At 37.9% G+C, this 500,598-nt stretch overlaps 3 protein-coding genes and 1 non-coding gene across 5 annotated transcripts; 2 read left to right on the forward strand and 2 right to left on the reverse strand.

Moving 5' to 3' along the window:
* Positions 1 to 7,731: 7,731 nt before the first annotated feature.
* On the reverse strand, positions 7,732 to 242,307 carry LOC124367234 (protein tiptop-like). 2 transcript variants are annotated; one of them, XM_046823914.1, is made up of 3 exons: positions 242,038 to 242,307; positions 22,018 to 22,174; positions 7,732 to 17,317 (listed from the first exon to the last, which is right to left on the reverse strand). In XM_046823914.1, exons 1-3 carry the CDS (start codon positions 242,075 to 242,077, stop codon positions 13,930 to 13,932), a joined length of 3,585 nt encoding a protein of 1,194 aa, XP_046679870.1. In that variant the 5' UTR covers positions 242,078 to 242,307; the 3' UTR covers positions 7,732 to 13,929. The 2 variants fall into 2 exon arrangements, with proteins under 2 accessions (XP_046679870.1, XP_046679869.1); XM_046823913.1 differs by lacking the exon at positions 242,038 to 242,307 and adding an exon at positions 65,995 to 66,072.
* Positions 242,308 to 242,510: 203 nt separating this feature from the next.
* On the forward strand, positions 242,511 to 383,482 carry LOC124367235 (zinc finger protein 711-like). Its single transcript, XM_046823915.1, has 8 exons — positions 242,511 to 242,650; positions 287,331 to 288,387; positions 288,492 to 288,818; positions 289,236 to 289,526; positions 291,030 to 291,182; positions 291,279 to 291,688; positions 292,866 to 293,331; positions 383,353 to 383,482. Exons 2-7 carry the CDS (start codon positions 287,341 to 287,343, stop codon positions 293,245 to 293,247), a joined length of 2,610 nt encoding a protein of 869 aa, XP_046679871.1. The 5' UTR covers positions 242,511 to 242,650; positions 287,331 to 287,340; the 3' UTR covers positions 293,248 to 293,331; positions 383,353 to 383,482.
* On the forward strand, positions 381,360 to 395,610 carry LOC124367201 (zinc finger protein 271-like). The gene is made up of 9 exons (XM_046823853.1): positions 381,360 to 381,412; positions 383,353 to 383,538; positions 384,456 to 384,687; positions 385,284 to 385,581; positions 390,407 to 390,468; positions 391,291 to 391,466; positions 392,587 to 392,811; positions 393,002 to 393,155; positions 395,374 to 395,610. Exons 1-9 carry the CDS (start codon positions 381,360 to 381,362, stop codon positions 395,608 to 395,610), a joined length of 1,623 nt encoding a protein of 540 aa, XP_046679809.1.
* A 21,200-nt stretch (positions 395,611 to 416,810) lies between these two features.
* On the reverse strand, positions 416,811 to 416,882 carry Trnag-ucc. The gene has a single exon. It is a non-coding gene; the product is annotated as a tRNA-Gly (tRNA).
* Positions 416,883 to 500,598: the final 83,716 nt, after the last annotated feature.

Consider the following 500,598-nt stretch of genomic DNA (forward strand, 5'->3'; position numbering starts at 1 on the left):
AATAAACCGTGTAATTTTAATTTTGTCATACGTATTATAGAAACTTAGCTCTTCACACAGAGTTTTATCTTTCGACACTTAAACAACACACAATTGAGCTGCGAAAGCAGAAAGATTTGCTCCTACGTATGAGACTGCTACAACAATGTTATTTTGAAATAAAACAAATACATCTGAAGGAAAACCTAACATATATATTTTATGAACTTCTCATGTTGCAAAGAAACGTATATTACTAATTAATAGTGTAGTATAGTAGTAATTACAGTACCAAAGCACAATTTAAACTGCTTTTTCGACAGAAGGCTAAAACACAATTTCGGACATTTGCCATCGTTAGATAATAAAACGTTTCGAGGATTGGATCTATCCTCTTCGTCAGGTGAGGGAGGTAGTAGTAAGTACGTATAGTACCCCCCCCCCCCCACCTGACGAAGAGGATAGATTCCAATCCTCGAAACGTTGTGTTATACCTTCTATAACATTTAACGATAGTAAATGTTCGAAATCCTGTTAAACCTTCCATCGTCAATAACAAACTTTAAAGAAAGAAAGCTTGAGTTATTTGTTTCTGATAGGTTTATTTATTATTACAATACATTTTGCAATACAACGGTATTATATTTACTATTTTTCAACCTAATAGCACAAAATACGTTTTAGTTCGCGGTCATACAAGTGTGTCATTTCAGTTTTCTAAAAACAATTAAAATTTTAATTTTGCAACAAAATGAAATATTTTTGATTTCTCTGAAATCAGTCAAACTTCAACATATTTCAAATTTATTTCCGATATAAGTGAACGACCTACGAGAAAGGAATCCACGTTACTGTCAATTCCTGTTCACCCATCGAACTTCTTCAGTAAGTCGTTCACTGTTCAGGCATGTCGCCTCTGGAACTCTCTTCCTGATGATATCCGTATTATAGAAGGTCGAGCTCGTTTTGGGGCAAAGGTCAAGGACTTGTTGCTGGGCGGTCTGTAGGGTGACGGGTGGCGGTGCTCGTGGCGTGCTTGTGGTCAGGCTGTGTGTTTGAGAGAATGAATGTAGCAAAAACGATAAATTCTTAAAAAAGTAAACTGTTAATTTGAATTTTAATTTAACTTTGTTTGTAATGTTTCTACATATTAAGATGTTAAATTTGATATTTAATTATTACATAGTATGTATATATTTTGGTTAATTTTTAAGTATTTATTTTAATTTAAAATTCAATTAGTTATTAGATAAGGTCAACATTTAATGTACATATATATCTGTATATTATGTGAGGTTGAGTGGTAGAGAGGGCTAAATAGCCCTAACTCCGCCTCTTAAATAAAGGCATATTTCATTTCATTTCATTTCAAACCAAATACTATAGGCAATATCGATGTATTAAAATCGGTAACGATACGCCATATTACTATACATGCCCGACTACGAACGAAACTCCTCGACTCTAGATATTAAAACACCCTCTTGTTGAGGCCCCCCTCCCCCGCACATATTTCACCCAAATATCTTAGCACACCCCTTCTCGATGCTGTGATATCTCTAAGCACTATATCTGTAGAATGCTCAGTCCAAGATATGAATGACAGCATCCCGTTTCCGCCCCGACCGCACGATATATCGTCACTACCGCGTCCCAGTCAAGTCAGGACGGTTTATGCCGCTGTTAATGCGGTTTTAGGGTCCACAAATCAAAACCAGGCATTTGGGGGTCTTTTAAATGACCCTTTACGGTATAAGTTGCTGATATGGGCAAATACACAATTTGTTTACTTTTATAGCCAGGTTTATATTGCCATTCAGACCGGTGGTATTTTGTTTACTTTAAATTATGTCATTGCCTTAAAGACCAATATGTACCGTACCAGATTGTAATTTAACTTTCGTAGGTCAGTGATACAAGAAATCAGAAACGCCACGTTTCGAGATCTGCAATCTGATCTCTTCCTCAGGTGGATCAAGTTACATCATGTGCTATACACAATAACATAGTTTTGGTGGAAGGTGTTGGTTCAATAAGAATGTTGATATTAACTACAGTTCACTTTACTCTTAGTGTAGCGTCCGGAATGTGACGCTAGCACAGACTTGACTCCTGGAAACTGGAGTTATGTTCGTCTGAAGAGATAAAATAAGTCGGCGAAGAAGAAACTCAAATCGGACTCTTGAATTGTTGAACTCACCTACAATTACTGATTTTTTTTACAAAAAAATGTTTTTATAGTCACCCACATAAATTTTTTTGTAATGAGTTCACCCACACCACAGAACTCTAAAATTAAATTTTTAGGTATAAAGCCGTCTCTACTGCCGTACATCTTTCTTATTTGAAATTTAATTAAAAAACATATAATTTCCTTCATATATGGATAAAAACATGTGACTCCTTAAACTTAGAACTTATGTACTTGATGTCAAAATTTCACATTTTATCTACATCCGCTTTAAATTGGACCGAATTACAAAATTTCTCAATTTAAGCCCGTCCAGTTCCTCATGGAGTGGTGTAAAACTAAGTTTTTATACGTGTTCCGTCTTCAAGAAACTTACATCCTAATATATTACGAATATTTAAGGAATAATATTGTCCCACCAAAATTTGGTTAAATCATCAGCGTATTTCCATACGAGTAGTGACCATGTGATAACACATATCTTTAATATCTATAATAGTATTTTACTTACTTTACATTAATTATTACATTCGAGGCTACATCTTGAAATTATTTTATAGCTCCTTTAAAAAGTATATTAAAAACATTAACTTTTAAGTTATTTTTACTTGGTGCCTTCAGATTTAATTATATACCAACGTTTTTTATTCTGTACATTTTATATGTTTTGGCTTACAGTTTGAACCTTTTTTTAGAATTTTCGCTAACATGTGTTCACAGACACTCGACCAAAAATGTAATATTGTCGGCCGTACATATTTGTACACAGTTTTTATTTCACAGATTTCGCTGGACAAAATATGACTGGTTTTATGGATTGTAAGATATATTAAGCAAGATAATTAAAACAACTGTTGTACTTATATTGTCCTAGTTATCTTTCAAACAACTTTCGATTTATGTCTGAAATAAGTGAAAGAAGTACAAGGAGGGGTACATCCTTATTATCTATCCCAATTCATCGAACAACTACCTTTAGCAAATCGTTTACAGTTTCTGCCTGTCGATTGTGGAATGCTTTACCCGTGAACATCAGAGCCATCGATAAGCGCGCTCGCTTTGGGGCGGAGGTCAGGGCCTTGATGCTGGGGGCTCAGGGGGTATAGCGATTGGCGGCTTTGGTGTGCGGTACTTAGGGCAATTGCATGCAAGTTGAATGAATGCGAGTGTGTGTCTTGCGATATTATTGTAAATTTGTATATAGTTACACTAATTATTGATGATTGTTTTTATTTTAAGATTCATTTAATATAAAGTGTAAATAAATAGACTAAGTTTTAGTTATAAATATATTCATATATATATGTTAGTTTAATTTTTATGAGGTTAAGTGGTAGAGAGGACTTTATAGTCCTAACTTCGCCTCTAATAAAGTCATTTTTCATTTCATTTCATTTCATTTATATATGTTTCGATATTTCATAGGGTATTGAGATGAATACTATTCAAAATTTCGTAAAGGAACGGGTATATATCTATTATCAGACATCGTAGAGAAAAACGTGGGAGGGTTTCAGAATTCTTGACAATGACTTAGACTCTTAAGAGTGTTTAATGCTTTGGCGCGGTTTTATTTTCTGCCGTACAAAGCGTTTAGAAACTTTACAATACTGATAACAAGTGAATACGTTTACAAATGTATTGTGTAACTCATTGGCACCAAACCAAGTCCTCATTTTCATAAACCACTTGTAATATATATATATATATATATATATATATATATATATATATATTTATATATATATAAATTATGTAACATTACAAGATGAGTGTGTCTAGCCGATTAAAAAAAGGACTATACGATTTCAGACATTTGCCATGTTACAACATGTATAAAACAACGTTTCGAGGATTGGATTCTATCCTCTTCGTCAGGTGGTAAGACAGTTAGTACATATGCTTACTTGTACATAGCAGTGGCAACGTGCGGCAATGGCCTAATACTAAAAAAGAAAGAAAAAGTGCGGTTTATGTAAACAGCAAACTGCAAAATAAACTTACTCGACCAGCAAAGATAGCAGTTTATTAGGCACTATTCGAATCAATAATTACGTATAGAATAACTACGTGGGGAACAACAGAAAATGGCCATTTAAACCAAATAATAAATTTACAAAAAATATGTTTAAGGGAACTCTACGGAAATTAATTGTACATAAATGACAATTAATTGCACCAGCAATATAGTTTAAAGGGAAAACTAACACCAAAAGGTTTGTATGTAATTACAATTTTACAGATTTATTTTCAAAACAAACAATTTAGAGAAAACCTGGACAGGCACCATAACACTAGACATTTGGCTAAGTACAAAATACACACCCCAAGGACAGACTTTGGGCGCACCCTACCAGAATAAATAGTACCTAATCTATTCAATCAGCTGCCTAGTAAAATTGAAAATTTATCAAATCTAAAGAAGTTTAAATCGGCATAAAGACAAAACTTGCCATTTGTAGATGTCTTAGGACTAGGCCTAGCCTGGCCCAATCTCCACTAGCCTGCACTGACATTCCACTACACTGCACAACGCTCAAAACTATTGTCATTACACAGATTCACTCGCACTGTACTAGACTGTTGTTTATCCACACTACTTTATCCACTAACCACGAAAAAGCCACTAAATCTACTTCACTCAGTGAGCAATCATAACTTAAACACAACCCAAAAACAAAACATAACCTAACTACGAACGATTAGCAGAAACTGTTTCGACCAGACGACACTCTACTGCGCACAACTGGAGACAGACAAAGAGGAACAAAAACACTGCCCTCGTAATATTTTCAAAAATCAAACCACGTTGATGTAATTTATAATGTTTTTTTATGTAGTCGTTATATAATTTTATTGTTATATTAAGGTTTAACCGCATTCATACAATTTCGAAATATAAATAGAAACATGACGCCTGCCCTAAACCACAAATTAATCATCATTAGTATTTTCATTTAGTGAATTGATTTAAGCGATACAACTTATTAAAGACATTATTACCAGTAGAAGTGGAACAGTAGAAGTAAGGAAATATCGCTGGAACTCGCCGACAAGTTTTTTATGTAACTTGGCGAGGCCAAATTGTATACAACAATGTAATGGAATAAATAAATAAAAATGTAATAGTATAGTAGTAATTGTCTTCTTACCTGATGAAGATGTTAGATTTCAATCCTTGAAACGTTGTTGAAACGTACATTAGGTAACATATAAAGAAGACAAACCTGTTTTTCGATTTAAACCTTCCATCGCCAATAACAAACTTTAAACAAAGGATCAATAATTGAAAGGATTTTGAGTATATTAACATACCGCTAGTGTTGTTGAAATTAACTTTCAAAATTAAAAAAAACACATTTTTAATTCGGCATTTAATGCATTCGGCATTTTTAATGGCGACAGACAAATAATATGTAACTTTCTCATATATTGATATTGTAAATAATGTTTACCAATAATATTTGTTGTTTGGCTATTTGCTTCCTTTTCCATTGTATCCCTTAGTGTTGTAATTATACAAATTCTGTGCCTGTTGGCATTGTCAATGTTAAAGCTTTTCCATTGTATCCCTTAGTGTTGTAATTATACAAATTTTGATCCTGTTGACATTGACACTGTTAAAGCTTTCCCATTGTATCCCTTAGTGTTGTAATTATACAAATTTTGATCCTGTTGACATTGACACTGTTAAAGCTTTCCCATTGTATCCCTTAGTGTTGTAACTATACAAATTTTGATCCTGTTGACATTGATAGTGTTAAAGCTTTTCCATTGTATCTCTTAGTGTTGTAATTATACAAATTTTGATCCTGTTGACATTGACAGTGTTAAAGCTTTTCCCATTGTATCTCTTAGTGTTGTAATTATACAAATTTTGATCCTGTTGACATTGACACTGTTAAAGCTTTTCCATTGTATCCCTTAGTGTTGTAATTATACAAATTTTGATCCTGTTGACATTGATAGTGTTAAAGCTTTCCCATTGTATCCCTTAGTGTTGTAACTATACAAATTTTGATCCTGTTGACATTGATATTGTTAAAGCTTTCCCATTGTATCCCTTAGTGTTGTAACTATACAAATTTTTGATCCTGTTGACATTGATAGTGTTAAAGCTTTTCCATTGTATCTCTTAGTGTTGTAATTATACAAATTTTGATCCTGTTGACATTGATAGTGTTAAAGCTTTTCCATTGTATCTCTTAGTGTTGTAATTATACAAATTTTGATCCTGTTGACATTGACACTGTTAAAGCTTTCCCATTGTATCCCTTAGTGTTGTAACTATACAAATTTTGATCCTGTTGACATTGATAGTGTTAAAGCTTTTCCATTGTATCTCTTAGTGTTGTAATTATACAAATTTTGATCCTGTTGACATTGATAGTGTTAAAGCTTTTCCATTGTATCTCTTAGTGTTGTAATTATACAAATTTTGATCCTGTTGACATTGACAGTGTTAAAGCTTTTCCATTGTATCCCTTAGTGTTGTAATTATACAAATTTTGATCCTGTTGACATTGACAGTGTTAAAGCTTTTCCATTGTATCCCTTAGTGTTGTAATTATACAAATTTTGATCCTGTTGACATTGACAGTGTTAAAGCTTTTCCATTGTATCCCTTAATGTTGTAATTATACAAATTTTGATCCTGTTGACATTAACACTGTTAAAGCTTTTCCATTGTATCCCTTAGTGTTGTAATTATACAAATTCTGTGCCTGTTGGCATTGACAATGTTAAAGCTTGTCCATTGTATCCTTTAGTGTTGTAATTATACAAATGCTGAACATATTGACAATGACACTGTTAAAGCTTTTCCATTGTATCTTTAGTGTTGTAATTATACAAATGCTGAACCTATTGACATTGACAATGTTAAGGCCTCGTATCTTTCTAGTATCAGAATCCAACATAATTTTGTAATGTTCTGTGTACCTAATATGACAAAGTTTCCACAACTATATTATAGTAAATATTGTGAAAACTGAACTCTTTTAACAGTTGCAGAACTTCCTAGACTTACAATTACTACAAGATTGACATTATATGTAAACTCCTTTTTTGCTGGTAAAGCATCAGCAATGAATACATACGCTGAACCTCAAACGAGGTCGGTTACCTCATATTCGACCTCACCAACAAATTGAAAAGTGAGTTGTTTCAAATCACTGATAACTTAGTGAAATGTTTCTGAAGGGGGTGAATTTTAAACTAGATTAGATCATAACTAGATTACCTTTATATTATTATCATTTTTACTTTTATCTTCACTTGTAATGGGTTCACTTTTTGCAATTTGTAAATTCTAGTACAATTTTAGCGAAGGTCCAATAAGGCACAATAATTATAAATTTCATTCTTAGTTCGTACACTTTAATTTGTGAAAAAATGTATAGTTGTAATAAAAGTACTTTTTTGTAAAAACTATATATATATATATATATATATATATATATATATATATATATATATGAGTTCCCTTTTTTTCCATCTTTTTCAACTTGTCTATTTTCCAACTATAGTGGGTACCTAAGGGATGAGAAATAATACAACTGTTTCAGCAGCAAGACTTATTTTTATTGAAATCAATAATAGTCTATTAATAGTATAATTAGAATAAAAGAAACATCAACAGCAGTGTGGGCGTTCATCTGAACATTTCCGGAATGGGGGGGAGTACCACCACCCCCCAAGTGAGGGAGAGGGGTGCCACCCCCCACCCCGGGACCTACATCTGTACATATACAATATACAGCCCGATATACAATCTTGCATAGTCTAGATTGCTCGATGATAAATAAAACCCTTGAACACATGCATTCTGTTATAATATATAATAAAAAATCCTACATTTACATTTGGGCAAAAAATATCAAATTTGATCACTGAGAAATGCTTCTTCACCAACTTCAATCGTATACTTGCATTTGGTCATAAGGGCGAATAAGTCTTATATCTACGAGCGGGCAAGGGAATACTGGCTTGGGTCGGGTGAAATGCTGGGATCGGGGAAAATAACGGTGTATTGATAACCTGGAGAGAACATCGGATCGACAACTAGATGGCGTAAAGGAATTGTAAACCCGAATATCTTGCCCACCCTGTACAAAGTAGAATAATAACATTAGAAGCCACGATAAAACAGTGAGCAAAGAGAGTAAAATACAGAAAACAACAAATAAACAAGGAACATTAGATCGCAGCTATTGCTACACAAAAATATCCCATCAGAATTCCACGTAAAAAATTAGAACTTCAATGTTATTATTATAAATTGTACTAGAACACAGCGAGTTAAAATTAACAATAAATATATTTTGTACACAATGTAGTCTATATGTTTTAACTATATCACATATAATAAATAAATTATTTTATACATATTTATTGCGCAAGTAATTATAATCTTTAGCAGGATTCTTACTAACCACTAAAATGTTAAGAAATTAAAAATATCTTAAAGCTTACTCATTTTATCAAAATTTTATCTACATACTCTATCTGAATCACTTACGACTACTTTATGAAACCATCTAAGTTTCCTAAAGAATGTATTTCTTAATAGAAAAGTTAAATTAAAGGTAACAGCGTCCAAGTAGAATTAAAGCTAACATCTTACAATACATCGTTCACACTTAAAAGAGAAAAGTAAAAGTTATTTGTGGCTAGTAAAATTTAACACATTTTTATTTCGCTAAAACAATGGGTCTTAAATCGAAACATGTATACAACATTCAGTAATTAAACAATACGTTGTCCAGTGTGAATGTTGACGAAAACGCCATACATTGAATAAAAATGACGGAAATCAACAACAATTGCGAGTTGCACAAAACAGATAGTAGTTGAGAAACAAATTTGAGTAAATTTTGTACAAATGGTAAAAATTCCGGGTACATTACACAGTTCATCTTTGAAACCTTAAAGATACAAAATTGTGAGCAGGAGTATTTTACAGTTCCAAACGGTGTGAAATTTCCAGTGTGAAAATGTATAAAAATTGTAGGATAAACAACAATTCGACAAATATTTTAGAATTCACAGTAAATTTTGTACATAAAAATGAAGGGGAAATGTATCTGAAAACATCACATAAAGATCGAATGATACATAAAGGTTTGGCTAGACGCTTCAAGTACGTGCATTTGTTCGTGCAAAGGGATTTAGATAAAGGTGGATTCAAAGCACTTATTCGTATACGATTCGATTCAGGGGCATGGGTTATACGAGCTTTATTGCCATTTTGAATTTTACCTCGGTTACTTGCAGGTGGTGAGAGGTCAGCTAATTAAAATTTCGAACCGGGGCATAACCGACCCGAGGGAACTAACGGCTTCAAGTTATGTGAGAGTTAAAACGAACAACCTTCTGTCTACTTTAAGGCTCGAGGAGTGCGTTTTAAATCGTGTCCATTCCAACAAAATATGATCATGTCGGATGGCCATAATGTAGTAGTTAGCTGGCGGGAGGGGGGAGGGGGGGCAGGGAGATGAGAATAGCGTGTGTGCCGTAGACAGCTGTCTATCCATCCATCAAGCGGCCCGGGAGAGCTACGGATATAGCGCACACTAGCGCTACTTTATTGTCATATTGACGGATTTATTTGGAACTAAGTCTGGCCTACCATAGACAACACATCCTGGGCTGGCATGTCTGGGCCGCGCGCCCGGCCAAATGGATCCCAGATATCATCGTTCACCTCACACAGGCATCATCTCCGGGCCAGAATTCCAAAATCCGATCGTGTTCTCTTTCAACTCGGTGTTGAAATTGAATCTGTAAATCGTTTACACAGTATTTGTAATACCATAAAACTGCCCTTCTAAACCTGAAAACCTAATCTCTTCACGGGATTAGAAGTAGAATGAATTGGATATATGTGGTGTTCCACAAGGTTGAAGTTTGGGACTAGTGTTTTTCTTTAAAGCAGATATTTTGTTACGATGTCACTCGTGAGACGATCTGGACGATCCAGACTTTGATAAGGATTGCTCAATTGCCATTTAATATCAGTTTTAGTTGCATAAATGTCATATTAGACATAATAAATAAACTATTGACATACTGATAGTGTGTTGTGATAAGCGAAGAACACAGACGGCGCGGAGTGAAGTGCTGCTCTTATCAAAGGACAAATTAGAAGCTGGACTTACTTATTTTCAAGTTTTTATTTTTGTTGCCCTGCCACGCTACTTTGCAGTGTGGCAGTGTAAATTCCATTAATGCAATTTTTAATTTGCACTTGTATTTTTGTTGGAAAAAATTATTATTGGTTACCATTTCCTAGTTTTCTTGAGAAGTTAGACTCCTTACTTGTGTTTTACACTTCAGCTGCAATGAAATACTCACAAGACTACTATGAATATTTTTACTCTGACATAACGCTTTTTAAGCTCACTGAATCTCCTTTATTTAAAAAAAAGTTTTGCTTGATTTGTAAATCTGTTTTTTATTTAAATAAATTTAAAAAATATATCAGCCAATGTTTTTTATGCCTTACATACGTTGTGCTCCTATTTATTCATTTATATTTATAAAGTGTCATTAAAAGCGCAAATCGGCCGATTTTGAAACCTGGAAGATTCGCACGTCATGTAATATTGCACAAATTATTTATTGGTATATAAGTGTGTATGTAACATATTATTTTGTTGTTGTTATTACTGATGTGGTTATTCAGGAAGGCATTTAGTTTAAACTGGTATAAATAACAAAACACTAATGCTTTAAGCAGTCTAAAACCTTTAAGGTCCGGAAGGTTAATAACAGTGCATATCGCTTATAAAAATCCACTTGGGAGACCAGAATATTGAAACAGCTTTTATATCACAACACATGGAATACCTGCCAAGCACCATAAATATAGCCAATTTAACTTTTTACACGAACGATATCACAATGTGAACCATAAATTTTGTGATCTTTTCACATCACATCTGATCTGGCAGCGACTCAAAAGATCAGTCGAAACCAAACCTAGCCTGAGACGCCTCACGGTGTAACAAACTGAGACCGTCATTACGGTGATATACACAAGACATTCTAAAAAAGAACAAGAGGTAATCTCCTAAGAGGCTGCGGGGAGGACGGACGAATGATGAAGCAAGACCAGGACGACCGAAGGCGTAGTGGGAGACATCTTGAAATAGAGGAGACAAGATGGTGGGAGATTTATTAGATATCCCCGGCCATAATAATGATTTACAAGAGACAAGCCCGCGACGCAGTGAAGGACAAACATTTGACATGTCTTGCTTATTTATGCGTTCGACGACGCATCAAAGACTGTCTGCTAATTAATAAACGACTGCCAGCTGGAGCTGGGCATTGTTGCCGCGCTTCCCCGCCACCTGGCAACACCGCGCGACCTTTACAGGCCTTGTTCTTGGCACCCGTGGTGCAGACATGATGGACAAATCGATATACGGACATCCTGTAGCGAATCGAGGAATTTGAAGAGAAATGGATTATTTTATCCGGAAGAACACGTGGTTAAAATCTTCTGGTAATTCGCAAGGAGCATTGCTATTCTTGAAGAACCCAGAACATCGAAGCGACCGAAGAAAACCAACAGAAACGGTGGAGGCCCTCGAGAAACGAACATCGTCCTGCCGTAGCACCAACACAGAGTCGGTACCGCGTGGATGGTTGCCTCTCGACTAAATATTTATCTCCAATCCCGAGTACAAACCCGTTTCGTCCATTACCTATAGTCTACCGGAGTAATTACTGTCTGCAGAGATTGACGCTTATTGAACGCACCACTCTTGTTGGTCTCGCGCCGGTGTGACCGTGGCCACCGGTGGGTGACGTCACCGGTCACCGGTCACCGGCCGGTGTCATGGCGGCGACGGACCAACACATTCCGGCTGACTTTGATAAAATGATTGTCTTATTGGTCGGGAGGAGGGACGCACTTGTCTCCTGTAAATCACAGGATAAGAAGGACAGGCTCCATCATTAGGATAAACCGGTCCGGAGTCTGTCTGTGTGGGCTATGACAACCCCCCCTCCCTCTCCCCCCACCCAACCTCCTTTAGTGCCTTATAAGGCCGGCATTCTGGCTCCGTCCAAGGTTGCGAGAAATTTGCGAAAAGTAAAGTACTCGAAAAAACTTCTTATTGCACCAAAATCATTGAAAAACGTGGGTCTATCGAAGGCTCTGACAGAATTCCAAGGATCAAAGGGCTAATTTACTAAATCGATAGAGTTTTTCTTGGACCAAAAGGTCTTGTAGCAAGTTTCAAGTCCCTACGAAGCGTTATCGCACAGATGGACACACAACTGAGCGATCCTGTCCTTGCAAGCAGCCCGCCTGCCCGGCCATTGGTGGTGGTTCGGAAGTCACCTTTAAGCCGTTGGTCCCCAGGTTAAGTGTTAGAGAGGGCTTCTTAGCCTTAACTTCGCCTGGTAAAATAAAACATCTTATTTTCCTTTACAAGGATACAATTTTAAAAAAACTGTTGGATCCTTCATAAACAAAGCTTTGAAAGGGTTACGATTAATTTGCTCACCACTGCAAGAAAAATTATATATTTCTATATCCGGATGCAAGGTTGAGAAGAAGGCACGGCCGTTTGGGTAACACACTACATCGTACGATTCAATACTTCCCAGACTGTAAGTATAATTAATTAAGATGGGGGACAAAGGTTGTTGAAGCATAGCCATGTTGAAACCACGGGACATCTACAGTAAATAGAGAGTGTAGTAACTTAAGTGGACGGAGGGGGGCATACACATATCGTATACATCTTACAATGTTTAGAATTTCGTCATGACACTTATTGATACACTATTAGTAACACTATCGTCTTCTAGGCTGAAACACAAACAGGAAACGATACAAAGTAGTGTTTTAAAGTTTACAGACAAAACTCGATTAAAATAACCTACGCAAATAAAGGAAGTGGGCGATTTTATCGTGTCACCCATCACAGTGTTTAAAACATATAGACTACCTAGACCCTACAATTGATAATGTACAGTCTCATATAGGGCATGAGTCGGTATACACGATGACTATCTTAGACTGAGTCCGATGCAAAAGTGACTGAAAAACAGTAGCGTATACACATTGTACATGATAACAGTAAAAAATAATGACTATTATGTTTGTATACATCATTTACAAACACCCAAATACACTGGAAGAGTTGAAGAGGATTCATAGATAAATACGTATATTGTTGTTACAGGGAAATCGCGATCTTCTAAAGTACTCACTACGCTAAGAGGGGATTCGATAAAAATTACTTCACTTCGCTAGTTAATACGAAAAGACTCTAATATTAGCAAAACTTTCAACAAACACAGAAGTGTACGTATACGGTAGAGTGTTACACGAGCTTACCCTAGGTCGGGGGGCGCCCCTCAGACGACTACATTTTGAAAATAAAGCGTATCACTGAAAATATTTTACAACACGGAAACAATTAATGGAATCCTCCGGGGCGCCCTCCATTATGTCGCTGAGAATTCTTAAATAACAATACAATAAATTAAGTTTACAACGAGATTATTGATTAAATATCACGCATCCCTTAGAAAGATAAAGTATACATAGTTTTGCTGGCTCGGGGGCCACGGGTATACTGCCGACCAGATCGGATAGATCAGAGATCACAAGTCTCTACGCTACGGCCTCGAGGCCTAGATATGGTTTCATCACGGAACGACGCTGGAGCGTCCTGTACAGGAATGACATATCTATATACTGTACACATTTACAAACACCGGACTTACTTCTTGGGCTATACATATTTACTCGATAGTTGCTTCGCCAGTTCGGTGTACTTGAGGAACTTGGAGTGGGGGCTCTCCTCAAAGCTGTTCTGCTGGGTGGGGCTCTTCCCCGAAGACGTGGACGCCGAGCTGGGGGCTTTCCCGCTGTGGCCGCCCTGCGAGGACCCGCTTCCTCCCGCTTGAGCCTTCAGCGCTACCGGATCAGGGATGACCCCGTCTTTGACGAAGTGCATCTTGCTCAGGTGGTGCCGGTAGGCTCCTTTGGATATGAAGGGGGTGTCGCAGAAAGCGCACTTCATGATGGAGTCGGCGGTGACGACTGCGTCGTTGCAGGCCCAGCTGAAGGCCAGGATGGCCCCGGGGGTGGTCGCTGACTGAGGGGTCTGGGAAGAAGAAGCACCCAGAGCCATCGGCCCCTGGTTGGAGGAGGAGGGTCGCCCCCCGCTGCTGGGGTGGTGGTGAGTTTCAGTCTTATCACAGAGTTTTTGCAGGGCGGCCAAGGGATGGCTGGTCCCTTTGGCGCCCGAAGCGGTGGGTTCTGAGGACGTCCCTCCTCCGGGGGCTCCTCCGGAGAGGCTGTCGAACATGGACGAGAGCGCTCCTAGACTCCCGCTGGACTTCTTCTCGATGGTACTACGAGGAGTGCCGGAGCGATCGCTGCTCGCAGGACTGCTGGTGCTGTTCCTACAAGGACTGTTGGGGATGGCCTCGTTCGATGCCGGCCTGACAGGCGTAGGCTGCCTCGGGCTGAGCCCTGGACTGACCATGCTGTTGTGGCTTCTCCTGTCTTCTTCAGCTTCTTCCGCAGCGGTCCTCGGTGACACCAGAGGCTCCTCTTTGACATTCCTCTGCATATTATGGCCTTCACTGTGATAACTTCTTCTTTCTTCCTCATCATCTCCGTTCTCCATGTCTTCTTTCTTCACGACAATATCGTGTCTTATATTACTTTCCAAAGGTATTTCTTCGTCCTCTACTTCCTTTTTTATATGGATATCATCTTCCACGGACTCATCGTGGGTTGAGTTTTTTGCAGAAGGTGGGGTTTGGATCCTTTTTTCCGGCGTTGTCCTGGGTGTTGAGCTCATTAATCTGTCAGAGGGGTCAAACTTTCTGTCGGGTGTTGATGCCTCAGTTCTCCCTCTTTCTGACATGGAGCTGGACTCGCTTCCACTTCTCTCCCGCCTGCCAAAATGCCCGTGTGGATGATGGGGATAGTTCCTGAGGAGATTCATGGTCTGAGGGTCGACCAACGGTTTTGTGTAGTCGACACTCTCATCAATCCCTAACCTTTTGAGAATACTAGACCCGATCACACCTTGGCCCATTCCACCAGGACCTCCGTAACCAGGCGCACCATGCCTTGCCCTTGAATCGAAACTCTTCTCAATTAGCTTTTCAATCGCATTCAGCACTGAAGGAGATGATGTTTTTCCTTCTTGCTTAACGGTATCCTTGTTCGGGCTGGTGGGAGGTACTGAGAGATCGGTTGCTGCCGGTGGATGATCTTCCTTTTTTATTTTCCTACTTTCCCGTAAAGCTTGAGTCACACTGGCATGTTGTTCGGTTGGAAGCATGTTGTTAGATAATAAAGCGGACTTAAGTAAATTTCTCTGATCGTTGCTGATGTGACCACCTCCGATACACATTCGTATGTGGTCAACAAAAACAGCCATATCTATCTTTTCTCCACACTTCTCACAGGTGATTCTTCCGGCAGAGTGAATGTCTCGTCCCATTTTCCCACCCATCATCATCAAACCTCCTTCTCCGTTTTTCAACTCGTTTTGTGCTCTCTCCAGTTCTAACAGTTTTCTCACAGGGAGAGATTTTTTCCTCTTTTCTCTAGTCTGTCGCCTTCTTCCTCCACTTTCTGTAATAGACCTCATGATGTGTTCCTTATAGTGGGAGTTCTTCACCATGTGATTGCTGAGTTCCTTTAGAGAAGTAAATGCTTGGTCGCACACCTTGCATGTGAGTACCGCGCTTACGTGGCTACTTGCTGCACTTCCCCCACCACTCGAGTTCACCGATCCTCCACCTCCACTTCCAGCACTCCCGCCGACGACACTGCCTCCACCTCCGCCACCGGACTTCCCCTCGTCTGCGGACTTCCACGAGATGATCTGCTCCTGAGATATGATGTTCGTATAGTGCTGTGTCTGTTGCATGTGACTGGTCATCTCCGCCAAAGACCTGAAGCTCTGACCACACCACATGCATTTCAGGATTTGCCTGGTCTGCTCAGCACCTTTTCCTAGCCAAACATCTTGTCCGCGGACCAGTTTCCTGGGAAGAGGCATCGTTTCCTTTATCAGCAAGTTCAGATCAGCCGGTGACGGCTTGCCGTTCCCGGAAGAGGACAGGTTCGGTAAGTTGTTCTGAGGAATGGACGACGTGGGTGTCTGGGGTGGCTGAGGGATGGGCGGGGGAGGAGGTTGTATATTCGGTACTGGCACATTCACACCGCAGTGCTTCGCCTCCTTCATGTGTGTAGTCATGGCGGCCAGACTGGGGAAGCTTTGCTTACACCAAACACACTTCAACACATCCTTGGCTTGCTCTGCGCCCTTATTTAACCAGTGAGACTGCCACGCACTGTGTCTTCCTCCAGATCCGGCGCTGTTTCCCAGGGAACGGAATTCGTCTCCACCTAACTTGCTCAGTTCACTCATCTTCTCCAGAGCTTTCGTGGCATCGACCGGACTGGACGCGAAGGACGGCTTATCACCCATCTTCATCTTTCCGTTCCACAAAGAGCTATCGCTACTGGAATGGCTGTTGAGGTTGTTGTTGAGCTTGGGTGACAAGCTGTTGGCCGCGGCCACGGCTGCGGCGAAGTACGGGAAGTGAGATGCCACCACAGGAGATGTCCACGGTGAAACAACAGTCTTGAAGTCCGTCGAGACCCTCGGAGTCTTCCTCGGCTGGGGGCTCGGAGATTGAGAGCCACAGGACGAGTCGTCTTGGCCTCTCTTCCTACTCGACACCGAGAGGTCCAGAGGGCTCGATTCCGCATTTGGAACTGGAGACCCTTTACTGAGGTCGAGACCGGGACCGTCTCCTGAAATCCTTTTCGTGCTGAAGTCCAGGACCGCAGAATCGGTCTCGGACGGCGACTGCAGCGGAGGGGACCTCGGTGAGGTCAAGGAGTTGGCGGGAATGAGCATCGGTGGGGACGACGAAGACGAGACCAACGGAGACACAGAGCCTTGCGGTGACGTCATCACTAGCCTGTGGAGCGGTTGGGTCGTCGGCAAGAAGGCAGGAGGAAGCAGAGACACGGGACTGACGGGCGCCATGGGTAGCGCTCTCTCCGACTCTTCGGAGTCCCTGGAGGGGCACCTCGGCGGGATGGAAGACCCTCTCGAATCCCTGGACGGGCTCACAGGATCCCTGAAACATGAGATTCTAATTAAAACCCGGTATTATTTACGATAGCATTAAAGCGGCCGAGAAGCTGACGACATTCCGGCATTATAAATAGCGTGTCGGTGATGTCGGTGACGTTTGATGACATTAACTAATTGCGACCGTCCAAAAGGCCATTAGGAGGATCCGACGCGGTCCATAAATTGTTTGACGGAAGCCACGATCGCGTCCACATACTCGACAGTCCGGGGCCGGTCCGTCACGTCAGTGGAAAGCAGGAGATTCGTCGGTGTCGAATCATCTCCGGCAGTGATTTTTCTAAGGTAGGCCCGAGTTTGTCAACGGACTAAAAAGCGCGGTTTCAATTCCTCCACCCCACCCACTTCCCCTCGACAACCGAACTCCCCCTTCATTCCCTGTCTTTATGCACGACTTTTTGTCGCGGAACGCTTTGGAAAAATGTTTGCGCTGTTGATTTACGGTAATGGGCGCCACCGGTGCTAAATATCTCGGCAAGACGGGCGCAGCGCCCACCGCTGGCCCGGCGTCATATTGATCTAGCTACACGGTGTTATGTCTTCAACAGCCTTTTGTTGGACTGTGATATCAATCTGGAAATGTCAACGGCAAACAAAATTGTCGGGAATGTTGACACAGCTGTCCGCCCACAGGCGCACTCTATCGACCTTCTAAAACAAAGTTTATATGTGAGGTTTCAGTACTCACCTTGAACTTTTAAATTAATTTTAAAATCCTTATTGGAACAACATATCTTATGTAATTATCATTGGAAAAAATAGGTTTGTGTTACTATACTGTCAATTCCGACATTGCAACTGAGTACTTTATTAAATAATAAAAATTAATGATTTATATTTAAGACGTTACTTCGCGTATGCTAACCACTTTTGATAAAAACTGAAAGGTGATAAAAAGCCGATAAGGCTATAACAACAGACTGGAGCTCTAATTAATTCTATCAATTAAAATCGAGTTGCGATTTAGAAGCACGTAACACACGATATACCGTCGGTGTAACAAATAACAAAACGTTTCACAAAACACAGAGTTTTATAACAGCAGTTAACTTGGAGCGGATTTCCAATCGAGTTGAACATTAATCAATCATAAGGCACCAATGGCGACCCGGCTCTGTAAGAACAAAGCGCGAATTGTTCCCATAAATTCTTGCCGTCGCAAAAAGCGACTGAGTAAAGAATTTAATCCGTTCAGAATACATCAAAACAGCGAAGTTGGGAGGTTATTGAAATTTACGACTGCTTCCTTAATTACGCCCGAGCAGAAGTGGTGACGAGGCGGTGGTGATAAACAACAACCCATCACCCACTGTGATCTACTGTGCGCTTTGTAAGATTACAGGCACGCTATGTAAGATTACAAGGCACGTCACGTTATATTACAGACCTCCCCGCCGTGTAAACTAGTCAACCCATGCGGAACCGTGAGTTGAAATTATAATTTTCATTGATTATCGATGATTCCAAAATTGATTTGGAACAGAGATTTCTGCGATGAGTGTTTTGTACGCCACGAAGATACCAAAGTGATGAGATAGCCTCTATGTAAAGTAGAATATTTTAAAGTTATAACACTGCATTTTCGTTGTACACGATCACTTAGCGTGCAGTTTTGAGTCAGAATGGAGTGCACGATCACTTTGCGTTAGGTCCTGTCTCCAAACATCGTACACGATCACTTTGCGTGGAATCTTGTGATAAGCTACTTTATCTACAATTTTCCAATAATTCTTTTTTTCGTGCATAAAACTTTGCTCACAATATTTTGTGACCACTTTGAAAGCTAAATTAACTCAATTAAAAGTACAATAAAAACAAATACAGTACTTTTCAACAACAAACAATAAAAAGAAAGGAAACATTTAATGCGCCTACTCAATTTTATTGAGTCGTGTCAACAATTGTTGATAGTGTAAAATTATTTTCGCACTCTACATATGTGCCCTACAACAGGGAACAATAACAATGATGTATTAAGTAAACCAAGACATTCCTTAGTCTTAGCTGTGAAGTCTGACAAAAAGGAAGAACGTTTGTTTTTTATTCCGTTTGTCTCGCGTTGCGGCTGAAACTCTACATTAATCACTCTTTCCGCCTTCCTATGTACAAATTGTTTTATTTTGTTTCTTTTGTTCGCATAATTATAATTTATTCTGATTTCGGACGTTTTTGCCATCGCTATTCATGTAATGCTGGCATTTTTTATGTTGGGTGCTCCATGAGTTGAGTAAGGGAACTGGAGGATTAATGGATTGATGCAGTACACAGCTACAAGAACGTTATATATTGGTAATGAGTATCAAAACTACAGGAGCAGCATTTTTTGTTCTTAATAATCTTATTGAAAAACACTCATAATATTTTTAATTTCATTTCAAGCTCAGACTTAAATATAAAACATTCATAAAATTGTCCTCGTAATTACAAACTGGTAATTTTACTGCGTTACTGGATGAGCGTTAGCGAAGCCTATCATTTGAGGGACTAAAAAAATTAATTCCTTCATTAACGCGATATAACGACAACAAACTGACCTAAAGACCTTTTGAATGAAGTTCTTGCTAAGTGCATAGTTGATTTGGGGGGTTTGGCTGAGCGTTAACAAACATTTTTTCACATTGGTCTTATGGGTAGTTAAGATTGCACTAAAAATCTTAACAAATTCACCTATGTATTTTTAGTGAAATGATTGTTGAGTTAAAATTTTGGAAACTATTTGGAATAATGTCGCGATCGATGGAACAGAGATTAAAAGGGTGCTATCGGTTATGGGTTGTGTTAATTGTACGTCAGCCCTTTAGATAACGTCCAAGAAGATTATAAGTAAATAAAGTAAAGCAATTACTTATTTTCCCAAGCGAAGTTAGGGCTTAGAAGCCCACTCTAACACTTAACCTGGGGACCAACGACTTAAAGGTGACTTCCGAACCACCACCAATGGCCGGCCAGGCGGGTTGCTTGCAAGGACAGGATAGCTCAGCGGTCACCCATCCAAGCAGCAGCCACGCTCGACGTTGCTCGATCTGGTTATCTCACGATAACTGTCTTACCCGCTACACTAATCCATCTTCAAATTAATATTAAAGTCGTTTAAGGAATGTTTTTTGAATACAATACGAGTATGTCAGATTTTCCAAGACGTATTTAATTTAAAATGTATTCTCCATGACTATTATTTTATACAAAAACATACAATTTTATAATGTTATCACGCACTTCTAAAATGTCTAAAAACAAAATCACAAGAAATAACAATTCCTTAAAATCACATTCTCTTCAGTCGTTTTCCGTAAGTAAAGAACACAACTGTTCTCAAGGACTATTTTAAATGGTGGAACGAACACCTCACAGGGTATTCCAAAGGGTTTTGACAGTAAAATTGAAAAATGTACCAAAAAGCGACGGCTTTTCTGTTCAAATTTATCAAATCGCTCAACACTAGTCCACTAAGTTTCCCACAGTTGCACCCAACAGTACCTGCGGGTATGTTCCGTACACCCAATTAAAACAAACTCCAAAAAGACCAATCGTAAGCCACACAGTTACACAGTTATTATTTCCCCTAATCGAACAATTATTCTGGTCACCGGTCCGGAAGTAACAGGTACCCACGCTTTATACCGCACTATCATAAACACGTGCCGATGAAAAAGGAGCGGACTCAATTAAAGTTTCCATTCTGAGCGGACCAGTGAACCAATAATGCCCGCACCTGACAGTGTTGCCCAGCTTCCTATGCGACACACAGTTTTCTGTGCACCAGCCCGTATGACGTGATTATAAAGCCGAACGAAAGGACAGAGGGCTTTTTGAGTCCAAAGCATGTTTCGGAGCGAAAAGCGCGTACAGACTCGGATAGTTCGGTAAATACGTAAACATCGATTCATTAATGTGTTCTACTTCAAACGTTAATATTAAACACACCAATGGTTCCCGTACTTGATTATTTTCACTGCAAAGCGATCCCTGACGGTAATTCCCCCATTGTTTGCCCTTCGGAAAAGTGCATTTCACTGCATTAAATCTAAAATATAAGCAATTACGTTTAAAATTGTAAATTACTCATGGTTCCATGGGGAAAAACGTCTACGATGCTGCAAAAAAATGTATGCACGGTTTCGATACTTACTGATTCGATTGGACACTATCGATAAAACGAAGTATCGAAAGGCCAGATCGAAAGTCGCTGCCGACCGATCCAACAAAGAAACATTATCTCATCACGTCACGTGGTAAAATGTTACACGATTATGTGGAGTTCTGCGAATTTCATATTTCAGATATGGTTATTTAATCAATGTAAAAATGTTAGATTTTTTTTACGTTTTGACTCCAATTTTAAAATTCATTCCAATATATACTGTAAGTTAATGTTTCCGCTATAAGCCCATTAAATTTTGTACAGATTACGCATTTTTTTTGTTTTATATTTAAAGTATAAGTCGATAATTTATCACAATTGTATCAAACTATTGTAAATTTACTGTATACGATATGAGGTTGAGTGGTAGAGAAGGCTTGATAGCCCTAACTCCGAATCCTAAATAAAGCATTTTTTTCATTCCGTTTCAAAACAGTTCTCCCTTGCACCAAAAGGAACCCCTGTGCCATGTTTCAAGTCTCTAGAACGTTCCTAGCAAGAGTTATGTCAACAACCACTTCACTAAAATATTTTGGAAGGCTCACCTAAGGATGAGTTCCGTGTCCGGTTCCAAGGGGTTGTTGGACTGCGGCGTCGCCGGCTGGGACGTCGATGAGTCTACGGAGTCCTCTTCTTCGTCTTCGGAAGGGGTTGCTTCATCCCCTAAACCTTCTGGTGGAGGTTCTCCTTCACCTCCCTCCCCTGGAAGAGAACGGTAGCGTTAGATATTTTGCCAACTATTCAAAAGGTCTAAAGATATTTTATGAGGATTTGACCTTCAGCGTAGCGTAGGGATAAGGCTGCGACTAGGTCATGGGTTTGATTCTCGGGGAGGAAAACGAAAACTTTCAATTGAGTTTTGACATTTCTTCTTTGAAGACATTTAGTACAACTAAGTAAAATGTCACTGGTATGGATATAAAAATCTTTAAAAGGTAAAAAAAATTGTGTCACAGTTTTAAACCACACAAAAAGCCAATAGTTTCTCGACGTGGCTGTAAGCGACGTTTGGAAAAATAGCCATCGGACATTTTAGGATCAAAAGTTTCTGTCAGAAATGAGAAAAATGAGTTTTAAAGCGGGCGTGGAAATTTGTGAAAATTAAGTGTACAAATTTTTCGCCACCATTAGCAAAGACGACAAAACTTCCGGACCATTAGGAGAGGCATGCACGGGACCGAGTTTTTAATTACGTAGACGAAATACTTTAACAAATTGGAGACAAAGATTTGGCAACAAGACAGCGAGTCCCCGGATTGTATCGCTAGTTTGATATTATTTGGCCGGGGCCCAAGAATATTCAGCGTGTCAACAGTCAAAAATACGGCGTAATAGATGTCAACAAGTCTTGTATATGGATGTCTGTAGAATTAGGGTGGAAATAGTCCCGGACTGTTATACCAGCTTATGAGAGCTTCATGTTGGCCCCGCATGAGGTTTGATAAAATAGTTTACAGTTTTAAGATGTTAATACGATATCAGGGTATTTGTGAAGATGTAGAAGATTGATCGTCAAAATTGTATTGTCCCAGTTGTTCTGTCATAATCCCGAGAGGCAATCCAATCTTAAAAGATTTAAATTAACAAATATTAACTAAAGACAGAAAAACTAGAAAATTGTGAAGGAAACAAAATGTTTTCCGGACATTTGCCATCGTTCAGTAAAACAAAAATCAGTAACACTACGTTTCGAGACCTGCAATCTGATCTCTTCTTCAGGTAAATAACTAACCTAATACATAATTACAAACTAGGTTAAAATAAACAAATCATACCAAAGCGTTGTGACACGCCTAAGTCAGGAATCACAACTACCATGTTGTGTGACAACTCCACTAACTCAGTAGTAGGTGGTTGGTAGACGAATGCAGACGTATTGTGACCTGTATTCTATAGTTTAGTTTTAATGATTAGTGTTGTGTATAGTTTTTTTATTAAGTATATTTGTAGGGTTAGTGGAGTTGACACACAAAATGGTGGTTGTGAACGATGGCAAAAATCCTGTTTCCTTCACAATCCTTCCATCGTCACAAATACACTTCAAACAAAAACTAGAAAATTATTATAAAATTTGCATCTCTTAATATCACGTTGTCAAAAATTTTGTTTTAATTCTTGAACCTCTCGAAAAACTCCCCCGACGGGTTCTTATTAAGGTCGACGCCCCCAAAATAGAACCAATATTATACGGGACGTGGCGCAACCAAGCTGTCGACCACGATGGGATTAAATAGAGTAGAGCAAGTCACAGAGAAGAAAGAAACAAAGATAGATGAAGTAGCAGGTGAAAACAATTAATATTAAGCCGAGACGGAGTCGGCGCTAATCAAGAAACGTAATGGAGAAGAATCCACTGGCGGATGTGCTAACTTCTCCAATCTATCAGGTCGCTGGCACGAGCTCGCCCCTTGTGGACGGGCCAGGTGAAATCTGTCGCCAATTCTCGGTCGGACAGATCGCAACCGAAATAATTTGACGGTCTAAAGTTTTCTCAGTGGCGTCGTTTCAGGTGACATCGCGGAATAACGGTCTTTTATCAATGTAATTAAGCTTGGCGTGCTGCCATCTCGTCGCCGCGTCTTCGGGTGGAAGAATTTCCCAGGATTTTTCATCTCGCCTTTTGATTTCGGTAAGGACTCGAACTGCGTATCGAAAGTGACCTTCTCGGAAACGATGCCACGTTATCACTCACCTACTTCAAATATCTCGGAAAAAACTTTACGGGTGATAAATATAGGATCCAACGACCTGTCGAAGGCCGCCGGTAGGCGGCTCGAGCGGTGCGCCAAAACGCCGAGGACGCATTAACGATAAATCAAAATTTTACGTGGCCTGTTTGCTCTTTCGGAACCAGTCCGAGCGGGCATAAACGCAAGACCGGAGCGCTCACGGGACGACAAGAATATCAATTACCGGGGGAGATTTAAAGATGGGAAAGCGGGATCTCGATGATTTATTGATTGACCGGTAGTCGTGCCTATAAACTGTAATTACTTTTGCCGGACTATTTCACGGGATCAGCCACTCAGGTGTCGGTCAGTGTGAAATACGGGCCGGGTGCTCAGCTAACCGTCAGAGCTTCGGGAATGATAACCCTGAGCTCGATCTCCTCAAGGCCGCTCGGATAAAATCTATAATTGGATTAGAGCACAATCCGGAGATACGACATAGGCGACTCGTTAGTGGATTTACTTTCTCCGTGTTCATGTACTTGTCCAGCCTTTCCCATTCCTATTCCCTGAACAAGTTTGAAGTTTCCCAATTCTCGTTTGTGATCTTGGAGTTTTACGACTTTGACTTTACTACATCAACAAGGGAACATTTTCAACTGAAGACAGAAAAGACCATCAATGTTCAAGAAAACAGCAACTTCTCTTGATCAAAAATGGCAATAATGACAAACATCAACATTTTAAGCTTTATTTTTGCAACTTCTCCTAAAGACTCAAGAGTTTACTTCCATGACATGCGGAAAAAGCTCTAATCCTGAGTTCTGGAATTGGCCAGAATCGAACAATCGGTTCTCAGGAATTTACGAGGTGCTAGGAGCCCGCGGCCGGATTCCTGCCACCATTAGAAATATTGCATCCTAGCGTTTGCGGCAAAGGCAGAATCCGTATCGCCGGACAAATACCGAACCCCGCTATCCAGCGAGACATCTGACTGCAGATTTAGCATGGAGTCGGGGACATTATCGGGGATCACAGCCCCGCTCTCTTGCCTCCACTGCGCCGTTCGACTTTCAATTTACCTCCATTGTTAATGCGATAGATTACAGAGGCAGCATTCCGCCTGGTAGTGGTTAGCCCCGAGTCTCTCTGCATCTGATAATGGCTGCTTTGTCGTCGAGAGCGGTCGAAATGGGGCTGTTTACAAATGGCTGGATACGACTTGGAAAGGGTTTTAATGATGGCCTATGATAAACTGATGAGACTCACATCACCAAGTATTTCCCTAGGCAGTTCCAAACTCTTAGATGGAAGCAAACCAATTAAAATTTTGTTTCAGAACATACATCCAAACCATCTTGTTGGACTGAATCATTTACCAATTTGCAAAGCATTTATGTTGAATTTTTTGGAAGTGACTCATCTAAAGCATTAATGATGACGAATATTAGCATCATATGTCCAATCTCTTGGAGAAAGGTTTTTTAGACGAAGGCTGATATGAAGAAATAACGTTTCGAGGAATGAAATCTATCCTCTTCCTCATGTATCAGACATGTAAGACTAAGTTAAGCACGCACTAAAAATAATTACTACTTATAAAAACTTCAAAATCCTGTTATCCATATATACTAACTATTAAATAGTAATAGTAATGCTTGTTCCAAAATTAAAATATAAACTAGGAAAATGTAAATAGCGAAAAATTAATTGGTCTTGCCTACTTGTCAGATGACTATGAACATAATTTATGAGTTCAAATTGAGAAAATACTGCAAAATGACGAGCTTTCTACTAGTACACTACATATTTTGTGTGTTGAATACATTCATAATCGTAAGTTACATATTTTCTTAGAGATTACTTTCTCATGCTGAAATTGCAGTGGTATATATAACGGACTTGTAAATAAAATCTCCGTTTATTAGGACATCAACAAAATTCAGAATAATCGTCGTTATTTGGAGTTTACACATGTCTTAGTGAACAAGCATATAATCCCAACAGACTAAACACGTTCGAAGCCGTCCTCTTACCGATCCGTCCGACTGGGGAAGTTGAAAAGGGCGCGTATTTCGGCAATGTCAATCAAATCAAAAGTTCATTACCCAAGTTTGTAGACAAAGGGCAGGGCGGCCATTGTTCGGTGATGATTAAAAGTGATAAATTACGGAGTTGGCGAGAGTCGTCAAAAGACATCATTGTTTTCCGCAGTCTTCAAAATGACGTCTTCTGATTTCATTTGTTGATAAACCCTTCCCGCCCGTTGTGCCGGTGACACTGCACCTCTCCCGCACCTGATACCGCTCCTTAATTAACCGCGGTCATACATCCACCTCTGCTACCGCTACCGCTACCGCCCGCTTTGTTGCTTCAGTCGTTTCCTCCTCTTGTGTTCACGTCAAAGTCCGGACTCGCGAACTTTGAAGGAGGCGTTTCAAAGGAGATTGCTCGCCGTTTGTTTTCCTTTATTAGAGCAAATTCCTTTTGTGGGTGACTTTTACTCCACTGGAGTACGCTACATCACGCTGTACAACTGCACGGAACGTGTCCGCGGAGGTACGCGCAGCTGGAAGCGACGGCAGGACAAAATGTCGAACGATCCGATCGGAGCCTCCATCTTGTAAAGGGACGTTAAACAAGAGAAAAACCTCGGCCAATGGGAGGCGGAGGAGTGGAGGCGAAGGAACACAAACAAACAGAACTGACCGTGCATTCTGTGCAGCAGCCACCGTAAGGCCGGGTCTCTAATTGCATTGATTTATGCAACCATTGTTGAGATGCAGCAGTGTGTCTCCTGGGTGGAACGCCCTCCCAGGAGGGGGGAGGAGTGAAGAATCCGCGACTCCGGTGCAGGAGCAGGAGCAGGATTCGTTCCTTTTCTGGATCGCCACTGTCCTGTCGTGCCACCAGACAATATCATACAGAATGTGATTCTGATGCGACTTTTTGCTCGCCGGATAGCTTCTTCGGACCGGCCCTGGAGCCTCCAGCCACTCCAGACCTCGACGTCCGTCAATGTCTTCGCCTCCCGGGTGATAAGTGGCGACTCCTTAATTAATTGCGGGGAGGCACGCAGCTCCTTGCTTCCTACGCCGGGACTTCCCCCGACTCCCGGGAATCTAACGGCCTGGGAGTGTCCATTCGTTTGCTTTGTCTTCTCTCATGAAACTGACTACGGAATTAGCTGAATGTTTTTACAATAATGACGTTTTGTTGATGGTACCAGAAATTTTGTTCAACAACATAAATATTCTCGCGGGAAAACTACCCCTACTGTACATTAATTTGTCAATTGATTTAACTTTATTAATCAACTCGCAGAAATAGAACATGTCATGCCTTGCAAAATTTGAATGTATTGCCCATTTCTTAGGTTGGAAACGATGTAAATTATAAATTTGTACAAAATACGCGTACATATTATTTTTATAAAGCAAAATTCGAAATACCAGAAAGTAATGTACAAAAACATACAAGAACGGCCCTCACAAAAATGTCTCATAGTTGCTAAGTTACAGCACCCCAGGTTCTCCCAGTTGCCAGTTTTACGTTTAAAAATTACAGACCCGCCTCAACATCAGGAAAACAGCTGGTGGTCAGCAACGATATGGCAACACCGCCTCAAACGTCACCGGGCTATTTTGGTACGGGCTACTCTAGTTGTTCGTCATTCTCATAACACCTCTATACTAAAGTTTACGATACCCTGAAGCAACAAAAGTTGAGAAGGAACCACTGATAAGATTAGGGAGTACTACTCCGGTCGGTCCTGTCGTCGAGGAGCCATTCATAATTCCATTCACGCCTCAAGTTCATTCATACTTCCGCCGGTGCCACGACGCCGCCGGGTTTACCCAACCGGTTTATAAGATAAATAAGTTAATCTGGAGATTAAGATTTGTTGGGCCAAATATTTGAAGTGGGCAGACAATAGGAGTTCACACTCGGGTATCTCCGGTAAACACCGGGAGCTTCCGGTCTTAGATAATATGACGTCATTTCCGGTAGAGCGCCGCCTACAGGTGCCGGGCGGTTTCCTTCTGATGAAGGTGTCTGGGAGGCTGGGACCGAAAAATGATTATTTCCTTGTTTGGATGATCTCTGAGCAGTATTTTTTAATTAAATAAATAATGTCACCGAATGATTTTTTTCTTCCCGGTATATTTTCTCCTTTTCGTTTACTTAATTATCAGACAGTGGCATACAATGATGTAGGCTACATAATTGGTTTTGATTGTAATTCAATATTGCTTTACATATTTTATAATTTTTAAAACTGCCAGTTTTGGATAGGTCAAAACTTGAATAAGTACATGTACATACAAAATGGTGAGCCAATCACTTAATGAATTTTAATTTTTTTACAATACGCAGTTTACAAACATACTAAGTGAAACTTTGGTAGTAGATGTAAAATGAACTGTCTCGTAATCAGATGTATTAATAGATAGCTGTAACTTGACCTCAACCGTTTCAAAATGATCAACAACTGTTCTCTAAAAAAACAATGTGTGCTACCCTTTTTTGTCCCGTAAATTACCCAAATTCTACAGCCCGCCGAGTAAAGTGCTGCAGGTGGGGGGGGGGGAAATGGGGGTGACAGAAACTACGAAACGATTAAACCTCCCAACACCAGAGGCGCCAGATCATTAAAGCAGGGCCGGCACAATACAAAACTGCTTAATTGGCAACTTAAATAAGTCGTGAGCGGCGAGGAGGCCTTCAGGGGAGGAGAGGGGGGAGAATGTGGCCAGGAATTTATTGAAATTTATCTCGGGAGTAATAATTGGTGAGCCGCGCTAGCTTACCACCAGAACGCTGGCCCCCAATAACAATAAGGGACGTTTTAATAATGGCCCGTGTCGTTGGAATGGTCGCGTAAGCCGCCATTAGGCAAAGCCCGCGACTAAGGTTTACCGCGGCCACAACTGCCGTTACGCAAAGTATCCCGATACCTATTGAGCCCTACTTAGTCAAACGGCCAATAGAGGGCATTAACATGCTGGGGCGGGATTACCTGCAAGAAAAAGCTCGCCCCGATAAAGGGTTAACAGCGGTAAGAATTAGGCGCCACCGAGAGAACGGGTCGACTATTGTTGTGGGCGGAAACTTTATCGATGGTAATCAGTGTAATTTACTGCATAGAATTACAACATGGAATAAATATAATGCTTTTAACACCTCTTATTTACCTATTGATCTGTTTTCACGTTAATTCATTCGACGTACAAGATATTTCTGAAATATTAAATAGGAAACATTTTGGTTCCTAAGCAATGACCCTGTGGTATACCCAAACGGTCTTTCTGAGCCAACCCAGCCAAGGTTTAATTTATACTCCAAAGTATATAAAACGTCTTTTTATGGTAAATATTCTGAAAGCTAATTCATAAAGAGCCAAAAATCTTTAGTACACGAATCTGTGGAGTCAAATTGCCGTTACAATTATCGCAGCGAGTTGAATTCTAAACATAAAAGAGTTGTCTTGGCAACGTTGAAAGTTTTAAATATGATTTCAATCTTTATTTTATGCTTGTTAGAAAGTAGAAACAAGTGTGAATATATGTTTTTAGTACCTTAAAAGGCAATACAAATTAATACAGCTACTGAACTAGTATGTAATATTTAGTTCATAATCATACTTTTTTGTTGGAGTTTAAGTAACAAAATAGAGATTATTTTGTACAATTTGAGTGAAGAATAACGTTCTATCAATCACAATAAGTTTCCATACGTTAATATTTTACCATACATATAAGACGGAATTATAAAACATACCATGTAATTGAATGTTTGGAATTTCCAAATTCAGTGTTGCCACTATCACAACTGTTTATATTTTCCCCGCTTTGTCTCCCACTAATGGCGATCGTGGGATATTTTATGTTAAGTCTAATAAGCAGGCTGCTCTCCCCGGATAGCCCAATTATGCGAGGCATTCTGTACTGCCGTGTGCTGGATATATAATAGGGCGAGTCAACCCGGCCTCTACAACAGGCATGATTGCAAGGCATGTGTGCAAGGATTGCATTCTGAATCTGCAATCTCACGTGTTCATCAGAGTGTGCACTTGTCACTTTTACGCGTTACAAGGCTATTTAACGGCAACTTTGCATTCATCACACGTGTACAATGTCGCGTTGTTTTTCATACCAACAGTAAAACCAACTAATGGCGCGGTGTAGTGGTACGACTGTTATCGCAAGATAACAGAATCAGGTAACGTCGAGCGTGGCTGCTGCTTGGATGGGTGACTGCTGAGCGATCCTGTCCTTGCAAGCAGCCCGCCTGCCCGGCCATTGGTAGTGGTTCGGAAGTCGTTGATCCCCAGGTTAAGTGTTAGAGAGGGCTTCTTTGCTCTAACTTCGCTCGGTAAAATGCTTTGGCTTTTTAAACGTATGAAGAGCGAAGTAAGTTACGGATTTAAAACTAATTTTAATATACCACTTGTTAGAAACACAAACCAACCGAAAAACTTTGTTTGCTCTGCGATATTTTCGTTCTCATCGTGTTTACCAATGAAAAAATATTTTAATTTTAATTTTGCATATAAGTTTGACCCATGGCAATCCTATGTAGTAAGTTTCACCTACCTATCCAAACTTATCGGACGGACGGACAGTGGTGTTATTTATTTTTAAATATTAAAAACTACACGGTTTTAAGTTCTTTGACTTTCAAAATTCGGAGCGAGTCAAGTTATCGTTGTAAGAAGTCTAAGCAAATATTGTCGCAGAACAGAATATGGTAACGTAGCAACTATTGTTTTCAGTCGATATTTAACTTTGGAAACGATGTAATTTCCTATTTCAAATATGTAAACATTTAAAAGCTAGGTATAAAAATTCAGAATGTTATTTAGATAGTGACTTTGAAATCATTCTGTTAAACTGTAGATCGCTAATTTCCAATACGTATTGTTAAAGGACTGAGTTTCCTCTAAGGTTAAGCTATCCATTCATCATGGCTCCTTCTAAGGATCAGGAGACCTCAAATCTGTAACAATGCTTCATCTGTTATCAGATTCAATCTGTACACCCTCCAAGTGTTGGAAAATTGCAGTGGCATAAGAATGGACTGAGAGCCTGGCGGATGGGAATACTTACGGCTAACCTCTTCAATCAGAGGAGACGATCCACTAACTGCTGCAAGCCTTGCAGTGCGTGGAACTGTAAAAATGCAAAATTGCCCCCAAAGCCAGTCCACTTGTCAACTACAGCCTCCGCGCGGATTCCGGACGCGGGCCGAACAGCAGGTCTAATTGTGTTTGAACCGGGCTGTGAAGGAATTTCACAAGTCCTGGACTCCAGCGTCCGCGTGTATTGAGGTAGGATAATTAGTGTCTGGCATTGTGGCATTAATTAGGAGTCCGTGTTGTCGCTGGCTTGCCCAAGGACGATATATTTTATCGGCTGTCGCACCGGTCTGTGTGCCAATTAAAGATTCGTACCCTGTGCGTTATGTCAGCCTCCTGCCTGCAGTCCAGTCGCCTCGCCTCGCCTCACCTTATCGGATCCGGGCATTGTTCAGCGCGTCGATACCATTTTTTCTCCCCGACATGTCCCCCCCCTTACCCCGACCCTGTGGTCCTTTTTCTTCTTCTTGCACCCGTCTCCCAATGATAAGAGTCTTGGCTGGCCGGGCTCTGGAGGTAAACGCGACCTCGAGGACTTCGGGGCTTTCGCAAGGATTGTTCGGTAAAAGACGTCCGACAATTCTGAAGAACAGTTCTGCATAAAATTTTTTTAATTAGCTCCCCAACTATTGATTTATGCTTCTCAAAATATAACGCTGGAATCGAATACCAACACCAGTAGAAAAGAATGCCTCCAAAAATTAGGAGTGCCGCAGGGCACAGTCTTCGGGTTGAATTTGCCAGTGTTGACTTTGCTCCTCACTCAAAGTCCAAAATCTTTTCTAAAAACCTCACAACAGTATTTATAGGTCGTAATAAGCCACAAACCATTTGTATTTGCTTCTGAAAATACTAGAGACATATGAATTCACTATTTCGCTTTTTTGAAATTCCATTTGCATGAAATGTAAGAGGATGAAGTATATCAAGATGGCGTCAAAAACGAGCTCCTAACACTCCTAGGTTTGACTACTGACAGTACCTTACTTTACTTTAACTGTCTTCGAGTTGGATTTGCCAGTGTTCATTTTGATCGTCACTCTACTTTTATTATGATTCTAGAAAAATCCCAAATCTTCCTGAAGCCTCCCAAACAGTGTATGCTACATAATAGACCGTATGAAGACAAATACTTTCATTTTGTTTTTTGAACATGCCAACAGAGAGGGCTGTTCACCTTTTCACTGTTTCTAAAGCCCAATTTGACGGAATGTCACTGAATCCGCAAATCACACGGAGGATGAAGAGTGGATCTAGATGTCAGCAAGAACTGGAAGTGTTCAGTTTTCACTAAGGTTCACTCTACTTAGGTTTTTCGGAAAATCCAAAATCTTCTCGCAGACCCAAAAACATTGCACATGAGTGATAAATGCTTCGGGTTTGGATTTACAAAGATTAAGTAGATGGCTTTTCGCCGTTTGGAAAGGCCAATTCCACGAAATGTGACTGAAGCCGCGGGACACACGCGGGATGAAGAGTGGATCTAGATGTCAGCGAGAACGAGCTGTTAACTGATTTCCAAATTTCGGCGACGGTGATTACGACCCGGAAGAGGCCACGGCTCGCGGCTACAGTATTAATCCAGTGCCAACCAGAGGTGTGGGCGGGGGCGTCAGTCGTGACCGTGCCGGCTCCATCGGTTCTCAAATTTCTAATTTGACCGAGGTGGGTGTAGCGTGTCCCCCGGACAGAGTCAACTTATTGTTATAGTGGTCGTGCTCGCCCAGGCCATGGTACCTGAATATGTATAAGATTTGAGAGTGCCCCGAGGGAGAGAGAAATTATTGCACCTGCCGACGCTAAATATGTTGATAAGGTGATAGCAAATTTCGAACTGTAATCATCGGTTTGAAAAGATAAACATCGAAACATCGCCCTGAACTGTTCATAAAACCAATCATTTCAGCAAAGATTTCTAAGTAAAGAATATTTTAATATAACTACGATTCACTAACGATTATTTGACTTTTTAACATTTTGTAAACAGATTGCAAACCCATTTGAAAATGCTTCAACGTCCACGTTATTAAGAACTCGCCTGAAAAATGCTTGGCGTTTAGAGCTTTTTACAGTGCTACAGAGTTTCTGGCATTTGTAACAAACTGAAGAAAATGCCTCCAGCGCCAATGAGGGTTGTAATTGGCAGGGAGTGAATGGGGTGGGAATATTTGAATGTTGTAAGTTTGAGTGTGGGCTTGATGTGAGATGATGTACAAACTTTAGTTTATCTGTCTTATTTTACCAGGCGAAGTTTAGGCTAAGAAGCCCTCTCTAATACTTAACCTGGAGAACGGCTCAAAGGTGACTTCTGAACCACCACCAACGGCCGGGCAAGCGGGCTGCTTGCAAGGACAGGATCGCTCAGCGGTCATCCATCCAAGCAGCAGCCACGCTCGACGTTGCTTGATTGGGTTATCTTGCGATAACCGCTGTACCCACTACACACTGTTAGATTAATAACGTTAGCGATGCAATGCTATTGTAGATTGCAAATAAAATATTTGAATTGTTTTGGATATTCGTCTTTAGGCATTGTGTTATGGCGCATAAAGGAGGAAAATGGTCGTGTACTTAATAAAAATTGTAAGTATAAAAAAAAGATTCATGTTCATACAACACAAGATTTCTAAACAATGGAATTGAAATGCCAGTTCCAATGCGGTATCCTGATTTATGCTCACCTCAATGGTACAGTGACGTTTGTAATATAATACTGACGGGTGAAATAGTTTTACTGCTCTCGCGTGTCAAAATAAAACCCACAGTGAAGAGACGCCACAGTGGTGTACAGTGTACTGTGTTTACCAGGGTACTCGCGTAGTTCCCCGCGCCCCCGCCAGGTGGGGGCGGTGTCGCCTCCCGGCCCGTCACGGACGCCCGGACTATGACATCGATGCCATGCCTGTCCGCGTCTGACGTCTTCCTCAACACGATCTCCTCGTAATTCGCTGCGCTCGCTCAATATCGTGCCATACGAGGCCAGTCCGCCTCGGGAATTTCATTTACCGAGGATAATTATCGGGGTGGTGACTCCGCGCTCCGCCGGGCCGTTCTTTGATCTGGATCCCGTCCCTTAATTGATGTCCGGTCGTGTCGCCCCGCGACTCGGCGAATTTGGCAGTAAGACCCGTCACAGTGGTGCTGCGCTTACGCTCCGCCCCCGCTGCTATTCTGGTGCCGGCCGCCGGTGTCTTTGAGACTTCACCGGGTTGGGTGGTTAACAAGTGTTTAATAACTTCTATGAGGCACTGCAAGCGATTGAGGTTACTGATGGATGAAACTAAAAGAAGTGTCGGTGCTTTAAAGCAGAGCAACTGAGCTCGTGCTTAAATGTAACATGGATCTCACCTTTGACCCCAGTACTTCCAGTACTGTACTGATAAAGGTGTAAAACAGACAGCAATCTTCCTTTTAATACGTAAAACAAAGTAAAAATAAATTTGTAAGGAGAGAAGAATAATTTTCTAATTAGGACAAACTTATCAAATTCACCAATGGATGGGTGCATATTGCAAATTTACCAGAATTAAGTGATAACTGCATTTTCACCAAGGAAATCCATTACCGGACAAGTTCAAAAAGGTACAGCACTTTGTCTATACTTTATTGTCAATTGTTATATTCCATAATTACACCGATATTTATTGATTACTAGCAGTTACCCACGGCCTCACACGCTATTTCGTGTTGAAAAACAAAGTTATCATGGGAATATAAAACAAATTGTTGCAATTTATTGGTGTTTGTATTTTTCGTGCCAGAGTTGATTTTTCGTCTTGTTTCTCTGACCAACAAATATATACATCGGTCTACACAGGTCTGAGAAGTCTACTTCGATCATTGTAATTTACTTTTATAACAGTCTTTAAATTCATGGTAAAAGTTAGATAGTAATCAAGGATCCTAAGTAAAATGTTAAATTTCAGTACAACAGTCCAGTAGTTTTTACGTTATTGAGTAACACACATAAACATACAGTGAGACCATTACTTTTTTATATAATAGCATAGATTACAAATTTAGATTGAATTATTTTTGGCTGCCACGCATGCCAGTTTCGTAGACAACTAATTCTTGCAGTGGTATGTTTATACTGTATTAATAGTAGATTTATACCCCGCATCTATTTGAGCGCCTTCACGCCTTCGCTGCAATATGAGCACTGCACCGTCCAAAAAATGCTTTTGTATGATACCAGCACAATGTCAGTATAGTCACTTCAAGTCGTGTGTGACTGAGACCAATGTATCTATCTACGTCCAACAATTTCAAGTTTATTGAGAAGCAACAAAAATTCCAATTGATGAACAAATAGTGCATCTTCATGCAGAGAAACGATTTTGAGTTTTCCCCATAAGAACAACGATAAAAATCGACATCTATAAGCGTTAAAAAAGAAATCCCATTTAAAATATGCAATTACGCATCCAACTTTTTTGGCTGTGTGATATGTGTACTTTTTGGATAGTATACGATGAAGTTCAAAGAAGTTTGAATTTTTCATGGATAATCTACGAAAATATTGGAAAACTAATAATTTTGAGATAACTTTAAAACGAGACATCTTCCATAATTTTACGACTGAAAACAAGTGAATGAGGTTTAACACTGTTCTTACGGAGCTAAAATGAAGATGGCCACTAGTACAACCAGCTCTTTGTACGCTGTATTAAAATATTTTGCTTATTAGAATGTACTAGATTGTCCCCATTCTAATTTACGTTAGGCTAGACTAGGTTAGGTTAGTTTATTTTAGGTTAGGTTAGGTCTTCGTTCAAAATTTTCAAGAACATCTAAATTCCAAGAAACGCGGCTGAGGGGGGGGGGTTTAAACGACCAATATTACATAATTGCACACGATTGCACAATTTCGATTGCAGAAATCTAAATAGTGCGGTAAAATTAGCTCGATTACCGGACATTAACAGAATCAACATCGCGCCAGGTTTGATAGGCGTGTAATTGGACGGCAAATAAGAAGCGTTTTATAATTAGCGGCAAACAAAACCGAATTGATTCCGGCCAAGTGCGGCAAACAGGGTCTGATTTGCACACGTCAAATTTGCCGCCAACGGGGAATTGTAATTTCGTCAATATTAATGTTGCAGGCAGTTTCGTTTCATTTTCCCGTTGCAGCGGAGCTAAAAATGATTAGCCAACTCTCTCGGAATGGTTTATGCTGTTGTGAAATTGGCTCATGTGATTTTAAAACTCTATCGCCGCTGCGCGCCGTTGTTTTCCGTGATTCAGTGTCGTTTATCGACGCCTGCAAATCTAATTAGTTGGATTGCATTCAGCATTTTAGATCGCAATGATGGTGCCTTCTGTACCCTTGAGGTTTTCCTTCTACAAAGTTCGACAAATTCTGGATAATTGTATCTTGGGGTTTGGCACAAATCGATCCGGTACCTTGATCGCCTGAAGTATCCGAGCATTGTAGCAAATTTAAGGTGATTCAATTAAATTTGGATTTAGAAAAGATTTTATGTTAAATTAATGGCTTTTTAAGACAACTTCTCTGGATACGGAAAGAGTAGAAAATTGTTTTTATCTGGTCAAGTGATACTAAAAGTAGGAAATGTAAAGAGAATATGCCCATGATGTCCCTGTTGTACAACAGGAAATTGCGTGCGAAGCAGCGGGTAACTGCTAGTTTTCTTGTAAATAAAAAAACGTGTCACTCTCTGAAGTTACAACTCAAGTGGGCTACACACTGTTGACGTTTCACAATTGTATCTTCAGCCGTTGTCACTTGAGTCTGATTACAAAAATGCCTTAATTCCTACTTTAAACGCCCGTGATTTCTTTTCCGTGTTCGTTTTTCCTTTCTCTGTATTAAAAGAAGCTCTGTTGATGAACACACAAACAATTTTCCAATCCCAAAATTGATTTTCCAGCACCACCTTAAGGAAGATATCTAAATCAGCCTAGCAGGAGACTCTGAGCACCACTAGGATCACTATTTTCTGCGTAACAAAATAAGGCATGCACCTACCCTGTGAAATTAAAACTCAAATAATTAACCTCGAATTGCAAATATTTTTAAGTTTAGTTCCATTTCACCTTTCCCTGATTGCAGTCACAGACTTATACTGAAACGTCGAATTTCAGACGCTGCTTTGGGCGGAAGGTGAAATGTAGCTAAACTCAATACCCGTATTGCATCAACCCATCGCACCATGGCTACCTAATGTGTTGTGACCATGGAATACCCAAGGACAACGGCTGCAGAGGGCTCAGGACCCAAATTAAGGATCAGGAACACAAAGCGGGTGTGACTTGTCACAGAGACGCGTCTACGCGTGTGTTCCCGAGCGCCTCACGGCCAGGCGCAGCGTGCATGTTGTCCGACCGCGAGGGCTACAACAACAACAACACTTGAGACGTTTACTAACACGTATGACTGGACACATAAATCTCCAACAAAGTCAATACCCTCGAGGACCTGAGAGCTCGCACCTGCGCCGCCTGTAGGAACTGATGGGTAACACGCATAGTCCTCCAGGAGGCACGGGGAATCGCCCACTACGGATCACTCGGAAACTTGCTAAAACATTACAGTAAGAGGAAAAAGCTTTGTTTTTCGTGAAATCCACAGAGGACATTTCCCTAAGAAACACATCGGTAACACAACGTTTCGAGATCTGCAATCTGATCTCTTCTTCAGGTAAATAGCTGACATAATACATAATTACGAACTAGGTTTAAATAAACAAATCATACCATCGTAAGTGGTTGACCATACGTATTGTGACCTGTAATCTGTAGTTCAGTTTTAATGATTAATGTTGTGTATGGTTTTTTATTAATTACATGTTTTAGAGTTAGTGAAGTTAACACACAACATGGTGGTTGTGATTCCTGATTTAGGCGAGCCACAACGCTTCGGTATGATTTGTTTATTTTAACCTAGTTTGTAATTATGCATTAGGTCAGTTATTTGCCTGAAGAAGAGATCAGATTGCAGATCTCGAAACGTAGTGTTACTGAATCTGTGTTTCACCGAACGATGGCAAATGTCCGGAAAATCCTGTTTCCTTCACAATCTTTCCATCGTCAAAAATAAACTTCAAACAAATAAACACATCGTTTGTCACCTGCGTTAATTTTTGTAGGGTTCGAAAAAGGAGAGTATCTAAAACTTAAAAAAATGTGCGACAGTACTTTTTCCTTAAGGCAATTTACTTTGTATAAGCACACGACTTGGTTTTTCTAGAAATCTATAATAGACTTTTCAGCCAGGCCAGTTTTGGTGGACGTCATACTGGGAAGGTACCAAAAAGGTTAAAAATATCAAACGTTAGTCACTTTTTTAGCTTGATACTCATAAAACTATCAATAATAAATAAATCACCGCCACAGGATTCAGGATGTTTAATTTACATGGATAGCTGGCGCTGATAATACATTTACTTACGTATCATATGGTTGTCTTTTAAGGTATCATCCCAAAAAATAGGATCTAAGAAAAATAACTACTTTAAATTTTAAACCCTTTTGATACTCTCCTACTTCGACCTCCACCGAAACTGGTGAGGCTGACGATTGATTCTCAAGAGGAATTTTTCTATTGATTGTGTGCTTTTAAGGTACAAACTGACCTAGTTTACTGGAAAATTCTTTTAATTTGAAAGACACTAAAACAGCTATGAATATATGCAAAGGCTTGCATAATTCCAACAATTTCTAAATTGGTTGTCTTAATGTGTATTGGTGTTAATTCCTCATCTTCCAAAGAAAGTGTTTTCAAATGAATAAAAACAACAATATGTCCAAGACAAATAAATTACAAACATTTCCCTCCGCCCCTTCAATACAATATGCGTAACCTTACATTAGCCGCAATAAATTTACACTCGGTGGAAATGAATCATTATTTTTCCGAAACGCTGGTTTTAGAATATCCCGGAAATTAGCATTCGCCATCAGTTATCTTGCGGTGTTTACGCAACGAAATTACCAAGAGTGACGAGTGGCACCCACTTGAGATTCAACGGGTCCAATAATACAGCGATAACTCAAGGTTAAAAATGGACATAACCGTAAACGACTTTGAGTAATCGGGCACGGACCGTTACCGACTGACAAAGGGCGATGCGTCAACTTAAACGGCGCGGCGTTAGAGTATCGCGAGGCCGAAAATTCAGATTCATTAAGGAGGATGGATGGGGAGAGATATTGTTTTCACTCTGTCACTGGCGGAATTTCCTTATTAAGACGGATTTATGACGGGCCGTGACAGCGTATTGAGCGAAGGCCTGATTTGTCAGTGTCCGACCCGCTCTGCCCGGCCAGCGCCCTGGGGTTCCACCGCCCATTTGGCTACTTGCGCTTACAGCTACTGAACACCACCTCTGACAATTCTTCATCTCGTCTCGAGCCCTACGTGGAGAACACTGACTAAACATACGATCCGTCAATGTCCCGCGGCGAGCTTCGCCTGAGGAGGTAATTCTTACTCTGCCGCGTCCATCATTCTTGTGGGGATCACTCTTGAAGCATCGAGGATGCCTGACTTTGAGGCTCTGGGGTTCATGAACTTCCCAAAACAGGCAAGACCAAATCCTTCAGAGTAAGCAAATCCAAAGAGCACGGACATTTGAATATGCAACTTCACAAAATTGGTGTCCCTTGTGAAAAGGCCATGCAAGAATTAGAAGGGCACTCTTTCTTTTTGACTGCCCTTCTTTGGCTAAGGATCTTTTACCACGGTAACGATGGAATCTCTCCCCAAGAACACCTGTTCGTTGTTTTAAATGTTGGAAATCTCCTAAAGGTGTGCAACAGACCCTTGGCTTTTGGAAGATGAAGGTCCTAATGCGGTAAAAAGATTACCATGGCCTCTACTAACTAATAGTTGTTTCTCAGCTTGCCTAAGCCCATCCATCAATTGCACTGCCATACTTATTGAGATAAAACTAGCGATAAAATCTGTAAAGAATACCTTTATTGAGTTTGTCAACGTCTTTATTTGCTTGAAAGATGGCTATTCGGGCCAGTGCAAATCACGACAGATTTTTGAAATTCAATTATTTCAGCATCACCGTGAATTTGAAAGCACTTTCCCCACGAAAGACTGGCCTGTGGCGTGGTATGGCAGCGCGGGGCTGGGCAGACAGCGCCAATGCCGGCGGCGAAGAACGGCGAGAAATGACACGGCGAAGGTGTACGAGTACGGGCGTGATTTACTCCGTGCGAACCTCGAGCTGCGGACTACGGGTCAGCCTGCTCCCAGGTGTCAGCTGCCAAACTATTAATTATAGCCGCGGATATATAAATCCCGTCGAGGAGACACCTATTGATGTATTTAGCAGCCCTTGCAATATCTTTATAGGGGGAAAAATGCGAGCTGGCGTCCGACAAGGAAGTGGCAGCCGTACAATGGGCGATAAATCCGAGGTGGACAGTCCAATTGTGAGGCCTCCTCCACCACGCGCACGACTCCCTACACGTCCCGACACGATCCAGACCGAGCAGTCGGTATCGGGCGATTTGGGCAATCCCCCGGGATCCGGGGAGTCGGTAAATCATGCCGATATGCCCTCTCGGCCGCCGCCCCTGAGCCCGGAGATTTACGGGATGATAGACATCAGTCATCTGACGTGTATGGGCAGAGGTGGAGACTATCGCGAGATTCTCACGCCTTCATGCCCCACCGGCGCGGACGTTCATCACTGACGACTGTCCGCTGCTGAGCCTGAAATCCTCCATCGTCCAAGGAAATCTTATGTACATCAGAACAGAGGTCTCCTGCATGTTGATATCAAACTGAAGAAGATGCAAAATGGGAAAATGAAAAGTAGAAGATCAGAAGCGTGCTCCAAGAAAATCCTTTTTAGTACTTTCCTTCTCAGTAAAGTAATGCTCAGCAAAGTACTGATCTTTCATAAAATTCTGATTCTTTAGTATTTTGATCCAAAAAGAACAAACCCAATGAAACGCTCAAAAGTAGTGGAGAACCTCGTTTTGGATTGTTCTGAAATATATTCCTTAGATTACTGTTGATGAACAAAAGTTTGGATGACCTTGCCGAAATATAGTACGAGCTCTGAGGTTTAAAAGGCACATCAGAAGTACATCTTGTGAAACAGGTATTTTCTTGCAATTAACTCTATCGTCATGCAATATTTGTATTTTGATCCAAAAGAATATCTCGATTCAATTGCCAAAAATAAGAAAACTCTCAAAAATATGTGCTTGCTTCTTTTTTTTTCTAAATAGCATTCCGTAGGCTGCTATTGATGGAAGAACAAAGTGGACGGCCTTGCTGAAATACAGTGCGAGACCCGAGTTGCTGGATAATAAATGCCAAAAGCGATGCTCGAGCAGCGTCTCTTTGTGCGCGCTCGGGAAGAGCTGTCCACAGTTCTGACAGACCATCAACACTGTTCCGGGTAGGATAAGCGTCCATCAGCTCCATTATCTGGACAAGTGACAAAGCTAGCGTAACCAACATCTGTCCGGCGGGCCGCTCCGTCCACACGCCGGGACACTGTCGACCGTATTACCGCCATTTTTGGCGGCGACCGGAAGCTCATTGTCGGGGCGGCGATGACAAATCGCAGTGGCACTGGCGGCATTGTGTACGCAGATGATATAGTGGGCTGTGCACTGACTTAATGATCAACTTAACTCTGACAGTTCGTCAATTAATCACTGGTGTTGCCACCTTGTTTACACTCTCGCCTAATTAGTTTAAAACGCCGGTTGTAATTGAGATATCCGCACGACGTTGGGACTCGCGCCTCACGCGGGGCACCCAACCCTTCACGGCCTAATCTGTCATAAGCCGCCGTCCCGCGCTGTATTGAGATCTTTTCGTGTTTGCATCTCCGGAGATTATTTGACTTCGCTCCCCTCCCGGGGTGACTTGTTAATACGGGATTTACTTTTATCATTCGGATGGTGTTCCGAGTTTAATAAGCACTTCAAATTCGCGAACCTTACAATCCACCGTACGAACCTCTGTAGATGGAATTTTCGGAACGAATATTTATGAATTCCACATAAATATCAATGGAAAAATTAAATTGCAAAGAGACAGTAACGAGACTTTACACAAAGCTATTAAGTAGGCACGGTTATAAAAGGACTTGGGAGGCGAGATCAAGCTACAGCGACAGCGAGTACGATTATGTACCGTGATGTATACTAGTGCGGTAATAAACCAGCCGTATTCGTATTTGAGCGTTTCAGCGCACGTGGAATAAAATATGATTTTTATAGCGGCCAGTAAACAACGCTAGAGCTGAGTTACGGTAATTAGAGCTGTATGGAAAGTAACATAAATACGGCAGATCCGAGCGGTATGGTCGCTGCGCTCTGCTCTGCACGGCCGGAGTCGGCTTGGCTACTTTATTGTAATGGGGGGCAAGTGTGTGGGTGGCCGCTTATCTGGTGAGCTACTCGGTTTTGGGCCTGGAGAAGTACGGGTCACCATATGTGGAAAATTTCACAAGAACTTGAATCATCTTGGCACAGTCAATCCAAATGTTCTCCGATGATTACAACAAAAAGCCAAAAATTGTCCAAAGTCCTTGAAATTAGGGTTTCAGTATTCGATGTCTGCGTTTGAGAAGGAAAAACTCAAAACAAGAAGAATTGCAGAGAAAGACTTCTATGATCCATCAATGAAGGCTACAAAACACATTAAAAGTTTCTTAACTCTCCATGATTCTTTGTTGCTATTCCAAACCTTAACATATTTTCCACCTGATGAAGTTCAATTTTCGAAACGTTGCCTCAACGTATAACGATATATATTTTTGTAACGTATAACGATGGTAAATTTCCGAAATATATCATCATCTCCAGGACGTTAAAAATCATCAGTTACTCCTACTGTAGAGCAGTACAAATTCACATATAGTGAATCTAGACGACCCAATGTCTTAAAGGGAATATACCATATTGGACCACCGCCCAATGTAAACGGGCACAAGATCGGAATTCATAATGGTCTCTTCATCGATGGCATTTCTAAACCTGCAATTTCGTCGAGGAATAATACGCGTCCTTACCGTGCCGTATTTCTTTATGGCGGCGATCAATCGTTCCAACGGCTCCATGAAGTTTTATGTGCCGTTATTAATCATCAAAGGTCATAGCGATTGTTTGGGTATTACCGATTACTGTTTTCCCACCACCTCTGCTGCTATTCACACCGAGCAATCATCTATCAAATGTTGAAGTGCTTGAGAGTCTTTGGCCTCTTCTGGCGATCCAAGACAGTGTACCTGGTAGATTTGATGAAATCTAAGATGCGGGCAGACTTTGCAAAATTTGAACAAGTTCAGTTATTTCTTCTATTAGTGAGTGACTTATCAAAAGCAAATCACCAAATAGGAAGATAATCCGGAGCGACAATTTCTTTTAAACTCATTCTAAGAAAATAAACCTGTTGCTCAAGTTATGATCTTCAGGCTCCCTTCAGTTTCAAACCCAGCAGTCAGTCTGATGTCTGGCCACCGATCAGAGAGCAGCTTGGCATGACGCAATGCTCTCATGTTCTACCCATAACTCTTCCAATTACAGCCCGTCCCGCTCAACTCGGCCAGTATTAACTGGCTGACCCGCGTATAACCTCGGCTACTTTCTCTCATTCCTCCGTCCTGGCATGCTATATGTCAAAGATATAATTGATTCTGTATCAGGCCACGGCAAACAAATAGCAAACCATCCGGAAGGTTTGTTCATCCAGTAATGTTCTGCTCCAGTTACTGCAAAGATTTGCTGCAATCCAGGGGAACTCATAGGAATTTTGATCATTACGCGTGAAAATATAATTGACAAGCTAGTCATCATTAATCTGTTACGATGGACTTTTTGGTGGTAGAACCTGCCTGATCCTCTTAAAACCACCAACTTGTAAAATTGCTGACAACAACGTGAAGTATTTCAATTGAAGGTAACGTTATAACACATGCTGGATTTGAGGAGAAATCCGATGCTATCCTCGGGGTACGAGTTACCCCATCCAATGAAAGGTAACACCGCGGTGGTCTGAAGAAAGTCCACCCTTCGGCGATGACCTTGATTGTCACACATGACTTTAAAATTAGAGTGTGTGTTAAGTGTCACACCCGTTATTGTCGAAAGTCATTTTCAAATCTTCAGTATCCGGACCTTGGGATTCGAATGAGCTAACTTAATCGATTTACTTCCACTCTAACCTTCCATAACTGTTAATCAAACACAGCTCCCACGACCTTTCTACATTCCTAGGCACTCAACATACGATGGCACGACCGACAGGATTAACATCACCATAAAAATTCCCGCAGACAGTTGTTTATCTGTGAATAAGTCTACCGGGTCTTTCAATATATCACGGTTGCCGCCCGACACCTTTATGACCATTGACGGACATTATGAGTGAAAAGATAATGTTGAATTGCAGCGCGATGGGGCCAGAAGCCAATCCCAGGGCCGTAAAAGCCATTGACATAAAACACGGCCAGGACAGGTCCATAGGTCATGCAGCTCCCGAGGAGTTCCACAAGGCGCAATCTTGATCCCGTCATTTTCCTCCTGTTTAATGATTCCAATACGTCCGTCCCGTAATGTCCACTCGTAAATTAGTTTTACTGACACAAGAACGTAGCTAGTCTATGCAGGAGATGTAGTTAACTATTATTGCGTCTCGGTTGTGTTTACTTGACAGTACTCCACCAAAGGAACGTCCCTGAATGACAAGGACTTTTAAGGAATTTGCAAGAAAACTATTTTGTTCCCTGAATGACAGTGATTTTAAAGGAATTCGCAAGAAAACAATTTTGTTCCCTGAATGAGAGGGATTTTAAAGAATTCGCAAGAAAACAATTTTGTTCCCTGAATGACAGGGATTTTAAAGGAATTTGCAAGAAAACAATTTTGTTCCCTGAATGAGAGGGATTTTAAAGGAATTTGCAAAATAACAATTTTGTTCCCTGAATGAGAGGGATTTTAAAGGAATTTGCAAGAAAACAATTTTGTTCCCTGAATGAGAAGGATTCTAAAGGAATTTGCAAGAAAAATTTTTTTTATCAGCTAAAACTACTCATATATGAATAATATCACTAATTTGTATTTAGTTACCACAATGTATAATTAATTTTCTTGATATTGGATGAGTAAATCGAAAAATAATTTAAAGAAATGTAAATTGTAACCGTCCGAAACGCGAAACATCGCAATTTCCAAGATTCATTACTTGTCCTGGGAGCGTAACTGATGTTGGCGACCAATAATCCGTCAGCAGATCCCACTTTTGACTGGCCAAGATTAAAAAAGATAAACACAGCGTCCATTGTGAGTGCCCGCGCTGACAGAGGCGTTAGCCGCGTACGGATCAAAATTTCAGCGTTGGCGTTGGCGCGTCACCCGTTACGGCTAATAACTCAAAGTGACCCGCGTAAACCCAACTTAGGCAGAGCGATGACTCTGAAACCACCGGACGGGCGGACGATGGTGGAATTTGTGACGTTTTTCACTCGCGTGACGGATTCGACATAATCCTGTGTGCAGTGCCATATTAGCTTTGACGAATGGGCGCAGAGCAAACGCCGCGTGGCGATATGCGAAATTGAAAAGGACAAATCGGAAAGAATAACGGCCAATTATGGGCGCATTTGTTTAAATAATGAGCGGGCTAATGAATCAACAGTAATGCCATCCAACATGGCCGCCGTGCTGTAAAACACCGGGTCCCATCGCGCGCCGAATTAGTTCGACTCGCATAAATCAATCATAATTAATTAAACCGGATCGATCAATCAACCGATCACTCACAATATGCCGATTGTCTTCCCCCCCCCCACCACCCGTCAGTCGGCATTTGAAATTCAAAACATACCCGTTAATTTCGCCCCCGAATTCGTTTCTATGAATCGATACTGCCGCATGACACACGACCCCTAGGGCGTAATTGCTGTAGTTCGTTCCGTGTTGTACTTACGCATTTGTCATTTCGCGTGCGCCATAAATTAAAATGGCGCTTCATTTTTTATCGCGCCGGATTTACCGAATGTCACATTTATGTTTGCAAGAGCAGGTAAACTACATTGACGTTTATCTCTCCATCCATCACGTCACATATACGACTTTATCTGGGCTTTTGTTGGATTTTATTTTGCATTTCTTTTGTAACAGGCTGTCCCCAAAAACAAAGTACTTTATATCAAAGGGGGTTAAAAAATAAACGTTTACATTATTTTTGTCATGGTTCGTAAATAATTTCCTCGTGCATGAGTACAAACACAATTTTGTTCCAGTTTCCTTATCACTAATTGATTATTTTGGCTGCATCGTTAATTAGTTGTAATCAATAAATACAGGTAACCTAATTATTCAGGTAGCTATTTCAGGCTATATGTAACTACTAACATATTTCGTTCGAAAGGGGGACGTAAAAAATAATAGTTTTAATGTAAAACTGTAATAAATATATATTATTTCATCACAAAACGAACTGAGTTTGTTTCCCGGTGCCGGCAAATAAACTAATCGCATTTGTTTAACCCAACTAGCAGCTCTAGTTCTCCTGGAACTGGGAAGCACTGAGCCTCGGTCGCAATAAATTAATCCCCGAACACAAGCAGAAACGACCCAACCAATCCAATTAAACCGGAAAATCACCAGGGCTCAAAACTAACAATCGTTAATTTCCAACTTTTCCGCCATAAAGCATCATAACCCGGGTGGCGGGCCGCTGAAACGATATCCAGAATTAGCTCCAGAAGTCTCCTTGATTTGTACGCGGGACCGCGCCTGCCAAAGCCTGTGCGGTAATTTGATTGCACCGATGGCACGAACGTCGCCAATTATCGTGACCCGGGGGCGGCGGTCAAGACACCTTGCCTGGGGCCGGGGGCGGCGATCTTAGCCGCCTAATCAGGTTACTAGGAGCTCGCCATCGACACCAAGAATTCCCCAATTTTCCCTCAGCCCTAATTAAAAGTTTTCTCATCAACTCCGCCGCCGCCCCCGACGCCACCCCCAGTTTTCCCCTTGGTTAAGTCGTTGTTTTTACGAGTATGATATCTCGACCCGTGCATCCTTGAGTTCTCCTGTTGTTTTCACCACCGCACGCCCGCTATTTCCGATCTTCTACCCGCGGGAGGTTGTTTACATAATTGTTGATTTTCGCTCCCGGTTTGGCGGCGAGTTAACGGCTGTGCCGGTTCTTAGTTAATTAAATCGTAGCCGTTCCCGGCGACCGTTCTGTTTCAATTCCGCCCAGAGCAACACAGATAAAATTTGCAAACCCCAAACCAACTCTTAGCACGCTGTCATAAAAATTAACATACACCCAAGATTTTAGGAATAAAGAAGTATGTGGCATACCCATGACTTACTATTAATGTTCGATCGGGAATTATTCGAACTGTCCATAACTTGAATAATGGTGCTCAGAATTGTAACTCAGTACAAATAATTTTCTTCGCAATTTGACAATGTTATGAAATACAAAAGAATGGAACACCTTTGAACGAGAGAAGACGCGAAATGCGTTGGCCGAATCGCCTTATCAGACGAAAGAGGTTTAATCAAGGGAAAAATGACAGCGAAGGGTGTGAAGGTAAAATAACAAAGAACCCTTTCCTCCCCCTCCCCGAGCCGCCCCTCCCGGCCCCCCGGGGGGCTTAAGTGGGCCGCACTGCGACGCATACAATCACACTGGATAATTACCTTTGTACATCTTGTACATGCACCAGAGCGACAGTCACATCTCCTGTAAGTGCGCTGTGTTACTAGCTCCTCTCCGCCCGCTCTCCGACTGATTTAGACGGTCATATCACCTCCTGTCCCCGGCCGACGCGGAATAGCCTCCGTACATCCAGGATACAGGGCATTACATTACTTCACTAATCCTTCCTCGCCCACCGCGCTCGGTCTAATGCAGTCGATCTGTTACCTACCATTCTCTAAAAATAAGTTTCGATCTCTTTTAATACATCATTTTCTGTAGGACTTCCGAAAATATTCACTCATTTGTTCGAATAGATTATATTCTCACATTTAAAGGATGTTTTAGGTTGACTACCTAAAACAAGCAACGACGTGGACTTTGCGACATTCTTATTAGAACACCCTGTAAGGAACTGACGAGGAGTTACAATGCACCTTCTCGTTTTCAACAACATTTCGTAACTGACTAATAATATGTTGATATAGAGAGAAGTATCTAAAGCGCTTGAAGTATTGAGTGGGAGTACCACAAGGTGACGGACTGTCGCCTTTATTGTTTAATGTTGCACTTGAAGGTGCTAAGATTGCACCTACGTTTTCTTATGCAGAAATGTCTTAATAGTACAAAATAAGATGTGGACAGGTAACGTAAATTTTGTAACAACGAAATAGAAAGTTTGCTAAATAAGTCAGTACATACAGATTAATTTAAATATAGTTAGTAAATTACAAGACTAAACTGTTACAATACTAAAATAAAGCTTCAGTTCTGCAGTAAAGTAAGGAGGCATGGATCATGACGGAAATAACAACAAAAATTGTTGTCTTTGAGGGTGCAGAAAGATCTTTGGCCTTACATAGTAAAAATATGTGAATCTGTCTGAGAGGGGTAGAACACTTACTGTTAAGAAGCGAAAAAAGAAAAAAGCCCTGAGAAAGACGACGACAAGAAGATGGGTATGTCATTGAATAATGAAGAAGTTAAAAGAGTTGTTGTGACTAGTACTTTGGAAATTTAATGGTCTTGAAAAAGTGGGCCTTAAAACATGAGTTGTGCCTTTATCTCCTAAGGTCCAAGATGATTTTCAATTCAGCCACATTTAATCACCGGTTCGAAGTGGGCAATCGGAAAATCAACAGAAAGACAATGACTCCGGTGATTGCTGGAAAGCCGGGGATCCATCCGGTGTGCGGGACAATCCGAAATCGTGACCATCTCAGTCGGCAACAAAGGCCGTCAAATTTCAGCGGCACCGCGGCGGCATCCACATCGAAATTGTGGCCGATTGGCGTCATTACGCCGGACGGATCCATAGACCGCCGCGGACAGCCTCTCGACTCGAGGGTCCTCGGCCGGGCCGCCGGAAAAATTAGGTTAGGTTTCGTCGGGAAAGATTGATTGCCAGCGAGCGAATCGGGGTGAAGTGAAGCCGTAGAGAGGAAGATCTGGGCTGAGCGAAGCGAACAATAATGAGACAGAACAAAGAGCGGTGAGTGACAGGTGACAGCAGCCATTGAGAGTATGACGGTTATTATTACAAGAATCATCCGGGAGTCGACGCGTTGTGCTTGTGCTGCAGCGCACAACTCGGCACCGTGTCGCTTCTGTGCGGAGTGTGAACACAACACCGTCTCAGCGCCTATCTCGCGTCATGCGAGGATAGTGACTAGGAGTTCAATTCGGTTTTGTATCACAGTATATTTGCATTGGCAAAAAACTTAAATGAAACAGTTACTCCATTTTTTTTAAGCGTACACTACTAAATTCTAATCATTCTGGTACAATTGTTTTAATACTTCCTCCTATTTTACATCTAGATCCTAGATCTCACATTTTCGTTTAAAATACACCAATAAATTGGAGAAGTCAAATTATGATTTTCTTGCCATCAGTAAATTTGGTTACGTTCCCGATAATAACAATATATTCGTCAATAAATTTAAAATAATTAAATAAATTATGACTAAATAAGTTAATAAGTAAATAATTTCAAAACGCTTAAACCTTAATTCCCACACTGTTACTGATAGAAGAAATAAATCAGCCTTTATAGTAGATTTTTACCAGGAGTTCAAGCCTTTTTTAACTTCAAGTCACGGTTAAGTTAGTGGAGATTTGAACCAGTGGAAGAAATAAAACTTATTCTGCGTACAGTAAACACGTCCTCATTAATCAGAATTCAAAACAGGAACAACGAAATAATCATGCCAGAGTAAAAATACACTCCTGGACAAATCAATAAGTGGTGGATCAGTCTTTTATGTAACTGATAACCCATAAAGATCATCTAGCACGTGAGGTTATGTTAAATGTAACGTTATAAATCTAGTCCCACTAGATAAGAATTTTCATTAATTTATTCGCCTAATGACATCTAATTACAGTTCCAGACGAAATGGAATTTGGGTCAAATGAAGTCAAAAGAAGAATATACCGTAATGGCTTTGAATTGTTCAAATGTTTAATCTGACTTACTCAATTAGCTATGATTTTTCAATGTACTCTTTGTTTACATCGTGAAAGATCGTAGGTTAAACCAATTTTAGATTGGTGCACACATACATTGTTCTCATGCCAATCATTATTGGCATGACGGCGTAGTAAAAACGTTTAAGGTCTTATTTACCAAGCAAAGTTGGAGCTAAGAATCGTCAAAATAATATGACCTTGGCACGCTGCTAACTCAGAGGTTATCCATCCAAGGATCTGAACGCTCGGTTAACTCAGTTATCTCCCGATAACTGCGTTATCCAATAGACTCCACTATCGGCGTTATCACTCATCGTCCCGATTAGCAAGAGATAAACACAACACAACAAAACAAAGATAAACTTGCATATGTAGGTCAGCTGCAGACAGACGTTGGAGCGGACGTCCGTCCGATCGACTCCGCCAAGGTGTAAGAAGCAGCTGCAGTTAAGACAATCGTACGTAGCGCCGTGAGACAAGAGCGAGAGAGAGAGAGTGAGAGAGGGAGGGTGAGAGAGAAGACAGTGACAGTCGCAGCTGGCTGGCAGGTAGTGAGGTCTAATGTATTGTTCTATATACAGAGCACTTGAGTGACAGGAGACTGTTGACTCCAACCCTCGTCAACAACGAGGCCGAAAAACTCATCCTCTTCTGAAGCACGGATCAGGGCTCGTCACTCCCCATCCTGACTGGTCCGAACTGAGGACATTCGGTGTAATTTCACTTGCTTTGTACGGCAATTATTTTGCTGTGGATTTGAAGTTACGTCAGAGTTACGTACTTTCGTTACGTACTTTCCAATTAGCAAAGGCTTCGGAAAGTTGGGACCAGTCGAGGCAAAGACACTTTATTGACAACAGACATCTGCAATACTAACACGACCAAACTGATGGAAAATAATTGTTGGAAAAAATTGATATTCCTGATTGAATAGAGATTTTAAGATGGAAATCCATAATATTGAAACTGACACGAAAAACAAGACCGCTACAGGGAATATTGATATTCCTAGATGAACCTAATCAAATAATTACCAGGATGATAAGACATTGAACCTCCCGATTGTTCCAAGGAGGTTTGATACACAGGGTCTCTTCGGGCCTGAAAGCCTCTTTGAAGTATCCATCACCTGACCAACTCTTTGTCCCGGAGGCCAGAGCCAGACGCTAGTTTGCCTAAGCTGCCACGGGGGACCGCCACCAACACTGATTGAGACGTAGACGTCTCCGGAGCGTGATCTTGCAGTTTGTTTCCTCCAGTCATCCTCCGTCCATCAATCAGCCGTTGGGGAGTTTCACGGATATTGACACGTCGTGAGGGCTACGCCTCGGCATGGTCGGGGCTCCCGCTGGCTGCCGGTGATTTGCTCCTGGGAGTCAAATTCGAGGACAGTAAAGGAAGTCTGGGGTTAAAGTGGAATTTTTGGTTCTTGGACAGGAAAAGATGATGCAGCCTTTGATGATTCATGAAAAACATTTCGATAAGAACAAGAACACCACAAAGTGGTCACGGGAAATTCGAGAACCATACATGATTGTCCAATTAATTCTTCGTTGGAAATATCATCTTGTCTAAGTCATACAAACAAGAAAACAGCTGAGAATCTTCATATAACGAAAGAAGGTAATTCTTCAAAGTCTTCCGTAAGACTTTACTCAGTTTTTGCTTCATAAAGAAATAATAACCAGTCGTTATCAAAGGTCACGTGACGCAGTGGTCAACTCTCGTGGACGTCGTGTCGGCGACAGATAATGCAACTGGCCGCCTCGCAAAATGAAACAGATCAATCAACTGGTGATGTTAATTTGATGTAACACTATCAGAGCCACTGACGCATCGTGTTTGCCCGTCAACCAGATTGATTACTTCACATGTTTTAAGGCCAATGTTGTCCCGGACTGATGATGAATCGATTGCCCGCTCTCCACATACCCACCCTATTGTTTTTCATTTACTCGATTTCCACAATTGTCTGCCGATAAAACGGCGGGTTTTACAGTGATTCTTTACTTTAGAAACACACGGGAACACAAATTATACCTATCGACTCTTGTATAGGTCAGTTTTTGGATATATGTTTCTGAACGCAATCGCACAATCAGGATCTGCACACTTTTATTTTACTCTCCCGATTTTAACACAGCAATTCAATTAGTTATCTTTGTTAGATAAAATTTTAGTAAGGTTATTCTGAGAAGGCCAGCAACCGATAAAAGAAATAAACAGATTATTTTTAAAATCCGAACTTCATGACGACTGAATATAGTACGACATATATTACTGAAAGCCTGGACCTTTTGCTTTATTAACAATGTAAAATTACCTCAATTACTGATTAAAATACTAATGCTATCGCAAGAAATTAATCTTCTATACCCATACAAAGTTTTTTTCACAACCAACGCTTGCAATGATACGTCTTATATTATAATTTAATTGTTGCAACTGGTTATTCAAGAAAGGACACTGTTTTGACATACTACTGTGACAAACAAAAATGTGTATTTGTAGTCTGAAATAGTTTGAAAATATGAATATACGAGGTACAGTTTAAGCCTGTACCGGTACTGTAAATAAATTCTCAGATGAATAAATTAAAAGCTATTTACTAACAATTACGTCTTAAATAAATAGTAAAACTTTTTTTAAATTAAATTTTCGAGAAATAAAGCCTAAAGTTAATTTGGAATAAAGAAAGTTAGAATTATCATCTCATGGTAGAATCTTTAATGTCAGAATAAATCAAAATAATTTTCTAAATATTTAAAATATATTTGATGTAATTATTTAATATATTTTCCAATGAGAAAATCTTCTTAATAAAATCGTACCACTAAAATAAAACAGAAAATATGTTATTGAGTAAGTCAAAAGGCGAGAAAAAGCAGGGGAGGTGACACGTATTAATGATAACCAATGGGCGTTCTTGTCCCAACTTTAGATTGTTCCAGCCCTCGACCGACAACTTGTTCAATTGAAATGGACTGATTGGGGGATAATTAAAATGAAAAAGGGAACAGCAGTTGGCGTGGCGGGTTCGACAACTTGAAAAATGCGCGCGAAGAAAAAGAGCCGCCGGTGAAAAAGCTGCGGGTGAACTGATTATCGATGGCGAACAGTTTACATACGTCTCTCTCCCGCCAAAATCCCAACAGGGCCGACATCTTTGATTACTTCCTCCCCGGCTGAGATTTTTCCCGACGACGTTTCAATTATTGGACAATATTTCCGCGCGAATATTCTGTTCCCGCGCGATGGATCATTGTTTCGCGCCACGGCGGGGAGGATAAACTAATCAATCGCTTCTTGGAAAACCGCGCCCTCCTCGTCGCCTTTTATCTTCTTGATTTTATTTTCCCCCGAGAAAACTTTCAAGGATGATAATCAGACTTTTCCTTATCCGAGTCGGCGTTACAACAGTTTAAAATCACTAACAATGTCAGGTACTGCACTATGATATTGCTACCAGTTTTCAAATTAATAGGTATTATTTATGTAGATATTTATTTATTTTTATTTGGGAATTTTCTAAGACTCTGGACTTATTATCTGAGTAAGAGATAGCGCAGGTTCAAACCTGTCTGTGGCCGTAGCACTTTTTATCAGTACTATCGATCTTGCACTGTATCGACTCTCCCAAGGGGCAGGATCTTATCAAAAAACAGATAAGGATTAGTTTGTTTGATAAGATCCTCGCACAGGCCAGTGGTCAAAGGGGATAAACAGAATAAGGTCAAAAAAAGATTGGCCTCTCCTTTTTTAAAAGAAAGTTATTTATATTTTCTTTAATTAGGATCAATCCCACTTAAAAATTATACCGTACACGTTTTCAACTGCATGAAACGTAAACAATTTGAAAGCAAGCACAGCCAGAGTGTGGATGGTTTCCCACACATCACCGACTGTGGGTTTTTTCACTGCCCCACTTTGCGAGTTTGGGCGTTGGGTCCTTTTAGCATTCGCCACGCCAAAGTCGGGCCGGCCGGTCATCTGATGAATTGTTGTCCGGAGAAGGACAATTTGTTATTCCTGAAGGCAGGATTCCGGACGGTCGGCCAGGATTAATGGTCGCTAGGTATTCAGTTATTACCTGCCCCAGATTGATGACTATATACAACCCGGTGGACATTAATTATGTTTTTGCCGTCTTTCACCGGGCGAATATGAAAGACGCGCGTCAATACGGGTGATAAGACGCGCACAAAACCGCGCCCAGGCGACTCAGCGGATTTCGCCCTCGTGTCGGGAGAGGAGTCCTCAATACCGCCTGATTGCCGCATTCAAGGGTGGTCACCTCTTGAGTTCGTTTTTGAATACACCCTCCCGCTCTTCCGACGTCTTAATTGGAGACGATTCCCCGTTCACCGCGACCAATTCGATGAAGTTGCAGATTAAAAACCGTTAGGTCCGCGCGACGCTGGGTGATTTTCCTCAATTGTCTCAAAGGCACCGTTGATTTGTCTTTCCGCGACTTTTTAGCGCCGCTAGTGCGAATTTCAACTCAGCATCTTACAAAGGTAAAAGTACACCAGCATTCCAAATTTTGTCGATTACGATAACACATTGTTCTATTATTCGCGTATAATTTTAACCTGCTCAAGAGAATCTGAATACCCACATTGTCTCAAGGTCCCAGTAGTCAATTTTTCTTTCCGAAATTGTTATAACCGATAGAGTGAATTTCAAATCAGAATCTCAAGAGTTAAAATTTGTACTGTCGATGAAAGTACATAAGTATTGTAAAATTTACTCACTACGATAATACAGTATTCTGTTATTCCAGTGATATTTTCACTTGGTGGCATTTTCTTTTGATTTTATCTCTTATGAAATCCACTCCTCGTTAATAATCATTGTTGGTTAGCAATAAAAATGGATCAGAATAGTGACGTGTTAATATCAAAACCCGTTGGGTGAATGAAAACCCTAGGCCATATGGGTCTGTAACCGCAGGAAAAACCCAAACACGTCTTAAGAATCTAAAACTCTAACAAGGCTTAAGGAGAATCCCAAAAATTTGAACTCCTTTTTTTAATTCATAACATACTGGAACTACTTGGGTTGTATGAACACGGTTTGAATCCACCAGGAAACAACAGAGGGGGCACAACATCTTTTCGTAATTAGATCCAAATCTAAAGCGGCGCCTTGCCGAACCCTTCAACCCTTTCTTGCCCTCCCTTTGCGGGGTCTGCAAGAGTAACCTATCTGTTTACAATTCCAGGGCACTTGAGAACTACTAGTCCACGGCGCACAGGCGAGGGTAGGGCAAAAAGTGCCCGTCATCTCATGCAGGGGGAGGGGGGAGGTCATTGTTAAGCAATTACTCCACGATGGTCCGGGGATGTTACAATTTCATGCGCCTCCAGTTTCCGCCCCATTGTGCTGTGCTAGGGTGGCCCCGGCAGTAGACGCAACGCCGGTCTTCTGCAGAGCACCGGCCGAGCATTGTTTTACGCGAGAACGTTATGGCCGTTACTCGGGAGCTGATGTCTCACTTGATTTAATGGGCTTTAAATTTTAATTAGAACTGGTCCACTTGCCCGACAGCCGACCCGATTAATCGTCCGGAGTCCTTCCGAAACGTGGGGACCCCGAATGGGGGCTCCACTCCGGTGACTTAGTGCCGCGTACGATTGTTTATCAAATCGTTCGTCACTAAAGAATAGTCACTCGTTTGCATTCTCTTTTTAAGCAGGAGGGGCGAACGTCTGATATACTGATATCACTTTCAGTGGCAACGCATAAAAATTAAGCATTTTAACATGCAATTGTGGTGCAACTATGTCAAGTCAATTTGGTGGAATTAAATAACCATCAGAGCTTCAGGTGCTGCATATGTAGTACCGAAGTCGGTCTTATTATAAATCAAAGTGTTTTTTTTATTTAATATTATAACGAATATAATATTTTATAGCCTATAGAAATATCGTTTTTGTTATAGGTAGATAGGCATTACAAAATTTTAATCACAAAATGCAAAAAATCCCTATAACTAATATGAACATTTTTTAAACAATATAAAACATAAGATTTTACGGAGGAATCGGCTTTGTATCTGACCGTTACAGCAAAAAGGATTAGATTTGTATCACTACAGCATACAATATTTACTATAATTTTAAACTTGCCAACTGTAAATGTTGAAATAGAAACGTGGCTGAATAGTTTTCAATTTCATTCACTTTTATAAATCAAGTAACAAAGCGTTTACTAATCTTAAACTTAGGAACAAGTAATTTCTATAATTCTTTGTTATATGCATTTTTACGGAGATTAATTTCAATCTGAAATTACTCCTCAATTAAATATAACAAGACAAGATGAAATAATGTACAATGTGTATTTGTTTCTTGGCCGATTTTTAAAACGGACCCTGACTAAAATACGAACGCCCCAACTGATTGTTACCGTTCAATGAAATAATGAGAGCGACATCGCTGTTACAGAATCGCTGTAACGGAAAGCGAACGTCTGTCTGAGTGATTTACAGGTTATAAATCGCACCCCTTTCACAGCCGGCGATAACGCCGTCATATTTCCTTACCGGCTGCGTGACGGGCAAACACAGGACAATGCGAGTTGACACCGGAAGCTCCTAGGTTATCAGACTGCCAGAGGACATACAGGATGTGCACTTTACCTAGCATCTGCCCACCGCCGCGCCAACACCTAAACTGCGGGGGCCTCCCCAAGGAACGGCGCTAGGCCCACTTCTATTTCTACATTTTCAACGTAGCGATCTCCGGATAAAAATGTACTAATCTGACTTCAAGGACGTATTCCAATCGAGAATCTCAAAGATCAAGGGGTCCAAAAATGAGGAGCTATCATTGTTTTCAGTACATTGTGCTTTGAGGACCCAGAAACATGAGTAAAAGCGACTTTGTTCCAAGAAAACATGAATGACTAATGAAACATCAAAGTTGGGGACACAAAGACGTCTAAGATCTACTCTTGCATGACTTTTAAACAAGAAAATGCTCGGAAATGTTACTGGAAGAAGTTATATTTATGGAACATTCTATTGATTATTCTTCAAGGATGAGAGTACTTACAAATTAGTTTCAGAGCAGCAACTGATCAGTACACTCACCTGAAATAAAATAAGTACATTAGCATTATTTTAATTACAGTATCATTAATACAGTAACAAAATAATAATATAGCACATAAGTAATCTATGATAACATAACAGATTTCTATGTGGTCTAAAAATTAAGTAGAAGGTTATGACTGATATTGAGTACGATATACTTTCTCTGTCGAAAGAAACATTACATGATATTTTGTAATTATTTTAATAGCTTTCTGAACTGACCTCACATTTTGTGTCTTACATTTTGTGCAAGAACTATGACATTGTTTATAAATTTGTCTAAGCATTAATTTGCTCTTTCGTAGCGTCTATTGTATTGTTTTCAGTTGTAATGGGTGCCAAAGAAGATGATTCAACCTTCTGACTTCTTTTTTTTTCAAACAGAACCTTTACTGATCTTAAAGTAGTACATTTTTCATAAAATTACTTCCGTAATTGTGTAAAATGGCGTTATTTCTGTGTTGTACGCTTAATTCTAAAATTTATATTAAAAATGGTGAATTTTGTGAAAATAATTTTTTATGTTCGTACGTCAACGTTCCCAAACTGAATAAAAATTATCTCTATGAGCCATCACCACAACTGTGTAAAATGAGTACACAAAATCAGATTGCACCAAAGTGTTACAATTAAACTCATAACCGTGCAACATAGACACTTTACACGATCTGCCACATAAAACTGGTACACGATGAACACTGCAAGGACTCATAGTAAGCCCGAGGGGCGGGCGTCGCGACGTCTGGAGGCAGGACGGAGACTGGAAATAGCGCAAATAAATCCAGCTTATTTGTCCCATTAGGCGGGACAACATGCAGTTTCGTTTAATGTCAAGACATATGTGTCCATCACGGTCGTGACGGCCCGGCCACATTTCTGTGCCATCAACCATCGTGACGGCCGGCCCGTGGTCGTTGGGCATCAGTCGAGTGTGATGTCCACCCCCCAACCCCTCCCCCCCGTAGGGGTTGATGTGACGTTACACGAGTCCTGTTGGTGTGGACATCATGTTTATGACGAGCGTTATAACCCCCTTATAAGAGTTTATTGTTGTTGCAGTACGGGCAGGACCATCTCTTACGGCGCCGGCCAAAGAGGGGGCAAAGCGAGGGTGTGTTTTGAATATTTAAAATGTACACGGCAATAAAGTATGGATCTGTAATAACTAATTCGTAGCGATACGTGATGATGCCAAGATTTACCATGGCACAGATCTTCGTGCCTATTGCTTCATTAACTATACAGTGTGTCCACACAACATGTTACACATTTAATTTATTACAGCTGCTATATCATTGATCGCACGTCTATGAAACACGTATAAATTAGAACAGTTGTTTTAATTATCTGAGTTACCCACTGTTCTCGTATGTGGCTAACGTACTTACAGAAACAGCCATAATGGCAGCTTCGTAAAGAAAAATTCAGTATATTTTGTGGCTAGCAAAGTCAGCTTGAGTATCGTCGAGTGTTTAGTGAAAATCCTTCTGACAGACGCAGCATTTATTGATGGGATAAGACGCTAAGGACGATGGTAATGACGATAAGGTAATAGCCATCTTATTGTACACAAAACGCGGACAGGTAAGCTAAAACAGATGATAAAAAACAAGTCTGAGTGGTAACGTGGACGTGAGTTGAACGTCCGTAAGTACGAGTACAACTCATGAAGTTTTGAAGAAACTTAAATTTGATGATTAAAAACCTCAACGATTGCATGCTTTGAAGTCAGATGACAAATCACAGAAGTATGACTTTGCCGTTGTTATTCTGCATGAAAATGGACAAGATCCAAATTTTAGTGTTGAGACTACCTTTCACTTCTAGAAATGTGCATGGCATTTGAAGCGGGCTGAGATTGAAACAGTTACCCCAGAAGTCCTGATCAAAATATGGACGTCAATCAATCAATGATCGCTTGGACGTCTTCAGGGCGATTCATGGCGCTCATGTCGAGGTCAGATAAACCGATGTAAAACTGTTTAAAGTACTCTTTAATCATATGTTAATCTCATTCTTGTGCTGTATATACGTACTTTGGTGAAGAAGGTTATTTAAAATTGTGACATGACATCATGGACACACTATAGTATGAACTACAGACGTGACCACATACACTTACGTAATTGAAAATAAACGATTTGTAAACACTAATAAAATACTTGTTTCCATCGACAAACCCATATTGTACTAAAACAAACAAATCCTGAAATCCTATATGGAAATATTTTTGTGTTATTGTTATTTTTAATGTTTGCACTGCTAGAATAATAATTTTTTACTCTAGAGAAGTAAATAGTATTTTTTTATTTTTTTTTTATTTTAATCAAGATGGATGGATGGAAATACCTTAATGCTTACAACAATTCATTCATTAATTTGAGGCTAAACCAAAGCATGATAATTATTTTTTTTAAGGAGAAGCCGATCCCTTTTAAGCCTTATTCTGCCCGTCCTCATGGGCCACTGGCCTGTGCGAGGATCTTATCAAACAGAATAAGGGGGAGAGTCGATACAGTACAAGGTTGATAGTACTGATAATAAGTGCAACGGTCACAGACAGGATTTGAACCTGCGCTATCTCTAACTCAGACTATAAGTCCAACGTCTTAGACCGTTCGGCCATCGGCCTTCCCAAAATATCTGGTTGATTTAAAGACACAGTTATGATTCATTGTTATTGATTGTGAAATACAGGTATACGAAAGAATTGTTGACTGTAGGCAAGTCTATTGTTGGAGAGAAATCTACATCAAAACGTCGCGTCGATTGACAAGGGTCGCCCGCAACATGTAACAAATACTCATGAGACGGGGAGAAGGTCACTGACTAGAACGGCCGGAGGCGGCTGTTCCAACAGAAACACAAGCAGACCGAAAACAATCCTCACAAAGAAATTGCCCTGACCGTCAGCGTCTGCAGGCGAACCTTGTTTTGAAATTAAGTCATAAAAATGCAGCGTTGCGAAGCGAAACAGGTTCGATATATCGATATATCGGTTATTATCGATCTTGTCGCGGCCGTCGGACCCTAATAAGCGGTTTGATGCCTCCTGATGGCCCCAAATTTGGGGGTAGGAGATCCGACAAATTAGGATATTCCTTGTATAATAAGGTCGTGCCCATTACATTCGCCTTACGTGAACCCTTTACTAATAAGGCGATTAGGATACAAACATTGCTCGTGCGGGGGGGGGGGGAGGGGGAGATGTCTCGATGACTGACAGACTCACTCTGCAGCACAGAACTGAACTGTCGACCCTATGTTCTAATCAATCGAACTGATCGGTTGAACTCTTCTATAAAATTGACTTTATTTTCATCTTTTTATTTTTGTTGCCCTGCCACGCTACTTGAAACGGTGGCAGTGTAAATTCCATTTATGTAGTAACTTTCACTTGTATTTTTTATGGAATACATCATTATTATTCATTATTCAAATGTAAATTTCAAATTACAGAAAAACTACGTTCTTTGTGAAATCCTTCAGAAGATTTTAGATGTATAAGCCAAAACTATACTGATATACCCACAAAAATTTGTAACGAAAAATATAGAATGAAATGGTGAGACCATTATTATATTATGTTATGAGAACCATAAGTAAAGGCTTTAAAACAAATAAAACGGTTAAGACAATAAGAAGGTCGCTTTTCATTTGTAGTAAAAATTGTATAATTCGGTATACAAGCAAAACAACAAAAATAATTCTGACTAGTTATGATTTACAAGGATTACAGGATTTTGGACTTTATTCATCATTATATTACATAGACACAATAGAACGTTTCGAAACTGCAATGTGCCCCTTCTTCAGGTGCAAAATCCAAAAACATGTTATCCAACAAGTCATCACTTTGCGAAGTGTACTATTAGAGCACAACAAATAGCCTACCTTATAGAACATACTTATAGAACGCAATTTTAGTTTGTCTAAATTTAGGTAATAACCTGAATAATGACATAACAATATGGTTCAAATTTATCTGTGCTTTATTACTAACTGCAATAATAATAATACTAAGGTTTTTCAAATTGAGAAGTATTTTTAATACCGGTAATCAATCTAGCCTCTTTTACGAGTCTGTAAAGCTTGATGAATAAATATCTAAAAAATAGTTTATTTCAGTTAGTATATTAATTACTGTATACAGCTGATTCGACTTCTCAACGATTCGATTGTGTACTGGTTGGGGCCGTAATGTATAAACACTAAGGGACTAGAATTACTTCGGGAACACTTACAAAACTCTGTATATTTAGTACAAAAGTACAAGATACACCTCTTTTTAAGCTGCAAGAAACCATTGTAATTATCGTACTACTAATCACTAACGAAAAAAATTGTAAAAACCCAACTACTGCCATAAAAAGTCAACAGATCGATCCCGATTCTAATCACACCTAAACATTTAAACAGCCTATGTCCATTAACAGCCTTATCGCTGATGACTGTTTACCCAGGCAATCCCTACTAACAGCGCCTAATCAAGCGCTGGGGCCAAATTTTACTCCAACAATAAGACACAACGGTGACAAACAGCCATTGTGTTTTATGGTCTATTCAAGAAATGGTCCATAAACTCCTCTCAAAGCACCGCCCCCGCCTGATAAAGGCCGTGTTTCCTAACACCGCCATAAACCCGACTTTGTCAAATATTTGTGGGTCTGTCGATACCGGCACGCCACCCGCCAAGGCGCGTCCGAGGTCCCCTTCCGAGCAAACGCTAAAAACCACATTTTGAAAATATCCACCAAAACCCCCTGGTGGAAACGGAATAATTGCTAAAAACACTGCAGAAAACTAATTCGTTAAGTGATTTTTTTTCACCGGCCATTAGACACCGCACCTGCTTAATTTGTTTGCCAAACAAAAATGTGATTTTGTTTCACACCCTCATTACACGCGGGCCAATTACATAATTGTGCACCCTTTTATTTACCTTAGCGCACACTTTGTCAAGTCCGCGGTGATTGAATTCCGCGGATACTGCATTATGATAATGTAATTACACTGCGATCTCCATTATCGTGAAACAACACTGAAAAGTTTAGAAATGCCCGTAATGTGGCGGTGAAATTATTTGATTGCACTCACAGCGTACTGCCCGAAGAAAAATAATGTTTTACGATTGCATTAGTCTAATTGTTGTTATTAGCTGGAATACGTCAATTTTTTATTCCTTGCTCGGCTCAAAGGAAGCTCATGGGTAGCCACATTGCGCTCTGTTTCAGAATAGATGACCGTTCCCACTCAGAATCTACGCGGACAACCAAAGCCGTAGATCATGACTTGACGATTTGTCAATAGTCATCCCAAATCTTTCACGAACAACCTTTAGCTCTTTCCTTCCATCTCCTTATCTTCCACATTTCCGGCAACCGTCCATTACAACACGTCCATGAGTAAGCTCTCCAACCCTGACTTCGTTGTAGGACCTCGAGGAACTCCTCTCGTTGGGAGCGGATAATTCCTTCCCGCTCTCGAACCGTCACAGGCTCGGAACGAAGGCTAGCGAGGGAGAAGCGCTTCGTGTAATTGACGACCGTGACGAAGCCTCATGACGGATTGTCTGCCCGTCTGTCTGTCTGTCAGTCAGACGGCCGGTTATTAAATGCAATACGAGGCCTAACAGTACCGGAAGAAGGGTCTTCAAGTCACCGCTAAATCGGCTCTTGACCGCCGTGTAAAGTCATCACTCAGCCGAAGGAAGGAGGCGGCCGCGAGTGAAATGGGACGGTAATTGTTTATGCTAGGCATGACACCTTAACCTCCGACCTCCATTTCTGTCCGCGACACTGCTTAGCTCTCGGCTTGATGGAATTTTCAGACTCCTTCAGAGGTCGTCATAAACCCTCGGTGTATGACAGTCACATGCCGTTGAGTCCAGCTGTGGATTAATAAAACAATAAAGTGTGCTTTATTAATATTACGGAGTCGTTATCTCTCCAGGAATTCGATTTCCAGAGGTCAAGCGGAATCCAGGAAAAAGAAAGGGAACTATCATGACCCCTGCGGAACACCAATAACACTAACATAAACCTGCGGAGCCCACAATCACATCTGACCCCTGGGCACGAAATGAGGCGTAAGTGATGGACTTTCTCCCACTCTGGGCAGCGGGTGGACAGTCGGACAGACAGACGGACATCCGTTATAAACCGGTAATCCGCGCGAAACGTTCCACAAACATCGTCAAATCCCGCACATAGCATCGCCTCCGGACAGGCTTTCACCTGCCAGAGTAAACAGCCTAGCCCGGGGGCGGGCCCATGTAAATGAGATCATCAAAATTCAAACCGTACACGGTTTTGTTTCCTTATTAAATTGGTTAATTGGCCAGTTTAATAGAGGCTCGGTTAATTGATTGGGACGACGACGATACGGACATCAGGTGGGCTTCATCACTCGGTTTCAGGTTTCCCATTAATTTCCAAAACTGCGTTGATCTTTCGGTACTGTCAATAGGGTGATAAATATGTCAGACAATAAGGTTCAGTCCTCAAAATGTAATAAAAGTCTCCAAAAATCGATTGTGAACGATTTGAGAAGCGTTCTAGGTTGAAATATTTGACCCTTATAAGTCAGTCATCGCTTAGCTAAATGATTTTTGTGTGAACGTCAACATTTTGACATTCTAAACGGACTGTATTTCCAGGAGAATTGAGTAAACTTTAAAGAAAATCGGGGGAGTGCCGATGGCTGTGTGGTCTAAGACGGACTTTGGGTCTGAGTTAGATATAGCGCGGGTCTAAACGCTGTCTGTGACCATTGCACCTTTTATCAGTACCATCGACCTTATACTGTATCGACTCTTCCCTTTATTCTGTTTGATAAGATCCTCGCACAGGCCAGTGGCCCATGAGGACGGGCAGAATAAGGCTCAAAAAGTGATTGGCCTCTCCTTCTTGGCTGACTGATTGAGTAAAAAATAATAGGATTTCATGGATTTTCAAATCGTGCTCATGGAAATTTGCGTTCGGTGAAAGTGATCTAGCACAAGATTTACAATCTGATAACAGAATTTTAACGAGACAAGCCCCTCTGGTACACTGCCTGCAGCGCCCCTAGTGGCGAGCCCGGCAACTAGCTACGTGTGCGGTGACGGAGAACACGGTGACACCGACAAAGACAGAAACACGGGGATATTTAGTAGCGACACTCGCCTGGCGGAAGGCAGTCATCTTCGAATCACGTCTCCCACGGGCAGACGCTGGAAACGCGCCAAAATAACTCCTCAAGCGAGGATAAATCAGTTACTTGTCACGTCCGACTCTCCCGCTAAACAAATTTCGGGACGCGCGACGCAGCCTCTCTTCCCACGTCTGTCCCGGGAACAATGAGTCCCGGGCTGTTGTCGCTCAGTGGATGATTGCTGGGAGAAAATACAGTAACTTACACTGTTTGTACATAGTTCGTATCAATTAACGAGCGTTTCAGAAAACTTAATTGAGTTTAGTTGTGTTCTCATTGTTTATAATAGCCTAATCGGTTACCGCATATTACAATAGTACTTACTTTCCTTCAGTACGGTACCACTTCTACTTCACTAACCTCGTCTGTTATAGCTATTCTAACAAAGGGAGTTCATATGCATTTAATGTAGCTTAGCGTCTCGTATCTATATGGCACACTAACAATGGAATTTAATAGTCTATGCCTCAAACAATACGTGGCTCTCAATGTGTTTAACGATTATCGATTAATCTAGGAATAAAACAGTTAAGCATCCATTAAGTGGAAATATTTTTAAAAAATTAAAAAAATTTAGCAATATAATCTATTGATCTTCCATAAAGGAATCAAACATACTTTAAATAAAAAAATATTTATGAATTAAAAATTATGTCATCAGCCAATCTCTAGGCAGAAACAATCTACTTCATCAACTATACACAATTTTAATTAAAGAAACATATTCAATATAATTTAGTCGTTTACGCTTTAAAATAACAAATATAAATGTATTGCTTCAAGAAAAACCATAATGTAGCGCACGAAAAGGTTTTTTACTCTAAATTTGGTTCTGTTTAATCCAAAAGTAAATATTGTAAAACAGTATAACTAATTAATTAATTTAAACTAATACTATAACTACGTTTTATTGGTATACGAGTTGAAAATTTATTTATTTCACTAGTTTCTAACACTACGACATATCTACCGTTATATTTTAGCACCATTCAAGAACACACATCTGATAGTAATGAAAATGAAAGTCGATAAAGGATATTTACAAACTAACACAATGTGATACCGTTCACTAATATATCACATCGAACTCTTGTTAAATCGTACTAAAATATGTATACCTTAAAAGCATAAATCGTTAAATTTATTTTACACAATAATGAAAAATATAACTTTAGTCGAGTCTTCAACCCTTATGCACAAAACAAAACTGTAAAAAGTTTCACGGCGACAGCAACACTGATATCAGATAACACTAACCGAACTGAACAGCCAAATTGGACTCACCTACAAAAAAATAATCCATAGGAAACCGTAGCGGCAGACACATTTGATAGACAACTGATAACAGAACCTATGACGGACAGACATCAACTGGCAGCTATACGTTGTCTGGGTGAAGGTCATGATTTAGGAGGGGAGGAGGGGGAGCACGTGGTGTCAGAGGGTAGTGGTGGGGCGGGAGGGTAGAGAGGGGTAGGGGTGGTTCCCTCCCCTCCCGCCGCCGCTCCGGTCGACTCATCATCACACAAGGTGAAGCTATTGTTCGAATGTCAACAACTAGAACATCTTCCATTCTTCTCCGATCAACCGGCATAGGCGCCGTCACATCGACGAAGACGTTTATGTTTCTCCTATTATTTCCATGGGAGACGCCGTTAACAGACAGTTTTGGGCTGTTTTTTTCTTTTTTACGGAAATAGTCGTTTTGTTAGACGACCCCGTATTAAGGAGTAGCTTTACGCGTAGGGGGAGAAATGTAGATGACACTTACATAACTCGTGATTATTTTGAGACATGATACTTACTACACACACTTATATTAAATTATTAATACAGTATGGTATTAGTTTTAATTTTATTTAATACATAATTTATTCAAAGTAATTCTGATAATGTGGCAGGCAAACATTGCCATTTAAACGAAATATATAGCTTGCAAGGTGTAATAAACGATTTTTATTATTGTATTCTAATATTTTAAAAACATTATTACAGGTGTACTTGTAATAAAAATTTTAAAAATTTAATTTTTAAAGTAAAAAATTTAAATACTGCTGCGATTTCACTATTCTATAAAAATATCTCGTTAAATAAATATCAATTTAGTGAGAATATATTTTAATCTAAATCATTATTAACAAGTTGTAATAATTTTAATTACATAAATACAGTACTAATGTAAATATTTTCGCGTTAAGATTCGAACACCTTACCTGAGATACACTGAGAGCGGACGTGGGCACACGGTAGCTCCGCCGGTAGCAGCAACAATGTGGCAGGCGGGCAACAATCGATTGTTGAGGTCGCCGGAAGTAGCCGGCATTGTTGGCGCTGTAAACAAACCGAGGCGCAGTCTGGCGGAGCCGGGCGCAACTGACGTCGCGGCTCGCGCATGCGCCCCGCGTCACCAACTTCGTCGCGCGGGAGGACAAAAAATCAATCAGATGATTTATACCGCATCCGAGTCGGCCGTGTCACACACAGCGATCGACGCCCGGTCTATAAATAATACTTAAATAGTGTCCGGGCATTAATCTTACGGGAGCACAAAAGAAACGCGAACCGGGGACCGCTGTTCCGCCGTTCCGCAATTAATAATTTTAATGGGCCGCGACAATTCGGCCGTCAGAGTTTGAGTGAGTTATGTCACTCGTAGCATCTGTCTTGTATTTTTTCGGTCGCGCACTCAATGGCCGAAATCGGCCAGTTCGATAGCGGCCTGACTAATCGGGCGCAGCTGCCTATGATGGATGGACGGACGTCAGGCCGCACAAAGGCGGGAGACGCGCGGCTGGCGCGGGAACAGCCACCTACTACACTTCATATAGTACACAGTCGCTGTCGTTGTCGCTCGATTACTCAAAGTCTGGCGCTAATGGCGCAACGCCATTTGTGTCTGCTATCGCTCAAGCTGTCGCCGAAATGACGCTTTGTCTTGCCGATTGAAATTTTATGTCCAGGTAAATTGCGGGTGCCCGCTGCCCGACTCTTGGGTCATGAAGTATGGCGCGCCTACTGGACCGGTCTTCCACGAGAGGTTGATAGAGTCTGCTAAGAAACAAGAAACGCATGCTACCTGTTTGGATAGTTTCATAAAAATTAGTATGCACTTTCAAAAATGTTCAAAAAAATAAACGACAGAAACTTTTGCCCAAACTTTTTTCAGTCAGCCACGAGAGCATAGTTTGAAATCATCTCAGGATGCCCTTGATCCAGCTGAGACACAAAAAGTTGACAGAACTGTTGCAGGGTTTGGACACCATCGTCAACAAGTTCTACCACAAAAGGCCCAAATTTGTTTCAAAAAGAGCAGCTCGCAACTTGCAAAAGGTCTACAGCTAATAAGTGGGCTGACCTTCGAAATTGTCATTGGATCAAAGTGAAATCCCTGAAAATCTTTACACCCAAGATAAACAATTAGTCCAATACTAGTCTTGTCTTGCAGAAGTTTAAAAATATACTCCAAACCATCAACGAGTCAAGGGTGAAGCATTTACGTTTTCACAAAGAACGTCACCTGGAGGTCTAGAAAGGTCAATCCGAAGGGTGAAAAGGGCGTGGAAGACACGGCGATCTCGATTACGGCGCCGGACTGACGAAATAATTTGACAGCCGACACTTGACGATAATTCTGACGGGGAACAGCGAGCTCGGCCGACAGTAACACAATCGTAATGATGGCGAGAAGTGGGAAATATTTGAGAAAAGTGAGAAACGTCCGAGATATTGGCGGGTGGACCTGACAGTCGTCACGTGACATGCTGTCCACCGTCCACCTCCGCCATCTTGGATTGTCAGTTAATCATGTATTCACCTCTTCAATCTCACCACTCTCAGACCCCGCTCTATTGTGTTACTCGAACGCTATTGGCAGACCCTTTTTGCAATTTCCGTTTCCGAAACGAGTCGCCGACAGATTTTCTCCTAAAAGACAAAACGGGTTGTGATTGCGTACTAACACTGTTTGTTTACTTTTAAGTCTTTAAAAGCGTCTTTCAATTTTAAGAGAAAAGTTTGCTGAAATTTTTTTTAAGAAAGCAATCTAAACATTTAGTACGTGTATAAGGGTAGAATGGGTGTTCATTCCTCTCTCCCCCCCCCTCAAATAGATAGTATAGTATAATATAGTTTAGTAAACATGAGCCGTTATTTAAAAGGGTTATTAATACATATAAGTACCAATCTGAACAAACCCGACTTCCAGAGTAGTCCTCATCGACATCCAATTAAACCTCAAAACCAAATTCCTAAACAATTGATTGCCTCTGAACCCCTAAGCCATCACGAGTAGCGAAACCCCGAAGTTTAGTTAAACTAACGACTCGCTTTTTTTTATTATGGGTATCTACTCTTTTAGAAAACGGAATGCTATTTACCGAGCACGCCTTAATTGATTAAAGGAACACATTTGGTTGAAAGGGAATAAACCGCCGACAAAGCGGAGGCGGGGGGTTGGGGATTGGAAAACAAAATGCGTTTGGGGCTCGAAGTTGACGGCGTGGGGAGAAAAGAACCAATTACAATAACTCGTCAAGTGAAATAAATTTTGCATATCAAAAGAGACCGAGGAAAATAAGGAGCGCTTTGGGGGGAAAATCAACTCGCGAGAAAGAAGTAAGGTGTAAACATTCGGAAAAGAAGTGCGTCTAGTTACACGTGTTGGGGATGAAGTCCCACAGGGAGAGGTGAAGCATCAGAGGAGACAAACAGAGTTGCAGAAGGGTGAGAGGGAGGGGGGAATGCGTAATTCGCTCGTAAACCACGTCACCGTCACAGTCCCCGGATGGCAGTCTCAGCAGAAGAGACGGTGGACGGCATCCCTCAAAAATGTTTTCTGGGGGTCGAGATAATGCGACCCCCTGATTTATAGGGCTATAAAGTATTATAATTAAACGAGCCGGCTAGCCCGATGTCACTAGCGCCAGCTCCATATCTATAAATCAGCCCCCGCCCCTCCCCGGAGGTGATCCCGTCCATCCCTCCAAGAGCGAGTAAATCACCATGGTTCAGAATTCGCCACGCCATTGTGCCAGATCGGCCGTCGCTGCCGTTGGCGGTATCGATTCGAGGGCTGCTGAAATCTTGGACCCCAAGAAATGAAGAAAAAGCCGTTCTTTCAACATCTTGAAAAAATCCAAAGGAAGAGACCATAAATCTATGGTCAGAGCCATTCTAGACTATCTGCTGAAATACCAAATTCACCTCTTGACTACTATATCACACCTGAAGAACTTGAATTTTAATTGAAGAATCTGATTTTTAATTTAACAATTAATTCAATCCATCTTTAAGCCTCACACACAAGACTTTCATTATTACTACAAAGAACTATCCAAGTAATGCTACGGGCATTTTAAAAGTTTGTTTTCGCAAAGAATGAATGCGAATTTCATGAAGACAGCAATACCAAGAACGTTATAGACAATCCGTAAGGTACTTCTTAGCGCCATTTTATCATTGCCAGGCATTGATTACTGATAATTTGCTGTGAAATTGGAGTCTACTAATCAATTGTTGTCTGTAACTATTATCTTAATGGCATACAAAATGTCTGCAATTCAATTTCATCTTCAGCATCAGTAATGCTATGATAAATGCTGATCTTGGCAGCTCCTATGGATTATTAATGAATGGTTATTTTGGTTTCAGTAACAAAGAACATACAAGTGTATTTTTTGCACAAAATATTATTCATATAAGACGGGCTTGGACTGTTTACTTTGATAACGTTGCTAAAACGTGAATCCGGTTCAAAAGGAACAATTGCTTCTACCTTTTATGATGACCTTTCCATGATTTCAGTGCCTGACTTATCTAAACACTCCCAAAGGTGTGTACACTAAAACGCTTCTAGCGCTGATCCTCCGGTAGGACGTTGACCAATGAGAGGAAGGCAGAAAGTGCTCACCGGTCCATGACGAATGATCAGCGACAGATAACAATGACACATCCCGCAGCGTCGGTGAAAGAGTGAGCGAGCAACGGTGACAAATGTAATCGACCGGGCTCGGGGTGGGTATGACCGAGTATTTGTCAAGGATATAGAGCTGATATGGCCATCATCCGTCAAGACACAATATCATTGACGGCACTGGTTGACGGACATACGTGCGAGCCGCCACCTGGCCCTAATGCACTTCCTAATGCTGGCGGTCCATCATCTCGTGACCATCATTCATCATTCACTCCTCCTCCGTCCGCCTCCGGTATTGATTCCTTGGCTTTGTCATCGGCCAGTCCATTCGGCCTCATCTTCTCTGTACGCTCGGTAATAATGGATATAGTACGGGAATTGAAAGAGTTGTCAGCTTTGAATAAGTTCCTCACCCTGTCAACCGAACAATTGTTGAAGATCTAGAAATATAAATCTAGGTTATCCTTGCTTCTTTTCGCTTCACACTTTGCAATGAATACAGAAGGCGAAAATTAGACAAAAATGATACTAAAATCTGATTTATGATTGTTGAATAAAAATAAATCCTTTACACAAGAGATAGGCTATATTTAAATAATTTCCAATATGTCAATACAATATTTCGTATTTAAGTTAATCTATTTGTTAATACGTCATAGTGAATAAAAAACAATAAACAACAATAATAAACAATACTGCGGGGAGATTGTACAATTATTTTTACAATATTTAACCGTATATTCAACTGCAACATTCGTTTTTGAAACTACGGTACCACTGTAATTTATTGGTCCAAGGAGCAGACCTTTTAATCGAATTCCGGCTCAATAATTCGAATTTCCGGTAAGGTACCGCGAAGAGACGAATTTTAGCTAAGGATCCCAAACGAGGAACCTCCTCCAACCATCCATCACCGACTTGCACGTCGAGTTTTGCTTTCCCGAAAAGCCATCTCACCTTTGGGTGGCCTTCCCAAAAGCCATTTACGAGAACTCATTTTGTAAGTCAGGCAAACATTAATTCATTTACACAATTCTATCCGTATAACTGATTGAATCTAGTGTCTGCCCCACTTCGAACCGGAAAGCTGTACACTGTACAGGGTATATGCGGAAAGACTGGGAAACAACACTCAAGATTATATCTGCACTCAGCAAAAGCACAAACAAGCGGTAGTAACACCGTCAAATAAAACTGGAGTTGGCCTGTAGCCCAAGCACGGCAGGGTATTGTGCAGTAGCCCCTGATGACGAATGTGCATAATTACAGATGTATAATAGTGGCAGGCATGCCAAGTGGACAACAGCGGTAAATATCGCACTTGGGCAGATCTTCGCAATCTATTTCTTTAATAGATACAAACAAACACATATACTTGCAGTACATTACCTCCGATTGTATTAACAGACTTTAAAGACGGTGGCACGGCTAGATCAGGGAAAATGCTACATCTCACATATTCCACATACAGAAATTCCACATCCACACTTCTATCTCGAACTCTTCCCGCATAAGTACTCGTAGTATATCCAACAGGTTACGAGTTATAAATTTTTTTTGTTCCAAACTCTCAGATCATAATTCCTTAGCAATCTCAATTTATTTTTATAAAAAGTATAAATCTACAAATTTCACGTAGAATGGGAAGAAGGTGAGTAGAGGATTATCCGAATCAGTTCGTTAAATGTGAATAACTTTCGATATCTGTCGGTTGCGAATAAAAGACAGGTATTGCAAAAGGTTGATACCCGTTAAAACCGAACATTCATATTCGACAATCGAATCATAAAAGTGAAATAACTGTTATGAACCGGATAAAGGCAAATTTCTTCTCGCCATATACGGAGGGATGTATGAGTTCGGTTAATCGAGTTTTCGGACATTTGCACTGTTCTACTCATTCTGAAACTACAAAACAATTTTTGTAGAATAATTTCTTACAATTTATATTTCATAAACGCTCCTTATAATAGCTCCGAGACGTCTAGAGGCCTCGCGTCATGTCAGAACATGTCAGGCCATGTCGGGTCACGTCAGGTGCGTGCGTGTTGTGACAAGCCAAGACAAGAGAAGACAAGACAGCGACTGATGTGATTGGCTGACGGCGGGTCACGTGACTGACGTGGTGTGATTGGATTGGTCACCCACTCATGACGTCATGTCTCGACCTCAAACACCACACCACAGTCGGCAGCACGCAATGGTAATGTCCAAATTGTAATTGTGGCTTGTTGCAATCACTTATATTGTCACATTTGGGATTACAACTTGCTAGGAACGTCTGGCCACTCGATAGCGATTGTAATAGTAATGATTATGTGCTGCGTCAAAAGAAAATAGAAAAAATCTACTTTTAAAATTTGATCTAGAACGTTTGAAATATATTACAACTGCATTCTTTCCAATATTACATTGCATTCTACAAGACTCAGTGTGAAAATCCCTACAAATTTAATCTTAAACCTGAGAGAAACGTATCAGCGTGTCATGAATTCATCGAAAATAAATTTAAATTTCACAAAGATATAACAGGAAATGGTTTACAAACACCTGGGTTACTTTTTAACCTGTAACAGTTTTATTAATAAATACGCTTTTATGTACTGTTTTTTCAAATACTTTTTACAGCAATTTATTTAATTTCATATATAAATAAAATTGAAATTCTATCCAAGCACGTACTCTAAGGTCACGAAAGTACCGATCTGAAATGCCCCTGGCCATCGGTGCGGGCTTCGGTGGTGCCATCCCGAACTTCTGGCGAAAAAAGGAAACCATCCCTCGAGATAGTACCAAAAATCAAACTCAGATAACGTTGGCGCTAGTAAATGTCCGTTTTAACTTGTTATATTAACTTAAGTACAAATAGTAGATAGGGACAGAGTAGCGTCCTCGCCGACAACAGTTCTAGAGTTTCTAGAGGCAGAAATTAAGAACCGATCGTCATAATGATAGGTAATTTTCATAATAAATCATTGTTAGAGTATGTTCTTTCTAGTCCCAAGAGGGTTCACTTCTGGCTGGGTTATACCTTCCAGTTAAGTCCACACTGGGTACAACCAAAGTGTCACTGAAATCTGGGCAACCTTATGGATGTCCATCACTAACCGCAAATGTCGAGATTCTGGGGTGCAAGGGTAATTCGATAGGTCTAGTCTACTGCGGGAGATTGTTGGAGTTGGTGGGGTTTGTTCCCTGAGAGTCAAAGGTTCTTGCCAGCCTACACTTGAGGGTGTACCCTGTTGCTCAGACTGAAGAGGTTGGATCAGAGCTGGCTAACCCTTCTTCCAAGGGGACATGACTTAGTGCCCTAAATTTGTCCTCGTGAATCTCGACAGGAAGCGGCCCATCTAGAATACCCTGTCCCACCAGAAACAGCTTAAAGGTCCATATAGGAATAGGTGCAATTTTCTTGTCCTAATAAAACAAAAAGGTTCTTTCCAATAGTGTCATTTGTTTAGATACAAAATAGCATAATACAAAAATATTCATAAAATTTCGGTGGGGGAAAGGGGGTCCCCCCTCACTACCCCTAGCTACACTACTGATGCGCACAGTCAATTTTACACCTTTTACGCTATTCATGCCTTTACTCTTATGAACAGATTTGCCCGATCGACAGAAAACCGGCCATTGATGTTTTCGACTGTTTGCCAGCGCATTGTAATTGACAACTGAAGCCGACCCCGATGCCAATGCAAACGGCAACTAATTATGCCAGAATATTCATGATTGACATCACACGCCAGCTGACATCATAGGATGCGCGCCAGGGACGGATTACACAACACAACTATTTCCCTCTAATATATTATCCGGATTATGCGACTATTTATTCCTTTATCCGTTGTTAGTTGTTTGTGTGCCGCGTCACAGTGAGATATTAACCGCCGTCACGAGTATGTGTGTGGACAGTGACATCGGGGTCGATACCAAATACTGATCGCCCGACACCGCACACTAACCGTCTCTTACAGATCTCAGGTCTTGTCTGGTTACCGACAATATCGTAGGAGGTAACATTGGGGTCAACGCCCTTGTAAGAAACTTATAAACTGGGGGACAAAATATGTTTGTCACAAAATACGAGGTGGTCTTACCAAAAATGCTCCACCCGGAACGAAAGGAATTCAAAATTACAGAACCTTAAAAATCACTGAATACAAACATTTGTTCCAATTCATTTGCTTAAAAATATACTCTTAAATTTAGTACAACACCTTTAAAAACATTTGTTGTAATAACATTGTTTTTACAATAATTACAATTTTAATTTTTACTGTCGTAGACATGTATTAAACATATGACAAACGTCAGTAGTACATTATTGTTACTTAAAATATCAAAATACAATATTTGAATATATGAAAGAATATTGAAATCATATTTGAAATTTGAATATGAAAGTAAAAAAGAATAAGAAACTAAATTCACATTAAATAATAAAAAACAATATAAATGATTGTTGAAAAAAAACCTTTGGGTCTTTTAAGACATTTTAAAGAATAAATATTATTTCAGTTCTGATGGAATAAGACTTATTGACAGACATATTTAGTTTTTTTACGATAGGCTACGTGTTGGTAATTTTACCATGTTTTCAACTGTACTTGACTATGTTATCATTGCCAGGAAAATTAACCAGAAAACACAAAATGTTTTTATGCTACAAAGATTTGATCAAAATTTTGCAACCTTATCAAAACGGTGTAACACATATTGTGTCGTAAAAAATAAAAAATTGTCACACACTGTACTGTATATGTCCATTGTAGAGAGGAAAGAGGCAGGGCTAAGCTGGATGTGTAAAATCGAAATAGAGATAGCAGATCCGGTCATTTCTTGCACTGAGCGGCAACGTAAAACACTCTAACTGCTTAAAACTTTTCATCCCCATTAACTGATTGACCGGCGAAGGAGTCCGCCGATGTTATCAGTACGGGTAGTACTGCGGTTGACAATAGAGTCGATGTTTTCAGGACGGCCGGTACCAAGGAGCTGGGCAGTGACGGACGTCGCCCAGGGTTGACAAGACGTCACCTGCGTGGGGCAGCTAAGGGACCCCCCCCCACCACCCACTGCTACCCCACCCTCCTGACATCCCTTCAGCTTCAAGGCATGCTACCCGTACTACAATACCCGGCCCTGGCCCTCTTTAATTACAGGGACGTGTTAACTCGTCTCTGCTCATCTCTGTCCTCTGTCCTCTGCAGTCTCGTGTCCGTGTACGGTACATTGTAACTCGACTTTATCGCTAGACTCTGCTCGTCTCTGTCACTGCTCCATTACACAGTCTCCTGGTACAATTAATTCATAAACTCGCCGGAATAAGTTTGCCGGAAACCGCATCTTGCGATTTACTCAGCGTCATCCTTGAATTGCCTTAGAGTGTAAGAACAAAATTTCGACCCGAGACGTACTCTACATTTGCATGTCCCAAGGCTGATCCTCTTTTAAGCCATATTCTGCTCGTCCTCATGGCCTCTGCGAGGATCTTATCAAACGGAATTAGGGGAAAGTCGATACAGTACAACGCCAATGGTGCTGATAAGGCCTCAGACAGGATTTGAAACTGCGTTATCTCTAGCGCGGACCCAAAGTCCCGGTGTCTTAGACCGCTCGGCCATCGACATTTTAGAATCGACTGTCAGTTTAGACAAGCGTGGGCACAACATGTTTGTTTTTTGAGACCATCTTTGTCAATTTTCTTTAAAAAATAATTTTTTCTGAGTGCTATTGTTTTTTTTTTTTTAAGTACTGTAAAGGAACCTCTGAACAGGCTTGCCTTAGAGGCCCTAGATTTTCTTAAATTTCCTTCTTTCGTCAATATTTACCTACTGTAATATGTACATACTGTATATTGTAATAGTTAAGGCTGTTTTCAAGCAAAACTACTAAGTTAAGTAATAAAATAATGGTCAGCCTGACAAGAGAATTATTAAATGTTGAAATAAAAGTGTACATTTTGTTAACTGTTGAAATTTAAGAAAATAAAATTTTTTATTCTTTATTCTTTTTATTCTTTATTTTCTATTATTTTACTGTTAACCCAGTCAAGTAGTAAATAAATTAAAAAAAGATTTACATTAATTAAATGCATAATATATTTTACAGTACTAAGTAATTTTAAATAAATTTAAATGGATAATATTATATAGTAGAAGAGCCGATTGCCGAGCGGTCTAAGCGTTGTGTCTTCCATTTAAGATAGCGCGGATTCGAATCCTATCTTGCATTTCTTATCTTATCAGTACCGTCGTCGACCTTGTACTGTACCGACTCTCCCCCTTAATCTGTTCAATAAGATCCCCGCACAGGCCAGTGGCCCATGAGGACTGACAGAAATAAGGATAAAAGAGGGTGTCGGCCTCTCCTTAAAAATATCATATATGAAAAACAGTTTATAGATGACGCGATAAAAGATGGTATGGAGTACAAATATGAGGCAATGAGAATGTAGGACCATTATATTTTTTTCGTAGAATTTTGTTATCCCAACACTACTACGATTTTACGAATACTTTTGAACAAGGAAACAAAATGTTTTTTAAATAAATAATGCTTAAATTAAAACTGAAAATTTGGACACAGCGATTGCTGTAGAATACACTAAGTTATCTCAGAGAAACGAACAAGACGTGGGAATTATAATTCCGACGGCCGGTCCCAATTGCATCGAGGCCATTATCGGCGTCAGACGTGGGGATACCGCTAGGGATTGGGGATGCAGGCCGCGGTCGCGCGTGAGTCCGCGTGCGTGTGTGGGGAATACTAACTGTTACCACATCTTTACAACTTCCTTCACCGACATGTCAAGGACACATTCCTGGCCCAAGATCCATGTGGAGATACCGAGCCTCCGGTTACCTCACTGGGCCAACCAACCACCCGGCCTCGGTCTGGAGCTGGACAAGCTGGAGACTCCAGGATACGCAGGTGGAAAATTATTGAAATTCTCTGTTCGGGAAAAAATCATCCTACACTTTAATATTTGTATAATAATTCAACAGTATACAGTAGTTTAAAGTCATATATAAACTTCTATCCAACTCAAAAATACAACATAACCTATCATTTTTCTTAAAAATGTAGCTACATCTATCACAGTTTTTATTAATACCACAAGATATTCCACGACGAGCTTCCGTACCCCATTTTGGAAAATATTTTTACAACACAAGATCAAAAATTTATTTTGCAGCCAAGTATTATTTGGTGAAAACCATGTTACAACTGAAGCTCCTCCGGCTATAGTAGACCACTGTATGGTTTAATGAACCATTAATAAGTGGAAGGAATCTGGTTTAATCCAGTACAGGGTAACCAGGCGCAAATTCCTAAAAGGAGAACTTTTGGGGGTTAAGAAGAGAGGACATTAAAGCAAAAAGAAGGACAGTATTAAATATTTGTATTAACTTTGCAAAATACATTTACTTATGTTATTAAAAAACACACGTTATGAATTAATAATATATTGCTTGTAATGCAAATATAAAAAAATCAAATTGCATTTGTTTGATATATAAATCGAAAAGTAAAAGGAATTCGTATTATTGAAGTGTAAATTGATGGATAACAGTATTACGTTAGGCTATTATTTTGTATGTGGAATAATATTATTTATTAAATTTTTTCTCTTTAAAAATTGTAACTGATATAAAGCAAATTTTTTTAGAATGAAATTTAAAATAAATTTTAGGAAATAATTGGAATGAATTCATTGTAATAATTCATTACATTAGTCATTTAGCCAGTGCAGCTGAGCGGATATAAACAACAGTGAGTCAGTCACAACACTCAACATACAACTGAATCTAACAGCAGTTCACACGCCACTGCATTACTTTTTAATCCAATATTTTCAATAGCCTATTATCGGAACTTCTGAAATCGATTTTTTAACGTGATGCTACCATTTTTGGACCTAAAAGCGTTCGCCAAAAAGCCGGACATTTTACTTATTTTTCAAAGACCACGAGGACATTTCTGAGGATACCTGGTCAGATAGGTGATTTTCGAAGGAATGCGTAAAAATGGGGGTGGAAACTGAGAAAAGACTTCCAAAAGGAGGTCAAGGTGGTGGAGGGCGAATCAGCACCAACACTCAGCAGAGGCGACTGTCGCTGACATCGGTATTCGGCGCTGAGGACAGCTGACACAGAGGACGACAGTGGTATTTCGTAGCTCGGACAGGGGACAGAGAGTCCACAGACGGGCAGGGTGACAGCGGTATTCGGCGTCCAGGACGATGTGTGGTATTCGCTGAATATGCAATGAGCCTCCACTTCGTTCCGCCTACAGTCGCAATACACTGACAGGACCCCGTCCAGCTCCAGCTCCAGCACGAGCTCTGGAGGATATTGCGAACTGTTGGCTCCAGGAAATGAACCCGGCATCAATCTGTCTGTTAGTCCGCCGAGCTTTTACTCTCCTCGCCGTGAGTGGGGAGGGCAAGGCGCGGGCGGCGCGGGTGGCTGTATATTTCGCCGCTCGTTTACAGGATTTGTATTGACAGCGGAGACGTTGAGAGCAACATTTAAGGTGCTTTAGGGCCGAGAAGCGTTCCTCGACAAGAGAAGGGTTTTTCGCAAAGCTGTAAACATATGCCTCATGAATACAGACTGTTCATTCGACGGCTTCATTTAACTTGGAAGTCGATGATGCTGTGTCGGTTCGTAAAATGAAACCTACGCCTTAAGCAACCCTTAAGTGTATAGAGAGACTTTTAATTTTGATGTTCACAAGTAGATATGGTAACAAAGTCTTCATGCAAACCATAACATTTAGAAAGGTTTGTTAATTTAATAACAGAGCATAACTACATAATATTTAATGTTTAAATATTAAACATATTTAATTTTAACATAAAACTATACTATATACATTTAAATCAAGAAAAGACTGACTTATAGACTTCCCCTTACACAGACCTATAATTTATATGGGGAGTTTTTCATCTGAAATTATGGAAGTGTACTTAGTAAATGTTATTGTTTTGTGTATTTGGATAAAAATTTTGAATTGAATTGATTTAATTAAATATTTTTTGGATTTACTTACACACAAAATAAAATATACATATAAAAGAAAAAAGTTGGTCATTATTGTATAAATTATTTTTTGTAAGAACTCAAAACAAAATTTTAGATAAATAAACGTTTCAATAAATATTATATTCTAATAATCTGGATTTAAATAAGTACCTTACGCCTTTTATCGGAAATATTTTTATTTAAAAATATTTATATAAATTTCGGCTATGTCTTCAGCTACACCATTGATATTTTACACAATACCAGTACTCGAGCATTATTTTACACAAAGGAAAGAACTCGTTTCACTTTATGCCAACAAGCACGGAATTCAGCAAGTTTATTACCTCAAGGTCACCTGCGAGCGCTGGCCGTAACATACGGCTGCGGTGCGCCAGTTACTCACAATTATCACAAAGATACGTAAACATTAACTCCTAATTGAAACATTCATCCGCATTAGATAGACACCGCATAAACTTAGCTTTTAGCGCGACTTGCAGAACCGTTTGAGCGCTTAGGCTACTGAGGGGATATCAATTATAATTACACCGCGTATATCTTAATGTGGGCAGAATTTATGTCGCCGGAGTGACGCAAGGGTCTAGCTTGGGACCATCCGTTTTAATGTTTCCGCCCCTCAGGTCTTTAGCCGACTGCTGACTTGAATCTTGGCCCCGATTAATCACATATTGTGAAGTGGTCAGCACAACTCCGCTCGTAAATTCACCGGATCCCGCCGTAGTTTATGGATTAATTAAATTTCAAAATGGCGCCTCCACAATGATATTTGCACGCTGCCCCTTCATTCTGAGAACGGCAATTTGAATAATAGCGCCCTACCGCGCGGGAATACTGTACTGCAACTCACTTCAGAGTCCGCCGAGCCACTTCCAGTACTGCGAATATGCCGACTCAGCGGTGTTACGCGAAATGGAAACTCGTCTTCTACACACTTATTTGATATATTCTGTACCCGGAATTAATTGGGGGAATTAATACCGAGTGTTTTCTACATGAAACCTTTCTTGACATAGCTACTGTTATGTAAAAAAATATTATGCCTTTGGAAATAAGCAGTAAGAGTAACTTTAATTTATGATTCGTAACAAATACGACTTCTCTATTTAGGATAATTTCTTTTAACACGAAGTAAATTTAAAGCCCTTTTGTGTTGTAACTTTAAACTCTATAAAATATTTACAATGTCATACAACTTGTAGGACATTTGTATGCATAAGTTTTGTTAAAGTTTTAAATTATTATTATGCATTGTATTATATTTTTTATTTTTTTCTTGTGCTGTAATAGAAACAGTTAATTTTTACTCAGCCTAATACAGATTTTGTAATTGAGTTTCTTCGTATACGTACTTATATATCATATTGTAAATTATTATTATTAACTAGTACTGTCAATATAGCTGTTTTGGGATAATATTACTGTAGCTATTGTACAAAAATAAAAAATAAAATAAATAAAAATAAACAAAATAAATAAGTGCATTAGTATTAGTATATTTCACCCGAATGGACCTTGCATAAAATTTTACCAGAATGTTTTAAATTTCATATATATAGCCTATATATAATTCTTCACAGTGTCGTTTAGTATTTTTTTATTTATATAATATCTCCATTCACTACTTTAAAAGCACCTTTTGAAATTTTTTTTTTATGATACGCCGATCCCCTTTTGAAGCCTTACTCTGCCCTTCCTCATGGGCCACTGGCCTGTGCGAGGATCTTATCTAACAGATAAGGAGGAGAGACGATACAGTACAAGGTCGATGGTACTGATAAAAAGTGCTACGGTCACAGATAGGATTCGAACATGCACTATCTCTAACTCGGACTCACAGTTCAACGTCTTAAATATATACTTATATTTAAATAAGCGGATATTATTTCAAGTATGGATGTAAAGTTGTCTTAACGCAGAATTAAGAATTGTTTTTAGTAAATAAACAGAGTATTAAACACCAAATCAACCTAAATCGGAATAAAACCTACATTCGCCGAGACGTCCCCTCCCCTCCCACCCTCGGGAGAAAGGAAGGGACAAACACAAACCGACTGCAAGAATTCCGGAATGGCCGGTTTAATTGATTTAAACAGAAGTCAATAAAGTAGAGGCGACGGCGGCCGTGATGGCGGGCTCAGTACAGGCCCCTCTCATTTTCCGAGCGATAAAATCTAATAGCTGGAGCTAAGGGTGCAGTTGCAATGCCTACTAAACAGGAGGCTTGATGCATTTAAACTCCTCATTGGTACGTCGCTGAGCCGTCGTCACTTCCCATCGGCGGGATAGTGTCCGTTCTGGCTCTGAGTTCCCGTTTATGGGAGAAAACAATGGCGGGGTTATCCGCGCAATAATACACAGCAGTGACTCGATGTCGCATCTTACAATCGTTCTTTACGGGATACTCGGGTCGATTTTCAATGCGTTATTAAATCTTTTGAGCATTAAATGATTTTTTTTTGTATCGAATTTACAGGGTGTAATAAAATTCTCAAGATAAACTTAAGGATTTTGTTTCATGGACCAAAACAGGAGGTAAAAACTAAACCTAACCAAAGGTCCATTTGTTTGTTTTTTTTTTTTTTTTTTTTTTTTCAAAAAAAAAATCCAAATTATTTGGTACGATTACTTTTATTGCGGTCTCAAACTATTATGATAACGCATTTCAAAATGGTGGCCACTTACAATGTTTAAGGCTTTATACCGTAAAAACTAATAAGATTATGAAATTTTGTGAAGAACAGTAAAGGGTTCCACGTCTAATTAGGAACATTTTGACACCAAGATCATAAAAATCAGTCGGTAAATAATGTAGATATAAGCTTTTGAAGGTTGTAATGCACGGCAAAAGTTTCACTGTTCGCAACCTTAACGTGCTTTGCTGCAGTCAAAAGTTTATAACCACATTATTTACTGGTCGATTTTTATGATTGAAGTGTCAACGTTTTGTAATTAGATTTGTTACTTTTATTATTCTTTGAATATTTTTGTAACCTTATTAGATTATACTGTGTTAAGCTTTAAAAACTCCAAACGTCCGCCATATTGAAACAATACGATAATTTTATAAGAGAGGGCTACTCAAATCTATACGGATTCCGATATACCGACACAGATGCGACAGCCTGCACATGTTCATGGCCGAACTGTTGACAACCACTTTGATAATAAGTTGGTAAATGGATTGATAATGACCGCCTGAGCTGTTTTAGCAATCAGCCAACAAAGCAAAACAAAAATACTCTCAATACTTAATTTTTAGAAGCTACATCGACAGTGTAAGAAAATTCGCTTCATACCAAATATGTTGGCCTATATAAAAAATTGTTTTTTATCACTAAAATCGATGTAAAAATCAAGGATTTTAAAAATATGAATACTGTTTTTACAATGTTTTTGGAGAAACATACAACAATTGGTTCTGATATGAGTACTCTTTTTGAGTCCAAAATTTTCATCCACATCGTTCATTTTGTTTTGTGCACTTTGACTATCATCGTATGACGTAAGGATTATTGAACACTGGATGTTTTATGACTCATGAAATTAAATGTATCCTGTTTTCTTAATTAATTTGGTCACTTTAATTTAATTAGTCTTTTGCACCAATGAAATGAGTTTTTAATTCCAAAGCTATGGACATTTTTCAAGGTAACTGATATCAAACCAACAGCACTCGAGAGTGTATTTCTTGGACGCATTCGTTCGAAGGCTCACAATTCTGTAACAAGTCGTGGGAAAGTTGATCGTTGATCAAGCCCAACTACACATCCTGCGCGACTTTAAATTCTTAAAAAACAATTCCATAAGTCGCATCTAGAGAATCGCGCCGTCTAGCAGCGGGGTTTACTTATACATGGGTGGGGGCGGCCGGGGGGCGGAGGGAAAGGCAGTAACGTAGTAAGATAAAGGAGAAAGACATTCCCGGAACGGTTATGAGTTAGAGTAGCGCCAGGATGATACTATAAAAGAGATGTGCGATATTAGACTTGATGGAGGATGATTAAGAGACGAAGGGAAGTTGTTGTTATAGATTGCCAATTCGAAAGGGGTGTTGTAAACTTTTATGTGCTTGCTTATCCTGACAATTCCGGCCCAGCTCGGAGCTCTGCATACGGGTCGATGACGGTTTCCATCCTGCCTCCTTCTCCTGCGCTGTGGAATGAGAGGTCCTCGGCCACGCTCTGACCCTCGGGGAGCGCCCCAGGGGAGTCTATCCTCTCCGGAAACCTTATGCCTGACGTAAGTTTTTAATCTATAAAAATTCAAAACCGATCATCTTTACCTTTTTGTAGTGCAATGTCGAATAATAACGAAATACTATTTAAACGTTATATATTTCACAAAAATATATAAAAAATACCGTCCTATTACTATTCTTAGATGAGGCTTATTTTCCTTGACCTCATTCTGCAGGTCCTCGTGGGCCACTGGCCTGTGCGAGGATCATATCAAACAGAATAAGAGATAGAGTTGATATCAGTACAAGATCGACAGTACTGATAAAAAGTGATAAAGTCACAGGCAGGATTTGAACCTGCGCTATCTTTAACTCGACGTTTTAAACCGCTCGACCACCGACTCTCCCAGGAGCCACTTCACTTCTGAACCGTTTCAACTTAAAAATACAATACCAAACGTAGTACACGGTCCGTAGTCATTTTGGACTATTGCACCTGATGTTTTTAAATTTCAAAATTCATCATAACAAGTTTTTACAGGTCGCGTACTTTGAGAAATTCCTTCAGTGGGACTTTTCCAGTCCAGAACAATTGATTTAAATTATTGTTATAGACATTTCTGCCTAAACTAAAATTCCGAAGAGTTTTTCATCGTCTAGTGCACAAAACACTACTTTCGTTGTATCAACAACGTGACCAATAAGAAAGAAAAGTCTGATAAAGGAGGAGTGGGGGCAGGCGTGCCAATCGAGGGGCTTTACAGAAATTAATATTCCCTCCTTGTCTCCGACTCGACAGAACAATCCGATGAATATTTAAAAGAATAATTAATAAAATCCGGACAAAGGGTGTCAGCGCAAATAAAGGCGAGCTCCTTTACTTTACAAAAGGGACGGTCCGGCAAACCGAGTTAATTCCTTTAGAGAAACCGGTCAGATAATAGAATCGGATTAAAGGAGGCGGGAGCTGCAAAGGAATTGGGTATTTTCGGAATCCACTGCAGCACGGCGGCGGTGGGAAACAGGAGGACATCTGCGCCTAACTGCGTTACCGGAGAGGTGGCGCGGCGCGGCGCATACAAATCGTCAATAAGTGTGAGTAACACAATTACTAAATAAGCGTAAGCCGGCCATATATTCTGGCAGCCCCTCGATAAACAGTCACGTGACTCGGCGTTACGGTTGACGATAAATAACGAGGGACTGAATGGCAGGGGAGAGTCCGATGGGTCGATAACCCAAGGAGGAACACGGGCTGAGTGGCTGGATAGGAGAACGGGTTTCAAGATCTCTGGCCAGTGAATGGGTTTTGGTCAGGGCAACAGTTGGTACACCTGGGATTTCAAAGAGTCGAGTTCGCGAGGAAAGGAATACAACCCTGTTTGTAAAATGTGTAATTAAAATAACATCAAGATTGTTATTTATGTAATCCGTACGCGCAATCCAAAACTGACGTTTCAAGAAATAGTATCTGCCCCCTTCTTCACGTTGAGGATGTTCTCAAAAGACAGAACCAGATTGGGAACAACTGCTAAAACTGAGATGAAAGTATACCCACGCCTTTAACGTATCGTTTACACTTTTCACGTGAAGAAGAAAGTAAATACCAGTTCTAGAAACGTCATTTTTTACTTTTACATTCTATCCAACTATCACTTAATAGCAGAATGTTCAATAGGGTATTACTTTGAAATCAAAGAATGTTCTTGCAAATATCTCAAGGGGCATAAATCTCGTGGGAGCGTCCTTAAACTCATTTAATACAATTTGTTCATAGTATTTTCAAGATTACATTGGCAGCCTTAAAAATTTAATACAGTTTGTTATGGCAATCCATAATCCTGATTATATGTTCATCTGAGTTACGATGATACTGGTTCGGCAAACAAATGAAATGAGAATTTCCTAACTAGAAAATTCAACCAAACAAAAAAACGAACACATCAATGGCATATTATTGTAAAAGTATTTGAATCGACCCAAAATAAAATAATAAAACTAGGAAAACATTTTTCCTTTCCATTTAAAAAACGTAGTTATCGTTGCCCATGCGTCATTATTGCAAGTGAACATTAACCTTTCTACTTTTAAATAAAAGTGAGAATGTTTTTTTACAATACTTCTTTTTATTTGTTATTATTTCCATCTTACTTACATGACGTGCACAATGGTTCCGTTAAGGCAGCGGTCTCTACTAAAGCACCCTTAATTCTCTTCAACTCACCTGAAACAAAAAAAAGAGTTGTTATAATCAAGTAACGACATAGTTCCTAACAAAATTCTACTAACTTATTCAAAGAATAACAGAAATAAAAAACTGTTTTGTTACATATTATAGAATTCAAAACTGACGTTTCGTAAATAGTATCTGCCCCCTTTTTCACGTTGAGCATCTAATGGTCAAAATTTCAAATACACAGCTCATTTCATTCTGGACATGTTCTGCATTAACGAAGTCATACTTTTAGAAATTAAGTTCCTTAGAAGATTTAATCCTTCATATGAAATATTTCTTGTCGTATCTTGCTACATGGTACTTTCAGATGTTTGTCATTAAATTAGGATTCATATCATGTTGAAATAATAAATGTTGAATGTACTGGAATGGTTGAGTGGAATTGTGTTTGGACTAGTTAGATGTCATGTGTTAATATGTAATATGTTTGAGTCTATTATTGGTGTATCGAGTTTGTTTAAAAATGTGTAACACTCAGCCAAATTCCAAGGAGTGGCATGCACCATAATCGAAGCCAGTGTTCCTCATACATAAATGATACCTCATGCAAAACTTCAAGTCCACTGAGTCATTTGTTTTCGAGATATCGTGCTGACAGACAGACAGACAAAAATGAAATTCTTCAAGCCCCACGAGTTAGGTAGGAGTTAGATAGGCTTCGCTAAAGCTCAGCCAATTATACTAGGGCTGCTTTTATGCTTAATTATAATTATTTTTTTTTTTTAAGGAGAGGCCGATCCCCTTTTAATCATTATTCTGTCCGTCCTCATGGGCCACTGGCCTGTGCGAGGATCTTATCAAACAGAATAAATGGGAGAGTCGATACAGTACAAGGTTGATTGTACTGATAAAAAGTGCAACGGTCACAGACAGGATTTGAACCTGCGCTATCTCTAACTCAGACCCAAAGTCCACCGAATTAGACCTATCGGCCATCGGCACTCCCGTAACATTTTAATATACTTTTTTAGCGATTAGTTACAGTAGATACTTTGTAAAAATGAATTGATTTTAAAAATAAGTGTTAACCATATTCATATTAAATATATTGTAAATTATTATATCAATGGTATTGCTATACAGCGCTTTGACAGATAAGAGTTTAGAACAATTCATCAGGCAAATGTGACTCTTTGAAAACTATTATACACAAAACAAACAAAAATACACTTATTTGTAAAGTGACAGTATGTAGGAGGAGGTAGGCATCTTTTTTGTTATGTATTATGTGGGTTCATTCTATACCAATTTCGTCTTAAGTGATTTAAAGATTCTTTTTGTTTAAGTGAAAACGGTACAAATGAATTTACAAAATTTGAGTAACCTCGCCTGGGATCGAACCGATGAACTCTCGGGTAGAAGGCCGCAGCTTTACCACTGTGCTACGCCGAGGGTACAGATCTGGTGTGTACAGACTAAAGCTTAGTACATACAAGTAATACGGTTCTGATGGTGCCCTGGTCTAGCCTCATTACCCCCAGAGCCACCTGGCGGAGGTGACTCACACGTCATCATATATCACACCATATCACACCATACATCTCTGCCGTTTCACCATATTTTACCGGGCCCCAGTGTGCGAGCAGCGGTGCCAAGTGGAGAACAGTTATGCGTGAGGGGGCGCCGTTTGTATTACAGTTTTACGGCAATTGTGTTGGTTCTTTCACCAAAAATCAGGGCAAGGATGGTAAACCCCCAAATTTTGAACTAGACCAACAAAACCCTTAACGGAGTACCCCAAGGGTCGATATTAAACCACATTGTATGTGCATCAGAAATATTAAAAACAAACTGCAGGACGTTTTTAACAACTGCTTGATGTTGATTTCTGCAAAATGTCTATACCGTTTCTTGCACATATTCTTAAATCAACAATAAAATCAGTAACTTCCTTAATTTGCAGTGTTTAATTGAGTTGCATAACGGTTCTATAATCGAGGGACTTGTAAGATTTCATTACTGTCTGTCTGTCTGTCTATCCATACTATATCTTGAGAACTAACAGACCTACAGACTTGAAATTTCGCATGAAGCTTTATTGTAATATAGGCAACATTGAGTGACAGTGAATGTCCGTCCATGGAATTTGGCTGAGCGTTATTTAGGCTGAGACATTTCCTTTTTGGTCTGCCAGGGGGTGTAAAATATTCTAATCTGTATGGATGCTTACTCGCTAGACATCTCGAGAACTGATTGAGCTATTGGCTTAAAGCTTTGCGTGTGGGTGACAACATTTTAACCATACACGTGGATCTGTTAACATTAAAATCCTACTTTAGTCGTGAAGTACTTTCCAAAATTGCTTTCCGTGGGAGGGGGGGGCGACGAAAATGTGATTTTTAGCTTTTTAAAAAGCCCACAAAATAGTTTTTAGACTTAATTATTATACTTCGAAAATATTTATTCGTAGCATCCCTTGTTGCGGCAGAAGCGGAATTCACTTGTTTTGCAGTAAACAAATTACCGCCTGCAAAAAAAAACAACAGTGCGGCACTGAAACAACAGTAATTGTCAAAAGGGAAAAAACTTGCACAGACCGGCAAAGTAAAAATAACAAAATAAACAACAAAACGCGACATTTAAAGTTACCCGGCGTGTCACACATATCAAAGAAAGCCCCGGAAACCTCCCTTCATTTCGGGGCGCAACGCTCTAAACAAAGACGGGGAAAAGTTTTAATTCCGTTGAGCCAGAATTTATCTATCAAATTATACAGTCGGCAGGGAACAGCGACGGTAAATTAGATTAGAAACAGAAAGAAGAAAGAAAGAGAGTATAAAGATGTCTGTATAGCTGCTGTTGTAATTGTATTATCTTATGTGGGTCTGTTATGGTGGTGTAAGTCGTACTGTCATGCCGCCAGTGCTCCCACCACTAAATATATAAATTCCCACTTTAATTAGGCCACTTGCATGCTGCTAGGTGAGTATTACGGGTCCCGTCTTATGGCGACACTGCATCACTGGTACCAACATTACCGCACCTAACTACCCGTTTATTACCCCGGTTAACAGGCGCGCGGCAAAATAGTGCGGAATTGCCGCAGCTAATTCCACCCGATAAATGTCCACTTGGAATTGTTTTGAATTCCTATTGCTTTGCTTTGCCCGGCGCTTCAGGTGCTTCGCCGCGTGGTTGAATATGCAAAGGGTCTTTTGTGTTCCGTTAATTAAAAAAATACTCTCATTATATTGGACATTATTAAAAGATAAAGTATAAATATGTAAATGTTTACAAAACAAAGTTTTAAGATAGATTAGGATATTTAACTTCCTGAAATCTACAAAACAAAATTAATGGTTCAATCGTACGTATAACAATTTTAAAAACTAAATATGACATTTAGTTTTATAATACTCACCATGTAGATAAATACCACGGGATGCAAAATATACTATAAAGCCGTTTTTGTCCTTAAGAAAAAGCAGAGTCCGTAGTTTTCCTGTTTTAATTTACACACTCCTTAAGTTCTTTATATAAAAATATGTAAAAGATAAAGGTGTAAAAATCTAACTCTTTTGAAATTTAATTTAAAATATATAGATACATAGATTTTTAAATATATAAATGGATCAAAATAACAATTTACTTAAAATTATGTTAACCATTTCTCTGTTTAATTTTGGTAAGCTATTAAATACCAAAACAAAAATCATAAAAATATCTCGTACGCTTTTTGAGAAAATGTACCTTGAACTTATCAACAATTCTAATTTCTCACGAGGTTTTTTGAAAAACTCGCAATAACTACTTTTACAATAATTATAACTTTTTTTTTTGGGGTTTTGCTCTATATGTTTGTTTATTTTTGGTGTACATTGTATTTATCGTGATTTCGATATTTTGTTGTTGGGTTAACAACCCATAAGTGCATACATTTATAAGCCTAACTGTAATTTTAAAAGTTCTGGAATACAATGACCTCTGCAAAAAGAATTAGACTAATGACAACGAATAAGACAACAGGGGAGAAAATTCCATTTAATTTTATACAATTACAAGATAATATTGCCAGCCGCGACATTATAGTTTTAATTACAACGGTTACCCACGAAAGCGGACCAAATATAGACTACCGGTCCAAAATTAGGTAAATTTTGAATGGCAATTGCATTGAAATGAAAAATCGTTTCTTAACCTTTCTTAGTGTGTGTGAATTGGAGATTTGCATTACATTTACTACTGATTTGTACACAGTTAGTTTTGAATTGAGATATAGGCGTAAGTTTTTTTAACTGCATCTGGTGGGACTAAAGGTCCTTTTAATAGCGTACTGAAGCGCTTACAGATCCTATCACGTTAAAAATTACATTAAGCATTGTCTTATACTTGTTTTTGTTATTTGCTGGTCAATTATTTACGTAAATAAAACATAATGCATTTTTTTATAGGGTTTAATTTTAACTTTTTACATTTTGGTACCATTTTTGTTTACATATTTTGTTTTCGTTAATTTTTTGTCTTGTTTAAGCTTTATTCAAATCTTAATATAGCTTAATTAACCAAGTTCTCTTCGTATTTGTTAATATTGCGATTTTTATCTTGTAAGTTAAATACTAAAGCGCAACATTGTCAATAATCAGATTGAACTCAACATTTTCTCGTCTTTCTATACATAATGCGCGTCGAACGCGCCAGAGCCATTATGTGGGTTTTATGGGACAAACAGGCCGTAAAATAACGCTGACGAAGGGGGCAGGCAGTTAACCCAACTAAAACCGCCTCGGGGCAAACTTATTGGGGAACGGGGATCAGATGCCGGGGAAACTACGCACAGATACAATCGGCACCGCGCAGTCAGCTCGAGTGCTCGTAATTACAAGATAATAATCAAGAAATCCGACCACATTTCATAACTCCGGTAATTATAAAAGCGCTCAATCACCTTCAACGAGCCGCGATCGACTCCAACTATCGGCATCTGAGTGGCGAGCGGCCGAGCATCGGCTACCATAACCCCAGCCAGTAAACACGACCGGTCCGTCGTATAAACAACTCGGCTAATCTATAATGAGTCATATTGATTAATGGCGCTCGCAGCGAGTGAGCGTGGAGTGGCACAGGGACCCACCTCGCGACCAGTTTTCTTCCCGAGATGTCCTCAAGGCTAAGATGGCGCCCACCGTGCGTTACTCCGGCCGACTCCGCTGACCGCTGCCGGCCGAGCTCCTTCCATTCCGGTCGCACTTGACCCCGGCACCGTCGTGCTCCCCTGTCCCGGGAGTCCAAGGTCGGTCCGGGTTAATTACGGCCGCGACAACCGCAGTGCTTTACTTCTACTCCGGTAGCAGTACCCTTTCCCTGCCGCCAGAGGGAGCGACAACAACGACCCAGCGCGCTGCGCTGTGTGGAAACCGGGATTTATCTCGGGATCGGTTTCAGTCCAGGATGCCCTCAAGGACGGTCACTTTCTGTTTGACTCACGTTGCGGCGACTCCGCCCAAAAGTCGTCAAAAGGATAACATATGGCTTCATGAATATCGGGGTGAATTTACAACCCGGGGCAGGTTCGCTTTCCAAACAGAGCGCGCGGAGTTATCGCTGATATGGCGATGTGAGTGGGCGACCCACTGGTTCCATGGATCAAAACGAGATTTTATCATCTCGTCAAGAGATGTTGAAACCGACCTCCGACAAAACAGCACCTAACCGTCACGAATTTCCCCTCCATCAAATGAAATAAAACGACGAAAAATGTCTACGACAAAAATTATTTTGTGAAAGGCAAACACCAATACGGTGAGAGAGAAGAATCCAAGAGCGGCGCGATTATGCAAAGACAAAATCACGATAAGGGAATCGTTTACCGTCCAATCCGGCAGGAAGGACTAACAACCTTCGTGACCCTAGGAGCGGAACACAAATAAAAGACCAACTGGAGAAAGATAACCGAACTAACTCACCCCGAACAAGAAAGGGGTGTGTTTAAAGCGTGTCAACATAGTTTTCATCAGCGAAGATAACACGTATTGATAAGAGCACTCCTGATCGAGCAGCTTACTAAATCCCTCGGCAAACGCAGAAACCGAATATATCCTGCAGATTATGTCGTCGGCGCGCGCTGCAGACAGCGTAGATTGCCCCGAGTGCGTTGTAATACTGGTTAATTGGAAGAAGCAATGAATAAATTAGTCGTATACAGCAACGATACTTCCGCTAGCGTCAAGAACACCTAGCCCATTTGCAGTTTTGTGTTAGCGCCTGTTTATTGCACTTCGCCGAGGGTTCTGTCTGTCCACTAGCGAAGGTTCTCGCCCCCGATGTCACCTCAGATACCAGTTATGAAATGTCCGAGGTGATGCAATAAAATGGCGGCAGCAGGCGTGGTCACGACAGGTGTAATGGCACACTGTCCACGCAAACACTCGGCTCTCTCATTATTTGCAGTTTCACACATAAGGCCTGCTACCGCGTAGGGACAACCAGTCCAAGGATGGAGCTGTACAGCTGGTTTAAGGTGATGTGTCAACCAAAAAGGACGTATTAGGATGTACCGGCGAAAAAAACCAAAAAAGTCAGCTAGACTCTGTATCGAATCAAGTTTCAACATGTCCTCGAATTTGGAGGTTCCACAAAACGTACTAGTGTTTCCTACTATTTAGCACTTCACACTTTAGCATTTTATGATATAACGCTTCAACTTGAAAACTGAATATTGTCGTTCTCTTTTACTAACCTTTACTGGACCTTCTGGAATTTTTCTGGCAACAATACTTCGTACTCAGTATTGATGTATAATTCTGTTTACTATGTATAATTTTTTTATTGCTCTTGGAAAAACGTTCTTGGAGGCATTGCAAGCGGAAGAACTGCACGCCGTTTATCTTACTTTTAATTTTCAACCATCCATAAATTTGCATCATGAAATACGTGAGTTTCAAATTTCACCGATATGATGACATGTAGGGAAAGTACAGAATACCCATGTGAACTATACATTGCTCAAAACGAACAGGAAATCCATAATTATATGTTTCATACCTTGTCTAGGTATAGGAACCATACTGTAACTGAGGCGGAATCTGAAGCGCGAAATTTCTCTAGGTTAGCTTATGTTAGGCTAGTTTGAGTTAAGTTAGGTTAGGTTATGTTAGGCTAGTTTGAGTTAAGTTAGGATAGGTTATGTTAGGCTAGTTTGAGTTACATTGAGTTAGGTTATGTTAGGCTTGTTTGAGTTAAAGTTAGGTTAGGTTAGGTTAGAGTTGGATTGTAGGCTATGTTCGATTAGCATACATTAAATTTCAGTACGGAATTTTTTTTAAATTAAATTCTAGGTTATAATTACTTACTTTTTTCTGGTACATATTTAGCAATTTATAAAATACCTAGGCGAAAAAAAATTAACTGTAGAGTTGATTCCTCGCATCGTCCAAATTTACCACGATTTATATGGGCTAGATGTTTAATGTACTGCCACTATTAAACATAATTAAATGTTTCATGTTAGGCTAGCTTGTGTTAAGTTAGGTTAGGTTTGGGTTTGATTTTTAGGTTATGTTTTTTATAGATTAAATTTCGTTGCAAACATTTTGTTCCTAAATTTTTAGTTTAAATTTAAACTGCATACTTTTTTCTGGTACATATTCGGCAATTTATAAAATACGGTAGCCTACCTAGGCGAAGAAAATTCAACTATAGAGTTGATTTCTCGTATTGCCTAAAATTACTAAGATTTAGATGGCCTAGATATTCAATATACTGCCACAATTTCACTGTGACTATCAAATACAAATAATGTTTTCGCACAAAAGAGTTTTTTGATGTTTATTCGTTATCGCAGTCAACAACTGAAGACAGTAGACGGACTCCTCGCAGTGAATCACAACTGAGTGACACCTGAGGGGTAGAAGGGTTGTACGAGTATGAATGATAATCACCCTCTGTGTACGATTGGCCCGAGAGCGGCGACTCGCACACGCACACACACACACGCACACACACACAGAGCGGGGTGACACAGCTAAAGCTGCTCCGGACAACCTCCCCGGGCAAAAACCGTACCCGCACACCTGAAGTAAAAACACCCGGTCTTAAATTAAAACCACATTAAGTGTCCGCTTCGCTTTGACCCGCCCGGAGCTCGCAGCCACGCTGTCCCCACTTTAATTATTTCCATTTATGCGCCTTTGTAGCTTAAGAATGCTTAATTACATTTATTACACCCGGTCTCCTGTAGCCGGCGGAAAGAAGTCTGTCGCCTTTCAGTAAGAGTTAGCTTTCCACCGGGTGCAACGCTGTTACAAAATAAGGCCCATTAAGACCCCGTATTTTCTCGTTACGGTAATTGTTTAAAATTTTGCTTTTCGGAGGTAAATCGGCGTTATTAACTTCGTTCCGGTTAATAATTGTTGTAAATAAGTTAAGAAGTGGGTTAGTTCTCTACTTTAAACAATTATTGCTCACTAATAACAGTTTCTTTGAGGAATTTCTTGAACAAGTCTGGTGAGAAATTAAGGTTATTAAACAATTTGGAGGAAAGATTTGTATTAAATGGGAAATAAAGAGCCTGAAACCGTAAACAGTGAACAATTAACTCCAATAAAATTATTTATATGTAATATTAACAAAACTGTAAACAATTAAATGTTTCAACATTAAAAAATAAATCTAATGCAATATTAAATGATTAAGTGTAATTAAGTACCAAACCGACAATCACCATAATTTCTCAAGAAATCACAAAACAATCATATGTTTTATATAATAGTCTACATCTTTAACTGTAAACGATATTTTTTAGTATTTCAATATCATAAATTATTTAAGTATCAAATTTCCAAATTACTGGTTAACATTGAATGTATTCAATGGAACGATTAAGAAACTTTTACTAACTGCAATGCAGAATACAAGTGGACTGGTGTAAATTATAATCTAAAAATCCAAAAAAGTGTAACTTAAATTAATTTTTACTTTGTGGCAACCCTTTTTGAAATTAAAAATACATAGTCCTCCAATAAAGTATTAGACATTATATGTATATATTTATCAATAAGCTACCACGCTTTACTGCAGAATAAATCTCAGATTTCACAAAATAGACGTATAAATCAAATTTTAACACGTTGTTTGAAGAAAAAGAAACGGTCCGAGTATGAACCCTTGGGGGACGCCGCATCCAACATTCGGCAGCTGGACGATATATCACACATTGCCATATTGTGGAGCTGGAGCTGAGTTGATTTAGACGTTGGAGAGGACGACGTTATTGTCCAAGTAATAAAGGACGTCAAGGCGTCACGACGCAACGTCAGGCGACGTGCCGACGTCAGATGTGAGCGGACGCTGGCGGCGTCACCTGCGGCTTCACAGCTCCCACTGCCCAGTGTCGTGTCGTCCCCTGACACTTTGACGTGCAAAGGGTGACGTCATAATGAGAAAACAAAGGAGTTGTCGCATTAACATAAAGCGGAATGAAGTTGTCACTGGTTTTATACTGTCGGCCTCCTCGCTCCCGACATAATTCCGACATTGGATGACAAGAAGGGATGCCAACATGACGGTGAAATTGGTTTGTTTGCGATTGTTTCACAGTATTTTTAGACATATTTAGAATTCAGCTTACAAAGTGGTGTTATTCGTTAACTTATTTTATTTTAATAACTGTTTAAATATTGAAGGAATCACATGAAAGTCCTTCTTTTACACAATGAAGCTACCAATCTCAAGGTAATATGTCTCATGTTCATTTTATTAAAAAAGTTGAAAACAAAATTATTATGTTTCTATGTGTACTATTGTATTTCCATCCGAAATGTTATTTAAGTTTCATCGGCAATGAGTACCGATAGAGATGGAAATATCGGAAAAGTTAACAGGGACTCGAATAATACTTCGCATTTGTCAACATCGCCATTTCAACACTGGGAAGGGTTAAGTTCGGAGATTTACTGTACCGAGGAGTGTAGGAGGCAAACAAACTCATATCAATAAAAGCCATCCCTCACTGGAGAAGCCCGACGAGAAAAGCCGCCCAACAAAGGCAATACAGAGAGAGATCCAGCAGCATCAAAAGCGCCGTTAAGAAAGACGCCCGGCTCTAACTCATCGGCAGTCATACGAAACTGGACGTTGTCTAAAATATTCATAAAACGTTATGAGGCCAATCCGACTTGATGGCAGGTCAATGATGGTTTTAACTCATCAATAGGCGCCCGTCTGGGCCCGGATGGCAAGGACGTGCGAGCGACGTCTATTGGACTTTGGGGAAATCTCCCCTTTTTAGTGTCGGCTTGAATGGTTTAGGGGAGGGTGCGGAGGGGGGTTATAGTACTCTATATTTGCCTGCTCCGTCGATATGCCCCCTCCCCCTCTCGGCTTTGTTAACATTTGACCAACTTGTTTTGTTAACTCTCTCTCCCTCCCTCTCTTTATCCTTCCCTCGCGAAGATCTCCTCCTTCATTACCCTTACTGGAGGAATGCTAAAATATACATGTCTGCAGTGGCGCAAGTTGGGTTTTGATTAGGAAACTCCGTTTTCCTATTTGATATAGTACTGTAGCGAGTTAACCAGCTTCTTTCATAAGAAAATATTTAGGTATTTATTTAGCCTCCAAAAGGCACACAAATTATGTTCTGTATTTAAATAGTTTACTAATCGAGTAACCATTCTACTAAATGGAGAAACTCCAAAATATGAAATTCCACGGATTCTTCCAAGGCACTTTGATAATATCATAAATGGTTGTTACGGTTTAATTTCGATGAGGGAGATCTCGCAACCGATTCGGCTGTTAGGCTAGCACTCAATCATCGGTGGAAGCCACTTTTATAAGAAAATATTGACATATATTTTGATACTCTCCAAAAGGCATCCAAATCTCTTTCTGGATTTATTGGTTTATTAATCGCGTAACCATTCCACTAACAAGCTCCTCGCCTGAATGGAGAAACTCTAAAATATCAAATTCCACGGATTCCTCCGAGGTACTTTGATAGTATCATAAACGGGTGTTACGGTTTCATTTCGCTGAGGAAGATCTCGCCACCGATTCGGCCGTCAGACTCGCACTCAATCATCGGTGGAAAGCGGGTTCGCTGTCGATGCCGGATGAAATACACAACAAAAAGTCCCACCTTCGTTATTTCTCGCCGGTAAATCTTCGAGGACACCGGTCGAAATTGGCCCACTTGCCTTGATGGATGGTTGCGGTCATCCGGCCACTCTGCGGCTGCTGCACTGCGGTTCGGACCCGCACACTCTGCACAGATACTGTAGACTATCCACTCTGCGGCTGCTGCACTGCGGTTTGGGTCCGCACACTCTGCTCAGAGACGGTAGACTATTCACTCTGCGGCTGCTGCACTGCGGTTTGGGTCCGCACACTCTGCTCAGAGACGGTAGACTGTCCACTCTGCGGCTGCTGCACTGCGGTTTGGGTCCGCACACTCTGCTCAGAGACGGTAGACTATCCACTCTGCGGCTGCTGCACTGCGGTTTGGGTCCGCACACTCTGCTCAGAGACGGTAGACTGTCCACTCTGCGGCTGCTGCACTGCGGTTTGGGTCCGCACACTCTGCACAGAGACGGTTAGACTGTCCACTCTGCGGCTGCTGCAATGTGGACTCTGCTCAAAAGATGGTAGACTATCGACACTACGGTTGCTGCACTACGGCACAGCCCGCAGATTCTGCTCAAAGACGGTAGACTATCCACTCCGCGGCTGCTGCACTGCGGTTGCGGTCCGGTACCGCAGACGCTGCACGGAGACGGTAGACTATCTGGACATCAACAGCCGGTGTGTAAATCCACGGCATTTACATAAGCCCACACGACTCCAGGGCGTTCCCTAAACGTGCCTTGGAACTCTGGGTAATTAACACTTCCGGTTATTGATATACTGAACTGTCCGGGATCTCCTCGGTCCTGAGGCCTGGACGGACAAACGCTCACTAATAAGGTCACACTTGTCCACCTCCGCTGAGCGCCTCGCTCACTTCGCTCAATTACCGAGTGACACTTGATTGGCGATTGTTTATCGCTCTCCGCGGCCAGCACCTCGCGCTCGGGCGGCCGCGGAATGTAACACTTCTGTGAAAACTGTCTCTAACGCGTCGTGCTTCACTTCCTCTTGGTAATAAATCATTCATAGTTGGACTCTATAACAGTCCATAGAGCAACAACCGGAATCCGGTACGAACTTTGAATTCCATGACCGTTTTTTCATGATCTTTGTTACCTTTTTTATTGTGTCCTTACATTTATCACTTTCCAGTCACAAACGCTGTATTAATCAATCTAGTAATGTTCATAACATATTTGCTTCACCCCTAAAGTTATTGTTAATTGCTTGAACAAAAATAAATAAATAACATTTTTAAATTATTCAATTTATTTATAAAAACAAAATATATACAACCCAAAAAAATACATTTTTCGTCGTAAATATTTTGACCATAGGCTAGGTTTGGATTAGTTCTATTACAATACATTTATTTAAAGATTTAAAAATTAAATGATACAATTTGAAAACGGAAGTGAACAAATTAGGAGAAGAGCAAAATATTTTTTGGTGCACGTTAACGGTCATTTAAAAATTATAGCTTTACATTTAGGTAATAGTATGAAGGAATTGAGATGTATAAACATCCAAAATATTCAGTACTGTAATTTACATGGTTCGGAATCCACGTCAAAACAACTACAGTTACTTCTGTAATTAATGATATTTGCTAAGAAACGAGTGATCTAAACTACTACAAGTACATATCATAAACAGTCATTACATTGTAATATATTCATTATGTTTTTAAAATATTCCAATTCGTGAAAATGCATCGTTATAATCTCAACGTGGAAACCATAATTTCTTAATTACCTGCGATATTTTAGTTTCAGGGAGAAATTTTTAAATCGCTTAAAAATATTTTTAAAAAAAATTAATTTTACTTATAATTTTAATCAAATTTTAAAAAATGTGTTTACGTGATGTAATATAAATATTGGCTGGATGCCAATTAAATTTGAGTTATTTTTACCATCCATAAATCAATAAAAAAATCATAAACATATTTTCCAACAATTTTTACAAACACAAAACTAATCCGGTAAACTTACAGGCGCAGTTTTAATTCGCAGACTTCGCCACACTGCGGAGACATTGGCGGAGAAATACAAGTGGATAAATCGCGTCACTCGGACGTTTGTATGGTTTAGATAAGTCGGGGAGGGCCGTCTCTGCCAAGACCCCCGTAAATTGTATCGTCCAAAGTTTTATAGGTTTGTTTTCGAGTTCCACTCGCATGATCAGGAGCGTAAATCATCTCCGGCCACACTTGTAAATACGGCCTCCCATCACCCGACCGGCGTATAGCGTGGAGAGCCGGCCTATTTAATGGCCCGTGCCACCGATATTCCGTACTTCGAGGTGCCGGATGAGCGGGGGGGCGGGGGGTGGCCCCCTCACAATCCCACCGGAGATGATTTGCGATTGACGTTTCATTTTCTCTCCGGCCACCCGAGCCCGGAGTGGTCTTGGGAATTAAAAATCCTTTGTCCGCAAAACCGGGATCTTCGCCTGGGTGAGATACAGTTTAATGCATAAATTGTCCAGGACGGCCGGCCATTGTTTGCGCGCACAATAAGTAGTGCCACTTACCGAGGTCTCGTTTCTTCTCGACTTTATGTAATACTCCGAGTATTTATACTCCATTTTCCGTAGGGGTACTCAAAATCCTACAGTAATTTGGCGAAGGGTGCCATACTACGACTATTTGCGAATTAGCCATAAGTAATACATTGACTGCAAAAAATAATTTTGAGTAATAGGCAAATTTTCAAGGCCATTCAAAGGAACCAAAGAGGTACGAGGACTCCGTGCCGAGGTTATTGAGCTTACTGGTGTTATCCAAAGTCCAATTCCTTATGCTGCAATGAAGTCACGAAATACTTTTTGGTTATTTGGACATCAATTCTTGCAAATACTTTCTTTGCAAAACAATTGGGAAAGGGTTAAAACGGGTAGATATAAAAGGATTAATATGTAAAGTATTTAGCTTTAAACTCGTTTGGTACTCAAATTTGGTATATTTGGAACCTCCAGGTGGGGCTTGCGATGTTTGGGAGAAACAGAAGGATGATCCTTGCTAGCCGAACACAAGGTAAATATGTCTTATTATACCAGGCAAAGTTAGGGCTAAGAAGCCCTTTCTAACACAACCTGGGGACCAACGGCTTCAAGGTGACTTCCGAACCACCACCAACGGCCGGGCAGGCGGGCTGCTTGCAAAGACAGGATCGCTCAGCGGTCACCCATCCAAGCAGCAGCCTCACTCCTTGTTGCTTTTGGTTATCTTGCGATAACCGTTGTACCCGTTACACCGCGCCATTTGCAACATACTCGTATATTCTCTGTACAAGTAAAAGTTTGTTAAAATATCTTTTGTAATAAAAATTTAAAACTAGAGGTATTTATCTTGGTGAAACTATTCATAAATAATTATTCATTTAGTATATCTACAGTATCTCAGTTCTTGATGGTCAGAGAGTCAAAGTTGAAATGTTACCCGTACCCATGGATAGCTCCGCGATCCGATCGCGACTACCAGCTCAGAATGATCGTTGCGGGACGAGTAGATGACGTCACTAAACGGGGATTAATTACCGCGAAGAGCCAAGAGTGACATCATTCCGAGATGGGCCGCGAACCGTGTGATACGGCGAAGTGGTGAAACATTCTGCAGAGACAGAGCGGATAAAACGGTCCCAGTTAGGAAGTGTATTTGTCAGGAGTTGAACAAGTCTAAACTAATTTGAGCAGGACTTGTTGTGGGCCGGGTGGTGAGGGGGGGAAGGGGGTGATGTGCCCGTGACATCCCTCATGCTGCCCGTGACGCGCGGACACACTTCAGCACTGTCTTGTGATCCGACAAGGGTACTGTGACAGTCTCGTGGTCGTGACTGTGGTTGTGACACTGCTACTGAACTACTGTGTGACACCAACAGCAGTACGGTCACAGGTCACCGACTCCGGCTGTTGCTTGCGTGCGATCTTTGGGGAAACATCAGTGGCACCAAGGACGATCCTTGTTGTACCCCTTGTAAACATTTCTTGCAATATTTTGAAAATCTACTTTATGTATTTTTTATATCAAAAGAAAACTTAGTTTTTGTTCATTTTAAATGTAATTAATTATTTGTGTATTATGTATATTATTTGTTGTATTTCAATTAATTTTTTAATTAATTGCCGACACAACGGAATATTTTAATATTGCTCTGAACAATTTTTCCTTATATTATTAAAATACATCTATTATTTGTGTAATGGCATACAAAATGGAATGTGCATTGTTTATTAATGAAAATCCTATGTAAAGCGTCAAAACGCTATATAATTTTGATTAATGTACTCTTGGTAGGTGAGTACATTTTGAAACCACTGAGACACGAGTGCTTCAAACTGTTTGATGTTTGTTTTTCACGATGGAAGGATTGTGAGGGGAAACACGATTTTCCCGGACATATGCCATCGTTCAGTGATACAAAAAAATAAGAGAGAATTTACCTGAAGAAGAGATCAGATTGCAGGTCTCGAAACGTAGTGTTACTGATTTTTATCCGGAAAATCCTGTTTACAACATTTCCAACTGGTAAGGCAAGTAAAATTTCATTTCTTTTTCATCTTTTTTCGAAAGTGATATTGATCCGTAATCCTGAAGTATCAAAAATGAAGCAACAAATGTGAAAGATCCTTGCGTGACTTATTACCACATCCTTCCACACACTCGAGCCCACCACAATTCGGGCCGGAGGCAGGCGGGTCTGTGAATGGAAAAAATCTACTACAATATAAATTCCAGGAGGAATCGAGTCGGCACTTTGAGCCAAATTGGGGGGTTTAGGCGAGATTATGACCGGGACAAGGTTCTAATTAAATATGGGCAGTTGCGTGAGAGGGGAGGGATTAGCGAGGAGGAGAGAGTAGTAGGGCAGACAGGCACAGGTCCTTCATACTCGAGCATCTGTCGTGGTCGGTCAGCCAGCGGCCAGCAGGATGCGAATAATTACAGGACAAAGGATCAGCTTCCATCTGGTGTCAGTGACGTACTACAATCTGCATGCACGCTCACTCTTCCTTGAACCTCTTGTGCTGTCGAGGCTATTTTCAAGACGTTAGAATTAGAATTTTAGAAAAGGTAATGAAGTTCTCGGATCTGTTTTATATATTCCTTTTTTTAAGGAGAGACCAATCCCTTTTTAAGCCTTATTCTGTCCGTCCTCATGGGCCACTGGCCTGTGCGAGGATCTTATCAAACAGAATAAGGGGAAGAGTCGATACAGTACCAGGTTGATAGGTACTGATAAAAAGTGCAACGGTCACAGACAGGATCTGAACCTGCGCTATCTCTAACTCAGACCCAAAGTCCAACGACTTGGACCTCTCGGCCATCGGCACTCCCAATTGCATTGATCATCACAATTACATAGGGTTCCAGCATTATTCTTGCTTAATTAAAACATTTATCACATTAATAGTATGGTTACAAAATTCCAAAAAAAATCCATATATTTAAGTTTTATTGCCCAACATAGCGTTGAAATATGAGTGGAAGGTTTTCACACGATTGAATAACTAACATGGAGGTTTAAAAATGCTTTCCCTAACTGCTATGATCACAATAAAATACAAATTTAAATGAATGAGGAAATCATAGATAACATAGCATAAATCATTCAATTTGAAGTGTTTGGCTAGGTCATTGGTTCCTTAAGTCGAATAGTAAGTTCACAGTTAGAGGTTAAAAAGCTGCAAATTCAAATCCGAAACATGATCGGACATGTTCAGGCTTTCGGTTGATTCTGAGAAGTACGAAAACTACAAGAGCATTCGCAATGGATTAAGATCTACTTGAGCAGTGAAGATGAAGAGTGAGGAAACTGGCAAAAAATTGGCAAGTGCGAGATCGATTTTTCGACCCAAAATTAAAAAGCCCGCCAATGTGAAAGGTTTCCCGGAACCGACACATTTCCGATGGATTAAACTCCTGTGCTCGGGGGCGGGGGCGGTGCATTATCGGCAGTAATGGAGGCGGTGGCGTGTGTGAAAGGACTGGTCGCCAAAGGAAGTAATTTGACATATTAGGTTTTCCAAAGTGTCTGCGACAAGGTCCATTGTGGCGGTGTGGCCCTTGCTTTGTTTCAAAGCTTGATGGATGCTAATGAAAGACTCGGTGGAGGGGTTGTCATCTTGAATGTCACGTGACAAGGGTCGGCTGAATAACACCCTCAACCCTTCATCAACACTTTCAAACAAAGCTTGGACCTTTCTCTCCGCTCCTCGCTTCCACTGTATTTACTTTTTTCTTGAACGCAAGAACCATTTATAACTCGGTATTATGTTGTCCGACACCTAGCCGCACATGTCCATTTGCATTCATGTATGCTTATTACTTGCCCATTGTAATTTGTAATGGCCGACATCGCATATTCAATTCTCTTGAAATTTCACCCCTAACTCCGCGACCCATTGTTCCCGGTAGCGTTTCGCCCGGAATTCATTTTTAACCAACTTTCTAATTGCTTTTGTTCATCACTAATAAACTCCTTTCCGCGGCACTCGGAAGGGGCGAGATGTGGACGGGTGGCCGTGGAGGGAGGGGGGGGGTTGTTCTCATATCAACTTTGAGATGTACCCTCATAAATATTTACCAATTACACACTAATCCGATTGTCACCCACACTTGCCTTATTGAAACACTCGACTCTCCGGAGAGAATTACAGGTGATCATGACAATCGTTCTGAAATAAAAATTTGAATACAAACACTAAAAGTCCTCTGAAAATCTCTAATGATTGACAAGAAAGGGCGATACAAGCATTTCCCAAAATGGTTCCGTTTATAATTAGGCTTCTTCAACACTTTTGTTGCATTAGAAATTAAATAATAATATACTACTATATCATGAATTGTTGCAAATAGAAAGATTTTACTAGAAGAGTAACTGTCACACATCATCTAGATATGGTTTTTGAAATTATCTCAAATACTGGGAAGAAGCCCTATAGTAGGAAGCAAAGAAGTCCCTCTGAATCGAACAAAAAAAATTTAAATTGTACTTTATTTTTGGAAATTGAAGTTCAAAATTAAAATTTGTTAAATAAACATTCAAATATCCGGAGATAAATGTTAGTAGTAACGAATGTTCAGGGTTGTTGACACTCTCATCAGTTAGAAGTTTCACCCCAACCGGTCTGATTTGAGAAAATTTGTATTGATTATAATCGATTATGATCGAACCCAAAATCGATCTGTTGGTCAGAATCAACAATTATTGATTTACCAAAATCGATCATTTTTGCCAACTTTACAGAACTTTTTCACGTGATCTCCCCCAGTGCAACCGAATATCGCAGAGTGTATCCCTTCGCCTTCGCCGGACGGCTTGCCGGGCAGACCACCACACCCTGCCGCGACCAGCGGTTTCACCTGTAATCACCGATCGCCCATCACGGTCACCCGTCGCCCCGCTCCCATCACCCGTCTGTCACTCCCGACGGGAGACAAAGCGACTGACAACGGATCGATATAATTTTTAATTAAATGAGTGCTGTGACGTCAGAGCACTAATTGACGTGACACCTGGACCGGACCTGATCCGACCTGACTAGTCCGTCATATCTGATCTGGACGACCTGACAGGTCTAGACCGATGATGGGTGTTCTCGCAGCTCCGCAGGCCCGGTTGGACGGTTGTGACTTCATACACTGATTCTCTGGTATCCATCCTTCTTCAGTCTCACTTGGTGGTACTTCTGGTAAGCTCTCTGGATCTTGATACTTCTGGTATGGTATCCTGGGATACTGCACAATCCAGCTAACAGAAGGATACGTGTTATCTACATTTTTAAAATTTTACTATTTATTTTTACCATTAATGGTTGGACTTAATGCGATGTTCATGGAAACAGCGGACACGGCTAGGGAACTACCTTGTTCAATAAATGGAAATAAAGAAAAATTGTACTTTCCAGCCAACAAAAAATTTAATAAGCCTAGGAAACAATGTTTTGGATTCCGTATCAACCTTTAGTTTCCAAGTCTGGTCAGTTTGAGGCTTTCCTGGGATTGTGGTTATTATAAACACACGAAACAACAGAACTGAATTGCAGAACTCCTACTATGATTAGGAAAAAACAAGAAAAAAATAGGAACTAGTATAAATCCTTGTGGCACTCCTCGATCACAAAGCGTGCACCATCAGATTCAATCAATGAGATCACTTTGAAGATTTCGATAGTGTGTTATTAATAAGTGATGATACAGAACTGAGTCACTGCAATTCTGACTTTCATTGGATCTCATAAATCTTCCAAGTTCCTTTTTACGCAACCTTGACACAAACTATGATTTCAAAGAATGTTTCATTAATCAATTCATTCAACATTTTATTGAGCCTAAAATTTATTTTAAGGACTACAAAAAGTATGGTAATGAATAATTTAAAAATTATAAATTAAGATTGAATTAGAGTGTTCTATCACCTGTGCTGCATTGACTTGGCGTCATTCATAAAAAGACAATTCAATCAAAACCGTATTGAAATAAAGAGTTCTGAACTACGAAAGAAACTATCTCGCTCACTACGCTCGGTTCATTAGATCTTACCAGATAGGTGCCTCGTGGTGACGCAGGGGTGTAGTATAGTGGGGGATGGTTCATGCAATTATATTTCCATTAAGGGAGGCGAGCTGTATTTATGCCCGCAGACGACTCTGCGTTTTCTGACCTGCTTTTCGTAATTAGGGCCTTCCATCTCAAACAAGTGCTCCCCTTTTATTCTCAACATAATTTGCTCTAAGTACTCAACCGCTGTGAGATAGCGTCGATATTTACCCGTCTCCGAAGTTGGCTCCACAGTTAGGGGTTGGTTTATGATTTCGTTATCTGATAATCCGTGAACTCGATTGTGACTTTAAGACTTTCGGAAGTTTGGGTTTATTGTTTGCCGCTGTAGCTCGCTCCTGCATCCCACCGTGTTAGTAAATAAGTGTCAGTTGGTTACCCCCCCACATCCCTGACCCATATTGTAACTGCGGTATCATAAGTGTGTCATTTTTTAAAAACACATAAATGTCTAAAAGCCTTCGGAGTAGATAAAGTGGAAGTATATTTAATTGCAAATTACGTGCAACTGAAATAAAACTGGTAATTTAAATACTTTTAACGTAATATGAATGCCCAAATCGACGAATTTGGAGGAGGGAATCAAGAAATAAAATAGAAACTAATCTAAATCCTTGTGGCAGTCCAAGATCCTAAACGTTCAACCAAGTGTTCAATACTTCTTTAATTCCATAAACCCAATCAAGCAGCACACTTAAAAGATTTCAGCTACTTTAAATAGTATAGTCCTTTTAAAAGCAATGACAAAAATTTAATTACAACAATTATGCCATTCGTGCACGTGTAAATATTAATACAACAAGTGACATAAATACTTTTGGCTCCGTGGTATGTCGACGGTGGATATCTACTGAGAAATACTTAAGAAATATGTTCGTTCACTGAATAATTATGTTACTTTTATTAATCTGGCCCTAACACTAATCGAACAACGAAGGATAATAATCCAAAGCTTCTTAGTAAGTACACTAATAAAACCCACTCGTTTCGAAAATTAACCCCAAAAAATACAGAACACAATGAAATAGGCAGAAAAAGGTATTGTGTAATGTGAATCTTTCTTTTAAATTATTTGACAATACGTCATCCAATACATATTTACATAAGTTAACTTTCTAAATCGATTATTTCCAGATTAAGAATAATACGATTTACTACTGATTCTAAAGGTTGCTGAAAGTCCAACAAACCAATCAGATGTTGATTTAGTCGACTTTTCCAGTCCGAAAAATATCACAAATGTAAGTAGGTATTATGATAAATCGAGTAGTTCGATACGTGCTGTACTGCGTACGGTATCCGGTTGTGTGTCGGATTCGAACATCGATTCGAACGTACTGCGACAACCGATCAATTTTGACGCGAACAACCGTCGACCGCTGGACAGATTGCCATTGTAGCTGGACAGTAAACATGAGATCGTCGGAACAATGGGGCGGCTAAACAAATCAGCTGACTCCGGTTAGGAAGAATCAATCTGGAGCGGAACAAGAGCGTTTTTCAGCGGCGAGTGAAGTGGTTGGAGCAATTAGGGGGACAAGTCCGGTGATTGGTCGCTGAGGCCAATCCGTCACTGACGTCACCTGTCAGCGGGTAATCTTTCGTGCGCCCCACTATAGTGCATCATCTCATCTTTTACTATCCCTATATTCCGATATGATTTTATTAATATTAGACCTGATTGTGGATCTTACTAATTTATTTTCATGCAGCGAGTCCTGTAAAAGATTTTATTGATTTTCGATAATAGTTTATAGTAGGTATTTATTGCTGCGAAGTTTATAAAACCATGATATATAATATTTAGGGGTGGGGGAGGGAGAATGGATGAAGACCCACATTACAGAATTTGAGCTTAAGTATGGGTAAAAAAGATGTTACATTCTATTCATTCAATCAAATCAAATTTATTTCAGAACTTGCAAGTAAACATAGTTACACTTTATATACACGAAATTATATAAAGTCGATTTCTTGTTGCTGTGCACATAGATATTATAACAATTAACTAATTAAATATATATATATATATATATATATATATATTTACAGACCTCGCTGCATGAAAATAAATTAGTAAGATCCAAGATATATATATACAATTTTGTACATTTTTAAAACAATTACTACGTATATCTCAAATCTGGAATAAAAATAGACTATAATTTGTTGCCCACAGACCTCATAAATTATGCCACAAAACTGAATAATCTAATTATTTTGATATAAAATCATTAAAAAAACAAAATAGGGCATGTTATTTGCTATAGAATAAATCACTGAATTGATAATATTAATTAACGTTAATTAAAGTTAAATTTAGGCTATTATACATGCTAAAAACCGTAGATAGGAGATGAAACGGCGTAAGAGGACCATAGCGAAACAGTACAACACTATCATTAATGTGATAGTGCTTCTTAACAGAAACGCAAAACTTGTCCATGATTGTAAATTAATAGGCAGATAATGCGGAAATCTATAATTTACAGTTGTGATTATCCGTTTCTAATTGCCTCATTATGCTCAGTTCGGTTTCTGTACGGGTCTCGCGTACAGGGTGAGGAATATGGCGATGATGACGTACTGAATTATGGCAGCTGGTACGGTCGACGTAATGGCAACTAGAGGTTTAGTGGCCACTAGCAGAGTTCAGTGCAGTAGTTCATAAACCTGATGGGGAATAAACCTGTCCGGCCTACCTCTCAATCAGCGCTGAGGCACTGGCTCCTGGCCTGGACACGGCTGGCTGCAGGAGGTCGTGCAAATTCTGGGTGCCGCGGGGAATTTTGGACAACCCCATGGAAGGGTTTTCAAGAGAGTGGTACTGTCATTGTAAGGAAATTTTGAAAATCAGGAACCAATGAGAATAAATCTTATTTAAACGTGGAATTTTTAGATGTGGATGCTGGAAAATCAAATTCTTCACAATTTAAGGTTGATTTTAAGAGTTCCACCTCGAAATTGGTGGATTTTAGATGAGTGTGGTTGATGAAATTCAGGGTAGAATTTTTTTTTTTTTTTTTTCAAATAAACAACTACTTTATTTCCATTATGTTACAAAAATTTATAAAGCGTAGGAGCACAATTTTACATTATAATATAACATTACTTTAGTAATTAAAACAAAAACATAACATTGTAGTCTACTCTAAATGTTTGTGGAAATATTTCCTCACATAGGTGCATAGCACCTGTGCGAGAGAGAATGAGTCCCGTTAATTCAAAAATAAGTTCCTTTGGGAAATAAGATGTTTAAAAATGATTTTTACGTAAAACTTAAACGATTGGGCAGGTATTCAATTTCAGATACTTTACCTAGTAAAATATCACATGATCATTTGCCTCGCAAATGGAAATAAATAATGGATTGTAGCTATTTAATAAACTCGATTCTAGAGTACTAAAGACAAAAAAATGTAATGTTTGGTTAAGGTCACAGAGTAAAAAGTATTTTCTTTTTAATTCTTAGTTTAAATTTTGTACACAAGAGTGTACTTATCACTTAATGTCAAAAAATGCACTCATTCCCTTGATTCCCAAAAGAACGAGTTCTAAAGTTCCTAAATGAGGCTGTATTAAAAGTTCGAAGATGAAATAAACTACAAGAGCCGTCTTATTGGTTCACAAAAACGAATAGAATCCGAGTACAATTCACGGGATCCCACGAAAGTTATCATCATCACATCTGATTACGTAGAATTCGTAGCCACGAAACAGCCGCTGCTGATACAGAGCCCCGCCGCGCTGGCTGATCGAGTCGATAAAAAGTTGATTCAGCCGGGGAGATAAGATAAGGGAGCGGAAAGAAAATAAATACGAGCCCGAGTTTAACCATAAGATTGTTTCGGTATTCGGTGGAAGTCAGCTTCCATCTGAAACTTGGATCATTCCGCCCAAGTCAATTTGGTATTTGAATAAATTGAAGCGAGTCCGTGTTATCGCACGTCCGGCCGCATAGGAATGATCCGGGATCGATGCGGGACATATCTCCGGATTATATTATATGGTACAAAACGGGGTTAATTCGATACCCTCCCCCGCCGTCGGAACTCCGAGAGTCGTTTCTTCTCCTTAAACAATCTCAGTTTTATATTTCTTTCGCCTTATACTGCAACGACTTTATTTACCCTATAAACATTTCAAACTAGGAAAACTCTTTTATCTCAATTCCGTAGCCCGGACTCCGTCGGTTGTTTAAGGCAATTGTTTAAAGTTTGCCGGGAATTCGACCTGAACTTATCCCTCCTCTTGTTTATTTCATTGGAACGTACTGCTTATGAGATCGTTTCCTCGGGGGCTAATCTATACATCTGCCTTTAAATTAGAACTTTATGAAAAACAAACGAGAACCTAGTGTTGCGCTGACGGCAATGTGCGCCTTCGTTGTTAGACCGTGCCTCTTTATGGCTTTCATTACTGCATCTTTGTTTGGTCAGTTCTCCCACACCCTTACGTGGTCGGGCCTTTCATCTACCTTTTGGAGGATATTAAAGTCCATAGGTTAATTTACTAACGAAATTCTTCGCTGAAAATTCTTGGCCAGTGAACTCTGATCAATACATAATATACTAGATTTTAACGGTCACATTCCAACAATTTTGATTTTTACGACTATGAAATTAAAGGAATTTTGAGGATGCTTTAGGTTATATCACAAACTGTTGCCCGCGGCTTCGCTTACGTTTCTCCCCAAATAAAACATTAGCATTATCACTTTCTAGATGGCACTTCAAGTATCACAATTTAATAATGGGCGTCCTTGATTTCGCCTTGCAACACCAGCGAAAGAAGTTCAAATTTCGTGGACCCCTAAAGGAGAATCGAATGGTACGTATGTGTCGAATTACCGTGAAAATGAGTCCGTTAACTTGTTTGAAAGCAATCAATTTGTGTTTGGGTTAAAATGTTTAAAATTAAATACACATAATGTACCGTACATAAAAACTCAGATTTTGTTAGCCTTCCAGCGGCAAAGAAACGAAAAACTGAAGCACGGCTGTAGGAGCTAGAAGTAGAAAGAGTAAGTAAATTACGGACAATATTGGAGGAATCTTGTCCAAAATTTGTCCAGCTTGGAAAGATAAAGTTCATAGTAGAAACAAACTAGTATTTGATATCTTTCTGAAAATCCTCTTGAATTTGTGATTGGTCCAAATCCAACAGCTATAGGCTTATATAAAATAATGCATAGCGAATGTTTCAAATTATTTGAAAGATTCTCTTATCTAATTCATAATTGTATGGTCCTGTAAAGAAACAAATCGAAAGTTTTATTCCTTCTCGTGTGGTACCGATATTTAATCGATAACAGAGAGTGGCTAGAAATTCCGAAACGCTACAAAAGAATCAGTACAGCTCAGAGAAACCCAAGAAGGCTCCGGGGATGGGCGAGCGGAGCGGCGCGATGAAAGAACCGTCAATGTCGTTCTCCTTCGGTGTCCCGAAGATGATCTGAAACCCAATCCAAAAAACAAAAAAACTCCAGAAGTGTCCGGCGAGATTTTCCGACGTTTCGGATCCACATCCATCACCGTCCTCAGGTCGGGTGTCCCACATTCTCGGGACGACTCGGATTAAAACATCAGTCACTCCGCTGGTCGCTGGTCTGCTCATTCAATGGAAATTGATCGTCCAACCGGCCAACCGGTGATCCAAGTATTTATTAGCCCATTCTGCTCCGTGTCCGGTTTTCGACGTAAAGTACTTTATTGCTCGTTTACTCATCCGCATTGCCTCCTCACCCCTTCCCACCCCCATCACACAACAACAATGAGTGGTTTATTGTATTTATTCCGTATTTCGTTTTGCCCTCGAACGGGATGATTTTGGGGGAGAAGAGAGACTCGGAAGGTTTAGAGGTCTCTTTATATTTATGGTCTCTTTTCAGGGTGCTAACTTTGTATATGCTAAGTAACTTAAGAGTATGAAAATATAAATATATTTTCATTTTTCCTCCAAGGAAGAGACCTTTCTCATTCGACTCATTGCCGTAAATCGTAGAAAAATACACTCGAAATTGTCACAACAGACATCGCGTGGGCAATATCTCAGTTCCCTCAGTTTCCTTCGTTACCTCCGTTTCTTCCGTTACCTCCATTCCCTCAGTTTACTCCGTTACCTCCGTTTCCTTTATTCCCTCCGTTTCCTCCGTTCCCTTCCACCTCTACTGGCTCAGCCTTGCATAGCTCCTATTTGTCAATTCCATGGGTGTCCCTGTACCGCCAATGGCTTTTATCGACCTTTCTCATAGCGTAGAGATCACGGGGTTCGATTCCCGGAGAGGACAATACAAATTTGCAAATAGGTTTGGACTATTTCTTCCTTGAAAACAACCCCATTTGAAAAACTTCGTGATATCAAGAATTGAACCCAAGACAATAAAAGTACAAAAATGACTCTTAATCGAGGTGCATCCCTGGTATCTTAAGAGTGGTGGAGGAGCGGTTGATTAAGGTCCTGGTAATTAGAAACAACGGCCGAGGACGAGGAAGAGGAGGTTGCCGTTGAAATGGCGAACTGGCGGGGCAGATAAGCAAGCGGGGGGGGGGGGGCTCCCGCACCCCATTTTATGGGCTCCGGTCCTTATAAATCCTGTCAAAATTCTCACAAGAAGCGAAGTGTGTCACCCACGCTACGCACGAGGGTGAGTCCTATCGACTAAACCCGCAACTGAGTGAGCCTCGCAGTTCAGACACAGTCGCGGTTTTCGCAAGTGCAAATATTTCTGCAACCAAACAATGAGTTTAGCTCAGAAGCTTAAGTAGGTTCCTTCTATATGTTGGTTTAGTGGACGGATCAACTAATCATAATCCAGTTTTGGCTATAGTTTCAAAACGAAATCTCAAGTGTTAATTGATTCCTTTCAGTCCAGAACTGTTTTACATTAGGAATCAGGAATATGATCTAAATTGTAATTTTTTTTAACGATTAATGGCCCTTGCTATAGATTATGTTTAAATTATGATACTATCTGAAGTATCTCATATGATAAAGTACTTAACGTGAGTACTTAAGTACGGATTCAAACTTGGGGGGAACAAGTCAATAAACGTGCTTATCTTGTCAAAGGGGCAAAGAGGGGGAATTGTTATTATCGAAACAAGCCATAAGCGAAACTAGTGATACTCAAAATGGAGAAAATCCTTTTCAACTTCCTAGAGTTGAAAACCCCAAACAAATTTTAAATAGCATTTCCGCGTTCTCGAATTATACAAAACTCCTTATGACAGTGGTATGGAACATATTTTTATGACAAAACATGTTTTACTATATATAAACAAAAATATAAAATGAGGTTATTTTTCTAATTATGACTACATCTTCTAAATTCGGATCTGAAACATATTTTTACCGTCTCTGCAAAGGAGTATTATTTCTGCTTATCAAGCATTTGGAATTTACTCGTCTAAGTGGAGAACCGTAAAAATTATTGTTAACAAATAGACTGTTGTGGGGAGTACCTCATAACCAAGGAAAATCTGCAGGGAAAATTTGTCAAAGTCCGTCAGCCCAACGTCCCTAATCGCTTCGGGCATCAATTGCACGTAAGGAAATTAGCGCCTGGCGCTCTCCGCGCTGGCTTTGAGGGCGCCAAGACAGCCAAATCATTAATTTATTTTTGCCCCAAGTTGTGTTAATTGAAATCGATCCTCCATTCATTACTTAGGGAGTGAGTGACGTCTCTAAAGCTGGTTCGCCGTTTTTTGCACTTTACTCGTAGACGAAACAAATCGCAGATTTATTGCCCAGGCTGCCAAACCTTTGCTGCCAGGGCCTAACCAAATGTTTGCCTTCACCGGAGCTGGTCGGGGTCGTTCGAAACGCCCTTTGACTGTATTTGGCACCCAGTCTACACTATCGTTTGGCACTCGTGAAACGCATATTTATTCTATCGTGTGGCACACACGAATCGACGTGCTAGCATTATCGTTTAGCACATATGAAAACGAGCTTACATTATCGTGTGGCACATAAATGAAAACGGACTTACATTATCGTTTGGCACATTTGAAAACGTGCTAGCAGTATCGTTTAGCACATATGAAAACGAGCTTACATTATCGTGTGGCACATAAATGAAAACGGACTTACATTATCGTTTGGCACATTTGAAACGTGCTAGCAGTATCGTTTAGCACATATGAAAACGGAGCTTACATTATCGTGTGGCACATAAATGAAAACGGACTTACATTATCGTTTGCACATATAAAAATCGTTTGACACATAAATGAAAAACGGACTTACATTATCGTTTGGCACATTTGAAACGTGCTAGCAGTATCGTTTAGCACATATGAAAACGGACCTACATTATAGTTTGGCACATATGAAAACGGGATTGCATTATCGTTTGGCACATATAAAAATGAATTTACATTATCGTTTGGCACATATGAAAATAGACTTTACATTATCGTTTGGCACCTTTTTAAGACACATCCTGCACAATCTGGCACCTTCGAAACATGCCCACACTATCGTACGGTACCTGTTTAAAGTTTTATCGTTTGGTATGTATTAAATAACGATATATTTTGCGTTTATTGCCATAAAATTTATAGTGTTTATTTTTAAAACACCGTAATGACAAAATATAATAAAAGTTCACTTTAGCCATCATAAATAAAGAACCCAAAACACATAAACGTAATCATGAATAAAGAAAGAGTTTTAAAACTATTCGTTGTATTGTTCTACAACATACTGCCTTTTTTCGTGTTATTCGATAAGTATCGTTCGACACAGGTATCCAGGAATATAACTTCAAAGGTAATAATGTCATAAAAGATATTTTTGTTTATATTTTTTTTAAGTCATCCATGACAAGGCTCACATCGAATGGGCGAACAATAAATTTGTATCAGATTAATAAATTAAAATACAATAATACCGTGAAAAACTGTTGTCATTTCCGAAGACTCTTTGCCTTATAATTCGCAACCCATTACAAAGGAAACAACAGTTTTCCTCTCGAATTTCCACGCCGTGGAAAACCCACCGCACGTAGGTGTAATAAAACGCTTCGCGCCCAACAAAACGTAAATCCCTTCAGCACCAATTCGAGATAAAAACGCTCGCGATTTCCACCACGAACCGGCAATAAACCGCAATAATCCTGATGCGACCGCATTAGATACAGGAGGTAAGAAATAATTAGCTTCCTGAATTATGTAAGGGGCGGTCGGGGCATTACGGTTCTCGGCGCGGCACGGGAGCGCTAGGGCTAGATAAGGGCCGATTTACAAACGGGGGTGCATTTGCACGATCCGGGGCATTATCCCGGGACAATTACCACAGATCCTGAAGGACCGGGGACTCCTGTGGAATCACAATCAGCGCCGGGATCGCTCCCGTGGTAATTGATCCCATAAACATCGTGGACCTCCCGTCCTAATAAACCCTCGCTGTAATGCGACATTCGGATTCTCTGCCGCTCACCTGCTACAGTCTATCGATAATAAAACGGCCGTGTTGTCGCAATGAGATTTCTTTTGTTCGCGCATCCAATTTACCAGTCTGCGAGGCGTTCGCACTTCCATTTCGCCCCGATGGGTCTCCGGGATCGGTAACCTTTACGTTTCTCACCTTCCCCCCGCTCCACCCTCCCGGAGCAACCGATGATTTTGATAAGAATAAATTGGGCGAGGTAGATTGTTTGCTTTGTCGGGGAAAAAGTAGAAAGGTCTCAACTACTCCCGGCGCATTCGGGAAAATGAGGTCTGGGAAATCATGGCGAGTGTGAAAACCCGTCCACCCCGTTGACACAATACTGAGCCAAACACCTGACACCTCTTTATACTAAGTTTTCCTCCACGATCCTTAACTAAGTAGTATAAAAATTATTGAATAGTTGCAGGGCTCCGGATTATGCAAGGAACATTAACCATGTCCTTGCCTTGTTGCATAAATAGTTCTTTCATTTACGGTCTAAAAGTTGGAAGATGCGTTTTTTGACTTAATAACTTAATAATAATAATGTACAGTTATGTAAAAGGTGCTTCTTGTAAGACGCACGTAATTAGAAATTTGAAACGTTAGCAGTGGTAAGCGTTAGGAAATCTTTTCAAACCGAATGAAACCGATGGGCTCTAAATCAAACACATAAAAGTGATTTAAGTGTGACACATACGAACAGACTGCTGTCGAGGAGGAGGGAGGGGGGGATCATTTTTTAAAAATCTTCCCGTCGGCCATAAATTGCAAAATGGAGACAAGTCAATTTCGGGCGATTACTCAGAGGTCGGGATGATGGAACGCGTGCACCGGCCATATATCGGAATGAGCGCGTTCAATCAATTCGAATCCCCGTAGTCTACGTCAGGTGCGGCGGATCCGGAGATACGACGGGACGGTCGCCAACTTTGACTGATTTACCGCCCGAACTCGCGGCGCGCTCGCACGTACGCGCAAATGTAGAACGTCGACTGACTCCACACGGATTATAAACCCTTCATCCTTACGGGAAACAACTGTCGTATAAATCAGGGCCGAATATATCGTCTTAATATTTCGCGAGCTCGGCCCCCTCTCGCCGGTGATGTACTCCTAAACTCCGCCTTTATTCTGAGTGAGGCATGCGACGGGTGGCGGCCCCGACCGTGCGTGTCCTCCCTCGCCCCGTGTGGGTACTATTGTGACGATCGGGGCATTTAAGTTACGAACGTCGCCCGCTACGCCCTCACAGTTTTTAAGACGGCTTCCGTACGAGCGTAAATTATTTGTTTTGCAGTGCAGTAATTCCGTCCTTCCATGTTTATGCGTTCCGTTCCCTCTTTAAATCCGAAGTTCCTCCGCGTATGACAACTTAAGTAAAATACAACTTCCCCTTAAGTCGACTCATTCCGCTGGAAACATCAACGGTTCTAAGGACGAACCTTGAGGTACACCTTATTGAAATTTTACTAAAACGCAAAAAGAAAATACCTGAATGTACTTAAAATAGATTAGAAATTTTCTAATTTAACAGTTATAAAAAAACACGATATTAAGTACGTTTTATCCGAAAAGTAACTCGCTCCTAAGTAGGAGTTGATTAATATCTTTCTAACTCGTGTCCGTCACGTGTTTTTAAAACTGATTGATCTAATGTATGACGGGGATAATTGAATTAAGGGGGAGAAGTGTGGCCCCCTGGCGTGCGAGGGGGGAGAGGGGGAGCACGGCAGGGGGTACCCCGGGGGGGCGTAGCCCGAGTGTTTTACACCTAGGAACACCTGCCCACGGCTCCTGCCGTGGACAAGGCGGTCGAGGTGACGCGACGGGAGTAGGCGATGTCGGCGCGATATTTACATACCCACAGTAGTCGGATAGACAAGGGGAGCGCGAACAAATAGTTCCAATGTGTGTGGAAGATCTGCCTTTTAACACCATTCTATGGTGTTGCAAAAACTTGTTTTTTTTAGCTCAAAAAACATATTCTACTGAAAGACAAGTCGGAACACAATTCGGATAAGGTAATTTGTTTTTCACACCTATCCATGCTTTACTCAAAAAATTATATGTGGGATGTTCAACTTACTCAAAATTAGTGAGCATTTACAGCAATCTACAATAACAAACAACTGGTATTATGATCGTGATTCAAAGACTTATTTTTCATAGATATTTTAAGAATCCAGATGCAAGTATCACAGATGCAGGGACAGATGCAGAGGACGTTTGAAGATTAAACGCTCCGTGTATCACAGATGCAGAGGACGTTTGAAGATTCGAAGCTCCAAGTATCTCAGATGCAGTGACGTTTGAAGATTAAACGCTCCGTGTATCACAGAATGATGCAGAGGACGTTTGAAGATTCGAAGCTCCAAGTATCTCAGATGCAGAGGACGTTTGAAGATTAGACGCTCCGTGTATCACAGATGCATAGGACGTTTGAAGATTAGACGCTCCGTGTATCACAGATGCAGAGGACGTTTGAAGATAAGAAGCTCCCAGAAAAGAAAAAGAATTCTAGACACTGGCGCTTTCTATAGGCAAGGTAATCTCTATGGCCAAAGACAGTGGATAAGAAGCAAGCAACAAGCAAGAGGGCTGTGGTTCTAGAGCTGACATTGCCCCCAAGGTAGTGCGTTCTAGATACTATCAAAGTGAAATGTTTTGAAAAGTCCCACATCTGTTATGAGTTACGCTGGAGGTGTAACATAATTTTCAACTGGTCAGAATAAATATTTTGACCGTATACCCACTTTCTAAATAGTTTAGTCATGAATACATGGAATGAGAGGTTGTTGACAACTATAAAATTTACATTACCATATTTCTCTTCCTGTCATTAAAATTTTGAGGCAACACATATTACCTAACTATTACTCATCCCTTTAACAACAAAAAAAGGAATTCTTAAACATTTTTAGTAATAATTTTTGAAATGCCGAAGACGATTAAACAAGGGAGAAACTGGTCTACGGAGCGAGCAAGTGTGTCCCCTAACCATTTACAGAATTCATGACACAATTTTAAAAACAGTGCATATTTTACATAGAAGATCTCCGCCCGGAGTGTTTCAGTGTGTAAGCTGAGTGTTACAGGATAACTGCAGGCGGTCGGGCAGGGACAGAAGGACAAGCCGTGACTAAGAGGGTGAGGGTGGGCGGGGGGTGGGATGTTAGGTCCAGTGTTTATTCCCCAGGAAAGTAATGAACGCTGAAAGGTCGCGGTAATGGAATGTGGGGGGGGGGAGGGGGCACAGATGCGATGGACCCGGAGTACCCACCTGGGTCGGATAAAACTTGAGCACAATCCACATCCAGATCCACATTAACGTACGGACAGCCCAGTGGCGGAGCACTTGGACGATTGCGGGGGGGCAGGCGGGGGGGCGACTTACATCTGAATAGTGGCGGTCACCACAGCCTCGCCGACTCTTTCAATCCGGACCAAGAAAGGATGATTATCGCTAAACGAAAAACTTTCCCGACGATGGCCAGTGTGTCCGGCAGGTTAAATATTCATCGACCTCCCTTTCTTCTCCGCGGCGAGTGAATTTGATTGGATTGTTTCGCCCCGCTTCCGCCCGGCCGTGTTTCTTTTATATTTGTGGACGTCTATTATCGACCCGAAGGTAACCGGAAAGAGACAACACAAATGTGACTCGGAGAACTTTTCTTATTCAATTTATAGTTGCGTGTCCACTAAATTACTGAGTGATAACATAGGCTTAAATACAGTGCTTCTACAGATGAAAAGAATCACTACATATGGAGTGTAAAACCTTGTTTATTCGGTCATTGAAGTCTAAGAGTGAAATGCAAATTATTTATAGGCACACAACCTAGCTGTAAAGGAAACAAGATTTTCCGGATATTTGCTACCGGTTAGTGATACAAAAATCAGTAACACTACGTTTCGAGATCTGCAATCTGATCTCTTCTTCAGGTGGAATCTTCTTCGAATGATTTTCGATCACTGAATAATGGCAAATGTCCGGAAAAATCCTGCTTCCTTCACAATCCTTCTATCGTCAAAACCAAACTTCAAAAAGCCTAGTTTTCCGTAAAATTTAAAGCGGAATTTCCAGTTAATAATAGTTTTGTTGAAGATGGCATCGAAAGGGTTAAAAAGGGTTAAACAAATATTTGATAACAGTTTTGTCTTCTCAGATCATATTTTTCATACGTTGACACCCTTAAGATCTGATAAACTCGAAATTAACAAATAAGTAAGCGTCAGCCAACCTAATAAGCTGATTGTACATACCAAAACGATCGCGGCACACGATTATGTCTCCCTACGGATTTCACTAAAAACTAGATTGTGTGCTCGTTCACTGCAAATTGGCTCTCAGGTCTTAGAAAATTACCAATCGTGCGCCTACACACCCAATCATAAATGATTTATTACAGTTTTGTCCAGCAGTGGTGACACTTGCTACGATAGTCTTAATTACACTGGTGGTAGATAGTTGTCCTAAAAATGTAGTGTCCTCTAAAAAGTTTCAGAACATAACGTTTTTTCCAATAGTTACAACATTTTTCACGCCCAGTTTAATAATGTTTTAAAATTATAAACGAGAGATGAATAGTCAACATTTAAAATCAATTTGAATTGAGCAGTGATAATCACCAAAAATAAGATATCGGTAGATAACAAGGGGATTGGGAACACCGCTTATCTTATCTAAAAAAAATATACGAGCTCTGACCATAGAACCCTGATACTTCACTCCTACAGTGTTCTAGTCCCCTGATACATTTATAAATAGGAAGCGAAGCAGACGCTTCGCCTCATAATTTAATCAAACCGCAAGTTACCGGCCAACAAACGATGGACTGAAAGGTCTCATTAAATAACGATCACAATAGTTCGCAATAATTCAAGACAAACACGAATAACGAACAAACACCGATCACGCGCCGCTGTTGACAAACGCTGCAGCGCTGTAATAGTAAATAGTGAAAAACAAACGACGGTATTATAACAAAGGGAAACAATAACAGACGGGACAAACGTTGGGTGCGGACCTTGCGGCTATTGATAGTTCAAAAACAGAAACGAAAATTATCAACCGGAGACACTGTGGAGCGTGGATTGCTCGGAAACTGCTGCACAAACAGGGTCCGCAAAGTCCGCATCGGAGTAAAAGTCAATTTGGGGGAAAGGCGAGGCGAAGGCGGGCGTAAGGTACGAGATAAAGGGACGTAACGCGTCCCGTTTATTGTAACGGTAAGGACTGTGCAGTCGGCCGGGCGCGTCTTTCTGGAATTGCCGTGTTAGATCCACTCCGTAGACAAACTTTAATTAAGGTAAAGGCGGCGATCGTTAGTGTTCGAGGGCTCAATGCGACACGTGTAACTCTTAGGTCCAATTTCGGGCGCGATCTTTACAAAGGGCGCCGTTTCGTTAAGTTCGTCTCAAGTAAATACTGTTTCAAATAACGTTTTCAACACACAATACAAGTAATAACAATAAGCATTAAAACTGGCACATGTTTTTTAAACGCAAATGAAGTTTCTCTAAACTTTTGCATCAATAAAGAAACTCTTTTATGCTTCAAAACTGCAATTAAATGTTTTTCGGTATTATATCACCAAACAGGATTTTTCAAAGGATATTTATTTCGATCTGATGTCTGTGCTCTAACTCTAAGTAAAAACATTGTTTTCGTCATGAGCAAAAGGACAGTACACACACTGGCGATTCATTCTGCTGGAAACATCAACGGGCCTAAGGTCGAACCCTGAGTTACACCTCTTTCACATTTTGTTACAAAAAGTTATAACAATACTGCAATACAACTTTTCCCCGTGAATTTAAACATATCTCGTATAATAGTGACTAATAAAACACTTTTCAAAACCAAAACGTTGTTTTGGATAACTAACACTATGAAAAGAGGTAGCTGATTAGTTCAAAATTCACAACATATAGACTAATTTCCGAAATCGATTTTCTGTATTTCGACCTATAATACTATTTTGAGGATTAAAAGTGAATTTTGAGCACGATAAAGAGATTCTGAGCATCTATTTGTAGATTAGACACCTCTAAACACGTTATTTGTTAGACCGGCGCGGCGCGGCGCGAACCACACAATACAATACAGTACAATATCGTGTGTGGACTGTGCTCATCGCTGCCCAAACAATTAGAACGCTAGGTAATGCAGTCACCACTATATCACTCAATCCGCCATGGACATTGTTTTATTGTAATTGCATCCATTCATTAAGGGACGAATTAAAACTATACCCTCCCTCGGAAACCGCGGGCGGCTGGCGTCCGGATCGATGCGAGCGGCCCAGTCCGATTAATAGTGTAAAAAGTAATCTCAATCGGACCGAAATCACAATAACGGGCCAAAAAATGGACAACTATTGAAATAAATGAATTAATTGGACGGTCACTGGCCTGCGAAATGCGCTGATACGCGTGATAAACAAATGGACGTATCTGTAATTGAGGCATGTAATTGTGCTGATTTCAAAAGTTATGATATCGTTATTAATCGGGCGAGCACTTCATTATTTTAGCGGATTTAGTGATTCATTGCGTTTATTTTATTCGATTTCCATCGGTTTACAGTTCCGTATTAAAACAACGTAGTTTGGGTCCATCGGTATTGCAGTGCTGATCAAACTGTTAAACATTGAAAATTTTTCCAAATTTTAGGAATTTCATATAAGGAAACATTCGAATAATACCATGGAAACCACAATTTACTACTATAAATTAAAAATCGTGGTTTTCGCATCGACTTTGCACTTTGTATTCTATGTTTAAAATAGTTGTAGAACAAGAAGTAATTTTAAATTGATTATTGTTGTCTTGTTATAAGACCTTTTAGTAAAGTCACGACTGCGAAATACTTCCTTGTTTTTACGTTAATAAAGTGACAAACCTTGAGGGTACTAAGAATTGAAGCTGTAGGCCTAAATCGTAACGATTGTTCAAGAATTTGTCACTGAATCTAGGTTTATTAAAGCAGAAGGCCTTCGTTAAGTGGTTTGCACGGTGGGAAGTTTTTCAAATCAGAAATTCCTTACAAAGAACCAAGCCTCGTCAAAGAAACATTGAGGTTAGTTACATTTTGCATGATCACTTACCCGAGATCACAATAATCGTTAGTTTTTTAAATATTTATCTTGGGTAATCAGTAACAAATATGCTATTGTAACCAAAGTATGACCAAACGGATTTGAAATGGAAGTCGGAAAGGTATTACCAAAAGCACTTGTTAAATTTGAAACGGTGTTCCCTAGGCCAGAGGCGTTTTGGCTTAAGAGCCAAATCAATCTGCTATAAGAGGCCGTGACCTCTCAGTTAGAAAGCAGCATCCTTATTCATACTCTACGATGAAGGTCTTCCGTATTGATGTGAGAAAGCCTTTTAAAATGCTACTGTTGGTATAATATAATGGCTCTGGTACCATCGTCCTTCTACAATTCATTTACCCTGTTTCCAATACCATTTTTTGTGTTTGTGGATACATCCAAAACATCGGATGTAGAGTCAATCTGTAAGTCAATAGATGCTATCATTTTGGGAGGATTCAACATCCAGTTAAATCATTCTTTTCTCGAGTACACACTTCATACCATTCCCCACCTTTGCGTCGCTGATAAAGTAGAAAGCGAAGAGCATCCCAGAACCGACTCGGTGGTCTTGTTAGAAAACTAGAGCAAGTCTGACCCCAAGGCTGATAGAGACGCTCCCCGATGCCGTCATGTACTCCAGATAAAGCACGTGCTGCGGCCCCTGTTAACGTTACGGAGATCGGTTGACCGGCTGGCGCAACAAGGCACCCAGAAGCTCTAATAACTGTACTTACGGCTCAGTTGTATTCATATTTTAGTACCCCGTGATGGCCGGATATTATACTGGATGCGGCGGTTAGGTCGGCCAATCATATGTAATTATTGGACAGCAGGCGGGTACAATCTGATGAGCATTAACCTAAACATGGCGCAGCGAGGAGAGGTCTGGGTGGTGAATGGTGCCAGAGATAATGGCTCGGGTGGGGAGCAGACCTTCCGTGTCCAAGAGCTGGAGAGATCAGTTTTGAAAGAAGGGTTCCACAGCGGTAGCCTATCTTGAAAACTGGGTATTTTAGTTCTAAGCCTGTCACAGTTCTCCTGAAAAATTGAATTTCATGGCATTGATGACCGGTTAGTAAGATCCTTTTGACGAATCTCCTTGTGTCACTAGAGGTCCAACGTGATCCCTTGGATGACATGAAATTTTAAATGTTCCAAGTTACCCTTGGGTGGTAAAGGAATCCAAAATCCAATTTGCCATCGGAAATTGGATCGTAGCAGCATAGTCTTGGCCAGAACATCCTTAGTTTGGAGAGCAAAAAAGTTCCGGTTTGACCTGCTTACCATTGTATCCACTAACTACTGCTTGTAAAGAAAGGGGTGTTACTTTTTATTAGTAAAAACATCTAATTCGTCCATCACGCTTCGCCTGTTTTTGTTTTAAAATGCGTCCTTTTTGCCGCTCTTGGAAGTTGATAGTTAAATGCATTCTGGGACGTTTTCCTTGAAGTCAAGCAAGAAAATTGTGTATGCGTGTTTTTCATTTAGACCACGAGGAACTTGACAAAAAAAGCAGATTTTGGTCCTAAGAATTCACGAAAGGCACTTCCTAAATCTCCAAAACGATTCAAAGTCATATTTAAATGCAACATTTTAGATTAATGGTGATTAGCTGACATTAGATCTTCCAAGAACAGTCCATTCGAAGAAGGCAATCTGTTCCAGAAAGTCCTAATACCACAGGAATGCTCACAATTTTCATGCTTGCCGACCCAATATCGTCAAAATCACTACGGGCGGGTCCAGGGCAACAAGAATGTCACCGCCAGGCGAGCACCCGCAGTCGGGAACTTGTCAGAGAGGAAGTCCGAACACGCGAATTGGACAATTAAAGGCGAGTAACGCCGTGGACCGTGCAGTGCCGTGGCCGGAGAGTTGCGGAGCAGGGCCGATCCATTATTCAGACGACTGACGGGTCCTCAATCATGCACTAATCAAACGTCTGGATCTAATGGCTCGAAGGACATTTCACCTGTCAAAATGTCCCCGCCGGCGAAAATAATGCCCGACAGGAGTGCGACACTTAGTCGCCATGGCAACAGTTATAACGGTGACCTTATTGCCGGCTATCCGTCTCTATCAATCAAGCCGCTATTGATCCGGCCGTCCGTCCGCTTGACTGTCTGTCCGTCAGCCTGTGACTACCCCGTCCCCGTGACACCAGCGCGCCGCTCCGCTCGCGCTCCTCTGTCTACTTCCGCTAACACTTACGAACTTCACCTTAATCTTAAACGTCTACAAATAGATCTCAACGATTAAATTACAGAACATATTACCGCCATAATACCAAATCGTTTAATTGCAGTCAACAATATACATTGCATAGCAAACATTATTTTTAAATTTAAATTTTTTATATTAAACATTCACACCCCATGCATTCCTTACCAATTACAACCACTTTCCAAGCGACTTTCCTCATCGCTAGAAGAATGCCAGAAACTCATCAACAATGTAAAATACGTTTGACGCCAGCCACAGTTTGATACGATTCTTTAACACCTTCAGCGTTCCGTTAGGGCATGTTAAATCAATTCCGGCAATATGTTTAAAAATGTTAATAAACACCTGTCTGTGAAGGTAAATGTTTTGTTCATTCCCAAACGGTAGTTATCTCCGCCTATTGTCTCATATTCATGGATATCTCGTCCTCTGGTTAATACACATTAAGACTCTCTGAAGTCCAAATTAGCGATAATGCGAGTTGCTTTTAATTTGAAATCTTTATTCGTGGACTACTTGTGTCCTCAAAGCCACACGGCTCTATCCCTTTACCGACCAAAAACAAAGCTCCATGTACTCGATAGGGTTGGTGCGGTTTTTACCAGATTCTAATAGTAACTCTTTCTTCAATCAGCAGGATACAACCTCAAGGGGATGGCTCACGATGTACCAATCAGCAGGATGGAACCCTCAAGTGGATGGCTCACGAGGTATCACTCAGCAGGTTAGAGCCCTCAAGTGGATGGCTCACGAGGTACCAATCAACGGGATGGAACCCTCAGGTGGATGGCTCACGATGTACCAACCAGGAGGATAGAACCCTCAGGTGGATGGCTAACGAGTTACCAATCAGCAGGATAGATCCCTCAAGTGGATGACTCACGAGGTATCAATCAGCAAGATGGAACCCTCTAGTGGATGGCTTACGAGTTACCAATCAGCAGGATAGAACCCTCAAGTGGATGACTCACGAGGTACCAATCAGCAGGATGGAACCCTCTAGTGGATGGCTCACGAGTTACCAATCAGCAGGATAGAACCCTCAAGTGGATGACTCACGAGGTACCAATCAGCAGGATGGAACCTCAAGTGGATGGCTCACGAGTTACCAATCAGCAGGATAGAACCCTCAAGTGGATGACGCACGAGGTACCAATCAGACGTACGAGCTGACGTCTATTAAGACCGAAAAAAGTTTTATAATGATCAATGAAAGGGGTAAGAATCAAGAATCGGTGGGGTCTGCAACCGTTTGTAATGCAAACATCACACAACACGCTGCAAACAACGGGAAACAAATTGATTGAATCAAAATAGAACGAGTAATAAATGTAATAAAATAAATGCATCACTTCCGGATTACACTGGAGCCCGGAGGAGCATAAAAGTGGCGCTTGACAAATACAAAATGATTTAATTAACAATAAATTGGACGTTGTTGTTGTCGGCGGAAAGTTCATCAATCGGCCGATGAAAGCGATTCGCGCCGCCACCACACCGGCTGCGGGACAACGGTGTATGTATTTATTCAGTTTTTCACAACAGTTTTTATTACACCCTGATAGATTGACCGGTTATTAAATTTATTGGCTCGGCGACTCGTTGATTAATCGCCACCGGCACGGCGTCAACAAGTGGGGAGATGGAAGTGTTGCTTTCTGGATTAACCGATCGGATTTCAGTGACGGAAATTGGGAACTTCCAAATTGTGTTGGAACAAAAGTCGACCCGCGAGAAGGACTACGTCTGGAGACGCGGCTGCGGATACTTTGTAAGTATCCCTGAACTCAAGTAGCACTGAATTCGAATTATACATACATATACATGTATTCCTTTTTATTATCATTTACATAAAAAATAACAAGAATTTAACAAATTGCCTTTGTACACAAAATACATCGAGCAGTTCTAGAGGCTTCAGTTTTTATTCTAAATTACAGCGTAGCATCTATAATTGATTTCATTGCATCAGAGGACCAATACAGTTGGGCTTGGATTAAGCCAAATGGATCTATCATATTATATCCAATCATATTATATATGAAATATTAATTAAGTGTCGAGTAGAAATAGAGCTAAGGTATTAAGATGGTTAAAATTATTTTTTTTTTAGTTTCAACTGTAAAAATTGCAATGAACCCTTTCTTTTGGCATCCCTCTTAAGACACTTGAGAAATAATGTTTTCAGTTTTAAAAATTGAGACGAAATGATTTAATTTCAAGACTTATGGTATCCATTGTTCATGAATATTGTAATGATTATGTAATTTTGATAAAAAAGACTTAACAGAGAATTTTATAAACTGTATTCCAATACCATTAAAATAAACTTTTCCTATTTAAGCAGTGTAACTTTATTTTATGTTACGGATCGTGTGTTTTCAAAGGATATAGACTTATGATTTTAATTGTTATACTATATAATCATTAAATTAAAATTCTTGGAGATTCGCCCACACAATTTTATCAGTTTCTGCGCACCTTAAAATAGGTTTTACTCTTAGAAATAGCCTTGGATAACCGTTACACTCTTTCTTTTTCACATTTAGAAAAATAAATATCACAAGAAGATTACAGTAAAAACGATTGTTTGTACCGCGCAAAGTCAGAGCTAAGAAACCCTCTCAAACACTTAACCTGGGACCAACGACTTAAAGGTGACTTCCGAACCACCACCAACGGCCGGGCAGGCGGGCTGCTTGCAAGGACGGGATCGCTCAGTGGTCACCCATCCAAGCAGCAGCCACGCTCGACGTTGCTTGATCCGGTTATCTTGCGATATCCGTTGTACCCGCTACACTGCGCCATTGCTAAAAGATTAGTAGGAAGAAGATCGACTGTTTTGCAGTTTGGATATGATTCGGTTATTTAACCATTTTAAGCCTATGAACAATATCCAAACGTAATAAAGATGATTTAAAAAAACTTTTTCACCCTTCAATTAATTAATAAAGTGAGACGTTAGGCGTTCCATTTTGTATTCATAATATACAAGGAGTAAAATATAAATTTGCAGTTTTTACAGTAGACTTCCAATACTTTATTATTAATGAAACATTTAATATGGCCTATATACGTTTCATTCTTGTACAATTATTTTCTGTAACCGACAAACATTTATTTAGATTAAAAAACATATTCTTTCCTTTTTCATATATAAAAATAATATTTTAAGAGCTCTTCATTGTTGAAATCCTTAATAAATGCACACATTATCCGATTTCATCGTGATGCATAATCAAGATGGCATTTGGTGCACAGTACTGTAACAGCCTATTTTTACCTGCTTCAACGACATACAATCGTATAGACGATTCGGCCCACGAATAAAAGTTTCCGGCCAAATTCAGTATTGATTGAAGACGGACATACTAGAAGATGTTTACAAGATCGAGCGGACGGTGGGCGGGGAGGGGAGAGGGGGGCCGAGATGACCCTGTCAGCGTGACACGGTCTGTCACAGTGACAAGACTGTCACGACGGCTCGGTGACATTGACAACCGCCTGTCACAGCTGTCAGGCCAGTTCTTCTGTCTTAGACGTGACGGCTGCCTGTGATAGACCCTTTGTACCCTTCAGCCTTTGTCCCGCCCCGTATCGCACACCCCTTCCTCACCTTTCCACCCACTCATCTCCATTCCGATTGCAGATAGCAAATATATGGATTTTTGGGTGATAGGACGACGAAAAACGGTCACTAAATTCGGAATTTTAATCACATCGGTGTACTTCCTCCTTGTCTTTTCTCCGCTCACACTTGTCTACTCACTAAAAGACAAGGTCATGTATAGAAATGAAATTCACAACCAAGACGCAAATAATACCTCAATTATGATGAATACAAGATAATGACCATGCGTGCAGAGACCTAATTAACGATTATTTACCTATATATTGGTGATCAGGACAGATAATTGGCAAAGAATTATTGAAAACTGACAAAAGTCAGTTTTGGATGGTGCATTAGTTGCATAATACTTTTTGTCTCATTAACCATTCAAAGGGCTTTAGTAGTTTACAGAAATGTACAAAATTATATTACTAGCACCTTGTTGTTGAATAAATACACACCGAATTTCATCGAAATCGAACAATCTTTCTAGCTATTTCCACTTTGATCTCGTGAATCCAGACATACACAAGGATATATCAACATAAACGTTTAATTTGGAACTCTGCATACTTAAATAGACTTTCCCACCAACACCATAATAAAAAACAGAGGTGATTTGAAAAAATAAAAAAATACCAAGACGTCCGTGTATTTAAAACGATGATACAGCAATATTCCAATCTCTGTACTTGAAAATATTTAATCAAAATACCATTTCATTTTTTCCTCCAATTCCGACTGGAAACCATAAGTAAGAGACAAGTGGATACATAAATGGATTGGATAAAAAATTATTAAAACAATTTATTTTACATTTAGTTTAGAATGTTTGAAAAGTTGGAGGCTAGCTGTGAGGTGAGTAAAGAAACTGATTATGCAAGGGAGGGATGTAATAAGAGGGGGCTCATTTTGTGTGTTGAACGGAATGGGTACACAAATCGTACTCTTATTAACATGTTTCGTTCATATTAAAAAAAATTAAAACTGTTTTATTTTTAGATGACATTTAGTTAACTAAAGAATATCCAATCTAAATATGATAATACTGTCCTATCTGCTGGAAAGAATCAAAGAGCCGTTAGTCGAAAAGAATATGTGCTTGAACTAAAATAACAGGGAAAACTGCAATCCAATCCGATCGTTATGTTGTTAGTATTAATTAACTCATTAATTAAGAAGAAACCGCGACAATGTTGTTTTGCGGACTGATAACGATCCATTTATGGTAATCCGACACTATCCAATTACGCGGGCTGGAACAATAGGTCAAATAGTGTGTGTTTAACATTTTTACACCGGCTCTTAAAGAACTTTAGCAGCGCGGCTTCCGGTTTTCTTTGGCCGACCTGCGCGATGCGCCGTATTTATCACCGAGTGCACGGGAAGTAGGCGGGTTTTGCGCTGCTTCCGTCTTGAAGCTTCACTGCGCATGCGTACGAATACGCGCATTTTTATAATTGGACGACACCACCGTAACTTAGCGGGATTTATGGATCCGGATTATGATCGGTCTGCCCCCCCTCCCCGTGCCGCAGTGTAGCGCCGGGCGCGATTATTTGCCCCCCTTTCCATTCATTTTGAAATTTCTTTTAATTCATTTCCCTGAAAAGCAATATAAGGCTCTATTGTTTCAAGCGTAAATATTGAAAGGCCATTGAAAATGTTTGATGACATTACCGCGATACTAACAATTTTAGGCATATTTCACTTATGTTCATGTTTTCAAAAGATCTTTAACTATTATACCAACACGCCGAATGGCTCCCCAAATAATGGAAACAGAATTTATTAGTTTTGGGATAAATAAAAATGAAAAAAAATAAATGAAAACAGTTAAAAAAATAAGATTTCAAATATCAAGCGATTTTCTTAAAAATAATATTATCTTTGTTCGAACACCTGCTAAGATCATTTAACAAAATAAAAATTAGAGATGATAACCGCACAACTACGTAGAAAGATTATTTAAACAAAACATACATTGCGATGAGCTTTTATTCATAATACCAACTCATACAAGATCTAGTTATGGACTAATTTCTCCACTCTTATCCGTTTATCAAACTTTATACCGCGAATTTCTGAGACTCCTTTATTGGTTCCTTAAACCCTCCCTCCCCTGTCACTCTGACGTAATAACGGTACCCAAGATATCTCAAGAATAACCTGGCTTACATTTCTGTAGAAGCAACATCGGGTCCGATGATAGTTCACTTTACTCCATGGAATTTGGCTGAGCGTAAGCAAGCATTTCTACATTAGTCTCTTGGGTTATCATGATGGCGGCGAGAAGATCACAGAATAAACATTTTGTAAACAAACCGAGTACAAACACAAGCCACATTAACGTGTGACGTAGTAAAAGATGTACCCTAAGAAAATGAGCTACAGAGTTGAATTTTTGCGTGAATCCTCACCGAGGCCTCTCACTTGAAACATTGTTTGGATACTTAAAACCGAGACTTTTAGACACAAAATTAGTTATATAAACGCCAATAAAAAACCAGATAAAGAAATCTAAAGTCGCCAATTTTAGAGTTACGCCGACGTAGATTAATAAAGTTAATTAATAACGCGTTCAATTGTGCCAAGCTGAAAAATGTTATCTATGAATAACGTATAATTCCATATTTTCTACCCTTTTTATCCTTTTGTTTGAAGTTTGTTTTTGACGATGGAAGGGTTGTGAAGGAAACGGATTATTCCGGACATTTGCCATCAGGTGAAGAAGAGATCATATTGCAGATCTCGAAACGTAGTGTTACCGATTTTTCGTATCACCAAACGATGGCAAATTTGTTGGCAAGTAAAATCCTGTTTCCTTTCTATCCCTCCCGGTTAGACCTCCGCCACAACAAGCGCGGCTTTAAAGATCAATTTCTTTTTCAGGGTAAAGTTTTCTAACGATTCCGATAAAACGAGGTTGTGTACGTACACAATGCAAATTGGCACCCGGACCGCAACCCTGGCTGCGGCCTGTCGTTGTTCGGACAAACGACCGGCGCGTAAACGATGGACGGCCTTGATACAGATCCGATGGTGACAAAAGACAGGGATTTGTGCCAGGGCAAGTGGTGGGTGGGGAGGGGGGGGCAGGTGACCCAAAATTAATTGGGGGGGTCTTGAGCGATTGCGGGCAAAGTTAGTGACGAGATTTGGCAGATGGTCGCGATTAATTTCGCGGCTACGCCTCAGCCCGGCCATCGGCCATCCATCCGCCTTTGTACGCCTAATTAATAGACAGGGTTCTATTTTCAGACGTACTAGCGCTGGGCTCACCACTCGATTAATTAACGAGCTGATCGTTACCTGCCGCCCACGAGTACGCTACTCGCCACTGGCGTTCTACGCCGAGCTGTCTTTGTCTCCGGCAGGAATGCATTAATAGTTGCATTGTCAGATGCTTTTGGACTGCACCCGGCCACTGTGACGTCACCGGCTCTGGTGTCTTACTTTGCCTGATTAAGCATTTGTCAAACTCGCACCGCCAGACGACAGTATTCTGTTACAACCGAACCGTAAAGAGGATTGCAATTATTAAAACTGCAAAAGTCGTAAGACACTATCGCTATACAAGTTCTCTCATATTGTTTTTTAAAATAATATGTGCCCTTAAATCAATCATAATGTGATTTTTTAATACAAATCGGGTTTACACGAATAACAAATATTATTTACATATTTAATATACTATTATAACTGCAATAAACCAATGTTTCGGAAGCAGAAAATTTGGGACCTGACAATATAACTTATAATCTAAAAGTATTATTTACAAAAATAAGAATTGAGAATGCAAGATTTTTGGATTTTCCATTATAAGATAAACAGTTTTAATAGTACTAAATGAGGTAATTTTAAAAACAACACAGGTAATACTATAGGAGAAAAGTATCAATTCCAACTCATTTAGATATCGTGTTAATACTGTCCTATATAAACTAAAATTCTAATTTTACATTCAATAGTGTGTGCAAATAGCTGTTTGTATGAGTAATAAGTATTTTACCTAACAGAAAAACAATCTATTCATTTACAAAAACACCTAATTTGTGCACTAAGATTGAAATTTTGCTAAAGTAAATGCATCACCTATGCAAGTAAAACGATATATGTAATGTACACTAGACGTTGAAAACGGACAACTGCGGTGTGAAATTATTGCAGCGTTGATTACGTCAAATGTACAGCCTCAAGGGAAAAATCAATACAATACATGGAAATAAAACGTTATGCAGATTACGACCAAGTGTCACATTGAGTTGTACTTTTGTGTGAACAGGATGTAAAGGACCAGAGAGACAATATAGCGAAAGGTCGGGTAATACAATTCCGTGATAAAAGGGTTTCTTAATTTATCAAATGTAAGGTGAGCAAAGTGTAATGTGATATTATCGACCCATAGACACGCGGTGTTTAGGAAAATTATAAAAAAATCATGTATACATTCCAAAACTACAATATATAAAAAATAATTAAAAATTTTATTCACATTTTATACGTTTTTGTGTGTAAAGAAATGGGCATACTGTGTTTTTATCCTATAGTTTGAACCACAGACGTAATATTTAACGGTAATTTTTTGAGTATTTTGATTAAAAACGTGCTGTGGCACTGTACTGAAATGTAATTTTCTCAGAATTTAGGGGTTAAAACGTTTAACATTTGAACTATGAACGTTAAGAACTACTCAGAGATATAGGTGAATATCAGTTCGCTCCAGAAATAATAATAATTCTTTTGACAAATAAATCGATTTTTAAATACATGTTAGTTTTACTTCCTCATCCACCCATGTAAGATGGAATCGAGTTTCAGTATTCATTGTCTTATCAGTAAATCCCAGAATTCAACTTAATAAAGACCATAAAACATTATTAAAATATCGTACTTTTCAATTTCGTCACATAATTAAATAAGGAATTGCACTTCTCATGTGTTATATAATCCATTCTAAAATACTATCAACAATAAATATTCAAGTTCATCACCTAAAACATTTAAATTTAATGTGGGTGTGTAAAAAGGTAAACAAGTATTGTGTGTTTATTTGTAAAAACCACCTTTGGGCACATTAAAAACGTTAAAGATGTGTATGGTGTACAATTTACATTAAAGCTTGTAGTAAAATGACCTTGAGTTGTTCTCCCTCTTAAGAATAATGTTAAACCCCATGGTGGTTTACGGTTCGGTTTCCAATGGTAGCGTAATGGCAGATGTCTCGTTTTAAATGTAAAATACGCATCCAAAAACGTTTTAGTTTTGTATAAGTGTTTACTTTTTTAATATTTAAACGATGAAAAATACACAATTTTGAGACTTTTTCCAATTTAACCATAAGATAACGAAAAAACACGCTTGGATGCGTATTAATTTTATTTTTAAAATGAAACACCTCCCTTAATTAATAAGGGAGAAACCTAAAGGTCATTTAACGACTACCGATCTTTTAAACAATTTTCGTATGCGAAATCAAACGATATCGATCGTTAAGGACTGAAATAAAGAAAACTGAGCAGCATTTCAGCTGAAGGACATTCTTCGTAAGGAATACCAATCGATACTGTTAAATCGAGTTCAACCCTTTCACTTCGCGTACTGTTGCGAAAAAAGAGTGTACAGGACGTCAGAGCAAGACGATAAGACAAAGAAATGGAGGTCCTGATAGCTGACACAATGGAGGCCTGTCACCAGAGACGGATAAACTACAAGAAATGTCAGCCAATGTCATCACCAACAAAGAAGCTGTCAGCTGACAGAAATAACTTGTCAAGCGCACATCAATGCAGCGAGAAATGTTATCAAAATGGCGGCCACAGCAGCTGACCATTCCCACATCTCCTTCGCCTTTTACTTCACTCTCCTTCACTTCACTTTACTTCTTTAGATTAATCATTGTTTCTGCGCAAACCCTCCCGGGAGGGGACTGACGCTGCGCGACCTCCTTCAAAATACGTCAAAAATTATCTCTTTCAATTTTGATTAAATTTTTAATTCAATACAGGTATAAAAATTTGTTAATGGCAGAATTAAGAAAACTTCTAGGACTATTTAGTTTATCACAAGCCAAAATGTTACGTTGTAAACAGTCTATTCATCATTAAACAATTCTTAGAAATTGTAGAAAAAACTTACTTTGTGTCTAAGTATTTTCCAGCCACTTACTTACCTGTAACAGAAAAAAAACACATTGTAACGGGTTATAAGTACAGCACATTAATTTATAAAAGTACAAAACAAATTTAAATTTATATATTTTTCTAAGGAGAGGCCAATACCATTATGGCCTTATTAGGCCACTGGCCTGTGCGAGGAGTAAGATCGCCGGTACTGATAGAAACGATTTTACTTTTGCTATCCCTAACTCAGAACCAAAGTCCGACACCATAGTCCGTGCGGCCACCTGCTCTCCATTATTAATTTTGTATTGCGAGAACAAAATTTAAATTGAACAAAAACATGAAAATTAAAGCTGCAAATTATTATTTAACTATTTTAACAATTAATATGTTACTTTTTAGGTGGTCCGCAAAAATGCATTAATTTTTGTAACGCACGTACACTGCTGTTAGTAGTAAGTAAATTAGTAAATTACAACATTGCACTGGGTTTATACAGTAACGTTCCGGGCAATACGTAAGTGGGGGGGAGGGGGGGCGCCACCTGTTTGAATGCGGCGAAAAAACACGATTCCGCTTTGTATTTAAAATCAAATCAACTAACTCCAAAGGGCGGCCAGATTCAACAGGTTTTTTTGCGCGGCGGGGCAGATGATGCAGATAAGCGAATTTTACACCAATTTAAACATTACCGCGCGCATCAAAACTAGACTGCGGCTGAAGCGTCTGGCGGTGTCGGCGCACAATTAAAACTATCAAAACGTTTCCACCCCGCGCGCGTTTATATTTACGAATCGAATTAAAAACCCGTAGCGCCCGAGGTGTAATAAGCCTTTGCGACCGATCGGGCGCAATTTTACACCTGATTAGGCGCTCGTACGACCGCAGGGATCCGCAAATATCGCGTAATTACCGAACGTGATTATTGCCCGGTCACAGTTTTCAAGTTCCCGGGCGATAGGTGTTTATTCGCCAGTTGTTTGCGATCCCGTATTATTTTAATTGTCAGCGCGCATTCACCACAGAACAACTAATTAATATTAGCTGATGAACCAGTGTAAACAAGCGAGGTGTCGGTACAGCCTGTCGGCTAGTGTTGACTCTGGCCGTCCCTTTTATTGTAATTTATGTTTAATTGAGAGCGCGGTGTCGTCGGTAAACACGGGTAAACGTGTGTAAACACGCGGTAAACTCACGCGTCACTTGTGTCACCTGTTCCGGGGAATTTTTCAAAACGGCAACAATAACACTATTGGTCGATAGTTGTTTGACTATGCACTGTATCCTCGCATTGCGATGCATATCATTAGTGGTGACAAAGAAAGCGGTCGGCACCATGTTGTGTTTCCACGCGCGTTTTTAAATCTATGAATTAATACACCGCCACTGTGGCTGGTGAATTCAAAATTATAGAAACGAGCAGAATTAATATTTGTAGAGTGAAAACTTGCAGTGGAAAAATTCATTCAAGATCAAAAACTTACTTCTTGACACCAATGTTTTTACTACTCACACATTTCTCAAACTAACTACAGAGCTTCATTTATCGGATAATGCGGAACAAATAACTTTCCGTGTTGAATTATTTTAGGCAAATCACAGAGTCTCTTTCGGCGACAAGTGTATAGCAAATATAATCCGCTTCCTCCACCGATATTTGACGCCGCCGCCGCATCTACGTTTCTAACCAACAGTATAAAATGTCCCGCTCGGAGCTGGCTTTAATTACAAGCGCATAGACGACATAAAACATTAAACTGTTCGCAAATGAGTCGGAGGGTAAAAGACAAATTCGGCTAATATCCCTTGAATCTGTAGAGGGGCGCCTGGGGGATGGTCACAATGAAACTGTGTAATTCGCTGACGCGCGCTGAACGCCGAACGCACGACTGATGCAAAAGTGGCGCAAACCGTTGTTTATGACTCTGTTACCCCCCCCCCCCACCCAGTACTAACGCCCCGAGCCGTCTTGTCTGTGATTGACCATCGGGTCAGCCCGAAATGCTTTGATCTCCCTATCAGCTGCACTGATGTTGCCTCGCTTCGTCCTGTTTTTGCTAATGAATCCTATGTGGGTATGATGTGTAAATTCGGGACTATCTGCGATCGACAGCATTGTGTCACTCGCTGCACTGCAGCCCTCATCAGTGTGGTTTCAGGGGCTCTTCTCATTGCAGGGGTTTTTGCCACAGAGGAAATTGCAGGCCTTTGCGATGCCAATGATTCTTTAATTATTCGATAAACACTAGTTTATATGCTCACCGCTCTGGATTTTGTCCTAGAAGAAATTGAAGAGCTCGAAGTATTATTTACATTGCTGTACCTACTTGCTAAAAATGTTTACATCTGTACAATTTCAAAATTGGTGGTAAACCAGTTGCAATTTTAAATATAAATTGTGAACACACTACTTTATGTATACTATGTAATTATTTTAATTATTATTAGAGCGCTAGATTTGTAAAACAAATGTTAAACAAATTTACACTTTTTTCTAATTTTCTACCACTTCAACCAATTTAATGATGATTGAAAAAATCTAAATTGGTAATAAATGAGTTGCAGTTAAAATATTTTGTTTTTGAAACACTACGCCATTTTATACTATGTGATTATTTAGATTATTATTAGAACTACATTCGTAATACAAATTTTAAATTTTGAACAAACTAACAGTTACTTTTTTCACATTTTACAATTTTAACCGATTTAATACAGATTTTTTTATATCATGACAATTCAAAATGTAGAGTAAATTGTTATAAATAAATATAAATCAGACTTTGTATTTAATGGACTAAGTAGTTTTTAGCCTTACTTGACTTTAGGGTACCGTAAATAATAACATATATAATAAGTTAAAGTTTAAACTTGAGTGTGAGAAATTTAAACATCTTAAAAGTTGGTTTATTTAGTTTTAAAAAAATTAACTCACTTCGTTAAAAAACTATTTTTTCTGATAGTATTAAAATAGCTTTCTATTGTTGCATTTTTAAGAGTTCATGTCACACAGCACAATTAATAAAAAAAAACAAATCTGAAAATGAAGTAATGTTCAGTTATTACTGTAATAATCAATTATGGTACCTATTAATTAACCTATAGGTTATTAATAAACCTATTAATATTTAGCCGATATCTAAACCACAAAATATTCTGTTATGCAATAAATACTTCAGTAAGGATAAAACAGTTGATTCATTAACGTAATGGTATCCCGGACTGTATGTGACGTCTTGCCGGGAAGGAGAAGTAAGGAGGAGATTGGACTACGGCAAAGTAAGGATAGAGAAGCTGGCAGTCCATCAGCGACTCGGAGACTCAAAGACTCTGAAGACTCAAGTCTCAGACTGACGGGGGACGTCCAGACGCCACATAACTCAGCGTCCCAGTCCTGATAAATCCTCTCTCACTCACTCCAGATGAACCCTCTCTCTCCCGGCCATCCGTCTACTCAGTATTTGTGAGCCGCCCGGGATAAAGTTGTTGCCGCGGCCGGGGTGATCCGGGTCGGATTTCATCTCAGTCCACGTCTGCAGGCAGCGATCGGCGGTTACAGGAAGTTCACTGAAGTGCATACTAGGAATAGAGTTATCATCTTTATGATTTCCCTTGAAAAGGCCGATAATTCTTCCACTCCCATTAGTAACCAATGTCACTACAAAAATATTTATCACACCTCATTTATCCTTTTTCCAAGTTATTATATTTAAAACATGTCTCCTACAAACAAATACACCCAATGCATAGTGCATTGAGTATTTGGCCTACATAATACAGTTGTCTTTGAAGTTTGTTATTGACGAAGGAAGGTTTGAAAGAATAACAGAATTTCGAACACTTTCCAGCGTTATAGGTTATAAAAGGTATAACACAACGTTTCGAGGATTGGAATCCATCCTCTTCGTCAGGTGAAGAATCAATACCTCCCCCACCTGACGAAGAGGATAGATTCCAATCCTCGAAACTTTGTTTTATACCTTTTACAAACCTATAACGATAGCAAATGTCCGAAATCCTGATATCCTCTCATGATACAGTTTTAAAATTAATTTTTCATTGAAAACCAGTGTTAAATTTAATAAAAAATTCAAATATTCATTGAACTGTTTAGATATTCATTTTGAATGAAGCTGTGATTGCGATTAAATATTTTAAATGTAAAAAATTATAACTACTCACGGTTGTTCAGAGCACATATTATTTGTTTTTAATTTTACACCGAGCGCATTCAATGGTGTTACCGGTAAGAAACGATGGTGGATTTTGTTCCCCAAATTCAATTAATTCATTAAATGACAGCGTAGTTTTTGTACATTTTAGGCCCACTTTGTGTGTAAATCAATTCGGTACACCACAAGGTATCACTTTCGTATTAGTGTTGTTTATTAATATATCCTTTTACATAACGGCACTAAAACCATCGAATTTTGATAAATATTCTGATTTTGAAACTTTGGAGCTTTTAGTTACCGTATCTTAAACAAATTCAAGAGAAAATAATACTATTTGTCTCACTTCTCCCAGTTCGTAGTTCAATTTTTGTTACTAGCGGAATACTCTATAGGTATTTGACAAGATCCTTTTATTATTTTCAAAAACGTTAAACACCCCAAAGATATATGCCCTGTTTTTCTTACGTATTCACCTCCGAAAGTCTTCTGTCTTATTTTTCTCACTGTCTTAGCCTTCAACAGGGAAGAATAGTTAGCGAAAGAATGTTTGGTTAAAAGGCGGAGAAAACTTCCCATCCAGATAATTCCAAAAGGTCATGTTATAAAATCAATTCGGCTGGCAAAGCAAACCCCAAACGGAGAAAGCGCCAAACCGGTGGAGCGGACTGCAGTGGGGGAAAAGCCAAATTAGAGTTGTATTGGTAAATGGAATCAGCTCAAAGAAACCAAACCGAAGAGACAGAGAGGGTGGGTGGGAGGAAGGGGGTTGTATTGACAGCATGACACACAGGCGTGCACAGATATTAAAATAGGTTAGTACTGCTTTGATGTATGACAAGTAGATAATGATATTAACAGTGATCTGGGCCCCGGGCGCCTCAACTCGACTGTCCTGAGCACTCTCGTTGCGAAAGTAGACTGCCGCTGAATTAAGATTCCGTTTGTTTCAGACCCAGCGGCTGACGAGGATCACTCTTTGAGTCCACACAATATCATCCCATCTCATTACACTTACTTCCCTCTCCTCTTCTGACTTCTGCTCGTGTCGTTCCGCTCTGTTCCGAGAGAAATCCATTGTGACCCGACACACATATCCGCCGCCGCCAGTACGTGTTATCACCAGATCTTCGTGAACTTAATCGAGCACCACCCACGGGTCAATTAAATATTGCTCACAATATTTACTAATACGTCACCTTCATCCTCAAAAGAAATTCAATTAATAAATTATAATTATGATATAAGTGACATTAGTTTGGACATAACCTCAAAGTGGTCACGAGGAAGAAAAAATGTCCCAAAACGGCACCTTGCGGCACTCCGAAACCGTGTCGGCGATGACAGAATATCTCAATTTATCTTACAATTATTGTTATGCGCAATTTTCTAACTTGATTAAGATATTCTGACCGCTTTTACCAAGTTTGTTACAAAATTTACCAATAAATAATCATTATTTTGAAGGAAATACATAAATTAGGTCTAAGTTACATTAGTTTGAACATAACCTCCAACTGGTCGAGAGAAAAAAAAAACGGTCCCAAAACAGCACCTTGCGGCGCTCCGAACCGAAGTACCAAACCGTGTCGAGGATGACACAACACCTCAATTGATCTTACGATTATTGATCTGCGCACATTATAAGTTCGATTACGATATTGCTGTGTCCTTCTAGCAAGTTTGTTACAAAATTTACCAAGGAATACCTTTCTTTTGAAAGAATTTCACTAAATACATAAATTACGTCTAAGTGACATTAGTTTGAACATAACCTCAAACTGGTCAATAGGAAGAAAAACGGTCCCAAAACGGCACCTTGCGGCACTCCGAACCGAAGTACCAAACCGTGTCGGGGCTGACAGAATACCTCAATTGATCTGAGCTCGCGGACTAGTTCCATCCGACGAGAGAGACAGAGATAGAAGCTGAAGTCTTGTCCCAGAGAGGAGAGCAGTTGTCCAAAACAAATGCGTCAATGCCCCCGCCCCAACCCCTCCCCTGAAGTCCTCAGACAGCCGTCAACAGTTAACGTCAGCTATCCATCAGTCCCAGTTTTCAATCAGGGGCCAGTATTATTGTGCTCCTCGACTCCCCATCCGTCTTCCGTAGCACATTCCTTTTCCATTTCTTCGGAAAACAGAGCTGCCTCCTGTCCGCTCCAGTCCATTATGTCCCGGGCATTCTTCTCGGTCTTGTAGCGTTGTCCTTGTTCATTACCAGGCTCTACTTGATTTATTCTGTGTTGCGAGTGAGTCCGTTTAACATTTCCCACACACAATTGTCTTAACGTTTAGTTGCAATAAGAATGCACTCTTGTTAGTTACATTATAAACAATTGTGTAACGAATTTAGTAAACTGGTATTGTGGACTAAAACAACTATTCTTCTTTATGAGTATGTGAGCTTGCATATTTAAATTCCGGCGATGCCAACAGATTATTTTCAAATACAAGTATAAAGGAAAGTGAAGGAAAAGTAGGAATATTTAGAAAGCAAAGGGAATGGAGAGCTTAACGAAAGAGGAACTACATCATTTATTCTAAAATAAATAACTATAGTTATGCATTGTGGGCCAGCTGAACGAATGGGACCTACTAATTCATCTCTCATGTGGAGCAGCTATAGAAATCCTTCTTTCTTTTTACCAAAGTTTCTGTAGACTTTCCTGGAGACAGATCTAGAAACGCCACTCCTAAAAGACCGACTATCACATCAGTTTAAGATGATTCCATCATACATCTAGATTTCAAAAATTTTTGGGAACATAAATCTGATAACGTAGCTATGATGGATAAAGTAGACTCAACGTGAGTATTGAATTTAGCTCCAGTTCACCAGCCTCTTAGTGCAGCGTCTGGAATGTGGTCGTCTGTTTGGATCCCTTCAGAAGAACATGACTCCAACCAAATTCCAGGAGTCAAGAGAGATTCCAGACGCTGCATTAAGAGGAACGTAAACTTGAGCTAAACTCAATTTTCACACAAATCTGATCTTCCTAGATCCAACTTGCATCACCTTATTCGAGGACTGTCGGAATTTCCGTATCACAAAAATCATTCTGTTGTGAGGAAAGTTCCAGACCACTGGATTTGACCCTGTGCTATCTCTAGCTCAGACCCAACTCTGGTGCTGAAGACGGCTCGACCACTGACTTCCTGCACAAGCCACTACATTATAATTCTAATGATGTAACAATCTTGCAATTTCAGCAAGACTTTCCCACATCATTATGGCGACAAGCCTGCCTATTTCAAAACCCTGAAATACGCCTGGACGTGCGAGACCCGCCGTGTCCAGCACCCGCCTGTAGGCGTCATGGGAGGCTCCGCCCACTGCAGATAAGAGGCGCTGATACCAGATCGCACGAGCGCACATTTTCACCACATAAACAAGCCCTAATGACATCCTAAGCATATTAACAGTTATTTAAAACTTATCGACCCATCCGTGTGCGCGCGCAGCCTCGCCGAGCCGCCACCGCCACCGCCGAATTAATTATTCCGTCCTATTATTCTATTTACACCTGGGCGACCTGCAATGTATGTGTTGCTCTGATAATAATAATTGTACATTATTATAATAACAATCTCAATGTAACCTGTCGCGTGGCTTTTTACAAGTCACGGCTTGAAAAAACAATACGAAAAGCAAAATTGACTACGTCACATAAAATTCTCATTTTAATATTATGAAAGTAAAATTTTCGACATAAAAAATGTTCATTTTTTATTTTAATTTTTGTTCTTTTTTATTGTGAGAGAAAGGTTTAAACAAAGTGTCAATAACTTTTTCGTCAAGAACGTTATCGGCTTTTGAAAAGGAAGTTCAGCAGTTCCTTTTCCTTGTAGAGACTGTCGACTTTTATTTATTTTTTGACACCATATATTGACATTACATAAAAGAATTATAAAAACGCTGGACACAAGCAGAATTTTGGAACACTGAGTCTTTATGAACTACACTGAAAAGTGGTGTCAATCTCTCGAGTTTATGGAATTGTAGGACTCATACAATTTATTTTGAAAATTATTATTATTATTCTATTTAAAATCTGTCTACACACCATCACCTAGTAAAATCAGACTTTTTCTTATTTTTTCTACCTCATTTCTCAGTGCCCCTCCCCCCCCCCTATTCTACTCACCGAAGACTGTAAAGATATCCCAACACGATACTGTCCACATTCATTAACAAAAGCCTAATCTAATTAGTGAGATAGTTATGGAAATGTATAAACCATAAATAAATTTGCGATATGACATACTTCTTTTGTATCTGCAGAGAAATGCACGTTTTATACAGTACTAATGAAAGAATATGAGAACCAATTACGTATCTAAATGAATATTTAATGGTTTGACTTTAATCGTTAATCTTTTATCAAACTTGAACGGAAATAATTGTCATAATAATGTGGTTTTAATTATCTGTAATTTACGTATCGATATAACTGAACTTGATAAGGTGAAAATTATTAATGACAAGGTTTTCTTATTTTTTTTAGTAATATATCATAGTAATTTAATTTTAATAATGAATGAATGCCAAGGTCTAGACTATTTAATTACGATATATTACAAGGACTTATGAGACCTTCGTGTTGGCGACGATTCAAAAAGTTTCAAGTACAACAACGCACATAAAGCGTGCGTACAATTGAATAATATTATTCAATACTGCAAATATCCACAATAATTCGCAACAAAACTGCCATTTTTTCGGGCGTTGTTTGCTGTCCCGTTTTCTCCAATGGGGTTAAATATCGGCCCCATTGTTGCGTCTAAAACAAAACCGCGCCCAGCAACGCAAACAGCGCCAACAAACATAGAAAATTGCACAGAAAACCACTCCGTTACACAAATAATTGACAAACAAATGAAATTTGACCGACCTGTGTCATAATGTTGGTTTAATTAAATTAGCTGAAAACACATATTGACCGAACTCACTCAACTATTGCCACTATGAATAAACTATCCCTGTAAAACTAATTAGTACTCTATAGATTAGCGAATTATGGAGTGTGCCGGACGCGCTTGGTAGGGGGGTGGGGGAGGGGGGTGTAATTCCGACAATGGGGGTTGTGCGAGAGGGTGGTGTCGGGGGGTGAAGGGGGTGCAGTAAATCAGCTGTAAGACAAAACGTCATGTACCGCCGACGACGTAGCATCACGTCCGTACATAAGTCAACGTTGACGTAGACGTACCCTGCTGCCCCCCGCCCCCCCCTCAGCACTCCGCCACTGCTGCACTGCTGCCGGGGCACGTCTTAGATGGGAGCATTCAATCGCATGACGGTAGTACGGAACCTGGTATTTTCCTTACTTTTAAATTAAAAAAAACTATAGGTTTTAAATAACCAATCAAAAAATAAGAAAACCCATCACTTGGAAGGGTTGTGTCACCTGAAGGATTACAAGCTCTTTACTACACATCCACTAATACAGTTGCTTTCAGTAATGAACCGGAAGCTGAGTTTATAACATCAATTTTTAAATTTGTTAATGTATGGTGGTAATTGTATAAAACATGTTTTTTACCACTGAAAAAAACTAAAAAAATTGTAAAAATGCTATCATTTCATAGTAGCGGAATAGAGATTTTAATACAGTCCGACTATAAGGACATGCGTCGGTTGAATCTGCGAGCAGCCTTCAGGGGCAACGGTGTTGTGGACAGAGTATTATAGTGTTAAAGCAAATCCTGTTAACAAATTTTGGCAACAACAAGAAATCAAATAGGAAATTCAATTTTCGGCGAAGAATTTTCTCTGGAAAATTAATTTCGATGAGACTCTGGATAGCATTGGATTGGCCACTGGCGCAGTGTAGCGGGTACAACGTACAACGGTTATCGCAAGATAACCGAATCAAGCAACATCGAGCGTGGCTGCTGCTTGGATGGGGATGGCCGCTGAGTGATCCTGTCCTTGCAAGCAGTCCGCCTGACCGGCCGTGGGTGGTGGTTCGGAAATCACCTTTAAGCCGTTGGTCTCCAGGTTTAGTGTTAGAGAGGGCTTCTTAGCCCTAACTTCGCTTGCTAAAATGCGACATTACGTTACTTTAAGATTCCACCTAAAAACTCTAAATTCAAACAAATAATTTGTAGACTGATGTCGCCATTATATAACTCTCTGGAGGCCTGGAGGTATATATCATCACCTTCGGCTAGGAAGGTTAACCAAAACAATATAAAATTAATTTACCCATTCCCAGAAAAATATCAATTTTATTCTTTTTGAGGGATTGGGAGTGGCGATAATCAAAATAATAAGTGGCACAAATAATTGGAAAACCGTTCTAATTTTATAATATTACCGTGTGCATACATTTTATGGACTTGTATGCAAATTTAATCACCTGTCTTTGTGAAATGTGGATCAAACTGAAGCGTTAAATAAACTAAACGAAATTCTTTTCGAAGAGCGAATAGGATGTCACCGAATAGTGACTATATGAGTGATAAGAGAGACTGAAGGGGAAGGGGGAGCCGATATTGTAATGAATGGGTCATCAGTGAGTGAGGGAGGTGGACTGATGGATGGAGGTCCTGAGGGAACGGCAGGATCGGGCAGGACCAGGACATCTCCAGACTGCCTCCTGCTACGTCATCTGTGATCTATACATCACTGTTCTCGGCTCGACCTGGCTGTCGATCGCGTTGTCGCAAAGTCCTGAATTCTACCTGACTCCTATATGTCAAATTGGCATACATTATTAATTCGTAGTGATTAAACCCAGAGTTTTGATGACATTATAAAATAGTTTATGTTTTATTGATTCAGACTCCGTCAGAAACGACTTAGAGTATCTAATAAATTTTTCGATAAACTGCAAATTTAAAAAATGTTTTGGAAAGAGTACAATAAATAAAACATATTGTATTTACTATCATAGTTATTATAAACATTTAAGGTTTATCGTGAAATGGTAACAAAGTTGGTATAATTACTTAAATGAGATAAACGCCACTTTAAAAGTCAATTTTAAAACAGAGAGTCTTAAATACTAAATTATTTTTGCATAACTGTATCAAATAGTGTATTAACCAATGTTATTGATATTACGCAAGCATTAAAGATGATGTATCTAAATGGATATATGCTGTTTAAAGCGTTAAAAGTATGTTACTGTCTAATTTCAATTGATTTCACTTTTCTTGCCTTGTGGCAAGATATCTAAAATTTGTCGCTTTTTTTAGTGGAAAGTTAAAATTTCATCACTTTTGTTTCTGAATTCATATTAAGATAATTAAAGATGTATTTTGAGTCGCTATGGTTTTCTAGGGTACTGTAAAAAGCGTAGAAAATTATTTTAGAATTTTAAGGCGCAATCTTACCGATAATCATTTATGACGCACGCGAGTATGATTTCTTCTTACTAAAAGAATAGACGGACACCCGTTGGAAGAACGGGAGTTCAGATGAATTGGGACGTAGATTACTTTCTCGCGACGTTCCCTGATCATCCGCCAATTGACGGGGTTCGTCACTACCCCAGGTGCAATATGTTAAAGGGTACCAATTTACTTTGGGGTTGGATAAAGTTGGATAGCCCCGCGCTTTGCAATTTGCATCTGGAACTGTCTTTATTTACAAGTCCCACATCTAGTCTTTATCACGTAGTACTCAAGTTGTCTACTTTAGCTGTACAAATTTTGAAGCACACGATTTTGCCTGAGGTTCATACCGGTGCGATTGTACATTCGATTGTTTCCGATGTTCTGTGATTCACTTTAGATAATATAAAATCTACAAACGAATACTATTTAGTTCCGAAGTACCCGTTTAGTTCTTTCTTTCTGATAAACCTAGATTTGTATTCGGTGTACAAAAATTTGTACAAAAAGATGCTGTATCGTCGATGTTATATTCTTACTTCGATACTTTTAGGCATTAAGCCGTACAAAAATTCACACGAGTGGACAAAATCAGAAAATACGTAGGGAAAATAAAGCACGAAGTTCACGTGGGTTAAATACAACAAGAAACTACTGTACTTTAAAGGTTTAAATACAAAATTTAAAGACAATTGTCTCAAATTTACTTGTTCTCAAAACATGGACGAAGACTATTACCTTTTGCCTACAATACATTATTTACTAAAGTAATACGAATAAATTACACAAATTTTAGTTTCAGTTTGACGTGGACAGAATAATTATAAACTTTTGCGAATTTGTTCGCTGCCCACATCCGATTTAATGAAGAGGATTTTGGAAGAGTAATTGACATACACAGCAGTTTCGGGATTATTTTAACAAATTTGTTTTTATCATCTTAAACAATTAATCATTCTTCAAAGGTTTCATATTTAACATGTATTTTAAACTGGTAAACACATAGTATTATACGAATATATGATTATCGGCCTCATTGTGAAACATTACACCTGCTGTAGAGAACGCATTAGATTTTGAACAGCTGATTTTGTACTAAAGCTCAAAAAAATTCCAAAAATAATTAATTATTTAGCAGTTTTTCTCAGCAGCGAAGCGCATTAATTTTTCTACATGAGAAACATCTAAAACCAAATGAATATGTGTGCAATGTTTAATAACCATTCTTAACATTAAGGGATTATGTTCTAATTTTGTAGGTTTAAGTTTGCTATTTCTTGTGTTTAAATAATTCAATAGTCTACGTAAACCTAATAATTTTCAAATAGTTTATGATGACTTTTCAAAGACCATTCTATGCTTATAATCAGCATTCTTTCATTCTCATTTATACTTATAATTGATATTAACAAGTAGTCCTATTTTCCTATCTGGTTATCTCCATGGAAACAGTGTCCGATAAATTGATCCACTATTGCAATAGAGTTTAAATTAAAGTACCGTAAAAATAGTTTTTGCGAATTAAAACAATTTTTTTTATTTCTTAAGTGAAAACGAAACAACAAGTAAACCTTTTTAATAATATTGTAACCTGAATATTGCATACTGTATATAAATTGTGTTCTTTGTATTATGATAACCAACATTTTCAAGGGACCCAAGTAAAATAAATTCCGATACTTTTTTAAGAATCCGTAACAAAAATGATAGTAGCGCAAAGCAGTGTATGGTTTTTTTGCATGAAAACTGTTTGCACGAAAGAACTCATTTTCCAGCGAAGTTAATTATTTATAAATTATTGGCGGACAAATCTCACAAAATAATAATGATACAAAACCAACTCTTACCGGATTATTTAATTACGTATTAGCTAATTTTCTTTATCCAGTCAGGGAATCGGAAAGAAAAAAGCGACCAAAACAATCCTTGTGGAACGCCGTGTGCCCTTCAGAATCGACGCCACTCGATTGCCGTATGTCATCGCTCTAATCATTTTTGTGTAATGTTTCTTTTATATAAAAAATTGTTTTTAAAATATATAAGAATGGACATACTTTAAGATAGAAAAGTATCACTTACCAACAGTTAGTATTCCTACAAGAACTGCAACATCCTGAGAGGCGAGGCGCCGGGAACCACCCCGAGAACGTTGGACAGCTGCGGGTATGGGAGAGCGAGGAGGCTATTACCGATCACTTACTCGCGCGATATGAGCAAACCCAAAGGGAGGTGACGACTGGGATCAGACAAGGTACGGTATCAGCCCTTGACCTTCCCTCCGGGGTCAATTAAAAAGAAATGCGGCACAGAAGGGTGCGCGCTCGTCTTTGTGTGGCTTGCGTCTTTGTGTCTAATTATGAGTGACGGGGTCGAGAGAGGGGACGGAGTAACTGTATTAATACGGCCCAAAATATTAATATGACTTGATGTTTACTTAGGGTGCTCGCCATTCTACTCGGATGCTAATTTGCCACCCGATACCGAAAAACACTCAGCTCCGGGCTCGATACTCGCAACAAACAAGTTCCGAGCCGGTAAAACACAGCCGATGGGCCGTTGCATTGGGCCCATTGTTTCCCTCAAGACCGGTAACATCTTGGCTTCTCGGTTTCAACGGGAATTTCTAGTTCCTCTTAATTTATTCTCCACTTAAGAGGACACTAAAAGGCCGCCTTGTATTGTAACAACGCCCCTTTTTTATTTTAGCTAAACGTTGTTTTCGCAATAGTTGGCCCCATACATAAAATAGCCTTGTACGTTATCTAAAACCATCCTAACACTATTTAGTTCTAACTTTTTGTACATTTAACAGAAAATAGATTTATTTATGCTGAGAAACACTGCAAAGGAACGTTCAAGTTTATTACAAGAAGTATTAAATACGTACATTTCAACATCCAAGAAACAAAAGAATTCAACTTTCAACTTTTCAAAATTCACGCTTCCTCTTTTTGATCTAATTAATTAAATATTTATTTTAGTGTGTTACACATGATTTGAATATATTTTCCAAGTTTTGAAAATTTTACCTCCTTCTTAATATTTTGAGTGTAGACCACTATGCATTCGGTTACGTGGGTCCAATTATGCTTTAATTTACAACGAATAAGTTCACAAAAATATATTTACTATTGGACTGTGGTTTTAAATTGGTGAACGTAACCGTTAAATTTCGTATGCAAAGTAATGGATAACTGAAGATTGAAATCACAAATTTCTCCACAAAAATACGACTTTATCGTTTCGTTAGGTCAAAACACTAAAATGAATATTAAAGCAAGGACTTCACCACAAGAATATGAACTTCACGGGAACTAAACCACATAACCTTATTTGAAAAATATCCCATTGAAAAATATACTAGGTCATCCATCATACAGGCACACAAATGAAACAAAACCTGAAACTAAATTGCTACAACTAGAATCTGCATCACGCGAACTGTGTGAAGGATCGCGGGTCTGATCGAGAAAACAAGAACATGTTCACACTAACTCCTTGAACTAAGTCAAACAAACAGGCCAAAGTTGAGGTAGTTCAGGGCCGAGAACTTAACATATGTACTTTGCTCCGTCCTGACACTGGTAAGGAACAAACTGATATTTGACTTACGGATGTAGATCGAGCATTCGTTTCAATAGTCACACCTTTCTTTTACTACTTCCAAGAGTTTAATATTATCTATGTTAATTGTGTCTGCCGGATTCTTTGTCAGAAGTTTGTTTTTGACGATGGAAGAGTGTGAAGTAAACATGTTTTTGGGGCAATTGCCATCGTTCAGTGACAATACAATATAGTCAGTAACGCAACGTTTCGAGATCTCCAATCTGATCTCTTCTTCAGTACTTCTCTTCACCCCCTCAACTGAAGAAGAGATCAGTGTTATTGATTGTATTGTATCACCGAACGATGGCAAGTGTCCGGAAATATGCTACCAGATTCTACTGAGCTTTTTTTCGAGTTAAACAACTAATACAGTACTAAGTATCCCACTGTAGCCTGTGCTAGTGTGATGTGTGATTGTTATCCCCATACTTGTTATTTGTGCTCAGGACTTGCATCCTGTGCAGTGACAACGCCTGGACTGGACTCCAAGCAGCTTTTGGGTATGTTTGACCCCTTTTCTTTCCCTTCTTTACTTCTTTCTGTTCGTTATTTTTGTATGTACTAATACCTCCCCCACCTGACGAAGAGGATAGATCACAATTCTCGAAACGTTGTGTTACACCTTGTATAACCTATGACGATGGCAAATAACCGAAATCCTGTTATCCTTTGAAACCTTTCATCGGCAATTATAAACTTTAAACAAAGAATACCGTATATAAATTAGGATTGGTGGTACCTAACACCAAAAAGCTTATGACCCTTATATGTTTCGACAGGCTATAAGCAGTATATTTTAGTAAGGATACATTCTACAACCCAAAATGTATTAAGTGAACCGTCACCAGTCCGCTAATACGCACTATTTTCTTTCAGTTACTACACGACCACACTTATTACGGAGCATATGGGTGAAACAAAGAAGTGACTTGAACAAAACGAGGACCGACCAAGGACCAAACATTAACCCGACAAAAGTGGACTTTAACTACCACTAAAAGACGGGATTATAAAATTAATAGCCTATGAAGGACACATTTGCCGCATGCTCAGACCGTCGAGACGGACGAGCGATAGGTCTCTGGGAGACTGCAGGCGACAAAGAGGAACTTCCACCAACCCTTCATCTGCATAGAGGTCACAGGTCGTCTTACCTCACACGATTCCGAAAAACACCGAGAGCTTAGCGCAATGAAGCGTTGGAACTTAGGGAATCGCGACAGGACCCTCCCGAAGGTGTTTGTCACCTGGAGCATTTGCATGCTGTAATTGAACCGGCGATTAGTAGGTGAGAAAACTACCGGCCCATCGCCCTCCTGCGACTTAACTCGAAGGGGACGCTACAATTGTTGCCGGGCGTTTACTTACGCCTCAAGAAACCCTTTTTAGTCCTAAGGGTTGTTTGCAGTTGTGCAGAGAAAACTGTATATTTTACTAAGTCTACTACGTCTAAAATTACAAATGTAAGCCACGAACTGAAACTGTGACCTTCTACAGATCTGGCAAGCTAGACTTGCAGAACATTGGTCACAACTTTCTGCATAGCTGCTGGACGTTGATTTGCTAGGAATTTTCCAAAAATTCCAACCCGTCAAGTAACTCAAAAGTCGTTTAAACCGAAATATTGAGCTCAAGGAGAATTCACACAGCAACTTCATGCAAAGTTCGTAAAATGTCTGTATTTTTTACTACGTTTAAAATTAAAAATTTAAGCCACGATTTGAAAACTGTAACCTTCTGCAGAACATTGGTCACAACTTTCTGCATAGCTACTAGACGTTGATTTTTAAAGAATTTTCCAAAAACCCATCCCTTCAAGTAAGTCAAACCTCTTTTAAACCGAGATACTGGGGTCAAGGAGAAATTTCAAACTTCATGCAAAGTTCGTAAGATGTCTGTATTTTTTACTACATCTAAAACTCCTAATTTAAGCTGAAAACTGCGACTGCAGATACGGTCTGCTAGACTTATCATCACTTATATAGCCATTAGTCACAACACTATCAGCATAACTACTGACCGTTGATTAAAGAATTTTCCAAAAATCCAACCTGTCAATCAAATCAAAACTCTTTTACACCGAAATATTAAGCTCAAGGAGAATTCACGTAGCAGTAATTTTCAAACTCCATGCGATGGATAGAGACGTGTCATTCCAACCAAATCAATTCCAATCGAAGAGGAAACGGTATTGTAATTCTCCGGCCGGATCGTAAAAAACGATCAGATACGAACCCGAACGTTTAATAGGTCCGTCTATTAATAGTAACCAAAACTAATTCGGACGGCAATAGTGGAGGTACAGTCTGTTCTAATTACAGTCTAATCGATCGGGTGCGACTGTACTTGGCAGATCAGATATCCAACAGGTCCCGTACCCGAGCCATCTGTCCACAGGAGTGTTCCCTCGTGTAGAAAATTGCGTGTTTTGTACTGTCCGTCAGTGTCGTGGGCCCCGGACTGACACCACATCTGATATCTCCGCTGGCAAAGACAAAGGTCCGGGGATCGGAAAGATAAAGGCGGCCAAAAACACTCCTTGTGGCACGCCGTGTGCTCTATAGAATCCCTGACGGCCGCAACGTCCGATTGTCGCTGGTAATCAATCGCTTTACGCTTTTCGCTCTTTCTGAAAGTAAAATTTACTTTTACTAATTTTAAATATTCAAGGGGTTTTTATGGTTAATTATAATGTAAGCTTCACAGAATATAAATTTCTGGACAAGATTACAAATAAACATTTTATTTTTCTACGATAACACATAAATGCAACAGTTATGCTGTCATTTAAAATTTATATTCAAGATCAAATAATGCCATACTTTTGTAGTAAAAACATACTATGCAGACCGTATTTAGAAGCAGGAGTGTACTGTACAAAATTAATAGCTTTTTGTTTATTAATATTTTCAACTGCTACAGATTTTTGTATAAATAATTCAGTACAATGAACTTGTTTTTGAAACTTAATACATCATTTGGTCCACAAACAAACCTGTCTTGATAGAATAGAATAGAAAAATGATTTATTTCCAAGAACATAATACACCTATCAGGTGAAAATTGTAAGTTACCCTTTTACAATACTTACTAAGCGGCGATAAAATAAAACAGTTTAGATTTAAGTACAGTAGTTAGATAAATATTATAAATGTAATTTAAATATGAGTTATTAAACTATATATTACGGCTAAATATAGTGTCTACAATGGAAATTATTAAAATAATTATTTCACGACAGATAATATAAAGTTACTAACAATGCAATGTTCGGAAGCTTGCCACAGTTGTATAAGCAAAAATATTAGACAGCACATATAGTATTTATATAAACAAAATTGCATTTGTTATAACAAGTAACTGGTTCTAATAAACAACTTTATGCCACTTAATAATAATGATAGTATAGGAATTATAAAAACAACTTTATTACTACCGTATAAAATTATAATAACATTAGTAATGATGATTCCAAGTCTACGTTTAATAAGAAAACACAATAACCGATCGTAAAAGCAACTTCATTAATAACAGTAAATAATACATATTCATTTAAAATAACAAACTAATTTAATACATCTACGAGAGTATTAAAATGCACTACTTAATTATTATTCATAACGTGATTTTTATTAGACTTGATAATTCCAAAATTAGTCCGTATCATCTTTTTATAATTTACGTATATGTTTTACTTTACTTAAACCTACAAAAAACTAACAAAAAATGATAAAACCTAAGTATATGACTAAATAAACGCATTTTTATTTCAACAATGAACCATATGTTGATTACCCCATACATTACATAGTTGTAATTAGCTATAAAGCGTAAACTATTTTTCGAAATAATATATAGCTTTAAAGGTAGGTAACTAAGTTAATTTTTTAAACAATGTTGTAATCTTTTAAATAAAAGTTTTTTTGTTATTCTTATTAACTTTATGGGAAGGTTACAATATTGTATTGACTAAACTTAATTAACTAACTAAAATACATTTAATTGATTATTATAAATGTGACGAACAAAGTATTCATATGCAGAGTTGCAAACATAAAATCGTTACACATAACGTAAAATAAATAAATAAATAAAAAAAAAACAGTGTTCCGAGCACTGTCATTTAAAAATACTCCACCTAGAAGTGGCAGTGATAGAAATCTCGCTTAATATTATATCCATATCGGTGTAAGGGTACTAATAAATTAAAGTGCAATTAATTGAATTATCACATATTTTTCCTGAATTCTACAACTAAATAGATCTTATTAAAACCTAATGATTCTCCAGCCTATGTTTATTCTAAAAAAAAACACAAATTTTTATAAAAACCTATTTTATATTAGCATATTATGTAGCCAATAAGTGCAGAACAATTCTTACAAAAACACAAAATAAGCCATGTTTTTAATTTTTAGTTAAAAAGAATATTTAACCTTAACGCATCTTAGTGTTCGTTCAATATCAAAATTGCATGCAAAAATGTTTGAAATACCAATATGTGAAAATAAAAGTCACAATAAAAGCAAAAGTTATTTAAATTTAATAATAGTTAAATTCAAATTATAAAAATCAGGAAATAAGTAAACAAACAGTGGTCATAAAAAAGTCTTGTTTCTAATAGGCATTATTGTGAAATCCCAAAAACATAATTCTACTGCAATTGCAACTTAACTACATAAAATAAGATTTTGGAATAATTATGAGGATTTAAAAAGGCGCTGTTTAAGTTGAATGCAAACTATATTAAATAAAGAAGAATCCAAGTGTTAAATTTGTTTTGAGTATTGTTGCAATATTAGAATTCGTATTCTTGTGCTATTGATAAAACAAAAGTAATGACCAAAGAGGCCAAAGTTATTTAAATTTAATTCGTTTAAAAAAACATATAAATGAGGAAATAACTAAACAAACAGTGGTTGCTAAAAATGTCTTGTTATTAAGAGGCATCGTTGCGAAATACAAAAAATATCATTCAAAATTCCTACGGCAACTATAAAAAATAATTCGTTTTTTTTCAAACAATTATGGGGATTTAAAAAGGTGGTGCAGACTATATTGAATCAAAAAATTTTGAAAAGTTTTAATTTTTTATAGTTTTTTTTTATTTTAAAGTTTTTTTAATTTTTGCTTATCCTTAAATGACAGCATCCTTGACAGAACTAGATTATGGATAAAAGACGTGACCCCAAAGTCGACTCACCCTGTACAGTACAAACAGAGGTACGCAGCGGCCCATTAACTCCGGATTGCGTCACTGGGAACTAATACCGTGTCACATTCGCTCTGGAGCGCTCGGCCGGTCGGGCCTATTGGTACAACTAAGCCTACTCAAGGGAGGACGGGGACATATGTACTCGTGAGGTATTCAAAGGGCTGCGCCCGCCCAGCTCCTCTGCTGGTATTTTGACAATCTCAGGACGAGATACGTGTACCCATTGTTAGGCAATGTCGAGCCCCCTCCCCTCCACCCCTCGCTTTCACCCCGCCCTACAACCAGTTGCCTTTTCGCCAACAAATTGATATTTCAACGGTGCAATGAGCTGCGAATTTAGACAAATTGCGGCCCTTTGCGGACAGCCCTTTGCCTGAAGAAGGGTGTTATGACATACGTGATGGGCCGCGTGAGGTTGGGCAACGTAAGGGCGGAGGGCTTCCGACTAGCTGGTCAAAAAAACTTCCGTTGCCATCCTTCAAATCTCTAACTGGTCTAATCAGGAAGATGAAATATCATATTAAAAAACGGGGGGAGTTTTACAGTTCGTCAGACCACCTATACTCTCAAGGTGAAATGACGAATTATCACGCTAAAGACACCTTACGCATACATTTTATATTATTTTACAAATACTTATTATGCACGAATTTTTACTGTTGCCTCAAAAGCTCTGACGTCAAAATCTCAACAAGACTAAGAACATTGTTTTTTTAGAAAGTTACGTACATGCAATATTTACAAATAATAAATACCGTTTTTATTGCCCCAATAAAATATAATCATGTACTATAATTAATTAAAATCAGTTCAAATATAATTATTTTTTTATGTATTTAAAGTACTTTACGTTTTAATTTATCATTTCCTAAGACTGTATAGAATTATTAAGATTCAAATAAAAGCACTGTATATGTCTGATTGATTATTTCGTAACAATATTTTTAGTATCAAATAATTTACAATATTTTATTCTGTATTACATTAACAAACTTGTAGGCTACTATACTCCTTACATACTATATAAAATTCAAGTAGGGGTACAAACGCATTATGTTAATAACAAAATTTAAATATCTGGACGCTAAAATGTTCAAACACCTCACTATGAGTGTTATAAGTGTTAAAAACAAATAATTACAAAAATAACTTTTTTGTTCTCTTAGGACAAGAAACTTATAAATTGCACTTAGTCCTATAAGAACCTTATCGCTGCTTCCGGGGTGACAGGATATTCAGGATGGGTAAGGTTAGGGAATAGGGATCGCCTCCCATCAGAGATCCATGATGAAGTAGGAAGAATTATAATTATATAACTAATACAAATTTATAGGGTTTCAAAATTTGATCATTGTAAATCAAGCAGAAAATTCAAATACATTTCCCACGCGAGCTGTGTTACTGTAACAGCTGTGTAGCACACTAAAGTGGATGACCACGAACGGTACCCCGCAAGGTTACTCACTGCACCCACTGCTCTTTACGACGCGACTCCAGACTACACAGATTACCCATCAACGTTTACGATACCCCCGCAGTCCCGATCCATCTCCTTGCTCGGAACTGACGAAATGTCCACAGTCGCTTTATCGTGTCGGCGGCACAGCCCGAGAGGAGCTCAGGCACCCCGCGACACGGCGAGGAGCGCGTTTTACGACCTCTCGAATGAGCTTACTTAACGGATAATAAATTAACTTAACGATACAGAAGTAACATTAACATTCATGAAGTTAATTAACGGCCTGTTACGGCCGACATTCATGGCGGCGGGTACTGCCAGTTTCTTTAGTCAAAGTCTGTAAACGTAGCAACTATTTGCTCCTATCTGCTAGCATGGGCCGTTCAGAGCGGAAGATGGCGCGGGGGCGTACGGGGAACACTGCAATCTTGTTACAGTTTCTGGGAAGTTTATATCGCACAGTAATCGATTCCCGCCCTTGTTTATAGAAACGACAAAATAATCATTATAACTTTTAAAGACAATCTCGATGAACCAGTGGTTTTATTCAACCACCATTCAACCACAGAAACAATACAATTTAGCAGACGATCATAAGAACAAAATAAATAAAAAGAGGTATTCAATTTATTAATTGTTTCTATAGAGAACAGTTCTTTTCACCCCATTCTCGCTTTTCTCCACCCAAGGTACATAATTTAACAGATACTGTTACGAACCACTTCTGTCCTATTCCTTCAGTAAGGTTTAACTAATGCTGACCAGGAAATCCCTACGTCACATACCTACTGCCATAGAAATAAAAACGTTGAAGCCAATATTTATCAAAGAAAATACCCGTACAATGTTGACTACTATCGTGGAAAAGGTCAGGATCAAAGCCAACTGAATAGCAAAATGCAGTGAGCAAAACAAGTGTTGACACATTCCATAAAAAACTGATATGTTCCTCCCAAAACGTTCCTCAAAACACTCCAACTCCAAAAACAAGTACAAATAGAACGGCTTAAAGTGCTTTGAAATTTTAATAAAGATCACCGGGTCCAGGCTGCAACCTTGTGGTATACCAAACCTGTATCCCTCGGCAACCCTTTAACAAGGCCGTACCGAACCCGGGAGATTAATTTACATCCGTCCGTTTGCTTGCACCTTGCACCAAAACCGCTCGTGCACCGTAACATCGCCCGTAGAACAAAGGCACCGGCGATCGGTCGGTGATAAAAATACGAAATAATTTATATCTTAAAACCAATATCTGACTTATCTTAGTAGTAAATCTCCTGGCTGTCAGGCCGGGTCCAAATTACATCTCGGCCGTTATTTATGGTAACATATATAACTTGTTAATTGCCTCTCGACCAGTCAGAATTTCAATCAGAGATGTACGGGTTTGATCGTGAAGCGGGCCTGAGCTCTGGCTGACTGATTTACACCCGCCCGGTCTCGCCACTCCACAATTACCGCATTATCTGAGCTTCTTTCAATAATTAACACCACCGTCTTGAGTTTTAATTGCCTATTCGACTCAGGTAAGATACCGCTGCGGGACGATGATAAAGTTTCATCATCCATCGATCGGCGATTTCTAGTTTTTAACGTGCGATTACATTAATATCGGGTTACCAAACTGTTATTTACGGGTCTCGGTGACTCAAGAAAATGGGCGGGATTTGCATATTTCAGCGGTGATTAGGAGGAATTTATTAAAAGTGAGGGTATAAATTTCACGGCGAGCACTGTAAATTTCGCTCGTGAGCACTATGGAAAAAGCTCTAGAATGGAGGAAGCAGGATTTTCCGGACATTTACCATCGTCCTGTGATAAAAAAAATCAGTAACACTACGTTTCGACGATCTGATCTCTTCTTCAGGTAAATTACAAACTAGGTTAAATTAAACAAATCATACCAGAGCGTTGTGACACCTAAGTCAGGAATCACAACCACCATGTTGTGTGTCAACTTCACTAACTCTAAAACATGCACTTAGTAAAAAAACCACACACAACACTAAATTATTAAAACTGAACTACAGTACAGGTCACAATACCTATATTACAAACACACACACTGTATTACACAATACACAGGTTTATCCTGACTTAGGCGTGTGAAAACGCTCTGGTATGACTTGTTTATACTAACCTAGTTTGTAATTATGTGTTAGGTTAGCAATTTACTGAAGAAGAGATTCAGATCTCGAAACTTAGGTTACTGATTTTTTGCACCACTGAACGATGGCAAATGTCCGAAAAGTCCTGTTTCCTTCATAATCATTCCATCGTCAAAACTAAACTTCAAACAAAGGACTCTACAATGTTGAATACCGTCTAATTAACCGTACGTTATGGCTAACGTTTGTTATAAACAAAGAGCGTGAGTATAAAGACACATTTTAATAAACTCAAGAACATATTGACAACAGATTGATTAACACAAGGTATGGATAAAAATAAGTGCTATTCCAATCAAGAATCAGACTGTCAAGTTGCTGCCTAATGCACCGCTTCCACGACTCCAACAGTACTAGAAAACAAATAACAATCTCGTACGACAAAATCAATCCGGATAGTCGTGCAAATTAAGTAGGCGCGACCGGTAAGCATCAATAAAATAGCCTCCGCGGAGCTAATAAAACGGAAAACTTACAGCTGCAATCAGGTCGGATGGACCGAGACGAGATAAAAAAGGAAGTGGGTATCAATGCCATAAAACTACGCGAGCACGACAAGCATGATAAACACATAGTAGCCTTCTTAAAAAACAAGTTTAAATTGGCGAATAAAGTAGGCTTAGAAGAGGAGTGATAAAGTAGGAGGTGAGGCAAAAAGGGCAAGAGTGTTGGTTGAGCATTTAATGAATGTGACACAAGTGCGACCCGCTGATGTCGGACCGACACGCAACTATCCTTCTCGCACGCTTCGCTCATCCTGGGTCCCTTCTATCCTCCATCCTGCATGTTCTCCATCCTCCACCATGAGTCTTCTTCACACTTACGGCCATCCACCACTATGTATTTCATCCTTCTTCTTTCAATCTCCGATCTTCTATCTTCCATCCTCCATATCTTCATTCTCCATCGCGAGTCTTCTTCACACTCCATTTGGCATCTCGTTCATCGTTTATCTTACTTTTTTCAAATTCCACTCTTGTCCTTCATTCGGAAACTCTTCCACCGTTTCTGCATATCCTTCATTCTTCATTAAGCCTTTGCAATCCATCTGGTGAATCTTTCACTCTCCACTCTGTGTCTAACTTACCAGAGCACTTCGTCCTACTTCATTCATCTTTCACTATTCCTCTTCAATCAACGGATTATATTTTCATTCTCCATTCCGCATTCAGCCCACTCTGTATTTAACGTCTTTAAATATCCACTTTCTCTTCTTAAAAGCCATCCATTCCAAAAATCCCGAATCTTTCCTTCATTTTATCCCACTCTATCATGTTTAACAGTTTTTATTGAATTATGACTTCATTAAAAGGTATTCTCCATTGAGGACAACGCAGAATGGAAGATTTACACGGCCTCAATGTCCTTCATCTACGGCCATAAGTAGTTCTTTTGCATCTTGAATTTAAAAATTAGTAGACGATGTTTATCTCAAAAGTTTATCTTGTTCTGATCCGATTTATACTAAATATCGTATCTCTGCCAGTTCCGTTCTTACTAAACTTACAACACTAGAAGTAGAAGCTACTTATCAATTGTGGACAATTCCTTTGCACAGGAAATCCTCCACAATTCCTGTAAATATCTTTAAAGATTTACCATGTCACCATTTCGTAGTTTCTACGATGGATTCATGTTTATACCATTCAAAGTTTTCTACTAAGGTAAAACCTTCAAAGGCGTGAGCTCAACAATCATTTACTGGAATTGGTGCATTACAATTGTTCAGTTCTTGTCAACAGAAGTAAACACCGGATGGGGGAGCGAGTAGCGATTTCGAGTAACAAAAACGGGAGAGCTAGAATCGAACTGTCCGTATTTGTGCACAGACTGAGTAGCTCGGCCGCGGTGACACGCGACTTGGCGCACGCAACGGAATAATTGACACACGTTGTCCCCAGTCAATAACATCGGGCAAGGGTAATCATTTGAAAAACTAATTGCTACAGGTACTCTATCGATCTGCCGCTAGGAGCCGGGCCATCCGGCCGGCAAGGATCGGTAATAAAGAAGTCAATCACACTGGGATAATAAGAGTGGCTGGTGGGGAGGTGGGTGGCTGGAGGGGAGGGAGACGGGTGGGGGTGGGTGGTAGACAGACGGACTGACGGATTTATGAAGGCCTTGCGTCTACTTGACTGATGGGACGCCAGCTCCTATGGGAACATCCTCCCTTTAGCTTAGACAAACTCGGCTGCCTCTCCTACAGCCTTACCGGACAAAAATACACGGCCGATTCCTTCCCATCCACACCGACCTCGCATCGCACACTGGCCGTTTTATACATTAATAAGATTTTTCTAATCTGTGCTTATTGTAATTATGTACAGTGTAAACGAATAATTCATTAACACTGTTACGGAATTTGTTTAATCAACACTAATAGAATAACTGAAACAAAAATAATCTTGTCATCGAAAAGCCGTTGCGCGCGTTGTTTGAAAATAAAAGGCCAACAAATGTTATGAAGGCAGTGTTGAAGGGGAAGAACCTTTCCTTCAGAGTAGCTTTTTACTGTAAGCCATTTTCCGACTGAAATCACTTGATTCTGAAACGTAATCACTTGCATTATTACAATCCTAAGATGAAAAAGTTGCAGTATTTTCAAATGAGGTCTAAGAACCTCAACCCCTGTTTTAAGCCCTACTCTGTCCGTCCTCACGGGCCACTGGCCTGTGCGAGGATCTTATCAAACAGAATAATCGGGAGAGTCGATACAGTACTGATAACAAGTGCAACGGTCACAGACAGGATTGGACCTGCGCTGTCTTCCGGGTCCAAAGTGCAACGTCTTAGACCGCTCGGCCATCGGCACTCACATCTCGTGTAAGTGTACCGCATACTTGGAGCTACCAGGTCACAGCTCGGCGGTAACAGATGCTAAAATCCCAAGGACACGCCCGCCCAAACGTCTTCCCGGGAAATATCACTCGTCATTTTTCACACCGGGTAAATTATAGGTCCGTCACCGGTGAAACATCGCTCCCGTTTGGGAGTAATTTAAATAAATATGCATTTTTGTGAACGGCCACGATGAGCGCTGAGCACGGAGCGATGTAAGGTGGCAGGGGGAGGGGGGGTGAGAAGAGAGAATGAAGAATGGGCCCTCTCAGTCAGTGCCAGCCAAATACAGAACCTGGCGATATGTTCGCGTCAGATCCGTGTACTGATACTATTCATTAATGTTGGCAGAGGAGCTGGAGTCAGCCGATCGCGAGGCGCAACAATTAAATCCTCAGACTCGAGCCTGTTGGGTCGCGACGGCCGAAGATGTCTTCCATGACGCCGTACAGAATTAGAGGTGCACATGGACTAGTCCATCATTGGAGATGAATTAGAATTCCATTAATTACGCTTTATTACTGTAATGCTCCAATTAACTCATCCAAAGACGCCCGGAATTTCGTCTAGAGCACTATACTACGGCCGTTTTGTCTTTACCTCTGGAGCGCACGACTTGGCAACGCCGCGTAGTGGACAACTACTGTGTGCTCGACTGTAATTGCGACGTTGCAATTCTACTTATAGAAGTACAGTTAGATCGGCTCTAGTATATAAGCATTGGTTCATCATATCCCCAATTCAACATTGATATAACTACTAATAATGAACAATCTGACTTTGATAGGGTGGTTATGTATTTTCTCGTGAATGACTCAAACGTTTGATGCAATACTTCCACAAAAAAGGAGACGTACACCACTTAGTTGTAACAGTTAATAGGACAAATTATTCTGATTTTATAACGAAATTTAATTAATTTAGCTTGTAAAGTATTCAGTACGATGAATTAGTACCATTAATTGAATTTTTATTACTAGGATTATCAGTTATAAATTATTTAATCATTACAATCACAGCATATTGTGCAGTGTGACATACCACGTTACGAAAAAGTGTGAGATTCATCACCAAATATTTTATTAAACCTACATTATTAATACTAGAATTATTAGTACCTCCTGCAAAAAGTACTATGTTGCCTTCACGAAGGATTAGTCAGTAATAACGATCCAACAGGGGTATAAAAGGGTAGAATAAATTATGAAGTATTTAATCAAATTGCACATTTAAAAATAAACTAAGCTCGTATTGTTGGATAATTCCGTGTATACTTATTTTAAAGAACCCTAAAATATGATTTACCTACTCCATTTCAAAATGTACAAAAATTGTAGTATATGTACGTGTATGTAATACATAAAACTTACTATAATATGAATTAGTTATTTTTGACTGGAAAATTGTACACATTTTCGCACTCCACCAGAAAATGTGTTTTGACACTACAATTAATAATACACACATAGTTAACGAATAAATTAACACTGCACACAACCCAAGCTTGATAATTAGACCGATCCAGTTTTAATTGAATTATACAAGACTGCCGGTCACCTACGCAGGCCTGCCGGACGCCAAGGAGCTAATCAGAATTTCGCAGCGGTAAAATCCAATTTGCGGTATTCTTGTGGGAGGCCGATGTCGGATCGACTTAGCCGGACTGACGGCGGACAGACGGACAGTTGACGAGGGATTATGGTCCTCGGGGTCGGGCGGGCTTAATTTGACGTGTTAATGCCCGGCCAGGCATCAATCTTGGGAGATATGTCGTGCTCGTGTCAGTCCGGAGATGTAGTCGTGGGGCTTTGGGCTTGGATTCTATTTTTGAGTCCGGACGACTAGTTATGTATCAACACGCCGTTGTGCACACAGTTCTTTGCGTCCTTCTTTCGTCGGGGTCTCAGGCGGATTTAGGAGATAAAGCTTACGAGGCGGATACAGGGAGATAGTTACGAGCAGCACTCATACAATATTTACGATGTTAGAGTCAATTTTAATAATACTTTCTAGGAACGATTCTGACATTCAAAACTTTGTTGTTTCCGGAATTAGAATCCCACACCTTTCAAAATCTTACTAGCAGGAGAAGGCTAAACATTTCGCCTTTCCCAATCCTTCTCAAAAACCGAAAGTGGTAAGTAAATTATTTGAAAAACATTTTCACCCCGTTTCATCTTCTTGTTTTTGAGCAATTTTCCAGACTTCGAATCCCGCACCTTTCGAAATCTTACTAGCAGCAGAAGACTATTCCCAATCCTTCATAAAAACCAAAAATGAGAAACAAATTTGAAAACATTTCCACCCCGTTTCATCGTTTCGTTTTGAAGCAAAACAATTTTGTCGACATCATGATAGCACTTCGTCGAGTGCGGAAATGGAATTGACAGTTTTAATTTCTCGGAAGTGAGGTCAATTCTAGGAACACAATCTACCCTAAAAACATTGAACAGACGTTTGTTAATATTTTTTTCAATTTCTCGGAAGTGTCCTCAATTCTAAGAACCCAATCTATCAAAAAAACATTGAACAGAGGTTTATTACGTTTTTTTTTTCAATTTCTCGAAAGCAAGCTCAATTCTAGGCACACAATCTATCGAAAAACATTGAACAGGGGTTTGTTACGATTTTGAGATAAAATTCATATCTAATTGCAATCCATGCACATTACAAACTCGCTGAATGGTAACACATTCAATTCGAAGGCAGAGCGAATGTTCCCTGCAGACACCAGCATGAAGATACCCTGAGCTCGATAAACACCTTGTGGGTTTTCGCAATCAATAAAGTCTCCATCGACAACATCTGTGGACATGGACGATGTACGTTCACTGCTAATGTATTAGATCTGTTCACCGGGTAAAAGTCCGCGTGGAATTAGCCTACCAGGGCGATCATTCCGTTCACGATCGCGGAGTATAAAGTGCTATTTAAATTGCCGGCGAGGTATGGAAATGAGCAGGCCTCGGATCTTCGTCCATATTCGTAAAACTGTCGCCGTGCCGAGGCTTAGAGAGGTTAGTTATTGTGATTTATATCCGTAGTCCGAGGCCGAGGCGACCGTGAGCGCTGACCTGACGGTTATATTTGTGAGGAATTTGCTCAAGTAAAAGTATTCAACACCGCCGGCCTGTTCTCGTGGCGTCCTCTCCTTGCTGGTAGTATCTCTCCGGAGTCGGTCTTGAGCGCTTTACGATCCCCGACGGAGAGATTGGAGTTGCGTGTGTATTGGATTGAGTTTATGTTATAGCATCCATCAACGCCGCGATGCGTTATGGAGTCGTAGTCATTAATATATTTTCAGCCGGAATTATGAGCCGGATGTGTGCAGAATGAAGTGAGGTCTTTTGATGAGTGCGCAGCGAGAGAGGTTCGGTTTGCTGTGGCGTTCTTACACGGTGATAAGGATTTTATTTTATTTAAATTTAAACCTTTTATATCCTTCGGGAGATTCGATTCGTAATGTTATAACACACAACAGACTTTAGCGTTGTGTGTTATAACAGGCACGACGTTTCGAGAAGTCATATCTCACTACTTCTTCAGGTGTCAATTCCAAAACGTTTACATACCACAGTAACTATTGAAACATGTGATGATTAACACATAACGGTATCAAATGGCAGCCCCCTATTAAGCCGTCGTTGTGTGTTAGAACAGAAACACGACCTTTCGAGAAGTTATATCTCACCACTTCTTCAGGTGTCAAATACAAAAACATTTCCACGCCACGGTAACTATTAAAACGTGTAATGATGAATACATAACAGTAACAAATAACAGTCCCCTATTAACGTTTCGAGAACTGGTATCTAGCCACTACAACGAGTGCCGGTCAAGAAACATTGGCTTTAAAAGTAACTACTCAAACCCCTACAGATGGATTCGTATAAAGACCATATGACGGACATCATGTTAAGCCGTCGTTGCATGCTACAAAAAAAGCACAACGTTTCAAGAACGTATCTGACCCCTTCATCAGGTGCGACAAAAATTGGGAAACATGCAATAATTTCATATTTTATTTTGATAGTTTAATACACATACAATAATAGTCAACATTTTGTTATGGCTTTTGACGTGGTAGCGTGGTGGTCTTCTAGTTCTCCGAACCCTGTAAGATTGGATGGTGTTACTTCAGACCTTTGGGCTTATCCCTAACCTTGCGTTGTGAAAAAGTTTTTCTGCACATTTTCTTCGATTTGCCGCTGACCCACAGCCCCTACGAAGATGAGTAATTATTTGAGACAAAACTGAACTTGGAGGTAGCCTATTAAAAGACAAACTCCAAAATCAATCAATAATCAAAATCGAAATTAGTCACCAAATCAGCTTTTGGAGAAACACTCACCAGTACCAGTTTTTACAGAACCAGACACTAAAACACGAGGGTGGATACAAGAACGCCGGAAGGCGCAATCGTTGGCTTCTTCGGAAAAAAAAGAGATGTGCCCAAACAAAGGTTAACGCGTGGCGAACACCGCAAACAAACATGTGGGTTATTTCCCGCTGTTTATTACATAATGCGGCGATCAGCCCGCTAGTATGTGACGGCTGGGGTGGTGGGGGGTGGGGGGAGTGCTCAAAAAAGTTTTGAAAATCCAGATCCACCTCTGGTGGGACATAATTCACAGCAAGGCTGATCTGGGCTGAGCTTTTGACTTGATTTACTGTTAGGTTCTGTTCAGCCTGATGAGATGGCATCTGCTCGGCTCCACTGAAGGCTTTCATCTCCCCCCACCCCCTCCTGATCCCCCCATCCCACCCCCAGACCGCCACAACACCGCGCTAAATGTGGTTTACACTTCTGATAGCGCGCGGGGCGGCTAGGCGCCTGCTTCGCGGACGAAACCGCGATTTATCCTCTCCCCGACCCGACAAAATTTGGATCGACAATCGCTCCCCCTTTCCCCGATTGTTACACATTTTATTTGTACAATCGCGATCATCATTCAATCACACAGTGCGGGTTAATTAAATATTCGGAACTGTAGAAAAATCTACTTTGACCCACAAAGGCGCTTTGGTATCCTTTACCCCACCACTTTGGAGGAACAAAGCGAGGAAAAAACTTTGAAATTTAATTGAGCTTTTCATATTATAATAATTATTAAACCTTGTGACAAATACATCAAAACTTTGAATTTTGAAAACTATCATTTAACATCTCTTTATGCGTATATGCATATAAAGCTGTAAGAGTGATAAAACCATTAGTAATTATTTGTTGTGAATTAGTTTGACAAAAACAATGAATTTCAAAGTCCAAGCTATCGTTTGTGGACGCGTTTGTGGTAAGAAGAAAAATTATGACAAAGCAATAATTGATGTTAGTTTCCATGATTAAATTATTTTAGATCGTTGCAAAAAAACTTAGGACTGCTATGACAGCAAGCTGTCCAACAAAGAGACGTGTAATGTTTCTCGTCACCAGAACATTTTAACTGTCGATTTATAGGAGACGTCGGAATTTTGATCTCTCTGACAGCCTAGGTTCAAATCCTATATGTGACCGTTGCACTTTTTATCAGTACCATAGATCTTGTACTGTATCGGCTTTCCCTTTTATCTGTTAGATAAGATCCTCGCACAGGCCAGCGGCCCGTGAGGACGGGCAGAATAAGACTTAAAAGATGATCAGCCTCTGCTTCAAAAACATCCAAAATCAAATTCCAAACACAGTGAGAATGATTTAACATTTTTCCGAGATGTTTATAGAGCAACAGGAAAGACTTCCCAAGACCTCACTTCCTCACTCGGGCGGAAACGACAGTTCGACACAAAATCAAAAAGTAACGAAACAATTCTTAGAACAAATGTCGACATAAATCTGCCGGAAAGAGTTTACAGAAGTGTCAGCGCGCAAACAATTTGCAAAAACACAACCTGTTCGCGGGGCCGTGATATCGGTCGACGTGAGCCATTAATTTCCCAACTTGGAGATTTTGTCAAAACGAAAGGAAAGTGGGGAAAAGGTAGCGAGGCTCGTTTCTTTCATTGGCGTGATGGATGGAAATTGTCAAACTAGTGCGAGCGTATGTGCGTCATTTATCTCGCATCGACAGCCGAGCGGCGCGGCGCGCAACTCACCCGCCCGCCTTGTCAACAAGTGCATTGTACAAACAAATAACAAACTGTCATTTTTTTAAAACGTCTATCGATCTGAACAGTCTTTTTGTAGCAGATGTCTAGAATCCGTGTTCCTCCCTCTCTCCCCTTTCTTACTCCCTTCTACAAGCACCCTTTACGACCTAACTTTACCCCGCGCGGATACGGAGGTGGGATGCGAGGGAATCGCTCTCGTGTAACAAACTGCAGACCTATTTCGCTCTTTTCAAAAACCATTTTCCTCTCTTGTGCTTTTTTTTCAAAAACATTAATTTTCCTTTAATTATTTCAACGTAATTTATGTGTAGCTATATTTAGAAGAAGACGAGAAGATTAGGCCAACCCTTGTTTATCATTGCTGTCTTCACTGTTCGATTAGATTAAAGATAAAATAGTGTTATCTATATCTACTCTTCGACGAACTATAAGGTTTGGAGAGATAACATTGTAAGATCGCCTACAGTTGAACAATATTTTATAATACGTAGTGTTGATTTTAAGAGAACAATGTGACTATGTTATGTTACCATTGTATAAGTTAGTAGGCAATTGTTTACTGTTATATAATATTTACTGAAGCTACTGAAAAATCTACTACATGGTTAAAAATGACGTTTAATTCACTGTCGTGTTTCTTGAAGTAAAATAGATGATCTATTTATCAATAATTTTTCAAGGACTATACCATTCTGTTTTTTTTTTTGTGTTTGAAAAAAAAGAAAGAATACGTTTTCTTCCACCAACACAAAAAACCACTAAAATACTGAAAGCTACTAAAAAAAAGAAAAAAGCTACTAAATGGTTATGTAGTGACATATAAATTCATTGTCATTTTCAGAAAGCAAAATAAATTATCTCTTTATTAATAATTTTTCAAGGACTATAAACTTTTCATATTTTTTATAAAAAAGAAAGAATACGTTTTCTTCTATCAAAAACATAAAAAATACAATTAAAAAAAAATTATAATTAAGTAAATTGTTTTTAAATTTACGTAGTATATTTTAAATTGTAAGAAAGAACACAACGAAATGCAAATACCTAACAAAACAATTCGGACACATAGCAAAAACAATTCTTGCATATTGCACTGCAAGTCGACATCTCTTTGTATTTGATGATTCGGTAAAAAATACCATAAATTAGACGTATTTATTTGCTTTCAATCAAATCCAACCCGGAGATCCATTTCAACTGGAGCTAATGACCAGCGAACGCGAACTAAATTTATTAAAACGGACAGAACCTAGCTACTGGAGAATGTCGACATATCAATATGAAACAGCTGATCTCGCCATCACGTCAAACGCTCAGCAGCGGTCTCGACCAGTAGTTACCTGCATGTGTCATCCTCATTTCATATATATTAAAATGACAACTCATCAGCGGAATTCTGCGGATTTGTTTCACATGTCAGAGTCGGTCGCCAGTTGAAATAATTGTTACGGTTTATACCGACAGACAGCTCGGTGGTCGGTTGGTTAACACGGAGTTGACAGCAATTATTAAACTCGTCTTAAGTTTTTGTAATCGTTAATTGGGTTTAATTACACTGGATTACACTATGAACCTACCAGTTCTGTCCGTAATATACAATTTTGCAAAACATATTTGGAACTACTGAGCACCCATTTTTCTACTATTGTACATCTTATAACACGAAATGGAACTAAAAAAAAAAAAAAAAACTAGAAAAGGTTGAAGCCTAGTTTGTAAGTCGTACGTCTTATTTACTAAGACTGGCCATTGCACTAAAAATAACAAATTTTATGATCTTCTTATTGTAATAGAAGTAATTAGTCACAAAGAAGAGATTGTCACTTAAAAACCCATAAGGAAGGGTGATTATTTTAATTGAACTATTTAAATTCAGAAGGGAAATTATGTGAACTTCAAGATTCTCTCAATGGTCTCATTTCTAATGTTACACATTATGAGATTTTGAGGTAAATGCTCAGGTTTACTGTTACAAAGAAACAAATAACAGTGTCAGAAGTATATTGAAGATGGGCATTAAACAAGATCCTGGATGTGAGAGGAAACGCCGTGGAGAGGTGGGAGGGTCCCGGTGAGTTACCGCGACTTGAGAAGTTCCAACCGCAGTTCTGAGGACGCAAAAACGGGCGCAAGGTGAGGAATAGGGCGCAAGCCTCCACTATGCAGATGCCACCGATGACGTTGCGCCCTCCCCTGACGGGGATGACTGATTTATGAAGCGCGTTTGGCAAAGGCCGCATCTACAAAGGTCGACAGGTAATTTATGTCCGTCCGCCCGCTGCTCTGCACTGATGGACCTTCTTGTTTGTCCGGAGATCTGTGAAAAGATGATTTTTCACGATCCACACGGGAACTTGGTTGGTGTCAATGGATGGTGGTGCTTTGTGCTCGCGAGCCGCCGCTGGGAACTCAGGTGTGTGACCATCGCCGAAGAAGAAGAAACAATTAAAGTTGTGGATCCTTAAAATTTTTGGATTCGATGATCCACAACTTGAAACATCTGGAACTAGATCTGCGGTAGTGCGACTTTGAATGAAACTGTATAGTAAACAAGCACTTCATTCATCGAATGCAATGGATTTGGCGTGTCCAAAAATATTTTGGAATGGTCAGAAAATTGTTGAAGATGTAATTAGAAAATATAAGCATGGATACTCTAAGATTTTTTGTGGTTCTACGACCCAAAACCGTTTATTCCTTTCCCTATCCACTTTTCCCCCACGGTAACCCCAAAAACAATGAAGTCTTGTGGATTTACAACCCAATAACCGTTTATTCCTTTACCTATCCACTGTTTCCCCACGATAATCCCAAAAATAATCAAGTCATCATAAATGTATCACACAGAATAAAAACCATAATTAGGATGGGTAACGATCACTTTTTACAGCGCACTTTTTCTCTCACACGGTGTGAAAGGGCGGTTGGAAATTAGTCTTGTACAAACAGCGGCGTCGGCGACACAGCAGTCATGGGCAATTACGGACATCTGGGCGAGATCGCTCGGCGGACATGTCCCAGGGTCGGTATCTTGTGACCGGGAGGTACACCTGCAGGTGGTACACATCTGCTGATATACAGCACACGTTAGGTGCGGGAACCGGTGCCACCCGTGAGCGTGACAATTGTCAAAACACAGAGAGATTAAGAGGAAACACGTGTCAATAGCATAATTACAGACCAATAGCGTTCTGAAACTCCGGATCATTGGTTGGCCGCATGGCGCTATTATCCAAGAATACATGCTGAAGCATCCATAAATAATCTATTCGTTTTAAACGACGCCTTTCTTTCAAACACCAAAAAGCTATAATAGGTATTTTGTGAGAATCTGAATACTATTAGGTACGCTTCATGGAGCAGCACTTTCATTCTGGATTACTTTAACAACGTCATCCAAAAAGAAAATACAATTACAGCAGAGAATGTCAGAAAAGGTGCATTCTAGGACAATCTACGGACACCACCACTTCCAATTTTTCAATGGCAGATTTGAATTTGATTTGTTACAGCTATATTGGATACAGGTTTGGAACATCACTTGAGAAAACAAGGAATGGAAAAGTCTCATTCGTTTTAGGATCTAAAGCTAAAGCATTTACAGGCGTAATTCTTCAAGACGCACGACTCAAGGGTTCCAAGTACGTGTTCCAAGGCACGAGCATGCCTACAGCCTCCATCATCTGTATCCGCGGAACCCGAACATAAAACTAAATGAATCAAGGTGATGCAGCCGGCCATCAGATGGATCTAAGTAAGACTCCGTGCAGAGAGCACGGTTAAATAGATCTTAAAGACGAGTGACCATTTTGATACGAGCGATCGCCCAGTCCAATCTCTCATAATTACCCCCACAACCGGCCAATTACGGGGAAATGTAATTCCTCAACATAAACACGGCCAGGTAATGACCCGGACGCCGGGGCGATCGGAATTGCCAGCAGAAGACTATAAAATTTCATCCCAATCACGGACGGGGTCACTGACACGGGCAAAAACTGGACGTCCACCCTCCAACAGTGGATAATTACATACATGGGGCCGGCCGCGAAAGTAAAAGCAAATTGGAATCGTCTGATGATACAATTACACATATAATTACTGAAATATTAATGTATTTGATAGTGTTGGAGGGGTAATTGCGACCTTGGACCGAGGACGGCCCGCCCCCCAGTCGGTCGTGGGAGAGTGGCAGCCTTCAATCAACTCTTCAGTGATGGATGCCCAGGACGTTTCACTCATCGACCGTAGCGGGGTCCATCCTAGCCCCTGGACAGCCTGATCCATCCTTACCCTCATCGAGATCCTAGCCCATGGACAGCCTGATCCATCCTTGCCCTCGTTGAGATCCTAGCCCATGGACAGCCTGATCCATCCTTACCTTGTCTAGATCCTAGCCCCTGGGCAGCCTAATCCACCCTTACCCTCGTCGAGATCCTAGCCACTGGACAGCTTGATCCATCCTTACCCTCATCGAGATCCAAGCCACTGGACAGCCTGATCCATCCTTACCCTCGTCGAGTTATCACAAAATCTTTGCTGATTTTTAAGAAAGAGGCATCCACTTAACGAGACTATCCTGACGACTAAAATACAACCTTAACGTATTGAAAAACCCGTAGCGCTGTTTATCAGAGCATAAGGAATTGATCAAACCAAGTACTCGACGATGGGTGAACCATTTAATGACTTCTGAGCAGCATTTCCTTGCCTATAAAGAGACAGAACTCATTCTTAACCTAGCTGTTGAACCAGAGAATCCAAACTGTACCAAGCTGAATTAATCCAATTCTACGCTAAAGGATTTCAGATTTTCTAAACATTCCAACTGAGGTGTGGCCCACGCTAGCCTTTTAAAAAGAAGATCCATTCATAAACTTTCTGACAGATAAGATGATCACTGCAGTCCTCCATCAGTACACGTTTCAAAGGCGCAATCTTTCGAGTCGGATTACCAGTGAATTTCGCTCATTCATGGTAGTTGATTAGGTGCCTCATTGATAAATCCTAACCTCATCTAGAACAAGATTGGTCCATAATAAACCCATTCTACCCATCACTAGAAAAGTTTTATGGATCCTAGAATCGATAATTTTTGGATTCAGGAAAATGTAGTTTTTAAACAAAGTCCTGATGTGCAAGAGGGCCAATCATATTCTTCCATTTACACCCTGAGCAAGAGATAGATGAACAACTAATGGAATATTTACTATGAATTTGGGAGTACTACGTTCAGGTTTAATTCAATTCTAATAATTGAAACTTTATAGTGAGCAGTTAACTAAATGTCAGGGGACTGTTAAAGTACAAACTATCAAAGCCAGGGTGGACACTCCCACGTAGAGGTGAACGTGTAAAAATACCCGATTTTAAACGAAATCTTTTAAAAGCCGAATAAATTCGACGGGGGCCAAAACAGTCGATAAGGTATCGAGGGGGGAGGCCCTCGCCGAGATTAAAGTCTGGGTGTAAGTGATAAATTTTGGCGGAAAACGAAGGAAAAAAGATAATTGGTCCTGGGACATATTCGTAGATTGTTTGTCGGGGACAGGTATTAAATTAGTTGATATGGGATAAACAGAGATTGTGGGCGAGGGGTGGGGAGGGGGCAGGGGAGGGGGTCCCGCCCCTATCCACCCATCTTGGCACGGGGTCGCTATAACATGTGGCCATACACCACAATTTGTTTAATACTCAGATAATACGGCCAGCTGCAAGCTCTCCAGCGAGCGCCCCACCCGCCACTTTATATTGCATGAATCTAATAGTGTCCCACATCGCGCGCATAACTTGCGCCTTCCATTCGACTACCAGATTTTAAAAACCCTCTCGCCAAAAGTCCGATGAGATATTTCACGATCGCGCCAATCTCATTGGGTACAATTCCTGGTGAGTTTTGAACAAACATGAAACTCCGATATGGCTTGTCCAAATGTCTGGTGCTTTGAATTCTACACCATCACTAAACTGACATGACAAGTGGCACAAATACGGAAGGTGATCGATTTCCTTACGCAGTTTGCGAAATGGTTAATTCTTCTACACATCATGTGATGTGTCCCTATGGATGAAAGGGCTGTTTCAATGCGAATGTTGAGTTTAGCTCAATTTAAACTCCCGCTCAGTGCAGAATCTTAAATTTGACATCATTCGGACGGAGGTGGGAATCCTGATTCCAGGAGTCAAGTATATGCCAATGCCACATGAGCGGAAGATGAAATGCAGCTAAACTTAACATTCGTGGTTAACTCTTACTAGGAGTATTTGTTTCATTATATTGATTTTGGCCCTACAATTTTCACCATTTTACGTGTTATACAACTAATATGTACACTATTGGGGCAACAGGGAACTCCAGAAAGTAGCCAGCGTCTTGTAATGTCCTCTAGTTCTTGGGTTGATAGGGGTTAAAAATCTCTATCCCCTTTCAACGTAAAACTCTTATCTACAGTTCGGACTTTCGAATAACCGAACAATTTTATGACGTGACAATTGTTGTTAAATTTTATCTTTACAAATTTAATGAGGGTGGAAAATGGGGAATAATGGGAAATGGCCACTTACCATCGTTGGACGCAACTAATACAGCAGAAACGCAACGTTTCGTGAACTAAATCTGTGTACTTTATCAGGTGTCAGCCGCCAAAACGTAAAACACGACGAGTAACACGTCAAAATCAAAGATGACAACAATTTGTACGGGAACACAAAAAAATGCTTAGGAATCAGCGTTACAGCCAGCATTGTATGTTGTGTTGTGTTCTTTATTAGGCCTCAGGTATACATATCGTGTCAAATTTGACGCGGGTGTGTTTTAGTAGAAAATCACACCTGAAGAAAAGACCAGATACAAATTCTCGATACGCTGTAATTCCCGTGATGAAATACAATAACGCTGGCAAATATCCTGACAAATATTACCACTTCATATTATAGCCATTCATTGATTCCTTCTATCGTAAAACAAACATTTACTACCAACTACCATGTGCTTATGAAAACACCACATAATCGAGATAAGTAATAATAAATTGATATAATAATGTACATACAAACAGCTTGAGATTTATTTCATGCGTTTCTTTCACATTTCCTACTGTAAACCGCGAAGCCCCTTTACAGCCAATGTTGCTTGTATACAAAGTATTTGGGATGGTTGATTTTTCATGGTAGGACTTAAACAAACAGTTTCAATCACTGGTTTTAAATAAGAATATGCCTTTGGTATTAGGGTCTTGAATTGAACTAGAATTATGAAGTATATCGTGCTATCAATCACTGGTTTCAAAGAAGAATTTGGCTTTGATTTTAGAGTCTTGGAGTGAACTACAATCATGAAGTTCATCGTGCTATCAATCACTGGTTTCAAAGAAGAATTTGGCTTTGATTTTAGAGTCTTGGAGTGAACTAGAATCATGAAGTTCATCGTGCTATCAATCACTGGTTTCAAAGAAGAATTTGGCTTTGATTTTAGAGTCTTGGAGTGAACTAGAATCATGAAGTTCATCGTGCTATCAATCACTGGTTTCAAAGAAGAATTTGGCTTTGATTTTAGATTCTTGGAGTGAACTAGAATTATGAAGTTCATCGTGCTATCAATCACTGGTTTCAAAGAAGAATTTGGCTTTGATTTTGGAGTCTTGGACTGAGCTAGAATCATGAAGTTCTTCGAACGTTTGACCCCTTGGTGTTTTTGATCTTGCTCAGGAATTTTTCTGGAGTATTCACCCAAGATCATCAAGATCCAAGGCCTGACCTTTCAGCGGCCAAGGGCTCCCTCTTTCTCGGCAATCCTTCCAATCGCTGCAGGATTGTCGGACACAAGCGACGTGACGGATATGCAATGGCATCCAAAGGTATTTGAAAGTACTTTATTCCCATCGGCAAGTGCCTTTCTCCTGCGATCCAGAACAGAAGCCCGGCGGACACCGGCTAAGAGGTCGCAAGTACCTGTCCCCGCACTGCGTGGGTGTGACCCCCCCTCCCCCCACCGTGAAGTACGTGGTGGGGGGAGTCCTATTGTTCATCCGATACACATCTCAGCTCCCAACTCCGCGATTCGCAACCGATCCTGTACCTATAGACGTTTCATATGAATCTGGATTTAAACCTCTTTGTGCTGTCCGAGATAGGTATCTGGAGGATATACGGGGGCCGGGACACCTCTCGCTGGCGGACTGTGACTGCGCTGGTCGCGGATTTCATGAATTTTAAACACCCCCTGACAACTTCAACGGCCCAATTCATCATAAGCCACGGTATTGTCCGAAGGGTACGTATGGCTTTCAACAGTTCGCTATTGCGATTCATCAGTCTGCCAGAGGAATGTTCATTGTTTCCTTTCTTTATAACATTAAGTGATTTTACTCATAAAAGGTTTTATACCATTGTGATCCTGAAAAAATTACTGATATCAGTTTAACCCTCTAAAAACACAAGACTTTCTTAAATATGTTGTCAGAACAAAATTTTTGTGTGAGAATCACTTTAGCGGTTGCGGTTGTAAACGTATACACATATTTTTCAATAATACTTATAAATGCAATAAAAACAAGAGCGAATTCCCAAATTTAAGATGATGAATTTACAGTTTAAAAGATTCAAATGGACATCTGTGAGTGTTCTCTTAGTGTAAATTCCATAAAGAATCTCAACACTATCGCTTCCCACCTCTTCATCATTTACGTAATTATCTACATGTGTCTAGAATAAGTAAATCTCAAAATGATTTTTTCTTTGGAAAGTAATAATAAAATCCAGTGTGTTCCATAACAAAAATTACAATGAGATCGCCATACGCGTTTAAATGCGTACGTTTAAACTTTCTAAAGCAAGGAAAGATTCCCAATATGAAGTTTGCTGTATTATTATGTATAATTTCCAAGATCACGATGGCGTGACCATAGATCTTGGTCAAGATATATATTTGCCAAGCCTCATTTGATTTGTTCTTAACGAGGAGTGCTGTGTTATGGGAATAAAATTCGTACATAAATTGATGGATACAAATGGACGTAAAAGTGAGGAAATCTATATGTTTAAAAAGCTGTATTCCAACCAGACAGAGTCCAATAATGAATTCAAAGGATGACTTTACTAAGCAACAATGATCAGCTAGAATAAGGAAGTATTTGCACATTTCCTACTGGAACTAAACAAACACAACTGGATGATTTTGGATGATACAAATAAACGCTCTGAGATTGGCGTCCTAGAAAGACTGTGATAGCTCAGGAAAGAATCTCGTCTCCGACAGACTAAAGCTAACAGACTAATAACTTAAGCAAAGTTATCTTCTCGGTAACCTGATTCGGACCGAACGGGGGGAAATATTTCGTCGGAAAACACCACCGTAGTTTTCTGAACCATTAAACATTCAGCGTGGCGACTTAACCTTTACTGTGACGTAAACAGATTACTACTGATACCATGGAGAAGTGTGGTGTACTAAACTTGGCTCTTTAGGCTTTAGACACACTATTAACAATCTAAGAGGCATTTCTTAGTCACTCGTCCATGCGGCAATATCAGTTACTGTTTTAATGTACTGGTGCAACTGTAAAGTAATTTCTAGATAAAACACATTTAAATTTTGTAAATCCTTAAATTTTTGTATTAGAAAGAAAATTTAATTTAATTATTAAATCACTATTCCCCTATTCCTTCTTAAATAACAGCATGTGGCAAGTTTAGGTTATCGCAGTAGGTTATTAGAAGTATCTGACATGCTCCTCTATGAGATCATCTGAAGGATAAAAAACGTCCGAATTTAAGAGCTTTCCATCGAGTTTGGATTTTTTAGGCATCTTCCTGCGAGCTTTAGGTAGGAACATTACTTCGGTGTATTGCACTGTAGTGGATATGAGACGGCCTTTTTACGAATAACTTATTTGAATAGCATCTAATTATTCAGGATCTAGAGCCCTTGGCTGGGGCTAATATTACTAGGAGGGACTGTACATCTAATAGAAACAATGCATGTGTAGAAGCCACTAGTCCTTTCCAATTGTATGGGTGTAGGTGTTCTACTCTTGGATTCTACTAAGACCACAACAGTTCAATTTCATGACGGAATCCAAGGGAGTGATGGTTTCCATCCTTCTTTCGCCTGATGTTGTCACAAAAACTGCTATTGGCATTACAGCAAATATCGAGTTTCCAACGAAGTATCTACAATATCTGGCACACTTTGCCGCAAGATCATCCAAACAATGGAATTTCCTATTATAGAAGGTGTGATGCCTTCCATCCGAACCTGAAGAACAGCGTATATCGAATTTCCAACGGATATCTACAATGTCTGGCACACTTTGCCACAAGATCATCCAAACAATGGAATTTCCCGATGATAGAAGGTGTGTTGGCTTCCATCAGAGCCTGAAGAACAGAATATATCGAATTTCCAACGAAGTATCTACAATGTGTGGCACACTTTGCCGCAAGATCGTCCAAACAATGGAATTTCCCGATGATAGAAGGTGTGATGGCTTCCATCAGAGCCCGAAGAACAGCATATATCGAATTTCCAACGAAGTATCTACAATGTGTGGCACACTTTGCCGCAAGATCATCCAAACAATGGAATTTCCGATGATAGAAGGTGTGATGGCTTCCATCAGAGCCCGTATATTTAGGTCTGCGAGCCAGCGTGCTCTGCTGACGGATTTACAACTCCAGATCCACGTCTTGCCTTCCACATCGCTCAGCGCCAGCCCCAGTCGCTACATCAATCCACTCTCTTGATTGCATTCCTCCTGCCAGTTTTATGTTCATATTTAACGAGCGATCCTGCCTCTCTAGAGTCGTCCATTCCGAGTTCCCTTTTGATACCAGATTAATTTACGACGACGGCCGACGGTATCGAAAGAATTTATCGCCAGCTGAACAGATTGTGCCGGGCAAATTTTCAGACTCCGAGAGAACGGAACATCCGTTAAACTGCGCCTTTCAATATTTAAATATCAGCTTGTGATAAATTTGAACTTTTAGTGGGTTAAATTAGAACTACTGAGTGGTTTTAGATGGAACAAAAGAACCAATAGTTAAACAACCGAAAAGTGTGACGAGGTAGGAGTACGCCATACCATAAGTCGTGCAACTGGCTAAGGTTCAGGTCTATTGCTTCTTTCATTAGGTATATGTGATCCTAAATCGCATGTAAAAACCTCATGTTATCCTACTCAGTTCGGATACAAATGTATTTATTCACCACTTTTCTCGTTGCAATCATCGTTACCCACAAAACCAATGTAAGAATGTTCAATGTTTAGAGAAATGAAGCTTCATGCAATCTATACATAAACAGACAGGTAATATTCTTCTGTATTTTGCTTCTTGCTCTTCATTTTGAATTATATTGTATTTATCATAAAATAAAGTTTTTCTTTTGATTTTAAATATTCATTTAATTTACCAAAATTGTATTATACTACTGTAAATTTTCTGTGTACAATATGAGGTTGAGTGGTAGAGGGGGCTTGATAGCCTTAACTCCGCCTCTTTAATAAAGGCATTTTCCCATTTTCGTTTCATTTTATTCCACATGACATTTGGGGATTTACAAATTGACTATCCCTTTAGCCTATTCGAGGCGAATCTTAATTACATATTCGAAAATATACACAACAAAGTATAGCTTACGTGCAGACATAACAGGAGAGTAATACATCGATACATAGAACCGGTGCAGTTACATATTTGCCCTAACGAGTTTTGATCGGACTATAACAACCCGCCTATGTATAGAGCAAGGTGAGGGGATTTTTTTTTTTTTATAAAAAAGGAGAGACCGATCCCCTTTTAAGCCTTAATTCTGTCCGTCCTCATGGGCCACTGGCCTGTGCGAGGATCTTATCAAACAGATAAGAGGAAGAGCAGATACAGTACTGATAAGTCGATGGTACTGATAAGAAGTGCAACGGTCACAGACAGGATTCAAACCTGCGCTATCTCTAACCCAAACTCAAAGTCCAACGTCTTAGACTACTCTTAGGCCATTCAAACAATTAAACAGAATAGACCTTAAGAATACATAAATGACGGTAAATTATTTTGTTTATAGAAATTTCTGTAAATAGCCTGCTGTTGTCGCGGATAATGCTGTGTGTAAAATGTAAAACAGGCAACAATAGGCCTCCACACGTGTGAAATATGGCCACTTCGGCAGCCGAGAGGACATAAAAGTCAGGCCCGATCGGCGCCCGCTACCACCTAATCGACTCGGTTAACCGACCAATCAAAATATTTCTCCTTGAGCACACAACACTGTTGCTAATAGACTGCTAAACCCGTACAGAGTCTCTAGCTGTTATCTTCTACACTCCGTACGGGTTTGGAATTCTTAATAGGCATGAATGAACCGCTAATCACATTATTGCTTCGTAAACACATTAAGTTGAAGCATCAAAGACTGCAACAAATCAAGGATTTGTTCTATTCTGTGCTACAATACATACAGCTGTGGGATTCGAAATAGTCCAGATGTAACGGTAAAAATATTTAAACGTAATTTAAACGTACCTCGTTGTGGAGATTGGTAATGACAGGTACGGTCATTGATGTTACATTCCTTTACTATTAGTCTGCTTATGAGTGTTCTGCAATTATTTCTTCGTTATAACACATCTACAGGTTATACTGAGTGATTACAATATTTAGTATTATTTTGTAGAATTACTGTAGAATTATCCGGCCTTAGAGACCTAAAAATGATGGAGTTGTGATTTTAGGAACTAAAACAAGGATCAAGGTTAGATCGTTTGAATTCTGACAGATTATTTTAATTTTAAAGATATTTCTGGAACAGTTCTTCACTTAATTTCACTTTTGGATTGAAACAAGACTCGTCCTACATTTGCCGTTCACAATGTATCCGTGCCCGAGGATTATTTAGCCGAAACTCGTTATAACAATATTACTTTACAGATTATACAATAAAAAATGTCCTAGAGTGTTTTGCTGAGTTAAATTTTCTTAAGAGATTCCTATATGTATTTGAGAATACATATATATATATATATATATATATATATATATATATATATATATATGTATATATATATATATATATATATATATATATATATATATTTCACTCATTAAATTACGATGTAAACATTTTAGTTCCAAATTAAAGACAAATTTTACATTGATAATCGGCAGCAAAATTCTACAAACTATATAAATTGCAACTAATTTGAAATTAAAAATAAGTACCCAGAATTTCAGTGCGAAAAACTAAAGTTTTAATTTGATAACACAATCACGGTCTGTGAAAGAATTAACATCTGATTGAGACACGAATTAGGTGGTTCCACATGCGCACAGACGCTGTGAAGTCCACCAGGTACATTCTCGAGCCCATGGAGGATATTATGAATATCCCAGGACCGGTGCCTAAATCAAGGCGAACACGCAACACGGAGCGGGAGAATACATTGGGCGGCGGAAAGATAAACCTGCCGACCGCGGACAGAGGGTCCTAAACCCCGAGATTTAGAACGGACCTAATGAAATGGACTCTAGATGAGCCCCGGGACAGATGCGAGAAGCAATCAAGATCCGGACCGTCAGTGGTGAGACAAAGGCAGACATGTTTAAGGCAGAGCTCGATACCATCGTGGTGAAAATTACCATAGACCCCACAGGTGCGGGGTGCCGCAAGGATCGGTATTGCGACCGATGCTGTATCTCGGAACCAATAACGCGTCTTTTACATATGTAATGCCGGCCTGTCTCAAATCAAAGGGTATTTCGATCCGATTGTCTGCCATTCCTCGGCTTATTTGTTCACCGGGCGACTTCCAGATGGTGATGCTTTTGAGATTACCGCTCGGTATCAATTCGCCCAGCGGGTCCGTCCGGAAGTGGGACATTTCGCACAGATGGGACATCAGCGTGTGGATCTTCAAAGACATATTCATTATATTCGTATTTTGTTTTAGAGTCAATACACAGTTTAATGTAGTAATCCCCCTATTGTTTGTGACAAATTGGAAACTAAGGTTTTTGTAAATATTTTATTTTATGATAGCGACGATTTCCTCAAGAAATGGCAATGATCTGGGGGAAATCTTGGCAGTCACATATATTTCACGGTCAAATACAGAATATTTTTAGTGAAATATATGGTTGCCTAAGTTTTCCTGGATGAGTATTATTTTAGAATGCGAGATTTACGAGTAAACGGGAATACTAGGATAAGTACCAGGAATGTTACTAGAAATTTTCAAACTGTTAATTTCATTGAAATAATGTAGGTTAAGCCGCGCCGTTTTGCGTAACAGGCTTCACTGAGGTTGCATGCCGAATTTCAAGTCTATACCTCATTTCACTCTTAAGATGTCCTGGGGATTGACAGAAAATTATATAGCGAAAATTTTACATCCCTCTGGCAGACAAAAGAGAATTTGCGCCAGACTACTGACTGAGTGGATGATCTTCACTAAACTTCAGTGGCGCTCATCCAAATTCCAAGGTCGAACATGCACCGCCATAGACCTTCTCCATGTTTATGTAGATATGAATATTAATTGAAATATTTATGATATAGTTCTCAAGGTATCTTGCGGATGGTTAGGCCGCACATATTGAAATCTCATAATCATGTGCTCAATTTGTTGACAAATTCATTTTTTTTTGGAATTTTTTCGTGCCATCATGGTTGCCCAATAGAACAATGTGGAAACGTTTGCTAACGCTCAGCCAAATCCCATGGAGTGTCATGCACCGTCATTGAACTTAAACGAAATTCCTACCCCTTTCGCTGACGCTCAGCCAATAATTTAAGTACACCTTTGCTCACACTCCATCATTAAATAATAATTTAAATTTATGATATATTTATAAAATTTCAGAAAGCAATTTCCTTTTAATACGGTGCACATCGAAAACGTCCATAATATCTCATTAGGCACCTGAGTAGTCATTGGAATCATTTAATAATACTCATAAAACATTGTCATTGCGAGATATCGCAATCAACAACCATCGACAATTTGAACTCGATTGAGTTCGGCACGAAAATGTGAACCAGTGCGGAGCTTCCGTACATCTTTCGACACATATTCGACACTTTTGGTATCACTAATTAACACCTTTCGGGAGACCGAGGACGTTATCACATGTAACCGAGGCAGTTATCCACCGAGGCGGAACCGGGCGGTAGCGGTTCTTACGTCAGGGACGACCGAAGTGTTGAAACCTCGCCGGACCGGACGGCGGCCAGATCGACATAACCAAGTTAAATCAAAATGTAAATCCGGCTCAGTTTATTCATCTCATTAACTTGGTCGGTGTGCGCGCGCATTAATATCGGATTATGGTCGGAATAAAATTAAAGTTCTACAACTCCTTATAATCTAATAGGGGGGCGCGGGAGGCGTTGCTAAATTCGTGATCCCACCTTGTTAATCGCGAACGTGCCGGGGAGCAGCGAGGCACGGCGGGGCCTCCGGGTAACCCTGTAGATCATCCGTCCGTCAGAGTACCATCCGGGCATCCGGGTCGGAGACTACCGGATTTATATCCGACACCGACGCTACGATCCGGGTCATTGGGCGAGAGAGTGGGAAGTAGGAAGCAGCGAGCCAGCCACTTCTAGGATGGAGGGTGGCGAGATTACTTTGTAACGTACCAAAGTTATAACACCTCTATAACACACCGAAATTACAACTACCTTGTAACGTACCGAAATTAAGACTAATTTGTAACATATCGAAATTAGGTTAGTAACGTACCAAAATTACAACTACCTTGTAACGTACCGAAATTAAGACTAATTTGTAACATATCGAAATTAGGTTAGTAACGTACCAAAATTACAACTACCTTGTAACGTACCAAAATTACAAATACCTTGTAACGTACCAAAATTACAACTACCTTGTAACGTACCAAAATTACAACTACCTTGTAACGTACCAAAATTACAACTACCTTGTAAAGTACCAAAATTACAACTACCTTGTAACGTACAAAAATTACAATTAGCCTACTTTGTAACAAACCGAAATTAGGCTACGACTGCCTTTTAAGGTACCGAAATTACAAGTACTTAGTAGCATATCAAAATTATAACTACTTTGTAATGTACCGAAAATAACGACTATTCTGTAACATACCAAAACTATGACTACTTCGGAACACAACAAAACTACGACTACTTTAATACTACTTTTATTACTCACATAATCAATGTGGTAGTAGATCATGGAATTAAAAGTAAATACTATTTTATATTTTCATACCTACTCCGAATTACGTTAAGTTCATATTTTCTCCCACGATTTGACTCATTTTTGCATTCAGCTTTGAATTTCATATTTCGTTCGGTTTTTCATATTCCATTCGCCCGTATAGCTCGAATTAAACTTCTTCCAAAACCAAATTCTCTGTTCGATCGATTTAAAAAAATAAACTCTTTTTCCACCGTTAAAACCAAATTATGAAGAAATCCTAAAAATCGTTATAAATTGCGAATTGTATTTTAACTAATACACATAAATAAACAGGTCACATCGTTACTTATCCAATCTACGTAAACAACGGTGTCCCTTTAATAAAATTCACAACTCAAAAAATGACCGAATTCCAAAATATTACTCAAAATTGATCACGCTAGCGAGACCCATTAGGGGGCTAGCCAACTAGAACACCTGCTTGAGTCAATGCTGCCAACCTGACAAGTAGTTGCCAACCTTGGGCAAATACAAGAGCTCAGTTCTCGGAACGTGAAGTCTGTTGATTAATTAGGCGCACAAACGAAACAATAACACTTGATAATGGTTGGAAATAACACAATCGTTGTTTATCGCGCTGTCGTGATTTAGGAACGACACCGAGTTGACTTGCTCCGTCTACCTCGAATACGTAGTGCCTCGTTTTCCGACGCGTTGCATTTCAATCCTGCAAGGGCAACATCCTGGTCTGAGTCCGTTCCTTTCTTTGATCCTTCAGCAGGATTCGGAAAGGAAATGCCATTGAGACAGCCACGTGCAGAAAGTGCTGATAAAATGTGACCAAACCTTGCTGGAAAGCTCGAAGAATAGTCTTCAATAACTTACTTCGTTTAAATCCTCGCGTAATTCTCGTTTGTAAAATTTACCTCTATTGAAGAAAGAGTCCCAATAAGATGATTTCATACTTACTCGAGTGTAAATAGAACGACACGATTGGTAGCATTTAGTGTATGAACTAAATTTAGTATGAACAGTTTTAGAGATTAATCTTAAGATGAAATTGTGTCATTTTGACCTCCGTTACGCAAATTCCAACTTCAACCTCTTAAATTCCTCGATTCACTAGCTATAGTGCCAATGTACCAAATATTCATGATACCTTCTACGCTGGCATTACTGAAAATGTCAACGAACCTTGGTCATGGAAAAGATGTTCAAGATGAAAAAGTGTTCACTTGTCTTCCGAATCTAAAATAGAAGCAAACGTCTTTTATTAGGTTGGCACACACCAAATCTTGCAAAACCGTAACACTGAAATCGTTAAAAAGAAAAAAAACCCTCCAAATAGAGCCAATCCGCAACAGATAAAAAATGCTTGATAGTCTGATCACGAATTCCTGACAGTCCATTCAAACATTAGAATGTATTCAACCCTACAGAAACGTTTGAGTAAGTGCGTCCCCTAAAAGTCCATATGATGCAAAGTGCAAAACAGTTGCAAGGAATTCTGGACTCAACAACGAATGGACTTTGGACCACTTTGTCACTGACGCACCACCAGGGAATCTCGACATTGCTGGCTGAAAAGGAATCAAACCTGTAGACTACGTCCGTCTGAAGGCCATTCTTGCAGGATTCCAGCCACAAGTCGAGTTCGTGTTTGATCCTTGGCCATTAATCAGGCCTGATGCCTTTGTCCCTGAAGGTGTTCCAAGTCCCGGTCGGACACGCCTGTCAGCTGCGTGCTGCTAACAAAACATTCGCACCACTTTCGCCGGCTCTCGGTGTGTGTTCTCGCCGCAGATCTGAGGATGACGCGCGGCTTGTCACTGGCATTGTTTTCGGCAAGACAAGGTCCTGTCTGCTAAATTGGCGGCAAGGTCGATACGGTTACTCCACCTTGGATGCACGTCTGCAGGCACTTCTCACCAGATTTTGGACCTTGACCATACATAGTGAAGATTTTGGATGTTCACAAACGACTAGGGTTTGACACTTCTCACCAAATTTTGGACTCTTGAACAGTTTTTATTCACTTTCCATAGTAATCATGCTTGACCATAGTGAAGATTTTGGATTTCACAAATGACTAGGATTTGACACTTCTCACCAGATTTTGGACTCTTGAAGAGTTTGAAACATTTTTATATTTTTACTTTCCGCAATAATCCATGAATGATCATGATGATTTTGATTTTTAGCTTTCACAACTGACTTGGATTTCACACATCTCAGTACAATTTGATGCGACTAGAGCATGTTTCATAAATCCTTAAAGAAAAGAAAATTTTTTACCCAATTTTCTCCCAATTCTCCACAAAATGACCATTAAAAATCTTTAAAAAAATATATACCTTGTATACTACAACATTCAATTATGATCACATAATTATAAAAATGACACAAAACGTATATAGGTAGTTATAATATATATTTTACATCACCATGGCCTGGGGTACCAATCTCATTAGCTCTCCAGTAAAAATATCGCCAAGGAACTTACCTGAAACAGACAATTAGATGTTAGGCACAAAAAATAAAATTTTAGAAAAAACTTTACCATTTAGTCTAAAAATACGTTTTCGTTGCGTATTTTTTCGAACATAATTTCTCTAGTTTTTATTGTTATTGTCACTTTTAAGTGTAAAAACGTCAAATGTATATATAATTCAAGACAATATGTATAGTATATTGTACTTTTTGTCAAAGTGATAAATAATGTTTATTTATAGTTGGTCAAAATGATTAGTCATGCTTTGTTTATTACTTTTTCCTACCCACCATTATGCATAGTCATAAAATATCGTATTTATGTAACCTAACCTATCATTTCCCTAGGACTCTAGGACTATTACTAATCTAGCCTAATAACATTATACATCATGATTGATCAATCGCAGTGACTGTGACATTTTTATTTATTATAGCAAAGCATCTCTTCTATACCTATAGGATCTAGGTCACAAACACATTTTATAATTTGTTTTGGAGTCGACGTCCTGTTTAATATCGACCGAGGTAGAGTTAAAAAACTGTTCAGCATAAACCACACCCATGCCCGAGTCACAATTATGCCTCACTAATGCAATAGCAATGCCGAAAACAATAACAATGCCGTGTAATGCGTTTCCTTGGCCACTACAGGACTCCATCACCACTGATCACTCTCTCGCGTGATCCAGACACCCTACGGGCGTACGAGCTGTCAATGATCCTTGTTTATAAAGCGGCTAGATTTGGAAGGCTGTCAATAAACAGCTGGTAAACAAATTCCATCACGACTTTGGCGGCAAATTTACCGCCATTCTCCAGGCTATGACAAACCCGGACGAGACTGCATTTCTGAGTAGGGTGTGCTAACGAGGGAACGAGGGTAATACACCAGATATGAGTAGCCTATTACTTCCGATAAAATAGTGCATTTGTCTTACGACATTTCTTATTCCGGAGCAGAATTTTAAAATTCGTGCAGAGTAACATGTTGACTTACTGTTCGGTAGAGAATTAATTTTACATTCGGACTCCGCTGTTGTTTTTAAAATTTGAAGTCTACAGCTCAAGACGCGGTGTAGCGGGTACAACGGTTATCGCAAGATAACCGGATCAAGAAATGTCGAGCGTGGCTGCTGCTTGGATGGGTGACCGCTGAGCGATCCTGTCCTTGCAAGCAGTCAGCCTGCCCGGCCGTTGGTGGTGGTTCGAAAGTCACCTTAAGCCGCTGGTACCCAGGTTAAGTGTTAGAGAAGGCTTCTTAGCCCTAACTTCGCCTGGTAAAATAAGACATCTTTACTTTACTTTATTTATTCTTGTGATGCTCTACAGACAGACATTTATAGATTATAAAACTATACATCTCTCTGCCACTCCCAACGAGGATGGTCTTCAATGAAGGACAATTCCCGTTGATGGACATACACCATCGTGGTCTGTGTAGGAATAAAGTTGCAAGCAAAATTTAAGTGTAGGAATGAAATATTCCTCTAGACATCTTGCGGACAGCCAGTTATGCTACATCTGATATACTCTGCCCCTATTTTTACACATCCAATATAAACACCTTTGCTAGCTTAGCTAAATCTCATGGAGCGACATGCGCCATAATCAAACTCAAAGTTCCTTGTATAAAAATGAAAAACATTAGACAAAATTTGAGGGTTACAGGGTCTGCCTGTTTTCGAGATATCTTGCAGACATACAGATAGTGATAGGCTTCGCTAACGCTCAGCTAATAACGCACACAAATAACGGCTAGATTAGTGTAGCGTGATTAGTAATAAATTATATCACTGAGCCAGAAAATTCATAATGCGTAAAATTCGGATGAAAAATCCATACACCATCACAACAATTTGACAGGTGAATCCTTGATAGAAGGGTCTGATGACGTGACATGCTTGCTGAGCAGATGATGATGCGCTGGAGAGTAAAGACGTGTAAATAACCCAAAAAACATTTTTTTATGTCAAAGACGGAATGATTATCTAAACTGCTGTTTTTAATTCCCGATTGATTTTTTTTTTAAGGAGAGCCAATTTGCTTTTAAGCTTATCTAGCCTGTCCTCATGGGCCACTGGCCTGTGCGAGGATCTTATCAAACAGAATAAGAGGGAGAGTTGATAAGGTACTGATAAAAAGTTCTACCGCCACAGACAGGATTTGAACCTGCGCTATCTCTGTCAGATCCAAATTCCGACGTCTTAAACCACTCGGCCATCGGCTCCCCCAAATTACGTCGACTACCTTGACTGGTAATAAGTATTATTTTGACATAGCCAAATTTGTGCACGCAGGAGTATGCTGAATGACTGCCACAGACAGGCCTTAAGGTGTCTCAGTGCCGTAGCTAGAGTTGTAGGAAGGGGTGGATCTGATCGGAGGTATGGAATAAATCTAAATTTTAATAAATTAACCTTGATCATTTAAACGCTGTATTTGAAAAAAAAGGTTGCTGTTATTCGACTTTTTTATGTTTAGGATTCTTCGGGGGGGAAGGCGGAGGGGGGATTTAACCCCTTCACTCTTCCATAGTTACACCACTGCCGCGTCTACACTACAAACTCCGTGTAATATGTTGCATTGTTGTTACAATGATGCCAACAATGATTAAGTGTGTTACATTATCGGAATTTCAGTCTCAAGCTGCGTCAAAATCTTAAAAAGTGCACAAATATTTTTAGCAGAAATAAAAGATTGTGGACGATTGTATTTAAGTTTTAGGTAAAATACAATTTTGGAATCTTGTGTCGCTTTAAAATTATACTTCAGTGTAAAATTTTAATACTGTTGAAACCCCCTGATAAAAAGTTGCAGGTTTGCCAACCTGCCTTGAATTTTACCCAAGAAAAATCAATACCGGATCTCGGTCCGGCGGGGGCACGAAAATCCCACAAACTTTGCCCACCCGGGCACAAGTATAATTGGAAAATAGTGGGTCACCGGAAAGTGTGAAAGGAGAATTTACACCGACTTTGGTCTGCAGAATAAAACAGATCGGGCGTTTTGAACCCCAGGGAGGGGTAAAAGAATAGGGTGGAGGGGATATAAATTATAGTGAAGTGATGGGGGGAGAACGGGTGCTGCATAGAAAGATGCTCATTGCGGTGAGTTCCCAGCGGCTGATGGACACTTCCCCTCCCCCCCATCACCCAGCGATTCTCCCCCCTCCCCCCCTAGTCACCCACCACCCACAACAATGACAGGCCAATTAAAAACACAACAGCCGATACGCGCCCTTTGTACAACAATCAACCCTTTCAGGTGATCGGTTTGCCTTTCCTAACCTGGAGTGATCACCCCAATTCGAGTGTTTTTCCTAATTAATTAAATTACACGGTGGTGAATTATAAAGGGGGACAAGTAGCTTTCAATAGCGCGACACGACATAATGAAAATCGAAACAAGCTGTAAACAAACTTTCATTAATCTAGATTTTGTGAAACTTCCCTGAATTCTTCAAAGGGAAGTTTTCACGTTTGAGCCATGCAATGAGTGGCTTTTAAAGATGGTCAGGGAAGAAACTTTGGAGGTGCAAAGTTTATTCTCCCACAACAGGCGGAACCAAAATTGGTAATTTACTATCTACTAACAGAGTAGTAACAACAGTTTACTATATTTAATAAAACTTCAATATTTATATTAAATTTTACTGTCGGTTTTGTCGTAAACTTAATAAAAATGTATCATGAAGCAGATCACAGCAAACTTGCTGCTTAATACAATGATTCAATTAGTATTGATTATATTCTGAAAACATCTTAGACCTAACAATAATGGCTTAAGATAACCCGTAAATATGAGATTAAAGAGCTTAAATTTCCTCGTTGCCAAAGACTATTTAATTTTAAGTAAAATATCATAACTGTGTTATTTACAGACTATCATAAGTCTACTTTTTGACTCTAATTTTCAACCATGATCATTGACATTACATTATAACCTGTACCATACAATACACCACTGATTAGAGAAACAAATATTTTAAAACTGTAATTAATATTTTTAAATTAAACCTTTGACTTGATTACTGCAAATACAAAATACAGTCCATTACTAGTGAATATTCAACGCTAATTATTCAATACCTTGCAAGACATAACAGGAAAATAACTATTAATTATAATTTTTTTTAACTGAAAAATACTTGAATCATTTTATAACTGAACATTACAATAATCATTTTCATCATCGGAAGAAAGAGTTTTGAATAAAAGATAAAATGCAAATTCGTGTGGTGAAGTTAAACTTGCAAGAAACAAATATACTCCCCAGTTTTGTCAATCTACATAAAGAAACTTTAGCAGAATTAATAAAATCATATGTTTATTAGACTCCTTGCAAGATTAAACTCGTCAACTTAACTCCGACGCCTCCCCCTCGGCGGTGACAGGCTAATTAAAAAAAACTCTCCCAATAAAGAATAAAGAACAGAATCACTCTGGCCGTCGACTTAATAAGCGCTAATCCACGAAGATATCTGTCAATAAAGTACATTATTTCCAGCTTAGTTTATTCATTAATTTTTAATCACTTCTCGAAAATGTATTAAAACGATTTCCATCCTGTCAGCCCTTGAATGAATTCATTCCGTTTTGGGACGATTTAAAGCCCATCATTTTGATTTGGTGTCGCCCGCAAATCTACGGCGTGACAATTCTTCGCGTTGTGTTTCACTTTTGAGAATTTACATAATTTATTAAATAAATGTAATATAAAACGATAGTAATAATAATATTAAATATTAACAAAATATTAATACAAAAATTATTTAATTAGTAATTTTTTCAATAAATAGTAATGTTAATTTTACATTAATTAGTTTATTTTATTTTATTAGTTTTTATGTTTATTTTATTAGTTTTTATGTTTATTTTATTAGTTTTTATTTTTATTTTATTAGTTTTTATTTTTATTTTATTAGTTTTTATTTTTATTTTATTAGTTTTTATTTTTATTTTATTAGTTTTTATTTTAATTTTATTAGTTTTATTTTAATTTTATTATTTTTAATTTTATTAGTTTTTATTTTTTTACTTGTATTCTAATAGTAATTTTTATTTGATTAGTTTTTATTTTTATTTGATTAATTTATAACTTTTATTGATTTATTAATTTTAATTTTAGTTTTGTCGTTTGATATTATATTATTTTCCTACAAACTACTGTTTGAAACATACATCTTCCATCTCGGTGCATCATTACGAACGATACATCGCTTATCAGCGCGCGGGCTTGCCAAGGTTAATAAAATCACTCCACAAAGCAAACCTGTCAGTTGGTGGCAGGTGTAACAACCTCGGTGCACTGACAGGTGTACCAACTTATGTACACTGATTTACCGCCGATAAAACCCACCGCCGTTGTATATCAGGCCTCGAGACCGATCTCGAGGGAGTATCGCCTCCTGAGCCCCAACCGGAAGTTCAGTGGCGTTTTTTTTCGATTTGAGGGAGTTGAATAGTTTTAGAATAATGTATTATAAATTGCAGAAACACTGAAGCCACATATTGCAATCGTCTTCAATAAACGATTTACGTGAAAATTTCTGGGAATTTCACAAATTCTAATATTACTCAGGCGTTATCTGCCGTTTGAGTATTTGACTGTACTACGGTATGTGATTGAAATGTCATAATACAACGTACTGCACAGATATTTGAAAAATCGGTCCAACAAAGGGCATAACTAAGTTACGTTGGAAAGTTATTCACGAACAAACTTGATTGATATTAAAAACATCTAATTCATTCAGGTCAAATTACAATATTAAAAGTACTAAAAGGCATAAACTGTTTTAAAAGCACAAAAAAGTTTCAGGATAAAATATAAACATTATACTACATTTGTGCACAGTGAGTTTATTCAGGAAGCAAATAAAATAGACATAAATAGATCGAAGGAACCGCATTAAATAGCAAGTTACGTATAAGACACGATTTGCTATTGATAGCTAATAAAAGTTATGGTAGTAAATTGTGTTTTATTTCTCTCTGTTTACTGTTTAACAGTTTGTTATTGCAGAATTATGTCCAGGAGAAGAGCTAATTTGCATCGTAAAAGCACATAACCCAGTTTTTCTTGAAATAGATAAAGCAATCATCTCTAAGAAAGAAATGAACTGTCAGCCGCGCTAATTTTGGTGGTCAAAATAGGATGGTATCAAAAGGGTTAAAAAATGAAATCATAGTTTTTTTCTCAAATCATATTTTTCTTAGTTGAACACAATAAAACCCAATCGTCAGATAGATAAATAAACGTTGATAGAACATCAGATAACCCCATACAGACCCTTAAATTGTCCACTTTCGTCTCTTTATCTGTTTGGTTGACGTTGAAATAACTTAATGTGCCTAACGGTCGGTTTTAATTGTATCAATAGAAAATTATAATGTGAGACAAATAATCCACCTTTTTAACTCTTTCGATGCCTTCCCGTTTCAATGTCCGCAAAAATTAGAAAACATTCTTTTATCGATTTCTCGAAAACCCAAGTTAGCTTTCGGCTTTTGTACTAAAATATCCTGATCAAATATCAGATTAGGAATCTTTCAGATCATAAAACAAAACAATTTCCTCACATAACTTCCATTGCTATGTCTGTGCAACCAAAAAAATGAATAAATTAGAGAAAAAAATTCAATCTACTTAGCGCGTAAGTGAAATAAGACTAAGGTAGTATTCAGGTTCGACGACACAGAAGGGCACGGCACTCTTCCTGGAATCGTTTACTTTAATCTGCAATATCCGCGGCCAAGGAAGGTGGCGGTTCAACCATTGTGCAGACCTGTCATCTGCGGCTAGGCAGGTGTACCAACCTGACCTCAAGGAGAGACAGGTGTGCCACCTAATGTTCCTGATTTACCGCTGATACGGACCGACACCTTTACTTTTATCAGCTGATACACACGCGGTCGCTGCCGCCGCCGCCCTCAGCAGCCGTAAATCTGTTATGCACGTTTGATTCCCCTCCAGATGCCCCACACTTCGGAGGGGAAGGGGGAATGGATGCGTTGTTACTTCCCCGTCAAACTGAAGTGCAACATCAGTCACTGACCCAACTGGGTGGTTCATCACGGGTTCGGTGGCTGTTATCGTTCGGATACATTCGAGAATCGATATAACAGATTTGGACAAATCTTGGACCTTCGGTCCGAACACAAAAGGTTTCAACAGATTTGGTCAAATCTTGGATCTTCAATCCAGACACTAAAGATTTCAACAGATTTGGTCAAATCTTGGATCTTCAATCCAGACACAAAAGATTTCAACAGATTTGGAGCAATCTTGGATTTTCGATCCGAACACTGAATATTTCAACAGATTTGGAGCAATCTTGGATTATCGATCCAAACGCAAAAGATTTCAACAGATTTGTAGAAATCTTGGACCTTCAATCCGAATACAAGGGATTGATTTGGCTATAAAAGACTCATGAAATAATGTTATTGCTTTATCTTTAGTGTTTCCAAGTTGATATATTTGACCACTTCAACACTGATCACAACTTAAGTACCTTATACTGAAATGTCACTACTAAAGGCGACGGTCACAGTAATAAATTAAAATTAACAAAGTATTAGTCGATTATTAGTATTACCCTGTCTGTAACCGTAGCACTTGTTATCAGTACCATCAACCTGTACTGTATCGACTCTCCCCCTTATCGTGTGTGATAAGATCCTCGCACAGGCCAGTGGTCCATGAGGACGGGCAGAATAAGGCTTAAAAGGGAGCAGCCTCTCCTTAGAGAAAATTAATAAGAATATGAGTAAATCAAAACTGCGTCTTCAGACCAATCGATGATCGGCTAATTTCATATTTGAGTACAAGTTTTACAAACGTGTGTGTAAAATACCATAGGTAACATGGAGGCTCACGGAAATACCAGCTCACGTGATAAATTAATCCCGTACAACATCGCGGGATAGTTAGACAATAACAGGGGACGGGGCAGGGGGGGCAACAAAACGAAAACAAAAACACCGGTACAGTACTGCCACAATCGGCGAATCAAAAAATGCGCCAATGCCGTGGAGCCAGCGACAGCGCGATTGTATTCATAATGGTACACATTTATTTGCTCCTTACGCAAGGCACGAAGCATGGCGACAGAAGTCTCAGTAATTTCCATACGACTCGCCATCTGACGACCCTCTTTGTCCATAGAGTCCGGGTAATGTATGGTGGACGGGGGCTCCGCCGCGCTGGCCTGGCCGTGTCTCCGTAATGGATGCGACATATGAGATCCTGGCCGTGTAATAGATGCACTCGTGCTGTCCCACTGATACCGGAGCTACCGTTCCCGTCTCCGTGTTCCGGATGGGGGAGACCTATGTAAAAACCGCAGAGGGTCAGTACTGTCTAGGACCCATGATCCACGTTGTGTTGTAAAACCACAGGTTCGAGTTTCTTTGAATCTATACAGAAACCGCGTCTATGACAGAAATCGATTATGCGCCGTTCTTGTTTTGGTTGGGGTTCATAATAGAAGGGAATAACAGTTTAAAATAACATATATCAGAATGGAAGGAGATCAAAAGTTTGAAAAACAACTAGGGTCAAAATGGAAGGGTATCAAAGATTTTAGAAATAACAGGAATCAGAATGCAAGGGTATTAAAAGTTTTTAAAATAACAGGAATCAGAATGAAAGGGTTTTAAAATTTTTTAAAATAACAGGAATAAGAATGGAAGGGTATTAACATTTTTAAAAATAACATGGGTCAGAATGGAAAAATAACAAAAGTTTTAAAAAAGGGATCAAAATGGAAGGGTATTAAAAGTTTTAAAACTAACAGAAGTTTTAAGAAATACAAATAATTTTTACCTCAGAACACATTTTTTTGTTAGATAAATTTAGTACTAACCATCAGCCACAAAATTAATAATTATATTACGGCCATACAACTAGATGAAAAGACTGGAAGTCATCTCTTTCAGCCAAATAGTCAGCATGTACTGTATATGAGTAGGTTACTTATTTATGTCCCAGACGGTTAGTTTCAATTGTGCCAAAGTAAGAAAATTACGATAAAAAAATACTGTTTTTAATTTTTAACCCTTTCGACACTCTCCCATTTCTAAGGGAAATTTATACACAGATAAAAGAAGAAAAAACAGGTTGCGTGGTTAAACAATGCAAATTCTCTCTTGGCTACTGGGTGTCTTCGACCTCTTCTTCACGTCAGTGAAAGTTATTTCAATTCTTTTTGTAAGTACCTCTAAAACGATACTTAGGGTAACCCAAATGACCAGTAGAGAGATAGGATCTTTGCAATATGTCGAATAATTAATACCTGTACGATATGGCATGCTGTACGATTCCCCTGCACGAAACACGAAAGCGGTCACACGTCCTCCGAAGGAACGCCTAGGACGAGTGGCCGTTCCAATTTCGACGCGAGGTAATTGAATCACTGGACGGAGGTGAAATCTAGAAATCCGAACAATTCTGAAGCAACTCTAATTTACCCGCCGGACAGCTTCATTAGCGGTCTCCCAGGGCGCGAGTGGCGCCGTTCGGCGGCCGAGGAGGGAAACGCTCGGTAATTGGAGGCATTAATAGCGGAGGACTCCGTTTTCACACCCGGCAGAAGGCATTGTACGGGGGCGGTCTGTTTATCAAATGAGTGCCCGGCTCGCCGGACCTGTTACACAAACGGAACGGAAACACTTAAAACAGGTACAAGCCTGGACTCGGCTTGTAAATTTCGGAGTATTACCATTGGTAACGAGAGAGAGCGATATTTTAAGCGAGTGGTGTGAAAAACAACGATCCAATTATTTGTTGCTATAAACATGCTCCGGAACGCTGCCTGGCTCGGGAATGTTACAAGTCGGAGATGATGACTTAGTTCATTGGTAGGTACCCCTCGTAGAAGGTTTCACAGCTTATTTGGAAAACCTGCTGTTAGTACCACGGAAACAAGTTTGAGTAGATAACAAAAAAAGAAAGAATTACTGTATTAAAACACAACTGCATCTTCTGATATTCAAATCGTTGTTTTCTTCAAACCATTAAGAATTTCAAACAGATGCACCTATACTATATATACAAACAGACTCGGACCATTTGATACTGAAATGAATGATATTGAAAACCCTTGGTTTGACAAAAGTAAACATTTTTTCAAAATCTTCACACAGCGGAGAAATGGGTCCTAATATCTTCTTCTGCCAAAAGAATTCCTTGAAAATCCTTAAATACTCGGTGGAAATCCACAAATAATTTAAGTGCACTGGAGGCGCTAATAGAAACAGCTGAGAAATTTAGTGAATATCCAGAAAGGTAGAAAATCATAATTTGGCCTAGAGTGCAATTTCTTCCAAAATCTTCAGATTCCGTACGCTGAGAACTTTTTGGCACCTAAAAAGTAGACTTGAAGAAGAATCTCTTGAAACCTTCAAGATTCTGGTTGAAGATCCACAAATTTGCTAAAGGAACTGTGACACCAGTAGAAACATTGGAAGGTCTTGACGGTGTCGAAGGAAAGGCGGGATGACGGAACGGCGTGGTGGCCACTTGCAGTAGAAAGGCTGTGAGTTACCGACCGAGGAACTCGGTCAGGGAGTGACCTTTACCGGAGACTGGAGGAACGTTGCCGTAGGGTTCCCGGTGAGTCATGTGTGCACACGCCGCGTATAGGTGAGAGCACATTTCAATAACCGGAGAGGGTAGTGGGAGGACTGAGTGAAGGAAGTGCGGGGGGGGGGAGGTAGAGGGGCGTAAATCATAAACAAGTACCAACCTAGCTGAGAGCGAGAGGCATTTCACGATGGCGATAAATTCGCGGCATTGTCTCCGGGAAATTGATAAATCAGCAATCAGGCTAAGGCGACATTACATGGGTCGATAAACAAGATTAGGTGTTATTTAGTGCGATCTACGTTATCAGAGATTAGGCCGAGTTGTCCGCCGCTGTATCGCCTACGTGCAGTCTGTGGGTAGGGTGAAGCCGCCACGGAGCTGCTTACAGCTCCATCGCGTCCGACGTGAACCCATCGAGCAAACAGTACACACCATGAAGGTTTAAGTAGAGTGCTAAACCCACAGTACTGTTCCACTGGAAGATACAAAAAACCATCTATTATGAAAGCAAAGTCCACATATATTTCAAGGGAAGACAAATATTTGGATAAAATTCAAGAACAATGGTTTTTGAACTAAATTCTGAATGATATCTCTGGAAATTCTACCAATCACTTTCTGAACTACAATTTTCTGTACATCAGCCATTCCTGAATCCATTTTCTCTATGGGAATCGCATTCTAAAAGAGCAATTTGGACTATTACAAAATTTTGAATTTTCCAAGCGAAACATTGTGTTGCACTTTTGAACACCTGTTGCAAGAGGTTGTACCTGCTGTTGTACTTGAAGATACAAAAAAATGAGCTATTATGGAAGGGAAGTCTACAAATATTTCAAGGGAAGACAAATATTGGGATAACATTCAAGAGCAATGATTTTGAATTAAATTCTGAATGATATCTCTGGAAATTCTACAAATCACTTTCCGAACTACAATTTCCTGTATTTCAGCCATTCCTGAATCCATTTTCTCTACGGAAATAGCATTCTAAAAGAGCTATTTTGGACTATTACAAAATTTCGAACATTTCTTGCAAGAGGACTCTTCATCTCATTCACCAAGCTCAAATATACGTTTTGAGCAAAATAATGATATTCATTGGTACATCTACACATACAATTCACTCTTCCGACAGTAAGACGTTTCAAGTCCAACGACCCTTGCAAGACCATCTACAACGTTGAGAATGACCATGTCGGTCCCATCAAGTCCGGGACTAGCAGTACCTCCTGAGAGTATCTCGAGCCTCGGCGCCCATACCATAAACATGATCTAGACCGCACTCCGGCTAACGTTATTAGTAGACCAAATGAATACTAATACGGCGAGCGTACGAGCACCGAGCCCGAGCGACCCGGGTATTTGTGAAACCCGAGACCGAGCGAGAGGCTCTCGCGGGCGAAGACCTGACAGCGACATTCCGCCATGAGTTAGCCGCAGACGCGGCCGCTGATGAGTTTATCGCCCAGAGACACTGTTTGTCCGCACCTACATGGACGGTCGAGGATAAGAGAAAGCGCGAATAAAATGACGACGAAATGTGAACATGCCGGGAGATATCGGCGGAATTAATGGGGTAGCTTAAGATCCTCCGATATCATATTTGCCTCGTCGATGCCTTTGGATGTCCGTCATTTTGCCCTCTCACGTTCACTTCAAGTCTCCATGGATATAAACTCCTGGGAGTGCCGATGGCCGAACGGTCTAAGATGTTCGTCTTTTGGTCTGAGTTAAAGATAACGCAAGTTCGAATCCTGTCTGTGACCCTTACAATTTTATCAGTACCATCGACCTTGTACTTTATCGACTCTCCCCCTTAATCGTGTTTGATAAAATCCTCGCACAGGCCAATGGTCCATGGGGACGGGCAGAAAAAGGCATGAAAAGAGATCGGCTTCTCCTTTAAAAAAAATATATCGTGGACTTCTTCTTTATCGATGTCGTTTCATACTGTACAACGTGTACACATGTTAGATTGCCAAGCTAATTAGTGCGATTGGTTCACAAAATTCTGTCAAAGAGGTTCAGATTTTTTAAGTTACAGATGACTTCAAAGATAATGGATCAATTGACCCAGCAGAGTTTGTTCCTTTTGGAAGGAAGATAAAGACGATCTCAAGGTATGCAGGATAGCAGATTGCCCCATACAGTCTTTCAGAATTGGTCAGAGGAAAAACCGATTGAGAAGACATTTTTTCATTAATTACTAAGATAAACTTGATCTGTCTCAATACAGAGAGCGGGACTAATAGAGTTACGTCCAGTTCATCAAGGACACGTTCCGCTTGAAGAACAGAAGACGCCGCATCAACCACGGATGGACTTCTCACTCGGTACTGAAAGGTTAATCGGTTAAACAAGTCACTAACAGAGCGATCAGGCCGAATACTGCACCCCGTGAGGCGTGAACGTCGCGAGAAGAATTGATCCTTTAAGTCGGAAATTCGATCCGGAGAAGGATTTGGTCCGCCGCGTGATCTCGGAGGAGGTGACATTCAAAACCAGTCCACGGCTCAATACTGGGCTGTTTTTTGGTCAGCTGTCGAGCTGATGAGCGGGCAGGCAGAAAGTGGTAGCCGGATGTCCCTCAGGGTAAGCCGGGCAGTGAACGGTCGGTCCTAGCGCAGCGTTATACCGAGTTTGGCTAATCTCTTCACGGTAACTACAGGAAGTGTCATCGCCGCCCATGGGTGTCTCAGAGGCTCATGCCAAGGTCTTGTTCCAGAGCACGATCAAGGTGTGTTCAATTGTAGTAAAAGGTCTTGGATAGTCAGGCAGCAATCATCAAATATCGATTATTACAGTTGATGCTCATTAAATTTTAAAGATCTTCGCAGAAGTTTTAACTGAAATTATGAAAAAACTTCAAAAGCGCTCATAACTGAACCAAGTTTTTCAAAATTTCAGCGGCGTTGATCAAAAAAGCTCTTCAGTAAAGGCCAAAAAGACTAAACGACCAAAGAAAGACTCAAGACCTTTCAGACTGTAGAACACCGTGCCAACATTCTCCCACTCCATGGTCGCAGAAAGCCACAAACTCACACCTCGCCGATTCACGCCGTTTTATTTGCATGCCGCCATAAACAAGCCTAATAGACAGGAGGGCGGCGCTTGCGAGTCGGACATAAATAAAACATTATTCGTCAGCAGATTAGGTCTCCGAGCAAACAAATTATTATAGTTTAAATTTCAATCAAGAGCACTTGCGCTGTGGCCTGGAGCGTGGTCCTCCTCCGCGGAGCGAGTGTGGAGAGGCAATAATGTGCGCGAATTACCGGCCTCTCGCCGCTATAAGACAGAAGTCGGGTTTTTATAAACACGACAACGAACTGGTTTGGAATTAGGCTGAGCAGAAGGGAACCAGTCGCGCTCGCCGCCGACCCGACCTCTCGGCCGGAGGATATGGTTTGTCGGGAGCTATCAAACCACACTGGTGACGAGAGAAGGACGAAGGATAGCCGGCCACTCGTCAGGAAAACACCTCAGGAAGGATTTCACGGATCAGTGCTAACTGACGGGTCCTGTATTCTTCTTCGTGGCAGACGCACCCCACCACCAACGTATTGAAGTTTCATCTGATTTTGTGGGTGGTTTGGTCCCAAAAGCCCTTCTGTAATGGCAATTACCACCATTTAAACAAATTAAAAGACAACATTTCTACAAATTTTGCGAGAGATGGTGACCGCATGGTCTAAGTCGGAATTTTAGCCTTAGAGATAGCGCAGGCTCAGGATATCCAGCCCAGCACCTTTTATCAGTACCATCGACTGTGTCCCTTATTCTGTTCAATAAGATCTTCGCACTGGAGGACGGGCTCAATAAGGCTAAAAAGGTGTTCGACCTAAGGGATGGATCCACATTTTTAACGCAGATTTCACAGTAGAATCGTGTCAGCAATACTATAATTGCTTCACTCTTTCTCAACTCTTTACCGGGAACACCCAGTTAATCAAATCTCGGAATCGTTAATAATAACATATTGTATTTGCAACCTTCATAAAACATTATACTCTTCCGGTCAAGAAGACCAAAAGAATTATTCATAGTGCAAATTATGCTTTGACATCAGGGGTTTGCTTATCTTATCTTGGCTTTCAAAGTTTGGATACAAACACCTGGCGAATTTATCAATTTACCTTTGATAATTTCAAGATAAAAGTGGAAGACAAAACAAAACAACTCACAAAATCTCAGGCGTCTGCATTCCTCCACGAATATTCACTTACCTAAAACAAAACACAACTTTAGTCACAACTATTGCTGCAACATTGTGATAATAATTTAAGCATTTTTACGGGCCAAGACAGATACGATATTTTGAAACAGTCAGTCACAGATAAAATCGTAACAGATAACACAACTAGTCGCGCACAATTATAAACAATAGACCTACGAACGGATGAATTAATGTTGCATTTTCTGAACAAAATGATGACGGGATGTTTTGTTGTTAAACTGCGGAAGCCCGGTCGAGTGACACGGCTTATCATCGCTAATGAAATATCAATTAATCACGCCGTTATCAGCGAGGACCCATTGACTTATTTCACAACAATCAACAATAAATAACAATCTGTGCATTGTTGTAAACATGTGTTCCCTTATCAATGATGGCATGGCAGCTGTTAATTATTATTATAAATCCATCAACCATTGTCTGTCACGATGACGGTGACGTGGGCGCGCCCAACTATTCCATTCGCGAGTATCGATTGATCTATACCGATTCGGGAAGATGACTCCTGGTCACTCCTGATGATCGGCTTGGATACAATAACGGTTTATCGTGTACTCAATTATCATTCTTCCCGTAATATTCAGAGCGACAATACGCATTCAAAAACTATAAAAATTTTCTGAGTTAATCTTACAAAAAGGGGGATACCGATCTCCTTTTAAGCCTTATTCTGCCCGTCCTCATGGGCCACTGGCCTGTGCGAGGATCTTATCAAACACGATAAGGGGGAGAGTCGATACAGAACAAGGTCGATGGTACTGATAAAAAGTTACAGGATCTGAACCTTCGATATCTTTATAACTCAGACCGCAAGTCCAGTGCCTTATCGCTTGCGGAAATCGGCTCTATTTTGAGTCACCAGGACAAGTTATTTTCTCAGCTATGCACAAGGACCTTGCTGGATCCTACTCGCTCAACAGTCCTAGCGGATATAACGGACGTACAGGAAGTCAGATTTGTACACCGGCCTGAGTTAGAGGCTTATTAACGTTAAGTAAATAGTGCTGAAAATTCATGGATTAGATCCTTAGGGTATAAATTTCCCAAAAGACACAACAAATCTTTGTCTTGACAATGGCATGATTGTGAAAGAACCCGAATTTTTCCAGATTTATTCTTGAATCTCTAGAAATGGCAAGTGTCCGGAAATAAATCACTTTTTCACACAAAATAAACAGCAGGTGATTAAAAAGTTCACCAAATTTACGGCCAGATGGAACATGGCCTACTAATACAGCCACCATTACTTAGAACGACATTGAAAAGTCTACAGACACTTCGAAATACCTGAAACTGATCATCAGCAGCCCAGAAAACCCGCACCGTTGCCTGCACGTCACGCCGTACCGCCCACACTCTGCGACAGCGGACGTTTCAAGGAAAACCGATGAACAAATCACAATAATAACCTTAAATCAGCATACGGCATCAATCCGTCATAAATCACGACAATTAACTCGCCGTCAGTCACACGCATACATAATGCAGGGAAAACGAGCGCAGCGAACGAGCGACTCTTGTGCAATCGACACGAATGTGACGACCGGGTATTTGCAATTATAAGTAAATACACAGCGCAGCACGTCACATATCCGTGATTGATTTCTGGTTATTAATGCACCTGTCACCGCTTTGACGGACGGTAGAAATAATTAGGGGTTGGTCAACACAGCCGTGGAGTCTCATTCAAATATGGCTTACTCGAGTACACTATCATTCACTGAACACTCATCACACCTTGTGGAGTTTTCAACTTTCGAATTTAAATTCCAAGGAGGGGAGCAAAGACGGTCAAAAACTAGTCAACAGAATCTGCTAGTTTGCTCATTAGTGGTAGTTACTAGGTCTGGCCGTAGGATGGCGCTAACTGTTTCGGCGTGACTTGTGGCTTTCTGTGAGGCAAGAATATTGATTGGCTGAGCTTTAGCGAAGCCTGTTATTACTAGTTGGGATGGACAAATTTCGTTTCTGTATGTATGTCTGCACGAACTGGCCTTCAGCCTTGAAATTGTGAATGAAGCTTTATTTCTGTATGAGGAACTCTGGGTTCGATGGTGGTGTGTATCTCTCCATGAGATTTGACTGAGTGTTAGCGAATATTACACTTGTTTTTTGAGTACCCATAACGGCAATGAGAAAATATCAGAATAATTAATTTGTAAAACTCAAAATCTCGCATTCTAGGCATCTCTTCCTTGCAGCAAATGGTCTGAAACTTCCACGATTGGTTGAAGGGATCTTTAACGTGTCCAGAAGAGGCACCTAGGACTGACCGGGTGCCGTACAGCGTGGTCAACAAAAGATGACCCCAGCGGGCGATAAATCGGTCTGTTAATGTTCCGATAAAGGTCAAAGGGCAGGCCACAATCCGACACAACAGACTGTGGCTCGGGATACTCTACAGGAGATAAACTCGCTTCTTAACACCGGCGAGCGAATTTCCAAATCGATAAAAACCACAGGAGTGGCCGCGACCGTGGACGTGGGCGTAATGGGCTATCAATTAAAAGATCCCCGCTCGCGCTGGTACAGCCGTGTGATCTGGCTGTCAAAATGAAATTTGTTTATCCAGCTGGCGCGTTAACTTACGTACAATTAAAGACGGCCGTTAAACATCGGTTTTATGATCTCTGATGCAACACTCGCCTTTTCGGGTCATCGAATTATGGCCTCTTAATCAGAATTAATTACTCGTCTCGGAGACACCGACTCTCGTACGCGCCGTCCCGGGGTAAGCTACGAGATGGTATCGGCACCAGTAAATAACTCGTCCGCTCTGACGTTTCGGACGTGCTATCACTCACTTCTTCACGGCAACACCGAAACTACATTTAGACTCGGCGATCAATCTGGGCCGCGGTCTGCCAATTATACCCGACCGACGTTCCTTCCCCGTCTTTAGGTCGTTTTCAGGGTTACTCGAAAGGTCTGACTTGGCTAATTAATTACGTCATAAGTGGTTGGACTACTGTACTCATCTTCTCTCTGAAAGTCTACACACAAAAACGAACCAGAAGTCCAAAAGAACAGTGCGATTATTGAATTTACCACTTTTGCTCCACATCTTCCGAATCCCCCTTCCGTTTTCAACCCATCTTCTGGTAACACAGATTAAAACACGATTCAAAATTCTAAAAATATTCAAGCATAGCCTAATTCATTCCACCCATTCATTGAATTTTCAAAATGTTGAAATTACCATTAATAGAAAAAGGCGATACTATGGGCTTTTGTGAATCGAAAATAAATTACTGTAGTACACATATTTGCCCATTCATTTCACCAAGTCCTGAAATTCCATGCAACATCTCAAAATTAATTTGTTATTGCTATTGACTACAAAGTATAAAAGACTCTTTTGATGTGGTCATAGTTCTTCAGAGAACGTCCCAAAATGAAATTAAATCTTTAATATCTATGGACTTAACAGAACCGGATGTGGTCAGAAAAGGATATAAAATATTCAGCTATAGCAGGTCATCAAACAATTAATCTAAGACGATTGTTACTGTAAGGCTTACAAATAAGTTACATTTTTTGGATCTATTAAAGTACTAATTCATGTTGTAAAAAGTTCTCTCGAAAAAGAAAAGGTGTCAGGTGCTTTTTAAATTATGAGAATGTGGAACAAGATTTTATGCTACTAGACAATTTTGAAACTGGATACAAAAAGAATTAATTACAGACTGCTTAGAGTAAATGTAACTCCTTACTAGCTTCCTATGTTCAAAGATTTTCAGCATTTTTCAGTCTTAGGCGTTGTCCTTGAATTCTACATAGTGCTTGAATCTTTCTAAAATTAATTGTATCCTCGTAGTCACTTCCTTCTCTTAAGAGTTACCGAAAATTCCCGGACGCAAGTTATATACTTAGGTACTTTGGAATTATACGGAAACCACTCCACCCCTACGTAATACTTGTTATTAGGCGATATAAGTAGGTTTAGATTAGGTTATCTTAAATATTTTACTACTAATATCAAAGGTAAAGTTAACCTTTGCGAGGCTCACGTGATCTGAGCTTGAATTTGGGTACTGTCTCAAGGGATGTTCTTATTTATTCGCCAGAAGTGCGGGAAGGCGCCACAGAAGCTTGCAGTGATGGCCAGGGGCATTTCTGATCGGTACTTTCCCGAACTAAGATCACGTGCCAGATCGTTCAACGTGATCTGGCGTTAGAAAAGTACCGGTCGAAAATGCCCCGGGCCATCAGTGCGGTTGTCTATGGCGCCTTCGGCGCCTCCCTGCATTTCAAACGGAACGAAAAAACATCCCCCGACATAGTACCTAAATTCATGCTCAGATCACATGAGCGCTAATGTTTAACCGTAATGTTTAACTTTTTCTATTTTAAAAGCGCTTTAAAAATAAATTTAAAATTGGGGAAGAAATAAAAATGTTTTATATTTAAAACCTGGTGACTTCCATCAAGTATACAAAACAGAAAATAGAAAGTACTCACAGATGTCTTCCAAAGATTCAAGGACGTAGCCAGCGAGGGGGTCCAAGGGGCCGGACCCCCCAAATTTTTAATTTTTTAAGTTACATTTTTAGTTTATGATTATTATTATTATTTAATTAATTCAGTATTACTGACATGAATTGCTGAGAGATCGTTCTCAACAAAAGAACGGATCAAGAACATACCAGTTGTCTTGACCCCCCAAAAATTTTTCCTAGCTACGTTCTTGCAAAGATTGACAAACGTTTCATCGGAATCAATCACCGCGGATGAAAAAATGAGCTCGCTAAATGTACGAAATGGAGGGAGCTGTCAGAGGCGCGTGTAAATCTGTCAGTCAAGCGGCGATGTCAGTTTTTGCCGGTATATCCCGGGTACACGTACGGTGTCGGTGCCGAGGTAGCCAATCCGTCACCGAGAGCCGTACCGCTGTATGAATGAATGAACCGGACGATAGAGTATCTGCCCATCAATGGAGATGAATGGTACAATAAATCCATCACTACAAATATCTCACCGCTGGAGCGTCAGTCACTGGTGTTTTACAACGCTACGTTTTTGTACCGCACCTGGCCGAGTTATCGTTCCGGGAAACCGCGCCGTACTTCGCGATAAGGACTGATAAAATCGAAGCAGTACATTTTTTCAGTTCCAAGATTTAGTATAACTGCATGATAAAATAATCAATTTTATCTAAATCGCCGATTTACCAGATGATACTTTAGGACGATAGACATTATGAAGCTTAAAAATGTCTAACCATGCATTTACAATGTTAATGTATTGTATTTAAAAATTACCATTAATATAAATTTTTTTATTTTACATTACAATTGCTGGTCCCTGTGTTTACAAGATAAATCAATATCGCATGCTGCAATTTCATTTAATATTACCGCTTTGATATAATTTGCTCATACCGTTCTGCAACATTGAAACGTATAATGAGTGAATAAGTAAAGTGAAGGAACTTTCCACAAATTTGGCTTTATTTTGCAACGAAAACGTTCGTAATTTTGACATATGTACTATAAAGTTCAATAGTGACGGAAAATTGTCTGGGAAAAATCCGTGTATGGACTAGATGTAACGCTTGACGAAAAGAGGACAAGTAGATAGTTCAATTCGTGTCCCCTAAAACCACCTTCAAAAGTACAAAATATATATTTAGAGAGTGCCGATGGCCGAGCGGATCTCAGACGTTGGACTTTTGGGTCTGAGTTAGAGGTAGCGCGGGTTCGAATCCTGTCTGTGACCGTTGCACTTTTATCAGTACCATCGACCTTGTACTGTATCGACTCTCCCGATTATTTTGTTTGATAAGATCCTCGCACAGGCCAGTGGCCCATGAGGACGGGCAGAGTAAGGCTTAAAAGGGGACCTAACAGAATGGCACAGTCGCTTGAATTGGACTAAAACAATTCAACACTCGATGGTCGATTAAACGTGTTTGATTGGCCACTTCTGAGCAGGGTACACCTATTAGGTCCAAATGTAAAATCCGTCACAGCTCACTTCATATAGTATAAACAGGCTCGTTGCGCCCCGAAGTTGGCAACACTGCCAAGCCAGCTGTGCACAGAGCGCGAAACCGGTGGCCTGGGAGTGTCTGACCGGGATCTGTGCAGAAGCACTGCAGCAGTAGGCGCCTTCGCGGCCGCTCCGACGCGCATATATAATTATGACTCATAAAACGCGACAGGGAATTTAAATGTCGCCATCAACGAGCTCAAGATAAATATTTATTACGGCAATAATAGGTCGGGATTGATGTCGGACGGGGCCATTTTATCTGGAAACACCTTGCGCGCCATTTTGACCGGCCAAGGAATTTTTATTTGATTGCTTCAGTTGAAGATGACGGTTGTTGGCGGACGTTCTGAGGAGCTCGGCTGGCACCGGACACCGCCACAATGGACGTTCGGCCGCGGGTTAGTCACCGGTCTCGTAAATCTTCTGCGTGGGAGTACCGCTGTACAATACCGTCTAACATTACATCAACGCCGGTATTAATACTACTGCTGCTGCTCACTTTCGACCCATTTCTCTTCTACTTCGCTCCTCAAACATTTGTAAAACACGAAACAACTCGGTTTTCTAAACCGGAAATAGGTCCACTGAATGAATGAATACTGGGAGTACCGCTGTGCAATACCGTCTAACATTACATCAACGCCGGTATTAATACTACTGCTGCTCACTTTCGACCCATTTCTCTTCTCCTTCGCTCCTCAAACATTTGTAAAACACGAAACAACTCGGTTTTCAAAACCGGAAATAGGTCCACTGAATGAATGAATACTGGCAGTACTGCTGTACAATGCCGTCTTCCAGCTCGATTACATCAACGCAGGTAGTAATACTACTGCTGCTCACTTTCGACCCATTTCTCTTCTACTTCGCTCCTCAAACATTTGTAAAACACGAAACAACTCGGTTTTCAAAACCGGAAATAGGTCCACTGAATGAATGAATACTGGGAGTACCGCTGTACAATGCCGTCTAACATTACATCAACGCCGGTATTAATACTACTGCTGCTGCTCACTTTCGACCCATTTCTCTTCTACTTCGCTCCTCAAACATTTGTAAAACACGAAACAACTCGGTTTTCAAAACCGGAAATAGGTCCACTGAATGAATGAATACTGGCAGTACTGCTGTACAATGCCGTCTTCCAGCTTGATTACATCAACGCAGGTAATAATACTACTGCTGCTCACTTTCGACCCATTTCTCTTCTTCTTTCGCTCGTCAAACATTTGTAAAAAAAACACGGTTTTCTAAACCGGAAATAGGTACACTGAATGAATGAATACTGGCAGTACTGCTGTACAATGCCGTCTTCCAGCTCGATTACATCAACGCAGGTAAGTAATACTACTGCTGCTCACTTTCGACCCATTTCTCTTCTTCCTTTGCTCGTCAAACATTTTTAAAACACGGTTTTCTAAACCGGAATTGGTCCACTGAATGAATGAATACTGACTTTGAACACTTAGATGCGTCCTGTTACTAACGGAACCTCTGCCACAATTTTCTCCAAAGGGATAGTGTAAGCAGCTTCTTGATAGTACCATAGTGTTTATTTTTCATTGATAAGAATGACACTTATACATCGGAAATATGTTTTGCTTAGTCAGGTATATTAATTTTTACACACATTACATTACATAACAGAGCTATAGTAATACATGTTAAAGGGGTTTCACCGAAATTACAAACAAGACGTAAAGCGTTATTAGTGAATTATTTAAAAGCAAATTGGTATATAAAACGGCAAGCGCTATGTAATAGCATACCAAAACCAATTAGACTCACACAACTGCACATGAAACTGAATTTGAAAAACGAAAAGCTCCCGATAAGGGAGAGAACAGTTCGGTACAACAAGTGGACAAAACGCCTTTAAATACACATTTGTATAAGAAGGCAAAGAGGTGGAAGACGCGGGTATAAGGAATTGGGGTCGATCGCATGAGAGTCGCCCCATTCAACAGGGCATGCTCCCCCTCCCCCCCCCCACCGCACCGCGCAGCCGAGGTCTATTTCGGGGCTTGTTTTTACGAAAATTCTTTTACTTTTATTCACTGCAGTTACTACGAGCGGGGGGCGTTCATTCATAAACTGCTCGTTCTACTATACGTCACATTGGTTTTACAACAGCGACTGCTACGACGAGTTGCTGCTGTTAGAATGACCGTTAAGTAACATGATAATGTTAACAACATTATAATTAAAATACTGACAAAATAGTTTTTTTTCTCTAGAAAAATAATCAGCAAAATGCGGTGTGACTAAAATTTTCTACCTAGGTTTAAAACACCTAATTTGACCACTACAATGTCCCCGGCACCCTTGTGTTTCCGAAAACCAAATTGCAGTGTGGAGAACAATTTAAAAAGCAAATTCGTAAAGGCCCCGACTCCTCTGTCGCCAGTCGTCATTAGGCATTAGGGCTGGCCGCGCGCTGTAATTTTGGGCAATAAAACATTATAAGGCTACGCTGTGTGTCGAATTAGGACAACCCTGTTTGCTGTAATGGGACCTCGGACAAAGCGAGGAGGCTGGTGGCCACCAATTGAGGGGGATCCGAACCCCGCCACTGTTGTTTCTTCCACATCCGTTCCTACTGATGCTTGCCTATGATCGCTTTATTATGGACGCCCACCACTGCCCGGCTAGACCCCAAAAGGAGGAAGTGGTTCTGGTGTAATTGAGGTGCTTGGAATTCAATAAGGTCCTTCGTTATAGATCATTTGACAGGCTGGTCCACCCGAGTAAAAAAACGTAAAATATGGATCTTGCAAAAGGACAATTCTCTAAGGCAGAACTGAAGCTTTTTTACAGTATTACACAAGTATTACAGGATATTAGTTCTTTCTACATTGCTTTTCCCTGTGTTTACCAATGGTATTCCCCTGTGTATTCCGATAAGGCAGTCATGAAAAAGTATGAAAAGGTTCGGGAGGCATCTTGAATAAAGTATTCATAGACTGATCATGGCAACGCGTACTACAACTACCACTTGTGCATGCGCTTCATAAGAACACTTAGTGGAAAATATTGGTGGTCTTATAAACCAGGCTCATCCTTCATAAATCGTACCTTTCGCCAAAAGACTACCCACAGGAGGTGATCCACTAACACGTCACTTGGAAACGGCTGAGAGCCCAACACTTCCAGCTTGATTACATTCGTCCTTCCTGTAAAAGGCTGCAAGTTCGTCATCTTGGCTAAGATTCTCGAAAAGACATTGTGAATGCTAAGAAGCATTCAGAAAATTCCTCCAAATTCATGCAAGCTCAATGATATTTCCATTAATTTTCTTGTCCACCCAAGACCTTTAATATTATAATCTTGTGACCTCGGCTTCTTTATATTTACTCGATTGCATCTTTTGGATTTTGGCAAAGGTGTGATCTTGCAGAAAATCAGCCAGCAGATATCTATGGCAAAAGCATACGCAATGCTGTAGTGACACGAATTTCATTAGGCCATATGGGAGGGTAAAAGGAGTTTTGCCTAAACCTCCTGAGCTAAAGGCTTCGCTAACGCTCAGTCAATTTTAGTGGCTTTCCGCAGAGAGCTTCAAGACCACGCAGTATACCACTAAGGAATCCTACACAATGCTGTAAATACACAAGACAGAAGATACTGTTGACGATGAGAAGGTCAGGTCGATCTGTTCTACAGACAAGTAACCTTCTACCAAACATTCCTGTGCTCGCGGTTTTATAGCGATGTTTGGCCGAAACACGCTCTAATGGAGGCCATACCCACCTTTACACGCCGCCCCCGTTTCTCTCTTTTACTTTTTACGGCCTCTCCGGATGATACATTTTACGGCCGTTTGTTTTATTCCATCCGTCATCCGTCGCGGGGTTGCCGCGGCACCTCTATCTTTACGGGGAATCGCTGAGGTAAATCAGGGTTTATGTTTTAATTCTTCATCTCATCTCGACGCCAGTCGGAGTTTTTAACAAAGAAAGAGTTTGTGTTCTTCAGTGTTACTAAGTAAGTGATATTAATGTTCTGAACCTTCCAAATTCTACAAGTCTCCACCATACTCAATAAAGAACGTTCCTTATGCTATTCCAATGGTTAGTATTGTGGCAGAAGTTAGCAATGATTTTATATGATTACTTTTCTAGAGTTGCAATTAGAATATTTGGTGTTCTGGATGAATGAGTGTGAATGCCCTGCGTAGTTCCCGAGTGAAAACCTGGAATAAAACAATAGCTCGACACAAACTACCCTGATTACTTCTACCACAGAAGTGCCGTGAAGATTGAGTGTGGATGCCCTGCGTAGTTCCCGAGTAAAAACCTGGAATAAAAAACAATAGCTCGACACAAACTACCCTGATTACTTCTACTACAGAAGTGACGTGAAGATTGAGTGTGGATTCCCTGCGTAGTTCCCGAGTGAAAAACCTGGAATAAAATAATAGCTCGACACAAACTACCCAGATTACTTCTACCACAGAAGTGACGTGAAGATTGAGTGTGGATGCCCTGCGTAGTACCCGAGTGAAAACCTTGAATTACATAAATCATCACATAGCTCCCCTAAAACATTACAGCGACCCCCAAAAGAGGTAGAACACAGTGAGAACTACAGCCTCGACCAAAACGAACACAATATGGACTACAACGGGGTGGCAAGATGGCGGGAGGCGAGGACGTTACTCACACGGTGTAAAGACGGCGCGGCGGCGGGTAGGTAGGTGTTATCGAGCGTATTCCCCAGCCGAGTCGGAACGGAATGGTAGCCATTATCAAAGTCTTTAATATTTTCCTCGGGCCGGCAGCAGGGCGGGTGATGCCCGACAAAAGCAACAAATCACCCCCGCCGCCGATAACGACGACGTGCATCGCCATGCCGGTGCTTTATGACTTCTCTTCATCATAGACTCATAAATTACGGCGAATCTCACCCTATCTGCACACTCACGATAAAATATCATCTAAAGCCCATAAACTTAATCATCCCCCATTCTCGGCCGTCCCATACGGGCAGGCGTTTTTCAACCCTTCCGACAAGATGGCCGGCCGGTCTTTAAAAGCTGGAAATAAATTCCGGAATAGATTGGATCCGACGGATGAGTTAGTGCCTCCGGATTTAATTTTAAAAAGCTCCTCTTCCGGGTAATTCGGTGATAACGCCCCCCCCCCCCACGATAAACAACTCACGTCACCCGTGTCATTGGAATATCTGAAAGCCATTTTTCTCTTTTCATTCTCTTTACTGTCGCTTTCAAGGTGAAACACGGCCGAGATAAGGTTCACCTGAAATGCGGTCGGAGTCGGTCGGTTTTATGATTTCCTACTGTACAACACCGTTCTCTCGTTACTTTTCATTTTTATACTCGCGTTAAGCCAACATTTTGAAATGTCAAATTAAAAACCGAAACAATTTAAGTTTCATATGTAAATACGATAAAGTTCTCCTAAACATTACAAATCGATATCATGTTGCATTTAAAAAAGGTCAATTGAAGATTAATGAGTGTTAAGAAAGGTATATGCTTGATTTTGTTAATTTTTTATTTCAAAATAGGACGGTTATTAAACCGGGTGTAACCGGGATAACTTAATGAGCTTATCGTGTTACACCATGCATGATTTTTTAACACTAATCACTAAACACAGCGCATAATGTTTATTCTCAACTGTGAACCTTAAGGGTTAAAAATGATATAACAACACTTAGAAATAGCTTTTTTCCAAAATACACTTTTTAGTGGCAAGTACAATAGCTGTGAGTAACCTAACACCAGAAATTTGTAGACCTGTAGAACAACGCCGGTTGGATATTTATTTATTACAAAGTAACCACAATGAGGAAGAGGAAACATATTACGATTCTAAAATTTAACAAAACAATTTGTGCACCAAAAAGGTTAAAGCAGGATGTGCCTTTATGTAGCTTTTTACACCCAATTAATACATAAAAGAATACATTTGAGATTTTCTTAATTTCCTCCGGAATTATCTCGCTCTTCCTCTACAATCACTTCGTTATTCGAAAAATACGCTTAAGTACGTGGCTACGCCCACTACGCTCCGGGGAGGTCCAGGCTGTGCCTCTCTCTACGTCCTATGTTCACACTGCCTACATCAATATTTATCAGCGCGTTTGTCCCCATATAGTACGGCCAACAAGGCCCGCCGCACGGTCTCCTACAAGGAACTGCATTAGCACCGATTTTTTTCCAACTTCATGTCCTGTCCCTTGTGTATTTTATGCAACATAAGTGAAAGCGGCGAGCTGAACCCATTTGTTACTTCTTTAATAAACTTCTCGTTCCAACCTAACCTTGAAAGCATATTGAGACCGATCTGTTTAGCTGTTGAAAACCTTTCCTTGAAAGTTCTTAGAAAGAAATAATACGAAACGACTGTATTAAATGTTATAACACAGACAAAGAAAAAACAACACTTAACCAACATCTCATCATTATTACAAATTAAAACGAAACACGCAACAGTGCAAAATTGTTTACCATAAATTTTGATAAATTCTTATTATATTATGGAAAAATTCAATTAACAAGAAGGACAAGTATTTCAGACTGACAAGAATTTTTCATTGTTAATAAAATAACGTGTTTAAAAAAAGATTAAAACTCGTTGTAGTGATCAACAAATTATGGAATAGTTAGTTCTACAAGATTAAATTAATATTATTGTAAAGAATACATAGCCTAACCTTAAACTCAAATTTAGTAATATAATTAACTAATGCATATAGATAAATCACTAGAATTAATACACTTATTATAAATTAATAAGGTTCTTGTTTAAATATATTAAACGACATTTTCGACCCAATAAGAAACACGTTCAAATGAAGAATACACATGGAAACGCACTTTTGTTTCCCTAGTAAAGTGTATACTTTTGAGTATTCAAGCGATTAACAACATTATTTTGAGATTTTTTTCTAAATAACAATTAAAAATATCAAAAAAATTGAAACACGAATGAATGTGTCCACACCATCCCACAACTTTGCGATTACAATATATTCTAGTGCACTTTTAGACTCTAATTTTAAAATGAAAACCTCCGTAGAATGAACGTAACCTATTTTGTATTCATATGTCGTAAATTTTAATCCTTGATTTACTGTCTTATAATTACTTTTAAACTTCGGTACGCCATATCTGGTTAATATTGAAGTTCCTATTAAAAAATATATATAAACGCATAATAGGACACATACTGTTGTAGGGTAAAGGGAAGGCAAGGCGCTGGGTAGGCAATATAGGTACACGGCCTGCCCTGGGGTCCAGCACAGAAGCACAGACCAGAGCAGGCCTACCACACTGACAATCGTCTGTGTCTTGACTGCCCTCACTGTGGCCTTAATTGTTGACATTGCGACACCCAATGCTGCCAACTACACAGGCCAAATACAGAAGTCGTTACAGTAACAGCTGACTCACTCTCGCCCGATATGCTGTATTGGCATTGGTTATGGGCCGGTCTCTCTGTTTGCGTATGACGTTTCTTTTGTTTATCTGTTTATAGCAAACGTTTTGACGACGTCACAATGACTACGAACTCAATCAAGAAAATACTGATTCCTAATACATCTTCTCCACATACAACTAAAGTAAACTTATTCAGTAGTTAGAGCAGCTTTAAGGTCAAATCTGTTTTAAATAGCCTATACTACCAGAGCCGCAGGGGCTGCACAAGTTGAGCTAAACAGTTTGGAAGCTGAGCAAATTAGGGAGTAGATGGCCAAGCGGTCTAAGACGTACTTTGAGTCTGAGTTAAAGAGATAGCGCAGGTTCAAATCCTGTCTGTGACCGGTGCACGTTTTATCAGTACCATCGACCTTGTACTGTATCGACTCTCCCCCTTATCTGTTAGATAAGATCCTCGCACAGGCCAGTGGCCCATGAGGGCAGATAGAATAAGGCTTAAAAGGAGATCAGCCTCTTCTTTCACTAAAAGACAATTAAAAAATCCTCCTTTATAACCATTTCTACCCTTTTTCCAGTTTGAAAATCGTTGTTCATAGTTCGTACCAATTTGAGTACAGAATCATCCAAATATACAACTGCGGGTATCTTCATGAAATAAAATTATCCTATACATCTGACAGTAATAAAATAACAATAGTAACAAAATACGATCCAAATGGTACAACAAAAACACCAACCTTGGACTAATACTGTAACAAAATGTAATTACAACACTTTTCGTCGAATTTCATAAAAAATAACGAATTCGTCTCCGCAAAATTCAGAAGGGTGAAAATTTCAACACCCTTGTTGTATTTAGATGTATTGAAGCAGGATCAGGGCGCTTGAAAGAACTTCCACGGTTTCCTTGACACGGCAGCCACCCACTACGGTCAAAGCGGACACTTCGGCCGCTGAGTGTGGGACTTTGTCAAAGGCCTTTAAACAATAGACCTCGACACGACGTGATTAAAAACGACGTCGACTCCGGGGGGTGGGGGGTCGGTGGGGGGGGCTTTGTTTATAACAAGCCCTGTAAAGGTAATTTCGCCGTTTAAAGGGCAAGTGAGTCGCAGCAAGATGCATGCAGATGACAGGGCCTGATTGAAAGATCTCGGTCCGTGTCCGGCAGTGAGGACCCCGGGGGGGGGGCATCTTTGACCTGCCTTGAGCTCATCGATCCGTACTTTGAGTGACGGACAGGGGGAGGGGTGACCCCCCACCCCACCCCCACTCGACCCCCACACCTCCGCCTCTGTTTACGACTTGTCACCCCGCCGGAATACTTAAATATTCCACAATCATTTTTGGCCGCTCGTGGACTACAGAGCTGTTTACCGCCTCGGTCTGCTAGCTTATTAGCCCGCGCGATTAAAGACTGTCCAGACAGAACGATTGACTCCAAAGACTTAGCATTATAGACAATGCTGAGAAAGAAAGAACACGCAATGACACCTTTGCATCGTGCAGTGATTCTCTGTTCAACACGGATTACAAGAATACAGTGAGACACTATTGGTAGAAGGGGACGCGTCATGTGTCAACACTATTAAGCTATAATGTACCGTGTTAAAATATCTGCTTTGTGTACTCACTTTACGATCTTTAATTAAAGTTAGATTATATTATAGCATGCGTTGTTCAGGTGATTATTTTTGTTTATTTATTTTTTCCTCGCATGTAGGTACCTCTCAAAATTCTTAAAATTTTCAATTTAAATAATCGGAAACCCCCTGGGAAGTATCGCCGGGTGCAAAAATTTATCTTAAAAATCTAACTTTTATCCCTAATCATAAGCTATGTTCGTGTTTCAAAGTGACTCGTCATTAATCATATGTTTTTAAGATTTTTACTCTCTTAACTCACTCATTGTGTGTTTAATTCTTTTTCAATGCACTCTTTGCGCTGTACGCTCTCCACAGTAACTTTGCACTAGTTTTTCTCATCGACTGTTTAATTTAGAGAAATCGTACAGCTTCCAAACTGAATTTATAAGATTTTCAGCTTGCAAGCTATTGGTATTTCATCTCATGCAAAATCATAGCGATAGCAATTGCTAAATTGCCAGATTGTGCACATCTTAAACACAAGGATAGCGAAAACAGTGAATAGTTTATATAACTTAATCTAATGAATTTAATATTTATGGAAGTTTCAGTATTTTGAAAGCGCGGTTTAGAACGCCATTCGGAAATTGGGAGAAACTAAAGGCTGCAGCTACTATCGATAAAGTAGATGCAGCTTAGAAAATTGAGGAAAATATAGACTCTTGACTGTTGATTTTTCAAAATTTCCTAGTCAAATAATTTTAAAAAACTGCAGGATTCGTTAACGCGAGATTTCAGGTATTCTTTGTTTGAAGGTTATTTTTGACGATGGCAGGATTGTGAAGGAAACAGGATTTTCCGGACACTTGCCATCGTTCAGTGAAACAAGAAATCAGTAACACTACGTTTCGAGATCTGCAATCTGATCTCTTCTTCAGGTAAAGAACTAACCTAATACATAATTACAAACTAGGTTAAAATAAACAAATCTTACCAAAGCGTACCTACCAAGGTGGTTAGTAGACGAATGAAGACGTATTGTGACCTGTATTCCGTAGTTCAGTTCTAATGATTAGTGTTTTGTATAGTTTTTTATTAAGTGCATGTTTATAGAGTTAGTGAAGTTGACAAACAACATGTAGGTTGTGATTCCTGACTTAGGCGTGCCACAACGCTTTGGTAAGATTTGTTTATTTTAACCTAGTTTGTAATTATGTATTAGGTTAGTTCTTTACCTGAAGAAGAGATCAGATTGCAGATCTCGAAACGTAGTGTTACTGATTTCTTGTTTCACTGAACGATGGCAAATGTCCGGAAAAATCCTGTTTCCTTCATTTCAGGTATATTTTACGAAAATTTTGGACTCGATTTCAACTATTTTATTAAGTTCCACACGTTTTACAAAACGTATCAATACGTCTATTCTTGTCTAGTGTAATTTTCAAAATAGAACCCAGGGAGTTCAACAATTTTCAAAATTCAGATCAACGCGTTTTGGAAAAGATGTCGAAGGGGAGGAGCCCTCATCTACAGAACATTTCCCGCCACGCCGCATCAAAGTTGACGACGTCGTCTTATTTCAATTTGGCGATGAAGGGGAAGGGGAGAGGGGGGGTGATGAGTGCAAATGAGGTAATTTGAGGGGGTCCGGCCGGGGGCTGGGGTTAGTGATACGTAATCGGACATCCGGACCGCCTCCGGGGCAGAACCACTGCTGAGCTGATAACAGATACCGAATACACATCGGCCTTTGGTGCAGGCTCTCTACTACAGAGACGGGGGGGGGGTCACGTGACCTCAGCCAGGAGTGGGGGAGAGTTATTATCATCATACATAATGAGTAACAATATTTAAAACATTCCCAAACAATATTTTTTAATAAAAAAAAAAAAACAGAAAAGTAATTACTGTTTAAACTCCTAAAATATGTATATTCTTCGTTCGTCACAATCTACTGACATGTAAAATTCCATAGTGTAATCTGCCCTATATTTTTTCCAAAAATTCAATACATTTTGAACTTGAAACTTCCAACCTTACAAATTTGTACGTTCTTTTTTGATCGCTGTCACTTAAGAGATTAGCATAGGATTTAGCAGTAACTTATAGATGGAAATTGATAGAACTCTGCATAGCCGTGCCCTTGGCTTCCAACAAGGTGGGCACGTCTGGGGGGAGAGGGGGTGGTTTCCAAATTTGAATTTCGTGTTTTGGGAATCTCGTATTATTACCAAAAATACAAATTCTTGATTTTTACTGCTCATAAGATTATTTAATAAACAGATATTACAGTTTTATACAACTTTTGAGAGCAGTGAAAATGATGAAGATGAATTTAACTCAAAAGCTCTGTTACGCATTTCGTATTTGATGTATCTTCGAACATGAAACCTGCACTATTTTTTTTTTTTTTTTTTTTTTTTTTTTTTAATTTGGGCTGCAGATACGAAGGGGTTTGTTTTTGGAAAATCGTCCGACGAGTAAAATTACTTCGTTATAACAACTTTAATTTAACTGTAATACTAAAAGATTGTTAAGGTTCTTTTGTCTCGTCGCAGCTTAAAAAAATGTCGTGCTTTAATCTCTATTTTTTTCTTTTTTCAAATATTAATTACACATTTTGGACGTTATAAAACTGTTTAAAAATAATCATTTGTAAAACACTGAGTCAAATAATCATGATAAAAGAATCCTCGGCCGTCGCTAATAAAAGAAAATATGCGAAATTTGAGCTTATGGGGATAATTAAATTAATGATTACATTATAATTAATTAAATAAATAAATACACGTGTCTGAATCAGTGAGTCAGAAAGTAAACATTAGTAGCATAGCTTTATTCATTATGACCGATTAAAAAAGTTCGCAAAGCGTAAACTTCTTTGCGCGTAAACTGTGTCTGATAAAATTACGCGGCGCGTAAAATCGACGAAGCCCGCCGCAGAGCTGCAGGGGCAGCGGGCCGGGACGGGAGGTTCCCGCTAATTTGCAACCGTTTCAGTGTCGGTTGGCACAACTGGTTGTCCGCGGAGAAATTAAACCAAGCGCTGCGACGCATCGCGATACAGGACCCAGACCAACATAAATTGCGAGGATTGCAAGTGTTCCACCAATGACAAGCGCGATCGGTCCCGAGATAGCCCGAGGTATGTCGAGATCTCCCGAAGTATGCCGAACACTCCCGAGGCCCCTCGGTCCACTCCGCCGCGACCAAAGACAATATGTTCATTATGTTTTTCACCGGTGAATAATATTAGGCCTTCTTGATAAATGTGTACAGTAGGTCGCTCGAATTGCTGGTCTCCGATGCGTAGCGTATTGCGTCGACTCGCTGAAGGCGCTATGGACTTTTATGTATTCATAAACAACACGTTTAATTCAATAGTCGGATATTTTATAATCTACATTTTGCTACTTGATGTTGAAGGAACTTAGCCTATTTATAAAACTAGTCAATACTGAAAAAAACTAAAATTTTTAAAATATTTTTATACAAATTAACCTGACAACTATAAAAAATTTGGAATTTACTTTTATCGCTCTAATGTAGTTCCTAATTTTACCGTCTAACCTGAACAATCATAATAATTTATTTAAGGTAAAAAATATAAATGTAATGTTTAATATTTTAAACACATGTTAGTATTGTAACATTTTAGGTTCTCAAATCGGTATTTTACAAATAGTTTGAGTATTAAACCGTCATTAAATTTCCCCACACAATGGAAGTAATTTTTGAATTGTTTGAATGTAATTTCATAGTGAAATCAACCCTTGGAACATCCTAGAAATTTTTTATGCAAAAAATCATACTTTTTACTTTTTTAGTGAAAACGTTAAAATTTTACACTAATGAAGTAAGTTTTCGTCAGCTGATTACAAATGTTATTATATTTAAAAAATAATACGCCGCTTGAACAAAGAGACAACGCAATCATATTTAGTTCGTATTTTGTTTAATATTGTGATAAAATAATATACAATGCAACTTAAGTGTATATAAAAACATAAAATTGACAAAACAACAAAGAGAGATAAAGAGACCTGAACGAGTACCAAAGTGGAACGAAAGAAGGAGCGGTTGCGCGGTCTGGCGGGAAACCAGCAAGTCACAGTGAGTAAGCTAATCAGCTGTTAATTAAATGTCGGCGGTAGCCAGCTGTCCTGCATCACCTGTCAATCATATGTTCCATTGTTGAGCGGAACCTCACACATCATCGTCATCGGCGCGCGGCGTCAGCTGCTGCGTTAAAACACTCGCCACTCAACATCGCTTTCTACTCACTCAGCTTCTTCAGCTTTTAGTCACCATTCCAACTGCTGCTCAGTTCAATATAATCACGGGGTTTGTAATGTTTGTTACTGGGTTCCAAGATACATATTATTTAAACAATTATGTCGTTTGTTTTATCCCAAAATATGTTTACTTCTGCAGGCCATAATAATTATATTAGTGCATTATGTTTCTTTACTAAAATTAATATTGCTTTTATTACTTTTTCAGTTGTATCGAGGATTTCTGTACTAAGGAAGATCATAATAAATTAAAGTTTCAAAAGCATTATATGATTTTGTTAATACTTCCATAATTCCTTTTAAAGCTATATTTCTGGTTGAAAACATTAATGCTTCATTTAAAGTGTTTATTAATTAATTGTATAGTTTGTTCTATCCTAAAAATGTTTACTTCTGTGGGCAATAGTAATTAATAGTCTATCATGTTTCTTAAACAAAATTAATATTGTTTTTATAACTTTCTCCGTTTTATCTAGAACTTCGACTTAGTAAATTGAGGTTTCAAAAGTATTACTTAAATTTTTATTTACTTCCATAATTCCTTTCAAAACTATATGTCTATGGATTTTAAAATGGCAAAAGAAAAAGTATATATATATTAACCGCTTTTTAAATACAAATACATAATTTTGGTATTGAGGTAATTAATATACATAATAATTTATTAAAAATTATATGCAATCATGTAGAGATAAACGTTTATAAGTACCTATAGATCGTTCGCTATCTCAAGAGTCCTAAGGATTTGGCGACCCTTGCGCCCTGACGCGCACACACCACCACACGCGCAGCTTGGCACCCCGTGCCAGTGACTTACACAGGATAGGTTAATATTTTTGTAATTTTTGGAATCTGCATTTTATTTTATTAAAATAGAGTCCAGACACGAAATTCCTACGGTATTCCTGACGTATCTTAGAAACAAAGGGGTCAATGATCAACAACTTTTAAGATACGTCAAGAATGTCGTAGGCATTTCGTGTTTTAACTGCGTTTTGATTAAAAAAACGAAGAATAAAAATATTACAAAAATATTAACATAACATACAATATTAAAAAATGAGTAGTTTTGTACACTAAAACCTAGTATGTGGGTGTCTGGGCGCAAGGGTTGCCAAATCCTCAGAGCTCTTGAGGCTCTGACAAACTATCTATCCAATGTTCAAGAAGAACAAAAGTTTCACATTGCTTGCACAAAAAGGAATTTTTTAGACCTAATAAAGTATTTAAAAAATTTAATTTGTTGAATTTATTGATTGTTGGCTTACGATTTTTTTTTTTCAAAAACCAAGTTTATTCCAAAAACGCTACTTAATTATGTAAGAACTAACAAGAAAACATTGTAATAACACATAAGACAAGAAGTCAAATTAATTAATTCAGTAACTTAATAATGTATAATGTAACGGTTTGGCACGGATTTCCCTGTTCTATTCACCGTGCAGGCTATAAATCAATCAGGAACAACACAAGAATGTGGCATTTCCAATAACATACCCGCCTCCGGTCACGAGAAAACGGACGGAGCCGATCGTTCCGATGACGTCATCACCTCTCGATCAGCTGTGCGGGCATAAAACAGCTGTTCGAGTCCTTGGCATTAGAATGGTGCATGGATTGGATAGCAACTGCATATAAAATAATGATTAGTCACTGGTGCGGGGAGACTATGTAGGTTAGGATGATTTGTACCCGCGCGGCGCGCCGCCGCCATATTGGATATGAAAACTTTTAGAGGTCCGTGATAATATTGACGCGCCAACTACCCGTCATGCAACTCAACATATGATTAATGCAATCAATTGACACAATATTAACGGCCCAGGGAGCTTCAACCGTGCAGCTCTCCTACGATTAGTCAATAAAACGTGTACCTGGTCGTTAAACACCAGTTAATCGCGACTTAAATTAATCAGTCATTAATACCGCTATTACAGTATTTATACAAATGCCATTGTAATGCACATATGGGATAAACGGGTTTAGTTGCCTTCATGTAATATTTGAAAATTTGAAAAGGAGATAGCCAAACTTTATTCTAGGAAAGCTTTCAGAAAGGAAGGTTGAATCCGCGAAATATTCTTTGTTTCTATCTATCTCTGATATAGATTACAACCTATTGAATAATCAAGCAAGTTAATCGAAATACGATTTTTAAATAATAAAATGTTATCACCTCCAAGTTGAAGAAAGATAAATTGCCAACGGCGTAGTGTAGTGGGTACTACGGTTATCGCGAGATAACCGAATGAAGCAATGTCGAGCGTGGCTGCTGCTTGGATGGGTGACCGCTGAGCGACCCTGTCCTTGCAAGCAGCCCGCCTGCCCGGCCGTTGGTGGTGGTTCGGAAGTCACCTTTAACCCGTTAGTCCCCAGGTTAAGTGTTAGAGAGGGCTTCTTAGCCCTAACTTCGCCTGGTAAAATAATAAATCTTATTGATATTTTAAGTATAGCAAAGTCACCAAACCCGGACAGCAAATTCAAGAAGGCAAAAGGATACCCTTTCCATTATTCCTTGGATACTTACGTACAGTTTAATGTTTTAAAATTATACCTATAACTATGCAATGTGAGTGTATTGCTGTTTGAATTTTTCAGTATTCTATCATCTAATCATAAAGCAAGAGCAGGCCTAATTTATAGAATGTTTACACAGATACATAATCAAGGTTCTTTTTGAAATCTCGATAACTCTTGACAGGGAAATCCCAGAGACTTGGAACTTGGCGCAAAGGTTCCTTTTGGTCCAAGGAAGAAAACTTAAGAGTCCTTGACATTGGGGTCGAAAAGTCAAAGGGCAAAAATTTCCACTAATCCGGGATAAAATTACAGTCAGTTCGGAAAACATTTTTCGTTACGTTTTGTCGGATATTTCAGTACCAAGTTGTATTAAAGTACTTTAGCCAAAGCAGTGGAAAAGGGGTCCAAATAAAGCACATGTTTGGCAAAGCAGTGGAAAGGGGTCCAAGTAAAGCACATGTACACATATAATGCCACTTAACTCGCGAAGCGACCGGTAACGCCTCTCGGAACCCCAAAGCGTAGTGTATTACACATCATGAAAACACTCACTCTTTTTTATCCCGCCCCCCCTCCCTCCCTCACACCCGCGCAACAGAACAAAACCGCAAACGGAAACACGCACGGTGAAAGCGATTTAGGGACTGACCCCTCGTTAATCGGTAAGCGCAAAAACCCTAGGCCTTCTCACATTTTTGAACAATACGCCCTTCGCTGTAAACACTCAGCGTACATTTCCCCACCTCATGGTGTGTTGACTACATTCACTGCAAATTATGTTTCTAATTTAGTTATAACAATAATAATTATGATGGAAACATGATTCTTTCCGGACATTTGCCATAGTTCAGTGAAACAAAAATCAGGAACACTACGTTTCGAGATCTGCAATCTGATCCCTTCTTCAGGTAAATAACCAACCTAACATAATTACAAAGTAGGTTAAAATAAACAAATCAAACCAGAGCGTTGTGGCACGCCTAAGTCAGGAATCACAACCACCATGTTGTGTGTCAGCTTCACTAACTGTAAAACATGCACTTAATAAACGCCTTTTTGTATCACTGAACGATGGCAAATGTCCGGAAAATCCTGTTCCCTTTACAATCCTTTCATCGTCAAAAATAAACTTCAAAAAAAAATAATAATTTACAAACTCGATTGAATGTGTTTTTAAGACGCTGCGAGTGTTTTTAAGATTTTTACTCTTATTTGATCCCAAACATTCGTCCGAAAAATATACAAGTGACAGCTAATAAAAAATACTCATGTGAATGTGCATTAAAAACACTAATTGTCCTGAAGCCGAGATCAAAATTGCATTTTCGTAAGTAAACGACCTGGTTTTTTCTTGAGATCGATATAGAAATTGACCCCTAAAAAGAACCCTACCGGCAGCCAAACTAGTTTTTGGTGGAGGTCGAAATAAGTACAATCGTAAGGGTTAAAAATATGAATTGATTTCTTAATTATATTTTTCTAAGCTTCATCCACTTTAGACCAACCATTCGGCATAAATAACAGTTAGTGAAGGACATCTAGATAAAGAAACTGAATGTCACCTTTTCATAACGATATATTAGCTGACGCTAATTTACCATTTATTAACGTTTCTGTTGATAAATTTAATGTGTGAAGCTAAAATATTGTGTGTATGTGAAAAATTGTCATTTCATATTTTTTAACCCTTTTGATACCCTCATATTGCGACCTCCCCCAAAACTAGACTGGCTGACGACCTATTTCTTTAATATACTTATCTATTTCAAGAAAATAACAGTGTAAATTGTCTATCCCGCCTCTGGATTACGAAGTCTATAAATATAACCTGATAAAAACAATACTTATTGAATACAGTTGTTGAAATTTTACTTAATTCTAGTAAAGACACACACAACATACAGACCGTCTATTTCATACCCTTGATATGGGTTCCAAACTTCTGGCTGTGAAGCGGAAGAAATTAATTCCCTTATTATAAATTCCCAGTGTTTAATTTCAAAAGCTTGCATCATTTACGGAGAGTTTACTTGAAATTGCTGCAGCGCGTCTGAGGAATCATGTCGAAGTATTTTTGATGGAAAGCTTCAAGTTTGACGCCTTTTGTTGGGCATCGGTTCTCGATTTTCTTCTTTGCGACTTTCTACTTACTTTGCAACCCAACGCTTTGTGACCCCGCCTTACTTTGTCCCGCACACCTCCTGAGATGCTGCACGACTCAGCTATGATTTACTTTTGTGCAAAGCCTGTTTTATCTTCATATTACTTGGAAAATTTACGAGTAATTTAGTTAATTTCACACCAGAAAGGAATTAGATTGTTATAACAATTCTCCGTAATAACAATGCCAAATAATATCCAGTTACAATATTGTTTACACTAACTAAATGTGAGTGATAAAATTGCACGCAATTAATAATTAACCGCATGACAATTTAATGAGTCATAAAGAAAATTTAAGCAACAATAAATATCTATGGAAGATAAGGTTGGTTGATTGAGCATAAACAATAGGACTGCTTACATTGTAAGAAGATTTGAATTGGTTTATGTTCAATTGAATACCCAAATTACTTAATAAAGAGCAAACAATTCTACGGAAATCAAAGTTTATAGTCTGTTATAACTTATATTTTGTGCCCTCGATTAGATCAGACCGAGTGTACACGTATTATTATTTTCTAAAATTTAACACGTAGAAAAATTAGATGGTCCAAAGATGGAGTGATTAAAAATCTTCCACAACAATCAAATTCTTAATATAGATAATCTAGGTAAGGTAATACTTCAACTGAATTACTAAGTTATTTAAATCCATCTTTGTTATTAAAATGCATTATATTAAATTATGTAGACTATGTTACTTGAAAATATTTGTAAGCTACTGCAAATGCCAATCCCAAATTTTCAAAGCAACATTCTCATTTTAATTGCTGCACACAAAAAACTAAGGAGCGAATATACAATTTTAAATAAAAACAAAATGAACTCAACGATCAGAATAAAATGTTATTTCACTGCAATATAGAAAAAGCACTTGTAAGTCAAATTCAATTACTAAAAATAAACTACTAAAAGTTCCTCTACTCTTAATTAATTTACGGTGTGTAATGTTAAAATTCAAATTGTGCGAAATTAAAGTGTAATAAACTGTATGCTAATTAAGGATAACCTGTAAATATTCCAACAAACCATTCTAATAAAAGTCTTCTTTAAATTCTGCAGAAGTACCTTTGGGCTATAGCAAAAAGATCAAAACGGGGTTAGACAAGAACCACTGGAACAGTTTTCAAATAAGTGAACTTCTTCCATATCAGTGAAAGAAGTATTATGTGAACTTAACGAACCGCTGAGGAATCGGTGGATGTTTCAGAAATTTGACTCGATCCCCTTGAGGTAAGAAGGCCGTGAAAACAATCGCCCAGCGTTCACACTTCCACACTCAACCTCACGCGGCGCTGTTCCTGGCACAAACTGGCGATGCTCCAAACCCGAAAACTGGCTTTTTGAACTGTCAAAAACCATTTATTCACTTTTTAGTAGATCTTTGGCAATGGCACATCTACAGTCCTTCGCTCAAATTTGATAACTTCATTGTTAAATTTGTTTGCATACATCAAGATGTTTGCTTTGCGAGAGTTTCAAAAGAATCACGTGAGGAATTATTAAAACTTTTGGTAAGAATATTTCGCACTCAATATTTCACAGCCAGATGTCCTTTATATACGTAAAATATCAGACTTACGTGAAGGTTCTTGGAATCAAAATCAATTGTGAAAAACCTTCTAAAATGTCCATTTTCTCTACCAATTTACTGTCAGGCCTGAAGTCAAATTAGCTAATTATGTATAAGTACATCCAAAAGTAAACTATTGTTAAACAGATAATCTAGTTTTAAACTTTACAGTGAGAATAAATAGATTCAGCACCGTAAATGCAAGACTGTAATAAAACCTAAGGATAGTCAAATTCGTAGCTGATAAGTGAAATAGGAGACCGAAATCATGGTGGTCGAAAGTTCAGAATCAGTATTAGGTTAAGGGGGAAAATATTATATTTTACAGTGCACATTACATTCCATATTTCCTTATTTTACGCTCTTCTATTGATGTTATTTTAAATAAACAAACCTGCTTGTAAAAATGTCTGCAACCCGGTTGAGCTTGTTATCTGTTCTGTTGGCCTTATTATCTTGCCGCTAATCAATCAAAATCACCATCTGCAGACATTGATGGATCTAGGGGGTAATCCTGCCAAATGTAGATAAGCGCAAACTACACATTAACCTTACTAGCTGATTAACTACACATTAACTGAAACTATGGACGCTTCGCTCTTGACCAAAGAAAGCTAGTTCACACACCAACTCCGCTGTCCGACAATTGAAGATTCCAAATGGACGGTATTGCAGAAAATTCTAAGTGGATATCTATCAAGTTCTTGAATTAAATTTGAAATTTAACTGACAAAGAAATATTATATTTTCTATTACAATGATGGGTATTTAATTAAATTTCCCCAATATAAGGTTTAAAAATTCAATAAACTCACAAATGCCAACCTTGTTATTATCCAAGCGTTATTACTAATTTAACACTTGTTACCTTGCTAACTTAGTACCACTAATATTCAGTAGTAAGTTAATTGATTCATACTTACGGGTTTCCAATGTACTATCTATACCTACCTACTTCATTAGTATCAACCCAACTGTGGCAGAAGAAAAATATCTTAATCCAAATTCGATATCTGAAATTGAACACCTCTAATGGTAGCTAAATTCCGTCATCAGCTCCCAAAAATAGCTAATCTAACTACTACACTAGAAATGCAAAACAAGAATAACAGTCTTTGTGAACACCTGGACAAGATTAAATAGTATTTTTAGTCCCGGAACTGTTATCTTATCAGAGAAGATGCTATGCACTGATAACAACGGCGATAAAATCCTTCGAGACAAAGCTTAGCACGTACAGATCAAATTTCTAAACGGTATGATCAGAAACAATGAACTCGCTTAACTTCCTAGATAAGGCTTATGGGAAGATAACATAATCTAACGTTAATAGTTCGCACAAGAAACTATTGTTTAGAAACAGTTTTAATTGTTTTATCTACAATGTTTTCTACAATATTTAGAAAAATAAAATCCTTTTAAAACATTATAAAAGAATATTTAAATGCAGTTCTTTTTCAAAAACTACGAGTAGTTGGTTTTGAGACAAGAATTGTATTATGGCTACAAGTAATCATTACATTACATCAATATACCATAACCACTGAGAACTATTATTTTATTTTTCTGTTAATCCTGCAAGAAGCCCATTTTATGGCCAATACGGGAGGAATAATGTAGTCTAATAAGAGTTTCCCCGAAGACATCGAATGCTCGCGCCGTACGCTAAGTGCAAATCTACCGTCTTGACGGCGATAACTCAACCTGAAGAGGGGTCTTCTAGCAGTCTTATCAACAAAAGTGGATTGAAGCAGGTAAGAGGTCATTAAGATAGGGCGAGAGTGGAATTATAGAGTACAAACAAGTAATACGTCAAGATCAGTCAATCAACTGTCTAATTAGGAAGATTACGATGTGTTAGACACTACACAGGCTAATGATTCAGGTGTGGATGATACAGAGCATCGTGTTCATGGGCGAGGCCTTTCATGGGCGAACAAGTTGTAAAATATTGTAGGCATACACCGATAAAATAGGTTTAAAAATCACGTGGAGTTAGAGATGTGCAAAGATTATGTAAGCCAACAAAAAAGAAATCGAGGAAGGGTTCTCAAAATTATTTTGTACTGATGGATAGAACATTTATTAGGAGACTTAGGGCATTTTACATATTGGCTAAGAAGTTACGCAGTCCAGATAGTAAAAAGTAAAGTAAAGTAAAGATGTCTTATTTTACCGGGCGAAGTTAGGACTAAGAAGCCTTCTCTAACACTTAACCTGGAGAACAACGGCTTAAAGGTGACTTCCGAACCACCACCAATGGCCGGGCAGGCGAGCTGCTTGCAAGGACAGGATCCCTCAATGGTCACCTATCCTAGGAGCGATGTTGCTTGACTCGTTTATCTTACGATAACCATTGTACCCGCTATACTGCGCCATTGGTACTTCATCAAAACTGAGAATAGTCTCTTAAAAGATGAATGAGCACCTGCCGAATTCCGAGAAAGGGACCACAAGAAATTTTAAACCAATAAACTTCAAAAACATCGCAGCGACTGTCAAATCGGAAATCAATGACGCGGTTACGAAATTGAGGACGACAATGGGACCCATTGAGTCAAACGTTCGGAAAAATCGGAAGGAGTGAAACGGGTCTACAATCGGACGGGTGGAACGGTTGGACAGGGACCAGTCCAATTTCAGATTTCTCGGTCGCCCGTTCCCACCCACGCCAATTCGGTATAGTGGCGGGTGAAGCATGCAAAAGTCCCTAATGACACAAAATGTCACCTAGAAATGACAAAAGAAATGTTAGAACAACTGTGATATCATAATATGCGCGATGGTCGGTCGGAGGCTGTCAGACGGAGCCATTTCCGATTTGTCCCACTGACAAGCACCGCTGATTCGCCGCCACTTCCGGTTTGGTGATGGAAATTTTAAGTTGACCTCAACAGTTCTTTGGTGAAGGCCAAGAGGATGCCTTAAATTGGCTTCACGTCAAAATAATACAAGGCATTAAGTAAGATGGAACACATGTATTTGCACCTACTAGGACTTTGGATGGGATCATTTTATGGCAATAAAGAAATACTACCAGTTTTATGACTAATGGCTCAAAAACCCACATGAAACTACAAATCCCAGTTTCTTGATCAGAGATGATAATTAGCAATCATCATTAAACAAGCATCGTCATCGTTATCCACACCGTTCCAAGACATAAATAAAACCCATTGTTTCCGTTTCACGCGTTTGGTTTTCCAACGATAAGTCTACAGCCTTGACAGTAATCAATACAAGTCAACAAAATCATAAAAGAAATTTTACACTGCACTACTGATCAAAGAATTGAACAAACTAGTCGGTAAAAGATGGTTTAGTAATATTATATTTCTAGATTTATGTAGAATATTTATACTAAATTTGTTGTTAACGGTGACACAAATGTTCAATCAAATAAAACAGATAGAAGGGAAATTAAAACAAAGATAAAACATGAAACAAGATGTGATTCAATTACAGTTATATTTATATTTTAATTCTTCCAGAAAGTTTATATTCATTAAATAGAATAACATTAAATTATAACTTAGATTTTTCACGGTAGAAAGTGTTTTACATACATATATAGAGACATTGATAATACAAATTGTGGACATTAGTGATTTTCATATTACATAACATTCGCCGCTAGAACATTTTTACCTAAGATTTGCTTATAGCCTGTAGCATTATACTATCTAAAATTTGTAATTTATAAATGTATCCTGGATTTTTTTGTTTACTGCATTTAAAACATTTCTGATAAGTGTTTGTTGGATACAAAGAAATGATATCGTTGTTACAGATATCATTGGTGATAAAGTAAAATTAACTTTTACATTTGAAAATAGTTTGTATAAATCAATTTAAACACTGACTGTTTTATTTACCGATCTTAATAACATTTATACAACATTAACTTAGTTTGAAAAAAGTATGATAAAACTCAGTTTAAATTATTAATTATTAATTCAATTTGTAATAATCTGCAGTTATAAGATGGGATAAATACTGGAACTCACACCCACCACTTTTCTACTATGATCCATAACATAAACAAGGAATTCACAATCTCTGCGATGTTTACAGAAGCAACAACACCAAATTAAAAGGATACCTCATTAAGATAAGGGTCATTAGAACAGTTAAGGACAACTATTCTTAGTTTACAAGACTCGTCACACCCTCAGTGTGAGTTTGGATAATGTATTTTTAACATTTCCCGTCATATTTGACTATGCCATGACAGAAAATCTGTAGAAATTGCCCTTTCAAAAAATGTTTGCGGTGTTTTTCTGGGTAAATTAAGAATTAAAACCAGTGTTACGTTTATTTACACCTATATAAATAACTTACAGTTATATTTTGGTTTTTTAATGATTTTATTTCAATGAGTTGTACAATTCACAAAAACTCTTTTACAGTAATTACTAAATAAATTGAATTTGTCATCACAAGACTATCCCATGTTCGCCATTTGAAAAAATGGATTCCCTTTTATATGTCTATTTAATAGTTATAAAAACAAAAACAACTACAAATACACTAAGGATCAAATTTACCTACTCTTCTAAATAACTAACCTGATACATAATTACAAACTAGGTTAAAATAATCAAATCTGACACACATGTCACAATGCTCTGGTATGATTTGTTTATTTTAACCTAGTTTGTAATTATGTGCAGGTTAGTTATTTACCTGAAGAAGGGATCAGATTGCAGATCTCGAAACGTAGTGTTACTGATTTTTTTGTATCCCTGAACGATGGTAATTGAGTAAAGTGTAAAATAAGGACAAAATAGTACATTTAGTTTACATTTTCTAACTGAAAGGGGTTTCATTTTTGGCATTAAAAAATTTAACATTGAGGGTATGGAATAATAGAGGGTATCGATAAGGGTATGGAACCGGCTTTTCCGTCGCACGACGTTCCATAAATGTTTTCCAGTTTTTGAAAACCTAGCGAATATAAAAACACGCATAAATATAATTACAGGACTGCGCCAACTTATCGCTGATCTTTTAAATTTACTGTATACGGTAATGGCTGTTCTGACATTTTATAAATGTCGATGCATAAACCGTAAACCTTTCAGTTATAAAGAAACGTGCAGTAAACCCCCAGTAAATACCCACTGAAACGTTTCTGGCTTTGCTCCGGGGAGTAAAATACTAACCCGAAGTAAGCAACATTATTGTTACTCACATAGTAGTCACATTCTGTATACAGACTTTCTTGAGGACATTCAACCATATCGACAAACAGTCGGTGGTTTAGATAAAAAGTCAGGTAGGAGACATTTGAAAAATACAGCTCGCCGTTATATACAGCACCTGTATTTATTCAGACGATAAGTTTACAATGAGAAAAATTATTTTAGTAAAATAATTAGTTTGTGGCACGGTGTGTTTTCATTGTCTCATCATAATGTAGTAGGCTGTTACAATTGGAAGCATTCAACTGTGAAATTCCATTTGTTAACGAATTTAAAAGTAAAATGTGTAATGAAAATGGAAACAATATTTCTAGTGACTACAGTGTTTTTGTATCGAATGTTCCGTAAAGCAATTGCTTATTGCCTTCATGGTAGTACAATAAGAGATCCTTTTGAAGCGTTGAACATTCTAAGCCCTGAACTCCGATCCTACCCATGGTTTAAGCAGATGCAGTAAAGAATGCAGAAGAAAGATGAGTTAGATGCCTATTGGCGCTTTTAAAGATAGAAATCAAACGATACGCTTTCGAGAAGGTTCATAAAGATTACATCAAATTAGGTAATACAAGGGATTCTGTAGATTTTAGATAAGAACAAAAATATCCACTTAGGCAACAATAAAGGAGGCAGATTTTTCTTGTATTAAATAATTTGCATTCTCTATAGCTTATCGTTCTAATGTAACTTCAACAAGAGATTTTACAATTACCAATAAATAGCATTGCGAAATCTCAAAACCTTAGGGTCATCATTCCGACCACCTTGAAGCATTATGTCTTTACAACAAATTGGGTGCTTTGCTGAAGCAATCCACATTACCCAATTTGGCAATATGTAATTCAAATTTATTTGACGTTAAAATTGTTTCTTTTTGAAGAATCATATAAAAGGAATGCGTAAATATGTTGCTTGTTTATCAATTTCCTATAAACATTCCTGTTGGTGAAATTATACCCAGCTTACTCAAAATTTCCCTACTCAAAATCTTCTTAAAAAATATCATTAAAACGCGTTTTGTGCCAGTGGATGACTTTGAAGCATTTTGTATCAGTTATTTCTTTTGAAAGTGTCATTTTAAATTCAATTAAACTGCCCTGCGATCGCAAAATATTCTTCCAATCTCCCAATAATGTAGCTCAAAGTACAATTTATGTACGAATAGAGTTCTAAGCGAAAATATAGTGCTTTAATAGTGATAACCTAACACATATGTCATTTAGGGTCTTATTTCTTAGACAAGGCGTCGAAAAATTGCAATCACAATAAAATCTTGGAATATTTCAGCCTTGCCGTGGAATGCTATCTTCAAACAAGAAGAACTGTTAGGCCTAATGTTAATTGGTTATAGTTTATTCCATTAATATTAAGTATACTTATGGCTTCTTCAATTAAAAATAATTTTTAATTAATTCTAGTTCCCGTAAATCAAATTCTGTTCTTCCCTTTCCTTGCCAATCCAGTTGTACATATCTGTACGGCTTACAATCCGTCCAGACAGGGGTTAAATCCTCCGAATCTGTCACAATTATTAGAATACATTGTAGAATAATATAGCGAGATCACTACTACCGTTCGGAAACCGAGCATTTTATCACTACCAGGCTGTATTTGTTATTGTCATTTACGATCTGTCAGTTGCGGATATTTATGGTAACCTAGTTTCAAATCACGCGATAATTGCAGTGTTATATGAGTTGCTATCAGTAAGACAACGTGTTGATATTAACAATTTCCACCGTCACGGTGAAGTGTACTGTGCCATATATCAGCCGATGATAAGAGACTGGCAACTGTTGTTCACAGAGGGAAACACTTTTTCCGCAGGCTGTTCACCTTTAAAGCTACAACATCGGAGGTTTCGGCGCCCCCTCTCGTGAGAGAATCCACCACGGAGACGTAGACGAATTGCAAACTTTTGTCGAAGAGGATAATGCCACTGAACAAGTGGAAGACACAATATTCCACGCTGGATAAATGGAAAACTCAATTTAAACATCAGAACCTCCACAAATCCATTTTTGAAGTCCAGTCCTTTCCTAAAATCTCACAAAACTCTCAAATTCAACTCCGTCAAATTCTGTTTTAAACTGCTGTATCATGTATTCACTCACCCTATTAGAATCGGATGAGTCAATTCAACCTTCTTAGCTTTCAGCAACTTGGCAATATTTTGTTCTACTAGATTTTGAAAACTGCCTGTTTCAAAAACATTTCATCCACATAATGAGAATTAAAGATGGCTGCTCAAAGAGAAACATTTAAATAATCCGAAAAATACAGAAACAAATTGAATATAAAGAATTCTTTGAGCAGTGAGTGATGCTCTTGGTCATGATTCTAAAGGCAGGGCCAATCTGTGAGAATACCAAAATCGAGAGACTTCAAGTTGGTGTTCTGGCCGAAACTCAATTTAAAATATTTCTGAGGATGTCAAAATATTGGGAAATAACCACCAATTTTAAAACTCGATTTAAAATGCCTCTTTATGTCATATACTTCGAAAAAGATAATTCCTAGCCGTTGGGTAATATAGCAATTTACTCTGAGTTGTAAGCAATGCTTAGTATAGAAGAATAGAATTCGATTTGTTTATCAAATAGTAGAATCCACTTTTTTTCCATTTTTGTGTATACTAACAAAAAAAATTACAAGGAAAATAAAAATAAAAATTATTGTTTATTGATGAAAATTACAAGGAAATTTCATACAATTTATATTTTGTATTATACATACATTGTTTTTTCTCCCTAGACTTTTGGATGTTACAATATAAGCATCTTCTTGGAATAAAATATTTGGATTTGATATTTGTTGATTTTTATTTATTTATATCTGATAGGACCTTTAGTCAAAGTTGACATTACTTGTTCTTATCTTATCTCAATTGATAAGCAACGATAAAATCTTAAACTCTAATCGTCCATGGGCAGAAGATATACTTGTAAATTCAAACAGTTGATTACAACAAAAGCAGCGAATTCTCCAATAATATTGCAAATTTTCTAATAAAAGTTGGATCAAAGTTCTTCTATTGGAGGAGATATTTTTGGTGGTACCAATTATTCGTGAAACTAACCTCAAACTATTTAATGTTTATTTTAAAGTGGTATTTTTGTATGCATATTCTGATACCAATTTCATATGACATTTGTTCGAGTAAATGCTTTTTTTGATAGTTCAATCTAACTACAACAACACACATCCAGCAATGAGGCGGCATGGGATTCCTCAAAGCTTATTGGCCTAGAGCTAACAATTAGAGAAGAAAAAAAACATAAAGCAAAACTTAATTATAATAACTTAACGAGTATTAGTCAATTAGACAATCAATTCAAAGATGAAAATAAAACAAATTTGAAACCATATGCATACAAAGTAAGTAGTTTTAAAATACTATGGAGTTCTTGTATTAATAATACTATAATATTAAGAATTTTAAACCGTTTTCTTGTAGCCTTTTTAAAATTTTACAAATGCGTTGGTACATTATTTGATTACTACAAAATTTTATAGTCAAAATGGAGGCTTTTCTTTTCAAGATTGGCCTACCTATAGAAAAAAAGGATTCACACAGTATTAGCATGGATTATATACGTAATCTTCTCTTCGAAAATAATAATTCCGATAGTGATATTTTACTGAGATTTATCTTCTCAATTCTCCGAGAAAGACGATAAATGATAATTTGCAAAACTGCCATATGTGTAAGGGTAAAGATTAAGATTTATTTTCAACCATCTGTCAAACAAGAGTAAACAATAATTGCTGAATATGAGGTAAATACGTTGATTTGTATGGTGTTTCGTGGACGACTTTCGTCTAGGCCTAAGGAATATTTTCTAAAAATTACAACTCTGACATGAATTCTGGCATTTTTTAGAAAGACGATTCAGAATTTTCGGAGAAAACATGAAAAGTAATTTACGCAGTTAAAACATGTAAACATCTGATAGGCCTACAGTTATATTTGCTCCCGAAATCAATATTTTGTTCATCTACACCTGTTTCATAAGCTGTAAATGTATTTCACCATCTAGGGTTGCCAAGCGGACTAACTCTGACCCTTCGCCCCAGAAGTCTGGTAACAAATCCACGGAATTACACAATATAATTTGTGCAAAACTACACCTGAAATTCAGATGTTCCACACCAGTACCGAATCAGTGCTTCAAATTCATGGGATGATTTCCTCGTAAATGTAGATACTTTTGAAGGTGACATGACGGTGTATCGTCGATTTTTCCAATTATAAAATGGTCTTATAAATTTACTTAAAATGCATTTATTCGCTTTTGCCTTGTAAAAGTTACATCAACAACTTATACTTCCGTGCAGGCTTATATACTATTAAAAACCAATTTCACATGACTGCTTTACTATATGATTGTCTCCCATTGTTTTTATTACAACATTTCCATTAGTACATTAATTTACAACTATTTACAGTTGGATATAAAATGTTTGAGGAAATTTTTTGTACTGGGAAAGATTTGAACAGCCGTACTTCAATTAAGTAGACTACTTTTATTCAATACACATATTGTATTGACGTCCTAGCCTTGTGGGCTACTTATGATATTCTTCATCAAACTGACATACACAGAATAAATATTACAGGTTATAAATAAACTGGCTGAACCATCAGGCAAAGCACAAACTTGAATGGCTGCCGTTTTTTAGGGCGGTGGTCCACATTTTCCTTTTTCTAACCCCACTGCCTTAGTGTCATCAACATGTTTTTAAATTTTTTTTTTAAAACAATGTTTATTTTTTACCTTTTTATTGATTTGCTACAGGGTCTCTTGTAAGGTGCGAGAAGGTCGAAAACAGAAATCTGTTTGTTTGATGGAATACGATCAAAAACTACATAGGACATCTCGGTTTAAATAATGGTACAAAGAAAACACCTAACCAACTAGTCAGGTATATAACTCGTCTAAGTTTTGAATGTGTTGTATAAACTATAGTTGACCAGGCTACATAATTTGACCCCTGTCTGTGTTAATAATATGAAGATTCTCATATAACATTAATGTATACAATTTATTCTTTTTTTTCATCGCTAATTTGTTAAACTTCCCGGTCTTAAAGTCGACCAACAAACGGCACATATGCATGAAATTGGTTGTTGCGAAAAACAAATATGTAACTAGCATTTTTACTAAATGAATCGCAAAACTAGATCATATAAATGCAGTATATTTAAGGTTATATGCGTGTTCAACCAGTTTAAAATGTCATATAACTGCAACTGGTATATTGTTTTCTGCGCCGAGACTGTATTTTTGTTTTAAGCTTATTATATAAATAAAAAAAACATAGCTACTAAATGGTTTAAGTTATATTGTTGTAATTTGTGCTTAGCTTCTTTTCATAAACTAACAAACACAATTGAGACACAATTGTTAAAAAAAAACACGAAAAAGGCAAAAGTGTGATTATTCGTTATAATCATGTTTTACTTATCTAACAAAGTAAATTTTACTAGTAATTTTTATTTTCATTTTCAGTAAATTTACTAACAACACAATTGTTGCTAAATCAAAATACAGTTTGAATATGTTTCCACTAACACTCCAAAACTAATAGGTGCCCTATATATGTTTCCAGAATTTCATGTTTCCTGAAATAATCTCCTGTTACGTCAATTTAAGTTAAGTTTATAAAAAAATAGAAAATTTTAGCCGAACCCAACATGTTTTACTTTTAGCTGTAACTTGCCTTTCGTTGAGGGAACAGTCCAGAAAATTTTAAACTTTTGGTTATTTTCTTAGACTTAAAACTTAAACTAGGAAATATTTCCTAAACTATTCGACAGCCTTTGAAACCAAGAAAATACAAGTTCGCGCTGCGTAAGAACACTTTTTTAGTGTTCACTTTCAAAATCTATCGTTTTATATTTTCAGTTGTAATTTTACATATCAGTTTTTAACGTTTAAACAATAAAATAATGATGCAGTCCAAAAACTAAAAAACCTTTTTTGCACACTTCAATGCTTAAGTTTTGCTTTCAGAGGAAAGTTTCACCTCGATCCACAAACTTGTCTTGCCAAACCCTCCCGCAAATCCAGCGTGGCTTGCGGGAAAATAAATCACCCCACACAATCAATAAACAGATGACCCACAAAAGGCGTCATCACGCGGATATGGTGCTGGGAGGCTGTTATTTTCGTCAGCTCTGCCAAAAATGAGAAGCGGGCCCATTTCACCCACCGGGCGGCCAACAATGGTCTCCGTAGAGTCCGTATTTTGTGGGACGTTTCGGCGAATTTATCGCGGCCGTCATCAGGTTTTGACTCGGTGAAGGGTTTACGAGACAGATGGCCTAGCGGGCCAACACTGTCTAATTGGTACAAAGCATCGTATCTCGTGGGTACGCCAGCTACAGTTCACTGACTCTGTACTTCTAGCGTCAGGTTGGAAACAACCAAAACAAAAATACCACATCTTTCTTAACGTACTCAAAATTTGTTTCAAAAATAAACTTATGTAACAGTTACCTTAATTCAAAAAGCTTACAAATTAAAGAATCGGTACACTAACATGACAATCGACGTCGGCCATTTTGTCTTGCTACCAAACGAATATTCTTTCTACTCACTATTATTGATCAAGATTTGTGAACTGTGTACCACATCAAACTCTGGCTTTCTATTAATATTTCCATAGCAACAGATGCCAAATTGTGGGCGAATATGAGACAAATTATGCTAGAATGAGTGTGCACGCCCTGTGTAGTGTGGTAAAGAGCAATCGTGTTACACGAGGCTATGGGTACCAACATGGACACCAAATTTATGACCAAGCAGTGTTGAAATCACTAAGTAACAATTCCAATCCCTTTATTCCAAAACTGGAAAGCCTAAATGATTTTCTATCCAACCCACTGTAGGTGTACGAAAAGGTTTCTATCTCTATTAGGCCCAGCGGATGAAGTCAAACCATCATTGTGAAACATGATCAGTCCAGAACTTCCAAATCCCTTTATTCCAAAACTGGAAAGCCTAAATGATTTTCTATCCAACCCACTGTAGGTGTACGAAAAGGTTTCTATCTCTATTAGGCCCAGCGGATGAAGTCAAACCATCATTGTGAAACATGATCTCACTCTAGAACTTCCAAATACCTCGCCCACTCAGCGTCTGGATTACAGCGTTACAGATTAATCACCTAATGATTACATCAACATGGCAAGAGACATTCCACACAGGGTGTTCCAAGAATAGCTCTTTCCGGTAATCCACTAACCAATTAAAGAGCAGGCCTAATTTGAATACATAAAACCTAGCAGGACAGTGTGGGAAAGATTAGCACACGTCATATAAACTTCTTAACTGCGTTCAAAAAACATTTTTTGTAATAAAAATATTACTTCACAATTATTATACTTATACTTTTTTAACTAATCATACCAAATGCGTACGTTTTACAATGTAAAAGTTACTTGACATAGTTCCTAATACTTGGGTGTCATTCAATTCCTAACTTGTGCAAAACTGGCCATAATTACTTAAATACTTGCCTGGCATACAAGGTACAAGGGCTTTCTTAATATAACGGAAGCACTGGAAAATATGAACAAATATTTACAAATCTATGTCGACTAACAAATACGCGCTAGTGATGACAAAAATGTCATTTTATTAAATTTTATTTAAAACAACACAGCGCTAACCTAAAACTTTTTAATTTTGTATTACACATTTAAACACGTAAAAAATAATAAAATGTGACATTATAAAATACAAAGTGAACTCTACTTACACTATCTACATAATCAAAAAAGAATTCTTTAGTTGAATTCTCGTAAAAGCATGGTCGTGTAACACAATGTTCTTGCATATCTACAAAACTTTAAATTAGAAATTGGAACTTTACCAGAATTTACTATTAGACTTAACCCTGTCAATAATTAGTAAAATGTGTATCGAAATAATGTCAAAACCTGTTCTAGCCTATAGCACCCACTAAAAATATCGGGTAAAAAGTCTTGATAACGGTGATTATCAGAGTGGTTAGGTCTGGTTTATGTTATTTTTCTACTTATTTATTTCATTAATCATATGAAAAAGTTCTAGCTGTAACAAACAAGCCTTCCCAAATCCTACATAACCTGAGCTGAACATCTGCGTAACATTTTCTTGTATATTAATGGTAAAAAATTCGTATCAACTATTTTAATTTGAGATTTCCTCTTGCAATCACTAAATGGAATAAAATTCATACTGACTTGGTTAACAAAAAATATTTAGTGGGCCTTAAAATAGACGTAGATCCGTCCGTACCAGTTTTATTTTAAACACCATTTTAAAATTTATTTCACTTAATCACACACCATAACAATTAAGCACTGTAGATTCTACATAACACCTCCGATATGTTCGTAAAAACATTTAACCTTAGTCGAAAGCATTATTATATAGGTCTAGTAATAAATATACTATAAATCGCTAAAAAATCTCTAATGTTTGATTAAGCAGTAGGCTACCTTTAAATCCAACAATTTACATACAAAACAGCATAAAAAATAAAATAGCGTACATTTAACGAAAGCGGAATGTTTTTAACAAAGTCGCCTTATTTTAATTAATAAAAATATTTCTGTTACTAACAGAGTTTCCTTATCTTCTATATAAATATCTGGAACTATTTCCTAACTATCCTATATTTATCTATAGATAAATCTGATATTAAAAAATTGATTATTTTTAGTTCAACCGAGCTTAAATTATTATTATCTAATCGACTGATAAGGGAAACTCGATAGCGAAATCAAACAAAAACAGAAAACCGAAAGAGTCTGGCTGCGCGAAGAGCTAGCTGCTTAGCCAGCCGTGACCGATGCTGTCTTTATCAACACCGCGGTCTTATCAGTGCCTTATCGCTCGCTTATCAGTGACCGTACAACCGCGCTACAGATGTTTCTGTCACTTTCCCATTCCTACAGAAATAATTTCCAGCATTCTACGCCTCTGTTTGATCTGTTGCCAGATTATTTTTATTGGCCCGTGGCCTACTTATTTCTGGACAGCGGTCTTCCGCGATCGCAGTGCTTGATTTTATTATTTTTTTTTTATTGAAAACAGAAAATGTTATTCCGAAAATTGTTAAAATTGGCGTATTGTAACATAGGCTACTGATTTGTTCTATGATATGCACTCGAGTAGGCCTAGTTAACCAAGAACAATTTCAGTTACTTTGGTGAAATTTAATTACAATGTCGCTAGATATCCAAATTTAACCTCACTGTTTGTAGTATATCTCAAGTCCATTCACAATTGAAATACATCCTTCTACAAGTTACCAGTGAAGTAATTTAATGGATGAAGTTTTATCGTAAAAGGTAGCCTAAAAGATGTACGAAACAACGTTGAATCCGTTATTAAATTAAAATATGAACATTTATTTGGATAAACAACGGGGCACACAATCTGGAGATAATAATTACTGGAGATTTTTCTCCCTAAATGACCTTCAACATTAGCAGGACCTTCCGTATCGGCGAACTTCCGAAACAATTTCCCCGAGTCACTCCCGGAGCCGGCACTCGGACTGAACTATAATTCCGGCTCGGAATAAGGGGAGATTAATACGTCAGAATGACGAAAGAAGTTAGCTCAACTGTCAGGTTTACAATTAAAACTGTCTTAGGTCTGACAGTCTGACAGACAGACAGACAGACGGACGGACGGGAAGCAATTGTCTTATTGTGATACTCGTCAACTGTCAGTCAACTCGAGAAAACCCGCGAGACGCTAAGAGCGGTTCCTACAAACAATATTCCTGTGTTTCAGGACTCCTTCGACGCACTTGACTTTTACCTACTTTGCGTTATGTTCCACACGCGCGTCCAAGGAATTGTGTCGTATTTATCCTTAATGGCGTATTCTTTCACGTATTTTATTTATAGCCACTGTGATTAAAATCCAGATTTTTTAATATACAATTTCAACAATTCTATAAATGATAATCAACTGTTGTCAAATCGGTAAAATATTCCGCTTTATTATATTTTATTCGTGCACCGACCAAAATTTTGTTTTAATAGAAAAATTACGTATTTTAATAATTTTATTAAACATTTTACGTCGATGCTTTGCAATAAATATATTACAACTTTTCGACGTCTTATCTACAGTACTTTAAACTGCCACTTATAATTTATTTCCAACTTGCGCACATCGTTAAAAATATGTTTTTTACAATATTATCAATTTTTCATACCAACAAGAGTTAATTAATTCGTTTTTTTAATTGTCACTAATATGAAAATATTATGTTGTCAACAACAAATACATTCGTATCCGTTAATTATCCGCCAGAAAACAATTGCGTGTTAACGTGTATGGTAATATTTTCATTTCGAATAGTTTTGTTTATAACACATTTAATATTAAAATTTCACAAACATTATTTCATAGCGATTTTCCACAATTTTGAATAAATTCCGATCACTGCTAGGACATTTTTATTCAGCACCGAGTACGTTTTCAAAATAAATACTTATCAGGAACTCATTATTTTTGTTTTCTATCCACACAAGTAGCTCCAAACAAGGAGTAAATTATTACTACACAAATACTGGAGAAGAACACTGCCGTAAAGAACGCCCAAACCGAGTTTCCACCACTCTGAGAACTTTTCTAACTTTAGGCGAACACAAACACTCACATTTCATTCGCTTGGGACAATTCTGTTTCCTCCTGGTCATCGTAGGTTTCCCCAAGGACGAGCGAATCTTGGCGTAGATCGGGTCCGGGGCCAAAGTCAGTGTGAGACAATCACATGTGGAGCGTAGAACAGTTGACACTCGTTAGCACAGATATCACAACACTGCCGCACGCACGAGGTTAGGTTATGTTCAGAGAGCAGCGAGATTGTCTGCTCAGCTCTACTCGGTGTGCTCAGATAGACTGACGACTGCCGACACCGCCGCCAGAGCCCGCCCCGCGCACACCCCTGCCCATCTATCAAGCGTCACTCCACTCGCACTGCCTGCCCAGCCTGGCTCCCGAAAACCTAACGTCGCGTCGTCAGGAGCAAACACCAGCCTTCGAGTGAAACCTCATGGTACTCCGTGACGTCACGACAGGTGGGCGGGGCCTCGCACGCTGGCCCCGCCCCTGCACCTCCGCGCACATTGCTTTCCCCCTCCACGAGGTTGTTTAGTACCTCGTTCAAGCCTCCCGCATCTCGCACTACAGCGCTCCGAAAGTGTTCCACGGTTTTCCTCCCGTTTCCGCGCGATTACGCGTTCCACCATCCCACCCCTGCTCCAGTCCACGTGAGTAACACTTTGACACAACATTCAGTACGTAGCTAGTGTGTGAGTAGCGTAGCAGTAGCTAAAACTGAGCTCGGACCAGTATGTTGGCAACATAGTGGTGAAGGACACGTCAGCCATATTGGGCGCCGTATCGAAAACTCGACATTCTCTTTGTTTTCACTCGTAGCTTAATATTTAGCTCTAATACTCATCCTTGATTTGAACCAATGCTGTTATAAGGCATAAGACAGGTATATTTCGGTAATCCAACATTGCCGGGTTTGTTGTTGTCGATTTGAGGTTAACTCCAGTGCGCAGCCCGGTTGCGCATCGCAACAATTATCGACTCCTAGCGGGAGACCGGTGATTTACGACGCGTTTCTCCGTAGCGCCGCTAGAGCGCAGCAGTCGCCGGCCGCTCCTCGCGCCAAGCGGGGGGCGGGGAGGGGGCATGCTATCACTGTATTAGACCTATACAAGAAAACAAAGAACTTATTACGTCGATCTACGTGAAACGCACGACGCGTCATAACTCTTAACAATTTATGGGCTTCTCGTTACTAGAGCTCATTAAAATGTCAGCCCTGAAAAGATAAATCAATCAAAGTCCGGATATTTCGGTTACTCACCGACTCGACTGTTGTGGGGCCTTGGGGCCCGGGTGAGCAAGCTCTCGCAGGCCCTGCTAATGTAGGACGCTAATTTATTTCTGTAATTACCAATAACGTTAGCATTTTATTGTCCTCGGCGGCCTCGGGAGGGAAAACACTCACGACTGTGGTTTGTCCTCCTATCCGACTATTTATTGGCAGTGTTCGTTTCAATTATTGGCAATTAATATGAAAATTTCGCACTCGGCCACTAAAATATCGGCTAGGTGGGCCCGCTCACGATTAGAACAAGACAGTTTAAACAGACGAGTTCCCGTTGTTTATCTTCGACAGTATAGGTTTGTCAGTATTAGCAGAACGAATTTGGGACGGTTAGGAAAGAATGCAGAATGGTTAAAGCTCGTGTCTAAAAATTCATTAATAAATCTTGTTGCGTAAACGTGGGCAGTTATGCGTATAGCAGTAAGGACAACACAAAATTTATTAAAATTGTTAAGACTTTTATTTTAGGTTATCAGATATAACTACAGGTAATATGAACCAGGTATGGAAATGTTTTAACATAGAAGATCATCACCCCAAAAATCCGGATATTGTTTCTAGTTGGGATCAATATCTGTATATTTTTAAAAATTCATTTTTTTATTTATTTTTAGATAAAAACATAACCCTTCGCTCAGAACGTAACTTAGTAACAATAACAGTATAAATCGAATGCTTTCCCTGATTCGAAAAGGAGACATTTAAAAATTTAAAAATTTTAGGTTGTGCTAAAATCAATCGGTAAATAGAAAAATCAAGAAAATTCTTGAAATAATGATACATTTCCGGTCGTTTCATCCAGTCCTAATCGAGGATATCCGGAAATACACCACTTCCCCTGAATTTTGAATTCACCCCACATTTATAGTAGGGTCTTTCTTTTTTCTAATTTTGCCACATAGCTCGATTCTTTTAGGAAAAATTCCAGCTAAATATCTATTCTGTAACTATTATTGAATTGAAAAGCATTAATGATTTGAAAAAAACCACAAAAAACGAAAACACGTAGGCCTACTAAATTAATGGGTGCAGCATTTAAAGCGGGCTTCAGACTGAATGAGTAATTTTTGTTTGATTATTAATTTAATAACTTTATAATAATTATCAGTTTCCTTGAGATTGGGTTAAAATAAATTTCTATTGAACTATTAATGAGAGGATAGTGTAGTCTTGATAATGTAGTTAGGTATGAAGGTAGCCTATTTATGTTAAAACTGTTTTGTTGTTCTAAGAGTTTTATATATCATACTCGGCAAATATTAGTATCGTGTGTCCCATTTCCATTAAGGGCACTAAGAAAGAAAATTGACTTAAATAAGTGACGTCCAAATGCAACACCGGTTTTGCGGTGTAGACTACCATTTATTATTCTGTCATTTGATTCTCTCAAAAATTATATTGTATGCTATTAATATGTTTTTTTTTTTTTTTTTTAATATTTTGTAGGTTTTAATTATGTCAGATAAGAATAAAAAGTTACATGAATGTCGTAATAAAGAAACGTTCGGAAATCTGAATTGTTAAGAATGAATTATATTTAGGTTTTTGATATTATTTTAATGTATTATGATATATGTAATTTAAATTATTATGTTATTTTTACTGCTGAGAATTACCACCACTGCTTGTTTACATTTGACGAATTGTTTTGTCCTTATTCATCCACTAATCCCTTTTCTTTATTTTGGTGAATCTTCTCGAAATGTCATCGTTTCAAGGTTAACACCACTAGACATTTTTATATTAAACAGCCTTTTGCTCGATTAAGTTTTCGACAAGGAACACTCCATCATTTACTTGTAGTGATTTTTTATTTGTCAACTGGTTTTGTCTGAAAGTTCTGCCTTTACAATGGGGTTCAACAAGGGTTTACCTTAGGCTACTGAAATTTACGTATCGAGTTATAATTGTCAGGCCACACACTAGGATCAAAACTTAGGGATATTGTCAATTTAATTAGGGTGTTGAGGTGATATGTTGAAAGTTCTGGACAGGAGGGCAATACATTATATTTTATTTTTCTTCCACTGCGTTACTTTGTTTTAAAATAAGCATTAGTTACACTGTTACGATTTTTTGTTCTCTGTTACTAAGAGTCAAAACGTTGTAAGATGGATCTTAAGAAAGATAAGAAAAGTATGATCAAAGGCTACTCTTCAAGGAAATAGGCGCTAGTAAATTTTCTACCACCGCTTTTATGGTGTATCTCGTACAGATTTTGTGACACATTCATTACTGTATCTCGTTTAATGTTGGATTACTACAGACTTATGAGTTAACACCTGCACGGCTAAATGCGTCATTGGCTGAGCGTTAGCGCATCCTATCACTCAAGGGTTGGAAAAATATTTGTATACACATAGTAACACTACTACCCCTATACACAACCGCTGTTAACCCAACTCTGTAGCAAAATGTGAATGTTTCATGTGGAAAGATATCTAAAAAGGTTTACTCTGCAGCCTATAAATTTTGCATGAAACGTCATTTCTACTCTACAAGAATGAGATCATTTATAATATGTGCCAATTCCTATGTACTTCTTATGTACCACCTCCTTTAGTGAACTGATAAAACTTACTATCAAAGTTTTGGGTTTACCTCTCAAATACCCTTTCTGAAAAAGGGGCTAAGTCGTAAAATTAACCAAAAGATGAATTGACTTACCATATTAAGATATAATAATAATATTTATTTCCAAAAAAATAACGCATCATCTGTAGAAAAAATAACATTGACTAATAACAAATAGCAATACATCTTTACAAATATACAAAACAAAGCAAACATAATTTAAATGTATATACCCTTAAATAAACCCTTTTAAAAATCAATTAGTTATAAAAACCCTTATAATAACTTATATTAAACTCATGCATAGGCTACACACACAACAAGAAAATATTTAAAGGGCATAAATTGCAATAACCACAGGGTTACAAGTATAAATGTATACAGAAAAGCAAAACTTAATTATATTTCACTGTAGAAAGTATATAAACTATTATTCCTTAATGTAGATAATTTGGAAAAAATTACTCCAAGGCAATGCCTGATTGGAGATAATATCACTGCTTCAATAATTTAATGTATGGTTTGAACATAATGTGTACTTATTAATGCTGCAAACATTTTAAAAACAAATACTCTTTTAAAACGAGAAAATAAATAAATTACTTCTACACTCATGGGTGCCCAATCATTCTATTCCACATACATACATGAAACACACAATACATACTTAGACATACATGCACGTACACAAAACACATAAAATATTACTATCGTACAGTGATTTGCTAAATATGGTGTCCTTGGATAAAGGGTTAAAAATATAGGTACATTTATGTATACAAATTGTATAACGCGCACTTTGTTATCCAAATGTAAGACGCTTTTTCGTTATTACTGTGGATGAAGTTGCTTGGCGATTAAGAGAGTATGGTTGGAGGGGGAGGGATTTACTGACAAAAAAATATACAGTCGGTATGGTGTTGTTTGAGCAAACCTTTTAATCTTCCCTTAATACATAACATTTTTTACTTTGGTTGTCTTTGTATCTTGAAAAGATATGGAGAAAGTTAAACATGAATTTTTAATTGACAAAAGTATTGGGAGTCATACGGTGTTGTGCTTTTAGCCATAGTTTTACTAACCTTTTCCCAAACTAAACACCTTCTATAGAAGTGTATCGCTGCATTACTACGGCTGCTGATCTACGGTTCAACTTAACTCGGGTTTTATAAACATGGTTTGTAAATACAAGGTTGGAGCTTTCTTCTGTCCTGCCAATGCTCTTGAGCGCCAAGAGGATACAACAATAGAGCTATACTAATTAAAGTCGCAATATTAGCTTATACAGGTCAACGAAGGATGTTATCTACAAAGGATGTTCATCTTAAGCGAAGAGAAGAGCTTCGCCTTAGCTATGGATAAGGTTACGGCTCTCTGACCGGGAGGTCATGGGTTCGAATTCCAAAAAGGTAATACGAATTGCAAGTGAGTTTGGAAAGTTTTCCCTAGAAGCGTTTAGAAGTAATAATGATAAATTAAAATACATATGGCTTAGAACAAATTCCCGTTAAATTACCTACCTAGAATTATAATACTAAGATAAGAAGTTCCAGAACTGAGAATACACTAAATTAACAAAATTTAATAAATTATTAAAAAAAAACACATTTTGTAGAAAGGATTGTCAAAGTGTTTACACAGTTGTCTTAAATTTTAACTGGGAGAAGAACAGGTATAGCAAAAATTTAATTCATAATATCTCAAAACTGTTTGAAATTAAGCAACAATAATCTTAAATGCTCCATTTAGTTTCAAAAGTAAAAGCAAGCTATATAATTATAGTGGCTGAGCGTTAGCGAAGCTGTAAGGGTTTTTATTACTAGTTGATTTTTTAAATGGTTTATTTAAGGGTTTGCTTTGTTTTCAATATTTGTAACAATTAATTGCTATGTGTTGTAAGTCAATTTTATTTTTTGTACACATGATGCGTTATTTTTAGAAATAAATATTATTATTATTGCGTTTAACTCAACGAATTACATATACGTTATGTCGGCATGTCTGTAGCAGGATATATTGAGAACTATATCCTACTATTAACTGATAATTTGCAGTTACTAAGTAATAAGTACTTACTAATAACGTTCTTCCTTACATCTTAGACAAAATAGGGGTCTTATAAACTATAAAGGTCAGTGCGAATATTGAATTAAGCTCCAGTTCACCTTCCGCTTAGTTAAGCGTCTGAAATCTAACACTCTAACAGACTTGACTCCTAGAATCTGGAGTTCACGTCCGTCTGAAGAAATCCATGAAACTTCGGCGACGAAGAAGTTCAAAACGAACTCTTTTAATCGCTTCGACGTCAGAGACACATAGACTATAAAGGGACTCAGTCTGGTTAACCAGTAGCTACCCAGTGTAATCCAGAAGAAGAGGTATTTTCTTTGTCCTATCAGTTTCACAATTGAGTGTATGGACTCTAGCAGAAGTCTTAACGAGCACCCTCTCCAGGACTGTGGGGTGTTTCTAAGACATGAATTTGATGTCTGGTTTTTGACTTCTGGTTTTTGAGAGTACAATCTCTCTCCAAATCCTCTCCGGATTTGTTGCACTACGCTCAGAAGCTCTGGAACCCCAAGATCATCATCCAGATTGCCAGATGTCTAAAAGGTTCTTGAGATCACTATGAACTTCGGGAAGATTTCATATTCCAAATGATTCTGGCTGCTTCAGTTCCGGAGGAAGATCAGGAAGCTCGTGTCTTAAATAAATGTTGTCAAGCATCCTCATCTGGTTAAAGATAAGTGCCTATGCATGCCTTTGGACAGTCGCAGATTTACAAAATCCCCACTTCCGTAATCTATCCTCCTTCGTTGGATGAAATTAGTAAATTTGGAACGATGATGGCTGTCGTGGAGTAGTCATGATCATATAGTTATATGTTTAGGTTTCCGAGGTGTTAGAAACATCAGGAGTCCCCCTTATCTTGTTTAAGATTTTGCTGTTTTAAAGAACAGTTTTTTTTTTGTGAAAAACAATTTCTTAAATGATGTAGAAATATTGCGTGTTTGTGTCACCGTTGGTTTCAATCAGAGCCCAAACTTTGCATAATTAAATACCACTATATAAGTAACTCTAGAGATGTTTCTATTTGTAAATTACACATTGAATAAATTCATTTTAAAAATTCCCAAGGATATGAATTGGAATACACTGGGAAAGAGTCATAATAAGATAGGAAAGAAACTACAGGAAGAGTACTGTTACTATCAATATTGACCTCTGTGTATTCACTCTTACAGATTGTATTGATGGACGGAGGTGTATACAGGCTTTGATGGTCACTGCTGTATATACTGCACTGCTAGGTGGAAACTGTCAAATATACACCTTCAAAGCGGTAATTTTGTGTTTTAGAGGTTTTTCAATGTTGTTTTTTTTTATAAGGAAAACTTGCAAATTTGTAAAACCTCCCCAGGAATCCGAAACGACTGCAGATCCTGAGATCTGCAGACTTACCACTAGGCTAGGGTGAAGTTCCATTGTGTTGTAACTAATTTGACCTCTTATTTAGGTTACATTTAAGTGCAGATCTGCAGACTTACCACTAGGCTAGGTGAAGTTCCATTGTGTTGTAACTAATTTGACCTCTTATTTAGGTTACATTTAAGTGCAGTTCTGCAGACTTACTACTAGGCTAGGGTGAAGTTCCATTGTGTTGTAACTAATTTGACCTCTTATTTAGGTTACATTTAGGTGCAAAAGACTTTGGCTGTGTTGAATTCTTTTCACAATATTCTGTTAGGACTAAACTGAGGTTGACTCTGATGACAAAATGGTTGACGAAAGATAATACAAAAAGTGGATAAGAAAATTTCTTCCCTTTCAGGGGATCCTCCCTAACCGAACCGCCGAGGAGAGCACAGTCTCCAATGATTAATTTGATGATGGTATTTCCCTACAGCTTAGCGCTCATGTCCGTCTCCGGCGCAAGCTATTACAGGCCGTCAAGGGCCGACAACCACTTAGATGTTACAAGGGTAATGTGAGCGGTCTGTAATTATAACAAATTTAATTTCGCCATCGATCACATAGAAGTGGCTTGGCGGATCGAGCGACCGGCTGGCCGGTCTCAGTCGTGGTCGCGGTATCACTCCATCACCGATAACTCACTCCCAAGGCCGGCCGTCGCTGCCACCGCCCGCTTCAACTCCTTCACGCAAATGTGAAGGATACGAGCGAGCGACTGGCACGGACAGGAGTCGATCCTTCTCCAACATCGATAAGGATGCCTCTTCGTTAGCCCGACAAGGACTGAATTAAAGCAAAGACAACACAATACCAGACGTTTCACTGAAGTTAGTAACTACAATCAGTCAACAGATTTCGCTAGTGTTCCACTACGACCAGTAAGCCGTAGTAATAGATCTGGCAGACGGATCGCGCTGGAAATGGTATTCTGCGGTTGAAAATGGTCGCAGAAAGGATAAATCAGAAATCACCGTAAATGATTTTCACAGCGCGTTCCGATGGCCAGACCTATTACTATTGTTACATAATTTTAGTTGTTTCTTCTTTCTGTTCTTTATTTTTGTATGTACGTTCCCCACCTGACGAAGAGGATAAATTCCAATTCCCTAAACTTTGTTTTATACCTTTTTAACATATAACGATGGCAAATGTCCGAAATCTTGTTATACTGTCGAACCTTCTATTGTCAATAACAAACTACAAAGGTTGGAGAAGGAAACAGGATTTTCCCGGACATTTGCCATCGTTAAGTGAAACAAGAAATCAGTAACACTACGTTTCGAGATCTGCAATCTGATGTCTTCTTCAGGTTAACCTTCAAACAAAGAAAGGTTGGATTCTAGACAATTTTCAATGGCAATTGAACAGAATACGAATACGAAAGCCAGAGGTGAGTAAGATATACAATGCAGATATTTATGTTTCTCTGAGTGACTTTCATTTACTTCAGGGATGCCAAGACTCATTTTGCTGTTCATATCACAGTTCCAATGCACTGTCTGGAAAGTTCCATAGGGTCTGTTAAGTCTGTTAAGGGGCAATGATATTGAGCAAATTGAAGAGATGCAGTTTTGCTCCAATGGCCCTAATATTTCTCATTGATGCTAAGAAACATTACACTTTTGTATTCAGTTTAATGATGGAGCCTTATTGGGGTTCGTGTGGATTATAAATCCTAGAGTGGCGAGACCAAGTGCAATGCAAATATTGTGATTTTTCCCAATAACAATGACATCTTACAGATGATCAGTAAAATTGTCCTTTGAAAAGTGACACTTTCGTATCCAGAAAAGAAATCTTTTCTTATTTTCATTCCAATTTTACTTACAACAGACTCTCAATAAACCTTACGATACTTATATTCAGTAACCTAATTTCCTACTAACCAACGCTGTGCTGATGGCCGAGCGGTCTAAGACGTTGGACTTTGAGTCTGAGTTAGAGATAGCGCAGGTTCGAATCCTGTCTGTGACCGTTGCACTTTTTATCAGTACCATCGACCTTGTACTGTATCGACTCTCCCCCTTATTCTGTTTGATAAGATCCTCGCACAGGTCAGTGGCCCATGAGGACAGGCAGAATAAGGCTTAAAAGGGGATCGGCTTCTCCTTAAAAAAAAAAAACAACTCCTATCTCCGCTTCTTAACACTTCATTCTCCAGTAGGATCATTATAGTCGTACTTGAATCGCCTTGTAAAATGATAAGCTACACTGAAGGTAATATGAACACCTCTCGTGTACTTAATAATATGTTCAAAGTAAGTAATGTAAGAGCTAGAAAGGTGTTGACACTTCCAGTTGTGCTATATAATGCTATAATGCAAGGGATCGCTTGACCCAGAATCAAAGCGGGAGGGGGGGGGTAACTGGGGAGACGGCCATCCGAGATCCAGATATAACGACTGACTAGTGTAGACTTGGAGACTCAGTCTCAGCATATCCTCTTACTTGTCGACACGGGACTTCTAGACGACGTGTCTTGTCTAGTATTGTTGAGAGTATATACTATACTAATAGAATACTCCACGATTAAATATCGTGTTTTTTCCGTCAACACCCCACACAAGCACATCTTTGATACATTGATACCAATATGATAATTCTCGTGCACTAATGCCAGAATTTATGATTTGGAGGAACCTACTTGAAAGTCAAGTGCAGGAACTTTGTTCACCTTCATTTCAGAGCAGCGTCTAGAATCTGAAACTTTCACAGACTTGACTACTAGAAACTGGAGTCTCGCGCACTAATGCCAGAATTTATGATTTGGAGAGACCTACTTGAAAGTGAGGTGCAGGAACTTTGTTCACCTTCATTTCAGAGCAGCGTCTAGAATCTGAAACTTTCACAGACTTGACTACTAGAAACTGGAGTCTCGCGCACTAATGCCAGAATTTATGATTTGGAGGGACCTACTTGAAAGTGAGGTGCAGGAACTTTGTTCACCTTCATTTCAGAGCAGCGTCTAGAATCTGAAACTTTCACAGACTTGACTACTAGAAACTGGAGTCTCGCGCACTAATGCCAGAATTTATGATTTGGAGGGACCTACTTGAAAGTCAGGTGCAGGAACTTTGTTCACCTTCATTTCAGTGCAGCGTCTACAATCTGAAACTGTCACAGACTTGACTCCTAGAATCTGGAGTCATTCTGTCTGTAGAGATCCTAAAAAAGTCGACGACGAAGAAGCTCAAAATGAACTCTTTACATCCGTTTCGAAATCCTTAGTGCACTCAACTGTGCACCCGATGAGACAATGAGAATACTTCTTCACCCAGATTAAACTATATTTTGTAGTAGGTTGCTCTGATGAAATGAAGTAAAAAGTTCGTTTTGAGCTTCTTCGTCGTCGACTCATTTTTAGGGTCTTTACACACGACATGACTCCTGATTCCAGAAGTCAAATTCGTGACAGCGTCAGATTTCAGACGCTGCTCTAAGAGGAAGGTGAACTGGAGCAAACTCAACATTTACATTGAATCAACCCTTCCCACCATAGCTACGTTATGTGTAGTCTGAATGGAATCTAACGAAAACATTCTAACTAACTATCCATGATATTTTGGTACCTTTTTTCTTTTACAACGTTTTTTTAACAAATTTATTCAATACGTTTCTAGATCTCGATTTCTGTTCGATGCTCCTCTTGGAAAATTTAAAACCGAGACTACTCATGACAAAAGCACCAAATGATGCTAAGTAACGGCAATCAAGCATTAAAACATAAACTGTTGTATAAAGTTCTTCACTGAAAATAAAATTATTAAGATTATAGTAAAGAACAACAGTTCCACTAAGCATTAACCCACCGGCTAGCCAAGGTCCACTCTAAATAAAAATGTTGTTTTTGGTTGCTTCGTAGATAGTTTTATTTACATACATTTTGATGGTTTCAAGTGGTCCGTTTTCCTCTTAACCTTTTTCATTGTGTACCTCTAAATCTTGATTAGTCATGTTCTTTGATTCATTGTTCTTGATTTGTTCGCTTTTCTTTATGGACTCTATGGTTTTGGTGCAATCCTGATCAAGAAAATTGATTTAAATTGTCGACAGCGTGTTCAAATGTTGTTTTGGCACGGAACTATGGCAAATATTGATAACAATGTTTGTAACATTCCACGCTTTCAATAGCGGATAGCCAAATTAGGAGTTTCAAACAAATAAATATACCTAATAGAATTTGTAAAAAATAGATCAGAAGACAAGAGATTCTCACACCCACCTGTAATGAGGGCAAGCTGATTAGACTTTGTAAAAGGAGGCGTAGAAGGGGTGTACGTTGGGACAATGCAGACTTGGGGAGACGTCAGTGCTCTCTGGCGGGCCGTGTCGTAGTGTACGAACAACAAGGCGCCTAATACACCACCTTGGGATACTCCATGTTGATTATAATATATCCTGCCTTCTAGTTATTATTGATTCATCCTATTTCTGGGTATATTACGCATTTTACTCATTTTAGTAAATATAATCGCCAGTCAAGCTATGGAGTATATGGATGAATTTGCAATAAAATTGAATTTTTCTGATGATTTTATCCAACCAACATTATTTTGACACTAATATGGCGTATTTTTTATATAAGCTTAGCTCAGCATTCACATTGAATCAACCCTTCCCACCTTAGCTACGTTATTTGTATACTTTACTTATCTATACTAGTTTCTTTATCATGTTTCTCATAAATTGGCGAAGCTGAGCTTATCTATTGGTTAACATAATAGTCCAGGAGCCAGAGTCAATTTAAATTGTATAAGCACGTGGTTTTTCTTGAAAACGGTAGAGAACTTTCTCTAGTGAAAGAAATCGTCAGTTATACCAGTTTAGGTGGTGGTAAAAATGGGAGGGTACCAAAAAAAAAAACAATAGGGTACCTAAAGCAATTTCAGACGAAAATGCAGATATACTTAGCTTATTGACACTTTTAGTACTATCATATTTTTCTAAATTGATAAAGCTGAACTTATTTATTACTTAACCATAAGTATTTAAGAAGGATCGAGAATTGTTAAATTGTATATCAATTCAAAATCTATAAGAGCGTGAGTTCTTGTTAGAGTCGTCTAAATTATGTATTTTATTGTTATTTTACGTAGGCAAATAGACAATGGTTTTCGATCACCTGAGTTCTGACTATGGTAACACTTGGCCTATCTTGCTACCTATAGTGTGGTACATGAAGGGTATGTCGACAATTGTGCACCTGATGAGACTGTGAGAATACACCTCATCTGAATTACACTGGATGGTTACTGGGAAACCAGATAGACTGAGATCCAGATGTAGACTCCAGATTCCAGGAGTCAATTCTGTGACTGTGTTAATTTTCAGATGTGGAAGTTAAAAAGGAACTAAATTCAACATTCGCATTGATACAAGTATAGGACACTACGTGGATTTTTCAGCATTTCCTTATACTGATACTGGCAACCGATTATTAAAACATCGGTTTATGTAACTAGGTCAAAAACATCTTCAATTGAGAGATTAAGGAACTGTTTATTAAAGCCAGCACAGTGCTGAGATATATCTAAAATTTAGCAAATCCAAAAAATATATCATAAAGAACTATATTCTTATTTAAAAATAAATACGTTGTCTGTTTAGAGTACCCTTCAACAAAGAAGAACAACTATTGAAATTTGAATATGCTAGCAATTATATACTATAAACTTTAATGACAGACAACAGCAGTGGCTCTGGAACCCCTCAAAACCATTACCGTATTTCGATGACCTGGGCATTTCACATTCTCGCATGTAAAAATAGACTATGATAGACAATTGAGATTTCGAAAATCTATGTTAGGGTTCCAGTTATGTTCCTTTCGGAGCCCTTTGGAATCTGTCCTAGACAAACAAGGGTTTAGAGATGAGGTTTTCTTCTAATAGCCATGACTTTCCTCAGGTTTAATAGTTCATAATAGGTTTTCAGAGAACATCCATGCCATTAGGGGAAATTTAAAATCCATCCTGAAGACGTTGGATACGATTGGTCCAGATGTGTAGGTTTCTCTGAGTGACTTTCATTGATTTTAGTAATGTCAAGGCTCTCCTTTTGTTGTTCATACCATAGTTGCAGATGTTCTCTTTAGGATGGTCCATGGGATCTCTTGTGGAGCAACGATATTGAGTAAATTGCAGAAATGCAGTTTTTTCCAATAGCTCAAATGTATCTCTTTTAGCATCAAAGAGAAACATTACACTTTCGTAATCAGTTTAAAGATGGAGCTCCTGTTGGGGTATGGATTATAAATCCTGGAGTGGCGAGACAGAATATAATGCAAATATTGGGATTACTCCAAATAATAATGACATCTCAGAGATGATCAGCAAAATTATCCTGTTTGTGTCAAAGTTCCAGACGATGCTCCTCTAGAATGCCTCTAAAACATGATATGGAACAATGAGACGCAAATTGTTTTATTCTAATGAATCCTCACTTATCAGCAGAAGGATTCTGGGAACATTTGACTTTTTATTAGAGTTTCGGGGAATGTTCCAGATAGAGGCTATGTGGAATCTGTCCTGGAACATCGATACACGGTGGATTGAAGATATAACAGTTTATTGTTAATTGGTAATCTAACACGATATGGTCTTGAGGTTATGGAGATTTGTTAAAACTCTCATAGAAAACTTCATTTATGATAGGTCACATTTTCTGTCCATAACATTAAATATATTTATTTGAGATGACATTTTGGATGTGTCTGCCTTCTTTTAATTATATCCGAGTATTTTCAGTTTTTGGCATTATTTGTTATTTTGAATTGTCATGCTACTTTAGTATTGTGATTAGTGTTTTTTTAAGAATATTAAAAACCTAATATGAAGTTGGGACAAGAGCAAACTGAGTATTGCTGAGCCTTAATTGTGATTCAGTCACCTTATAAATTATATTACATATAGTTTCTTATTATTAAATTCAACGCTTAAACATTAGTATGGTTCATCGTGATAACATCAGTAAAGTACTATCACAGTAATGCGATAGTAGATTTGCATAAATCAAAATGTAGAATAGAAGCTAACACTTTCAGCTAATCTCTATCGAGACGCTAATAAATAGTTAGTTATAAACAAATAAACCTATAAAAACTATGAAAAACCAATTGTGGCAGATTAATTTGACTAGTGTATACAAAAATTACGAATTTACGGCCGTAACAAATACAGTTAAATTCATAATAAATATAAGAAATAAAGTTATCGTTTTCAAAGTAATAACCATTAAATTCCTTAAAGTTAATTTCTCATTATTTTCAAATTCAGATCAAAAGTGAGATTGGTTCGTAGTTCGAGGAGCCATTTATTCTTCCTTTATTTATAAGACAGTTACATCATTTTGCACTGGAGAGGTACATTCTAAAATAACATTGGGGTGATATATCAAGAGACTAGATACTCTAGTTATATGTTATTTGATAGTATACAAAAATATTGCGTATTTTTTCTGTTAATTTGATTTTTTTTTAAAGATTAATTGAGTATTTTTTTGTAATGCTCCATTCTGAAACTGAATTTTCTCTATTCTAGTTTTCAGAACTAGTTTCAGACATCATATTTCTGTGTTTAATGACGATTATATGATTCCAATGAGAAAATAGAGGTGCCCATAAAATGTTTTCACTTTTCGTGTGTACCCATTAAAAGATGCTTAAATTTTTCGAATATATTGGTCATTCATTGTTACTGATTTGGGTGATTCCTCATTTACGTAACTACTCGAGCCCTGGAAGATCTCTGGTACCGCCAAAAAACTTGTCCCAATCTTCCTTACTCTTCCATTAACCCAATGTCCATCTCTATTAGCATAAAATGTGACAGAACTTAATCTTTCCACGGTAACTGAGCGGTCACCGTCTTTTTGGGGTTTATTTTTCCAGGAGTTAAATTATGTTGTATAGAGAATTTTCATGTTTATGTACTTGAAATATACATGTAGAAATCTCAAACTTGAGCGCGAATTTAGAGCCTTATCTTAAGTTGTTTTTCATAAAAAATATCAGTACCTTTCAGCATTACTTGAAGTTAGCTTGAAACTGAAACACGAAAATATATGATTTTAGATTATACTTTCCATTGTAATTCCCTATCGTCTCGTTTTGATTATTATACTTGTTATCTATTCGAACTGTTTTGTTTCAGTTCTTTATTTGAATTCAAGTTTAAATTATGGTTACTAAGGTAAGTTATCTTTTAAATTTTGAGTAGTAATGCTTTCCTTCTGTTAATTTATATGTTTCTAATATGTAATATTAACAGTTTTACTCATAGATACACAATGTTCTTTGTTATGGTTAATAATGGTTTATTTGATTTCTGACATTTGCCACCGATTTTGATTTGGTGCAAAAATAAAAGACTAATTTCAAGGATTTGAATCCATCGTAATCTTCAGGTATGAAAAACGCACGGTTAAGTAAACACAAATTAACATGTGGCGAAATTCTGTCAAGTTATTTTAGACATTTTTGTTTTACTTAATTAATATGACAGACTTGTGCCACTTAATGTCTCTATTATCAGTGTTGTTTGACGAAGTGTAGATCATCTACTATTTCATGTGTCTTACATTTTTCTTAATATTTAATAGCTTGAGGTTATAAAAAGCAAGTGGGACAGTTTTTTAGACTTTAATTTTATTTATTACAGCGTTTTGTTATAAAGTGATGTCATTAATAGCCTTTCGATTTCAGAATTCAACCTAATAACGAATTCAATCAAGAAGTTATCGGTCAAACTGTTTAGTTAAAACTATTCTTTGTGGATTCAGGTGGATAGTTCATGATGATGTGAAAGTTTTCGAAACCTGAACATAACGTATGCAAGGTTTGCAGACACCAATCGCATCTTTAAAAGAACGCTACGTGAAATTCAAATTCCCAGGAGATATTACGTCTACTGGGTATTTTCGTTTCTCAGAAAGTGAATAAATGACTGACTGCTTCACGGACAAATCATGAGTCCACTATAAAATTCTACTAAGAGAAAGAAAAGATTGAACACAAGGTTATCAATTAGTTAGTCAAATTCTTCGAAATCCTGTGACCTCTGGCGCACTCTGTACAAGGTGTTCAATTTATTTATCCTTAAAAATCCTGAAATGATCTCAAATTTTGACGAGAAATTGCTTGGTTTACCTCAGAATAATTCACGATCTTCCTTGTATCGAAATTCTCAAAGTCTTCCAAATTTCGTTTTGGTACGCTCGAGTCCAGCTTATCCTTATTAGATCCTACTTGTAAAACCACCCTGGACATCGTCATCCTTACTCGTTCCTTCCACCCTTCGACTCCCAGACGGACGGTGGACACGGAGGTGACACGATCCTCGGAATATTTTATTCTAAACCGCAGATGGAATTAAAACGGTGGCCAGGACTTGATTCATGGGGGTCCGTCTTTACATGTGTACAATTTACGACCTTGTGTATAAAGGCGCGAGGGGAGGGCGGCTACCCCTCTCCTGCCCTCCCCACCACCCCTCCACGGGTGTTAGCGCCAATTATTGTTGTGGTGGTCCCAGCTGGTTCGGTTGCGACAGGCCTCTTTCACTCGAGTAACGCTGAAATATGTTTCGAAACAGATTAGTCCACCTCGGCAATCCCTTAATATTTGTGGGAGTAATTAGTGAAATTTATAGAATACCGGGGCCATCCGTAAATATTAAAGATAAAACGGGCTGAGTAAGTTTTAGGGGTGGTTTTATTGTTTTGCCAAACGCGTTTGCAAAAAGACGCGTGCGGCGCTCCCGGCGATTCAGACTTATTCCCGGGTTTTCAGTCTACAAAATCGAAGTCAATCAGGAATGCAAAGCAGGTGTACCATCCACAACAGTTTTTTAGCAAATGGCATCAAACGAATTTTAGTTGATGTATCCTATCCACTTTATTAAAAACATCTACATTTTCCCTCTAACTCATCATCTCTGCGTGTTCTCATTTTCTGTCTCTTCAATTTGAATATGTCTAAATTTGATTGTAAGTTTCATTATCCATACACGTGCTATTAGTTGAAATGTGCACATATTTTTCCATATATCCGCTTGTAGTGAGGTACTTTTGTTAAGTTAATGTATGTGATTCCAATTGAACGACGTCGATAAAGTATTACACCCCTTTGCTATATTAAGGACCCGAAGGACCTTTTTGAAGTCATGACCTTGCCTGGCCTTCTTTACGGTAACTCTTGATAAAAAGGTTCTTTAAACTTGAAACTTGGTACCTAGATATATCCTTCTTGGTAAGAACCTCATTGATTTTGGGGTAAAAATTTCAAAAGACAGGAAAGTTTAGGTACCGTAACGCCGCAAATAAATGAGTTATTTTTCGAGACGGTCTGGTCCTTCCATAATCTGTTGTGTCGATTTATTTCATACGTGATTTTCTTTGCATTTTTTCAAAAGAAATGGAAAGAGATATTTTTAATTTTGAGTTCTTGTGTTGCTATTAATTATCGAGCATTTGATGAGATTTTATTCAATTCAGTTTAGCGTAAAAATGTAATTATTTATTTCCTCACACCTTCATTCAGCATCCATTTTATCTTATGCACTGCGGGATACTTGTGTATCCCAACGTATAAAACAGGTACCAGTATTTAAGCTATTAAAATTATTACATGAAATACACAACAAGTTTGGGATTCGCTAAAAAACATAGAACACCTAACTATGCAGACATGTTAGGTTAATCTTTGTTATCGACAAGTTGTTATCTTATCAGTACTAGAACAGATAAATAGAAACCAAACTTTACTCTTGTTCTATATTTATCTTCAAGAGATAAGCATCTTGCGATAAAGTAACAAACAACAATCTAACTGACTTAATGGTGACAAACGATTATATCAACTATTATTTGAATGTTAATTTCGCGGTAATGAGTCCGATGAATTAAATATGAAGCATATGAACCTAACTATTTATGGATCATTAATTTTATCACTCTCTCAAAGAAAATTCTGGGAAAGGGTTTGAAGTAGAGAGTTGAAACTAAATAAATCCTTAAAATCACGCCATATTAAAAATGTATTACTGCTTTGATCCTGTTTACACCAGTTCAGATCTTCGGAGTTGTACTTTGGACATTGTCTAATTCGGTATTTTTATTTCAGTTTGATTTTTGAATACTACATACCAATATAGGACGTAATCTTTTTGAAAACTTCTATGTCAACAGTGGCATACCCATACGTTTAACCCATAGATGAAAGTCGAATTTTTGGCCATTGGTTCAATAAATCGAAAACTTAAAATGGAAATATATTATTTTGGATATTGAAACATTTCAAGTAGAACCAGGAGTGTAGAATATGTTCAATCCAACTCATCTAAAATGTAATAAGACAAACATGTAAACAATTCTTGTTTTACTTTTCCACCATTACTTTTAAGTCCAGATAATTGCTGTCATTGATCCTAACTGAATTAATTTTAAAAAGTCTTTTGTAAATAATAATTATATTTTTATACTGAAAATTAGTTTTGAAATATCTTCCACGTAACTATATTACAGTGATATGGGAATAGATAAGGAGATAAGAATTCATTATTATCATAAGATTATATCCAATATCACAGATCGCTTTTACAGCAAAGAATATAGATTATTACACCAAACATGTTTTCGGTGCCGTAGAATTTCCTACCGCTTCCAATAGACGATTGTAAAATTTCCTTTCATAAGTACTATGATACATCACTTAAGAAATAGCCCACACATCACATTAAGTAAATACCTTCGTTTCTTTGACACAAATACACTGGATATGCTTTGTTTACTTTCTTATTCAAGCATTTTCTCAACATGCAAGAAATTAAATACTGCTGCTGATTTTATTATAAGTGAATAGACGTTGATTCATACACGAAATACACGCATGTCAAAGCTAAAGAATGTATAAGTCGAATAACAAAATTTATATACTGATTATTTGGAATCTATGATATTAACAAATACTTCTAATGGAAAACTTAGTTTAATTAAAATATTAATTTGTCAAGTTAAAGCCAATGAGTGTCAATTTTTGGCTTTATAGCCTTTTTGAAAGAAGTTCAAATCAATTTCCAGAGGTACATTCGTAAATTGCACTGCAAAGCACATGTAATTTCTTTGCTCAAATTTTGTTAATGCCGATGGTAGTTTTGAAAGGATAATAGGATTTCGGACATTTACCATCGTTATATGACACAAAAAGCTTTCACTTTCGAAAGTTAAAATCCACACTCTTCTTCAGGTGTAAAACGACCCTAAGGCATTACAAAACCATAAAAAAAATTGGTAATAAATTGTCACTCAAAGTTAAAATAATTAAGTGATAACTGACGAACTGCATCAACTACAGACTGAATAGAATTGAACCAAAGTGATGTCCCTGCACAGGAGCTAAGAGTACAACAAGTTACACCCAAACTAGCGAAGGTGAAGCAATCATTCTTACACTAAGTCCGTTATCGTTCGTAGGTTAGTGTACTATAAGCGGACCCGGTTCTTTTATATCGAAGAATATAATCATCGATACCTAATATTCGCATCTCGAATCCTAGACTATAAATTGATACAAAAGTATCTATAGCCGTAAATAACAATCATACGTTTTAAATTAAAATATGAGTATATAGGAAAACTTATAAGTAAATAAGAAATGGCATAAATAATAAACGAACCAAAACGAAATCGATCAAACAGGAAAATCATAAATATTATTATGAGTCACAATTCATATGGTTTATGTCATAATTATTGAATTGTTTATAATTATACGCAAGTAATTATATATTATTAGACGTATGTATAATAATAATTATTATTGTTATATAATACACATAATTGTATATATAATAATAATAATACACCTGCGTGTATTATTTGAAAGTGTTCACAGCTGTTGATATAGATTAAGTTAATTGTTCAAAATAATTAACCAGTATCGATTGTTTACATCGATGGTTATGATTAAGTAATATCGTTTGCCAATTTCGATATAAAAAACCGGGTCCGCTTATCGTACCCTACCCGCGACCTGTAGTGTTGGAACTTTCCAGCACTGAAATACTACGGTCTGTGATTTCCAAGTTCGCTACGGAACACGGCTTATAATTATCAACCAGATATGAACTGACTTTTCTTTCCATTCACTAAAGTTAAGTCGATATATTTTGGAAAATTCTGTACAGACTATCCATTATGTTCGAGGCCATTTAAATACTTCTTAAACTTTAAATTACAAAAAGAATAACGGCCACGTATTACTATATGGCCCAACATACTATTTTTATATTAAGAATTTATTCATCTTCTCAAAATTCTCAAAAAGAGAAATCGCCGAGAAACTCTACTTGTTGTAGGTTATATCGCTCATCATTTTTAAGCAGTGTGATGAGAAAACAGTCATATAAAAATACTCAATTTGGATGATAAAGAAAATTATATTATTCTTTTGCAAACTAAATTAAAATTTGCTACATAAATGTTTTATGTCTGTTTCATAAAAACAAATTTATGGTTGTGAGCACTAAAAAATCATCTGATACAAAAAAGGTTTTTGTAAAAAATATGTACTTATTCTACAAGTTTCTCCTCTCAAACTGTATATTATCTTTGTTTATAAAATACAACATATTACAAATTGTTTAATTCTTATCGATAAAATAATTCTTTTAATTATTATTAAATTATTATTTTTATAAAAGTCGAACATTTCGTGTTGCGTACATTTTGTAAACGATAGGAGTAATAAAATATCCAGGACCTAAAAATCTTTGAATTTATTCAGAATCGTCTAAATTTTTTGAATTAATTGTTCCCTATTTTTCAAGACCTGTTGGTTGACATAAAACTTTAACGATGCTTACATTGTAGGTATTCCAATTTACTGCTAATCCCGTCCAAGTGAATGATATTATCAGATGGCACAAACAATATGTTCGTTCTATATTTATAATAAGATAAATTTAGTGCAGAAATATTCTTAATTATGATGAGTATATAATCAACACTGTAACTAAATTAATATGTTCTAACAATTAATTTATACCTCGGACAAGATGTAAAATAGAAAATCATTTCGTTTCCAACATTCTAAACCTTTATATCTGTTACGCCAATAACCGGTGTTTTCTGTATATGACTTAATATTAGGAATTTAAAAAATGTCAGATATGTGAATTTGATATTCTCTCATGCCATAAAAGTAATTAAATTCGTTTCGCTTATGTTGAAACTTTACTACCTACTTGAGCTGCTCCAAATCGTAGAGCTGATGAACTGGCCAGGCTGTTGTTCTTCCCAACTTTCTTGACGTTCATGGTTGACCATTTTATGACGTACTTAAATAATGGGTGGCTGTTCAAAAAATCCTTGACGTCTATGATTTTTGACACTGTTCAGATGTACTTTAGTAATGACGCAGTTGTTATTCCAAACTTTCTTGACGTCTACGATTTGGACATTTTTCTAACGTACTTAAATAAAATGGGTTGTTCTTCCAAAAATCATTACCGGCTATGATTTTAGACGTTGTTCAGATTTACTTTAGTAATAAGGTAATTAACTGCTCTTTAAAACTGTCTTGACGTCTCTGATTTAGCCATTGTTCTGCCACACTACAGTGATAAGGTAGACACTTAAAAAAATCAAAAAATCCTTGACGTCTATGATGTGTGACACTGTTCTGATGTACTTAAGTGATAAGGCAGTTGCTGTTCCAAAAATTCTTGATGTCTACTTTTTGTCATCGTTCTAGGAATGTCTAGGAATAAAAGACTTTATAGAACTTAAAAATAAAGAAGTGTCTTTACACGAATAAGGATTACGTAAAAATGTAATACCCGTGGTTAGTGCCGTGAGAGGATTAGTAATCTTTACCCAAAAACTGCCGGAGGTTTGATCGAACAAAAAGTTCCGTCCAATAAATCCAAGGAAGTTGACAATTTGTTGATTTACAACGACAAGCAGCTGGGTAGCGACGGTTGCGGCCTTGTTTGTTCAGAGGATCCTGCCTGACTTTCTCGTCAAAAGCCTCCCGGACATTAACATAATTCCGCCATAACCACCCCGCGCCCGTGTCCGCGAACGCGTCAAACGAGGGAAACTTGAAAAATCAAAATGTCGAAAAGAGGGCGCGCGGATCGACGTTTTGGGGTGTAAATTAGTGATTTATCTTTAGTGTGTAAAAAGTCTTTGTGCCGCAATCGCCCCAACATAACTCACTCAGTGCAGACAGATTTAGGAGTTCCGATATGACTTAGGGGAGGGACAATATAGGGGCTAAATCATGGAACAATCGCCGTCACTCGACCGTCTTCCATTGATCACCGGTTCTATCTACATGGTGTAACGACTCACCGGTCAACTCTCTATGTACTCACTTCGGTCTATCTCTTTAAAAAAAACATCGGTCCTAAGTATGTACCTTGTGACATTAAAAACTTTAGATTTCTGCTGGCAAAATTTATTTATTTACTTTATATATATATATATATATATATATATATATATATATATATATATATATATATATATATAAAACAAAATGTTATTATTTATTACATATATTTATATAAAATGATAAAATTGTATTATTTCAAGGATGCAATTTTTTAAGTAGTTACCTATATAATGCAACTATCCACTAAAAACGAAATGTAAATTTCTCCTTAATTTTATATTTACTTATTATTTACTAAATATGTACTATGTATAAATTAGTTATATATAGTATATATTTAGTATAAATTATATATATATATATATATATATATATATATATATATAAATTATAAGTAAACTTAAAGTTACAGAGTAGTTGACATTTCATTTATAGTGGATAGTTGGGATGGATAAATGCTTTTAAAAATGGCGTCCTTGAAGTAATTAAATGTTTCTGTCAATGTATGTGCAACTTTCAAATGTTTGAAAATAAATTATTAATACAACAATTCAAAAATATTTCTGTATTAAAGTTCTACAAAATTACAGAACATATGACATAAAATCTAAAACATATGACAGAGCATCAAATTTTCAAAACAAGTAAAATATACATTTAAATGTGTGTTACAGTTTATCATGAGAAATGTGTAAAAGATGTATTATAAGTCTTTCGCTAAATGGTAATGATAAAACATCTGTAGTACGCCAATATCCTAAGGGAACGTAGTTATTTATAAATAAACCATGCAGTGTTGTACTTATACTAATATTGTTATTGGCTGTTTGAGATATCCTTTAAATTAATACTGTTAAGCGTTTATCTTGAGAGATGTATTTTACACTAATAATATAAGTAAGTACTATTGTTATCTTAATGTTAGCATGTTATCTAACGTTGGTGGTCAAGTATGTATATGACCTTGTAACTAGAAATTCACGAATTATTGGTTACAAAAAACACATATTACGAGTATTTACAGAGGTGGGGTTTCTTCCTTTTTTGACACCCAACTTAGTAATAAAAGTAGCTGTGGTTAACAGGAATTTGTAATTTCCTAAGTAGTTTATGTAATTATTGCCTGACATCACAGATTGTCAATAAAAGTCCAGTTTCCTTAAAATACCTTATCAAACGGGGATTATCATTAATTATTCGTAATTTATCAATCCTTTTAAAAATTTATGTAAATATTGTACAGCTGCTCTAAAAATATGGGTAGGAGTGGAATTTATACATCAACATTTGGTAGGAACTCCTGTTGTGGGGAATAAATCAGCGGGATAGAAGTACAAAGTAGGAGTTCAGAAATTTGAATTTTTTTAGAAAAAGATACAGTTCAAAGTTCAAAAGTATTTAATTTACCAATAAAATTAATAAAATTTTGAAAAACTGTTTAAAAACTCCCTGTTAAATTATGACAAGCTATCCTTATTTTTAATTTGGTGTTAAAGTATGTAGTTATTGGACAAAATTTTAAAAATTAACACATTAAGTGGATCCTAATTATTAATATAATTATTTTTTCAGTACTTAAAGATGACGATTGGTCACAAGATATTACCGTCTGCATCGGCTGCATTTCAAGCTTTGAAAACTTTTCACAACACTGAAACAGTTGAGGGATATTTTTATCACTGTTTCGAGTATCATTTTTATCCCGTGATTAAGAGCGTCGGAACTTTTATTTTAATAAGAGAACCTCTTTGAATAAATCCATTCAGAGTTGAATTTAAACAGCATTAATATCATAAAATATTTATAGAAGTCATCAAACAGGCGGTCAGGGAGGATTGCATAATGAAATACGTCAATTTAATTAACAAGGAGGCGTTAAAAAGAAACCCGAGTTAATCACAAACTTCGCGTTCATCCTACAACTTCGTCTCTGTCTGTTTCGGGGGGGGGGGGGAGGGGATGAGATGCTTCCCCCAATACCTCACCCCTTTCGCATTTCCTTTTTTCGCCTTCCATTCAAATAGTTTCAAATGTTATGCTTCTATTGCACACGATGACTTTTCGTACTTTAAAAATATATAAGCTCAATGCAAAATTACAGCAAAGACAAAATTATAAATCCTTGTATGAAACATTCTTTGAGCGTTTGAGGAAACAGACATATTTTAGAAAAGTTTGGGTATTTTGGGGTCATCAATCATTTAACAAATTAAGAATGCCCAAAGTCTGGATTAACTAGGATTTGGGTTGGCCATTTTCAAGACAATATCGTCAGGATTAAAGTGCTATCACTTAGTTTCACCGAGATTATTAACTAGGACCTCTAAGCAGAATTCATTAAGCTGCGCCACATTTCGTCAATAGTAGCACTAGGCCTAGCCGTCGGACCTCGCTGTAAACGGTTGACCCAGGCTGCTCTGATTGATCTGTTCTGTGCTTAGGATGGAAGTGATGAATGTATTTTGTTGATACTATAGTTTGCTTCATTTTGACAGCGAATTCCTGTCAAGTCCAGAATGAACATTAAATTGTCCATGTATGGATTTTAAATTTATTTTAATTTTACTCTCAACATGATTGATTTGAGATCGTAAATCAAAAGAACTTAAAACTGAAATGGACTAATATTCTCGAGCACCATACGACGATGTTTAGTAAAGCAGATCTCTCTTGCCAAACATGTTAATAACTTGAGTGCATACTTTTGGAAAACATATGTTATGAAACCGTAAATATGTTTCACTGTAACTTGTTACATAAAATAGGCAATGGAAAATTTCACCGAATGATTGATATTGATAATATAAAAAAACAAATATTAATGTTATTGTGTATTTATTGAAATTCTCATTGCAATAGGAGAGTTGTAACTCTGGGAAAAGATTGAAAAGGTAAACTAGGTGAGCAAGAGAGCTCAGCAGATTAGAACTTCTGCTGAAATTCTCATTGTAATAGTAAAGTTGTAACTTTGGGAAAAGATTGAAAAGGTAAACTAGGTGAGCAAGAGAGCTCAGCAGATTAGAACTTCTGCTGAAATTCTCATTGTAATAGTAAAGTTGTAACTTTGGGAAAAGATTGAAAAGGTAAACTAGGTGAGCAAGAGAGCTCAGCAGATTAGAACTTCTGCTGAAATTCTCATTGTAATAGTAAAGTTGTAACTTTGGGAAAACATTGAAAAGGTAAACTAGGTGAGCAAGAGATTGCAGCAGATTAGAACTTCTGCTGAAATTCTCATTGTAATAGTAGAGTTGTAACTTTGGGAAAAGATTGAAAAGGTAAACTAGGCGAGCAAGAGAGCTTAGCAGAGTAGAATTTCTGCTGAAATTCTCAATGTAATAGTAAAGTTGTAACTTTGGGTAAAAATTGAAAAGGTAAACTAGGTGAGCAAGAGAGCGCAGCAGATTAGAAGTTCTGCTGAGATGAACGGAATCGAAGATTGTGTTGGAGTCGGGGAGAGGATGTGAGTCTGTGTCGTGTCCCGTCACGACAGTAATATTAACATACGAGCCTCGGTAACACATGTAAATGGAGGTCTAACTTATCAGCGGCCATAAAATAAACCAAATAGTGGGGCCTTCCCTGTCCGAACAAGTGGTGGGGGGGAGGGGGTGACACTGTCGTATCCCAGCTCATCTCCTGCCATATCTGATTGCACGTCTAATTCTCAGTGTTTCCGAAAATTTATTCCGAAACTTCCTTACTTTTCAGAAGACATTAGTGATGAACGATAGGCGGTAGTGTTTTTTAATTATATTGCCTTTGTTTGTTTTGTACATCTCAAGTCTCAAAACTTTACATGCTCTTCTGTACAGTAAATTTAAGTATTCGTAGCATTTTTTAATGTAGTTTTGCAATTAATGCGATTAAGAGAGTAATATGATATTGCAGAAAAGAATAGCTGTGGGTAAACACATCTTAGATGAAGTTGAATGAAGTTTCTTGGATCATTGGAAATATTTTCATCTAACAAAGTTTTTTTATGGTGCTTCCTGACGATGGAATCCAAGGTTCTGAAAAGCCTCGCAAAATTAAATTAATACTGGAAAATGTGTTGTAATTCACTAGTGGCTGAAAATTAAATTCTCAAATAATCCAGTTAACCCTGCTAATGGCCCATCCAACAAATGTTCATCAAGAATTCCAATTTCGAGCACTTCAAAGAATCAGACTTTCTAAAGGCTTCGGGTATTAGAGGCTCGGTTATCATCATGAATATCATGTTATGAACCGTAGGTCTTCGAATGTTCTAACAATTGATCAAAATAGAATTGGCAAGAATTCCAACGTCAAACATTCCAGACTCAGACTTTCTAAAGACTTGAGGATATCAGGCATCTTAAACCTGGTGATATTACTTGTTTATTCTCAATCTAATGAGCATGATACTCTAGGTCCAGAATAAATCTTTCAACAGCCTAACCATCTAGAACTCTAGTCTAAAGACTTTCAAGAGGACAAATAAATGGTCTTTTATCATCATGAGAATGATGCTATCACTGACCCATTCTCAATTTTATGACTGTTAATTATTGACCCCCAAATCTTTCATCAACTGACTAACAAGAGTTCCAATATTGGGCACACAAAAATGTATGTTACAAAAGGCTTGTGGTATTAGAGCCTCGATTATCATCATGAACCTTACTTTATTCCTATCTATTGACTCTTCAAAACCTTTGGTTGAAGAACCTTCTAACAATTGATCACCAAGAATTCTAACTTCTAGCATTATGAACAATCAGACTTTCTAAAGACTTGACTATATCAGAAACCTTGATAATATTCTTGAACCCAACTATACCACTTATCCATTCTCAATCTAGTGAGTCTGCTAACAATGGACAGCCTAATATTCCAGCAATTGATCATCATGAATTCTGATCTCAAGGATAGGCTTTCAAAAGGGCAAATACACTATCAATTATCAAAGGTTGATTTTCATCATGAGCCCGTTCTCAATTGTATGACTCTGTTAATTTTCGGCCAACGAATGTTCGATCAGCTGATCATCAAGAATTTCAAAATCCAGAGTCTCCTATTCTCAATCAAATATGACTGTACACCTTTGATAATCAAGAATTGGAATTTCTAGCACTTGAAATGACTTTGAGAAGACTTGAGGTTACCAGATACTCGATTATCATCACGAACCCGTTCACGCTGCGCTCTACGGTTCGCACTCCATCTCTGACACAGCTCGTCCCAGCGGGTCGGCCCATAGCTTACGGCACCGCGGCAGGACCTGCTATCAGAGCCCTATAAGAAATTAGTCCTAAATCCTCGGCAGTGCCATGTGTCCAATAAACAGACCGTGTTATGGTCTCACTTACATTGCGTCAGTCCACCGGGCTGCGACTGGTTTCGTGGCGGACCCAATAACTTCTGTGGGCTTCCAGTAAAAAGTGCCCCCGAATCAGGTGGTTTCTGGGATATTTAGTGGGTCCACCTTATCACGCTACACGTACTCCTTTCGTTATTTTGGATCTTTATTAGCACCTTGGCATCTCAGGTTGTTTTCAAACGGATAGCAAGTTACGTATTACATTCGGTATTTCTTTATGTGGATCTACATCGGCAAAAAATTTGGATTCAATTCTAATCATTCACAAAAAAGCAAACCGTACTATCCTAAAATTGCAATGGAATGAATCAGTTTAAACGCATTTCTCTCGATTGAGGATAATGACAGTTTATAATGCATTTATCAGTAGCACTGTCAGTCAAAAATGGTGTAAGTGACATTAGTACCTTGTGCGACATTCACAGCTATGATAACCGAAATAGAAATAATATGGTGGTAGACTGTCATAATTTCCAATTCTACTGTAAAAAGCCAAAATATATGGTTGTGAAATTCTTTAATATACTTCCAAATTACTTAAAACTAATGGAAGAGACTAAAATTTTTCAAATTAAATTGCGAATTTAGCTAATCAACTTACCATTATATTCCTTCTCTGAATTTTTTGAATTTCATAATAGATAAAGACTTTATGTATTTATGCTGCCACTTATTTTATAATTATCTAAATTATTCATAATTAATATGGTTTATTATTTATAATTTTTTATGGATTTATTGTGGACTTTATAAACACCCACTTACGTATTTAAAAATATATATTGTGTTTATATTCTTGACACCATTCATGTGCACCACATGTAAACTTTGAATAAAGATGTTTCTGGTTCTGAAGTGTAACGAGGATTTACTTTTATTGATTTCTCGATTTTTAAAAATTTGTTTACTAAAGGTCGATTGCTATGAAATATTTGTATTTTTCAAGCAAAACACGAAATTCCTTTCAATCTTTTCTCTAATTGAAAAGGCATGGTATGATTCATGAAAAATTTAGCTTTTAAATTTTTTTTGTTTTTCATAGGATTTCTTGGCGTTTCTTGCGTAATATTACACCATGCACTATTGTTAAGGAAACGGAATTTTTTCGGACATTTGCCATCGTTTAGTGAAATCTGCAATCTGATCTCTTCTTTCAGGTAATCAACTAACCTAAAATATAATTACAAACTAGGTTAAAATAGTAAATCATGCCAGATTTGTATCAGTGAACGATGGCGAATATCCGAAAAATCCTGTTTCCTACACAATCGTTCCATTGTCAAAAACAAACTTCTTTCAAAGCTATTGGTTAGTAATTTAATATTTCCACGCCAATTTCTTGAAAAAGTAAGTCGGGTTTTATGTCAGATGGCCTTTTCCAAAAGTTCTAAAAGGATCTGGTTATTTGCTTATGAGGACATCAATTTGTTGAACAGTATTTTAACTCAATACAAAGGTTTTAGGTACTTTTATTTTTAATAATGTCTTTGTTTTGATTATATCCATTTAAATAAGAAATATTGTTAACCAGTATCGGACGACATTGGAAACAGATTATACTGTGTTAGGACTGGACTATTTTATTTTCATGATTAACATATTTTTTATATCCTGAGGTTTGTTGCCATATTACAAGTAAGCGTGGCAGTCGAAATTCCAGTTTGTGTGTTATGTTTTTAATGCGTTTTTTTTTAATTTGGAATAAATAATAATTATTAAGTATGATTTATTCTACTTTTAGTGCACTTTTTCAAAGTACTATCGAAGTTGAATGAACATATTTGTTCATTTTCCAAATATAAAAAAAGAAATATATTGAGCAAAATGAATTATTTACAAAATGACACGATTATCTTGTTCGGAAGGACATTGTAATAAAATTAAAATCAGAAACTACAGATGAATGTCTGTGAAAGGTTCGCTGAGCTGCAAGTATCATTTCAGGTCTATAACAACATGTGTTACTATATTTATTTATCCTGAAATGTTCTTGTTCTTCACGGTTACCCATAAGACCAAATTAAAAGTGTTCCCAAGCGCTCAGCCAAATCTCCTAGTGACATGCACCACCATCAAAGCCGATGTTGCCTATATAGAAATGAAGCTTCGTGGAAAGAAATGAAATTTTTGCATCTCCACTAGTGACATGCTTCACTAACGTTCATGCAATTCGTTCGATGGAATACTAAGTAAAATGTAACAATTCAAATATAAATAGCATTTTATAAATCTTCGACACAGCATACCAAATAATGTTTACAAGAATTGTTATTTGTTATATAATTATTATATCGTTACTGAAAGTATTAAATATAAGTATGTCTGTTTTTATAAATTGTATTATACCAGTACCAATTCCTTAAGTACTGCTTAAGATGAAGGTTATATTACAAAACAATCTGTTATACGGTGTATTTGAAATTAAAAAATGACTAACTTTTATTCGCTAATAGCCTGGCTAGGTAGTAAAAGAACAGTTTTTTGTGCAGACGGCTTCCCCAAATTATCTCGTATTGTCAGTATAATTAGTTTAGTGTTAGTAAAACCCTCAGTGTCGCCAACATTTCTGGATAAATTTACCCAGTTCCAGAAAGGCAAGGTAAAAATCAGCCGAGGCGTTCAAAAACAGTCGCCGCATTGTGTTAAACGGCTCAGCCTCTTGAGCGAGTCTAGCGGAGTGAAGCAAGCGACGTATTTTCCACAGTTTTCCGACAGGACGGGGGACATCTGTAGGAGCAAACATTACAAGACAGGCAGGGAGGGTTCATTGTTTTCCAAATGGAAGCGTCAATATGGAAGACCCCTTGTACTTCTCGCGACCGGAAAGCTATTAAGGTGCGTAATGGGCCAGAGTGACCGAGCCACCGGCGCAGCTTGCATCGATTAGACGATCCGCGAAAAACACCCACCACCCCCAACCGACCATGTCCTGAGGAATCTGCATCTTACCGCCGCTCCGCGCCGCACGCCGCGCTGTGTAGCGACATGTCGCTGCCTGCCGCCCGACATGTCGCCACGCTCGACCTCCTGGTCCACTTTTGGGTGTCTAGGACCCTAAATTGGGCCACTGGAACTAATTTGCATTGTATAAAACAAACAATCCAACTTCACTCAATGTCCATGAAGATATTTCCCCTTTAATTGTGTCAGCCAACTAATTTTAGGTAAGGTCGAAATGGGATAGCACCAAAAGGGTTAAAATATGAAACGATAGATTTTTCCTCAGATCTTATTTTCCTTAGCTTAAAACCGCTTAAAAATGTTAAATCATCGCAGCTAACCACATAAAGTAGGGAATTCCAGTAGCTTTATCTAATTTTCTGAAGTTAATTTATTTAATATTTGCTTATATAACGGTTGATGTTGTGTATAACGAGCTAACAAAAAATATAATCTGAGATATATATTTTAACCCTTTTGATAACGTTCGATTTCGACCTCCATCAAAACTCGCTGCCTGCCGCCCGACATGTCACCACACTCAACCTCCTGGTTCAGTTTTGGGCGTCTAGGACCCTAAATTGTTCCACAGGAACTAATTTGCATTGTATAAAACAAACAATCCAACTTCACTCAATGTCCATAAAGATATTTCCCCTTCAATTGTGTCAGCCAACTAATTTTGGGTAAGGTCGAAATGGGATAGCACCAAAAGGGTTAAAATATGAAACGATAGATTTTTCCTCATATCTTATTTTCCTTAGCTTGTCACACTTAAAACCGCTTAAAAATGTTAAATCATAGCAGCTAACCACATAAAGTAGGGAATTCCAGTAGCTTTATCTAATTTTCTGAAGTTAATTTATTTAATATTTGCTTATATAACGGTTGATGTTGTGTATAACGAGCTAAGAAAATATATAATCTGAGAAATATATTTTAACCCTTTTGATAAAGTTCGATTTCGACCTCCATCAAAACTCGCTGCCTGCCGCCCGACATGTCGCCACACTCAACCTCCTGGTTCAGTTTTGGGCGTCTAGGACCCTAAATTGTTCCACAGGAACTAATTTGCATTGTATAAAACAAACAATCTAACTTCACTCAATGTCCATGAAGATATTTCCCCTAAGGAGGAAACCTGTGTTAGCCATCCAAGGTCGAAATGGGAAGGCACCAAAAGTGTTAAAAATACGACGCGATAGTCACATTTTCCTGAACTTGACACACTTAAAACCAACTGCCAAGCAGGTAAATAAAAGTTAAATCAGTGTCAGCTAACCACATAAAGTGGGACTTTCAGGATCTTTATCTAGTTTTCTGAAGTTAATGTAATTATTATTTGTGTATCTAACGGTTAATTTCATGTGTCATCAAGCTGGTAAACAAATTTAATCTGAGAAATATATTTTAACCCTTCCGATTCCACCCGATTTCAACCACCATCAAAACTACCATGGCTGACATAGATTTCTAGGAAAAATCCTCTGTTGGTTTCAAGAAACACAAGGTTGTGTGCATACGCAGTGCAAATTGACTCTCGGCTCCTGAACTTTTAGATTCATATTTCTACCTATACTCTTTTGGTGTCTCAGCCTCTTTAACAAAACATACTTTTTAGAATTCACAATTTAGAAATTGACGCTTTAATAAATCTGTCTTAATTCACAAGGGATTAATTACGGTTATCGTGGGCAGCACAGTTTTTTTTTTTTTCAGATTATTTCAAAACATATTACAAAATGCATATTTGAGTTTTTTTCAACTAAATTAACGCCATACAGACTATCGGTTTATAAGTTAATGATGAATGAACCCGTTGTGTTTTAAAATAGGAAGTATGTCCAAAAAATAAATTATACATAAGTAACTGTTTCTCCAGTGATATCCTGGGATTACGTAGTTTACATGGTATTTAAACAAGTTTCGAGACATTTTTCCTTTCCTACATCAGTTTTTTGTTTTCCGACCAATTATTTCCGCGGCAGAAAAGCGATCTTGTGGCTGAAGGAGTTGCTGAAGGATGGATCATATCCCTGGGTATTCCGTAAGACGGATGGGAACCGAGGCTGGCCGGATTGTTCAGTAATTATTGGCCGGCAGACTTAAGTAATGGATCCATCATATCCCGGGGGTCGTGACGTCACAGAGAGTGTGACTGACCACCCCTCTCCCGCTCACTCTCGCGCTCCCTCCCCTCCCCACACCCTCTACTCGGACTCCGGGGACTGTCGTTGTCACTGTCGCGCACTGGAGACGTTTTTGTTCCCACTTGTGGGGATTCTTCGGAAGGAGTGATAAACATTGGGCAAAATTGTATAACATCAGATAGAAAAAAAGTTCTTGTGGAAGAAAAGAAGTTTAAAGGAGTAATTCAACTATTACTAGATTTTGGCATAGATAAATAATAGTTAAGGTGTGGCGATGTATTTTTAGTTGGGTTAAATTTTTTCTTCTGATTTTCCATCAATGGCCTCATATCATATTCATTTATCATACGTTTTCTAGACATAAGAAAAACTAAATAACAAAACTTTTTATTACTGCACAAAATACTTGAGGCATTTAAAATGAATATTTATTTGCCAACTTGAAATCAGGTCCAAAGAGAAACAGCTGTATATAAGGATATGAGTAATTTACAACATTTCAATTACTGGAAAAAGTAACATGGGCTATATACAAAAAACATATAACTTCCTTAACTGACATATCGTTAGAAAAGAATAATACAATAGGACAAGACTTTCAAGAGCTGTATGAAATTACCTGATAAAGTTTAAATATTGGATTGAAATACAAAAATTGAATGAATGTAATGCTAAATACAGAGCAATAAAATTATTTTAATTTCATAAAAAATGTATTATTATACTGTAAAATATTCTACTTACATATAAAAAACTAACAGAAAGCCTAAATCTTTATCAAAATTAAATTAATATTATAAATTGCTATGCCATAAAATTGTATTATACTAGTATTTCAGAGGGACGTAACTGGTTTTAGAGACGATTATAATAATTGGTCAGGGTTTAATTTCAAAAACTTCAAAAGTCTTTGCCGAACTGACTGCAACTTTTTCCTCCTTAACTTTGATTCTCTTTGACCTCCTCTTCTTTGAACCAAGAGGATTCCAGTCTGTAGGAAGGACATTTATGTCCAGAGTATTCGAACGGGACACGACACGATTCAAAGAGTACCATTTGGGTATTTACTAATGGCAAAGCTGATGTATTGTTTAACCTACGCAATATATTCAGTGGGACTCTTGGAGCATAGGGAATAAACATAATCGTTTCGCTATGAAAATGCTAACCGAAACTGTTTAGTTTTAGAAACTGAGACTTATAACGGAGACTCAGTTTCTTTGTGTGGGCGAGCCCCGCCATTACCTCGAGGTAATGATGTCTTACGGTCGAGCACCGAGATGTAGACCAGGATACATCCTTCGTTCTCAGGGAGCGGTACGCGAGTTGGCAGTGCGGCGAGCGGCCGACTTGACGTATGCGACTACGTCCACGTCCGCGGCTGCCATAATTCAATCTGCACAGCTGAAAACTGCTAATATCCGTTAATCAACTCTCGACGGGATTTATCTGAAAAGGCAAAACGGGCGATATAAATCGGCGTAATGTCCGAAGCGGAGAAGCCCGCGCGATAAACAAGACCCGGGGTAAACGGAGATAACTCACCCGAGATAACGAAACCGAGAGGAATTAAATCAGTCAATCCTAGGGCCATAAATATTGTCATAGTTCTTCTCATGGTCCAACCCTTTGCGAAGGTCGAAATGGCAATAAAAGTCTTGTTGTCTTGATGAACGGCGGGAACTGGATTGGATCAGACCGCATGCACTAGGGGAGGGGACCGAAATCACATTTTAACCAGCCCAGGTATAAATCAACTTTTCATTATTATTCATCTACGCGAGCACGGCAGGATTGACTGTGAATCATGGGAACTATGTTGATCTACGGTCAGGCCGGTGTGAGCCAGTTTATAGTGTTATCAGTTGATTGCTACAAGTAGGCGGACCCGTCGACAGTGCGTCAGCAGCTGCCAAGCAAAGACTGACCTTGGAGCCTTCACAGACCTCGCTCTACTGTACAAGAACTATGTTGTCTACTGTCCGGCTGGTGTGAGCCAGTTTATAGTGTTATCAGTTGATTGCTACAAGTAGGCGGACCCACGGACAGTGCGTCAGCAGCTGCCAAGCAAAGACTGACCTTGGAGCCTGCAGAGACCTCGCTCTACTGTAGAAGAACTACGCTGTCTACTCGCCGGCTGGTGTGAGCCAGTTTATAGTGTTATCAGTTGATTGCTACAAGTAGGCGGACCCACGGACAGTGCGTCAGCAGCTGCCAAGCAAAGACTGACCTTGGAGCCTTCAGACCTCGCTCTGCTGTAGAAGAACTCCTCAGCACAGATTCAGACATTTTAAGAGCTTAAACCCGCTATCAAACAACCCTTAATCTTATTGTTGGATGAAGATGAAAGTAATTTTCAACAATATATCCTATGATTGAGTAGAAAAAATAATAATTTTAATTTTAACATACCGAGCGGATGTGTATTTTATTGTAGAATGTTATCAAATTAAATACTTTAAAGTGCTCCGATCTCTGTTTGTTTATATATTTATATCTTATACGCAGACTGCTTTAAGATCTCTCACTACAGGGTTGGTAAGAGTTGACATTTTTTAACGTTTCCACGAATTGTAAGTTTGCCGTTACTGTAAAAGGTTAAGAAAATATTGTTGAAACAAGGCCATTAGTGGAGTCAGCTTTGCCCGAAGACATGATATCGTAATTGTATACTTGTAAAATAAACGGAGAGATAAAAAGAAATAAATAAATATGACGAGAAATGACGATATGTTACGGAAGTTAAATGTTTTTCATATATAACTCGTGTAACTTTTTCCAGTACTTTTAATGTTGTAAAATACTTCTATCATTATTCATAGCTGTTTTCTTTGGACTTGATTTCAAATTGGCAAATATTCTACTTTAATTGCCTACAATAAGTTGTGCAGTAACCAAAAGTTTTGTTAACTCGTTTTTTCTTGTGTCTAGAGAAGGCATGATAAATGAATGAGACCATAGACTGAAAATCAGCAGAAGATAAGCATTTAACCCAACTAAAATTACATCGCCACACCTTAAGAACTATTTATTTATCTGTGCCAGAATCTAGTAATAGTTGAATTACTCCTTTAAACTTCTTTTCTTCCACAAGAACTTTTTTTCTATCTGATGTTATACAATTGTGCCCAATGTTTATCACTCCTTCCGAAGTACCCCCACAAGTATCCCCACAAGTGGGAACAAAAACGTCTCCAATGCGCGACAGTGACAACGACAGTCCCCGGAGTGCGAGTAGAGGGTGTGGGAGGGGGGGAGCGCGAGAGTGAGCGGGAGAGGGGTGGTCAGTCACACTCTCTGTGACGTCACGACCCCCGGGATATGATGGATCCATTACTTAAGTCTGCCGGCCAATAATTACTGAACAATCCGGCCAGCCTCGGTTCCCATCCGTCTTACGGAATACCCAGGGATATGATCCATCCTTCAGCAACTCCTTCAGCCACAAGATCGCTTTTCTGCCGCGGAAATAATTGGGCAAGAAAGAAAATCCAATTTGTGAAGTTGTCAGGGATGAAACCTTTAAGCAAGATCTGAAATGGACGATTTAAAGACACAATCATGTCAATTTGTGCAAAGGATTTGTAACTGCGTAGAAAGTTGAAGATATACAGTATGGTCACAGGTGGAAATGGAGTATTAGATTGAAATAGAAAGTATCGTATTAATATGAGAATGTCACTTTTAAATTTAATCTCGGTTTTTGTAACATAAGATCGTCATCTTTATTGAAGGAATATAAAATAGAAAGTATCATCAACGTGTCTTGTTGAATTCTTTTTTTATGATTATAAACCAATAGATCAATAATTAATAAACACTAAACTTTACAAACAAACCGTATAATATATCACAGTAATTGTCTAAAAAATGGTACGTGTAACGAAAAGAAATGTATTCGATTTTTCTAAAGATATGAGAGGAATGGTGGCTTTATACTTGCCAATGGCGTAGTCTAGTGGGTACGGAGGTTATCGAGAGATAGCTGAGTCAAGCAACACTGAGCGTGCTGTTTCCTTGGATGGGTGACCGCTCTGCCTTGCTAACAGCTTAGGTCATTTCACGGTAGGTAAAGAGGTAAGGTTCTTAACCGTAAATAAGTCTTCTATAATAAAACTTCTTAAACTTAGTTTAAGTAGTTATTCGTAGCATGACCTTCTAAATTGGTAATGATATTAATTTTTAAGTCGATAATGTTGAACTGTTGAAACACCACTTACTAAGGAAAAGATGGTTTTATGACCCAAGGAACTTGGGATATTAAAAATTACCTAATTACCAAAAAGGGTAAAGATGTCACTACATCGATTTGTACGCTGATTAACTCAGACTTCTCTCTCTTTGAACCATAACAATCTAAAAGTTTAAATGTCAAACTTTATCCATATCAAATATTTTGTACAAGCAGAATTTTCTATATGATTAGACTCTTTCAGTCAGGGGTAATGTCAAAATCTAATTAAAGATTTGTAAAGTACGGTTTAATTTTTTATATGTAGAAAACGATTTTTAAATAAAGGGAGGGTACACTAAGAATAGAGTAGAATTTAGATCAACAGAAGAACTAAAAAAGTATGTAACATACTCAGATTTACTTAATGTGTAACGTAGTACAAAAGTATTAGGCATATGGCCAGCGATAAAAGTAAATTTTACTACCATGAAAAGGTTTTAAATTTAACCTTTACTGCACTATCTGCCATTACCTTTCGACAATTTCCAAGCTAGTTTATAACTGTCTTTTCCAACTTATTTTGTTCAAAAGAGTATTTTGGATAACCTCTTTTTCATCCAAAAGTCAAATTTGGATTTATCTCTTTGTGTTTAAGTATTATACTCTTTAATTAGTTAAGACGCATTGGCTGAGCGGTAGCGAAGTCTAAAATCCAAGGGGCTAAAGTATTTTATTTCTGTCTGTAAACACGATATCTCGAGAATGACGAAGCAAAGTGTGGTACACAAAGCGTGGTACACAAAGCGCGGTACACAAAGCGCGGTACACAAAGCGCGGCACACAAACGCGCGGTACACAAAGCTTGGTACACAAAGCGTGGTAAACAAAGCGTGGTAAACAAAGCGTGGTACACAAAACGCGGTACACAAAGCGTGGTACACAAAGCGCGGTACACAAAGCGCGGTACACAAAGCGTGGTACACAAAGCGTGGTACATAAAGCGTGGTATACAAAGCGTGGTACACAAAGCGTGGTGTGGGGTACTTCAACCCTATCATACAATGCATTATTTTATTTAAAAATGTAACAGGGAATCAGAATCTACGAACGAGATTAATTCATTAAAAGCATTCTTATGCCCATGGACCTATTTTAAATTTGTATATTATGCGGTTTTGTCATATTTTACAATATTTCGCCATTCTTCTGTAATCTTCGCTGTCATATATATGTTTGCATCTGTATGGTTCATTTCTAAAGAGTCCCTGTGAACCGAAATGAACCCTGCTACAGGTACTAACTCTGGGCAAGATGCGGATCGATACCCCTGTCGTTATCCGTCCAACGACACTCACAAGGGGCTCGTTGGCTTCCTCACAACGAGCGTCTCATTGTTTCACACTCGTTCGCGTATCGATGCGAAATTTCACGTCTTTTAGAATGAAATCTGGTTTTTGTATATGGGCGAAAATGAGACCTCATCTTATTTTTATTTACATCCTAACATTTAAATACGATAAAGTGTATGTGTTTCTTACACGATTGTAGTTCACGTTATTGTTCAATAATAAATAAATATGAGTAATAACAGCCAAGGAAAGAATAATTCTAGATTAAAAATGATTTTGCACATTGATGTAATTTTCATCAGTATAGATTATATCCAGTAAGGTTTAAGCCCATACTAGTAATATAGTAACTAATTGTATTTGGAATTTTATTCTTATTTTGAAAGTCCTTTTTATATTTTATAGAGCGAATGGAATATTGATAAACAGAATGATTCGAAAAGAGATATATTTTAGCTGTAGGCCTATTTTATGTTGTGAAATCGTCGTACGAACGAATTTTATCTGATTAAATTTTATGCAATTATACTTGAACATAATTATAATGTAAATAAAAATTACAATAAAACTATAATATTTTATACACATCTTAGAGGCAATTCAGAGTGAAATTATACACAAAATTTAACGATATAGCTGTAGGTTATAGAAATATACACCGTGTGTTAACTCATAGGGCCAAGGGACAAGGTAGGAGTACGTTATTCTACGTGTCCCGTAGTAACAGCCTTAGCTTAGGTTGCATGCATCATTTCATATTATATATATATATATATATATATATATTTTATATATATATATAAAGAGCTAATAGCAATTATTGATAATTTTACATGTCCGACAGACTAAGAAGAAATTGTGTCAGCCTACTTAGTGATAGGCTTCAACAACGCTCAGCCACATCTATCACAGTATGTGCAACATCATAGAACTCTTTTCTGTATGTAGAAATGAAGTCAACATGCAAAATTTCAAGTCTACAAATGAAATCTTTCCCGAGATATCTTGCCTACATGATTTATTAACAATGTTGTGCATTAAGTTAATTATGTTTCATGGTAGTGTTCAAATAAGATATGTTGAGATATGAAGGGTACTAAAGAGCAAGAGTGAGCTGAGATTAAAGCTCTTAACTGCTTTTACATTCACAACCAGTTTATTATTTCTTCTTGTAAGTATATACATTAAAATGCCACGTATTAATACCTCATATGAGTATACTAAGTTTGTTTAAAAATTTCTTATTCTGCTTTCTCGTTGCGACTATGGTTACCCGTAAGACGAATGTAAAAATATTCGATAACGCTCAGCCAAATCCAATGGAGTGACATGCACCATCATCGAACTCAGTGTTCCTAATATGGTAATGAAGCTTCATGCACAATTTCAAGTCTATATGTCAGTTCGTTTTCGAGATATCGTGACAGACAGACAGGCAGGGAGAAATTACATTTTCCAGCCTCACGAGTGACAGGCTTCGCTAAAGCTCAGCCAATAGGGTAACACGATCTTAACACGACCAGGGATCTATCTTGAAATGAACGTATGTGTGTGAAAATGTCGTCACTCCTGGAATATTTAAGTACGGTATTGTGATTATGTTTATCTTAGTGAATTATGTGTATGCCTATTATTTTAGTTTTAATTTGAAGCATTTAAAAAAATTAAATTCAAATTTCAAGGTAACTTACTTAAAATGGCTACAAACAAATAAAAAGAATAGTAAGTTGAGTACTAAACTCAGATGAAACACTAAAAAAATGCAATAAAAAATAAAAAAGTTGCAGATTAAAAATGAATTTTTCACCTCACTTAAGTATGGTTACATAGTTAAACCATTTAAGTCAAATATTTGTACACGTGCCCATTATGCGTGAATATGGATTTTAATTTTTTGCCATTAAATAATATACTTTTGCTTTTTTGTTAATTCGTGTTATGCTTTTAACATATTTCGTGGCTATTATTTTCATAAATTTCAAATTACATTTTTAATTGCCTAAGATTTATGTGTGACATACATTTTATTCACATACAATGTTATATTTAACTGATTTCTTCTATATTCATATATTGGATAACTTTAACGAGCCAAATAGCAATACCATAACCTGAACCAGTGATGAAGCTTTAAGAAAATTGTCTGATAACCATACAATAGAATGAATTAGAACTAAATATTGTATTAGCTCTATTGAGAAACAGCAAATACGTTTTTCAAGACGACAGCGTTGTTCCTGTTTAATATTATCGATTGGCTGAGCGTCAGCGAAGCCTATAATTCGAATTTGAAAAAAATATAATTATATAATGCAAAATTGCTCTCGAGTGCTGTCTTATCATTATGCAGTAGGAAATTCGTCTACCAGTTCTTCAGTTCGTCTTAATTTTCAGTTGACCTTGATTTTTTTGCACTGTTTTAGTCGACATGCACAAGCAGAAGAAATAATTACATACTATAACTTCCTAAGGAAAGGTATAAATGACATTGTGTTCCTATGTGGAAAATGTTATGTTAAGTAGATTCAGTGGCGTATTAAAAAATTATTTCGGTGGGAGGGGGCAGACTCACTGGTGGTTTAGGAAGTACAAAATACCCCTCAAATATAGGAGCCCAGAAATCTTTCCAATGGAAAGTTTTGAGTTTTAACTTCATAAATGTGTTCTAGCTTACTAAAAACTAATAATTTAAATTTTAATCTATTTTTTCCAATAATTCTAGGGGGGGCTTCGCCTCCCCTGTGTCTCCTTTATATACGCCCGTGAGATAAATGGGTATTGAAAACAGTTTTACTTGACACTCACTTTCTGCTTGTTTTATGAACTTGTTTTTAAGTGCATAAAAAAGGGCTCTCCACACTTCTACAGGGATCAGGACAGTGTGGATTTAAGATACTGTGCTTTAAAGATATTTAAGCAAAAAGGATTTATGTTGGTAAAAACTGATTTAATGGATTGTAAATAGTGACGTTTAAACTTAACCTCAAAACTCCTTGAGGCACTTGATTATCGAGTAGTTTAACTGTTTGGGTGTCTTATTCAATGGCCAGATCCGTTGTGTGTGAAAGTGAGTAGGATATTCATATGGTAAATTTTAATTCAAAAATACTAAAGATTCGAACCCTTAAATCTTTAGATTTTTAAATTATTACTTGAATATTCCACTTTTCACTGAATAATTTCTGTAGCTTCAAATAATTAAAACGTGTTTGAAAAATTATACCTCATATGTAGTGTTATGATTTCAATTTTTTTTAGTATTGGACATTATTTCAGTTTAATGGTATGGCCTGAAATTCTGGTACAGTTTTCTACTCTAATTGGAAGGAAAATATCGTTGAATTTTAGCTCAGTCAAATTTACTGTCAATCAGTAATTGAAAGAGTAAGTATTAAATTACTTACTACCAACTTGCAATTAACGTAAACATAAAATAAAGTTCATACCTAAAACTTCAGAAGTCTATACTAACTGTTTTAATAATAAATAATTATTTTGGAAAACCATATAAACTGTTACTTATATCAGTGTTTATATCTAAACGATGTTACTTGTTCTCTATATTAATCCTCTGAAATATAAAGTAACAAGACTTTCAAACATCATCTGAGTTCAGTTCGCAACTAAACTTATACTGGTCCCGCTTTAAACTGGGGCCAATAAGTATCAAACGTATCGTTAGCCTTTAATACATACAGTTAGAAACCTTTAAACTTGCTACTGAAATCAGTATGATTTCAAATCTTTAAAAATAAATACACCTTTATTTCATGACTCATTAATAAAGAGAGTTTTCATAATGTTCATTCCCATATTCAAGGGAATATAATTCAATGTTGATGCATCCCTTTCGACTTAATCTTGATGGTACAAGGAATACTTCTAAAAGTCACAACAGTAAAAAAAAAACCCGAAGTTTAAAAAATTTATAAAAAGTATTACAAATTATTATAACCTTCACTAGAGGCAATTTCAGCTATTAGAAAAGCAAAATTTGTAGAGTGCTTGTGCAAAAGTTTTATGAATAAGTATCAATTACCTTCTACAACGCTTTGGAGTGAGCATAAAAATCTTGGACCGGGAAAGAAAAGTGGGCCTAGTACACAACCTTGTGATATTCCCAATCGGATACAGCAAAGAATCACATAGAAGACATGACATTTCGAGAAGACCGTTTCGCATGTTCTGAACGGAATGTAATGTATACAACATAATGTAATGTAATGAGGAAGTTCCGTACTGTACATTAAGTCTGCATCGCTGTGGTATCAATTACTTTCTACAATGCTTTGAGCGAGCATAAGAATCTTGGACCGGGAAAGAAAAGTGGGCCTAGTGCACAGCCTTGTGATATTCCCAATCGAATACAGCAACGAATCACATAGAAGACATGACATTTCGAGAAGACCGTTTTGCATGTTCTAAACGGAATGTGATGTATACAACATAATGTAATGTATGTAATGAGGAAGTTCCGTACTGTACATTAAGTCTGCATCGCTGTGGTATCAATTACTTTCTACAATGCTTTAGAGCGAGCATAAGAATCTTGGACCGGGAAAGAAAAGTAGGCCTAGTGCACAGCCTTGTGATATTCCCAATCGAATACAGCAACGAATCACATAGAAGACATGACATTTCGAGAAGACCGTTTTGCATGTTCTAAACGGAATGTGATGTATACAACATAATGTAATGTATGTAATGAGGAAGTTCCGTACTGTACATTAAGTCTCGTCACCGAACAGCGAGCGGCTCGGAGCGGTGGCGTCAGTGCGTGTACCACGGCAGTAACTCATCCTCGGTTCTGGCATGTTTATGTGAGTAGCGGCCGTGCGTCTTCGTCACATCATACCCGTACTCCCTCATCTGCATAACCCACCACCGCTACTCCGGTAATCACTCCGGAGGATGATAAACACTGCCACCTCCAACATTAATGGGACGTTTCAATAAGGATCTTCGGCAAGCATCTCGTCGATTGAATATCACATCCCTAATCGGGCGCCAAAGTATGGGTTCCATCGCTTCATGTAAGAGCCATCAGGTTTGAAATTAGAAAATAGTACTTTCCTTGCAATTACGAATTTAAATTCAAGGTTTGCAAAAAGGTGTTTTCCTTAAAAAGAGGGAGAGGTTTGTACACGTTGTGGGTAACGAATAAAACACTTAATGTTTTATGAAACTGGTTTCGGAAGATACTTTACGTAGCGTATATATAAAAGTACTAGCAGTTGCCCGCGGCTTCGCACACAATTTCCTGGTGAAAAACAGTACACTTTATCTATGTATTCTTTTTCAATCACATTCTAAACGTTCCATCACTTCATGTAAGAGCCATCATGTTTGAATTCAGGAAATAGTACTTTCCTGGCAGTTATGAATTTAAGTTTTGCATAAATGTGTTTGTTTTCCTTAAAAAGAGGTAAAGTTTGTACACGTTGTGCGTAACGAATAAAACACTTAACGTCTTATGAAACCATATGCGGAAAATAGTGTACGTAGTGTATATAAAAAAGTACATGCTTTCTCAGTATGAAGGCTTCAAATTTGTTTTCCACCTTTTCATGTGATTCGTAAATCAAACTGTTAGTTAAAAATGAGTACCATCTGGTTTTAAAACTCGACTAAGTTTTCTAGTCTTTTTGTAAATAGTCACTATTTTGTGTGCAATAATCGTTTCGATTTAAGTATACAGTATGGGTAGCTGTTATAGGACTGACATTCCTGAATGTTATAAGTAAAATTTTCTAGTATATTAGTTGTTAAAATTATAACAGTACTATTGCGTAATGTAATGCATTTCAAATCAATAAAAACGTATTAAAGATGAACATGTTTATAACCTTTTAATTATTTTTTAAAATATTGTTTTGTGTTGTTTACATCCTTATTTAAAATGCTTTAGAACGTGTGGCGATTTCAAATATTTATATATATTTTATATATATATATATATATATATATTTATATTTATATATAAATATATATATATATATATATATTTGAAATATACTAATATATATACTAAATAGTTTTTAGTATATATATATATATATATATATATATATATATATAATAATATATATAATTGATTACTTCATATTTAGTTTGTTTTCATACTGTAATATTGGCAATATATTGTGTACCCTTAAAATCACACATTTTTACATTTAATAGAAAACGCACAGCATTAAGCTTTTGTAAACGTAACACATACAATTCCATTGTGCCCTGAATGTGATGGTGTTGTAACACATTTTGTAACAGACATAATGTGACGCTTCATACATCAAATGTTAACATTGTACAAGACTGTGTACTTGACCCAGCTTTAGTCTAGAAAGGAACAAAGTTAAACTACTTGTCAAAAAGACTAAAGAGTAACTTTGGACTAAACATTCTTTACAGTTCGCCCGTAACTTCCCTAAGTAGTTGATGGGGCAATATGTTTACATCGCTATAAACCTTGTCTAAATCTGTTACAGTTGTTCTTTTACTCGCTGTCAAATTACTCTTTCGTGCCACAATATTTTATATTCGCTTATTTACTGATTGTTTCCTCGCTTTGCGAGTATTCCAGTTTTTGTCCAACATGTAAAACTGAGTTTGTACATACGTACTCAGTTAGAATCCTTTCCTGTTGCAGGTAACTGAACATGAGTGATTCGGAAGAAGATGACGCTCACTTTTGCCTCAGGTGTAAAGGGACCTTTATAGGGCTCGATAATTACATAGAACACCGCAAGGTGAAGTGCAAGAGAGAAAGTCAAAGTCTAGTAAGTCTAGACTTGCAGTACGCCAAGAGAGTTGGAGATACCCTGGATGGAGGAAAAAGGGACATTCCGTCAGTGAGTGAATCTTCCAACCGACGCTCTTGGGAGTTGGGGGAGATGCAGAGTTCCAGTCATTCAATCAAGGAAGAATCCAGGTTAGAGGATGACATTCAACGAGACATTCTGGAGATGAACCGGAAGGATGAAATGCTCGACACATTCATCCCTTCTCACGACAACGACTCCTGTCTCAAAGCCGTCGATTTCTTTTCCATCTTGGAACTACAGAGCAGTAAGAACCCTACGTTCCACGACATTTCGGCTCAGAAAGGAATGGTCACGAGAAGTAAGGCTTCCGCGGTGATTCAGGCGAAGAAAAACAGAGAACCTTTCGGATCCAAGTCCATCTTGCACGACTACGACTACGACCCCTACCAAGGTGAACACAGCCAGTATGTCGTGGGAAAAGATGTGATCATCGCGGAAAATTACGACTACAGGAAGGAGGACGGAAAGGAGAGAAAAACAAGTGGCTTGGATTCTCCCAAAATGAAGACAAGAAGTGATGAAAGGATGCTCGAAGACGATGGGAAATCGGAGTTTCTGTTCCAAGAGGTTCACAACGAAGTGACAATATCTTCCGAAGGCAAACATCAAGACGAGACCGATACCTCTAGCGAAGAATCGGAGGATGAAGATGAAGATGATGAGTACGAATCTCGGAGGATCTCCACCGGTGGAAAGTGGAAACCTGGGAGTGGAGATTGGTCGAATAGCTCCTACTGGACTTCTTCACCTCCAGCTACTCACACTGGAGGCAAGTGGAAACCTACGCCTCCACCACCATTAGCAACAGTGACCTCCAGCGTGGGTACACCTTCGACGTCGTCTGCAGGGTCTCAGCACGATGGGGACATTCTAGGACCTCAGGTAAGTCTCCAAACTCAATTAACTTTTGTACTACTAATTTCTTACACCACTTTATAGTTTCTGTAACAATGATATTACATTCGCGTATATCTTGCTCTTTCCAGAGTCTGTCAAACACTGAGGTGTCCAAGGGTCGCCATCCCCCTCCCGGTCATACTCGAGGCAAATGGCTGCCCACCATCGACTCCCCCGAGAGGGGAAGGGTGATGTACTGGTGTGGCCCTTGCAACCGCAGACTCTCCTCCCTCGCCCTCTACGAGAAACATTGCCAGTCCGACCTCCACCACCGGCGTACTCGTCAGGAGAGTCAGCTGGAGGAGGATTTGTCCATGGAGAACCAGAGGGCCACTGGTAAACGGGAGGTGAAGAGAACACAGACCTACATAAACTCTGACTTGTGGAGCAAGTCAAAAATGAAAAGACTTCGACAGGTAAATAATTTGGATGACTCCATACACATGTGTTCTAGTGTGACTTCAGTGTTTACCAGTGAATGATAGTCTCTAGGTCAGACATTAGGATGACACTTTCAACCGTGTTCCTGTGTGACTTCTGTGTTTACCTGTAAATGGCAGTCTCTAGGTTTGACAGTAGGATGACGCTGTCAATTGTGTTCTAGTGTGACTTTTGTGTTTACCAGTAAATGGCAGTCTCTAGGTTTGACAGTAGGATGACGCTGTCAATTGTGTTCCAGTTTGACTTTTGTGTTTACCAGTATATTGTATTCTCTAGGTCTGACAGTAGGATGACGATGTCAACTGTACTTCAGGGGGACTTCTTTGTTTCTGTTTTATGTTACCATGGTCATTCCAAATTATCTTCTTCAGCAACATTGTATTTTTCCTTAGGCCTCCTGTTCCACGGAAAACCGCCTGATCCGAGGCCGAGGGTCCATCCAGTGCGCCGTCTGCCAGTGTCGGGTCTGGCCCCATCTCATCGGGAAGCACCTGGTCTCCCACTTCCACAGTCGGCGAGCCCGGGCGGCCCCTGAGCTCGCAGGTCTGCTCGCTCTCACGCACATGCCCAGCATCGTCCTGCAGTCGCCCTTCCAGTGCGGCCTCTGCAAGTTCTACTGCAACACCGTGCAGGCCTTCACTCAACACTGGGTCAGCCGGGAGCACATTGTCAAAGATGGACAGGTAAGGAGAGGAATTCGAATGCTTCAAAATTTGCTCAGCTAATAGGATGAACAAATCCAGAGTGATGTATGCCAATGGCGTAGTGTAGCGGGTACAATGGTTATCGCAAGATAACGGGATCAAGCAACGTCGAGCGTGGCTGCTGCTTGGGTGGGTGACCGCTGAGCGATCCTGTCCTTCCAAGCAGACAGGCTGTCGGTGGTGGTTCGGAAGTCACCTTTAAGCCGTTGGTCCTCAGATTAAGAGTTAGAGAGGGTTTCTTAGCCCTAACTTCGCCTGGTAAAACGAGACATCTTTACTTTACTTCTATTTATGGTCAGTGGTCAGTCAGCTGGGAGTACACTCTCAGAGATGAAGAGACAAAGAGAAGACTTTGAAGGGTTGAAGATTTGATTAGCTTTTAGGTTGAACAAAATCCATCAAAATCAGAGTGATTCATTATCAGTCAGCAGGGGGGTACACTGTGAATGATGAACAGGTAAGGAGAAGACTTTGAAGACTTGCTCAGCTTTTAAAGCAAGATCCATCAAAATTGTACAGTTGACATGCAAATCCTAGTGATCCATGGTCTCACCTTTAGCATCGTGTGGCTAAACCCGGTCTACAACTACCCGCAGCTACGGTAGATGAACCATTGAACCTTGCTGTGTGATACACATACTGTCAGACACTCCATACGACAACTTTATCACACAACATTTTCCCATCTTGATCACCAGCGCCCCGCCGCGCCGCTGCGCGTGGGAGGGGTGGGGGTGGCTACATCAGGTGACAGAACTAAGCGGTAACCATTACCCTGTAAGTTATAACCGACCCGCCCCTCCCCCCTACCGTAGGCTAACCACACGACAGCTCTGTACTATTAATATCGTCTAGCAGAAGTGCGTGCCGCTTGTGGAACAGTACTACATGTGATGACTCGTAGTTGTGATCAATATGGAAATGCTAGATCACTGATATAACAGATGGCATTTCAATTCCACATGGTGAGCCCATGGGTTGCCTTTCTGAGTCTACGGACATTCAAGTTGGTATACCAGTTATTCATTATACATGTATAAGGTTTCAATTGTCTAAACTTGAACATGAGTTAACTCATGGGTCATATCGTAGAGTGAACATTACGTTAGACTCTAATGGCTCTGGAGTAGTTATGAGGAAGTCTGGAAAGGAACGCACCATCTTTAGTTCTGATTTCCATACACATATTGTAAGAGATAGCAATTTGTTGTGTATGGAAACTAGGCAAATAGTGTATTTTCAGATCAGAACTAATCATCTTGGAAGTTTATCCAACTTGTAAATTGAGAAAAGACTTAAGTTTTGTTCATCCAAAGCATACTGAGAGTTCTTTTGACAATTGAGGTCTTATCCGAAGAATCCTCAGTTGTATACGACTAAATACATTGCAACATTACGATCGTAGGATTCTAAGAGTAACACATCACTTTCTTGTTACCCGTTCAGAATACATTTATTCATGTTGCTGATGTTATCCCCCAGGTAGAAGGCAGATACTGCTGCTCTTTCTGCAGGGTCGAGTGCGGCAGCAGTTCAGCGATGTATCAGCACCTGCTGAGTGACAAGCACAAGGAAAGCGTCGCCATCATCAACGGCTCTGTCCCCATGGTCATCCAGAAAAAGATCATCCTTCAGGTTTGTATCAGTCAGTTACTAGGTGATCCACTCTTTTATCCAAAGTGAGGCCAATCAAAGAGAGTCAAACGTGCTGAAATTATTGTATCATTGCAGTGTAACGTTTGCGAGGAGGAGTTCCGCTTCAATTTTGAGCTGCGGCGGCACTTCAAGACCACGGGGCACTCCCAGGAAGAGAGCACCGCTTCGGACAAGTACCAAGAACGCGAAGGCTGTTCCCAGTGCTCTTTCATGGCCTTCACCAAAATCTCCCTGCAGCGCCACTTGGCCCTCGTCCACAAGGACGCTCAGGGAAAGTTCTTCTGTACTTCTTGCGACGCTAACTTCGAGACCGCTGCTGACGCCAAGGCTCATAGAGGTTCTGCTGAACACAAGCTGACCGTGCTGACGAAGCAAAACAAAGAGAAAGAGCTGACCAAAGAGTGTTGCCATTGCTACGGCATATTCACCGGTGTCATCGAGTTGAAGAGGCATCTGAAGGAGGAACATCCTGAAATGGCCTACAGGTGGGTCTTATTTTGAATAGTTTACGAGTGAATCACCTCCAGCAATCTTACCTCAATAGTTTTATAGTTATGTTAGAAACTCGCGCCCCAAAAATACAAAAAAAACCTAGAGTTCAATTTCAATTTTCCCAATTTTTTATTTCGAACTTTTGGTAAAGAAATTTATTTATTTGTGATTCAGAAAACACTTAGTGGTTCAGGTTCCAAAATAACACATTTTTAACATTCAAAGTATGCTTCGAGTTTTTTGTTTACTCCCGTCGCGCGATGTAACTTGTATTCATTAGTTTAGGGCGTTAATTAGCAACATGCGTTTAGACATAACTCATTTTAATAATAAAAAGTGTATCCGAAATATCAATAGCTATTCGTTAAATAGCTTATAGCTAAACTAGCACTATTTTCGGTTGTGTTATAGCGTCTATTTAGTAAAAATTCCAGTATTTTTCAAAGTATACGGGTTTTTGCCTTGTCGACAGTAACCTATTTTGTGAGTATAGGATCGACGATATACCCTTAGTGCCTAAACGTTTCTACAGTTTTATATTTTCAAAACTTTATGAAGTTCATATTAATGTTCATTAAGTAAGCAAAAAGGTTAGTGCTACAGTTAAGGCCGTTCGATAACACCGAATTCCTTTCTTTGTTTGAAGTTTTTTTGACAATGGAAGGATTGTGAAGGAAACAGGTTTTTTCCGGTATTGGCCATCGGTCAGGGGAAAAAATCAGTAACACTACGTTTCGAGATCTGGAATCTGATCTCTTCTTCAGGTAAATAACTAACCTAACACATAATTACAAACTAGGTTAAAATAAACAAATCATGCCAGAGCGTTGTGACACGCCTAAGTCAGGAATCACAACCACCATGTTGTGTGTCAACGTCACTAATTCAGCACTAAAAAACCAAACACAACACTAATTATTACAACTGAACTACAGAACTCAGGTCACAATACGTCTGCATTTGTCGACCAACCACCTACGACTGATCAGAGGCCAGCAATAGAAAATGGCGATCATCACGGCAGAAACAAGATGGCGACAATAAAAAGGAAGGGGGACATCGTTCACACTGATACAAAACAATCAGTAACACTACGTTTCGAGATCTGCAATCTGATCTCTTCTTCAGGTAATAACTAACCTAAGACACAATCGAATTCCTCTGTTCCAGATGTATACGGTGCGGGTGCCACTTCACGCTTAAAGCAGGAGCTGACCCACCACGTCCGTGCCGGGTGCCCGGGCCTGACCCAGACTTCCACAGCATCCTCCCCCGCAGTGTCAGTAGACGGCTCCTTCAACTGTTCCAAGTGTGGCTTCAGCTCTCCTTCCGAGGCGGAGCTACTGTTTCACCTCGCCCTCCACAACGACCCCGTGGGCGACCCCCCTCGCTATCTGTGCCCTTCCTGTCCCCGAGCCTTTTTGAAGACGTCGCTCAAGAAGCACCTGCACTCGCACACCGGCGAGAGACCCTACTCCTGCCTCGTGTGTGGCGCCGGGTTCGGCCGCAAAGATGTCCTGGAGAACCACGTGCTCTCTGTGCACTGCGTTAAGAGATCGGGGGACAGCTGGGAGGCCCGGCCGGAGCGGCAGAAAACTGCGGTGTGTGAGGAATGCGGGGCGAGTTTCTACGACAAGTGAGTAATTTGATGATGTTTCCAAGCAAGACCTTCACTGAGCTTTTCCTATTATGAAGATTTCACGGTCTAGTTTCCACTATTGGTCGCTGAAGAGTAATAATACTAGAAATTTTGTATATTTTGAGTAAAGGTCCAAGTTCAGCACAATGTAGGACACCCATTCCATAGGGCAAAAATTTCCTAGTATTTACTAAACTTTGAAAGGGAATAAAATTGGGTCCGAGTTCAAGACAATGTAGGACACCCAATTAGAGCCAAAACCTCGAACTATTTACCAACCTTTGAAAGGAGTAAAAATTAGGTCCGAGTTCAAGACAATGCAGGACACCCATTCCGTAGGAACCAAAATTTCGAACTACTTTACTAAACTTTGAAAGGAGTAAAAATTGGATCCAAGTTCAAGACAATGTAGGACACCCATTCCGTAGAGCCAAAATTTCGAACTATTTACTGAACTATGAAAAGAGTAAAAATTGGGTCCGAGTTTAAGACAAAGTAGGATCCCCACTCCGTAAGGCCAAAATTGTAAACCATATACTAATCTATGAACGGGTTAAAAATTAAGTTCTAATTGAAGATAATGAAGAACAAATATTTAGAATTCATTATTAACCTTCAAATGTGATTTGAGAGGTCCAATCGATTTCGGAATTTAAATTTTCTAATTAATTTTCTCAAATATTCGCATTTTTCCTAGTACCTCTAAGCTAGATTATGTACTGCTTTTATTTTATTCCGTAATTCCATAATACCCCAAGAATAAGAAATACCTAACCGAAGTGCTTGTTACATTATTAAATGAACACGAATTTTTGAAACGTCCCATTCCTAGTTCTAAAATACCAAAATTAGAAGCCTGCATTTCACGAACGACAGATAATTTAGTTTTACTATTTTAAACTATTCCGATGGTCGGGAGAGGTTCATTTATATAATTGACAGCCTAACGTCAATACAATGATTTCTCATAATTAATATTTAAATATACTGGCTGGATAATTAATTCCGTGAACGTACCCCATCGCTTACTGTAGATGAGGAGGTATCACCACGCTGCACATACACAGTAGCTTGCATGTTCCCAGTGATATATGCCAGTACTCTACGGCTTGTCAGTGTGTTGTCAAGGTCGTAGCGAGCATTGCTACTCCTCCATGTCAGGCTACCATATGTCATCTGCCTTCCAGGTAATGAGGGTTAGCTTTAATGAGAAATTATAAACCCTATCATTCCTTCTATGATTATGGTTTATCGATTCAAGCATTGCAAATTATCTCATATTGGGTCAAATAAATAAGACATTCACATAGTACATAGTAAATATACGTGGATCCTACCACTTTTTAAGTTTTAGGTAACTAAATTATCAATTGATTATCTTCTATTTATTATATAACATCTTTTAACACTCTGAATTCCGGTTGACGCGAAATATTGTGTCCGCCATCTTAAAGTCAGGTTAGATTTATTTAAATAACTCTTTTTGTTCTTATAATTTCTTTTATTGAAATAATTGACTGAAATGCTCAACGTGATATTTAATAGAAATTGACATTTCTTTCGTTTGTCATTTATTTCTTCCACTAGATGGTATGTGAAAAAGACGGAATTTCTCTGTTTTTGAGTGGGTGGAACATGATGTTAATGTTAAACCCCCACATTAAATGGGCTTTCCATTAAATCAGAACTAGTTTTACATAAAATTTTCTCCTAATTGATATCAATGTAATACAACTGATTGTGTAAAAATATATAAATATGCTAAGGCGTTTCCTGTCTTTGACGTATATTAGAAACAAAATCGTTCCAAGTACTAATCCTTGTGTGACACTGTGCCCCCCCCCCCCCAGGTTACTGAAATAATATCGTATGGTTATTCTATTGCCTACATTTAACAAGTCACATTAAAATAACTTGCAAGTTTTCAATCTGATATCCCAGATTTACGTTTATGGTGAAGGAAATTATTGATTGTTCTGTGTTGTCCCAAAGTTTTTTTAAAAACTTATATTGAAACCACTGACACGTTTCTCTACGTTCAACGTACAATTTATACTATATACTATATATATATATATATCCAGAAAAGAAACTGATGTGGATAAAAAAGTTAATGTTTGGTAAAAACTGTAATAATATTATTTTCGCATTGATTTGAATTATTTTAGAATCATTGGAAATAACGATATTGGTCGGAAATTGTTGCACTGAGTTTGGTAACCATTAGGTTAAACACGTTTAATCGCAGTTTTATTGTAGTAAATATCCAGTTATTGTAGGATTACTGTTTCTGTTCACTCATTAACTCAAAATGTTCTCCAGTTATTTCGCAGGTAAGATTTGTATCATCTTCCACACAACTTTATCCATTTTAACCAACTATTCCTGAATATAAAATGTAATATTGCCGGCTATACCTTCATAATGTAAAAGTTAAGGTGTAATTTTGAATCTTAATATTAAATTAATTAAAATCTTACTCTTTTATTACTTATATTAATGCTTTCATCTACCATAGCTACCCCAAGCGTGGAAAGTTAAGAGTGACCCTGGACATCCTGTGGGGTTGATAAGGGACGCGGTATAAGGGAACAGGGTATTTTCTGTTTTCTAACGTTATTTGGAGAGGAATCCTGTGAATGCGTCAATGTTTTTACCCATTTTACACTAATCTAAAAACTAGTTTAGCGGAAAATCATTTATATTTCACTCTGTTTTCTTTCAAGCATCTTGTAATCGTGGATATTGGTACTATTACCCATAACATATAATTGGGTATCATATTTTGATCATGGCGTAGTTGTCACATTTAGCTATCTTAATTCATATTTTATAGACATAAAGATAAATGGATATGATTAGAAGTAAGGGATATTTATAACATTTTAGGGGTAGTAACAAGAAATTGCCGTTTTGGTTGTGATTTCAGTTGCTTTAAGAGGATTATAACATCAACGAAAAAAGTTGGATCGAGATGAAATTATACGATTAAACGCTACAATTAATGCAAACATGGAACAAAAATGACGAATCTTCTAAAAATAGTTCAATACAGCTCCTTAAGAACATGTTCACATGAAAAACAGGTTATTAAATCAATAAATCGATACAACTCAGTATCAAAGGACCTGATAGAACATAAGAAAAACATATTGTAGGGCAAATTTGATGCTATTGATTCCAAAATTAATAGAGATATTCCTTGGAATAAGAATATACCAAGTTTTACTTCTTTAGAAGCAACGGTTGTTACATCTGGGCCAAGTGATCTGCGCGCCCGGGCCGTCCAGCCACATGATTGGCGGAAGGGGAAGAGGGGCGTCTTTTCCAAAAACATTGGGCTTTCCCTTATAGTCCATCTTCGGTATTCTAGTAACCCAAAAGGCAAGAACTGGAATATTTACTGATTTATCAGTTGTATCGTGATTATATTGAAATAAAAGATGTTCCGATCTTTTAAATCAATGATATAATGATAGCGCGTAGGTGAGGACAATGTTTCGTGGATGGCTAGTACAACCTCAGCCTCGTGCTCAGATCCCTTGGCCTACTGTGCACAGGTGGAGAGACGACACAATCGTAACAAAGACATTATTAATCAACAGGTACACGGAGTCAGAGTGTGTTCTCAAAGAGATTTCTGATCATGAATACCCGGATGGGATCTCCAATTGTGGTTTTCCAGAAAACATATCATCGCCGTTTACTCTCGGCAAGGCAAGCACATAAACTGGGCCTCTCGATTCTCGCCTCTACGGTCGTCACGACGGCGTTCGTTACCTCGGACGTAAGGCTGTGAATCATCCACGGACTTCCGCCTCAAGTGCCCGCAGCCTGTTTGTATTGCGGCGGTGGCCGTGCCCGACACCTCCGCCGCGATCATGTCACGGCCCGGGAATCGTGGAAGTGACGGACTCTTTATAACCTCGTTTGCAGTTCTGGCTTAATTTACAGTCCCGCCGGCCGCCGAATACACCACGAGACCGTAAAGAGTCAGTCGGCTGGCAGACGATGGAGAGAACGAGAGGATCGTGTGTATGCAGGGTTTTCCAACAATTAATTGTTCCTTGGTATGGATATGTCTAACCTACTAAAGAATAATGTACAGGGAATATTACCAAAAACGACTCTAAACTGTGCCATCGATATGCACCGTGTGTGGAACTGTGAAAGAAGAAATTAGCCCCAAGATTCTGTAGCGCGGTGCTGATGAAAAAACTTGTAGACGACTTTTAAGATCTTTGATAGTATTTTTGTGCAGGTGGCAACACTGAGCAGATGTTGAGTGCAAATTGCATCAATAATAATAAACCAAAATATTAATGTTGCTTTTTTCAAAAACATATTTCAAGAAAACGGAAAATTGTCGCTCACTCTTTCCAGAGTCAGACGCCCTCGGTTTCTGATTATCGAGGAAAATGTGAAAAAGCGATGAAGAAGAATCAATATCGTTCTATAGAAAACATATTTATGTTAGTTTTTGAAAATGTTTCTTCTCTTCATCATATCATACCTGCGACTACAGGTGTGCCAAGAAGTACCAGACGCGACTGCTCCAGTTGTAACCATCCACCTCTAGTCGCGGCGACGCTCAAAATTGCTGCAACTATTGTGCTATAGTAACAGCTCCAATTGGAAAGACCCACATCTAGTCGCGACGCTCCCATTTGTTGCAACAATCGCGTTATATTAACAGCTCCAGTTGGAACAACCCATTCCAGTAGCGATGATCCAAACTTTGCAACGTTCACGTTATAGTAACAGCTCCAGTTGGAACAACCCATTCCAGTAGAGATGCTCCCGTTTATTGTAACGATCGTGATCGAAACACCTACAGTTGGAACGACCCACTTCTAATAGCGATGCTCCCATTTGTTGCAACGATCGCGTTATAGTAACAGCTCCAGTTGGAACAACCCACTTCCAGTAGAGATGCTCCCGTTTATTGTAACGATCGCGTTATCGAAACACCTACAGTTGGAACGACCCACTTCTAATAGCGATGCTCCCATTTGTTGCAAAGATCGCGTTATAGTAACAGCTCCAGCTGGAGCAACTCACCTCTAGTCGCGACGCTCCTATTTGTTGCAACGGTCGCGCGTTATCGTAACAGCTAAAGTTGGATCAACCCACTTTCAGTAGCGATGCTCCCATTTGTTGCAACGGTTGCTTTCTCACGACAGTTCCAGTGAAACCTGTTACCATGTCGTTGTCGCCGTCCCGCTACCGCTCCTGTTACGGGGCGTCGCGTCTAGACGAAGCAGTTGCCACGACCTCCTCTACTCCGACCGCTCCCGGAGCTCTCGACCGGCTACAGGTAGCAGTCTGTCAGGCACGTAACGACGACCGATGTCAAAGGACATCAAACTCCGGGAGCTTTCTCATTACACTTCGGCCGTAAAAACGAGCGTTAAAGTCTCCGGAGGACATCCGTGCAGATCTATGGTGCGAGGCGACCTCATCAGCCTCAGCCGTAGTCTGCGGTGACGTTTATTGCGGTGTCTGGCGCATTTGTCGCGGCTGCGGCCCGGAGCTCCTGCAGGACATGACAGACACTCTGCATCTGTACACTGTGTATAGGGGTCACAGTCACACTGCGGTGGTACGTACATGAGAGAGAATAACTTGCAGTTGTCTGGCCGCTGGAACCCCAGCGATAAGTCTCAAGCAATTTAACAAAAGCTGTAAATATCACCGAATTTAGACAATAATAATAATATTCTTTATTGCGTAAAACAATTATCAATCAATCAATGTTTTATTGCGAAGACATGATATAACACATGTATAGCAAAAGTCAATTCGAGTTCAGAGCTAACATTTTGAATATTCTTACCACATCAGGATCACACTCATACATACAATTCATTCATGCATCCTTCATCTACGAGTTTCCCACCTACAGCGCCGAAGTCAATCTCCCGATTGGGTGATCTCCCAGTCAAATGTCAAAAACTCGGTATCATTATAAAATGCCTGTGACGCTAAAATGCGTTTCAAACGAGTTTTATGTACATTGGGTGTCCCGGCATTCATTATAAAATTGGGCAGCTCGTTGATGAAATGAACACCTGTCTGTGAGGGCAGTTCATAAACCACCGTTCTGTGTTTACCAGTCCGGTAGTTTCCTCTGCCACTGGTATCATACGAATGAATGTCTTGGCCAGTTGTCATGGCACATTTAGACATACAGAACAGAGATGTTTCGAAAATGTATAGACTTGGCAGAGTCAACAGCCTAAATGTTTTAAAAGTTTCTCTACATGACTCTGAAATTCAAATGTGCTATTATTCGAATCACTTGCTTCTGCAATTTGAACACTCTCGCCAACTGGTTGTTTGCACAGGCACCCCACAATATCACTCCGTAGGTACGGTGTGGGGGGAGGGGTAAATCAATCTATACAATCTATAGTACGCCGTCGTCAGAACCTGAGTTGGGCAATGCTTAGCTAAAGACCTCAATAATTTGGCGCAAACATGGTCAATGTGGGAATTACAATATTGCATGGCATGCGTCAACGTAACTATATAAAGCACATAACTACACCAGATAAATGATGTTCGTCAAGGTAAATACATACAATGCAATACAAATTCTTGTATGTATCAGAACTGGGGTTTTCGTGGTTGTTGTTAATTTCAAAAATGTTCACCTCAGCGGCCCATCATGAAGTCATCAGTCGAGTAAAATACCTTTGACATAAGAAAATGTTTTAGTCGAGTTTTCAATTTTTTGTTTCATTGAGTTTTTTTTATGTCCTCAGGGAGCATATTAGTTAGTCCGACACAAACTTGAGATGGCATGTGTTCGAAAGCTGCCGTTCTCTGCTGTTCGACTCGAAAGTTATCCCTGCCTCTAGTCCTGTATTTGTGAACATCCCTGCCCCGTGCCAACTCGCATTTAAGTCGGCAGTACAAGGCCACCTTGAGAATATAGAGACAGGGCAGGGTCAGCAATCCAAGGTCCCTGAAAGCATATTTGCACGACTCTCTGGGATTTAATTTTGAAAGAATTCTTACGGCTTTCTTTTGAGATCTGAAAACTCTTTCAAATCTGTATTTAGAACAGCTTCCCCACAATCTCAAGCCATATGTCAAATGTGGATGTATCAGACCGAAATAGGCCATTTTTAATACATCCACCGAACAAAATTTTGCAAGATTGCGCAGGACATAAATTCCCGAAGCAACCTTAGAGCAAATGTTTTCAATGTGATCATCCTATGTCAGCCCCCGATCAAGGTACATTCCAAGGAACTTAATGGTATTCTGATTCTTCCAGAAGGAAATCATCCACCATCACCGCGGGTCGAAGATTTTGCTCTTGTTGCCGAAGGCAACAATTTATGACGTTTGATTTTGAACTGTTTGTTTTCAAATTGATTCTGGAGAAATATTCGATGCATGGATTCAATTCAATGAATCACTCCACTTCAAGTTCGTTTTTTGATTTTGATCTGATGCAGAGAGTCGTATCGTCAACATATTGAATCATTTGTCCATTCTGGGTCGCTGAGTTCAATCTGTTAACGTAAATAAAAAAAAGACTGGCCTTAATAAAATAAAAAGATAACATACTCCTTCCAGTTGGAAGACAGGTAGATTCCACTCGTGGGTTCCATCTTGAAATGCTAAACTGAAGATCCATTATTAGATGAGACGTTTAATTTGCACATCGCTTACGGCACAATTACTTTCAAGGTTGGCATTTTTATATACTCGCAACTCTCAAGTATTTGTTGAACTTGTTTGGTTCTAGTTAGTCTCTAATAAGAATCTGTTAGCTTGAAAATAAAGTAAATATGTATACCTCAATCATACACATATAAAAATTCAGTAAAATAAGGCAATCGACAACATTTCACTTTCAGATAGAACTTGCTGCTTTTCAAAAGTAAATATGAAGACTTACTCAAGCAGCACGAGGTTACTTTTACAAGCACAAGGGAGGGAGAAAAGAAATGACGACAGTTTGATCGACAAAAATGCTGGTAATAGCGGACGACATTCCGATTTTAAAACAGGTTACGATGTACTTAGGGAACCGAAAAACATTCATGACACTCATTCGAAGGATGATCAGAATAGGTCTGAGGAGAGCGTCTGAAACCTAAACGGAAAACGCAACCGAAAGAAAAAAGAAGCATCTAAATACTCATCCGTCTCATTTAAGCAAAATATAATTCAAAGAGACATATTTGACCCGGCTGTTGACACTACAATGACACACACCGACAGGGTTTGCGATGTGACGATGTGTAGTCAACCTAAGAAACTTACGTGTTTGGAGACACAGTTCACGCTAGAAAACATCTCTGGTATATTGCAAAGAAAGGTGTCGCATAGTGTTTTTTGTCTGTGCCAGTTCCAATGCTTCCTCTGACTACATACTGAAGAACGCTAACAGTATGGCAGAATCATTGACAAAGAACGATACAGCAGTTCTAATTGTTGGCACTAATGATGTGTCAAACTGTACCCCCAGGCATGACCGACCAGCTGTTACTCTGCCAGGGACATCTATTGAGATTTAGAAGGGCCAACCAATACACCAACTGGGTCGTCGTCTCCTTACCACACCGTTTTGACCTCCCTCCGAGATGCTACACCAACAAACTAGTGAAACCAGGTTAATCACCGACTTAAGAGCCTAACTAAGGAGGGGATCAAAGTTATCGACTCTCGTCGGCTGGAACGAAAGCATTTTACACGACATGGCCTTCATCTGGATGCCACGGGTAAGGAGGTTTTGTGTGGACTGATTGCACAAGGTGTGTTTCTTCACCATTTTCCTCAACGCAAAGATCAGTTGGAATGCCAACTAGCCAACAACAAGCGTCGCGCTTCCAGGACACTGGGAATTCGCCGGTGAAATCGGGAGTCACGGACATCATGCCTTCAGTTGACTCTTTCGGGCCGCACTCCAGACCAGTTGAGCGAACCACTGCGACAGCGTCGCCGCCTCTGGATTCCTTGTCGGAGTTTCCTCCCCTGCAGCCCGGTAGGAGATCGATGTCGGGGGACAGGGAGCCTTGGTGATGCTGACTCGGAGTATGGTTCTGACAAGAGAGGATACCAGTTCTCGTTAACGAACGTTTTTTAGATGTAAGCCAGCAAGTAGAGGTAACCAACCTTGTTTAGTTAATGTCCCGATTCTAGATTGTGAATGTTCTGGTATTAATGTACTCAGTCCGTAGTTAGAAATGTTCAAAACAACAAACTCAAAATTCTTCACCTAAATATTCAATATTTACGTCAAAAAATCGATGAAAGTGGAGGTATTATTGGCTACCGAAAATCCGGATATTGTTTCATTTACCGAACATGGTCTGAAAAACCGATGAAATAAAAAATGTGAGTTTTGATAATTACACGCTGGTATGCTCATATTGTAGAGGAGTTTCGTAAATCAGGAGGTGTTGTCATATTTTGTAAACGTGACATATCCTCTGAAGTAATCGATCTCTCTCATCTTTCAGAAGACATGAACATGGAAGTTTGTGGGGCTAAATTCACTTTGAAACATCATTTACTTTCAATATTATTGGATTATATCGCTCCCCTAACGGAAGCATAAACGTCTTTTTTTAACAAATCGGTAGAACTTTTTGAGCAAACTAAGTAGAAAAAGAACAATCTGATGATCCTTGGAGACTTCAATATTGATTGGGTTGACCATTCAGTAGCTCTCCCAGGACATGAACGACCTCTTACCTTGTTACGGTCTGAGACAACTAGTTAGCTCTCCCACTCGTGAGGACACTTGGTCTCTGGCAGGCAGTCATTGCTGGAACTGGGGTGGTGACTGACATGCCGGAGGGGAGGGTGGCTGTTGAAGTGTTCGGAAACAGGACTTTCTGACCACTTTGCTCAGCTCGTCTCGGTATTTGGCACCGTCGGGTCAGTCGTTGCCAACACACGTCCTAACCCGTCAGTTAACCTCAAATAACATTTGCTTGTTGAACCTCATGTTATCCAGGGAGCCGTGGAATGACATAAATCAGTTCCTGCCAGCAGATAATACATTTGATAGATTTTTTACAAACTTTTAGTTATAATTTTTGAAGTCGCTTGTCCTAAGAAATTTAGTTAAATTAAAACATAATCACAATAATAAAAGTGGATTAACTAAAGGTATAGTAACTTCAAGCAAAACAATTAAAATCTTTACATTTCAATTTAAGAATAAGCCCCCAACATGCAAGAGAAAAAAGAATCATTATTAAATGCTATAAGAAGCTTTACTCTAAAGTTATAAAAAATGCTAAGTCCAAATTATATGTTTGAAACACACTCTCATTATCTTCCAATTAAAGGCAAAGACGCTTGGAAAACTCATCAAGCCGAATGTAAGAAAAGGTTTTGAGTTCGAATTCTGAATTTGAAATTGAGATTGAGGGACGTTATGGTAAAGAACAAGCAAGAAATTTGTGATCATTCAATAGGCATTTCACGACAGTGGGTGAAAAATTTGAATAAAAAATCGGCACGAAACCCGAACCTCCTTTACAGGTCCAGGTGCAGAACTACCTGCATGATAAATCCAGTATCGATGCACCGGTGACCCCGGGGGAGGGTCGGTCTCTGCTGTGAAGAGGTTGAAAAACAAAACATCCTCTGGTATTGACGGTATATACCAAGTAAAGTAATAAAATCTTGCATTGAAACATAAGCCAACCTTTTGTCTCTAACATAGTTTCAGCTTCTTTCGGACAGGGCCGGTTCCCTCGGGCACTGAAGAGCACAGTTGCGATTCCAATACACAAGGGGGGGCATTGTAATACTCTGGATTCTTATCGTCCCATTTTCTTCAAAATTTCTACCTTTAGTAAGGTCTTCGAGCTAATTTTTCTTGGCCGATTAAATTTTTTCTTGAGTTCGAATGAACTTCTACATAAGAAACAATTTGGATTCACGACGGGTAAAAGTCCGGTAGAGGCAATAAGTTTTTTCGTGTCGGATATTGTGACCGAGCTGGACCAAAAATCGGGGCGGACTGTGGGGGTTATGATGGATTTGACAAAAGCGTTCGGACTGTGTCGGTCACCCACAGCTTCTGGAGTGTCTAAGGTGTCTCGGTCTGGGGCGCTTGGCTCTACAGTGGTTGAACTCTTTACCTAACTCAGAGAGAGCAGTGTGTGCAGGTCGAGGGGGTAGTCGTTCATCGTGGGCTCCAGTCAATTTTGGTGTCCCTCAGGGTTCGATCTTGGGACCAGTTACTCTATACAACTGTATGTAAACAACTTACCCCAAGCGATCCCACATAACCAGTTGTTATGTACGCCTGATGACATAGCCCTCGGGTTTTCTAGCGGGACAGTCGAGGACTTAGAAATTAATAGTCATATTGTTTTGACACAGCTGTACCAATTTTTAATAATTTTAAATTTGCATTTAAACTTCAAAAAGTCAAGTTTTTTGGAATTTCAAAACGTATGAAAGGATAATTCACCTTTTATTCTAATTAATAATTCAGTAGTACAACAAAGAAGGTGTGTCAAATATTTGGGGGGGGTTACAAATAGATGATGACCTCAGCTGGCGAACTCATATCAACTGTGTATGCCCAGTCGCTGTCTTCGACTATGTATTCCTCATGTCCCAACTTGCCAAATACCGTAACAAGTTTCTTCTTAAACTTGTATATACTGCTCTCTCGTTGAGTCTCGCTTGAGATATGGCCTGCTGGTCTGGGGCTCAGCTACACTAGCACAAATTAATAGAGTGTTTGTGTTGCAAAAGCGTGCTGTTCGTGTACTTGCTGGACTGAAAAAAAACGAGAATCGTGCAAAATTGCTTTTAAAGAATTGAAACCTCTTAACGCTACCGTCATTATTGTATCTATTTTGAAACAATAATGTTTGCAAAATTTAACAGTGTAGCAGTTACTGATGGATCCGCAGTACACGAGACAACACCCGGGCTCGAGAGTAAACCTCCGCCAAAATCCACACCAGACAGTTTGGGCAGCGAGTTTACCGCACAATATGTCGGGTGCCAGGTGCTTTTGGAGACTTCCTGAACCGCTGAAGTGCATTCCAAAATTAAAAAAGAATTTAAAAGAAATTAAAAGGAGCATTTAGTGGGGGTTGTTTTTACACGGTGGGGAGAGTTTCTAGTATAATGATATTTTTGTTTTATTGTTTTGTTTTTCTTGCATTAATTAGTTGGAATTTGTAAACTTATTTTAAATCGGGCATAAACTAACAAGTGTAAAGTTGTGACACGTTTTAAATTCTAAATTTTTAAGTTTTTTTTTTTACAATAATTATAATTATGTAGACTAATAAAAAAAATATTTAGTATAATAATTTACTGTTGTATAACCATTGTATTTTTATTGTTTTACTTTTATAAACCTATGTATATACAGCATGTACTTGACTCTGTCATACAACAAAAGTTGTCTTACGACATTAAAGGAATTTGAATTTGAATTTGAATTATTTTCAAAAAAATTAGTAGAGTCTTATACTTAATATTAAAATTTCTTTGTTGAATTTTCTCTTTATGTTTAGCAAAAATATATTTTAAAATTTCTTTTTAAAACAATCGCTCACACACAAAGGCTTTACACCAACTGTAGGAAATCCTTCTCCTCCTCCACCACCTTTCTGCTTTATTGATTAAAATAATTACATTTGTTTCAATAACTTTCTCAAAGGGTTTATACAAGTCCAGTTTTGTTTTATTCTGCCATGCTGTAAAGCAGTACTAATTTACTATCAAATTAAATTATATAACAGGGTGTATAGGTAGGCGAGGAGTAATAAAAAATTGGCCTCAAACGCAGGTTCATAAATTTTGTTAACATCTAATTCCAAATTTAGGGATTGCGATGTAATTCCACACATAGAATTAAAAATTGTGCATTTTACATGTATTTGTAAAAACTTATCCAAAATTACACTGTACCTTAAATTATAGTTTACTGTGCATATAAAAATATAAAGATACACAATAAGAAAGATTTTGTTTATTTTTTTTTACATTATATATATTTTTACGTTTTTACGTTCCTTGAGCACGAAAGGCCTCACAAAAATCAAATTTCATAATTATTGAAGGTTTTGTTTATAAATTAAATTTACACAGTTTGTTTACAAATTTATTTATTCAGCTAGTTTCGTTTCCATCATGGTTACCCATAAGGCCAAAGTAAAAATATTCGCTAACGCTCAACCAAATCCCATATGGTGACATGCATCATTGACCTCATAAATAAATAAAGCTCCATGTAAAATTTCAAGTCTATAGGTTAGTTTGTTTTCAAGACATCGTGTGGACAAGTAGACAGAGCTGAATTAAATTTATCCAGCCCCACGAGTGATGGGTTTTTCTAAAGCTCATCCAATACAATATTGGATTTATACTTAATGACAGCTGTTAAATTTGAAGGTTGAGGTGCTGGGTGTTGCTACTAATAATGTAAATATACAGGAAACAGAGCTTTTAATAATGAGTCGCAGGAGAGGTGTTAATGGCGATTAAATAAATTTACGTGAAGGCAAGCAAGAAGGTGGTCACTAAAAAGTTAGACAATAACAATTTCAAATGATATGTAGAGAAATTTCACTGTAAATATTGCCAAGCACCAAACCACCGAAATGCGGCAGGGCGAAATGAAAGAGCCGAGGCCGCCCTGAAAAGACAGTCGCAGTGTGAATGTGTCCCTGGTTAGCCAAGAATGGCGACGGCGACGCTTGGCTGAAATATGGCACTTGATATAATAAAACAAGCTTGCGGTGCGGCGGTGAGCTCCAATGTACGACAGAGGATTACACCCGAAATAAGGGAGTGTTTTAAATGTCCGGTGGTCGGAGTGGCCGCGTGGTTTTATTGTCCTCCGGAATTTATACGTGAAGTAAATAAAGGACCGTCCCGAGTGTCTGACATCGGGATGGATTCTACTCTAAATTTATGTCCATCCTAATACTTCCTTTTGTTTACATCTAAAGAATAATCATTAATTACAATGTAAATGTTTTCCCCACCAATAATGTATTTATGATAATTGTAACTACGCATGTTTAGTAATAACGACTTAGATTAAATGTTCCGTAACAAAGTATACTGCTAAGCAGTAATTCTGGAAGAAATTACAGTGTAATAAATTGTCTTATCAAAGAGACAGCTATCTGACTCAAATAGCTTCAAATTACTTAACAATATATTACTAATAAAACTCATAGGAATTCATACATGAAGTAAGTAAAGAACAGCCCAAACTTCAGACATCAAGATGGATTCTAGACCTTTTCAATCCAAATTGAACCCTATTGTTTCATCTGAGAAAAGTACATTATTTTTAAGTAAACCTTTTTCTGTGTCGGTGGTGCTTTTATGACATAAGGTGTATTATATAAGGATTTTTAGGAGTGATGACATTTCAAAAACAAACATCATAATGATATTTGACTTAGTATGCGTAATGTACAAAATATATATTTAAATTCAATAGGAATTCGTAAAAAATAAAATAAAATCCAGGAATAAAATTCTAACATTTTTTATAGTGAGGTATCCTCAAATATATTTCCTTTTATCTTGCGAGAAGAAGTTTATAAATTGCTTTTATTCATAAAAGGACCTTTGCGCTGCTTCCGGAGTGACAGGATATTGTAGATGGGTAAGGTAGGGGGTAGGGGCCGTCTCCTGTCAAAATCCACGAGGAAGGATTACAAGTACAATATACTCAAAAACGTTACAAGACCTCCATAAATAAAATTTAATTTTCCACAAATATTTTACATATGGAAAGAGGTCACACTAATAAAAATGAAGAATCAAGAAAGGAAAACTTTATTGACTATAGAGTTGTGTAATCTGCTTTGCAATTAGTATTTTGACGTTCTGATTAATTCGCTCAAAATAGTAAAAGCCCTACACAACGTGCAAAATAAAAATATTGAAAATACAATAAATAAAATAAAACTGAGGATAAAACTTAGAGTAAACTTAAAATTATAAAATTATAACATTCAACAAACACATTTTGGCTACATATAACGAGCAAGTAAGTAATCCAAAAACGTTATCTAAGCTACAAAATTGGCTGTACTGTAAATGGAATTAGTACCCAAGAAAAGTTATTTTGTACTTAAATTTTCGTTCAGAGGGTACCTTTGTAGCTATAGGGATTATATTGTATAATTGAGAGCAATGCAATGTTCTAGAGTGCCCTTTATTCTCAAAAAATTAAAATTCACTTAAGTGTCGAGTGGAGTAGTTATGGTACTCGTATTACAAAAACAACCATTGAAATTTTTAACATAGCATATTTAAGATCATTTAACACAAACGTTGCAAATAAAGTAAGCAGACCTAGTTTAGTAAACAAAGGGTTTATAATGGGCTCTTTAGCTCTTTTTTTACAAAATAAATAACTTACCACCTGAGAACTGGTCACCCCAAAGTATAATATCGTAGGTCAAGTGACTATAGACATTTCCATAGTATACAGTGAAAACCCCATTATGTGATATTTTACCTCACAAAACTCTAGTTTAAATTCAAATAAATTTGAAACACTAAAACGTAGACTTCTCACTTGCTACTGGTTCAACCTTATTGCAGACAGCTCACGAGTACAGAGCTACTGCTCTCATTCCAGTGAGGGTTTGGCGCTTGACGTTTCTATTTGTAATAATGTGCAAGTAAGTGGAAACTGGAGTTTCAAAAGGTTTTAAAAGAGGTTATAAAGTTTCCTAGTTCCTAATACGTCAACCTAACCGTACTGAACACTCCAGTACAGCTAATGGGGCTGCCTCCCCCAGTACCTTCACTGTACTGACGTCGAGTTCACCCACCTAGTTGGGAGTTTCCATATACGGTTCTCCGTCTGATCTCAAGTCTACCAAAATCCAAAATAATGTGTTTAGCAGTTACCTCCTGCTGGTTAAATTGTCTAAACCTTGGACATTCAGTAGTGAGTCATGAGCTAAGGAAAAATTTCCAGAATTGACCTTGTCCAGTAATGAGTTAAATTACCGATATTCCTGGACTGAAAGTTAGTACCTCGTAATTAGTAAATATTATATACAGTAGTGCTTTAAGGTATGCTCATCTAAAGCTGTACTCGAGAGCTGTCTGCAATAAACTTGAACCAAATAACAAGTGAGAAGTATATGTTTTAGTGTTTCAAATTAATTTGAATTAAAACTGGAGTTTTAAGTGGTAGAATTTCACATCATGGACTTGTCACTGTATACTATGGAAATATCTATAATCACTTGACCTACGATATTATACTTTGAGGTAACCAGTTCTCAGGTGGTAAGTTATTTATTTTGTAAAAAAGAGCTGAAGAGGGCAAAGAAAGAAAGAAAAGAAAAGAGCAAAGGGTGGTAAACCCTATGTTTACTAAACTAGGTCTGCTTACTTTATATGCAATTTCTGTGTTAAATTATCTTAAATATGTTATGTTATAAATTTAAATGGCTGTTTTAAATTTAACCTGTTTAATTAACCTGTGGTTTTAGTTTGATTTGATTCATTATAACTGTGAATTTTCAAAGGTAAATTTTAATACTGTTGACCCCTGATATGGTACCCCTGAACATGATGAAATAAACAGAACTATTTATCAGTATCATTCTTGTTGTGCTCTTTCCATTGATGTGCCATAAAGGCGTTGTACCCAATATTCCTCTCCGTATTTTTTTGGAAACTGTATGCTCATGTCGCATTTTCAGTGCATAGATAGATAGATATTTATTGACATAGATATTTATTGACCATTAATCAATTACAAAAATTACAATAGGTCTTGTCAAGAAATTACAAAACTACTACAACCTAGCAGTAGTATATATAGTTAATAAAAAATTCAAAAATGAGAGCAAACAACAAAATAAAGTAACTTGCATTAGCCCCTGGTAGATCCTCACTGTTCAAGTAATATTCTAGGTAACCTTCTGAAATACAGTTACATATAACAAATAACAAAATTACAAATAACAAACCAGTTAACAATAACCAATAAGATAACAGATATAAAATTTTGAGTCATCACAGAACAACAATTCAAATTAACAAGAACATTAAAAAGAATAGAGGCTATAGATTAATAACAAGTAGTGTAACAAAGAACAGATAGCAAATTAACATATATTAAAATTAGAAAATAGGCCTATTATATTAGAAAACAATTTCACATTCAAGAAATTCATCAACAGAATACATAGGATTCAGTTTAAGCCATTTATACAGTCTGTCGGAGAACATCTTATCACATATTAATTCTACCAGGCACATTGGCAACTTATTATACACTTTTACAGCAAGTGTATGGTGATATTTTTGTGTCCTTGTCAATCTATATCTTGTTACATCGATTTTATTTCTAAACCTAGTATTATGGACATGGATATCCGACCTGGACTTAAAACTATCAATATCCTTTCTCACAATCTTAATTATTTCATAATTATTGCATAAGCCACAAAACGCTCGAAAAGAAAAAGTTAAATGTATAAAAGTAAACCTGCATTTTCTAATTTATCCCCTGTTAAATGTTATCTCAAAAATAAATCCAATCCATTCCCATAATAATCCCCAGATTACGTCTACATCCCAAGGGAAGGCGCTACGACCTCCTCGAGGTACACCACTCCGTGTAACAACTATTGGCAACACACTGTTACACAGAGCGAGCGAGCAGTATTGTCGGTGACAACTCAGATACAAGATGGCGGCGGGGCGCAGGTGACGTCACAAATCAGCTGAGACGATGTCTCCTAACCGCAGCCACAGATGGCGCGTCCATCGCTCGTGAAGATCCGCACCCCAATTATCTCGGCCATTGATCATCTAATGGCTCTCCAGTCGCCCGTTCATCGTCAATACGATCGACGCTACCTGTCTGTCATGCTTTGAAATTAATTCTACTTGTTTCAACTAAGGACATATTGAAACATATTTTATTTGAATTATAAAAAGGATTGTTATAAAACAGAGTTGTGTAAGTGGCTAATTAAAATTCAGGGATCAATTATATCAATATTCAATAACGTTTATAACTCAAAGAAATCCTATTAATTAAATTAAATATTATACCCTACATTCGCAATAAACATGTATTAAGCATTTAATTATCTTTATACGGATCTTAAATCAAAATTAAAATATAAATACGTTTTATAAAAATTTTTTTATTATCAATTGGAGAGCATCTTGAAATACAATTTTTAATTACAAATTCATTTTATTGCCTGAACGTTAGTGAAGAATCGAGAGGCGAGAAAAATTATATCTGTCTGTATGTCTGTATGTCCGCACAATGTCTCTAGAAAAATTACATATGCTTGAAAATTTATGTTTTTATTTCTATAAATAGGAAACATTGAGCTCAATAATGGTGTAGGTCACTCCTTGGGAAAATGGAAATGGGGGGGGGAATTGGGAGCGTTAGCGAACATCTTTTAATTGGTTTTATGGGTGAGTAACCACGATGGCAACGAAAAAATCATGGGATAAATAAATTTGTAATCAAACTGAGTAAAATCATATGAAATTTTAACATATCTTTGACCCACAAACTCAGCATCCGAACTCAACGACGCGAGGCATACTCCTGCTTTTTACTATTTGATTGAATAAAACAATTTTCTTGTATTGAAATTCTGGACTTGTCATTACTGGACCAAAGTTTAAAGCAATGGTAGGAGTTAATTTTAATGTAGTTGGTAATCGGACTGAAATGTATGCTGAGGGTTGACAAGACTGGGACTTGTGGCCTGATGGGACGATGATCCTGGACGTGGACTTAACTCCAAAATTATACTAGAAAATGCTAATAAGCAATTTTTATTAGATATAATGTAACATTTAACCCTTCAAATAAAATCGGTTTTTCATTACGGGGAGTCGGTTGACTATATAGCGCACATGTTAAATTAGATAAGTTTAGGAACATGTTTCTCAATAACCAATAAACATATCAAGATAAGGTTAGTTTTATTTTAATCTGCTATTTCTTACCTAAATTTACAGCACAGCAAATTTCCATAGCATAAATATAAATATTACAAATATTTTTTTTTTTATAAAAGTCAATTTTTACCAATTTTTTTAATACATAACTTTTTTTTAATTGTTATTAAACTACATACAACAATTTGCTGTGCTATAAACATTGCTCTAATTACGAGGAACAAAAATAAAAAAAATCATCAAAATATATTGAGTGGTTCTAGAAAAAAGTGTTCCTAAACAAAGAAAAACAAGAATTTTCAGAAAACTCTTTTAAAGATTGGATATACATTAATCAGAAACATAACAACATTTAATGCATTCCAGGATCATAACTAGGGTTGTCAGGATCCTCCTCTTGTTCATATAAGTCTTCTAAATGCCTTTTAGCTGCAGTTACTTTCTGGTGACACTTTTTCTCGATCTCTTCCACAGCTTTCTGCGCTTTGTTGATTCGGGTGACATCAAATTTTTTTCATTGTTTCACAACAATAGAATGCAGGTGTGACCCCTAGTTTGCTCAACACTTCACATTTTATTATGTTCCCTTTGTTGAAACTTGCCACAGCATCAAATACACCTAGTTCTAATGTTTCCTTCATCACGAAGGTTGATTTTGGAACTCGCGACCAAATTATATTGTTCAGTGATTCACTGGGGTTTTGAGTACCACCGTGCAAACATTTTGATAACAATGATGGATCTGATAAATCTCTAAATATTTGTGTCACCTCTTTCATGACAGCAGGAGCAATGTGTTTGTAATTGCTGTGATCATAAGTTTCATAATTTATTTTAGCTAGTTGGTACTTACACCAGGTATCTTGGCTAGTACTTATATCAGGCAAGTACTTGGTTCTGGTTCTTGACATTCATTAGGCACAATTACTTTTTTACCACCTGGATTTCTTGTCCCTATAAACCACTTTGCTTTGTTTTTGAAGGTGTATGTGCTCTAGGCATTTTCACAAACAATAAACTACACAGTATAACTACGTATTATAACTTAGACTGAATGAAAGCAAGAAACACAATGTATGTGACAATAATAAACAAACAACAAATAGAGTTATGTCAAATCTCAACTGACTGTAAACAGATGGGTTGACAACCTTGTATATTCAAAGCAGCATAAATCAGGTTGGCTAACATAAGCCTAATAATAAATATGCGCTTCAATAAGGATTATGTATGACAATGATGCAGAGTACATGAATTTTACGAGCCAAAATATGCTGAAGCCATTTACATAATATTATATTTGGGTGTGATATTGTTGGCCGATTTGAATAAAACTTGCACCAAATTAAACAGGAGAGTCTAAAGATTAATAAAAGCAAATAAAACGTTTTTTGGGTTTTTTTAGATTTTTTGTCAACCGACTCCCCTTAAATCATTTGTTAGTTTACCAGCAATTATAGAATATTTTTGTTACTAATAACAGGCTTAATTCCTAAGAAAGTCGTTAGAATAGTGAGAAAAATAGAAACAGTGAAGTATCATTTTTAAAGTGTTGCATTGTATGTTTTCTCTTAAATGGGGTTTACATTTTAAGAACCAGATTTAATAAAATTGTGTACACATAAGAAAGTAACATTTTCATATGAATACTTCCATGTAAATTATTTTAAGGCGCTAAAATTCTTCAAAGCATTTCGAACGTTCTGAAAAAGTTTTTCTTAGTCATTTTAGATGAAAATACACCACCTATAAGTGAGACTATAGAAGGTGACTTTGTGAGTTCATACATGCTTCATTTAATAACCGTATGTTTGAATTAGTTTCTCGTATTAATTTTCTTCCACTTTTTTATACTTTGGTGGTATAAAAATGTCCTATTACATTTAGCTTATTTGCTATATCATGGCTGGATGAAGATCTTTCTACACCTCCATAAGCGATGGAGCTTTACGCGTTCCTATGGCAGTGCATTTTACTCGTAAAACATTTCCTCCAAAATTGAGAAGAGTTCATGTTTAATAATAATTTATAGACATTTTCTAATTGTTAGTTATAGCGTTGAAGAAATTGTAACAAATTATTTGCCATTCATATATTATTTTTTTGTACAGAGATGTAACATCAATAGTGACTAGACGTGGATATTTTGTAATTAATTAATTGGATACTTTGAGATAACATGTGTTCTTTACGTAGAATGATAACTGTTTATCAAGTGGTTGCAGCTGGTCATCGTTAAATGCATTTTTCTCAGCTGGACGCACAACAAGACCTCCTGGAGGGGTTTAATATCTATATGCATCTTTGGAAGAAAATATAAGTTTTGGTGTTCTTTATTTTCCAATTTTGTGTTGGAAATTGTATAAAAGTTTTATGGAACTCTTTTGTAGCGTCCTTGTCTTCAAGTAACTAGAAAGCATTTGAGTCAGATAAGTGTCTTTTTGCTTCAGCTAAAACAATTTATTACGACTGTAATTTCTTCCAGAATTACCGCTCAGCAAGACACTCCGTTACGGAACATTAAACGCAAGTCGTTATTTCTAGAAAATGCGTGAATACTTTTATCATAAATACATTACTGGTCGGGAAAATATCCCATTATTCTTCAGTTGGAAACAAAAGAGAATATGGGACGGACATAAATCTGGAGTAGAATCCATCTCGATGTCAGAAATTCTGGTCTGTCCTTTATTTACTTCACGTATAAATTCCGGAGGACAATAAAACCACGCGGCCACTCCGACCACCGGACATTTAAAACACTCCCTTATTTCGGGTGTAATCCTCTGTCGTACATTGGAGCTCACCGCCGCACCGCAAGCTTGTTTTATTATATCAAGTGCCATATTTCAGCCAAGCGTCGCCGTCGCCATTCTTGGCTAACCAGGCCCGCTCAGTGGTGACATCCTCTGGATTTACACTGCGGTTGTTTCCGTATTGTAATTTTCGTTAGCGCCCCGCCAAGTTTAGTTTAATTTAGCGGGAACATTTTATATATTTCTACGTGTATAAGTTACTACTGTGGCGTTGACTCGTATAGGTGCGATCCTCGTAAAACTTCCTCAGAGTGGTTTATAAAACCAGAAGAATAAAAAATCTATTGTTACATTTCGACAAGCCAACGTGACGATTTTAAGACCGTCTGATACGTTGTTTTATGTGCAACTTCTCAGAAAATCCCATGTTTATAGAGTAGGGTTAGTTTATTCTAGAACTGAACCGGCGACTCTCACGCTGTAATAGTTTATGGTAAAACTGACTCATCTGGTTCCATATGACAGTCGAGTTCAGCTCCAGCTCACCTTCCTCTTAGTGCAGCGTCTGGAAACTTTTTTTAGGACCATAAAAACACAAGAGGTTGTCAATGGCCTCTGTATACATGGCAACCGCATACTGTTGTTGCGTTGTCATTTAATCATGCTATAAGTATAGCAAAATAAAAACTTAACTTAAACAGTACCTTAAAGGCATTGTATATTTAACCCAATAAAATAATATAACAACTCAAACATTTTACTGTCAGGGTGACTGTAGATGGGTCACTCTGACAATAGTTAAAATCTAAATTATAAGGGTAACACATAGAATAAGGAACAGTATAGCAAACAAACAACAATGTTATTGCCAAAGTTACTGTAAATGGGCCACTCTGGAAATTATTAAATAACAAGGGAATAAATACTAAATAACAGTAAAACAAAAATGAAAACATTACTACTGGCATGGCTGTAAATGGGCCATACTGGTAACACTTGTCAATCTAACAAACAGGAGAAATAAACATTAAAAACTAAATAACAATTCAAATCTAAGATCCAGTTACCGTAACAGATAACAAAATATACTTACTAAATTAATAACAAGAACTGTATTCGTCCTAAAATGGAGGTTTCGTTTAAGAAAGCGAAGAGCCTCCCAATTATAGCCTCGTTGTCGCCCAGGAGATCAGTTAACGAAACTGGCAGATGAAGAACGCAACGGCATGTCGACCGGAATCTGACGCTGTCACAGACCTGACTCCTAGAATCTGGAGTCATGTTCGTCTGAAGAGATCCAAAAAACGTCAGCGACGAAGAAGCTCATAATGAACTATTTACATAGTTTCGACATCAGAGACACCTAGGCTACAAAATATATTGTAACCTAGGCGAAGAGATATTCTCATGTCTCATCTAATGCACAATTAAGTGCACTACGATTTTTTATAGACACGATCTTTAAGCACGGTGGAGCAACCTAATTTTTTCGATGTTTGAAGGTTATTTTTTGACGATGGAAGGATTGTGAAGGAAACAGGATTTTTTTCGGACATTTGCCATCGTTCGTTCGTTGGAGTCGTAGGTGGTTAGTAGACGAATAAAAACGTATTGTGACCTGTATTCCGTAGTTCAGTTTTAATGATTAGTGTTGTGTATAGTTTTTTATTAAGTGCATGTTTATAGAGTTAGTGAAGTTGACAAACAACATGGTGGTTGTGATTCCCGACCTAGGCGTGCCACAACGCTTTGGTAAGATTTGTTTATTTTAACCTATTTTGTAATTATGTATTAGGTTAGTTCTTTACCTGAAGAAGAGATCAGATTGCAGATCTCTAAACGTAGTGTTACTGATTTCTTGTTTCACTGAACGATGGCAAATGTCCGAAAAAAATCCTGTTTCCTAATTTTCTACACATAAAGTAGCTATGGTTGGAAGCGTTGATTAAATGTCAACGAATAACCTGGACTAAAAGGGTTGTGAACTGGACTTAAACTCAAGACTCACATTGTATCAACTCTTCCCACCATAGCTACGTCATCAGGTTCGCTGCGCTCTCTTAGTTTCTTATTTATTTTCTCTTATTACTTGTTTCTAAACCAGTGATGCAGGATACGTACTTTACGTTACTTTTAGTGTTAAATATGGCTCCCTAACCCTAAATTCGCCTGATAAAGTAAGACATATGTTTTTACTTTAGATATTAAAAAAAGTAATGTTGTTCGTATACTTGCATTCATATAGTAATTCGGTCTTAATTTGATACAAAAATAAACATATTTCAATATATCACTCTTTTTTTGTACTTAGATTTTTAATGCTGCATATGGAATTGTATTAAAAATTGAAGTTATTACAGAATTAAATTATACTTTAATTACACACTCCACACGAATTCTCATAAGAATTTTGGGATTATTGAGTTTAGCTTTTGATACATTATAAAATAAACATAGATAAAATAGTAAAATAAAGTATAAAAACAACCACTTTTTAAAAGTATAATTGCTATTAAATTTAACGTAAGGTTTTTGCAAAACATAAAACTACCATTGCATATTAACTATAATTTACCAAAATTATAAAATCCAAGTTGTGTTCATATAGTTATGTATGATATAAAAATATAAATTAACTTATTGCAAATTTTCGGCAGATTTCTTGAGATGACTCGATCAAAAGAGATGAAGAGCAGGCTTTAAGTAAATTACAATCTCAATTACCTAACCTAATCGAGATAAAAGCTTTATCAGAGTGCACTTCCAAAATAAATTTAGTGCATACCTTAAAAAATGTTATTCCTGTTAATTTATTTCAATTAAGGCATAAATCTAACCTAAAATAATCTTTGAAAGCCTCCATTTAAAATGATCATAAGAAAAATGGTAATTAATAATAATCGCAAAATTAAATCAAAACCTTTATCTATATCTAAGATATGTAAAATATAATTTATTTACTTAAGATAAGTATAATAATGATCCATCCGCCAAACCAATTTGGAAGTGGCGATGGCCGAGCGGTCTAAGACGTTGGACTTTGATTCTAAGTTGGAGATAACGCAGATTCGAATCCTGTCTGTGAACCTTGAACTTTTTATCAGTACCATCGACCTTGTACTGTATCGACTCTCCACCTTATTCTGTTTGATAAGATCCTCGCACAGGCCAGTGGCCCATGAGGACGGGCAGAATAAGGCATAAAAGGGGATCGGTTAAAAAATTATTACTCTCTCTTGGTCTAAAGCGAATCGTTAAATCCTGTTTCTGAAGTTCCTAGATACTTAGTATTGGCATACTTTTAGACCACACTTACCTTTATTATCACCACTGTCCCATTATAAACAGGTTTCGTTTTAAAAATTCTTATTTTAATATCATCATTATTAAATTTTTCTATTAACATTATTCTAGTTTTTTATGTTCATAATTGTTTTATGTTATAATTTATTAATAAAACAAACCACCTTTGGCAATTAAAGTGATATAAATCGACACTTCATTTCCTTTAGTAATTTCCGTGTTTAAATTACAAATTTTATACATCAACGTATTCAGTATAACATGAGACTTTTAATACGATAACTGCCGTAATTTTTAAAATATCAGGACTTAACTTGGCACAAAAACAGTATTTGCACATGCCTTGCATGGGTTCGCTCGTTTCAAAATGGCGGCCATTCAAGATTTGGAAATAGAATGATAAAATATCAGTTATTAAGCATTATAGCTCAAAAATGACAATAATGATTACTTATTGTGTGTGTGTGTGTGTGTGTGTGTGTGTATGTTTTTATCATGTATGGCTTTCAGTTAGTGGGCGTACAAAGTTTAAAACATTGCGGGAATTTGTGAACACGACAAATACCGTAGTTCTTAATACATATAGACTAAACTTCGTGTAGGTAGTATTTGTGTATACAGTACTTTTTTCATGAGATTGTTAGCGAGTCTTAATCAATGGAACGTTTCAAGATGGCGGTCATTTGCAACTGGGCACAGTTGTTTTTCGTGTATTTCACAAGATAAATAAACATTTACACTTTTCATAAAATTCCTATAGTAATTCAAAGCTACATTTATTGCTACTTATTTTTCGACAGCTATTCATATTTCAAATGATGGCGTTTAATGATGACGTTTAAAGTTATAGAAGTACAAAATGGAACCGTTGTAAGTGAATATGTTCCCACACATAATTTCGGATTAATTGCAACTAAATCAAATCCACGTTTTTGCGAAAAAACTCAAATCGTTGTAAAACTTGTTCTTAATATAATGAACTTTCTAAAGGGTTCACAGTGTTACGAGTATATTAACATGCTAATTTTGACAAAATTATTGCCCCTATCAGTGTTGTGTGAATGAAAAACCTAAACTAGTAATGTATCTGCAGTTTGACATTTCGAAAAGACAGCGTCACGTGAAATCTACTTTTCTTCCGGTTGAGCCGGAACACGTTCAGTTTCTTTTGGTTTAAAACTACAAGATGCTTAGTGTATCAAATCCGTGGTTCATCGAAACCGCTCGACACATATACCCACACTGCAGTCCGGGGCTCCCCAAGTGTAGCAAACTTGTCCGGATGGGCTCTTCTGGAAACACTACCCATAAAAAAGTTGGAGGACATCAGATGAGACAGCGAGACTAATCTGACAATGTGTCTAGGGTCGTAAACAGCGTTGCGACCCCAATGATGCGCCAAGCCACAGTGAGCCACTGGTGGCTTAACATAAAACATAATTGAAAATCATATTTTCTGCATGGCCATCAATAGTCAATACAAACTTAAAATGCTACCTCCATGACGTATAAATAAATCATAAATCATGACACGTGGTCGAGCGGGATAACAGGATTTCGGACATGCCATCGTTATATGTTACAAAATAACACAACGTTTCGAGGATTAGAATCCATCCTCTTCGTCAAAGTGGGGGAGGGTTATTAGTACATAAAAAATAAAGAACAGAAAGAAGAAATGAAGGGAAAGAAAAGGGTTCAAACATACCAAAAGGTGATTGGAGTGTAGTCTTGGCGTTGTCACTGGACTACTCTAGAATCCAAGCAGCATTTTGAAATAACGATGGTAAATATCTATAACCCTGATTCCACCTTCGCATGATAATATGTAATACATTTGTAATATTATACCTCAGTTTGACAGGATAACACGATTTCGGACATTTGCCATCGTTATATGTTACAAAATAACACAACGTTTCGATGATTAGAATCCATCCTCTTCGTCAAATGGGGGAGGTATTAGTACATACAAAAATAAAAAATAGAAAGGAGAAAGAAGGGAAAGAAAAAGATTCAAACATACCAAAAAGCTGCTTGGATTTTACTCCTGGCGTTGTCACCTCTCCCTTACCTGACGAAGACAATAGATACCAATCGTCGAAATGTTGCGTTATACCTTTTGTAACATATAACGATGGCAAATGTCCGAAACCCTGTTATCCTGTCAAACCTCCCATCATCAATAATAAACTTTAAACAAAGGACTTGGCCGGAGTCTAGACAATCTTCAATGGGAATTGGACAGGAATACGAAAGCCAGTAAGATATACAGGGTGTTTCAGAATGAAGTGCAGATTTTTCGTGGTTCTATACGACACCCCAAAAATTATTCCTGAAATAGGAACCATTAGTCGCAGGTGCATAATAAAACCGCCGAAGAGGAAAAAATACTTCGAGGCAGTATCGTTTAAGTATGCTACTCGTGTTTCACGATAATGGAAAAATCAGGTTTTAAAAATGGCTTAATCCATCCACATGTTTTACGTATGGGATGAGACTTGGCCAAAAACTAATGGAGCGAGCCCTAAGACTCCAATAGAAAGCGGTTAGAATAATTGGCAAAATTAATAATAGAGAGTGGTGTAGGGAAGCTTTAGGGACTTGGAATTCCTGACTTTGGACCCATGGATTGATTGTGTACTACAGATTTACATTCGTCGTGGTGACGTTCATCAATATGAAACCAGAAGCAGGGACAACTTTAGAACTCGCAAACATAGACTGACGTTATCCCAACACATATAGCAACATGTTGGTTTCAGACTAATCAGTTTACTCCCGAAAAAAGTATAAAAAGTTCCAAAAGCTAAAATTAATATAGAATTCGCTTCAAAGGTCTTTGTTACACCAATACGTTTTACTATGTAAATTATTTTTTATTAGCTTCTAGGATATTTGAAAGTGCTGGATCTGACTTAGCGCGACTTTGTTTGGATGCATGTTTGTACAATTGTAAGTCTGAATGTGTGTGAATGCTTCGATGTGGACTTTACCTATTTGATTAAGAAATATTTTTTACGATTCCGGCACAATTTACATTGTGATTATAATCCAATAAAACGATTATTATTATTATCTAAATTATGACGATTCATTTTTGTTCCGTACCGGACGTGAAATAAAGCTGTTAATTTCACTGATCCGAGCATAGAATGGGGCCTGATGACCATGATAAGACACAAAATGTACCTCAGAAACAGCCATATTTGGATGAGAGAAATCCTGAATTTGAGGAAACGTTCTCCAAAGGTTTTGGATACGTATATCTCGCAAATAGCGTCTTACATCCTTCCACCCGGCTAAATATAGTCAGAATTACTTATATTTTTATGAGATGTCTTTTCTGATCTCCTCAACGATCTCATTACCCTGACACCCAGGATAAATTTCAGGATGAAATGTTGAAAAGTGTTGCAGATCACTGAACTGACCTGCAGGTCACCACCAGACTTCTTTGTCTGAGTGATTAAGAGGCAGCATTCGAAACTCCACTCCTAAATAGGCAGAAATCTATTTGGTCGTTGCAGCTACAGATGACATTCGATTCAGCTTTGCCACGAAATCTGGGCCAATTAGGGAATTTACGAACCTCCTACTGCCCTCAGCTGATTTGGCACTCAACGAAATGGACGGTTACTTTGAATATCTTTTGTTCTTTTTCATGTTGAAAATCTAATATAAGTCAGGAACCACAACAACCACATTGTGTATCACCTCTATGAACACTAAATATAAAACATGCACTTAATAAAAACAAAACACATCATTAAAACGGATTGTAGTTATGTGTTAGGATTATCATTTACCTGAGGAAAAGATAGCGAACGCAGTGTTACTGATTTTATGTATCGCTGAACGATGGCAAATGTCCGGAACCATCGTTTTCCTTCACAGCCCTTCCATCGTCAATAACAAACTTCAAATAAAGGACAATTTAATGTTATTTTCAGTTAAAAATTGATCCTTGGAAGGTAATATAGAAGCTGTATATGAAATTCATTGATTTTTCCACTATTGAGTACAATGAATGAATTAACTCAACGGTACTTAAGTATTACATTCTCTTTAGCGATGTTGTTACGTATGTCCGACCCATCGTTCCCATTTCAGAAATAATACTCGGGGTATCGTCAAACACTACATGAAAAACCTGCACTTTGTTCTGAAATCCTCTGTGCATTGGCTAGGAGACTAATTCTGAGTTAGTCACAATTCCAATTCTGTACTCTGATTAAATTTGTAAATTTATTGATACATTTTCGCACTAAACATTATTATATTCGAACTACCAGCCAATGGCACAGTGTAATGATTACAGCAAATATTGCAAGAAAACTAGTCGAGCATCGAAGATTACGCCTGTTGCTTTGATGGATGACCGCTGAGCGATCCTGTCCTTGCAAGCAGCCCTCCTTATTTCGAAATCACCTTGAAGCAGTTGGTCCCCATTTACTTCAATAAACGATGGTTTTACTTCATATTTGGTGGTAAATGAGAACAAGAACGATATTGAAAAGAAATAGAAGGAATACAAGTATTTGTGCATGTCCAACGCCAAGATTCAAAGGCAAAACGGGTTTTTAAACCAGCAAACGATACTAAGACTATCAAGTGTTACTTAATGTAGGCATAATAGTCAGTATGAACAAAGTTTAATTTTATGTGCATTACCCTGCAGAGGCATAACAGATTTCTTTAATTTCATTTCTAAATTAAACTAAAACGTGTTACTCAACAAACGATGAATATACACAACATAAGCCATATAACGCATAAAACGCTCAACTAGTTGTTCAGTGTTTTTAACTTAAGGAAGGGTGTAAACGGACGAATCTGTACTAGAATCTGACGTCTGACACTCGGAACTGTCCTTTATTTACTTCACGTATAAATTCCAGAGGACAATAAAACCACGCGGCCACTCCGACCACCGGACATTTAAAACACTCCCTTATTTCGGGTGTAATCCTCTGTCGTACATTGGAGCTCACCGCCGCACCGCAAGCCTGTTTTATTATATCAAGTGCCATATTTCAGCCAAGCGTCGCCGTCGCCATTCTTGGCTAACCAGGGCCGCTCAGTGGTGACAACCTCTGGATTTATAATTCGCCCGTTTCCTCATCCAAACGTGCCTAAGCTTCTCATGATATTTGCTTTCGTTGATTTACAACTGGAATCCTCTGAATTGTAGTTGGAATGTGACTATTCACATTGAAGATACAAAAATTGAATATTTTCTAATAAAGGATTACTCTACATCACTTATCACTTAACAGGCTTCGCTGAGGTGCATTCAAATTTTCAGGAGCTCATTCATTAGGCTGTATGTGTTACTATGTTTCATGTCACAATGTCATATGCTCCTACTGTTTTGATTACAATTTTCTTTTATTCTGCTGTTTCTGTTTCACTCTTTGTCAACATGATTACTCTCAAAATTAATGTAAAAGTGTTCGCTAACGCTCAGCCAAATCAAATGCAGTGACATGTACCACTATCGAAGTAAATTTTGGTTATATAGATATTAAACTTTATCCAACATTTGAATTATATAGATTGGTTCGTTCTTGAAATATCGTGCTGAGAGACAGATACATATACAGACAAAATCCCCTTTGCTAACGCTCAGCCAATTGTTTACTGTGAAAAATTCTTGCAATTCTGTTAGATGATTATTTACACATTCGTGTACTTGTTTCATCAATGTAAGTTATACTGCTACAAGATGGTGAACCATATTGTCGGTGACAACTCAGATACAAGATGGCGGCGGGCGCAGGTGACGTCACAAATCAGCTGAGACGATGTCTCCTAACCGCAGCCACAGATGGCGCGTCCATCGCTCGTAAAGATCAACACAAGCAATTATCTTGGTCATTGATCATCTAATGGCTCTCCGGCCGCCCATTCATTTACAATGATGCAGTTGGCACTAATAATAGAAATTACAGGATGTATCAAGGTCCAAGAAAGCTAATTATACGTATAATGCAGTAACAAATATTTATCGCTTTTATGTGCGGTTTTAATCCCAATACGTGTCACGTGTTTGAAGTCAACATTGCTGAAATACCCTCGAAAGGAATCGATTGGTAACAGAATTTATTCATTAAAATTTTAAGTCTGCAACAAGATGAAGTAGTCAGTAAATATATATTTTGCTCACAAAATTAACTTACTGAACAGCACTGAACAATGGAAAATATGTTTTTTTTTACCTGAAGAAGAGGGTATATTTCAATCTTAGAAACGTTGTGTTTTACTTTTTGGAAAATGACCGAAACCGTATTATTCTTGGGAAAGTAATACAGATTGTGTGTCCTGTTAAAAGTTAGAGCTGTTCGAGTGTGCCTCTTTATACTATTGAGTTAATTGGTCACTAATCTCATGATATTGTTAATTCTTCGTATTCTAGGAAAGGCTTGTGAAGGCAACACTATACACACTAATCTGTTGCCTTCAGTATTCTTAAGTCGTGTAGATACATCTTGTAAACACCATAGTACCTAAATGAAAAGTTCAATAGAAACAGAAATGATAATGAGTAATATCATATATTCCTTAATCATATATTTTTGATTTTGCCTAAACTCAAAATCCATCAAACCTATTTTTTAATCGTGCGAAAACAAACATGCTAAAATATCGAACTGAATTATATTAGTACTAATTCAATTTATGTTGATAGCTATCCAGCTTACATAGTTATATGTAATATTAATTGGTACCCGATGTATGAATTGAATTTATAATTCTTTGTGCCTTTATGAAAGACAAGATATACGTACATGGGTACATATGTGCAAGACAGTCGATGAAATGTTATCCTGTTTGTTATAGCCGGGTAAATAAATAAGTACGTTTAGAACTTCTACTTGAAATGCGATTTAAAATTGTTGTGATAATTCGGATATTGGTAAAGTTTAGCTGATGCAGGTAGAATATATACTAATATAAGAGTATTCTAAAATACATGCATGCGTGTCATACTTGAATATCATCAACACAATGATGCAGGAATTTATAAATAACTATGCTTAATCAGCCATTAAAGATGACTTCTTACATGTTACCCTACACCACTATTAATGTGTCATATTTGCTTGAGCATTAGCAACACTATCACTCGAAATGCTGGAAAACATTTAATTTCTGTCTGTCTGTCTGCTCGTCGAGCAAGAACTGATCTTGAAATTGTGCACGAAACTTTATTTCTGTATAAGCAAACCGAGTTTCGGTCACTCTATGGGATTTGGTTGAGTGTTAGTGAACATGTTTACATTGGTCGTATGGGTAAGCATGATTGGCGAAGAGAAAATTGCAGAAAGATTAAATTTGTAAACGAACTAAGTACAGTCATGTACAACAAGAGTCTCAGGATCAAATGTAGCTGATGCGCAATACACGTGGAATTGCAATCTTAGTAAAGTTTGTTATGAGGCACGTGGCGTGACGTGCTCCTGCCTTGTTTTAACGCTTTCGAATGACAGTCCCTCATTTACTCTACGTTTATACTTACGATTGTGACAGAAGGAGTATTTAAAAAAGCATAGAATATTATCTAAAAGTGGTTTAAAATTGAATACGATGCAACAGCAGTATTAAGGAAATGATAATGGTAATTGAATGTCAACGTCATCAAAATAACGGTAGATGTTTCACACAGAAATTTTTCATTATTATAAGTAGAAATTATTTTATGTTGAAACATCATATTGCACATCACGTATTTGCAACGATAATCTAAATCATCGTACAGGGCATTGGTTCTAAGGATAAAATAGGGTGCTTTTTATGTTATATAAATATTTTACACTTCAATTTCATAATTTACAAAGATTGTTTTTTTTAATCAGCAGACTTTAAAACACACAATAAAATAAGGAAGAATACTTTGAAAGGAAGTATTGTAAACTTTATTGTTAACAAAAATAAAGAATATATTACATTAGCTTAAATATTAACATTCATAACGTAACTTTCCATTTGCTACTACTTGATATTCTAGTATTTACCAACATACCCTGGTAGTAGAATTCAGATGATTTAGGAAAAGGTAAGCTATGTTAATTTAGGAGTAGTAATATAAAAGAATATAACTCATACAATGAAGTATGAATATAGTGCGCGGTCAATCATCAGCCGAGCAGATATAAAGAATTACACGGCAAGCCTCTGCTAGACACTCGTTTCTGGAATTAAGTCCAACTCATTACTCCAGAAAACGGCTTATATTAAGTCCTTTTACGCCATAAAACTGTCGCCTAACTGGGGAAGTTTTTCTAAAACATTAACATTATTTATAACAAAAAGATAAATTAAATTTTCACATAGACATAAATCTGGGGTAGAATCCATCTCTATGTCAGACACTCGGGACTGTCCTTTATTTACTTCACGTATAAATTCCAGAGGACAATAAAACCACGCGGCCACTCCGACCACCGGACATTTAAAACACTCCCTTATTTCGGGTGTAATCCTCTGTCGTACATTGGAGCTCACCGCCGCACCGCAAGCTTGTTTTATTATATCAAGTGCCATATTTCAGCCAAGCGTCGCCGTCGCCATTCTTGGCTAACCAGGGCTGCTCAGTGGTGACAGCCCTTGGATTTACACTGCGGTTGTTCCCTTCACCCTGCAGGGCTGAGCTTTTCCACGTCACTCGTTCCTTCTCAGTGGTTTCCACTGAAAGCCATTGCACTGTCCTTTAGGTTGTACTTCTCATTTGCTTTTACGTAACCTGTTATGTGCGAACACATTTGGGAAATATAACGTCAGTGGTTAATTTGAAAAAATCGAGTTTATAAAAAGTGTGATTTTAAATTAAACTATTTCGTTCTTGTGGAAATATTCCGATATGAATTAATGTGTCTTATCATTTTATGTTATTTTTTATGTGACAAGGTAGGAGTACGCCACACCACGTGTCGGGAAAGACGCTTCGAAAAGGGTGCATGTTTCAAGCGTATACCTCATTCCATCAGGCTACATGTGTTACTATATTCAAAGGTCATATGATACTTAGTTTTTAAGTTAGATTTTGTCATGATTCCAGAGCCCAAAACCACCCCCACCCCCAGTATAGATAACATTTATTGGTATAACGCGGTTTATGGAAACGATGACAGCTCCAAAAAGTGCCAAAAATTTGAAAAGGTGCATACATGTACCTAATAAATTTCTTTTCCAAGTGTGTTGCCAGTTTGTTACTTATTATCGTTTTAATGTGACGACCGTTAAGATCTTAAAATGTTCACATTTCCGTCATCTATGAACTTAGATCACAAATAAAACTTTTTATGGAATGCTTATAAAATTTACTACAAATGTTGTAATAAGCAATGTTATGGTATCTCGAACTGTTTTAGAGGTACCGGTATTGATTCCATGTAAATAACACAATAACTTTTCATTAACCAAAAACTGGTGATAGAAATACTGAAACAAACTTGATACAAAATTATTGACCCTTTAAATACCAATGTAAAAGTTCCTTGGCAGCAATTTTGGTATGCAAATTCTTTTGATTATGGTGGCGGTTTAAACTTTTTTAAATATTTACAACTGCGTTATTTATGAACTTAGAGAAAACACAAAAACTGTTCTGGGTTTGCTTGTAACATTTCCTAAAACTTTTATTATAAACTTTTTTTGTATTCAAGTTGCTGAGTAAATTTAAATCACATGAGAATAAATTGATAATATTGCAGTTGATCAAAATCTACTTACTTCTACCGACTGAGGTGGAAGGACTATTTTCAAGTTGATTTATTCTGCAATTTTGTACTTACCCATAAATTATGGTACAATATGTACGTGTAAAATATATGGTCCTCTGGAAAACGCAAACAGAGTATACGTTCCAAGTGGAAAAGAACGAAAAATGAGCTTTTGAGTTATGGACTTTACATTGTCTCATTGACATATTATGCTCCTAGCCGGTATTGTTGCATACCCTATAACAATGACTAAACTACAAGATGGCGGCGGGCGCAGGTGACGTCACAAATCAGCTGAGACGATGTCTCCTAACCGCAGCCACAGATGGCGCGTCCATCGCTCGTAAAGATCAACACAAGCAATTACCTCGGCCATTGATCATCTAATGGCTCTCCGGCCGCTCGTTTATCGTCAACGATGTTATGAACGTCAACGAGTGTAATTACTAGCAATATGAACGTACAACGTTTTAAACAAAGTCACGAGGAATGTTATATAACATATAATACATTCAATATTGTGATTGGATTTCAATGGAAACGCATTCTTTGACAGTATATCTCGATAAGGATTAAGAAATGTAAATCGGAAACGATGGATTATTTAAATTAAGCAAGTCAACAATCACGATTTTTTAATTTTGTTGTATGTAAAATATGTTTATCCCAACGGAATGCCTTTTAAATTATGTTAAAATACTGTATATTAGAAGTTATTTTATATTAAATTAATATTATAGAAGTGATATATTGGTTTTTTTTTAATTTTATTTATACATACAATAAGTACACAACAAATTGATATTGTATCATTTTTATTACAAAAAGTCATTTGATTTTTGCTTGCAGACCTGTTCTGGCCTGTTATTCTTTAGTTCAGGTTTTAATAAATAGTGCCTCCTTTATTAATTACATGTCTTAGAGGTAGTGTGCATGGAATTGACGCAAACACATTTTTTTGTGATTCCTCACTTATGCATGTCACAAAGCATTGGTGTCAAGGAGTAAATGTAACCTAGATTGTAGTTGTTTATCAGGATAGATATCCACCTGAGGAAGAGATCAGATTGCAGATTTCGAAACGTAGGGTTACTGATTTCTTCTATCAGTAAACGGCAAAAAATGTTGACGAATTAATGTCGCATAAGGTAACATATTCAGGAAAGGGTTACATATTATTTGATCTGGTGACCTTATACCAACAAAATTATCAAACAAGCCCTTTTTGTTTCTTGAGTGACTAACGAGTTGGAAATCATTATAGCTGTTGATGTATGTGTGAACACTTAATAGGGACTAAAAGTATAAAGATTAAATTATCTTGTCACCCGTATTTGATCAATGATTTGTGAATTAAAAAGCAGAGTGTTCTACCAGGAGACAACTGAATTGAAACTCACCAGATTTATTTTATTACATTCGATTTTCTTGCTCGTTTTGTTCGGATTAACCGTTTTTCAAAAGTAATTAAAAACGCATAAGGCCAGGCAGACACTAAATAAAGCTAGATAGACTATTTGTACATATGGACATATTTTTTCTTGTTTTTGTGTGTACTAGGGTTTTCTAAAGTTGTGGTACCATTACCTCTCGCGAAACAACACGTTTATGAAGAAATGGCAAGTTTTAGGTGCGTTCATAGCGGATTTGGCTCCAAAATGGCACATACCTGATCCAGTGTATTAACAAATCCAAGTGCTAACTCCTTATACTCCGTTTAGAGAACCTTAGCTCCTGAAGTATTACGAGCCCTCGTCCATCCAAGCGCCCCCCCCCCTCAGCCGCAAAAGTCGAGTTGCACTATCGACCATCGATACTCCAAAGCATTCGAGTGTTTTGTTATACTTCATTAGACCAATAAGATTGAATCTTTATCACAGGGTAAAGAAAAAAAGTCAAATTTGGTATTTTATAACATAGAAAAAACTGATACTTAAAATTGTAGGCCAATAATAAAATCATAATTTCTCTACATTAACGTATATTATTTGTGCCGTAAACTCGTTCTTTTATTACTTCGTAAAACGGGGTAAAAGTACTTCACACCGGGTTATAACGAAATGTTTCTAATTTATAGTTAATTTCATTCTCAGAATTTCCTGCGGACCAAAAGAACACCTATCGTACAAAAAAAGAAGATGATACGAAAATGACGTGTCGTAACTTTCCACATTCATTACTGTAGAAATGAAGTTTCATGGGAACTTTAAGATCTACGTACGGAATATCTCTCGGAATCTCTCGCTACATGATAAATTCAGATTTTTTAAATTTAACTAGGTTTTTTATCAGCATTTAAATAATAAAAGTCCACACACCCAGTTATTATAAAATACTGTAGGCTATGTTATTGTATACTTCGGCTACTGCGCTAATGTATCACACATTAGAATAACTTATGGTTGTGTTGGATTTGTGTACAAAATATATTTATTCTACTAAATTATCGTTGTCACCATGGTTACTCATAAGTTCAGATCATTGGCGACAGAATGTATGTATTTAAATTTGTAAATTGTATGTTTAAATGAGATCTATTGCGGGGTGTATGACAACATTCTAGCAAGTAAAAAGTTGACTTTTGCCATGCGTTGTAGAATGTTCCGGTAGTAAAAATCTGATTTGATTTGATTTTAAAGACCATTGTAAAAATATTCTCTAATGCTCAGCCAAATCCCATGGAGAGATTTCACAGACCTCAGTGTTTCTTAGATAGAAATGAAGCTTGAAGCACAATTTAAAGTCTATAGTTCAGTTCGTTCCCGAGATATCCTGTGAACAGACAGACAGACAGACAGCAATGAAATCCTCCCTGCCCCACGAGTGATCTCAGCCAATTATTCCAATCCATTAAAAAATTATTTTCTTTGCGTGATGTCTCTAGCCTTATACTTCATATTACTTTTATTTTTAATATTTCATATGGGTCTTTGCATATTAATTTAACTGTAAATAAATTGCAAATGCTTTTTGTAAAACATTTTTTTATCGACTTTTTTACTCAATTTTAGGCCAAAAACGCAATACTATCAAGGAAACAAATACTGTACGATGTAGTTTATGTTTTACAGTAAATATTTTTTATTTGGGTGAACATATTTTAGTTGCGCTCGGAATCCGAACAGGCAAAATCAGTATCAGAATTTCATATATTTCGGTAATAACAAAATGTTATATGAAATATATCACATACTAACATAATAACAATCAAATAAGGTCGCTTAATATAATTTACGTATTGGTAAATTTTTACAGGAATTCTTGTACAGCATATGGACACCTTTCCAGCAAAATTATTTTAACTACTTTTAGAGAATGTTTTGAGCTGTATAGGCTTTTCAGGAGCCGAGGCAGCGGGTTATAGAGCCGCAGAGCTAAGTAGTACATGCCCGTTTCAAAAAGTGTCAATCTTTTTTCTTTTTTTATTTAAAGGAGAGGCCGATCCCTTTTAAGCCTTATTCTGTCCGTCCTCATGGGCCACTGGCCTGTATCTTATCAAACACAGGATAAGGGAGAGAGTCGATACGAATACAAGATCAATGGTACTGATAAAAAGTGCAGTGGTCACAGACAGGATTTTAACCTGCGTTATCTCTAACTCAGACCCAAAGTCCAACGACTTAGACCGCTCGGCCACCGGTACTCGCGATTTCTATAGATCGGGTAGATCATGTTACCCTTGTGGCGGGTATTGTACTGATGGTTAGAGGTATTTTCTGCAAAACAAAGTAGGAGTTATTTTTAAAGAAAGATAAAAGTTTATGTACGTATATACTTGAAAGAGTGGAAAGAGTGAGGAGATTCAGTTGCTGAAAAAAGGCTTACAGTGAGCACGATGACCAGGTCCTGACTTAACCCACACAACGTGAACAATTCTCTTTTGAATTCTAAATACTCTCAAACTTTCACCATATGATCCCCAGAACCAAATAGCATACTTTAACCTACTATACACATAACCATATTATATTTGAAGGATAGTTTATTTACCAACTACAGGCATTAATACTCGAAAAGCGAAAGTAACTGAAGACAGCTTTGTACATAAGGTATCATTATGACCAGCTGAGTTTATCATAAAAAATAACACCAAGAACAGGAGCAGATCTTGATGGGCTGATAGGATTATACTGAAACTCGCTAAAATCACGGAAATATGGCGAGAAAATCATTATTTTTTTTCTCTTCTTCTAAGTGAAGACCATTATTGATTTAACCATCCATTCAAGTCACAATATGACATTCATGATACTTTCCACGCTGTGAACACCATGACAAAAAGGCAGAGCAGTTGTGTCATCAGCATAGCAAACAATGCTTGAATTCAAATTAAAAGGAAGGTCATTTGTGTATATAGAAAATAGAAAGGGCCAAGTATGAAGCCTTGGAGTACTCCTGAACTGACTATCATCCCACCCCCTTAAAATCGATTTGGGCGCTTAATCCGAGCGTCTGTCTAACACTTTTAGATCCAAGCAGATAGATTTGGACGCTTAGACCGGTTACTCCACGATCACCTGTGGGAGTATAAGTGTAGTAGTGAAGTATCTGTTCTCTCTTCAGAATCCATGGTTCTCCGGTAAGCGTATGAGAGCTTTCTCAGCAAAATATCGGATGATTGCTCTGCTCTCAATTGTTTGCTGCTGATAGTTCCAGTTATACTAGTGGCCATACAAATGTCTGGGAGATATTTTTGGCTTTTGATTTTATTAGATTTTGTATAAGAACTAATTATGAAATACATAACACCATGCTACATTCTTTGACTTAAACAATTTAGATATCTTATTTTTATTTAGTATTATTCGACATTTTGACCACTGACATTTACCTCTCATGGTCAGTGTTTTTTTCACAAAACCTGTCGTCCCATAAAAACTAAAGTAAATAAACAAATATATTAGTGTTGTCCTTTAAAAATTTGAGGATTCAAGATGAACCCCTTCTCGATTGGCTTAAATATTTACATAACATATTGCCTACAAAGTTGAAAATAAAACCAGCAAATTATTAATCTGCAATAAATACAGTATCTTGATAAAACTTCAAATTTATTATGTCTTGATCCGCCATTTTGAAATAGAAAAATATTTTAGGATAGAACCTTCACTATAATGTTTCTGTCGGCTACACATTTAAAACGGTGTGCCATAATTAAGTCATAGATTTACATTTGAAAACTTTGAGATTCGAACTCTGAACCTCTAGTTTTGGCGCATATTGTTCCTTAAACTGGAAGAAATTATTTGAAGTAGGTTCCCTGCATGTGATTTAGGAAATAAGAAATTTTACGGGATAAACATTTCAGCAATCACTTTTAAAGTCGTTTCCCTTAAGAGAAACTAGGCTTTAATGAGAGTTTTAACGCAATAAACGACGAAATATTTCACGTCATAATTGCGCTTTTCTTTATATGAAAGCAAAAAGGAATATTAGGACAATATTAATCTGGAATAGAATCCATCTCTATGTCAGACACTCGGGACGGTCCTTTATTTACTTCACGTATAAATTCCAGAGGACAATAAAACCACGCGACCACTCCGACCACCGGACATTTAAAACACTCCCTTATTTCGGGTGTAATCCTCTGTCGTACATTGGAGCTCACCGCCGCACCGCAAGCTTGTTTTATTATATCAAGTGCCATATTTCAGCCAAGCGTCGCCGTCGCCATTCTTGGCTAACCAGGGACACATTCACACTGCGACTGTCTTTTCAGGGCGGCCTCGGCTCTTTCATTTCGCCCTGCCGCATTTCGGTGGTTTGGTGCTTGGCAATATTTACAGTGAAATTTCCCTACATATCATTTGAAATTGTTATTGTCTAACTTTTTAGTGACCACCTTCTTGCTTGCCTTCCCGTAAATTTATTTTAAAACAATTGAGCCATTCAGTCTACAAACTCGAGCTGGTCAATTCCATATTAGAGATTAACATCGTAAGTTAGTTTTTCATAAGATTCCTCGTATATGATTGGTTGTGATTTTCGAATTATATATTTTATCAAACTATGTTCGCCACGAAGTCTTTCTGCAAATTTTTATTCAAGTGAATTTAACTGTCACACACACAATTTTGTTTGTGTCATCTGCAATGTTTTTCGCAACGTAAAACGTCTGATCACTCTAATGCAGATTGGTGGACCTCATTCAAATTTTAAGTGTTGTAGTTTAATAATTGTTTCTGTTGTACACACCCTGTGATTATGTTTAGTTTACGTGTTTACAAAAATATCGTTAATCGTATTCACCTTTAAGAACCAACTAGAACCAAACAAATTTAGTATTGAGGATGGAATTTTCGCACCGATATTCATTCAAATATTCTTCTCATAATGTTTCCGAGTATGCCTAAGGTGCTGTTATTGACAATGGAAGGTTTTAAAGGATTTTGGACATTGCCCATCGTTTATATTACAAAATGTATAACACAACATTTCCTATAACATTTCACACGTTTCAATAGCATTAAAGGTTTTAAAGGATAATAGCATTTCGGACACGGGAACATAGCATATCACAAAATGTATGACACCAAATGGCCTGAGTTCATTTTATTTTGCATGAACTCAGGAAGTTTTCGGGTATGTTTCAATTCTCTTTTTCTTCTTCCTTTTCTTAGTAGCAGTGCACGTTGTATCTTTTAAGTGCTAATTATCTTTTTACCTGAAGAAGAGATCAGATTGCAGATCTCGAACCGTAGTGTTACTGATTTATTGTTTCACTGAACGATGGCAAATGTCCGGAAAATCCTGTTTCCTTCACAATCTTTCCATCGTCAAAAATAACCTTCAAACAAAGGGTATAACACAACGTTTCGAGGATTGAAATCTGTCCTCTTCGTCAGGTAAAAAGATAATTAGCACTTAAAAGATACAACGTGCACTGCTACTAAGAAAAGGAAGAAGAAAAAGAGAATTGATACATACCCGAAAACTTCCTGAGTTCATGCAGAATAAAATGAACTCAGGCGTTGTGTCATACATTTTGTGACATGCTATGTTCCCGTGTCCGAAATGCTATTATCCTTTAAAACCTTTAATGCTGTTGGAACGTGTGTAACATGTTATAGGAAATAATACTGGAGGTGGTGGAAGCTGGAGGTCGATTCACAATCGGTACAGGGGGGAATGGTGCCCAATTATAGGACCGGAGGGGGGGCGAGAAACGGCTGGTCCGTCTTCTACAGACTGCCATTCCTCAAACAGCTGATTTAACGCTGATCCAATCCTTGATATATTTCCTTGCCGTGTGGTTTGTAGCTGATGATTTGTTCCCGTAAAATATGTGCTATTCATTTTTATAACACCACAAATGTTTGATAATTTCTTCTACAGCATCGTCAATAATTATTATTATTTTGTTGAATTTTATAAACATAACATTAACCACTAAATAACTTTAATTTATTAAAAACTAATTTCTCACCGTGGAAACATGATTTTTCCAGACATTTTCCATCGTTCAGTAATACAAAAACATCCTGTTTCCTTCAAAATCCTTCCATTTTCAAAACCAAACTTCAAACTACAGTACAGAATATTTACTAATTACTCAACTTATAGAAATAAAACATTTTTATTTCACACTAGGCCGGGTTGATTATCATTTACCAAAATATTCATAACCACCGGATTTAATAATGAGGTTAGAATATAGAACATATAAAAAGTTGTATTTTGTTACAATATTATATAACCTCAGACCTCTATAATGCAAACCTCTAAAGTAGTAGTGTAAGTTTCTATATTCAAATTATATTAGTACTTGGATAACCTGGTAAATTAGAAAAAAGTGACAAAAATGAGGACTTTTGTCGTGTAATAATATAATAAAAAGTCCCATATTTAAAGGGCACTAAGAAATTAAAGAACACTGGTAAAATTATCGTACTCGTTAAATTATAGGTAAAAACCACTACCATATTTGAATTATACTAAGAAATTTAATAATACAGTAAGAGCGTCACTCCATTTAAGAGATTATTTAAGAATCAGATAAAATGATCACTTCCAAAGCAATAAAATAAATAATCTCACAAAATAGTAATATAATTAAATTTTAATCTCAGGAACCCGTAAAAACCAAAATCACTAGTGAAGCACTAAAAAAAAACCATTTGATTTGTATTTAAATTGTGCAAACGGATAAGAATTTGACAAATGCATCCAAAAATGTGTTTCTTGGATACCAAAATCCCTCTACTATGTAAAGGACATCTTATAAATACGAGTGCTGTATAAGGATTAAGGGTATGGCGTCATGAGTATCTTTTACGTTTTTTAGTTCATTCCGTCTCCAAACTTTGCTAACACGATTATTCGATTATAGCCGAAAACACTGGAAGATGTCAAAGGAGAAGGAGTGATAAACTTCGAATGAAGAGAAAAAGGAAGACACGTCCCCGTCAAGGAAGTTTAGAAGTATGAGCAGTGATAAAATCACGGATTTGACGTTTTAACAACTACTACGATGCTAAGCTCTTAAACGGGTTATAATTCCAAAATAAGGAACACAAACGTCCGCAGTCTATCAGAGCCATCGTCGTAAAGGGAGATAAAAAAGTTGTCGGTGCAAATAAAACTCCCGCGAAGACTGTCAGCGAGGCAGTTTGCAAATTTCCCCGACAGGAAGACATAAAACAGCGAAGCCCGACGGTAACGGCCGGTGATGAAGATTCCCCTAATGAGCTCCAGGACTGTGGAAGGACAATAACGAAGCTCGGATGGACCTCGGTGATCTCCACCTGGTCCTGGAGGAGCAGCGGTGTAGAGGGTCCCGGTGTCTGCAGAGACCCTCAAATAAAAGTTGATGAATCTATTAAATCGCCGGTAATGGAGGCCGCGTGGGCCCAATGCCAATTAAATCGCTCCTCCTTATCGGCCAACCACTATCATAACCGAATCGAATAAATTGTTGTAGATAATTAGATAAATTAGAAGTCTCGGTGACACGGACTCTGATGGGTCCAGTCTTCGGCCGGTTCCACTCCTACCGGGCAACATTCCCGCCTCGCCGGCCACTGCTGCCCGGACGATCTTTAGCACCGATCACGGGAATCTGGACCGTCCGTCCGCCCCGTGAAGTGGCAGCAGTTGCGGCAGTTAATTTGGAAGGTAATGGTTACCTCGTGAGATAAAACTGGATTTCGAAAGATCTCCTAGATGTCTCCCGTAATATGTTTGGACAAATGTGGCCCTCTTCCGAGACCGGCGATTTCTCACCATTACGAAACTGGTGTTTTTGAGGCCTTCTTTATCTCGGATTGATAATTCGGCTCCCCTTGTTTTCTTCTGTTTGCCCACGTTGACTTTAAGACTACCGTAAAGCTACTCCTGCGACTGGGACGCCCACTATTCATTCATAGTAGTACACACCCTGTTAGTAGTATTCAGAAAATGTTGTCGATTTAGATTCAGACGTTCACGGATCGTTCTATTTTAATGAAGTCAAAAATTGTAAAGGTTCGTAAATACGACAAGGATAATAATTAGGCCAGCATATATCCCTGATAATTGTTCATCTCTAGTTCCTTGATCGTTGCATTAGCTAATAATTCTTTATACGAATTTATTGTCTGTAGATTTAAACCCCAGGTATGCTTAACAATATTGTACACATAATAACAGCAATAAAATATTCAATTCCATAACACTAATGAGATGAAAACCATATAATTTATATAACACAAACCAAACAAACACTTTCGTAAATAAATAAAACTTTAAAAATGGGCATTAAAAAGCATATAAAAAAAAGGAACAAGGGAATGTCCCTTGTGTAGAAAATGTACACTAAAAAACGTACTACATTTTACACATATTACAATAACTCTAAGTTGTAAATGATTTCTTAGTCAGTAAATTACGTTGATGGACGTGTTTCAACGAGATTATGAATGAAGAACGTGTGTAATGAATGAATGAATTAGATGATTTAATGCCCAGAAAGCAGGGCCCAAACAAGGGTTACTACCGTTTTAGACTCCTAACCACAGGGTTTCCCATCTCAGTTAAATTGTTGTTACTGCAATCGAGTTTGGAATTCAAAATGCTTTCTTTTATCACCCAGAGATGACCAGGACACCTTTCCTGTTATTCTGGTGGAAGAGATAAGTGCTTAATATTAACCTCAATTCCAATACAGCCTAGTCCTCAGTGTAGCCCACAATACACCTTAACTCTTAGCTTTCAACACTCTAGCTTCCAATACATTCTAGCCCTTTATCCACTCTATCTCACAATACAGTCAAGCCTCCAATACATTCTAGCCCCTTATCCACTCTATCTCACAATACAGTCAAGCCTCCAATACATTCTAGCCCCTTATCCACTCTATCTCACAATACCGTCAAGCCTCCAATACATTCTAGCCCCTTATCCACTCTATCGCACAATACAGTCTAGCCTCCAATACATTCTAGCCCCTTATCCACTCTATCGCACAATGCAGTCTAGCCTTCAATACATTCTAGCCCCTTATCCACTCTATCGCACAATACAGTTTAGCCTCCAATACATTCTAGCCCCTTATCCACTCTATCGCACAATACAGTCTAGCCTCTAATACATTCTAGCCCCTTATCCACTCTATCGCACAATACAGTCTAGCCTCCAATACATTCTAGCCCCTTATCCACTCTATCGCACAATACAGTCAAGCCTCCAATACATTCTAGCCACTTATCCACTCTATCTCACAATACAGTCTAGCCTCCAATACATTCTAGCCCCTTATCCACTCTATCGCACAATACAGTCTAGCCTCTAATACATTCTAGCCCCTTATCCACTCTATCGCACAATACAGTCTAGCCTCTAATACATTCTAGCCCCTTATCCACTCTATCGCACAATACAGTCAAGCCTCCAATACATTCTAGCCTCTTATCCACTCTATCGCACAATACAGTCTAGCATCCAATACATTCTAGCCCCTTATCCACTCTATCGCACAATACAGTCAAGCCTCCAATACATTCTAGCCCCTTATCCACTCTATCGCACAATGCAGTCTAGCCTCCAATACATTCTAGCCCCTTATCCACTCTATCTCACAATACAGTCAAGCCTCCAATACATTCTAGCCCCTTATCCACTCTATCGCACAATACAGTCTAGCCTCCAATACATTCTAGCCCCTTATCCACTCTATCTCACCATACAGTCAAGCCTCCAATACATTCTAGCCCCTTATTCACTCTATCGCACAATACAGTCTAGCCTCTAATACATTCCAGCCCCTTATCTACTCTATCTCACAGTACAGTCTAGCCTCTAATACATTCTAGCCACTTATCCACTCTATCTCACAATACAGTCTAGCCTCCAATACATTCTAGCCACTCTATCTCACAATACAGTCTAGCACTCTATCTCACAATACAGTCAAGCCTCCAATACATTCTCTTATGCACTCTATCGCACAATACAGTCTAGCCTCTAATACATTCTAGCCCCTTATGCACTCTATCTCATGATACAGTCTAGCCTCTAATACATTTACCACGTTCATAATGTCAGCGTTTTTCTAGACCTTTTTAGTTGCCGTCGAACTTTTCAATAATAATGGCAAAAAAACCCGTAGTCGGCTTTTTTTACGTCAATCGTCTAAGTATAACGAGAAAGATATGTAGGCTTCACGATTTTGCACAAACATAATGATTTCATTGTTTTTTCAAATTTTCTCCTTGTACTTAAAGTACACGGTAGCTAAAAAAATTAATTAATTTTAAAAATTAAACGATCATGCGCCTGGGGTACACGATAGTCTGAGGGATTTGTTTAAGCGCGGGCTTAAAATTACACTCTTAAATAGTTATATTTTACTAGTGGATTGACTATATTGCGGGATCATTAGTGAAACTTATATAGTATATTTATACTTTATGAAAATATTTCTGCTGTATACCTAGTTTCCAAATATGCAACAATTATTAGGATATTCTATGATTCTTAGTCAAGTTAGTCTAGATAATTATTAAAGAGATTATATATCATTACTTAATGGTAGCCTAAGTTGACATTCAATAATTTAAAATTTTCTGCTAAACATGTAACTTGAGTCCTCACGTGAAAATCGTTTTTTCTAGGTAATAAAATTGGGATTTGTCAGAACTTACGTTCTTTGAAAAAATACACAATTGAACAACTTCAGAGGTGTTCAATAATTAGAACCGGTTTTGGGCTCAAAAATTAATAGAATACTTAATTTAGGAGAGGTGTTTCCATAAAAGGCTGCTTTTGGTTAGTTTTTGTAAAAGAACTCGGTATATAATTATATAATACATTGCCAAAGGTCTAAAACGATCTGGCGCCTTGAACAAAATTAATGTTTACTTTTAGACCTCACGTATCCCTCAAATATTTTAATCTTAAAGAGAAAATAACCGTTACGGGTATCGTAATGTATGTGATTTCTCCGAACACGAGTAATAATCATAAACACGTGTCGGGCGCGTTTGTAAATCTTGGGGCCGTTTTCGATTCGGTGCCACTCCCGGATCACGTTCCCTCATTCACCCAGTTCGTAAACACGTGAGCAGCTCATCCGTGGGCTGATGCCAATACACGATCTCAAGTCGCAACGAACATTAAGTTTGAAATTAGAGGCGAACAAATACTTTCACTTGATGGCCTTCGCCATAACGTAGGGGTAAGGTTGAGACTCTCCTAACCGAGAGGTCACGGGTTCGATCCCCGAGGAGGTTAATACAATTTTATAGTTGTGTTTGGGCCGTTTCCACTTTAAAATGTGTCTATTCTAGATTAAAATTGACATTTGCCTAGATAGAAGCCCTCTTGCCAATAAAAATACTATGTATCAATAGTATTTGAGTTAAAAAAGTAAGTTTTGTTGAACTGATACTCGTATATCTTATTTTAAATAATGTTTCATTGCCTTATTAAGTAACAAATTTAAAAATAATAGCATACCTATAGAATAAAAGATTTTAGATATGGATGCGAAATTCAAATTACTTCGGTATAACTTAAGTATTTTACAGAGATCGATGTCCGAAATTAGCATTACTATCTCTGCCCACGTGAGCCACAGAAATGTGCGATGATCTTACCAAACTTGAACTTAAACTTGAACTTGACTTGAAATTGCACTTTTTCCTATAGGAACCTTAACGCTGCTTCCAGAGTGACAGGGTATTCAGGATGGGTAGGAGGTAGTGGCCGTCTCCTATCGAGATCCATGAGGAAAAATTAGGGCACTCAAAGTCATGTCTCCTTGGATGAAGGGGAGGCCAACTCTGAACCAGCCTCTCCAGTCAAAGTAGGCAGGGGTTGGCACACCCTTGTTGAGGCTAGCAAGAACTTCTGATACTTAAGGAACGAACCCCACCAACCTCCAATAGTCATCTCCCGCAGTAGACTAGACCTATCGAATGCCCTTGCAGAACAGAATCTCGACATTTGCGATTAGTGATGTGGCGCTCCTGGACATCCATAAGGTTGCCCAGATTTAAGGTATAAACCAGCCATAAGTGATCCCTACTGGGTTAAACGAACTTTACTCTAGATCGAATATTTAAAATTGGATTACCATCTGCCACCTTTAAACACTCTGTTTCATCTACTTAAGGGGAGTTTCTACTCCAATGGTATTTTAATCAGGTATACTAAAAATTTTTAAAGAAAACACTCCAAAGTCATCTGTAAAATTTGTTGACCCCTCCGGGATTCGAACCCGTGACCTCTCGGTTAGAGAGCAAGCAGCAGCGTTACCACTACGCTACGGCGAAGGTCCAACCCACATACGCTCGCTGCCCGTGGACAAACCCGCGTGGCCTTCAGAAACTTTGCCGTGCAGCTTCCCCGCTCCCCATATATCCCCGTCACCTGTCCGCCGGCTAAAACGCAATATAAAATCACAGTACGATGCGCGCTTGTTAATTAGCGCTCCTACAGTGACACATGAGCGCTGGCATGACTCATGGACACGGCCCAATAGAGATCTCTGCCGGACTGTTCTCGCTCTCATTTGGCTAACCCCGGGGATCCGTGTCAGCGAAGGCGCGGGTATTTGTCCGATAAATTGCCTACGAGGATTTATCGCTCATCTAATATTTATAAGTCCGTCAGCTCACCTGGTGGATCGCAACACAGCGTCCGGGACGGTCTTGTTTGTCGGAGGTGCGATTGTGTGAAGAGCCGAGCACGCGATCTAGCCGCGGATTTAGAAACTAATCTAGTCAAGAGTGGAATCTCGTCCTGTAGTTTGAGGAAGTCATTAGAAACATATGATCATAAGATTGAAGGTATGTAAAAAAATGGCAAATGTAGAGTATCAAATCATATCACATGATTTAAATGATTCGGTAAATGGTTTGTTGAAAAATTTAAGTACTTTCCTATGCCCTCTGGGTGAATTGTGAATCACCAGCCCGCAGATCTCAGACAGGCCTCTATTCAGGAACAGTCGACAATTCTTTTACCTTGTCCATGAAACGACTACCCCAAATACTTTGGGCAAGGATGGATTTCGAATTCAGATTTGATGATCACATAAACCGGCTTAAAACTACTGATGAAGAGGATGCATATTTATCAGCTGAAGTAGAGGTCAGATACCAGTTTCCGAAACGTCGTGTTCCTGTTGTAACGCGTAATGTCCTTAATCCTGCTATCCTTCCAGGTGAGTCGAATACTAAACTGTGATGAAATCCAAATTGTTCCCTGGAGACACAATTACGGAAATGTTTCAGATCCTCTGCTAGCAGTTACATTTTTTTCTATTTGCATACAAATCAAGCTGAGTGTGAATGTGACAACCAATATTCAAAAGATTATGCCGAATTGTCTTTTATTATGTTTTTTCAATGGTACACCATATAGCAGTATAAATTTGTGTCTTCAGTATAATTGGAAGAAGCTATAACGTGTGTCAGCCAAAATTTTGGGGTATATACACTATATAGCAGTATAAATTTGTGTCTTCAGTATAATTGGAAGAAGCTATAACGTGTGTCAGCCAAAATTTTGGGGTATATACACTATATAGCAGTATAAATTTGTGTCTTCAGTATAATTGGAAGAAGCTGTAACGTTTGTCAGCCAAAATTTTGGGGTATATACACTATATAGCAGTATAAATTTGTGTCTTCAGTATAATTGGAAGAAGCTGTAACGTGTGTCAGCCAAAATTTTGGGGTATATACACTATATAGCAGTATAAATTTGTGTCTTCAGTATAATTGGAAGAAGCTGTAACGTTTGTCAGCCAAAATTTTGGGGTATATACACTATATAGCAGTATAAATTTGTGTCTTCAGTATAATTGGAAGAAGCTGTAACGTTTGTCAGCCAAATTTTGGGGTATATACACTATATAGCAGTATAAATTTGTGTCTTCAGTATAATTGGAAGAAGCTGTAACGTGTGTCAGCCAAAATTTTGGGGTATATACACTATATAGCAGTATAAATTTGTGTCTTCAGTATAATTGGAAGAAGCTGTAACGTGTGTCAGCCAAAATTTTGGGGTATATACACTATATAGCAGTATAAATTTGTGTCTTCAGTATAATTGGAAGAAGCTGTAACGTGTGTCAGCCAAAATTTTGGGTATATACACTATATAGCAGTATAAATTTGTGTCTTCAGTATAATTGGAAGAAGCTGTAACGTGTGTCAGCCAAAATGTTGGTCTTTGGTTTAAATATAATTATATATTTTTATCCTTTACTGAAACAAAAATATATAATTATATCCAGAAAACCCATTAGCTTATGTGTCACAACCGTAATTTTCTCGTTTCCATCATGATTACCCACATAAGACCAATGTCAAAATAATCACTAACGCTCAGCAAAACCCATGTAGTGACATGCACCACCACTTGTTCTTATATTAATTGAAACTGCATGCAAATTTTAAGTCTATAGGTCACTTTCCAGCCTCGAATGATAGGCTTCACTAAATTTCAGCCAACAATATCTGTATTGCGTATTTTGGAGCACCTTTAGCGAAAAGTTAGATGCAAGCAAAAAGTGTGTTTTTCAGTATGATAAATTCGGGTTGAAAAAGTTGAGTTTCCGTACCAAGATTTACGCTAGTTATTTGAAATATTCCGACGTGAGTTTGGTACTCGGGCGGGCTCACGAGACATGTCACATACAGTACAAAGGCAGCTGTAAAACCTGCGGGGAATGCGAATGGCATCGCGTTCTAGAATTCTTCTGCTTTAATTAATCGAACCCCAACGCTGACCGAACTCCCGGCCCTGCCATAACCGTAACTCCACTCCCCGTCATGTCGATTGGGTCGGACCAAATATAGTCCCCTCATCTCTCCAAATGAGAGATTCCTACTCCCTCGTACCTGGAAGTCGAGCATGGTGGCCGAGATGTAGGCAGTGAAGTTCAAAAATTTGAATTATCCAAGTGGAAATTTGGGTATACACTGGGTTACGTTGGTTTTGAGGTTATGTTCGTTTACAAAGTTACTTCAGAAGCCAAACCAATGAGGGCGAGACAGGATCTTGAGTGAAGTTGGCACTTCGGTCGCTCAGCCGCTGTAAAGGATCTAAAAGGACAGCAGCTGAAATGCCAGTTAGTCGCCTCGTACGCACGCACGCATCCCCACACTCACGAGCGCAGAGCCATTCAGTAAGATCTTAGGCTCATTAGTAAGCGATAATCTGTGACAATTTCGTTGCATCATTCGTTGTTTTCCTCGTTATGATTTTTATTATTTATGTATACTATACTTATAGGCAGTTACCGCACCCCCCTTCACCCCCTCACCTTGCAGCGTTACCACATTATCGTATCAGCTGATTCTCAGTACGAGGCGACTTGTCGATCTCGCTTTGTTCCGGTTGTTTAAATCGGTTGTGTTCGTAGGCGTTCGATTATTTTACATGTTTTTATTTTTGACTTGTATTGTAATGCAAATAAGTGTTAAATTACACGGCTAAGGTGAAATATTCAGGGAGATAAATGAGAAGTGAAGATGAGTAGTAACGATTGTTCGATTGTTGAAATCAACCGATTGTCCGGTCACTGGTTTTTCTTCCGTTACAGTTGGCAACACCGCGCCACAACCCAGGCTTGCATTGATATGTCTCGTACTATAATCATTTTAGGAGAACATTACAAATGGCAAAAATCTGGTTGTGATTGGGAAAGTGCACTAGTAAACTAGTAGGGCGGAAATATGGCAGGTCCTAATCTCCTGCACTTGTGTGTGTGTGTGTGCTGCGCGTGCGTGCGTGTGTGTGGGCGTGAATCTACCTGGATCCAGCCGCGGGGGCTTAATATTTAAAAATTAACGAGCTAAAAAGGGAAAATATTTTGAGTACTGAATATTAAATCAACTAAATCGGGTATTTTTAGATTGTAAAGAAAAACAAATTCTTAAAATCCTGAATAATTTCGCGTACTGAAAGTAAAACAAACTATATAGGTTAGTTTTTTGTAATCTACAATTGGAAATTTTAAAAAATTCCCGTACATTATATTTATTTGTTGTGTACTTATTTAGAATAAAAGTTTTTATTTACGTATTAAACAAATTAAATCCCTTGTATTGAAACAAATTTAATTAAATTAATCACTAGTGCAAATGGTGGGTTTATTTATTTATTCTAACTTTCAATAAATAATGAATATTAAGTTTTTATTCTGTTCTCTTGCGTTATTTTTGTGATTTCTTATTTGAAACGTGTCTGCAAAGAGTAATTTTATTTCGCTTTGATTACATATTTCCGAGTGTTTAAATAAGTAGGGTTTTACGACTTAAGAGGCCAAAAAGATTGTACCCCTATTTCTGTCTGTAATCGTTCAAAAGTAGTATGTAAGAAATGTATTGATCACTGTATGCGGAGTCCCCAATGCTCTCAGCGTCAGGGTTATGTGGTACTTTGTGGTTATTTGTAGCCTGGAAAGTGGAAGGTGATCTGCAGGACATCCAGTATTGAGTTGTATGGCGACCATGGACATTGAAAAACACACAACTTCTTGCGTTCTGTCTTTACCTTTCCCTACAGCACACTTCCTTTAGAAGCATAGAATTTTGATGTGCAAAACCACCCAACTATCTGACCCCTGTGGTAACAATAAACACTTTCCATTTAATTGACACGATGATTTCTATCGTGAAAGTAGGACGAAATAATATTATGACTCACCTTTGCCCATTGGTTTTCTCAACGCTTGAGCGTTTTTTCATTGAAAGGTTGGTTTGATAAACAAAATTTAGAAAAAAGGCTTGAAAATTACACGTATAGTAAACCTCCCCCATACAAATAATGGAGCTGAAAATTTTTGGAAAGAGGTTTATCTAAATTAAAATAGACAATTTGGTAAAATATATAGAAGCTGGTAAAAGATGGACCCACACACAACGTGTACTATTTTGTAATCGTATGCTACAAAAACGTATCCAACGTTTTCTTTAAAACTCACGTTACGCGCTTAACGTTTGCGTAGGAAATCGCCTTTACATAAAATGGGTACTTTTCAAATAATATTGTTTGATTTGAACTGTCACAGATTGTGGTTCTACAGATGTTTTGTTACGATTTCATTGACATTCTGAAAAATACAGACCCCACAATAAAATTGATTAATTAATTCAGAAACATAAGTAAACTTAGGTAAAACATGAATTTATTTCAGTAAAATAATACATAACTAAGAAATATTATTTATAGTCGAGTTTTATATTCAAATTAATTTCTGTATTTCTTGGAAGGGTTTATGTTTGTTCCATAGTATGTCATATAGCAAGTAAATTATTGTTGATTACTATACGACGCTGTATCGTCTTTTCGTGTCAGACAATCTTTATAAGCAACTGTTACTCAATACAAGGTGTCATACAATACTTAAGAGTGGCGTACGGTCCAGGAAGTTACTCCATACAAGGTATAATACTGTGTAACCAATGTCACACTAAAGTTAGCAAGTGGAAGGACTACTGCGTGCTTTACTTAAGAGTAGCGTACGGTCCAGGAAGTTACACCATACAAGGTATAATACTGTGTAACCAATGTCACACTAAAGTTAGCAAGTGGAAGGACTACTGCGTGCTTTACTTAAGAGTAGCGTACGGTCCAGGAAGTTACACCATACAAGGTATAATACTGTGTAACCAATGTCACACTAAAGTTAGCAAGTGGAAGTACTACTGCGTGCTTTACTTAAGAGTAGCGTACGGTCCAGGAAGTTACACCATACAAGGTATAATACTGTGTAACCAATGTCACACTAAAGTTAGCAAGTGGAAGTACTACTGCGTGCTTTACTTAAGAGTAGCGTACGGTCCAGGAAGTTACACCATACAAGGTATAATACTGTGTAACCAATGTCACACTAAAGTTAGCAAGCGGAAGTACTACTGCGTGCTTTACTTAAGAGTGGCGTACGGTCCAGGAAGTTACACCATACAAGGTATAATACTGTGTAACCAATGTCACACTAAAGTTAGCAAGTGGAAGGACTACTGCGTGCTTTACTTAAGAGTGGCGTACGGTCCAGGAAGTTACACCATACAAGGTATAATACTGTGTAACCAATGTCACACTAAAGTTAGCAAGCGGAAGTACTACTGCGTGCTTTACTTAAGAGTGGCGTACGGTCCAGGAAGTTACACCATACAAGGTATAATACTGTGTAACCAATGTCACACTAAAGTTAGCAAGCGGAAGTACTACTGCGTGCTTTACTTAAGAGTGGCGTACGGTCCAGGAAGTTACACCATACAAGGTATAATACTGTGTAACCAATGTCACACTAAAGTTAGCAAGCGGAAGTACTACTGCGTGCTTTACTTAAGAGTGGCGTACGGTCCAGGAAGTTACACCATACAAGGTATAATACTGTGTAACCAATGTCACACTAAAGTTAGCAAGCGGAAGTACTACTGCGTGCTTTACTTAAGAGTGGCGTACGGTCCAGGAAGTTACACCATACAAGGTATAATACTGTGTAACCAATGTCACACTAAAGTTAGCAAGCGGAAGTACTACTGCGTGCTTTACTTAAGAGTGGCGTACGGTCCAGGAAGTTACACCATACAAGGTATAATACTGTGTAACCAATGTCACACTAAAGTTAGCAAGCGGAAGGACTACTGCGTGCTTTACTTAAGAGTGGCGTACGGTCCAGGAAGTTACACCATACAAGGTATAATACTGTGTAACCAATGTCACACTAAAGTTAGCAAGCGGAAGTACTACTGCGTGCTTTACTTAAGAGTGGCGTACGGTCCAGGAAGTTACACCATACAAGGTATAATACTGTGTAACCAATGTCACACTAAAGTTAGCAAGCGGAAGTACTACTGCGTGCTTTACTTAAGAGTGGCGTACGGTCCAGGAAGTTACACCATACAAGGTATAATACTGTGTAACCAATGTCACACTAAAGTTAGCAAGTGGAAGTACTACTGCGTGCTTTACTTAAGAGTGGCGTACGGTCCAGGAAGTTACACCATACAAGGTATAATACTGTGTAACCAATGTCACACTAAAGTTAGCAAGTGGAAGTACTACTGCGTGCTTTACTTAAGAGTGGCGTACGGTCCAGGAAGTTACACCATACAAGGTATAATACTGTGTAACCAATGTCACACTAAAGTTAGCAAGCGGAAGTACTACTGCGTGCTTTACTTAAGAGTGGCGTACGGTCCAGGAAGTTACACCATACAAGGTATAATACTGTGTAACCAATGTCACACTAAAGTTAGCAAGCGGAAGTACTACTGCGTGCTTTACTTAAGAGTGGCGTACGGTCCAGGAAGTTACACCATACAAGGTATAATACTGTGTAACCAATGTCACACTAAAGTTAGCAAGCGGAAGTACTACTGCGTGCTTTACTTAAGAGTGGCGTACGGTCCAGGAAGTTACACCATACAAGGTATAATACTGTGTAACCAATGTCACACTAAAGTTAGCAAGCGGAAGTACTACTGCGTGCTTTACTTAAGAGTAGCGTACGGTCCAGGAAGTTACACCATACAAGGTATAATACTGTGTAACCAATGTCACACTAAAGTTAGCAAGCGGAAGTACTACTGCGTGCTTTACTTAAGAGTGGCGTACGGTCCAGGAAGTTACACCATACAAGGTATAATACTGTGTAACCAATGTCACACTAAAGTTAGCAAGCGGAAGTACTACTGCGTGCTTTACTTAAGAGTGGCGTACGGTCCAGGAAGTTACACCATACAAGGTATAATACTGTGTAACCAATGTCACACTAAAGTTAGCAAGTGGAAGTACTACTGCGTGCTTTACTTAAGAGTGGCGTACGGTCCAGGAAGTTACACCATACAAGGTATAATACTGTGTAACCAATGTCACACTAAAGTTAGCAAGTGGAAGTACTACTGCGTGCTTTACTTAAGAGTGGCGTACGGTCCAGGAAGTTACACCATACAAGGTATAATACTGTGTAACCAATGTCACACTAAAGTTAGCAAGTGGAAGTACTACTGCGTGCTTTACTTAAGAGTGGCGTACGGTCCAGGAAGTTACACCATACAAGGTATAATACTGTGTAACCAATGTCACACTAAAGTTAGCAAGCGGAAGTACTACTGCGTGCTATACTTAAGAGTGGCGTACGGTCCAGGAAGTTACACCATACAAGGTATAATACTGTGTAACCAATGTCACACTAAAGTTAGCAAGCGGAAGTACTACTGCGTGCTTTACTTAAGAGTGGCGTACGGTCCAGGAAGTTACACCATACAAGGTATAATACTGTGTAACCAATGTCACACTAAAGTTAGCAAGCGGAAGTACTACTGCGTGCTTTACTTAAGAGTGGCGTACGGTCCAGGAAGTTACACCATACAAGGTATAATACTGTGTAACCAATGTCACACTAAAGTTAGCAAGCGGAAGTACTACTGCGTGCTTTACTTAAGAGTGGCGTACGGTCCAGGAAGTTACACCATACAAGGTATAATACTGTGTAACCAATGTCACACTAAAGTTAGCAAGCGGAAGTACTACTGCGTGCTTTACTTAAGAGTGGCGTACGGTCCAGGAAGTTACACCATACAAGGTATAATACTGTGTAACCAATGTCACACTAAAGTTAGCAAGCGGAAGTACTACTGCGTGCTTTACTTAAGAGTGGCGTACGGTCCAGGAAGTTACACCATACAAGGTATAATACTGTGTAACCAATGTCACACTAAAGTTAGCAAGCGGAAGTAATACTGCGTGCTTTACTTAAGAGTGGCGTACGGTCCAGGAAGTTACTCCATACAAGGTATAATACTGTGTAACCAATGTCACACTAAAGTTAGCAAGCGGAAGTAATACTGCGTGCTTTACTTAAGAGTGGCGTACGGTCCAGGAAGTTACACCATACAAGGTATAATACTGTGTAACCAATGTCACACTAAAAGTTAGCAAGCGTGGAAGTAATACTGCGTGCTTTACTTAAGAGTGGCGTACGGTCCAGGAAGTTACTCCATACAAGGTATAATACTGTGTAACCAATGTCACACTAAAGTTAGCAAGTAGCAAGCGGAAGTAATACTGCGTGCTTTACTTAAGAGTAGCGTACGGTCCAGGGAAGTTACACCATACAAGGTATAATACTGTGTAACCAATGTCACACTAAAGTTAGCAAGTGGAAGTAATACTGCGTGCTTTACTTAAGAGTAGCGTACGGTCAGGAAGTTACACCATACAAGGTATAATACTGTGTAAACCAATGTCACACTAAAGTTAGCAAGCGGAAGTAATACTGCGTGCTTTACTTAAGAGTGGCGTACGGTCCAGGAAGTTACACCATACAAGGTATAATACTGTGTAACCAATGTCACACTAAAGTTAGCAAGTGGAAGACTACTGCGTGCTTTACTTAAGAGTAGCGTACGGTCCAGGAAGTTACACCATACAAGGTATAATACTGTGTAACCAATGTCACACTAAAGTTAGCAAGTGGAAGGAATACTGCGTGTCTTTATGACTGCTTGCTTTACGTAGTCAGGAGGTTACTGCGTGCTACACCAGGAAGTTACACCATACAAGGTATAATACTGTGTAACCAATGTCACACTAAAGTTAGCAAGCGGAAGTACTACTGCGTGCTTTACTTAAGAGTGGCGTACGGTCCAGGAAGTTACACCATACAAGGTATAATACTGTGTAACCAATGTCACACTAAAGTTAGCAAGTGGAAGTACTACTGCGTGCTTTACTTAAGAGTAGCGTACGGTCCAGGAAGTTACACCATACAAGGTATAATACTGTGTAACCAATGTCACACTAAAGTTAGCAAGCGGAAGTACTACTGCGTGCTTTACTTAAGAGTAGCGTACGGTCCAGGAAGTTACACCATACAAGGTATAATACTGTGTAACCAATGTCACACTAAAGTTAGCAAGCGGAAGTACTACTGCGTGCTTTACTTAAGAGTAGCGTACGGTCCAGGAAGTTACACCATACAAGGTATAATACTGTGTAACCAATGTCACACTAAAGTTAGCAAGCGGAAGTACTACTGCGTGCTTTACTTAAGAGTGGCGTACGGTCCAGGAAGTTACACCATACAAGGTATAATACTGTGTAACCAATGTCACACTAAAGTTAGCAAGCGGAAGTACTACTGCGTGCTATACTTAAGAGTGGCGTACGGTCCAGGAAGTTACACCATACAAGGTATAATACTGTGTAACCAATGTCACACTAAAGTTAGCAAGTGGAAGTACTACTGCGTGCTTTACTTAAGAGTGGCGTACGGTCCAGGAAGTTACACCATACAAGGTATAATACTGTGTAACCAATGTCACACTAAAGTTAGCAAGCGGAAGTACTACTGCGTGCTTTACTTAAGAGTGGCGTACGGTCCAGGAAGTTACACCATACAAGGTATAATACTGTGTAACCAATGTCACACTAAAGTTAGCAAGCGGAAGTACTACTGCGTGCTATACTTAAGAGTGGCGTACGGTCCAGGAAGTTACACCATACAAGGTATAATACTGTGTAACCAATGTCACACTAAAGTTAGCAAGTGGAAGTACTACTGCGTGCTTTACTTAAGAGTGGCGTACGGTCCAGGAAGTTACACCATACAAGGTATAATACTGTGTAACCAATGTCACACTAAAGTTAGCAAGCGGAAGTACTACTGCGTGCTTTACTTAAGAGTGGCGTACGGTCCAGGAAGTTACACCATACAAGGTATAATACTGTGTAACCAATGTCACACTAAAGTTAGCAAGTGGAAGTACTACTGCGTGCTTTACTTAAGAGTGGCGTACGGTCCAGGAAGTTACACCATACAAGGTATAATACTGTGTAACCAATGTCACACTAAAGTTAGCAAGCGGAAGTACTACTGCGTGCTTTACTTAAGAGTAGCGTACGGTCCAGGAAGTTACACCATACAAGGTATAATACTGTGTAACCAATGTCACACTAAAGTTAGCAAGCGGAAGTACTACTGCGTGCTTTACTTAAGAGTAGCGTACGGTCCAGGAAGTTACACCATACAAGGTATAATACTGTGTAACCAATGTCACACTAAAGTTAGCAAGCGGAAGTACTACTGCGTGCTTTACTTAAGAGTGGCGTACGGTCCAGGAAGTTACACCATACAAGGTATAATACTGTGTAACCAATGTCACACTAAAGTTAGCAAGCGGAAGTAATACTGCGTGCTTTACTTAAGAGTGGCGTACGGTCCAGGAAGTTACACCATACAAGGTATAATACTGTGTAACCAATGTCACACTAAAGTTAGCAAGCGGAAGTACTACTGCGTGCTTTACTTAAGAGTGGCGTACGGTCCAGGAAGTTACACCATACAAGGTATAATACTGTGTAACCAATGTCACACTAAAGTTAGCAAGTGGAAGTAATACTGCGTGCTTTACTTAAGAGTGGCGTACGGTCCAGGAAGTTACACCATACAAGGTATAATACTGTGTAACCAATGTCACACTAAAGTTAGCAAGCGGAAGTACTACTGCGTGCTTTACTTAAGAGTGGCGTACGGTCCAGGAAGTTACACCATACAAGGTATAATACTGTGTAACCAATGTCACACTAAAGTTAGCAAGCGGAAGTACTACTGCGTGCTTTACTTAAGAGTGGCGTACGGTCCAGGAAGTTACACCATACAAGGTATAATACTGTGTAACCAATGTCACACTAAAGTTAGCAAGTGGAAGTACTACTGCGTGCTTTACTTAAGAGTGGCGTACGGTCCAGGAAGTTACACCATACAAGGTATAATACTGTGTAACCAATGTCACACTAAAGTTAGCAAGTGGAAGTACTACTGCGTGCTTTACTTAAGAGTGGCGTACGGTCCAGGAAGTTACACCATACAAGGTATAATACTGTGTAACCAATGTCACACTAAAGTTAGCAAGTGGAAGGACTACTGCGTGCTTTACTTAAGAGTGGCGTACGGTCCAGGAAGTTACACCATACAAGGTATAATACTGTGTAACCAATGTCACACTAAAGTTAGCAAGCAGAAGGACTACTGCGCGTTATACTTAAGAGTGGCGTACGGTCCAGGAGGTATATTTACGGGCAATTTCAGTCCGCGAAATGTCCGCCGATGTTGTGTCGTCCTGAGCATAAAACCGGCCACTGGACAGAAGACGACCTACAAGCCATCTTACAAACGTGAGAAGGCCGGGTTTATCGCGGGCCTATCGTACAGTCGTACACTACAGGGATCCCCGGAAAGGGTTTGGTACCAAAAACAAATACTGGACATAAAATTATCACCACGGTAGGCTTGTTTATCCAACCTTTCCATAGAGGCCTTGGAAAGGCAGTAAGTATTCGTAATAAGTTAAGTATTTTAGTAAGTATAAGTAAGTTCTTTAGGTGAAAAGTGACGTGTACAATGGATTACATTGAGTTGTATAATCGTTTTTTGTGAAATAATATTTTGTATGGTAAAAATATTGATCCCAGCCTTTTCAAAGTATTACCTATTTCTGAAGACAGGACAGAATTTTTTAATAATTTAAAATTATTCTACGAGAAGTGGTAGCAATTTGAAGCACAATTTTGGAACATGTTATGTTAGCTCCAAAGAAAAACTGTAGGGATATGCAGTATTTAACTTATTTACTTGCAAGTTGACTGAAGGGTTTGATATGGGTTTTTTTATTTATAAAAATTGAAAAAATATCTCACATACGTTTAATTTCTTACATTAATTTAATTAACATTTTAAATTTATCATCCGTAAATTAATAAAACGAGTGACTACCAGAAGTTATAACTCAAATACATAGGCTACTGTTAAAATTTCACATTTTTTGGTCCAACCATTTTTATTTGGAATTGATCAAAATTTCCAATTTAAATGCATGTAGTTCCTCATGGATTTATAAAAATATCAGGGAGTTATTTTAAAGAGCTTTCAATTGTGAATAATAATTTCCAGCCTAATGTCGAACCTATAACCTAGCTATTCGGAATTAGCTTCGGTACAGCTCAGCGAATCGACGAACATGGACTGTTCCTCAAGAGATATCAAACGTGTGAGACAGCTGTGATCCAATTCTCCTGAAGCACCTGAAAGAAGGTGGTGACCAAAACTCGCCCCCCGCTCCCCCCCCCCCCAGGTACAGTGAGCACCTCTTAATTGAACACGTACTCCGTGCATCAATTGAGAGTCTATTTTAATTTATTGAGACGGTGATTTGTGTAGCGAGGTACCGCCTCGAGAGGGATTTATGTCATTGGAAACATGTAGCCGACCTTTCGAGACAGTACTGTGGTCCGTCGTCACGGTCGAAATAATATACGATAATTACTTTGGGCTGTGCTGGTAATTATTGCCAGGACCGGAGTTACGGCTCCGAGACTGGATACAGCCCATCATGCAAATATGGCGCCTAATCAACGCCAGATAAACTAGGCCCCGCCGGAGTTACAGCCGACACAAATATGTTTATTGCTTTTAATTGATTCGATCAAGTGATTTTTCCCAGAGACGCAGACGCACCGTCAACTGGCATGGGACGGCAGATGTTTCTTTGTACGCCTGGAAGCCTGTTAACCTCCAAGGTGAATTAGGATTGGTCACTTTGGCACCACTTGTTGCAAAGCAGCACTCCGGAGAATTGCAATATATAGTACTAAACGGTGTAGAATTTACTTCAAAATAGCGTTCAACGAGAGTCGAATAGTTGTTGGGCATTCAAAATTATTGTTTAGTCTTTGTTCTGTGGATCATTAGCTTTAAAATAATACCAATTTTATTACATTCTTTTGAGTAGTTTTAATTTTCTAAGTGTATAAGCAAAGCCTTGCACGGAATGTTTTAAAAGATTAGTTCAGTACTTACCATACCCAAGGATTATCTTTAAGTGAGAAAAAGATTAGTTCGGTACTCACTATACTCGAGTCTTATCTGTAAGTGGGAAAAAGATTAGTTCAGTACTCACCATACCCAATTCTTATCTTTAAGTGAGAAAAAGATTAGTTCGGTACTCACCATACTCGAGTCTTATCTGTAAGTGGGAAAAAGATTAGTTCAGTACTCACCATACCCAATTCTTATCTTTAAGTGAGAAAAAGATTAGTTCGGTACTCACCATACTCAAGTCTTATCTGTAAGTGGGAAAAAGATTAGTTCAGTACTCACCATACTCGAGTCTTATCTGTAAGTGGGAAAAAGATTAGTTCAGTACTCACCATACCCAATTCTTATCTCTAAGTGAGAAAAAGATTAGTTCAGTACTCATTATACCCGAGTCTTATTTGTAAGTGGGAAAAAGGTTAGTTCAGTACTCTCCATACCCAAGTCCTATCTGTAAGTGAGAAAAAGATTTAGTTCAGTACTCACCATACCTGAGTCTTATCTTTAAGTGAGAAAAAGATTAGTTCAGTACTCACCATACCCTAGTCTTACCTTTAAGTAAGATTTCTGAGTAAAATTCTTTATCAAAACTTTTTCCCGTAACCGCAAAAGATAATCAACGATTAAAACAAAGTTCCTTACTAATTCCACTTTAAAATAAACTGTTGATTTTTAAATGTATTTTATACAAAATATTATTTTTTTCTTTTGTGTTTTAGTAAATCCGCAGTTACTTCTGTAGCCATTTAAATGATAAACAAAAATGAAGAAACAATTACGATATCTTTATATAGTTCCTGAGAATAATTTTCCTAAATTTGAACCATTTAGCATAAGTGAGATGGAACCATCCGACTTCCCTTAAGGCGTTTTACACTGATAGATTTTCTTGATTCGAGTGCAATTGATTCGAAAACTTTGAATGAAGTACAAGTCTCTAGAGGCCCTTTCCGTTACTAAAGGCAATGAAAACTCTCTGACTAAAGATGATGTCAGAACCACCACTAAAGGATCACAAGGGCTGATACCTAGGTCATGTATACAGGATATTATGTTACCAAATAAATTCTAACTTAGGTAACTCGAACTTTTGGATGGTTCAAACTTTTCTCCCGGTCCCATACCTAAAAATAATAAGGTAGAAGTGTGCCACACCACGTGTGGTGTAACAGGCTTTGCTGAGGTTGCATGCAAAATATCAAGAGATTTTTCATTCTCGAGATTTCCTGCGAATATCAGATAGATAGACAGGCAGATTTCATACAGAAACGAGTTTTCACATTCCCGCCAGACAGAAAAGAGATTCTGTCAGCCTCCCTGGTGATGAGCTTCAGTAACGCTCAACCACATTCCATAGTTGGACATGCACCATCATAACACTCATTCTTGTCTATGCAGAAATGAAGGTTCATGCAAAATTTAAAATCTCTACAGATAAAAACCTTTCTAGAGATATCTTTGAACATGATACATACTCATTTTTATTCAGCGAGTTAGATTTCATAGTAGTGTTAACACAATAGAGGTACCGATGTCGTAGGGAGGGGACTAAAACGCAAGCGCTGAAATCAAGTCTTGTTACTGGCTTTTAATATTTACTTTCCACTCTCTACTAGCTTTTCTTTTTATTTTATAAATAAACGTCTCCCACGTGTCATGTGGGAGTGCCGATGGCCGAGCGGTCTAAGTCGTTGGACTTTGGGTCTGAGTTAGAGATAGCGCAGGTTCAAATCCTGTCTGTGACTGTTGCACTTTTAATCATTACCGTACTGTATCGACTCTCCCCCTTATTCTGTTTGATAAGATCCTCGCACAGGCCAGTGGCCCATGAGGACGGACAGAATAAGGCTTAAAAGGGGATCGGACTCTCCTTTAAAAAAATGTTAAAGTTTTGAATTTTATTACACTCATTTTGTTTACAAATTTATTTATTCTACTATTTTCTCGTTGTCGTCATGGTTACCAATAGGACGAATGCAGAAATATTCGCTAACGCTCAGCCAAATACGATAGGGAGACATACATCTTCAAAATCAGTGTTGCCTATATAGAAATGAAGCTTTATGCAAATGGTCAACTCTATAAGTTACTACCTTTTCAAGATATCGTGCGAACAAACAAACAAACACAGACATAAATTACGTTTTTTCCGGCCTCCCGAGTGACAGGCTTCGCTGATGCTCAGCATACATCCAAATCTTGACTAGTTCGAGCTTTTCTCTTCCATCTTTGTGACATTACTATTAAAAAAATAATACCGTGAACATTACTTAAAAACCTTGGAGACCTTATAGGTGTATAACTCTTTATTTACTCAGATAGCCAGAATGTATTGTGACCTAAGATAAACGCAAAGTCCTAATAAACGTATAAATACATTTTATGATGATTTGGCCATTAAATCAATCTTATTAACGTGCATTTCTGTTTTTTAAATACCAAAAAGTATAATCATAAAAGATTACTGTAACCTTTTTAGGCTTTTAAAAGTAAACACTTAAAGTTACTTTTCGTGAACAACACATTGAGAAATAATATACAATAATACACCTTTTGACACTTTTTGATTGATTTTATTGTGCACAATGTACATTTCGAATTCGATGAATTCATCTTCAGGTACTTACAAGTACCTCTATCCAATCGGGCCTTTTCAGACCTGCGATATAGAAGGATAGAGCAATATGTTTTACATTTGAGTAACATACGCGTAAAAAAGGAAAACAATGGATAAGACTGAGAAATGACAGGATGAGGTTTAGTATTCACAAGAAACTCACAATATTCACCCCACCCTCTCATATGGGATAGGTAAATGGAAGACTTGAAGCAAGCGCCCCGTGAGTTTCGATAGTTACGTTGTTTTACCTATAAAATTACATTTCGCTACCTCAAAGTATCCTTTAAGTGACGTGATACCCAAATGTGTTATGATATGAACTCTGCGATTAGAATCGAGAAAATCTCGCGTCACGTGATCACATACAACAGAAACACAATTTTATTCGTCCCGAATTGTATTTCTAGGACAGAAATAGCCTAAATAACCTCTAAAATCTATTGTTTTACACTTCCGCAGTAACTAACCACTCAGTATAAAAAAAACTCCACTAATTACCAACTGACGCTCTTAAAATTGAAAAAGTCCAAAAAAGAGTCAAATTCTCCGGTGCACGATGTTTCTGTGAAAATAAAGCATATGCAGTCGATTTTGGATTCTGGCGTCACGTGATCGCGTACAACAGAAACACAATTTTATTTGCCCCAAATTGTATTTCTGGGACAGAAATAGCCAAAATAACCTCTGAAATCTATTGTTTTCCACTTCCGCAGTAAGTAACTACTCAGTGTAGTAACTCCACTAATTACCTACTGACTCTCTTAAAATTGAAAAAAGCCCAAAAAAGAGTCAAATTCTCTGGTGCATAACTTTTCTCTGATAATAAAGGATATGCAGTCGATTTTGGAAAGTATGTTTTATGCTAAATTTAAAGCTCTTTCAGCTATATTTCCAGAATACAGAAAAAGTAGAAAAAATCTATTTTGGTCACTCCTTGTGAAATTAAAGACATTCAAAGAAAAACAACTTAGCATTTTGTAAGAAAGCCCAAACATAAATGGCTGAACATACAAATGTAAAACTCTTATATCATGCAGAAATTTAAATAATTTAAAACATGTTATGTTTACAATTATATTCAGTTAAAAATTAAAATTTACCTAAGCTAAAAAGACAAGTCACTTCCTCCACTCACACTCATATAAATACTATATAAAATTCATATTTTTATCTTCAGCCGTTTTATTTAGGCCTAATTAAAACTATGCATGCATACAATTTCATGTTGAGTGATCATAAAATATTGTTTGAAATTGTTCTGTATTCAAGGAAGTTATCAAAAAGCTAGGACTTCACATAGCAAAACTACAACACAAAATCGATTGCACTGCCTTAATAAATAGCAGATCCTACTGCTCATATTAAGAGCATTACCATCTTGCCATTCACTTAGTATAGACCTTCACTGTATGTGGCATAGAGTCGAGGCTCTCTAACCGAGAGGTTACGGGTTCGAGAGATCAACAAAATTTTGCGATTGACTTTGTTTCCTTAATAAAGTTTAATATAATCGATTGAAATGCGATAGACGAGAGAACCTCTAAAACCATGACAAACGATGATTTACCATTAAGAGCGGTTTTTGTAACTTGTCAAGCAGTTAATAAGCGCGGTAGTGAAAGTTAGCAGGGGATGCAAAGTTCGCGTACTGTTTCATGGATAAATCCAGTTGCCAGATCTTTGGGTAGTTTCAGACGGTATGCACCAAAGAGCGGCAAAATTTGAAGAGCTGTCGAAGCCTCCAAGAAGACTTCATTATCCGTTTATATGTAAGCCACCCATCTATTGCCTACCCTAGTTAACATCCAGGGAAATATCGCTAAAGTGATCTTAAGTGCCGTAAACTACCTCGGTGTTCTACAGGGACGAGACAAAACAAGGCATAGATGGATGACAACCGAGGTTGACAGCTACAGCCGTGGTGAGACGGTGCAGCCAGACTCTGAGACAATAACAAACACGGGGCATAACAACAACACAACAAACAAGAGATGTGTGGTGTGTACAAACCGGCGACAGACAGCCCATAAATCAATCACAACTAGCTCCAGAGCGAGCCCGCCGCGCTCACTCCTTGCGGCTCTAGTCCTTCCTTGCTACTCTGGATCCTGGACTTGTAGAACACAGAGGAGTCGTTCATTAGAGAACTAATCCTTTGGTGAACAATACATAATGTGAACCGTTCTTGTAGATAGATGGTAATCCCATAAATCAATTACAACTAGCTCCGGCGAGCCCGCCTCGCTCACTCCTTGCGGCTCTAGTCCTTGCTACTCTAGGTCCTGGACTTGTAGATCACAGAGGAGTCGTTCATTAGAGAACTAATCCTTTAGTGAACAATACATATTGTGAACCGTTATTGTAGATGGTAATCCCATAAATCAATTCACAACTAGCTCCAGCGACCCCGCCTTGCTCACTCCTTGCGGCTCTAGTCCTTGCTACTCTGGATCCTGGACTTGTAGAACACAAGTTGTTCATTATGGAACTAATCCTTTAGTGAACAATACATAATATGAACCGTTCTTCATTATCGGAACATTATTCTTCATGATCCTCTCAGCTAATTTTGAAAATCCATAAATTTAAAAATAATTTGTTCATCTAAGGACAGTCACCTTTGATGAATTTCTTGGGTGGTTATTGTACTCACAACATACCAATTTTTAGTTTATAGTGGCAGATTTTTGAAATGGTAATTATTGCCTTATTGTTGCATTTGGCTTATTTAAAAATCAGGTCACCAATAATTTCAATTCAGAACCCAAGGATGCACTTTTAATACTTATAAATAGAATGTTGTACCTCCTAATTTATATGATCTCGTCTTTTAAAGATATTCCATTCTGAAATTAAGGTAAAATTTGATGAAAATTAGCAGACCTCATGGATTTATTTAAATTTATTGGCAAATTAATTTTATTCATCAATTTTCTTTGATGAACCGTTTGCAGCTTGTGACACCTCAACTGTTAGTTGGCTCTATATTTTTTGTTTAGGATTAATTCTTCTACATCTTTGTAAAATTGAATCACGATTTCTTACATCTAATGGATGTCTTCCGGTCTTTGAACTACTTCAAGAGAATGCCTTCAATCGAGAAACGACTTCACTATTTTTTGAAAGATTTCTGTTCTTTCGTATTCTCTTACGTCGCCCTCCTGTCTTCTGCAGATTGGGTATTGCCGTACTCAAAGGTCTCGCAAAGGGATTCAGATATGTTTAATTTGAACTTTAATCTTAAACCTTGCCCTTCACAATGGTTGGTGTTAGACGAAAGATTACGAATAAAACATGAATTTCCACACGGTTCTGTAACAAAAATACTGTACTTTTACTTCAACTGCATCGCAAACAAACCGGGTGAGCAAACATGTGGTTTAAACACGGTAACCGCGCGATGACCATAAAACGAATAAAATGCTATTCGCTCTGCCAGAGTCAAATTCTTGCACTGCAATTAATCGAGGCCAAATGCTCGACAACATCCCACCTCGACTTCCACGATCGTAACTTTTGACCCCATCAAGTCCCTATTCGGTCTTCCGATAACCGATGCAACCACATACCTCTCTAGGGGTTAATGCTCATGGTTAACTCAGTAGTGCAGTAACGTATAACTATAAAAAGTTGCGTAAATTTTGTTTTATCCCCTTTAAAAAGATATAAGTTCCTAAGTTTGGTAATAAAAACAATATAGCTAGACCTCGTTCATTCGGTTCTCATTCGATCGGAATCCCTGTTAATCCGGATCGATTTTTTTAATCGAATAATTGTTTTAAGCGCATTAGGCGGACACCTCGTCATCAAAAGCAAAGCCTTCCAAGTTTGGTACTAAACACACTATAGCTAGAACTTGTTCATTCGGTTCTCATTCGTTTGAAATTCCCGTTATCCAGATCGAGTTTTGTGTAATCAAGTAATTATGTTTCTGGCGCATTAGGTCGATAACTCGTCTTCAAAATCGAAGCCTTTTAAGTTTGGTAATAAAGAAACTATAGCTAGACCTCGTTTATTCGGTTGTAATTAGTTTAGAATAGACTTTAGTCCGGATAGTGATTTTTAATCGAATGACGGTGTTTCTGACGCATTAGCGAACCCCTCGTCATCAAAACCAAAGCCTTCTAAGTTTGGTACTAAACACACTATAGCTAGAACTCGTTCATTCGGTTCTCATTCGATCGGAATTCCCCTAAATCCGGATCAAGTTGTTTCATCGAATTACGGTGTTTCTGTCGCATTAGCGAACGCCTCGTCATCAAAATCGAAGCCTTTTAAGTTTGGTACTAAACACACTATAGCTAGACCTCGTTCATTCGGTTCTCATTCGTTTGGAATTCCCGTTATCCAGATCGAGTTTTGTGTAATCGAATAATTATGTTTCCGGCGCATTAGGTAGATAACTCGTCTTCAAAACCGAAGCCTTTTAAGTTTGGTAATAAAGACACTATAGCTAGACCTCGTTTATTCGGTTGTAATTCGTTTAGAATCGACCTTAATCCGGATAGTGGTTTTTAATCAAATGTCACTGTTTTTGAAGCATTAGCGAGTACCTCGTCACCAAAACCGAAGCCTTCTAAGTTTGGTACTAAACACACTATAGCCAGAACTCGTTCAATCGGTTCTCATTCGATCGGAATTCTCCTAAATCCGGATCAAGTTGTTTCATCGAATGACGGTGTTTCTGACGCATTAGTGGACACCTCGTCATCAAAACCGAAAGCCTTCTAAGTTTGATACTAAACACACTATAGCTAAAACTTGTTTATTCGGTTCTCATTCGTTTGAAATTCCCGTTATCCAGATCGAGTTTTGTGTAATCAAGTAATTATGTTTCTGGCGCATTAGGTGGATAACTCGTCTTAACCGAAGCCTTATAAGTTTGGATAAGTTTAGTAATAAAGGCACTATAGCTAGACCTCGTTTATTCGGTTGCGTTTAGAATCGACCTTAATCCGGTCATCAAAACGCAGCGAACGCCTCGTCATCAAAACTAAAGCATTTTAAGTTTGGTACTAAACACACTATTGCTAGACCTCGTTCATTCGGTTCTCATTCGATCGGAATTCTCCTAAATCCGGATCAAGTTGTTTCATCGAATGACGGTGTTTCTGTCGCATTAGTGGACACCTCGTCTTCAAAGCCAAAGCCGAAATTTGGTACTAAACGCACTATAGTGTTAATTTAATACAGTTAATTGCAATTGGGATGTGCTTTTATACAGTGGATAGACAGTTCCTTTAGCAATTCTGGATAGTCATAAAGGCTTTATTAACAAACGCAGTGGAGAATTGAGAGTCAACTCTATCAAGAACTTTGTGTTGTGAGACTAGGTTTCAATTAGCAATGACTTTTTAGAACCTTCCTCAAGAGGGTTCACTTCTGTTTGGTTGTAATACCTTTCGGTTGAACCTTCACTGGGTACGTTAAAAATCAGTGTATTACTTAAATCCGGACAACCTTATGTGTGTCCAGGATTGGCATATCACACTAACCGCAAATGTCAAGATTCTGAGGTGCAAGGGTAATTCGATAGGTCTAGGTCTACTGCGGAATATGACTGTTGGAGTTGGTGGGATTCGTTCCCTAAGTATCTAAGGTTCTTGCTAGCCTCAATAAGGGTGTGCCACACCCTGCCTGCTTTGACTTGAGAGGCTGGTTTAGAGTTTATAAGGGGAAAACTCTTCCCCCAGGGGGGTTCACTACTGGCTGGCTTATACCTTCCAGTTGAACTCACACTGGGTACAGCAAAAACCGATATGTCACTTAAATCTGGGCATCATTATGGATGTCCAGGAGCGGGTCATCACTAACCGCAAATATCGAGATATTGGGATGCAAAGGTATCAATAGGTCCAGTCTACTGTGAGATATGACTATTAGAGTTGACTCATACTCGTGACTTGTGCTCGGGACCTGCATTCTGTGCAGTGACAACACCTGGACTGGACTCCAACCAGCTTTTGGGTATGTTTGTACCACTTCTTTCCCTTCATTTCTTATTTCTGTTCTTTATTTGTTCATTGTACTAATACCTCCCCCACCTGACGAAGATAATAGATTCCAATCCTCGAAACGTTGTGTAACCACAACGATGGCAAATGTTCGAAATCCTGTAATCCTGTCAAACTGAGGATAATCGTGTTACATTTTATCATGTGGCATGGTATCACTAGGTGGAATCACTTGTTATAGGATTTTTGACATTTGCCATCGTTATACGTTACAAAATGTATAACACAACAGGATTTTGGACATTTGCCATCGTTGTGGTTACACAACGTTTCGAGGATTGGAATCTATTCTCTTCGTCAGGTGGGTAGGTAATTACTTAATAAGAAAAAAGAAAAATAGAACCTGGGTTTATTTTTTTTTCCTGTCTGAACTCCAAGCATTTTTCGGGGTTTCTTTATTTTTTCTTTCTTTCCTTAAGTTCTAATAACCTCCCACCTGATGTAACATATAACGATGGCAAATGTCCGAATTCCCACTATCCTTTCAAACCTTCCATCGTCATAACAAACTTTAAACACATAATCTAAGCGAGTATTCAGCTAAGTAGTATCTCAGGCGCAATCAGGGGGCCTCGGGATTTGGAAAGTTTCCCTTTTAAACTCCTCCATTACTCGGACATTATTAGTTGTAGTAGGGAAACAGCTTAAACAAATCTCCTGAATGGGTGAACTCCAAGGTGATTACGGAATGGTTGAGGCCACTGTTGAGAAATGCAGATGTCTCCAAGGTTGCCATTCACCAACCGTTGGTGTTGTCATTCAACTGTCCTTAAGCGCATCTCTTCTCTACAGAAGCATCTGGGAACGAGAAAGAACATATCATTCATTTCACCCTCTGGAATTTCCATTTATTTAACTAACGATTATATCATCGTTTGAACGAGACAGTTTGCGTAGTTGTTAGAGGCTTCTTTCTCATAAACATCGAAATAATTTGTTATATTCCATAAATAAAATTAAACTGCTGTAATTTACATTTATAGATTTTTCACATACGACAGTTAATCATTAACGAAATACGAAATTGCCTTGCACTGGAGAGTGAAGTAGGGCTTTTCAGTTTTACATCGCTTATAAACGTTTAAACAAATAAATTTATGGTATTATGAGCTACATTTACAGATTTTAAATTTTTAATTAACCATTGTCAAAATTTTTATTTACACAGTCCTTTGTGTTTTTGGGGAGAATTTGAGTAACTTGGATTATGAAACCTGATCATGTATGTAGGATTCCCTTTTGTTTCTAATAATAAATAAAATTCTTCAAACATATTAAAAGCATAAATTAGCTCTAAAACATAATTGCTATAATAGCTGGACTGCTAATAAAAATACGTTATCAAACTTACATCTCGATTCTGTGAATCGGATTGCAAATAATAAATAAATTGGTTCATATACTTGTTGTTTTTCTATTCGTATGATATATTTATTGATACTCACAGGACAGGTAAAACATACACGTTCCAGTGTAACACTGACCACAATGTGATTCTATGGCCAGACCTAGGACCTAGCAAATTGTATCCTCGGTATTAATGAGACGTTTGGCTTTTAATTGCTTTTGCTACGACCACTTTTTTAGATACAAAGTATTTTTAGAAGATTTGCTTAGTTATTTTTGTTAATTAAATACTATAACTTAACAGAATCGATCGAGTATTAATTAATACTTATTTTACTTTAATTTGGTAGATAATTAATGAAACCATGATTTCAAATGTATTGTTGTTTCCCACAAATTCAAGTATTGATAAACACATTTTTCTCACAATTTGAAAGTTTTCTCTTTTAATTTTTAAAGGTATATACATATATTTTGTTGGTAGAGTTTGTATAAAATTTTAATATTGCAATTTCCTTTGTAGTAGCATTGAAATCTGCACAAACATAACCCCCAATGGCTAAAACCCGTTCCAAAGTTTATATCTATATTGGCTTGTGGAAATTATATCGCTCCAAAAGATCCCAAATGGTACACGCATTTATCTCATAAAACGTTGGCTGTCTGTTGGCCATATTGGTACGCCATTTCAAACTTTTAAAAATTCACAGCTACGTTATTTATGACCCTAGAAAAAAAATAAAAATTCACCTGGAACAATGTTTTTTTATTTCTAACGGGTTTCGATAAATTAATTACACGCAAATCCTTTGAGATGTAAATTATTAAATTCATTTAATTAAGTAAAAAAACTCCATGTACCTACAATAACGGACAATAAAATACATACAGTACAAAAGTTCTAAAAATGTCAGACACAGTATGAGACGTACAGAAGTCCCGATAACGTCATACACAATACGAGAGATTCAGTAAAAAATCCTGACAATGCCAGACAATTCAATAAAACGTCACGACAATGTCAGACACAATACGAGACATACAGTACAGAAGTCCCGATAATACCAGACAATGCAAGACATACAGTACAAAAGTTCTAACAATGTCAGACATACAGTACTGAAGTACCGACAATGTCAGACACAGTACGGTACGTACAGAAGTCCCGACAATACCAGGCAATGTAAGATATACTGTACAGAAGTACCGACAATGTCAGACACAATACGAGACATACAGTACAGAAGTCCCGACAATACCAGACAATGTAAGACATACAGTACAAAAGTACTAACAATGTCAGACACAATGAGACGTACAGAAGTCCGATGACAATACCAGAGATTCAGTAAAAAATCCTGACATACAGACAATTCAATAAAACGTCACGACAATGTCAGACACAATACGAGACATACAGTACAGAAGTCCCGATAATACCAGACAATACAAGACATACAGTACAAAAGTTCTAACCAATGTCAGACATACAGTACTGAAGTACCGACAGAATGTCCCGAACACTACCGGTACGTACAGAAGTCCCGACAATACCAGTACATGTAAGTTCAACTATGTACCAGGCAATGTCAGACACAATACGGTACGTACAGAACGGACAATACCAGACAATGCGATACATACAGTACAAAAGTTCTAACAATGTTAGACACAGTACGGTACGTACAGAAGTCCCGAAAATGCCAGACAATGCAAGACATACAGTACAGAAGTTCCAACTATGTCAGGCAATGCGAGACATACAGTACAGAAGAACGGACAATGTCAGACAATGCGATACGTACAGTACAAAAGTTATAACAATGTCAGACACAGTACGGTACGTACAGAAGTCCCGACAATACCAGACAATGCAAGACATACAGAACAGAAGTTCCAACTATGTCAGACAATGCGAGACATACAGTACAGAAGAACGGACAATGTCAGACAATGCGATACGTACAGAAATTCCGACAATGGAAGACATACAGTACAGAAGTAACGACAATGTCAGACACAGTACGGAAACCACGTCCCGGCCCACACGTCAGTGACTGGCGTGTGTTTAGTGCTCTTTAACGACAAGATGGATGACTGCAAGCCGATGAAGAGTGTATGTTGTCTTAACTGAGTTGTTGAGTCAGACAATGCAAGACATACAGTACAGAAGTACCAACAATGTCAGACACAGTACGAAAACCACGTCCCGGCCCACACGTCAGTGACTGGCGTGTGTTTAGCGCTCTTTAACGACAGGATGGATGACTGCAAGCCGATGAAGAGTGTATGTTGTCTTAACTGAGTTGTTGATGAATTATGGTCCGGGGTAAACATCATAACACTCGACGATGCGACGAGAATAGCTCCGCGCCTGCGGTACATCATGATGCCAAACAGTCGCCTCACGTGCTCGCCGTCCTAGATACCGTTGTCCTCTACAGGGTACAGGGAGGCTTTCGGGTGTCTAGTCCGGGAGCTGAGAGAAGTGTCTATCGCCAGCCATGCAAGTTTCGGTGGTCGAAGTAGGACGGCATCGGAAGGGTTAAAAATATGAAATGGATACATTTTCTTGTAAATATTTGTCTTAGCTGTATATACCTAAAACCGGCCCTCAGAAACAGATACCATCATCATCAATCATCATTCTGGAATCATCATCAGCTAACCATATACAGACCCTCAAAGTGGCGATTCATAGTGGACTTTATCTAGGTGTCTCACGAAGATAAACATGTACCTACCAACTTTACCATCATTATCAATCATCATTCTGGAATAACCATCAGCTAACCATATACAGACCCTCAAAGTGGAGATTCACATTGGTCTTTATCTAGGTGTCTGACGAAGATAAACATGTTCCTACCAACTTTTTCAGGTATTATTTCGTGGACCAAATACAAACCTAAATATCATGTTCAAAATATTTAAAACAGAATAATCACCCAAATAGCTATTATTTTTTCACCTAACTATTTTTAATTTTAGAACGGCTTGTTGTAATAAGTTGAAGTTTGTTATATGGCTTTATAACCAAAAAGCCTAATAAAAATAAATAATTACTTCATGTTTTTTTCGAAATAGCAGTAAGGCGTTTAAGACCTTTAAAGACCTTTGTAGTCTTTTTATCCAATTTTTAGAAGAAGATACACAGGTCTCTAACAACCTTTTCAGATATTATTCGTGGAACCAAATACAATTTTTTTAAACACATTAAAAACCTAGCAGCCCTTTTTGTTGTTTTTTCACTTAACTATTTTTAATTTGAGAACGGCATGTTGAGTTGAAATTTGGTATACAGCTTTATAACTCAAAAACCTCATAAAAATAATAATTTTTAGTGCCTTTTCAAAATCACGCCTTCTTAAAAACTTTTAACGTAAATATCTTAAAATTACATTGCATACAAATTTATAATATTTTGTATTTATTTAGACAAATTAATTGAAAATCCAACGATATCAAGGCCATTCGGTTAATAAAATTCGGGAGATGATCAGAAAGTCGAGTGCTACAAAATATCAACTGTACTATTATATGAGAGCACTACTTGTGAGTATCAGAAATCAGCTGTTTGAATTTTAACTTCTATAATCAGCTGACTCTAACATTAAATTGTTGAATCGAGATCATCCGTTCCTGAAGAGCAATGATTTTGCATACCCGTTGATGCGACCGACCATGTCAAATTTGAGGTTATTTTTCACTAGTAACTAAATATTTTTACAGTAAAACGACCTAAGATCGATCATTTATAAGTATACTTCAAATTTGACAGCTTTTTAAGGCATAGAAATTACGAAAGGGATGCCCACTATGAATGTGAAACTTGTGAGAAATATAATTTTTTGCTTGCATCCCATTTCACTTGTTCCTGGAAGCCATCACCTTTCCGGCAGTAGATAGGAGAGGATGATCAGTGATAACTCTCCCCCAATCATTGTCGAAGTTTACGATTTCTTAAGGCTTTAAAAAAACAAAAAACAAAACTAAGGGTAGGCAGATCCCTTTTAATCCTTATTCTGTCCGTCCTCATGGGCCACTGGCCTGTGCGAGGGTCTTATCAAACAGATAAGAGGGAGAGCCGATACTGTACTGATAGGTCGATGGTACTGATAAAAAGTGCTACGGTCACAGACAGGATTTGAATCTGCTATCTCTGACTCAGCTGATCGAAAAGTTGTGAACATTGTTACGTTCCAGCTGTCAGCTGGTGGAGTGCTGAGCGTACTGGCCGACAATAAACACGAGAGAGTAACAACAGCCGTTAAAATGCCGTCAGGAGCGAGCGAGACGACCGCGGAGCTGTGCGCCACGACAGGAGGTCTGTCCGGCAAAGGGAAGAAAAGAGGTCGAAAATACGAGATGGAAGTTGGAAAAGAGGTGTCAGCCGAAGACAAACCTACCAACGCGCGCGCGGAGTGAAATATTCGCCGGCAATTACAATAAAGTGGAAACCAATCGTCCGGAGGAGAAAAACGAAGGTGAGACGGGACAGGCGTCAATACGTCCTGCGGAGGCTAACCAGCCTTCCCCCCCCCCACCCACAGGTCAAACTATATCATTCTTGTCGTTGTGCACTATCATTACCCGCCGCATATATCTACCCTTTCTCGGCGGCCGTTTTTTACCTCCTGGCCGCCCTGAGTTATCTCTCTCCACTCAAGGACCGAGGACAACTCCTGGGGCACTCGCAGTCCCTGATTACCGGGGCGGTCGGTCCGTGTCCACGACAATTAATACAGGGCTTTCGCCATCCTCCAGGACGCGGGACAGGACCTCCGGGCCGCGGCCCTCCCCCGTGCTTCCTGGAGACGGAGAGCCCACAGGGGCGGCGACCCCGACAGCTGGCGACTCGCGGAAGTCGCTCATCTTCCTCCGTCCTCAAATCGGTCGCGTCCTAACCTGACTTCTAAATGTGCAACTGAAAGTTAGTGGTGACAATAAACATCCTAGAACGCAAACTGTTCCCTTGCAGGACACCATAGAAATTGGGGAGCCTGGCCCAGATTACTCGCGAAACTAACAAAAGATACACAATGAACTGCGGAACAATATAATTGCACATCTTTTACTGCTGTTTCAAAGCTAGATAAATCGATTTAGATGCTAGCGCAATATGCAAAATAATATCATTCCACAACTTAAAATGTGTGTCAGAGCCATTTAGAAAATTTGCTCCAAATTAGCCTCAGGCATTTATGTGTTGAGGTCTCTAGCTCTGCCAATGGCGTAGTGTAGTCGGTATAACGATTATCGCAAGATAACCAGATCTAGCAACATCGAGCGTGGCTGCTGCTTGGATGGGTGACCGCTTAGCGATCCTGTCCTTGCAAGCAGTCCGCCTGCCCGGCCATTGGTGGTGGTCCGGGAGTCACCTTCAAGCCGTTGGTCCCCAGGTTTAAGTGTTAGAGAGGGCTTTTTAGCCCTAACTTTGCCTGGTAAAATAAGACATCTTTACTTTACTTTAAATATTGCCTTATTCAGGTTATGATGACGGCTTATTATGGCTTGATCTATCCACATGTCACCTACGGACTAGTGCAGTGGGGTGCTTTTAGAAGTAACCAATTTTTAAGAGCGTTCAAGCTTCAAAAACGAGCGATACGCATCATTATAAAATTAATATTAAGAGAGTCGTGCAGGCCAGTTTTCAAAAGATTGCAACTGTTGACTCTGCCAAGTCTCTACATTTTAGAAAAAACGTCATATTGTACATTTAAATGTACATTGATCAACGGACGGGATGTTCACTCGTACGAGACAAGAGGCAAAGAAAACTACCGAACCAGGAGGCACAGGACGGTAGTTCATATATGTTTGCCCTCACAGGCAGGAGTTCATCTCATCAAAAGCTTGCCAAATGAAATGAAAAATTCGCCTACACATAAAGCATTTAAAACTCTTTTTGGAACGCAGTTTAGTGTCGAACTCGTTTTAAAGCGTGAACTGGTTTATGGCGTATAACTGGGAGACCACACAATCAAAAGACTCAAATTGATGTGGGAAAAATTGACGATGAAAGGAGCAGAGTGAGTGTCAAAATGTATGTTTAAATGAGAGTTCGACGTAGAATGTGTTCAAAATTATTAGATACTTGACTTTTTTATGTACAAATGCACTTTTTGTCCCCTCATTAAATACTTGACTATTGACTAAAAATGTGTTTGTAAACCAGTTAAAAAACCTGATATATACATGTATATACGAGTAGTGCATGGGTGTTCGCGCGCTTTTTTTAAACGCCACTAGCCCCAGTGAAGAAATCGTCATTCCAATTTCACCTCGAGCTCTTCACCTTCCTTACCGCACCTTCAAACATTGACATTCCCACGCAAGCAACTCCGAATGGTGCCCGGGGGGGAGACGTCGCAACGGCGATAGTTCGCGCAGGAAGATGGACGGGCCGAGGATCGAGCCCTGGGAAGCACCGACATGTGAAGCCCCGCCCGTCGCGATTGTTCTCTATGACCCCACAAATCCCGAATCCTATTCCCATTTCTCCGATTCAAAAGCAATTTGTTAATACCGCCCCTCCGTCACGACCGCGAGATTTACCGCAGCAGGTCCCTTTGATCAATAATTGCAGTTTAGAAAGTGCTTTCAAGTCATTTCACAGCCGAGTGTCGATAACTGGAGACGATAGGATCGGCGTTAATTGCAACCGACTTACGAATTAATCACGGCTACCGGAGATGCCATCGAGGGTTTGGACCGTTCGGTTCGGTCTCCGGTTGTTTGTTCGGTTCGGTTCGGTCCGGTCGGTGGTCGATGACCCGGTCGATACAACACTCGATTAATTGCCAACAGTGATTCTCAACGCTCAGTTAATTCTGTTATTGTTAATCGCTATTCCTCTTTCTTCCCGCGCTATCTTTTAATGCCCTGCTGGCCGTTATGGCGCGAATAAATCCTACCCGATGACAAGAAACGGTGTGATAAACTGTGCGGACTGGTGCAACAAATCGGTGTCTGTTTGCACTTCGGGCTCGGAGAGTGTTGTGTGGTTCACGAATTAAATAAACGGTATTCACAGGCACTAGTTACTTTTGTAAGGACTTGTAGTATTCATTGGGAGTTGCAGGTTTCAATACCACGTAAAACAAAGTGATCAGAAATCATGATTAAGAATGAAATTCTTAACCCTTCTTCAGAGTGTTTTCTGCAGCATGAACAGAGAAAGTTACAATATATTTGTGCAATTTATTTTTAGTTTGCTACTTGTATAAGCGGAAAATACATAAAGATTACATTTTAGGTGTTTTCTCAATTTTAGTACTAGTTAGGGTCAAAATTATTCATGGTATACCTCAAGGATTAATATTAGGACTAATCTTTATCTTACTTACGACTACTGGTTGAGTTACTGAATCCAGATTAAAACTTTTATTTGTGTTGACACAACTTCTTGTATCAGATCAAAAACAAAACATGATCTCGAACAAAATTATTTATTATATTTCAAGAATAAAGTTCAAAAAGGGCTAATTCCCTTGGAATGTTTCCGAGGTCTGACATGAGATAATCACATTGACAGAATTTGCTCAATCGTTGCTTCAATTTCGTTCCGTATATGTGTTCTAAATGGGTTACTTTGGTTCGATATATCTACATTCATTTTATGGATTAATGTTGTGGAGGAGCTGTAAAAATACACTTTTAAGAACTATTGTCGGCTAAGACCACTTAATTATTATAAGGGCAGGGCCTTGTGAGTATTCTAAGCCAATATCGCGCGAGTATTGTCAGACAGTTACCGCATTCTTGAATTTTCAGCCAGACAACCTCGCAGATACTTTCAGCCAGAGCATTGCGAATATACTTTGCTATCAATACAAGATTATTGCCAAACTCCCAGCCAGTATTTTTGGCCAGGGATTATTTAGAGTTCCGCGTTTAATCTCGGCCAGGCTCCCCAATTCTACGGTGTCCTGCAAGGAAACGGTTTGTGTTCTAGGATGTTTACGCTTGGACACTACTCCTATTGAAAATGTGTCATGTTCATAGAAATCCATTTCAATTTTTTACTTCAATATTATCTTTAATACTATTTTGTACTCTCAGACATAAATTAGTCGTAATATAGGTGACTAAAAAATTGCAAGTTCCTAAGAAACTGAGTTCCTAACAAAACTTTAATTCAAAATCTCTCGATGATACAATACCACTTGTTAAATTGCTACGTATTTTAATTTTAAATGCCTGAGTTGCATTATAATAGACCATTCAAACTAGATATGCTACATTAGTGCACACACTACTATACTCTTATTACATAGAACCATGCTGACTTGATCTCCCCTGGGCCAAGCACAAGCATGTGATGCCGTTGCATAAACTATCACTAAATCGTGTTTTATTACTAACTAATTTATTACTAAACGTAACAAAGCCAGTTCTCATAATTAAATCGTGATTTTCTTTCTTTTATTTTCAATTATAATTTTTATGTTAAAACTAGTATTACATTCTTTTTAATGCTATTAAATATGTCAAGTTCTTCATTTTAAGTTATCGTGGCGGACGATCAAGTAAAGCCTGCGCACAGGCTGAATGCCCATGCAGGCTTTATTCCTTATCAATTATTTAATTTATACATTAGCTATATTACTATTAAAACTAATGTTTTCATAATAATTCTATTTAGTGCAATACTGTTGTAATTTTAAGTGTATTTCATGTACAGTTGCTTGAATAAACACTCATTCATTTCAAAAATTAATACATTTATATTTCAGTCTAAAATAATTTAAAATGTTATTCACTATTCAAAGCTAAAACAGCAATGTAATAGAACACATTTGTGGTCCATAAGGGTTATTTTATGCATAGTACAGAATATAACGAGGTAGATGTATTCCAGACTTCGAATCACATGGTGATCATGTACCTTCGTGCCTCTACTTCTGGAAGGTACATACTATTTTCCTTCGATGCAAACTTTTGTGCTTCACACTTGAAGGAGGTTTATATTGATTCCCACCAGGATCACAACGTGCCGATGCTTCTTGTTGCACATCCTTCTGGCACTGATCTGTTGAACAACATACTCGCGATGTTTACAGCGACCTCCTCAGCCTCGGTGGTTCTGACGGTTCCTTTCATCTGTATCTGGGCGTGGAACATAGTTCCTAACTCAACAGTTCACTCTTTTGATTGTCGCTTTCATCCTTCTGAATTAGTTTGCCACAGTGTTCTTTAATCCTTAACGGATCTTAGAGCAGCTTATGGATTGACATGATATTTAGGATGGCTAAGATTGGGAGGTTTGGACACTCTTCGGATATGTCACATTAAAGAAGGGAGGCTGGTTCTGGTCCACACTCTTCCAGTCAAAGCGGATAGGAAAAGGTAACCCTCAGGAACCCCACCCGCTCCACCAATCTTTCTTCTCACGAAACTAGACTCATCGTCCATCCCTTTTTGACCGAATATCCTCAAATTCACGGTCAGTTTTCGTGGACATCCACAGGGTTACTCAGATATAAGTGACACCTTGGATTTTGTTGTACCCAGTGTAGGTTCAACTCGCAGGTAAAAACTCGATAGAAGTAAACCCTGCTTATAGGTTAATTCATCGGGTTACACGTGAAGATTTCTTTTTTGGAAAATGTGCTATATAACATACACATGTTTTAAATCACTTATTAATTAATGCTTCAACGTTTTGCCAAAATACGTACGTATAAATCAATATCACCCAACTTTTACAAATTTAAAAATATACTTAAAATGCTAATTTTTACAAAATCAACACTTTTTGTTCACAAATTTCTACATATACTACTACAATCTCTAAATAATAAAATGAATAGTATTACATTAAAAAAATACAAAATAATAGCCTATCCATTTAGATCAATTTTGCAAGTTTTACAAATTTCTCTTCCTTTATCACAGTTTTTATAGTCCACAAGTTTTTGATATGAATTAGTAGGTGGTTTCCAAGTATCTTACTGTGTAAATACTTTTAGTTTATATTAACATTATATATATATATATATATATATATATATATATATATTTAAGTATTGTTTACAGAACAGCCAGTATGTATTTTCGACTCTGTATATTGATAGTATTGATTTTATCTCTTTTATTATTATAAGATTATTGCATTTAGAAAATGTTATTGAGGTGATTAAAAAATTTAACGAATTTGACTAGTTGATTGTGATATTCTGATTATTAGGTCACATATTAAATATTAATTCCCTCATTCAACGAATTGACATAAATTCGTGCTCTCTGTGGCAAAACAAGCTTCAGTTGTTTTTCACTATTTCAGTTACATGACAAGGTTTTCAATTTTGTTACAAGAATTTTTATTTCTAATAATCTGACAATTTGTAAAATAAACATGTCCAAACCGACAAGAAATGAATACTCACCACGCCCAAGCCTCTGAGGCCCATATGGTAATAACGACGCCTACCAAAAGTGGACTGTGGATTTTTAAAATAAATTTACAAAATAAATTTAATTTTGATTTTATTTATTTTGTACAATTTTATCTACAAGTACAAAAGTAAAGGTGTTACACATAATTTGGTTTTATTACGAAAAACTTTGACATAAACCCATAGACTCTTTTTCTGTTACGAACATCTTCTGATAACACCGTTTGCTAAATCTGTGCTCTTTGTGTAGCAATATAATTATAATTGCTGTCTTACAAGGACAAATCATGCAGTACATTGTATGAGCATGTGGTTTTAACTTACACCGGTAACTATTGTTTATATTTTATGGCATGAATCTGGAATATTGTATAATTTTGAGTTACTTCGTGATAAAAGGGTTAAACCCTTGTTAAAACCTTAAATTATTTGTTAATTCTAACTAAAATCTTCCAAAGCCTATTTTGTATAAATATAAAATTTCCAAACAAAAGATCATTGTTTATACATTTCTTTAAATTGAGTAATTTGTGGAGAGAGCAACAATCAATAAAATTATAGTTTGGAAACTCGAAAATCCACAGGGGTTTTCGCCTACTTCTTCTGGAGACGTTGTTTTGTTCTTTGGTGTGTGTTTCTCTTCAGTGGTCAGTGCAATTCAGATTGCCTGCTTTTTGTTAACCATTCAAAGTATATCTAACGTGGACTAGCGTTTAATACTGTTTGAAGAATCAGAAGAAAAGTAGATGAAAAATGAACATTGTCACCACTCTTGTGTAAACGTCATGGAATTTTCGGAAAACTTACATAGGATCTAAGCTAATTAAATCAACAAAATGCCTTTATCCAGGTGTTAGATTAAAAAGAATTAAGTGACAGGTGTCTCAAGAATCCGAAGGTGATATGCAAAGTTTGAAAATAGCAGCCTCCTTTTTTGTGACACACCTTAGGGAAACGAGTAACGAAACAGAATTTTCGTACAACTCGAAAATGTTTGCTCTTGTTTAGATATTCAAGGCCAAACATTAAGTTGGAGACTTTAAACAAACTATTAAACCGATTCCGCACAAATAAATAAGGATCTACTGGAATAATCAGAAAGAGAGAGAAATACAATATATTATGTTTTGAATATTAATATAAAGGGTACAATCAGATTCACAACTAATGAAGGTAGATGAGAACATCCGATTTAGATTTTAGTACATATAATTTGGCAGTCAGATATTCTTAATGTGAAATTATTTTTTTATCTTTTATCTTACGTGTTTATGAAGCGCTTATAATTTATCTTATTATGCTACTTATTTCAAAAGCATACTTGAAGTACTTGTCATTAAAATGTCACTTGAGAATATATCAAATATTCATAAGTTGGGCAGGGTTTGTTAATGCAAATCAACTTCCTGCTGGATAAAAAGATTTTTAATAATTGAAAGACACAATAAATTACTGAGAAATATATTTAAATATCAAAATATTTAGAAAATACATAGATTTTTCAAGGATGTGTAAAACTAAATTATTTTTAACTGTATACTTAAAGGTGAGAAAATCCTTCATTGCACTCAGTACGCGCTTGCTTCCAGAGTCACAGGATATTGAGGATGGTTAAGGGTGAGGGGAGGGTACAGTTAGTGCAGATCTTCTACTTAGTCGAATCTTTACTTTGGAAAATTAAATCTTTCATTCAAGGGCTATGTTTCTTTTGGGAACCTCATTCGAGAAGAGAGCTTCTGGTGTAATTCGTATTGTGCTTCACTATAAAGAAAATATTGTACATCGTACAGCACGTCATCAGCAGAAACAAAGAACACATACACGGTACCTCAGAAAGGACAAAAGTTTTCAAAACTCAAAAACTAAACTCACCTGCAGTTATATATTCTAATACTCGATTCAACACAAGCATAGAGCAATGGTGGGAAGGGTTGATTCAATAAGAATGTTTAGTTCAGTTCCAGTTCACCTTCCACTCAGTGCAGCGTCTGAAGTCTAACGCTGTGACAGATATGACTCCTGGAATGTAGAATCTACATCCAACTGAAGAGATCCAAAACAGTCGGCGACGAAGAAGCTCAAAACGAACTTTCTACATCGTTCGACATCAGATACACCTGGACTACAACAAATGAAATCAAGATGAACTGGTGTTCTCATTGTCTCATCAGGTACACAAATGAGTGCAATACGATGTTTGTGAGACGATCTCAAATCACCGTGAAGCAACCGAGTTTTTTACAATTAACGTAGAGCAATTTTGGAAAGGTTTGATTCAATGAGAATTCTTTTATCTCTTCAGATGGATGTAGATTCCAGATTCCAGGAGTCAAATCTGTCACAGCGTTAGATTTCAGACGCTGCACTATGTGGAAGGTGAACTGGAGCTGAAATTAACATTCTTACTCGATTCAAGGCATCCTAGTTTTAAATCATATATGATCTTTCAGGAAATGGCAGATATTCAACAAAACATTTTCTTGGCGTGAATAAGAATACTATCTGAAGTTCAAAATGTTCCTCATAGAAGTGTTGTTTTCTTAATACATACAATAGTAATTAAAAGTTCAATTCTACATGAGTAGAACATTATCAGCATGTACAACTACAGGTTGGAATTGTATTTCACCCTAAATACTCTTTAGCCCCTAACTTCAACTTGAGCTGATTACTCGTTTCATCCTTATCACATCTTATAAACATCTTTATCTTATCGTGCGGATAATACTGATAACGATTTCCGAATATTTATACAACATCGATATCGCGACACTCTGTATACTTTATATACAGATAAGATTTCGATAGTCCACACTGTTTTCCGGATTTGCAAGTACAGTATGAAAATAGGTTTCAGTTTCAATTCTAAGGGTCTGATACCGTTATATGTCCCCAACGCTTAAACTTTTTCAATGAACTTAGAACGTTATAAAACGATGTAGTTGAGTAACAGAACTAATATTCCATCAATCAACAAGCATTTCCAGGTATTGCAATCGGTATTGTTGTCGCTGTTATCTTATCTTTCTCGAGAATCCCAATTACGGCAGGCCGCGCGGCATCACATGATTATTTAAGTTTTTGCACGGTACATAATTGCCTTCAATTACAATTCAATTTATATTTCTGATCAGCCCCTCTAGAATTTGATATTTTACTGATAGGTGCTATCTCGAGGGATGTTTTTTTCTTTCGTTGACATCAGTCGGCAGCACCTTCGGCCGGAGGCACTCGCATTTTGGGCGGCGGAGTGTGATCAAGAATAAAAACAAGTTTTGTGTGTTTTTTTTCAATAAAGAGTTTAGTTTCTGTTTGGTAATGTTTGTTTTTGTTGAATTTTTGTGTTTGGTGAAATGTAGGGGTTTGGTCGATATAATACGTAAGTACCCTTTCTTATTAGCTAGTAACCAATTGCAATTCATTATAATCATCCGTAAATGAAAAATTAGCGTTGGGGGCATAATTTTAGCTCTGTTACTCAACTACATCGTTTTATAACGTTCTAAATTCATTGAAAAAGTTTAAGCGTTGGGGGCATATAACGGAATCTGACCATTCCAAGAATTGGTACGTGCGGATTCTAGCATACGACGGGAATTTATACGTCCATTGTACCACAACCTGAAGTTTACTAGATGTGATCGAGTAGGTCACCGACCAATTTCACTTTGCACATCAGGGAGATGTACGCATAGCTTGATTGCTGAAGATTATAATTAAAGATTATGGAAATAATTACTCACAAAGCGGTAAAACAAGTTCCATGAAAGCTGTGGCATTTCCAGGATGTTAGTGAGAGAAGTGAATTATTAATGTACGTTTCTGCGCAATGAAATATGCAGAAAGGAAATTCATAGCTGTAGAGAGTCATACTCGGAGTGAGAACTTCGTAGTAGGCCTTAGCCATCTTCAATTAATTAAGGTTTTAACTTCTGAACCTGCCTTGTTTGAAGTTACCAGGTGTAATATTAGCTCTCTGAGTACAATATTTGTTTCAGTTATCTTTGTAAATTCCATAATCTGTATCAAATTGACCTATCATATAATTTTGCATCGGAAAGAGATGAGCCAGTTACTGCTGTGATAACCTATATATATATATATATATATATGTTTACTCGTATGTTAAACAAGTTAAAAGTACGCCATACTACGTGTTGACTATATTCTTGACATATCTGGCGGATAGATAGAGAAAAAGACAATCATACAAAAGAAAGTACACAACAATGTGGCCTCATAGAAGCCATTCATGAAAAAATGAAGTTTCATGTAAAATTTGAAGTCTGCATATGAAGTATTTCTTGACGTATCTTGCCATATGATATTTGTTTATTATATTAAGTATATTATATATATTATATTATATTAAGTGTCATATCAGTGTTAAAATAATAAAAGTCTACACACCTAGTCACGATGATGTAGTATGTGTTGGGATTGTTAGGCCAGATGTTTGAATCTCTTATGGATGTACCGAGTTGTTGATTTATTCTGCTATTTTGTCGTTGCCATCATGGTTACCCATTAGAACAATGTAAAAATATTCACTAACGCTCAGCCAAATCCCATGGAGTGACATGCACCATCATCTAACTCAGTGGTCCTCATAGAGAGAAACTAAAGTGTATTTTATAACCCTATAGCTTTCTATAACGCTCAGCCAATTAAACATAATTTATAAATAAAGCATTATGGTCACATATAGTCAACTCAGGCAATCACAAGGTTGCATTTTGGAAGCCTTCCTTTTCTTTACAGTAAATAATAAGGATTCCTCGATAAGATTGAAAGCCAGTTATAAGATCATTCGGACATGGCATTTACACAAGCTTGTAAACTATCAACGCCCTTCATTCAGGTGTGAACTATTTCTGTGCAATTTGGCATACTGATAATACAACCTTCATACATACCTACATTCCTAACAGTGTAATTACGTCATTCCTAATACACAACAAAGGATCAAACAATTAGGCAATTCAAGCATCCCAAGCATCATACTTTTCCAATGTGCTTTTACTTTTAAACTACCCGGCGTACTCCAGAAAGAGTGCTTGCAGTTCGTAACTCCTGCACTTCTCCAGTCACAAACGCCCTAGACGTCAGAAGTTCATTAAAGAACTCACCTCTTCATCGGAGGCGTCAAAGATAATAACATCGCCGTTACCGCAGCGTCCAGTAGGGACAACAAAACGACCTCAACAACAAATTGTAGAGGTGTCTCGGCGTTTAACAGCCAGTTGGGGCAGTAACGAGTTCCGCGAGACTTTTAAAATACAAATTGTGTGCTTCAACACAGCGAACCACTCAGTCAAAGGCATTCAAAGTAGCGATACAGGGCTCAAAGGCTTATAAAACTGGGCGGGGTGAAGATAATTACCTCGGCGTCACCGTGGACCCCTGAGGTCTGAAATACGGTCCGCATCATCAGCATCGAAACGACGCCGTCCCATAAAGAGCTCGCGACGGACAGCGATCTGGCGGAATCCAACCCAAACGCATTTACATTAAAGAGCCGTTCCGTCCGAGTTTTATTTCGAATGCTTGTCCGAGAATTATGCCAGCTACAAGTAATATCTCGGAATGGTGGGCATTATCCATGCCTACGGCGGCTCCCCCCGCCACTGAGCTGCGGCAGCGTGCGACACGGGTGTGAGTCTCTGTCACGTTGCCAAACCGAGTGCAAACCCGTCACACGTGTGATCATAGCCATTTGTGGATTAGGCATAAACAAAGGTTTCGTTTTCACATATATTTATAGGAGAAGGCAATGGAAAATAGAAAAAATCGTGTTAGAATCGCAATCAACAACAAAGAAAAATGAGTGTGCCCAACACCGAACATTGTGGTACGCCATAACATAAATTTAGACTGTACAGGCGTTGATAAATTAAAACACCGTTATTCATTTCGAAGTTACGTATACTTTGAAACATTATCTGTTTAAGAATCACATATTGAAATCGACATGTAAAAGGCAAAAAATATGAATACTCGACTACTGAAGAGAAAAATCAAGAATCTCATTGAAGTGTTAATATTGTTCTAGACGTGTAATTCAAAACGAGGCCTTGTCCCAACTGGAAAATATCAAGATAGCATTACAATAGAGCCGGATATAGTGTTGACATTAGAATTTAAACATTCAAAGTTATCGCCAATTCTGGAAACTCTCTGACCTTTCCTTATTAGTTTCGAGGAACCCCAAAAACGGTTTTGACTGAGCTACGGCGGGCGCGTGCGTGGTGTGGCGACGGTCGAGAAAGACGAATGCGAGCGCGCTCTGGTGGCGTTAAATCGTGCAGACGGGCGGAATGGAGTTATCGTCGCAGAATGTGGTCGCCGCCGGACAATAGGTGATAAGATGCGCGATAGCGTGATTAATCGCGCGATCTTATCTGCCCCCGACCGGCCGCCACTTGTGTTCTATTAGAACTTTATACAATAGAATTAAAAATGTACTTTAATTTTCGAACAGCCACTACGGCACAGCACGGCCACGGCCTTGGTAATTAGACAAGTGTGTTGCGCGCTAAATCATGTCGCCGATGATTTAGGTAGCAGTGGCCGGCCGGCGCCATCTTGGAACGTAATGAGCTCACCTGACACGAGTTCCTGCTACTATCGGTCACGACGCTTCACCTAACCTAACTTAACCTCGCGAACAGATGTTCGGAGCTGTTGCGGTAAACAAAGCCTTTTTGTGTGGGAAACAACAATGCGTTAGGTCCATACTGACGTCTTCAAGCACAATATAAAGCATTTGATAACATACATATTGACAGCTTCTATCTCATTAACAGGCGAAGACATTACATCGGAAGTCACATGGAAGCAATTCAGTATAGTACATCTATCATTGTTAAACAGCCATGTTTCACTCATTAATGACGCCTGTTTTTGTTGTCAAATTAATAAACCTGGTTATGGATTCTATGTTATGAATTTCATTATTCAACCATATAAAAATAAATATATGAATTCTTCGACAATTTATGAACAATTTGATACTGTTAATTTGATTTCGTAGCCATGGTGGGGATGTTGGTTCAGCTCCATTTTACCTTCCTCTTGGTGCAGCGTCTGGAATCTGTCACTGGCCTAGCCTTCACTGCCGGAATCTGGAGTCCACGACCGTATGAAGAGACCTAAAAGTCCTCGGCGATAAAGGCGATCAGAACTAACACTTTGCATCCTTTAAATATCACCTGGACTAAAAAAAACAGTTCTTTCTAGCTTATCAAACAGCCATCCAGAGTAATCTAGGTGAAGATGTCATCAGCTGCACAACTGCAGTGTTTAGACCAAAGCACGGTGGAGCAACGGAGGGATAGCCGTCCTACAAATAGCATAGCTATGGTGAGAAAGGTTGCTTCAGTGAGAGTTTTAAATTCAGCTGCATTTCACTTTCAGCTTAGAGCTGCGCCTGAAATCTCTTACTGCCCCAAACGTGACTCCTGAATTTGCCTAAATGCTTGAATGACTTCGCTTGTTTAACAGCATTCTGTTGTAAGGCCTATGAGGACCTAATGGCTGACAATGCTACTTAGTTTCCACGATCTTTTTGTTTTCACGGTGTTTTTCGTTTACAGGAGCGCGCTGCAGCAACACCGGCAGATCCACGGCGGCAAGTTGTTCAAGTGCGAGGAGCCTGGCTGTGTGTATGCTGGCAGATCATGGGGGGATCTCCGCCTACATCTCCGCAGCCATGGGGAGGAACGGCCGTTCCATTGCAGTGATTGTGATTTCTCGACCAAGACCAAGGCTCAGTTGCTGAGGTGAGTCCTTAGGGGTTCTTGAAGTATCAGCTTTATTTTTTATGTTCCGTTCCAATTTGAAAAAACTGAAAGACTGACTGATTCCGGATTTGGTGTTGAAATCTAAATTCCCGCAAGGTGTAGTACCAGGCCAGGCACGTTCGAGGCCAGGACGTTAACTCAACGTTATCCTATTAGGATATGGTACGTTCAACTGTCCGAAGGCATGATCTAAATACCACGATAAATTACAAAACATTATCTTTCATATACTCAATCGTGCCAGGAGAACTGTTGCCACCCATACCTCACCCCCTCCATATTATGGCAACGAACTTATTCTTGACTGCATCCTGACCAGATAATGAACATTAAGTTTCATCAAAATTCCACCTCCTCAGTGAAAGACACCGCGAACTCGCTCTCATGAGGGGACATCTCGAGATATCCTCTTGAGTAATAAGCTTCCCTAACGCTCAGCCAAATCCCATGGACTGATATGGCCCATAATCAGGCCCAATCTCGCCTATGTAAAAATGAAGATTCTTACAAAAGTCTAATGCACATTTAGCTCTCGAGGAAGTCAGCCCAAGACAACAGAGGCAGACACCGGAAGAATTTTGCCCGCTTTCTGAATGGTAGATAAATATGAAAGCTTACAGCTCATCCGGTTCATAATATATCTTGCGGAAATTTTATGTGTGTTGATTCTAAATTTGAATGAATGACAACCTATTAATATTTTAAGGAAAACAGTAAGGTCATGGTTCTTTTTCAAAGAGCATTACAGTTGGTGCTCTCTATTTCGTGATTGGGTGGCCAAAGGAAAGAACCGTTAGAAATTCCTGCTACTGCAGATTGCTGGTCGAGGCAGTGGCTCCGACCGCCGTAAGAGGAACTCATTAAGCCGGTGTAGTCGCGCGATTTTTGCGGTGCAGAGTTGCGGTCTGGTGTGGTACGGTGCGGTGCGCTGTGGTTTATGGCGGGATAAGAGCATCACGAGTGCTCGGTCACGAGCTTGTCACCGCCCGATACACTGGCGATAGCACATTTAATTATCGGCTCAACCATGGCTTTATTTGGAGCGCGTCTGCGATTTTCCCCGACACAGAATACCTAGCGGTGGTGCCGCAAGGAGAGGATCTGATTGATGCCAGACACACGTTTCTTGTTGGTTCGAGTTTAAAATTGGGAATTTGTAAGTTTCTTCAGAGATTCTAGTGTAAGGGTCCAACCACCAATAATCTCCAAAGAGCATACATCCGAAGGTGCAGCAAATCAGCATCCTTATGTTTTGGACCCCACTTTTAAACTGCTTCCCTCTTCACTGCAAATTGATCCTGAGATTTTTTTGAAGTCTGTTAATCTTGGAACGGAACTAACTGCTGGATGAAATTAATTCCTCCCATACTCAAATCGTCACGGGTTTCGTGAAAGTTAAAATTATAAAGTATCATTTACTCTTCGTTGTACAACTTCTTCGGTCCAAAAATTATCTTCTTGCCCTCTGCACATCAGCAAATAAATTTGAGTGCCAATGGCGAGTGGTCTAAGACGATGGTTTTTTTATCTGAGCACAGGTTCACATCTTGTCTGTGACCATTGCAATTTTTATTGGATCGACTCTTTCTTGTTTGATGAGATCCTCGCACAGTCCATAAAAGGAGTGAGGCCTCTCCTTAAAAAATAAAATAAAATGGCTATTTCTTTGCAATCGAACACGGTTTCTTTTGTTCTCGGACACTGCTCCTCACTTATCCATCCAGAGTGGAAAGTTGGCTGATTACGACACGTACGAGGATCCAGTGAAGCACGGCCTCCTGAGCCTTTACACCGCTCCAGTTGGAGGACGCCACCAGGCAGAAGCACCACGGAGGCCTTGCTCCACCACTCCCATCGATATCCTCGTGTCTGCGGTGCCACCGCGTTACCCAACCCCGGCTCACGGCAGTATCGCCGCGGGGGTGACGCCAGATACCATCTGTTTAGCATACGTAACCGTTCGTGATCACAATACCGCCCCTAATTATAAGCGCTACCGTGAGAGGGACTCACGAGCGTACGGTAGACCAGATCGGCATCGTCAAATATTTAAGTCGCTGTATCGCCATCGCCGGCCGCGTCACCGCGAACGTTAGATGGGCCCGATACGGCCGGTATGCAGTTTTCACTTCGGCCTCTCAACGCTCTTAGTTTACGACCCGCTCGCCGTGTAATGATGCCGCACCAAACGGTCATTTAGATGTTACTTATTGCTTATTTGTTTATCTCGCCGGGATTTAGTGTTAGTGCTTATGAGAATAGTGGCAATAGGTTTACCACTTTGTGGAGATAGCGGGAAATATTATGCCGACGTCTTGCTACATATCAACTATCCCATCGCCGTGCCTAATGGATAGAGAGGCGTCCGTGTTCCTTGCAGGGTTGGAGGTGACGAGGCTCATGTTCTCTGTTTCCGTTCTTGACGGATATGTAAAACTCACAAAACGGTCATGGCATATAATAGAGATGTATTCCAACTTTTACGTTTGGAACTATTTTCAATCCTGGCATTATTTATTTACCAGTTTTCAGGACTAATTCGAGAGGTTATTTCAGTTGTGATTACATATAAAGCTATTTATCAGTTTTCAGGACTAATTGCAAGAGGTTATTTATCAGTTGTGATACAATATAAGGCTATTTATCGGTTTTCAGGACTAATTCGAGAAGTTATTTAAAAGTTGTGATTACAATTAAGGATATTTATCATTTTCAGGACTAAATCAAGAGGTTATTTATCAGTTGTGATAGGATATAAGGCTATTTATCAGTTTTCAGGACTAATTCGAGAGGTTATTTATCAATTGTGATAGGACATAAGGCTATTTACCAGTTTTCAGGACTAATGCAAGAGGTTATTTATCAGTTGTGATACAATATAAGGCTATTTATCGGTTTTCAGGACTAATTTGAGAGGTTATTTATCAATTGTGATAGGACATAAGGCTATTTATCAGTTTTCAGGACTAATTCGTGAGGTTATTTATCAATTGTGATAGGACATAAGGCTATTTATCGGTTTTCAGGACTAATTCGTGAGGTGATAGGACATAAGGCTATTTCTCAGTTTTCAGGACTGATCTGAGGGGTTATTTATCAGTTGTGATTACATATAAGGCTATTTCTCAGTTTTCAGGACTGATCTGAGAGGTTATTTATCAGTTGTGATTACATATAAGGCTATTTCTCAGTTTTCAGGATTAATTAGAGAGGTTATCTGTGATTTTTTGTATTTACTTTTATGATGTGTCTGACAAAGATAGCCTTGCTATCTAAAGGCCTCACAAAAATTAAAAGTTTAAGTATCGGTTTGTGTGTTTTACATGTAATTAACATAAATACGGCTACTATCGGTTTTCAGGACTAATTTGAGAAATTACTTATCAGTTGTAATGACATAATATGTTTTATCAGGAATATTTAGAGAGGTTATTTATTAGTTGTGATGAGATATGTAAATCTGTTTATAAGTCTTTATTACTAATTCATTAAATAGTTTTTTTAATACAACAACAATTTTTATGACTGCTTCATAATATTGTGAGTTTCCAACACTAATTTACAAATTAGTAGGATTTTAGGCAGGTTTTAAAAGCACGTTATGGAATTTTCATAAAGTTATGTATTCATTTTGAGCACTAATTAATCAACTATTAATTATTAATAAGATTATATTATATAGGTTTTGACCCATATTTATAATGTTATGTATTTATCAATTTATCACTTATACGTAAGGCTATTTATCAGTTTTGAGAAGCAATTCATTCGGTTAATTATCAAATTTGAAAAATAGTTTACTGTACTACTTTATAAGCTTTTTTAATGGTTTTCAGAGGTCTCTTATAAGGCTATTTATCAATATGATAACACACGTAAGGTTATATCACTTATGTGGACTAATTAATAGTTATATATCACTTTGAACACTAATGTACTAATTAATGAGATCTACTTTATCTGTCTTAGGAAGTCAATTATAAAGTTTTCGAGATGCTGTACTAGTTCATAAGGTTATTTATCACTAATGAGTTGTAATTCGTATAAAATTTATTAGTTTTTATTACTAATTTATGTGATTGTGTATCATTCTTGAGAACTAATTTATAGTAGTTTTTTTATTGATTTGTTTTGTCCATACGTGACTACCAATAAATTATGTGCATTGCGCACAATGTGCTATTAACATTTCAGGCAGAGAAGGAAGGCTAGATGTTTTAAAATTGAATTAGAGGGCAGCTGAAGAGTAATTAGAACATTCTTAATAGCTGCCCAGTATTGGGTTAAACGTTGTAACCGTTAATGTTACATTTAATATAGTATGTACAAAATTATTAAGATAGGATGAATAACTCACATAAATTGGAATAAATTAATCAATTAAAAAACGATAACGATAGTGGAATTACGAGAAGTTTAATAATATTAACCTCTTGACCATCGGTAGACACTGTATTTGCGTACAACAAATGTAAAGAATGTTAAGGGACACATGTACATAAATGCTGAAATGCCGTGACCTTTCCACTCGAATCAAAATGTGTCAACTTCCTCACCTTAATAACATACTCTGTTTGAATCACTACGAATTCATCTTCATTTTGTCTATCAGATTACACTTTTGTCTTCAGCCTGTTCGAGATATTGGGGAACAGATCATTACAAAATCGTACATAAATACATATATATATATATATTATATTGTTTCTCGAGGCAAAATAACAAATATGATTAATTTGAACTAGAACTGCAAACCCTGAAATAAGAAATATTCACACTTTTCCTTCACTTCTGGTCCTCTTAATCATGAACACTGTAAAGTGGGTACCTAATGCATGATATATGACTAATTTCACTTTTAAATAAATCATAAGACCCTATCAAATTACATCACAAGTGCTTTCACTAAGAAAACTATGAACTTCGACTTTGGAGTTCCTCTACATAGTTCAAGTGTTACTGAAATCGTGGGAGTTATTCAAACAAATACACGAAATGTTGCATAGAAATTCCGGGTTCATCCGCTGGCATGTGCTAGTAATATTATAAATACGACAGTGCCTTTGTTTGTTTGTTTTGTTTTCACGCATATACTACTCAACCGATTGTACTGAAATTTTACATGGACATTCCTACGGTTCCTGGGATGAAATAGGTTTATTCTTATTCCGAAAATCCCTTGGGCTGCGCCCCACTGGTCTTTAAATTATCGAGAAACCCCCACTTGGTCTCTTAAAGTTGTGTACTATTACTTGAATTAGCAATCAACTGTTCTGTGTAAACAATGTTTATTGTTTTCAATTTGTTTACTTTGTAATGAATGAGAATTTTATTGGAATAAACATTCTTTTCACGACTTAGATTTCAGCGATTAGGTAAGTACTCATCTACCTTGTAAAATTCCTAAAACATAATAAGGTTAGAATTTGACTCCGAAGACTCCCTCTGCAGCAGTCGACAAGAACTATGCTAGATGAAATTTCGCTCGACTGTTCTTATGAATTAATATAGCGATTCCAGCTTTAAATGTTCTAAAATGTTATAAACTTGTATTATAAATTTAAAGACTGTAATAAACATTAACCTTAGTTCTTTTTTGACAGAAGTAAGCTTCTCTAATTTGTGATATATATTTTCTTGAAAGGGAAACAAAACAAAATCACCTATGGAATTAAACATACTAAGCATGAAGTAAATTGCAATGGTAATAAATATAAACTTTTTGATGTATTTTCTTGATCGTGGCAACAAGGCAAACTCAACATTGGTTTGAGTTTGAAATATAATTCCTTCGAACCAGCAGTAGGCCTACTCATAAACGTGCATAAGACTGTTATGAAACCTATTTAAGTTGTCTTTTGACAAAATCAGGCTTTTCAGAGCTGTTTATGTATTTATATTTTCTTGATCGGAGGAGAGGCAAACTCAGGTTTGGAACCAAAAAATACTAAGACCGGAGTAAATTAAAATTGCCATATATCTATACACGGTTTAACAAATTTTATTGATCGTGGGATAAAGGCAAACTTAATTTTGGCGTCGGAAATGTAATTCACTCAAACCGGCAGAACTAATATAGGTCCTACGACGAAATTTCGTATGAAGCCGCGGTTAACTGCTAGTACTCTCATAAAAAGTAACATCGGAGTCCGCGCCCCACACCCCTATAGTCGGATAATATATTTTAGATAAACAAAAAAATCCATCCAGAGTATAAGAACTTTCGATTGATATCAAATATGAATATGAAATAATAAGTCTAGATACCTAAAATTGCCTTACAAAAGTAAAGACATTCTTTAAATAATATAGAAGCCTACTTAAGCGTTCCGTATGATAATAAAAAGGTAATTTAATTTAATTCCAGTTTAAATAATGATTATTCTGATTATTCTTCACGTTGTCATGTTCCTGTCCCTAAACTATTGGAATTATGAAGGAAACAGGATTTTCCGGACATTTTCCATCGTTCAGTGGTACAAAAAATCAGTTACACTACGTTTCGAGATCTGCAATGTGGTCTCTTCTACGGGTATATAAATTACATAACACATAATTACAAACAAGGTTAAAATAAACGAATCATACCACACACAACAAATCGTGTAACAACGATCACGCGTAGTCAGGAATCGCAACCACCATGTGTGTGTTAACTTTACTAACTGAATCATGCACTTATTACAAAACTAAACCCAACACTGATTATTAAAACTGAACTACAGAATACAGGTCACAACAGTGTTTTTGGAGCATGAGGGATTGCTGCCGGAGTCTCAGTCAGGTTTTCGGCAAGGGTTTAGCACTTGTTCAGCCCTACTCAATGTGGCTGATGATATACTTTCAGCTAAAGATAAGGGTTTGGAGAGCTTGATGACTGCGCTGGATTTCTCGCAGGCCTTTGACTCGGTAAACTTTGAGTTGCTCCTGGCAAAGCTACAGTTTTATAGATTTAGTGAAGCTTCAGTTGGATGGTTCTCATCGTATTTGTCTGGACGAACTCAGCGAACTAGGGTCAACGGGCAGCTGTCATCTGCTCTTCCTAGATCTGTTGGAGTTCCCCAGGGCAGCTGCCTGGGACCGATTCTCTTCCTTTTATACACCGCAGACTTGAAGGATCAGTTGAGACACTGCTTATTGAATTCTTATGCTGACGATTCACAGCTGTTGTTGTCTTTCCGCCCATCCGAGATAGCCGAAGCGGTTCAAAAAGTCAATAATGACTTAGACAGAGTTAAGATATGGTCTGATGATCATGGCCTTCTACTGAACTCTGATAAATGTTCTTTTTTGCATCTAAATAGCTCGTCTTTGAATGGTCAGTTGAGAGGTAGTGGTGTAAATAATAGAATATTCGTTAACGGTAGGGTTTTGACTGTATGCAGTACTCTAAGGATTCTTGGTGTCACTTTTGACTCCCAACTCGATTTTTCTTACCATGTAGAATCCATATGCAAAGGTGTTATATTCAAACTGAAGTGTCTGTCTAAGCTGTGTACAATTTTGCCGGTTGCTTCAAAATTAGAAATCGTCAGATCAGTTATTTTCCCTTCAATAAATTATGCTCTTCCAACTTTTGCTAGTTGCTTAAGCAGAGAGAATGTGATGGTTCTTACCCGTCTGCAGAATAGGGCTCTAAGATTTGTTTACGGACTAAAAAAATTTGATCATATCAGTGAACACAGATTACGTGCTAAGGTACTATCAGTAACAGATTACTATAATCTGCAGACGGTCAAGCTGGTGCACAAAACTATTCAGACGGGAAAACCTGAATATCTAAGAAAAAAACTGGTTTTTAGACATGAAGTCAATAAGCGCAGTACTCGACAGGATGGCCTACTGCACCTGCCAAGGACAAGATTGGAGACAGGGAAAAAAGCGTTTAGATATTTTGGACCTGCTAAGTACAATGCTTTGCCCTCTGAGTTGAAAAATCTCAGCCTTGTTAGGTTTAAAAAAAGTGTTTTAAAATGTTTGTCTAGGTAAATTTTAGTTATTTTGATTTGTAAATGTATTAAATTTTCTAATTTTAATATCCTGAATTTGTATATTTAACAGGAGTTGTCATGAAAAGCAAAGTTGCAACTTTGATGAACGCTTGCCAAATAAAGACATTATAACAGTTTCCTGTTTCCTTCACAATCCTCTTCCATCGTCAAAAACAAACTTCAAAAAGTATTGGAATTCTTGGGTTTTTGTCTTGTGTGAGTAGAGAAAAGTAATGCAAATTTGTCTAATTTTGCATATCTCATTTCAAACTGAACTTGTATGAACTGCACATCAAAATAAACTGGAGGGAACGGTTTGTGGGGGTGGTAACCCCCGAAAGATCCCTTGGATACAGCACAATGTCTTTTTACGACGCTTTTATACACTGACCATCCAACATCATACCAGTGGTCTACATGACATGCTCTCCTCTAATCAAAACATGCTGTTTTCCTCCTTATATTGTAATACTCTTTGAAATCGTTTCCGATCCTGCGAATTCTGCGAGCCGCTTCTTCACATGCTTGAATACTTTACCTAGTACCATATACAAATGACCGGAAAGAAGAGTACATACATAATTTGTTAAATAATTTTTTTACGAATTTGAAACATCTATATTAATTTTATAATCGGTTAAATGTAAGAAGGAGTTGCCACAGTATATGAATATATTGCCAATACGGTGGGACTAATAATGTGTTAAAAGTTGAGTGCACACCTTGAGATATCCAGTAATGTGTAAGGACTAAAGAAGGATGTCACCATATTCAGAATCTTCCACTATATAAACATGACCTTACCTGCTTGTTTAAATAACCCATCCTTGTCGTATCGCCTATAAAAGCAACACATAGTGAATTGAATTGTGATTCATGCATACACAATTTTTACTCCTGACCTTCAGTATGATAATACCAATTCCGGTGTAACAATTCTATGCCTTTTTCAGACATGCTCGCAGCCACCTGGAGTCCAAGAGTCACCATTACCCTCATAGCCAGGTCCAGTGTAACATTTCTATGCCTTTTTCAGACATGCTCGCAGCCACCTGGAGACCAAGAGTCACCATTACCCTCATAGCCAGTTCCAGTGTAACAGTTCTATGCCTTTTTCAGACATGCTCGCAGCCACCTGGAGTCCAAGAGTCACCATTGCCCTCATAGCCAGTTCCAGTGTAACATTTCTATGCCTTTTTCAGACATACTCGCAGTCACATGGAGGCCAAGAGAAGCCATTGTCCTCATTTCCAGTTCCAGTGTAACAGTTCTATGCCTTTTTCAGACATGCTCGCAGCCACTTGGAGGCTAAGAGTCACCATTGCCCTCATTGCCAGTTCCAGTGTAACAGTTCTATGCCTTTTTCAGACATGCTCGCAGCCACCTGGAGTCCAAGAGTCACCATTGTCTTCATTGACAGTTCCAGTGTAACAGTTCTATGCCTTTTTCAGACATGCTCGCAGCCACCTGGAGACCAAGAGTCACCATTGTCCTCATTGCCAGTTCCAGTGTAACAGTTCCACCCATCTCAACAGGCATCTTAGGCTGCACACGGGAGCAAAGCCTTTTCATTGTCCTCATTGCGACTTCTCTTGCAACCTACTGGTAATCCTTAGACATAATTAATTTCGTTCTTGAAAAATATTTTATATACTAACACTTCAATTCAATCTCCGCTTGCCAGCATCTAAATACTGGCACTGTCACAGTCTTGACTCCTGAAATCTGGAGTCGGCGTCTGTCTGAAAAGATGCAGTATCATCGAAACAGTGGTACAACGGCAAGAGCTTTTCCTCATTTCCTAGATATTTCAGTACCTCTAAACGGATTAAACTTAAGGTATACGGATTAGGTGGGTAACGTATCAACGCACCCATTGATATTAGCAGACCGTAGGCGACATTTACCCACGTCGTTCAGAGACCGTATTATTCGTAACATTACGACCACTTCCGGCGACTGCCTTGTGCAATGGCACACAGATGGTGTACTACACTGACTGGTCTTGTTTGGCTTGTTCGTCTTTCTTCTTCTGAAACAATTTGTTCAGAACAGTTAATTGCTATATGGTCTCAGCAATGCGGCTGTTAAGAAAACACAGACTTCGTTCAATAGAACTGAGCTACGGCACGTTCATTAGCGAACTGTCCGAACCGAACCGAAGAGACACCCAGCGTACATAAGAGCTCTTCTGGTATACCCAGAAGCCATCCAGTGAAACCCAGATGAAAGGGTATACTCGCTTTGTCTCATCAAAGGCACAATGGAGTCCACTGCGATGTTTGATATGATCTCAAAGAAGCGTGGAGCAGCCAATTTCTACCAAAGGCGTGCGAAGCGAGCGTTGGTGGGGGAGTTACTAAGTGTTTTGTGTACCTATACTCAATTCACCCTCCGCTTGTTCAGCGTCTAATAACTGACACTGTCGCAAAAACACTGTCACGGAGACCGAATTGGAGTATTAGCACACAAAACACTTGTTGGTTACCTCCGACACCCATACGTTTTGTGCTTCACAATCCTTTGATGGTATTGCTTTAATATTTCTTTGTGTTTAAAGAATGATTTAACACATGTTGACACAAGATGTGATCTCTTTATTACAATGAAAACGCATTTATTTTAAGGCCTTCTTGTGGTAGCCTACCATATGGAGGCTTCGTATTTGGAGATTTTGAATGATGAAATTCAACCATTACACTCTAGGCGTGCTAGTTAAATGTCCACCTGCCATTCTTAGTCAATGTGGACACTCGAGTATTGAATCAATGTGGAATCAATGTGGACACTCGTAGCTACTCGAGCCCGCTGTTTATTGGATCGGACACCGAAGTGAAGGGAGTTATTGTTGTTGAATCGTCCATTTAAGGTCAACAGGTACTTAAATAATAGGAACGACGATGAATTAGAACAAAACAGAATATGAAAGATGGGATGTGTGCAGTTAGTATTAATACTGAAACTGTTTCACTGATCTGACTCCCACACGTGTGACATGTGGGCAGATCAACGCACAGCCAAGGATGGTGACAACCAGATGAGGGAAGCATAGTTCATACTTAGCATATGTTTTGGCATTCAAAAGTATCGTCGAACTAAGGCACATACTGATCGATCAAGCCACACACACACACAGAAGTCTCATTGGAACACTGTTTACAGCGCTATCTGACGGCAAAGCCTATGAACTATGGACTATCACTAGCGAGTTCTATTGACTAGTCATAGCTATTCTTCGTGAGACGTCTGGGTGCTATTTTGAGTTAAGCGATGCCAACTTTGCCAGTAATAATCACACAATTGCCATAATGATAGGAATTGAGATAGAAGTGCAAAATGTCCAAACACTTGAACACACACTTAACTTTCAGAGAAGTCTTTATTGAAACTACAGTTTAAAGCTTCCATGCTCGGCAGTATACCGCTTCTTTAAAACAGAAAAAGTTGCATTTTAGTGCCATACATCAATTTTGTGGCATGAAACCTTTAGGATCTCCAGTATTAAAATATTATAATTTCTTCTCATTAAAGTATTATGGATTAAACATTTTTTGTGTTGACAAAATCATTTGCCAACTTCACTTCTTTATTATCGATAACGTTTCCGTAAACCAATTTTTTATCATGCTTTGGCAAAAATTCAGGTTGAGATCAGTGTTTTTCCTTGCAAAAATGAAAGAATGCATTTGAAAAAGATAAGGGCGGTTCAATTTTTTAAAACATTTCTCAAGATGATTTTTATACCAAAAGATGTTAAAGGTATTCTTTAGTGTTAAATTCTAAATATTAGTTGTTTAATCTTCCCGTCCAATTGTTCCCCCAGGAGAACCTCCGCAAGCATGTCCTCTCGACCAAGAAACATCCTGGCAAGTGCCTTTACTCTTGCCAAGAAACTTCTTGCGACTTTACTTCCAACTTCGCCAAGGACTTCCGCGTGCATCTGGTCTCTGTGCACGGCCAGACCGCCAGTGCCGCCACTTCCTTCGTCACAGGCCTCTACAACGGTGGTGAGGATCCCCGGCACGTCGACCAGCCTTTGCCCGTCACCTCCAAGAAGTAAGATAATAGACTAATTCCTAAACTGGTAATGAATGAGGCTATGGTCAAATTCCGTTATATGCTCCCAAATCTTTTCTTATAAATAAATTATTATTCGTAGATTTTAACGATTACAAGGGATCAGTTACGGTGTTATTAGTAATTAAAATAGATCAATTTCAAATGGTCGAAGATACTGGTGTCAGACAACTCGAAAAATAGAAGCACCTTCTAATCTTCAAACCATCATAAAGAACGTTTTTCTTGGTTTGACTTATTCTTTCTACAGTGTCAGGTCGTTTATTGCCTATACAAAAGTTTAGGATTTGGACGCATATCATGAAATATGACTATGCTTTTTGTTTATTTATCTTCAGTAATCCTGCGTTATGTGTTGTAAATTCAGTTTTTTGATCATCTGTAAAGTGAATTCAAATTCAAGTTCGAACTTTTTTATTCAAGAATAACCATTTCTTTACAATGCAGTTTTTGTATTATCCCCTCTAGCCGAGGCTATTTGGGAGGAAAATATAAGAAAAACATGCAACTATTATTTAAAAATACAAACGAGGAGCTGAAAATTCGTATCTTAAATTTAAATTCCAAATACATTGTATCATTATACATTAATAACTCGATACATAACCGAAACAAACATATTATAAATATATATATATATATATATATATATATATTTATATATATATATACGAGATATTACATGTAACAACATATAATTTTACATATTTTTACAATTTTGTATAGTATATTGACAGTATTTTAACAGAAAACCCCATCGAAATAAGGCACGAACATCTGAGAAACGTATCAAGAAAACTTTGATTTTAAAATTTAAAATTGATTAAAGTATTCGGCCATCTTAAATAATCATCCCAAATATCATGACTGGATTGAGTATTATTATACACACATACATACTTGTGTGTAATACATATTTTAATATGATAATTGAAAAAAATAATCAATTGAATAATAATCAATGTAATTATACATTACTTTTGGGTTTATTATTTCATTCTATAGACGTTGTGGGACTTCGGATACCACGATGTTCTCACTGAACCTCTTTCAACACATGATGTTACACATGGATATCTGATTTCTCAACCTTCGCTATCGAGGAAGGACGCTTTCCATATGTCATTTCTGTATTTTCAGAGTTCTGTTAAACCGACCCCTTTTTTAAAGCATTTATGTGCGGACAAATGTTTTTACGGAGATTTTGTATACGCCAGTGTCCTTTAATGTAACGGTTTTAAGGAAAAACAGTATATTTTAGTTTGAAAATTTTTTTGTGACCTCCCCGGGAATCGAACCCGCGACCTCTCGGTTAGAGAGCCGTAGCGTTACCACTGAGCTACGGTTGAGGTCTGTTAACAGTGTGATCTGTAGTTATTAGTCCCGCTACGGCCTGGCAAGGCGTACGTAGTGCATAGTGTAGCGCTCTGCGACTGAGAGCTCGAAATGAATAAGGATTCCGAGACTGCCCATACTTTCATCCGAGGTCCGATCCGCTTACCGAGTGTCACAATGAACACCGGGATATGCCGTACAATAAACAGGAGAGACAAGTCGGACACCGCGTCCCACGCAGTCCGGCCGTCGGCGACAACGATAAACTCGCGGCCGGCCGGGATAAATTCACCGGAGCCCACTTTGATCACTTGTCGGGCACTCGATGAGGCCCTTTCCGGGCCCCGTGGTGGGACGAAATGTCGCCTTTATAAAAGGTAATGGGCCCGCCGCATTACCGCTTTGTCTCCTAAAGATTTCGGCCGGAATTAGTCGGATTAGTTATCGTGTTGATGTCCCCATCCCGGACTTCGACAGGACGCGGAGATCGGCTCTTGTCGAGTTTATGTCCACAGTTAACTGCGACACGATGGGACGGCCCGCGTTACACGGGGACGTAACAAACTGAGGTGCCATCGTTGGCTCCATCATTTCTGACAACTTTACTTCAACCGTTTTATTCTTTTACTGTCGTTTAAGCCCCATCCCACTGTTTCATAACCCAATAAACACCCAATTCAAATACTTCAGTGCAATCGACATAAGGACTCTCAGTCCAGGACCGAGGGTCCAATTTGCAGTATATAAACACACAGCTGGTTTTACTATTTATATATATATATATATATATATATATATATATATATATATATATATATACACACACACACACAGTTTTAATTTTTTTATAAACAATTTTTTCGCAATGTTGTGATTACTTAAAGGTAGTCAAGCAATTACATAATATGCATGGAATGCTGTGCTCCTGCGATGTATCTGTAAAATGATGATGGAAATAATTATGATTTTTGACTTAATTTTGCCGGTGAGAAACTTTTTCCCAGAAGAAAGAAATCGATCTTTTCTGCGGTACTTTTAGTGGAAAGATATCAAAAGACTTGAAAATATGATTGTTTCAAATTATAAAAAATTATATTTTTTAATCACACATTACAATATGCATAAAGAGCTACATTGGACAAACCTATGTTTTGTTCTGTGTTTATTAAAACATTGTGCGCTTACTACATGACAATTTCGTGCTTGAGAGACAGGAAAAACATAAATACAGCTCTGAAAAATGAAATAAATTTAAAAAATATATACAGACTCTGAAAATCTCTTTATCAAGTTGTATGACGATAATATAACTAACTACCATGATGTGTCTGGCGGTCAATTTTAATTGTACCAAGCTAGTAAAAATATACTCTGAGTAAAATATGTAGTTTCATATTTTTAACCCTTTTGATACCATCATATTTCGACCTCCACCAAAACTTTCGCGGCTGAATATAAATTTCTCTGTGAGGGAGAACCCGTCTATAGAGCTATAAGAATAGAAAACCATAAAAGAAGAAAACCATATTGTGTAATTATGTGTTTGGTTCAATTATTTACCTGAAGAAGAGATCAGATTGCAAATCTCGAAACGTCGTGAAAATTGGCTCTTTGACCCATATCGAACATCCCATACTACAAAAGTTTTTCAGTGTACTAGTATTATCAACAGTATAGGAAAATTGTAGAGCCAAACAATTTTGATAACGATTTCGTTTCACCATTAAAATCTCAAGGGGACGCGAAAATACTCAACAAAACCAGTATTACCTTTACAAATAGTGTTGTGCTTATTAATCCCTTTTCCCTCCCTAACTCATCCGGTAACGATTGGTAACCCGGTGTGGCAAAAAATCCCCGAGCACAGCGATCGTTGAAAATAACGACGTAATAACGATGAAAATCAACTTCAATCAGCCGGCCCAGCCGGTGAAACAGAACTAGACCATAAATAGAAGTAAAATAAAAGCCGGTCGTGGATTAAATATTAATTAACACCGGACATAACCGTAAAAGCTCTGCCCAAGTAATGACGAGAATAGATTGAAAGGTAAATAATACTGGAACAATTCAATTAGGCGTGTTGCCGATTGTTTATTTGTTTCATTAATAAGCCTCAACAATTTTCGATAATTAGAAATATGCAAATGATGACCAGTGGCGACAAAATAAGTCTGATGCGCATGCGCAGACGCTCGCCACTCGCCCAATTATCCTTCGCGCGGTAATGAAGTTATAAACACTCCAGACCTCTTTCACCTGGCTTGTGTCTGAATTATTAATTTTTAAAATAAACATTCAAACGCTGGAGTATTTATTTCGTCCAGTTTTTGAAAGGACGAGCCGGTGTTTCTGTAATCAATGTTATACCCACATGTTTTTGTAACCACCCTACATAGCCTATCCTTATAAGGGTATAAAAGGGAATAATGAGTGACCTCCTCGTACCTGTGAAGGACAGTAAACGATCTTGACCAGTTTAGTTTGTAAATGGAAAATAATTGATCCTTTGTTTTATTCAGTATCAACCAAAATATCCTATGGTATGGATCTCTCACTATCCCATGACATGCTTATAGGAAAAATCTAGATGTTTCTTCAAAGACTTTCATGGAATTGACAATGATTTGGCATTTTTGTTTCTGTAATGATATTCGGTTTAGTAAAAGAGTAGAACTGTCTTAACTCTAATCATATGTGGCACTACTAAAAGACACACAGTGGGAAACCCTAATGGGTCAGGGCTAATGCCATGATTTACAAAATATGATAAGGGTATGATACAATCAGTGCAGAACGAGTTTGGAGTTTGGGGTCACGGTCTGAATACGAGGATCATTCGAAAATTTAACAAAATTCGTTTTCAGATCTTAATTTCAATCAGTCAATCAGAGGAATCTGTTGGTGAACTTAGGGTGCAGAATTTTCTCAGTAATAGTCTGCAGTAGTATATAAGAAAGAAATGAGAATACCTATATCCAGGCTAATTAAGAAAGTACAATTAGTTTCCATTTCTACTGGTTCATAGAGGAAATTCTTCAGTTCAAGAAAGAACTCATCAATAGAATCCTTTAAGTCTTTCCAGAAGCCATGCAGTATGGTGTCATCTCCAATATATTTTCCCCAGGAGGGTTCACTTCTGGCTGGTTTATACCTGCCAATGGAGAACCTCAAGATACAGAAAATCCGTAACTTACAACACGGCAACTACATGGATGTCCAGGGACGGCACACCACTAACCGCAAATTTTAATTTTTTTGGGGTATATGAATTACTTGATCAAAACCACAAGGTGATAGATGGAGTGCTGGGGCTTCCTTACTAATAAAGGTTTCAACAAGCACAAACGTGAAGAACTTTCACCTGCCAGCTTAGACTCTTAGTGATTGGAACAGAGAAAGAATCCCCTTCTTCTAAATTTGACATGATTCTTCATAGTGGCTGTGCCCGGTATGTCCGAGGAGACTCCACATCAACCTAAATACATTGCCATTCTGGAGGCCACGCAGAAGGCTCCCTTCTTCAAGAAGGGTTTCTTCAGCTACTCGTCATAGTGAACAAAAATGTTACACTTGCAGAATGTATCACTAAAGCGGAAATTGGAATAACTATGTAAGAACTGCGTTCTCAAATTCCTAACAGCAGTACTCTTTCAATCCCTCATTCCACATCTGGTTGATCATAAGTATTGTTATATCTAGATGCAATGGCTTCCAGTAATAAGGTCCTCTCCTGTCTTTTACAAATTTTGTCGTATTGTTTGCCTTATATTTATCATGAAAACTCATGACAACGTTCTTTGTCTTTTCTTCTTAATTTTTTAATCCAAAAATTTTTGGAGCATTTTTGATTTGGAGCTCTTCAAAATGTGCCATAAGAGCACACTTCTAGTTCACCGAGGGGTCAACTCAGTAGGTAACTAATTTCCTTCACCATTGTAGCTAAACATTTACTACCGAGGTCAACCACTCTATAAGCTCTCTTCTTCTATTAAAAAGGTCTTCAGAGTCAAAGGTTTGCAATCTCGTATAGTTAGAATTTAAGTATTTTACTCCAGCTCTTCATTACATTTACGAGTGTATTTTGTGGTTTCAGGAAGAGATCGACTAAATCGAAGGCGCTTGAAAGTAAGAAGACAAAAGAAGAAGATGTGATATTAAGTTCCCATCCAAAGAGTCTTGCAGACAACCCTACCCTGACCTCTGTAGTCTTCGCGACCTCGCGGTCAGAGGATCTCCTGCCGACCGTGATCGTCTCTGAACCCTCAGATGACGTCATCTGTGTCCAGCTTCCGGCGGAGGACGCCATTGACGGTTACGACGGCACTTCCTTCTTCGCCCAGGGGGACGCCTTCTCCGAAATGACCCAGAGGGTGCTGTTCGACGGGCTTCACCGTCAGCGGACAATCAGCTTGGCCGAGTCAGGGGTCCTGGGGGCGGAGGACATGGAGGATCATGCCGGCCTCATCGTCATAGACGAGGGGATGGGAGACGAACATCCCAGTGGGTAGAATGGTCGGAGGATGGAGTTCTAGAGAACCTTAAGAGGATGTGCTCAATATATAGTTCCTTTCATGAATCAGGGTTTAGAGTAAAGAATCACCATAGCGTATGCAGTTGACTTTTATATAGAATTTAAGTGATGGAATGTATTGTTAATGTTCGTTAATAAACAGTTTCATTTACCATTATCTCGTTAAACACTACCTTATTTGCACCTTTCCCCAGAACATTGCGTTATATGCACTTCGTAAATATATTACTGTGTGTTGAACCAATATTGCTTTTAGATTATTACAAACTCACATGGACACATTTGATAAAATGTTTATACAACATGTATATAAAACTGTGATAGCTAAAGTAATTAAAATCAAATCCACTCATTTTCCACGTGCATGCTAATAACAATATTGAATAATAAGCAACATATAATGATTCAGTAAAATAGTGATGTGATGAAATTAAAAGTCAAATTTTAAGCAAATTGATTACAAAACTAAAATAAAACAAAAGTTAAAGTAACGCCAGTACATCGAAGCAAACTTAATCAACTACTTAATCATGCCTTACTACTTGAGTACATACGATCAAAATGTTTGATACAATCCAATAGTGTATCAATCTTCAGAATACGCGAGCAAAGCACTTGATCATCTTTCATCAAAGTTGATCAGACTGTACGGGGTTTTAGTAGAACTTATCAGTTATTTATTTGGTATTCTAAAATTGAATTTTTATATTGATACATTTACGACAGTTTGTAGTATTATCTAAAAAAATAGCAATATTCTTATTCTTCAAGTTTTTATTTGTTGTTTGTAAATAATGTTTATTCTTCAAACACTGTAGTTCATATTTCTTGCACTTGACCACACTCGAAATCTTTTTCTTTTTGCATAGTATTGCGATAACATTGTAATCGTGTATTCTTTTTGGTGAAGTCATTAAACGCTATAAAAATCCAATTTACTGCATTTAAGTGTATTTGTTACTCTTTTATTTATATTCCAGTATTTCCAACTGGTTAATAATGATAAATCAGCCGTAAGTTTGTGACTGTGCCAAATTCCAGACGCTGCACTAAGAGAAAGGTGAACTGGAGCTAACCTCTACATTCACATTGAATCAACTCATCTCCTGCAATTTCCGTTCGTTTTAAATTCCTGTTTTTCAAACCAAATATGTTAAGAGTTTCACCTGAAGAAGATGCCAAATACCATTTCTTGAAATGTCGAACTTCAGTTGTAACAGACAACATACACGATAGACGATTCAAACGCCGTACAAAGAGGGAGGAAAACTGGAGACAAACTCAAATTTGGCCTATCGTATACTCAAAAATAAACTAATACAAGTCACAATAGTCATGGTAACTTTCCAATTCAATTCTAAGTAATACACAAACAATAAATATGAAAACAACCATTAATTTGACGAGTTGTGTGAGGAACATCAATTGTTCAGTCTATAAATCCTAAAATATATTCTTGAGCATATTAAATTGTTTACCATCAGACAATCAGTCTAAAATGGTGTTTCGATTGTTATTAAATTTCTCATTAAAATAATAATGGATGTAATAAAAGTGCAATAAAACTGAGTTACCTATTTAATTTGTTAACTTGCACTGTTCAAGTAAGGAGCTTAGCCAATTTGCATTGTATACATAAACATTCCTTCTATTTGAATTAATAGAAGAATTCTTCCTAAGAAAATAATAGTCTTCAGTTGCGCTTATCGCGGTGGAGGTCGAAATGAAAAGGTACCAAAAAGGTTAAAGGCATGAAACGTTATAATTTTCTCAGATCATATTTTTTCAAGTGGTGACTTTCACTCTCGATATCTATTTGTCTGAAGATTATATTAGTATTATTTATGTATCAGAAGGTGAGTTGAGCTAGAAAAAACATTATCGGAGAAAAATTGTAGTCTTTCATATTTTTAATCCTTGTGATGCACTCCCATTTCGACCTCCATCAAAACAAGCGCGTGGCTGATTCCTTGCTTAGGAGATATTGATATTGACTTCAAGAAAAATCTGGCTGTGTGCTTACACAATATAAATTGGCTTTTGGCTCCTGGACTATTCCTTGTAAAGACATCGTTGACAACAATATATTACTTTAAAGCACTAGTAATTTACTCATTACTATTATTGAATCAAGGATATAACTGAGTTCTTTGTTTAAAATTTGTTATTGACGATGGACGGTTTGAAAGGATATCAGGATTTCGGACATTTGCTATCGTCATAGGTTATAAAAGGTATAACACAACGTTTCGAGGATTGGAATCTATCCTCTTCGTCAGATAGAGGAGGTATTAATACATACAAAAATAACGAACAGAAAGAAGTAAAGAAGGGAAGGAAAAGTTTTCAAACATACCCAAAAGCTGCTTGGAGTCCAGCCCAGGCGTTGTCACTGCACATGATGCAAGCCCCGAGCACAAATCACAAGTACGAGGATCACAATCACACATCACACTAGCACAAGCTACAGTGAGATATAGTTCAACTGATTGTTGCTCTAATAAGAATTCTTTAGAGGCTTCCATGAACATAGACCAATATTGTTCCTCGTCTCAAAAAACAACTCTACATTTAGAACTGCTTTCTGAATGATTATCCCTAGCAATTATAGGATTAAGATATTTTCCTGCAGTTTTTATAAATGTTATAATATTAACGGACGAGTGTCCGATGGACTACAGCTGATACCTGACAGAGAGCTCATTGGTAGGTTACAGCAGTTATTGAGACTTCTTGAACGGACTGCAATGTACTGCACCTTTCTTTCGATCGGGAGAGAAAAAACACCGTTGGGTCTGACTGATGTGCTTGTGTTTTAGGACCACCCCTTTGTAATAAATGAATAAACATTAAGAATAGTAGCATAGGCTGTTTTGCCTTTCTGCCTGACTTTTCAAAAACGTCAGGCAGAACGTTATCTTTATAACGTTTTATTTCCTTTCTGTAGAGGTATTAATAGTTTGCTAAGACGTTGAAAAATCTACAAAAAAAATTACAGTTGTCATCCTGAGAAAAAAAAAGTTTTACCGAGAATGGCGGAGAACGATCGTTCTTCGATTTAGATATTCATAGTTTCCTCCATATACAAATGTAACACAATAAATAGATTTTTAGTCATATATTCTGACCAAAATTCACCGTGTATAGTCACAGACTGTTTGATAAACTAAGAAAGTACTATATCTTGTCGAAACAGTTCCAACTGTTGTAACTGATCACTACATGATTTTGGAACAAAGTTTCCATCACCAGTCCAAAAAAGGTGAAAATGTTCCACAAAGGGCCGTCAAAAGTTAAAAATTAAAAATAACACGACAAACGAAAACAATACAGTTAGTATGCATGTAATTTTTTGTAAAGAATGAATATTTTCAATGGCCCTTATAAATTTATAAGATTTATTGAACTTTTATAATTACATAAAAATATATTTCTTTGTTTAAAGTTTATTATTGACCATGGAAGGCTTGAAAGGATAACAGGATTTCGGACATTTGCCATCGTTATAGGTTATAGCATAGGTTAGATAGGTTAAAGGTATAACACAACGTTCCTGAGTACCACAATAGCCTGTGCTTGTGTGATCCTCGTACTTGTGATTTGTGCTCGGTACTTGCATCCTGTGCAATGACGACGCCTGGACTGGACTCCAAGCAGCTTTTGAGTATGTTTGAACCCTTTTCTTTCCCTTATTTACTTCTTTCTGTTCTTTATTTGTGTATGTATTAATAACTCTCCCACCTGACGAAGAGGATAGATTCCAATCCTTGAAACGTTGCGTTATACCTTTTATAACCTATAACAATGGCAAATGTCCGAAATCCTGTTATCCTTTCATAAAAATACAATGTTTGTGAAAGTTTGGTTTTTTTATGTGAATTAGTTGGTTGTTGTCAAATAATCGGTAAATATCAAAACTGGCAAATTTGAAACAACCTTGAGTTTTACTCCAAAACTACAATGCTAACCTGAAGTATTTTATGCTTTTCTATTTTTAATAACTGTACAAGTGTTAAGAACTGTGCTAGCTAGTTTAACTCTTTAGGTTGCAGTCTGTAGTGAGTCAGGATGATGTATCTAAATGGATACATGCAATGTGAAGAGGAAGCACACCAGTAGCATTAGTGAATCTCCAAGCAAAGAACTATCTCCCATAATTCTTCGACCATAAATAAGGTCGAAATATATCTGAGATTTTTATCTTCTCATGGAATTAATTTCAAGAGCTCTCACTAAAGCTGAATCTCATAAGGGACATTTCCACTGTCCATATGTCAATCTATACCAAGATTTATTAATGATATTTATTATTTATCACTATTTTGACGATAGAATAGTACAGTACCTACCAAATATACGAAATCAGGTTAAATCACCCCAAAAGTGGAGCCACAATCGAACACTTCCGCTCAAGGCGGCACCCCACACTTTTCACGACAGAACCGCAATAATTTGCCGAGATTTACTGCGCCATTATCGCTAGTTTCAGGCAAAAAGTGACACTCCTGTCGTTCCGAGTACTCCAATAAGGACAGCAGCGTCGAGAGGTTAGGATCCGCCATCTTGACGCTACCCATCAGTCTTATTACAGGCCGGTCACTCCCGCGCTGCCGCGCCGGCCTTCACAAACCTAACCTATAAATCTCCACAAAGCCGTCATTACTTCAGATTTTCCCCATAATTTATAATTAGGACCGAGGATCCATAAAACAAACTTTTTACTGCGCCCGTGAAGACGGAATCGTGAAATGTTTTGACGATTATTTATGTATTTAGCATTCAGCCGTATAAAGGGCACAGGCGGGGTATGGGTGGTTGATTCGTCGGTAGGCGCGGGCCGAGGGAAGGTTGATGTATGGTTTGTCAGGAACTCTGCTGGAAGCAGCGCCGTCAGAATTGAACTGTTAGTGCTGACCGGAAACACTAAATTTTAAGACGGTTTAAATCATTATATTCTGGTGGAACTTTACAAATGGATTCCTTTTCCAAGTCACTCTGTATGCCCGGTTTTGTGCAGCCTAAAATGTAAGTATCAGTAGATTTCACAAAATCATCAATTTTTCTTTTAATTTTATAGGAATTGTATTTATCCTTGTAGTCCAAGGAAGACCTTGTAATCGAATTCTTGTGATTTTATACGTTCATCTGACAAATGTGGGTTTCCTACAATTTTGCTCTCTTTAATATAATAGAATTTATCTTAGACTAAGACAATCCATCATAACATTTTATTTTTCATTAAAATGGTGGCCTACAAATTACTTTTGGATACGGAGAAGGACAGTCGCTTAACAACATTTTTACTGACCAAAGGCATCTGACCGGTAGAGTTCAGAAGGATTCAAACATCCAAAATGTTGCTTACTTGAAAAATGAAGTCTAAGATTTCTGCGCTACCAAGTATATTTCTTCATCCTTGAAGCAACAGATGATGGTCATAACTATAACAAGTTCTTCCTCGCTTTCAAAATAATTCTGCTTATTTGTTCAGAGGGGATTGGCTTGAAATCACTGTCTTTCTTTAGTTCTATCGCCCTCAATCCTGTAAAATGATTAGTGTTAGATATAAAAGTAACCATTGCCACTTTGATGAAGCCCAAGAACAAATTTTTGAAGTCAGTTTACATCAAAGCAGAAGTGATAATTACTATTTGTAGAACTAAATCATTTACATCATATACAATTGGGAATAGAACTCTTAAATATTGCCATAAAGCTGGACGAATAGGCTATAAAAAGCGAAAAATAACAAAAAAATAGAGGGTCGAATTAAGAAACTTGAGGCATTCCTTGATGATTGACATATTCAATGAATTCAAACCACCAATGCGTACTCTAAATGTCCATTCTCAATTATAGATGCCTTTTCACTACATGCATCTAGAAAATATGCTAAAGCTGGAAGATTTGTAAAACAGTGGTGTTGGTGATGTGTCAACTTGGCATCCACGATCAACAGCAGAAGCATATGTTGCTGTGGTAACAAAGAGTGTGTTACAGTCAAACGACTTTTGATGGATCCGTGGTATCTGGAGATATAAAATGACAAAATTACATTTAAAATAAGCAGTATTCAGCCTTCTCGAATATTTTTAATAAGGTACAAAGAACATATATCAGTCAAAAGTTAGAAAGATTCCAAGGGCCATGTTTTGGAATGTCGTTACTACCTCTATCTTCCAGATAGAAGAACATTCAAACTGTCAACAAAATCCACCTGTACAACTACAAAACACAGATGTGACTATATCAGACATACATTTAGCAACAATCACCGGAATACCATCAATGCCACAGACTGTCGAGTTTTTAGGTTATCAGTGACAGACTGAACGACTTCAACGGATATAAACGGAATGCCAGTATTTGCCAAACTGGCGTGTTCGGATTTAATCACTATCAGCTTTGTACATAACATCTCATCATCAAATGATGGACCAATCCGAAGATTTGTTCAACACTTTGACTACAACGCATTGGTGGTGTGATGATTCCGCCAAAACCAACAACAGCTGGGACCAAGGGAATTCCTTCCGACACTGGTTATAACCCTTTCAATAGTTGATTTAAATACTGATAAAAGAATTAGACTAGATTTGATATGAATTGAGTAATATCTTTATACAGAAATCCGTTAGACTATCTCACCTTTCTTTACGTACCCGAATAGATTTCATCCGGAACTACAGACCATCAAAACTTTTTATCAGCAGCACGCTTTCTGTTGAGAAAGTTGGCTGAGTATCTTAAACTTTTCCTACTTTCATATTCCCCGATAAAAATGACAATTGCTAAGTTTAAAAATGCCAGCAGATGTATTGACAGTATGCCAAAGTATAATACTTACGGAATAAATTCAAGATATCCCGAGAAGCAAATTGAAAGAATTTTAATCCTGAAGATTCTTAGAGCCAAATCTAAGTACGGAGATCTTAAAATAGAATGACTTGTTTCCTGTCTTTGTACTGCAACTTTGTTAGGAGAAGTTCGCTAAATTATAACTAAAAAGATAAGATCTAAAGTTATTCTGATCTAGATGGAACTATGATTCTTAAAATAAAACTTATTCTAGTTTTGGAGCAAACACTACATCAAGGAAGAAAATGAGCAATCTGTTAGAATCAATATCGTACTTTCGACATAGAGCTAGCGTCGAAGCCTGGTTTTCAAACGGACCATTTATAAGGTCCACATTTTCATCCCAATAAACCATTAATTTATCCCGACTTTTCATCATCACTCTGGACCGAAAATCACTCAGCTCTCAGGAATTCCATTCCTACCTAAGCGTCGTTCATGCACAGGTCGCCGCATCTTTGAAGACCATATCGGGCATACGCATAACTCATCAGTGTACAATACTAACTCCTGTCCAATATTTCAGTCGTAATAGAATACACTCTCCGCCACTGTGTCACATAAAACTTCATGAATTGAAAAGTACTACTACAAATTTTACGGCAACTTTGCATTGGGTGAGCAGCAACCTCTGATCCATCGCATCTGCAACAGCTCTCCCCTTACAAAGAATAAATTACCTTGTAATTCGTATTCTATTAAGGGCACGATTCATTCAAAAGTGGGCAAATTAAAAATTATCCCATCCAGAGATTCTAAGGGAAAGGTCTTTCCTCCAAGCACTGTAATCTTGAACCTTTAACTAGCAAGAAAATTTTCAGATCAGATTTTCAGAAAAACGTCAAGTTTTCAATGAAAACAATCAAGATACAACTACAATCACCATCAAACCAGCAAAGCTGCAGTTTTTAAGAGTGATGTCCTTATCAGATTTTGTCTGAAAACCACTAATATTGTGATAGTGTATAACGCAATCCACTACTGTTAACGCACGGTCAAATCTTCTTGTGATGATCCTTCCTTTCTAAATTTGTGACTATATAGCGAAGCACACCTCTGCATTGACTCGTTGAAAGGCGAAACCTTTGGGATCTATTTCTATAGAAGGATGACTGGTAGCTTAGTCTGGTTCTCGTCAGATGTGTCAATCATGATCCTGTGATAATTCTTTGATGATTTCCTCAGTAGTATTAAATTCTAGTCAAGATTAACAGAGCTTTTCCCATTGGTATTGAATTATTTCCTCTTTCTGCACATTACCATTGTGGGGAACGAACTTTCTCTATGTTGTTTTTTAGATTGGTTTGCAGAATCTGGACATTCTGTGCTCCCTTCTTGACTAAAGTAGACAATGAATCAGGTCCTGAACCGGAGACCTAGACTACACTTTCAGTCGATACATCTTCGGGTACTGTTCCTTGGCCACAATTGTCACCAACAGGCGCAGAAAACTCTACTGCAACAGTTTCTTCCTATTAACCCCATTTGGTTCAGGATTTGATCTGAAGAGATGACAAGGAGTAGCAACAACAGATGGGAGGATTGAAAGGGTCTTCTTCAGCATCAACTAGCATTTGACATTAACTAAGATCTCGAGGATTAATAGTTTTTCAAATTCTTTCGAGGGGTTATACACCCCTTTTAATTCCCTCGGCAATTCTCTTACTGCCAACCTCCCGAATGTAAGAGGCACGTATGATGGTATCTGTTTAAGTGCCAGGCCCCACAAACAGGGCTCTGCGTTTTAGCCAGGGTATGAAATAATTTGGCTTCACGAAGCTAGGTCACATTGTTCCTAATAGAACACAACTGCAAGAAAGGTTATCTTTTTTGTGTTTTCATTCAGCTTCTACAAATCTGATTCATTTAATCTTAAGATTTTTATGGCAAGAACTGCACACTTCAATCTTATGACTTAAAAGGGTCTCATCCACACACTCTATATTTTACTTTGCTAAAACTGCAATGATGCTTTCGAGGACGGATACGGATATATCCGTCAATCAGATGAAACCTATAACCTATTTACTTATAACTATTTATTTTATAGTAAAACTTTTTAAACCCGCATTCATCAGAGATAATTTATGAATATATATATATATATATATATATATATATATATATATATATATATATATATATATACATATAAACAAATTTAAAAATATTTTTAGTCGTTATACCTAATGATTAAACTACAGGAAACTAGGTAAAATACGCACAAACAAAAAACCTAATGAGTGAATAATTTAATACGGATATATCCGTCATCAGATCAAACCTATAAATGCTTATTTTGTAGTAAAACTCTTTAAAACCGCATTTATCAGAGATAATGTATGAAAATGTAAATAATAAATTTAAAAATATTTACCTATGATTAAACTAAAGGTAAAATACGCCCCAAAAGAGAACCTGGAGAGTGAATAATTTAATAAACTAAAATGAATATTATCATTCTTAAACTAATATTTATTTACAAAAACTCTCTTTTGGTCATAGACAAGAGAAAATATATAGCTTCTCAAACGGATTGAAATAACTGAGGTATACCATTTAACCCAAAGTGTATAAAAATAATGGAAAGCTGCCCGAGAACCTAAGCAATATAACATACAAAAACAAAAGGATTCTTTATTGAGTTTCTTCATAATTTATCTGAATATATTGTTGCACCTTTTTATATTTGGATATAGTACTCAGCAGTTTAGCAGTGTTAGTGTATCAAGTCACCAATGAAGTAAACACTCTCGTTTGGTCGCCATATTGATTGCACCACACGACAAATCTGAGACGTCACTTTTAGGTTATGTTAGGTTAGGTCGTGCTGCAGCGCATGGTTGCACCGGCTGCCGCTAGATAGTGCCAGGTACGGTGCTGCTCGCTATGCACCCCGTCATACAACCGCCAATTTACAACTGGTAGTGACAACTTAATCCCTGACTCATGGCAGGTGCGTATGAGCTGCTCCACTTTTAGCTACTTTTTGTCACGCCTCCGCCTCCCAGTTAACTGGGTTTTCCGTGTAGCTGGGAACACATTATCCATCGTCATGCAAAACCTTGAGACCCAACTCTGCCACCGTATTCTCATACCGTTTGTGTTCGTATTAACGGGGAAGATAAATCTACAGGATTTTTCCGAATATTTACTATCGTTCAGTGACACAAAAAATCAGCAACACTACGTTTCGAGATCGGCAATCTGATCTCTTCTTCAGGTGAATAACTGACCTATCTAACACATAATTACAAACTAGGTTAAAGCACAATATGGTTTTCTTGAGCTCTATAGTCGAGTTCTCCTCACAAAGGAATTAATATGTAGCCGCGACAGTTGTAGCGGAGGTCGAAATGTGATGGTATCAAAAGGGTTAAAAATATGAAATGAGGGATTTTTCCTCATAATATATTTTTACAAGCTTGATTCAATTAAAACTGGCCGTCAGAGATACATGTCATATGTAATAGTTATCTCATGGTCATAAAACTAGATAAAGAGACTTTCAGTCTGTATACATTTTATAAATTTATTTTATTACTCAGAGCTGTAATTTGTTTTACAAACTAGGTTAAAATAAACAAATCATACAAGAGCGTTATGACACGCCTAAGTCAGGAGTCACAACCACCATGTTGTGTGTCAACTTCACTAACTTTAAAAAACGCGCTAAACTCGACACTAATTATTGAAACCGAACTGCAGAATCACAATAGGTCTGCATTCGCCGACCAACCACCTGCGACTGACCAGAGGCCAATAGCCAATAGCAAGAATTGCAGGTCTCGAAACGTAGTGTAACTTACTTTTTGTATCACTGGACAATGGCAAATGTTCGGAAAAATCCCGTTTCCTTTACGATTCTTCCATCGTAAAAAACAAAATTCAAATAAAGAATTAAATCTACACGTAAATAAAGTAATGACACAAATTAATTACGCAATAAAGAATTGTTTCAGCCTCAGCAGTGTACCACAAGTGTAACCATCCTGTCCCACCAATCTTACGTGGAGCTGAGAGTGTTCACAAATTTTCTGCTGAGCGTGCTTGCTAGGAATTTTCGAAACAAGACCTTCATCGTAGCCTAGAGGTAACTCTGCTACTCTCTAACCGAGAGGTCACGAGTTCGATCCCCGGGGGGGGGGGTCAATACAAAATTAAAAATTTGTTTGGATCTTCTTCACTCTAAAACGTTAAGTACATCTGATCAAGCACAGTGATAAGTTGGTTGCTCGCATAGAAAGTTTATTTCCAACTATATTGTCTGGGCTGATGCAGATTAAAATGCCACAGGCTTAGAAAGAACCTTCTTAGCAAAAGATTCCAAAGACATTCTATTCCATTTACCTAAAATTCCACGGTCATGAAATAGATTTTAATAAAAAAAAAAAAATCCATAAATCGAAATTAAGGACATGGGATAAATTAAATATGAAGTTAAAAAATAATAACAGTAACTAAACCAACACACCATTAGATTATGATAAAAAAAGAAACAGTAAAGAAACCGCACTGTATGGCTGCAGAGTAACCCAGACAGATATCTTCTGTAGTTTAAAGGTCTTTGATGTCGAAATGATGCAAGGTTCGTTTCGTTTTCGTCGCCGATTGTGTTTGCATCTCTTCAGAGGAACGTGGAGTCAGATTTCAGGAGTCAAGTCTGTGATAGCGTCAAATTTCAGAATTTCAGACGATGCACAAAGCGGAAGGTGAATGGAGCAAAAACCCAATATTCGAATTGAATCAACCCTTCCTTATATTATGTGTAGTAAAGAGATACTGTGAACAGGCGATAAGCTGGTGGTACAATTCAAAATTGATTTTTCAAATTGTATATTTTAGTGAAGGTATACATGATAGTAAAGATATTGTGGGTTAGAGAATATAGATACACTTTGTATATACATAAAACGTGTACAACTACATTTCTTCAATATAGATAATTCTATGACCTTGCAAAAATTATTCAACTTACTAAAGAGAAATTGTAGTATATATGCCTACAGTTTTACAAGTGAGTATTTTTTAATAGTTTCATAATTCTATTTATAAAAAGTTCCATTTTATTGAAATCCTTAAACATTTACCTCTACAATTGGTTTATGAGCACTTACCTTCGCAGGCAGGTGTTCATTTCATCAACAGTTTGCCAAATTTTATTACAAACGCCCAAACGCCCAAGGCGTCAAAAGCTCGTCTTAAGCGCTTCCTGGTGTCAAATGCATTCTACAGCGTTGACGAGTTTCTGGCGTTTAACTGGGAGACCGCCCAATTCGATGACTGACTCCAGCGCTGAAAGTGGGTTGAGATTGGCGATGGATGAATGAGACTGGAATGCATGAACATTATGTAAGTTTGGACGTGGTGGTAATGTGGTATGCGAGTTTTAAATTTATAATTAATTCTGACGTTTGCCATACAATGTGTAATTGTGACGAGCAATAAAAGATTTGATTTGATTTGATTTGACAATATTGTTTATGCAATAGTACTATTTAAATTAGCATGCGCCGAGTTTTGAACCTGTAATTATTGTGCAGACCACACCTATGGATCTCTGGGTCGAGTTAAAACAATATCTGTGTTGTTAAATAATTAAAACAGATTCTAAGATAGCGTCGCACGAGTGTGAAATTTCTACACTGCATTCGTCATTACCGATGCATTTATACGCGACTGAAAAAACTCATTCGAGTCGGTCAATGAGGATGAAACAATACAATCGTCACTTTTTTATCAAACACCGAGGAATTGTAAGAGTGGGCGGGGGAATGATAACGCTAATTTGTGCTAAAAATGCACATTTTTGCGCTATCTCGATTGGCGTGTGAGGATTGGCCTCCAGTGGACTACGTAATTCACGGGATGTACCAGAAAAGAGGTGCAAAAAGAGTGAGGAAAGTCCGCACCGGCACAAAAGGTCTAACGAAGAAGTACTCGCTATTACAGAGTGAAGCGGTCGGACAGGAGCCATCGATCTATCGATGATAACAATCGAACAAGAGGCGACTGGCGTCCAGGCGTCCACACGGCATAATTAGCACATATACATCACATCTCGGTGATGGCGCTCGCTTCGCTCTGTGCCGCAAACCCGCCAAGATCCACAGCGCGATAGCGCACTTCTTTATTTCACAATATATATCGAAATAAATTCGATTCAGAAAGTTGTTCATGAAGACGATAAATTGAGATGAGATATTTCGGTAGTGTGTAGCCGCTGCCCCTCCCCCGTTGATGTTTTATGAGTGGCATCTCTGAACAAAAGTTGACCTCCGCCGAAACTTATGGACGACGTTTATTGCTTCGCTCGTCTTTTTGCCGGTCATGAGTCGTGATTTAGAGATCGCTCCTCCATTTTGGAAGTCTTCCATTATTATACATCCCCCGGCCCACAAATCAACCCGGACCAAATGAAAAGCATCAGGTGGGACGGACGGTCCGTCCTATTCCGATTATTTATACTTACTATTGTTTAGAACTTCGATTTCTCCCAGGCCATTCTATTCGATAGGCTCTCCGCTTTAATGTGTGATTGTTGATTGATTTTCTCCCGCACTGTCCGACGCAACACGTTCTCGGAACACGATTCCCATCCTGAGCCATTCCCGCTGGAAGAAACTCGTTTAATTAATTTGTCATTTCATAAAAAAATTTATTAATTCTAAGAACAACAGAAAAATTACGACACAATATAATCCAATCCAAAATTCAAAAATCACGGTACAGTCACTTCAAAAGCGAATAGTCTGATGACATTTGAGGCGATGTTGCCATATCGCATCTGACCATCAGCTGTTCCCTGATGTAAACAAGGGTAAAACTGGCAACACTGTAGGGCGCGGGGTGTAGAGGGGGGATCTAACGCAACAGCCACCGTCAGGCTATTTTGGGACAGGCTGCTCTAGAAGTTTTTAACTGTCAGCAGTTTTATTCACCCATGTTTAGCTATCAGGCCAGTAATGGCTACTAAATACTTTGTTGTAATTTCTATCCAATTCCGGTCCATTATTAAATAGTAGTGTGAATTTGAGTGTACATCTATTGTTTAGTATACTTTGTAAGGTATCGATTACAATTTATTACACTAGTACTAGTTGAAATTATAGCAGAACTGCAGGTGCTACACGGAGTCAGGTTGACCAACTCTGGTGGTAGGCAACCCGTGGAGACCCTTTTGTTTGTTTTCCCTCTCCCCCAACACAATTTAACATTTCTTGATCCTTTTCCACATTGTCTCCCTTCTCTCTTTTTACCCTCCTCACTTTCCCTGGTCTCCAGGCAATAAAAAATCTCACTTTATCTTATTTCAGTAATATATGTAATTAATTAGTATTTATTATATAATTTTTATTCGTTAAATGCATCCACTTTTGAGTTTCGGTAGAGAAAAGTCTGTGTGTGTAAATAAATCTGTAGCCAAATTTAACTTAGGAAACAATCAAACATTATTCTAACAAATAAATAATTAATTACAGCAATTACGAGTATAAATAATAAATTTGTATCATAAATATCAATATTTCTACGTTATTAATGCATTTAATTGTACCTAAATCAATAAACTGTGGAAACATTTACCAATTTACAGATTTAGAACATATTATTGTAAAATTAAAGACCAATTTCTTACATTTAGAGGAAATATTTAAATAGAAAAATTTAAATGATAGTGAAGCAACCATTATGTAGGATATGTTTTAATCTTTCCCAAATCAAAGATAAACAACATAAACATGAAAATATTGAGGCGTTTATAGTGTTATTTGTAGCAACTTTTGTAACTAATAAAACTGAGCATATCTTCTGGAAAAAAGGAGTTAATATTTTATTTAATATTCGGAATTGAGACATATTTATTTTAGATCGTTTTCAAACATAAGTCGCTAGTAGACAAGCATCCGATGCCACGTTTTTTTTTTGTTTTAATTATTTAGAGTAGAAAAATTAACAGTTAAATATTCCAAAATAATGGCGTCCAATTCACTCCCATGTTTTTATCCGCTGTCCGGGTATAGATTTAGTTGGAATCAATTAATTACAGTATAGTAATAAAACTACGACATATTTGTCAAGGGACGTTTAAAAGTTTATTTCCATTTTAATCCATTTTCATTTAAACAATAATTATATAAAAGCCCCGCTTTCCAACAAAATATGCAACCTTTTATTATGTTAAGTAGTTTCATTATCTTTTCAATCACAATAATAGCACGGTTTAATTATAATAATTTGACTGCTGAAATTATTTACCACATTCAAATATGCACTTGATAAATAATTTCATATTAAAATTGAATTTCAAATATCACTATTAAATTACTATGTTACTAAATTATATTTCACACTTGTAGAAATAAAGTTTCTGCTGACATAAATTATAATCAATCTAAAACTTAATTGAAAAAGCTGTATATAATTAAATCTTGCTGGGTTGAGTTGCAAAAAGTAAGTGCGATGGCCGGGAATCGAACCCGGATCAACTGCTTGGAAGGCAACTATGCTGACCATTACACCACCATCGCACGGCGAAAACTAAGTGCGCTAACAAGCTACTTGAACCTCTACAGTACGGTTCTTTTTTTTTGTAATGTTATTGTTATGTTTTATTTTGTAGAGTATTGGATAAGTGGGAGTAAACAATTGTTTGCGAGCTCGTAGAATATAGAATGTGTAAGATGTAAGACAATAGTAACCTACTTTATGTCTAATTTTAGTAGGCCTATATTATTATCTACTTGAAGACTTCAAATGAACATTTTCCTTACAATAACAATACAATATTCGGTGTAGTAATGGATATTCACTAACTGTAAGTCAATTAAAACATTTTTATTTGTGCAGAGATAATGTCGCTTAAATAGTTCATGTACAAATAATTATTTTCTGTTAAAATGAATTATTTACAGACACCTTCTTTTTATAAAATAATGCGACAATACATCATAACTTTATATTGGAAAGTAGTTTATTTATGCCGATTTAGTTCTTCCTAAATAGTTTTATATTTTCGTTATGAATTTATTATTTTCTTGTGACAGTATTGTTGAATGGTTCACCCAATTCTAAACAATTATTAATGTAGACAGTGTTAAATTTTACATTACTAAGAAAACAATAGAATGAGACTCGAATTTAATTATTCTTCTTCTATTTTTCTTTATTTAAATTTCCTTTCTATGGAGAGATTGTGAGGTAAATAGGATTTTTTAAATATTTTTCATTGCTCAGTGATGAAAAATCAGTATTTAACACGACGTTTCGAGATTTGCAATCTGATCTCCTCCTCAGGTGGATAACTAACCAACACAATTGCAATATAGGCTAGGTGTAACCAAATCGCACCAGAGCGTTTTGAATGGAATGTTCCAAGCGTATGTGGGCATACATCAGGTAGGTACATATTATTTATAGAGAATTTCTTGTTCGAATTAATTATATTTCAATCACTAGACCTGAATTGGCATCATTGCCTCGATCAAGGAAATGCAAATACATAGGTTTCGGTATCTATTTCGACCAGCCTTTACTTCTAGTTCTTGTCATATACGGAAGGTCTAAGATATTTATATGCCATAGTTGACTTGTCCTGATGCAGAAAATATACACCTGAAGGTCTGAGAAGCCTATTAAGGTCCAGGGAGAAATCTCATAATTTCCGGTATAAGAGGGAAATCCTTATTAAATTCATTCAACACTTCAAAATAACTGTTATAAGGTGTTTCGTTATAGATGTCTTGTTGTTTTTTGGACTGTAGTCTGGGAAATAATGGATCATTGATGCATGTTATTGTTATTTCTCTTTTTTATTCTCAAGCCACTGTTAAAATGTCATATGACAATGTCAATGAAGCCCACCAGTTTCGAGTACCTTATGTTAAAACATTCACAGCGTTATTCATTATAGTTGGTTTTATAACGGCGTTAAACTATTTTTCCAATGCAATAAATGTTTAAATTCGTCAATGACGCAATCTGGGGTTAAAGTTATATAGTAACTTTGTCTTTGTTATCTGCATCACTGGCGGTCAAGTACAGTTCTTAAATTATTTACATTGTAAACGAATGCTTCTGCCTCTTTGACGAACTTCAATTGAAAGTGTCATCAGCTGTTTAGTGTCAATTAAATTTTGATTATGAATGATAAATATTACCATATTTTCCGAATTCCAAAATAGTTCAGGTAACTTTTTAGATCCTTCTCTTCAGGTACATCTTCCTCGAATGTCAACAAATATTTAAAATTCATTTTTTATTTATGATCGCTATTATTTATTACCCGTACATTTATTCTGAAATGTAATAAAACATTTGAAATTATGTAGTATCTTCCGGGCTGAGTGTAAGTTCAGTTTTAGTGTTAAACCGAATTTTGATAATGTTGAAGGTATATTCTGAGAAAAAATTATTATTTAACATATTTCATTATTTAATGATAGCATTAAACATTTATTTCGCAATGCATTAAAAAAATGAACGCGACCTCCTTCAAACCTTAGATCATAAAATCACTTATGCAACCAAATCTTGTCTCTGTGTTATTTGACCCTTAGTACATCTAACTTTTTAAGAAACAAAGCCACTGCTATATTGAACATTTTACACGAATAAATATGAATTTTTCTAGATAAATTTATTACAATGTTAAAGATGGAGTTTATATTGATTTCCTTATAATGTAATCACTACATTTAAACATCATCACAACGTCTAATAATTAAAACTCTTTATTTTTTATATTTTTCGTCGGTCACTTCTCTAGTGTTGATGACTTTAGAATTTATTACTGTATTCATGCAGTTAGTATTTGAAAAGCACTAGTTTGACGGTATGTCAGAATTCTACAATGTAAAATGTAAAACTGAAACTATGTCTAATTTTAGTCGAATTTACGTAAAGATCTTTGTACGTATAATGTTTAGAACGCTAAATACTATGTATTGCTGTATAAGGAAACTATTTCAATCTGAAGTAACGGTACGTTTCCAAACCTTCTCCCTCTACAAGGCGGAAACAAAAAATATTTTATTTGCACACAAATTGTCATAATTTTATAAATGTCATATTTTTAAACAGTTAAACACAAACTGCTCTCCAATGTAATTTCAAATAAGATATTTTCTATTTAACCTCTACTCTCTCCTCCTCTTATAACGGCAACCATCATATACCTTATGAAACCCTAAAAACCCCAAGAAACATGTATTCAGTTGTTACTATTTAAAATTGTCATACATATTTTATATGTCGACAACCTCTGTAAACCTAGAACTGTTTACTTAACGATCTTAAGATTTATTATTTGTCGTTATAAATTTCCTTATGAAAACTACCTAGTTCTTGTTTTTGGCTCAAAAAAGATATCAACTTCTGTTAGCTTACAGCCTCTTGAAGTCTTCACTCTGAATAAAAGTGAAAGTTTCCATATCTTCAAAAATCTTCACTTATGGGAGCTTCCGGCTTATAAGGTCTCTTGACCTTTTAGACTTCTTGTATTTTTGCAGTTCTCTGCATATTGAAGCTTCCAGCGTCAAGAAGCTGTGGCAACTTCTAGCCTCTTGGAGATTCCGGTCTCTGAATTCTCTTTTTATCACTTGAAGCTCCCAACTTCTATGAGATTTCAGTCTCTACAAGTACTAACTTTTTGGAACTCCAACTTTTTGCCTCCAGAAGGGTTTAGCCTACAGGAATATCTAGCTACGGGAATTAATTTCTCTCACAAGTACCCCAGGATCTTGGAATGTTTTGGGCTCTCGAAGCTCCTAGCTTCTGGAAGCTTGTATTCTCTAGAGACCTTTCATCTGGCGTACCTTGTTTCCCTGAAAATCTTCAGCATCTGGAACTATTGCCCTCTGGAACACTATAGAGGACTCCGTCTTCCTGAGGTGTTGAATGTTCCAACTTCTAGAAACTTGCAAACTTAGAGCTCTAGGTCTCTGTAGTCCTTTTGCCTTATAGTGCGAAAAGAAATAAATATAAAACCGAGTTTAAATCTTACATATTTATCTTTAATTACTTTAAATCTTCTGCAACTCAACGTATAGCCTACACGTGTATATTTGAAGATTTGTATTGTGCCAATCCTAAATTTGAAATTTTTAGAATTGAAAAACCTTCGAAAACGTTCTCTTGTTACAAATCACCGGAAATCTTACTTCAATCCGAATAATCTCATAATCCTTAGTTCTAAAGGAAGTGCGTTGTTCAGGGCATCTTCACAGTTGTTATGTTTATGTTTGTACAGCGCTGAACTGGGTACAACGTGGGCATGTTTTTGCGTGATGTGAGAATCATAAAACGTTGAACCGAAAATTATACTAGATAAATTAAAATAATTACCTTAACAGCGTTCATACAATTTTTGAAAACACTTGTCAAATCGACGTTTCTAAACGTACCTTAATCTAATAAAATGCGTTCACTTATAATTATGTTTAGATGGTTCAAGTAGTATCAAATGAGCGTTTATGTCCTAATTGACTCGTAATTATTTATATTTACTTAAACTACTTGTAATTAGGTTTAAAGTACTGTGTCTATACATCTGTTCAACTTCGTTCAAATTTTAATTAAATTTATATCTTACATGACTTTGATGTAAATTATAAAAAATGCTTTATTTTAAATATTTCATAGAATTACTAATCTAATTTTCATATATAATAATAAAAAGTTGTAAAAATAATTAAACCAAGGAACTATTCGTTTCATTTCATTTCAGCTGAGTAACACAACGCCTGCAAGTTTTGACTGCAACTTTGCCAGTGACATGATTTGTTGCTGCGGAATGTATTTGAAGGGGCCACAGCTTTTAATTTAAATTGAAAATAATTATTTGGAATGGTAATTTTCAAGTGCACACAATATAGACATACTTGTTTGAAACTAAATAAATATTTTCTTTGTAAAATATATGTTTTATAATTGCAGTGCTTCTTTCGAATACCTTCCAATTTAAGTTTTGAAAACTGTAGAATTAAATTCATTTACAAAAATCTTTTGCGATTGGTAGTTCAAACATAAATTTTACACAGCAATGGGCAATAAATAAATGACTACCTCTTCTATCTCGATTGACAAGAATAGGTTAAGAAATACATGTAATATAATTGTTCCGCAAAACTCATTAATCGTTAGGCCTGTTTTAACTAATGTAATCATAATCCGGTTTCTTTACCTGACTATTCTATTTCTTTTTATCAATTCGGTTACTACTCACTAAGTACATTTTACCACCGCCTTCCATTCGGTTGTTTTTATATTGAATCGGGTATTCATTCGAATGAAACAATCGATTGAAAATATGTTCAGCTCTACGTTTACTTTTATTTACCTTACATACGGATGATACTCACAATAATCTGATATGGAAATATCAATCTAATATAAAATTGTTAAATAAAAATGTGTAAAAAATAAATATTTACTGGTCTTAACCCCAAATGTACACTAAGCTTTCCAAATAAACCATCATCCTTTATAATATTTAAGATTGAATTCATATTACATTATAAGTATTTTGTTTATAAAAATAATTACTCTTAATAACCATTTAAATATCAAATGATACTCATATTCTCAGGTATATTTAGTCTACCCTATATTCATTTCATGTTCAAAGACAGAAGCCCGAATGACATGGTAGCAGATTTCATTTGTTTAATAAAACGAAAACGACTGATTAACCAATTGAAATTCTACAGTTTAAATTAAGACCGATAGAATTCAGTCGACTAGTTTCAATCACTAAGCCTCTGACCAAATATCCAAAAGAAAAAAATCAACCGGTCGATAAATTCCAATCGTTAATAAAAACTCTAATCGATTGTTTCGTTTTTGCCAATAATCGAATGAATCAAGAGATTTCAATCGGCTGTTCCCATCACATCAAACAGGGTCGGGTGCGTCGAAAGGGTACAGGGTTAGTACGTGTTAGGAGTATAAAAGTAGTAGCTTACATAGATGTAAATATATTTTGGTAGAATAATTTCTAATTAATTGGAACTAAACACATTCTACGACTTTATATCATTTATGTTAATCTTATAAGGTTTCAAATTGGAGGATTTTTCAAAAAGTGACGAGTTCGTTAGCTATTAGAGACGTCACACCACCGGTGTTGTAATATTTACGTTCAAAACTAACAACGGATCTCCAGTTTGATATTTTGAAATTACTCCTTCACATCCGCGTTCTTTTTAAGGACCAAACAGGTCCTTCATGAAATTGAGTCGTTGTTTGTCCATACGATATCTCTTCACAGGAAGGTCTGGAGGCTTTCGTGCATAGAATTTTCTTCAGTTTATTGATTTTGAGGTAAAAAGGACAAAGGTACAAGTTTTCTAACATTTTTACTCTGTTTTTAAGTTTAACCGCGTGGCAACAAGAAAAAATTACAGAAAAATTACAGAATGAACAAATTTTGCATACTGAGTGTAAGAACTTATTCAGTAAGTTACAGACCCATTTGATGGTTTTATTTGTTTATTTGTTTAGAGATAAGGAGATTTGGGAATTCTGTTAGCCGGCGTTGTCAGATTTCCTGATGACAGGGTTGCCATTCGTCGTTGCTGAGGGGAAAATGAATTGGAATTTTTAGAGACTCAAATATGCTTTTAATTTCAACTATTACTATTAAGTTTTATTTTTTTATGTACTGTTTCGATCAATCAATTTACCACGCATTCCAAGATATCTAAGCTAGTGCCTGCCCTAAACCACCGAATTTGAGTTTATAGTTTAGTAAATTAAAAGAAAGTTAAAATTGGAATATTTGTACAATGTGTTCTACATAATTTTTAAAGTTGACCTCACCGACTAGTTTTGTTGAACTTGATGAGGCCAAGACTATGTAAAAAACTCTTTAATAAATTAAATAAAAAATGAGTTTACTTCGTTCTATTGGTTGATAAGAATCTTGTTGCTATTTTTCGGGTCCATTGATACAACATTGTATTTATTTTTGTCGGTCCATATAAGATATTTTAATTTACAGAAAATCAACCACTACACCAACTATGATTGTACACTAAAACAATAAAATTATGTAATCGTTAAATTTGATTTAGTTGCGTTTTATTTGAAAATTCATTAAAAACCGTTAAAATCCAAATCTGTGTGTCCTCTGTAGTTTTCTTCGTTTCAAAATTTACTTTATATTGTATTATTAGAATATGAATTAATTTTTCTACAGGTCACCCCGCCGTTCACGTGTTGCAGTAGCATATCCGTTCAACCCCCCCCCCCCCACAAACTTCAGCACCCCCAGGCCAACGCGGTCGACTCCTCAGGTGGGTGTAAATCTCCGGTAATCGGCCATTAGTAAATAAAGGTCGGACAGGGTGCAATCAAGCAATAAACAACCATTAAGCGGAAACCGGCGCGGAAGGAAGCCAATTGATTCCGAGGTTCTGCCGTACTCCGGGGGCGGAAGTCACTCACTGAGCGGTCAGCAATTGGCGGCCATATTTATGTCCGAAGATCACAAGGTCTGGGCCCTGAGTTGTGGACACGCACGGGCAAGGGTGGGCCCTAAGTGATGGAGCAAAGTGTCGTTCTTGATATTGGATCAATTACGATAAACACTTCTCACCATTTGTTGCCTGCTTTTGAACACCACTCGACCTGGAAACCGGTTTCTCAAAAACACACCCTTTTCTCTGTCAATCACACTCAATCGAATTTTGGAATTATAAATCTGTTCCATGCTTTTTTGGATTGGCTGATATAGTGTTTATATTCTGTTCTCTTGATTCCAAAATTATAAACGTTTCTGTTTAAACGTAAAAAGGCTATAAGTGTTGTGATTGGTTCCAAAAGGGGGGGGGGGGGGGGGACGGAGCGCGCGTAGCTTGCTAGAGATAAACACCGAAAAAAACGAAAAAAAAAAGGATTTTTATCAAAATATTCTACAACCCATTTTTTAAAAATTAAAATTTCAAAATTCGTAAAATATTATTTCCCACAAGATGAATACCTGAAAATTTTCAGATTCAAAATTTAAAATTAAATTATATGCAAAAATGTTGTTATTATAAATTAAACAGTTTTTCTGCTTCTATACATAAAATTTTATAACTGCATACGTAGTTTAGAAAACATTTTTTTAAATTAAATCCATCGGATTAATTTCATAACATTTTCCGCTTTGTTTAGCCTTAAGTGTAAATTCTAATCACAGTTTTGCTCGGTTCTTAGCTTAGAAATTTGGAATACCATCAACATTTTTAATTTGCCTTTGACACAGGATATTGAGATAATTAGGATATAATTGGGCGCTAAAACTGAGGTGTCGAACTTTTATTAACTATACTGTTATATAAAAAACGACTATAAAAACTGTTATTCCATTTTAAGTATGATCGTGCCCTTTTTGCGTTAACTAAAAATTTTTAATTATAAAACCTTTTTAATACAATATTATAGTAGAAAAGTACACCCCAATGATAGACAAAAAGGAGCTTGTTACATTTTTTTCTAATTTTAAAAGATTTGAAAATTTTTAAAGTATGTGAGTTAATTTTTTATTGGCGGTTGATGAATTTAATAATTTGTGTTACACACTAACTTTACAGCCACACCTTATCTTGAACATTTCTTTTAATAATTACGATTTGTATTTAACATGTACACAGTATAAAATTCCATTTTCTAAACGATCATATTGAATAACGTTAGAAGTTTAATAAGTTTTAGACGTTTATAACAGTAGTATTAAGGTTCAACACTAGTCTAAAAAGTCAAAATCAAACTTTTACTCCATTTTGCGATTACTATGGAATTTCTTTTAGTTTTTACTCAACAGTAAATTACTGGGTGTCCATAGAAAAATCTAAAATATTAATATAATTTTCTCCTTTCATCTTCTTACATTCGAGTTTATAATTGTACCAATATTATATTATAATAAATCAAGTATTTTATCAGTTGTACTTTGATTAACTGTTTAGTTATATTCATAGTGTTTGCTTGATAAATGAAGAAAACAAGTGATAAGATGAATGCACACATGGACAAAGAGCTGCAGGTAGAATGTAGCGATGGAATTATTTTCCATAGACGATATTGGAAGATATTGTTCTTTTAATTGCTCAAGCCTGAGTCTGTAGCAGTGGATAAACCCTTGGTACACTAACCCTGTGCTGAACCTTGGGCATAGGATGGTTCTTTAACGTCGAAGTGATAATAACATGGTAAACCAATATCGTGGTGCTCCAATACAATGGTGCAGCAATATCGTGGTGCTCCAATACAATGGTGCAGCAATATCGTGGTGCTCCAATACAATGGTGGAACAATATCGTAGTTGACTAATGACAATGATAAACCAATATCGTGGTGTTCCAATACAATGCTGCAGCAATATCGTGGTGTTCCAATACAATGGTACACCAATATCGTGGTCGACCAATACCAATGGTAAACCAATATCGTGGTCACCCAATACCATGTTAAACCAATATCGTGGTGCTCTAATACAATGCAATACAATGGTGCTCATCAATACCGAGGTTGCCCAATAAAATGGTAAACCAATGCCTTTATGTTCCAATATAATGGTGGAACAATATCGTGGTCGACCAATAACATGGTAAACAAATATTGTGGTCACCCAATACCATGTTAAACCAATATCGTGGTGCTCCAATACAATGGTGCATCAATACCGAGGTTGATGACCAATGACATGGTAAACCAATATCGTGATGATCCAATACAATGGTGGAACAATACTACTGTGGTCAACCAATGACGTGACGTGTAAACCAATATCGTGGTGCTCCAATACAATGGTGCACCAATATCCTGGTCGACCAATAACATGGTAAACCAATATCGTGGTCACCCAATACCATGTTAAACCAATATCGTGGTGCTCCAATACAATGTTGCACCAATATCGCGGTCGACCAATAACACAGTAAACCAATATCGTGGTGCTCCAATACAATGATGCATCAATACCGAGGTTGCCCAATAAAATGGTAAACCAATGCCTTTATGTTCCAATATAATGGTGGAACAATATCGTGGTCGACCAATAACATGGTAAACCAATATCGTGGCGCTCCAATACAATGGTGCACCAATATCGTGGTCGACCAATAACATGGTAAACCAATATTGTTGTGCTCCAATACAATAGTACACCAATATCGTGGTCGACCAATATTATGGTAAACCAATATCGTGGTGCTCCAATACAATGGTACACCAATATCGTGGTCGATCAATAACATTGTAAACCAATATAATGGTGCAACAATTTCGTGGTTGACCAATGACATGGTAAACCAATACCGTGGTGCTCCAATACAATATGTTATTCTAGTAAATGGCATACAATTACCGTAGAGGACCAATACCATGTTGCACATATGTCCCATACCATGGTTCATTAATATAAAGATGAAAACCATAGTTACCTGTTATAAAAATTACCCAGAGAATTTGTACTTTCCCTCATACACATAATATAGAAGTATTTCGGCGGTAGTGAATATTCGATTTCATTTGTCCACCATTTCCATCAGTTTGGTGTAGCCCGAGTACCTTGGGATGTTACCTTGGAATGGAAATGTTACCTCGGGATGATGTGATATGCATGTACATACGTGTATTTGTGTGTGAAGGGTCTGCTAGAGATCACATACGAGTAAATTGACTGTTTTTGAGATATTCTTCATGTAAGAGTTACGAGTTATTGATTAATTCCAAACTACTTATTTAAAATAAACAGACCCAGTTTTTCGTACACAGTTCTAACGATTTTAGTTATATTTTCCTCAATAATATCTCATTACATCAAAACATCACGAGTTGTATCTCCTTAAAATCTGACTTCAATATACAAAAGTGTTAAGTATTGTTTTTATAAAAATGGACGCAGATACTGAGATATACAAAGTAGTATTCGTAGGTTTGATTTTCTTGAAATTCTGTATAAGTTAAGAACATCTCAACATCCTTTTTTTGTATCTCTAACAGTTGATTTTAAACGGAATAAATAATGATTCTGACTGACTAACAACTAGGTTACAGTATTTTCGAACAAAAGCACGTTCTGTAATATTCCTGTTTTGGAAGATACATTCTTTATGAATCGTTGTTTGAAGTTACTTTTTTTTTAGATTTTTCACTTGTTTTTGTTTTCAATTATTAATTGCATGTTGTAGAGTTGGTGAGCATAAAGTAGACACGAAACATAACTTATGCATGCCACGACGCGACGTTCAAGTATGTTTTGTTACTTTAACCGAGGTGGTAATCATGCATTTGGTTAGTCATTTACCTGAATAAGAGGTCAGATTGCAGATATCGAAACGTAGTGTTACTGATTGTATTGTATCACTGATTGATGGCAAATTTCCAGAAAAAATCCTGTTTCCTTCACAATCCTTATAAGTTCTTTAAAAATATAAAAAAAATGTAAAAAACTTTCGTCTAAAATACCACAAACTTCAGGAGCTAATATAATTTCGAAATTAGGAGCCTTACCTATGTTTTAGTTATACGCCAATTATCAATAATAACGGTTAGAATAAACTAAACAATTTGTTTTTTTAAGGTCAAACATTAAGTATTTTTATCTTTTTTTGGCAAAACAAATTAATTTGTAATATAAAATATTTAAGCCGCTTTAAACTTATTAATAATTAAAATAAATGGAGTCATTCCAAAATTCTGGACTGAAGAATAAATTATAAAAAATAAAAAAACTGAAGATCAATCTTTAATCTGTTTCTTTCTATTGTATACAAGTATCAAGGATTTCCTGAGCCCATCGGAAATCTACACAGGTTGGCAATAGCACCTTTTTTCTAGAAGATGTACTGTAGAGCTAACTCCAGTAATGAATCAATGAAATTCTATTCTTTAAGAACTAAACCAATTTACACTCAAGCTACTCACCGCGATGATTGCAATTTTGGAAGGTACACAGTCTTTTGACTAAGAACTGTATTCTACAATATGTACTGTAGAGCTAACTCCAGTAATGAATCAATGAAATTTTATTCTGTAAGATCTAAACCTATTTCTACCGAACCTACCTACTGCAAGGCTAGCAACTCTGGAAGGTACACAGTCTTTTGACTAAGAACTGTATTCTACAATATGTACTGTAGAGCTAACTCCAGTAATGAATCAATGAAATTTTATTCTGTAAGATCTAAACCCATTTCTACCGAACCTACCTACTGCAAGGCTAGCAACTCTGGAAGGTACACTGACTTTTGACCTCAACGTACATATAGAGGATGCACCGTGGACCCCATTCTCCCAGAAAAAGAAAGAAACTTTAATACAGTTCTTATACTGACCAATCATGCCTACTGTTAACTCAGATTGAAGACTCCTCAGGATTGGAGGATTTTGATTCCATGCTCCCCCGGCGCTGGGAGTCGATCAAGTACCAGTCAGCAAGAACTAGATCCGTTCCCACTGAACAATCTCATTGCAAGGCTAACAGTTCTAGAGACTGTGCTGTGGACTTCATCCTGCCAGAGATATATATATATATATATATATATATATATATATACATATATAATATAAACAAATAACATTCCACAAGAACCAACCAATCACATTGCTAGGGCATTAACTCTAGAAGCTACGCAGATTGAAGAATACTCAGGTCCTAGGGTATCTGGCTCGGTGTCCATGCTCCCCCGGCGCTAGCAGTCGATCAAGTATCAGTCAGCAAAAACTAGAGCCGTTTCCACTGAACAATCTCATCGCAAGGCTAACAGTTCTAGAGAATGTACTGTGGACTCCATCCTGCCAGAGAGAGATATATAATCAAATACCATTCCACAAGAACCAACCAATCACACTGCTCAGGCATTAACTCTAGAAGCCACGCAGATTAAAGACTCTGCCTCGGGTCCTAGGGTCTCCGGCTCGGTGTCTATGGTCCCCCGGCGCTGGGAGTCGATCAAGTACCAGTCAGCAAGAATTAAACATATTTCCACTGAATGATCACGCCACCAGGGCAGTAACTCTGGAAGACACGCAGGTTGGGGACTCCGCCCCGTGTCCTGAGGGCAGTACGGACTCTTGTGCCGTATTCCATTCACCGTCGGAGAATAATTACACATTGTGATCGGATCAAACCAGTTATTAGAGCCACTCTACAATTCTAACGACCGGGCCTGATTGATTTACCTTATCCGATCCTATTGGTCGGTCCGATCAGAAATGGCAAAGATAGAAATATCACCGGGTGTGTCCTTGGGACGTATATCACCCGGCGGCCAGCCGCTGCTACGGTGGGAGGAAGGAGGACCTGGTGATATATACGGGTCCGGGAGACTGACCTGTGGAGAGAGAGGAGCGTCATTCCGCAAGGAACATCACTCGACACACTGATCTTTCTTCTAAGAATTTGTAATGTTCGACTTAGTAGAAAACAGTGAATACAGTATTTATACAAAACATTCGTCCATCCTTTGAATTTGGGGATTTTCGACGTATTTCGAAAACAATTTTATCCAATAGTATCCGGAAATTAATTTCCCCTTTGAAATACTCAATCTTAAAAATATTAACTATAACTTAGATTTCAATTAATCAGGTCTTTATGTTTGGTTAATTAAATTTTAACTTTTTCAAAATTTTAAATAAGAAAAGTATTCGCAACAAATCATTTTTGTAACATTACAAACAAATGCAGTATTAATAAATTACTAAATACAAGGTATTAAATTATTTATCTTACTTACGGAGCGGAGATTCAATCAAGCTCACTCTGACCCTTTATCATGTACAACCTCCAATATCCATTAAATACCTTTTATTACTTCATATTTATTAGAAAATGTTCTGTTTTTCAAAGTTTCAGATGAATGCATAAGGTAAGTGTTGTGTAGAAGTCATTAAAACTGCAAAAAATTAATTTTTTGAGACATGAATAGACTTATAAGTAATTTTTTAATAAAGGACACTGCCCATAAACAAAATTGTTTTAATGATTTGTAAGGATAAGTATTTAAATTTACTTGTTTTGATGGATCAATTATTGGATCGATAAATTAGAATGAGCGTTATGTGGTTTCGTTAAATTTTTCCTCTCTCGAATTTTTCTTTTGATAATAAGTTATTATTAAGAATTTTCCAGTAATTGAAAAATAAGAGGATTGAAGATGGCTAAAAACGAGTATGTTTTCCTTTTCATAGTGAGAGAATAACCCATTTATAGCTAGAGTTTGTCATTTTCAACATCGCGTTCCATAAAATGAAAGCAGTATAATTTATAACTATTGATAATCAATAAATTAATAATCGCCCGTAAAAATAACCATATCTAAACAATTTACCAAAACGACAGTGACGGCCAAAACACCATTATATCCGATTCGTCTGCCAGTCGGATGAATTAATGAGCTTAATTGGACTTATTATGTTAATGACACAATGATATGATGGTTTCATTGAGCAGTGACGTCATACCCGCTTTGTTATTCCTCAAACTAATTGTTGCCATTTTGTTAGTTAATTATCATTAAAACATTAGCGTTCCGTACTGTTCAGCTGTATCATATTACCTGGGCAGTGGTTTTATTTTTTGTTTGTTTCGCTAAACTATTTAATCTTTAAATACTATTTATGAAAATATCATATACGCTCGTGTCTATTTAAGTCAAACAGAAATATTCTATAAAAAGACGTTTCGTTTCAGAGAAAAAAGAGTAGGTCGAGTGATGTTCCTTGAGGAATGACAAGAGCTCCTTCTTATCACAGGTGAAGTTTAATGTAAAATTCCTTTTTGATATTTAAAATTTTGAGAAGTGCAATACTTCATATCGTAATTTTCACACCCATTTCTGGTGAAGGTTTTTTCATTCATTTACTCCATTACAAATTCGTTATCATGTTCAAGAATTTTTGGATAGAAAATGTTCAGGACTACAGGAAAGTTTTTGATTCTGGATGGACTTTATTAAAGCACGAGATGTTTTTACACGATTTTTTAAACTTTATATTTGGAGTTTATTATTACAACGAATAATTGATTACAATGTACAGAATCCTATAGTTCAAGATTTTGATAATTTTATTGAGAATAACTATATCCGTATGAGATCGTTTGTAATGTTTTCTTAGTATAAAAGTGACTACAACGGCGAGTACTATGCGCATTCTCTACCTTTAAACCCGGAGTTTGAAAGAATTAATTATCTTTATTAAAAATTAACTGACAAAAACAGCCCTGACCCCCAATTTTTTTATCCAAAATCCTAGTTTTTTTTCCAATGTTGCATCACAAAGAAAGGATGGTTATTTCTAAAGCATGAAAGACCTCAAATTCTATAGTAGTAAGCTTTATGATTTCTCGTACAGTTTCAACAAGCTATATAAACAAAGTAGGCTATTTCTTCTCTAATAGATTCCGGAGATTTATTGATATATTCATACCTTATCTTGTGTGTCGAGCAGCGATAGAAATGCAACTGAGTTACATACTAGAGATGTAGCATCGAAAAGTGTTTGATATAATATACAATAATACACCTTTTGACTCTTTTTGATCGATTTTATTGTGTGGGCCTACAATGTACATTTCGAATTCGATGAATTCATCTTCAGGTACTTGTAGGTTAAGGTAATGTAGTAAATAAATAATTGAAACGAAATTGTGATATGTTTTTAACTACCGTACCTTGGTGGCTAAATTTAGTATTTAACTTTGTAAGTAATTACTTTATATCGTTTAAAATTCTATTGAATAATAAAATTTTTGTTAGAAATTCCTTGTCATTTAACAATACATCAGGATTAATTTTGGCACTTTTGTACGCTTCAAAATGTTCTAAAGTTGACAATAGGTGACGTTTTTTGCATGTGTGTAAATTGTCAACTATTGTTCAAGTTCAAAAACCTTGATTTATTTAGGAATTTACATGTATTACTACATTTCATACGCCAACATGGCACGTGCGAAATGAAAAAACAAAACAATTTTATACAATTATATTTATCAGAGTCCTTCAGCTGGCTGCGGTTTTACTTTCAGTCTCTAATATATTGTGTACAAGAAAAACACACACTCCCACCTAAACATTCATGTGAATTACAGGACGGTAATATACCTATACCTCTATTAAGTATAATAACTAACAGAACAACATATAAATCAATTACTAACAATAAATAAATAACTAATTAATATACAGAGTGAGTTTTATGTCCTGGCACACCTGGATATAATTTAAACGGACCAAGATATCTATGTGAAACCTTGACCCTACCTATTATAACATATTTTTTTTAATTTTTCAAGTTGTTGAAAAATTTTTCCCCCTTTTCTAAAGGGGGGTAAAGGGGGGCAACTAAAAATTTTCAAATACAAACCCCTATCATGTCTCATTTTAAAGGGAATAAAAAAAAATTTAATGCAAACACGTCTAGATTTTATACACTGAAATACAAAACATGTCTGAAACACAGTTAGCACACTGACAGCCGAAGGTGAACAGTTTGAACACATGCTACATTAAAACAGGTAACTGTTTTTAGAATTTGCGTTAGTGTTGACTCATGTTACGATAAACAGGAAAAGACAGTTACTGATTTTATTATTGTAAATTTGTCATACAATCTGTTAAAATAAACGTAGAGACCTCTAGTTTGGATGATTGGATTTATTTTTTTATTCCATTTAAAATGAGGGGTCACATGATAGGGGTTTTTATTTGAAAATGTTTAGTTGCCCCCTTTATCCCCCCTTTACTCAATTGTAAATTTTGCCATAGAATCTGTTAAAATAAACGTAGAGACCTCTAGTTTGCATTATTGGATTTCTTTTTTTATTCTCTTTAAAATGAGCGGTCACATGATAGGGGGTGTGCCAGGACATAAAACTCACTCTGTATATAATCCAACATGATAATAAATAACTATAAAGGACATAGCATAACAATAACGTAACAATAATTAAATGAATTTATGATATAATTTTTGTAATAGTCAATAAAATAAATGTCCAACAAACATAAATAACTAATGACCAATACATATCCAAAATCAATACCTGCCAACAAACTCCAAAAATCCAATAATAAGTATTAACAATTATACCTCATATCCATTATCAACTATTAATGTATGAACAGCAATTCTTGCAATACATTTATCCGTCTCTATTGGTGTCATCACATCAAACCCAAGCTAACTATAAATTCCAAGGCCTTCATTTTACATTTAGGTTTCCTCTCATACAATATGTTGTCGCCACACTCGAGTACAAAAGGGTTAAACCATCTTATACCTGAGTAACAAAACTGTCTACGTCCGATTTCTTTAAGATAATTTGGAGTCTCTATGACCATTGTGGCAGATAATCTAGTGTCCCAATTAAATTTTTGCAATTCATAAATTTATTAAATGTTTTTTTATATACATTATTGCACTCAACAACATATAGCTGAGAAAAAGTCAAAATTTTCTCCTGCTAAAATAAGTGTGACACACTATCAAATTTTCCTATATGGTACACATTCCTCACTGCAAATCGCTGTAACATTAGAACAATTGTCAACTTTAGAACAATTTACTATTCGATAGAAATTTTAAACGATATAAATTAATTACATACAAAATTAAATACTAAATTTAGCCACCAAGGTAGTTAAAAACATATCTCAATTTCGTTTCAATTATTTATTTACTACATTACCATAACCTACAAGTACCTGAAGATGAATTCATCGAATTCGAAATGTACATTGTACACAATAAAATCGATCAAAAAGAGTCAAAAGGTGTATTATTGTATATTATGAATTATATAATCCAGAATTGACTTTCACATATAATTAATTAACTTAATTAATCTATAACCACAGACAGTGTCGATATTTTACTTTATTTTGAAGTAACTGTGTTTAACAATGATTAGCAATAAGGCATTGTTCGCCTAGCGGCTGGTGCCTAAATGCCTTTGTTAGACTTCCTTGGTTACTCTTTGTTCTTCAAGCGTTACCAGCGTCGTGACATTCTAACTCGTGACCAGTTGCTCGAGCCGAGTTAAATTAGCATGTCTCTTGCCGAGTTAAAATGTTTAATTGTGAGGCAACAATGAAACAAATAATGTCAAATGGAAAACCAGGAAGCTCTCTCAACTCTTCTGGTAACAATGATAATAATGACTTTAGTTCCATTAACTAAGAATAATCAAACAAAACAGCGATCTTTTGGAAATTATTTTACCACTTTTTCTAGTAATTATGGTCAGTGAAAAAGTAGTAATAATTATCTATGGTTTGGCTAAATACATATACAAGAATTAAGCCCACTTCTCACGCGTAAACATTCATAAATACGATTTCCGTAATTGTTGGTTTGTACTTTTCAAAACGATACTAATTTATGATGAAATTATAATAGTTTTTCAGATATTTGCCATAGTTATATGTTACAAAATGTATAACACAACGTTTCGAGGATTGAAATCTATCCTCTACATCAGGTGGGAATATAATTAATTACTTCATTAAGGGCGTTTTTACAGGGAACTTTCAACATAGCTTTGAAAACAGGACTTTGAACACTGCAGCTTCGAGTAACCTATATATTTCTAAATAACTTAGTCTTTTTTGAATAATCAGCTGTTTTATTTTTAAAACAAATGCGTGTCTTTGTTGGCCTTTAACAGTGCTTGGTCTAGGCTCAATACAATGTGTCCTGTATCATCTAGAAGCATTCTAATTAATGTCTTTTTTATTCATTCACTCCAAAAAGTGTTAATCCAACAGTGATGTATATATTGATAGTGAGGGGAGTAAACATTAAAGCTATAATGTAGAAATTTTGAAATTCTGCTATACTAATTTTAATTTATTTCTTCGATAAAATCCCAAATGGCGTCCTGTTAAAAATTATAATGATGAAGTTTAAAAATCTCAACATTACATAAAGAAGTAAAAAGAATAAGATTTTAAAATTTATGCTTAAATCAACTGTATTAATCAAATATATTTTAATCACACTAAAAATAAAAAAAGTTTGACGTTTATCTATTCTTACATGTTGCATTTGCAACAATAATACTTACATTAATAACCCTTTTCTAAAACAGCCCTTCAAACGTAGGGGCGCGACAGTTTTAAAATTTGTAACTCATTCTTTTCACGTTCAACTGAACTTACAAAATTATTTCCCACTATTGGAGTAAAGTAAAACTGTATGCTCTATCGGGGATTTTAAGTTTGTGTAGACAGTCAACGTATAAAGCACGTTTAACCACTTTTTTTTGTTTTTGTTAACCATTGAACCGATTTCAACTGTTTATGTATCATTTTAAGGTACAGTAAAACTATTGACTTTTTGGGTACATTTATAGGTTTCTTATAAATCAGTTTATAGTTATAACTGAAAAAATAAACAAAATTGTTTGTGCAAATTTATGGAAATTAATGTTTAAAGTTACTTTTGTTTGGCCTCTTAACGTAGTATAACAAATAAATAATGTGAAATTTCACAATGTAAAGTAAATTTTGAGAAAACGGAAGTGTAATTCTTCTTAAAAATGATCATCAACTGTTTCTTGGAACAGCTGATTGTTGAAAACTATTAGATGGGTATAATGAACGCAACGGCAAAAATTGCACCTACCTCTGAACTATTTTTTACGATAAGGAGTTACCTCACCACAAATATAACACAATTATTCTTGTCTCTACGACTGAATTTGAAAACAACTCTTGTCCAGCTAGACCTAACAGACGCAGCGAAAGAACAAACATCCCAACCAAAAAGGACACAGGAACTGTTGGTCAGCACGAGAGAGAGAGAGATAGAAGAGACGTAGTAGCTCATTATCAGAGAGAGAAAGAGAATGAGCGGGGTGGGAGGGGAAGGGGAGAGAGTATTATTAGTGACTATATAAGGCAGGTATTGAAGACAATGGCGATGATATCGAGATGGTATCGTCACCGCCATTGTGTACCTCGTAAACCCTTCACTCACCGTGGAGCGGCCATCTTGTCATTGAACAGGCGTCACAGGTTCTGCTGTGGTGACGATACTCGTAGTAGATATGAGGTCATAAACCTCCCTGCAAACCCAGGGGGTATGAGTTGGGGGTTTGGTAACTATTGTTTCCATTGAACAGGTGTCAGAGGTTCTGCTGTGGTGACGATACTCATAGTAGATACTAGGGCATAAACCTCCCTACAAACCCAGAGGGTATGAGTTGGGGGTTTGGTAACTATTGTTTCCATTGAACAGGCGTCACAGGTTCTGCTGTGGTGACGATACTCATAGTAGATACGAGGGCATAAACCTCCCTACAAACCCAGAGGGTATGAGTTAGGGGTTTGGTAACTATTGTTTCCATTGAACAGGTGTCAGAGGTTCTGCTGTGGTGACGATACTCAAAGGAGGTACGAGGGCATAAACATCCCTGCAAACCCAGGGGGTATGAGTTGGGGGTTTGGCTAACTATTGTTCTCATTGAACAGGTGTCACAGGCTCTACTGTGGTGACGATACTCAAAGGAGATACGAGGGCATAAACCTCCCTACAAACCCAGAGGGTATGAGTTGGGGGTTTGGTAACTATTGTTTTCATTGAACAGGTGTCAGAGGTTCAGCTGTGGTGACGATACTCATAAGAGATACGGGGACATAAACCTCCTTAAAAACCCAGGGGGTATGAGTTGAAGTTTTGGTAACTATTGTTGTCATTGAACAGGTGTCAGAGCTTCGGCTGTGGTGACGATACTCATAGGAGATACGTGGGCATAAACCTCCCCACAAACCCAGGGGGTATGAGTTGGGGTTTGGTAACTATTGTTGTCATTGAACAGGTGTCAGAGCTTCGGCTGTGGTGACGATACTCATAGGAGATACGAGGGCATAAACCTCCCCACAAACCCAGGGGGTATGAGTTGAGGTTTTGGTAACTATTGTTGTCATTGAACAGGTGTCAGAGCTTCGGCTGTGGTGACGATACTTATCAGGGAGACAGCTACAACCCCAGGGGTATGAGTTGAGGGTTTGGTGTCTATTGTTGTTCTTGGAAGAGGCAAAAGGTGAGAAAATACTTTTATTTCTAAACTAAATAATACCAATAAATTGATTTACTATATTTCATTACAGAAGGCCGGTTGCCCTTTAACGACCTCGGATCAACCGTTGTTACATTAAGCGACTTTTTCTTGGAAGACGTCAAGATTAGACTTGACTTCCGCCGCGGTAAGTACGCGAAAATCATATAAAAAACTAAATTACATCCCCGACAAATTCCATAGAGAAAATCTGTTACCCTACTGATTGACAGGCTTCAGTGATGCTCGGCCGAATTCCACAATTGGACATCCCCTCCCCCCCCAATTGGACATCCCCTCCCCCCCATAATTGGGAATTGGAAATACCCTCGTATAACTCATTCCTATCTAAGTAGAAACGAAGTTCCAATCAAAATGTAAACTCGTTCCCGAGACAAACTACCATAAGATACATTCACTTTCTTATCCATTGAGGTACATTTTATAGCAGTCAGTATTCATACAATTAAAGTCCGGTGATCAGAGTAAGGTACTACAACGCACGTGCAAGAGTGCGCTAAAATCGAATCTTGTCGCAGACTTTTCAACATTGACTCCAACTCTACCATATATTTTTTATTTCTCCTCTACGAATAAAAATATGACCTGTGAATATCCCATATTTTGCACTCAGTCTGTTTACAAATGAATTTACTCTTCGATTTTCCTTTTCCATCATGTTTACCCATAAGACCAATTTTAAATTGGTCACTCACTAACCATTTATAGGTTAGTTCGTTCTCGAGACATCATGTGGACAGGCAGACAGACAGAAATTAACTTTTTCTAACCCTCAAGTGATAGGCTTCGCTAACGCTCAGCCAATAAACAATTCCAGATGCATTGCAACTCCTTAACAAGAGAGCCGCTGGATAATACAGCACTGTTGAAAAAAAAACGTGTGAACATAAATAATTCACCAACTAACAAGACAACTTAAAAACGCTTATTTTCCCTTTAAGTGTTTCCGCGCGCGGTAGAGGTGTAACACAAACTGAGCAGCGCTGTAACAAACTGTGCCAAGGTGTAACAAACTATGCAGAGGTGTAACAAACTGTGCAGAGGTCCCGTACCGTATCCGCATCTAACTCCCAGAGGTCACACGTGGCGATAAGATTCACGTCCACAATATTAAAGTTGGCATTAAATTCTTTAGGGTGCGACCGCCCCGGAGTAACCTCAAACTGGGAAGGGTTACGCGATAAAATACGACCCAACGGGCCGAGCCCTCTGTAGTAGTATCATTGTGCTAAAAGAGAGCGGGAAGTCGGAGAGGTCGGTGGGGGGTTGGGGGGCGAGGGGGGTCGGTTACCTGCTCCTATTTAATTAAACGTTTCTTTTTGTTGTTTTATGGTTTTTAATTTTCACACGCGCCGTCGCCGGGCCGTCGTTTAAACGCTATATTGTAATCAAAGGGCGATTCTTCCGAAATGGAAATTCACCTCCGTGACAGCGTCACCCCCGGTTCCTGCTTACGGTGAGTTACGCGAGTCAGGGAGTTCGACAGATTTATGTCTCGGTAATTATACCATTGACGAGCCCGGACCCCTGCTACGTCGTATGCCGTAATACGACGCGGCCCAGGCAGGCCGCCTTGTGCGAATCATTTTACGGATTCTCATTAATAAAGCGTCAATAAATCTCGGGGTCGCGCGGTAGTAAAGGTGATTTACCGCCGTCGTTGTGTTAAATCTCTTGTTGTATTTGAAAACGTCTCTCTTCAAATTCGCTCTCCGGCATTCGAAACTGCTCTGAATGTACTTTCAAGTAGTGATGAGAGAATCGCATAGTATTCGAATACAGAATCGATACCTGGGTATTCACATATTCGAATAGACCTACCTCAAATGAATTCGAATACTTTTGAAATGAATACAATGTCTACCACAACCTGGTATTTCGTGAAATCGACAGAGATATTTCCTCTAAGAAACAAATCGATTCGTTGGGGGTCGAAATAACAAGAATTAAAACGGTTAAACATATAAAACCATATTTTTCTCTGATAACATCTTTCCTAGCTTTACAATCTACTAACCAACAGGCAGATACAGAAATAAGTCCAATCTGAGCCAACCTTATAAAACCCTATTTTTTGGTTAAAAGTTACGAATTTTCATCTCTTTACCTCGCTCCCTTGCGCTGATATAATAACAAATTAAGTATAATATATTATTACACTTTCCCAAAACTTTATTTTGGTTGCTGAGCTAACACTAATTAATATACTGTTTAATGTATAATTATATTTTAGTAATATACAGTTTATTGATAACTCAATTAGTGAAGCACACGTTGATTACAATGCTTATTTTATTACTTTAGACACCAGACAGAAATTAGATGTCAGAGTTGTCTTGCAACTTCGTGCATGGTGAAGTTGTAAACATGCCAGACTGAGAGACATCTGTCAGCATTTATGTCACGTGACATCAACATAACTGTACGTCTCTGAGTCTCCCTAAACATGTCATTGTCCAACATACACTCGGTTATCATTTTCTCTGTTTCATCAGATTAGACATTTATCTCACGTGACATCAACATCATGGTATGTCTCCGAGTCTCCCTAACCTGTCATTCTTTAACAATCACTCGGTTATTATTATCTTTGTTTTATCAAAGTAACAATTAAAGTCGCCTGATATCAACATCACTGTACGCGTCCGACTCTCCCTAACCTGTCATTGTTCAACAGACACTCGGTTATCATTGTCTCTGTTTTATCAAAGTAACAATTAAAGTCACATGACATCAACATCACTGTACGCGTCCGACTCTCCCTAACCTGTCATTGTTCAACAGACACTCGGTTATCATTGTCTCTGTTTTATCAAAGTAACAATTAAAGTCACATGACATCAACATCACTGTACGCGTCCGACTCTCCCTAACCTGTCATTGTTCAACAGACACTCGGTTATCATTGTCTCTGTTTTATCAGAGTAACCATTTATGTCAAGTGACATCAACATCACTGTACGCGTCCGACTCTCCCTAACCTGTCATTGGTCAACAGATACTCGGTTATCATTGTCTCTGTTTTATCAGAGTAGACATTTATGTCAAGTGACATCAACATCACTGTACGCGTCCGACTCTCCCTAACCTGTCATTGTTCAACAGACACTCGGTTATCATTGTCTCTGTTTTATCAAAGTAACAATTAAAGTCACATGACATCAACATCACTGTACGCGTCCGACTCCCCCTAACCTGTCATTGTTCAACAGACACTCGGTTATCATTGTCTCTGTTTTATCAAAGTAACAATTAAAGTCACATGACATCAACATCACTGTACGCGTCCGACTCCCCCTAACCTGTCATTGTTCAACAGACACTCGGTTATCATTGTCTCTGTTTTATCAAAGTAACAATTAAAGTCACATGACATCAACATCACTGTACGCGTCCGACTCCCCCTAACCTGTCATTGGTCAACAGATACTCGGTTATCATTGTCTCTGTTTTATCAGAGTAGACATTTATGTCAAGTGACATCAACATCACTGTACGCGTCCGACTCCCCCTAACCTGTCATTGTTCAACAGACACTCGGTTATCATTGTCTCTGTTTTATCAAAGTAACAATTAAAGTCACATGACATCAACATCACTGTACGCGTCCGACTCCCCCTAACCTGTCATTGTTCAACAGACACTCGGTTATCATTGTCTCTGTTTTATCAAAGTAACAATTAAAGTCACATGACATCAACATCACTGTACGCGTCCGACTCTCCCTAACCTGTCATTGTTCAACAGACACTCGGTTATCATTGTCTCTGTTTTATCAAAGTAACAATTAAAGTCACATGACATCAACATCACTGTACGCGTCCGACTCTCCCTAACCTGTCATTGTTCAACAGACACTCGGTTGTCATTATTTCTGTTTTATCAAAGTTATAATGTATGTCAGGTGACATCAACATCACTGGATAACTGATCCACTATTCATATGTTTGACGGTCGGTTTGAGGTGTATCAAGCTATTAATAATATAATCTGTGAAAAGAATATTGTTTCAAATTTTAAATCCAGTCGAAACCTTCCAATTTTGACCTCCCCCCAAACTACCGTGGCAGACGATCGGTCTCTTTCTTAGGAGAAATTTCTCTATGGAGTCCAAGAGAACCCAGATTTTTTTGCTTATGCAATGCAAATTGGCTCTCAGCTCCTAGATTAATCATCATCAGCGCCAATGATGATCGATCATTGGTCAGCTCTATCTCGGAACTACAAAGATGGCCAAAAACATCTTTTCATTACGTTTGATAACATTTAATTGCTTGCCAGTAGGCTGCTCCTTAGAAGAAGACGAGATGTAGAAGTAGAAGAGGAAGAAGTAGAAGAAGGAGAATAGGACATTCAAGAAGAAGAAGAAGAGTAGAATAGAAGAATTAGAAGAAGGAGAATAGGACATTCAAGAAGAAGAAGTAGAATTAGAAGAGGAAGAAGTAGAAGAGGAAATTTAAGAAGAAGAAGAAGAAGGAGTAGAAGTACAATAAGAATTAGAAGAAGAAGAATTAGAAGATGAAAGTAGAAGAGGAACTTTAAGAAGAAGAAGAAGTAGAAGTAGTAGGGTAGCTGGTGTGGTTTTATAGAGAGAGGTGGTTCTGGTAATTAAAGGAATGCACGTTTTGGCTATTTTTGGAGCTATTACACAGATTTTCCGAAATAGCTATGAGGATTTTTCTAGTTTACTACAATAGTGCATTATGCTACAACACTACAAGTATCACCATTGGTTCATCTTCGTTAGTTCTTTTATGCTCTTGGATCCTGTGCAGTGACCTTGCTCGGGTTCATTCTCTCCAGTCTAGACTTATGTACTCGTAGATCGTCAGGTATCACTTAAATATTTTAACTTTGAGTGACAGTTCTTTGCCAGATTTATTTCAGTTTTTAATGTCTTAGGGTATTTTGACACCTGAATAAGAGGGTAGATTTCAATCCTCGAAACGTACTGTACTTTTCGTAACGTATACCGAAACCCTATTATCCTTTCAAACCTTCCTTCGTCAATAACAAACTTCAAGCGAAGAACAGTTAAAAAGGCCATCATTCCAATTAAAAATATTCACGCAATACACAATAATTATTCTATCGGATCCAACTAATCACCGGTCCCTATAGACAGGGCGGTGTTTCACTAAATGAACAACGCGGCCAGAAACACGTGCATGCATATTGTATCGCAGAATGACAAAACAAGATATAAAATTACCGACCAATGAAACCGTCATATTATTGTGTCATTAACATAATATGTCCAATTAAGCTCATTAAATTATCATACTAGTAGACAAATCAAGTCTAATCGTGTTCCGGACGCATTCCCGATAGTTTATGTGCTTGTCAGGCCGGACTCGCATGCGCTTATTAATAATATTGTATTGATTGTTAACAGCGGCATGCCAAGTTCTATCTGGAACAACACCATCCAATAGAAATGTGTTCTTTATAAAACCGTTATTGTTGTGAAACCTAATTACCTGATTAACCCAATTATGGATACTAACGATGTTGGAATTAGTATCATGAATTATACTCTGTTACATAGTAGCCTAGGTCTACATCACGTTGTCGTTCAATCCCACTTTGCGCGTTTACCTAAGTGAAGAAATAACACCTAATAATCGGGCAATATCGTAATTACGCGTCAGATAAATACCATATGAGCCAAAACTAAACGACATACTTACCAGTGAACAGATTCGCGTGTGTTGCGCTAGGTCCCGTCAGTGATAGTACTAGGCCTGGCCATAGGATCGTGCTGTGAAAGATTCTTCCAACGGGGTTCTTTAATCTTGTTTCTCTGCTCATAATGCAGGAATAACTAATATGTCATTACCAGTGAACAGATTCGCGTGTGTTGCGCTAGGTCCCGTCAATGGTAGTACTAGGCCTGGCCATAGGATCGTGCTGTGAAAGATTCTTCCGGTGAGGTTCTTTAATATTGTTTCTCTGCTCATAATGCAGGATTAACTAATTTGTCCTTACCAGTGAACAGATTCGCGTGTGTTGCGCTAGGTCCCGACAGTGGTAGTACTAGGCCCTGGCCATAGGATCGTGCTGTGAAATATTCTTCCAACGGAGTTCTTTAATCTTGTTTCTCTGCTCATAATGCAGGAATAACTAATATGTCGTTACCAGTGAACAGATTAGATGTGTTGCGCTAGGTCCCGACAGGGGTAGTACTAGGCCTGGCCATAGGATCGTGCTGTGAAAGATTCTTCCAACGGGGTTCTTTAATTTTGTTTCTCTGCTCATAATGCAGGAATAACTAATATGTCATTACCAGTGAACAGATTCGCGTGTGTTGTGCTAGGTCCCGTCAGTGATAGTACTAGGCCTGGCCATAGGATCGTGCTGTGAAAGATTCTTCCGGCGAGGTTCTTTAATCTTGTTTCTCTGCTCATAATGCAGGAATAACTAATATGTCATTACCAGTGAACAGATTCGCGTGTGTTGCGCTAGGTCCCGTCAATGGTAGTACTAGGCCCGGCCATAGGATCGTGCTGTGAAAGATTCTTCCGGCGAGGTTCTTTAATATTGTTTCTCTGCTCATAGTGCAGGATTAACTAATTTGTCCTTACCAGTGAACAGATTCGCGTGTGTTGCGCTAGGTCCCGACAGTGGTAGTACTAGGCCTGGCCATAGGATCGTGCTGTGAAATATTCTTCCAACGGGGTTCTTTAATCTTGTTTCTCTGCTCATAATGAACGAATAACTAGTCTGTCGTTTTCAATATAACAAGACACTTATGTACTTACACCATTCCCGCAGGTGTGGAAATCTATTCTAAGAATCGGTGAATGAACTCAATTTAAATATCTTAATAAGGCAACATGGTCTATACGAAAGAGTTTAAATTTTGTTCAGATTATCATACATTGTATCTGTTGAAAATTGTGATTACATTTATTTATGTTTGACATTCCAGATCAATTTACTAACATACTCTTGATGCATTTCTGGATATGTTACCATTATTGTTAAGACTATTAGCTGACATATGGGACAATAGTGCAGATGTATGAGACAATTTTTATTGTATAAACACACAATTTAGTGTTTCGTTAAATTTATAGAGAGATTTTCTCTGAAAAAGAAATGTTTTAATAGGGATTGCATCGGGAAAGTATGGAAATGGTTAAGAATATCAAACGAAAATTTTTTCCAGACTATGATATTTAATATAAAAACACTTAACCGACCGTCAGATGCGTAATTAAAAGTTAAATAACGTCAGCCAACCAAAAGAATACAGACTCATTAGCTAGAAACGGTGAATTTCAGTCGCTCTATCTCGTTCTACAACGATGATGTAACTATTCTATATTTAAGTTTGCTTATACAATGAAAGTTGGCTCACGGCTCTAGAACTACAAGGTTAAAATCAATATATTGTATTGCTAGTAGAAAATTGCTTGAAAATGTGTCCACTCAAACTTAGATGATTTTACGTCATTGACATAAAGCAGAAAGAAAATCGGACCGAGAATGGATCCTTGAGGGACTCCATAACCCATTTTCACCGAATTGTAAAATTGGTTTATAATACATGTGGTTTTCGGGCCGCCGTTCAAAATAGGCAGTTAGTGTAATAACCTCTGACATTTGTCAATAATGATGATTGATGATAAGTCAATAGCGACTACATACAGGATGTAAACATGGTAATGTTCCTCAAGTGCCATTGACATCTAAACCAGCAGTCTCAATGTAACCCAAGTTTTCCGGGTAGTTCTCCTCTTGCAAATTCCAATCTTCTCACGCTGCGAGACTGCTGCCAATTGTAATGATGCTTGAAGAAATCCAGATGAGATTTTATACTTTTCGACCTAGTGCAGCGAAATGAGAACGGGTATCTTTCGCTGATATCATAATCGACTGTAACAATGACTATTGGAATATTGTTATCCAAATTTGGGGATGATGAAAGATGTACCGTACTGGATTTGGCAGATTCAGGTCACCCACGATAATTGTACTAATGAGATAGCTTGTTGCCTCTTCAATTGCCTCAACAAATGATCACCACAGTAGGGTGCATTGTTCACTAAGAGGTTATTGAGACAAAGTTTGGATTAATTATGGCTGTATGATATTTTTAATTATTTTATGTGACACCAACATATTGTGGAGGATGTTAAGACAATGTTCTTTGTTTAAAGTTATTGATCTGGAAGGTTAGAAAGAATAACAGGATTTCAGACATTTCGGACACTGTAATTTGTGCTTGGGACTTGCTTCCTGTGCAGTGACAACGCCTGGACTGGACGCCTTGCAGCTTTTGGGTATGTTTGAACCCTTTTCTTTCCATTCTTTACTTCTTTCTGTTCGTTATTTCTGTATGTATTAATACCTCCCCCACCTGACGAAGAGGATAGATTTCAATCCTCGAAACGTTGTGTTATACCTTTTATAATCTCTAACGATGGCTGATCTATAAGTCCGAAATCCTGTTATCCTTTCAAGACAATGATAGTTGTCGGGATTGAAAGTAGTTCTTCCAAATCGTTCCATATTGCTGAACGCCCATGTCACGAACCATAGCAGACTCTCAAAGATATAGAGGCAGGCTAATGTCAGTTCTATACCTAAGCTAATTCTAGCACACACCGTTATTAACATGATCTTGGTAACTAATCCCTTTGTGAGTAATAGGTACAGATAAAGTGTGGAGTTAGAACTTTGTAAAAAGATAATAACTTAGTCTGCATTTAATGCTCGGCATTAGGCCACAGAATTTATTTTCGATCTACTTGTTTAAATTTAATGTCAGAGAAATAAAGAAAGCATAAATACACTTCCATGTATATTACGATTTCCACAACTTGTTTTTCTTTTGTCTTTAAAACAGAGTCGTATGCTCAGCATATTGAAGTAGTTTCCCCATGTTGGATCATTGAACGAAATCGATTGACAAAAATCAGAAAAAGAAGAGGACCAAGTATGAAGCCCTGAGGGACACTATGTCATTTCAATTTTGTTCGAAACAACATTCAAAATCTTCGCGCGGTTCTCGATCCTTAAGGTAAAGTAAGTCATAAGAGTAACTCGGAAAAACCTCAAACGCCGTATTTATCTAACTGGTGCAACATTTTCTCATAGTCCATGCAGTCAATCGATTTGGACAGGTCAAGAAATATAAGTACACGTTTTCAACCTTCCAATCCATCAATAATATTGTCCACAACATTATTATTCATCAATTGAGGATAATTCGTCTGAATCAAAACTGAACAAAATTCATAATTTCATTATTTTTACATCTTTAATAGAAACAGGTTTGAAACATATTTATACACCCTGGAAGAATTTAAATTAGACTTCAGTTACTTGAATAGTAAGAATCGTTCTCTATCCAGACTTGCCTTTCTTCAAGACACATTTAAAAAAGTCCCTGTTGCAAATGAAAAATTTTCCAATTTCATTAATGATACCAATGAGTACATGTTTAAAATAATGTTGACTAGTTATACTGGCTTGCATGCTATAGGTCTTTCACGTTCTCTTTGAGTTCAGTCTCTGAAAAGACTTTCCTCCTACCTCCTCCAGACCTGCAGGTGCAACACCCAAAAATGAAACCGGTTCCCTATCACGTAAGACTAAGATTCTTTAATTTAAATAATCATTGAAGGGTAATAGGAAAAATATGTATTAAATCTATTTCCTAATTTTAATTTTTTTTTATCCATATAAGTTTTAGTATCCAGCCTTTTAAACTAGTTTGTAAAACATAATGTTCTCGGTCGTCCGAGTTTATAGACTTTAGAATAAAATGAACTAAATTTAAAAACTACATATTAACTACATGTATATGTATATATACACACATTATATAAGTACTATATATATATATCTAAGTAAATATATAAGTTCGAATCCCGGCGGAGCAGGTACTTTTTGTAATTCAATGTTTATTGAAAAATTAAATAAGGCTATGGCAATTTATAAAAATTTAATTAATGTAAGTAAATATATATATATATATATATATATATATATATGATATTTTTCAAAAAGACAATGCTTGCACAAAAGAAAACCAATTCACAAGTAAACCTTCTAAATTATTATTGCGTGATCAATTTCATATTTCCAGATGACATCGAAACGTTAAATCGGGCTTTCCTCATCTATACTATGTAAATAGTGATGTCACAAATACTTTATAATAATATAAATTAATATCCATCAGGGATTTTTAAATCCGAAGAAAAATGTGTTATATCTTTGTTACGAGTGGTGAAATCTTAATTTTCGTTCGTTCAGTATTCTAGTCTTTAAATTGTTTCCAAAACAAAATTTTCACCCACAATGTAATTTTTCTAAATTTCTCGATAGGACGCATGATATCTAAAAAACAAATAATGATTTTTTTACCACAGTGCTTAATGTGTTAAGGGTGTCTTTGGTGCCTCTTAGCCCTTTGAGCTTGAATGGCTATATTAGGGCGAAACCAATTTCGTTTCTTTATATGGTGAATTTATCTTAGCCACAACCCTATTTAGGACAACGTCTTCTTTAATAGTGTTGACAAAGTCTGGAGCTGTCACCAATTACCACAGCACCGGGTCTCCAGAGGAGTCCCCCACTCCGACAAAGGAAGGGGTGTAGCCGCTGCGGCGGCTGGCCGTATATATCTCCATTGATGAGTCTGTATCGGCAGACCGGGCGCTAAATAAGGCGGTACATCAGTGGACTTTCGATCCGATGTTAACGATGGTTTCCACTTAACGCCCAGATTACGGTAGACGGGGGCATAAAGCTGCTTGTCCAGCCGTTAGAGGAGACCCCTGCGCGCGACATCGGCCGTCTGGCGAACTGACCTTTCAAGGTCAAGTTGCCACATACCTGCCAGTGTGTGTGAAAAACTGTTTTGTTAAAGTGATATCCTCATCAATCATAATAGTTTTCACGGAACGGGCTTCAAAAGCTCATTTCACTCTAGAGAAGGCCTACTAGCAGATGGACAATTATACATAAAATATAATTTTACTTCCCCTCGGTAGACAAAAGAGACATTTTTTCAGCCTTCAATTGGCTCTAAGCCATGGCTGGACATTCAAAATGAAAGAACTCATTCTGTATGTAGAAATAAATTTCATGCAAAATTTAATATCCACATAATATTTTAATGACCTCTTTCTCGAGATATCTTGCTAAATGGTACATTTAAGTTGTATTCATCATATTGGGTTTCATAGCACTGTGTAAATAATGAAAGTCTACACAATTTTCTTTTCACTCTATGCTACCAGTCACCAAAAGATTATTTTATTTGTGTTGGGATAGTTAGACTACATTTTTGTGTAATGAGCCACATACTAAAATCTCATATGAGTATACTCATTATGTTTACAAGTTTATTTATTCTGCTATTTTCAAGTTACCACCATAGTTAACCATTAGACCAAAGTAACGCTCAGCCATATCCCATGGAGTGACATGCACCATCATCGAACGCAGTGTCGCCTTTAAAGATAGACGCTTTAGCAAGTCTATAGGCAGTTCGATTTTGAGATATCGTACAGACATACAGAAATGAATTTGCCTGCCCCTCGAGTAAATAGGCTTCGCTAACGCTAAGCCAATATTTGTTATCAAAATATTTTAGTATTGAAATCATTTAAGGTGTAATCCTTAAATTTCATTCATTTGTATGTTAGATCTTTTAGTAATCAACGAGCTTTCATTATTGATCGGTTTATGAAAATATGTTCTTCCAATGTTAAAATCTATTGCTAAGCCAAACGTGGTTGCGCTATCTAGAGGCAAAAGAAAGCAACAGTGATTATAAGTAGCCTACATCACAGAAAAGTATTACACGTATTTTATTAAGTAAACCCTGAACATAATAAAAACTACCCAACATTTTAAATATAATTCATTAAAAAAATGCGATGGCTATAAGTAGTTTAAAATGGATTGCAACTGTAAACAAAACATGTACGGAATCGCGATCTACACGTCGCCGAAAAAAATTAACGTTCTCGAACAAGATTTCTGTCACAATGGACTTAAGGTCCATTGGATCTTATTTTAAAGTCAAAGCTACGCATCTGTAACCGAGAGATCTCGTATTCGATTCTTATGGAAGTAAATAAAATTTCCTTTTTATTCTAGACTGTTTTTACCTAAAACACCAAATATATGGCCTTAAAATGTGATTGGTGTTGATGAACAAGAACGTAGCCAGGAAAACTATTTTTGGGGAAGGGGAATTCATACAACTTATATATTCCCGTAGTGGAGAAAGAGTAAGGCCCCATTTTGTTTCTTACAAAGTTCTTGAACCATTTCTTTGTTGAGAACGATCTTTATGGGAGATCGAATTACACTGTCTCATTATAAAGCGATACTCTGGGTAGTAAAGGTGATTTACCGCCGTTCGTATATCTCTTGTTGTATTTGAAAGCGTCTCTCTTCAAATGAATTCGAATACTTTTGAATGTAACTACAAGTAGTGATGGGAGAATCGAATACAGAACTCGATACCTGGGTATTCTCATTTCGAATAAACCTGAATTCGAATACGAAATGAATACATGTCTACACACTGGTATTTCGTGAACCGACAGAGATATTTCCTCTAAGAAACAAATCGATTCGTTGGGGGTCGAAATAACAAGATTTAAAACGGTTTAAACATATAAAACCATATTTTTCTCTGATAACATCTTTCCTAGCTTTACAATCTACTAAAAACCAACAGGCAATACAGAAATAAGTCCAATCTGAGCCAACCTTATAAAACCCTATTTTTTTGCTTAAAAGTTACGAATTTTCATCTCTTTACCTCGCTCCCTTACGTGATATAATAACAAATTAAGTATAAATATTATTACCACTTTCCCAAAACCTTTGTTTTGGTTGCTGAGCTAACACTAATTAATATACTGTTTTAATGTATAATTATATTTTAGTAAGTATATACAGTTTTATTGATAACTCAATTAGTGAAGCACACGTTGATTACAATGCTTATTTTATTACTTTAGACACCAGACAGAAATTAGATGTCAGAGTTGTCTTGCAACTTCGTGCATGGTGAAGTTGTAAAACATGCCAGACTGAGAGACATCTGTCAGCATTTATGTCACGTGACAATCAACATAACTGTACGTCTCTGAGTCTCCCTAAACATGTCATTGTCCAACATACACTCGGTTATCATATTTTTCTGTTTCATCAGATTAGACATTTATCTCACGTGACATCAACATCATGGTATATCTCCGAGTCTCCTTAACCGGTCATTCTTTAACAATCACTTCACTCGGTTTTTTATTATCTCTGTTTTATCAAAGTAACAATTAAAGCCGCCTGATATCAACATCACTGTACGCGTCCAACTCCCCCTAACCTGTCATTGGTCAACAGCTACTCGGTTATCATTGTCTCTGTTTTATCAGAGTAGACATTTATGTCAAGTGACATCAACATCACTGTACGCGTCCGACTCTCCCTAACCTGTCATTGGTCAACAGATACTCGGTTATCATTGTCTTCTGTTTTATCAGAGTAGACATTTATCTCAAGTGACATCAACATCATTGTACGCGTTCGACTCCCCCTAACCTGTCATTGGTCAACAGATACTCGGTTATCATTGTCTCTGTTTTATCCAGAGTAGACATTTATCTCAAGTGACATCAACATCATTGTACGCGTCCGACTCCCCCTAACACTGTCATTGGTCAACAGACACACTCGGTTATCATTGTCTCTGTTTTATCAGAGTAGACATTTATCTCAAGTGACATCAACATCATTGTACGCGTCCGACACTCCCCCTAACCTGTCATTGGTCAACAGACACTCGGTTATCATTCTTTTGTTTTATCAGAGTAGACATTTATCTCAAGTGACATCAACATCATTGTACGCGTCCGACTCCCCCTAACCTGTCATTGTTCAACAGACACTCGGTTATCATTCTTTGTTTTATCAGAGTAGACATTTATCTCAAGTGACATCAACATCACTGTACGCGTCCGACTCCCCCTAACCTGTCATTGGTCAACAGACACTCGGTTATCATTCTTTGTTTTATCAGAGTAGACATTTATCTCAAGTGACATCAACATCATTGTACGCGTTCGACTCCCCTAACCTGTCATTGGTCAACAGATACTCGGTTATCATTGTCTTGGTGTTATCAGAGTAGACATTTATCTCAAGTGACATCAACATCATTGTACGCGTCCGACTCCCCCTAACCTGTCATTGGTCAACAGATACTCGGGTTATCATTGTCTTTGTTTTATCAGAGTAGACATTTATCTCAAGTGACATCAACATCACTGTACGCGTCGACTCCCCCTAACCTGTCATTGGTCAACAGACACTCGGTTAATCATTCTTTGTTTTATCAGAGTAGACATTTATCTCAAGTGACATCACATCATTGTACGCGTCCGACTCCCCCTAACCTGTCATTGGTCAACAGAACACTCGGTTATCATTCTTTGTTTTATCAGAGTAGACATTTATCTCAAGTGACATCAACATCATTGTACGCGTCGACTCCCCCTAACCTGTCATTGTTTCAACAGACACTCAGTTATCATTCTTTGTTTTATCAGAGTAGACATTTTATCTCAAGTGACATCAACATCATTGTACGCGTTCGACTCCCCCTAACCTGTCATTGTTCAACAGACACTCGGTTATCATTTCTTTGTTTTATCAGAGTAGACATTTATCTCAAGTGACATCAACATCACTGTACGCGTCCGACTCCCCCTAACCTGTCATTGTTCAACAGACACTCGGTTATCATTCTTTGTTTTATCAGAGTAGACATTTATCTCAAGTGACATCAACATCATTGTACGCGTTCGACTCCCCTAACCTGTCATTGGTCAACAGATACTCGGTTATCATTGTCTTTGTTTTATCAGAGTAGACATTTATCTCAAGTGACATCAACATCATTGTAACGCGTCCGACTCCCCCTAACCTGTCATTGTTCAACAGATACTCGGTTATCATTGTCTTTGTTTTATCAGAGTAGACATTTATCTCAAGTGACATCAACATCATTGTACGCGTCCGACTCCCCCTAACCTGTCATTGTTCAACAGGACACTCGGTTATCATTGTCTTTGTTTTATCAGAGTATACATTTATGTCAAGTGACATCAACATCATTGTACGCGTTCGACTCCCCCTAACCTGTCATTGGTCAACAGATACTCGGTTATCATTGTCTTTGTGTTATCAGAGTAGACATTTATCTCAAGTGACATCAACATCATTGTACGCGTCCGACTCCCCCTAACCTGTCATTGGTCAACAGATACTCGGTTATCATTGTCTTTGTTTTATCAGAGTAGACATTTATCTCAAGTAAAATCAACATCATTGTACGCGTCCGACTCCCCCTAACCTGTCATTGGTCAACAGATACTCGGTTATCATTGTCTTTGTTTTATCAGAGTAGACATTTATGTCAAGTGACATCAACATCACTGTACGCGTCCGACTCCCCCTAACCTGTCATTGTTCAACAGACACTCGGTTATCATTCTATGTTTTATCAGAGTAGACATTTATCTCAAGTGACATCAACATCATTGTACGCGTCCGACTCCCCCCTAACCTGTCATGGTCAACAGATACTCGGTTATCATTGTCTTTGTTTTAATCAGAGTAGACATTTAATGTCAAGTGACATCAACATCACTGTACGCGTCCGACTCCCCCTAACCTGTCATTGTTCAACAGACACTCGGTTATCATTCTTTGTTTTATCAGAGTAGACATTTATCTCAAGTGACATCAACATCCATTGTACGCGTCCGACTCCCCCTAACCTGTCATTGGTCAACAGATACTCGGTTATCATTGTCTTTGTTTTATCAGAGTAGACATTAATCTCAAGTGACATCAACATCACTGTACGCGTCCGACTCCCCCTAACCTGTCATTGGTCAACAGATACTCGTTTATCATTGTCTCTGTTTTATCAGAGTAGACATTTATCTCAAGTGACATCAACATCAATTGCACGCGTCCGACTCCCCTAACCTGTCATTGTTCAACAGACACTCGGTTATCATTCTTTGTTTTATCAGAGTAGACATTTATCTCAAGTGACATCAACATCACTGTACGCGTCCAACTCCCCCTAACCTGTCATTGGTCAACAGATACTCGGTTATCATTGTCTCTGTTTTATCAGAGTAGACATTTATCTCAAGTGACATCAACATCACTGTACGCGTCCGACTCCCCCTAACCTGTCATTGGTCAACAGATACTCGGTTATTATTGTCTCTGTTTTATCAGAGTAGACATTTATCTCAAGTGACATCAACATCATTGTACGCGTTCGACTCCCCCTAACTGTCATTGGTCAACAGATACTCGGTTATCATTGTCTCTGTTTTATCAGAGTAGACATTTATGTCAAGTGACATCAACATCACTGTACGCGTCCGACTCCCCCTAACCTGTCATTGGTCAACAGATACTCGGTTAATCATTGTCTCTGTTTTATCAGAGTAGACATTTATGTCAAGTGACATCAACATCACTATACGCGTCCGACTCCCCCTAAACCTGTCATTGTTCAACAGGACACTCGGTTATCATTCTTTGTTTTATCAGAGTAGACATTTATCTCAAGTGACATCAACATCACTGTACGCGTCCGACTCCCCCTAACCTGTCATTGGTCAACAGATACTCGGTTATCATTGTCTCTGTTTTATCAGAGTAGACATTTATGTCAAGTGACATCAACATCACTGTACGCGTCGACTCCACCCTAACCTGTCATTGGTCAACAGATACTCGGTTATCATTGTCTCTGTTTTATCAGAGTAGACATTTATGTCAAGTGACATCAACATTACTGTACGCGTCCGACTCCCCCTAACCTGTCATTGGTCAACAGACACTCGGTTATCATTCTTTGTTTTATCAGAGTAGACATTTATCTCAAGTGACATCAACATCACTGTACGCGTCCGACTCCCCCTAACCTGTCATTGGTCAACAGATACTCGGTTATCATTTTCTCTGTTTTATCAGAGTAGACATTTATGTCAAGTGACATCAACATCACTGTACGCGTCCGACTCCCCCTAACCTGTCATTGTTCAACAGACACTCGGTTATCATTCTTTGTTTTATCAGAGTAGACATTTATCTCAAGTGACATCAACATCACTGTACGCGTCCGACTCCCCTAACCTGTCATTGTTCAACAGACACTCGGTTATCATTCTTTGTTTTATCAGAGTAGACATTTATCTCAAGTGACATCAACATCACTGTACGCGTCCGACTCCCCTAACCTGTCATTGGTCAACAGATACTCGGTTATCATTGTCTCTGTTTTATCAGAGTAGACATTTATCTCAAGTGACATCAACATCACTGTACGCGTCCGACTCCCCCTAACTGTCATTGGTCAACAGATACTCGGTTATTATTGTCTCTGTTTTATCAGAGTAGACATTTATCTCAAGTGACATCAACATTCATTGTACGCGTTCGACTCCCCCTAACCTGTCATTGGTCAACAGATACTCGGTTATCATTGTCTCTGTTTTATCAGAGTAGACATTTATGTCAAGTGACATCAACATCACTGTACGCGTCCGACTCCCCTAACCTGTCATTGGTCAACAGATACTCGGTTATCATTGTCTCTGTTTTATCAGAGTAGACATTTATGTCAAGTGACATCAACATCACTATACGCGTCCGACTCCCCCTAACCTGTCATTGGTCAACAGATACTCGGTTATCATTGTCTCTGTTTTATCAGAGTAGACATTTATCTCAAGTGACATCAACATCACTGTACGCGTCCGACTCCCCCTAACCTGTCATTGTTCAACAGACACTCGGTTATCATTCTTTGTTTTATCAGAGTAGACATTTATCTCAAGTGACATCAACATCACTGTACGCGTCCGACTCCCCCTAACCTGTCATTGGTCAAACAGATACTCGGTTATCATTGTCTCTGTTTTATCAGAGTAGACATTTATCTCAAGTGACATCAACATCACTGTACGCGTCCGACTCCCCCTAACCTGTCATTGTTCAACAGACACTCGGTTATCATTCTTTGTTTTATCAGAGTAGACATTTATCTCAAGTGACATCAACATCACTGTACGCGTCCGACTCCCCCTAACCTGTCATTGGTCAACAGATACTCGGTTATCATTGTCTCTGTTTTATCAGAGTAGACATTTATGTCAAGTGACATCAACATCAATGTACGCGTCCGACTCTCCCTAACCTGTCATTGTTCAACAGACACTCGGTTATCATTCTTTGTTTTATCAGAGTAGACATTTATCTCAAGTGACATCAACATCACTGTACGCGTCCGACTCCCCCTAACCTGTCATTGGTCAACAGATACTCGGTTATCATTGTCTCTGTTTTATCAGAGTAGACATTTATCTCAAGTGACATCAACATCACTGTACGCGTCCGACTCCCCCTAACCTGTCATTGGTCAACAGATACTCGGTTATCATTGTCTCTGTTTTATCAGAGTAGACATTTATGTCAAGTGACATCAACATCACTGTACGCGTCCGACTCCCCCTAACCTGTCATTGGTCAAACAAATACTCGGTTATCATTGTCTCTGTTTTATCAGAGTAGACATTTATGTCAAGTGACATCAACATCACTGTACGCGTCCGACTCCCCCTAACCTGTCATTGGTCAACAAATACTCGGTTATCATTGTCTCTGTTTTATCAGAGTAGACATTTATGTCAAGTGACATCAACATCACTGTACGCGGTCCGACTCCCCCTAACCTGTCATTGGTCAAACAAATACTCGGTTATCATTGTCTCTGTTTTATCAGAGTAGACATTTATGTCAAGTGACATCAACATCAATGTACGCGTCCGACTCTCCCTAACCTGTCATTGTTCAAACAGACACTCGGTTATCATTCTTTGTTTTATCAGAGTAGACATTTATCTCAAGTGACATCAACATCACTGTACGCGTCCGACTCCCCCTAACCTGTCATGGTCAACAGATACTCGGTTATCATTGTCTCTGTTTTATCAGAGTAGACATTTTATCTCAAGTGACATCAAAACATCACTGTACGCGTCCGACTCCCCCTAACCTGTCATTGGTCAACAGATACTCGGTTATCATTGTCTCTGTTTTATCAGAGTAGACATTTATGTCAAGTGACATCAACATCACTGTACGCGTCCGACTCCCCCTAACCTGTCATTGGTCAACAAATACTCGGTTATCATTGTCTCTGTTTTATCAGAGTAGACATTTATGTCAAGTGACATCAACATCACTGTACGCGTCCGACTCCCCCTAACCTGTCATTGGTCAACAAATACTCGGTTATCATTGTCTCTGTTTATCAGAGTAGACATTTATGTCAAGTGACATCAACCATCACTGTACGCGTCCGACTCCCCTAACCTGTCATTGGTCAACAAATACTCGGTTATCATGTCTCTGTTTTATCAGAGTAGACATTTATGTCAAGTGACATCAACATCAATGTACGCGTCCGACTCTCCCTAACCTGTCATTGTTCAACAGACACTCGGTTGTCATTATTTCTGTTTTATCAAAGTTATAATGAATGTCAGGTGACATCAACATCACTGGATAAACTGATCCATTATTCATATGTTTGACGGTCTGTTTGAGGTGTATCAAGCTATTAATAATATAATATGTGAAAAGAATATTGTTTCAAATTTTAAATCAGTCGAAACCTTCCAATTTTGACCTCCCCTCCAAACTACCGTGGCAGACGATCGGTCTCTTTCTTAGGAGAAATTTCTCTAGTACTATGGAGTCCAAGAGAACGCAGATTTTTTTGCTTATGCAATGCAAATTGGCTCTCAGCTCCTAGATTAATCATCATCAGTGCCAATGAATGATCGATCATGGTCAGCTCTATCTCGGAACTACAAAGATGGCCAAAAACATCTTTTCATTACGTTTGATAACATTTAATTGCTTGCCAGTAGGCTGCTCCTTAGAAGAGAAGAAGATGTATAAGTAGAAGAAGAACAAGAGGAAAGAAGTAGAAGAAGGAGAATAGGACATTCAAGAAGAAGAAGAAGGAGTAGAAGTAGAAGAATTAGAAGAAGGAGAATAGGACATTCAAGAAGAAGAAGAAGGAGTAGAAGTAGAAGAATTAGAAGAAGGAGAATAGGACATTCAATGAAGAAGAAGTAGAAGTAGAAGAGGAAGAAGTAGAAGAAGAAGAATAGGAAATTGAAAAAGAAGAAGGAGTAGAAGTAGAAGAAGAATTAGAAGAAGAAGAAGAAGAAGGAGTATAAGTACAATAAGAATTAGAAGAAGAAGAATTAGAAGATGAAAGTAGAAGAGGGAAATTTAAGAAGAAGAAGTTGAAGTAGTAGGGTAGCTGGCCTGGATTTAGAGAGAGAGAGAGATAGGTTCTGGTAATTAAAGGAATGCACGTTTTGGCTATTTTTTGGAGCTATTACACAGATTTTCCGAAATAGCTATGAGGATTTTTTCTAGTTTACTACAATAGTGCATTATGCTACAACACTACAAGTATCACCAATGGTTCATCTTCGTTAGTTCTTTTATGCTCTTGGATCCTGTGCAGTGACCTTGCTCGATTTCATTCTCGCCAGTCTAGACTTATGTACTCGTAGATCGTCAGGTATCACTTAAATATTTTAACTTTGAGTGACAGTTCGTTGCCAGATTTATTTTAGTTTTTAATGTCTTAGGGCATTTTGACACCTGAATAAGAGGGTAGATTTCAATCCTCGAAACGTACTGTACTTTTCGTAACGTATACCGAAACCCTATTATCCTTTCAAACCTTCCCTCGTCAATAACAAACTTCAAGCGAAGAACAGTTAAAAAGGCCAACATTCCAATTAAAAATGTTCACGCAATACACAATAATTATTCTATCGGATCCAACTAATCACCGGTCCCTATAGACAGGGCGGTGTTTCACTAAATGAACAACGCGGCCAGAAACACGTGCATGCATATTGTATCGCAGAATGACAAAACAAGATATAAAATTACCGACCAATGAAACCGTCATATTATTGTGTCATTAACATAATATGTCCAATTAAGCTCATTAAATTATCATACTAGTAGACAAATCAAGTCTAATCGTGTTCCGGACGCATTCCCGATAGTTTATGTGCTTGTCAGGCCGGACTCGCATGCGCTTATTAATAATATTGTATTGATTGTTAACAGCGGCATGCCAAGTTCTATCTGGAACAACACCATCCAATAGAAATGTGTTCTTTATAAAACCGTTATTGTTGTGAAACCTAATTACCTGATTAACCCAATTATGGATACTAACGATGTTGGAATTAGTATCATGAATTATACTCTGTTACATAGTAGGTCTACATCACGTTGTCGTTCAATCCCACTTTGCGCGTTTACCTAAGTGAAGAAATAACACCTAATAATCGGGCAATATCGTAATTACGCGTCAGATAAATACCATATGAGCCAAAACTAAACGACATACTTACCAGTGAACAGATTCGCGTGTGTTGCGCTAGGTCCCGTCAATGGTAGTACTAGGCCTGGCCATAGGATCGTGCTGTGAAAGATTCTTCCGGCGAGGTTCTTTAATATTGTTTCTCTGCTCATAATGCAGGATTAACTAATTTGTCCTTACCAGTGAACAGATTCGCGTGTGTTGCACTAGGTCCCGACAGTGGTAGTACTAGGCCTGGCCATAGGATCGTGCTGTGAAATATTCTTCCAACGGGGTTCTTTAATCTTGTTTCTCTGCTCATAATGCAGGAATAACTAATATGTCGTTCCCAGTGAACAGATTCGCATGTATTGCGCTAGGTTCCGTCTGTGGTAGTACTAGGCCTGGCCATAGGATCGTGCTGTGAAATATTCTTCCAACGGGGTTCTTTAATCTTGTTTCTCTGCTCATAATGCAGGAATAACTAATATGTCGTTACCAGTGAACAGATTCGCGTGTATTGCGCTAGGTCCCGTCTGTGGTAGTACTAGGCCTGGCCGTAGGATCGTACTGTGAAAGATTCTTCCAACGAGGTTCTTTAATCTTGTTTCTCTGCTCATAATGAACGAATAATTAGTCTGTCGTTTTCAATATAACAAGACACTTATGTACTTACACCATTCCCGCAGGTGTGGAAATCTATTCTAAGAATCGGTGAATGAACTCAATTTAAATATCTTAATAAGGCAACATGGTCTATACGAAAGAGTTTAAATTTTGTTCAGATTATCATACATTGTATCTGTTGAAAATTGTGATTACATTTATTTATGTTTGACATTCCAGATTAATTTACTAACATACTCTTGATGCATTTCTGGATATGTTACCATTATTGTTAAGACTATTAGCTGACATATGGGACAATAGTGCAGATGTATGAGACAATTTTTATTGTATAAACACACAATTTAGTGTTTCGTTAAATTTATAGAGAGATTTTCTCTGAAAAAGAAATGTTTTAATAGGGATTGCATCGGGAAAGTATGGAAATGGTTAAGAATATCAAACGAAAATTTTTTTCCAGACTATGATATTTAATATAAAAACACTTAATATAATTACGTCAGATGCGTAATTAAAAGTTAAATAACGTCAGCCAACCAAAAGAATACAGACTCATTAGCTAGAAACGGTGAATTTCAGTCGCTCTATCTCCTTGTACAACGATGATATAACTATTCTATATTTAAGTTTGCTTATACAATGAAAGTTGGCTCACGGCTCTAGAACTACAAGGTTAAAATCAATATATTGTATTGCTAGTAGAAAATTGCTTGAAAATGTGTCCACTCAACTTAGATGATTTTATATCATTGACATAAAGCAGAAAGAAAATCGGACCGAGAATGGATCCTTGAGGGACTCCATAACCCATTTTCACTGAATTGTAAAATTAGTTTATAATACATGTGGTTTTCGGGCCGCCGTTCAAAATAGGCAGTTGGTGTAATAACCTCTGACATTTGTCAATAATGATGATTGATGATAAGTCAATAGCGACTACATACAGGATGTAAACATGGTAATGTTCCTCAAGTGCCATTGACATCTAAACCAGCAGTCTCAATGTAACCCAAGTTTTCCGGATAGTTCTCCTCTTGCAAATTCCAATCTTCTCACGCTGCGAGACTGCTGCCAATTGTAATGATGCTTGAAGAAATCCAGATGAGATTTTATACTTTTCGACCTAGTGCAGCGAAATGAGAACGGGTATCTTTCGCTGATATCATAATCGACTGTAACAATGACTATTGAGATATTGTTATCCAAATTTGGGGATGATGAAAGATGTACCGTACTGGATTTGGCAGATTCAGGTCACCCACGATAATTGTACTAATGAGATAGCCTGTTGCCTCTTCAATTGCCTCAACAAATGATCACCACAGTAGGGTGCATTGTTCACTAAGAGGTTATTGAGACAAAGTTTGGATTAATTATGGCTGTATGATATTTTTAATTATTTTATGTGACACCAACATATTGTGGAGGATGTTAAGACAATGTTCTTTGTTTAAAGTTATTGATCTGGAAGGTTAGAAAGAATAACAGGATTTCAGACATTTCGGACACTGTAATTTGTGCTTGGGACTTGCTTCCTGTGCAGTGACAACGCCTGGACTGGACGCCTTGCAGCTTTTGGGTATGTTTGAACCCTTTTCTTTCCATTCTTTACTTCTTTCTGTTCGTTATTTCTGTATGTATTAATACCTCCCCCACCTGACGAAGAGGATAGATTTAAATCCTCGAAACGTTGTGTTATACCTTTTATAATCTCTAACGATGGCTGATCTATAAGTCCGAAATCCTGTTATCCTTTCAAGACAATGATAGTTGTCGGGATTGAAAGTAGTTCTTCCAAATCGTTCCATATTGCTGAACGCCCATGTCACGAACCATAGCAGACTCTCAAAGATATAGAGGCAGGCTAATGTCAGTTCTATACCTAAGCTAATTCTAGCACACACCGTTATTAACATGATCTTGGTAACTAATCCCTTTGTGAGTAATAGGTACAGATAAAGTGTGGAGTTAGAACTTTGTAAAAAGATAATAACTTAGTCTGCATTTAATGCTCGGCATTAGGCCACAGAATTTATTTTCGATCTACTTGTTTAAATTTAATGTCAGAGAAATAAAGAAAGCATAAATACACTTCCATGTATATTACGATTTCCACAACTTGTTTTCTTTTGTCTTTAAAACAGAGTCGTATGCTCAGCATATTGAAGTAGTTCCCCATGTTGGATCATTGAACGAAATCGATTGACAAAAATCAGAAAAAGAAGAGGACCAAGTATGAAGCCCCGAGGGACACTATGTCATTTCAATTTTATTCGAAACAACATTCAAAATCTTCGCGCGGTTCTCGATCCTTAAGGTAAAGTAAGTCATAAGAGTAACTCGGAAAAAACCTCAAACGCCGTATTTATCTAACTGGTGCAACATTGTCTCATAGTCCATGCAGTCAATCGATTTGGACAGGTCAAGAAATATAAGTACACGTTTTCAACCTTCCAATCCATCAATAATATTGTCCACAACATTATTATTCATCAATTGAGGATAATTCGTCTGAATCAAAACTGAACAAAATTCATAATTTCATTATTTTCATCTTTAATAGAAACAGGTTTGAAACATATTTATACACCCTGGAAGAATTTAAATTAGACTTCAGTTACTTGAATAGTAAGAATCGTTCTCTATCCAGACTTGCCTTTCTTCAAGACACATTTAAAAAAGTCCCTGTTGCAAATGAAAAATTTTCCAATTTCATTAATGATACCAATGAGTACATGTTTAAAATAATGTTGACTAGTTATACTGGCTTGCATGCTATAGGTCTTTCACGTTCTCTTTGAGTTCAGTCTCTGAAAAGACTTTCCTCCTACCTCCTCCAGACCTGCAGGTGCAACACCCAAAAATGAAACCGGTTCCCTATCACGTAAGACTAAGATTCTTTAATTTAAATAATCATTGAAGGGTAATAGGAAAAATATGTATTAAATCTATTTCCTAATTTTAATTTTTTTTTATCCATATAAGTTTTAGTATCCAGCCTTTTAAACTAGTTTGTAAAACATAATGTTCTCGGTCGTCCGAGTTTATAGACTTTAGAATAAAATGAACTAAATTTAAAAACTACATATTAACTACATGTATATGTATATATATACACACATTATATAAGTACTATATATATATATCTAAGTAAATATATAAGTTCGAATCCCGGCGGAGCAGGTACTTTTTGTAATTCAATGTTTATTGAAAAATTAAATAAGGCTATGGCAATTTATAAAAATTTAATTAATGTAAGTAAATATATATATATATATATATATATATATATATATATATATATATATGATATTTTTCAAAAAGACATGCTTGCACAAAAGAAAACCAATTCATAAGTAAACCTTCTAAAGTATTATTGCGTGATCAATTTCATATTTCCAGATGACATCCAAACATCGTAGAGATTTCCTCATCTATACTATGTAAATAATAATGTCACAAATACTTTATAATAATATAAATATCCATCAGGGATTTTTAAAGACCGAAGAAAAAATGACAATGTTATATCTTTGTTACGAGTGGTGAAATCTTAATTTTCGTTCGTTCAATATTTTCGTCTTTAAATTGTTTCCAAAACAATATTTTCACCCACAATGTACTTTTTCTAAATTTCTCGATAGGACGCATGATATGTAGGAAACAAATAATGATTTTTTTATCACAGTGCTTAATGTGAGTTTAAGGGTGTCTTTGGTGCCTCTTAGCCCTTTGAGCTTGAATGGCTATATTAGGGCGAAACCAATTTCGTTTCTTTATATGGTGAATTTATCTTAGCCACAACCCTATTTAGGACAACGTCTTCTTTAATAGTGTTGACAAAGTCTGGAGCTGTCACCAATTACCACAGCACCGGGTCTCCAGAGGAGTCCCCCACTCCGACAAAGGAAGGGGTGTAGCCGCTGCGGCGGCTGGCCGTATATATCTCCATTGATGAGTCTGTATCGGCAGACCGGGCGCTAAATAAGGCGGTACATCAGTGGACTTTCGATCCGATGTTAACGATGGTTTCCACTTAACGCCCAGATTACGGTAGACGGGGGCATAAAGCTGCTTGTCCAGCCGTTAGAGGAGACCCCTGCGCGCGACATCGGCCGTCTGGCGAACTGACCTTTCAAGGTCAAGTTGCCACATACCTGCCAGTGTGTGTGAAAAACTGTTTTGTTAAAGTGATATCCTCATCAATCATAATAGTTTTCACGGAACGGGCTTCGAAAGCTCATTTCACTCTAGAGAATGCCTACTAGCAGATGGACAATCATACATAAAATATAATTTTACTTCCCCTCGGTAGACAAAAGAGACATTTTTTCAGCCTTCAATGGCTCTAAGCCATGGCTGGACATTCAAAATGAAAGAACTCATTCTGTATGTAAAAATAACTGTCATGCAAAATTTAATATCCACATAATATGAACTTTCCCACGAGATATGTTGCTACATTAAAAATGTATTCATTAAGTTGGGTTTCGTAGCAGTATTTAAATAATTAAAGTCTACACATTTTTGTTTTCAATGTATGCTACACACATAGTCACCAAAAGATTATTTTATTTGTGTTGGGGTAGTTAGACTACATTTTTTGTGTAATGAGCCACATACTAAAATCTCATATGAGTATACTCATTATGTTTACAAGTTTGTTTATTCTGCTATTTTCAAGTTACCACCATGGTTAACCATAAGACCAAAGTAACGCTCAGCCATATCCCATGGAGTGACATGCACCATCATCGAACGCAGAGTCGCCTTTATAGATAGAAGCTTCATGCAAAATTACAAGTCTATAGATTGTTCGATTTTGAGATATCGTACAGACATCAGAAATGAATTTGCCTGCTCCTCGAGTAAATAGGCTTCGCTAACGCTAAGCCAATATTTGTTATCAAAATATTTTAGTATTGAAATCATTTCAGGTGTAATCCTTAAATTTCATTCATTTGTATGTTAAACCTTTTAGTAATCAACGAGCTTTCATTACTAAACAATCTATGAAAAGATGTTGTTTTCCAATACTAACATATATCGCCAGGTCAAACGTGGCTGCAGGCGATCTAGAGAAAACGAAAGCAACAGGGATAGTAAATAAATTACAGAAACTTATTACATGTGTTTTATTGAGTAAACACTGACAATAATCAAAGCTATAACAATTTTCAATTTAATTCATAAGAATGCGATGGTTTACTAGAAATTTAAAATAGACAACTGTAAAAAACATGTACAGTAACGCGATCTACACGTCGCCGAAAAAAACTAACGTCCTCGAGCAAGATTTCTGTCACAATGGACTTAAGGTCCATTGGATCTTATTTTAAAGTCAAAGCTACGCATCTGCAACCGAGAGATCTCGTATTCGATTCTTATGGAAGTAAATAAAATTTCCTTTTTATTCTAGCTTGTTTAACTAAAACACCAAATATATGGCCTTAAAATGTGATTTGTGTTGATTAACAAGAACGTAGCCAGGAAACTATTTTTGGGGAAGGGGGTCCATACAACTTATATATTCCCGTAGTGGAGAAAGAGTAAGGCCCCATTTTGTTTCTTACAAAGTTCTTGAACCGTTTCTTTGTTGAGAACGATCTTTCAGCAGTACATGTCAGTAATACTGAATTATTTAAATAATAATAATTAATTGTTTACTAAAAAAATTGGAAAAATTTTAAAATTTTGGGGGGTCCGGGCCCCTTGGACCCCCATCGCTGGCTACGTCCTTGTGATAAACTACTATAAACTGAACTAATAGCTCCACCCAACTGTATTGAGTACTTTCCATCTAATTTCCAATCAAATTAAAAATTTCACAAATTTTTTGGCCATTTAATCGAAAGCCTCTACCTCTACTAATTTACACTAATAATGCTTAAACAGTTTGATAGTAGAGTGAAAATAAAATATTAATTTTGAAAACAATTTTTTGTAACATTGGATGGTTTTCATGTTCGGAGGAACAGTAAATACTAGATTCGGTATGGAAAGGGGGATAATTTCTCACATCTTCACAGAGTTAAAAACGGCATTTCATTCTGCTACATCCGTTGTTTATGTCAAGCCAAAAAACCAGTTAATAACGCCAACAAAAGCGCCTCCACGGATATTATACATTGGTTGACATATGACAGCGCGCCGCGCCATAAAACAATGTTCAAGAGTTGGCACACCTGGTTATCAATTCACGGTGTCCGCCGAACAGCTGACGTGGACAGACAGCCGTGACGTGTGACTGTGACAAAATCATAACACTTCACTCACCATGTATCTCACTCACTACGTCTGTCTCATTTGTTTCACAGATACACCTGTCACCCTACTTCACTTCACCTGTTGCCTGATAAAAATTAACACCTCATGCATCCCATATTGTTCTTTTTCGTCGTGATGATTTATTTTCAGAGGCGCTCCGACTTCTGTCAACGGTTGTCAACAGGTTATGTTGAGCAATTTCGAGGATAGTCTGTCACTTTGCACCCTTACTTATTTAATTTACCTATCTTTGTTTTATAACTATTATAATATACACTGTATAAGTATAAACCCATGTAGTTAGTATCGGTGTTCCACTACTACAACAATATGTTAACTAGCATTGCCTGCTCAATGTTATGTATATGGGTTATACATGCTAGCCTACTATCATTTTAAACTTAAATTAGGACTTGGGTTGGCCCCTTATTCCTAAAAATAATGGCATAAATAGTAAATACCAAATGATAAAGGATGCTGTTTATTTACCTTTTCGCTCTTACAGCCAACGTTTTACGCTAAACAGTAACTTATCAGCGCCGCTGATAACAACGAGATAAGAAAGCTGAAAGGCGCTATTTTTAGCCATTCGTTAGTTTCTGTCTAGTTGCATGACGCAGATTTAACTCTTGTAAAGTGTCTGAAGATTTTTTTATGTGTATGCGTGACACAAATTAACTGTAAATTGTTGTTCGGTATTTTCAACCCTTCAGTATTCTCTTATTTTGTTCCGAACCAAATCTAGGGCATCTACAAATCGGTTTACTTCTCTAATTCACAAATTTCACGAAAACATAGGTTTTATTCTTACGTATATTACAATTAGGATATCGGCTTTCGAACTAACCACTAAACGATGAGTAGTACGAACCTTCAAGAGTGTTGCACCAGTTAACCGTTTATTTATAAAAAAAGTTTGCACATCTCTATTGTGGATATTGAGTATAGCTCCAGTCCACCTTCCTCTTAGTGCAGCGTCTGGAATCTTACACTGCCACATACTTGACTCCTGGAATCTGGAGTCATGTTCGTCTGAAGAGATACAATAAGGTTGGCAATCATGAAGGTATAAAAAAGGAGTGATGTAAGTGATGAGTCCTGAAAGGCCATCATGTAAAAGCTTCTAGAGAGAGAGGGGGGGGAGAAATTGATAAACACACAGATAGGCTGTTTTTGATGCTACAGATCATCAAACACAATGGAATATGAAAATCAAAAACATGGAACTACGATTTCGTGGCTCTTTTCATTGGTGATATAACTATACCTCACAGAAAATTCTTCATCACCAACATGTCCCGCAAGTTACAATTACATACATAAACATTTTCTCGCTTAAGCACCCTGTCTATCGCAAGCAACAAAACTCTTCCGCACTTTCTTAATACAAGACCATAAGCAAGCAACCCCAAGTACGAGTATATTAACAGTCCGTCAAAATGAGACGGTCATAAATACACCAAAGTCTTTTGAATTCCATGATGTCTTTTAAAGTCACATGACAAGTATAGTAAAACAATAATAAATAATGACCAGAGCATCATCACCAGAAGGTATTGATCATCTCAGTTCGCTACTTGTACCAGTTTTGCGCAGCTGCCTTCGGTGAAACGAGGACACCTCGCCTCGCAGCTCTGTGCGCTAGAAACAACACCTGTCTCTTATCAGAGTTTATCGCCTCTTATCGGCGTTTATCAGCCGTTATCAGGACACCCGGAGCGAAGACAATGGACGGTTTCTTTATTGCCCATGAATCAAGGTGGTCCACAAGACACATTTTCGACCCCCCTCTCACCCCCCTCCAGTCTGTCCACTCTCGCAAAACAACACCTTATTAATGAGGTGCCAGTAGAGAAGACAAACGTTCGGTTTAAAATGGTGCAATTATGTTTGGTTTGTTCCCTCTTTTTACATTCATAAGACATTTGAAATGAAAATGTGTACATATGAAACCGAGCAAACAATAAAATAACCGAAAATAAGAATATCACGTTTAAAGAATACGTATATAAATTTGAATAGAGGTAATAATTTATGTTCTAAATTAAATTTTTAACGTGTCATTTTTTAATGTAATCCACGAATAGAAAAATTTAGTTTTCACGAGTCATATTTCAGTTTTAAAATGCTATAAACTTAAGTTATAAATTAATATACATGAATTAAAACATCATATACATATGGTGTTATAATAAAAAAATTCGATTTTAAAAATATTACAATTTCCACTACATTGCAATAAACAATTTATAAAATATCTTACAGAGTTTTTAATAATCAGATATTGAAGGTTCACCATCGAATTAAACTGAGAAACATAATGGGGCAAATTAAAATGTAGTCTACGCATTATTTTCATTATAAATCTTCATTCTAAATTTATGTAGACGTGTAGTGGGTTTATAGCAATACAAACAACATTTCCAGCAAATAATGTGGTTATAGAATGTAAAGGAATTATGTCTGAGAATGATGAATATGAAACAAGAATTTTCACTTTCACTTTACAGTATCAGGTTACTGTTGACAGCTGTTATGCTGTATTTAAACCCAACAAGTCCTGCCACAACCCAGGTTGCATAATAGGTGTTGGAGGAGGGCATGTATTATTCATTTTTGTTAGTTTACTTTCATAGGAAATTACACATATAATATAAGATCATCGTGATTTTTTTCCAACATAATACAGAGAAAAAGAACGATGTCTAGTTTTTATTTTGAGGAAGCTCTTTCTACGCCAATGCCGTGTTAATTGATGACATCGAACTTCTTTGAGGGAATATATCCAAACCCATTTGCAAATTATCATTGACCTTCCCAGGAATCGAACCTGTGACCTTTAGGTTATAGAGCGGCAGTCTTAATCGTAAGCTACGGTGAAGATCAGAAGCGGGTTCAGCATACAATTTGGGGTGGGGTCACCCGGGGGGAGGGGAAAGGCCTGGATCGTAAAAAAAATTTAACGCATTTTATAGTCTAAAATTTGCTTTTTTACAAATTTACGATATTTACAAAATTCCCCCCCCAACAAGTTTTAAATGTTTGGGGGGGGGGTAATGACCTTTGTAACGCCCCCCTCTTAAATCCGCTACTGGTGAATGCAGGCAAAATAAGGATCGTATATTTTTATCAATTATCTTACGTCTCCATCCTTTATTTATAAATTCACAACAAAATTATCCTTACGCGTTACATCATTGTTCGAGATATCCAAAGAGCCAACACTCACAAAAATACGATGGGCTCTTAATCACATCAAAAAGCAGCCGGAATGTTCGCGCGGCGCGCTCGTCTGTCAGCGCGGAGTTGACAGGTTCACGGCTTGACAAAGAGAGGTGTGAATTGTCAACAGTACGTCACTGTCGAGGCGGACAGGTGACTGATGGAGTGATCACATATGTCCGCGTTGTCACTCATGTGTGTTTGGTATAATACTGCAATGTGTACTGGCCATTGCAAGTCCTTGACAGCTAGACGGTATGAATAGATCACATTGAATAGTGACACAGACACTTGTAACTAGTCATACAGTGGTAATAAAATATATAGTTGAAAGTCCATACCGTTCCTAGCTCACCGGAATCGTAGGACCTAGTTCTGTCACTTTCCACATGTCGTCAAATTCAAATGTTTACACGGCGTGTAATAGTATTTTCATTGCATTAGATAGTTTATTGATCATTGGTGCAATCTAAATTTAAAGTTAGGCAATAACTTCTTCTATACAATCTGCATTATACTACTAATTAAGCACTTTAAAAAATAATAATTTTCTAAATTTTAAATATAAACCAATGTTTCTGCCTCTTTGATGAACTTCAGCTGAAAGTATTAACAGCTGTTAAGTATCAATTCACTTTGTATTACGTGTCGTAGTGCAGTCTGCCGGATCCAATGTAAAACATTACAAAATCAACAACTACTTACAAATGAAAAATTAATAAAAAAAAAAAAATTTTCCAGTGGACCAAATTGTGAATCTAAACCATTCTCGAATTCCATTGAAAACACACAATAATTTCATCAAAATCGGTCCAGTCGTTTAGGAGGAGTTCAGTCACATACACAAGAACACAAGAAATATATATATATATAGCCTATATATATATATATATATAAAGATTATCCTGCCGACTTATTCGTTTCACTGAAATTTCGCATTGAGTAAAAAAGAAAAAAATACAGTGTGGAAATTTTATGTTAAAAGACTGTGCGAAAATTTGATTTTTGGGTTATGTTAACCTCCCCCGCACCCACCCATCCAGATCACCGGAACGCGAGGTTCTAGTTTCCGCCACCTACCACAAGGCGACAATCCCAAATTTATCAATGGTATACTGCACTTCTTCTACTATAAACTGTACAAACTTTGGTTTATCTATATTTCGCTACAAATGTTAAAACGTTCACGTTTGCACTTTCATTTGTAACATAAAAAAGTGAATTAAAACGCATCAAATAAGAATCTGATAACTGAATAGCCTACACCATACTAGTGCAGTTCCATCATGAGAAATATACGGATTAAACTTTGACACCTTCAGCTAATCATAAATAAGGTAGCGTTACTAGCGCTCCTTTCGGTTGTATACCGAACTAGCGGCCATAGCCGAAGAAGAAGAAGAAAAGAATCGTGGCACTTCCACGAAATATGAGTTTGTAACATACAACTAAGTTTGTAACAATTACCACCAAAGCTGTATGAGCTACGCGTGACCACATACTGCTAATCAATTAATTAATTTTAAAGTTGGATTATTTGTTAAAAAAAAGGTTTTGGATTCCTTCACTCTCAAGTGTTTATCCTTCTCATAATTTGTTCCTTTTATGTTGCTGGTAACGTAACGAAAATACTAACCTCAAAAATAATCAGTTAATTTTGAACAAATGACTTAGTAACAAGCTTAGTTAAGTGATCACTTAAAATACTCAGTCAAAAGTGCACGTCGTGGTCTCCAAGGACTGAAATCAGTTACCATTACCAATATGCTTGGTAACCATCATCGTATAGCAGTTAAAAATACACCAACATCAGCTTAATTTCATTTTATCAATTGTTTTGTCAATGCAAGAGAACTCTGGTTAAATGTCATTGTTACGATGGGTGACATGAAGGTATGTCAGAATTGACAGGATAACAGGATTTCCGACTTATGCCATCGTAAAAGGTGTAACACAGCGTTTCGAGGATTGGAATCTATTCTCTTCGTCAGGTATATCTCCTCCACCTGACGAAGAGGATAGATTCCAATCCTCGAAACGTTCTTATACCTTTTGTAACATATAACGGTGGCAAAAGTCCGAAATCCTGTTATCTTGTCAAACCTTCTATCGTCAATAACGAACTTTAAACAAAGAATATCAGAATTACTGACATGACGTTTCGAGGATTTGTGTCTCCCCTCTTCATCAGGTGTTAAATCCTAAACCACAAAATCCTTTCTTGCCATCATTGTTGTGAGATTTGACATCAATCTGAAGAAAAATGCTGATAATAATCCTAGAACTAAGTGTTAAGTAATTGTTGTATATACATAAATATGGCAACTGTTGGTCCTTACTATTACTGACTGATATGAATAATTGTCATCCATACAAGAGGATGTCCAAGGAACATTGGCCAAACCTTAATGAAAGCGAATTCCACATCAAGTCAGCGACGTCCTCAATCTTGACTCGCGTTGTATTTAACTGTGATAAAACAAGGTGGCATTATTTGAATAACACGGGGTCGCGGCTGGCATGTTTACGGGACCGATAGCGCCTGTACGGCCTACAGCTAACACCGGCTGATTCCCTCATAATCAGGACACCGATGTGGGATAAATCCCTCAGGTAATCTTCCCTCGAGGTGCGAACATAACGCGCTCTTGCTGTACTGGCTATATTAGCGAGGGACAACTTGAAATACTCTTTCGTCACTCACTAGGCTTTTTGAATCAAACTGGACTGCAATAATTGTTGTGGTTCGTCTATAAAAAATGGTTGTTTGGTCAAGTGATAAAATCCAGCGGGTTATTTGAAATAAAATTGTGAGATTTTCCACAACCGCATTTTGTAGCGAAAATTCCAAATTACTTGTAGTTGAGTACGAATAATTGTAGCAACTAATCTACTTTATGGTTGCTAAATGTAGTCACCTTTAATTACTTTTTTTTGTATTGCAAAATGGCTGAAAACTAGGAAAACGTACGCATTTAAGGAATTGAAATATTTCAAGTTTCTTTAAAAGGAAAAAGTAGCAAAAAACCTCCACTGGTCATTAGACTTCACAATCTTCAAAACTCCATTAATGAATCAATTATAACACGATAAGACTATAGTTGAGTACGAACACTTGTAACAAAAACCTTATGGTTACTGAAGGAGTCGCCTTTATTTATTTTAGTATCGCAAAGCGGTCAAAAACTGGGAAAAGGCATTTACAGAATTTAAATGTTTCAAGAGTCTTTTTAAAGGAAAAAGTAGCAATAAAGCTTCACTTGTCATTAGACTTTACAATCTTCAAAACTCCAATTAAACACAGTATTAATGAACCAATTAGCCTATAACACGATAAGACTGTAGTTGAGTACGATTACTTGTAACAACTAATCTACCTTATGGGTACTGAAGAACCACCTTTAATCTTTTTGAAGCATTGCAAAGCGGTTGAAAACTGGGAGAAAGTACGAATTTGAAGAATTGAAATGTTTCAAGTTTCTTTTTAAAGGAAAAAGTAGCAAAAAAGCTTCACTTGTCATTAGACTTTACAATCTTCAATGCCCCAATTAGACACAGTATTAATGAACCAATTACAACACGATAAGACTGTGGATGGCAAAAACCACCAGCCACAGATCCTGCAAATTTTTTTTCTCCCTCCAGAACCCGCTTATCTCCTTCCAGCGCGTAAATCGCTCCATATTTACAAGACGATTGTCCGCCGGCCTGTTGACTATCGGGGCAGGACCTTCCAGGACATAAGGTACCGTATTTTTTTCGCAGGATATACAGCTGACAGGCGAGGCGGGCCCCGGCCCCGGCCCCGTCCCACCAGCTCGATAACTGAGGCCCTGGTACTTAGCCGCTCTCGCAAGTTTATGGAGCACAAGACACTTACATGTACCGTACTTTACAAGCACGGCGGTGATTGGTACAGCGTACGCAGTCCCTATCCCTAGCAATCCAGAGCGCTCTCATCCACGCAATAAATTTGCATTTCTGTAACCGAAACAGCTTTTGGAATTAGTTATTTGTCAGTCAATTGACAATAGAAAAGTAGGGTCTTTTTCGTTTAAGGGCCAGCACCTTAGAAACATACTATACCTAACTGACAGTGCATTTAATTGTTTTTTTTTTTTTTTTTTTTTTTTTTTTTTGTGTTATTAGTTCGTAGGGCATTAGTCCAGGTACTACTTTTAGTATAAACTCGTCTTATCTTATCAGTGATAAACGCGCGCCGCTTATTTTTTGCCTGTAATGAAACCTGCGTTAGTTTTCTGTGAGTTATACTTAGTTTTTTTGTTCAATAAAGCGTGGTGAGTTGATCTGGGCTTGGACTTTTCATGCAAGCTCGAGTTAATTTTTTTCCTAAAAGAGCAAGCAGCGGGCAAGCATCGCGTGATCTGAGTTTTGAATAGGCAAACTAGGGTCTTTTGTGCTGGCCCTTAAACGAAAAAGACCCGAAAGTATATTGTGCAGAATACCTCTTCACCTAGATTGCACAATGTAAATGATATTTTGTAATCTTAGTGTAATAACCCTTATTCATTGGTCAAGTATTTTGAAGCAGCAAGTGGTGGGAGAACACCTCCTGACAAAAATTATACTAGAGCTATGATAAAAATTACGTAAAATCCTAGAAATATAAATTGTTTCTAAGTTTGATGTATTGCACAATTTTTAAATTTTACATGTATATACAAGAAATATTTTATACTAGTTTAACACTACAACTAGGCCAAATTTGCTACTACTGTCACAAATATTTACAAAAATTCAGAAAAATTCTACTTTTAACTACTTTAAGTGGGGTCCTTTGCGTTGTACTACATCATTTCTTTAAACGTTTCCTACGTTTAATAAGAGTGTTTCTCTGATGCATTAATGCTATGAACACATTTTTAGACCTATATTACAACGATACATGAAAGTAGGTAAGCAGTAATCATTGTTCCTTATCTTATCGCAAAATCCGGTTTTATCTGGTATTGGCGCAGGTCCCGGTCTACCTATGCAGTCGCAGGATTGTAGGACTGTAGGTCCACGCCTAGTTTGACGAGGGTGGCTGACGTCACTTTTCACAGGTGTCGGCGTGGACTAACTGTCCTACTTTTCAAAACTGACCTGGCCGTGCATTAGTTTTTCTACCTGCACTTATTCTTTATTTTGGTCAGTGATGCTTCCAGTACATTCGCACAGCGTATTGCTAAATGAGCAAATATTAACAACAGTTTACTCAAGCTATCGCATATGAAGTGGATTACTAATAGGGATTATATCTTAACGAATTCCATATAACATTATATTACTTTCTGATTAATTTGGTTGGCATTGTCCTAATGAATCATAAACATCTACAGTAAGTTTGTATTAGTTATTCCTTATATTGGACCATCGTTTGTATAATACTGTATATACCAGTAGGCACTATAATCGTTACAGACATTCTTAAGTTAGAAATGTCGTAACTAACCTGACTTTATTTTATGTATATAATTCCGTTTCATTCTTTTTGCAGCTGTCTTATGTAGTGTACTGAAAATTATTTAGCAGATATAGAGTTTAGATCTCGAAACATCCATTCAAGTGCTGCAGTGTGAGTACGACGATCCCTTATCAACCCCTCGTCAAAAGAAACCCGTGAGTCGGACAGTGGGTCCCAGGCCGGGACCGTGGACCTACTGTCCACCCCTTAAGAAGTAGGTAAGAAATGCTTCCGGCAGTTTTATGACGTGGACCTACAGTCCGTTTACCCAGTCGCAGTGCCATGTTGTACCTAACTTAACCTAACCTTACCTTACCTGACCTGACCTAACCTTCTTAAAACGTAGAAAACGTTAAAAGAAATGAGGTCGTATGACGCAAAAAAACCCCATAAGTGTCTGCACTACAGAACTATATTGCCTATTTTATAATCATTGCCTAAAATGGATTAAAAGCTGACTGCAGTGCAACCAACCACTGTCTTTTAAATTTATAATTAATTCGCATCCAAGTTCTTTTTAGTTTTTTATTACCTGTAAAGTGTGTACTTTTGGATTATTTCAATGATGGAGTAAAAATATTTTTTTCTGAATGACAAATAAAAATGTACCAAATTTTATAAACCGTTAGTTGCGTAATAATTATATCTCGAAAAGGGGCATCTCCCACTATTTTACTAAACGTGCATGAGACAAGTGCACCTGATGAGACAATGAGACTGTCACTTCACCTATTTATAGGTGTCTCTCAAGACGAAACAATGTAAAGAGTTCATTTTGAGCCTCTTCGTTGCTGACCTTTTTTTTATCTCTTCGGAAAAACATGACTCCAGAATCAAGGAGTCTAGTCTGTGACAGCCACATTCTAGAGGCTGCACTAAGAGGAAGATGAACTGGAGCTGAACTCAAAATTCACATCGGATCAACCCTTCCCATCTTAGCTACTTTACGAATGGAAAAAGGATGGATATAAACAGTCAAGAACTTCTTTCGGGGAAACGAGGGTTCTTTCTGCGCCTGTGGAATTTTATCAACTTGTTTTATTATGTTTTCGAGGGTATAAGGTCAAAACCCATTTGCAAATTTTCACCTTTATACACCACTGGATATTGCTCAAGATATTGTCCAGTTAGTATGTGAGATTTTTCTAAAATATGTTTTTTTTTAGTCTGAGTTCAAGGACGTAGCCAGCGAGGAGTTTAAGAGGTCCGGACGCTCCCCCCCCAATTTTCAATTTCTTCAATTACTTTTTTAGTAAACGATTATTATTATTATTATCTCAATAATTCGGTATTACTGACATGTACTGCCGAAGGGTCGTTTTAAGGAACAAAATGGGTGCTTACTCTCTGTCCTTCCTGGCTACGTTAATTTAGTCAAGAACCACGCAAAATGTTTAACTTGTTTAAACAACTCTCTGATTGGTATACATTATTACTAGTATTAATATGTAAATAAAATCTTGTTTATTACAAAGTAGACAATAGAAGTCTATAAAATTATATTCCAAATTGCAGGTATATTTATGAATAAACCTACTTGACAGACCTGCCTATTCATTTACCTCATTTCTTACAAAGCATATTTGTTTAAATGGATTTTCTTCGTATTTACGACTGAATTACGCAATGTAGGAGTACGCCACATACATGGCCTGTAACAGGTGACACTGAAGTTGCATGCTAATTTCACGTTTATAGATACATATATTACAATGTCGTATGATTGTATTCATTTTGTTTACAAATATATTCGTTCTTAAATTTGCTCCTTGAAGTTATGGTTACCCACAAGATCAATGCAAAATTAACGCTCAGCTAAATCCCATAGAGTCAAATGCATTATCATGGAACTGTTGCTTGTAAAGAAATGAAGCTTCTTGAAAAACTTTAAGTCTATAAGTGAGTTTCTATAACAGCGTTTCTAGAGTGACTTCACTAAGGCTCAGCCAATAATTCGGAACCGAATCATTAACGGAGCAACTATGCAATTCAGTCATATTCCTGTAGTTTACGTAACTGTTGCGTTTTGGTATTCATTACGCTCCAGATTGAAGTAAGATTAGGTACAAATTTTAGGAAAATCTGGAAACTGGAAAGGCACGTTTTGGCGCTTGTTGTGTACACAATTTTGCTCCAAAAACTATTTCCGTGAAACTTTAGTAAATAGTTTTTGAAATTTGATCAGTATCACGAGTATATATTTTTGTAACACTACACCTCTATTGCGTAGCTGTAAAACAGTTGTAAATTTAACGGAAGATTTACATTTTTGTACTAAATTCTTTATGTCGTCTCCAATTTTCGTGTTCCTAATAATCCGTTTCTCCCATTATTATCAAGAACTCGACAGAGTCTTATTGAAGTCGTCTCGTTATATGCTCGATAGCTCTTGATAGAAAGGCTCTAAAGACTTGAAACTTGGTATTTGCTTTACCTTTGCTTTGCTTATAAATTTTGCTTTACGATCAGTAGATAGTCATGATGAGCCAGCCGTTATGTTGGCTGACACCATGCTGGAAGAAGTATATTGTTCGAAATTCCTGAGAATATACCTAGATCGAGGGTTGACTTGGAATGATCACATCGACCACGTTTGCTCCAATCTGACCTCAGGCATTTATGTTTTGAGGTCTCTAGCCAAATACTGCCCGAGTCAGGTTCTGGTGATGGCGTATTATGGCTTGATTTACCTTCACCTCACTTACGGGCTAGTGTTGTGGGGAGCTTGTGCAAACAATCAATTCCTGAGAGTGTTCAAGCTGCAAAAACAAGCGATCCGCATTATCGCTAAGCTGAAATTTAGAGAATCGTGCAAGGAAGCCTTCAAAAATTTGCAACTGTTGACGCTGCCCAGTCTCTACATCTTGGAAACAACTCTGTTTTGTATGTCTAAATGTGCCATGACGAATGGCCGAGACATACATGTGTATGCTAGAGGCAGAGATAACTACCGAACTGGTAGAGACACAGAACGGTGGTTTATGAACGCTTGCCTTCACAGGCAGGTGTTCATTTCGTCAATAAGTTACCAGATTCGATTAAAAACATTCCAACGCTCAAAGAGTTAAAGACTCGTTTGAAACGTTTTTTAGTGTCACAAACATTTTATAATGTTGACGAGTTTTTCACTTATGATTGGGAGGCCACCAATTAAAAAGACTGAGAAAATTCGTCGTTGGAAGTGGGAATGATTGGTGAATGAATGGATGTAGGTACGTTTGCAAAATTGTATGTTTGAATGAGATTTCTTGTGGTGTGTTTGACAAACATTTTAGCAAGTAAAAAGCAAAACTGACATTTTCCATGCGTTTTATAATGTTCCGGCAATAAAAAACTAATTTGATTTCATTTGGGTTGATCTTGGACCAAGGAGAACCTTTGTAATACTAAGGTCAAAATACCAAAAAAGTAATCCGTGTCTGTCCAACTGTGCGATGACTGTTGATAAAACGATTCTAGAAACTTGAAACGAGCTATCTGAGTTCCTTTTGATCCAAGGATGATCCTTATTGATTTTGGGAACAAATGCCAAAGGTAAGTTTGTCTGTTCGATAACTCTTGGTAGAAAGGCCCTAGAGAGTAGACGCTTGGTACATGGCTTGCTCTTGGACCAAGAAAACCTTTTACAATAATAAGGTCAAAACGTCAAAGGTCAAACCATCTGTCCGTCAGTGCGGTAACAAGGTTATTAGGTTCTGTCTGATATTTCGATACCCCGTTGTGTCAGTTTTTGACTGGCATGTGTCACAATAACATTGTAATGGGATACGAACAAATGAGTACATTGAATGCTGACTAATTCAATTCAGACCAGTTTTATCAAAAAAACTTAATTATCCAATCATTACCATGATCTTCTATGTAAACATTCCATACTTATCATTAATTTTATTACTTATCATTATCATGATTTTAAAATTAATCATCTCATAATTATTATCATTATATTATAAGTAATCATTCCATAGTTATCGTTAATTATCGTGATTTTAAATTTAATCATCCCATAATATTATCATAGTCTTCTAGGTAAATATTACATATTTATCATTAATAATCATGACTTTAAACTTAACTTATCCATAATTATCATAATCTTCTGGGTAATTAATCCATAGTTATCATTAATTGTCGTGATTTTAAACTTAATCATTCCATAATATCATAATCTTTTAGGTAAACATTCCATAGTTATCATTAATTATCATGATTTTAAAGTTAGATTATCATAATCGTATACGTAATCATTCCATAGTTACCATTACTTATAATGATTTTAAGTCTAAGATTCACTGCCTTAAATTGTTGTTATTTTTATCGCCATAATACATTTCTACACCACCCTAGTAGATATTTTGCACTCTTATTTTTCATGTTTAACAATAATGTTTACTTTGTTGAAAGTAGGACACATCCAAATACACTTTATCAGTGAAGATTACCTGAAACTTTGTAAAACAAAATTGTGAAGAAATGAAACCAATTCATATTGTTTTGACAGGATTTGTTAAGTTCGAGCTTCAAAATTAATTATATGATAGAATGTTAACATCCGTTTTTTGAGGTAATTACTAGCTATATGTTCAAAAGGCAATGGAGAAATTTAGTATTTTGAAAAAAATATTTATTATTTGTCTACATTAATGTTGTCACCTTCATATTAGTTTCCATATTATGCACTTGTGTCAGCGCTTCCTCCAATTCTCAAAACACTTCTCAAACTCGATCTTTTGGATAGCCTTCAGCCCTTTTAATGCTGCACTTTTCATGCCATCTATACTTGTAATGCAAAAGGTTCTCTTTATTTTTTGAAATAAAAATGTCGCATGGAGCCATGTGTGGAGAATATGGAGGCTGGGTCATCATTACAGTACTTTTTTTGGCCAAAAGTTCACGAACAAACAATGAGTGAGTAGGTGCATTGTCATGGTGCAAAATACATGAATTGTTTTGTTACAAATCCGGGTGTTTTTTTTCAGATTTCTTTACTCAAAAGACTTTGAACTTGCAGTTAGTACTCCTTATTGACCGTTTGACATTGTGGCAAGAATTAATGTTGCCACTATACCATTAAAATCGAAGAAAACAGTTAACATAAACGTAACCTTCATGTTTGACTGCACTTGTTGAGCGTTATTTTTTTTTTTTTTTTTTTTTTTTTTTTTTTTTTTTTTTTTTTGTCTTGGCGATTCAGAATGCCTTCACTGGAATGATAGAGCGTTAGGCAAGGATTGAGTTTTGAGGTTATATCCATTCACCCTTGCTTTTTCACCTGTTGTAATACGTTTAAGTAATTTTGCATTGTCTTTTACTTCATTTAGAGACTCGTGAGCAACGTCCATTCGCCGCTCTTGAAACAATATTGCTGTCACTTGTTTCATACCCAAAACATTTGAAAAAATTTCATGGTATGAGACAATTGATATGCCGACATCAGTGACTTCTCTGATTGTAATATGGTGATCGTTCAAAACCATGTCTCCCACTTTTCTAACATTTTCAACGGTTGTTGATGTGCTGGGGCCTCCTGATCATCTCTTGGATGTTAATATCGTATACAATTGTGTGGCTGTCAAGATATATCTTATATTTTATATATTTAGATGTTAAGCCATGTCAATAACAGGGTGGCCATGCTTCTGGAATTCATGGAAAGTGATTGAAATTCAAAAGACGATCATGGAAAATTTTGCGGTAGCTGTTTTAGACTGTTTGAGTTGATATTTCCGGACAGTCAAATCGCAGGTTTTGCTGAGTATTTTCGAGACCTACTGGAAAAGGAAGTCCAGGAATCCAAAACATATTGGCTTATTTTTCAAATTGTCAGTTAGCAGTGGCATCAGTATGTGGGTACGACAACACATGTCATGGCGCACTCTGTACACAGTACAGTTCATAGATACGGTCGGCGTTATCCAGTTGAAAGCCCTCACAGAGGCGGAGGTGCTAAAACTTTTTACTGTACTCTCACTCAGCATTAATGAAAACACAATCTGTAGTTTTTGAAACATCACTTTCAGGCCGTTTTTAACAGTCGGTACAAATTTATATGATAAAACTACATTTTACTGCTGTCATAAATTACTACGCTTTGTCATACTGACGCCTTACCTAATCAGAATCCACAGTCACGATGACGTGACCTAAATACTACACAAATACATAGCAATCTTTCTTGAACTATTTTGACGACCAAGCGCCAAGGGTAATACGCTGCTGGTATTGAACTTCCAAACTCCTTCATCACTTTCAGGCGGTTTTTAACAGTCGGTACAAATGTATATGATAAAACTACATTTTATTGCTGTCATAAATTACTATGCTTTGTCATACTGACGCCTTACCTAATCAGAATCCACAGTAACGATGGCGTGACCTTAATACCACACAAATACATAGCAATCTTTCTTGAACTATTTTGACGACAAGGCGCCAAGGGTAGTACGCTGCTGGTATTGAACTTCCAAACTCCTTCATCACTTTCAGGCCGTTTTTAACAGTCGGTACGAATCTATATGATAAAACTACATTTTATTGCTGTCATAAATTACTATGCTTTGTCATACTGACGCCTTACCTAATCAGAATCCACAGTAACGATGGCGTGACCTTAATACTACACAAATACATAGCAATCTTTCTTGAACTATTTTGACGACCAAGCGCCAAGGGTAGTACGCTGCTGGTATTGAACTTCCAAACTCCTTCATCACTTTCAGGCCGTTTTTAACAGTCGGTACAAATGTATATGATAAAACTACATTTTATTGCTGTCATAAATTACTATGCTTTGTCATACTGACGCCTTACCTAATCAGAATCCACAGTAACGATGGCGTGACCTTAATACTACACAAATACATAGCAATCTTTCTTGAACTATTTTGACGACCAAGCGCCAAGGGTAGTACGCTGCTGGTATTGAACTTCCAAACTCCTTCATCACTTTCAGGCCGTTTTTAACAGTCGGTACAAATTTATATGATAAAACTACATTTTATTGCTGTCATAAATTACTACGCTTTGTCATACTGACGCCTTACCTAATCAGAATCCACAGTAACGATGACGTGACCTTAATACTACACAAATACATAGCAATCTTTCTTGAACTATTTTGACGACCAAGCGCCAAGGGTAATACGCTGCTGGTATTGAACTTCCAAACTCCTTCATCACTTTCAGGCCGTTTTTAACAGTCGGTACAAATTTATATGATAAAACTACATTTTATTGCTGTCATAAATTACTACGCTTTGTCATACTGACGCCTTACCTAATCAGAATCCACAGTAACGATGGCGTGACCTTAATACTACACAAATACATAGCAATCTTTCTTGAACTATTTTGACGACAAGGCGCCAAGGGTAATACGCTGCTGGTATTGAACTTCCAAACTCCTTCATCACTTTCAGGCCGTTTTTAACAGTCGGTACAAATTTATATGATAAAACTACATTTTATTGCTGTCATAAATTACTACGCTTTGTCATACTGACGCCTTACCTAATCAGAATCCACAGTAACGATGGCGTGACCTTAATACTACACAAATACATAGCAATCTTTCTTGAACTATTTTGACGACCAAGCGCCAAGGGTAATACGCTGCTGGTATTGAACTTCCAAACTCCTTCATCACTTTCAGGCCGTTTTTAACAGTCGGTACAAATGTATATGATAAAACTACATTTTATTGCTGTCATAAATTACTATGCTTTGTCATACTGACGCCTTACCTAATCAGAATCCACAGTAACGATGACGTGACCTTAATACTACACAAATACATAGCAATCTTTCTTGAACTATTTTGACGACCAAGGCGCCAAGGGTAATACGCTGCTGGTATTGAACTTCCAAACTCCTTCATCACTTTCAGGCCGTTTTTAACAGTCGGTACAAATTTATATGATAAAACTACATTTTATTGCTGTCATAAATTACTACGCTTTGTCATACTGACGCCTTACCTAATCAGAATCCACAGTAACGATGGCGTGACCTTAATACTACACAAATACATAGCAATCTTTCTTGAACTATTTTGACGACAAGGCGCCAAGGGTAATACGCTGCTGGTATTGAACTTCCAAACTCCTTCATCACTTTCAGGCCGTTTTTAACAGTCGGTACAAATTTATATGATAAAACTACATTTTATTGCTGTCATAAATTACTACGCTTTGTCATACTGACGCCTTACCTAATCAGAATCCACAGTAACGATGGCGTGACCTTAATACTACACAAATACATAGCAATCTTTCTTGAACTATTTTGACGACCAAGCGCCAAGGGTAATACGCTGCTGGTATTGAACTTCCAAACTCCTTCATCACTTTCAGGCCGTTTTTAACAGTCGGTACAAATTTATATGATAAAACTACATTTTATTGCTGTCATAAATTACTACGCTTTGTCATACTGACGCCTTACCTAATCAGAATCCACAGTAACGATGGCGTGACCTTAATACTACACAAATACATAGCAATCTTTCTTGAACTATTTTGACGACCAAGCGCCAAGGGTAATACGCTGCTGGTATTGAACTTCCAAACTCCTTCATCACTTTCAGGCCGTTTTTAACAGTCGGTACAAATGTATATGATAAAACTACATTTTATTGCTGTGATAAATTACTATGCTTTGTCATACTGACGCCTTACCTAATCAGAATCCACAGTAACGATGGCGTGACCTTAATACTACACAAATACATAGCAATCTTTCTTGAACTATTTTGACGACCAAGCGCCAAGGGTAATACGCTGCTGGTATTGAACTTCCAAACTCCTTCATCACTTTCAGGCCGTTTTTAACAGTCGGTACAAATGTATATGATAAAACTACATTTTATTGCTGTGATAAATTACTACGCTTTGTCATACTGACGCCTTACCTAATCAGAATCCACAGTAACGATGGCGTGACCTTAATACTACACAAATACATAGCAATCTTTCTTGAACTATTTTGACGACCAAGCGCCAAGGGTAATACGCTGCTGGTATTGAACTTCCAAACTCCTTCATCACTTTCAGGCCGTTTTTAACAGTCGGTACAAATGTATATGATAAAACTACATTTTATTGCTGTGATAAATTACTATGCTTTGTCATACTGACGCCTTACCTAATCAGAATCCACAGTAACGATGGCGTGACCTTAATACTACACAAATACATAGCAATCTTTCTTGAACTATTTTGACGACCAAGCGCCAAGGGTAATACGCTGCTGGTATTGAACTTCCAAACTCCTTCATCACTTTCAGGCCGTTTTTAACAGTCGGTACAAATTTATATGATAAAACTACATTTTATTGCTGTCATAAATTACTATGCTTTGTCATACTGACGCCTTACCTAATCAGAATCCACAGTAACGATGACGTGACCTTAATACTACACAAATACATAGCAATCTTTCTTGAACTATTTTGACGACCAAGCGCCAAGGGTAATACGCTGCTGGTATTGAACTTCCAAACTCCTTCATCACTTTCAGGCCGTTTTTAACAGTCGGTACAAATTTATATGATAAAACTACATTTTATTGCTGTCATAAATTACTACGCTTTGTCATACTGACGCCTTACCTAATCAGAATCCACAGTAACGATGGCGTGACCTTAATACTACACAAATACATAGCAATCTTTCTTGAACTATTTTGACGACAAGGCGCCAAGGGTAATACGCTGCTGGTATTGAACTTCCAAACTCCTTCATCACTTTCAGGCCGTTTTTAACAGTCGGTACAAATTTATATGATAAAACTACATTTTATTGCTGTCATAAATTACTACGCTTTGTCATACTGACGCCTTACCTAATCAGAATCCACAGTAACGATGGCGTGACCTTAATACTACACAAATACATAGCAATCTTTCTTGAACTATTTTGACGACCAAGCGCCAAGGGTAATACGCTGCTGGTATTGAACTTCCAAACTCCTTCATCACTTTCAGGCCGTTTTTAACAGTCGGTACAAATGTATATGATAAAACTACATTTTACTGCTGTGATAAATTACTATGCTTTGTCATACTGACGCCTTACCTAATCAGAATCCACAGTAACGATGGCGTGACCTTAATACTACACAAATACATAGCAATCTTTCTTGAACTATTTTGACGACCAAGCGCCAAGGGTAATACTACGCTGCTGGTATTGAACTTCCAAACTCCTTCATCACTTTCAGGCCGTTTTTAACAGTCGGTACAAATGTATATGATAAAACTACATTTTACTGCTGTGATAAATTACTATGCTTTGTCATACTGACGCCTTACCTAATCAGAATCCACAGTAACGATGACGTGACCTTAATACTACACAAATACATAGCAATCTTTCTTGAACTATTTTGACGACCAAGCGCCAAGGGTAATACGCTGCTGGTATTGAACTTCCAAACTCCTTCATCACTTTCAGGCCGTTTTTAACAGTCGGTACAAATGTATATGATAAAACTACATTTTACTGCTGTGATAAATTACTATGCTTTGTCATACTGACGCCTTACCTAATCAGAATCCACAGTAACGATGGCGTGACCTTAATACTACACAAATACATAGCAATCTTTCTTGAACTATTTTGACGACAAGGCGCCAAGGGTAATACGCTGCTGGTATTGAACTTCCAAACTCCTTCATCACTTTCAGGCCGTTTTTAACAGTCGGTACAAATGTATATGATAAAACTACATTTTACTGCTGTGATAAATTACTATGCTTTGTCATACTGACGCCTTACCTAATCAGAATCCACAGTAACGATGGCGTGACCTTAATACTACACAAATACATAGCAATCTTTCTTGAACTATTTTGACGACAAGGCGCCAAGGGTAATACGCTGCTGGTATTGAACTTCCAAACTCCTTCATCACTTTCAGGCCGTTTTTAACAGTCGGTACAAATGTATATGATAAAACTACATTTTATTGCTGTGATAAATTACTATGCTTTGTCATACTGACGCCTTACCTAATCAGAATCCACAGTAACGATGGCGTGACCTTAATACTACACAAATACATAGCAATCTTTCTTGAACTATTTTGACGACCAAGCGCCAAGGGTAATACGCTGCTGGTATTGAACTTCCAAACTCCTTCATCACTTTCAGGCCGTTTTTAACAGTCGGTACAAATTTATATGATAAAACTACATTTTATTGCTGTCATAAATTACTACGCTTTGTCATACTGACGCCTTACCTAATCAGAATCCACAGTAACGATGGCGTGACCTTAATACTACACAAATACATAGCAATCTTTCTTGAACTATTTTGACGACCAAGCGCCAAGGGTAATACGCTGCTGGTATTGAACTTCCAAACTCCTTCATCACTTTCAGGCCGTTTTTAACAGTCGGTACAAATGTATATGATAAAACTACATTTTACTGCTGTGATAAATTACTATGCTTTGTCATACTGACGCCTTACCTAATCAGAATCCACAGTAACGATGGCGTGACCTTAATACTACACAAATACATAGCAATCTTTCTTGAACTATTTTGACGACCAAGCGCCAAGGGTAATACGCTGCTGGTATTGAACTTCCAAACTCCTTCATCACTTTCAGGCCGTTTTTAACAGTCGGTACAAATGTATATGATAAAACTACATTTTACTGCTGTGATAAATTACTATGCTTTGTCATACTGACGCCTTACCTAATCAGAATCCACAGTAACGATGGCGTGACCTTAATACTACACAAATACATAGCAATCTTTCTTGAACTATTTTGACGACCAAGCGCCAAGGGTAATACGCTGCTGGTATTGAACTTCCAAACTCCTTCATCACTTTCAGGCCGTTTTTAACAGTCGGTACAAATGTATATGATAAAACTACATTTTACTGCTGTGATAAATTACTATGCTTTGTCATACTGACGCCTTACCTAATCAGAATCCACAGTAACGATGACGTGACCTTAATACTACACAAATACATAGCAATCTTTCTTGAACTATTTTGACGACCAAGCGCCAAGGGTAATACGCTGCTGGTATTGAACTTCCAAACTCCTTCATCACTTTCAGGCCGTTTTTAACAGTCGGTACATATGATAAAACTACATTTTACTGCTGTGATAAATTACTGTGCTTTGTCATACTGACGCCTTACCTAATCAGAATCCACAGTAACGATGACGTGACCTTAATACTACACAAATACATAGCAATCTTTCTTGAACTATTTTGACGACCAAGCGCCAAGGGTAGTACGCTGCTGGTATTGCTCCATACTGACTTTTCCACAGTCACGTGCTGTATTCATCACTTCAAACAGTCGGTACAAATGTATATGATAAAACTACATTTTACTGCTGTGATAAATTACTATGCTTTGTCATACTGACGCCTTACCTAATCAGAATCCACAGTAACGATGACGTGACCTTAATACTACACAAATACATAGCAATCTTTCTTGAACTATTTTGACGACCAAGCGCCAAGGGTAGTACGCTGCTGGTATTGAACTTCCAAACTCCTTCATCACTTTCAGGCCGTTTTTAACAGTCGGTACAAATGTATATGATAAAACTACATTTTACTGCTGTGATAAATTACTATGCTTTGTCATACTGACGCCTTACCTAATCAGAATCCACAGTAACGATGACGTGACCTTAATACTACACAAATACATAGCAATCTTTCTTGAACTATTTTGACGACCAAGCGCCAAGGGTAATACGCTGCTGGTATTGAACTTCCAAACTCCTTCATCACTTTCAGGCCGTTTTTAACAGTCGGTACAAATGTATATGATAAAACTACATTTTACTGCTGTCACAAATTACTATGCTTTGTCATACTGACGCCTTACCTAATCAGAATCCACAGTAACGATGACGTGACCTTAATACTACACAAATACATAGCAATCTTTCTTGAACTATTTTGACGACCAAGCGCCAAGGGTAATACGCTGCTGGTATTGAACTTCCAAACTCCTTCATCACTTTCAGGCCGTTTTTAACAGTCGGTACAAATGTATATGATAAAACTACACTTTATTGCTGTCACAAATTACTATGCTTTGTCATACTGACGCCTTACCTAATCAGAATCCACAGTAACGATGACGTGACCTTAATACTACACAAATACATAGCAATCTTTCTTCAACTATTTTGACGACCAAGCGCCAAGGGTAGTACGCTGCTGGTATTGAACTTACAAACTCCTTCACAAAAACTACATTTTATTGCTGTCATAAATTACTATGCTTTGTCATACTGACGCCTTACCTAATCAGAATCCACAGTAACGATGACGTGACCTTAATACTACACAAATACATAGCAATCTTTCTTGAACTATTTTGACGACCAAGCGCCAAGGGTAATACGCTGCTGGTATTGAACTTCCAAACTCCTTCATCACTTTCAGGCCGTTTTTAACAGTCGGTACAAATGTATATGATAAAACTACATTTTACTGCTGTGATAAATTACTATGCTTTGTCATACTGACGCCTTACCTAAGCAGAATCCACAGTAACGATGACGTGACCTTAATACTACACAAATACATAGCAATCTTTCTTGAACTATTTTGACGACCAAGCGCCAAGGGTAATACGCTGCTGGCATTGAACTTCCAAACTCCTTCATCACTTTCAGGCGGTTTTTAACAGTCGGTACAAATGTATATGATAAAACTACATTTTAGCCTACTGCTGTGATAAATGACTATGCTTTGTCATACTGACGCCTTACCTAATCAGAATCCACAGTAACGATGGCGTGACATTAATACTACACAAATACATAGCAATCTTTCTTGAACTATTTTGACGACCAAGCGCCAAGGGTAATACGCTGCTGGTATTGAACTTCCAAACTCCTTCATCACTTTCAGGCGGTTTTTAACAGTCGGTACAAATGTATATGATAAAACTACATTTTAGCCTACTGCTGTGATAAATGACTATGCTTTGTCATACTGACGCCTTACCTAATCAGAATCCACAGTAACGATGGCGTGACATTAATACTACACAAATACATAGCAATCTTTCTTGAACTATTTTGACGACCAAGCGCCAAGGGTAATACGCTGCTGGTATTGAACTTCCAAACTCCTTCATAGATATGAATTCATATATATCCATATATATATATATATATATATATATATATATATATATATATATATGTATCCATATTCTTCCTGATTGAGAAATCGGGGCATCAGTACTTTTCTACTTCTTTATCAAAAACCCAATAACATCAAAATATATGGTAAATAAATTAAAATTTATGCGGTTAAATGGATTTTATATTCCTCTATTTCGACTTGACGGTTTAATTTTTGCACTGGAGGTGGTTTTGTTTTAAATAAGTCAATATAAGTGAACACTTGATTTTACTACTCACAAAAAATCGCATCCTCCCAACTTGACATCTCTAGTCACACAGTTTTAGTCCTACATCATATTTTAATTAGATGCAATCTGTTGTGTGTAATTTACCACCACACATAATCAAGTAGTTTATTTAAAGTTTTAAATTACGTGCTCTGTGTTAGGAATGTTCCACCAGCAATTTCATCTGTCAGATATACAACTTTTTTTTAGTAGTTTTTAAATTCAGAGCAACTGAATACTGTTACTTGAATTTAGCATTTTATATATATATATATATATATTTATATATATATATATATATATATATATATATATATATATATATATATATATATATATATATTGACTCCAGAAAGTATTAAAAGGTTTTGAATGTATATGTGTTATATTTACACGATTTAACAAACTGTTATGTATCCATTGGCAATAATCAGACAGCAAGAATGTATAAAAATATTAGTTTCACCTACTTTTGCATACACTAATAATAGTAATATTTAGTTTTTTTTTTAATTTTTAGTTCATTAAACTCAGATATTTCATTTTTAGTTCCATACTAGTGTTGTAAATAAAAACAAGAAATATTAACAACATTTTTATTTGCGAGCTACCCTCCGCCACCCCCCAAGTACAGGCAATACTTGAGTCCACTAAACTGTTACAGAATTTAACAATTAGTTATAAACAGTAAATTACCAAAATTTTAGGGAGTTAGCGAAAAGTTACACTGGGGAAAACATTGTTTGTCATGCAAGTAATATGTTATTGATATGAGTTCTGGTGCTTTCATTGAAGTCCGGGCCTGATGACAGATTTAGAGGGTGAGTTTAAAATCTTCTTTATCAACGGATAATTTCAGCTGCATGGGTTGACGTCCCAGCCGCTCACTGACATTTAGAGTGTTGGTGTCAGTTAAAATCTTCTTTATCAACGGAAAATTTCAGCTGCATGGGTTGATGTCCCGGCTGCTCACTGACATTTAGTGTTGGTGTCAGTTAAAATCTTCTTTATCAACGGACAATTTCAGCTGCATGGGTTGATGTCCCGGCTGCTCACTGACATTTAGTGTTGGTGTCAGTTAAAATCTTCTTTATCAACGGAGAATTTTTGCTGCATGGGTTGATGTCCCGGCTGCTCACTGACATTTAGTGTTGGTTCAGTTAAAATCTTCTTTATCAACGGAGAATTTTTGCTGCATGGGTTGATGTCCCGGCTGCTCACTGACATTTAGTGTTGGTGTCAGTTAAAATCTTCTTTATCAACGGAGAATTTTTGCTGCATGGGTTGATGTCCCGGCTGCTCACTGACATTTAGTGTTGGTGTCAGTTAAAATCTTCTTTATCAACGGAGAATTTTTGCTGCATGGGTTGATGTCCCGGCTGCTCACTGACATTTAGTGTTGGTTCAGTTAAAATCTTCTTTATCAACGGAGAATTTTTGCTGCATGGGTTGATGTCCCGGCTGCTCACTGACATTTAGTGTTGGTGTCAGTTAAAATCTTCTTTATCAACGGACAATTTCAGCTGCATGGGTTGATGTCCCGGCTGCTCACTGACATTTAGTGTTGGTGTCAGTTAAAATCTTCTTTATCAACGGAGAATTTTTGCTGCATGGGTTGATGTCCCGGCTGCTCACTGACATTTAGTGTTGGTGTCAGTTAAAATCTTCTTTATCAACGGAGAATTTTTGCTGCATGGGTTGATGTCCCGGCTGCTCACTGACATTTAGTGTTGGTTCAGTTAAAATCTTCTTTGTCAACGGAGAATTTTTGCTGCATGAGTTGATGTCCCAGCTGCTCACTGACATTTAGTGTTGGTTCAGTTAAAATCTTCTTTATCAACGGAGAATTTTTGCTGCATGGGTTGATGTCCCGGCTGCTCACTGACATTTAGTGTTGGTTCAGTTAAAATCTTTATCAACGAACAATTTCAACTGCATGGGTTGATGTCCCGGCTGCTCACTGACATTTAGTGTTGGTTCAGTTAAAATCTTCTTTATCAACGGAGAATTTTTGCTGCATGGGTTGATGTCCCGGCTGCTCACTGACATTTAGTGTTGGTTCAGTTAAAATCTTCTTTATCAACGGAGAATTTTTGCTGCATGGGTTGATGTCCCGGCTGCTCACTGACATTTAGTGTTGGTTCAGCTAAAATCTTCTTTATCAACGGAGAATTTTTGCTGCATGGGTTGATGTCCCGGCTGCTCACTGACATTTAGTGTTGGTTCAGTTAAAATCTTCTTTATCAACGGAGAATTTTTGCTGCATGGGTTGATGTCCCGGCCGCTCACTGACATTTAAAGTGTTCGTTTCAGCTTAGCCGATTTCAGAATATTCAAAATATTGATCAAATATCTCAGACCCGGAGGGAACATTTATAGTTGTAGTATATTTCTTGTGTACTGTAGTTTTTTTCCTCCAGTGAACGTTTTACTAATACTTCAGATTTTATGTATAGGTCACACTAACTTGGAATTTAGAATGATATTTTGCTGAATGTGTAATAACCATAGTTACTAATTTCAACAATTACACAATAAACATATTAAATATGAATATTTTACAATGATCTCTGTGGCTGAATTTGGAAGCACACGATTCCGGTGATTTGGTGGACAAAGTCTTTGTAGTTGTTTAAGATATTTTACGTTTATGTACATTTTAAGGTTTTATAACTATTAAAAAAATACTAATTTTGTACTGTTACAATAAAAACACAAATTCTAACATTTTGTTAAATGCCATGTATTCTACATTCTACTGAATTATAACTTTCAATTATCATTTTATACTTAAAAAATTTTCGTTTATCAATTTGTGTTTCGGGTGTATTTAATTTTGGTTTACACGTTTCCTAAAATTCAGCTAAGCTTATTATAAATTTGATTACTGTTTTCCTAATAAATATGCCATATGTCGGGCACAATATTGGGATTTAATATACTAAGTGTCACAGCGACGTAAAGTAACAGTTTACAGCGCTCAAGTTTACAACGGGCGAAAGTTTGCAGACTCAGTTACCTCATTCACTTCCGTCTCGAAACTTCTCACTCCGCCTCTCAGTGGGTGTACTGCTATCACCGCTAACTCACAAATAGTCCGCATTGATTTCCCATAGATAGCGCCATCAGTCGCCCGATTCGAGCTTCAAGCCTTCCCATACAAATGGCTTCATTTCGGCGGAACAATACCTTCAAGGAACGGCTGACAAATTTATCGCTCAAACCCTCGCGCGGCTTACTCCGCTTTATTTATTTACACCGACATGACGCGGGGTGAGTTTCCAGAGGGGGAGAGGGGGGGGGGGTAAAAAATTTCCGAACAACTCGTAGCTCATCCGCGCGTCATGCGTTCTTTCTACCAGTTCCGCAATGCCACTTCGCGATGAATTATGTCTCTTCTATTCGGTTGTTTCCTTTTTCTGTCTCATCCTGAATAATGTATGTCTCTTTTTAGTCGTTGTGTCGGAAACAAAGGATAATTCATTGTTTTGCTAGTGTCGGTGTTGCGCTGGTGCTTAACAGTCACCGAAAGCTTGGCAGTTGGCTCTATAGCCGGCAGCTGGAACCGTTCACACCCCTGAAAATATTACCAAGCAGCCTCCTGTCCCTGTCCGTGAGTTTTGGAATACTGCCTCGTCCCGGTTCACAACAACGATAGGGGAAAATATAGGTTACAAGTTACACTGTGTGTGACATTATTTTTTTCGTTCAATATAAAAAGTAGTAACAGCTTAAACAGTTTCAAATTTTAGTGTAGTGCTGTTACCTAGATCTTTCTTAAATATGGCTCAAGTCGCTCTCAAAGACCCTATTCTCGAGCGCGCTTTTTATTAAATATTTAGTTTTTGGGTTGAAAGGTTTTTCTGAACTAGAGAAGTTGTTTAAGTATGTCTTAATTTTATAATTTTAGTTTTTTTTATTATTTCTATGTTCTCTTTTGATTGGTTGTAATCGTTATTTTGCCATTCATGACCATTTAAATAAAGTTTGGTGTGAATAACATGTTTTTTTAGTATTTATATTCTTACCAGAATAGGTAGTTAATGGTTAGTTGTGTCAGGTACGGTACGATATTAGGAACGACTTGATCAAGAAGGCTATTCTGGAATAGCCATGTCAAGTGAACATATATGTCACTGACCTCCATAAAAATTGTGTTTTCATTGTAACTTACACAACAAATTGTGATTGTTCAATTGTGTTAATAAATTAGTAGTATTGACTATTTGCAATTGACGCTGCAATTTTCAATACTTAAGAATGGCAGGACTTATTACAAATTCGTTGTCCATTACTAATAGTGATACATTTCCGTAATGAATCTCTTCTCGAAGAAAATTTCCTTGAATTAAAATATAATTTAACGCCCTTTGAATTTTGTCTTAGCCTATAACCTGTATTAGTTCCAAGTAATAGTACTTCTGTGACACAATAAAAGTCACAATACGATTTCTGATACAGACTCCTTGCACTGTCACAGTCACATTCACAGTCACAACAGTTAAATAATCTTATGTTGTTTAGTAAATAATTTTCCCGACGGGTTGCCCCTTCTTGAACTGAGCAAAAACATGTACTGCTTATACTGATGTTGGGTGTTTCATTGTTATACATAACGATAAATACTCGTAATTTAACCCCTGTAAAGCTGAGGACTGTCACCAAATACTAAGCTATAAACTATAAACCTAATGTATATTATTCTCACAACAATCATCTTCAATGGACTCTTTCCTTCTCTTAAGGCTTAAAGCTGTTTGATTGGGTAATTAATCTGTAATGTATACTTGACGAGTCCTTTATTTTTAGTAAGATTTTAGCCATTATCGGAAATTTATCGAATACTGGATCTTTTAGTTGATTGTTTTAATACGAGGCCAACCCCTTTTTAAGCCTTGTTTTGCTCGTACTCATGGGCCACTGGCCTGTGCGAGGATCTTATCAAACAGAATAAGAGGGAGAGTTGATAAGGTACTGATAAAACGTTCTACGGCCACATATAGGATTTGAACCTGCCCTATCTCTAACTCAGATCCAAAGTCCGACGTCTTATGCCGGGTCCACACACCAAACCAACAATAACAAAAACTCCAACAAAATCAGCAACACAACAAAACTGCAAAGTTTTCGAAAACAGGAACTAATTGTCAACTGCTGTCCACATTATGAAAACAAAAATCAGTCAACTTTGTGATCCCGATAGAAAATGTGGCGAGCTCGAAATTTGGAATTACAAAGGAACAATGAATTATTTATTATGGCAGCTGGTTTTCTATTCCTAAACCAAAAAAAGAAAAAACGTTTTTGGGTTAGGCCGAGCTTGAAGAACCGACAAAAAAACTATGTTGAGGAACTATTGGAAGATTTAAGAAAAGACGATAGAGGTATTAGTGGAGAAATGCGATGCAGCTTCAAAAACTTTTTAAGAATGACCAGTACTGATCTTGAAAATCTAATAGAAATCATTGGACCCTCGATACAGAAGAAAAATACAAATTTTCGAAATGCCCATTAGTGTAACAGAACGTTTAGTGATTACTTTAAGATTTTTGGCAAACTGGGGAGTATTACCAGAGTCTGATGTATCTTTTCAAAAGTATCCAAACAGGCAATATCAGTAATAATTCCAGAAAACCTGCGATGCTCTCATAAGTGCCCTAAATACATATGTCAAGGTAAAATTTAAACATTATTAATAGGTAGCTGTTAAAAATAAAACTGATTTTTTTAAAAATACTTTTATTTTGGAATGTATCTGAAAATTACATGTATGACTGAGCTGATTCATTTGTTGTTATCCGCGTAGCTGGCCAGGATTCATCAATCTGGGTGGTATGTTGATTCGATGAGCAAGACGGACTAGTCAGTATCTCGTAGGTTTGAACGCTGGGTGGGTTTGAATAAGGTTGTATGCCGCCTGGATTTGAGTAGGTTCCAACGCTAAGGGTACTTTGCGCAAGACCGAATGCTATCTGGACTCATATAATTGTGGTTGTTTGTATCTGTAGAACTAGTGTGAACTGCAATTGGAGATCGAAAATGAAGGAACGGTGTCATTGCTCTTGAGTTTCTGTGTTTTTTTTGGTTGGTCATATTCTCCTATTTCTGCTTTGTAGAGAAGATCATTGATCAAATGCTGCACAGTAGCTTGCGCATAAGGAGTACGAAGTTTTCGCACTTTTCTAGCAACTAGCTCACCAAATATATCAAAATCATCGGGTTTGTACAGATGTTCCTTGCTGATTTTTTTTATATACTTCTTGTAGCATTCCATAAACTTCTGCATTTTGCTTCTCACTAGTGGTTAGAACTCTTTTCTTTGGTGTGGTAGATTTTGCTTTTAAGCTTTTGGTGTTGTTTTTATCAGTAATTTCCTTTTGAGCCTGGCAAATCTTCGTAGCTTTCTTGTAATTCTCCCATATTACTTGTACTCTGGCTGACGCTAGCGGTATCATCGTCATTTGTTTCGGATTCTTTTGCCTCTTCATCACTGTCTGAATCATCACTTTCCTGTAAAGTAAAGAATGTATGTTATTAAAAACTGCATAAAAATATATTAAAAAAATGTATATTAAAAAAAATATATAATAAGAACTTTCAATTAAATTTAATTTGTATTTTATTTCAGACTCCTAAAAGTGAAGAGGAATGGGAAAAAAGTTAGCGATGATTTCAACAAGATTTGGCACTTTCCACATTGCATAGGCGCAATGGACGGAAAAGCACATTGTAATCGAGGCACCTACATTCAGTGGCAGTGAATTTTTTAACTATAAAGGAACATTCAGTGTAGTTCTTTTTGCTGTTGTTGACGCAAATTATAATTTTCTGTATGCAAACGTTGGTTGTCAAGGACGAATCTCTGACGGAGGTGTTTTTAAAAATACGCCATTTTACAAACTATTGGTTGAAGGAAAACTAAATTTGCCACAAAAACGTGTTGTTCTTCTTGGAAGGGACAAAGAAAGTCCTTATGTTTTAGTCGCAGATGATGCTTTCCCCCTTAAACCATGCATTATGAAACCATATAGCGGCCATCAAGATAAGGGGTCAATAGAAACGTGTCTTCAATTACCGAATTTCACGTGCTCGAAGAATAGTTGAAAATGTGTTTGGCATTTTAGCGTCTGTGTTTCGTGGTTTCGAGTGTTTCGCAAACCAATGCTGTTACAACCAGAATAAGGTAGAAAAAGTGACTTTGGCATGCATTTGTTTGCATAATTATCTAAGGTGTGTCTTGTCGAAAAATAAATATAATCCACCAAACAGCTTTGATGTAGAACATATTGATAGTGGTACACTAGAAGATGGCGCATGGAGAAAAGATCAACAAACTTTACAGTCGTTTTTTAATCTACAACAGACTGCAAGAAAATCATCTGTAGAAGCTATGGAAATAAGAAAAGAATTTGCTGAATATTTTATGTGCTGAGCAAGGTCAAGTTCCATGGCAGTTAAAATTTTGTTTAATCTATTGAGCAAAAGTACTGATTTTTTAGGGGAAAATGATTTTTTAATTGATTTAATGATTTATTATTCTAATTATTAATAACTAATAACAAGTTCCATGGCAGTTAAAATTTTGTTAATCTATTGAGCAAAAGTACTGATTTTTAAGGATTAAAATGATAGATGTATAATGAATAAATATAAGTAAATAAATAATGCATAAATATATGTAAATTTTATATCTAATAAATAAAATAATAAATAAATATCTACCTGTGTATTCGATAATCCGCCTATATTCCCACTTGGTCTTGGCTTGTTTTTATCTTTTAAGAAACTTAATAGTGAATAACCAAACCACTTCTCGAAACGAAAGTTTTACCAGCTCCGGATTTTTTCAATAACTGATAATTTCTGTATTCTCTTTGGTACTGGGTATTGATGTTTTTTATCTTTCTGTCTACTTCCTCTGAAAGAAAACATTACACAATATTCCTATTTCCTTTAAGGCGTCTGCCTTTTTATAACGATTTTTATAATCAGGGTGGCGGGCATCCCATAACAATTTACTTTCTCTATAAAGTTCGATTAATTTACATGTATTTTCAACACTCCATTTTATTGCTTTTTCCCGATGAAAGTCATTTTGCACACAGCACGAGACAAACTGAACCACAAATTTTAAGTTTTGTTTTCTTCCTGTGGAAAGCGTACACACTAGACCAACAAAGTTGCCAGAAACACAAACAAAACAGCAACAGTTTGATCTTTACCGCCAGGCGACGGGGGAAAACAAAAAGTTGTTGAAAAACACGAACAAAACAAAATTGTTGCCGAAATGTTTCGCTTTTGTTTCAAAAATGTTGGGAAACATTGAGTTGCTGTTTTGTTTTTCTTTTGTTGGTTTGGTGTGGACCCGGCATTAGACCGCTAGGGCATCGGCAGTCCAATAAATAAATTAAATTATATTAGAATTATTAATTTAATTATAATTATTATGGTTTTAATGTAACTATGTATCGAACACTTTAAAGAAATTTAAAAATACACTAAGCGAATTTGTGCGTTTACCTTATCTTTTAATCTTATCAGTTCCAAAGTATATTTAAGAAATTCATTGTCCTCAGCTAAAAATAATTAAGTTTTCGCAGAGAACGTTATAACCAATAATAAATAAGTGAAATGTTTGAAAGCATTGTTTAAAGTATTTTATGAGTTGAAAACTCTTCAAGCAATTGGAAAAATGTAAAACAATACCACTTTTCCGACATTATCTTAGGTTTTTGGAGGAGGCCTTATAATATGGTATTTTAATGTTATTTGTAATAAAATAATGTAAATATTTATTTTTGGACTCGCTTGATGATAAAACCTTTAGTTTCGAAAGGCCTGGTAAAATATAAAAATATGATACAAAATAAAAAGGCTTATAATTAGTTACATTATAAACACTTGGTTTTTTAAGTTTTATTTTTGATCACTTTTAAACATAGATAAATCAATCATCCAGTTATCCAGTACTATCTAGTTATCCAGTATTATCCAATTATCCAGTAGTGTCCAGTTATCCAGTATTATCCAATTATCCAGTAGTATCTAGTTATCCAGTATTATCCAATTATCCAGTAGTATCCAGTTATCCAGTATTATCCAATTATCCAGTAGTATCCAGTTATCCAGTATTATCCAATTATCCAGTAGTGTCCAGTTATCCAGTATTATCCAATTATCCAGTAGTATCCAGTTATCCAGTATTATCCAATTATCCAGTAGTATCCAGTTATCCAGTATTATCCAATTATCCAGTAGTATCCAATTATCCAGTATTATCCAATTATCCAGTAGTATCCAGTTATCCAGTATTATCCAATTATCCAGTAGTATCCAGTTATCCAGTATTATCCAATTATCCAGTAGTATCCAGTTATCCAGTATTATCCAATTATCCAGTACTATCCAGAAGTCTTGAAATCAGAAACATTTACCCACTACAGATCTCTGTTTGTTGTAATCAATTGTCTGCGCTACAACGGGTTCAAAAACGACCACAGAGTGCGTTATGGGTCTCGTTAATTTAATTAATTGCGCTCTGTAATTAAATATAATTACCTCTGGCTCCCGTAGAGTTATAACGTGTTCTGGATATAAAGTTAACGCCAGGCCGATCAGATAGCCTGACTGAAACGGCCGCCTCGGATAAAACAGCAGATAGGCGATGAGATTTAGAATTCTCCACAAGTGCGATTCTGTTAAATTAACATCGGAGAAAGTGCGGCTTTTATTGGTTTCCTGGTTGTAAAATTACGTAAGCTAATTAATTCCCAGTGTGAATGGTTTGTATTAACTGTTATAGCTATATGCAAACATTTTGATGCAACATTGAAATTTTGAGGTGGAGAAATTTCAATTTCGTATTTAGCAATATTTAGAATCCCATTTTGATTTCTTAGAATGGTAAACTCTTGGACTATTTGTTGAAAAGGAGGCCATGAGCCTAGAGCCACTCCTGGGTTTTCTTGAAATCTAAAGATGAATTTCCCTAACAAAGAAATCTAACATCAGCCACACTAGTTTCGGTGGAGGCCGAAATCGGAGGGTACCAAAAGGGTTGCAAATATTAATCGATCGTTTTCCTCTGATCTTAGCTTAAAGTCAACTGCCACACATAAATAAATGTTAAATCATTGTGAGCTAATCACACAACGACCTTTAAAGTGATTCAGCCTTTCCCCTAGTTGTCTGACAACGATGTAAGTATTATTTACGTGTCTAACGGTCAGTTTTAAGTGTTTATAAATTTAGAAAAAATGTAAGGAGAAAAATTAGCGTATCTTTTTTAACACTGTCGATACCCCCCCCCCCCCCCCCGCACATATTACGACCTCCCTAGGTTGGGTACTAATACAATGTAATTTTGCTCCTGGCTCTTAGACTAAACATTATTTAGATTTATCTTAAACATCATTAAAACGTAACATTTAAAATATAAAAAATGCCGTCTTTTTTTCTTAAAATAATAAATAAAAATGTTTTAAAATTAAAAAAAAAAAAACAATTTCTCACATACTTACCTCACGTTAACAGGCCTTTAACATTTTTCCTTGTAGCATCCTCCGTTTTTTTTTTTGTTTTTTTTTTTAATAAGCCACCATGCAAGTGCTACCGATTTTTTCAGGACTTTAGCAACCAATAAACGCCTTTTTGGTTGATATTACAGTACGTACAACACAGACTTTACAATTAATTTATGAATGTAAATAGAAATTTTTCTCTTTTAGTTTTAACATTTTTTTATGAAAATAGTTACACATCTGATTGGTTGAGTGGTATTAAAGAAAAAAGAAACTAGGAGGCAAATTAAACAACTCTGGTCTCAAATAAAATCCTACACCACTAATCTATTACTCGGGAGTACAGTCCGAACCATTTAGCACGATGTCCTAAGAGGGAAGTATGACAAGGTCTCCCACCTTTCGGAAATAGCCTACCCCTTTCGGAGCTTGACCAAGTACAGTCCGCTCCAAAATCCGCACGCCACTGACTATACATATCGTCCCCTACCACAAAATTAGGACTTTAGGCTACGTTTGGACTGGGTTGTACCACGGACTGGAGAGGGTAGCTCGTGCGCTTGCACTGGCCACGCTCCATGCTAGATGGTGTGGTTTGTACTCTGCTTCAGATTATCATATTTGATTGAAATCAGTCCTTAATCTTAGCGCTACCCTATACATTACTAGGTAAAATCTCGTTCATATGTTTTCATCTCTCTTGCAGGACTTAGTTTTTAAGTTGGGTTTGAGAAATATAAAAAGTTTAAAGTGAATTATTTTAGGAGTCAGCGGCTGGTTTAGTTTGACCTTGTCCTACCCTCTTATCAATTCAGATAAAATACATGTCCTTGCAACCAGTTCTATCCTTTCCCTCTAGTGTATAGGCTGAGTCCAAGCTATATAAAAATCATTCTTAATCTAGACTCACCGTTGTTGGGATATGTAATGTATGGAATTTGCTATAGTAACCTTTAGGGACCAATTGTGGATTTTTATGTGCCTTATTGAAAATACCTAGATCAGAATTATTGTACCACTGAAAAACGTGTTATCAACTGTAAATTGTTAAAATTAACATTTAAAAATTAATAAACGAAAATTATACAAGACATGTTTGAGCCTAAGGATTTAGTGTCTTGTGTTGAAGCCTTAAAAGTAAGCGTTATTATTCTTTAAATGTTTTTATAATTTTC

This window comes from Homalodisca vitripennis, chromosome 8 (genome assembly GCF_021130785.1).
Source record: "Homalodisca vitripennis isolate AUS2020 chromosome 8, UT_GWSS_2.1, whole genome shotgun sequence".
In the NCBI taxonomy this organism is placed as follows: Eukaryota; Metazoa; Arthropoda; class Insecta; order Hemiptera; family Cicadellidae; genus Homalodisca; species Homalodisca vitripennis.

What these genes read in the sequence shown, in the direction of transcription:
- LOC124367234 (XM_046823913.1), bottom strand. Translation starts at nt 66,037, where the DNA reads ATGTGTCTGCCGCTACGGTTTCCTATGGATTATTTTTTTGTAG. An exon ending in TATGGATTATTTTTTTGTAG is followed by an intron (nt 22,175 to 65,994) that starts GTGAGTCCAATT and finishes GTTCTCTTCCAG; the next exon opens with GGGAGGGAGGTGAAGGAGAA. An exon ending in GACACGGAACTCATCCTTAG is followed by an intron (nt 17,318 to 22,017) that starts GTGAGCCTTCCA and finishes CTCATGTTTCAG; the next exon opens with GGATCCTGTGAGCCCGTCCA.
- LOC124367235 (XM_046823915.1), top strand. Translation starts at nt 287,341, where the DNA reads ATGAGTGATTCGGAAGAAGATGACGCTCACTTTTGCCTCAGGTGTAAA. An exon ending in GGGACATTCTAGGACCTCAG is followed by an intron (nt 288,388 to 288,491) that starts GTAAGTCTCCAA and finishes TGCTCTTTCCAG; the next exon opens with AGTCTGTCAAACACTGAGGT. An exon ending in AAATGAAAAGACTTCGACAG is followed by an intron (nt 288,819 to 289,235) that starts GTAAATAATTTG and finishes ATTTTTCCTTAG; the next exon opens with GCCTCCTGTTCCACGGAAAA.
- LOC124367201 (XM_046823853.1), top strand. Translation starts at nt 381,360, where the DNA reads ATGCCTACGGCGGCTCCCCCCGCCACTGAGCTGCGGCAGCGTGCGACA. An exon ending in CGGCAGCGTGCGACACGGGT is followed by an intron (nt 381,413 to 383,352) that starts GTGAGTCTCTGT and finishes TTTCGTTTACAG; the next exon opens with GAGCGCGCTGCAGCAACACC. An exon ending in TCTCGCAGGCCTTTGACTCG is followed by an intron (nt 390,469 to 391,290) that starts GTAAACTTTGAG and finishes TATAATCTGCAG; the next exon opens with ACGGTCAAGCTGGTGCACAA.